At 40.3% G+C, this 466,376-nt stretch overlaps 5 protein-coding genes across 32 annotated transcripts; 2 read left to right on the forward strand and 3 right to left on the reverse strand.

Moving 5' to 3' along the window:
• Positions 1-35,540: 35,540 nt before the first annotated feature.
• TRANK1 (tetratricopeptide repeat and ankyrin repeat containing 1) lies at positions 35,541-163,567 on the reverse strand. Its single transcript, XM_081072994.1, has 27 exons — positions 160,900-163,567; positions 157,709-157,773; positions 137,360-137,492; positions 132,941-133,081; positions 106,622-106,753; positions 101,930-102,056; positions 98,873-99,023; positions 96,237-96,355; positions 93,540-93,623; positions 93,181-93,319; positions 91,245-91,376; positions 82,963-83,133; positions 75,462-75,623; positions 71,670-71,924; positions 69,958-70,134; positions 66,397-69,327; positions 61,646-61,845; positions 61,242-61,379; positions 56,264-56,410; positions 54,902-55,058; positions 52,207-52,295; positions 49,925-50,028; positions 49,684-49,816; positions 44,551-44,696; positions 38,857-41,906; positions 38,294-38,392; positions 35,541-37,123 (listed from the first exon to the last, which is right to left on the reverse strand). The coding sequence occupies exons 4-27, from the start codon at positions 133,024-133,026 to the stop codon at positions 37,026-37,028; spliced, it is 9,027 nt and encodes a 3,008-aa protein (XP_080929120.1). The 5' UTR covers positions 133,027-133,081; positions 137,360-137,492; positions 157,709-157,773; positions 160,900-163,567; the 3' UTR covers positions 35,541-37,025.
• Positions 161,650-163,449, reverse strand: EPM2AIP1 (EPM2A interacting protein 1; the record flags this gene model as incomplete). The annotated part of the gene is made up of 1 exon (XM_081072830.1): positions 161,650-163,449. The coding sequence occupies one exon, from the start codon at positions 163,447-163,449 to the stop codon at positions 161,650-161,652; it is 1,800 nt and encodes a 599-aa protein (XP_080928956.1).
• A 114-nt stretch (positions 163,568-163,681) lies between the features above and the next one.
• Positions 163,682-200,834, forward strand: MLH1 (mutL homolog 1). Of its 6 annotated transcripts, none has more exons than XM_081073004.1 (19): positions 163,682-164,044; positions 165,830-165,920; positions 167,970-168,068; positions 170,033-170,106; positions 171,655-171,727; positions 172,805-172,896; positions 173,693-173,735; positions 173,867-173,955; positions 175,195-175,307; positions 177,567-177,660; positions 178,558-178,711; positions 181,498-181,868; positions 183,565-183,713; positions 191,527-191,635; positions 193,985-194,048; positions 197,537-197,701; positions 198,217-198,309; positions 198,594-198,707; positions 200,062-200,834. In XM_081073004.1, exons 1-19 carry the CDS (start codon positions 163,929-163,931, stop codon positions 200,227-200,229), a joined length of 2,271 nt encoding a protein of 756 aa, XP_080929130.1. In that variant the 5' UTR covers positions 163,682-163,928; the 3' UTR covers positions 200,230-200,834. The 6 variants fall into 6 exon arrangements, with proteins under 6 accessions (XP_080929130.1, XP_080929134.1, XP_080929132.1 ...); XM_081073008.1 differs by having other exon boundaries at positions 163,888-164,044; positions 165,835-165,920; XM_081073006.1 differs by lacking the exon at positions 163,682-164,044 and adding an exon at positions 164,158-164,351.
• Positions 200,835-205,613: 4,779 nt separating this feature from the next.
• Positions 205,614-307,256, reverse strand: LRRFIP2 (LRR binding FLII interacting protein 2). 13 transcript variants are annotated; one of them, XM_081073015.1, is made up of 29 exons: positions 306,790-307,256; positions 290,999-291,142; positions 271,956-272,042; positions 270,690-270,740; positions 265,780-265,836; positions 265,646-265,690; positions 262,973-263,041; positions 260,590-260,631; positions 259,083-259,148; positions 257,397-257,471; positions 256,019-256,066; positions 255,893-255,937; positions 255,004-255,051; positions 254,494-254,550; positions 251,971-252,039; positions 249,000-249,089; positions 242,643-242,687; positions 241,076-241,192; positions 238,099-238,170; positions 233,509-233,679; positions 225,024-225,116; positions 222,256-222,348; positions 217,201-217,302; positions 216,787-216,919; positions 215,113-215,162; positions 210,228-210,348; positions 207,681-207,760; positions 206,995-207,099; positions 205,614-206,548 (listed from the first exon to the last, which is right to left on the reverse strand). In XM_081073015.1, the coding sequence occupies exons 2-29, from the start codon at positions 291,086-291,088 to the stop codon at positions 206,438-206,440; spliced, it is 2,232 nt and encodes a 743-aa protein (XP_080929141.1). In that variant the 5' UTR covers positions 291,089-291,142; positions 306,790-307,256; the 3' UTR covers positions 205,614-206,437. The 13 variants fall into 13 exon arrangements, with proteins under 13 accessions (XP_080929141.1, XP_080929136.1, XP_080929143.1 ...); XM_081073010.1 differs by having other exon boundaries at positions 256,019-256,069; XM_081073017.1 differs by lacking the exon at positions 255,893-255,937.
• GOLGA4 (golgin A4) lies at positions 307,171-447,947 on the forward strand. 11 transcript variants are annotated; one of them, XM_081073002.1, is made up of 26 exons: positions 307,171-307,439; positions 357,557-357,646; positions 366,820-366,918; positions 370,774-370,839; positions 377,906-378,220; positions 380,557-380,604; positions 383,053-383,109; positions 388,966-389,064; positions 389,416-389,545; positions 390,514-390,701; positions 390,970-391,053; positions 393,251-393,398; positions 404,071-404,249; positions 406,229-406,357; positions 408,702-408,857; positions 410,235-414,475; positions 415,051-415,172; positions 415,568-415,698; positions 421,586-421,699; positions 423,561-423,581; positions 423,763-423,831; positions 426,424-426,499; positions 433,755-433,858; positions 438,710-438,796; positions 444,488-444,550; positions 447,235-447,946. In XM_081073002.1, the coding sequence occupies exons 3-25, from the start codon at positions 366,832-366,834 to the stop codon at positions 444,515-444,517; spliced, it is 6,681 nt and encodes a 2,226-aa protein (XP_080929128.1). In that variant the 5' UTR covers positions 307,171-307,439; positions 357,557-357,646; positions 366,820-366,831; the 3' UTR covers positions 444,518-444,550; positions 447,235-447,946. The 11 variants fall into 11 exon arrangements, 9 of the variants coding, with proteins under 9 accessions (XP_080929128.1, XP_080929122.1, XP_080929123.1 ...); XR_013994903.1 differs by lacking the exons at positions 307,171-307,439; positions 444,488-444,550 and adding exons at positions 348,915-349,301; positions 438,014-438,072; XR_013994904.1 differs by lacking the exons at positions 307,171-307,439; positions 447,235-447,946 and adding exons at positions 348,915-349,301; positions 438,014-438,072 and having other exon boundaries at positions 444,488-444,523.
• The last annotated feature ends 18,429 nt before the right edge of the window (positions 447,948-466,376 follow it).

Raw genomic sequence — 466,376 nt, forward strand, 5'->3', positions numbered from 1 at the left:
TCGTTACCGAGCAAAAACCTGAAGAAAGAGCCTTCAGTGGTCCCCCTTATCCACAGTTTCACTTTCCATGGTTTCCGTCACCCACGATCAACCAGTCCAAAAATATTAAATGGAAAAATTCCAGAAATAAACAATTCTGTGTAGCGTGATGAAATGTCACATCACTCCTTTCTGTCCTGACTGGGACATGAGTCATCCCTTTGTCCAGTGTCATCTCTCTCAAAATCCTGCTCAGTTGCCTAGTCCTCACAGACATCTCCGAGGCACCTCTTACAATATATCCAAAACAAAACTCAGCATCTCTCCCCAAAAATCTGTCCTACCTGCTGGATGCTTAGTCTCGGTTTATTCAGTTGTCCAAGTCATAACCCAGAAATTAATGTCAACTCCACATCCAGTCACCAAATCCTCTGTTCTCCCTCATCCTTCCCCCCCCCCCCGTGCCTGCCATTGTCTTGTTCACCCTCTCATTACATCCCATCTTCACCATCCCGAACATCTCCTCTCCTACACAGCCACATCCTTTCCATTCTTACTCCCAGATCACCAGCCTTACCGGAGACGAGGAAATCTTTCTCAATATTGCTCTCTATAATTACGCAATTTCTCCATTGAAAATCTGCCCGTGGCTCTATGTCCCCTGAGAGTTAAAAATCTTAATCCCTTAGAATGACCTTCCAGGCCCTTCCACCTCTGGTTTTGTCTGTCTGCCAGCGTTCATCTGCCTGCCATCTCCCTCCAGCTAGTGCACATTCCCTGCTTTGTCTCGGCTACCGTCTCTTTCCATACATGGCTCCATCTGCCTCCTGCAGCCCTGACTCAAGCATCACCTCCACACAATACGTAGGTAACTGCCACACCACGATGAAAGCCCTAACTATTCTGCCCTCCCTACCAGCAGAACGATAGGAAAGTAGGGTGTTTGAAATTACTGCCTCGTTGCCAGTCTGAGCTCTCCCCAGTGCTGACAACTGACCCAGTCACTGGCACATTCCATTCAGCCAGTGATTCTTATCTACCCTGAAGTCAGGCCAAATGCCTCAGTCTGGTGTGAAAGACTCATTACTGTTGACCTAAGTCAACACTGGAGAAAGGCTTCAAAAAGCAAGAAGTCAAAACAGTTGCCTCAGAGAAAATACAGGGTTTCCAGTGGCTGTCCTTGATGCATATAATCTATCTTCTCACTTTAGTTCAGATAACTGAACTAAAGTCAGCTAACTTTGTAGACATGAGAGAAGGAATATATCAAAATACGTATGTTACCTCTTTTCCTGGACACAAGCTCTTGCTTTTAAATGAATCCATTTATTTCGAATGCCTGCTAAAATTGCCATCTGGGCCCTCCTGATGCCCAAGAATATGGTACTCATTGCTATAAAAGCAAGATGCAAATAATTGTTTCTCTATTACAGCAATATGAACAAATTCATATGCAAAACTACTAATCCACTTTCCAAGTCCTTACAATATAGTTGTAGATACAAGGCAAGATTTTAAGTATCACGGGATATTATGTTACTTTTAAAACTTAATCACAATTTCCCAAAATACTGCCTATAATTAGATACCATAGCTAGAACACTGAACTGGGCCTCAGTTAGCAAAAGCTGGACTATAGTACAAAAATATGTGTGATCTCTATTGACTTACCAAACGTTCCTTAAAAAAAAAAAAATAAAGATAATAAGTAAGTGAGGTCCAGTTCTAAGATTTCAGAATAAGACGTGTAGGTACTCAAAGTTAAAAACGTACAAATGCACTTGCACATTTGCAAAATGTATATGTATGGTTCATGCCATGTACAGGGCACACTGAAACTGAGAATGCTATTAAGAAATTCCTAAATTAGGGGCTCAGATTCTCTCACATAAGATTTAAAATTATCAATGCTTCAGTTGGCCTTAGAAAAATTCTTTTTGTTCATCTTAATGTTAAATAAAGGATAGAAGTCACCTTCTGTGGTGACTTCTGGTGGATATGGGTGCTGTTCACAAAGTTATGCAGAGAGAAAGTGGACAGACCTTTCCTGGTTCTAATATTTAGCTAAAGGTTGCTGCTCTAAGGCAGGGGTCTACAAATTATATGGACCTCACAGACAAATCTGGCCTACTGCCAGTGTGTGCAAATAGTTTTATTAAAATACAGCCACACCTATCATTTACAGATTGTCTATGCTACTTTTGAATACTTGTGACAGAGACTATGTATCCCACAAAGCCAAAAATATCTATTATCTGGTCCTTTACAGAAAAGGTTTGCAGACCCTTGCTGTAGAGTCAGCACGTTTCTGTGTTCTGTCTTTGGATGAAATGGAGAAGAGCAAGCCACCAAAATATACTTATTTATATGTTTAATAAGGATGAGACCTTTTCAGGAAAAAAATTACAGATCCTCATTCTCAGGTTCAAGCCAGTCATTCTGTTTTAATGTAAGCCTTTCAGTGTCCAACTCACTTGGTAGATTCACTTCCCTCTGTGAACATTCTCAATACCAAGTAGAGAAGCTCAACAGGAAAGGAAAGGTGAACATTTCTGAACTATCTTTCAGGAGCATCCACAAAAGGTCACCTCTTTTAAACCTCATAACTCTACAAGGTAAGGCCATTCGTGCCATTTTTCTGAGGCTGTCTCCTGTTTTTAAATGCTTGACAAAGCTGAAAATGGGAGAGCTTAAGAAACTCACCCAAAGTCACACAACAGCCTAATACGTTGCAGAGGCAAAACTCAAATTCAGGTCTGTCTGATTCGAATGCTCCTTCCACCATATCTTGCTGCCTTAATGAATTATTCATATAATTATTCAATGAATAATTATTGAGCACTTCAGGGGGTATCTATTTGATTTAGTCACTATGCCAGGCACCGAGGACACAAAGATAATCAAAAAAGGAAGAGGAATTGACACTCGGGGAAGATAAATTTCAAATAAGATTGATGTGAGCCTCCACCCCAGAATCCCCTCAATCCATAATCTAATTTAAGAAATTAAGAGTAACCATATCCTTATGAAATACAGTTGCATGGTTTTATTTTTCTAAAAGATGCAATGTTGACTAATAGACTGTAATGCTGAAGTAGGTGCCCATCATATAGACTATTAATATAATGTCAGAGAAGTTTCTGGCTCATGAAATTCTAAGCAATTTCACAAACCAATTCGGTTTTTCTTTCATCTAGATTACCTTTGAATTTCTATTAACCCCCATACCAGACATAATTCTGACGTCCTGTTGGCATGGACCCACCAGACTGTGATGAGTTAGATACAGTTACTATGCTGTACTCTCTAACTTGGGTGTCGTTTTTTAGTATGATCTTAGGATCTGCATTGTGTGTGTGTACGTGATAGAAGTTACTTCAGCTTAGATTTAGACAATGCACGGCAAAATATAATCCAACTCTTTTTTATTGAAATATAGTTGACATACAATATTATATTAGTTTCAGGTGTATAACATAGTGGTTCAACATTTATATACCTCATGATGTAATCACCGTGCTAAGTCTAGTAACCATCTGTCACCGTACAAAGTTATTACCATATTATTGACTATATTCCCAATGCTGTACTTTACATGCCTGTGACTTACTTAGTTTATAACTGAAAGTTTGTCTAATTCAACTCTTGACACCTGCATGGCATATATATGAGGGAGAAATGTTCAATGATTTTCATGCTCCAGGAGAAGAGGTGGTTTTGGAAGTTGTGCTGTAACCTGGAAAACAAGCGTTGCGATCAGGGCTGATGGAGCACCAGTCACATCTGAAGCAAAACTATTTCTATACTATCCATGGTCTGTTCCCAAAGGCCAGCCCATATACAGCTTTGACAGAGAACATGTCAGAGGTCAACAGCAGTCCCTCTGGTCCTAGCACAATGAGAAAGGAGCCAGTGAAAATCACAGGCGTGATTAAATTAGAGTGACTTAGTGTGTGCCTTGTCAGCACGTTGTGGGAAGAAACGGACGACAACAACAACTCTATTTCTCCCACACTCCAGTATGATTACAGTCAAGAAGGACTGTGCTTACAGTAAATTATGGAGATGAGGAGGAGATTGTGAAAATGGTATTTTTCATGTCACTGACAACGCAAAAAAGACCCATTCTATGCTCCCAAGTGGCAAGCGGTAGTGACATATTTAGTATTTTAGAGGGGCTGAGATTATAACCTCAAAGCTAATCTATCACAATTGTAAACACTATCGAAGGTAAGATATCAGAATTTCATAAGGAGGTTGGGCTGTGGTACAAACGACTACCACTGGGTAAGATTTTTTTTTCCCCCAACATTATTTTCTTCATTCATTAGAGAAATAAGTCAATGTCATATTGTTGAGCATATTTAAAAGCGACATTTAAACAGTGCACCAGGCCGTGAAGAAATTCTTTCCTGGGCCAAGTCGACCTAGGGCAAAACGGGAATACGGGTAGTATCCTCTTCCAAACTCAGACGGTCACCCTCCTGGGCTCTGAGTCCAATGGAACTGTCCACCTAACAGACTTCAAGTGTAGTCTTCAGTAAGAAATGGCCCTACAATTTCTGGGTGATAGTCCAATTCCTATATCCAAACCCTCAGAGCTATCAAACACATGCTGGTATCCTGAGTGCCTACCCCTGTGATTTAGTTGAAATAAGGAGTCAGACAAGAAAACAGAGAGAGTGAGCAGGACCTACTCTTTAAGCCGGCAGATGCAGAAACCCTAGTAGGGGAAAAACAAAACTCTTCTCCTAGATGAGCTGAAACTATTGTCATTAGTCTTGACTTTTTAATGTCATGTTTTGTAATATTTGGAAATCGTGATGATTTTTTGAAACTAAAGTTGGTAAATTGCGTGATCCAAACCCCCATGAGTGGTCTAAATTTCAAAAGATTAAGTTCCCAAGTAAGCATGTTAAAAACAATAAAACAACTGCAGCACAGCTACTTTGGCAATATGAAAGCAGGGCCATCGTGGCTGGGTCTGGACAGCCGCCTTGTGTATGTAGTCCTTGCCTTTGTCTTTTACACTTGCATAGAACCTTCCTGGGTTGAAATTTCAAGAATTTTGCAAGTGTTCCATGAATCTTTAGACTATCCCACTTATACTGAGAATGGGTGGAGAACATGAGACCCAGGGAAATGACACAGCCTCTACTGTGTCAGAGAAGAGAGTAAGGATGAAAAAATTTAAAAATGCCATACCTTTGTTCTGGTTTACTTTTAATAATCTTGTTTCTTACAGCATTTTAGCAACAACAAAAATCAGACGAAAATCCCTCAAATTATCCCTAAGTTTCAGAAGAGGTAGAAAATGTAACTTTTTTCAAAGCTATTTTCAGGAAAGCATTTAAAAAGCACAAATGTCTAACAAAGCAAAACTGATAATTTTATCATTGCATAGCACTTGGCAACATGATAACTTTTGTTTAAAAGAATAGGTGGGCTTCGTTTGGTTCCTTCATGTCTACAGAACTTTGTGCCTCAGCTCTGGAGAAATCTCTACTGTGGAACAAGATTATCATCGATCAAATGTCTTACAGGAACAGACAGTATTTATCTTAGTCTTTAGGAAAACAGAACTTGGAGAGTGCAAATGGAAATTGCTGGTAATGAAAACAGTCTAGAGAATATTTCCGCTGAAAAAAAAATGAAAGCAAATGACACACAGTGACAGAAGACTTGGTTCCCAAAAGATGGCACCTCCTACACCTTGAACTTTAAGAAGGTGCCACCTTGGTGATGAGAACCTCAATTATAGAGCATCTATCATGTACTAAGATCTGGGTGGCTAGCTTTATATGAATTGTCTTATTTATTCCTCACAGCAATCTACGTGCAGAAATTGTTATGTCCATGTCAAAAATAAGTCAGATGAAGTGGCTCTGCAACAAGCCACACAGTGATATAAATACAGCAACAAGAGGTGAATGACAAAGTTATAACAGAAGGACTGATGGAAAACACTTAATTGGGGGGCAGGGTGAAAAAAAGTGAACGGATTAAGGAATACAAATTGATAGTTCCAAAATAGTCACAGGGATGTAAAGTAAGGCATAGGGAATATAGTCAATGTAACTCTGTATAGTGCCAGGTGGGTTACAGAGATCACTTCTTAAGTTATATAAATGTCTAACCACTATGCTATACACCTAAAATTAATATAAAATAACATTGAGTGTGTGTCAATTATAATCAAAAATATTAGAAAGGGGAGAAAAAGTGAAGAAGAATAAGAGGTTCAAATTTCCAGGTATAAAACAAATAAGTCACAGGGATGTAATATACAGCATAGGGAATATAGTCAATAATATTATGATAGCATGGTACGGTATCAGATGGTTGCTGAAGTTATCATGGTGATCGCTTCTTTAGGTATATAAATGTTGAATAACTATGGTGTACAGCTGAAATTGATATAATACTATATGTTAGCTATATTTTAATAAAAAATCTTTTTAAAAAGCTAATTAACAGATTATAAAGGTTTTATTTGACTTTTGCATTTTTTCAATAAAGATCTAAATTTGAATACAAAAAAAGAAAACACTTAAACCATTCCAATACAAAGCCAATGATAAATGACCATCTAAAATGTAGACTCTAAACAATAATTACCAATGAGAATATAGTAAATGCTGTAAATCATGCAATATGTTTAACCTGTCTCAATAACTGGTTTTCATGGTACTAATGATCCCATTTCGTGGTACATTGGATTCCATTGTTTGTCAGATGTTTTTTGATATGAAATATGTTTTAAAAATCAAAGTATATTTTCCATTTTTCGTTGTTATATGTGAAAATATTACTTACCCGATTCCTTCTCATTTTACTGCATAGACTTAGGGAAACTATTCACAAGAAATTACATGTTTCATTTGTGAGACTCCTCTTTATCTAGCAGAGTCCAGTTTCCAATCTAAATACAGAAAACAATAAGGGAATTAGGTTCAAGTTTATACCTAGCTTAGTGACTTAAAAGGATCTATACAGATTTCTACATGCAATGCCCAGAATCTTAATAAAGGGAATCAGAGAAATAGAAATGGTAGTGGAATGCAAAACGTGAAAGCAAAAAATTTCACTTAAGGCCCAAGAGTTTTCAATGAATTCACCAGATTTCACAGTTCAGTCATAACGACCCAGGGGCAAAGCCAGGCTCAGTCATGGTCCTCATTTGAGGAATGCTTCCCTGAGCACGTTCCCAGGTCTCAGAGCATTTCATCCTCAATAACCAGCCTGTGAAGCAGAATGCTACCATCCTCATTTTACATGTTAGGGAAAAAAAATCAGACACTCCAATAGATTAAGTGATGTACCCAAGGTTATTCAGCTAAATCCGTTGTGGGCCTGGAAGTTGATGCCAAGGCCTTTTGATGACAAAGACTGTGTTTCTTCCCCTGTATCAGTGATTCTCAAACCTTTAAGAATGTAGATTTCGGACCAGTCCGGTGGCTCAGTTGGTTGGAGCTCTGAGCTCCTAACGCCGAAGGCTGCCTGTTTGATTCCTACATGGGCCAGTGGGCTCTCAGCCACAAGGTTGCTGGTGCAAGGGATGGTCGACTGCGCACCCTGCAACTAAGATTGAAAGGATAATAACTTTATTTGGAAAAAGTCCTGGAAGTACACACTGTTCCCTAATCAAGTCCTGTTTTAAAAAAAAGAAAAACAGAAGAAGAAGAATTTAAAAAAGAAGAATGTAGATTTCGATTGATCAGGTCTGGAGTGGGGCCTGAGATTCTGCATTTCTAACTGCTAGGTGACGTCCAGGCTGCTGGTCTGTGGACATCATATTGAAAAGGCCCTTCCATCACCCTCCCCACTTACCCATGTCAGAGAGTGGAGGCAGCTTTATGAACTGTGACTTAAGAGGCCCTGTTCTGGCCCAAGCAGATAGCATCAGAACCCTCTTACCGCTGTCAGAAGATGAAAAGTTTGGAGAGGTCAGCAAGGAAGAGGTAAGATAAGAGCCTCTTTACATATGATAGCGATTTCCAAACCAGATATGTGTGTGTGTGTGTGTATTAGCATGTTTTAGCATATATATATATATATGCATATTTTTGAACTGAAATTTTACATGAAACTTTAAAGTATAAGACCAATAACAGAAGAATTCTCTTGGTGGATTTATTTTATGTATTCACACGTATAAGATATTCATGTTAAAGTTAAACAAGGAGCACAACGAAACAGTTTTGATAACGTTTTGAAATGAGAGCTTATGGAAGATAAAGTATTATGTAAGTCCCAGTATACAGAAGGCAAAGTAACCCAGAAGCCGATCGAGTATTAAAAAGATATAGGAAAATATTCAACTGCAGTTGACATCAAAGCAATATAATGCAGTGAGAATAAAACAATGTAACAGCAGACACAACCATTTTGCTCAATGTTGCAAACATGTAGTGAGATGGAGACTCACAAACATTGCTTTAATCATGGTACAATTTTTGAAAAGTAATTAGCTTTGAGGTTCTATAAAAAAAATTATATTCCTTTTTTCTCAATAATTTCCTTTCTAAGATTCTATCCTAGGGAAATAATCTTAGATACAAAAAGGTAAAAGAAACTAATATTTTCCCAGTCCCTACACTGTTAGACATTATGCAAGAGGCTTCAGACCTTGAAAAACTATGAGTTAGACATGAAATAGATACTATTAACTCCATTTTACACAATGTCTAAGCAATTTATCTAATATCACAAATGTAGACATTCCAGTCCAGCTTTATCTAACTCTGAAGGCCATACTGTTCTTTGAAATTTCTTGATTATCGAAAACTTGGACTCAGAAGGGCCATCAATCCCCATACTTGTCAACATCCCATCTTCATCTTCCTTCCCTCTTATCTAGAGTCATAATGGCTATGAGAAGCTGAGTGGGAACTTGAAGCTTCAAGAGACACAACTTAAGCCCTCAGCTGGCGCATACTGATTAGGTTAAAAAACAAAGGTCATCAAATGGATTTTGGCCCTCTTTATATATGGAAAATTGTTAGAAGAAAACATCTGGATCACACCGGAAATCTTGAGAGAAACCCAAGAGTGAGAGCTCATTGTAATAGTCCCAATTCTCAATGAAAAAGTCTATCTTTAAGGCTGTTAGAGACAGATGTCATTGCATCATGGGAATTGCCCATAATCACTCAATGGGAAAAAATTCGTCCCGGAGACATAAAAATTATGCCGTTCTGTTAATAGACATCAAGGACTCCTGTGGGACCTGAACTATGGAACATTCAACATGACTCAGGAACATTTCAGGACTCCCAAGTTTCCTTCTTTCTGCTCAGCCTACATGAGCCGGATGAGGCTCATTTGGCTGCAGTTCCCTGGGTAGTCAGGTCAGGGGAAGAAGGCACTCCCCCAGGAAAGAAACTCCAGGAAAGAGCTCTTAGTTGGAGTTGCCATGCCTCCATGCCAACACAGACTCTGTGGACAGGGCACTGCAAGTGATGGTTGATGTCTGCCATATGGGTCCTGGAATGGAGGTCCAAGGGCACTTAGGTGCGTACCTCTTTGTTGAAAGCCAGAGATAGGGTTCATTGTCCTAGGTAAAATCAGGCCTTATGCCTTAAAAGGAAATGGTCATTTTGGGCTTACCTAAAAGAATAAAAAATATGAGTGACAGCCACTCGTGGCCATAGCCTGTTTGAGCTTCTGCCAGGAATCAGGTTGCTGGCCTCTTCTCCCTAATTTGCCATTCATCTCCTCACTGCTTCTCGGGTCACAGAAACCCTCTCAGCCCTGCCAGCTTTGGGGCAGGGATTTCTCAGTGGGGGTGCACTTAAGATCCTGGGGGTCCTTTGGATTCCCATAGGATTTGAATCCTTTCCAATCTGAATGAAGATAAACCACAGAATGAGCATCATAAAACGTATCCTGAAGCACTTTACCTCACCAACCAGTCCAGCAGTCTCTGTCTCAAGGTCTCTCACCACCAATGCAATATTTGCCTAAGTCCATGCATTGTTTCATTTCTGAGTCACCTGAAAATTAAAAATTTAGAAACCCCAGAAAATAAGAAAGGAAAGTCAAATAAAACAACGAATAGTGAAAAGGTCGTATTCAGTTACCTTATGTGATTGCATTGTGTTTCTTTTTGAAACGCACAATTGCAAGGTGTGTTTCTTTTTTCTAATTAAAATTTTGTTCCTCACTCTTTGGAAAGTAACAGAAACAAAATCTGAAAGAAAATATATGTAATGATAGCGATCTAAATACAGAATAGAAAGGGATGGTGGGTTCACCAGAAATTTTACAGCCCTAATTTTTATGCCTCCCTCTCTCAGCTCCTTTATCTTCATCATCACCAAGTCCTGTCAATTTTATCTCCAAAGTGGCCTTCAAATCCATCTACCTCTCAGCTACCTGTACCATCACATCCTATCTAGACCACTGCCATAACCTCCTCGTTCATATCCCTGCTTCAAATCTTGCTCTTCACCCACCTATTCTACACCAGAAGCTGGAGAGGATTTCTTAGAATGCAAACATGGTTGTGTGTCATGCTCTTGCAGAAAAGTCTTCAGTGGCCCATAAACATTTGAAGATGTTCCCCTCTTTACTCATTTGGAAAATGCAAATTAAAAACACAGGGAGATATCACTACAAAACAACCAGAATAGCTAAAATTTTTAAAATATGCAAAATACTATACAAAGGGTAGATGAGTATGTAGAGACTGAAACTCTCACACCTTGCCAGTGAGGATGCAAAATGATACCACCATTTTGGAAACCAGTATTGTGGTATCTACCAAAGCTGCACATACATACATCCTGTGACCTGCAACTATGCCATGAAGTCTATATAGCCAACAGAAAGACATATTTATCTAGACATGTTCACAAACATTCTGCACAGCACAATTCATAACAACCCCAAATTAGAAACTTGCCAAATGCTCATCTTCATTACGATGGATAAACCAGCTGGGATATGTTCACTTAATGAGAATGAATAAGCTACAGGTACAAAAACAGATGGATCTCATGGACATTATTTTGAGGGAAAGAAGCTAGATACCAGAGGACATATCGTATAATTCCCTTTATAGAACGGACAAAAACAGGCAAACAAATGTATGCTGTTGAAAGTCAAGACAGTGCTTACTCTTGGAAGGAGGGGGCGGCCTGGAGGCAGGTGCGAAGGGGAGTCCTTTGTGTTTCTCATACGTTCTGTTTTCTGATCTGGGTGATTATATGGATACAGAGTTTGTGAAAACTTCAGCAAGCTGTGTATTTATGTGCACTTTTCCATGTGGTTTACAGCTAAATAAAAATTATTTAAATTATTCAATGACTTCTCAGTGAGAGAAAATCTCAAATCCTTGACATGGGCTACAAGACTGTAAGTTATCTTTACGCACCTGCTCACATCTCCATCCTTCTTTTGAACCATTTACAGTCTTGCTTACTAACTCCAACCACATTGGCCTTGAATCAGTTCCTTGATTGTACTGCATTTCTTCCCACCTCAGGGGCTTCGCACCTGCTGTTCCATTGGCCTCGAATAGTGGTTGGCAAACTATGGCCAGCCCACAGGCTAATCCTGCCTGCCATTTGTTTTTGTAAATAAAGTTTTATTGGAATGCAGCCATGCCCATTCCTTTGTATACTGTCTCTAGTTGCTTTGGTAGCACAACAGCAACACAGACTGTATGGCCCAGAAAATTGAAATATGTACTATCTGGTCCTTTATAGAGAAACTTTGCCAAACCCTGGCCTAGAACCTTCTCACACACCTACTCTACAACATCTATCCAGCTCCCACTCACCTAACAGAATTCAGCAAAAACATGTCTTTTGTTCACGGAAGCTTGGGTCCACATTTTGAAGATTTTTGGACCTTTCTTCTATGACTCTCCCCTGCTTCAGACCCTCAAATGGCGTCCCTTGCTCTTAGAGTGCAGTACAAAGTTCCTCACAGCCTGCAGCCCCTGCATGGCTTGGCCCTCGTGCTCCACTCAGGCCTTTTCTCCTAGGTGCTCATTTTGATGTGATCTGGACTTTGACCTCATTCCAAGACTCAGTCAAGTTCTACACCTCAGAATCGTTGCCCATGTTGTACCCTCCACCTCGAATGCTCTTTCCCAGCTCCTCATTGAGCCACTATTTGCTCATTCTTCAATGTCAGCATAGAGGTCACTCAGTAAAATGGCAGCTCCCTTAGGTTTAGCACAACCAAATGCTTGAGGCCTCTCACTCAGGGTGGAGTCCTGAGGCCCCACCCCCTTTCAACTCGGAGCCTCTTCTTGACCCCGCCCACATCCACCCTTGAGTCTTACTTCGACTTTCCCTTAGGCAGAGGCTGCCCATGCCTCAGGCACCACAGCCTCTCACATAGAGCTCACCACTGGCTCCTCAGAACGCGTCCTTCTTGGGCAGCTCTCCCAGCTGATGACCTTTACAGAAATAGCTACCACAACATCTTCCCTTCTGCTCTCTGTGCTACCCCAGAACCAGTGATGCTTCTCAGTAGGGAGGGGACAGTTGCCTCAAAGAGGGGTTCTGGGTCTCCTTTATGCTTCAGACATAGAGATGAGCCACCCAGAGAACCCCCCAAAGGAGGACATGTTGCCTCCATTGTCATTTCCTTCGGGGTCAGAGGCAGAAAGCCACCTCCGCTGAGATCATGCCCTGTCTCAGGCAGCCTACATGGGTGACAGACTAAGGTGGGACCTTAGGGCCCAGGCATTTGTCTACCTCGCAACAGCTCTAATGATGGATACTCACTCCAGAACACCCCACCAGGACGGCCAAGACCTCGTTGGGCCTGCATTACAGTTTAACTTCTCTCTCTGCCCAATCTTGATTCCCTCTTTCCCTTCACAGATTTCGATTCCTATTAAACATCTTGAACCCCATACTGTCTCAGCATCTGCTCCCAAAGAGTCCAACCTCTGACATTTATTTATATGGTATTATGGAATTAATACAAAACTGGGAGTCAGACAGAGCTGGCCTTGAATCCCACTACTGGTACTCAGCAGCTGGGTAACCTTGGAAAAGTATTTAACCTCCTAAACTCCTATCCCCAATGTCCTCAGCAAATGAAGATGATAATACCTTCATTGCAAGTATGGTTTTAGGATTAATAGAAGTTACATTATATGACAGAGTGTGAAAATGGAAGTTGGGAATGAGATGCCCAAGGTTGTAAATATCAGATGTCAAACTGTGTTAAAGGACAGACCCTGTGGGACTTTCAAAGTAGATATCCCAAAAAGGATTGCATGACCCTTGGAATTCCTCACACATCAATTTATAAACAGTATGATTATATAATACTGTATGTCTTAAAAGAGGGTGGTTTTGAGACTCATACCTCACCACAGAGGTAAAGATGGGTGGTACTTTTCACTTTGCTTTGAGAAAAGAAAGAGGGGCTTCAGAAAGTTGACTATCCTACAATTAGGGAGATACAGTGGGCCCTTATCTGATTCCCATGGGGAAATCAAGAGGGCAAGAGATAGGCTGGATGAAGTGCATCAAGGAGAGATTATACTGTAGTGGAATCATCCTTCACTCCCAAAGCTTGTCTGGGCAAAGACCTTGAGAGTCTCCCAGGGCACTGGATTTGGGGAATGCACAACAAAGCCAGTCTGTGGGTTGCCTTAGGCATTGTCCAGGAGGCCAACCTGGAAGGACAAGCAGAATTTAGCATTGGAGAGGCTAAGGCTACCGACTCATTGTCTCACACTGTGCTAGGGGCTTGACCTACATTACATGAGCTGACCTTGAGAAACCAAGAGTTCGTAGTTCCAAGAGTTCATAGTTCTCTCTGGTTAGAGAGACTGCAGGTTCACCCGGGGATGGGGGCTTTATCCCAAAAGCACCTGCAAGTAAAGAAATCAATGTCTTAAGCCTGCCACATCCAGAGCTGTAAAGACGTCTTACGATAGCCACAGCATCTCCATCCTCTCTTCCCCTCTTCCACTCTAAAAGGATCGGAAACCAATGTTATTAGGTAGGGGGAGGAGTAGAAATATGAGGCAGGCACACCTATGAGCATGGTTAAAACAATTTTTAAAAACCGACACTATCAAATGCTGCCAAGGATGCAGAACAACTAGAATTTTCATACACTGCTGGTGAGAGTGCAAAATGATACAGCCAGCTTGTAAAAGAGTTTGGCGATTTCTTATGAAGTTGCACATACACTTTCTAGGTGATCCAGCCATCTCACTCTTAGGTACTTACCTAAGAGAAATGAAACCAAAAAGACCTGTACTTGAATGTTTATAACAGTTTTCTTCATAATGGCCTCAAACTGGAACCACCCCAAATGTCCATCAACTGGTGAATGGATAAGTTAACCATGGTGCACCCATATAGTGGAATACTAGTACAAAGGAATGAACATGCGACAACATGGATGATTCTCAAAGGCATTATGCTGAATGAAAGAAGTCACACAAAAACTACAAGTGTATGATTTTATTTCTATGACATTCTGCAAAAGGCAAAACTATAGGAACAGAAATCCAATGAAGGATCAGAGTAGAGGGAAGAAGTTGACTACAAAGGGATGTCAGGGAACTTTTCAGGATAATGGAAATATTTTGTATCTAAAGTGTGGTGGTGGTTATACAATTAAACACATTTGTCAAAATTCATAGAACTGTATGCCTAAAAAGGGTGAATTTTACCACACATAAGTTATACTCCCATAGACCTAACTTTAAAAAGGGTGAATTTTACCACACATAAGTTATACTCCCATAGACCTAACTTTAAAAAAAGGAAGAAGGAAGAAAAGCGAGGCAGAAGAAGAAAGGTCGTGTTTTCCTCCTGGAGAGCAGGTTTCTTGCAAGGAGGATTTTGTTCATTATTATGGAACTGGTGACACTGAACTTCAGACATTCTTTTATCCACAAGTGACCAATAAAAAGAACACTGCTACATAATTTTAAATTAACAATAGGAAGTAAAAAATATGTGCTATGTTTGTTTAGTATTCCAGATACCCGTGATGTACCTTGCAGTTCCTCATACTGAGTTGGCATTTAATAAATGCCAGTCCCCCCACCCCCCGCCCGAGCCTTTTGTATCAGCTACATAGAAAACAGTAGCACTGTGGAAATCAGAAACATACAAAAAATTGAAAAATGGCAGAGAACTTGAAGGAAATCCAACATTCGGAGACTAAGGCAAGGATGTCTTTAGTGTGGTTTAGTTCCTCAGAGAAATCTAAAGTATGGTTTATTTAAAGTTAATTAAAAAAATTTATGGGCAACTCTGAAAAGTGAGGTTGTTCTCATCCAAATTATGTAAAGAATACACCAAATTGTATGGAAACACAAAAATGTTCCAATGCTCTGATCTAAAAATTTTTCAATGAAGGGTTTCACACACAAAAACATAACAGAATCAACTATCAGAATGAATAACGGAGTTCATCATGCTTTCCAGAAATATAACTAACATATAAAAATCAATTATAAGGAGAAGGGATTGGGAAGTTATTGTTTAATCGGTATAGAGTTTCCATTTTACAAGATGAGAAGAGTTCTGGAGACGGATGGTGGTGATGGTTGGACAGCAGTAGGAATGTATTTAATATCACTGAACTGTACACTTAAAATGGTTAAGGTAGGGGGACAGGGGAGCAAAAATAGCGGTTAAGGTAGTCAATTTTACATTATGTGTATTTTACCACAATGTTAAAAAACGGAAGAAACATCAATACCAATTCAACCATTTTGGAAAATCATTTGGCAGTGTCTACTAAAAATGACCATACGCAAACCTTACGACGCACCACTTCTACTCCTCAGTGTATACCCAACAGAAATATGTACATATGTTCACCAAAAGATGTGTACCAAAATGTCTATAAGCTGTGCTCTTCGTAATAATGCAGAAGCTAAAAACTACCCAAATATCCATCAATAATAGAATGGATTAAATAGATGGCGATATATTCACACAGCGAAGTACTGCACATCAATGAAAATGAGTGACATATAACCACAAGCAACAATCTGTGTGACTGTCACAAACACATCATTAAGCAAAAGAAGCCAGATGAAAGAGCACACACTGTCTGATTCCGTTTATGTCAAGTATAAACCACGCAAAACTAACGTAACAAGTTAGAGGTCAGTGTAGTAGCAGTGGTCATCACAGCAGTTGTGACCAGAAGGAGGTATCAGGGTACTCCAGGGTCTGGTCATGTTCTGATTCTTGACCTAGGTGCTGGTTACATGGACATGTTCAGTTTGTAGAAATTCACTGAGGTGTCTTCTCACGATATGTTCACTTCTCTGTATCATATGTTTGAAATAGATAATCCCATTTCTTTACATACGCAAAACTAATAATGTTGTAGGAAATAAAATAGCATTGAAGGGGATCAGAACAGGCCACCCTAAAACATGTCATTTTGGCATAAGGATTATTTTGACCTGTAGGCAATCGAGAGAGAACAGGCACAAAGGAAGCTCTCTACCCTCCCCCACCTGCCTAAAAACAGGACATAAATCTCCCTTTGTAAAGGTAACATACGTCTCCATTTGTAAAGGTGTCTTCCTCTCCCTTACCAGGAAGAGGATGAGTCTTAGATTCTTAATCACCAACTCTTATCAATAGAGAAGACTCAGACATAACTCTTCATTACAAATCGTACTAAATAATCTTTATCTTCCATTAGTTTCCCCCATATATTTACTGTTCCACATTTACTGCCCCTCTAAGAGCAGAGTTAAAAGAAAAAGAAGAAAGAGCAAAAGCCACATCCCACCCCTACCCCAGGGGACCCAGGGAGTCACCAGCTGCAGCCGAGAAGACAGCTCCTTCACAGAGATAGATCATAATTTACAAATTAAACTCTGGGAAGTTTATAGAAGAATCTTTCTGCAGGCTCAGTTCCCTGCATCTCCTGCATTGTTTCATAGAGGGGTCCTTCGGGGTCAGGCTGGGAGTCTGCTTTCTCTCGGGGGTAACTCAGTACCATGCTGGCCACGAGTCCTCTCCTTGTCTATGGCTGCCTTTGAGGAGCTCAAGGAGAAGGGGAGTATTGGGCAGATCCTGAGCAGTGAGGGGCAGGGCCTGCTGTGTACCCTGAGGTCAAGAGACGCACATGGGACCTGGAGGGAATGAGGAAGTGGGGATGTACTTTTATTATGGAATAGCAAATAACATATTAGATCAGGAGACTTCAGTCTCTTTGACAGGATGGCTTCTGGAAGGGGAAGAGATGAGGCTGAAGAAACAGCAGGATGCTTTCTTGGTGTCTCTTCCTGACATGGTTAGTCATTTTATTTCCCTATAGTTAGGCCTCCCTCAGTCACTGACCATATTAACTGCCCCTAACTGTCATCTCCTACAGCATGGGACCACCTCTTCCTCCTTCCTGGGCTCTGTTCAGCACCACTTGTTAACAAGGTGGGCTGGGAATGGGGAGGCATGCGAGAGAGCCCCCCAGTCAGGCCAGGCTCTGCCAATGGCGTGGTCTCAGTTTCTTCTTCTCTAATTCTGTCATCATCATCATCCAGCCCTTCCTACGTACCAGGCATTATTTTAAGTACTTTACATACATTAACTCACTTAATCTTAACAACAACCCAAGGGAGTAGGTACTAGTACCACCTCACCCCCTTTTTACCAATGAGGACCCAGAAACAGAGAGGCTAATTAACTTGCCTAAACTTACACAGCTAGTTAGTGGGTGAAGTCTGAATTTGAACTCAGGCAGTCTGGCCTCAGTCTATACTCTCCGCAAATAGGTTCAATCTCATTTAAAACATGGATAATACGTAATGCCACTGAGCAGAATTCTGAAATCATGTCTGCACTCAGGCGGAAAAGTACCATAATTGATTAGCAATGTCTGCAATAGTGGCATATATCTATACGGTTTGTTTTTTGTTTTGTTTTTTTTTTCACCATTACATTATATAATGAAAAAGACTCTTTCCTTAGCCAAACTTTCGTCAGGCTCCTCTGAATCCTCTTTTCAAACAGACCTTGACATTGACCCTCATTCTGTCTCCCCGCTGCCTAGCCCAGTCTTAACAAGATTGCTGCAAAGTCAGTTTAGTAAGAATCCCTCCCACCTTGATACCTGACTACCCCTGCTCTCTGATCAAGTTCCTCGTCCCCATCTCTGATATAGAAGTTCTTGAATTACCTTCAGCATGAATCCTGTTGGTCAGTTTAGCAAAAATCCCCCACTCTTCATGTCTCCTCTTAGTAATTTTCCATCCACGACCGCCCCCCACCCCTACTCTGTTCATTGGCCATAAATCCCCACTTTTCCTTGTTATATTCCCAGGTGAGCCCGATCTCTCTCCCCTATTGCAATAGTCTTGAATAAAGTCTTCCTCACCATTTTAACCAGCGCCGGAATAATTTTTTCTTTAACAATCATCTTTAGGGTAGTATTTCAAAAAGTGCAAGTGGTGAAGGCCTTTAAGACTAAAAGACCGGCACATACAGAGGACTGTGGTGTGAATGGGAGGGCTAGAGAGAAAGATGGGAGATGACAAAGAAAAGCCTGTTACAGGTATCTTGGTTTGTGCTGAGAATCCACAGAGGCATGATAAACAGGCCTGAGCTTTATTTCAGAAATTTTCCCTGGGTAGTCATATCAAGGAGAAAGTCATATCATGGACTAGAAGAAATAGAGGTGGCATGCAAGGTAAGGGCTAAGGGGCCGGTCCCAAGTAGTTGGGACTAGGACAAGACACATTGAAGACACTTTGAAGGGAGACCCAAAAGGACCTAATGACAGATTATATAGAATGCAAATTTCAATGCTGACTTGCCAGAAAACACCACCAAAATAACCTGATGAGCAAGCAAAACCACTGTAACTTAACTTACTGCAGTAAGGGAGACTGCCACCTTGATCTATTCTTAGTATTGTCTCAGCAGATCAGGGGTAGATGTTTATGGGGTTTGGGTCTGGGATCAAGTAATTTAAGACAGGTGTTCTGGATGGGGGAAGGGAGAATGAATTAGGATTGAGAAAAGTTTGTAACATTTGCAAGGGCAAATACAAATTTTTAAAAAGAAGCTTAATTCTCCCTGCTAAAAATAAGAAAAGAGACTTCTTTCCCCTCTTTCTTTTCCTTCAGAATTTCGGTCTCTGTCCATTTCAAATGTATGTATATCTTAGGGCTAAATAAGCCTCTCTCCAGGGTCACAACTCAGGAATGTTTCCTGGGTGCCATCTTTTTGAAATGCAGACACCAAGGGAGGTAGCACGCCTGCCTCCCAATTCCTGTGGGAGGGTAAGAGCCTCGGTTTCCGTGGGCACTTTGCTCCAATTTGCAAAACAATCTTCTGTCATAGATTTGAGAAGTTTATTTCTCCTCCAAGAAAGCCAACACAGGGAGTCTCCCCAATTACCCTGCTGGTTAGGACAACCATGTGCAACACAAGGTGCTGCCAAGTCTCCTTACTTGAAGACTAGTTACCAGTTATCTTGAAAACATGTATTAATGGGTTGTATCTGCTTGACTGTAAAAAGGGGTGAGATCTCTTTCTTTGCAATCGCTTAGTGGATTGCCTGTATTGCTTTATTCAATCACATTCTGCTTATACCATAACGAAAGTGTTGGGTTTTTTTTTTTTCTCTACTCCCTTTGTGAAGAGGACGTCTGGGTCAGAAGAACATTCTGTTTTTAATCTATTTCTCCAACACATTATAGTTTAGGACTGGTGGTGTAGCGGAGAAAAGAAAAAAGCCAGCTCCTCTACCGTCCTGGGTTTTCCTCTGGGGCTCTGTAAATTTGACTGACAAAAGACAAATTAACAAGAGAAAAATAAGCAGATGTGTATTACATGTGCAGCTCTCATGCACATGGGAGCACTCAGGGATGAGTAGCTCAAAAGGATGGTTAGAACTTGGGCTAACATAGCATCTTAAAAGAAGAATGATAAATTTTTAGAGAAGTGGCAAAACAAACGAGCTTCTAGGTGCAGCAAATTGTGGGAAGGCAGTTATAGGAAGAAAACAATGGTAGATAAGGGCTAGTTAGCAAAGTTTGTGTAGATTATTTGGTGTCCTCCCTTGGTTAATAATGGGTCTAGAGTTGTCTCCATTCATTAACTTTTCTCCTTTCTGGTAAGAGGGGAGGGGGACACCCTTACAAATTTATGTCCTGCTTTTAGGCAAATAAGGGGAGGGCAGAGAGCTTGTCTTATATCTACTTCTGCTTAATTGTCTTCAGCTCAAAATAGTCCTCATGCCAAAGTGGCATACTTCAGGGTGGCATATTCTGCTACCCCTCAGGGGATACAGCCTGACAAAAGTCTTACAGTAAATCTTGATACCAAAGTGAGACAGGTTAGTTAACATATTGTTAGGCAGACAGGAAAATCCCTGGTGGATAAAGCAAAACACAGCCATATCCTGAAACTCCAGGTTCTGGAATGTCTCCTTCACTCCAGGACAAAGATATGAGAATGCGCCTTGAGGTTAATAAATTATCTCATAAATCCCTTTTGACCAGACAAAGGAGCACATCTGATAGATAGGGATGGGTTGTTAATCCCTTTAGGGTGGGCAAACAGGACAAACCTGATAGACAAATTCCATTAGAAGTCTCCAGCCGCCTTCCCCAAGCAGGCAAGGGAAGGTACAAAAGTAAGAACTTTTGTCTGCCATTGGGCTTCCCAGTTTCGGGACACCCTCCCGCTCGGGAGCTGCAACCTCTTCTCCTGTTTTTAATAAACTATCTTCCTTTACAACTCTTTGCCTCTCCCTGGTCCGTGTGTACATTCTTCAGCTTCACGAGACACGATCCCAACCTACACCCAGAAATTGCCGGCAGATCCGACATCAAAAGTGTTTGCCCAGCTGAACAATATATTGTCCCAGAAGGAGGCTATTTGCCCAGATGAGCAAAACTGAACAAACTGGGTGACATGTAAGGTCTCAGCTCCCGCTCCCCGCACAAGAACGCAGGATATAGTGAGGCCAAAAATGGACACCCACGGACCCATAGATAGAGGATTCATACCACTATTCTCGCTGGCGGCTGGGTTGGAGACACAGGAAGCAGGATCCACATGATACCAACCAACCCCTAGCATAGCCACAGCAGTTATGTTAGTGGCCAATCGCTAACTGGTTACAGGTGATGGCCATCTACTACCCGAGCCAGCACCTTTCCACGTGAGGCCGAGAGCCTGGAAACTGCTCTCTGGGACTCTGTCCCCACCCTGGGTTACAGGAATTCCCTGAAGCAAACAATGAGGTTATTATTTACTGGTTCATAGCCTTAATTCCTGGGCAAGAATTTCCTGGAATAAACAGGTGGTCCCAGTTCCCAGTCCTGATAGCTAAGCTGTGTGGATGCAGGTGCTCTCAGTTCTCACAAGAAAGAAGCAGAAATAGGACCTGAGCTTTCAGCCTGGGTGGGTGGTGATTCTAGCAACCAAATCCAGCTCTGGAGGTCAGAAGGTCACATGGGGGCCAGGAATTGGGCAGATGATGAGCTTGAAATGGAGGTGTTGTCTGAAGTGGCTGTATGCCACCCAGATAGAGTCCAGTGGCTGAGGGCTGAGATGTTGCTTTGCAGGGTCTGCTGTGTGGTGATAGTGATTACCTGCAAGCCATGGGATTACTTGAATGAAAAAATAGCAAAGACAGCTCTCCTAGCTGCAGTTCTCAGCAGCTGTTTCAGCTGTGGGTCTGCTAGGTCCTAGATGGAACCAGCTTTCCGGCTCAACCCAAATTGAGGGACAGTCTACAAAGTCCTGATGTATCATCTTCAGACGCGTCAAGTTCAGAAAGTCAAGTAAAGACTGAGGAGCTTTCCAGGTTAAAAAAAAAAAAAAAAAAAAAACTAAAAAGTTTTAAAACTAAAACTAAAAAAAGAAACTAAAAAGATATGATAACTAAAGAAATATAGCTAATTGAAAGGCATGATTCTGAACTGAATTCTTTGGGGCATTATTGTGACATTTGGTGATTTGAATGAGATCTGGGGATTAGATCGTAGTAACGTATCGATTTAATTTTTTTGTTTTGATGGTTGTGTTGTGGGCATGGAGGAAAATGTCCTCATTTGTGGTAAATACACACTAATGTATTTGGAAGATGGTGGAGAAGTATGTCAGCAACTTACTCTGGAATGACTCAGGAAAAGTTCTTTGTAGTTGTTGCAACTTCTCTATAAGTTTGATATTGTTCCAAATAAAAGGCATTAAAAACAAAACCAGAGTGAGAAAGGCTAGGGGAAAAAAATCTCAGCATGCTGATCTACAAACATCTCAGCATGAGGGTACCAAGTATAAATAGGAATTTTAAAAAAGTAAGCTCTGTGTGCAGCCAACACAGAATGTCAACAGCCACAGTTGTGCCCCTCGTGCCTACTGGTCATCAGTCCGGAGCCAATCCAGACTCCCTGCCTGGCCCAGCCCTGCTTCCCTTTCCTCTCCCTTTATTGGCTGCTCAAGAAGGAGACTTTATCAGTCCCTTGCCAGGGCCTCAGAACCAGGTCAAGACAGCACTTTTAAAAACTGCAATACACAAGGTCACTGTCTGTGGTCTTGCGGACTTTATCCTACAGGATATATACCAAGGGTAACAAATGTATACACATTTTAAGAAAGGAAAAAACTGTATTAAATGGTTTAACTGATGGTAACCACTTTGAGCACCTCTTGTAATTGCAGAAGTCAAACATGACTTGTATTCATCTTTTGTTATCAGAAAGCTTGACAACCCAGCTTCTCCCCACACATGGGAAAGGAGGGAGGGACATCTAGGCTGGCTCCAGGAGACCAACTACTCCACCTCTGCACCTCCCAGAGCACAGGGGCCTTACTCTTGTATCACTTGTTCATTCATTCATTCAAGAAATATCTACCATGTTTCCCCGAAAATAAGACCTAGCTAGACCATCAGCTCTAATGCTTCTTTTGGAGCAAAAATTAATATACGACCTGGTCTTATATAAGACCCGGTCTTATTTTAATATATTCTATTACATTACATTACATTATATACTTATATTAAAATAAGACCGGGTCTTATATTAATTTTTGCCCCAAAAGACGCATTAGACCATTAGACGCATTAGACTCATTAGACCATGATCCAACTAGGTCTTGTTTTCAGGGAAACACGGCATTGGCCAGGCACTGCTCTAGGTGCAGAGGTGGATAAAATAGACAAAATTCCAACTCTTGAGGAATTTACATTCCAATGGGAGAAGACAAAGATGAAAACAAATAAGTTATCTTCTAATTGTGATCAATCCCATAAGGTGAATAAAGCAGAAGCTATGATAGAAAGTGAGTAAGGATGGGAAAGGTGAGCGTCTCTATTGCTTCTGGCCTAGAATGATCTTGGCAACTGAAGACTGCAGTCCTCATTCTCCAAAGGACGAAGAGAAGCACCTTGGGAGTGAGGGGGTGGAGTGGGGGTGGATCCTTCTGTCATTTTAGCAGATTGTTGTTATCTGAACCCCGTTGCCAGGCAACCCAGCCATGCCACAGACAAAAGAGTTTGGAACCCAGGTGAGCAAAGCCAATTTCTGCTAAGCAAGAAAGCTCTCACCCAAAGCATCTTGGTGTCTGGATGGTCTCGCCCAATAGGTCATTGAAGGAGAGAGAGGAAGAGAAGCACTTGTGAGGGGGCAGAGTCAGCGGTCCTAACTCTTGGTCCATGGAGAACAAGACTGAAACATCTTTTCAGAAAGAACAATGTCAACAGCAACAATACTTAGCATTAGACTAAGCAAATCTTGGCCAGAAAGATTGTTCCATGTCTCTCTGTTATACCCTCCCTTTCAGCTGACTGGTCCTTTGTGTCTTGTCTGGGCTCCCTGACCCCAACCATACATCTGGCAAACTGACACTCAGTTGAAGAGCAACAGGGCTCCTTCCCAGATGGCCTTAGGGTGCAGGGGGTGGGGTGGAGACCTGTATTGAGCAGGAGGGATGTCCCTCCTGCCCCCTTCTCAAGTCTGACATCCCCCACCCATAGACATCTTAGGTACATGTCTTCAGCCTCAGTGGAGTAATGCGCAAGTGTTAACTACTCAGAGAATCTCTTCCTACTGACCTTCAATTCACGGCTTCTGATGAGAAATCAGCCCTTAATCTTTTTGAGGTTCCCTTGTATATGATGAGTTGCTTCTCTTGCAAGGTTCTCTCTTTGGCTTTATATATATATATATATATATATATATATATATATATATATATATATATATATATATATATATATTATTTTTTTCTTTTTTTAAGATTCTATTGGGGAAGGGGAACAGGACTTTATTGGGGAACAGTATGTACTTCCAGGATTTTTTTCCAAGTCAAGTTGTACTTTCAATCTTAGTTGTGGAGGGCACAGCTCAGCTCCAGGTCCACTTGCCATTGCTAGTTGCAGGGGACTCAGCCCACCATCTCTAGTGGGAGTCGAACCTGCAACCTTATGGTTGGAGGACACGCTCCAACCAACTGAGCCACCCAGGAGCTCAGTGGCAGCTCAGCTCAAGGTGTCGTGTTCAATCTTAGTTGCAGGGGGCGGAGCCCACCATCCCTTGCAGGACTAGAGGAGTTGAACTGTCAACCTTGTGGTTGAGAGCCCACTGGCCCATGTGGGAATTGAACCCCTGAGCCACCGGGCCGGCCCAAGGTTCTCTCTTTGGCTTTAGACAGTTTGATTATGATTTGTCTAGACATGATTTTTCATTTTCACTGGTACTTTTCAATTCCAAAATTTCTACTCATTTTCTTTATACAATTCCTATCTTTTTATCAATGTTCCCTATGTCATGAGATAGTGTTCCCTGGTTTCCTTTAGTTCTCTGGCCCTGGGGCATTAGGGCAAGTCCCCCTGAGTGTGAAAGCCTGATAGAGGGGATGAGGGTGTGTGAACTCAATAGGCTGCTCAAGAAGGAGAATTTATCATCCCCTAGCCAGGGCCTCAGAACTAGGTCAAGACAGTACTTTTCAAATCTACAATACACAAGATCATAGTCTGTGGTCTTGTGGACTTTATCCTACAGGATATATACCGAGGGTACCAAACAAATGTATACACATTTTAAGAAAAGAAAAAACTGTACTAAAATTATGCTAATGGCAACCACTTTGTGCACCTCTTGTAATTGCAGAAGTCAAATGTGACTTGTAGTCCTCTTTTGTTATCAGTATATATTGAGTGTTATAATTTTAATACTCCTTTCTTAAAATGTGTAGACATTTGTTTGGTACCCTTGGTACTAAGCAGTAGCCAGAGGCAGAAGTACTGGGGGGCATTTGTTGAAAATATTTATAGGTTAACAGTCTTAGTTGCTGCTGCCTAAGGTGATAGATGAGAGTTAACAGAGGAAATAACGGAGATAATAGATAACAGAGGAAAGGATAGCCTAGCCTAAGAGCTTGGGAGGAAAGCCTGGAGAACAAAACAGAGAAGGGATGCATCAATTATTATTAACGATTGGGACTGAAAGTCCATTGCAGGGGTACCAGTCATTTGGGTTGCAAGCTACCCCAAAACACAGTGGCTTAAAACATTTATTTTGCATACAGATCTACAATTTGGGTACAGCTCATGTCTCTACTCCATTTGACATCTCTTTGGGGAAGGGCTGGGAGCTGGAACCATCTGAGGGCTTGCTCACCTGCGTGTTTAGTGGTGGTTGATGCCGGCTGCTGGCCCAGACCTTACCTGGGACTGTTGGCTGAAACACCTGCATGTGCCTCTCCATGTGGCTGCTTGGGCTTCCTTACAACATGGGGGCTGGGCTGTCTAAAAGAGAAAGCCCGGTGGAAGCCATATCAATTTTTATGGACCTAACTTTGAAAATAATGCAGTTTTCCTCCTGCCATATTCTGTTCCTTAAGGAACTAACAGAGTCCCACCTGGTTCAAGGGAGGAAAAATAGACTGTCTCTTGGTGAGGTGTGTCAAAGCCCTGGTAGAGCAGGTGGGGCTAGAAACGTTGCTGTGCCAGTTTTGGGAAAATACAATCTGCCACAGGGGCTGTGGGAAGGAAAAACTGAAGACAACAGGGGAGCACAGGAGCGATGAGGCAGGTGTGTGTTAGGTGAGGAAGTGAGCAGGGGCAAGATTACGCTTGACTGCAAAAAGCCCCAGAGAGGAAGCGAGGAATCTATGCCCTGATGGAGACTGAGTCCGGAGAGGGTGGTAGGCAGCAAGGAGATTTCATGTCCTGCCCAACAATAGTCTTTCTTCCGAGGCATCTGTGCTGGGTGCTCCTTAGGGCTGATGGTGCCAGGCTGCGGTGGAGCAGGTGAAAGGTTTAACTGGGGTTGCAGGAGTCAGCGGTATCTGATGTTGTATCTGGTCCCAGATGATTGCACTGGCTCAGAGAAATCAGGCCCGCAGGAGGGGCAAATCAGAGAGCTATCATGGCCATAGGGGGCAGCAAATAACCTCCCTCGTGATTGTACTGTGCTAGTAGTGGAGAGTGGTGAGGGAAAGGCACGGGCTGGCAGCTTAACTTTGCTGCAGCTCAGTCTCTACATCTGCAAAGTGGACACTGCCTGCTTTGCAAGGTTACCAGGAAGCTTAAATACAATGATAGCCGTGAGACACTTGGTTCCAAATGCCGAGTAGTGGGTGTTCCACACAGAGGCCATGCTTGCTTATACTTAAATAGTTCATGAACATTCTTAGAGGAAAAGGAACCAAGTACCAATTTTTTTGACCAGGAATAGACGGAGTTCCAGGTGTCAAAATCATCTTGTGATATTAATTCTTGGGAGCGTTTATGGGGAAAACAACCGAGTTTGATCCATTTCTTGATTTGAGCTGATGGAGCTCAGAGCCTCCCACTGGCTGTCAGAGCACCTGAAGACTGGGTTTCCCAGAGAAACCCAGTGACAGCTCGCTGTCACTGCAAGGGAGCTGCCTATTTGAAGCTGAGACTGACACACAGCCCCAGATTCAGTCTGGAAAAAGGCCACGAGCAGCACTCCTCACTCTCTGCATGGGTCTCCCTGCATTTTCTCTAGTCTCCCCAGATCCCCTCTCAGAAGCTTGACTGTGGGTGGCCTGGCCCCTTGCCAAGCCTGCTGAATGCATGGCAGGATAGGGCAAGGCAATGAAGTGGGATAGGAACAAAAGAGGCCATACTCAAACATTATGACAGTCTCAGACGCACGCCCTCAAGCACGCACTCTTGGCCCTGAGTCTGTGTTAAGCTGCAAGCCAAAAAATGTGTCTCATCTGTAGGGAAAATGTGTCTAAAATAGCAATTGTCTGCACTTCTCCAGGCACCCCACTAACCCCAGCAAATTTGGAGGCTGTACCTCAGACCTGGTAAGTAGTAGGTGCTCAGCTCCTAAGCTCGTCTTCCTTTCTCCCCTTCTTCTGCTCCTCAGGGGCAGCTGCCAGTTCACTTTGGAAGACTGGAAATCTGGTTCAAGGGCGCAAAAGATTCCTTTTTTTTTTTTTTTTGGTCGTCCCCTCATTCTTTTTCTCCCTCCAAAACATATGTCTAATTGAATTCAATAAAGATTTATTGAACACCGACTATGGGCCAAGCCCCATGCCTAATGCCGGGATCAGCAGGTAGGAGCTCTCGCTCCTTGTCCAACAGAACTTTCTGTGGTGGTGCAAATGCTCCATACCAGTGTTGTCTACTACAGAACCACTGTGGCTAGTGTGACTGAGGAACTGAATTTTCAATTATATTTCATTTTAATATAAATCGCCGAATGTGGCCAGTGACTGCTACATTGGACAGCATAGGCTAGGAGGCAGTCACGTACATCAAAGCCCTATTCCCCTTCTGCTCTGAAGTGCTGCAAAAGAGGCATGGAGCCCACATTCTGGGGAGCAGAGTATCAGTCCCCCTCCTCCCACATCTCAAAGAAAAAGGTTAATTTCCATGTGAGGATTAGGGAAGGCTTCCTGGAAGTGGGGGTCTGGGAGAAGAGAAATAAAGGAGGAAAAGGATTTCAACAGGTGAATCTGGGTGGGAAAGGGGCTTCCAGGCAGAAACTAATGCTAGGCAAGGGTGCAGAAGCTGGAAAGCAGACTATACATGCAGGGGACAGTTAGAAAAGACGGTCACTTGCAGGCAAAGAAGGGCAACTGGGATATGAGGCGGGACAAGGGGGCTGGTGAGAGCTTGATGGGCAGGCTCGGCCCTGGGGTGTCTGATGTCTCTGAACAACAGAACGATATAGCCAATGCGAGCTTTACGAAGCAGCGAGCATGGCTGACACAGTGATGGGGAAAGCCGAAGAGCCCTGGGAGGTGGGAGATGGGTGCCGTGGTCCAAACGACAAGGGATGAAGACCTAAGTCAGGAAGGAAATAAGGGTTGAGGGAAAAGTGAGTCTGAGCTTGTCCTTCGATGGCCTTCCTAGCACCTCCTACTCTTGTACATCCCCAGCACCCAGCTAAGTTTCAGTCAATAAAAGGGGGTCAAAGCACAAGGTAGGTGCCCAGTAAAGGTTTGCAGGAGGCCTCCGGTTCTCCTTCCTTACACCAAATAGGCAGCTCTCTCCCCACTGCACACAGCGTCCCCTGCCCTTCCCTGCACACCCCACCCCCACACACCTACGCCCATCAGTGCAGGATGAAAAAAGGATTTGTAGACCCTTTCAGACTTCAGGCTTCCGCCTTATTTTTTAAACTTCCTCCTGTAACAAGGGTAGACAAAACAGTGTTTGTCCCCTGGCCAAGACTTCTCAGATATAGGTATTTGCGGATTGCAGTTCACTTGGAGTAACCAGCCATGGCTTAGTTCCACCTGGATGCCCCCGGGCAGCCTGGAAGGTTTCTTTCCTTTGAATTAGTTTTCCTTTGAATTAAATGCAAAGAAGAAACAGAAGGGATGATAAATTCAGCCACTTGCACCCTCTTCCTCCATGCCCCAGTCCCCCTACACACACACCCCACCAGGCAGTGTCCTGCCTACTCATAAGCTGTGCCCTTGGGGCCCAGGCCATATTCTCTTCCACCAGCACAGACAGCCTGTCACTTTCCTTCTCTTCTAACAGGATTGCCGCTGCTTTCCAATTTTTTCATTTGAAAGCTCTTGATAGGAAAAAGACTAGAGTTCTTCTAGGAAAGCACTTCGGTGAGAAACCCAGGTCTCCCTGAAAACTCTAACCCGACTTGGGTTCTTCAGGGTTGAGTTTTGACGAGCCAAGAGAATTGATGGTGCTTGGCATCAGACACACAAACCCCAGGCAGATAGCACTTCTGCTTTTGCCCTGCTGTTCAACTATCTCACAGCCCCGGTGGAAGGGATAAAGAGTTTTCCCCCAGTTCTGACCCAGAAGCTCAGAGTGAAGTTGAAAAAGTCACCAACCTGGTCTGTTCTGTTTCTTCTCTTGTGAAATCAGAAACATTCCATGAGAGGGAGTCTTTCCCTTCGGTGGATGTGGCCCAGCCCTGCATCTTCCCAGGGGCCCCACTCCTGGGCCAACAAGACCAGCAACATGGTGGGAAGGAATCCCTGATGCTGGGTCAACCATTGTAGCTCTCACCCAGGAAAATGGACTTCATGCTTAGCAACAAAAAAGATGCTCCCATCTCCTCCCCGCTGCCAAATTGGCACCTGCAAGGTCAGCAGTCAAAACAGCCAAAGGACTCCAGGTAATTGGAAACATGCTGACATCTGCTTGAAAAAAAACAGACCAAAAAACAAAAAACTGAAGGGAGGAGGGCGTTGATAAGAGAAAATGAAAAAAACTATTTTCATTCTCAAGAAAACTTCTACCCTCTCTATCTATGCAATTCAAACACTTACCTGCGATCCCCATGGGCCGGTGCTGGAGGGGCGAGTCCTGAGGGACAAGGCTGAATCGAGCTCTCAGAGCCTTGGCTTCCCTCTGTATGACAGATATTATCACGACATCTCTCTCGTGGGGTTGCTGTGAGTATTCTTTGGGGTTGTACCTGTATGAGCCTATAGTGAAGTACTCATTCACTAAATGACAGGGGTTAGTATTATTCTTGTGACGGCTTGGTCTGAAGCCCCATAGCTACGTAGATGAGTGTGTCTTCATGGCTTAGGAAAAAAGCCTGGGAAGGTAGCAGGAGGATATCATCACCTGTGAGACTCAAGGGCAAGAATGCTCTTGGGGAGAAAGATAGGTCTAGAGCCAAGATTACTAAGAACAGGACATATAAGGATCAGGTGATAAAGTTCAAGGTGTAAATGATGGACAACCTTGGGAGCTGGGCTTTCCTCTTATTTACAGCTGGCTGCAGATACACACCAGTTGGATGGGGGTCAGTTGGAGGAGAAACACAGGACCAAATCAAACCTGTGTGGGACCTCAGGGGTGTCTAGAAGACCATCCATTCCTACAGGGTTATCATCACCATGAAATACATGACACTACCTGTGGGGACAGAGCCAGGAGTCCAGTTTCCAGGCTCTCGCCCTCACATGGAAAGGTGCTGGCTCAGGTAGTAAATGGCCATCAATTGTGATCGGATGGCCATCAGCTGTGGCTAGTTGGCCGTCAGCTGTAACCAGTGAGCCATTGGCCACTAATATAACTGCCAAGGCTACGCTAGCAGAAAAATAGGGGCTAGCAAGAAGATGGTGGCTGAGCTAGCAAGCGCAGATTGCAGTTAGCACGGCGGATTGCAGCTAGCAAGTGAGGTTGGTGGGCAGAGAGAAGTGGACGGCAGGTAGCGGTTAGTGTGGCTCCTGCTTCCTGTGTCTCCACCCCAGCTGCCAGTGAGAATATAGTGCTATGACTCCCCTATCTGTGTCTCCGTGGGTGTTCCTTTTTGGCCTCACCGTGTCCTGCGTTCTTATGTGGGGAGTGGGAGCTGAGACCCCGCGTGACACCCTGCATGACACTACCTTTTAATGTCACTTTGTAAACTCCTGAGTGGGTGGAGCATATCCATCTCTGACCACCTCATTGAGCAACATATATTTGCCCTCTTCTACCTCTCCATTTTGATTTCTAAAAATATTTTCTTGTGTGTGACCACAAATATACTCCAAACGATTTTTAAAATTCCAAGTCTTTCACAGTATTCAAGTACACCAACAACAGCAATTTGGAATTAAATTTTGATTTATTTTTACAAAAAAAAATGATTGAACCTTAGAGCCTCCTCTTTACCTTGAGTTTGCAGTGAGAAATTTTTCTTTGCCATATTTCCATGCCAGCACATTTAGATCTTTCTAAAATCTGAACTATATTCATGGTATTTGCTCATGCCCCTGCTGAATATTTGAGTTGTGTCCAATTTTTCATTCTCCCAGGCACTCCTGAAGTGAATGTTTATTTGGGCATTTGTAGGGATGTTTCTCTAATATAAATCCTTAAAAGTAGGAATGCTGGTAACACATAGGCAATGGAATATTAGTCAGCCTTAAAAAGGAAAGAAAGTCTGACACATGCTAAAATATGGGTAAACCTTGAGAGCAGAGTTAAGTGAAAGAAGCCCGTTATAAACAGACAAATTCTGCATGATTCCATTTATGAAGTACTTAGGGTAGTCAAGAATCACAGAGACAGAAAGTAGAATGGTGGTAGCCAGGGGCTGAGGGGAAGAAAAATGGGAGTTATTATTTAATGAGTATAGCGTTTCAGCTTTTTAAGATGAAAAAGTTCTGGAAGGTCGTTGCACAATAACGTGAATGTACTTAACACTAACTACTGAGCTATATGTGAAAAAAGGCTGAGAGAGTAAACTGTATGGTATGTGTATTTTACCACAATTAATAATAATCATAATCATAATCAATAATAAAGTGGGGATGCTAAGTCCAAAGGTGAGTCCTTTTTTTTCAAGATTTTTATTGGGGAGGGGGAACAGGACTTTATTGAGGAACAGTGTGTACTTTCAGGACTTCTTTCCAAGTCAAGTTGTTGTCCTTTTGGTCTTAGTTGTGGAGGGTGCCGTTCAGCTTCAAATTGTTGTCCTTTCAGTCTTAGTTGTGGAGGGCGCAGCTCAGCTCCAGGTCCAGTTGCCGTTGCTAGTTGCAGGGGGCTCAGCCCACCATCCCTTGCGGGAGTCTAACCGGAAACCTTGTGGTTGAGAGGACGCGCTCCAACCAACTGAGCCACCCGGGAGGCAGCTCAGCTCAAGGTGCCGTGTTCAATTTTAGTTGCAGAGGGCGCTGCCCACCATCCCTTGTGGGACTTGAGGAGTTGAACTGGCAACCTTGTGGTTCAGAGCCCACTGGCCCATGTGGGAATCGAACCGGCAGCCTTCGGAGTTAGGAGCACGGAGCTCCAACCGCCTGAGCTACCCGGCTGGCCGAGGTGAGTCCATTTTTAAATTTTAATAGATGTTGTCGAAGTACCCTCTAGAAAGGGTGTACCAGTTTTGTTCCCACTGCAGTGTGACAATGCCCTTCTCCCACAGCCTCTCCAGCACAGGCATAGTCAATCTTTTCTCCACCATGATTTGGTAATGGCAAATGGGGACAGAAACAGCAGAAAATAATACTCAACTGGCAGTGTAACAAAAGGATGTTCACCTACTAGGCACCTCCAGACCCTCAAGAGTGGCCACCATCGCTTCGGGTTGCAGGTGTGGATCTCTGAGGACACCGCCTCCAGAAACTCCGGGGTTTCTCTCTCGTGCCCCATCCCACTCCCTGACCTTAAAACAATGACTCCAAATATCACAGACTGGCCTACTATTTCCCTGAAACAGCTGTCCTGCAGAATTGCTAAAATTTGGGTTAAAAATAGTCTCAGTCTCTAAAAGAAGGTTGGGTGGCTGGGAACAAAGCCCTCTTAGAAATGGGCACACATAAAGGGCACTCAAAAGCTGACCCAGCTTTGTCCCAGGACTCCGTCATTGCTCCTGACCACTCCTCCCTGTCCTGCCTGAAACCTTTTCACAGTCTTCCTCCATCTACCAAATGAAGGCAGGAGGGAGGAAGCTAATGATATTACAACCAAGCTACAAGCGTGTGTCATTATTTCCATTTTGTAAATCCCCAAACGGGCTCAGAGACTTTAAATAGCGTGTCTGAATTCCCACCAGTATAAGCCAAATTTCAATCTTTATAGCTCACTTCAAAAATCCTGTGATGACGGTGCTGTTTCCCCAGGGCAACCCAACCCACAGAAATGTCCTATCAGCTATTCAGGTTGCATCACCACTAAAGAGGGTGACATGCTGTGTCTTAAGCAGAGAACATAGAATTCTGAATAGGGTTAGAATTCTGCAGCACCAGGAGACAGGATTCTAAACAACCCATCTATAGAACACCTGGTACCTCACCGGTGGCTTCTCTCTTCCCCCTTCGCGAGTGGGGCGACACATTTTCCCAGCTGGCGGGTGGGAGTGAGGATCAGCTGTCTACCGTTGTTGGCAGACCTGTTTCTCTGCTGTGGTAAGGAATGGCGGTCTGTTGGGTTAAGCAGGGAGGCTTCCTGGCAACTCTTCCAGCCTGTGCCATTATGGGGGCTGCTGGGGGCGGTGGTGGGGAGATGGCTCCTTGCTGCCCACCTGGTCTTGTGCTCTACAGCCAGAATCTCTGAAGCATTGTTAGAGTGACAAGGTCAGGCAAAGCCAGTCTCAGTTTCTTAGGAAAGATATTTGTGGCAAAAGGGAGACCAGTGACCCGCTACGTTGATTTCTCTATCCCCTGGGTCATACACTTAAGGCTGACCCCAGGGACACAGATTTCTGGCAATTACACAGTATTGACCCAGGAACACATTTGAGGCATCGCAGACCCCAGATCAGCCTGCAGGAGAAGGCCAGGGAGAAGTTTGTGTGTGTGTGTGTGTGTGTGTGTGTGTGTGTGTGTGTGTGTGTGTGTGAGAGACAGAGAGAGAGAGAGAGAGAGAGAGAGAGAGAGAGAGAAAGAGATTTGACACTGAGGAAGTTAAGATGGTTATATTGTAATCATGGCTGGAGAATCTATGAATGCTTGATTCCTGTCCTGCAAAGATCCTGAAGGAGATAGATGTAGGAAGAGAAATGACAAGAAAAGCGGCAGTGTTGTGTTGTTAGCTAAATACTGTGTCCCAAATTTGTGAAAAGTACGTATTCACTGCCCCCTCCAGATCACATTCCAGTATGAACAAGCTGCCCCCCCCCCAAATATCCTGGGCTTCTTCCTTGTTGGTGTGCAGGGTCCAAGGGGACAGTCAAGGGTGAGTGTTTGGGGGATGGGTGCAGCTATATAATGAGCTTGCATTTGTGGCTGGAATGTCCACACACAAATGGGCTTTTCATGGTGCAGGATGGAGTAAAGGGTGGGAAGAGAAGGGATGGAGGAGAAACCTCTTGTTGTATTCCTACCCCAGACCCCACAAATGTTAGGGGGCAGACTTGTCCTTATGTGATAGCCAGTGGTGTTGGCTGCCAGTGTCCCAGGGGAACCAGAACCCAGGAGCTAAGTGGAGAACCCTGTAACATTGGTCAGAGTAACTGCTCCTGTAGGTTGCCCTGGAAACGAAATCTCAGCTGCTGGCAAAGCTTGCACAGCCAGCTAGATGTCAGAGTCCAGAAGGAGGTGGCTGAGATGAGAAAGCTCGGTTCCAAGGGTGGGTTCCGGTATCCCTCAGAATACTAGGGCACTAGGATCCCCACCAGGTCAAGAAAACAGGTGGCTGAAACCCTTTCCTTCCGATGGCAGACTGTGTAATAACATGGGCTTCCATAGGGAGTTGTGCTCACTACTTCAGGCAAATCCCTCACTTTACACATATATAAATCAGTGATTATCATTCTATAATTTGGAGAGTTGTAAGGTTTAGAGATCACAGCTGCAACATGCCTAATAGTACCTGACACATAGTAGGCCCTTGTTTTAGTTATCCACTGCTGTGTAACAAACCTTCTCAAAACTTCGTAGCTTAAAGCAAGCATGTTTTATTCATTCTCATGACTCTTGGGATAGGAGGCCCTGCAACCCAGAGTAAGAAATAGCATCTAGGCCTCAGTTTTCCCACCAGCAATTTGGTAAGGTACTGAGGTGCCAGCACAGAGCTGGGGGACGCTGTTCGCTCCCAAGTCAGTGTCCTTTCTTCCCTCCAAACTCCTGGCAACAGCCCACAGAACCACTCTGCATCAGGGCAGGAAGAAATCTTAGACAATTCAGTTTCCCAAATGGGGAGACTGAGGCCCAGCTGGGTGATGTAAATGCTGCTACCACCCCACGCGTTCCCCTTTTCTATCGCTGCTGCTTTTCCCAGTCTCCATCTATCCCCACACCACATCGTGAGGGCCCCCAGCCCCAAGGGTGGTGCCATATTTAGGCATTCCGGGAGTGTTGAACGGATGGGACTTACCCAGGTAACGTGGGTCATTAGGGGCAGAACGACGATGTGACTCCAGGTCTTCTGCCTCCCAGAGCGATGTTGGTGTCAGGGGGCAGTCCCAATAGACAACACTGGCAAAACTCTGGACTGTCCGCCCCCTGCATGCTTCGGAGCCGCCAGATGGGGAAGAATTTGCACAGCAGGCCCTCAGAAGACTGCGACCAGCCGTGAGCCCTGGGCTATGCTGTATTTCTCTGTCCCCAGATGTCTTCACTTCAGAAGGCACGGCAAGCTTCTGCCCTGGTCAGCCGCAACCAGCCGACCAGAAAGAACCAGCCACAAGACATACCCCTTTACTCTCCGCGTGGAGATTGGAAATAAACAAATGGACAGCATCACGTAAGAGAAATGATTTAACTTTATAAAAATGTGATGATACAGCAAGATTTGATTTTTTTCCCTTTTTTTTTTTTTCTGGCAAGTGAAGTTTATAAAAAACACCTGGAATAAAAATTAGAAACATAACCTAATAAAAATTAGAAACATAAACATTTCAAGGAAAGAGAGTCATTTAGAAAAGCAATGAAGAGAAAACAATGAGCAGCAAAAGCAGCAGCAACATGGGGAGAAAGTTGGTTCTGTGGTGACAATAGAAACAATGAAGGGCCAAGGCGAACCTGACCTTTCCCACCAGGCTGAACTGAGGGGCTGGGGAAAGGATGGGCAGTAATCAGAGAGGCATGAAGGCTTCCCAAATGGGACTGTACTGATGGCTGTTGGCCCAGGAGGGTGGGAGGAGAAAGCACTGGCCTCCCACAGACAAACCCACGCCCCACCCCTCCTCTTACAGGGCCTACCCGCCACAGGGCAGTGATTCACAGCCATATTCCCTAGGGATCGATCAGCACTATAAAACTGGCTTCCCTTTCTGTCCGCTTGTCCCTCACCTGCATCTCTGCAAGTCACTGTCCCACCGTGGTGAGCTCAGTGGGACAAACCTCATTAGAATGTCAACCTGAGCTAGGATGACAAACTTGCCTGGGAGAACCAAAAGAACTAGATATACCAGGCTACATACAAAACACTGTTTGAAATGTCTGTACCATAGCCAAGGTGGAGTTAGGACCACCTTGGAGAGGCAGGCGGGGAAGCCCCTGGCAACACCCCCCTGCCTTTCCTTCCAGGGGGAAGGTCCTGAGGTTGGCCACCCAAAGGATACTGGGGGAACTCTTGACTACATTCTGAGGTAGTCTAACCATAATGTGCACAGGCAGCTGAGAATGGGGACGGGAGGGGACAGAGGGCAGAAAAGTTACCACAGAGAGAAAAGGCTAACATATATAAGGGAACGAATTATGCTACAATTAGGCTCAGAGATGACCAGGATGGGACTTGGGGGCAGGGGTGGCCGACAGTAGGGCCCACACAGACTGGGCACACACAGCTCTTGCACTACTCGATGTTGCAGCCGTGGAAAAGGAGATGGGGGATCTGTGGAGGCATTTCCTGGCCCAGGACAGTGGCAACTGAGGTGAGGGGTGTCCCTCCTACTAACTCCTGTCGTGATGGGGATGAGCCAGAAAACTTGGGGGCTTGGGGGCGAGGAGCTATCCCTTCAATGATGACTCCTCTCATCTGTCATGTTTTAGGGGAACTAACACTGCTGGACTTTAACTGGGAAAGCATTAGAAGTCCCTGCTCTGAGGGAGCAGCCAGACCCTAAGCCACCACAGACAGAGAAGCAACGGGAACAAAAAGCAAAGAGGTTGCTAGACTCCCCTACTTTTTAAAGCTGCTTTACATTCTTTTTCTCCTCTGCCGCAGCACTCAGAATTCTAAGTCAGGATGGAATGTTCTGAAGGTTGAGGCAGTTGTGGGAACCTTAGTTATTTCCTCTGCTTTCCACATTTCCGTGCACGTCTTCTAGGACGAAGTTCACCAAAGTCTTCAACTTCATTTTCGTATTCATCTTCCTGAATGATGCCTGTTTAAAAAACAACAACAAAAAAAAAAAAAGAAAAGAAACAAAGTGTAAGTGTAGAATGGTGATTTCCCCCTCCCCCACCAGTGCACTGCAAAATATAACAAACTAGTAAAACCTAATGTCGCTGTAATTGTTTCAAATTAAAGGGGCCTTCCGCCAGGGTGCCAGCAAGAGGATTTTTCTTCAAGTGCTGAGGTTGCTTCCCAGGATGAGCTGAAGCCAAAGTAAACGTTCTTCTCTAGAAGGAAGTTCTCTCACAGGCTGGTTCCTCTGGCCTTATTTTAAAGGCCCTTCAAATGAAAGAAATCAAAACCTAAACTCAACCACAGACTTCGGTTGATATACGTTATCTTCCTTTTGCAACAGTCTCAGAAATCACAGATCTGGCAAGGACTGTATTCTAAAGACTTTTTTATTAGCACAGATATTTGTGCCAGGTCCCCTCAAGTTTTCCAAGCTCCAGGGTCTGGATTTCCTGGTAGCATCTGGATTAAGAGGACTCACAGAAGAACAAACATAAGGCAGGTGAAATACTCAAGAGCTAGAAGAAATGAGGTGGGGACAAGGGGTCAGCAGTTGGATTGGGCAAGAGGGAAGACCTTCCAGATCACGTAGAACTTGGCAAGATAGTTCTGTCAGGAGAGAAACTCATTCTACACAAGCCTTTACTGCTCTGTAGGAAGATGCATGCAAGTTGCCCCAATGATTTTGTTTGTTTTGTTCACCAATGTGTTTCTTTTATATGGCCAAGCCCAGAACAGTATTAATCCACACTAAACACTCAATAAATATTCATTAACTTACATGAACCATTGACACGGGCAAACATATTTATCAAGAGATGGCTTTGCAATACTTTGTGTGACCTTGGGAGTCACTGTTTTTTAGCGTGAGTAGTGACTGAACGTCACTGATAATAGCTCTTGAGTGGCAAAAGAGGTTTTTGAAAAAGCAACTAAGTTAAGCCCAGAATAAGGCCCTCACAGTCAGGTGGAAACACGCAGGTTCTATGTTGCTAATAATTTGACTGGGGCGGGGGGAGCAGATGCTCCCAGACGGAGAGCGGTCACTGCTGACATCACAGGCAGCCCCACTTCAGATTGACCTGAAAGTCAGCAGAGCCAAGAACCCCAAGACCCAGAGCCTTGCCAAGGATAAAAGACCCCTTACCTTCCTCCTTTAAGTGGACTTCTGTCTTCTTCAGCCACTCCCGTGCATCTCTGACTGACGGGATCAGAATGTTGACAAGCCGAGTCATCACCTCCTCCGCTTTGGGAACCAAGGAACAAGGGATCTGAGTGAAGGGGCCACTGTAAGGGCACGAACACCCAGTACTAGAGCCAAAGCCCCCACCTCCCAAGAGTTTTCTCTGTGCTTCCCGGAGGAGAACGACAGGGTAAAGACCCACAGCTGCCTTCTGCCGCCAGAAGCGAAGTCCTCAAAACTTGAAACATTTTCTCTATATCCTTTCCATAGACTTAGTTAGCAAGCCTTTTTCTTATCTGTGGTGCCAAGGGAAACCATCCTGGCCCAAGATAATCCGTCGGTTTAATGGGGGAAAGAGTGGTCCCAACCTTGGGTTTTGCTCTACTTGACAACACCCGGTCTTCGCTCGCGTTACTGCAAACACCAAGTTCCTTCACGCCCAGGTCAGACAAAGGGCTGACTCTGACGTGTGTTCTCAAAGCCCTGGTCTAACCCCCTGCGGGCCCCCATTTCCCAGGGCCCCTTACCACCAGCCCAGGCCTTCCGCCTGTACAGATCCTCCACTGTATCCGAAATCTTCTTGATGTTCTCTTGGACCTTCCTCTGCAGCATGTGGCTCTGCTCTTTGGAGCCCAGGTGACTGCGAATCCACACGCTCTGCTCAATATCCTGCACCACCAGCTTGCCCTCATCAATGGCCGGGTCCATCTTGTCACAGAAAAATTCAGAGTATTTCTGGTAGGCCATCTGCTGCCTCAGGTGGCCTTCTTGACGGATGTGCTGCTCGTAAGTCTCGCTATTTCTCTCCCGACCTTCCTTGTCGTCCAGCTCGGCCCCGGAAAGGGCCACAGTCTCTGAAGCATCTCCCTCGAAGTCTTTACTGGGGCTGAAATAGTTCTCAGGACCTCGGGTGAACTTCACTCCACACAGGTCACACTGGGTTCTGTCGATGTCGGCCTTTTTGAAGTTCCCAGTCCCGGGCTCCCTGGCCTCCTCCCTGAAGCACTCTGTCTGGGCACTCACCCTTCTCCTCCAGCTGATGCACAGGGACACCACCAGGCACACTCTTCTCAACTTCCGCTGGATGGAAGCCTTCCGCTGCCTCTGGGAAAGGATGGTGGCGAGGAGGTGATCTCGGTCTTCTAACGCCAGCTCATCTGTCTCGTTCTGGTCAAACTCACACTCCGGTTCCGCAGAGTAGTCCACGGGGTCCACACTGAGCAGGCGGTTTAGTTTGACCTTCTCGTGATAGAGGCCGCGGACCATGACCCCTTTGGTGTGCGCGCTGTCCCACCGCCAGCAGCAGTCCATCAGGTACTCTTCATCTCGCTCAAAGAGCAGGTCTTGCAGCGCTTCTGCCAGAGACTTCACACTGACTGCCATCAACACCTGTTTCACCACTTTCAGGAGCCTCTCGGGAACCTGGCCCGGGAAATCCATGCTCATCAGCTGCAGCCTCCTCTCGATCTCCTGGAAGTGGCGATGCAGGAGAGATTTGCAGAACGGCTGCAGAACGGCCTCTGCATTCACCAGCATCACCAGGCACAGCACCAGGGTCCGCTCTGCCTCCCCGGAGACCACGTAGTCTATGTCGGCGAAGGCATCGAGCAGGACATTGAAGTCCATATTCTCGTAGCCGCATAGCACCTTGGCAAGGTAGGAGAGGTGGAACCGGAAATCCTGAACGGCTCTTGTCACATCCTTAGGTTTGTACTCCTGAATGATGGAGAACACATCCCCGAGCTCCTTGTCCTTCTTGCTGCACAGAAACTCCCAGTAGTACAAGAGCGCAAGGTAGCTCTTGGGGAGGCACAGGATGGTGTTCTTCCGAAGGCGGGCCAGGACCACCCCACAGTGGATGAACTGGAACTCCAGCAGGGCCACTGTGTTTCCAATGCTGGGGATGAGTGGTTCTTTGCACCGCTTGACGAGGACGTTCATGAAACGGAAGAAGAGCCTCTTGTAGTTCTCTGGGTTCCTGTACACGTAGAACTGCTCGATGCAATTCTCCAGCAGCCGGATGAAGCACAGGTGGGTCTTCTCGGTACTCGCGTCATCCTTGTTGGGTGCCAGCATGCCGAATTTCCCTTCTATTCCTTTCATCCTGCTGCCTCTCCCTCTGCCCCGTTCCTCTTTTTCAGACTCTAGAGCTTTGAGTTCTCTGTGGTAATTGTCTTCCTCCTGGCGCAGCAGCTTTTCAAACTCCTCCGGGTAGTTGGAGGAGGGAAGGAAAGCCTGCATGGCGCTCAGCCACAGGTCTGTAGATTCCCGGCGGCTTCGTGCCCTTTCATTTTGAAATAGAAAATGGATGTATTCTTTCAGAGCAAACTTGTAAGATCGGAAGGATTTATAATTTGGTTTCAGGATTTCTTTGCATGCCACGGGGTTTTCTGACAACACTCTTTGATGGAAATGCTTAGGGAAGAGGACATTCAGGAAGGACTTGCAAAGGTGATACATATCCGTAGACAAAATGTAATCAATTTCTCCAAGTTCTTCAGCTAAGATTTTAGGGAACACTTTTTTGGCTTCCAAAAGCAATCCATTGATTGCAACCAGGTGCATTTTTGACTGAACCAAACACCTGGCCTCACAACGCCGCAAAGGCGTATGGAAATCTTCACAGTTTTTATCCTCACATTTTAAGCCAACAATAAACCTCATGCAGATGCCCGGGTAGTTCTTCCCAAGCAGGTTCCGTGTGATCTGACACAGCCTGCTCAAAAGGTGTTTGTTTAGGGCTAATTTCACTTGGTCAGTCATTATCAAGAAATGATCTTTTGTCTTCTTCTCTCTCAAGTTCAAATCCAGGTCAAAAATTTTTCTTAATATGGGTCCAGGGTCGTTCTGAGCTATCTGGCAATATTTGGCATCTACCTGAGAAATCCCAAAAAACTCAAAGCAAGACTTGACCATATCCTTTTCAGCATTGTTGGTCACTCTTTTGAGGGCCCTGACCAGATTGAGCAGGACTTCCAAGCCCCCTGGAGCCAGGGCTAGAACCTTCTGAGGTTCAGCCTTACACTGGTTGGTGGCTTCGTAGAGCGCTTCCACCACTCCAGCTGAGTGGTTGAGGTTGTCAAACTTAAAGAAGGCATTCGTGAGTTTCTGAAAGTCTCCCAGGATTACCCCCAGCAAGAACTCGGCCTCAGCAATGCCAGACAGCTGATTGGTTTGATAGCAGAGATCCAGGGCCTCTCTCAGAATGGCCTCGGTATCTTCTACATCCAAATGCCTGGCTACATTGAGGCGGGCAACCCCCAGCAGACATGAGGCCTGGAAGTCCTTGTCAGCAGTGAGCTTGGCAGCCTCCAGGAGGCAGCCATGTTGCTTCATAAGCAAAGCAGCATCTTCTCTCCGACCTTCCTTGTTCAGTAGGTCTGCGGCTTCTGCGAGCCGTTTCCGAGACTTCAGGAACACCAGCTGGTCATCTATGTCTAGCTTCGAGAGGACAGCCATCATCTCCTTGATCTTATTGGCACTTAGGTACTTTGCTGCAGCTTCTAAGTAAAACTGACTGGCAGAATAGGAGAGCTTGGGTTTTGGAAGGGTCTTAGCCCTTAGCATTTCTTCATATCTACAATGACAGATGACACAAATGATAACTCATTATCACCCCACCAATAGAAAATTTCCTCTAAAACATAGCACAGAGAAACTTAAATGAAATAAATTATAAAATAGGACCTCAACTTATCCAACATCATTATAAATGCTTCCTTTTACAATGATAAAATTAATTCTTTATTTTCCAAAGGAGCCAAGTATTAGTGTGCTTGATTAGTGAAATATAATGGAGTTGCAACCTAAGTAACTGAAACTTAAGTCTGAAAGTCAATCTCCAGTGCAAAAATTATGCAGTCAAAATTATCCTTGAAAAATAAATCCCTTATACTTTCATAAAAGAATGATAATCCTTTTGGGTATACAAACCTATTCAGTTTGATACGTGATTAATGAGAGAGGATGAGATGGGGGTTGCACACTCCAGCAATTACATTAGTCTTCCTCTAATTAACCAACCTGTGATTTCTTTCTTTTGCCAGGTGTGTATGGGGTTCAGTTAGTGTAAGATTAATGAACTGCTGATCAAAGTCCGTATATCCCACACTACCAATTTTCAAGGCATTGGAACACTGTGACAAAACATGCTTACTTTTGAACTCTCATATTGGGACAAAATTCATTTCCTCACAATCAGAGAAGTGGCCAGGGACCTTGTGATGCCTCAGGTTATCCTACAAACATCAGATTTCCTAGTATAACAGGCCCTCTGTGAATGGGGTATAAATGAAGATGAAGAAAGGGAATATACTTCTCATGTGAGCACCGGCTGATGGAGTAGGGAGTGTTTTTAGCAAGTTTAAGGAACTACCTAGGTATTTTCTTTCAAATCTAAAATGTCCAATTAGCAATTGAATTTTGCGTTACACCAGTTAGCAATTGAATTCTACATCCAGTACACACAACATTCAAAGGACACTCAGATAAATCTAGTGAGAAACTCTAGTTAATACTCAAACGACTACACTTAGATCTCAACTCAACACATCATTAAAAACTCCATTGTATTTCTTAAGAAAGCTGAAGAAAATAAAGTAATAAAGGACCAAAAAAAATGTTTCTGGGGAAAAGAAAATCTATGCTTATTCAATGCTCTGTTGGAAAAGTGAGAAGGTTAAATAAATAATTAAAAGTATTAAAAATAAAACACTCTCCATCAGTTTTGTCATATGAACTCACAAGGAATTGGCCTGGTCCATTATTCACACCATTGCATAGCACCCTGATAATTGGGAACCCAATAAATGTCACAGCTGGCACCTGTTCTAGAATGATAGTTTGTGTCCCCCAAATTCCTGTATGGAAGCCCTGACCCCCAGTGTAACTATATTTGGAGATGAGGCCTCTAAGGAAGTAATTAAGGTTAAATAAAGTCATAAGGTTAGAGCCCTGATCTGACAGGATTAGTGTCCTTATAAGAAAAGACACCAGAAGGCAAGTTCTCCCACCCTACCCCCTCCACTCCCACATGTGCTACCAAGAAGAGGCCACATGAGGACATAGAGAGAAGGCAGCCAGCCACCTGCAAGCCAGGAAGAGAGCTCACACCAGTAACCCTATTGGCTGGAACCTTGATCTTGGACTTCTGGCCTCCACAACTATGAGAAACTAAATTTCTGTTGTTTAAGCCACCCAACCTGTGGCATCTTGTTAGAGCAGTTTGAGCTAATATACACCCATTGTGTGTATCAGATGCATAATGGCCCCAAAGACCTAGATAATGGAATATGCTCAATTACCAACCATGGCACTGGACACCTACTTTTCCATTTCCAAAGATAAAACAATTTCTTTATCTAGGTACTGGTTATGCAAGAGTATTTCTTGAGAAAATTATATGCACATTTTAAAATATATGTTATACTTTGATAAAAGTAAACTTAAAAATGAAAACCTAAGGGTTGACTCTCCGGGGCAATTATGTTTATTTTGTCACATGTATAACTTGGCGTAAAGCAAAGAAACTACAGAACCAATCCATAGCCTACGTTCCCAGGAGCTATACATGAATCAAATCCCTGCTGAACAAAAAGGCAGAAAAGCAGACTTTGTAATTCTAGCTGTCTCATACCACCAGGGAGATCTTCTGGGGGACGCCAGACTCATGCTGTTTCTAGATTCCTTGTCAACCATTAACTCTACCCATCTCCACTTCACCTCTGGAATATCAGCTAAAGGCTCAAGGAGGCCTCCGCTGGGTCATGTATGAAATGTACATGTCCTGCAGTTGAGGGTACATGTACATACGTATCATATACATACGTGTAAGTGCGTGGGTGAACATCTGCCAGTAGATCACAACGAAGCAAAGTCCTGACTGCCCCCTAGTGCTCTTACCTGTATCCATCCATCCAACAGCAAAACTCAACGCAGCAGGTAAAGGTGAGAGGACAGAACCACTAAGCACCAACCTGCTGTGCATGTTCTATACATAGACGCACTTAGAATACACCCTTCACCTTCGGTTCCTGTGTCGAAGCTCAGAAGGAGAACACAGAGTCCTCCTCTCACGGAGCTCTTGACCCAGCACCAAGAACACCATTCCGGTGGAAGGAGGGTGACATGTTCCACCACCACCGGGGGCAGAGTGCCCCTCCTGGACCCCCCCCCCCAACCCCCAGCATAGGCGGAGTGGGGAGGGAGAGAATAAAACCTACTTTTCCACTGCAGCAGCAGCCTCTTCATAAAGCTCCTCTTGACAGTACATTTTGAGGGCTTGGTCAAATTCCTGAATCTGCTCAAAGCATCTGAAAGCATCTTGGTAGCACTGGCTTCGCTTGTAGAAATAAGCGGCATCTCTTATCTAGGACAGAGTAAAACTTTCCTCTTAGAGTATTTGTAACGTAACTTTTTAGTTTCAAAATACACCAACACCTTAAAGAATAAAGAGGATGGTCCTATGTCTTGCCATTTGTTAGAATCTAGGGAAAAACACGAAAGCATAGCTACTATTAGGAAAACTAATTCTTTATAGGGACAAAATAAAGTTAAATCCCAATATCACGCCATACACCACACACAAAGTTAAGCTCTAGATGGCTTAGAGATCTAAAGGTAAAAGCTATTGGAGGAAAATGTATAAGAATATCTTGTGACCTTGAGGTAAAGGAGGTCTTCAACAAAACCCAAACTGTTCAAAAAGGCCATGAGAAATACAGTTAACGGAAAGAAGACAAACATTAACATCTAGGTCAGCATTGTCCAATCGACCTTCCTGTGAAGATGGAAAGGTCCTGTATCTATGTATCCAGTATGGCAGCCATTAGCCCTGTGTGAATAGTGAGCACGTGAAATGTGGGTAAAGCAACAAGGGAGCTGAACTTTATGTTTCATTTCATTTTAATTAATTTTAATTGCCACATGTGGGTAGTGGCCATTGTGGCAACCACAAACACACACACACACACACACACACACACACACACACACAAAAGAAAAGAAAAGAAAAGAAAAAAAAGATGTTTCAGAAAATGAGGCAAAGGATATAGACGAGCAATTCACAGTGGGGGAAACGTGAACGACCAACAGATAAATGAGATGCTCAACCTCACTAATAATCAGAGAAGTACAAACTATAACCACAGTGGGAGACGTCCATCAGGTTCTGAAAAAATTAGAAAACCAATACCCACTGAACCTGGTTAGGGTTGTGGGGCACCGCTGTTCTGGAAGCACCGTGGCTCTCACTTTCACTTACAGAGTGAAGTATATACAGACCGTGGGGCCAGCAAGCCCACTTCTAGCAGAACACCAGCCTGGTCTCAGACAGGCCTGGAAGGAGACGCACTGCGCCACCGTTCGGTGTGTGGCAGCCGGGAGTTGGTGGCAATTTGGCTGTCCACTAGTAGGGAAATGGATAAGTCAAATGCGGTGGGTGCCCACTCTAGACTACTATCAGTGGTCAGAAAGCTGGCCGGACCGTCACACGACAGCAGGAGGCAGAAAAAGTGAAAAACAGAGCAAGATGTTATCAAGATAAGCTGAAAATATATAGGTATAGAAAATACTACTATTTCTTCTTCCATTATGCGTGCATATGGGAACATATATTAAATGTATTGGGACGGCTACCGGTGAGAAGACAACGGGAATGGAGACTGGCTATGAAGACGAAGAGGATGAACAAAGTGAAATGCCATGAACGTGGCCTGGTACCCACCAACGGTGGGGTGGCTGTGAACAGAAGCCTATACTCCACTCCTCTCCCTCTCCCACTGCCCATCCAGCCCATGAGTAATCCTGTCTGCCTGGCTCTCCCAGCATTTCCCAGACACCACCCCTTCCCACTACCTCCACCACCACCACGGCATTCCAAGCCACATACCTCGGCCTAAGCCACCACTAGACTCTCCTAACTGACCTTCTGCTTCTACTCTTGCTGCCTACAGACCTCTCCATAGGGCATCCGAATAATTCGCTTCATGTCACTCACCAATCAGAACCTCCTCTGGCTCCCCACCACAGGTGAACAGAATCCAGTCCCTACCATGGACCACGAGGCCTTACATGATTGGTTCCTGCCACACTCTCTTGTTCATTTTACCATTTCTGTCCCGCTCACTCTGCTCCTGCCAAATGATTCCTTGCTGTTCTTCAAACTCATCCACACACTCCCACCCTGAAGCCTTTGCCTGCAGGGACCCTTGCCCTGCTGGGCCCTCCAGAAATTATTCTCATAGTCTCTGCTCACAAGTCAGCTCCCTGACTGCCCTGTGTCTAAAACACCAACCCCTCTCTCCTCTCACCTGGCCCTCATCACCGCTCATCTTAGATACCATTGGCTTATCTATCATCTCCCTCCCAGGGGCAGAGGCCTCTGCTTCCTGGCCTGCTGGTCACTGAGCACCCATAGTGCCCGGTACACAGCAGGGGCCCATCTGTTTATTGAATATTTAACAATAATCAACTCTGCTTGATGCACCTGAGATCCAAAGAGAAAACAAAATCAAAACTAAATGAAACCAAATACCTATGCCAGGCCCTCTAATAATTTTAGCTGGGTTTTTTCTAAGGAGACACACTACAGGAAGGGCCAAAGTATGCCCAAGATTCAGGTGCGAGGTTCAAGATGGAGCTCCTAGATCCATCTTGCCACATCAATAAAAGCCCATAATCAGTACATCTAACCACTCATCTCCTTTCCTCTTGACAAGGCTGAGTACTCAGAGAAAAATCCTAGAGTGTGGCCCTACTCGGTGCCAAGTGTGCACACAATTGGAGGGAGAAGAGGGAGAGGGGATGACTCTAAGAGGCAGCTCCCCACTCAGGCCCACTTTGCTCCAAGGGCCTTGAGAGGTTGCTCTCTCAGAGAGGCCAGTGTTGCTCTCTGGAGAGAGGCAGGAAGCAGGTAAGGCAGAGGAATCCCTGAAAGGAAATCTTACACTCCCGTGGCCCCCTCACAAGCATTTCTTCCCAGGGGTAGCACAGATTTGGGGGCTGGGAACAGGGAAGTGATTGGCTTAAGGATTTGGGCAAAGGCGGCTACCACACTGGTCAATTTGAGTCAGACTGGTTAGTTTGGTGGGATGACCACAAGAGGGCTGAGTGTGGCTGAGGCTCAAACGCCCTTCCAGGGAGGGGCCTAATTAAAAAAAAAAAGTGATCTGATTCTTTCCTGGGTGGGGCTTGGAATGTACTGGTGAGAGAGGGTAGATACCAGTGGTCAGGCCTGTGAAGTGGAAGGAAAGAGGGAACGTGTCTCTAGGAGCAGAGGGGCCTCACATTCTGAAGGCACTGAGGTCCTGGAGAAGGGAACGTGGGCTGTTCTGTGGCCTCCTGGTTCCCACCACCCTGCCCCACTTTAGAGGCAGAGCTTGGCAGGCTGGCGGAGGCAAGGTGAGCAGATAAACAAGGGGTCTCTGGTGCAGCCATGACAAGTTCTGGTAGGCAACAAGGGGAAAGTGAGAGGCTTAGGCCTGTCCCCTGTAGTTGTCACTGCTTGGGGTCCATGTGGTGGCACTGAGATTGGAGGGAGGGTGCTAAGGAATATGAGAGGCTAGAAACTATTCTAGTTCCTGGAATCTTACGATCTAAACTTTCACCTACACTGAAATCCCTGCTCCATCCTCATTTCCCTCACAAGTCACATCTCATAATAAACATGGGACAAGGCTGGCAGCATTGGGGACACACATCAAACATCCCATTGGGTCCCCCCATGCCACCCAGTGCCTGGAATGCTCTGAGGATCCTACATTTCACACACAGATGTGCAAACCCACCTCCCTACTAGAGGGTCATAACGCCCATCAGGGGGAAATGCTCCAGCCACAGCTGGGCACCTAGAGCACCATTTCTCATGCCACCTGTGGGGAAAGACCAGATGGTTTTACACATCCAATCCATCATAACTGCTACATTAAAAGTGAATCTTATGGGCGGCCGGATGGCTCAGTTGGTTAGAGCGCAAGCTTTCAACAACAGGGTTGCAGGTTCGATTCCCACATGGGCCAGTGAGCTGTGCCCTCCACAACTAGATTGAAGACAGTGAGCTGCCGCTGAGCTGCTGGAGGGGCAGCCGGATGACTCAGTTGGTTAGAGCCCAAGCTCTGAACAACAAGGTTACCGGTTCAGTTCCTGCATTGGATGGTGGGTTGTGCCCCCTGCAACTAAAGATTGAAAACAGTGACTGGACTTGGAGCTGAGCTGTGTCCTCCACAACTAGATTGAAGGACAATGATTTGGAGCTGAGGGGCCCTGGAGAAACACACTGTTCCCCAATATTCCCCAGTTAAAAAAAAAGAAACTTGTAATGTACAGCATGCTGATGCAAGTTAATAATGCTGTATTGTATATTTGAAAATTGCTAAGAGAGGAAATCCTAAAAGTTCTCCTCACAAGAAAAAATATCGTAACTATGGGTGGTGATGGATATTGACTAAACTTATTGTGGCGATCATCTCACTATATATATATATATATATATATATATATATATATATATATATATATCTATCAAATTACTACGCTGTGCACCTAAAACTAATACACCGTTATATGTCAATTATAACTCAATAAAACGATGAATCACTAAGAAAAGTATCCCCACTTGGATGTCACAGAAACACCAAATGGCTATAAAAATTTGTAACTACTTCCCTTCACCTTCTGCGTCAATCTTATCTCAGACAAGTAAGAGTGTGTGGCCCACTGCCAGCTTGCCAACCACTCTGTAAGCAGCTAGACCATCAGCTCTGTCCAACAGAGCTTTCTGCAAGGATGGAAATGTTCTATAACAACGAGCACTTGAAATGTGGCGAGTAAGGCTAAAGAACTGAATTTTTAATTTTATTTACAATTTTCATTAACTTAAAATTTAAGTTAAGTAGCCACATGTGGCTAGTGGCTGTCAGACTGGTGGGTACAGTTCCAGAGCAATTAATTACTGGGAACGTAGAAAGACCGCCGTGTAAATGCCAAGCCATTCACCCAGGCAGACCCCAGACTGTGAACATAGAGGAAGAGAAGGCAGAAATATTCTGAAGCCCATCAACCAGAACACTTGATCAGAACACTTGGCCTACTCGTTGTTAATATCAGGTCGCAAACATTCCCACAGACATGAACACCACACACACACATACACACATGCAGGTGCACACATCTGTGGAGCCATCTAAACACTTGAGCATGTAGAGAAAGAAGGGCCAGCCTCGAGTCAACAGGGCCTACTTCTCTCTCTTTGGAGGACTGGCGCCCCTTCCTGACACAAACAGAGGCAGAAAGCCCACCCCTCAACCTGCCCGAGGGCAGTATAATTCTCCCAGGAGCAGCTGTGGGCTGCAGCGTACCTTCCCGAGCCTTTCACACAGCTGACCAGAGAGCTGGAACTCCTTGGCGTAGCTCAGACACTTAAGGGACAGCTTTGGCTCATTGCACTCCAAATAAGTCTTAGCCAGTTTTAAGTAAGCCACTTGCTTTTCCCTGGGACAGGGGAAACAAAACAGAGTTTCCATGAACTGTTGACCTGACACCAACATATTTACCTGCTGATCTCATCAGAGGAAACCCGAAATGACCTGAGAGTCTTACTTGGGGCTGACTTTCTTAGATTTCATATTCAGGGCAGTGTTGTGGGCCAGTGCCAGTTTCTCCTTCTCAAACGCATCCCCTTTTTGGTAACACTTGGCTGCAACCTGGAAAAGGCAAAAGGTTTCAAGAACCCACAAGGTAATAGAGGTGACATACAGAACAAGAGTTAGAGCACACATTCTGTGTTTGCACTGACAAAGCACTGAGTCTCACCCCAGCCCAGTCTAAGAGGGAGGAGCAAGAAGGTGCTGGTAAGCTAAAGACAACAGCCTCTGAGGACAAAGCCCAACAATGTTACCACTAACACTTCATACTCAAAGGTTCCTTCTGGAAGTACCCAGTAGCCGTGGAAATGGTACATAATACATACTTTACAGGCATTCAGTTAATCTTCCATCAACGATGTGTGAGAAGTTTCATTCTCCTCACTGTATATAGTAGCAATCTCAGGTCAGAGACACAGAGTGATTGGCCCAAAGTCACCCAGTGGCTTTTCTGGGCTCAACACAGTTTCTCTCTGGAACTCCATTCATCCCCATCACCGGAGCCAAGAGCCAGCCAACCCCCAGAAGCAACCTGCTTGCTGACTGACAGCTAAGTTCAGACATATGAGTCCCTCAGCTGAGACTAGAAGAGCTACTCAGCTGAACTCAGTTTTGCCAACCCACAGAACTACGAGCTACATAAGTGACTTGTTTTAAGCCACTAAGTTTTGGGGTAGTTTGTCATGCAGCAAAAAGTAACTGATAAACCCTAAATAGGAGTTACTTGTTGTAGACAAAACCATTTTTCCTTACACAGGAGACAAAATTGTCCTGAGAATAGGGAAATAGAAAACTGAGAGTTTCTTCTTCCAGGCACGTCAGAGAGAAAGCACCTCCAACAGTGGCTTCCAGTAAATTCTGACTTGCAGTTTCATTGCATTCATCACTTCCCAGTACCTTCACTAGGGTCCAACTCTATGAAATTCCAGTGAAAAGAAGAATCATGAAAGCAGTAGCACAAGCCTTTCAAGAAATCACTGTCTCAAAACATTTGTTCAGAAGTAGCAATAGAAATTGTAGGCACTTTCCCTATAACATTCGAGGAGTTGGATCCAAGTCTGACATGAGCACAGAGGCATAGAAAGGAAAAAAAACACTCTGACCAGAATTCAGTTTCAGGTGTTCTCCCAGAAAGCTCTCCTGCACCAGCATGGGGCACTGCAGGTGCCTGGGAGAGTCAAATCTCAGGGAAATGCGTTCCTGTGTGATCGTGCCTGGGCTGCCAAACACTGTTGGTCAGTTACCCCCAGCACTCACTCCTCCCTTTCTTGCCTGATGGTAGAACCTGCCTGCCATGAAGGACCAGAATTGTCACATGGGACTGCTCTCCCAGACTCCCTTACAGCCAGGCATGGACATGTGACCCAGTGCTGACCAATGAGATGTAAGCAGAAGTCCACCGGGACTTCATGATAATGTGATATATGAGAAGAGAGGGCCTGCCCCTCCTCCTTGCTTGGGGTGCTGCTGAGGGAAATGAGGTGCTGAGCCCTGCAGAAGCCATCATGCAACGGGGGGGGGGGGGCATCTGATAAGCTGCAGGTGACACAGGGAAGAGATGGAATTAGACTGGGCCCATGCTGACTTTGTTGAGCTGAAGGTGTTTGTGACCTGCAGGCTAAGACATCATTACCATTACATCACGGGACACACACAGGCCACAGTGCCCCACCTGAGACCATGTGGCGTGCAGGGATGCCGACTGTGGGGAAAAGGATGGGGCTTTTTATGCTGGTTTCAATAGGTCAAGGACTAATGGTGACAACATTTCCTGAAAGAAGAACACTAGGCTCATTAGGATGGCTTGTGGCTGGAAATCAGTCAGTCAGCTCAGTCTAGTGATAAAGTTTAACCTGTGCCCACCAGACTCAAATTGGCCGTGAAGTCCATGTCTGATCGATTTAGGGGAAAAAAAAACAAGAGAACAATTTGTTCCAGTTTAAAAAACACCATATGACTATAGCAAAACCTTTTAAGCTTAAAATACAGGAGAAAATAAATAGAAGTGTTCCTCAGTGGGGCGAAAGCCATGACCTTCCGTTTTCCCATCAGCCCATGCTGGCTCTTGGCCAAATGAAGGAGCAAGAGGGGTGACCTGATGTTTCAGAAGAAGTAGCACAAGCACCATTACCCTCGTCCGGTCACAGAGAAAATGTGATGGTGGGAAACCTGCCATGAGGCCTGATGAGGCCACGCGTCGCAACGACCCCTTCTGTAGCTGCGGGTCTAGCCCCTTACCTTCCAGCACTGATGTTTTGCATAGTATTCCCCTTGTGCGATCCACTCCTCAGGGGTGGAGGTCTTAACAAACATGCTGTCATCCAAGTCTAAAATGAAAAAGCAAAGTGAATTTACTTCTCTTGGCATTTGTTCACTTCAACCTGTTGTTATGGGCTGAATTATTTGCCCCCATCTAAAAATTCATGTGTGACATCCTAACCCCAAGTCCCTTGGAATGTGATTGTACTTGGGAACAGGGACTTTAAAAAGATGATTAAGTTAAATTGAGGCTGTTCGGGTGGGTCCTGATCCTATCTGACTGGTCTTCTTATAAGAAGAGGAGATTCACACACGCAAAGAGATGTCGGGGCTCACACAGAGGAAAGGCTATCTAGAAGCCAAAAAGAAAGACCTCAGAAGATACCAACGCTGCTGACAGCGTTTGAATTCTTAGATTTCTAGCCCTCAGAACTGTGAGAAAATAAATTTCTGTTGTTAAGTCACCCAGTCTGTGGTATTCTGTTATGGCAGCCTTAGCAAACAAATACACCTGAGATGTCTTTCTAGCATTCATTTTAAGATATACTTTCACTTACCAGGCCAGGTGGTTGTGGGTTTTGGAAGGAGGATGTGGGGGTGAGAAAGGATGCTGTTTGGGTTTTGAACTTTGCTCTACCTTCCTTTTCTACAGCTGTGAATTAGAAGACGATGGCAATTCATAATTCCTCCTTGAAAATCCAAAGCTATGTAGCTCTCAGCAAAGTCCCATGGCGGGGCCTTAGCAGGGGACAATGTGACAGGGTTTTACAGTATTTCCAAATGTGCAGACTTTGCCCTCATCATAGTGAGCAATCTGACACTCCCGTTGGTGGACACAGACTATTGCAAATGACCTGCTGTCAGACCCGTCTGCTGTCCTCACTAGCCTGCTGGTGACTGGGTCAGCTTCCCCTCCCTCAGCCCCCTGAGCAGCACCAGCCGTGGGCAACACTCCCTGCAGGTCTGAGCCACAGTTTCATCGAGCCCAGGAATGACAGTGACTACCAGAATAATGCTGACAGCCAAATGTGAGCTGAGAGGGCTAGCCGTATCCAGGCTAATGGATATTAACCAGGGAGCAAGGCAGATGTACCAGCTTTATTTAGAAGGTGCAAAAACACACATTAAGCCTTACAGCCTGACCCCTCCTTGCGGGCTGACAGGCTCCACAGCAAAGATGACTTCGCAGCATCTTGTTCTGAGTCCATATTCCCTATTAGTGCCCTGGTGACATTTTATCCCTACAGCAAAGCCCTGCAGTATCTCTCGGCATAGGGCCAGTGAACTCCGCCAGCACCACGTTGAAGAAACCCAAACCATGCAGTCACTACGCTCATCCCAAGCTCCCCTGCGCAGCGGGAACAGATGTTCTGAAAGACTTTACCATGTGTAACTTGTAACACAATTAAGACTACTTTTTCTTGTATTCTTAATACTACGAAGACAAAATAAATTAAATCCTTTTTTATTTTGAATTTTTAGAGTAAAGCAGACGCCTATCTTGACAATCTCTTATTATGGATGCCAGAACATACTTTGAGAATAAAAGGCATGTAGGGAAGAGTAAAAATGGCCACAGTAGGCCCCACCCACTCGTTTGTCTTTTAGTTAAGGAAGTGAAGGACCAGGGAGAGAAAGTGGGACCTGAACAAGGCCATGTGGCCACACAGATGGAGGGTTCTAATAAGAAGCTAGGTCATCCCCAAGCCTTCAAGTTTTCCCATTAAACCACAGCAGTCAGGGCCCAGGAAGAAAACATCTAATCCCGGTTCCCAACTCAGCCATTGGTTGTAAGCAGACATAGCCCCCCAAAGAACTGGCTGAAACATGCTGAGGAAACCAGAAGGCCCCTCTGTACAGCAGCCAAGCCCTGTGCTTTCCCCAGTCTTTGGAGAAATTAACTGTGGCCTGGAGGGGCCAACTTAATAGCTAAGCCACAACAATTGTCTCCTTCATGAAGGGCTACTGGTTTCTCCCCCAGTTATCCTATCAAGAAACCTTCACTCCATGTTTTAATTAGCTAGTCTTTGTAAATTATGAAAACAATACATGACAACAGTTTTTTAAAAAAAAAAAAAACACACACACAACAAAACAAAACACTACAAACAGCACAGAAGGGTATAAAAGAGAAAAGTAAAAGGTATCCATAGCTCCTCAACAACTCAACACCCATCAATTCTAGCACCAGAGGAGCCACTGTAAACAGTTTCGCATTGGTGGACACTTAGGTCGTTTTTAGTTTCTTATAATTACAAACAGACCTGCGATGAACATTCTTGTCCATGTATCTTTGAGATTTTACACAAGATACATCCTTATAAGTGGAATTACTGGGTCCAAAGGTATGTGTATCCTTTATTTTAATAGATATTGCCAATCAGCTGTCCAAAAGCCCATAATAATTTGTATTCTCCCAACAGAGCCTATTTCCTGCATCCTTTGCCCATGGCCCTCACTTTTAAAGGACAAGAAAAGATATTCCCCAAAGGAGTTAACTCTTTCAGTCCCATTACGACCACACTTTCCAGCACACCTTAGCAATAAATAGCAACTCTTATTTCCCAGAATATAAAGTGCTTTCAAAAACAATACCCTTTATACCACACTCTAAGAACAGCTGACAGTAACACGCTTCCTATCCAACAGCCAGAATATTTTGATGAGCTCTTACCTTTATTTTCATCTGTCTTCACAATTTGGACAAAATTTCTTCTATTGAAATATTTGAAAGCAGGAGCCCGCTTCTCTAGGTTCTCATCGAAGATCCAGAGGTTGACCCGAGCCCGTGTGATGGCGGTGTACAGCTGCTTCAGCTCGTCATTGAGGAGCTAAAGACAAGATGAAGGGCAAAGATGATGAGTGAGCCTTTTGTCTGTAGCGAGAAGGTAACACACTTCAATGGGCTTAAACTCTGATTTGGGAGAAACACGAGGTGTAAATTGTAGAGAAGTCTAGAGCCATAGCCTAGGCCATGAAAACCCGAGGAGCTCATTGTGGCCGGAGAAGAGACAGGCAAAGCTCTAGCAGGGAGCACACCATTAGTATAGGACCACCCTTGTGGTCTGCTGTGATTATATTTTAAAATATTATAGAGTCATAGGAAGTCGCAAAGATCATACAAAGAGGTCCCACGTACCTTCCATTCAGTTTACCCTAGTGGTTACATCTTGAGCAATTACTGGAACTGATTTTTAAAAATTAAACCACTCATGTACTTCTATTATATTATAACTGTCACTAGAACTAAGTTACTCATCATCTATCCCAGGACTGGGGACTGTGGATATGGGGCTTATGACTTGGACTAGGGAGGGTCTATGTGATTAAGTAACATTTCAAGACAACAGCAGATTTGTGGCTGCCTACAAGTATGCAAAGCTCAGCAGTGATTTAACTTCTGTATCTGCAAAGCCTTCGAGGCATTTACAGAAATAACCTGATAACTGCTATTCTATTTATTTGCTTTATACTTTATGAGACATAAAACTAGGACAGTAGCTTCTCCCAGTTTTTGCTTTTGCTGGTTCAGTTTTCTATGATGTCACCCTCACTCTCTTGAGGGCCCCATCAATCCCCCTCTGCCAAGAACTCCATAAAACTTCTTAGCTTTGGCCTCCTTCTTCGTGACGAAGCAGGGATGTGAAGGGCAAGGGAGGCCGGATTCCTTAACAGTCAAGGCTCCACTAACTATACAACAGTCTTCACTAACTATAGTCCTGGACTTGCCTCCTGAAGTCCCAGCAGCAACTACGAAATTTCTGAACAGAGCCGAGGTCCAGAGAGGAACAGAAGGTATAACCCACCCTTCCACTTTCAGAAAGTGCCCCACCCATCAAGCCCAGCTCCCTGCTGAGACAAGGGAGTCTGCCACCACCAAGATTCCTGCGGCTCCCTTGCCATCCTCCACTCCCCAGTGCTGAAGCACAGCAAGACCGACCAAGTACCAGGCTCCATCTTTAATCTCATCTTCTCAACCAAGCTTCGTTTACTGGCTCCCTGTCAATGAAGCATGGAGACAAATGGCAAAAATCACCTTGTACATTTCTGGATTCATCATGACAGACCGACCCTGAGAGGAGCTGGGTTTCTCCAGGGGCACTTCAGTCAGTGGCCGGTTTTCCCCTCTGGAGTCAGATGATGAAGGTATAAAAGAGGAAATGATCTTCCACTCCTTGTAAGCCTGAATAATAATGACAAAGTAAAGACCAACATAATATGCTTTTGAAATGAACACGCAGCCTCATGGAGCCTCCATGGGCCTCATGGAGAGTTGAGCCCCTTTTTTCCTGGGATGGGGACCAGGCCTTCACCCCCAGCTCTGAGGAGGGGGTCACCATATGGCCTCAGAGTGAGGGGAGTGTGTTCAAGTTGCAGAGGCAGAGACCAGGGAAGCTTCTGGGAAAACTTCCCCCAGACACTTGACCGAGACAGCTGACAAGCCAGGCACATGTACTGACTTCCAGAAGGAATGCTAAGAGCAAAGAATTTCAAGAAACAGTACAGACAGAGGAACCCAGTGTTCTCACCCCTTTTTACAACCTGTTTAAAGAGATACCATTTAGGGTCAGCTGTTAAGACACATGTGGCAGAATGTTCTAACTAAATTATTCAACCGAGGATGGAAGAAAATTCCGGAGCTGTGTGGTACGTTGTGTAACTTAGACTCTGAGGTCAGAAAGAACAAATTCATATCTCAGTTCTTTCACTTATTAGCTATGTGATCTTGGACAAATTGTTTACTTGTCTCTTCTCCTTCTCATTTTCCTGTTCTTTAAAATGGGGATGATAGAACTACCCAAGTTTATTGGGAAAATGAAAGGAGATAATCAATGTCAAGTGTCTGATACTGTGCTTGATAAATAGTTGGTATTTTAGCCATTTTTCCCTTTACCTAAACTCAAATTCTAAAAACACAGTGACTGTATAGACCAGGAGTGGGCAAATTTTTTCTCTAAAGGGTCAGATAATAAATATTTTTAGCTTCGCGGGCCATATGGTCTCTCTGGCAACTGCTCAACTCTGCTACTATCGGGCAAAAGCAGCCATAGTCAGTACATAAATGAATGGGCGTGGTATGTTCCAACAAAGCGTTATTTTTCAACACTAAAATTGAGTTTAATGTAATTTTCATGTGCCACAGAATATTACTTTCCTTTTAATTTTCTTAACCATTTAAAAATGCAAAAACCATTGTGAGCCCACGGGCCATACAAAAATAGGCAGTGGGCTGGATTTGGCCCCCCAGGGCCATGGTTTACAGACCCTGGAGAAGCTAAAGTGCCCAGATTACGTGCAGTATTTAGAGTTCAGAATTCCTATGAAATTTCAATTTCAGACTTCATACTTTACTGTTTCTTGCGAGAGTAGCTAGTTAACACTTCTAGCCTTTACTTTTCTATTCCTCAAATGGTGCTACTTGCCACCTATGTACCTTTTCAAGGATGAAAAGATGGAGTGGACAAATTGATTACCTCCTTTAAGTTACTCTATAACTTAAACTATATAAATATTAGATTAAATGCTTTAAACACTATCTATTAAATGAGAATGGTTATGCTACTAACCAATTACGGAATTAATCAACAGGTTGTGTTTTTTTTAAAGATTTTATTGGGGAAGGGGAACAGGACTTTTTTGGGAAACAGTGTGTTGTTCCAGAACTTTTTTTTCCAAGTCAAGTTGTTGTCCTTTCAATCTTAGTTGTGGAGGGTGCCGTTCAGCTTCAAGGTATTGTCCTTTCAGTCTTAGTTGTGGAGGGCGCAGCTCAGCTCCAGGTCCAGTTGCCGTTGCTAGTTGCAGGGGGAGCTGCCTACCATCCCTTGTGGGACTCGAGGAATAGAACTGGCAACCTTGCGCCTGAGAGCCCACTGGCCCATGTGGGAATTTCACTGGCAGCTTTCAGAGTTAGGAGCATGGAGCTCCAACCGCCTAAGCCACCGGGTCGGTCCAACAGGTTTTTTTAAAGAGATGTGAATCATCTAATCATTTAAATAGTTGGAAACCAAAAAAAAAAACAAAAAACATTTTCAAGACATATTATGACTATCCTCTTTGTAAAGCTGTTTACACAACTGAATTGTATGCCAAAAAAAGCAGTCAAAGACACATGTGCTTAACATTTGAGAGGATCTCTTAGCAGACAGCATGAGGCACAGACTGACTGACCTTGGAAGGGCTAGTGAAACACAGTGTATTTTAAAACTGCTGAACGAGAAGCAAAAGCTGCTCGTATGGCACATAATTAACTGCTCCCATGAATAAAACACATTTGACTTTCAAGACAGAGCCTTTTATGTCCACGAAAACACAAAAATAGAGGCCTGCAGCACTTCTGGCAATAAAGGAAGAAGCATTAAGTCTTCCAGCTTATTTTATTGGGATCAGCCATTGTGAAGGAAAAATGCTTAGTTTCTACTACCATGTATCCCTGAAAATAAGAACTAGCTGGACCACCTGCTCTAATGCATCTTTTGGAACAAAAATTAACTAAGACCGGGTATTGTATTAATTTTTGCTCCAAAAGATGCATTAGAGCTGATGGTCCAGCTAGGTCTTATTTTCAGGGAAACATGGTAGCAAGCCAAGCGTTGAGGGGCCTGTTCTCTAGGCTAGTTAAGCAGCCCATAAAAGCTGTGGCTTTCAAAGTCCCTCTGGTCTTATTCACATGAGTGTGAAGGAAAGGATTCCTCACCAGGGCAGAGTGTAAATGGACCCCACAGGAGGAGAGTATGGGGGTGAGTGGGAGAAGGACTGCCCCTCCTCCAAATGAGGCAAAAGCCTGTAAGAGGACTTGGTGCAACATTCCCTGTTTCCTTCTTCGTCCCAGGAGACAGTGCTAGTGACCATGTGGTTGGACAGGAAACAATTTATCCTCTAGAGAGAAGACTCACAATCCAGGGCAACAAGAAGCCCCCTCCACACGTCCGCACCCAACTGAGAGGTGCTTCAAAGGGATTGCCTGCCAGAAACATAAATGGGGTGGGGGGAGTAGAGAACAAGGATGGAGAAGAGCTCTCTGCAGTTCCCCCATCTCAAACAGCAATTACTATTCAACAGCCTTCAGCAAGTCACCCTGGAAGAAACCCCACATGAGCAGACAGACCACAGGTGACCAGGGAGTTAAACGTGATCCCTGTCTCTCTTGGCTTTGATTAAAGCCTTTTCTACCATCTGCTGACTGCCGCTTTTAGGTCTTGAGGTTGTAAACAATAAACTGAGGGTGTGCTTGTACCAGGGTTGCATAATTACATTCCCTGTACCCTGGGAAGCACTCCATCAGAGGTCTTTCTAGAAGTCTTCCAGTGTACATGGGATGAAGTGGATGTCACCAAAGATTCAATGTGTGATTGTCTTCACTTCATGCAATTCACTGAGCCATTGGTGGGAGCATAGGGACAAGGTATCCAGGTCTTTGCCATTTCCAGGATCAAGGTGAAACAGAATCACTGGATTTTTCTATCACAAACAGAAGCAACCACAAGTTATAGATCCCTAAGTCCAGAGCTCCTTGAGCTTCCTACTGGCACAAGCATACAACTGGCACTTAATAAAGGAAAGGAACAACAAAGTCTTACCCCTTCCTCTTTTAGGAGAGCCTCGGTCCCAACTATGACCAATGGATATATTATGAGAAAAAGAAGTTAGTCCTCAGAGATTAAAAATGGTTCCAGGCTTAGTGAGATTGCATCTGATTTTATTAGCAAAAGTCAATAGAAAAGGAATATACTTAAGGTAAGGCAATGGTATACTCATTGTGGAAGGTTCTGGAAGCTAATTTGCATGCAGGACTTTAAAAGGAAGGGAATACAGTAGAGATTTAGAACTCAGGTCATCTGAGTTCAGTTCTAGGCTGTGCCACCTACGGGCAATTTACTTAATTTCCATGACCCTCAGCCTTATCTATAGGATGAGGGTAATAAAAATACACACAACCTCAGAGGGTTGGTGGAGGATGAAGTGAAACAATGCATTTAAAAAGTACTTAATAAGCTGTAAAGCACCCACAACAATATTCGTCATAGGTATTATCAAGGCAAACATGACATTTTTTGAAAGATCAGAAAAAGAAAATAAGGACTCCATGGAAAGGGTCAGTTCCGGGCAGATTTTAAGGTGTCCAAGCTAAAGGTGGTGCTGACCTGGATATGAAAACCAGCTCCTCAAGCATGCACCATGTGCAGCGGAAGTCTGCACCAGGGACCAGGGCACAGTTAGCTAAGTCCCCAAAAGAGACCCCACAGCACAGTCAGCAGCCAGCCTGAGTTCACACCCAAAGACGGTGGTGAAGAGAAATCAGTGGCTAAAAAACCGAGGACAATGGTCTTGAGTTGGTCGCTCTACCCATAATGTACCAAGCTTGGGAAGAAAGACCAGAAAGTCGAAGAAATGAGCTGGCCCAGAGGTCAGTGGGGGTCATTCCGGGGACTCTCTGACTGCCAGTGTCTGCACGGGCAGCAAGCAATGGTGGTGAAGCCATGCCAGAAGGGAGCTCCCAGACAGAGCGGCTGTTCTCGTCCCCCACATTACCTGATCCAGTATGCAGGAACCAAGCCTCCTTTGTCTTCCTGTAGTTGTCTCTTTCTATGGACTGACCTTGCCCAGTTCTGTCCTCATTGGGTGGACACTGCTAACCTTGCCTTCATTGGTAAGGCTCTCAGAGCTCACTCCAACTTGAGCATCCTCGGGAGTCAAGGATAACAGCAGCTGATGAAAACCAGAAGCTGGCACTTGGGTACCAGGCATTCAAAAGAAGATGAATACAACAGAACAGGGAAGGGCATGGCACGGGGAGAACCAGCCCATGACTGTTTCACACTGTGAAACAACCCACAGCCATTGTCAAAACCCACATCAAACACTCCAAACCCCACACTAAACAGATGATGCTCGAAAACAGAAACAGGCACCTGAGATAAACCCTCTTCCACTCAGCTCCAAATTCTTTTTCCTGGAGTGGAAGTGTAGCTCATACATATACATGCGTTGGGTGAAAAGACTTCAGCATGACATACCTCAGAATCAGTAAAAAAGTTGTAGAGGAGGACATCATCGAATTCTAAGCCTTTTGCTTCATAAACTGTTAGCACGAGCGCTAACCCCAGCTCTTCTGGAATTTTCTCCTTTGCCATTTCATTGGCTACAAGGATTACCTGGAAAAAAGAAAAGGGAGATGAGAGGAGAAAAAAAGCCCATCAAATTCTACATAGAGAAATCTGGTAAAGCTCAGTCTATTTCTATGGGAAGCAGGTAATGTCTTTGAGGCCAGCATGGACTTGGTCAGCCAGTGTAGTGGAAATATTAATAACAATTAGTCACTCACCCATCTCCGAAACTTACCCATTCTGGGAGAGACGCTATTCTTTTTTCAATTGCAAAGTGCCTTTTATTTCAAAACATACAATCCCAAGAAGCTCACCTGGTGGGCTCCAAATTCAATGGGCTGGGTTTTTCTTTTGTTCCCTCGTAGCAAAATTGCCAAGTCGCTTACGCTACAAGACTCCAGGACAGTTGGTTTCGGACCATCAAAGAGGCCAGAATCCCTTGGAAGGCGATCAAAAGATTCTGGGAAATAGAATTGAAGTAAATCCACCACTCCTGATGCCAGATTGAGGATTCCTGGGATAAAACAGAAAACACATGTCAGATATTGAACAACATGACAATATGGCTGGCTTTTTGGTTTCTGTGGGGTTTTCTGTTGTTGTTTTTTTCAGTTTGGTTTTGTTGTTTTTTCCTGAGAAGCAGTATTGGCCCTAATAGTACATATAATTGCAAGCCAATTTCCAGCTCTCATTAGATTATCACTTCGGCCCTGAGCCTTATTACTCTGGGTACAGTGGCTGAAGGCAGAGATGTGTTGCTGTGCTAAGGTTTTGTGGGACCTCATTCCCGACCTATATTCCTATTAGAAAAAATTACCTCATAAAGAAGAGTCAAGGCAGAAATGTAACCTGAACAATTAGAGATGTTAGAATGCTAATACAAGGGGCTAGTGTAGATGGTAAGGAAACAAGAGTTATCCTGTCCCTTCTCGCTGGTGCTTAGAGCATTGGAGACAACATTGCCATGGTAACAGCAGTGCTGGCTGTTCGCTGGGGCAGCAACCAAGGCCTCCACCGCCCTTTTTCACTAGGTTTGTATCCAGCTGAGAGAAGACTATATCAAGAAAAATTCCCAGCGCTGGAGAAAAGATTTAAAAAAAAAAAAAAAAAAAGATTTTTCCAAAGAACTTTCTCCCTGGGTCCCATTTTTTGGACTAAGCTCTGAAGTAACAAGTAACACTGACAGTGATGCTGACTGAAGACTACCATATAACAGGCACCTTCATAAAAACCATCCCATTTAATCCTCACAACTGCCCAGTGAGACAAACCAGACAGACCCAGTTTTTACAGAGACTCCGAGGTCCAAAAAGTCAGTCAACCCCTCCATGACAGGATCTGCAGCTGGATTGAACAGATCATCCTGGATCTCTCCACTATTCTCAGGGGCCATGTGCTCTTTACCTAACACTGGATAGAATACTACATTCCTGGTAGAACATCATGAAATGTGCATACGTGTCCCCATTGCTATGACCAAATAATAAAGCGAAATTTTACTACCCAATAAAAGTATCATTAAAAGTATACAATATAAAGAAATCAGGAGCACAAGTGCTGAATCCAAGCAAATCAGCTGCTAGTGGGGTTCCCTGCCCCATTTAAAGCTAGCAAAGGCCAGAGATTTACATTAATGAAAGTATCAGAGCGTTCATTGCGGTGAAAAACTGAAATCCACTTAAATGCCCTTCTAGGAAATAAATAACTTTTATATAAACATACTCAAGGTATAAGACAGCTCCACCATAAAAAGGAATGAAGTGCTGATATACCCTATAACACGAATGAGCCTTGTAAACATTATGCTAAGTGAAAGAAGCCAGACACACAAAAGGCCACATATTGTAAGATTCCATTTAGATGAACTGTCCGGAACAGGTAAATCCATAGAGACAGAAAATAGATTAGTAGTTCCCACAGAGTGGGAGTATGAGGCAGGATGAGCGACTGCTAATGGGTATGGGGTTTCTTTTTGAGTGATAAAAACGTTGTGGAATTAGATGGTAATGGTGGTACAACCTTGTGAATATGTTAGAAAGCACTAAACTGCACATTTTAAACAGGTGAATGTTATGCTATGTGAATCTCAATTTGAAAAAAGAATAAAAGATCGGGGGAAATAGTCACTAAACATAGTATATATTCACTACATAATCAATACATGAGTGTGATAAATGCATATAATGTATGTAAAGAAAATAGATCAGAAGGAAATGAAACAAAATGTTAGTAGTGAGTAGCTTTACAGATAGCTTATAATTTTTTTTAAACATTTTATGTTTTCTAAAGTCTCTAAAATCTAGTACATATTATTTGGGCTTTTTCTGGTTCTGTACATGGAAACATATACCCATAGTCTTGCCTCCATTCCAAGAGAAGAGGTGGGAAATGGGGTTTGTGTAGTAATCGTCCAAGTGTGTTACTTAGCGGGGGTAAAAAACCAAAAAAACAAAAAAGAACTGTTCACAGGAATAACTCCCTTTGCTATGCTCTATCGTGCTGATCATAAAGGCTGCTGGTCCCAGACCAGTGCCACGGAACCAGGAATACACATCAGAAGAGGGGCTCACTCAACTACTCATGCCAGGTCCTCTCTACTGGATCCAACGATGGAAGGAGTGTGCCATCAGAGCCACTCCCTGAGGGCAAAGAAGTAAGTAGACATCTCGGTCACACAGTGCCAAGCAGGGTAGGAGCTCAACAAACATTTCCTCAACAGATGAAGGAAGAGCAAGGGCTAATATTTCCTATTAAGAGCATAAATTCCTTTGTGCCAGCTCTTCCCACACAAATCCCAGTCTAAGACCATGGAAGAACAAGAAGATGAGCTTCTTAGACACAACCAGATCCTGTGATTCACAGGTAACACCAATGAGAACTTCGAGAGCCCTGGAAAGCTGGGCTGAGTTGTGTGGTGTATGCTATACTCTGGGAGGCCACCTGGCTTCTAATCATTTTCTGAATCCTTGGCTAAACAAATAAGGATTTTATTCTAATTTTAGTGTGTGTGCATACATGTATGAGTGTGTGTGTATATGTATATATGTGTGTATATGTATATATATATATATATATATATATATATATATATATGTATGTGTTGTATGTATGTTTTCTCTTTTCCACCAAACATTAGCTATCTGAAACGCATCTAGAAAAAGAGCATCTATCAAAAACCTACAATAAATGTAACACTTAAATGATAAAATGTTATTAATAGAAATATCTCCATTAACTACAGAAATAACACAGCAAATGCCTGTTATTGCTTCTATTTAAGGACTTAACCAATGAACTATGATGGGAAAAAATAACAAGTATGAAAAAGAAGACAAAACTGCCCTTATCTGTAGGAAAATGCCAAAATCTAAAAATCAGGATGTTCAGCAAGATTGTTAGATACCAGATGAACATACAAGAACTAACAGCATACAAATATGCCTATACTCAGAATAAAATTTTAACTGTAAAAAAAAAAACAACTAACAGCATTCCTCTATACCAGTAACAACTGATAAGAAAAAAACTTTTTTTAAAAAAACGGCAGCCATGATAGCAACAAAAAGTATAAGGTACTAGGACAAATCTATCAGCTGTGTAAAATGTCTGGGGAAAATGATAAAATATTATTGAAGGCAGTAAAAGAAGATCTAAATAGAGAAATAGGCCAAGGTCATGACTCAGAAATCTCAACAATGTGAAAATATGAATTCTTCTCAAAGGGCAACAAATTCAATGAAATTCCAATCCAAATTACAAAGAGCTGTTGGATAAGTTTGGTAACTATCATAACTATAATAGTGTGATAATAGCCCAAGAATAGACACACAAAAAAAATAAAATAAAATAGTGAGCCCAGTAACAGATTCACAGATGTATGAAAGAAAAAACAAAACAAAGCACAAAATGCAGCATTATAAATCACAGGCAAGGATGGACTGTTAAGTAAATGGCACCAACACAACAAATTATCCACATGGAAAAAAGTAAAATTAGATCACAAAAGGGTTATAATAGTGCCAAGGTGGAGAAACTATGAAATAACCTTATAATATTCCAGTAAGATCCTTAATACCAGGATCCTTGAAAATGGTGTAGACAAATGGAAAGCATTTGTCAGCTATGGACAGCCCACGTTGAAACTTAATTCACTCCAGGATTGCATGTCACAGTAAAATATTAGCAGGAACCTAATGTCCATCACAACAGATTGTGTTATAATCACAGAATAGAATATTAACAGAGTTAGAAATGCATGGACTAGAGCTCCACATTATTGACATGCAGAAATCCCAAAACACAACGTTAAGCAGAAATAGGAAGTTTCAAAAAGATATGTCTGGCATGAGCCCGTTAAATAGTTTCTAAATGTGTAAAAGAATACTGTATATTATTCATGGACACGGGTAGGACACAGGAATTTGTGGGCACCCTATAAACCATAAAGAAGTATTCTGACATTGGTATCAAGTTATTTAAACCCTCTGTACTTCCCTTTCTTTCTCTGTAAAAGGGGAATGATGCATACCTCGTGGGTTGTTTGAGGGCTAAGCATAGGTACTAGATGTAAATTGCCTGGCTTCATGCCTGGCCCAGAAAAGGGGCACCACTGAGGTACGAGTTCAAAGCACCTGAGTGTACATTATCTCCAACGACTGGCCACCCCTGTTTTTTAGCTTCTTCTTGAAAGAAAAACTACTTTAAGGATTAATGACTTGCAGTTGGCGCATTACTTTATCTTGTATAAGCAAAGTGCTTTCATAAAGTTCTCCAGCAGTTTCAATGTTTCCCTGCAACGTCTTCATGTCATTGCCAACACCCTAAGATGTATTACTTAGTGCTCCATTTCCACTCAACGACAACTGGAATTGCCAACCTAAGAATGAGTGGTGGCAGAAATCGTAAGATCTCTTGCTCATGAGTATATTTGCTTACTAACAAACACCAAAATACTATCCTTACTTCAGCTATAAGAGTCTAGCAAGAGCTAGGCTGCAGCTTCAAAAGCAGCCCAAGGTCAGTGCCCAGCACCTCCCTTGTAGGTGAGCCCAAGGCCCAGACGTACCAGAATGGGACCTGTAGTTCTGGTACAGCTGGTAGATCTTTTTAGGCTTGCGGACGACATACTGCTTGTCTACAGTGTTTCTGCTGGCGTAGTGGAACAGAGAGCGCAGGTCGCTGAAGCGGAAGGCCACGCCCTTCATGATGCTCTGGGCCGTGTCCCCGGTCAGGAACATGGCATTGGGGTCGTTGATGCATTTCATCAACAGCGCCAGCTCGGCCTGAGTGAAGTCCTGAATCTCATCGCCATAGAGCTCATGGATGGACCATGGGAGCACCTTGAGCTTCAACAGCCTCCGGGACAAGTTGTACAGAACATCCTCTTCATCAAAATAACCGTTCTGAGACATGATCTGCTGATACAGGCAGAAAAGGCTGTAGATCTCGCTCCGGTCTTCCTTGAAATTGGGGCACCGCTTCCTCCCTAATTTCTTATACGCTTCTTCCGTGAGTCTCCCCTGGGAGCAGCTGAGGGCCTCAAAAGACCCCTTCAGAAAAGATTTTATTTCTTTCCAAACCAGTGCCGGGTTGTAGGAGGTTTTCCCTTTGTTCATTTTGGGCCATATTTCATTGGTGAACACCTCAAATGTCACGTACACGCGGGGGTCGATGTCACATGAACGCATTTCCACAACTTTATCCTCCTCGCCAGTGTCCCTGTCCATCTCAGCCTCTTCCTCATCCTCCTGCCAATTGGGGATGGTCAGCTCTTCCTGTGTGGACCATCCCACAACGGTTCTTTTCAAGCTGCCATCTTCATTTCTCAGAAAAAACGGTTTGGGCAGAGAAGCATCAAGCAGGAGGAGCAGCTGCTTGGAAGTGACAAACAGAGGAAAGTTCTCATCTTTCAGGTCCTGGAGTTTGTGAACATTGGGTTCCAATGGTTTGTAGTGGCTGGTGGCTTTGGTAGACTTGGAAAGCTCAATGAAATTCCTCTGGACCTCCTGGCACAGGACGTGGTTCTTGGTCACGAAGATCTGATGTAAATGCTCCAGCTCGTGGGGACGGTCAGGAGCACATACTTCCACCCCGTGGCCAGGCGCCCCGGGCTCCCCACTGGCTCTCCCTGTGCAGGCTTCACTTTCCTGCTCCTGCTCCTCATCTCCACTGTCCACCGTCTCCATTTCCATGGAACCTTCCTCATCCTCACCCTCATCCTCGTCCTCGTCCTCCTCTTCCTCTCCACCTGGACCCTCCTTTCTGGTTGGTTCCACTTCCAACCTTCTCTTTGGCCAGATCTGTTTCACCAGCAGCGGGCTTTCTGCTTGCTCGGCTTTTTCCCAGTAAACATGGAATTTCTTCCACAGCCTATACAAGCAGCAGGTCGTCTTCCCAGTGCCACTCCGCCCGATGAGGATGATGGGCTCCAGCGGCCGGGGGTTGAGGTCAATCACGGAGTACTCGAGCTCCCCGACCCGGAAGGGGTACTCCACCGTCGCCGTTGTGTCATTGAGGATGTTGAAGGCCATGTTGGTGCTGAAGCTGTGGAACTTCATGATGTTGTACTCCGTCTGCACCGCACTGGCCGGGGGGCAGTACTCGGGCTCCACTGGCTCCATGGGCCCCCGGCTCTTGTCAGCGTCCGTGTCCTCCACATAGCAGCGGGGTATCCGCTTTTGGATTTTCATGTTGCTTGACACCTGGCTTTTGTTAATACCCTTCAGCTTCTTTCGCAGGACACAGGACAAGCCCCGGTTGTAGGCGTTGCAGATGGCCCTGATGGAGTCCTCCAGTTTGCAGTGATCTAAGACAATGTCCCAGATCCGGATGATTTCCGTGTAGACCCGCCCTGACTTCTCCACGGAGTGTGAACTCCGCTCCGTGGCAATGATCTTCTCTGGGTTCTCGCTGCATCGAGGGGAGAAGTCGATGGCAAGCTCCCACAGCATCCGGGCTCCTTTGTCCAGCTTGGCCTCAAAGAGCTGGATGTTTCCTTTGAGATGTTTCAGCCGCTTCTGCAGGCCCTGGGTCCACTCGCCATTCCCCAGATGCTGGATAGCTAGGATGATTTTCTTCTTCATGACCTTGGGCATCACCTTACTGGACAGCTTCTTCAGCATGTCCGAAGTGCACTCGATCTCCCACGTCATATTCTCAAAGTCCTGCAGGCACAACTCAACTTCCTGCATGCTCGAGTCATCCTGGTCACCACAGACTTTCCTGTCTCTGAGATCAACAGGAATGAGCTGCGACGCCCCAAGGCCTGCCTGAGCATGTCCGTCCCCTGCCTCTAGGACGGCAAGTTTGTTCCCACTATGGTCAGAGCCCCCCGCCCCTAGGGCTCCCTGGAGCTCATCTTTCTTTACTTGGGTGCCATCTCCAGTCTCCAGAGGTTTGGAGTCCTGAGGACAGTCCCTTGGGAGAGACGTATCCAATTCGACCCGCTCAATCAAAACCGTGATGTCCTGCACTAAGCGGTCTCTCAGAGAGCAGGGCCTGACAGCTTCAGGCTCCTGCCTCATCATCTGGGCATCCGGGAGAGTCTCCCAGCTGTCAGGGACCATGGCTCCTTCAGGCCAGGATGTGGCAGTGACACCGCATGGCAGCACCTTGGATGAAACCTGGGACTTGAGCTGAGATAGGTGACCAGGGGCCACAGACTTCGGCAATTTCCCCGGGTGGGCAGCCGCGTCCTGCCGGCTCTTCCGCCGGCTCTCCGTGAGAGCTTTGTTCCAGGCCAGGAGCAGAGAGTCATTCTTCTTAATCCGGTGCCGTGCGTCCTTGCCTTCTTTGTTCTTCAGGTTGAAGTTGATGTCAAACTTCACCAGCACGTCTAACAGCTTCTTCATTCGCTTTAGCATGCCCTTCTGGAAGAGGATGTGCATCAGTGTGTTCCCATTGCCGTCCTGGACGTTGGGGTTGAGGTAGTGAAATTTGGTGGAGTTGGACCAGAATAGGTCCAACAGGTAGGTGAGGAAGTTAAAACCGATGTCAGCTGAAAGACACAAACAAAACTCTGTGAGTGCTGAGCCACTCTTCTCAGGGAACAGAGATGCCTGGATCTGAGAGAACCAGGGGCATGTCCGAATTTCCCTAAGTATTTCATAACCCAGTCGTTCTCAACCAGGGGTGATTTGCTCCTCTAGGGACATGTAGCAATGTCTGGAGAAATTTTTGATTGTCACAATTTGGGAGGTGCTACTGGCATCTTGTGGGTGGCAACCAGGGATGCTATTAAACATCCTACAGTGCCCAGGGTAGCTTCCATAATAAAGAATTATCCGGCCAACATGACAACGGTACCAAGGTTGAAATAACCTTATAACACTCCAGTAAGAGCCTTTATGTCAGGACCCTTGAAAATGGTGTAAATAAATGAAAAGCATTTGTCAGTTATGGACAGCCAACTTTGAAACTTAAGAATCCTCCTCAATCAGCCCACCCTGACCATGGACCATGATGGTCAGGCCTTTCCATCAAGCTATGGGTAGACCTCGCCAAGAAATGGGCCTTCTCCAGATCGTTGGTTTTCACAATAGGAAAGACCAAAAAGCAGAGCATCAGTTCTAATAGTCAGTTCTAATTCCTCCTCAGGAAAAAGAATGGTCAAAAAACAGAGGCCTACCATTGATTTCTAAAAAGATGTGGAGTGCTGCATGCAAAGGAGTATCGCCTTCCATGAGGGAAATGCCGTGGGGGTCCGCACCCTTGGTCAACAGAAGGAAAGCCGACTCGAAGTCTTCGTGTTTCAGGCACATGATGAGCGGCCTCTCCTGGCTGTTCTGAAGACCCTCTGGCAAGGCTGGGTGAGGCAGAGGAGAAAGGGCACCCATGAGTTGCATTGCTGTGACAAGGTATAGCCTGGCTCATATGAGGAGTGCGGGACCACTTCTGCCATTTGTTCCAAGGGAAGAGCTTAAGGTCCTCCTACCACCACTCTTTCTGGGGCAAAGGCTTCCCAACGCCATCAGAATGAAAGCTCGACTTCCTCAAGTGCCCTGTCCCTGGGCCTTGCCTCTCGCACCTCTCTAGCTTCCCCTTGTCCCACCACAGGACCACGAACCCCAGCATCAGCACTGCCAAGGAGTGGGGACAGGGCCTGCAAACAACGGAAACCTCAGTGCTTGCCTAACCTATACCTACCATAGTCGGTGATCAGGATATGAGTGCCACTTCCTACATCCTTTGTTTCTACGAAGCTTCTGCCCTCAACTGCCATGTTCCCTGACACCTCTCCAGCTCATTCCACACCTTCCCTCTGCACTGCAGGCTCCCTGACCTCCACCCGCTGCGATTTGCAGCCCTTCTGCACACGCCTCCAGCCGCCACGCATTCACTCTGTCCCTGGTCCCTAACACCTGATCCCAGGGAGGTACTCTGTAAGTGCTTGGTGAATCAGGAATAAAACAGGAATTCCGTGACAGCCATACTTTCTGGGCAAATGTAGTAACACTCCACACAGGATATAAGTTTGAAGAAATAAACTATAGGAGGCAGCATTCCTGAAACCCGTGGGTAGAGCCAACCCCCGAAGGCTTTCTATGGCACTTTTAGAGCTGAGGACTGGCTTCTTCTCAAGGGCATTTCACCTTAAGTGGCAAAGCAAGCAGAAAGCCATACAACCAAGATGCTCTTCCAAGAGCCTGCATATGTGAACTCATTGAACATTCCAAACAGCCCTAAGAAAGAGGGACTATTATCATTTCCAATTTTATAAGTGAGGAGAGGAAGGCATAACTAGGGTGCCCAAGGCCAAACAGTTAGCAGTGGTGTTAGTGGGGGTAGGTAGGCGGAAGGAGGTTGGTGTTTCCAAATTAGTTTTAAAATAAAACCCAATCCAGCAAGATGTCCGCACACTCCAGACATACATCCAGCCAAGTGTGATTGTGCTGGTGAAAATGGCAGATGTTTCCACCCACCAATTATTTATTTGGCTGTTGCCCTGAAAACAAGCATCTCAAATCCCAATCTGTTGATTACAAAAGAAGGCCACAAGACCCACACTGCATACGGGGTGCAGGGAAAAGTCCAGCCAGAGGTCAGGAGGAAGTGACTGCTGTGGGCTGAACTGGGGCCAAGGGCCCCCTCCACGTACCTGAGCTTTCTCCCACAAGAGAAAAAGAGAAGACAACAGAGGGAACTGTAATTCACAGAAATGCAGAGATCCTACAGGGCACCACCCACTGACGAGCCTCACTGTTTCAAAATGAGAAGATATGGAGGAAGAGAATGAGGCAGAATTTAAAGGTGTCTCCAAAATCAAGTGAAAGACGCCAGGACAGGCAGTGTCCTGAACTCCCGTGGGACAAATCCTGCAGTGCGTATCGGCATTCTCACCTCCACCGTCTATCAGGCAGCCCAGCAGCTGTGTCCTGCGCTGGTCCCAGGTGCTGAGCAGAGGGATGATGGTGCAGAGGTCAAGGTCGGCAAAGTTGCAGTCTTTGATGAGGCAGTCTCCAAGCGGTGGCTCCCCGCTTACTTTGCGGGTCAGCAGCAGAAGCACTTCGGGCCATTTCTGTTTTTCCAGTAAAAACTTGATGAAGGTGTTGGCACAGTCGCGATTAATGTCACAGACCAGGTCAGCAGGAATTTCTTTCAAAAATAAGAATATACCAAACTCCGAAAAAGGGTTCATATGATTTCTGTCCCCAACTACAACCCAACTCCCCCCCACCCACACACACATTTTATATATATATATATACATATATATATATACATATATGTATATATATATATATGTATATATATATATATATAATTAATATGAATTATTGATCTGTAGTTTTAATCACTGGGGAACTATAAACAAGTAATTAATTACTTTGGGTAATTAATTACTTTGGGCAGGCTACTTAACCACTCACAAAGCTCCTTCCCTCCCCCCTTTCTTCCTCCCCGCCCCCCAGTTCAAGCTGTTGTTTCTCAGTCTAGTTGTGTAGGACACAGCTCCCTGGCCCATGCTGGTGTTATGAGCCTTGCGCTCCCCCTCGGCTGAGGCAGTCGGTTGCCGGTTGTTGGTCGGCTGCTCACAGAAGCTCATGGCAGCTTTCACCAGCCGCCAGCCACTCACACTAGCCAACGGCCGCTCCTGGCAGCACAGAGCACTGGGTGGCAGCTCAGCCCAACATCTGGCAGCTCGTGGCAACCCAGCTCCAGGGAGAGCCATTGTTCACAATCTTAGCTGTAGAGGGCGCAGCTCACTGGCCCATGTGGGAATCGAACCTGTGACCTCGGCATTAGGAGCTCGGCCCTCCAACCACCTGGGCCACCAGGCCAGCCCCACAAAGCTTCTTGAGAAGGATAGAAATACCTTAAGGAGAGTAGAGCCTGGCCCAGGAGGAGAGCAGAATGATAACTGCATCTTAAGGAAAAATACTTGAGTTAGGGCATTCTATTGAGACCAAACAAGCAAGAGCCTAGCTTAAATTTTACAGAATATTAAGAGTTGAAACAACACTGAAATACAGGGAAACACTATAGAATAATGAAAAAGTCAAGAGTTATAGGAGAATGGTGAGAAGATGGTTTAATCGCTAATTCTTAATTTTGTATCCTGATACGTAAGTATTTCCATCTGATCTCTAATGTCCGGAGACAGGTTCCTGGATATCCTAGTTCATGATGCTGGTGTATTTAAGTGTGGAAAACTTTTAAAAGAGATCTTCAGTAAGGAAATTGCCAGATTTATGAAATAAAAAATACCGGATGCCAGTTCAATTTGAATTTCAGATAAACAACAAAATAAAATGTTAGTATAAGTATGCCTCACACAATATTTGAGACATACTTATACTAAAAATACATTCATTATATATCGGAAATTATAATTCAAAAAGCACTCTGTATTTTGGCTGGCAATTCTACCAGTAAGAAAAGCAGGGAAGAAGAAAAGAAGGGAAGAAATCAAAGTTACAAGAGCAACTTGGTTTGCATTTGCAAGCTTTTGCTTCCCATATTTTACTAAGTTTTCTAAATGAATATTTATTTTAATATTTAAAATATTCATTTGAAAATAAGAAAAAAACCCAGTATACGCTACCCTATCATCTTAACAGGAATCAGCAAAATAAAAAGTGTAAAATACAAACTTTCATAATAGATATTTGCAATTTTTATGCCCCATAATCTATTCGCTTATCTTCTGCTAACAGTGCTCTCCCACTTTCCATTCCACGTGGCAGGGAAGGGGGCAGCATATGATTTGGGTCTAAGTCAATCACGACTCTCCATTCCCCTGACCACAGGTATTGGGTTCAGAGGTACACACTGTGACCAAAAGTGAAGGACTTTTGTTCAGACCTGAGAGAGAGATGGGTCCATAGGTCCAGAAACTCTAGACAAAGTCAGTGGTTAGAGACCTGGACGACGTCTCCACAGAAAGTCTAATGGAAGCCAACCAGAGGAAAGCTGAGTTAAAAGATGGGAGATAGTGGGTCCTGCTGACATTGGTTAGATCCCTCAGGCCAGCTATACCTGAAGCCTGCCTGGTATTCCTATTATGACTGTCAAAATGTCACTTTTTGGGTGGTTTAAGCCAGTCTGAGTCTGTTTGCCACTTTCAACCGACACAGTTCTAAATATCTTATCCTGTGGCCAATTAACGAGCCAGAGAAGAGAAAAAGGGAGAAGGTAGAAAGAAAAAAATTCAAGAGTTGAGTGAATTAGAGATGCTGGAAGAGAGTTGGGGGAAGACCTTCAGGAAAGATAGGAAGAGCAAGAGACAGAGAGGAACCAAGAAAGTAACCTAGCCAAAGTGAGAGAAAGAAGAACCACACCAACATACAAAATCCCCCCAGAGAAAACACAGGGGTACAGACTGGAAGACATGAAGGACAGTCAAGAAGTAGCATTCCCATCTTACAGTCCCTTAGAAGATCTTTACCAAACACCAATGCTTTATTTTCACATCCTGGAGTATAAATGAGGACAGTCTTCATAGGTCATGGGTCATGAGTCAGATAACACCAAGTTCAGAAGCCAAAGCCTCCCTAGAAGCGGTTGCACAGAATGGCCCATACCTACTAGACTTCATACAAGGTGGCCCCATCCTAGACTCTCGGTGTGCTATTTGTCTTTGACGCAGTCATATCCAAGAAGGAAAGATCAGCCTGGCAACCTTGTCTCACTTCCACCTGTCCTGACAGCTAGTGGATATTAGCATTTTTTGTGTGGGACACTGGACTAAGTGTTCTACATCCGTCATCTCGGAAGCTTACTTAGTTCCCCCCGCCAAGGCAGACAGGAAGAAACTGAAGCGTAAAGAAGTAAGTAATTGGCCCAAGGTCACAGATCTGATAAGTGGTGGAGTTAAAGATTCAAAACTCGAGGCCTTCAACACGGAGATCTGCTGCGTACCCTGAAGAGCATTTAGGGGTCCGCTGGTCATGCCATCCTACACTCTCTGTAAAATTGAGAAACCTCAGCCTTACAAGTTGTGCAAGTGAATGCTTTATAGTCCATACTGACTGCCGGTGTTAAAAACACTACATTTCATCTACTTAGGATTTCTAGAATCTTCCCTAATTATCTAAATTTTGTCATCTACAGTTCTTTTCTGGAACCTTCCTGATTTCCCCATAATGAAAAAAAATTAACAGTTAGTTCTACAATAACTTTATATACCAACCTTAGCCGATATCTATAGAAGAGAGGAACATCTGTGGTATTTTAAAAAGGACAGTCTATGTGAACAGTAATTTTAGGAGGATACATGAAACACTAGTAACAGAGGTTGCCCTGGGGATGGGATTTAAAGACTGAAGTTCAGGGGTGGGTGACAGACTTCACTGAAGAATGTTCTGTGCTATTTGAATGTTTTACATGTAGGTCATTACATTCTTTTATTTAATTTTAATTTTTATTTTTAATATTTATTGGGGAGTATTGGGGAACAGTGTTTTTCCAGGACCCATCAGTTCCAAGTCAAGTTGTTGTTTTCAATCTAGTTGTGGAGGGCGCAGCTCACTGGCCCATGTGGAAATCGCACTGGCAATCTGGGTGTTATGAGCACTCTAACCAACTAAGCAAACCGGCCACCCACTTTTAATTAATTTTTAAAAGACATTCAAAAAAGTTTAATGAGCATAAATCAACTTTAACACAATGGAATGTTGAGAGAAAAATTACCTTGCAGAGAAGAAAGGAGGCGCAAGAACCTCTGAACTACATCTTGCTTCAGAAAGTTTTTATGCAATAACCGGTTTCCTGAGTTCATGTACTTCACCAGCTGTGCGGAGGCCTTCCGGAAAATGTCACTCTCACTAATGGGTCCATCGCCATTGCTCAGTCCTGTAAAACAACACCAGGTGATACTTCCGAATACAGAGATCAGAGCTGTGGGAGAGTAAAAATGACCACAATCTCTACCCCTTGGTGTGTTCACCTGCTTTGCCACGTGACTTTGCACCTCCTCCCATCAAGGTGGCAACTACCCCCCTCCCCTAGTCTTGATTCTGGCCTGGCTTCAAGACGTGCTGTGACCAATAGAATATAGTGAAATGGGATTTTTCCTGCTGGTTCTGAGCCAGGGCCTCAAGAGGGCTTGTTTAGTACTACTCACTTTCCTGAGACCCTGGCCTCTGCCGTGTGAACAGATCCAGATCAGTCTTCTGGGGGAGGAGACAGCACAGGACAAAGAGGAATCGGCCCCGTTATCCAAACGGAGGCCCCCTCGATGGGAAAGAGCCCAGCCAAGGTCAGCAAGACTACAGACACGTGAAGGAGTTCAGTTACGGCTATGAGAACAGCCCAGCCTAAACTGCTGACCCGCGGGATCATTAGTTAAATCAATGCTTATTGTTTTAAGCCACTAAGTTTGGCAGTGGTTTGTTATGCAGCAGTAGGTAACTGATGTAACAGTTCAGGAAAGTGACAGCAGGAGGATGACTTAGTGCAACAGCAAAATCCAACCACAGCAGTCCCCCCCCCTTATCCACGGTTTCAGTTTCCAAGGTTTCAGTTACCCGCGGTCAACCGTGGTCTGAAAATATTAGATGGAAAATTCCAGAAATAAACAATTCATAAGCTTTAAATTGCATGCCATTCTGAATAACATGGTGAAATGTCACACCATCCCACTCCATCCCACCTGGGACGTGAATCATCGCTTTGTCCAGCGTATCCACACTGCATTCGCTACCTGCCCCTTAGTCACTTAGCAGCCATCTCAGTTTCAGAGAAAGAGAGCAACCACATTCACATAACTTTTATTCCAGTATATTGTTATAACTGTTCTATTTTATTATTAGTCATTGTCATTAATCTCTTACCATGCCTAATTTATAAATTAAACTTTACCATACATATGTATATATAGGGAAAAAATAACATGTATAGGGTTTGGTACTGCCTGCAATTTCAGGTATCCACTAGGGGTCTTAGAACATATTCCTGCAGATAATGGGGGGTTTACCATACATGACAGCCACCCACGTGTCTTACTGGCAAGCGGAAAAACCCAAGAGCAAGGAGCCATCTCTCTGGCCAAAGAAGGGAAGACAATATTCCCTTGGTTTAATTTATTTGAGAAAGTAGTCATGACTTGAAAACACCCACTGGAGGAATGCTGAAAAGGGCAAATGTTTTATATGGTATCAGATTATACACTCAAAAAGCACTCTCGGTTAAAACAGTATCTTACTGAACAGACAGGGGAGCAAAGCTGGACATCATTTTCACACCCAATGAAAAGGGTCTGACCCACAACATGAGCTCTATCATGTTGTGAAGAGATGAACAAATGTTCAGTGTCATGTTCTAACCAAGTAGGAACACTTTAAAAGAGATGAAGTATTTGGAAATTGAAAAAATAAAATAAAAAGCATCTTATCTTCAGTCAGGGTTCCCAGCAGCAACCCTGAGTCAAGGATGTGTGTGCACGTAGTTCATTAAGGAGGAGACAAGTGAGGAAGTAGGGGAAGCAAGTAAAGGGTCAGGGAAGAAGCCAGGTCAGAGTCTGAGCTCAGGCCAAGTCCCACAGAGGAGTGCTGGAGTGAGTCCCCATGCAAGGCGAGGAAAACAAGCTTTCAATGTCTCACTTCTGTCTGTCACTGGCTACAGGCTGCCTTGAGAGGACATAAACTCCCAGGCGCTTCTGGTTTGAAGGAACATGAACTAAACAGTCTCCATAAGCCCAAAACTGTCATCCTGAAGAACAAGGCTTAGGTGCTGGCTTTTCAGAGCGAAGGCAGCACACAGCATGGGAAAGAGGGAATCCAAGCAGAGCTCCAACATTACCTGCTCTGATTTCTGATATACAGCTGGGTCACCTTTCAATAATAGAACACCAGGAACACACACACACACACACACACACACACACACCACTTCTCGTGCAAACGCTCATTGCATTCTAATCAAGGGACCATGAGATGCAGGCAGAACAAGACCCACTCTAGCATTATCCTCCAAAGGAAAAGAAATAGAAACCACCTGGCAAAGGAAAACCTACATCCCCTCAACTGGAAGCTCACTCTGAGATAGAAATCGTGTATGTGATGTAACAATGACTGATTAGCACTCCTGGACTTGGCCCTTCCGTCTTCCTCCTAAAATACCCAGGAAGATACAGAAAACTGAAAACTCACACTACAGAAAACTAGGGCTCTTGGTAAAGGAGGAACTTCCTTCACTATCTACTGTAGCAGATGGAAACCTGCTGTTTGCCTCCCTGCCTCATGCCATTACAAGCTTTTCGGGAACATCATTTTTCCACCAGGGGAATTAGTATAAAAGTCACTTGAAATTGAACAGAAATATACCAAGCTTATAGAAATATACCAACAGAGATAATTATGTGCAGTTGTATCATAAATGCATGGTTGTTTGTTTCAGAAGAGTTAAGAAGGCAGTGATAGATCAGACAAAGCTCCAGACATCAGGAAAGAAACCAGAGAATGATATCAATAATGTAAGAATGCATAAAAGGAAAGGTGCGAAAATACTGACAATGGTATCCCTGGGTGGTACGGGTAACGTGTTTATTACTCCAAACTTCTCAGTTTTCCCCCCTAAATTTTGTATAAGCTTAGTAAGAGGCAAAAAAAACATCAGGATATGAAGTTATTTATGCATATTAATCACGTATTTTTTTAAAAAGGTGACTATGTAAATATTGAGCAACAAAAAGACTGGATAAAAATATGCCGAAGTGCAATTACAATAATTTTTTGTTTTCATATAAAACTATATTTTTACAAATGTTCTACAATGGTCATATTTGCAGTAAATACATATAAGCAGATCTGAAATTAAAACGAAAATAGTATTCAGAAGTGTTAGGAAATAGAAATAAATCATTTCAAAAGGAGATTTCATTTTGCCTGAGCTATTTCTTTCATGCTAAAAAAGGCAAAACTGGTAAGTTTTATTACACACGTTTTACCAATTTAAATTTGTGTACCCATCTCATTTTTATAAAAGGAAATAAAAATGTATAACTGTAAATGCATGGAATAAGACTAAATAAGCAAATCACACACAAATTACATTTTGGGTATAGGTGGGTTTATGTAGAATTAATATTTTTTTGTTTTCCTTTCCTATGTTTTATAAATTTTCTTTAATAAAGAATATATTGCCTTTATAATATCATGAGCATTCTTTGAGTAAATACTGCATGTCTGCATTTACTGAAAACAGGGCACCGTCTTGGTTTTGAGGGATGTAAAGATGACAAACCATGGCCTCTAAGTCACAGATGGGGGAAACAGACACACACAGAGAAAGTTCCAGTCCTGAGTGCTGTGCTAAAGATGCCAGCATGAGCACAGAGCAGAAAGCAGCTGGCTACCATTGGAGGATCAGAGAGAAAGCTTCAGAGGGCTGGGATTGTTCTCACTTCAAAGGCCATGTATTCATGCATCAGAGAAGACGCAAATGATCTTGTACTGGGTCCTACCGAAGGAGTTGGGCAACAGCTGCCACAGGAAGTGGACATGCTGCCATCTGGTGGTGGCCGTGATAGGCCGGTAAAGACAGTTACATAACTGACTATTCCTGGCTTCTGGCCACTAGTGAGAAATGCAGGGTCCTGCCCTGAACCTAATGAATCAAAATCAGCATTTGAGCAGGCTCGCCAGTGGTTCGTGTGCACGTTAAAGTCGGGAAGCCCTGGTTTAGAGAACAGCAGGCATCTTCAGTGAGACCCTTTATTGCTCAGGTTTTATCTCTCAGTCAGATACAAACGTCACCAACCCCATCCATGGACACCATCACCTGCTAGCCCTTCCTGATAACTGTCATCCTCCTCTTTTCCAATTTTTATCAGTTTATTTTGCTTTTGTTGACTCAGTGTTTCCCTATAGTCTTTCCATATTCCTGTAGTGTGGCAAGAAAAGCTTCATGGACAATAGTCTAGAAAACTTGAAAGTAATCAAACATACAATAAGGTTACTAACGAGTACTGTGGGCTTTTGGCTTGACTGCCATCACCAACTATCCAGTGAGCCAAATGGCAGGCCTGGCAGGGGGCACATTTCTCTTCTGTGTGCTTTTCTGCTGAGCAAGTACCCTTGAATTCTAACAAGTTAAAAAGGGACGAGCTGCAATTCTACTGAGTCTCTTCTCCTGGTTCCAACCTGGACCAGATTTAGCTGGCAAAGAAGCAAAGAGAGGAAAGGAGAATAAGACCCTGTCTCAGAAGATGAAATTTTTATTTTAAGATTAGCAGATATTAAAAGATTCTATTATACAAGGAAACTAAAAAGAAATCAAAACTTTAAAAATGAAATAAAAATGAATAACTTATGCTGAAGTCTATAACACTAAATATACATATACACACATATAACGTTCTAAGAAACAATAAACAATAAATTTGCAAACAATCAGCCTTTTTCTACCATCAACTGGTGGTCTTTTTGTGTTGTTATTTTAAGACTTGGAAATTCATTGGTAAAGATGGTTAGTTTCAATCTCTCAAACAGTAGAGACCATTCTGAAATAGAGATTACAAGCGTAAGCTCTCAGAAAGCATTTCACAATGATTTATGAATTACACTACCTCACTGAAGAAATCACAATTCCTTAAAATAGAGGCCATTTATAAACTGTACATGGTATGTCACAACTTTAAAAGAACATCTATGAAACACAGAGGACTATGTAAATACATTTCTCTCCCTTCTTCCCCATGGTCTCACGGGAGCAACAGAAGATATTTTAAGTAAATACATGAAAATGAAGACATAGATGGGGAAATGAGGAGCAGATGTTAAATGAAAAGCAGATTCAATCTCCAACATGTAAAATTTTTCTGACCCCGGCAGCTGCGATGTGACCCTGGTCTGTTACACTGACTCCCTCTCCCACCACAACACCCTACAAGCTGCCTGCAACGTGTCACCTACTTACCCATCCCAGGGAGGAAGTGTTTCTGGGGAAACACATCCAAATAACTTCAGTACACGCACACTCACCATCTATTAAGTATTAATCAGTCTAGTCTTTCATTCATAAATGTAAACCATCCAAAAATAAGAAGATAATTAAGGAAAAGCAATAGCACAAAAGAGAAGCAAGAAAATGAACAACAGACCCCAAAAGAAATATAAATAATTCAGAGACGAGAGGAGGATGTTCTTTTAAAAAAAAAAAAAATTCTCAATGTTCTTAAATGCCATCCAAGAAGAAATGGCAAACGTAAACAAACACAAGCTGCCACAGATAAGGAATAACCAGAGAACAAGATAGAGTTCTTAGAAATTAAAACTGAGCTTCCAAATTCAGCAATGGGCAAGCTGAATTATAAAAGAAAAGCTGAAGACCAAGTTCAAGATCTGGGAAGGAAAAAAGGAAATTGAAAACATGAAAGAAAAATAGAAGGACATGTTATAAATTCAGGAAGCTCATCCATTTAATAGTGATGGCAAAGAAACACTGGAGGACGGGTGGGGAGGCGGCAGGAAGGCTCAGGTGCTTAGAGAGCAGTGCTCACAACAGCAAGGCTGCCGGTTCGATCCCCACATGGGCCACTGTGAGCTGCACCCTCCACAATTAGATTGAAACAGCTACTTGACTTGGACCTGATGGGTCCTGGAAAAACACCCTAAAATCTTTTTTTAAAACAGAGACCCTGGAAGGGAAGAAAGCGATAGAAGATAATTTCCTTGAGCTAAAAAAGTTAGATTGAAAGGGGCCAACAAGTGCCAAGCAAGAAGAATGAATGAGGGCTCACACCAAGACACATCCTAGGGAAATTTCAGAACTCTTTAAGGACAGAGAAAATCCTAGAAGGGGAAATAATCGAGACTGACATCAGACTTCTAACCAGTAGCAAAGGGAGGGTAGAATACAATGAAACAATTTCTTCAGAGCTGTGAGGAACAAGGTTTTATAGAGTTTTTCATAATCAAAAATACCAAGGATTGTCAGACATACCAGAAAAGGCTACCATAAAATTGGGACATGTCACTGATTATGCAACACATTCCAATTTCAAAGATGTTAAAATGTGGGGAACAAGTGAAACTTGGAGTCATTGAAACACAATGCCTATCCTCAGACATATTATCAACCAATAAAGGGATAAAATGAAGATTTTTCAAAAACTCCCTAAGTCTACTATCCATGTCTGCCTTCATGAAAACTTTACTTAAGTAGGTACTTTACCAGAGCAAGGCAGAAATCGAAGCACACGGGAGCCACGAGAGTCATATGAGAGCATAAGAACTAAAAGAAGCATAGTACTCATATGCTGAAGCTAAAGTCGAAACAAAATCTAAATAAAGTCTAAAAGGTATATATGTGCACATAGATACATATATATACACATAAACTGGGAAGCCTGAGTATCACAGTTTTTGTTTTTTTAATTTTTCAATTATAGTTGACATTCCACATTGTATTAGTTTCAGGTGTAGAGCATGGGGGTTAGACATTTATATGACTTACGAAGTGGTCCTCCTGACAAGTCTAGACCCCCTCTGACACCACACATGGTTATTACAATATTTAAAGAGCAAAGTTGTCAGGACATTTGGTAATTCTTGTCTATGGGTCCAGTTGTCTAAAGTGTAACATTTACATAATCATCCTACTGTGCAAATGCCATTTACTGGTTTTCAGTTTTTAGAATCAATCCACAGATGAAGCACAGAAAACTTAAAGTTAAGGAGCAGAATGGAAGTGACGCAAATAATATTACTAGACAAAATTCAACAAGGTGGGCTGACTTGTATCTTATACAGCAGTCAGTCAACAGATGTCTCAAAGCGATAAATCAAGAAATAGAAATGTAAGTCAGTATATAAAGGCATAAGTATAATTTAGTGTAATCTAAATGTATTTTAAATTGCTGGCTGTGGTTGTTTTTGAAGAAAAGGATTGAGTTTTGTTATCTCCTGTTCTGTCTGAATATTTTTTTTCTTTTTTACTATGTGCATGCATTAAAAAAAACCACCCATAATATCTAAAGGTGAACCTGGTGAAGTTCCCCAAATGTCGCAGATGCTCTGTAAAGACTGTTGTCTCATTCTATTTTTCAAAAAAAAACCAAAGCAAACAAGTTTTCCAAAGCCTGGGAGTCTCACTTCCATCTTCATAAACCAAGAAAAGATAAACTGATTTGCATCTAACATCACAGAACCAGTTTTGCCCCCCAAGAAAGTTAATTCACTGGAAGCTGTACCTGATAGGTCCTTAGAACACACAGCCAGTTTTTCCAAGTGACTATTGATTTTCTCAATGGCTTTGAAGTTCTTACTCCTCTTCAGGACATCCACAGGGGACCGGGACTGGCGATCGACCAGGGTGGGGTCTGCCCCAAAGCGCAGGAGCATCTGGACATCCTCTGTTTGTCCTAGAGCAGGCCAAAAGGAAAAGGGGGCATTGTCATGGTTCCTTCCGTAAGGAGACGTCCCCATCAGTGCTGTCCTCCCAGTTCTCTGCCTGAGCAGCCCGGGCCAAGGAGACCAAGGCCTCTCTGCTTACAGAACCTGAACTGCTGGCCTTGAGCAATCCACCAACTCCCAGAAGCAAGGAGTCCTGTGTGGAGTGGGAAGGACAATAGCTTTCAAGAGGTTTAGAAGTGCGCTCCTCTATACCTTTCTCCCCTCTCCTTGGCAACAAGCAAGGAGAGGGGGAATCTGGTTACTAGGCAACAGTTACAGCTGTACGGATAACAGCACGCTGTGACTTCAGATTTCTTTATTCCCTAGAGAAGAAACAGAATATTCTTCCAGAAAAAAATAAGCCTGTCTGGGGACAGAAGAAAGGGGCAATTGCTTTCACATCAGAATCTATTTGTTGTCACTGTGTCCACCTCCCCAGATCCTACCCTCTGGCTGGCAGCTTCATTTGCTACTTTGACAAATCTATTTGCCAAGCATCAAGGTGTCTCTGTGATCATACAAGCAACAGTTTTCAGAATAGAACAGGTGTCTCCATCGGGAACAAAGACTTAGGTGGGCACAGAGTTAAATGAATCAATGATTGCTCCCCAACTTCCATACCCATGCTTCTCTAATATTCATCACCTTAACCAAGCACATATGAGATCTGACAAGCTCACAAACTAGTTGCAATGACGTTGCTAACCTTTTTTGATATCAGAGGGATTATTCATTATGAATTTGTACCAACTGGACAAACACTTAACCAAGTTCATTATTTGGAAGTGCTGAAGAGGCTGCATGAAAAAGTTAGACACCCTGAACTTTTCACAAACAATTTATGGCTCTTGCATCACAACAATGCACCAGGCTCACAGGGCACTTTCTGTGAGGGCGTTTTTAGACAGTAAGTAAGTAACTGTATTGGAACACCCGCCCTACTCACCTGATCTGGCCCCCAATGACTTCTTTCTTTACCCGAAGATAAAGGAAATATTGAAAGAAAGACATTTTGATGACATTCAGGACATCAAGTGCAATACGACAGCTCTGATGGCCATTCCAGAAAAAAGAGTTCCAAAATTGCTTTGAAGGATGGACGAGGTGTTGGCATTGGTGCACAGCTTTCCAAGGGGAGTCCTTCGGAGGTGACCATAGTGATATTCAGCCACGAGGTATGTGGCACTTTTTCTAGGATCAGTTCACGAACTTAGTTGTCCCACCTCACATACTCTTAAGTATTGTTCCACTCATGGTGTTCTCCTTTCCCATCTCCCCACTCACAGCCACCCTTCTTCCATTTTATAAAAATAAGACAAAATTAAAAAGTCCTACTTCTTTCTTCCTCATTGAGTATCTCCCTGTGGTAGGTAGAATTCTAAGATAGCCCCCGAGATTCCCAGCGTACACATACCTTCTCCCAGTTCTTCAATCAAATACTAATCCAAGTACTGCTGTGATGAGACTTTGCAAATGAAATTAAGGTCCCAAAGCAGTTGACCTTAAGATAGGGAGATTTTCCAGGTGGGCCTGACTTAATCCTATGAGCCCTAAAGGTCAAAGGTGTAGAGGTCAGAGATGGAAGAGGGCAGAGATTCAAAGTACAAGAGGGATCTGATGCACAAGAAATTCTCCCCTGCTGGGGAGAATTTGAAGACAGAGGGTGCTACATGACAAAGAATGTGCCTGGCCTGTAGAAGCTGACAGTAGACTCTGGCTGACGACCAGCAAGGAAACAGGAATCTCAGTGCCACAGCCATCAGGATCTGCTTTCTGCCACCATCCCGTGAGCTTGAAAGAACCCCTGGAACTCTAGATGAAAACACAGCCCCAGCCAATACCTTCATTTCAGCTCCGGGAGACACGGAGCAGAAAACCCAGTCATATCACTCCAGACTACTGACTTACAGAACTGTGAGCAAAAGTACGGGTGCTGTTTGAATTCACTAAGTTTATGGTGATCGGTTATGGTTACATAGTGGAAAACTAATGCAGTTACCATGGTGTATTGCCCCAAAGGAGATGAAAACTCTTAACTCCAGGGTATCACCTAAGAGCAAATTAGGTTCCTGCCAAGCCCCTTTTAAAATGCATTATAATCCATCCTCCTCTTACCTAACCCCCTTCAAATTGTAATATGTTCCTGTTGTTTTCATGGTCTCTGTAGTAATAATTTTAGTAATATTTCAATCCAGAAAAAAAAATTAACCTTTAGATTTAAATGTTAAAGTTATATGAGTACTTTTGTTCCAGAAGAGTATCACTGAATGACTGAAACGACTTTCAAGCATAAAATATATTAGGGCAAATTTCTCCTCAAAAAGTAAACTGGAAATATGAATTTAAAAAATGTATATTTGATACTTTTGACCACTGAAAATCTTGTCCTCTAAGCGTACCCTCTGTTTGGCTCAAATAAACTCTTATAATAATATATTTTTTAAAAAGATCTTGTCTAACATTTTTAAATGGATATTAGAAGATATTAAATTGTTGTGTGTTTATATTCCACTATACAAGTAAAGGAGTGATATAACAGCTTTATTTTAAAATATCAATATGTACAAAAATTCTGCAAATTACCTTCTCTTACCATTATTTAGACTCACAGATAAAAAATTCTAGATGTCAACTTAAAAATGTATAATGAGGAACACAGTTTTCAAAATGTTCTAAGGAGATGAGGAAGCAAAATTTGAAGATCACTGACACACTAGACTTATTTTTTTACTTGATTAACATTCATTGCCCCTTTTCCTGATAATAACAACCCAGTTTACCTTTGAGGAAGCACTTCTCCCCCATTTCAAGCCTACCTGATTTAATAGCAGTGAAAACTAGCCTCTCACCACAGCACCCCCAACCCCACCCCCAGCTCTAGGGGCAAATACTTCCCAGGACCTGACCAATCAGATCATTCCATTCTCTGGCTCTAATGATTGATTGGTTCATGGAGGGCATGAGACAAAAAAGTCACTGAGACTCATTTCTAGGACTTTTACTGAAAAATTGGGAGGAGGTATTCTCTTTGCTGAGATTAAAAAATTGGCAGAATATAATCCAGAAGGCTCTGATGGCTTCAAGTGAAAGAGTATCTGCCTAAGAACAGGCCTAGCACAGAAAAAGAGGGGCTGAGAGGTTAAGACTGATTCTTGAAGACACGTTGGGAGCATCTCGACCAAACTCAACTCTTTAGTCACACGAACCAATAAATTTTCTTTCTTGCCTAAACCGGTTTGAGTGTCTGTAGCTTATAACCAAGACAGATACAACTAGTCCCTATCCATCCTTACTTCCTTCTAAGAGATGACCATATCTAGTCTTTGGGTCCAACTGCTGCTTGGCTCTAGCGATTCCCTAAGATTCTGTATCCCTGGGCCTTTCGCACCACTGCTGCAGAGCCAGGGGGACCATCGTAACAAACAACCCCTACCAAAATGCCAACAGAACAGAAAATGCTGCATTATATAATGCATTATTTCAAATGCTGGCTTTGAAATTCAGGCCAGAAGAAAGAATCTTCAGAGTTCTTGACTCTTCATGTACCAAAAAAATATTCAAGATGGAGATAATCTCATACTGCTGGGGCAACCTCTTGGGTTCAAGTTAGCAATAGCTTTCAAAATCCAAACACGTATCAATAGGCTAACATTTTAAACTGTATATATGTTTTTACCTGTACATACATAAAATACTTGTGAAAGAAAACATAATATATTGGTAACACTGGTTCCTCAGTGGTTGAAGGACAGAGGTAGCACAGAGACTCTCAATGTGTACCTTTGTACCTTTTGATTTTTTAATGCAATCTATTTTAAAATTTCAATAAAATCAGAGTTTATCCAAATAAATAGAGTGTACAAATTCTTTGAACAAGAAATTTCTCAACCAGGAAATTGCCCAATAGATACATTCCTACCAGTTCACTAAGATGGATATAGAATAATGTTCTCTGAGCATTGTTTTCAGTAGCAAAATAACTGAAAACCATTTAAACAATCATCAGTAGGGTACAGTCATGTTAGAAAATACTGTGAGCTGTTAAAAAATTAAATAGCTGCACAGGTACTTTAAGGGCAACATGGCCAAGACACATTGTTCAGGGAAAAAAACAAATTGCTGAACAGAATGTAGAGTTTGCCCACTTTCTTATTTGAAAGAGAAAAAAGACATCTGACTTTATAAATATGTTTACTAACAAGACACTCAAAAATATTTTGGTAGTTGACTTTGTGGAAGAGAATTTACTTTTTATCATGCATCTTTTTGAAGTGGTTTGCTGTTGTTGTTGGTTTGGTTCGGATTTTTTTCTTTTTACTAAGAACATGCACTTTTAGTTTTTTGCCTTTAATTTTTTTTTGATTGAGATATAGTTCATATACCATAAAATTCATCCTTTTAAAGTGTACAATTCACTGGGTTTTAGTAATTTACAAAGTTGTACAATAATTACCATTATCCAATTCCAGAGCGGTTCCATCATCCTAAAAGAAGTCTTATACACATTCGCTCCCTATTCTCTCCCTCCAGTTCCAGCCCCTGACAACCACTAATCTACTTTCTGTCCCTAGGGATTTCCTTATTCCAGACATTTCACATAAGTGGGATCATGCAATATCTGGCCTTTTGTGTTTGGCTTCTTTCACTCAGCATAAAATGTTTTCATGTTTTATCCATGTTATTTGTAGCATGTATCAGTATTTCGTTCCTCTTTATGGCTGAATAACATTCTATTGTATGGATATGCCTCATTTGTCTGTCCATTCATCATTTAATGGATATTTGGGTTGTTTCCACTTTTGGGGAGCTGTTATAAATAATGCTGCTATGAACATTCATATACATATTTTTGTTGGGGCATATGTTTTCAATATACCTAGCAGTGATATTGCTGGATCATATGGTAACTGTTTAACTTTCTGAGTGACTGCCAGACTTTTTGCTAAAGCAGATACACCATTTTTCATTTCCCACCAGCAATGTATGAGAGTTCCAATTTTTCCCCATCTTTGTCAATACTTGTTACCATCCATTTTTTTTTTTTTAGCCATCTTCGTGTGAAGTGTACTTTCCATTTTTAAACTAGCTTTTAAAAAGGTGATTCAAAGAAGGCTGTAACACATGAGAGGCAAAGAGACCAGTAGAACAGAACAGAAAGTCCAGAATTAGTGGCAACTCAAAACCCTGAGGTCACAACAGACTTTTAAATAAAAGGTGCTGAGACAAATAGGTGCCATTTGGAAAAAGACAGAACTAGAACCTTATGTTAAACTCCAATGGATCAGAGAGAAATGATAATATTTTGATAAATGATCAGGGAGAAATGATAAATAAAATATATTATTGAAATTAATTTCATCTATTTTGCTTTACTTTTTTTAATACAACTACTAAAACAATTAAATTGTATATGCGGCTCTCATTATACTTGTATTAGACAGCAGTGGTTTAAACCTCAGGAAATGGAATGCTTGCCAAGTCATCAACATGTATAGTTAACAACCAAGGCATTACATATATACAAAATACCCAAACCCGGGCAGCCGGATGGCTCAGTTGGTTAGAGCGTGAGCTCTGAACAACAGGGATGCCGGTTTGATTCCCATATGGACCAGTGGACTGCGCCCTCCACAACTAGATTGAAGGACAACAACTTGGAGCTGATGGGCCCTGGAGAAATACACTGTTCCCCAATTTAAAAAAATAAAAATAAAAAATACCCAAACCCTGCCCAAGCCACCTGTATTTCAGGAGACCTGAAGATGGGTTTCCCTGCAAATCCAAGAGTCCTGTCTGGAAACATTTTTTTCTTGGGGATTTTCAGGACGGGGATGTGTGAAGACAGCACAATGACTGGAGGCACAGATTTTAACTATCTGCGTAAACCACTAGGTTAATGACAGCTTTACCACAGTGGTGTGCTGGGCCAGCTCATAGCAGTCCACAAGGACCAACAGTCACATGTCCAGGAGTGGTGCGAGCTGGTTGATAAACATGGCCATCATTAACAACTAGACTAATTAATCTTATAATAAGTACATTAAAAACAAAACTCATCACTTCCTAATTATTTTTCTATGCTTTGCTATTATCTACGATGAGGTTTCTTTATATCTGTCTTCATATATTTCTTTACATCTATCTTAAAATGCAATATAATGGTGTGCGACTGCACATTTTCCAGCTCCATGTTCAATGACGTCACATTGGTAGTTTGAAATCAGCCATGCAGGGAATATTTATACCAGGGAAATCAGTGAACATGACAATCAGGACTTTTCTCTTTGAACTCGCAGTTGTCAAACATTTGCCAGGATACCACTGTCTTTAAGAAGATGCTAAAGTACACAGGACATCAAAAAGACATAAAACAAATGATGGCAAGGATATAGAGAAATTGGAACCCTCATACATTGCTTGTGGGAATGTACAATGGTGTATCTCCTTTGGAAAATAATCTGGCAGTTCCTCAAAAGGTTAGACGTAGAATTACCACATGATCCAGCAGTACCGTTCCTAGGTTATCTACCTGAGAAAAATGAAAAGATATTCCAACACAAAAACTTATACACAAATGTCCATAGCAGGATTACTCATAATAGCTAAAAAATGGAAACAAGCCAAGTATCCATCACCTGATGAATGGATAAATAAAATGTGGTCTCTCCATACAATGGAATATTACTTGGTAATAAAAAGGAATGAAGTACTGATACACACTACAACATGAATGAACCGTGAAAACACGCTAAGGGAAAGAAACCAAACACAAAAGACCACATATTGCATGCTTCCGTTCCTGTGAAATGTCCAGAATAGGTAGGTAAGTCTATAGAGACACAAAGTAGATTTAGCGCTCGAGGCTGGAGAGGTAGGAGGAAGATGGGAGTGACTGCTAATGAATACAGGGTTTCTTTTTGGGGATGATGAAAATGTTCTAAAATTGGTTGTGATGATGGTAGCTGTAAAGCACTGAGTTGTACACTTTAAGCAGGTGAATTATATGGCATATAAATTGTATTTCAATAAAGCTCAAAATAAAAACCCACAGGACACCTTTTCTCTGTTTCCCTTAGATGTGGATTCCTGGGACCCAGCTCCATGAGGAATGACAGGAGAGAAACAAACTTCACCCGGCTGCTCCTGGGACATGCTGAAAACAGAAAACTGCAATTTCCCAGGAGGACCCACCAGACCAGCGGTCCCCGACTGAAAGACTTCAGGTTGTGTCTAGCCCACAGGCATGTTGAATTTCAAGCTGACATTTTATAATCATGAGTTTCCTTTTTTTTTTTTTCCAATTTAAATCCAGACTTCCAACGTCTCTACCCTCAAAGACGGCAGCACTGCCTGGTTCCCATTATCAGTGCCAGGCTGCAGCGACACCAGACATAAGCTCACCACGGCTCACGGTGACCTCCTTTCCCCTGGGGCTGACAGTCCGTGACCATTTATCATCACAGCTACCCTAACTCTTTTATAGAAAAAATATACTTTTCTCCATGAGAATTTCCAGAAAAACGAGAGACATCAGAGAGCTGAGGGAGAGGCACACGGTCTACCTGTTTCACAAGCTAACAAGGTGCATCGGAAACAAAGAGCCAGCTCTTCCCTGCATGTACAAGCCTCACTTTTTCACGTAGCCAGTCGGCCATGGCAGGTATGGGAGGGTGCAATTCCTGCATTAGATTCTAGGTGCCATGAAGAACAATGTCTGTCGTCTGGCTCGCAATTTACCTCGAGTGGCCAGCATGGATTTGGCACAGAATAAAGCACGTAGTAACTATGTGACAAGGGAGCGAGGGAACACAAGCAGCCAAAAACCCATGTCCTTGAGTCATTCTACTGCACACAAGCCACTTAAAGCCAACAGAGCACATGGAGCCCAGCAATTCTTCCTTCTCTTTCCCCACCTCCTTTCTGCCTACAGTCTATCCTCCCACTCATGTTTAATTCCAGGCAAAGTTTAGCCCTCTGAACCTGTCATGGGATGTGACAAGTAAAACGTATTGGTCAGTTGTGGGGATTCTCTGGCATCCTCCTGCCCACAGCACGCCCTCCAGATGGTGTCACTACTTACGCTTGATGAGGTATCCTGGGGAGTGGGCAGCAACCACGTGTAGGACGGTGCAGCCATCCTCGTCTTTCTGGTTGATGCGGCCTTTCCACTCGGGCTTATGGTCCATTAACCACCTGAAAAGATGGTTTTCTCCTGAAAGGAATTAAAATGAGTTACCGACATTCTTTTCTGCGTACAGAAAATCAGCAAAGCAAATCAATGTTACCACACTGAGGGAACCAAGTGGGGAATCCAACACACGTTGGATTCCCTAGGTGTGGGAAACAAAGGAGTCTGTGAATTGAAAGGATAAGTTACAGAAAGTTATTCATAACACACTGTTTCAGATTCCCTAGAAACAGCCTGAGATAAGGATTCTTGTACATGTGACTTATTGAAAGAGGGAGCTCAGGAGAAAGACAGTGAGGGAAGCAGGTCAGGGCCGGGGAAGGAGGCAAGCAGACATGCAGTCTCGGCTGAGTCTGCTTCAGCCTGACCCTGTGCGGAGCTCTGGAGAGTGAGCTGCACCTCAGCATTGACCCAACCTGAGGCAGAGGCTGACTTTTCATACCCACAATGTCCCCAGGGAGGGAGGTGAGGTCCAAGGATACCCTCCCTGCAAAGAATTGCTCTTTGGCAAATAGCAATTCTCTTGAAGCCACCAACACTCAGAGCAGATGGGCATGGGCGCACCGGTCAGAAAGAGGATCTGGGCTGGACCTAACAGGCGCATCACGTCAGTATCCCCAGTCGATTATCCAACCACATGACTATCAATAGAACACAGATTTTAAATTCTTTTCCCAGACTCCACCTTGTAGCTCCTAGGAGTGAGGAAATCCACATACTTCCACCAACTCTGTGGACACCACTTGTCACCATGTCAATGATGAGAAACGAATCAGGGATAAACTGAAGACTTGATCTTATCAATACCTGCCTATACCCATAGGAGCTAACTTAAAGAGTAGACACAATGAGGAATCATGACTTTCATAACCAGAGGCAACTTCTCTGGGTTCCAGGTGCCTAATTTGAAACAGCAAAGACTAGATTAGATTGCTTTTCACCAGACTTTACTTTTAAATGTTTTATCCTCCAATCCCTGTGTAAGAATAAAATCTCTTACAGATTCCAGAACACATAAAATAAATAACAGTGGGGCAAATCTGGTGAAAGCAAAGATGGGGGCCCAGGTCTTGAAGCCCCTGGCCATGCCACCACTCCCTCATTCTCAGGGAGATGATAGAGTCTGGAAGAGAAAGACTGTCTAGACAAGTTCTCTTGGCCCCTTCTTGCTCTAACATAGTATGGGTAAATGTCCACCAGTGATGCCACATGTGCTTGGAAAAGAAAAACAAGCTTCTATCTGAAATGTAGTGTGTGTGTGTGTGTGTGTGTGTGTGTGTGTTTTAATGATAAATTGTTTTTGTTTGTTTTTTCAATTTTATTAAAATAGGAGTTCTTTAAAAGAACCATAAACTGTATCAGCAATAACCAGTGTTTCCCCCGGGATCCCACCCCACCCCCACAGCAGTCGGCCCTCTGGGCTACAGAGAAAATGAACCTGAACCAGGAAAAAGAGCCCTTCTGCCTTTGCCAGTGGGAGGAAACGCCACAGCTCTCCTGGGAGCTCTGCCCAGCCAAGGCTGTGTGTTCCATTCCCTTCCGGGGTCCCAGGGCTCCACTCCCTGCCAGGATCTGTCTAGGAACACAGAATCCTTTCAATTTGGGCCACCTGTAGCTACTGGATCCCAGGAGAAATAAAAAACGATGCTGTTCCCCTGCTGCCTTCATTCATTTGAATGATCAACCATTGACTATTCAGATCCTGTGAATATTCTATATTCAAATGGCTAAATTCTGGTTTCACCTGAGCTCGGCAGAGCGCCTGAGCTCAGAACTTAGAGCTGGAAGGACAGCTGCAAGGAGGGGGCATAACTGGGAGAGCACTCACTTGCTTGGATACAGAGACGCATGAGGGCATGGAGAGGATAAGGTCCTATAGTCTCAATGCTTGCACCAATGGAGATGAGCCACTGGACTAACTTGGGCACCTGTTCCATCTTCTCATAAAGTCCAATGAAGACATATTTCTGGAAAAGAAAAGCACACAGGTACAATCACGGAAGTCGCTATATCGATATGAAACTTCAAACTCCTGCACCCATAACGTTCCGAATCAGTAAAACCTGGATGAGCCGTGGCCCAAGCATAAGATTATCATAAATAACACGTGTGCCGTGAGGCAGCTGAAGGGGAAGGTCCCAAATACACATCTGAAGTAAAAGCGTAGGCTTCAAGAAGCCACCTTACCTCAAAGAGACTTTTCAGTGATAACTCTGGGACATGGATATTTCTTGGCAGTCGGTCTTTTTTCGCTGACAGAAGTAGAAATGACTGATGAGGGGAGAAAAAGAAAAGGTCGGAATAATGATGCTATCCACATAGGTTATTAGAGCAAAAGTTATCTTAAGCTTTAAAACGAAGATGCAAACGTACAAAACAAAATGCCCTCTGGCCCTGTCTCTTTTTTTAAGGCTACCTGCCAAGCTTTTGAGCCTGAGCCATGACAATCAAAGTCTCTCTGTGTAGCCAACTTCTTGTTCTTGCTGAGAGCTAAGCTCTCTCCACATTGCCTCGAAGCCTGCTGAGGACAGGAGCAGTAGCTGTGAAGCAGGACTATAGAAAGTATAGTGGCAGTGGGGTAAATAAAAAAGTAATTCCCTGCAAAGTTCCTAGAGCTTAGCAAGCTGAAGAATCAAGTCCTTGAGAAATATCCTACCCCCATTAATTCTTTAGCATATTAGTGTGTCATAAGCCCCAAGTATCTGAGGTCCATTCGACCCCACTGAGTGGTGTGCTGGAGCTGGCTCCGACCAGCTAGTGAGAGCCGACTTCGTGCTCAGCTCTTCGCAACTTCAAGTCCTGTAGTCACATTAGTAGCTTGAAACTGGCCACAGTGAGAGGTTTACCCTACAGAAATTGGCAAATGCTATAAATCAGCACTTGTTTTTTCTCAGAGAGCCGGCTGTTCAGCCACTGACCCTATCTAAAGTCACTGAAGAAACTGAGTTCCAGAGAGGTTAAGCAACTTTTCCTAGGTCACACAGATAGCACATCCTGAGAGGGCCCTACTGAGATCAGCCAAGTCTGCCAACAGGTCTAAGAGTCCTAGGTTCTGGCACAGCCATGATCGGAGACCCAGCCTCTCAGCATCAACTTCCCTCGTGACTGCTCTTGCCAGTGGAAGTGGGACCACAGGAACTGAGCCCATGGCCACACTTGTTTCCAGTTTCTTTCAGTTTGACACCTACTCTTAACCGCTCACTCTAAACAGGTTCCACTGCCCATGTTCAACCCCAGATGACATGTTTGAAGTTCCGACAGTCCTCATGGCTGGCCTGGCTTTTTAAATAAGATACCTCTGTCTCCAATATTTGAAAATGGCCTGGGCCCCACTGCTAGTGGGGTATTGGACCTGCCACTTGGGCTGGATTCCTGGGCCTTCCCGGGCTGGTTGGAAGAATAACCTAACAGGAACTACCTGGCTCCCATTCCCACACTCCTCAACTAGGCTATGGGACTCTATTCATGTCTACCCCACTTGGGCAAGAGGGGACATAAGGGGCTCTTTCCTGGGGGCTGCTAATAAGACTGAAAGACTCCTACTCACAGATCTACCCTGATACCTGCAATCATTGAATTTCAGAACTTTTTTAAATTGAAGCTCGAAAGATACCTTCGTTCAGCCATCTAATCCAAAAAGAGAAGGTCCAGATCTCTTAATAGGGCCCTGGATTCCTGACTCCCGGTTCCCCAGAGTCCAGCTTTCCTCATCCTCGGTGCCTGCCTTCTCAAGACCTTTTAGTATGGGGGTGAGCTTCAGGGAGCCTGTGGCTGGACTTGAAAGGGTTTTCCATGAACTCCCTGACACTCTACCCATAATGGCATGTACATACAAAGAGAGTCCCATCATTTCATTAGATTTCCAATGGCATTCATGACCTTTCCAAAAATGTAAGTATTCTGTACTCTAACGTCATTTGGCCTGCCAGAATCTAGAGTCCTTAGGGGTTGCTCTTGCTTTGGTGACGTCCCTGGACTTCCCAGCTTTAGAAAGCCCAGCAGGCCCTTTCTGACCAGACTCCCAGGACTCAAGCAGCCCATTCTCAGGAGCACTTACAGGCCACCATCAATGACAACTACTATTCATTGGGCACTCAGCATATGCCAGGTATTATTATAATACTCCTTTATCTCCGTGTCTGGCACATTGTACACCCTGAATAAACATTCGCTGATATTATTACGTGCTCTTGGTCTATTATTTTTAGTCCTCACCCAAACCCTGAGGGAGTTTATATTCTGCAACTTACAAATAAGGAAATGAGTGTCAGAGGGGAAGTAATTAGTCTAAAATAGAAACTGGGGGTTTCTATTTTATCTGTGAATTTCTATATTTCACGGATGTCACACAGAGACATCCGTGTGACCCTGACACTCAGGCCCACAGCCCACTCTGCTCCTCCATTCCATGGATTCCTGGCTCTGGGTTCGGGTCCTACAGCCTCAGTGTTACCTCTGGAGAGAAGCCCCTTAAAGCTATGCTGAAACCTCCGAGCAGCACAGGCAGGTCACCTCGGTCCTCACAGTTTTCCACAGCAAACGCAGTATGGAAAGGATTATGAAGATGAACACACAATTGTTTCTTTACCTCACTCCATGTTACCATTAGCATCAGGACTTAACATTTCTTTGATGACAATGGCGACACAGAGCAAGGAGTGAGGTCGCCACAAACTGAGTACATTTCCTATCTTTAAAAAAAAAAGGAAACTAGCTAATTAAAACATCTCAATGACTTTCCATTTTTAATGGTGTTACAGTTAAAAAATTTACTTGGGCATCAAGAGAAACAAATAATAAATTATAATCCCCTAGTGCCGGCAGAAAGATACTATGTAACAAAGAATGCACTTTCCCACAAGAAAACCATCTCCTTTTACTTACGTGCCATAATCCTTTCTTTGCCAACTTTTCTATTACAGATTGCCACACTTCTGTTGAGAATCCAGTGGTGAAAATATGATCAAAGCAGGGCAAGAAACTTTGCAAAACAATGGGATCGTCTGAAAGAAAGTTTCATAGTTTAGAAATGTTTCTTGTCTTGTACACCTGAAACTAGTAAATAAAAAAAAAATTAAAAAAAGAAGAAAAAAAAGAAGAAGTACAAATTAGTAGTTATAAAATAGTCATGGGGATGTAAAGTATAGCATAAGAATTATAATCAATAATATTGTAATAACTGTGTTTGGTGTCATATGGGGACTAGGTTAATTGGGGTGACCAATACGTAAGTTATACAAGTGTCTAATCATGATTTTGTGCACCTGAAACTAATGTAATGCTGCATGTCAAAATACTGTATGTCAATTCTATTTAAAAATACAAAAAAAAAATTTAAAAAGAAAAAAATTTTAAAAAAAGAAATGTTTAATGGGGGGAAAGTCTAGGACATTTGGGGAAAAGAGCACACATAGACAAATGGTAAATTAAAGATATCAGAAAGAAAAGCATTTAAAGTATGTAATTGACTGAAGTTGCAATCATTTTAAGTTCAGGTAAAAATCAATCCCCTAAGAGTTAGACAGGATAATGGGAGCCAACATCCATTTAGCTTTTCTAGTCATCCAATCCAGTGATATGTGTTTGTATTTAATGCCTCAAAGAAACCATGAAGGCAGTGCCTAGTATTTCCATTCATGAGGAAAAAATGGAAGCTTAAGGGGAATTACAAAACTCACTTCCTTTAAGAAAAATGTGACAAATACTATTTTCACCCAACAGATAAGAAACTAAGAAATGAAGTCAGGCTTCACAGCATATCATGCCGCTAGTTCGTGACAAACAAGACTGGAACCCAGGTCTACCAACTCTTTTAGTATATACGCATTCTTCTATCCTAGTGGCCCATCAACCTATTGCATCTCATGATCCTTCAAACTACATTTCTCAAAGTCATGGATGAGACAGAGTATCCAAGGGGACAGATCAGACAGAATAAAATGGCACCTCTTCCAGGATTATCAATATCCCAAAAACATAAATATCAAAACAACCATATGTTGTATGAAAGGATACAAAATTTCCATAAGCATATTTTTTCAAAATTTAGAAATTGGACATGGGCATACTTTCCCCCTCCAAACAGGAGTATTTTGATAGAAAAGCATGGGATGCATTGCCTCTCAAGGTAAGGGCAGAAGGAAAAGCATCCAGATTTCTTAAAGGGACAGTCACCAAGAGCAGTTGTTTAGAACTGTCCTAACTCTGGCTTCTGACAGAACAGTGATTGTTAAAAGACACAGAGAAGACAATCAGGAAGTGTGGGGAAAGGGCCAAGCCATCAGGTTCAGAAAAAGGGAAGCAGGTTCAGTAATTGTCACCAAATGGTGGACTGGAGAGCTGTGACCCATCAGCACCTGTCTGGAGACCTTCTCTGTCTGCGGGCCGGGGCCATGTCCACCTCTGACCACTTCCACTCACTGCCTGCGCCTGCTCTTACCCATCTCAGTGCCTAACTTGCCCAACTCCGCAAAACTCTTCCCACAGACCACAGAAGTCACCTTCTCCCAGTCACAGTGGGAACACTTGGCTCTCTTTAACAGTTGAATCTGTTATCAGCAGTGATTTCCCCTCTTCTGAAAGCCATAGAACATTTCTCAGCGATGCTAACATGACATTTTTCACATTCTAACATCTCTAGAATTGGGATATGTGTTACGATCGATGTTGTTTCTCAATGGCAGAACATATATTAAAGGCACATCTTAAATCAGTGCAATCTTAAATCTGATCAAGCATAGTATTTGCAAACAACAGCCTGGTTACTGGCGGAACTTCAGACTTCCCTAAGATAACCACAGCAGGAGCTCCTCTGTCACTGGCAAGGGATGTTACTTGTTGTGCTTTGTGGTTTTTCTGGTTTTGCCTAAGCCAGACCACTGACAAAGCCACCTCAGGGGCCAGGTCATTAAAGTAAGAATCTAATGCAGTGATGCAAAAGGCTTCCCATGCGTCACTCCCAGACTGAGTGCGTGGGTCCTCTGCTGCAGTGACCATCGCAGCCAGACACCGAGCACCCACTGCCAGCTTTCCTAGGGCCCTCTGTCGGCCCTTTGAGGTTATTTTCATCGCAAACAAGAATGTGTTCTTGACGCATTGGAGAAATACATGCGAAAATCACAAGAAAGAGCACAAATTACATAAAACAAGTAGTATAAATAGGGAAATCTCTCTGAATAGCAACACAGAAAAGAGCTGAAACAAAATTGGGACTGCTTTAAGAAATTTGTTTTTTAACAAAGGCATGAGCCACTAAAGCTTTCAAAATGCTTTCTAATGAGAAAACTAGTTCGATTCAAACTACAGAAATTAGCCACAAAGAAACACCCTGTAATTATCTCCCCAGGAGCCTGAGTCCCTAGGAGCCCTTCAAATAAAATAACAAGGACTTGGAAGGGAGGGAGGGAGGAAAGGTGGGAGGGAGGAGGAAGGAAAGAAGAAAGGAAAGGAGGGAGGGAGGGAGGCAGGGAAGGAGGGAGGGAAGGGAAAAGAAGAAGAAGGTTTCCCCATATCCAACTTACTGCCCATAGTGGTGAACACTCCCACAAGGAAATCAGCAACCTGGGTCTGATCCTGGCTGCTCTGTAACTGTCGAAGACCCTCAAAAAACATGTGAGCAGCTTCATAGGGCTGGAGCAACCGCAGCAAGGAATAACCAGCTCGGTAGTATCCCTGGAATGGGGACAAAACGGAAACCTTAACATTCCCATCTCTTCTCTGCTGCTGAAAGGAAGGGCAAGATTGACGACAGGGGAAATGGACTCCAGCAGTCTCCCTTCTACGGAAACAGAGGTTTCTAACGAGCACTGGATACAGGGTTGCCACATTACATTCTGTGCCACATTTTTCCTGTCATTTTCTCACTGGCAAGAAAATCGCTGCGTTCACATCTGTGACGTATACACATCTCACATATGACACAGAGAAAAGGCAGCAGGCTTGGTTCCAACTACATGTGTGGTTTATTTCTTCATGACTCAAATCAGAGCCTGGGCAAGAAGAGAGGAATGACAAAAAATCTACGACAAGCGTGTTCCAGAAAAGAATGAGATTATCATGTAAACACAGCAGTTACTCCCTGCTCCTTTCAACGTCATCACAGGCATAGAGATTTACGGAGCTCCACGTTATAGGTAATATATACCGGGTTTCCCCAAAAATAAGACCTAGCTGGACAATCAGCTCTAAGGCGTCTTTTGGAGCAAAAATTTAATATAAGACCTGGTCTATAGTATAAGACTGGGTCTCATACAATATAATATAAGACCAGGTCTTATATTAATTTTTGCTCCAAAAGACGCCTTGGAGCTGATTGTCCAGCAAGGTCTTATTTTCGGGGAAACAGGGTACCAGAGGCAAAAAAAACCAAAAAATTGATTTCTGAAGAGAAGAAAATTACAATTAATAAAGGAAAATAATCTAGTTTTGCCTATATGTAGACTGATGCAAAAGGCCTCCCATACATGCAATACCGTAGCTTAGTAGGAACAAAAAAAACACTTACCTGCTTTCCCTACTTTGACCATCTACATGCACTGGCACTTAAAATTCCACTTACCACCAAATCTCTATTTATTGAATTGTCTTAACCTTCATTTGGAAGTCTAAATCTTAGATAATGATGAGAAAAAGGGGGAAAAAAATTTTTTTCCAACCAGGTAAGCTAGTACAGAATTTTCCTTTTCTTTGACTTCCTCAGACTTAAGTTTCATCTTTTATTTTGGATAGGCGTAAATAGGATCAGAATATGCCACCCCAAAATACGAGAAATGAGGACTGCATAAATCTCCTCTCCTGTGGAATTTTTATGGCCGTGAAGAAGACAGAAAGTCAGCACTGCGATGGGCCTCACAAACAAACCTTGCTAAGATAGCCCATGCCCTCCCCTAGTTTCCCTGGTATATTTACTTTTCCACAGTTTGCAGCCCTCAGAAGTCTGTAAAACACTCTCCTTTGTCTTGTGATCTCCACAATTTATAACTCTTCGTTAAAAATGGTATATGAACTCTCAGGCCTACCTGCTTCTCAAGAGTCTTCACTTCTTTTCTCAGAAGGCCCCCGTGTCACATAAAAATTAACATCAAATAAAACTTGTATGCTTTTTCTCCTGTTCATCTTTCTCTTATCAGGGTCATTTGCAGGGACCCAGCCACTGAACCAAAAGAGGCTAAAGGAGATGTTTCTTTTCTTCCCCTACAGAGGACATGTGGGGGCAGGGCAGGCAGGGGGAAACAATGGAGAAGGAGGGAGACAGCCAGGAGTTCTGGATGAAAATGGGACAGTGGTCCTGGTTGCTATGCTGTAAGAAGCTGCTACAGGTTTGGCTGCTCAAGGAAGAACCGGGGAGCATCACCCAAGACCCCCTCCGCCCCGTGGGCCACAGCCACAGCCTCCACCTCAGAGATGTAGGCAAATCCTAACTACTCCCCCTACCCTAGTTAGAGGATGGGAAAATCCTAAAATGTCATTAGGCAGAACTCCTCAGGAATGCATTCCCATTTTCAAAACTATTCAATAATTTCCATAGTATCCATTCTCCAATAGAAGAGGCTTAATATAAAATATACAAATCCCTCCCTTGAGGTTGGCCTAATCGGTGGGTCAAACTTCCCCAACCACTTCCCACCGTGTTGTTTCTAGCAGCCATACACAAAATGCAGATGACAGTGGACATAATACAGACTCTTATTTACTGAATGGGAACAACTTTACTTCATGTCTCCTTAATCCTAGAAGCAACTCGAAGGCATAGGTGTCATCTCATTTTACAGTTGGGGAAATGAAGGCTTAGAGAGGAAAAGTAACTCACCCAATCTGTTGAAACCAGTGCGAGGGAGAAAGGGCTGCACTTTCCCCACTTCATCCTGCAGCCTCTCTATAAAGTGTCTCTGGGTGAAGCCTCTCTATAAAGTGTCTATACCACTAATTAGACACTCAGATGTATGCGGCCTCCACTAGCTCCAGAATGGAATTTCAGGCCCCTCGTTTTGCACATGCTTTTCCTCTCCCTAGCTTAACTGTGAACGACTCAAGGCCTGGGATGGTGTCTTCCACTCCTTCCTTTGAAGCATCAAGAGGGTGAAGGCACCTCGTGGAGAGGGCAGTCAAAACATTTTAGCCGAAAAAGTAATCAAGTGATTATTTACTAGCCTCTCAAACATCCCAGACCCCTCCAAAGGGGCTAATTTCTACTGTAAGAAACACTGCCATGCCGGACACCCAGCTTGCCTTTGAAATAAAGCTTTGCTAAAATGAAACCTTGCAAACAGCAAAGAACACGACTAGACGATGAATTCTGGTGTAACTCCATCGGAACAAAACAAGCTCCAGGAGGCTCTCCACTGTACTCCATCAGCCAAGAGGCCCAGCTCAGCTCTCCCCTACCAGGAGGTTTCAACACTTGGCCATCATGATTTTTACTCTTCTCTGGGTACTGCTCACATGCCTGATGGGCATCTGTTTGAAGTGCAAAAAGAGTTGAAAAAGAAGCACTCCCATTTTAAAAAGAAAGGAGGGAAGGTGGCAGGTTAAGAAGAATGAGGCAGCAGCCACCCCAGCTGTCATTGCACCGTACGTACCTTCACGTAGGTTGGATCCCACTGGAGACATTCCTTGGCAGCCACGAATGCCTCGTTCCATTTCCCAAGGTTGTAAAATGCATTGGATTTGTTGCACAGCAGCACAGCCAAGTCTCTGGGGGGAACCCTAAGAGAAAGAACAAGCCGGTGGTCGGTTAAACTATCTTCCTGCCAATACAGAAAATAATCCGTGAAGGCCACTATTTTGGTGCTGCTGCTGCTATCACAAAGGGGTTTCAGCAGGAAATGTCCCACATATGCCTATCAGATCTGACCCTTGTAGCCCTCTAAAAGCCTGGGGCACTTGCAAGGTACAAATCCATCCTTCCTTGCCCCCAAATCCTCTGCTTCCATCTTTTAATGACAGTGTTCTCAACACCTCAATGCCATCTCCTATTGATCTCCACAGATCTTTTCATATTTTAGAGACCACTGCTGAAGACGCTGCAAAAATGGTTACTGCTTCTAAGGTTGGAATGGACGGGAGTTCCCACTGAGCCTTAGCAGAGTCCAGACAAGGTGTGAACCACTCCACATGCATGTTCATGCTGAATGGAGACAGAGCTTATCACAGGAAGGGCCTTTCAAAACACGTGACCACACCATCCCCATGGACCCAGGAGAAGCGCTGTTCTAGTATATTGGCAGGGCCACTCTAACATTTGCAGGACCCAGAGGTCTGCAAACAGAGGCCCACACACCATGTGGTTAATCTGCACTGCCCAATAGGGTAGCCACCTTCCACATACGGCTATTTAAATTTAAATTAATTACAGCACAATAAAATTAAAAGCTCAGTTCCTTAGTTGTATTAGCCACAATTCAGTATTCAATAGTAGCCACACTCTATAGCACAGCACATTTTCATCATCACAGAAAGTCCTGCTGGACAGTACTACTCTAAGTATTTGAAGGCCATAAATCAAGCTTACAAACTGTTCAATAAAATGTGCTCTGCCCTCCTGATTTATAGTAACTGGAAGGCAAGGTTCATATTTAGCACTGCAGGGACTGTGTCAGGGCAGAGTGAGCCTCCTGCTCTCTTTCCACCTCAGCCTCCATCCTGCACTGTAACAGGCACAATTCCAAGCTCTGTCCACACCCCGGACTTTGGCCAGCCCTCAGAAAAATGGACCGCAGGAAGAGACCTGTGTAGGCCCTAGGAACAGGGTCCATGGACAGAAATTCTAGGCTTCTGGTATCCACGGTGTGGCTCAAAAGGGACAGAAGGGCTCGAGGTGGATAAAACCCCTGGCCTCACAGAATCCTGCCAGTAGGGAGGGGGGCCGCTGGGGGAGGCCAAAAGGGGGCTCTCTAAAGCATGACAGGATGGGGCCCCTCTTCCCTGGATCTCGGGGTAATACAACTAACTGCAAGGTTAGTGCTAAAACCAGGTGGAAAGGAGGGAATCACAAAATATATCACAATATGTTAACAGAAGCTCAGGGCCATTGAATTCAAGATACACAAGGGGAAAAAGGAAGGCTCATGCATCTTTTTTAAATGAATATTTTAATTGTGAAAATAATACAAATAAAAAAAAGAAAAGAACACAGATCACTATAGAAAAGTTAGGTAATGGGTAAACACAAAAATAAAGCACAATTGGGGTGGACGGGTGCCTCAGTTGGTTGGAGCAGGCGGGTGGCTCAGTTGGTTGGAGCTGGGTTGCAGGTTCAATTCCCACAAGGGCCGCTGAGCTGCGCCCTCCGCAGCTGGAGTGGGGGCAGTGAGCTGCCCCTGAGCTCCCACAAGCCCTGATGGCTCAATTGGTTGGAGCGCGTGCTCTCAACCACAGGATTATAGGTTCGACTCCCGCCAGGGATGGTGGGTTGTGCCCCCTGCAACTAAGATTGAACAATGGGGCTGGATGTGAAGCTAGGCTGCGCCCTCCACAGCGAAGAATGAAGGGATAGCGGCTTGACTTGAAGCTGATGGGTCCTGGGGGAAAAAACACTGTTCCCCAATACAGTCCTGTTCCCCTTCCCTAATAAAATCTTTAAAAATAAAATTAAACAAAATAAAGCACAATAAAAATCACCTTTAGTACTATCTCCACCCCAATGCTTTATGTGTATAGCTTCTCTCAGCACCCATGATTCCCTCTGTGTGACTGGCAAGGAAGCTGTGACCGCAGTGGAGGAGATGCCATGGTGTCCAGCCCAGATATCTTGGCCAGTGTGGCCATTCCCAGCTGTAGTAAGTGTTGGCTGCAGGTAAGGCCTCAAGAGCTTTACCCTCAGCCTAATGGGAGCACGCTGTCCCCAGGAAACTGTGCCCCTGCTGTGGACTGAACTGTGTCCCCACCCCCTCAGATTCATATGTTGAAGTCTAGCTCCCAATGTGATGGTATTTGGAGATGGGGCTTTAGGGGGTGTAATTAAGTTTAGATGACGTCCTGAGGGTGGGGCCCTCAGGATGGGATTAGCACCCTTATAAGAGACACCAGAGAGCTTCCTCACTCTCTCTCTCCCTCCACCATGTAAGGACACAGGGAAGTGGCCACCTGAAAACCAGGAAGAGAGTTCTTATCAAGAACTGAATTAGTCAGCACCTTCCCAGCCTCTAGAACTGTGAGAAACAAATTCCTGTTGATTAAATCACCGAGGTTATGGTGATTTAATTGTTATGGCACCCTGAGCTGACTAATATAGCCCCTCTCCCTAGGACAACTCCCAGGGGCCAGACAGCCTACAAACAATGATTGACTGATATGGGAATCAAAAGACCAGCCCCCTTGCCACAAAGTGGGACCAGCTCTGCAGTACAACTCATGCTTCAGAGCTCCCTGGAGAGATCAGACTCCAGATGAGACAACATCCCTGCTTGGAGCCTTCCCCTCCCCCCTCCTGCTCCCTCGGTTCCCTCCTCCTCAGAGTACTTGCTCCATAAACTACATTCACCTAAATCCCTATGTCAGCTGGCAGCAGCAGGAAGGCAGGCAGCAAGTGATGGGTAAGGGGAACACTGTCAGGAAGATCCGTAAAAGATATCATGTGAGGGTCCTGGATGAAGTCCCATCAGTGGTCACACAGCTAGCAAGTGGTGGAGCTGAGATTTGAACACTCACAGAGTGGGGTCAGTCTATGGCCATAATCAATATACAACACTACTGCTTTAAGAAAGCTGGCTGTTTTGCCCTAAATGAGGAGCTCTAGACCCAGCTCTGAAACAGTTCTGATCTGAACCAAGAGGTTGGTTCCACTATAGCTCCAAGCCAATCACACTCAACTGAAGTCCAGCTAGAGTGTAGACACCAAGGTGATAGGAGGTAGGGGGTGAGAGCCATGTTTCGGTGATTTAATCCAGTGCCATTTCTCAGTACAAGTTCAGGCTGCACATACCCCACAAATGCCACCTTCTGCTTCCTCTACTATGTCTGCTCCCCAAGTATGATCTGGGAACCTCTGGGGGTCCCCAAAACCATTTCAGGTGGTCCACAAGGTCAAATTATTTTCACAATTGTAGTAAGCTGAATAATAGTCGCCAAATAATGTCACCTTTTATGGCAAAAGGGACTTTGCAGATGTGTTTAATTTATGAATCTTGAGAAGATTGTCTTATATTATATACAATCACAAGGGTCTTTCTAAGAGAGAGACAGAGTGAAACCAGGCTACAGCAGAGTAGAAGGCAGTGTCATGACAGACATAGACTGGAATGATGTGCTTTGAAGATGGGGGAAGGGGCCACACGCCAAGGAAAACAGGCAGCCACTCAAAGCTGAAAAGGGCAAGGGAATGGGTTCTCCTTCACTAGGAACCAGCCTGTACTGTTTTAAGCTACGAAGTTTGGGGTAACTTGTTACAACAGCAACAGGAAACTAACACAATAACATTAAGACATTATGTCTTTTTTCACGCTCATTCTCTCTCATGTGTACGGAGAATTTTCCAGAGACTATGTGACATGTGATATCGCAACAGATTGAATGCTGGAGCAGGTGTGAGAAGCCAGGTGTCTTCTACTGAGACAGACATTGAAGAGATCTGCAAAAATGTATAATAAAATGTGGCGCATTTGTTTGCTTCGGAAAATATAGTTATTTTTCTTTAAAATATGTTATTTATGTTAATATGGACTTACTGTTGATATTTTTACATAAATACGTACTTTAAATTTCTCTCAGTTTTCAGTTCTGACTATATTGTTTTCAATACAGACTATATTGACAGCTAAAACCTACATAAACAAAAGTTCTTTGGGATCCTCCATGATTTTTAAGTATGTCACAATACTAAAATGTTTGGGAATAGGTCTATTAGAAGCAGAAGGTGCCGGGGAAGAAGTAAGCCTTAGTTCTCGAGTAGTGTGCACTACTAGGGGATAAATGACATAGGTACTCAAAAAGAGGAAAAGAATGACAACTGAGAAGTTTGGGGACTTCAGTCAAACCAGGAACTCTGATCCAATAACCAGACAGAAGGGAAACTTTAGTTATGTTTATCAACTATCCCTTAGGTTTCACTTTCTATTTCTCTCAATACTCTGGTGTTCTCTATTCAGAGTCTCAGCTGACAACACAGAGAAAAGCAACAGGAAGTAGGGGAGAAAGAAAACATAAACTCAGCAGTGTGATAAGAAATGACAAGAAAAACTAACACAATAACATTAAGACATTAAGACAAAAGCAATAGAGTCCCCACTTACTTAAAAAAAAAAAAAGGTGGAGAGAAAAATCCAAACACTTACCCCCACTGGTATAACTGCAGAAGAATCTGGATGGCTTCATCGTACTTTCTGATGGCCAAAGAGAAGTTCCCATTCTTAAAAACCTGGTTGCCAGATTCTTTCAACAGCTCAGCGTAAGCTATGGGGTCCATCCTGTGAGGAGACAGAGGAAAGGGTGGCTGCCAGGCCCGCAGGGATCCGGTCCCTTTCGCATCTGCATTGCTGAGAGTCAGGAGAGGCAGTGTGTTCATTCTGGCCCCACCCACCAGGGGAGGGCACACCCTAACAACACCCCTCACCACTATGGGACCTGACCGGAGTCTAACCAGGTCATCTCTTCCTCAGTTCTTTTCTGACCTCAGGGGCAGGCCAGAACAATGCCATTTATTCTGTATTAATGATCAAGCTAGGCCCTGAGCAAGGAGATTTGCTTCCATGCACAAGACAACATAATCCTGGCAGGTAGTTTGGCTCAAGAAGTGGCAGCTATTCCCATAACAGGCACTCTCATTACTCTCTCCTTTACCCATCACTACAGCCTGCCTATAAGGAGGCATTGTCCTCTCTGTTCGAATGAGGAAACAGGCTCAAAGAGGTTCACGCCACTTGCCTAAGGATCTGCTAATGGCATTCCCCAGTTCGGACCTCAAATTCAGGTTTCTGCTCTTCACAAATATCACATTGCCTATGATACAAGCAGAACTCAGCTGATAGTCCTTCCACTCAGAAGGTGGGTTGGAGAGGGAAGGTACAGTTCTACAAGCCACCACATACAAGGGGTTAAGATGCAGGGCCACAACCCCTGCCTCTCCCGAGCTCTTCTCTTCCTAAAACACTATATATAAAATAAGCTCCAGAGTACGTATTTGTCACTGAGATTTGTCTCTGAATTTGCCATCGCCTGCTTACTTGTCTGTGCCCCCAAGAAGCCCTTGCTTCTTTCAGGTCGTGACTTCTCTTTTATTCATTTTTGTATCCCTATGGCCTAAGATATAACGGGTACTTAAATACTTGTGGTGTAACAAATCTGACCCAGAAAGGATGCCTGTTACTTAACGATTCTCTCTGGTGTGGCCTGGGTAATCTGAGAGAAGTCCCTGGAGCCCTGCTGACATGATGGGCCTCAGGAAGTGTTTACTGAACAAAGGTAGTGGAGAGGAGAGCATCTTGGAGAGCCTCAAGAAGCAGATGCCAAGGAGGTAGGGGCCAGCAGAAATATCTCTTAGGATTTCCTCCTCCCAAGATGGCCGGAGGAAAGGCAAGGGGTCACCCCAATAAACTTTAATTAAAAAAAAAAAAGAGAGAGAGAGGCAAGGTGATGGGGAAGGTCTTAAATAAGGACAATTCAGGCGTTTGCATATGCCATGTACCTGTGGGGTCATACAACCTATTGGAGGCCTTGTAAACCAACACAATTCTTGGACAGATAATCATTCTTATTCTTTTTATCATTTCAGATCTTGGTAAGGGGGTTGGGCACAGGAGAAGCAGACCCAAGCAGACATAAGTAGTGGCTTATTTTAAACCCATATGAGCTTATTGGAAATGGGGTTTTGTTTGTTTGTTTGATTTTTTTAACTGTGCTGCATTCCTCAGGTAGAACTGTATCAGAACGAGGCACATGATTATTAAACAAGTCAAAAGACAAAATTGCGCCTACACTTTTCATTAAATAATCTCTCAATTCCATGGCTCACATTTACACAGAGATGACTGAGGAGAACATGAAAAAAAAGGAATTGATGAATTAGAGAATACAAACATGAGTGTCTGTCAGATATTGTGAGCCATATATGTCCAGTGAATGTTTCTTAAAATTGGCCATGATCAGACAACTAGAAAAAGGAAATTGCTGTAACAATGAACAAAGGGTTAATACTCCTCTTTTGTAAATAGCTTTACACCACAAGAAAAGCCCAACACTCTGACCAAACTGTGTAAGGTCCTAAACAGACAATTCACAGAGGAATACAAGTAATGGTTAAATATGTGGAGACTGGATAAATAGCATCACCCTCACTAGTGAGCAAGAGATGAAAAATTAAAGCAACAAGGTATCACTGGAAAATGATTAAAAGACTGACCCCAAGTCTGGGCGCTATCATATGTTGCTTACAGGGAAATATACCGTACCGTGGATAGATTTAGGCTCACGGATGTTTGCCACAGTGAAAAACTGGAACTAACCCTCCCTAAATGCACCATAACGTGGGTTAGAATCAGTTGTAGAAGGTCCATATGGTGTAACACCATGCAGTTATTTTTAAAATCATATTGTAAAAGAATACTTAATGATAGGCTAAGTTAGTAAATGAAAAATACAAGTTACATCAAAAGGTGTATAATCCCGAATTACATTTTAAACTCACATATGTATTGAAGATATGCCGAAATATGAACAGTCACACCACTGGGATTGTTACCCAGAAACCACCGGGTTTGACCAAGCCCGGACACTGCACCGAGAAGGGCTATCACTCCGGTAACAGGGTTACATAGGGTTTTAATTTTCCTCCTTGTGCCTTCCTGAACTTCCAGTTGCTCGGCAATGTACCACCGTAATAATCAGACCATATATTATTTTTTGTTTGTTTTTACAGTTCTGCCTACACTAAGCAGAATGAGCCCCCCTCCTTTTATTAATTTTGCTCTGAGTTCTGCTCTTCTTTCATTCATTTATTAATTCCATTAAACGTGTTTTATAGGCATCATGGAGAACCTCGACTCTAGGCACCAAGCAACATCTCTGAGTGGGTCCTTCTTTATATCTCACAAGCTGCCCACAGGCACCTCAAGGAAGGGGGTTTTGAGGGAGTGGAAGCTATTGCCATCAACGTGCATATCTTAAAAACCATCAAAATGGCAGCCCTCCTTGCTTATTTCTACAAAGGTGTCTAGCCTCAGGTACTTATTGGGGCTGTTCCCAAGTCCGTCTGGGCTTTCCTCGGTGCCTGATTCTCAGCTACTTTCATTCCCTCTCTACTTAGCCTTGTCACTGGCCAGTGGCAAGGCATTCTGGTTGTCACCAAATGTCTCATTCTCAGCAAAAGGCAGCCTCGGTGAATGGGTGCCTTTCTTCTGGGAAACTCAGGCCCACCACCTCCATTCTGGATTAGCTCTAACAAAAGCCCCTCCACATTTCCACAGACTCTGCAGCACCTGTTTATGGTCCTAATTTCTCCAGGAAAGAGCCCAAATGCAAACAAATATGGTGGCTATGTTATCAAAGCCTCACTAGACAGAGCCCTATTGCAGACTGAACAAGCAGTGAAGCTAAGCAAATCTGAGCTCAGGGATACCTTCAAACCCCAAAACTCTCTTTCAGGGAGCCCCCAGTGGGCTTCCACCTCTGTGCCTTCTAAAATAGTGTTTTGCTAGAACCTTCTACCTGGCCAAAATTCACTGGTGAGCTATTTGGTATTGGGTGGACCGAGGTCCTTGCGTGGACCCGTGAGCTCCTTCAGAGGTCGTATTGCTGGAATTCAGCAATTTGAGGTCTGTCAGCTCCACGAGTCGCACGTGGGGCCAGGTAAGTGCTTCCCAACATTTCAGTTTCCTTAGCAGGGGTATGTGGTTCTCTACCAGCTCACTGGTCAACTGGGGAGGAAACTCTCTGATATCCAGTCTTGAACCTGGCCCTGCCTGTGCTTCAGCTTCATCTCCTAGTGATGAGAGCTTCACGCCTGGTTCCCACTCAGCCATTTCCTCGCGGTGTAACCATGGGCAGGAAGAAAGCTTCACTTTCTTCATCAGTGAAATTGGGCTGCTTTGAGGGTTAAATGAAAGAGTAAGTGATGAACAGGGTGAGCTTAGCTCAATAGATATCCCCATCCTAACTGCTCTCGGCTTGTGCTGTCCAATAAAGAAGCCACTAGCCCCATGAGGCTATCTGACATTTAAATTTTTTAAAATAAATTTATATCCCCCTTCACCCATTTTCCCCACCCCCACCTCTGGCAACCACCAATCTGTTCTTGGTATCTATGAGCTTGGGTTTGTCTGTTTGTTTGTTTTAGAGTCCATATATAAAGGAGATTATATGGTACTCGGCTTTCTGCCTGACATATTTCACTTAGCATAAAGCTTTTGCAGTCCATCCACGCTGTGAAATTTCAAGATGTCATTCTTTTTTATAGCTGAATAACACTGTTTATCCATTCATCCATCGATGAACACTTAGGTTGCTTCCCTATCTTGGCTATTGTAAACAATACTACAATGAACATGGGTACATAAGAGGTCTGACAATTAAGTTTGAGAACTCATCCTAGAAAAGTGCTACATACTTCATTGCTGAATATCACTATGGTCACCTTCGAAGTACTCCCCTTGGGAAACTATGCACTGATGCCAGCACCTAGTCCACCCTTCAAAGCAATTTTGGATTCTTTTGCTGGAATGGCCATCAGAGCTGTCATCATATTACCCTTGATGTCCTGAATGTCATCAAAATGTCTTCCTTTCAATATTTCCTTTATCTTCGGGTAAAGAAAGAAGTCATTGGGGGCCAGATCAGGTGAGTAGGGAGGATGTTCCAATACAGTTATTTGTTTACTGGCTAAAAACTCTCTCACAGACAGTGCTGTGTGAGCTGGTGCATTGTCGTGATGCAAGAGCCATGAAATGCTGGCGAAAAGTTTAGGTCGTCTACCTTTTTCACGCAGCCTTTTCAGCACTTCCAAATAGTAAACTTGGTTAAGTGTCTGTCCAGTTGGTACAAATTCATAATGAATAAGCCAGCCCTCTGACACCAAAAAAGATCAGCAACATCATCACACCAAATTCTTGAACTTGTCAGACCTCATACATCTTTTCAATTTAATGTTGTTGTTTTCTTTGGATAAATACCCAAAAGTGGAATTGTTGGATCAAATGTTAGTTCTATTTTTATTACTTTTTTTTTTTGGAAACTCCATACTGTTTTCCACAGTGGCTGCACCAAGTGTCATTCCCGCCAACAATACAAGGGTTCCCTTTTCTCCATATCTTTGTCAAGACATGTTATTTCTTGTCTGATAATAGCCATCCTAACAGGTATGTGGTATAACTCATTGTGGTTTCGATTTGCATTTCCCTGATGATTAATGATGTTGAGCACCTTTTCACGTACTTGTTGGATGTCTGTATGTCTCCCTTGGAAAAAAATGTCTATTCAGATCTTCTGCCTATTTTTGATTGGATTATTTGAGTTTGGTTTTTTTTTTTTTTTTTTTTTTTTTTTGCTATTGAGTTGTATGAGTTCTTTACATATTTTGGATATTTGCTCCTTATCAGATTTATGACTTGCAAATATTTTCTCCCAGTCAGTTGCCTTTTGATTTTGTTGATGGGTTTCCTTTGCTTTGCAGAAGCTTTTTAGTATGATGTAGTCCCACTTATTTATTTTGCTTTTCTTGCTTTTCTTTTTGGTGTCAGAAAAACTTACTACCAAGATCTATGTAAAGAAGTTTACTGCCTATGTTTCTTTCTAGGAGTTTTATGGTTTCAGGTCTTACATTCAAGCCTTTAATCCATTTTGAGTTAATTTTTGTGTATGGTGTAAGATAGTGGTCCAGTTTCATTCTTTGGCATGTGGCTGTCCCGTTTTCCCCAAAACCATTTAATTGAAGAGACTGTCCTTTCCCCAGTGTATATCTTGGCTCCTTTGTCATAAATCAATTGACCATATAGGTGTGGGTTTAATTCTGGGCTTTCTATTCTATTCCACCATCTATGTGCCTCTTTTTACACTAATACCATTCTGTTGTTATTACTATTTTAAATAACATTTAATCAATGTTATTAAAATGAAACTCTTTTAAAGGTCTTAATTAAAGATTTCAAACATAAAATATTTCCACTGTACTTACAAATACAATAAAAACATTCATGTCAGAATCTTTTTTTCATATTCCTCTAGAAACCAAGAGTGAACTCTTAATGTTATATAGACAAACATCACATGTATTCATCCACTTATGTTTCTGCTTTTTCTTGGTATAATCACATCACAGGGGAAAGTGAATTGCCAACCACATGGAAGGCTTTTCGCTTCTTAATAGGATCGATTTATTGACAGTTACGTTCTCATTATAGGGAAGAACGCTCTTTATCTCTGAGGCCTTAGAACACAGAGGGCTCAGTTGTTGAGTCCATTTTTTTTTTTAAACAACAGAGTGGTCTATTTATAAAATGAAATTGTTACATACAAGTGGTAACAATTTAACATAATAACAATCCGTTTGATAATGTGTAGTGAGCCCTTACTATGTGCTTCACAGCATTATGTCACTTCATTCTTACAAGCCCCAGGAAGTAGGCATGATTGTGTCCTCATTTAACATATAAGGAAATGAGACAAAGAGAGGTTAAGCTACTTGCCACAGTCATACAGTAAACGGCAGAGCTGGAATCCAAACATAGGGGGCCTGACTTTAAGAGCTCAGCTACACTCTGAAGGGCGAAAAAAGAGGCCAACAGGTCAGCACCCAGTCAAATCACTATAGTATGTGATAGTTTGGCTGGCACCGAACACTTAGTCCCCTGCACTTTCAGTTTTGCTAATGATGCAAAAAGCTAAAAGACAAATAGAGACAGTCTGACAGCTGCAGCGTTGGCTTTCAGTCAGTTTCACTATGTCCCTATAAGAATCCAGGATTCAGGTATGTCACGGGCTACCTAGCTACATGTAAGGAAACAGAAGCAAAAAACAAAAATGCAAATGCACTGGGTGGATTTTAAAACAAGGAAGGTTGAAAGAAAGAAGACACAGGTTGTTGCAGTTTTTATTACTCACTGTGTATGTAGACATGAAATTCTATACCTGACTTGCAGGAATAGAGCAAAAACTGCCAACAGGGTGGGCTTAGGAGAAGCTGAAATGGGCAGAGGGACGTTTTACCTTTATATGTTATCTGGGTACTTACTACTTGAAATCTTGAAAGCAAGTTTGTTCCCTTTTTGAGGTTTTGGTGGTTTGTTGTTGTTTTTGTTGTTGTTGTTTTAATTAAAATCCTTTCAAACGACCCTAAAAGCAGTCAACAATCCAAGATCAACTGCAATGCTAGGGGTAGAGACAGTTTCCAACTGAGGCCAGAGAGAACAAATCTTAAAACTGACTCCTTCCTACTTCCCACTGGAAGGAGGCCAGGATAAGAATGCAAAAGCAGACTCATTCTGGGGATTCCAATTGGTTTTGTGTTTTGTGTTTTTTTGTTTGTTTGTTTGTTTTTTGCTTTTCTTTCTTTTTTTCTTGGGGGAAGGGAAGCAAATGTAGGAGAAGAGAAGGAATTTTCTTAAGAAACTCACTCAAAATCTTTCAAAAGGCTGCTGGAAAATGCAAAGTATTAGGCACAAGCCTTTCCTACCTGGGTGTCTAGATAGAACAAGATAAACCAGATCCCCTTGCTACTCCACCTCTGCTCTCTCAGCAGCTTGCCCCAGCACACCAAAGCCCAGGTCAGTAGCCTTCCCTAAACCTAAGGCTGTCCCAGTCCAACCAATCTCCTTCATTCATCAACTTTAAATTATTCCGCCTCAGTTTACTGCCTCGTTAGCCCCCAACTACACAGAACACCAAAGTCAAGATGGTGATTCTAAAACCAGTTAAGGAGTCCAGCTCTGAACTACTCTTGAAAATTTACATCCTAAAACTCATACTGCCAGCAAAAAATAAACACCATAAATAACTATCTCCCTAATATGTAAGATCTCTTGCTTGTTTTTAAATCTGTGCCTCTTTTGATAAAATTTTCACATACTCACGCAACACTTAAGTATCTCCCAAGAAGATCAATAACTTTCAGAATACCCCAATTTTAATATTTACACAGCATCTACCCTGTGCTAGGCAGTGTACTGGGCGTCAAGGGGTTGACGGTGAAAGCACAACCGCTATCCCCACCTTTGAGAAGTTTATTGTTTATTAGGGAGATGGACATTAAATAAATAATGACACAAATATTATAGTTAATAGATTTTTTTCATCTTAAGAAGAAAACGTAGAGAGTATAAGGAAGCATATAAAAGAAGAATATCGCCTAAACTGCAGGGGCGAAGGGAAGGTCTTTCTTGAAAGTGACATTTAAGCCAAGATCCAGATAATGAGCAGTTAGCTCAGTGAAGAGTAGGGATAGGTGTCCAGGCAAGGGGAACAGTATATGCAAAGGCTCTGAGCTTCCCAGCTCAAGAACTGCCAGGTAAGTAGAGGACAGAAGTGAAGCTGGAGGAATAGGTACTGGCTGTAATAGATGGGCGACCTGGGATCTTGAGGGCCATCAGAGGATCTTGTAATTCATCTTCAAAGGCAACTGGGAAAGCAGCAGTGTCCATCACAACTTTGTGTGATGATGGGCATGATCTATTGTGTACTCTCCAGTACTGTCACCAAGAACCACGTGTGGCTCTTATACATTTGAAAGATGGCTAGTACAACTACAGAACTGAATTGTTCATTTTCTTCCATGTCATTTCATTTATTTATTTATTTTTTAGTTCATTTTGTTTCATTTTAACTAACTTTAGTTTACATAGCCACATGTGACTAGTGGCTGTCCCATTGGACAGTACAGCACTAGAGGGTTTTAAGCTGGGAATTAACAAGAACTAACTGGCTCATACTGGCTGCAGGCCAAGTGGAAAGAAATAGGCCAAGGTAAAAAGAAACTCAGGAGGCAGAGTCAATAAGAGTTGGTGATGGAACTACATGGGAGTAAAGGGCAGGAAAAATCAACTCCAAAGCTTTTCATCACCAAAGAAAATTTTGCATTAAAAAAATTGGAGCTTTGTTTTCAAATATAAATGTATATAATATTATATATTCTTTTACACACACACACACAGTTTAGCCCCTGGGAACAACCATTCTGATGCCACTGAATCTAATGGGGTAAAGTATATGCGCTATAAAATCCACAATTTTGAAAAATACACAAAAGCCCGAGAATGGGTCACTTGTGACTGTCAAGGATGTACCAAGTAGAAATACATTCTTTAGGAAAATATATCCTGTGAGCCAAACAAAGCATCATGCACCCATTACAATGTCCAAGCAACAGCACAGTTTGGGGGGCAGAGTGAGGGTAGCAGTCACAGAGAACCATTCTCCCCTCTAGAAAAGAGGTCAGTCAGCCCTACATCTTGACTGGGAAAGATACTTCTCTACCACAACCAAACCAAAGTTAGGATGTTGCCTTTTTCTTCTTTTTTGTTGTCTGTTTAAAGGTGGTGGAGTACTTAGGATAGGGGTGGGGGAGATAGAGAGTTAATGGGAAAAGAGAGAGCAGAGGTGAATTTAAAGTTTTCTTCAAGTGCCATTTCTTTCATTACCGGGATATTTAGTAAATTTGGGGCTGCCTCTACATACGTTAGTCTGGAAGTGATTTTCCCTATCATATGCATTCTCAAGGGGGCAATATCATCCCCGAAAGGAGCAAAAAAATGGTTCTTGAGGAGTAAACATTTTTATGTAAAAAACATAGACATATATGTACAATACACAAATAGATATACAGTGTATCTGTGGTATTAAAATTTCATAGGCAATGGACAGCTCTGTGTTAGGAAAAATCTCTTAAAAGGTTGGGAGTGGCTATAATGAAAAAAATAGTTAAGAAACACTGTCCTACTGGAAACTAAAGGGATACAATAAATGTTAAAAGTAAAAAAGGTCCATCTACAGATGAATGGATAAACAAAATGTGGTATACATTTGTAGGTACAACAGAATTCAACCCCCAAAAGGAAGGTAATTCTGACACATGCTAGCAACATGGATGAACCTTGAGGATATGTTCTAAGTGCAATAAGCCAGTCGCAAAAAGATAAATACTGTATGATGCCACTTACAGGGGGTACCTGGAGTAGTCAAATTCGTAGAGACAGAAAGTAGGTGGTTGCTAGGAGCTGGGGGGAGGAGGCGATGGGGAGTTATTGTTTGAAAGGAATCGAGTTTCAGTTTTGCAAGATGAAAAAGTTCTCCTCACAGTGTGAATATACTTAACACTACTATACACTTAAAATGGCTAAGATGGTAACTTTTATGTTATGTGGGTTTTTTTCCACAATTAAAATTTTTAAAAAGTACAATGACAACGAACCAAAAACCCAGACAGGAAGAAAAAGAAGCATTAAAACACCAGTGTAAAAGAATATTTCCAAGACTTGTATTTCTACTCCAAGTTTGACAGAAAAACTATTTATTTTCCTTACATGTACTATGCTACACCAATATACGCAAAAGATGGCAGGGTACCAAAAACCTCCCTGTGTCATGGTACTGATTTACATGCCTATCTGGGAAAGGGAAGGCAGCCAAGATACTAACATCTTACAAAGCCAGGCTAACGTGCTGGTCCCGCTGAGAAGACAGAAATAAAAACCCATCTCTCAAATCCTTTCTCAGTGTGTACAAACATCAAATCACATTGTATACTTTAAGAATCTTACAATTTTATTTGTCAAGTGTACCTCAGTAAAGCTGGTGGTGGGGAGAACCATCCTCCAGCAGGCATCACATGTATATGGTTTATGGTACTCAAAGGGTAATTTCTATGACCATAAAGGAAAACAACAAAAAAAAAAACTACATTATACAATTAATGTCTTTGGGCTTACAGTCAAATCGTCGGACAACATACATGTACAATTACCATACAATATTAATGAAAAGATATGTGTAGTAGGAATGTCCTAAACCGTTAACCTTGAGCAGGCCCAATTTTTTTTAACATTGTCATTGAGGTAAAACACCGTAAGGTGTGTTACGTACACTAATGTTAGGTGCTCAGATCAATGAATTTTTAACCCATGTAACCCATCCAAGTCAATATATAGAACATTTCCAGGTTCCAGAGGGTTCCCTCTCGCCCCTGCCTTGTCTAAACCCACCTTCACCACTATGTTGATCTCTAAACCATAGATTTGTTTTGCCTCTTCTTCCACCTTGTAATCATACAGTGGAAATGCTTGAGTCTGGTTTCCTTCCCTAAATATGGTGTGTGTAAGACTCACCCATGTTACTGTGTGTATCAGTAGCTCATTTCTCATTGTTGTGCAGTGTTTCATTGTATGACTATATCACATTTATTATCCATTCCACGGATGGACATTGGGTTTTCAGTCTGAGGTAATTATGAAGAAAGTTGTTATAAGCATTCTTGTATGTGAATGTGTCTTCCAGTGAATATATGTCCGTATTTGTTCTGAGTACGTCACCCAGGGTGGAATTGCTGGGTCAGAGAATAGATGAACTGTATAGTTTTAGGAGAGACCGCCTGTTTTTCAGATGGTTGGAAAAATTTCTACTCTCAATAGCAGTGTGCTATGGGTATAAATTGCCAACGTTTGTTGATATTAGTTGTCAGTCTTTTTAATTTTAACCAATGTGGTTTTCATTAGCACTTTCCTGATGACTGAGTGATTTTCATAACGATATAAGCTGTATGAATGTCCTCTTGTGATGTGCCAAACAAAACCAATCTTAAAAGTAAAGGGTTATTTGTTTTGTTTTTAATAAGTAACCACTACATGACCAAATGCGAGACCCACTTTAGCTCATTTTCTTAGCAATAATATCACTACTTGACAGCAGGGAGAGGAATGGACTCTGACCTGGACAAGCAACAGCCACCATTCAACAGCACACATACGGTAATAAGCTCAGGAAATAAACTTCCTAAGGGGGCTTTACAAATAAGTGGCATAGGAGATTTCATTAGATTCCAGTGATAGCATGGTGTCATTGTAATAACTAAAAAAACAGGTTAAACTTTTTTTGTAGAAATTTGAAAGATGGCCCTGAATTACAATTAACGGTATTTACTACTCAGAAGGCTGGGACACTGCATGCATTTGGCTACAGTGAACCATTTCTGGGGCCTTTAAAGTGGCACTCCTGCCTAACTGAACCCCGTTTTGTTTCTCTTACCTACCCTTTCCCCACAGAACTGCTCGCCTTATGGGGCAGTTGCTGAGGAGGGTCTGATGAGTAAATCCTGTCTCCCTGCCAGGGATTGGTTCAGTACTGGGTATGGGGCTCAATTCTGGCCCTGGAAACTTAAAGAGCCGTTTGTTGGAGGCCTCTAGGAACATTTTTTCTCACTTTTCTGAATAAGCTTCCTGAAGCAAATCTGTCACTTGGGCTGTTGTCCAGTGTAGAAGGGAGCTGCGAATCTAGACACCAAGTCTGTAGATGTGTCGCCTTGAACTTCAGCAGCTTGTTGATTCTGGTCTGAGGATGAAGCCAACACTCACATCAAGAGGACGGAGCCCAGGGAATCCCAGGAAAATATGTGGGAGCCCTCAGTTTGAGAGAACCCTAAGGCCCACCTTGTCTCTGGACTTGTTCCTGTGAGTGCATCGGTTAGGATGCATTTGGCTGCAGGCAACAGAATAGCTGACGACCGGTAGCTTGAACCAGGAGGAGTCATTTTCTCACATCGTCAGAAGTCAGGGGTAAGAGCGCACACAGCTCTTCATCTTCCTGAGACACCATCGTAAGGGCCTGGTTTTGTGCCCCCGTGATTGAAGATGGTGCTACAAGTCCAGGTGCTACATATAGTCAAGGCAGGATAGAGGGTTAGAAGACAACCATCTGGCTCCCTGCTACCACTCATCTCATTGATAAAAGAGGAACTTTCCCCAGCCCACAAGTAAACTTCTTCACGTGTTTCACTGGTCAGAAAGAGGAATCTGGAAAACAAGTGTCTGGCTCTATAATGGCAGGTTGTCGGGGAGGAAGAAGTTGGCAGGGATTGCTGGGTTTGACAAAAGAAGCTTATATTAGGTTTTCTGTTACTCAGAGTTAAAGCACTGTGATTTAGAGCTTTACACTATGCTATTCTATCTGGAACATTCTGTCCATATGGCACCCACTAACTACATGTGGCTATTGACATTTAATTTAAACTAACTAAAACCAAATACACTTGAAAGCTACATGCCAAGTGCTCAGCAGTCACAAGTGGCTAATGGCTGCCATACCTGACAGGGCAGATACACACTATCACCATCACTGACAAAGTTTTATTGGGGGGTACAGTTCTAGATAGAATAGTAACCAAGGTGCAACATCTGGAATATTATTTTTCCTCTCAGTGAGAAATGCAGCCTTTAATCCTCTGTGTGAGAGAATGGCAGATATATAAGGATTGTTGCCCCAAATTTCGGTGTGCAGGGTCTCTGCCCAGGGACTTGGTATTGCCATTCTCCTCGCACTACCTTATTCCCACCGCTGAGCATCGTGCCATCTTTATCCCATACAACACCTAACACAGAGAGACTAATAATATCTACTCTCAGGAACTAGGTTCTCTTGGAATTACTTCTGCATCATACTTTGGACAGAGTGTGGGGTCACACGTTGTGCTGAGTAAACCGAGCCAGATCTTCTCCAAGCATCTTGTTCAGTGCACACAGTACTACACCTAGAAAGCAGCTCATTTCTCCATAGCTCCCCCATAAACTCAGAACCTTAAGTTTCTATCCTACTTACTCCCTTAACAAAAAGAGGAAAGACCTGCAAAACCAAAGTACAAGCCAGGAAAATTGCTACTGACCTTACAAAGCAAGCATGAAGAAAATTTTCTGATACGATTTCATATAGCAACTTGTTTTTTTATTTGAGAGAGGGATAAAATAGTTTTATTCTACTACTCAAGTTTGATCCCTACTGAGTAGGTCTTTAGAATTTTCAATCCAGCCAACTTTAAAGCCCTAAGATCCCCCTGACATTCACATTCAGACTTGAATCACCTCAGCCCAACTCACTCTTGTCCTTCAACTAAGCAGTTCTTCAAAATGTTTTTCATTAAATTCTAGATTATAAATGGAACATTTCATTATGTGGAGAAAAGCAGAAGGAGGACTCCTGGGAAGGTTAATTATATTCACACTGCTTTACAATTTAATGTTTACAGGCTTAAATTAACACAAGAATAAAACAACCTGTATCTGTCTAACCTGAGGGAACAGGCACAGATTTTCAAGGAAAATCCAGGGTAATAAGAAAAATTTTAATGAAAAAATACGTAAATATATATATTATGTACATATATAACATATGTACTATATATACATACATACATATATATAAGAGCTTTTTAGATGCTTCTGATAAAATATTCACTAACATTCATAAAATTGCAAGACTAAAATGGAGAAAAATAACTTGACTCAAGAAAATAGTCTTGACTTTTAAAAATACCCAACATATTTCTTACTGGGCAAATTCACTATTCACTATAAAACGTCACCTTCTCTCCATATTAATGAATGAATATATATCTTCAATAAAATTTCAATTAAAAAAAACAGGATATTTAAAGAAATTAATGAAAGAATTCTCGACTTCATCTAAAAGAATAAACAAGCCAGAATAGCCAAGATAATTTTAATAAAGAGAAAACAGGGGCCAGCCAGGTGGCTCAGGTGGTTAGAGCTCCATGCTCCTAACTCCGAAGGCCGGTTCGATTCCCACATGGGCCAGTGGGCTCTCAATCACAAGGTTTCCAGTTCAATTCCTCGAGTCCCGCAAGTGATGGTGGGCCCCAACCCCTGCAACTAAGATTGAACACTGCACCTTGAGCTGAGCTGCCACTGAGCTCCCGGATGGCTCAGTTGGTTGGAGTGCATCCTCTCAACCACAAGGCTGCCGGTTTGATTCCCGCAAGGGATGGTGGGCTGCACCCCTGCAACTAGCAACAGCAACCTGACCTGGAACTGAGTTGCGTCCTCCACAACTAAGACTGAAGAGACAACAACTTGAATCTGACTGGCACCCACCACAACTAAGATTGAAAGGACAACAACTTGACTTGGAAGTACACACTGTTCCCCAATAAAGAACTGTTCCCCTTCCCCAATTAAAATAAAATAATAAAATAAATAAAATAAAATAAATAAAATAAAATAGAAAACATTCTCTAACATTTAAAAATGCATTTTGAAATGTATCTAATTTTTAAAGAGTGATATGAACATGAGAGTAAGCAGATCCATGGAATAAACAGAATATACAGAAACGAATATATACTATAAAAGAATTGCATGTGTGACAAATGTGGCTTTTTAAAGAGAGAGGGAAAGGATGAATCAGTTGGTGCAACTGGCTAAATAGCTGGAATAGAAGTTAAATTTCTACTTCATACCACGTGGTAGATGGAATAACGGACATCTCCCCCCAGAGATGTCCGTGCCCCAAACCCCAGACCCTGTGAATACGTTCCACTACATGGCAAAAGGGACTTCGTAGATGTCATTAAGATTGCAGGCCTTAAGATAAAGAGATGATCCGGATGATCGGGTGAGCCCAGTCTGGTCACATGAACATTTAAGAGCAGAAAACTTTCTCTGGCTGGAGACAGAGACGCCAGGGAAGAGCAAGGCAGGAGAGAGGCGGCAGACACTGTGAAACATGAGAAAGACCTGACCCATCACTGCATGCCTTGAGGACAGAGCGGAGGGCAATGTGACAAGAAATGCAGGTGGCCTTGGAAACTGACAGAGGCTCCCGGGTGACAGTCAGTAAGGAAACAGGGACCTCAGCCCTAGAGTGCAGGGAACTGGATCCCGCCAACAACATGAATGAGCCAGGACGAGAATTCTTTGCAGACTCTTAGGAGCCCAACCAGCCAACACCTTGACTTCAGCCTTGTGAAATCTGCCAGGCTAACCCAAATTTCTGACCTACAGACTGAATGATTATGCAATTTATGTTGTGTTAAGCCACTAAATGGGTGGTCATTTGTTATGGCAGCAATAGAAAACTAATACATATCCATACACCAAAATTTGGTCCAAATGAAGGAAATAAGCTAAAAAGCTAAAAAACACAAAAATAATACAGCAATAAAAAGAAACAAGCAGCTGACACACACAGCAACATAAAGAATATCAAAAATATTGTGTTGAGCAAAAGAAGCCAGACTCAAAAGAATGTATCATGGGGCAGCTGGATGGCTCAGTTGGTTAGAGAGTGAGCTCTGAAAACAGAGTTGCCAGTTTGATTCCCGCCATGGGATGGTGGGCTGAGCCCCCTGCAACTAAAGATTGAAAATGGCAACTGGACTTGGAGCTGAGCTGCGCTCTCCGCAACTAGATTGAAGGACAACTCGGAGCTGAGGGGCCCTGGAGAAACACACTGTTCCCCAATATTCCCTAAAAAAAGAAAAAAATTTTTTAAAGAAAAAAAGAATATATCTTTGTGACTCCACTTAGATGAAGTTCTAGAATGGGCAAATCTAAGAAATGGCAGAGTGGCTGCGGAGGGAGTGAGGAAGGGCTATTGGCTGGAAAGGGGCACTAATGCACTTTCCAGGGGGTGGAAATATTCTCTATTTTGGCAGGGGTGGTGACCACATTGGTGTATATCTTTGTTAAAGCTCATTGAACAGTACATTTGAAATCTGTGCCTTTTATCACATGCAAATCTCTCTCTTTTTTCAGTATTGGGGAAAAGAAACCATAAAAGCACTAAGAGAAAAATATAGGTACAAATTTTAGATCATCTTCAACTGCTCTAGGAGGAAATTTGTTAATACTTAACTAAGTGACATATACATATGGCCTTTGACCCAGCAATTCCACTTCTGGGGATCAATTTTACAAACTGATTACACGCACAAGGAATGGCAAATGCACAAGATTATTCACTGTCAAACTGCTGTAGTAACAAAAGACTGAGACCAAGCTTAAAGCCCATCAACAGGGGGTCAGTTTAAGAAATTAAAATGCAGCTCCCACACAGACTACTACACAGTGCTTAAGAAGGAAGGAAGGGAGGGAGAGAGGGGAATGAAGATGCTTTCCGTGTACTGATCTGGGATAATCTCCAAAATATACTTTTTAAAAACGAACGTAGAACAGTGTGTACGTTATACTCCCTTTTGTGCAAAAATTTTTTAAAAAGGGCTGAATAAGAATATATATTCACATTTGCTTGTATGTGTATAAAGAAGTTCTGGAAGGATCCATTAGAAATAAAATTATTTGCCCTTATTAGGGGATGGGGTGGAGGGCTAAGAAGGGAGACCTACTCTCTCCTTTTCACTGTAACTTTTTTATATTTTTTGATTCTTGAATTACATAAATTCAAAAGTTTTAACGCAAGGAAAAGAAATTGCACATAATCTTCACATTTGAGAAAGCCATTCTAATGACAACAAAAACAAAAATCATACGGCGATAGACACGAATTCATAAAAAATTGAAAGCTTCTATACATCAAAAAGTCCTCCAAATAGTTTAATAGCAACCTAAATCAGCAAGATGATGGGTTGAGCCATTCACCTACTGCTGATGGCAGGAATAAGTGGTGTGGTATCTGTGTACAGATGTGTTCAACGCACAAACTTTTCATACAGCTCTTTAGCTTCTTGGAATTAATTCTACAAACAGATTTCGTTCAAGTATGTGAAGATATTCACTGCCTCTTTCTTTGTAAAAGCAAAAACAATACAAATCCAAAAGTCCAACAACTGGAGACATTTATGTAAAGAATGGTACAGCTTCGTACAGAACGCTATACAGTTGTTAAAAGCTTAAAAGGCAGATCTAGATAAATAGGAGGAGACGTCAAAATATGCTAATTAAGGTGAATAAAGCCAGTTGGAGAATAATTTGTACAGCAACTTGGAGAGCTTAAGGGTGTGTGTGTACGTGTGTGTGCACTTGATCTATTAGGAGAATTTCTGAAGGACGCTTACGAAACTAGTAAGAGTGGCGATCTTTGGGAAGTAGATATGGGAAAGGAGAGAATGCTCCTGAACTATGGGAGAATAAATTTCTGTTGTTTTAAATCACCCAGATTGTGATAATTTGTGATCGTAGCCCTAGGAAATAAAACAACAGCTCTCTGAATTTGTTCACAGAATCAGATAAGTAGAAAGGATTTAATAAAGTGAGATGGTTGGACTAAAATTTGCAAAGTAAAGAACCCAAGGCTCAGAGATTCGAGGGCCTGACCCAGCCCCAGGTCCCACAGCAGTGAGCAGCAGAGGTGAGACCCTGGCTTACCTGCAGCTTACCTGCAGCTGGGCAGGACAGCCAGGACCAGAACCCAGGTTTTGCCCCTGGTCCACAATGGTTCAGGGTAATGATACGGGCCGTGGCAGTCCATGCATGTGATTTGAGTGCAAACCTTGAAACATTTACAGAACCTTTGCTTTGTTGACCCAGCAAAGAAAAAATATTCGTTATAAACATAGCCCTCGTATTTGCCTGTTTTCATAGGGCTTTCCTGAAATTACCAGTGAGTTAAGCAGTTACAGCTGAAGGAATCCGTGAGACTCAAGTCCTTGAATGAAAAGTGGGAGGGGTCAGTGCTGGACCATCAGAAAGTGGTCCTAAATCTACTGTGATTGTTCCTTTGGGAAGAATAGCCCCGCACCTGCTCACAGGCCCTAATAAACCCTTTTCAGATGGAGGACAGACCACGGGAAGCACGCTCCGGGATGGCAGCTCAGCTCACCACAAAGGCCTTCTGAGGGGACAGCCGAGTGCAGGTGGGCCTGCATGTGTGCTCTATGTGCCACACCTGCAGGCTGCAGCCCTGCCATGGGGGCGTTTGAACTGGAACTTTGGGAGGAGATCCTCCAGTGGTGGCAGATGGAGTAGGAACCTCCAGAGGGGGGTGGCCTTGCCACCTGCCCCACCCTGTGAAGAAGCCACTCTGGAGTGAGAGAATATGATACTTATACCCAGAGACAGGAGAGACAGAAAGAGGAGGCTTCTGGGGCCCCACCATTCCACATACCACTGCCCCTGAGGCCCAGCTGTGCCCCTGTCCCTTCCCTAATTCCCAAAGACATCAGCAGTCTTCCAGAACTTACCTCTTTTTGCCTAAGTAGTTGTTTGTTTCCTTCATTCACTAGAAAAAAAGAAAAGAGGCAAGAGTGGCTAGCCAGAGGCAAGAGTGGCTAGCCTATTTCACCCCTCTCTACACTTCACATTAAACAAGGTCGAGATCACGGGTATCCTGCCCCCAACCCTTTGCTAGGCGTCCAAAGCTCCATGCTAGACCTTTGGTTTTCTGCTTTCCCCAATAGACTGAGCTCTTAAGGCAGAAACTAGGTCTTAACTAAGTTTTATTTCTGCAACCCGAGGGCTCATCGTTGTATGAATAAATGATTTTCTGGCTGTTTCTTTACTTATCAGAGACAGATGAGTAAGCTAGAGGAATGGGGAAGGAAGAAAGGTTTAGGGGTTTAATTCAAACTAGATGATTTCACTGGAGGTATTGGATTTCTGACCACCTCCTGGAATGCCAAGAAATGCTGAACTGTTAGATGTTCCCTTGAAGGACACAAATTCAATAAAAGCCAATCACACAAAGCGTAAGCCAGATAAACCCAACTAAAATAAAATTCCCAAAGCTGCTGGCTACTTGGGAAAACCAAAGGAGAAAGATGTTTACACATTTATAAGCACCTGTTGAGAATTCGATGGTCAGCGCGCAAGGCTCCATATTCCCGTGTGAAATGATAGTCCCAGAGATTTAGAAATGCTCAAACCAAGAGTAATCCTATAGTTAGTTTGAAGCTGGTAAACAGTAACATTTGCACACACAGAAAAGAAATCTAAGGAAACCTACATAGGGTTGCCAACTCTTTATTTTGCCAAACAAGAACTTTTTAAAAAATAATTGTACTGTCTACTACCCCCATGATTGCACAAAAGAAGAAATATTTTAATTCCAATAAAAGGAGGAAAAATGTAAATTCAGACGAAAGAAAGCCATTCTCAAGAAGGACGAGCTAATAACCTTACAGCGCATTTTAGTCTTGGAGAGTGTGCAGATGGTTTGGACATTGAAAGAGTCATTTCAAGACCTGAAACCACACCAGGCCCCTGGAAGGTGCTCAAGAAATATCACTAAAGGGCAAAGACAGATCAATTTCAACTCCTGGTTCTGCAGTGGAGTCTCAATCATGTGACCTACAAAGAGAAAGGACATAAGGAGGCCTCCCTCCCAGCTGGTGGCCATTGATAGGCATAATTTCTACCCAGTGTGTGCCACAGATGGGCATTTTTCTATTTTGCTATTTGAATGAGAGTAGTCCGAGGCAGCTGTGTGATAACAAATAAAATTTATTGATCATGTCCTATGTTCCAGACCCTGTGCTAAGCCTTTCTCGGGCATTTTCTCATTAAATATCCCTAATGATGCCAGTGAGAGAGGTATAATTATTATCCCAATTTCACAAGTCAGAAAACAGGTTTAATCAAGGTGAAGAGACTTCAAGCAAGGAGCAAACTCAAGCCTGATACCAAAATCTGTGTTCACAAGCCTGGAGAGAGACAGTGAACAAAGAGGGGAGGGTAACTGGGGAAAACAGGAAGGATGGCTTTTAAAATTAAAATCAAATCCCTGCAAAAGCAACCCCAAAAAAAGTCTGAGAAGTTAGCACTCCACACTCTGCCTCAAGACAAACAAATGAGGAAGTTAATCCTCGGCCAGAACAGGTTGCCCATAAACCTTGACTCAGTATGTGCATTGGTATTTGCGTTAACTCCAGGCTGCCCTACAACTGCCACACTACCTTTATTTAGGTCCCCCCCTCCCGAAAGCACCTGGGAGTTAGAGATGATGATAAAGTTTGTAAAGTTCAGAGCAGCCCCAGAGGGCACAAAGCGGCCCTGCGGCAGCAGCCCTTGAACAAGGTTGCTTTCTCATTCACCAGAGAACCTGAGTTGAATATAGCAGTCCAGACATCCTGTTATTTGTTAAATGCTGCTTAATGTCCCCAAGTCCCTCTGTTATTTGTTAAATGCTGCTTAATGGCCTCCATTCCACCTCCCACCCTCAAGACCAGAGTAATCTAATTCCCCCTCAATCCGAAGGGCAAGAGAAAACCAGCAGAGGATAAAACACCATCCACTGTGGTATAGGGAGGGTCCCGAGGTGCCCCGGAGTTCCCCATACACAAAAAAGTCTCCCCCAGACAGGGACACCTGAAGGGAAGCCCCTTAACAGTGTCAGGAGACTCTGACTTCTAGCCTCAGTTCTAACACTAGCTGACAGTTTCTTGAAACATGGAACCTTGATCTTGGCCTTGAAAAAAGTGGCCAGGCTGAAAGATGTATTTATCCACACTCCCAGCCTTCTAAATAAAACTGTGTGTTAACACACACACACACACACACTCATGCACACCACACTTTCCATGGCTCCTAACCCCACTTAGAATAAAGCTCCAAAAGCTTCGATTCCCATTAAGACCCCCCAACACACATTTCAACTACCTTCAGCATTCTCCAAACTATATGCCCACAATATTGTAGCCACAAATTCATCTGGCTCCTTCCCTCTCACGCACCTTTGCACAACAATGTAACAGGGCTGGGGCTGGTGCCAGGAAGGTAGAAGGATGTAAATGTGTCTCCCTGATAGCAGAGAAAGTCCAGAAGCCTGGGATCAAGTCTTATTTTACCTCTTCCAGGCCTGATGTCAGGAAGCCAATTCACTTAACCCTAGGCCTCAGTTTCCTCACTGGAAAACAGGGATAGTATTGCCTACAAGCCTGGACTCCCCATTTCCTCAGCCAATAAATATTGAGTGAGTGCTAATTGTGTGCCAGGCACTCTGATGGATGTTTAGGATACGTGAATGAGCAAGACTGACTGAGACACTGCCGCCCTCATGAAGCTTACATTCTGGCACAGGGAGGTCTATACAATGGGGATTGCTCGTAATATTTCTGTGAGAATTAAATAAGATATATATGAAACACACTTACCATACAGCCTGGCACAGGATCAATTATTATTATTATTACGAATTATTATATTGATGTTTAAACTATACACCCTTTTGCTCACCATTATTCTTAAAAAGAAGCTGTTCCTGTTACCTAGAATACTCCTCTCTCCCTCCTGGCACCCTTCAGTCTGCCTGCTAGAAGTTCTCTTCATCTATTTAGGCACAACTCAAAACTGACCTCCCATGCTTCCTCCTGGGAAGGATTCCGGAGCAGGGAACTCTCTGGGAGTACTCATCTGCATCTCCATTAATCCTCTCTCACAGCTCAGCCTGGCATTAACTCTGTTCCACTACCTTGAGCAGCGCCTATGTCTTATGTGTTTACATCCTCCATAGGCCTATACAGGGCACTGAGATATGTGGGGAGTGGAACTGCCTTAAAAAAAAAAAATAAGAAAGCATAGACAGGTGAAAAGAGGTAAGACATTGAGGGGAAAAGAAAGGGCATATTAGAGAGGAAGTCTTGGAGGGACGGTTTATGGGGACCCTTGGTACCTGGCCAATGAGTTCAGACTTGAGTGAGCCCTGGAAGTCACTGATTTTTGAGTCTCCAGGTAGAGTAGGCCCTGATGGGCAGAGGATGAGCTGGTCCAAAGGTGACCAAAGGAGAGTGCACTGGAGACCACACCTGGACATGAAGCTCATCCCAGTTCAAGGCTGTGATCTGAGAATTCTCAGTGAATCAAATTGCCAGTATAGCACTGTGATTCTCTATATTCCCTGCATTGTGAAGTTTCCTCCCAAATGGCCTGGCGTCCTCTGAAGCGAAGCCGAATATGCCACCCCAAATTGTCGCTTTAGCGTATTGATTATTTTGAATTAAGGGTATTTGAGAAACAGCTGGTGTAAGAAGAACTCTGACCCTTCTTTATCTTCCTGAAAGCAGAAGATAAATCTCCATGTGAAAGGTACCCTCCCCGTACCAGGAAGGTAGAAAGACATCCTTATCACCAGAGACAGGGAATTTAGGGGCGAGGAGGCTATATAAACAAACCTTGTTTATTCTTTACCAATTGATTACCCCAAACCCAAACCCTTTGTCTTGTCAATTTTTCGCAAATGCATTATTTCTTTGTCTAAAAGGTATAAAAGCTTCTGGCTTTGGACACCTCTTTGAGTCTCCTATTTTTATGGGGCTCCCATGTGTACAAAATTAAATGTTTCCCACCTGTTAATCTGTCTTATGTCAGTTTAACTACTAGAACAGCCAAAGAACCTAGCGGGGAAGAAGGGAGAAAGAACTTTTCCGCCCCTACACCTCCGAAATGTCATCACCATTTTCTAGAGGTAGCAATTGGCCCCCTTTCCATTGACAGGAGGATCCAGGGCTTACAAAAATATAAACATCTCAATCTAAATGTCACTGGAACTTCTAACACAGTCACAGCCAAAGCCCGATTTGGCCTGGGTCCAACACACACACAGGAGTCCCACCAGCTCGCAGACACATGTCATGGTGAGTCCAGCGGGGCACTGATACTAAGGTTCGACACCAAGGCAAAAGGCGGAGTCCACTCACGTAAACTGGGTCAGGGTATCATAGGCAAGGCTCATTCCCACTTCCAGATCTTCCATAAAAACAAGGAAACAAGGCAATGCTTCCTTCAGAAATTTGAGACCAAGAAAAATGTCTGGTCAGGCAGAATGGACAACCCCACTGACAAAAAGAAGAGCACTGCTCTTGGTGTAGGCACTGTGACATTTGGGGGTTCAAGGTGCCTGTTTACCTGGTTCAACACTTATTTTTTATTTTAAACCTGAATCTTCTCTCTGCCATCACCACTGCCCCTATAATCAATCTCTGCTGTAACTTAGAGTGTCATCTTTACTAAAACTATCCATTTCCCCCAAATTCCTCTTTCTTATAAAGATTTCTTATGGTAAGGATTTTTTTGACCTTAAGAATCTCAGCGTGCGCTCTAAGGAAACTTGTTACAAAAGCCATGAACCCACAGTCAGCTGTGTCACTGACTGGAAACCAAAGGCAAAGCTCTGACCTGTCAGCTCCACTTCCCCATCTGAAAGGGCAAAGATCTTGTTCCTCAAGGTTAATTAAAACAACACCACATTCCTGACAACAGCTGGAGGCTAACACCCCCAACCTCCACTTCAGGTCTTAAAAACATCCTCAGGATCATTTTACCTTCCCCACCCAAACAGAAGGCTTGCGGGTTCCACTTTGGCTGCTAGAAGAAGCTTCATCCTAACAAGCATAATAATAATAATAATACAAGGGCATATACCTTAGTAATGGGCTTTTGGTAGCAGCCACAGAAAAACAAAACTAATCAGCAAAGAGAAGTTTAAGAATCTCAGTCTCTATTAGGTTGCTGAGAGCCATGGACTGGGAAGTTAAGAGGATGAATATATATATATATATATATATATATATATATATATATATATATATCAAGTTAATGGATTATGATTAGCTTTTTAATAGGACAGAAAATGTCATTGTGCTTCGCCCTGTAGAGAGAACAAATACACAGTGGGGCTCTTGTTGCAGTTTTATGCTTATATATGCACGTGGGTGGGTGTGGTTCCTATTGTGGGTCTTAGTCAAAAGAGGACTGAGAAACGCATACACCTGAGGAAGGGGGATTTGACTTGGGATGAATGCCACACACACCCATCCCACCTCCATGCCCTGTGGAGAATGCAAGGGCCAGCAAACGGTACTGAGAACTCAAGCACCGATCATGCAATTCTACAAAACAGAGCTGACCGGAAAAAGCTGAAACAAACTTCTGACTCCCCTACAAGGTAGTACTTCCTATAAGGCTCAACAAAAGACCAAGCCATCCGTGTAACAGCCTTGCCCCAGAAAGATGCCTGGCACCAAGGAGGCTCAGCACAGACAGCCATGGGAGAACTTGGGTGCTGGGAACGCAAGGTCCTTTGCTCCCTGACCTTCCAGCTAAGGTTGACTGGACTAACAGCAACTGGGCTGGGGATTAGAGATCTCAGAGCCCCCTTTTTCTATTTAAATTTTTTTTCTTTATTTCTCAATTGCACATCTCCCTAAAAAATTTCGCTAGGAAGCACCAAAGCTTACAGCCTTCCAGTAACGACCCCCAGCTGGAAGGGGAGCTGGCCTGCGCTGCACGTGGAAAGATAAGTGCAATTTCAGCAGGGTTGCAAAAGCTCAGGGCACTCCTTGGGCTCGCGGCCGAAGGGGGCGGAGTGCGCCTTCCCAGGCTCTGAGCTCACGTTGGGAAACGATCGGAAGCAAAGACTGGGCATCTGGGGACTCTGCTTCTCGGCCTTGGGCCCCTGCTCTTCCCCTGCCCCTAGACTCATTTGGCCGAGGACTGTAGACCGTGTAACAAGCCCCTTTCTGGCAAGTCCCACTCACGATCGATCGGGCGGGCTGGGCAAGAGGCCTGCCCAGGGCTGGATTCGCGAACCTACAGCAGCCGGGAATCTACCGGACTCTCCAAGTTCCCCGCAAATCCCGCCCCGCGCCGGGCCGCTTCCCAGCCCGAGTGTGCCCGGGGGCGCATCCACGGGTCTTCTCATTAGAACACACCAGCGGCCCTGGGGTCCTCCCAAGGAGGTGGGAGGCGAGACCCGGAGCGGCAGGTTCTGCACCCTGGTGGGAACGAGGCAGGCCACGCGCCTCTGCAGTCCTGTCGCAGCGCGTCCCCTCGTCCCCTGGGGCTCGGAAGGCCAGCGCCACCCCCGCGCCCGACCCCGCGCAGCAGGCCCGGGTCTGCACCCGGATGAGCGCGGGGCCCACAGGGACGGCCCGCTCGGGTGCTGCCTCGGAGGTCGCCGGCCCCCGCGCGCAGCCGTTTCCCTCTAGGAAGAGGCGAGGGGCCTGGAAGACCCGAGGCGTCCCCCGCGCTTCCCGCGCCACTTACGCACCTAGTTGCCCGCGGGTCCCACATGGCACGGGCCCGAGGGCTCGCGTTGGGCCCGCCGCCACCGGCTCGGGAGCCGCTTCCCTAGGGGCAGGACGCAGCGGGCGGCGCGGAAGCCCGAAAGCCGCCGTACCCGGCAGGGGCGGCGCGGTGCAGCGGCCGCGCGGGGGCCCCCGCTCCCCGCGGATCCGCGCCGGGGCGGTGATGAGAGGGGGCCGGGGCGCGGGGACCCTGGCGCCCAGCGGTGTGCAGCCGCAGACCTATTCCAAGTTTGCACGTAGTTGGGAGAGACCGAAGGTTGTCACGTGCCCGTCGCCGCTGGGTGGGAGGGGGTGTTTGTCACCGTGTTCTAAAGAGGCATGTCGACGACTCCCCTTAAGCGTGAGTGCTCCAATGGAGTGGCTCTCGGCTGCCTTTGAAAAACGGGGATTTCGAGCCGGTTACCACGAGGGGCTGAGCGCACGCGCGCGCGCGCGCACACACACACACACACACACACACACACACACACACACTCACACCGGACACGGTCCAGCCATCGATGGATTCCACTTTCGTTACCCGAGCCCGCGCGATGGTCGCGGAAACTGAGAACAGGGTCAGGACTCGCCTCTTCGCCTTCCCTCCGTGCCCCTCATATAAAGAAACCGGAGCCACAGCCTGCGGGGCTCCGCACACCGGCCCAGGAGCCCCCACTTCCTTTTTGCCTCAGTCAGTCACTGGATACCAAGTACTTACTGGGAGCTCCAGCCTCCATTCTTGAGTCCCTGGGGATTCGGGGGGGAAGAGGCCCCCAACTTCTTGATGCTCACAGCCGTGTTCATGGCGCCGACGGTCTAGTAAGTCTCTCACCACAGGCAGGAACTAGCGGGGAACCTCCTGGAAGGGCAGTGTGATAACTGAGGTGGGGGACAGTTAGGACAACCTCAGGCTGCCACTTCCCCGTCGGTTCTTGGAACTATAAGCCACACACCCTCTCACCCACTGCTCCTGTTTGGGCCTCAACTTCTCTGGGACGGGGATTCCTTTCCCCCAAGCCACGGATTTGGCCCAATCAGAGAGCAAAGCCCCCTGCCCTCTCTTGGGGCAAGGCTTTGGCCTACACTGCCTCCTGGTGGTTCTCGCTTCCTTCCGGGGGACTACGCAGCCAGGCCACCCCTGTGTCGGGGAGGGGGACACTGCAGAGTTTTAGAGAAAGGGACAGTACAGTTTCCACAGAAGCAGAGAGGATTTGATGACAGTAAACACACTAAAAACGCGCAGCCCATGTACTTCCCTGCGCTGCTTACTCTGAATCAAGAGCTAGCCAAACAGTCTAGCTAGTGGTCTCCTTGCATCTGGAGTCTCACCTCCTCCCATTTCTTCTGTGCATTAATCTTCCTCAAATACCACCTTGCAACACTTCCAGTTTAAAAGTCTTCACCGGCATCCTGTTGCCTACTGGAGACCAGATTAGGTAGCTGAGCATTTGGGATTCTTGACAATTTTACCCTATCCTTCCAGTCTTAGCCTCCTCACACAAACATTGTACTCCAGTGGTTCCCAAACTTGGCAGCATATTCACATCGCCTGAGGGTCTTTTAAAAATACTGACGTCTGGCTTCTACTGCCAAATAGTCTGGTTTAATTGGTATGGGGTGTGATAAGGGCATCAGGATTTTTAAAATCTCCCCAGGTGATTATAACATGAAGCAAAAATTTTGGAAACACTGCTGGTCTCTAAATAGTTGGAGTTACTTGCTGTTTCCCAGACATCATTGATCCTTGCACATTTAGGAGACTTTACATATCCTTTCTCCAATGTTTTCCCCAACATCTCCCACTTCTATATTTAGGTAAGGCCCATACCACCTCTTCTAACAGGCCTCTTCTTCTGAGCCAACTGCAAGGAATCTCTGCTTCCAGGAGGCCTAGCCAGGTTCCTAACATAAGCATTTCAGAATATTTTTGTCATACTTCTTCCTCTGCAGCTTTCATTATAGTCCTCAAAACAGTCACATCAACTCAAGACAGTCAAGTCTTTCTTTTTAAAACTGTTTCTTCTCTTTGTTATATTAATATTTTTATCAAAATTATACATTCTCACAGTTAAAGGAACAGTACCCCTTCCCACCTGACTTCTTCCCCAGAAGCAATTTTTGTCTCTATGAGCAGATCAGGTAGACGGCTATTTTCGTATCTCTAAATAACACTGCTACTTCTTATTGTTGGGATGTTTTCCCCAGTTTTATGCATGATCAGGTAAAATTTTTTTTAGGTTGTGCTTGTCTGAAAACCTTCACCCTCCATATAGTTTGTCTGGGTATAAAATTCTAGGTTGGAAATAATTTTCCTACAGGATTTTGAAGCTATTGCTCCAGTGACTAGCTTCCAGTACAGCTGTTGAGAATTCTGGAAACATCCAATTACCCATTTTATGTGACCTCTCTTTTTTTTTTTAATTTTTGGAAGGCTGAAAATTTTTTTGTTTCTCCCTAATGTTTCAAAATTACACAATGATGTGCTTTGATTTGGGCCCATTCATTCATCCCATTATATATTGGATGTGTTCTTTCAGTCTTGAAACTCAAGTTCTTTTGTGCTGGGAAATGATCTTGAATTTTTGTTTATTTATTTTTTTTATGTCTTCTTCTCCATTTCCCCTATTCTGTCTTTTTGGAAATCCTATTATTGAAATATTGAACTTCCAGGACTGGCACCTGTAATACAGTCCCCTGTAACTACGTATCTATCAACAATAACTTTAAGTGTAAATGGATTAAATGCTCCAATCAAAAGATAGGGTGGCTGAATGGGTAAGAAAACAAGACCTTTATATATACTGTCTACAAGAGACTCATTTCAGATGGAAAGGCTGAAAGTAAAAGAATGGGGAAAAGATATTTCATGAAAATAGAAACAACCACAACAAAAGCTGAAGTAGCAATATCTATACCAGAAGAAATCAATTTTGAAAACAAAGATGATAACAAGAGACAAAGAATGACCCAGTAATCCCACTTCTAGGTATTTATCTGAAGAAACCTAAAATGCTACTTTGAGGGGACGTGTGCATCCATATGTTTATTACAGCATTGTTTACAATGGCCATGAAGCGGAGGCAGCCTGGGTGTCTGTCAATGGATGAATGGATAAAGAGTAGGTGGTACATATATACAATGGAATATTGCTCGGCCATGGAAGGGAATAGGTTCTTGCCATCTGCAGTGGCATGAATGGACCTGGAGGGCATTGTGCTGAGTGGAGTACGTCAGACAAAGGCAGATGCAATGTGATTTTGCTTGTATGTGGAATCTAAATAACAAAATAAATGAACAAATAAAGTAAAAAAAACTCATGGATACAGAGAACATTTTGATGGTTGCCAGATGGCAGGGGGTTTGGAGATAAGTGAAAAAGGGAAGGGATTAAGAAGTACAAATTTGTTGTTACACAGTCATGGGGATGTAGGGTATAGCATAAGGAATATAGTCAATAATATTGTAATAACTATGTATGGTGTCAGATGGGTACTAGATTTATTGGGGTGATAGATGGGAGGGGGTTGGGAAGTAAGGTAAAAAAGGTGAAGGGATTAAGAAGTACAAATTGGTAGTCACAAAATAGTCATGGGGATGTAAAGTGCAGGGGATGTAAAGTGTAGCATAGGGAATATAGTCAATAATATAATAATAACAATGTATGGTGTCAGGTGGGTACTAGACAAGCCAGGGAGATCACTTCTTAAATTACACAAACATCTAACCACTATGCTGTACACCTGAAATTAATATAAAATATTTAAATAAGTAAATAAACGGAAAAAAGAAACAAAAACTCTTAGACACAGACAATAGTTTAGTGATTACCAGAGGGTAAGGGGGGAAGTGGTGGTAGAAGAGGGAAAGGGTGGGAAATATATGATGATGGAAGGAGAACTGACTCTGGGTAGTGAACACACAGTGCAATATGTAGATGATATATTATAGACATGTACACTTGAAACCTATATAACTTTACTAACCAATGTCACCCCCAATAAATTTATTAAATAATAAGTAAACAAATAAAATGAAAAATGAGCAAAGAATCTGACTGGATATTTTTCCAAAGAAGACATACAAATGGTCAACAGTTACATGAAAAGGTATTTAATATCACTAATCTTCAGGGAAATGCAAATTAAAACCCCAGATATCACCTCTCACCTGTTGGAATAGCCATCATCAAAAAGACAAGAGATAAAAAGTGTTGGCAAGGATGTGGAGAAAAGGGGACCCTTGTGCCCTGTTGGTGGGAATGTAAACTTGTACAGCAACTATGGAAAACAGTATGGAGTTTCCTCCAAAACATGAAAATAGAACTCTATGATGCAGCAATCCCACTTCTGGGTATTTATCCAAAAGAAACAAAATCAGTATTTCACAGAGATTGCTGTACTTGCTCTTTCATTGCAGCATTATTCACAATAGCCAAGATAGGGTTAGGGAAACAACCTGTAACAGATGAACAGCTAAAGAAAATGTGATAGATGATAGATAGATAGATAGATAGATAGATAGATAGATAGATAGATAGATAGATAGATAGATAGATAGAATGGAGATATATAATGAAATATTATTCAGCCAGGAGAAAGAAGGAAATCTTACAAATACTAAATGATCTCACTTATATGTGGAAGGAGAGAGAGCGAGCACCAAATTCACAGAAACAGAGAGTAGAATGGTGGTTACCAGGGGCTGGGGCAGGGACTGGTCATAGAGTATATGCCTTCAGTCACAAGATGACTAATTTCTGGAGATATAATGAAAAGCATGGTGACTGTAGTTAATAACACTGTATTGTACACTTGAATTTTGCTAAGAGAATAAACCTTAAACATTCTCACTACAAAAAGTGGTAACTGTAAGGTGATGGATGTGTTAACTGTGGTAATCGTTTCACAAAGTATACGTATATCAAATCATCGTGGTGTATGTCTCATTATAAATAGATACAATTTTATTTATCAATTGTACCTCAATAAAGCTGAAGGAGAAAAAATTAATTTGAAAGAGCAGGAAAAGTACCTGGTGAGAGCATCCACAGTTCTATCCCTTGATTCTCTGTGGCTTGTCCCTTACTATGATGTTTTGAAGGCCAGAGGCTCACTCTACATATCATTCTGCTTCTCACCTGTGGTTGGTTGGTTGCTTGAAAGAATGACAAGCTCTTCTCCCTTGAAAGTGTCTAAGAATCCACTTCAATGATCTTGAATAACTGAAAATTAACAGACCATCTTGAGGACTTCGTTCAGCCAGAATCATCACTGTCAAACACATCCAGGAAAACAAATGACTATTGAGTCACTAGTGGCCACAATGGCCACTATACCAAGTGAAGATACAGACCCAACCCCATGTACCCAGATAGCTAACCAAGTAAGAAAGACAAACATTTAGATAGAAGATAAGGAAAATAGAGTATGTAAATAAATATCAGTTGATCTTTTTAAAGGGAAGAGCTTATACAATGCCAAATAGAGGAAGTGCAATTTATTTTCATTCAACATGTATGTAGCATTAATTTTAATTCCTTATGATAATGTAAGTTGCTCTCAAACAGTCCTCTAACAATATTAATCATCCCTGTTTTACAGACAGAAAAAGTAAAGAAATGGAAGGTTGAGCGGTTTGTTATACAACCAGTTGGTGAAAGGGCTGAGACTAGAGAACACTGATGAGCTCAGAATGGGCTTGGCTGTGCTTCTTGGATCCTGAGTTTGGTCCACCCACGATTCTGATACTAAAGCATGATGTCATTGGAGACCACTTATTACACATTACATATGCCTAGAGGCACGCAGGTCTACAGAGTAGGGAAAAATCACTCTAAAGCAGGGGTGTCCAAACTTTTTTCAACGCATATACCAACGGCCATATGCGGTAAAATACACAAACAGCCGGGCCACTCACTTGAGGTAAAGTACGTATTGCCTCACCTGGTATATTTAAGTAAACTAAATATATTTTTGGAATTTGCTGCGGGCCAATTAAAAATGGATTGCAGGCCGCAGTTTGGACACCCCTGCTCTAAAGCAACTTCTGTTTTTCGTTTCAATTCAGTAGAGTTGATTCTTACCCTGTGTAGCACTCAGAGAATACCAATGAAGTGTGTTATATGTGACACTAATCTATTCTGATAACGTAGGAGGAGGGGCAGTGTGGACTATGTACAGTCCTACCTGGACACATACAGATACATGTCCTCACACAGATACCTACACCCACACCAAGAATTGCACATTCTCAGACATGTACACACAAAAAGTAAACCACTGAACATGCTCATTCAACTTCAAGTAGCTACAAAACACACACACACTACCCTGTCTTGGTTTCCCCACTGTGATTGGCACATCTATTCACATGTGAACCCACCAACACCCTGCCCGCAGCATGAGTTGCCCCTCTAAACCTACGAGACAGCCCTAACAGAGGCAGACACAAGTATACTATACTCGGTAGCGTTTATACTCACACTCCTGTCTGTCGACTACACCCACCTGGACGGCCTAATCTTGGAGCCTCCATACCCTTAGAACAATGATTTCAGCCAGGGGTGATTTTCCTTCAGGAGACATTTGGCAATGTTTGAAGATACTTTGATTATCATAACTTGGTGGGAACAGGGAGAGGGCACTGCTGACATCTATTAGGGAGAGGCCTAGGATGCTGTAAACTTCCTCCAATGCACAGGTCCATCCTCCACAGCAATGAGTTATCCAGCCCAAAATGTCAATAGAGCCAAGGCTGGGAAACTCTGTCTTTGAAGGAGTGGGCAATTGTCTTGCACTTAGCAACCTGCTAATAAACCACCTGGGACTGATTTCTCCTTGATAATTGGCCATGGTTTGCACCACAAAATTCCAACTCTGCTACTTAGACCAGGGTGGGCAGGTTCCTACCCCAAGGACAACCAACGCAGACTAGCCAGTTCCCCCTGAGGCAAACCGATGGGAACCACCAGTGAGAAGGCTGTGCCAATAGGAACCACAGTGATTTTCTGAACCAGACCATTTCTCAGCAATTTGAATTGGAGGTTAGAGTAGAGAGCCAGGACAACTGGTAGTAGAAGCAAAAGATGAAAAATATTGAAAAACAGCAGCCATCCAGGCCATAAGGGCCCAAGTCAGCCAAAGGCATCAGGTAGAGAAAGAGATGCATGGAGGGAAGGTAGGTAGTTGGTTTGAAAAGCAGCAGGAGTAATCAAAGCAGATGCAGGGAGAGTGGGGCATCATGATATTAGATAATCAGTAAATGCTTGTTAGCAAGAATCATTGAGAACCAAGCTATCCCGAGGAAGCATCCACACCTTGTTCCCCAACTGCAGGAGGCCTGGCTGAAAGATGGTTTCTGTGAACATGTGAGTCTTACCTCCCTTATCACTGCCTGGGACCTCATGATAGACACTGTTGTGGGTTGACTTGTGTTTCCCCCAGAAAAAAACATGTTGGGAGTGCACATCCCCTGCACCTCTGTGGGGACAAAGCCCCAAAAAGCAGTTTCCAGGCTCTCGGCCTCACATAGAAAGGTGCTGGCTCGGGTAGTAAATGGCCATCAACTGTGATCAGATGGCCAGCAGCTGTGGCTAGTTGGCCGTCAGCTGTAACCTGTAAGCCATTGGCCACTAATATAACTGCTGTGGCTACGCTAGCAGAAGGGAATGGGGGGTAGCAAGAAGATGGTGGCTGGCAAGCGCGGACTGCTTAGATTATGTAGATTATGTAGATTATAGATCTAGATCATAGATTATGTAGATCCTGCTTCCTGTGTCTCCAGCCCAGCCGCCAGCGAGAATATATTGTTTTGACTCCCCTACTTATGGCTCCATGGGTGTTCCTTTTTGGCCTTACCGTGTCCTGCGTTCTTGGGCGGGTAGTGGGAGCTGAGACCCTGCACGACAACCTCAGAATGTGACCCTATTTGGAAATAGGGTTGTTGTAGATGTAATTGATGAGGTTATACTGGAGTAGGGTGAACCCCTAATCCAATATGACTGATGACCTTATAAGATAGCCATATGAAGACACAGAGACACAGACAGAATGCTATGTGAAGATGAAGGCAGAGATTAAAATGATGCATTTCAAGCCAAAGAATGCCATGGATTGCCAGCTGTCTATCAGATGCTAGGAGAGAGGCATGGAACAGATTCTCCCTCAGAGCCGTCAGGAAGGACCCAATCCTGTTGACACATTGATTTTGTTGGACAGCTAGCCTCAAGAACTATGAGAGAATACATTTTGTTGTTTTAAGCCACTCAGTTTGTGGTACTTTGTTACAGCAGTCCTAGCAAATGAATACAGACTTCATTACCTAAGGTAACCCAAGGGCATTAACACTGCCTCTTGGCCATGAGCTTTAGAAGACTCCAGGACTCTGGCTCTCTGACCACACGCCCCCTTTGAGGGCGAGGAGTCCACTGGCCCAAAGGGATGTGTCCATCCAGAGCCCACGCCTTCCATCTACACCATGATCTTGGCCATAATTCCCTGCCCAAATGGCTCTGGGCCTGCTTTCAGGGTCTGGTCAAACCTAGTTCTTGAATCTGTCCGAGAGTGGACCAAACTGCTGGTGTGCAAACCTCTAGGCCAAGGGCTAGCCAAGGAGTGGCTGTTTGCTAGGAGCACGGGAAGCTGTGACAGAACTGAACTTGTGAGTTGGGTTGTCCACACACATGTACACCTCATGCTAAGGGACAGAGATGAGACAAGGAAGAGAAAGAGGGCAGGCTGTGGATCTCCACGTGTACTATTGCCCCGGCCCCCATGACAATCAGTGGTGGACCTATCACTCTCATCCTCACAGACAAGAATTAATGTCCAAGGCATAGATCCTGGGCATGTTCATTCATTACTCTCTTTGTTCCTCATATAGGTTCCAACCACATGTATGTTCTGCCTAATTCTAGCTCACACCTGTAGATGGGATGGGATGTCAAAGCAGAGGTCACAAATTCAGGTGCCTAGACAGACAAGACACATATCATAACTGAGTGTATCTGGCCACGTGTCAGTACCAGGGAAAGGTAAGATGTGTAGCAAACCAAGACAGCCAGGCTCCTTCTAAAGTGGCTTCAGCTGAGAGAGGATCCAAGATGGTGGAGTAGATAACCACTCTGCTTGCCTCCTTCCCTGAACACATTAAAATTATAACTAAATTATAGAACAAGCAACGTGGAGAACCATCTAAAATCTAGTCGAACAGAAGTCCTATGACTGAAAACATAAATAAAACGTCATGTCAAGACTGGTAGGAGGGGCATAGATGAGAATCAGGCTTGCCCCAAACCTCCGTGAGGTGGTTGAGAACCAGGAAGGAAATCTCAGCTGCAGAGGTTCCCCTCGGAGGAGCAAGGGACCCCAGCTCCAACCAGCCTCCCCAACCCAGAGCACTGGTGCCAGGAAGAAGAGCCTCCACAATATCTGGCTGTGATAAACAGTGGGGATTCTGACTATCCAGGTGGAACAGAAGGCTGCAGGAAATCCAGAGGTTCTCTTAAATGGCCCATGCACAGACTCTCTCATTCCCAGGCACTCAGCTTGGGCTCCAATGGAAGAACAGTGACTCAGGGGGTGTCAGAGATGTGTAGAAGGCAGATTGAGGTGTGTGACTTCGGAGCGAGGGCTGGAGGACGGTTGCCATTCTCCCTGTGACGGGGTCCTTCTCCCATGCAGCTGGCAGGCAGGCGCCATCTTTACTGTGTTGAACCCTCCCCGACAAGCCAAACCTGAATCTAATTGGCCTGGTGAGCTGCTCTGGGACCGCCCCATCCAACTCTCCCAACGCAGGAGGCACTTTCTCCTCGAGCAGCCAGCCCCGACTGCATTTCATTTTCCTGGAAAACTTTCTGAATCCATAGGCCCCAGGCAGCAGCGATTGGCCTTGGTATGCTCTGAGACTTGCTGAATAGCTCCAGGCTCAGCACTGGCATCAGACCAAAATATATATTAACTGTTGAACACAACTTTTCCCACTCTAGTGACTCCCTGAGACCCTGCCTCACTAACTTGTGTACCACATGAGGCTTTATCAGTGGCTGAAGCTTAAGGAAGCTAGCAGATGGCAGCAAGCCTCGGGGTGTCCTGGCATTTTTCAGAGCTGTCCCAGGCCCAGTATGGTGGCAGACATCCTCAGTTCACAGCATGGTCTCTCCCATGCACCTCCAAGGTTAGCACAGGCAGCAAACAACTGGGAATCACTTTGTAGTTTCTACCGGGTAGTCCCTGGCCGGTCATAGGCAGAGAGTGACCTGAGCCTGCACTGGAGCCCCTCCCAAGAGGCCCCAGAACCAACATACTTGGAGGTTGGCTTTAGATCACAGCAGACCACCAATTAGCCCCACAAGTGGCACACGCAAAGGGTGGTCTCAACAGGCACCAGAGCCCTCTGGGTGGGAAAATCCCACTCAGTGGGAAAAGGGCCCCTCACAGCAGTCTGTAAGCTGTGGACATGACCAAACCCCCCAGCCAAATCAGCCTGAGGGTCAATCCCACCCACTGACACGCCAATAGCAACAAAGGCTCAACTATAACAGCAGGGCACACACAACACAGAAGGGATGGAAGGGATGGAAAAAGATATTCATGAAAATGAAAATGAAAAACAAACAAACAAACAAACAAACAAAAACTGGGGTAGCAATACTTAGGCCAGACAAAATAGACTTTAGAACAAAGGCTAGAACAAGAGACAACGAAAGACCCAGTAATCTCACTTTAGAGTATTTATCTGAAGAAACCCAAATCCTACTTTGAGGGGACATGTGCACCCATATGTTCATTGCAGCACTGTTTACAGTGGCCAAGATGTGGAGGCAGCCTGGGTGTCTGTTGATGGATGAATGGATAAACAGTAGGAATATATGTGGAATATTGCTCAGCCATGGAAGGGAATGGGTTCTTGTCATCTATGGCAGCATGGATGGACCTGGAGGGTATTGTACTGAATGGAGTGTAAGACACAGAAAGATGGATGCAATGTGATTTCACTTATATGTGGAATCTAAAGAACAAAATTAACAAACAAAACAAAAACAAACTCATAGATGCAGAGGCCATATTGATGGTTGCCAGATAGGAGGTGAGGCAGGTTGTCAGCAGGACTTCAGGCAGTCAGGAATTCCCTGGTACAATAGACAAGGACAGTCATATCTTCAAGGCCGTAGCCCTGGGAAACATCATTAGCACAGGACAGCTGGTTTCTTGCAAAAACTTTCTCAAAAGCTTCCTCAAGGCTGAGAATTTGATAAAACTGTACCACTAGACGTCAGCTTTTCTCTTTAGATATACAAGAAAAAGTATAAAAAGAAAAGTCTTTGCTTTATCTGATGGGCATCCCAGCTTCGGGTACCCCTCCTCCTGTTCGGGAGCTTTAACTCTTTGCTTTAATAAACTATCCTCTTCTGCAACCTCTGGCCTCTCTGGTCCATGCCTCCATTCTTCGGTTTCACGAAACTACGATCCCGGTGTGTATACACCGGTGTGTATACACCGGTGTGTATACACATACATCGGAAATCCTACATCAGATGGAGGTTGGGGATGAGTGAAAAAGGTGAAGGGATTAAAAAGTACAAATTTATAGTTACAAAATAGTCATGGGAATGTAAAGCATAGGGAATATAGTCAATAATATTGTAATAACTTCGTACAGTGCCCTGTGGGTACTAGTTGGGGGATCGTTTCTTAAATTATACAAATGTCTAACCACTATGCTGTACACCTGAAATTAATATAAAATATTGAATGTTAACTCTAATTGAAAAATTTTAAAAAGGGGGGGAAAGTTAAGGGGAATAAGAGGCCCAAATTTCCAAACATAGAACAAATTAAGTCATGGGGATGTAATATACAGCAAGGGGAATATAGTTAATAATATTGTGATAACGTGGTACGGTGTCATATGGTTGCTGGACTTATCATGGTGATCACTGCTTTAGGTATAAATGTTGAATAGCTATGGTGTACACCTGAAACTAATATAACATTGTATGTTAGCTATATTTTAATAAAAATCTTTTTTAAAGAAAGTGGCTCCAGCTGACTGTTGCCATAGGTGGGCTTGATGTCAAAAATATTTTGTTTTTTTATAGAAACCAGAAATCTTGATTTTATTATGTGAAGTTCCTACTTAACTAATTCAAAAATTTAACACAGGGCCCAACAAATAAAACCCAGCCACATATAGGCCAGATAGGTGAGCCAAGTTTAGTAATCAATTAGCCACAAATCGTACTAAACCCCAATACTAGATCTGGCTGGCAAGCTGAGGCAAGCTGGGAGCTACCCCACACGTGGTTTGCCTTGACCTCACTGAATTCCACAGTTCAAGGAAGTAATGGCGTTTTCACATGCCGTTATTTTTGCAGCCTGATATGGCCTTTCCACCCTCTTCTATCTGATAAAATCCAAAAGTCCCCTACGACTCATCTCTATCATCATCATCTTCCATGTGTGTAAACCTGAACTGACCCATCCGCTCAGCCCGATTCCCAATTTCACAACTTCCTGCTTGTGGTCGCACAACAGCCTAGCTAACTGTCCCTCCATGTCTTTCCTTAAGGAAAGAAGAGTTTGTGAGATTGTGCCTTTCTGGGACTCTGTTCCATCGTTGTGTTTACACATGATGTCTCTCTGTCTGGTCCCCAAAAGATGGTTTGCAGCCAAAGACAGGTAAGATATCTCACGGGAGATACAACCTAAGCCAGGTGGAACCGAGTGGGGACCCCTAATGAGCTACCTTAGAAGAATAAGGGAAGGGGCTTTGCCTCCCCTTCCCCCTGCCTGGGAAAGTCTGTTGCGCACCCTGGCTTTTCCCTTGCACCTGTTTGTGAGAGAAGTCATGAGAACAACAAAGATCAGTTTTCTCCACTTATCTCTACGGAGCTGTTACAATATGAGAGACTTGACCCTGAGAAGGTACAGACCTTAGGTAAGACATCATGGGAACTTGTGCTTCGGCTGTTTGAAGGTTAACATAATTGGCTTGGGATGTTTCTATAACGTGATAAGTGAGTCTCACAAACCGTGCCAAAAACACTGCTACTCCCTTGTATACTTATCAATAAAAGCCTCCAGTCGGCTTTATTCAGGGCTCCAGTCCTCTGAGACTGAGAGACCCCCGGCCTTCTGAGAGATTTAACAGCATTAAGTCTCTGTTTGTTTCTTTCTTAAAAACTTAACCCAAACCGCCCCTTCTCGCCTCCTCACTGCCCTTGTTGCGGGGGACGCGACACCTGCTCAGTGCCCCTTATTCATGTCTCTGTTACAGCCCATATCACATTGCTTTATAACTGTTTACTTGTCATTTACCACTAGACAGCGAGTTCCTGGAAGTCTAGGATTTTATCTTGTTCATTCTGAGTTTCTGGCTCCTTGCCCTCACATGACACAATACTTGTGGAATGAATGAATAAACAATACATATCAGTAATGAGACCAATGTCACAAAACTACTTGATCTAATTCCAAATTGGTATTCATGACAAGTTTATTGACAATGTTTATTATATAAGAGATTAGGAGTAGGGCAAAATCTTGTTCATCAGTATGACTAAGGATTTGCATTTGAACTGGAGAACTAATTCTCAGGGTGGAAGGGGAGGAGCAAAAGAAGAACGATACAGAAATGAAACTGAAGACTGAAAGACAGAAAGCTCTGATGGTGAGGATACTAGAAACAGCGAGACAACAAATGAAATTAAGTGATTGTGATGGAGGGTTCTTAACGGGGAACTGTGCAGAAAGGGTTGTGCAGGGATAACAGAGATGATGAGATAAGAATGAGAAAGTGCTTCCAGCACGCCGCTGACAGCCACCTTGAGCAGGCTTTTGTTTCCTGTGGTATGATCCTTGTTGATTCATTTCTCCAGCTTCAGTCCTAGGGGGACTTGCTACCGTGTTTCCCTGAAAAGAAGACCTAGCTGGACCACCAGCTCTAAGGCGTCTTTTGTAGCAAAAATTAATGTAAGACCCGATATTATATTATATTATGACCCAGTCTTATATTGTATTAAAATAAGACTGGGTCTTGTATTAATTTTTGCTACAAAAGGCGCCTTAGAGCTGAGGGTCCCGTTAGGTCTTATATTCGGGGCAACACAATTCCTAGAGCTGTGGCTTTCATTTAGGTATGCCGCCACCTTGAGGCAGAAGTGTGCAGTTACACCATTAGGCGACAGGTTCAGATATCACCTCCACCCAAGCAGAAACACTGCTCAAGCCCAGCACCTTTATAGATCCAACTTACTGGCATTTAAATGTCATACACAAAATTTTTTTAAATCAGCTGAGGTCAAGCAAAGGGAAGACCAGCCACTCATTTCACAACCAACAAGCCGCTCCTTGATGCTCATTCCTTCTCTTGTGTTTTCCTCCTAACTGGTCTGTCTGTAAGGCTTTCGGGACAGAGGTTTATTCACCTTTGCTTCTTCCACAGGGCCTTACAAACTGCAGGTGTGTTTGCTTTTTTTTCAAATCTCTGCTTAGTGCATTTACATGGAGATGATAACTTGTAGCAAGTTTGTTTAAAGCTCCAATAACAAGCGAAATAAGCCAAAAGGACAAATACAGTATGATTCCACTTATGTGAGGTACCTAGCATACTCAAATTCATAAGGAAAGTAGAACCACTTCTCAGAAGTGGTTACCAGAGGCTGAAGAGAAAGGGAAAGGGCACTTGCTTAATGGGTAGAGAGTTTCTGTTTGGAATGATAAAAACATTCTGGAGCAAGATAGTATGGACATTGAGAAAGAGGATACCTACCAAGAAGGGTTACTGGTGGCTAACAGGGCTCAAATTTGAAAAATAAGAGAGCCTAACAGCCATTTGTACACAGGAGCCTCCATGCTACACTAACAGAGAAGACTGCACTAAGCTACCTACTTGCACTGTGTTCCTGCCATCCCAGCCAGTCCTTATAAAGGAGTTTCTGGAATTATATTTCAACCAATTGGGCTGATGCTTTCCCTGTCTGGTTGGAGCTGTGCAGCTATATGCCCATCGACATCTTCACTGACCAATCAGAGCAGCTCCATTCTGACCAATCAGGACAGTACCTTTTGGACCAATCAAACTGTGAGGATTTGGAGTCCTCATTTGCATGAGACAGACTGATCAGGGACCAGGGGCAGGGACTTCTGTCTCTGTAAGTCAGCTCCCCTCTGGCTTGGGGAGCACACTTTCCCTTTCCACCAAAGACTGCACTTCCCCTGCGGGATCTGAAATACTGATGATGAAACGCCAAAGATTTCTTGCCAGAGAGAAGCAGAGCAGGGCAGAGCAGAGCATAGCTGTACAGAGAGGGACCTGGCCTCAGGGCTGCCTTTCCCCAGGGCTGCCTCACAGCTGTGCTGCTTCATAAATGAATAAATGAGCTGTAACACTATTGAGGTGTTCCACAGCGATGCTGTTCTCACAACCATGCTGTATCACAATTGAGCTATTTGCACTGAATAAAGTTTCTTTCTTCACCATACCCCAAATTGGGGATTCCTGTTGGTGTTGAATTGGTGCTAATGACCACTGGTTGACGATAGGGGTGACTGTGAATGCACTTTATGCCAATGAATTATACATTTTTAAACAGCTAAGAGGCAAAGTTTAATATTGTATGTATTTTCACACAACAAAAATGCAAGAAAGCTGGTCAAGCTCTACTAATATAGACAAAACAAAATTTAGGTCAAAAAAGCATTAGAGAGGGCCACTTCATTATTACAAAAGTTCATCTGGAAAAATGAACAATTCTAAATGTGTATGTGCCAAATAACTGCCTCCATCTACGTAAAACAAAGGTTGTCAGACCCGCAAAGACAAATTCACAACGCTGGTAGGAGATTTTAACAATATTCTATCAGGAACTGGTAGACCAACAGTCAAAAATTCTACACATTAGCACCAGAAGACATGCATAAGGATGTTTACAGCAGCATTATTCACAAGAGCTCCCAATTGGAAACAACCTAAACATTCATCAATAGAAGAGACAAATCATTGTGTTAGATTCATCCAATGGAATACTGCACAGCAATGGAAATAAACTACAGCTACATACAACATGTATGAATTTCAAAATATAAGGTTGAACAAATGAGGTCAGACATAATACACACTGTATCATCCTACTTATATGAAGCTCAAAAATAATCAAACCTAGACTATGTGTTTAGGGACGCATCCTTATGTGATAACATTACTTTTTAAAGCAAGAAAGCTGTGTTCATAAAGGTCAGAATTAGGGATATCTCTAAGAGGGAAGGGCAGCATTGTGATTGGAAAGGGGCATATGAGCTGGGGGGTGGAGAATGGTGGTGTAGACCTCTAGGGTTTTGACAAAATTGTATTTTATGGCCTGAATAGTGGTTATAAGGGTATTTACTTTATGACAATTCATTAAGATACACATCTGTGTTTATCTACCTCTCTGTATGTGTCCTATTTCACAATTAAATGTTTTTAAATGAATATATCTTCAAAGTTCTGTGAAAAAACAATTTAGAACCTAGAAATCTATATCTAGCCAAGCTAGCTATTGAGATTGAGGACAGAGTAAAACCATTTTTACACCTGTTTCAGCATGTTTATCTACTACTTACCTTTTCTGAAGGAGATAATTGAAGATGTTGGCCAGGAAATCAAGTGTGAGGAGTATGCAGAAAACAAGAAATAATAGAACTAACGTTGTTAATCTAATGAAAAGAAATCCCAAGATGATAGCTTGCAGCAGGTTTTGAAAGAAATCTGTCTAAATCAAAATAGGAGGTCAATGGGTTCTAAAAAGATGTCCTTAAGAACTCTAGATAGACCCTGAACTATTTTGCAATAAAAAAAGAAACTATCAGTGCTATGATGAAAAAGGCTTTTACTTTTCCCAGTTTGGGCCAGGGTGGGGGGAGGCAATAAAAAATTCCAATAAGACAGGAAAATTATGATCCAAATTTGAAGCAAACAAAAAAGGGTATAAATTTGGACAGCTGTGGTAGTTTAAGAAAAGAGAATCCCTTGATGATTTGCTTGGAGCATTGTCCTTTGAGGGATTTGGGCTCATGACATTATAAGTATAGGAGAAAATGTAGTATGTCACAGCAATTTATTATTAATTTTATACTTCTATCATCAACCTAGAGACCAAGTGGAGGGATAGTTATGATATCTGAACAGAATGTTATACATTTTTTCAACTTTGACAATGTAAATATAAAAGTGGAGTCCCCTAACCCTAACCCCACTGGACGGTCCCAGGGACTAAGAGGTGGAAGGAGGGATGGAGGCAAAGGCAAGGGCAGAGCCAAGAAACACAGGTGAAAATTGACAGAAGAAACACAAATAGTTTAAGAATAGAATCTAAATTGCAAAAGTAACAAATGGGACGAAAACCAATACAACTGTGAAAAAATGAGGCAAAAAGAAGGAAAGGAGAAATTGGGTGGTATGAATTCACTAAGTGCATGTTTATCAGGATAGACAATAAAGAGACAATGTTTAGAGATGATAAATTGAGTTAGTGATACATAGAGAGATATGAAACCAAAAGAATATAAAAATTACAAGTGGTTATCACCAGAGCATAGCAATGAGGGGAGGGGAGTGAGGGCACCACAGCTTTTTATTATGTCTTTGGGCATTTTCTGATTTTTTAAACAAACCATCGATAGACCTAAATATATAGACTAAAAGGGAGTATTTGGTGAGGAGGCGTTCTTTTTCTCTGTACACTTGCTATGGACATGTTCGTGCCTGCTTCCCAGCACCATTCATTAAGTAAGCCTCGTTGCCAGGGAAACCAGCTTTTCACTGATACCAAAGATAATGCTGAAGCCTGCTGTTCGTTCACCAAGCAACCTTTCTCTTGAACCATGCCACCTTCCAGAATTATCTCGTCCCAGTGTGATGCTGTACAGCTGTAGAAAGCTTACACCTGCTGTCTCTCATTTCCCTCTTTGTTGCCTGTGACACTGGCTAAGGGGTCTATACCAGTCGGCATGACCTGCTGTCCTTGTTTTATTACAAGCACACATGTTCACGAGAAATGAGTATCAGTCTATTCTCTGTGCATCACAGCACAGAGAATAGTATAAAAACCACTTTACGTTTTCCATACTTGCTTCACCGATCCCAAGGGGAGAGAGGGAGAGCAGAGAGATTACTTTTTTTTAATACTAATTATGTTGATATAAATAACATATAGTGATGCAGATATTAAGTATAGTTTTATGAGTTTTGACAAATATATATACTGTAGAACCAATACCCCAGTCAAGACATAGGGTACTTCTACCAATGCAGAAAGTTCCTTCTTAGACCTTTTTAGTCAATACACACACACACACACACACACACACACACACACACACACACGCACGCTATCCCCTCCGCCTTACTCCCCCATCCCCCCACCCCCGTTTCCCACATTCACTCCCCACAGGCAACCACTACTCTGATTTCTATTACTATGGTCTCATCATAGTTTGGATTCTTTTGTTCTTGACCCTCATATAAACAGAATGTTCCCTTTTGTGTCTGTTTCTTTTGCTCAGGATAACATTTTTGACATTCATCCATGTTGTTATGTGTATCAGTAGTTTGTTCCAGATTAGTATTCCACTGTATGAATAGAACACATTTTGTTATCCAATTCCTGTTGATGGACATGGGTTTATTGCCAGTTTTTGGTTATTATGAATAAAGCTGCTCTGAACATTCTTTAACAATGAAGTTTTTTTTGTCACGTTTTCATGTCTTGCATAAATACCTACGAGTGAAATTGCTGAGTCATGAGGTAGACCTATGTTAAACTTTATAAGATAGTTAAACTTGATTCTTTCTAAAAATTGTGGTAAAATATACATAATGTAAAATTTGCCATCTCAACCATTTTTAAGCATGGTTAAAAATGAAGTACATTCACATTGCTGTGCAACCATCACCACTGTCCACTTCCAGAACTTTCATATTGCAAAACTGAAAGTCTGTACCCATTAAATAATAACCCCATGCTCCCTTTCCCCCAGCCTCTGGCCACAACCTTTCTACTTTCTATGAATTTGACATTCTAGGTATCAAGTTTGACACTCGAGTGGAATCAAACAGCATTTGTCTTTTTGTGACTCGTTTATGTCACCTAGCATAACGTCCTCAGGTTCACCTATGTTGGAGCACGTGACAGGATTTTCCTCCTTTTTAAAGCTGAATATCCCACATATGTATACCACATTTTGTTTACCCATTAATCCATTGCTTACACTTTTTGGCTGCTGTGAACTTAAATGTACAAGTATCTCTTTGAGTTCCTGTTTCTACTTCTTTGGGGTCTATACCTAGAAGTGGAATTGCTGGATCATATGCTAATCCTATTTTTAATTTTTTGAGGAAGTGCCATACTGTTTTCCATAGTGACTGTACCATTTTACATTCCCACCAAAACTGCACAAGGGCTCCAATTTCTCCAAATCTTTGTCAACACTTATTTTCTCTGTTTGTAATAGCCATCCTAATGGTATAAGCTTGATTCATGTTTAAAAACCTTTTTTGTTACGGAATTTTTAAATATACGCAAAAGATGGGAGACCTCTCCATGTACCCACACACAAGCTTGAACAATTATTGACATTTGATAACAGGTAGAGAAGGACACACCTTCTCCACAGCAGCTATAAAAGCAGGGGCAAACAAAGATCTATGTGGAACTTCCAATTAAGGAAAGTGTTTTGCAGGCTGCCTGACCAATAAGGCTGGATAACTGGTGTCCTGTTTCTGCCTGAGTTCAAGGCAGGGGCTAACAGGCAAGTATACTTGGCAAAGGATCAGCAGATAGGTCACAATCTACGGCAGAAAGGAACCCTTACCATCATTCATCCCCAGACTGTACTCTTTATATTCCAACTAACGAATAATTTTCCTTTCATAGATGGAGGCTAACTCATGTATCTTGCTGACTCATGTGATGCAAAAGGAGACTAAACCAGATGCTGTAGGTGATACTGAAGCTGGTTGGCTTTCCTAGTTATGTGAAAACGTGAGGAACCCAAGCCAGGCACAAAAGCCAGAACTGAATTCTCCATCAAGCCACATCCATGCTTGAAGTAAGAGCCAGTGTCCCCTTGAATGGGAAACTCCTGAAATAAGTCCCCTGAATATCTGCAAGCATAAGTCTGCTATTCCTGAGCTGGTCCTTACCTTTTCCAGGAAATTTATGGGATCAGGAATGGCAGGTACCCCTTGCATTAACTGTATTTTCTGATTTGCCATATTCTTGATGCTTTGGCATTTGGGGCCTTGCTGACGCAAGGCTGACTGCCCCTCCCAGGGCTGGCTAATTCCTACACAGAGCTACATAATTCCTGCTCCCCTTGGAGCAGGCCTTTCACATACAAATCAGAGCATAAGCCGATCCAGAGCATAAGCTCTGAACCACTTCCTCCTCTACCTGGCTCTTATACTCTAGGAGGCAATGTTCCTCTGGCCTAATCATCCCATGGCCAGGTACTAGACAACTAGAGAGAGAGACAGATCCTATCTCCCAGAACTGGCGGAAATTATTCAAACTAGCCAATCCCATTTACCTGCCTTGCCATGCCTTTCCCATGGAAACCACAAGTGAGGCCCCTACCCGTGCTTTCCCCCCATTCCTTATGGCTCCTGACGGACCTTGGTGCTTCCCGTGTGGCCCTGGCCCTGCATCACGTGGAGTGCCCCCTCCTCTTGGGAACTGTGAGAAACAAACTATCTTGTCAATGGCAGTCATTTACTGATCTGTTGGCCTCACCATACCTGAATAAAATAAAACCTGCATTTTAAAACATCCTTTCTTCAGCCCAATTTCCCACTCAAAAGGCCAACGAACTGGACAAATAGTTCATTGCAAGGTAGCTCTTCCAAAGAAAAAGAATATCAGTAAAAAGACCCATCCCTAGCTATAGCCTAGAAAATTTTGTGAAGTATACATTTTGAAATGTAGAATTTAAAAAACTATACCATCTATATTCACTTTTAGAAAAAGTTACTTAAAGATTTACCCCAAAGGAGAGAAGACCTTTAATTTTTCAACAATGTTTTATAGTTGGAATGTAGAGATGAGCCGGGGTCATCTTATGCAGAAATGCATGGAAGCTATCGAAGACTAAGGATCACAGCAAAGGATACAGGAGCCAGCACAAAGAAGCTCCCAGTAGTCAAGGATGAGGCAACATGAGCATCCAAAAGAATAATGACTGCAAATTGACTGAAACTAAAAATATAAAGATCTATAGGTTAATAAATAAAAGTTTGTATTAAAATACAAAAAGTTCACAAATAAAAAAGAGGAGAGACACCAACTCCTAACTCTGAAAATCAGTGAGTAAAGGGGAAGAACTGAGCATTTATTCAGAATTCAACAATTACCTAATCAAAGCCTACTAGTGCCAGGCACTGGTCTGGGTACTGGAGATTCATCAGTAAAGCAAAATAAATTCTTACCCTCGTGGATCTGTCCCTCCTTTGCATGTCTGCTTCAAACTATATTTCAAGGTAACCCAATAGTTCTAATTAGGAAAGTTCTACTTTGTGGAAGAATTTCAACCAACAATGATCTATGTATCAAAATTATCGGGTGAAAGACTGACAGGGAAACTGACAAGAGCAGAATCAGGCTGTAACCATCTGAACCCACTGGCCAATCTTAGCATTAAGAATACTGGGAAACACCAGCTCATCTGTGATCCTGATGGTAGGCAGTAAGCAGCACCCAGTACCACCTATTCAGGATTCTAGCCACAGTATTTAAACCTGCATCTAATCAAGCCTTTTGAACTAACTTCAACTCTACACAAAACATAGAAGACAGAGGAACAGATAAAACATGACAGAAAAGAAAACAGATAAATCCAGAATGTGACATTCTATACAGCTAACCTGGTTTCTCGAAAAAGACACTGGCATGGAAAAAATGGGGAGCAGGCAGATGGGGAGGCACCATTTTCATTTCATTCCTCTGGATGAAATAAGATTTCAGAGACACAACAAATATGGTTTGTGGATTTGCTTGGATCCTGATTTGAAGAAGCCAACTATCGTGTTTCCCCAAAAATAAGACTGGGACTTATATTAATTTTTTCTCCAAAAGACACATTAGGGCTTATGTTCAGGGGATGTCATCCTGAAAAATCATGCTAGGGCTTATTTTCCGGTTAGGTCTTATTTTCGGGGACACACGGTATAAAAAGTCATTTTTGAGATCAATTAGAGAAATCTCAATATGAACTAGGCATTAGTTTTTTTGTCAAAGAATTATTATTCAGTGTGACGGCATTGTAATTATATATGAAAATGTTCTTGTTTTTTAGAGATTAAATATGAACTTCAGTGCTAAAGGAGTTATCTCGATGGTGTGGCACAATATCCACGTCAGTCAAATAAGAATTCAAAGCAAAAACAGACATAGTAAAGGCTTAGAAATTCACGTTATATTGACAATAGGTTTGGTGTACAATGGAAACAGGTTAATTATTAAGCAAAGTGTAAAAATATCCAACTCAAGGATATGGAAAAAATAAACTATCAAAACATAAGAAAATAGGAAGAATTACAGAAAATAAAAGCAGCAATCAAGAAATTAGAAAACAACAGCACAGATGTATAAACACAGAACTAAATTCTTTGAAAAGGACAAAAAAATAAAAACAAAAATAAAAATCTGTAATGAGGCTACTTAAGAAAAAAGAGCCCAAATGCTAGGAATGAGAGAGGGAGTATAACCAGAGATACAGATGAGATAAAATAAAAATTCTATGAACAATTCAATAAATTTCAAACCCTTAATTAAATGGAAAATTTCCTAGGAAAATTAAAACATTAAAATTCAATATGAAACAGGCATAAAAGAAATTTAAAAATTGTCAGTAATTACCTGATGTGGCAGTAGTTCATTCCTTTCAATTTTTTCAAGCCCTCTAGAAACAGGTAATATGCATACTATTTTAACTATTTCAGAATACACATTAAAATATGAAAATTGTATAATTTTTATTAAATATCTAACAAAATGACATCTCAAAGAATTCTTAGATTCCTAAAGGATTCCTGTGTAAGCCCTGAGAGATCCTGTCTCAGCCATTGCTAGCCAGAACCAAACGGCAAGACAGTGAGGATTCTGGGGACTTCTACCTGGCAAACAGGTAGTTCCTTACAAGGAATGGAGTCATGGGGGCAATCTAGTAAAGACAGCAATGGCAGAGTGGGAAAGGTACTGGAAGGGGGGTCAGGAAATAGCTTTTGTCCTGGCTCTGGTACGTAATTCAGAATAACCTTAAGCCAGTGTCATGGCTTATGTGAAAATTATCTATGCAGATTACAACCTCTTTAAGGAGAGGGTCAAATCATTTATCTTGATTTCCCAATTTACAAACATGCCTAGTAGCGCAGAGTGAGGGGTAACAGGGAAGGGATAAAGGATACGATGTAAGATGGTATAGGTAGAAAAGGGTGTGTGCAGGGTACGTGTGGGTGCAGGTCCTGCAGGGCCATGTAGACCATGATAAAAGACCTTGGATTTTATTCTGACTGGATACTAAGCCATCGGAGGATTTTGAGCAGCAACGTGGCATGGTCTGATTTATATTTAAAATTAGAAAAAAATAAGGACCCCTCTGGTTGCTATGTGAATATTATGTGGGAAGTATGGAAGCAGGGTATATATACCAGAGGATACCAACAGAAATAGGTGTGTATGTTCACTGAAAGACAGATACAAAAATGTCCACAGCAACTTTATTCATAATAACAACTGGAAACAATCAAAATTTCCATCAATACTAGAATGGATTCATAAATCGTGAGGCATACAAGGGAATACTACACAGAAGTAAAAAACGAACTGCTGCTACATGCAACAACAGTGTTGAACAAAAGACACAAGAGTACATATAATTATTTCATTTCCATTAGGTTTTAAAACAGACAAAAGTAATCCATGGAGATAAAGTTCAGAATAGTGGTTAACTGTGTGGGAGGGACACAGGGTACCTACTGGGATGTTAGAGATGCTCAGTATCTTGATCTGGGTGATGGGTTCAAGGGTATACATATAAATCCACTGAGGTATACACTTAATATTTGCACAGTTTACTGACTGTAAGTTCTATCTCAATAAAAAAGAGAAAATATTTTGAAAGAAATTCTCTGAATGGAGAGCTACAACCATGTGTTAATCAGTAGTGTTGTCTTCCAAGTATTTCTGGTTTTCCTCCAAGGCAGGTGGAAGGATTATGCCCCTTAGACTTTGGAGTGGCCACGTGATTTACTCTAGCCAATGATAGGGCTTTAAGGGCCTGTGAGTGATTTGCCATACTCTTCATTTCCCAAAATGAGCAGCCTCACCCTATGTGGTATCCCCTTGGTCAGCCTGAGTCCCAGAATGAGCATAATTTAGGACAGGGATCGGTTGATGTTTTCTGTAAAGGGTCACACTTAGATACTTTAGACTTTGTGGGCCATATACTATGTCACAACTACTCAACTCTGCAATTGTAGAGAAAAGCAGACAATACACAAGTAAATAGGCAAGGCTATCTTCCAGTAAAACTTTATTTGCAGAACAAGCAGATTTGCCTGTGATCCACCCCTGACCTAGAGCAAAGTCCTTGCCCAAGTGAGAGAAAAGTTGTGTGAGACAGATTTTGTGGATGTTACTGTGTGGCAACCTAACCTATCCTGATACAGAAACTGGTTCAGTTTCCAAAAAGCCTGAAATACTGAACATTGGCTTCATTGGCAGGCATTCAGGACACAGTATTGGAAGATGGAAGAAATAACTTATGGAGGGGCAATTCACGTTACAGATGGGCGAGAACTGTTGTTTGAGAGAAGCTGGAAAGCAGATAATGTACCCTTTACTAAAGGAAAAATACTTTATGGTTGCTGAATTTGACAAAATGCACAGGAAAGAGATGAACTCAATATAAAATATAATTCATCATTTTGTAACCATAAATGCAAGGGAACAGAGTTCACAAATTCAATTACCCATTGAGTAGGATGAGGCCACTTTTCAAACATGAGAAATGCTGTAATCCAAAGTTTGATTAAAATCCAGTGTTGCAGCAAGGATGAAATCACTGGATGACTATCATACCTACTGTATGATCTACTGTAAGATCTCTGAGTTAATGTGCTTCAGACTAAAATCGAATTAAGAGTATAATACTGGTTAATCCCTTCAATTGGACAAAATGGCTCAGGCATAAAGAGAATAAAGGTATGGCTCTCCCATGAAGGCTGAAGGTTCCAGTTACCCAGAAATTAAGTTCAGAGAGCCTTGTGAACAAGAAACCAAAGAAATACAGCAAATCAAGGAAGTACATGTTGACTAGATGTCACTTTTGGTTCCTCTTCCTTGGGGAGGAGATGAGGGGAGTCTGCAGGTAGGAAAGTAAGTGAACTGAATATTGAGTGACCAGAAGGGCTGACTGAGTCATTCCTCTAACATTTTGTTAGATTTACTTACTTTTAAATCCCGGAAGAGTCAGACACCATCTGTAAATAGTATGCCATTTGCTCCTACGGTTGACGCTGACAAAAGGAAAATGGATATTAACTCTCAAGCAGCACTCCTTTTCTGATACTGAATGTAACTTTCTAATTACTTAAGTATTGTTTTAGACTACTACTTGTCCAATCTTTTTCATCCAGGTTCTTTTGGAAGTCTGTCTTTGGAAATTAGAAAATTAAGACTTCTGATCAAGGAGATAAAAACTTAGTATTACATAGTGTATTTATGTGAGCATACCTGGGTTTGAATCCTGGCTTTACTATTTATGCCAAGCACTGAGTTAAATTCTGGGCCTATAAGAAATTCCTAGTCACAAAGAACTTAGTTTCATTCCTTAATTTGTAATATGGGAATAACAATTACCCAGAGAGCAACCTAAGGCAGGACCACTGTGAAGAGAAACAAGACTGTGAAAGGGCTTCCAAGAGTACAAAACACTACACGTACATTTATTCATCCAAACATTTATTGAAATGCCAGGCATCGTGCTAAGCACTAGAGATAAAACAGTGAGCAAGGCATAATACAGTCCCTGCCCTCACAAAGCTTACAGTCTAGCAGTGATTATTAAACAGTAACATTAAAGTGTGTGAAGTGTATGGTTGGGAAAGAACAGGGTATTTAGGGAGTGTGTGGTAGGAGCACCTAGTCTAGAGGGTATCAGTGAAGGCTTCCAAGAGGAAGTGGTATATAAAGTGACACCTGAAAGATGAACAGAAATTGTCTTATCCTAAGAGCAATGGTGAAAGCAGCGGAGGGGCATGACCAGATACGTCTTTTGCAACAATCTGGCTGCAGTGTGGAAAGGGATCAAAATCAGAGAAAGAGAAACTAATGAGGCTGATGCTACCACTTAGGCAGGTTGATGGCATGAATTAGAACAGTAGCACTGGAGAGTTGAGAAAAGTTTAGACAGTAGACTTCACAGAAAGGTTTTTGTGAGTAGGTGTGACAGACGAAGAGGGAAAAGTCATGGATAACTCAGTTTTTGGCTTGGGCAAGGGCAACTGAATGGCTGGCAGTGGTACTGCCATTTACTAGTAGAGGGAACATGAGAGGAGAAGTAGGTTTGGGGGCAACACCAATGACATGCTGTGGTGCTTGAGACAGCAAAGTTAGCAATTAGATACAGGAATTAGGATAGGAATAGAAAGGAGATACGAATTTGGGAGTCACTTGCATAACTGAAGCCAAGGAAGATGAAATAGCTAAGAGATGACGTGAATAAGAAGTCCAAAAAATTTTTAAATCCCCAAAACACAGATATTTAAGGGAAAGAGGTACCTGCAAAGAAGACTAAGCAAGTATACTGGGAGATGTTATCTCCCCGAAGCCAAAGCAAACAAGTATTTCAAGGAAAGTGGTCAGTGGTATCACAGGGTAAGAATATTGACAAGGACGTTGGGAGCAGGGTAGAGCCATCTGAGTGGCGATACTGGAGACTGCAAATACAGACACATCTTTCAAGAAAACTAGTAGGAACGGGAGATACAGGGAGATAACAATATTTTAAAAATAGTACTTATTTTAACTATATTCACTGATACAACAGGACCAGTAACAACTATTTTATAAAAAATATTTAAAAAACAAGACTCCCATGCAGTTACAGAATTACTTAATACAGAAAACAGTAAAATACACACTTTTTCCTTTTTTTTTTTTACAAACAAGACTAGTTTATAATAAATTCTCTATTATTTGAGATGAATTTAAAATCCTTGGCTTGTATTTCCCCCCACTCCCCTCAGTTAGTATACGATGCAAACTAACTTCATTGTTACCTTAAGCAAAATATATACTAGAACTTCACAAAATGTACAAGACTTCGATACTTGAGGGAACAGGGGTTAGAAAGCAGAGCAGCTTTCAGGTCTCCAATCGTTCTTTCAACAAAGCACTTGCATGACAGAGAATACGCTATTGGGAAATTACCGGTAGCTTTTTGTTTGGTTGGTTTTTCGCTATGTTGTTTTTCCAAGTATTTAAGCCTACTCCCTATTAACCAAAATCTCACTTCCACCATTCTTGATAGGTAGCGTATCTTGTTAATACTTAACACTTGCTCTTCTGCCCTCAACTAATTATCTATAAACAGAATGCTCGTAGAGCCTTTAATCTGTTCAATATTAATTATTGGCTTATAAATGCTATTGTGAGGTACCAGAATCTATTAAAGCCTTTATTGCACCTTACCAGCCAAACTTAGAATGTTGGAATTTGTCTTCCCCTCTCAAGCATTGTCAGTTTGCCCAACCTGAACTTCTAATTTTGTTTCTACCGGTAATTTTCTTTGTCCCTCAAAATAAAATAATATACATTGGGTGTCTACTGGCACTTTGAGAGGGATAATTCATTGTGCCAGGCTGTTCTATGCATTTAAATGCCAGCAGAACCTCCCAGTAAATGTTACCACCAAAGAAAGTCCCCTATGTTTTCCAACATCTTCTGGAAAGGGGTTACTGCCTCTGGTTGAGAACCACTGACACAATTTTTGTGCCTGGGTTCCCATGGCATCTATTGTCATTGCTCAGGTATCAGTTCCTTCTAAATTCTTGGTTGTATCCTGGTTCCTTGAATTTGCTGGATTAGTGACCATAGAATAATGAGTTACAATAGTTAAGACAGGACTTGAGCACAAGTTTTCAGATTGTACTTAAGAGATCTACAGTTGGGTCCTGTTTTTAAATCATTTTGCATATTTGGCTTTACTGTAAGATTTCCTTTTCGTGGTTAACATTAAGTTTGAAAATTACTGTTTTAGCACAAAGCACATGATGGCTCACAAGAAATACGAAATTGCTACAAGCTGTGAATAAAGCTGCGTCTCGAGAGTTAAATATTTCTACCTGTGCAGTCTTAAATACAGAATGGGGGGGGGGGCGTTTCAAATTCTATAATAAATCCATTTCCAGCAGCTAACAAAATCTGATATCACTGTAAAATAAAATGTTTCCTTTGAGCAGGATTTTTTTATAAAGCAGTTATACATCCATGCAGACAGGACAAATAAGCTAAAATATCTCACAACTCCTGATACTTGTGTGGAAAAATCTTTTTTCCTCATCCTCATTGACAAGGTCAAACTTCTGTCTACAACAGAAAAAAGAATTACTAATGGGCAATCATTAAGGTTCTATACTTACCATAGTCCTGTAATAGCAAGCTGGTAAAACAGCACCCAACTGTGAAAAATTCAGGGGAGACCTCCAAAATTGGTTACTCTGATCTCCAAATTGCAGGAAGCTTTCTAACCAGCAATTTAAAAAATAATTCTTGCTCCTAAAATTTTATTTGGTTACTTCCTCTATGATTACTAATAAGCATTATCGCTGAGGTGGGGAAAGAGGTAATCTTAATATTTACCTCAGACTCAAAAATGTTTAAAAAAAAAAAGTTTCAAACATTTTGATAGCTTGACAAAATACTTCCACTGAATGTATGCTCTTCCTTTTCAGAAACTCCTGAACTGCTTTGAGTTTCTGCAAATTGGCTTAAGCATACATTTAAGAAGTTGGTCATTTCAGACTATGTGCATCAGAATTTTAACATTTTGTTAAAATAAGAGCTAAAATTTCTTCGAAATACTTCTAATTCCACTCACATTACTGGCACTACACCTCTTTAAAAACAATTATACCAGAAAATCAAAAGACAATGATTTTGTCATTAAGTTCTAAAAAAGGTGTTTGCATGGTTCAGTTGCATGCTGCCTCTTGAGATGAAAAAAAAAAAAAAAACAACAAATCTGTGAGAATTTGAATGAGGATCAATTTGGCTGAATACACTTGGGGCTTTCCCATGATCCAAATTAGTAAACTTGAAAAAAATCAGACACATTTTTGCTTTTAGAACTGGATTCCTCAATGTCGTCTCAATGTTGTACTACAAAAGGCTCATGGATTCAACTGATTTCTTCCTCTCACAAGAGCATCCCAGTGCGGCTCTATATTAGTTGTGGCGATCCTAAACAGGGCGTGCAGATGCTCGTCTGTCAATGGCTGACTCAAAGTGTGTTGGTTTCGAGTCAAATATGAAAATGCCTTGTCGCAGATTTCGCTACTATCAAACAAGGATGCCACTTTGCAGGCAACCCCTTTGATAATCGGGTAAGATTCAGCAGGCAATCCAGCATAGAACTGTCCCAAGTCTTTGTCTCTGTATTCATTCCAAAGGTTAGTGTTTGCCTGAAGTTTTGTGAGCTCCACCCTTACTGAAATGGGTGCATATTCAGGTTTAAAGTTAAATGGATTTGCAAAAAGTTCTAAGTCCTTTTTAATGAACTTGAGGTCCTTGAAATGTCTCTCAAATTCTTTTTGTAGGCGACAGATCACCACCTGATAGCGATCAGGATCAAGTATTTTTTCATCTTCTTTAAGATGCTGTTTAAGCTCATCAACAACTTCTCTGAGGGCCGCAAAGTGTGTTAGATTTTTTTCCTCGATGTGTCTCTGAAGTAAATTCAGCTTAAGTTCAAACGTACAAATATGGTCAAAGGCAGCGGCCACAAAGACTTTATTGACTCGCAATAGTTCACTGAGATCTCGAAGGTGGTTCATAATATCCACCAAGAAGCCAAAGTCACAAAGCCACTGTTTGTCTGTGAAATGGACTGTGGTCGCCCCTACTGAAACCAAGAATGCTTCGATCTCTTTCCTTAGAGAAAATATTACTTTTAGAGTTTTCCCTTTTCGAAGCCAGTTGTTCAGACACCGTCCGTTAACCCTTTCGCCATGCTCTGATTCGGATTCAGTTAGCAAAGCCTGAAATTCAGGTCGTCTAACGCCTCTTGTCTTAATCAAAACTATCCATTCAGATACGGTATTTATGATCTGATTAACATCGACATCATAGGAGCTCAGCAGTTCCAAGTGAAGAAATCCCGAGTAATGAATGACATTCCAACAGTTGGGGCTCACAGCCTTTTCTCTCATGTATGACACCAGTCCTGAGTTCTCACCAATCATCCTCAGAGTGTGGGTCGTGGTTAGTCCTACCATCCGCTGCAAGCTAAGCCCTGCCGTCTGCAGGGCCTCGAGGATTGCCGCCATGAGGGCACCGACGCTGAAGTGATGAGTCAGGTTGACTATGGTCAGAAGCTCTTCTTGCACCTCCAAGTCCTGGTCCACACCGCGGACAAAAACCAGGAGGTAGTTCTCATAGGCCACAAAAGCCTGGTCGTCCAAGGCAAGGGAATAGGCTTTAAAGTCCTTGGCTCGGTTAAAAAGCTGACTGCGTAGATTCTCGTTAATGTTCAGGACCCTCTGCCGGACGGTTTCTGGAGACAAGTCAATGCCACCGATGACGCTTACGTGATCCGGCAAAACGTCTCTCAGCATCACCTCCATGCACTGGTATACGAAGTCCCCCTCGCCCCAGCCGCGACCCTTCAAGGCCAACAGGCGCGCGAGCCCGAGGCCTGCACGAGCAGCTCTCTCCTCGGGAGTGAGCGGGGGGATCTCGGGCAAGTCGCCCTGACGCATACGCTCCACCAGGGCCGCGCGCTCGCCCTCGTCCACATACCGCTCGTAGTAGTGATGCTCGGCCTCGTAGTGGCGCCGGACGTCGCGCTCGCAGATGGGTACGACGAGGTGGCCACAGACCAGGCACAGGGCCCCTTCGCCCTCCGGAGGCTCTACCACCAAGAAACGCTGGGTCCACTCGGGCCGGAAACCCTGAACCTCCTCGACTTCCATCTTGCTCCTCTTAGGTGTCATCCACATTCTACTGGAGGGCACAGAGCAGGGCCAACCTCCCGCTGGCCGCAAGGAGAGGGGCGGAGCAGGAGCAAGCGCCAAGCACCTCCTCCGCTCTGCGCCAGATCACCCCAGCCTCGGGACACCAACCTCCCGCTACCTCACCTCCGCTCCTATTGGCCGGAAGAGCGGACAGTGATTTCTAGCGCACAGGCGCAGATCTTTCTACCTCGTCGGCTGAAGCTGCTTTATGGCGGAACCAAGGGCCCTGGGAACCCACGGACCCGAGCAACTTGACTGGCATTCAAGCTGCCCAATCAATAGCTCCCTAGCTGGGACGCGGCGCTGCAGCTGGAAGGGATAGGCGGGCCGGCGTCAACAAAGTTGAGGTGAAGACGTGAGCACGAAGCACTGAGGTGATTGGCGGAAGGCACTTCCGGTGAGCGTCTCCACGTGACCTGGACTCCTCTGGCGCCAAAATGTCGCTGGTAGCCGGCGTTATTCGGCGGCTGGAAGAGACGGTGGTGAACCGCATCGCGGCAGGGGAAGTTATCCAGCGGCCGGCTAATGCCATCAAGGAGATGATTGAGAACTGGTACGGGGGAGGCGAGCCAGGCTTCCTTAGAAACTACGCCTTCACGGGCCGCTTCTCGGGAAGGCGCGGACACGCCTCCCTGCCCTGGGCGGAGACGAGTACCGCGCATGCCCACAGCGGCGGAGGCCCGCGGGTCACCGCGGCGTGCTTGTGATCGCTGTCGCGAGACTTTTCTAGGATTGTGGGCGCAATGAGAGGGCACACAGTAATGTTTTAATGGTGCCGTTAACTGAAGGAAATGCTTTTAAAATTATATTGCAGAAGGTGCAGAATTTTAAATGTATGGAAATTTTCGGTGGGGGAAAAGGTAATCTCTGCATCCTTCGGAGGGTACCTTATCAGTTTCATGCTTATTCCAGAGATCATGCTCATTCGAGAGGACAAGGCATTTTGAGTTTTCTTCTAAATAAATTGTCGAGATTTTAGAGAACAGGGCGATGTACCTAATCAGGCTTTAACTTGTGATTTTCCTATTGTCGAATTAGTGATCCCACTTAGTGTAGTTCCTGCCCTTTACTTTGGGGCACTTCGAAAATACCTGATTTTATGGGTTATTGCGTGGATCCCGAAGTTTATCAGAGAACTGTCAAAATGTGGAGGGAAGAGGTTAAAAACGTAGAAAGGTAAACCTCAAAAAAGACAGTTGCTCATAACGTGTCCTAAGGTAATGTCACATCCTTTGTGTTAAAATCAATTGATGCTGATAAAATCCATACATTAAAAGACAAACATGCCACCGAAGAATGGTAGGTTTGTAAAGAGATATTTGTGAAAACATAAACCATTCAGGGTAATGGGACTGAAAGAACAGGGGAGCGGAAAGGGCCACCTAGGGAAAGGAAGAGAATTAGGAGATAGGCAAAAGAAGGAGCTGGGAACCTGGGGACAGTCTCTCCTTTTGACTTTACTTACCATAGGCTGGTTTTTGTCTGTACAATGTTAGAATTAACTGACAGGACACTTTGGGCCTATTATTGTACTGTGCCAGAATACTCTACAACAAAACTAAACATTAGCTCAGTGGTTTATCATTAATTTCTATAAGTAGAGACGTTGTATGGAGTCCAGTTATGCTCTTTTTAATATGTAAATCAAGATGGCTAATACACCTTAAATTCAGGGGCTCCTGAGAAAGATTTTAATATTTAAGTAACTTACTGTCTTATTTCTGGATAAATAATTTTCTGCGTAAGGAGTTGGTAACTTCTCTTTCCCATGCAGCACCGGGCTGAATTTGTTTTCTCTAGCAGATGTTCACTCTATGCTCTGAGGCTACTCTTGGACGGTATAAAAGATTTATTGACTTCTTAAAAAACTTTCTGCATTGCCATTTTTTTTCTGTTCCTCAACGTAAATATATTTCCTTAAAGGAAAGGGAATAGTAGAGAAAAACATTTAGAATTTTTGGTTTTTAAAAAAAATTTATTGGGTCATTTTATTGGGTCATTTAGGAACTTGAATGAAGTTCAAATAAAGTTCAAGTTAACAGATGGTAGAATTAGTAGAGAAGAGGGTAAGAAAAAGACATGTACTAAAAGGACTTCTAATTTCACTTTCTTTCCTAGAGGAAATGATGGTTATCTCCCTTTGCCCTTCTCTTCCCTCTCTCTCACACAGTATGTGAACTGATAAGAATGTAGTCACAGAGCCTGTTAGACAAAGAAAAAACATATTAATTAGTCTTATATTTATCTGGAATTTGTTCTTTTTTCTTGGCTCATATTAAAATGTGTGCATTATAGTAGGTGCAGACTGATAAATTATTTTTTCTGTTTGACTTGCTAGTTTAGATGCAAAATCCACAAGTATTCAAGTGATCGTTAAAGAGGGAGGCCTGAAGTTGATTCAGATCCAAGACAATGGCACTGGGATCAGGGTAAGTAAAACCTCAGAGGAGCAAGACGTTTGTCTGCATCTTCTGATACATACGCAGGAAGTGGCAGAACATTTCCCTGTTCTGGAAACTCTGGGCTTTTGTGGATGGGATTGTTTGAAAAATTCAGCACTAACTATAAATATTTATTGAGTACCTATTCTGTGCTCGGCACTGTTCAGGGGAACAAGGAGGTCTAGGGGTGAGTCATGAGACCCTTTAAAGGCTGAATGTTCTGAACAGAGAACAATATATACAAAAAGCATGGCCTGGAAGCATGTCTGACATGTTTAAGGACGAGTAAGGAGGCCAGTGTGTCTAGAACAGGGTGAGGGGATGGAAGAGGAATAGGAAATGAGATCTCAAGGCTAAGCAGACTGATCGTGTAGGACATTGTGGGCCCTTATAAAATCTTTGGCTTTTACTCTGAATAAGGTGGGATACTGTTAGAGGGTTTTGAACAAGGAGGTGACATGGTTTGGCAAGTTTTATAAGAACCCTGTTGTCTACAGTGTGGAAAATAAACTGTATCAGGGCAGGACAGCGGCAGTGAGGAAGCACTTGGAGCAGTACAGGAGAGGGGTGATGGTACCTTGGACCAGTTTGCGCACAGAGAGATGTAAGAAGTAGTGAGATTCTGGGTTAATTATGAAGACAAAGCTCAAAATTTGCTGATGTAGGGTGTGAGAGAAAGGGGGCATCAAGAATGATTTTAAGGTTCTGGCCTGTGCAAATGGAAAAAAATTGCCATTCACTGATGGGAGCAACTGTGGAAGAAGCAGGTTTGATGGAAGTTTGGGAATTCATTTGGGGGCATGTTAAACTGAAGTTGCCTATTAGCTGGATAGATGTGTGAGTCTGGAGTGCAAGGTAGAGATTTGAGCTGGAGGGACAAATTTTGTGTATTGCATTTTGGTGATATTAAAAGCCATGAGACTCACATGAAAAGATGCTCAACATCACTAATCGTTAGGGAAATACAAACAAAAACCACAGTGATATACCACTTGATATTTATTATGATGCCTGTTATCAAAAGTAATTAAGTATTGGCAAGGATGTAGAGAAATTGGAACCCTTGTGCATTGCTGATTGGAATCTAAATTAGCGCAGCCACTGTGGAAAACGATATGAGGATACCTCAGAATAATTAAACACAATTACCATATGATCCAGCAATCCCACTTCTGGTTATATGCCAAAAAGAACTGAAAGCAAAGTCTTGAAGAGATTTGTATACCATGTTCATAGCAACATATTCAAAACAGCCAAAAGGTTGAAGCAACCCAAGTATCAACAGATGAATGGATTAACAAAATTTGATACATATATACAATGGAATATTATTTAGTTTAAAATGGAATGAAATTTTCATACATGCTACAATATGGATGAACCTTGAAGACATGCTAAGTGAAACAAGGCAATCACAAAAGGACATACGCTTACTCTTATATGAGTAGTGAAATTCATAGAGGCAGAAAGTACAATGGTGGTTACCAGGGGCTTAGGGGAGGGGATAATGGAGAGTTTTGGTTTAACGGGTCCAGTTTCAGTTTGGAAAGATGAAAGATCCGGACGTGGATGTTGGTGATAGTCGCACAACAGTGTGAATGTACGTCATGCCACAGAACTATACATTTAATGGCTAAAATTGTAAATTTTGTTAATGCATATTTTAGTACAATTAAGTGTATCTGTAGATTTTCATAAAGACGTTTTCTAATAAGTTGTATACAATCCATGAGACTGGATGAGATCATCAAGAGTGAGTGTAGGTAGAGAAGAGGTCCAAGGATGGCATCCTGGGTTACTCCACAGTCAGGGGCGATGAGACAGAACCAGCAAATGAGACTGAGAAATGAGACAAGTGAGGCCGAAGGAGCACCAGGTCAGTGTGGCATTCTGGATGCCAGGTGAGGAAGTTACTGCTAATTAAACACCTCTTCTCCTAAGAGTTTTCTTCTTGGGTTCAATCAAGAAAAGGTAAACTCAAAAAGATTTGGAAAAATGAGTACCGTAATTATTTACTTATTTTTTGGTATCTTGTAGAAAGAAGATCTGGATATTGTGTGTGAGAGGTTTACTACAAGTAAACTGCAGTCCTTTGAGGATTTAGCTAATATTTCTACCTATGGCTTTCGGGGTGAGGTAAGCTAAAGGATAAATAAATGTGTAAAACATCCTTCTGGGATGACATTTCTGCCATTTGTCAGCATGTTTCTCAACAGGTAAATAAGATACGATACTTTTTGCGTGTTAAGTATATTTGAATCTAAACAAACTTAAACTCAATTTGCTGAAACTGAGAATTATTCATACATACTTAATACACCGTAAACTATAGCTATAGAGACCCGCAAGACATCCTGTGTCTATCGATGGAAGAATGCAGCACCGTCTACAAAGTTTTCTAGTCCAAAAATCAAATGTGAATCTGATCAATACTTAGATCTAAGTACCAGTACACAGAAAATATAGGGGCCAAGGGAGCATGGTAAATGATACTGAGAGTGGGAAACTACATGATAAAAGACTTGTTTCCTTCATCAAATAAACTGCAAGGGAAAAAAGCAGGAAAGGGAGCAAGAACCTGTAGATTAAAAGAGATTTAAGAGGCAGATGAACCAGATCCAATGTATAGAGAGTGAAGGTGGAGAGGGGAATGGAGCCAATTGCTTTTCATTTTAGGCCTTTCTGCAATTTTTTATGTGCATGTATTACTTTTATTTAGTTTTTAAAAATTAAATGGCAATTGTGACCCTAGTCACTGTAATTTACATCAAACCAGAGGGGTCTCAAACGCCCTCTGGCTCACAATGAACCCCAAATTGCTATAGGTAGGGGTAATACCAGATTATTTATCCTGATGCTCCCCTCAAGTATGCTTCAGATGAAGCCCTAGCAAAGCACTTTCATTCTGGCTTTGCAATTTCCCCGGTCAGTTTCTAAGTCTATGACCTCTTGGAGCCTTAACCTAGTTGTAGGGTATCTTCTGGGTTGTTATTTCAATGTAATTAAAGGAGAAGATTTATTGAGGGGTTTCATCGTTCTCAGCACTTTGTATGTATTAACTCTTACTCTTGACAATTCTGCAAGGTACTTTCTATTATTACCCTGTTTTACATATGAGGAAAGTGACCCTGAGAGATTAAGAAACACAGCCAGGGCGCACAGCTAAAAGTGGCAGAGTGGGGATTGAACCCTGCGAGTTTGACTCCAGAGTTTGTGCTCTTCTCTACTTGGCTCCAGTGCCGATACAAAGGCCTCCAAACTGTAGGACCAGCTGCCAGTGGTACTCTCTCTTCCTGGCCTCCTGTAGCATGGTAGTACTGTGTGTGTTTCATGTCCTTCCTTATACAGGTCTCAAAATCATTTGCATTTTTAATGAGGAAAATTAGCTCAATTACATAAACCAGGGAAATCCAGCAACCATCTGATGTCTTAGCCTGAGCCATGTGCATTTTTAATGCACTCAGCCAGCCATGGGCTATGTTCCTGAGATGCTATCACACACAGCCCAGCACAGTGCCTGGTTATACTTTTACACGCCCTGATGTCCTGGTGAAAGGAGATGCAGGTTCCAAAGGGCTAGGAAGCCAATCTGGGTTATAAGGGAAAAAATGGTCATGGTGGTGGGTTTTTTAAAAATATTTTTTGTCTTAATTGTATAATTTTAAATTTATATTTCTAAACATGAAATTACAGAAAATAGTTTTGACTAAAAGTATACGATGTTGTTTATTTGGAGTGACTGTATTCATTTCTGAAGGCAAGTTTTAAAATTATTGGAAGACAAATAAAGTATATTAAACATGCCTGTAACTCTACACCTGAACTCAATTGCTATTAACCCATTAATGCTTTGGTGTGTTTCCCTTTTGGACTTTTTAATATATTTTTTCCCCTTGTTCTAGTGATTATGCTACAGATTCCATTTGATATTCTTTGTCTTTTTTTAACATATCATCAAAGTGAGTGAGCCAAGTGCTCATTGTTGTCGTTTGTTAATACAGAATGGAAGAGGCAATTTAGATACGCTTTCCCTTACTGACATGATATGGGGTGACCCAGCATTGTGTTTTTCTTTCATTCCATCTCCTTTTCTTCATTAGGCTTTGGCCAGCATCAGCCATGTGGCTCATGTTACCATTACAACCAAAACAGCTGATGGAAAGTGCGCATACAGGTAAAGTGCTGTCTTCTTTCATTCATATGTATTCATCCAGAAAAGTGCTTTTTGCCTATTTCTCTAAGTAATCCTGTCTAAACACCAGTGTTACCTTTTTTTGGCCAAGCTCTTGGGTAAGTTTGCTTTCCTCCCTTTGGATTAGTTGATAATCCACAGGGATGATTATTAGGTAATACTCTTCCTTCATGGATTATTAGAGGATAAGATGTGAGATACAAGTGCACAGCAAGGTGTCTATTACACAGGTGTCCTAAGTTAGTGGTCGCTGGGGGCGTTACTCTGCCCTGTGGCCCTTCCGTGGGATGTCAGTCTGGCTGATATCAGGACTGCTGCCGGGATGCTGGAGGCTCACGGTTGTTTAGCTGGCTGGTGAGCCGCCAGCTCCCTGCCACATGTGCCTGTGCAGGTTCACCTTCCCGGGGAGGGGGGGCACCCACTGTTGTGCTGGCAGTTTTCACGCCAATGAACAGACTTGGAACAGCGCAAAAGCAGATTCAAGGAATCAAAAATCACATCTTTGTTTTTATAAGCACTGGCCATTCCCTAGTGGAAGACAAGTAGCCCCCAAAAGAGAATTTTTTTTTATCACAGATTTTTGTGAGTTAATATAGAAAGTCACTTCAACAGGGACAGTTCTGCCTGCTTCCCAGTCTTCTTCATCAGACAAATGAGTGAAGTAGTGGAAGATGGAGCTTTTCCGAGTACACAGCCCTGATGCTAGAGGAGTTTGACTCTGTGATTTATAATTACCCTGGGATCTGGGTAGGCTGATATGATTACATCTCTCAAAATGGGGAGACGTGTGAGTTAATGTCTTTCTGTATAGCCTGGGACACAACTTCAGTTTCTTCACCTCTGGGATGGCGGGAGGCCCCTCCTTGGGGCCTCTGGTGGCTCCCCTTCCAGGGCCGGATGAATGCAGACTCACTCACAGCAACCAGCGCCCTCCCAACGTGCCCTCAGTCCACCTTGCAGCCTCTTCTCGCCACACATCCCCAGCAGCCACGTATTCTAAAGCTTCTGTGCTTTTGTGTCTGTTTTTCTCTTCTTGGACAGTCTTCCCTGCTCTCTCCACCTGAAACTATTGCTCCCTGGAGCCCAGATGAATTGGCACCTCCTCTGTGACACTTTCACCCTAGCACACTCAACCCAGGCTGAATGTTTCCTAGATCACTTAGCCCACTGTTCCTGGTCCTGCCTTCATTCTAGGCCTGATGCGTGGTAGTCCCTCAATAAAAGATCACAGAATTGCTGAAAAAAACTTTACCGTCATCTTAGACACTGGCAAAACTATTCTCTGTAGCTCAGAACTCAGGAACTAAAAAAGCAACATTTGCGAAGAGCAGAGATTTTTTTGTTTGTTTGTTTTTTGGTATCCAGTTAGAATGGTATGCAAGTAGTATAGTGGGAAAATGATAATTAAGACAATATATGACATGCATATATTTTAACCTATCGTTCGTATAATTTTCTTTTTTACCCTTTGGATAAGTATCTATTCTGTTTCTATTTAGATATTAATAATCGCTTATATTTCCTGATTAGAGCAAATTACTCCGATGGAAAGCTGAAAGCTCCTCCTAAACCATGTGCGGGTAATCAGGGGACCCAGATCACGGTAAGAATGGTACATGGGAGGGTAAATTGTTGAAAAAGAGCTTTGTATAAATACTGAAAAAAATTATATCTGAACTTGCAAAATAATAGTAAAATAAATCTCTACTAGTTAATAGAAGCCCTAAGGTATCACCTGCTAAACAAGAGAAATGATTATTGGCTTTTGTGGCATGACAGGCTGTCCACTCCCTCATCTTTTTTAAGAGGCCGGGAGATTTTTTGGGGGTGTGTGGCAGAAATCACGGCAGGGTAGTTGGCGTTAACCTTAAGCGTGGCTCTAGAAGCCTTGCCACTCAGTGGTTGTGTGTCCAGATGCAAGTTGTTTAATGTCCCGTAACCTCACTTTTCTCATCTGTCAAGCAGAATAAAGAATACCTGCCCACTCAAAGGGTGCTTGAGGAATGTGACTGCATCATTATTCAGGAGAAAGTCCTTTCCTCTCCCTTGTTTCTGTGGTGGTACATTTGGTCTCTTCCCCTTCTGCGGTCGCATAAGGTACCCCACTGTCATGTTATGCATCCCACCTTCCGCCTCCAGCCCTAACTAGAGCACATTCCCCTGAAATGAAGCGCTGGGCCTGACGAGGCTGGCAGGAGGCAGGAATGAACGTGTGCTTTGAAGGGCACGTGAGGAGGGCTCCTGTGCCAGGGGACCGCAGCTGATTTCCAAAAACCCCAAGTGATCTCAGAAATTTTGTAATTCTTAGTTTGAAAAGTTATGTTTGAATGCCCTGTGATAATTGTGAATTTAGGTTTGCCCCACTAAGTCGTGCTGGGCAAGACTGTGCTTTATTTGTCTCCATATTTCCTGTACAAAGTGAAGAGCCTGGCCTAAAGATAGCCCCCTGTACCCATTTGAGAAATCAGTGAATGGATGCGGAAGGCAGGAAAAATACCCTTTCTCTCCTTTGTTAAGGCTGCCCTGTCTCTCACTCCCTCGCCCCAATTAGTGCTTAGAACCGGCTGTTGATAAATATAGTTGGATTCTCTGCATTAAGACCCAGCTTTACGTGGACAGCTTGGGTCTTTATTTCCATATACTTCTATGAAATTACAAGAAAACTCAATCTTCTGTTTAGGTGGAGGACCTTTTTTACAACATACCCACGAGGAGGAAAGCTTTAAAAAATCCAAGTGAAGAGTATGGGAAGATTTTGGAAGTCGTCGGCAGGTACAGTCCAGAATCTGAGCGTGGGTCTCTGAGATCTCTCGCGAAAGGATGTGTCCCAGTGCGTGTGAACGGCCAGTGGTTGCTGAGCTATCTCGACTACAGCAGTGCTGGCCCACAGATTGTATCTGGTCAGGGTTTAGTCACTAATTCTGGGTTTTCGCTCATGTCTCCAGGAGAGAGCAGTTGGTCTCTGTATCAGTGAGGGTTCTTCGATGACAAGCAAACCAAATTGACTCTGGCTAACTTGAGCCCAAAATAAATCTACTGAAAGGCTAGGGTGACTCACCAAAGGGAAAGAAGCATGGATAGTTGCTCTTTGGGGAGGACAAGAACCAGGGAGGCTTCAGAGATTTAATGCAGTGACCATGCTCGAGGCAGAAGCAGGGGAGGGTCTGTATTGAGGGTCTCTGAGGGAAAATAAAAAGACTGCAGGGGTTGTTACAGCGAGGTTCCCAAGATGTCCTTGAGGCAACCCAGACATTTTGAGTTTGTGAAAATAAAGCTGGAGGTAATTGTATTGAGCTATTGAGTCGAGTTAGCAGTCTGAAGATGCAAAGTGGAACCTTGATTTTGGTTGGATTCAACCACATTTTAGCAATGATATCTCCATGAAGTCTCTGCTGGCTTATTTCCCTGTGGGTAAAATATGATAGATGAAGATATTTTTGTTTGCATATATCTTTGTTTATCACTTAACTCCACCAATTTATTTAACTAAAATGGGGCTCTGACATGTACTGTGCATTTGGCCTCTCTTTGCTTACTATTTTGTTTTGTTTGTTTTTTTCTTTTCCAGGTATTCAATACACAATTCAGGCATTAGTTTCTCAGTTAAAAAGGTAAGTTATTGATTCATAGGGGGTGGTTTTGTATTATAAAAGAGTATTTTTTTATAGTTCTCCTGTGGAGGTAAGGTTATGATGTTTCAGTTATAACTATGAGACAGTAAGTTGTATTTTCTATTTATCAGCAAGGTGAGACAGTAGCTGATGTTAGAACACTGCCCAATGCCACAACTGTGGACAACATTCGCTCCATCTTTGGAAATGCTGTTAGCCGGTATGTTGAGAACTTAAGATAAAAAACAATCTTCCACACTCCCTCACGTTATTTTAGATAAGATAGCACCTGCCTTAAGAGTTTGCTGTAATCAAATATGCAGGCTTGTTGTCATGCTTCACATTTGTTAATCGAGTCATTATTTCATGTTACTAATACTTCTTGGGTTTATGTTATCTCCTAGATGGTCTGGCTATAAGTCAGTGTGTTCTCTCTAGGTCTGTGTCTTCAAAATATTTCTAGTGTAGTAGAATTCTTTCATCCTCCAGTGCTCCCTCTTTTCCTTACATTTCCGTTATCATCACTTTAGGATTTCATTTATTATCATTCGACATTTATTAATTGCCTCCCATATTCCAGGCTGTGTGCCAAAAGTTAAGGATGTAAAGACAAATACAGTATTTCCTGCCCTCAAAGACTTCCCTATCTGGTGGCAAGCAGATTTATGAGTGTTACCCAATCTTCATTGTCAAGGAAAGCGTAAGAGGGGAAATTACTTACATTATAGATTCTTCATGGCACTCCCTTCTGCCACTGTTTCCACTACCAGCAAAATCACCATGTCTATCAGATTCTAGGTAAATTTCAGGACTTTACAAAGCCCAAAATGCATATGTCATCATTTGAAGGGGAGAATACTAAGACCCTTCTGTATGCCCAGCAGGTACCAGGTGCCAGGGATATATGGATGATGCAATAGCTTCTGAGTTCCCTTTTTGGCCCACAGGCAGAAATGGGTGTGGCTTGTATGAGGATCTCCTTTCACCTGTTAAACTGATCTCTTAAACACACCCTGGCGAACACCACACTGGAGCCCCGTTGCCATACAATTCGTTATAGTAAGGGATTCAGCAGAGATGAGTTTTTGGGGAACCCCATGGTTGGGATATAGTTACTAAGATACATATAAGTTTCAGCAAAATAAAGTTTCAGAGCTTGGACCTGTCATTATGTCCTAGCAATTGAGAAGTGCTTGGCATATAGCATTAAGTGCTTGAAAACACTGATTAGGTGGGTAAGTGGATGGATGAATGGATGGATGGACAGACAGATGGTGAGTGGTTGGACAGGGAGATGAACTAATGGGTGGGCCCAGGGGACCTCAACAAACCCTCTCTGGGGCCCTCATTTGGCAGTTAGTTTATGGGAAGGAGCTCTGATTTTTCCAACTCTGATTCTTTATAACATTTGAATTTTCCAGTGTATTCAAGAGCCTCAAAATTTCTTTTTTCCAACCAGAGAATTGATAGAAGTTGGGTGTGAGGATAAAACGCTAGGCTTCAGTATGAATGGCTACGTATCCAATGCAAACTACTCAGTGAAGAAGTGTATCTTCTTACTATTCATCAACCGTAAGTGATAAAGAGCCAAGTGGGGAAATCTATCCCCCGGGGATTCTGTGGGACCATGGGAAATTCCTAATGCATGGGTTTGATCACACACAGGAACACCTCATGCCAAAATGTGGTTTGATTAGGAGGCATTTATAATGTGGCCTAAGTCTGCTCAGCCCTCTGAGACGCGCTTGTTGCTGGCCGACTGCTGTTGCTCTAAGAGGGAGCCTTGGAAAGGGCGTGACAGGCCCCTGGGAGCCAGCATGTCTTCGTCGCCTGCTGGCATCAGAGCCTCTCCACGCAGGCTCCACGCAGGCCTTCGTTCTCCCCTTAGATGGAGGTCCCCTGTTTGAAATGACACAGCAGGACACAGGGAGAGGGGTACCTTGGGTACAGGCAATGTTATTAAAGTAAAGAAATTGAATGCTAAGCCCCTTGAGTTTTCTTTTTAACGAATGACAGTTATTTATGATACAAAGAATAGTACTGAAAATCAGGGAGGAAATTAACTAAATACATTCGGATTTTTCTTAGATTTCTTTCCAGTCTCTATCGCTGGACACTGCTGACATAGTGTTTACATGATTGCTGACTATTAAGCAAATACTATCGTGCGTTTTATTAATACTTCGTTTTACTTAATTGCGTATTATACAGTTTTGAGAGATAGTAACAGGGCAACAACGAATAATCCCAACCACGGTCTGACTGTTTTTCATTATCTATCCAGAAACAAGATGCGTCTCTCCATTTGTTCAGTTCTTACCATTTTTATCATATAGATCCTTTACCTTTATTATTTAAAGCAATTCATATATTTTATAATTTTTGTTTTGTTTACTTGCTGTTGGAAATGGTATAGTACCCTCCCTTCCACTTACAGTGCCAACCAACTATAAATGTCCCAAGTTATGAATATTTTACAGTTCAAAGCAATATGGAAACAGTGAGGAGAGAGCCAGTATTTTATAGACACACTTTGTTAAACGGATTTACATTAGTAGGGTCTTGCCCTACTTCATTAGGAAGGACTTAAGCCTGATACATAACAAAGCTTGCTTTAATCAAGGCTCAGAATGTTTTTTTTTTTCTTTTTTCCTAACCGTAAAGAATAACTGCTTTGTAACACATGTGTTGGCTACAGAACAGACAAGCAAAGGTCAGTAAGTGCCATCGGAGTAGCTCATGTCCCTGCTTCTGGTGGGGCTGATTACCATATGGGCTCTGTGTTAACATTAGCTAATCGGGTCCTGATGCCAAGTTCCCAGTAGCCAAGAGGGTCAGACTCTTACGCGTGTCATTCAGTTATCTACACACTCTGCAGACTCTCTCAGATGGCAGGGACAAAGAACACTCCTTTGGCATGTCGCAAGTTCAGAAATCTCAGCAGAGGGGCTCCAGCTGTCCTTTTGTCAGGTGTCCACACCTGCTCCGGGCCTGTGTGGTCAGGACACGTGGTGTCGAGTACAGGGATGTTATCGAGGGGGCTGTTGATGTAGTGAGCACTCAGAGAATAATAGTTTCCCTACTGATAAAATCACAGCCACTCTTCTCATTGGAAATAAAAAGATGTGACATACCTTGGCTACACCGACACTGGACAGCAGATCATCAGCAGGTCATCTGTCTGGGGAGAAAGGAGAGCTGTGTTATCTGAAAATAGATCTTCCTCTGATTTTAGTCTTACCTCTCCCAGCTTTTAAGGTTTCCCACTCCTGCAAATCTGCCTCATTTCCGAAATTACCTTCAACATACATTTAGATACTTGTACTGCCTGACACCTCTTTACCTTCATGTCTCAGTTTGGATACCCCACAGTTGGAAGTCCCCGAGCAGAGGTAGTTGGTCCCTCGTCTCAACATTTAGCGCATACATCTCTCCAGTAATGCTTACCACTTGGAGCTGGAATTAGTTTATTCACCAGCCTATCCTCTCCCAGCACGTGATATGTGTGTATTTGCAGAATGAAGTCTGAGAGCTGATGTCATACTGCCCACTGCACAGCAGGGGCCCAGGTAGTCCACCCGGGCTGACCGGGGGGAAGGGAAGTGGGAAGGCAGAATTTACTGCCCGGTCTTGTTTCTGCTACTTGGGCGAGAGGAGAGAGACCCACACCTGTAGGAAGATGCTGCAGGTAAAGGGCACCGTTCCTTCCTGGGAGTCTGATGTATCGCTTCAGAGGTGTTCTTCCTGAGGTGATTTCATGTCACGGTACGAGTGTCACCTGTCACCTCACCCCTCAGGACAGTCTTTAACTGGTTACTTCCATTTTTTTAGATCGTCTGGTAGAGTCAACTTCCTTAAGAAAAGCCATTGAAATGGTGTATGCAGCATATTTGCCCAAAAACACACACCCGTTCCTGTACCTCAGGTAAATGCAGTACCAAACTCCTCACCCAAGACTCACAAGGGACAGACATTCTATCCTGCTGCCCTTGAAACAGATGGGCTTGCCAACAGCCTGATCAGAGTGAATCCCACACACCACCCCAGCGAAAGGATGTCCTGTCCCTTCTCACAGGTCAAGGGCACAGTGTGCCTTCATTTGCTCACTGATGTAGCAGAATCTCACTCAGAGCCCCCATGCGGTGAAACAAAGGTGAATAACAAGCTTGCCCCTGAACAGGAAGAAACAAACCTGGTAGAGAAACTCCTTCCTCCTAAGTCCTCCCCGCGCCCTCTACTGACAAAGGTTCACATTACAAAGCTCTGTTACCACAGAGCAACCAAGGAAAGGTGATGTCGGAGCTAAGGCAGTAAGTTGATAGCTGGCACAGCCTCTAAACTGACTTTTGTCTTACATTTTAACGATAGTTTTCTCACATGTATTCTTGTTTTGGTCCTCATGTAATACTGAAATATAAAGAGGGGACAGATTCACTGATACAGATGAGAAAAGGGATGCCGAGACTTTAAGTGACTTACCCTCGTCACATAATAAGAAATTTCACTAGTTCTGGAATGATAATAACAGCTAACATATAATAAATGTGCCAGTTACATGCAGAGTGCTTTCCATGAATTTAATCCCCACTTTACAAATCAGGAAACTGAGGCAAAGAAAGATGATGTAATTTACACACAGCTACATAGCTTTTTAAGTAGCAGCAGCAGCTTTTGAACCCAGATCACTCAGGTTTGATCTTGAAGTTTTAACCACTGTGTCATTTTGACCTCCCCAAGTCTTTTGGCCGCCACGTACAACATGTGTGAATTTTTCCCCCATCACCTGCCATCTGAGGTAATTGTTCTCTTTTTCCCCGGCCAGTTTGGAAATCAGCCCTCAGAATGTGGATGTCAATGTGCACCCCACAAAGCATGAAGTTCACTTCCTGCACGAGGACAGCATCCTGGAGCGAGTGCAGCAGCACATAGAGAGCAAGCTCCTGGGTGCCAACTCCTCCAGGATGTACTTCACCCAGGTGAGGGTGATGTACCCCGGCTCTTTCTCTAGTGCCTTTGCCACCTTTAAAATGTAGCCCGTCAGACGTGAGAACCCAGGTTTTTGCCTATTGCTGTAAGGCTCTTTCCAGGTATTACTTTGGTATTTTCTTTGAGCACCATTTCCGTCTTTGAACCTAACTGTGAAAGTATTGTCATGTTATCTGTGTGGGCCTGGAGTCATAAGGCCTGACTGCTCCCTCTGCCTGCATCTGGGACCTTAGACCGACTTCCTAGGAAACAGAATGGAGCGCCTCTTCCATGTGTGCTCCTCCCTCGGAGATGTGCAGGAGGAGGCCGGTCCTCCATACAGTACACAGGGCACCGTGGAGGGGCTGGGCCCTGGGCACGCAGTGTGGCAGAGGACCTGCTTCCACTGCTGTCCCTGCTTCTGTGGCATCCTCACAATACCTGCTGTCCCTGCCCACGGCCGGCCACCCCGTCCCCTGACTGTTTGGCCTTGGAGTCACCTGCCTGTTCCCAGCTTGTGCCTTGCACTCCACTGCCCCGGGCCAGCATAGCAAAAGCCCCTGTTTGTAGTGCAGCCGTTTGGTATGAAATCAGGAGCCCTGGCGATGCCTGCAGTTTGTTCTAACGCAGTTAAATTGGACAAGCTATTTCACTTTTCTGGGCTTTCAAATTACTGGCTGCAAAGTAGTAAATTTCTGCTTCCTAAAACCCACCTGTGGGTATTGCATAGGCAAATGAAGTAAGTACATTGCAAGGGTTTTAAATTGTCCACGAAGAAAGGTATTTCCTTTTTGAGCAAAGCTGCTCTTAACTTTTATTATTTAATTCTTTATTATTGAATATTTCTAAACTCATAAAAGTAGATCATATAACAAATATCCACGTACCTATCACCCAGTTTTAACCATCAACATTTTACCATATTTGTTTTTTCTCTCCCTCTCCTACTTGGGGTTGAGGAAAAGAGTGTTTTAAAGCATATTCCAGGTATTTATTTTTTACTTAGTACTTTATTATGCATTTGAAAATATTTTTTTTCTTGTATAACCTAGTGTCTTTTTATACGTAATAAAATTAATAGTAATAATATCATTTAATATCCAGTCCACATTCAAATGTCTCAATTATCCAAAAACGATCCTTTTATATAGTAGCTTTGTTCAAATGTTTATCCGGTTAAGTTTCTCATTAGGTGTGCTTGTTACTCATATGTCTTTTAAATCTTTTTTCAGTGTCTTTGAAACTAGAAGTCACCCTACGTACCTTTTTTGTTGTTCCTGTTGGCTTATTCTAAAGGTTGCCTGTAAAATACTATACATCTCAGATTGGCTGATTGCTTCTTCTTGGTGTCATTTAACTTATTGCAACTCTCCATGTTTTCTATAAACTGGAAATTAGATCCAGAGGCATGATTATACTCAGATAAAAAAATTTTTTTGCGAGAATTCTTGATAGATGATGCCATGTACTTTCTGCCGCATCCCAGCAGGAGGTGCATATTGACTTGTTATGTCATTTTAGTGATTCAGCGGGTCACAGCCTGATTCCTTCATTGTAATGATCCCCACTGATACTTAGCTTAATGGTTTCACCATCCATGGATAGCCATTACCTGAAGCAGTCATTTCACTAAGATTGCAAGATTATGATTTTCTGATTGTGTCATTTTTTTCTGTGTTAATTAATTCTTCTGTATAGAATAACTTTTCCTCATTTGTTAGAGCTATTTGGTTATCCTGAAATACAGTTCATGGTAGAAAGTAAGAATAAATGCTAAATTCTGTCCCTTCAATTAATCCATTTGCAAAGGAATGAGTTGGTGTTCTAGCACTCTCCAGTGATGTTTAATGACATTTGCCTTTCTCTTTTTGTCTCTTCTTCGCTCTTCCTCCTTCCCCATCTTTTTCTTTTTCTCATTATTTTGTCATAGCTTGTAACATATAATTTAACGAACTGTAGTCATTTTTCTTCTTGATGCTCAAATTATCCCATCTTAGACAAATGGTAGCTAGCCCCTTCAAGCTGGTGGTGTTGTCCTTTTGTCCCATTTCCATTAGTCTTTGGTCGTTTCTTTGTTTCTGGCACGGCAAGATGTTGTCGGTTCACTATGTACTTTCCCAGTCCAAGCCCCGAAATTGGCCACTTTTCCAAGGAGCTCTGATATATTGTAGTGGGGAATGGTATTTAGAGATTGTAATCTGTGACCAGAGGGTCCTCATTGCTACAGGGTGGTCCTTGCTTCTAGGCCTTTCCAGTGGACAGAGCTAGGAAGTATATATATTTAAAAACAAACAGTAGAATGGTGGTTGCCAGGAGCTGGGCAAGAGGGGAGAGTGGTGAGCTACTGTTTAATGGGCACAGAGTTTCAGTTTGGGAGGATGAAAAAGTTCTGGAGATGAATGGTGGTGATGGTTGCACAACAGTGTGAATGTACTTAATGCCACAGAAATGTATACTTAAAACTGGTTACATGGAAAATTTTGGATTATGTATATTTTACCACAATAAAAAAATAAAATCCTCTTATGGCAGCAAAAAACTCCAAAAATATGAGAACTTTATGCGAATATTTCCATTTCAAACCAATTTTAAGATTATAAAGATTTTGCTGAAGTTTTGAATTTTATATTTGTATATCTTTAATTTTATACTTCAGATTTGGACCAGTTACATAATAATTCTGTAATGATGATTTTACCAGGTTCTAGCTTCTCTCTTCAGTACTGCTCCATTTTGGGACCTGGCCTTCTGTACCTTGTATTCTGAATCTTCCTGCTGTCTTCTTTTTTTGACACAGACTTTACTGCCAAGTCTTGCTGGCCCCTCTGGGGAGGTGGTTAAATCCTCAACAGGTGTGACCCTGACGTCTACTTCTGGAAGTGGCAACAAGGTCTATGCCCACCAGATGGTCCGCACGGATTCCCGGGAACAGAAGCTCGATGCCTTTCTGCAGCCTGTGAGCCAGGCCCCATCCTGTCAGCCCCAGGCCATTGGAACAATGGTTCCAGAGGACAGGACAGACACTTGTAGTGCCAAGCAGCAAGGTGAGGAAATGCTTGAACTCCCAGCTCCTGCTGAAGTGGCTGCTGAGAATCAGAGTTTGGAAGGGGAGGCGACTTCAGAAACATCAGAGAAGAGAGGGCCCCCTTCTAGTACGGACAACCCCAGGTATGGCCTTTCGGGAAAAATGCAATTTGCATCCTTTGTTCTTTAATAAAACTGCCTCTGACTTGGACTTCTCATGAACAACTTGCATCTCCTCTCTGCCTGACTCGCCCTCTGCCTCCGATGGAACAGTGCTGTGGCCTTGTCCACTCTCGAGAGTCTCCAGAGTCACCCATCACCATGGCCTTTGCAATACCTTAAATGTCCATAATTCCAAGCATTAGTTAAAAACACATTGGAAAAAGAATCAGAAGACTTATGCTTTATTTTTAGTAATGACTTTTGATAAAGTCTCTACAGCAGAGGTGGCTAGACAGAGAACCCACAATATCTGAAGGGTTCTCTTTCATCCTACTTTCACTCCTTTTAGGAAACCGTACTTTCTCAATTCACATTAGGTATGAAACTCTGCAGCACATGAGCTAGTGGTGAGTGAGGACAGAAAAAGAGGGCAGAATAACAGCAATAATGACTATCATTTAATTTAGGGCATTTCCAATATGCTATCTGCAGCTTCTTGAAAACATCCCACTGAATGCCGTCAGGTGGGCATTCGTTAGCTCATGTGTTCGGGTGCCTGTACCTGGAGCTCAGGGTGAAGTCCTTTGCCCACACTGCATGTCCACTGGTGGTGGACCTCCAAAACCCTGGCACTGATTGGCCATTGGAACTTGGATGAGTTACTTAACTCGAGTTTGCTCATTTCCAAGTCAGCCTAGTGAGACGACTTCTAAGGATGTTTTTCCAGAGAATTATAAAGGATGCTAACATTTATTGAGCACCTGCTATGTGCCATTTGCTCTACAGACATCTCATTTCATGCTCTCAACAGCCCTGCCGGGAGGTATTACATTTCTGTTGAACGTTTGAGGAACTAACACCACAAGCTATTTAAGCACACAACAGTCCTATCTTTTTAAACCAGAAATCAGATTGTATCACCCCTTGGCTGAAAACCAGTGGCTTCCCATTGCCCTTGGGATAAAAGCCCCGTGCCCTCCCTCTAGCCCACCACCGTCCCCTCCCTCGTGGCGCTTTGTTAACACTGTTCCTGTGGGTGACCTGAGGTCACCGAGCTTCTTACCCTGCGCTCTCACTGTTCCCTTGGCCTAGGAAGACTGTGGCTTCTTGTCACTCAGGTCTCAACTCAGATGTCGCCTCTTACCAGAGGCCTTTGTCCATTTGATCGCATGTTCTCTCTCCCTTCCCCATCATTCTGTTATGTTACCTTGTTTTTTTCATTGCATTTGTTACTACTTAAAACTGTTTGACTTATCCACTAGAAAGGCAGCATCGTGAGGGCAGGCAGAGTGTCTATCTTGTTCATGGCTGTATGCAGTGGCTATTATGACAATGTCTGATGGGGAGGTAGATGGAGAACTGAAGAATGAGACTTGGCACAATCAGCTCACTTGCTCACGGCACTGCAGCTCTATGGGGCTGAGCTGGACTCTCAAGGCCTGTGTGCAGTGGTCGGCTGCTGGGAGCTGACGGCTGTCAGATGAGCAGTGTGCTGGAGGGCAGACTGACCTTACTCTCCTGCCACCAGCACAGGGATCCCTCCCCAGATGTGCAGAGGCAGCTAAGAGCAGCTGCTCCCTTCTCCGAAATGCAGTACACCAAATTTGGCTAACTTAAAAAAAAAAAAAAAAAAGGAAAAGAACAGTGATGATCTGCCAGTTCCTTATCTTCATTGCAGAAAGAGACATCGGGAAGTCTCCGACGTGGAAATGGTGGAAGATGAGTCCCGAAAGGAAATGACAGCAGCTTGTACTCCCCGTAGAAGAATCATTAACCTCACCAGTGTTCTGAGTCTCCAGGAAGAAATTAATGAGCGGGGACATGAGAGTACGTAAGTGCCCAGGTCTGTCAGGGACTCCGAGGGCTGGGACTGCTCATGTCCGGTTTGGAAGTGCAGAAAGTGTTCAGGTTAGGAGGGCGCTACAGTGTGCTGAGCAAACCTCCCTTCCCTTACTGACCTGCAGCAGCAGCAGTTTAAAGACAGTTTTCACCTGGGAGAGAAGGGAAAAATCGTCTCTGGTTTTAATCAGAATTAATCGGTATTCTCATTAAACCAGAGGAGTTGGAAAAAAGCAGTCATTTAAATAACCTTCAGTTTGTTTCTTAGCTTAACACAGTGTACTGATCAGCAAAATTCCAATCCTTGGCCTGACTGGGGTGTGCTGTTGCTGAAAGTGCACAGCCTTTGGAGGGCCCTGGGTTCATATCCCGGCACTTCTGTTTCTACTGTGTGACCTTAGACTTGTGACTTAAGCTTTCTGTGCCTCCATTTGTCCTCATCTGCAAAATTAGATGAATTTTACCCTTGAAGATTATTGTGCTGATTAGAGATAGAGTGTATGTAAAACACTTGTTACAGAGTAAGGAATCAGTAGGTAACTTTTATATCCTGAAGACAAAGTAAAAATCATTATCATCTTCCTCAGAAACAGCTCTTCAGAGTCCCTGAGTGGAGAACTCCATTTTGGTCCCTGTTTCTTCTAAACTAACTGAAAGAGCTAGTCACCTCCTGGGGATGAACTGACCCAGGGATGGGGGTGTAGAACAGCCGCTCGTCCCTAACAACAATCCTCACCCCACGTGAGTCAGCCAGGAAGGCTCCAAGTGTGGACATCACTGCTCCAGGCCCCACAGGGCAGCTCTGCACGTGAGTCCACACAAGTTAGCCATGGCGTCCCCACTTCTCATCTATAGCACAGTTCTTGATTAAAATAGTTAAATTTCAACACTGCTATGAAATGTATCTTAAAATGTGACAACTTGGATTAACTTTTAAAGGAAATGGGGGCTGAGGAGCAATCTAGTACCTTTCCCACTAATTCTTAACCTTCTAAAACAGATGGTCAGACCCAGTGGTCTCCTCCATTTTCTCTGTCTCAGTCACCACTTGTTGGAACGAATTCAGGAAGGCCTCAATTTGCCTTTTCTTGTTCATTCTCTCTTTTCTTAGCACTCCAGGCCTTTGTCTGCATGTGGGGGAACATATAGGAAGTCTCTACCTTTGGGAAGGGTAGAAACTTCCTGTGACTAAGGCCTTGCCAGTTGTGGGAGTAGCTGCCAGTTGGCTTCTGATTTTTGTTTCCATGAGGATTTGTTCCGGTTGCTCTTTCCCTCTTTCTGGCTTTCAAGCTGGGAGCTTTTAAAACCATTTAAAGTAATATAAGAAAGGTGGGCTAGTCCTTGATTTATTTAGCAGTCTTCCTTGCAGTAGTTTTAATGGGCAGACTCCCTCAGATTTGGAATTTACTCAGTTTTCTTTAGGGGTTTGTAGCCCTCATGCAAAGCAGGCTTTTTAAAGCTAAAATTTCAATACATTTCTGAATGGGTGCAAACTATTTTCAGTGCACTATAAAATTAACCTGTGTCAAGTTTGATCAGGTTTGGCGTCCATGGCTGAGGCTAAGATGATGAATCTAAATGTTCTAAAATTGTATATTTATACACGTTATCTCATTTAATTCTAGAATAGTCTGGTAAGGGAGAAAGAACAGATGCTGTTATCTGTGTTTTAAAGATGAGGAGATGGAGTGGAAGATGGAGGAGAGGACAGATTGGTTGGAATATCCCAGGTACCTGCCTGTTGAGAGTGGGTAGTTACTGGCATGACCTGCACGCAGCGAGGCAGCCCAGTATTTAGATGGAAAACCACATCAGCTGGCTGTGTGGGACAGGCACACCCTGTTACCGAGACTGAGGCACGCTGCCGTAGGGTCTCCAGAGGGAGTAGCTGTGTGTGACGTGCAGAGTGGAGTGAGCAGTTCCTTTGGATCCAGATGAAGTCTGCTGAAACTTCGACCAGCTGCACCACTCCTTAGCTTGTTGGGAATTTGTTCACCTTTTTGGGGCACCATTTTCCTGCTCTGTAAATGCTACTGTGGCAGCCTTTCTTGGGCTTTGTGATGAACACCTCACATACCATGTGCGTGCTTTGTAAACTCCAGGCCTCCATTCCGGGGAGGGACCTCTGCCTTGGGTCCTGCCCGCTGGCATTTGTTTTCCACCCATAGCCCGCAGCAGGGGAAGCTCTTTGCCTTTGAGTTGAATGCTGTACAGGGACTTCTGTGGAGCTCAGAAGTGGTGAGGTCGGCCCCTCACCTTGATAGACAACAGCCTGGCTACTCCCCCATAGAGCTGTGCCGCTGGCCCAGGAAGGAAGGGACTGTCCCTGTGACAACATTCTTAGTCGCACTTATTTGTATTTCGTCAGTGTATCGTCTATGCAGGGATCGTGTCTGTTGAGCTCACTGCCTCCTTGGCGCCCGGCAGAGTGCCTGGCATATGGGCTCCGCAGGTATTTGCTAAAAGAATGCTGAGTAAATGACTGAGGAGCAGCCTGGGGGGTGAAGCCCTAGAATCTCTATTCTGAAGGGATGTCCAAGTTGAACACTCAGACAACTCCTGAGTCTGGTGGGTTTGCCCATTCCTGGTGGGCACAGACAGATTCAGTCAGCAAGTGAGGTGAATTTTTTTTTTTTTAATTTTTTAATTGGGTAACTGTGTATTTTCCAGAACCCATCAGCTCCAAGTCAAGTCATTGTCCTTCAATCTAGTTGTGGAGGGCGCAGCTCAGCTCCAAGTCCATTCGCCATTTTCAGTCTAGTTGTGGGGGCGCCTCCCACCGTCCCATGCAGGAATCAAACTGGCAACTTTGTTAAGAGCACGCGCTCTAACCAACTGAGCCATCCCAGCCGCCCACCGGCAGCTCGGCGGCAGCTCAGCTCACGTTGTTGTCTTCAGTCTAGTTGTGGAGGGTGCAGCTCACTGGCCCATGTGGGAATTGAACTGGCAACCTTATTAAGAGCACGCGCTTTAACCAACTGAGTTAACCAGCTGCCCCAAGTGAGGCGAATTTTTGGCCCAGTAGCCAGTCAAATGTTCCATGGAATTAAGCTTATCTCGGATCACTGATAACTTACTTATTGCTTCTCCCATAATTCCTATCTGTAAATTCATGAGTGAGGACAAGGAATGTCCTAAGTTATTTGCTGCCATTTGAATGTGAAAGTGTGCTTCGCATTTTATCCACAATTTTAATTTATTGCCTTGGTCTTTGGGAAACAGTCCTGCGTCTAAATGTACTTACTCATACTGGCACCAAATGAATTTCTCTGGTACGTGAAATTAGTTCAGCCGACATTTGTCAAGTATCTTCTTGGTACAGAGTGTGCCCTGCCGAGCCCTGAGGCAGAAAGTGAGATGAATGACCCTTGACTCCTGCCTTGAAGGTAGCACAGTGTCGTGGGGACTGTTGAGTAAATAACTGGCTGCAACATCAGGTAGAATGAGAGACGCTGTGTAACAGAGGCCACTTCAGCAGAGCCCACGTGAGATCTGCCTGGGGGGGCTTCCTGATCATCTCACTGGCACCCAGGGCTTCTCTGCAGGTGGTCACCTGGACCTAGGGGACTGGTTGCCCTTCCTTGGGGTTTGCCTTTCCTTACTGCTTCTCCGAAAAGGCTTCTGGGACCCAAGGCCTCCTTGTGAACTCAGATGTGCAGTTTGGCTTTGAAGCACAGAACTTTGTCCCATTTTGCCGCTGACAGAATGGTAGGGAAAGGCCCACAAATTTCTAGTGCTGGGGGGTCTTTAGGAGAGGAATGACATGTAGGTCTGATAAGAGGCCCTGAAGAGGTCCACGTCCTCGTAGCCGGTCTTCTCTGTTGATTGGCTACAGCTCTGGAAGCCCTGTGCCCAGGAGCAGCCGCCCCCACCCCCGCTCACCGGCTGCATTTCAGTAGCTGCGGATGCCACAAACGTTCCATGACAAATCTATGGAAAAATCTCTGACCCTTCTTAGTGGATTACACTGCTTCTCTTTTCTCCAGTGCCTCATTATTCAAGATTATTTGATGTTCTCCAGCTTTTAAAATAATCATTTTCCGCCTACACAGAACATCCTGCAGAGACATTGAGTTTCCAGTGGGAACAGAGGGGAACACTTACTCTAAAACTGAAGAAAATAAGCTGCTTCTTATGGGGGGAGCAGGGAGTGTTGCAGAACTTATGTAACAATGAGAATTCACTTGTGATGCCCAAGCTTTAAAAAACGTGTAATAAAAACGTGATGTGCAGGCTTGTTGCTGCCCCCACGACCCTTACCCTTGTTGTCTCCAGCGCCTCGTCCCCCAGCCCCCTTAATGGTGGTAAGGTTTTTACTTCTTTCGTTAAGACACACATGTATATACGATATATTAGTAAATGAAAATCATATTTATCAAGTACATGTAGGATCTACAGAAGGAAACAAAGGACACGTGCTGAAAACAACGCCATCACCTTTGAAGCTTTTAGGTCCCGTTGCCTTTCCCATCCCCTTCCCTTCTCCCTTAAGGGTAACTAGACCCTAAATTTTGTGGTTATTATTTTCTTTCTTTTTGTTGTAGTTTAACCACCCATGTTTGTAGCCCTAAAAAACTTGTTTAGTTTTACAAGTCTTAAATTTTACATAAATGGAATTATACTGTGTTTTTCTGAGATATATTTACCAGGGTGCCAAAAGAATGGATACATGTGGACACTTAGGTCAATGTTGCTCAAGCAGTAGTTCTCCATAATCAGAAGTGTCTGGACGCTGATGGTAACCACTTTGAGCACCTCTTGTCATTGCAGAAGTCAAACGTGACTTGTATTCATCTTTTGTTATCGGTATATATTGAATATTACAACGGTAATAGTTTTCCTTTCTTAAAATGTGTATACATTTTTTTTGGCACCCTCTTTATACATTCCTAAAATGCATCCATCTTTCTGTGTGATAGATTCCACTTCATGACCACGTTGCTTGTTCATTCTGCTGTTGAGGGACATTTGGAGGACTCATGGCCTCATCCCTGCCTCTCACAGCCTGTCCATTTTCCCACCGTGACAGGATCAAGAGGTTGGCCCGCTGGCTGGGAAACTCTGCCACAGGGTACACAGTTAGGAGAGTTACTGTTGGGTCATAAAATGACAAAGCATTTTGCAAAGGGTTCAGATACATGTACTGTCCCACCAACAATGTGAAGAAGTTGCATTTGCTCCACTCTTTCTCCAATGTTTCATACGGTCAAACTTTTTACCAGTTTGGTGTTTGTGAAATGAAATCTGATGGTGGTTTTTATTTGTGTTTCTCTGGTTACGGATAAAGTTGAGTCAGTGTATTTCCTCTTCTGTTAAATACTCTTTCAGGTTTTTTGCCCATTTTTTTTGTGTTGGGTTTTTGTTTTTTTTCTAACTGATTTTCAGAATTCCTTATATGTTCTGAATAATAATGAGGTACATGGAAATATCTTCTCCCGATTTAGGGCTCATCTGGTATTTTTTTATTATTTTTTATAAACACTTGTTTTATGAACAGAAATTTTTAGATTTAATGTATGCAGATTTTATGAAGTGTTCTTTATAGACTGGCTCTTTTATTTAGGAAATTCTTTTCTAAGATAATTGAATATATGCTCTTACATTGTCTCCTAAAAGCTTACACTTGAATCTCTGTTCCCCCTGGAATTCATCTGTGGTGTGTGGCATCAGTCACAGTTTTCATGTGAGGATGTCACCGTTCCAGAAGACATCGTTCCTATCAGTTTGCTTGGATTTAGCAAATATTATTTGCTCATACATTCTTTCCCTCTGACCTTTCATGGTCTGCCCTAAGCACATCCTTCACTGGGGCTTGGGTGGCAAACTGAGTTTTGTTTTGTCATCCTTATTTTGAAAAGTTTTTTGGTTGGGTTTAATATGTCAGATTGGCAATTATTTTTTCTTGAAGGTGTTATTCTATCAGTTTTCAGCTTCTGTTGCTATTGAAAGTTCAACTTTCAGTCTTATAGTTTATTACTTTGTGGGTAATCTCTCTCTTGTCTCTGAGTGCTTTTAAGATCTCTTTTCTTTAAGGTCCTACAATATCTGTGTGTCAGGTGTGGATTTTGTTGGCCTTTGGAGCTGAGGCTCGGTGTCTCTTATTACCTCTCTTTTCCATCTTTGTCTCTGTGCTACGTTCTAGATAATTTCTTTAGATCCACCTTCCAGTTAATTACCTCACCAGCTTTGTCTAAGCTGTTAAGTCTGTCTTGATTGTTAATTTCAATTCTTGTATTTTTAAATTTTAGAAGTTTTACTTGGTTCTTTTGGAAATCTTGATCATTTTTGATAGTCTCCTGCTACTGTTTTAATACTTCTTTTTTTTTTATTAGTTTCAGGTGCACAAGACAAAGTAATACTTAGACATTTATCATTTATATCCCTCACACTGTGAGAACCCCCCCACCCCCCATCCACTATCCCTCTGACATCGCAGAGAGCCATTACATTTCCACTTATCTCTATTGCTAATGCTATACTCTGCTTCTTGTAAGTATATACATACATATATATACATATATATATATAAAAGTATAGTTGGCATTCATTATTGTTCAGCTTCAGGTGTACAGTGCAGTGTCAGGCATACACATCATCCCTGAGGTGGTCTCCCAAATGGGACACGTGTCCATAGGATACCCTACAAAATCTTTACAACATTATTGATTACATTCCCCAAATTAATTTTCAGAACCCCGTGGCCATCTTGTGGTTACTGACTGTTTTCTAATCCTCTCACTTCCCCCCTTATCCCGACCCCACTCCCATCTAGCAACCCTCCGTTTTTCCTCTATGTCTCCAAAACTGTTTCTGATTAGTTCATTCACTTACTCTTTTCTTTAGATTCCGCATATAAGTGAGATCATATGGTATTTGTCTTTCTCTGTCTGACTTATTTCACTTAACATAATGTTCTTTAGGTCCATCCATGTGTTTTAATACTTCTTAAACATACTAAACGTACTTTATCTTCTTTGCTGGTATTTCCAATCTCTGAACCTTTGCAGATACGGTTCTGTGCTTTCTTCTACACTCGAATTCTTGGTGCCTGGTTTCTTTGTGTGTTTTCTGATTTTTGACTGCTACTTCCTGGTACTGTATCCGTGAAGAATTATTTGAAGCCTGCATTGAAGATGAATTTCTCCAGAGAATTTGCGTTTGATTCTGTCAGGGACCTGGAGGAACAGTCAGCCCTGGAATCAGTTTAAACTAAAATGTGCACCTAAGGTTTCCAGGCAGCCCGCTTAGTGTGAATCCTGGCTGCAGAAGCACGTGCGGACCAGCCGATGGTTACAGATTCTCAGGGAGGTAATTTTTTCTTTACTCCCAGCACTAAGGCTGGAGGCCGGTGGGCACTGACCTTTGAGGGGCAGGAGCCTGGGACATGTTAGTAGTTCTTTCCCTTCACACTGAGGGAGCCCTTGGGGTCTCAGCTTCATGTGCTGGGGAAGTAGTCTGTCTGACTCCCCATTTCAAACCATTTCTAGGCTTCTGTTGTTTTTCTCTCCACACCTGAGAGCCTGCAGAAACTAAAGTTCGTGACGCCTGCAGTTCCCTTGGCATCTGGAGAAAGCTGGCTTCAGAGCTCTCCTTACTTCTCTGGCTTCCTGCTTTGTATCCCTGACTCTTTTGGTAATTCCTTGCTGCATTATGAAAGATTAATTCTGCTTTATTCCTCATTTGTTTTCCTCAAGAAGTTTGGCTTTGCTTGTTTGTTGTCTCTACCTGTGATGCGTGGTGCTTTGGGCTGCAGAGAGGTGTTGGTGGGATGCCATCACTTACCTGTGTTTCCGTTTGCCAGCTCTGCGGGAGATGCTGCATAACCACTCCTTTGTGGGCTGTGTGAATCCTCAGTGGGCCCTGGCACAGCACCAGACCAAGTTATACCTGCTCAACACCACCAAACTTAGGTAAGTCAGTGAGTGGTTGAAAAGAGCAGGGCCGCCAGACGAATGGTCCTGAAGGCACAGGCCCCAAAACCGGGAGAACAGCCTGGTGCAGTTGGAAAGGGCCCAGGCTTCGGGGTCCGACACACGTGGTCTCAAATCCAGGTTCAGCCGTTGACCATTGATGTGACCGTGGACAAGTTCCTTTCCAAAACTGCATCTCCGCGTTTTCATCTGTAAATTGGGATAAACGTGCAGGCTTTTGTGAGGATAAGAAATACCGAGAAGTCTGGTGCTTGGTGCTCAGTGACTGTTGGCTGCTGTGAACCAGGTGTTGAGCGCTGAGTGCTCATAGAGCATTCTGGCATCTGCTGTGTACTGCAGGGTACTGTGGGGATGCAAGAGAAAGAGGTCCTGATGCCTCCTTGCCTCCCAGCTTTGGGAATGTGGCGAAGGCTTTCTCCAGCCAGCAGACAAGCCAGTGGGGTTGATGAGCACAGGAAGGGTGATCCCAGCCATGCCACTTCTGTTGATTGTTTCCAGGGACGTTGTTGGATGAGCTGCTGTTGAGTCAAGAACCAGTATTAAATATGTTCTCTAGTAGGTAGTACAGATGGGAGGGTGCCGCCACCTTCCATCTACTTTTCCCCACTAAGCGCTTCTGTGGCCCCCACAGTGCTGCTTGGCCCTGCGAGTGGGGTAGCTGCTGTATGTTGCTTGCAGTTGGCACACGAAAGAAAAACCTGTTTGCTCTCCCTGCCCTTGAAACTGCCCGGTTCAGCAGTTTACTGTTAGCACACATACCTCCTTGGATATTTGGAACTCGTGCCTTCTGGGCTTGGCAACCCTTTTGGTGCAGCTCTGTTCAGAGCCCACTGTCTTTGAGAATCCTTGGGCTTCCACAGTGAGCTGGCTCATTTCTTTTCCAGCATATCTAAGTGCACGATTTCCAAGGCTCTGAATCATAGCTCTGTCCAGGTTCTTTCATGTCAGATGTGAATGCAGGCCAGGCTCAGGGTTTCAGCTATTAGTGAATGTGAACGGTTTCCCAGTGAGAAGGTGAACACAGAGAAAGAACCAGTTTCTGAGTGCAATATCTAGATCCACCTCTTTCCTTTCCCACTTTACTGACTATGACTCACTGGGAGCCTCAGTTTCCCCACTGTAATGCAGGCATAGCAGATGCTTCATCTGTTCTGATAAAATGAAAAGAAGTCTTTAAACAAGACCTATATGGTTCAAATTGCATTCAGAACTATGAAGTACCATTTATTTCAATTCTGTATTTTTGTAAGCAGTTCAGTATATTGTATGCTTCACAGCTTTTTTGTTTTGTTTTGAGGGGATGTGATTTAATCTTATTTTCAATGACAGTTGGTATTCAATATTATTTTATATTAGTTTCAGGTGTACAGCATAGTGGTTAAACATTTATATAATTTAAAAAGTCATCCCTCCAATTAGTCTAGTACCCACCTGGCACCATAAATAATTATTACAACATTATTGACTATATTCCTTATGCTGTGCTTTACATCTCCATGACTATTTTGTAACCACCAATTTGTATTTCTTAATCCCTTCACCTTTTTCATCCAATCCCCAACCCCTTTCCCGTCTGGCAACCATCAGTTTGTTCTCTGTATCTATGAGTCTACCTCTGTTTTGTTTATTTTGTTCTTTAGATTCCACATATCAATAAATCTGTAACGGTATTTATCTTTCTCTGATTTGTTTTACTCAGCATAATACCCCCTAGGTCCCTCCATGTTGTCACAACCTCAAAGCTGTTTTTGAAATGTTGCCAGCCAGCGGTGCATCATCCTAAACCATATGCCAACATAGGCTGATTCTGCCTTATGTCCACTCATTGTTTAGAAAGTCTCTGTGCTCTCCTGTACATTCCGCAGTATTAGGTTGGTGCAAAACTAATTGCAGTTTTTGCAATTTTTAACCTTTTAAACTGCAATTACTTTTGCACCAACCTAATATTTTTAACGGTGAGTTATAAAAGAATGTGGTTTATAGGATTCTTTATAAGTGGGAAAAAGGCGAGCAAACAAGAACTTCAGTTTCATTGCAGGTGTCAAAACCTTCCATAGCACCAGAGCGTGGGTGAGAACAAGCTCGATTTGGTCTCAGTGCTTGAGCCTATGCGTAGAGGCCAGCCAAAGCCCTGGCTGCAGTGCATTAGAATCCTAGCTCTGTGGAGGAAAAGGAGATCTTGGTAGCCTGTTAAAAATCTTCCACAGCAAGGCAGAACCATCTGTGTCCCATCCAGTTTCAGGGGTTAGTTCTCCCTTCTGTCCCTACAGCTTGGCTCTCAAGCATGGATTCAGCTTTTCCTTAAAGTCATTTCATTTTTATTTTCAGTGAAGAACTGTTCTACCAGATACTCATTTATGATTTTGCCAACTTTGGTGTTCTGAGGTTATCGGTAAGTTTATTTCCTGCCTCTCGTTTCTGAAACTTCAACAACTGGTTATTTCTGAAATTAATAGCTTTACCCTGATATCTTATTTGTAGTATATTAAATTTTTCTAAATATGCATAGGATAGTTTCTGTATTATATGATTTACATATGGAGGTATCTTTCATTATAATAATTTTATACAAAGCAGCACTGTCATTTGGTAGCCAACTTAAACAATGTTTATTATTATTATAGAAATTAATTTATCTATTTAAGAAAACTGGTAGAGATAAAAATATTAATAGAAATAAATGTTCTCTAAAGCCCATGACTTAAACACAACGCCAACCAAGAATTTTAGTCCATTTTTCCCAAAACTTTTTCATTGCCTAATTTTAATTTCGAGTTAAAAATCACACTACATGTCTGTGTAGTTTCATATCTTCTTTTTACATGTGACATACTCCATAAAAAAGCCTTCTGGAATTTTTATTAGGATTGTGTTTAATCTATAGATTAATTTGGGGAGAAAATCTGTTGTTAGATTTATCCTTTAGTGTTTCACATTATTTGACGCTATTGTAGATGACCTTTTTTTAAAAAATTTCAATTGTTTGTTGCAAGTATGTAGAAATACAAGTGTTTTTGTACATTGATCATGTATTTTGCAAACTTGTTAAACTCACTCATTAGTTCTAGTAAGTTAAGATTCCATAAGATTTTCTACATAGATCATAGTGTCTGAATAAAGACAGTTTTCTTTCTTCCTTTCTGGGCTGGATGCCTTTTGTTTCTCTTGCCTGATTGCACTGGCTAGAACCTTAGTACAATGTTGAATAGAAGAGGTGAGAACGGAAATCCTTGTCTTGTTTCTGTTGTAGGGGGAAAGCATTCAGTTGTTCTGCTGTAAGTAGTTTTGTAGATGCCCCTTATAAGGTTGAGGAAGTTCCCTTCTGTTCCTTGGTTGTTTAGAGTTTTTATTCAGGAATGATGTTGAATTTTTTCAAGTACTTTTTTCTGTATCTGTTAAGATAACTGTATAGTATTTTTTTCCTAGTTTGTTAATATAAGAAATTAATTACATTGATTTTCATATATTAAACCAGTCATGCATTCCTGGGATGAACCCTGCTTGTAACCAGTGTATTATCCTTTTTATTTATTATTGGAATTGATTTGCTAAAATTTATTTACAATTCTTACATCTGTGTTCCTGAATGGTATTGGTTTGTAATTTTCTTGTAATATCTTTGTGTTTTTGGTGTCAGGGTAATTGGGTCTCATAGAAGGAGTTGGAAAGTATCCCCTCCTCTTCCATCTTCTGAAGGAGTTTGTGTACAATTGGTGTTTATTCCTTTACTGTTCGGTAGAATTTACCAATGAAGCCATCTGGGTCTTGAGATTTCCTCATAGGAAGGATTTTAACTAAAAATTCAATTTCTTTCATAGAGCTATTCAGATGAACTTTTTCTTCTTAAATGAACTTTTTCTTCTTAAATGAGCCTTGGTACTGTTTTTTTCAAGGAATTTGTCCATTTAAATTTTTGAATTTATTGGCATGAAGTTGTTCATAATATTTTTTATTATTCTTTTAATGTCTGTAGCATCTGCAATGACGTGACCTCCCTCATTCCTACCACTTTTTTTTTAAAGATTTTATTGGGGAAGGGGAACAGGACTTTATTGGGGAACAGTGTGTACTTCCAGAACTTTTTTCCAAATCAAGTTGTCCTTTCGATCTTAGCTGTGGAGGGTGCGCTTCAAGTTGTTGAACTTTCAGTCTTTAGTTGTGGAGGGCGCAGCTTAGCTCCAGGTCCAGTTGCCATTGCTAGTTGCAGGGGGCGCAGCCCACCATCCCTTGAGGGAGTTGAACCGGCAACCTTGTGGTTGAGAGGACGCGCTCCAACCAACTGAGCCATCCGGGAGCTCAGTGGCAGCTCACCTCAAGGCACCGTGTTCAATCCTAGTTGCAAGGGTTGGAGCCCACCATCCCTGAGGGAGTTGAGGAGTTGAACCAGCAACCTTGTGGTTGAGAGCCCACTGGCCCATGTGGGAAACAAATCGGCAGCCTTCAGAGTCAGGAACATGGAGCTCCAACCGCCTGAGCCACCGGGCCGGCCCCCCCATTCCTACTATTGATAATTTATATCCTCTTTTTACATGATCAGTCTGGCTAAAGGTTTATTAATTTTATTGATCTCAAACCAACTCTGACTTTTGGTTTCATTGATTTTTCTCAATTTTTCTTTCATTGATATCTGCTCTGATTTTTTCCTTTCTTCTGCTTATTTTAGGTTTAATTTGCTCTTCTGTTTCTTAAGGTAGAAGCTGGGGTCACTGATTTGAGATCCTTTTTCTTTTCTAAGATAGGTGTTAAGTGCTATAAATTTCCCTAAGTACTGCTTTAGCAGTTTCCCACAAATTTTGATGTTTCTTTCATTTTCATTCAGATCAAAATACTTTCTGATTTCTCTTGATTTCTTCTTTGACCGTCAGGTTATTTAGAAGCATGTTATTTAGTTTCTACTTACTTGGGGATTTTCCAGAGATTGATTAATTGATTTTAATTTAATTCCATTTTGGTCAGAAACCATACTTGAATCCTTTTACACTTATTGACATGTTTTATGGCCCAAAATATGGTCTGTGTTGGTAAATGTTCCATGTGCACTTGAAAAGAGTTTGTATTCTGGTCTTGAGTAGAATGTTGTATAAATGGCAAGTGTATCAAGTTGATAGTGAAACTCAAATTGTCTATATCTTGGTTTTCTGTCTACTTGTTCTGTCAGTTATTAAGAAAGGGGTATTAAAACCTCCAGCTGTAATTGTGAATTTGTCTATTTCTCTTTGCAGTTCTTTTAGTTTTATCCCTCATGTTTTTAAAGCTCTGTTTATTGAGCATATAAACATTTAGGATTGTTAAGTCCTTTTGATTGACTCCTCTAGGATTATGAAAAAATAAGAACAGTGCACTGTGGGTTTATAACATGTAAAGGGAAAATGTATGACCACAGTAACGAGATCAGAAAGGGAAAAATGGAAGAAAATTTAGCCATCTTATTTTTAACAATCGCTTTTGGTGTTCTTCCTTAGTAAGATGATTTACCTAAAATATCATTTAACTTATTCACCCTCCCCCTTGCTTTAGTTATGGTAAGGCAGTAGAAAGAAATGAATGGTCTTGATCTGCCTAGTGATTTTCTAGAAATAAGGAAGTGGAATCTTTAAAGCCACACAAAAGGGAAGTGCCTCTTCACAGCCTCACCCTTCCCACCTGCTCAGCAGGCGATATGTCTGGCACAGCCTCTGTTGAAATGGCCATTGGTGAGGAACAAGGGGTTTTGTTGTGGATTTTGTCGTTTTCTTAGGGAATGAGTGTTAGATCTGTGGGTTCTTACCTCCAGTTGGGAGCATGGTTTTGTGGCTCTTCTAATAATGGTTTTGAGGGAAAATTCGGGCTTCTTTGGAGGCCCTGTTAATGCTTGCTCTTTAACGTCTTACTCCTTCCCAGGAGCCAGCACCACTCTTTGACCTCGCCATGCTCGCTTTAGATAGTCCCGAGAGTGGCTGGACAGAGGAAGATGGTCCCAAAGAAGGACTTGCCGAATACATCGTTGAGTTTCTGAAAAAGAAGACTGAGATGCTTGCAGACTACTTCTCTTTGGAAATTGACGAGGTGTGTGACAGCCATTTTTATGCCTGTTGTATCCTTCAGAGTCAAATTCTGTAGTTGGTCCAAGATCAGAAGACTCAGCATTTGCATTTCTAGGCTACCCTACAGTTTTATCATCCATCGTGCCCATTCCTGGTCCCAGGGTGAAGGACCCAGACACGAAGGAGAGCTGAATGCCCCAGTCCCTGCAAGCCAGTGAATGAGTTTATGTTGCGTCACTGGTTCTCCTGTTTCTTCCTCTTACCCCTTCACTTAGGGGCATTCCTTCTCAATAAGACCATTGGTTGGTGAGCAGATCAAAGAAAAGGTGGTTCTGTTACATGTCGGGACAAAAAGCTCTTTTAGATGCTTGGCTCTTAATTGACCCCCTTGCCCAGCCCAGTCAAGCACCTGCTCACCAGAGTGACACATATGAGGACAAGATCTGGAGGAAGCTCTGGGGAAATGGAATCTGTTTAAACTAAACTGTAATAGTATTATTTCTTGGCCCCTGTCCTGGCCTTTCTTCCTACAAACAGGAAGGGAACCTGATTGGATTGCCCCTTCTTATCGACAACTACGTGCCCCCATTAGAGGGTCTGCCGATCTTCATTCTTCGACTAGCCACTGAGGCAAGTGATCAAACCCGTACTAAGTATGTGGGTATGTGTGTGAGTGCTAGGAGGAGGGCACTGGGCCCCACCTTCGTTTGGAGTAATAAAGATGAAAAGGGTAAAATAGCTAAAGGCCCCCTTGTATCCCCATCAACCCCCAGTGATACTCAGCAGTTCCAATTTACAGCTTTAATGCCTAAAAGGTCACATTTAGGTTTAAAGTCATCTGTGATCTCCATTTAGAAATCAGGTGTGTCTAAAGCACATGCTTGTGTTGAGGTATTGAATTCTCTTTGGACCAGGTGAACTGGGATGAAGAAAAGGAATGTTTTGAAAGCCTCAGTAAAGAATGTGCTATGTTTTACTCCATCCGGAAGCAGTATATATCTGAGGAGTCGACCCTTTCCGGCCAGCAGGTACTGCAGATACTGTGGTGATGTACGTTGGCACCCCAAGACTGGGATGGGCCCTCACACAACCATTAGGAGATGAAACATGCTCATCTCTAAATTCCTAGGATTTCATTGTATATAAGGATTAAGCACAATGGTCAGCTTTTATTTATGATTTTTATTTTCTTCTGCTGGAGGGACATCCAGAGTGATCTCACTGTCAATTGTAAAAACACAGCCATCACAGTGAGAGGTGGGAGGTTGAGTTCAGACTGTCCAGGGCCAAGGGGTCCATATCTCCCGGTGTTAGTCCGTAAGCGTAGCCACAGTCTTCAGATTCTGGGCCAGCCTCCCCAGGCTCTTTTGGCTTTTGCCTTAGTCTACGTTTGACCACTGCTTTGCCAGGAAAACAAGGCTGTACTGAGAGATCCCCAGCTCTTCTTAAGGAAGGTCAGCTTGACACAGAAAGGGCCTAGGTTCCTCAGGTTTCCATGTCACTTTTTCCGATTAGATGCCAGTGCTTTTCAATCAACAACTATTTTGGATGGTTTCGTTGGGTGGAGGCGTTGGGGATCGAAATAGTCTAAGAATCAAAGGGTAGCAACTTGCCATGTGTAAGTAACCTTGGTGATGACTTACAGTCATCTTCTGAGGTGAAGTGATAAGCTCCAGTTTCATAGGTGACGAAACTAAGGGACAGTTGGTATACTCAGGGGTCCCCAGAGCCTGTAGGTGTTGGAGCAGATTCAGTCCCAGGTTCTACTGGCCAAAGCCCCTAGGGAATATCTCATTCCAGGGGAGGATGTAAGGTAGCACACTCGAACTGTGCTGAGTATCTCATTTGATTGGAACAATTTACTTCAAGGAAAGGATGAATGAGAAAGAACATCTTTTTGTACATGAGACAGCGAAGGTTCAACTGTAGGAGAGGAAGGGTGGATCACAACAATCCTCATTATTTTTATTTTCATTTCCTACCTGTGGCGCTTTTTGGAAAACAGCTACATTAAGATCCCCAAATTTTGCAATGAATTAGAAATTTACTTGCTATTATTGCTGTCCAAACATCATAGTGAAGATCAGACACAGTAAACACATAGATCCTGCCACAGTAAACACATTCTCCTTGAATGGAAACACAAGTTCCAGGGAAGAAAGTATCATGAGAGCTGTGGCTTCTTTCCCTCCATCTCTTCTTGTGTTCAGGCCTGTAGGATCTCTGTGAGGCTGGCCCAGAGAGGATGCTTCACAAACATTAGGTAACACAGCTCATTATAAGCTACTGAGACTTTCCCGGCCCAGTGCATGTCAGCCAGGGAGCCAGTGTACGTCAGGATGCAAACGGGGAGGCTTATGACATCAAACATGTCTTTTCCAGAGTGAGGTGCCTGGCCCCACTCCAAGCCCCTGGAAGTGGACTGTGGAACACATTATCTACAAAGCCTTCCGCTCACACCTTCTGCCTCCTAAACATTTCACAGAAGATGGAAATATCCTGCAGCTTGCTAACCTGCCAGATCTATACAAAGTGTTTGAGAGGTGTTAAATATGGTCATTTGTGGACTCGGGTGTTCTTCCTTTGTATCCTGATGTTGGTAGGTCTTAAGGTTGAAGACTTTTCCTTCTAACTAGTAGCACTCCGTATGCATGGTTGACTATAAATAAATTGTCAGATGTGTCCTAACATGAATTCTTATTAATTTCATTACACTTGAAACTTTTTCTAGATCGATTTTCACCTAGTATATACCTAATTGTGAAGAATCCCAAGGTACTTTGAAAGCCCCCTGGGCATCTAAGTCATCTAAGATTTCATAGATCATGCTCTAATTTAAATCTTTGTGTTCTGGTAAATGTCTAATATCAGGTGAGAGACATAGTTCAGGTGTCTTTTAAAAGAGGTTCTGAACATATAAGAGGCTCTGATGACACAGCCTATGGAGAAAGCTGAATTGATAATCTATGAGTACGTTCAGTAACCCAAGAGTAACTAATTTGTTTTTTATTTAAAAAAAGACTCGAGAAGACAATAGTCCTTATCCAGTCTATAACTAGTGTGAGTTTTTAAGGTAGCCCACTTTTGTTAATGGCTGTGACTATTACCACCTTAAGATAAAGAAAGTTCTGGGTATTCTTGTTCTAATGATGATTAAAAAAATACAAAATTAAACTATAAGTGCCATAAAATCAGCTACTTTAGCATTAATCAGCATTAAAAGAAATGTACAGTCAGCACCGGAGGAAGAATGCCTATAGTTTGGAGGTCAAATGCAGATTATAAGACTCAATGAAGAAAATTCTGTTGGAAGGAACAGAAAACTATCTGATGAAGAAGTGAAGCCATTCCATATGGAAAAGGCTGGGACAACAGATACACATATTTCTTATGCCACCAAAGGGGCAAGATCAGGTTCTAACAGTTAGAACTTCCTAAAAGTAGAGATCCAAGATGTTGGAGTAGATAAACACCACCTGCATTCTTCAGTGAACATATTAAAATTACAACCAAATTACAGAACAGTCATCCTGAAGAACCATCTGAAGTCTACCGTTTTTCCCCGAAAATAAGACTTAGCCGGACCATCAGCTCTAATGCATTTTTTGGAGCAAAAATTAATATAAGACCCAATTTTATTTTACTATAAGACGAGGTCTTATCGAACATAATGTAAGACCAAGTCTTATATTAATTTTTGCTCCAAAAGATACATTAGAGCTGATAGTCTGGCTAGGTCTTATTTTCGGAGAAACACGGTAGTAGAACAGAAGTCCTATAACTGAAAATATAAAGAAGCCACGTGGAGACTGGTAGGAAGGGCAGAGAAGCGGAATGGGCCCTAAACCTCCATTTGGTGGTTGAGAATCAGGAGAGAGATACCAGCTGTGGAGGTTACCCCTGGATGAGCCCCCCTCACCAGGCTCCCCAGCCCGGAGTACTATTGCCAGGAAGAGGAGCCCCCAAAATATCTGGCTGTGAAAAACAATGGGGATTCTGCCCGTTCAGTGGGATGGAAGGCTGCAGGAAACCCAGACGTCCTCATTAAATGACCCGCGCACAGACTCGCAGGCACTCACCTTGAGCTCCAGCGGAGACAGTGACTGGGGTGAGGGGCCTCATGCAGGGACAGACTGAGGTGTGTGGCTTTGGGTGGACTGGAGGACAGTCGGCAATTTTGCGGTGAGGGGTTCTCCGGTGCAGCCAGCAGGTGGGTGCCATCTTCCCTGTGTTAAGCCCACCCCCTATGTTTCCAGCCAAATCTGAACCTGATTGGCCTGGTGAGCTCTGCCCTGGTGACTCAGCTGGGAGCCCGCCCCCGCTCAACTCGCTCACACGTGGAGGCACTTTCTCTGCAAGCAGCCAGCCCGACCTCCATTGCACTCCTTCTAGGAACAGGAGCAGAGACCACGGGCCCCAGGCAGCAGCGACTGAGCTCCGTGTGCTCTGAGACTTCTGCTGAGTCACTCCAGGCTCAGCACTGGCACCAAACCAGTCCGCATTAACATGGTGACCATAACTCTTCACACTCTAGTGCAGGGGTGTCCAAACTGAGGCCCGCAATCCATTTTTAATTGGCCCACAGCAAATTCCAAAAACATATTTAGTTTACTTAAACCAGGTGAGGCAATACCTCGAGTGAGTGGCCCGGCTGTTTGTGTATTTTACTGCATATGGCCCTTGGTGAAAAACGTTGAAAAAAGTTTGGACACCCCTGATCTAGTGACTCTAGTGACACAGGCAGCAAACAACTGCAGATCATTTTGTAGCTCTTACAACGTAGTCCCTGGCCAGTCACAGGCAGTGGGTGACCTGTGCCTGCATTGGAGCCCCTCCCAAGAAGCCCTAGAACCAACATACTTGGAGGTTGGCTTCAGACCACAGCAGAGCACCACCCAATTAGCCCCACAAGTGGCACACCCACAGGGCAGTCTAAACAGGCACCAGTGCCCGCTGAGGCGAATCCTGCTTTGTGGGGTAAGCCCCCGCAGCACAGCAGCTCCTAAGCTGTGGATGTGGCCAAACCCCACAGCCAATCAGCCTGAATGTCAATGCCATCCACCAATGTGCCAATAGCAATCAAGGCTCAACTATAACAGGAGGGCACAGACAGTCCATACAAGGGACACTCCTGGAACACCTGACCAAGACTGGGAGACATAGCAGATCTACCTAATACGTGGAAACAAACACAGGCAGCCAAAATGAGGAAACACAGAAATGTGTCCCAAATGAAAGAACGGGAGAAAAATCCAGAAAAAGAACTAAATGAAATGGAGGAGTTCAAAAACATGGTTATAAGGATGCTCAAGGAACTTAGAACTTCAACAAAGAGATAACAAGCATAAAAAAAGACATAGAAACCATAAAAAAGAACTAGTCAGAAGTGAAGAATACAATAACTGAAATGAAGAATGCACTAGAAGGAATCACCAGCAGACTACATGAAGCAGAGCATCAAATCAGCAATTTGAAAGACAAGGTAGCAGAAAACACCCAATCAGAACAGCAAAAAGAAAAAAAAAATCCAAACAAATGAGGATAGTTTAAGAGACCTTTGGGACAGCATCAAGCATAATAACATTCACATCATAGGGATACCAGAAAGTGGAGAGAGAAAGCAAGGGATTGTGAACTATTTGAAGAACTAATGACAAAAAACTTTCTTAACCTAGGGAAGGAAATAGACATACAAGTCCAGGAAGTGCAGAGAGTCTCAAACAGGATGAACCCAAACAGGCCCACACCAAGACACATTATAATTAAAACGGGAAATTAGTTAAAGACCAAAAGAGAATCCTAAAAGCAGCAAGAGAAAGGCAACTAGTAACTTATAAAGGAGCTCCCATAAGATTGTCAGCTGATTTCTCAACAGAAACTTCACAGGTCAAAGCTATCATTTAGAATTGAAGGACAAATATAGAGCTTCCTAGACAAGAAAAATATAAAGGAGTTAATCACCATCAAACCAGTATTACAAGGAATGTTATAGGGACTTCAAGTGGAAAAAAATCAAAATTATGAAAAAATGGTAATAATTGTATATCTATCAACAATTACTTTCAATGTAAATGGATTCAATATTCCATTCAAAACACACAGAAGGGCTGAATGGGTAAGAAAACAAAACCCTTACCTATGCTGCCTATAAGAGACTCACTTCAGATTGAAAGATACACGCAGAAAGTAAAGGGATGGAAAAAGATATTTTATGAAAATGAAGATTAAAAAGAAAAACTGGGTTAGCAATCCTTACACCAGACAAAACAGACTTTAAAACAAAGGCAATAAGGGGGTGGCCGGTTACCTCGGTTAGTGTGGTGCTAATAACACCAATGTTGCCGGTTCAATCCCCACATGGGCCACTGTGAGCTGCACCCTCCTTATAAAAAACAAACAAAAAAAAGGTAATAAGAGACAATGAAAGACTCAGTAATCCCACTTCAGGGTATTTATCCGAAGAAACCCAAAATGCTACTTCGAGGGGATGTGTTCATCCATTATGTTGACTGCAGCATTATTTACAATGGTTGAGATGTGGAGGCAGCCTGGGTGTCTGTCAATGGTTGAATGGATAAAGAAGAGGAGGTACATACAATGGAATATTGCTCGACCATGGAAGGGAATGGTTTCCTGCCATCTCCTGTGGCATGGATGGAACTGAGGGTGCTGTGCTGAGTGGAGTGTGTCAGACAAAGACAGATGCAATGTGATTTCACTATATGTGGAATATAAAGAACAAAATAAACAAACAAAATAGAAAAAAACTCATAGATACAAAAAAACATTTTGATGGTTGCCAGATGTGGGGGGGGGGTAAGGCTTGGGGGTGTGGGTCAAAGAAGGGGAATGGATTAAGAAATACAAATTGGTTGTTACAAAGTAGTTATGGGGATGCAGGGTATAGCAGAAGGAATATAGTCAATAATATTGTAATTATGGTATCAGATGGGTGCTAGATTTGTTGGGGTGACAGATGGGAGGGGGTTGGGGAACGGTGAAAAAGGTGAAGGGATTAAAAAGTACAAATTGCTAGTTACAAAATAGTCATGGGGATGTAAAGTACAGCATAGGAAATCTAGTCAATAATATGGTAATAACTATGTATAGTGCCAGGTGGGTACTAGACAAGTCAGGGGGTCACTTCTTAAACTATATAAATGTCTAACCACTATGCTGTACACTTGAAATTAACATAAAATAATACTGAATGTTGAGAGAGAGAGACACACACAGAGATAGAGAACTTCTAAAAAATAGACCAGGGCATCTCAGAAGTGAGAGTCCACGGCCTGGGAGGGCACAGGCTGAGTGAACGTGGGTGAAGCGGAAGAGGGGTTTCCAAGGCCTTGAGAACTAGCCCACACCATGTGTTGGTTCGAGCTGTGGGGTTCTAGGTTAAATCTGCATTTCAGAACATGCTATCCCACCCCTCACACACATAACTGTTGTTACCACTAGAAAGATAAATTACAGGAAATCATCTTAGTTCATGAGATTGGTTTCCATATTTTAAAAGCAAAGGGCTAATTACTCTGAAGAAGGGAATAATTATTAGATGGAGGTTTTATTCACATTGAGTTAACTTTATTATCTAGTTTCAGGTCTAATTTTATTCTTATGTAGCCTTAATTCATTAGACTTTCCCCAATACTTTTTCTGTGTAAACACAATGAAGAAACAATAATCATTTCCATAAAACCACTTTGATTCTGAGAGCAATCACACTCGATGTAAAATGGTTACACTCGATGTAAAAAACTCTTGAACTGGGTACCTTTAAAGGTAATGCAAGTTCTTGAAAGCAAAAATTCTATATTCCAGATTATTTTTCTTTAGGAAGCAGAGAAACGAAGAGGGGCAAGCTAAGAGGGCATAGTTGCCATTTGTTGTTGTAAAGGCTCCTCTAACAAAATGAACGTATCAGTAGCCAATTGTCAGCAAACAGGTGTGTTTAATAGACTCTTGAGGCAGACGTCCCACCTGCCTGCCCTGCACCTCCCCCTCCCCCCCATTGGGCTTGTCTGAGGTTTCATTCCACAAAGAAGCAGCAGATGAAATACTTTACAAGATACAGCACAGTTCATGTTGGAGACTAAGGACCCTACTCTTACTTTAAGAGCATCAGGCCTTGGGATTCCCCTGCCACATGCATAAAGCAAGTTTTATATACACTCCCCGTATCTTTTTCTAACATTTTCTTATATAAATTTAAATATCTTACAAAAAAAGGCTTTTTCCCCCAAACATATAAATTTGAGTGAAACGTATTATTCCCCGCCTGTGAATTGTTTCTTCACTAAAATATAAACGCTATCTGGTATCCAGGGTAAGTGTCTTTTGACCCCCTGGGGATCACTGCATGAGCTGCACTGTGGAGAAGGCACTTGTGTTTTCCGAGGGCTCCAGCAAGCATCTCAGCGAGCGCTCACAGAATCGCTGTCCAGGACCTGGGCCACGACCTCCGAGCCCCCAGTCACTGAGGCAGCGGGGGGAACACGGGGAGTCAACTTGATTCTAAAATTACAGAAATAAGAAAAACAGCACAGACTAGTTCTTAGTCTAGAATCAAACTACCAACAAAACCCAAAGTGTTCATCCATGAAGATTCAAACCTGTTTCATTCTCTCATAAATTATAAAACACAAAGGTGGCGATATTAATGACAAAACTCAAAACAGTACTGAAAGGGGTTTGCATTAATGGACAAAAAGTCAGTCCCCGGGAGAAGCACCCAGGTAGGAGGGGCGGAGCCTCCCTATTGCTGGGCCAGAAGTGCTGTCCTATTGGCCTTCATCTTCTCCAGGCGCTTGGCTAGGTGGCTGTTGGTCATCTCCATCTCCTCAATCTTGTCCAGTGCTGTTCGTAACTGGAGACAGGGAGAACTCGGTCATTTCACATGGTCAGAAACAAAACCCAGTGCTACTTTACTGTCAGCTTGCTGGGAAATGGAAGCAGTGCTCCTGGTGATGGCCTGTACAGAATCCCACAGCCTCCTTTTCTTTCAGTCAGCTGGAGGTGTCAACGAGTGATACTGCGCATCGTCGCAGACAGGACGTACAAAAGGGGGAGAAATGGACCTGAGCTCAAACAAAACTAAACACTGTCCTTTTTCTTACTCTCTAGCTGACCCAAACAGAAAAGCAAATGGAAATCAATGCACAGGTTAAAAACAGCAGAGAAGAGTAAGTGACTCCACTGCTGTTTCCTTAAGATGGGACTGAGGATTCAATTCCTTATGAGGCAAACAATTTCTTTCCAAAGGATTTTTTTCTTTTTAGGAATGTATTCCAGGAAGCATAGAAAAACAAGTACCTCCCGTTGTAGCTTCCTCTTTTCTGCTTTCAGTTCGTCTTCCACTTTCTCGGCGTTCTCAGCAGCAGTTTTGTATCTCAGCACCTGTCCCTCAAGCCGGCTAATCTGTAAATATGCGAACACAGGCCTCTGCTATTGGGCGCTGGGAGCCACCACTTTTTTTGCAGCCAAGATGGAAGTACAATGTCATTAAAATTCCTAGTAATCTAACACTAACAAGTCCCCCTAGGGTGAGTCATAGGTCCTCTCAGAATCCTACTGCTATTTATAAATCCAGAAATGTCCCCAAAGGATTACAGCTGTAGTCGTTAGAGGGCCAATTTCCCATGTTAACTTTTATGATGACCATATTGTTTAAGTGCCAAAGTAACATCGCAAGAACAGACTCGCTGAATGGAAAACTTTTTAGACGAAATGGACAATAAGGCATTCTGTTGTGAACTACGATCTTGAATTCTCATGAAATACCCACAAAAAATAGAATTGTAGCTATAGTTTTCTACATTTTTGCAGAAAACAGAAGGCTGAGTGACCTGCCAGGTATTCTCACTGGCTTTTCCGCTTTAATCCAACTGTAAAGGCAGCGCAAAGAAGCCCAGGCACTCCTGGGGTTAGCCACTTGCATGAGGGAAGCAGATGTGTTTTAAGGGAATTTAAATCACTTGGTACCATACAGGAGTACTTACACTTTGCTCCATGGTGGTTACGTCCTGTTCTGCTTTTGAAAGCTTAAACTTGTATTCACTAATTTGTCTGTTGGCATCTCCTAGAACGGAACAGAATAACGAATCACCTCTCTCAGAGGTGAAGGTGTGATCCATCAGGCAATGACGCCCTCTGGAGCACAGGAGAGGATGGTGCAGTCTAAAGACACGACACACGCACACAGGGCACCACAGCATCTCAGCAGCCCGTGCTCTGGAACTGTGGATACAATGAGAAGTTCTAGTACCTGTGTTGCAGCAGCACTTGGATCAGGAGTTAGAAGAAAATTCACTCTTCAGCCCATGGTGTGTGTAGGTAGAGTGGCCCCTGCCAGCCTGATCTGCTGCCGTGGCCCCGAAAGCCTGCGCGCCCATGGGACCGCGCCTTCCGGTTTCCCTGACGCCAGCGCCGTACCTTCCCGCTCCCAGTCCCGCTCTTTCATAGCTCACATGCCCCTTTCTCCCTGCTCATTTAAGTCTTAACCACTGTCCAAAGCTATGCTTACTGTTCACCTCCTTCATGAGTCTCCTTAGATAACTATAACTTCTCCTTCCCTCGTTGCATTTTATTTGCTCTCTTTTATAACATTTATCGTGCTTTCCTAACGCTATAAGTGTATGTAAGGAGAGGGGCCCTGTCTTTGCTCTCTTGAATCTACCTCTGTACCCAGCCAAGTGCGTTGCATAGTGTACGTTAATAAATATTTGCTGAAATAAATGCTTTTCAATAACATGTCATAATGCGGTATGGGAAGAGCCATAAATCAGTAGCTACACATTTGACCTAAGAAGTAAATCATTTAATATGAGAAGTTTAGAAATGATGGGGGAGAAAAAAATTCCCCTCAGCAAGCCAAATCTAACAAAAATCATTCTCTGAAATGATTACAGGGTGGGAATGATAAGGCTTACAGGAGATAAACCAAATATAACCCACCCAACTTAAGAACTTCTCTGCTGTTCCACATAATTAAACTTATAACTACCTATATAATCTTCAATGCAAGAGACTGTTCTAACTGGACAGTTACTGTCACTCTGAAAGTGATAGGGTTATAAAACCGTCTCCCCAAATGTCACCTCTGGGAGTAGGAGAGAGAAATCCCTACTCCTAGGCTCTAAACAGAAGCTTCAGGATCTTATTTTTTAATTCTTCATCCCAGCAACTTAGTGAAGTGTGCTGCTTCTTTCTCACTCTCCAAACCACTCATTCTTTTCTGTTTTCAAACCTGTGAAGTCCTTCGTCTCAGCCATTTCATGCATGTTTTGAAGCTCCATCCAAAACACCATGCCTACCAGCCAAGGCGGTGTGCACGGGAGCTGCCCGCTTTCGTCTTTACCAGCCAGGCCAGCCATCCAGTGCACCTGCGTGTACAGCTCCAGCGGGCGCTTCTCCCTACTTTCCGCGAATGCCAGCTCTGTAACGCCTGCACTAGGAAGCGGTCAGACACAAATGCATACCCATTCCTCCTCAATGATTCCTTCTGATTTTGCTGCGTTAGGCCAATCTCTTTCAAGTCTATCCCCTGCTCCCTCTCTAGGACTCAACAGCCACTGTACTGGTTCAGCTCATCAGCTCATCGATGGCCTCCTAACTCGTCAGCCCGCCTCTTGCCATGCCCGCCTTCATCTACCCTCCATGCCAAAATGGTATTTCCAGAACAAAATATTCACCAGGAAGTATCACAAGGGTCCTGATATCCAATAAAAAGAAATGACACTAACCTCAAAAGGCATTCATAAGCATTAATCCCAGAAGTCTTTTCTGTTTAGCCTAACTCAGGATATTTTGATGACAAGGGACATAGAATAACCAATATTTTAAAATAAGTTATCAGAAAAGCCACTATTCAAATTGGAAAAATAAAAGTCTACTCATCCATGATTATACAGTATCTGACTAAATATGAATGGCTTCTGAACTCTCCTTACCATGGAAATTATTGTGAATATAGTAAGCATTATAAAATAATGAGGGGTCAAAATTAGACAGGGAGACAAACTGGAATAGTTTAGGTAAACTGAATAGACTTATTTCATGGCCCTGTTTTAAATTCCATCAAATAAAAATTAATTTGAGTTAACAAGAAAACTTCTGAGAAAATTCTGAAACTACTCAACATTAGTATGAGTTAGTTCCAACTATATTCCTCCAGTTGTTCCAAGATAAATTCCCCAAAAACATTGTAATTAGGAAAGATGCTGCATGGGAGCTTCAAGTTGACACGGGTATGGAAGAGAACAGTGTCAGGATGTCACTATTTGCAAAATGGTCCAGAAATCACTTTGCCTAGAAGCGAAAAGAGTGCTCTCATTATCCCCTGAAGTACACAGGTTAGCAGAAGCTTCTATTGGGTTCCATTCTTGACCAGCACTGCTCTTCTGGATGAACAGGACTAACCAATCTTTGTAACACAGCTTTTCTTGAGAAATATGAATTACAAGACGCTAACAGCCTGCTTACAAGCTGGCTCCTGGGACACAGCCTACACACAGACGGGGACTAGCCTGTCCCCTCCCAGTACCTACTCTGCATTTCGATGAACTGCAAGTCTGAGCCGTTCTGCAGCCCTGCCAGGTCACCCGCTGTGCCGTCATTCCTCGAGAACTTCTGCCGTTCTTCCTCTAACTGCAGCTTCAGTTTTCTAATCTGGAGTAGAAACAACGGCTCATCAGCAAGATGCAGCCTCTCAAAGGAAGCTGGGCCCAACGGCCTCAGCCTAGAACCAGGCAGAGCCTCATCAGCCACACAGATCGCTCACACAGACGCTGTTGTCTGAACTGCACACTAGGGGGGACACCCTGTTAAAGGTGCTACAGACAAGCTGGGAGCAAATCGCTAAGGGAGTGAGCACCAGGACCAGGCGTCCAGATAAAAATAGCTCTATTCTATGATTTGTGTAGGTTTTTTAGAACCTCACTTTTCAGTATTTTATGTTACTTTTATTAAAAATGGAAATACTATGGGCAGTTAGATGTTCTGGGTTTTTTTTTTTTAAGAGTTTGGTTAAATATTCTTATTTGGAAAATTTTCTGCATACAGAAATAACTGGAAATACATTTTTGAGTTTGGCTACGTAGTCTACCTTATGTAACCCCAGATAAAAGATGTTCACAGTGACTTATTCACAATAGCCAAAACTAAAAACTATCCAAATATCCATCAACAGGAAGATAAACAAATGGTGGCACATCTATACAATGGAATTACTGCACAGTATGAAAAGCGAAAGCACTACTGACACACGCAACAGCATGGCTGAATCTCAAAATAGGTATGCTGTGTGAAAGATGTATTCCAATTATAGAAAACTCCAGAAAATGCAAACTTATCTATAGTGACAGAAAGCAGACCACTGGTTGCTTAGAGAGGGAGCGAGAGAGAGAGGAGCAGGAAGGTTTACAAAGGGACACAGACTTTGGGGAGTTACGAATATTTTCACCATCGTGACTGTGGTGATCATTTCACAGGTGTTATGAGTTGAACTGTGCCCCTCCCCTCAAATTCATATGTCAAAGTTCTAAGCCTAGTACCTCAGAGTGTGATCATATTTGGAAAAAGAGTCATTGCAGATGCAGTTAGTTAAGTTGAAATGAGGTCATACTGGAATGGGGTGGACCCCTCACCCATATGACTGGTGTCCTTATAAAAAAAATGCCGGGTGAAGAGAGACACGTACAGAGGGAGGATGATGTGAAGACACAGGGAATGCTCTCTACGAGCCAAGGAATGCTAAAGAAGGCCAGCAAAGCACCAGAGGCATGGAACACAATTCCCTTACAGGCCTCAGGAGACACCAACACCGCCGGTGCCTTGCTCTTGGGCCTCCAGCCTCCAGACCTGCTAGATGGTACATTTCTGTTGTTCTAAGCCCCCTGTTTGTCTGTTTGTGGAACTTTGTTATGGCAGCCCTGGAAAACTAACAGAGGTATGTACATCTGTGCACTTTAAGTATGTGCAGCTTATTCTGCAGCAAAATAAAGAATCTAAATAAAATTAACAGGGATTCTGGGTTGGGAAATAAAAAGGCCCAGTGGAGACAGGAATGCCACATGTGGAAAACAAGGAATTAGGTGAACAGAAATGTACTGAACGCTGAGGTCTCTAGTTTACCCGCAGGTCCCAGAGTGCAGACAGAGGCTTGTACCCTCAGGCAGAAGATGGAAGGATATCTTTAGAACGCCCTGACTCGCCTAAAATAAAAGACCAACATTCCCACATTGAGGTTCCCATCAAAACACCCAGCCACATCAATTTTTACAGAAACTTGGACAATCCCCACCCATATGCTCAGAGCTGCCTATCAGCTTTTTAGTACCTCACTCTTACACTGAAGACCAAATAAACGTACATAAAAGAACATCTGGAATGAAACAAAACGCAGACAGAAGAAAACACTAGAAACCAAACCATCAGCCTATCAATATCCTCCAAGATATGTGAAAATATCTGCATCTTTGAAATGACTGCAGAAATAGAAAATGAGATAAAGTTGAGAAAACCTTTCAAAAGTAGAGCAAAAAAGATGGAAGAACGAGAGATAAACAGTTTAAGTGAGAGCACCAGTGGCAGCGGCCTAATGTCCCCCTCCCTCCCCAATGCCTACAACTCGTACCATCAGAGCAACAAGCACAGTGCACACCAAGTCTACCCCACCGCACACCACCCACACCCAGGGAGCTACCTCTGGGGCCAAGAGCACGCCCCCTGAGGGTCCTTCATCCTTCATCAACGTTCAAGGGTGAGTCTGCACGCTCAGAGTTCTCGGGGGCTCCTCCAACTATGTTCTCAACTCCATCAACAGGGGTCAAGGGGAAGACTCAGCACTAGGACTGAACCCACGCTTCCCAGACACCTCTGCGCTTTGAACACATATGGGGTCGCCATTACTATCTGCCTTGAGTGAACCAGGACTAATCTCATCTCCATCATTCCTGTTTATGTCCTTTTCAAAAAGAGCCATCCTCCTTCTCCTGTGCTCCTTCCCAAAAGGCTCTATACAACTGTCTTTCCTCCTAACCATTCCTGAAACTCCTCCACTGTGCCATCTGGATTACCATTCCATCATCAGCAAAAGCCCCTCGTCCTCGGGCTCTTCTCTGAGCACTCTCTTTACCTTAGTGCTCTCACAGAACCCTGCTTCCTCTGCAACCTTCCAAAGTACTAGCTGTTTCTTTCTCCCACGAGCCTCCTACCACTGAGCCTGAAAATGGAATAGGTGTCCTCTTGCTTTCCTCGCTGTTACCAAACTATTCTTCCTCTATCCTCCCTAAAATTCCCCGTTCCTAATCTCATCTCTTCAAATTATGTATACTAACCACCCCCATCATCCCACTCTTCCTTCACCATTTTAGCTCCTGACTCGCACTCCCTGAAGACTATTTCTGTCTTAATTCTTGGCAATTTCAAAAAACCTCTGAGTAGAGGATTTCTCCTACAACTGATGGCTCGGTTCCTGAAACACCTCCTCTCCAAGGATCTCACTATCTATCTGTCCCTGCCCTCAGCCACTGAATCCACAGGCATGTACTATATCTCATCATTAGATCACTACAATTTCTTCATAATTCTGATCCACGTATCTTCTCTTCTAACCACTATTCCTGGTCTTTCCAGCTTATTCTCTCTGGACCCTAACTCCAAAAATCCTTCAATCCCACTGGTCCCTGTAACCCATTGCTCCCATCTTCTTTCCACTGTGCCTTGATGTCTTCCCAGATGTCCTCTCTAAACCTTCTTACCTGGTTTAGTCTCTAGGGCCATCATCACTCATGCACACACTCTCACCTCCTCTGCCGGGTTACACTCTCCTGGTAAAAGCCTGCACCAATGCAGCTAAACGAGGCTAGAGAAACACAATGGGCGCATTCACACAAACCTCTAACGTACGCTACAATTGACTTATTAATTATGTTAGTTGTTTATTGTCTGGTCTCCTCCCACTAGACTGTAAGGTCTACTAGGACAGGGACTTTTTAAAAAAATTGATTTGTTCACTGAAATATCCCAGATGCCTAGAATGGTGCCTGTTAAATAGTGAAATTTCAGTCAACATTTGAATGACTACATAGGAGTTTCCAAAAGAGATAACACAGAATATGTTATCTCTGGAAGGGAGACAATCATTCAAGAAATGTTCCCAGAATTGAAGGACAGGGATTCCTAGAACTGACAGGGGCCCATACAATATGTGAAAACTGCAAACCACAACACCATGAAATTTCAGAACTCTAGAGAGAAAGAGTATGATACAAGGTTCCAGAGAGGGGAAAAGGGGTCACATACAAAACCAAAATCAAAATGTCCTTGAAATTCTCAACAGCCATACAGGAAGCCAAAATACAATGAAGCAATTTCTTTAAAAAAGAAGATGAAGGAAAACAATTGTAACACAAAATTCTATATCCAAACTGTTAAATCAAGTAAAAGGGTAATATGAAGACATTTTCAGACCTCCAAAGTTAAGAAAAATTTACAGCCCACATACCCTTTTCTCAGGAAGTTACTGAAGAATGTACCAAAATAAGAGAATGAATGAAAAAGCAGGAAGGCATAAGACACTACAAAAAGGGAAGCCAGCCTAAACCACAGGCAGAGGAAACCTTAGATGACGACGCAGGGTGGACCTGTGTCTGTACTGAGGGAGTTTAGAATGGGATGAGTCAGGCTCCAAGAATCAAAAGGATGGAACAGAGAAGACTTGCTGCATTTGAAAACATGAAGAGTGGACTTAAACTACTGTTGGAAAGTCTGCAGCTAAATTAGTAACAAACACAAAAGCAAGCAAATGAAAACAAAAACCACAATATTAACTTTTAGGGGAAATAAAAAGTTTTGAAAGATGAAAGGCAAGCCTAGCACACCACAGGGCTCCACTGCGAGCAGTGTTTACAGTGTCCTCGCAACATAAACAGACTGGAATGACACTGTTCCTGTATTAGGAGGATGTGGGGATGGGAAGTATATGTCTGTGGTAGGAATGGGGAGGAAAGAAAGCTAAATGCTCTTCTTCCACAGAAAGAGGTCAACAGAGAATGTCTAAAACAGATCAAGAAACAACATAACCATGTTATAAACAAACACATAAGGACAATGCACACCAGAAGAATCAGCTAAAAGAACCAAGCCGAAATAGTCAGGGGCAAGGGTGAAGAGGCAGGGCAGGGCACTTCCGTCTTCATAACAAGCTTTGTAGAACTATTTGACCCTCAAACTACGTGTCCTGTAAATTTTTTTTAAAGAATAGGAAACAAAGAGGCAAAATATGAATGATCTTTTTATCCTTCAAATCTTATCTGAGTACTGATATTTGAAATAGCACATTTCTTTCTAGTGAACATGAGTTTGTTAATAACAGTTTACCATGTGATTTAGTAAGTTAATTAACATTACTTTCCAATCAGAAAGCCTTACCTGTGACAGTAGCTCTTCCTTTTCTCCAGCAAGTTTTCGTAGCCTTACATCTAAAACAGATAAAAAAAGTTGCAAACTAAATTTATAACCACGTAGTATATAAACAACTAAAAATAATTATTCAAATTCAAAAACAATTAACATTATCTGATAAACAACAAACGGCTCTGAATATCAAAAGACATGAAGGCTTTCATGGTATTAAGAAAAAGTACTTAATTATTCAACACATATTTCCACACAACTGATACTTATCAGGGCACTAAACAGATCTGCTCCCACGAGCAGTGATTTTCCATTTGAAGACACATTGAAGTACAAAGATCATTTCCTTGTTTCAAAACTTTGCAAGTTTTCACAGTAGACGGACAACTCAAATGCCAAGGGTGCTCCCACAGGCTTCCCTAGGCCCTTAGCAGGAGAAAACAAAATATGGGACAGAAGACAGGGGTTAAGAGTGGGACTGAGAGGGGAAGCTGGAACAAAGGAAACAGGAATGTGGTGCTGGAAGAGGCGAAGGCCCACAAAAGCTAGTGGGCGAGGGAAGGGCGACAACTCCAAACTGGAAGCCGTCCAGAGCTAATCAGAGGTTTGGTCGCAGGATCACTAGGGATGGCCCCTGGGCTGGGGTGATAGCTGCTTCTTCCCAAGCACCCATGAAAATAGTCCCCTGGGGCTGAGCGGATACCCGTACATGAGTAACAGCAGCAGTTGACACCTGGCCAGCACCTCCCACAACCACCCAGCGTCATGGCTAACTCTAAGTTCTGATTTCTTCAGTACCTTTCAAACAAGCAGAGGAAACACTCTGAGCTGCGTGCCGTGGCCATATCCTAGTCCATTCTCCAGGCAGCTCTCACTTACCTAACTAGCATCCTCTGCTCTATCAAAGTGCTCTACACTTACATTTCTGGAATTTGGTATGCTAGAGAATGTGCTTACTAACTTTCTAAAAGTTTTTCGGCTTCCCCTACTTTTACACCATATCGTACTCCCCAAGGAAACTTACATACATCTGAAAACAAGATGAAAAAGAAAAAAGATAGTTTATAATAAATAAAAGTGAGCTGATGATACAGGACCTATCTGTGCCATTTGCTTCCTCTAGAGTAGGATTTTTAGTAGAGGCAATGGATGGGCGTCTGCGTGGTTTCCTGAGAGAGGTGTCATTAGAGTCTCAAAGGGTTACATATAAGAGGCTTAGTCTTTAAGAGACTCAGAAGCCCTGCTCTAGAAATAACACTCCTCTGATATCTGTCTTCTTTGTCATCTGCTTCTTGCCTTAAGAAATGAGGTGGCAAAAAGCTACTGGGATAAATAAAATATAAAACCAGAGGCTCCAGGAAGAAAACATTCTGGGGAAAGTCACCTACCAGCCGACTGGCTCCCTGGGGAGGGTACGCTGGATTATGTCTTCACAGAAGATTTGTGTTTAAGTGAAAAGACAACGTGTGTACACCCACAGCGCTTCCACCCAGGGGCCTTACGATGACCCAAATGCTGGTTTCCAAGGTCAAGGATGTCTGAAGACAGTGTGCCCATATTTCTTCTTGTTAAGGATCTAGATATAGTTCAGACAGCCCTTGTGTGTTTTCCAAGATGGGATACAAACAAGCTGGAAGTCTAACAGGATAACACTAACCCAAGTCAACACAACAGTCATTGTCTTCTTACCTAGCGGACCTTCTCCCGCTGACTCCAAGACCTGAGCAGCTTCCTGAGATACCACAGTGATGGCTCCAACCACTGGTTCATGATTCACATCACCATTGGGAGTGCCGTCAGGGATTATAACTAAACCATGTTTCTGTGGGGAAGGAAAACAAATCACCATCACAAAAGACGGCCCTCCAGAAGCAGTACACACTCTGTGAGGTGAGGTGACTGCGACAATCCATGTTTGCCACAGGTAAAACCTGGTTAGAACTAGTTACATGGAATAGAGCTCTGCAGAAGAACTGACTTAACCCTACCAAATCTGGACTGCAGAATGATCACTGTGGTTTGTCTTCAGGCTAGGAAAGGTACGAGGAGGAATGGAAGAATAAAGCACGGGGGTACATGAGCTTCTTGCTAAGGCTAACGTACCTCGCCTGTCTTCACCGTCTCCTTCAGGTCAGCCAGCTCCTCTCTGAGCGTATCCCGCTCATTCCTAAGGCAGGCAATGTATTCTTTCTGTTTCTCTAGGGCCTGGTTTTAGACAAGGGAGCAAAGGAAAGAATGGCACAGAAAAAAGAGCAAGTGAAAGGGAGCAGAGCAGTACCTAATTCAAATAAACAAAGATAAAGACATAAAAGACAATGCAGCATTTAAAAGCTTGGAAACAAGCAGTTAGATAAGGGAGGAAATACAAAGTTATGTGGATATACATCTCCAGAAGAGAGTTTTAATAGAAATTGGTTAATCATGCATAAGTTCCACATAACATGCTTATATCACATCAGGCAGGAAAACAAATATTTCTTTTCCAGTTAATGAAAAAAAAAACAGGAAAAGAAAGATGAAGATAGCAGTTATATTAAAATAAAGTTGACCTTACTGACCTCCTTACTATATTTTCATTCAGTGAATCAACCAAACAAATCCCACATTTCATGTTTAACTAAAATAGTTTATTTAAGAATATACTTGACCTTTTTTTTGAAAAAGAAAGTTCTGGAAGAAAAATGACCATTATACACAAGGTATTTTTTAATTAAATATAAGCTGTAGTGATTTTCTCCAAGTAGTGCGGCAAAATATTCCTCAAATACTGCTTAATTAAAAAGACCCAATTTCTAAAGGCTTCTCAAGGACCTGTTAATTTAATTAAATACAATTAAGAGTAATTTGGTCTTCTGATTTACCTTCAAAATGTGAAAAACAAAAATAACACACGGATGAAATAAATACAGCCCATCTACAGAGGAGAGTAGAATATGGGTTTGAATCTCCTTTTGAGTCCTGGCACATGTTAACTTATTTATGCCTCAGTTTCCTCATCTGAAAAACAGGAGGGATAACAGCAAGCACTTGTCCCATGGGTACAGGCTTAAAGAAGTCCTCAGTGTAAAGCACCGCCTGGAGGGAAGGCTCCGGAGAAGCCAGCGGTGTTTCCCTTGTGCTTTCCCTGCCATTGCCTGAACCTCCTAACTGTCAGAGCTGAGGACCTTGCAGAAGCAGGAACGTACTTTGGTTATCAGTAGCTAATCAGATCTACTCTATGTGATAAAATAACCCAGACTTCAAAACATACCCAAGTTACGCAGTCTATGCAGGGACCTGACAGTCGGGCTACCTGAAAAAGCCTTTCTCTACACATTTGTTCATATTGTTAATGTTTTCTGCCAGCATTCCTATTAATCCAAAAAGTTAAACTATAACACATAACTCCCCTCTCAGTTTGTTGGACTTAGAAGTGGGCCAACTGCTTAGTTACTGATCACTGAATAGTTGGACAATTTTTTAAACCATTCTAATCCTATTGTGCAACCAAACTGGGAATAAGTAAATAAGGGACGATAGCAAGTACTGTCTGTGTAGCTCCAACTATATGGCAGGCACTGTTATACATACATATAGTCAAGCCCTTATATATTTATATATATAATTTCTCCCTTATACACCCTACACTTATCCCCATTTCACAGATCAGAAAATTGAGGCTCTGAGACGTTGTATTTTTTGCCAAAGTCACAGTAAGTGGTAAAGGCAGAAAACGAATCCAGTTCTTTTTGGTTCTAAAGACCTTGCATATTTTTTCTATATCTCAGCCCTATGAACGTCACAATTATGTGACTGTCATCCCAGATATTGCTGGAAAAGTAGTCCATAGGGAAGTCCTACTCCTTACTTACCCAAACTGCAACGCCAATATCTAACTTCCTTTCAACAATTCACACCATATGACATGTCTCGAGTCTCCCTGTGAATTAATAATTTGAGTTTCTAATACCATAAGGCATTACTCTAACACTTCAAGCTAATGTTAACACTCCATTACATTCATAATAAATGTAACATTAGGACAACAAAGCACAAGCGATACTTTCCCATCTGTTGCCAGTCACTTTCCCATCTGCTGGGTTAGATATTTTTGGTTACTGGTATCTGCGTGCAGTTATAGCATGCATCACCACATGTGACTTGGGCAGTGATCACTGTCACAACATGCTCTACATAAACAGCACCACTGAATATAAAAGATCCCTTAGGAACAGACCAATCCGAAACTAGGAATGCTAGCAAATGCTCGTGTATGCCATTTGCTCCTCTTCCACATCTCACAGTAGTGGGTTTTATCTTTACTTTTGGACTTTTTAATTTCATCTCCCCATAATTATGGATGGGAAAATAAAATACATCCTGTAAGTTCTCTCATCTCACCACAAAGTTTGAAGACTTCTGAAATACCTTATAATTGAACCAAATATATTCATGCTGGATCTGAAATCCTCTGTATTACCTGACCATATAACCACTACTCTAGTGTTTGCATTCAATTATAGCTCCTACAGGTTTTTTTTTAAGGTTAAAAAGTACATGCTTGTGGAGATCTAAATAATCCTTGACCCTTAAATTCTAGGGTCAAGAAGCCCGAAAGATATATATAACAGGCTGAACTTTGAGGTAACAGGTTAATTCTCCATATAATCGTACAGGGGCACAAATATTTGTAGTCGGAATAGGTGTGAGTCTTATGCTGGGCTACATGGATATGTAAGTCCTCTGTATGAACCATGTTTCCCTGAAAATAAGACCTAGCTGGACCATCAGCTCTAATGAGTTTTTTGGAGCAAAAATTAATATAAGACCTGGTCTTATTTTACTGTAAGACAGGGTATTATATTATATTATATTATAGATCCGGTCTTATATTATAGTAAAATAAGATCAGGTCTTATGTTATGTAAGACCCGGTCTTACAGTAAAATAATATAATATAATATAATATAATACCAGGTCTTATTTTACTATAAGACAGGGTATTATATTATATTATATTATATAAGATCCAGTATTATAATAGTAAAATAAAACCAGGTCTTATATTAATTTTTGCTCCAAAAGATGCATTAGAGCTGATTGTCCGGCTAGGTCTTATTTTCGGGGAAACAGGGTACCACCAAACTCTACACTTAAAAATAGTAAATTTTATGTTATTTGTATTTTATCACAATTTTTAAAACATTTTTTAAAAAGTCAAAGGATGGACAAACTACTGACACACGCAGCAACTTGGATAAATCAATCCTTAGGGACTTATGCTGTACAAATGTTTATTTTAAAAAGGTATTTATATAACATTAACATGGCAAAATTACAGAAATGGAGAACAGCTGAGTGGTTATCGGAGCTTGGAATAGGATAGGGGAGGTGCTAGACACAGCTATAACAGGGCAACATGAAAGAGAGATCTCCTACGGTGATGAAAATGTTCTGTATCTTGACAGAATCAAGATCACATCCTAATTGTGATATTATATTATAGTTTTGCAAGATGTTACGTTTGAGGAAAACTAGATAAAGGACATACAGGATCTCTTTGTATTGTTTCTTATAATTGCATGTGAATTTACAATTACCTCAAAATATTTTTTTAAGTTTGATTTTTTAAAAAAGCCAAAGGAACACACTGTTATATACCACATAGAAAGAAGTACCCACTTATTTATTCAATCATTCCAAGAAAATTAAAAAGTCGATTTATAGACTATCAGCACAGCTTTCTGGTAAGAAAAAAAAATGTTTTATTTTAAATAGGTATTTTATTGGACTGAGAGATTTGGGGTTTTTCTATGGCTGGTCCAAAGTAGTCAGTTTAAAATACTAAGATAATTATACAAAACAAAAATCATGAACCTGCAGATATATGCTAAAAATATTATGTAAGGTCCTAAAAAAACACATTCTAGATAATGACCAGATTTTAACTAGACTATCAAATTACCTACTTTGTGCCATATATTTTCTTTTACATCTCATTTTAAATTCCCCAGATGAAAATTTAAATGAAATCAGTAGTTCACAATTTTAAAACTCTAAACATAATTGTTAATTCATATGGCTCTTCCAGCTCTTTCTAGTCCACAAGGCTCTTCGAGCTTTGGGTAGAATGTTACAAACTCAGTGTTTAAGTATTAGAATCTCTAAAAGGTAGCTTTACTGCTTTGTAATTTTTGGTCTACCAAACTCTCATGAAGAGGTTTTGTTTCCCATGTGTGTATTAATGAGAAGACAGGGTCCTGAGAGGTGTGAAAAGAAGTGGATACTAGAACACCCCTAACAACGGAGGGTATGACTCAGAGGGTTTCATACACAGGCAGGCATGTCTATCACAGGTGTTCTTAGGGACCGTGGCCTTATTTCCCTGCCCACCATAACTTTCTCACTATGTCCTTAGGCCTAGGGTTCCCCCACCTTAGTCCTTCCCTGCCAAGGAAAGCCTCTGGCAGCTATGGCTGCAGGGCACCCTCACTGCAGAAGCGAGACTTGTGCCAGGAGATGGGGCTGTCACTCGAAGGCCCCACAGGATGAACTGGTGGGAATTTTTTCACCCTCCTGTGTACTTGGAAACTACCTGAAAGGCTTAGCGAAAAAGCACTGAGGACTTTTTCCTTCTCTAGGCTCCGGCTCTGGGGAATTATGGGGTTATAATTAGAGATGACGTCACAGTTTGGCAGCTCTGGTAAATCTTACATTCCTATCCACTTCCGTAATTAAATTGATTTTAATCTCTTCCTATTTTATTCACCAAGGATTTATGGAATGCTTATAACCTTTCCTCCACCCCTACTCCCTATCCTCTTGCTTCTTATCCAAATTATTGCAATGTAAGGATACCAAGTTAGCCACAGAGTTTGAATTAAATGCCTGTGGCTGCTTCTGGATAAGAATCATAGGGAAATAAAGGACAACTTCCTTACTAAATTCCTACTTGTAGGTTTCACAAGCCCAGAGTTAGCTGGAAAGATTTTTCTATACATAATATCAGATTTTCCCACAGAAGTTTCTTTCTGTCTTCTGATTATTCATATTTCATACTGTATAAATGCTTAACAATAATCAAAAGGACAAATTTTTAGGAATCTCTAAGTTAAATTATGTTGGTCTATTCCCCATCAATGAATGAGCTGAGGACCAAAGCCCAATTTCGCCCCATACCCTAATGCTTTTATCTTTCCAAAGAAGTGTCTCCTGGAGGTCAAACACCTCTTTTGTCATGGTGTCTATTTTCTGCTGCATACGTTGATTTTCCTGCAGAAGAAGAAGGGAAGAGAAATAATAAAAGAGCAGAAAGAAAAAAAAGGGAGGGAGTTGAGGGAAGAAAACAGAACAAAAATAAAGCTGATAGAGAAAATGAACAGAAGAGGAACATCTGTGATGAACAGGAAAAGCAAGAGCTGCTTGCTAAAAGGAGCGATGGCAGCCAGTGTCTTTGCGACATGAGTTTCACTGGCATGGTGCTGTGACAGTAAGCAAGGACACTGGGAGTAACTGCTCCAACCACAGTTATGTGGCAGCAAGCCAGCTCGGGTTTCTGTGTACATACAGCTCCACATGTATACTCTTCCTGTGATAACTGCCTGTTTTCCAAACATGGAAAAACTTACATTTCTAGGGAGGGAAATGGAGATTTGCTGATGAACAAATGATCCTTATCATAGAGAACAAGCAGTAGATTTTGAATTTTGGTTTTGTTTTTTTTAAACATATCTTAAAAAATACAAAAGTGACATATCTCTCAGCTTCATCGTTTTGAATTTCTTTAGCAGAATCTATGATAGGCGGAATATCATGAGTTACAAATGAATACTCACATCAGTGTTTAGAAAAACTAGAATTTAGTATTTATCAATTCTTAAACCACTCTTCTGATAGCTCAATGATGCTCAATTTATACCTTCTTATGTTTAACAGATTTCCTACTTTCCTCAGTCAAACATTACTTATCTACTTTACCATGCATTTCTAAAGACCAAAAAGCATTATTTTATCATATTCAAGTTTTTTATACATAAACATGGATATTAACATCTAAGAGATGTTAATCGTAATCAGAAAAAATATCTAAAACTAATTTAATGTTTTTAAAGTTTGTATTCTCAGCCCCCTGGGCTTTAAAAGAAACTACAATGACAAATTATAGAAATCAAGCACTATAATTCCTCTTAAACGCACTCGTTAAATTAAAAACTAAAACATTTAACCAATTCTAACTGAAGCTACTGAATTTGAAAAGCACCTCCCAAAGCAGTTTTATTATTCTGCTGAAATCACAGAAGGGGAAACGTATGTATCTTAATAAGAAAAAGAAATAACAAGTGGCTGGGATATCGATACACAAAAACACAAAAGAACAAAAAGGGAGAGGATTCCCATTATTTTAAAATGCCAGGAGGAAAACAGAATTTGGATATTATGCTTCTTGCCATAAATGGAAAAACTAAGACAACTAACTTCACATGTGATTCGGTATTTCAAAAGGTTATGTGTCTGCATTTAGATTCACAAATTCTACCTGCTTTCACCAGGCTAGTTTCAATTCAATTATTCTCAAAAATGAAGACAAGTAACATAAATCCACAAAAAGTAATTTCTTTTCCTCTCTTAAATGGTTTTTTAAGTCATTTACAGAGAGTGAGAGTTAAGCGAGGCAGGTCCATGGGAGAAGAGAAGAAGAGGGAGGGAAAAAGAGAGGTGAGGGGTGAGTGTGGGTTCTGAGCTCCCAGGGATGTGAATGAGTGAGTGCCCTGGGGATCACTAAGAGATGGCCTTCCTGATAACTCTCATGTCATCAACACGAAATTAACATTAGACGCCTTTGATAAACACACCAACATAGTGGGTAGGATCCCTTCTCAACAAACTTAACTCCATATTTATAATAAAAAATGAGAACCTCAAGAGGAAAAACCACATTTAAAGAAAAACAGAGGGGCGGCCGGATGGCTCAGTTGGTTAGAGTGTGAGCTCTTAACAACAGGGTTGCTGGTTCGATATCCACATGGGCCAGTGAGCTGCACCCTCCACAACTAGATTGAAGACAACAAGCTGCCACTGAGCTTCCGGAGGAGTGGCCGGATGGCTCAGTTAGTTACAGCGCAAGCTCTTAACAGTAAGGTTCCGGTTTAATTCCCGCATGGGATGGTGGGCTGCACCCTGAAACTAAAGACTGAAAATGGCGACTGGACTTGGAGCTGAGCTGTGCCCTTCACAACTAGATTGAAGGACAATGATTTGGAGCTGATGTGCTCTGGAGAAACACACTGTTCTCCAATATTCCCCAATGAAAGAAATTTTTTGTAAAGATTTAAAAAAGAAAAGAAAAACAGAAATGGCATGCAAGGTGGCAGGCACAGAAGAATGATAAATGCTTTTAAAGATTTCTTGGTGGCTCCCACTGCTTCCCATTCCTAAAATGCTGCCAACACTGGCAACTCAGAGTCCCTCCACCAGAAGGAATCTCAACTCAGCACCAGCCAACCTTTGCCTGTTTGTATATAAGGTGTTTTTACAATTTCTCATTTTCATTTAGCCACCTCAGAATTGTATCTACCTGAGTGAAGATCAAGCTTCTTATTCCCCAAGAATCATATCCCAAAGACAGCATTCATTACATTGCAAAGGATAATGGTAGTTTGTAATTTTTGCCCATGTCTTAAGATATCTTTAGGAAAGAATGTGTTTAGGAATAAAACATAATACAAAAGCTTCTGTACTTAAAAGGAGAAATGCCTCTTAATTACATGGTATTAATTAAGACTGTCTTTATGTTTCATGTTTGTAAAACTTTAGCATACAGTCAAATATGAAGAGACAAGTAAACTCTTCGTGGTATTTTAACTCCTTTCACTCCCAATACATACCCCCTCTTATCTCTTAATGCATTTTTTTCCAAAACTAAGTATTCCCCCAGTTCATGTACATACCTCAATAAGCTCATCTCTTTGTCGAAGGCCTTCTTTAAGTTCATTCATTTTATGCTGCAGCACACTACACATATGTTTCTGCCTTTCTAGCTCCTGTTATTAAACAAATGAGAGTGTTTACATAGACAACGGCACACAACAAATGGGAATACAGTCTAATAATAGAAAGGCAGAGTGTGACCACCAGAAACACCCCTGAACTGCCAATGCATAGTAATTTAGAAAAACTCGGTAGTTTATGAAAGGGTTCAGAAAATTCAAATTTTTCATCTCATAAGATTATATGGATCGGGCAGCCGGATGGCTCAGTTGGTTAGAGCACGAGCTCTGAACAACAGGGTTGCCGGTTTGATTCCCACATGGACCACTGAGCTGCACCCTTCACGACTACATTGAAGACAATGAGCTGCTGCTGAGCTTCCGAAGGGGCGGCCAGATGGCTTAGTTGGTTAGAGAGCGAGCTCTCAACAACAAGGTTGCCAGTTCAACTAAAGACTGAAAACGGCGACTGGACTTGGAGCTGAGCTGCGCCCTCCACAATTAGATTGAAGGACAATGACTTGGAGCTGATGGGCCCTGAAGAAACACACTGTTCCCCAATATTCCCCCAATAAAATTTTTTAAAAATACTTTAAAAAAAATTATATGTACCTAGAAAATCCAAATTTATCAATGGCAAAATTACTAGGAACAATGAGATGACTTAGCAAAGTTACAGGTTATAAAATTAACACACAAAATTCAGTAATTTTCATAGATATAAACAAAATTGAGAGAAAATATAATAAACACAATATCAAAAAATAAAATTAAAAAATACATACATGTAAACTTATGAGATATATACAAAATCTGTATGAGGAAAATTATGTAAAATATTCCTGGAAGACAGAGAAGTAGGAGAGAACAAATGGGAAGGTATACAATCCATTACCAAGATGGTAATCTTCTTGGATAAAAAGATTTAATACCACAAGAGCGTCAGTTCTCCCCAAAATTAATCCATACCGTTACCGCAGACCAAATAAAAATACCATCAGGTTGTTTTTTTTCTCATCAGGGTAAGACAAGTTGGTTATAAAGTTTATTTGGAAGAAAAACATAAGAAAAAAAAAAGAGACAGAAAACATACTCAAAAAGAAAAAAGCCTTACTAGATATTAAAATATATTAGGCCTATATGATGAAAACAGAGTTGTAATGACTCATGAATACAGACGAAGGGAGCAGAACAGAACATCCAAAGATAGACCCATTTCATATACAAATATATTAAACAACGACATAACAAAAAGGGCATCTCAAATCAATATGAAAAAATACTTTTAAATTAGTGATGATGGGATACCTGGATATCCATACAGAAAAAGAAAATTGGAACCAAACTTCATACCATATACCAGGACAATTTCCAAATGGATCAGAAGTGTTCAGAAAGAAAAGAGAGAGAAAGGGAGGTGGAGAGAGGGAGGGTGGGAGGAAGGAAACTGTTAATAGCACTAGAGAAAAGATGAGTGAATTCTTATAACCAAGGAATGGGGAAAATATTGCTAAAAGTGACTCAAAAATCTACAAGCAAGAAAGAGAAGGGGGTAATAAATTAGACTAAATAAAAATAAAACCTTTTGAATGGAAAAAGACACTATAAACAAAGTAAAAAGACAAATGACAAACTGAAAAAAAAATTTACAACTTATATCAGAGACAAAAATTTGCCATCTCTCCATTACAGAGAGCCTCTAAAATTAGAAAGAAAAAAAAAAACACTCCATATAGAAAAAGTTCCTAAAGAAAAGGACAGTTCACAGAAGAAAAAAAAAATAGAAATATCTATAACTATGAAAAGATGATCATACTAAAAAAAATATAAATTGAAACTGTATTTCTCATTAAAACACTAGTAAAAGTCCAAAAACTTGACAACATTTTCGGGAAAGTACTATGGGGAAGGAAACAGCCCCTACCATGTATTTTGGTGGGAATACAAAATTATATAACCCCTACAAAGGGAATTCAGCAGTATCTAGCAGAATTGCTGCACCTTTTGGCTCAGCAAACCCACTTTAACAACTCCAAAAGATACGAAAACGCAAAAAGACCTATGCATGTGTAGTACGTCATTTCTGCAAGACTATTTTTAACAGCAAAAGATTGCAAACAACTCAAATTGTCCACTAATAGGGAACCAGTGGAATAATCTATAGTACATCCACAGGATGGAATAAACATACAGTGATAAAAAAGAATGAGGCAGATTTCTACATACTACAATCATATGGTGATTAAATCAAGGTGCGTAACAGTATTTATAGTATGCTACCATTTTCTAAGAAAGGAAGAATACAAATACATATATTTGCATATATTTTTGAATGGTAAGATATCTCTATACTATATTTATATCTACATATCTATATCTATCCATCCATCTATACTTCTTAGGCTAAAAATTGGAAGCATAAACCAGTTAATTTAAAAATTCCCTTAAGGAAGGAGGAAATAGGAATGAAGAGACAGTGGGAAAAGAAAGATTGAGTTCTTTGAATATATATTTTTGTTGTTGATTAGACTTCAGACATATGTAAATATTTTCCATAATCGTAAAACAAAAGTAAAAATTCTAGAGTCATGAACATGAACTAGAACTATCATCAGCATATACTCTTAAGACATTTTGACTTTAAAAACTTTCGTTACTTTTAAAAACAATGGTTGAACTATACATAGCCTAGCAGCAAAATAACAACCAAACAGAACACAACAAAAAATGTTCAACTATTTTCAGTAATTATATTGTTGGTGGTAACATTGGTATTGCTATTCTGGGTACTGTGGTATAAAGCAATGAGAATAGAACATAACATAATTACTATCATCTCCAGTGACTTTGAGAACTGGGAATGGTAGTGTGGGAAAAAGGATATATACATATATAAGACAGATGAGGTTAAGTAAAAACCTAGATCTATCATCAGCATAAACTCGTAAGACATCGTGACTTTAAAAACTTTTGTTTTAAAATTATTTTTTAAATATTCCACATACATGTTTCCCTGATATATCCACTAAAAAGGCTGATAAACAGTGATGAACGTGGTGGCCAGACCACCCCTGCTCCACCAAAAGAGAACCAGGGTTCCTTGGACAAATGGCTGATTCCAGGTCTGGAGGAGGAAATGTACCAGATGAGCATGGAACATCTTCCTGAGCTAAATACCTAAGAAGCTATCAAAAACAACTAGACTCATGTCAAAATTACTTGGGAATCAACTTAAAGAGGTTCACGTTACTTAAAGGTTGGATAATAAAATCAATAAGAAAAAAAGCTATAATGGATTGAAATCATCAAATGCTTGAATTCTTGACTTCATAATGGTATTTTTTTAAAAACCAAATAATGGATGACTATGATAAGATCCTAAACAACCAATTCTTTATTTTGAAAACTCGTAAATAAAGAATCAAGCCTTTATCTCCCCTTTCTTATGTAAAGTGTCTCATCTGAGTAATAAGAGATGAGGGGACATTTATTTTTAAAGATGGGCTAATGCTAATAAATAAAGCACAAGAAAGTGGAAAGACAAACGATGGAATGGGAAAAGATATTTGCAAATCATCTATCTGATAAGGGACTTATATCTAAACTATATAAACTCTTACAACTCAATAATAAAAAGACAATCCATTTAAAAATTGGCAAAGGATCTAAATAGATATTTCTCCAAGAAAGATATTCAAATAGTCAATAAGCATATGAAAACATGTACTCAAAATCATTAGTCATCAGAAAAATGCAAATCAAAACCACACCTGCTATGACAGACTAGAGGAAAAGTCAGAATATAACAAGTGTTGGTGAAGCTGTGGAGAAATCAGAACTCGCGTACACTGCCAGTGGGAATATGAAATGGTGCAGCCAGAAAAGGTCTGGCATTCCAAAATGGTTAAATATAGAGTTGCCATATGACCCAGCAATTCTACTCCTAGAAACAACAATGTATGTCCACACAAAAACTTATACACAAATGTTTATCTTAGCATTATTCAACATAGACAGAAAGTAGAAAAAGTTCATGAGGATGTGATAGGTATCACAGATCTTCCTCATCAGAACCTGAGTGCTACCTACCATGAAGATGGACTCCTAAAACTCGGGAAACCCTAATTTAACCTTTTTCGTTTTAAACTAGCTTGACAATATGTACTTAAATGAAGACATATTCATGTGTGGCGTGTTTTTATTTTTATTTTTTTTGCCAGTTTTTCTGAGTATACTGAATTAGCCACAAAAATAATTTTGTGAAATTTCATATTTAAGTAGTAGTTACCAACTTTTTTATATGTTTTTGAGGTATTCATTTGTTTCTAATTGGAACAGTCACTTAATGTTTCAGTAATCTTTTACTTGGGGAGTGAAACCCTGACATTCCTAGAAAAACTGCAGTCTTTTGATTATTTGAAATGCTGATTAAAATGTGCCTCCATGCAGTAAAATTTATAAATGAGGAACTACCCCATATTCAGTGGCTGTTGGCTGTTCCATCTTGTTTTTTTTAGATATTAATAAACTTTACACCTTCCTGGAGAAAAGAACAAATAAAAACCAATGTCCATCAATGCACAAATGAATAAACAAAATGTGGTGTGTGCATTAAATGGAATATTATTAGGCTATACAAAGGAATGAAGTACTACTGCTTCATGCTACAACATGGATGAACCTTGAAAATATAAGAGAAAGAAGCCAATCACAAAAGTCCACATTTTATATCATTTCGCTGAAATGAAAGTCTAGATTAGGAAAATCTCTAGAGACAGAAAGTACTGTAGATTAGGGGTTACTTAGGGCTGTGGGTGGCAGGAGATAGAGAAATGACAGCTAAAGAGTGTAGGGTTCCTTCTTGACATGATGAAAATAGTCTAAAATTGGCTGTGGTGATGGTTACACATATCTATGAATATACAAAAAATCCCACTGAATTATATACTTTAAACAGATAAATCGTATGATATGTAAATTATCTCAATAAAGCTGTTTTAAAATAATAAAAGAAAAGAAAATAGAGCAGTAATAACAAAATTGGACTATCCCACTTTGCAACCCCTAATCAACTAACAGATCTAAGCATCCAGCTACAATGTCAGTGAGAGACAGCCATACATCTGGGCCTCCTGAAAGAAAATAACTTATGACATAGATTTGCCAAAAATACTAAATCTATATTTGATTAAGCCTCTAAACCTAACTACCTATTTAAAGGAAATATAGAGGAAAAAAGAATACGTTAAAGAGTCCATGGGAATAAAACAGCAAAATCCCTAAGACTGCCAGAAACTGGTAAGACAGGCAATCCAATTTCTTCTTACTTTCTTTTTTTATTAAGTATTAGCGTGAAATGGGTTAGTAAAATTACATAGGTTTCAAGTGTACAATTCTATAATATATCATTTATATATCACATTGGTGTTCACCACCCAGAGTCAGTTCTCCTTCCATCACCATATATTTGATCCCCTTTTCCCTCTTCTACCACCCACCTCTACCCTTATCCTCTGGTAACCACTAAACTGTTGTCTGTGTCTATGAGTTTTTGTTTCTTTGTTTGTCTTGTTCTTTCGTTGCTTTCAGTTTTACATCCCACATATGAGTAAAGTCATATGGTTCTTGACCTTTTCTGCCTGACTTATTTTGCTTAGCTATCCAGTTTCGTCAACACATAAATTGAAAGAAAGAAAGAAAAAAAAAGAGATGAAAGGAAACCTATAACTAAAGAAACTTAAAAGACATGACAACTAATTTCAATTAGGTATAAAAAAGAAAAATCTTTTGTTTGCTTGTTTGTTTTTTTAAAAATCTTTTGTAATATATGAGACAATTAAAAATTTAACAATGATTGGAGATGTACTATACAGGAATTATTCTTCATTTTTCAGATGTGAAATGGTCTTACAGTTACATTTTAGAAAGATAAGATTCCATGTTGTTTATAGAGTTATACCTAAATTCACATTAAAATATGAGATGGTGAGGACTTCCTTCAAATGAGTGGAGGAAGTGCAAAATTGGCCATGGGTTGATGGTTGTTGGGAGTAGGTGATGAGTTTAGGAAGCTCATTATACTCCTCTATTTTTTCATATGTTTAAAATCTGTAATAAAACTTTTTAAAATCGCATAATCTAAAAACAAACAAACAGAATTTGCTAATAAAATGAATACCTATTAAGAAGAATATACTTGAGACACTACTAATCAGGCATTTTTGTCCCTAAGGTAGGTATAGAAGATACAATTATAATCCCAACAGGAAGCACTAAAGACATTTTGAAAAACTGCATTAGTATCATCATTATTTTAATTGAATGATCCTTCTCTACCTTCACCATCTGCTGCTATAATGAAACACACAGAGTGCCCGACCTCTTTGTATGTTTGTGACCGTGAGCATAGCATTCTACTGCATGAGGCAGTATGTACTCGTATCTAGAAGAGCTCATGTTACTGAGAGACACCATCACAAAGTCTTTGGCATCAGAGTACCTTAAACAGACTGACAGGGTATTTGAAGCTAACAGATTTTTCAAATTTCAAAAGCACAAGATTTAAAAAAAATAATAGAAATAACACAACTCTATATATACTAAGACATCTCTGTACCTTAGAAAATGATAGAAGAAAAAAACGGTTAAAATAGTTAAGCGGGTTTTTTTATTTCTTTTTTTTAATTTAAAAAATGCTCAAGGACATTTTAGAAGATGGAAAGGTTAAGAACTCACTTCAGTTCTGATCATTAAATACGTAGCATGAGACTTTCTTCTAATCTGCTAGAAGGGCCAGAAATCGATATGAAAAATGTGTGGGAAAGCAAAAAAGGAGTCCAAGGACTCTAGGTAAAGTATGATGGCTCAGAATATCCAAAATTTGCCTGAGGAAAGACTCAAAGAGGAAACCACTTATTGCCATTAAATCATACTCTTCAACTGGTCATTGTCATCCAAAATGAAAATACCCAGAAGCTTCTTTTTCACCTATCTAGATACAAGTCTTCTTATCCTACCTTTTTTTAAAAAAAGACTATTTTTTAGAGTAGTTTAAGGTTCACAGCAAAGGTAAGTGGCAAGCACAGAGTTTGAAAATAACTCCTACTCCCACATAGGAACAGCCTTCCCCACTCAACATCCCGGCCCAGAGCCAGAGTGGTACATTGGTTACAATCAGGGTACCTAACGACACATCATTATCACCCAAAGTCCATAGTTTACATTAGGGTTCATTCTTAGTGCTGTACATTCTATGGGCTTTGATAAATGTATTATGTGTCCATACCAAAACAGACTGGAATGAGCATTTTCAGTCCTCAATGAAACAAATTCCTATAGAGTCTACAGTATTAACGCTGGTCCCTTAGAGGTTATAGTCACAGCTTCTCTCCCCATTATTATGTACAAACTCAGATTGTTATTGTTTCTAACAATTCACCAATACACAGTTCCTAAATTATTTTCTGGGTTTTTTATCTTTGCAATGTAGTGGCAACTCATTTTTCGGCAGTAATAATCATTTGTCCTCTGTATGGACTGACATCAACCCTTTAAAAAGTCCAAATAGAGGGCGGCCGAATGTCTCAGTTGGTTAGAGTGCGAGCTCTTAATAACAAGGTTGCTGTTCAATTCCCGCACAGGATGGTGGGCTGAGCCCCCTACAACTACAGATTGAAAACGGTGACTGGACTTGGAGCTGAGCTGCGCCCTCCACAACTAGATTGAAGGACAATGACTTGGAGCTGATGGACCCTGGAGAGAAACACTGTTCCCCAATATTCCCCAATAAACCTTTTTTAAAAAGTCCAAATCCAATAAGCTTTTAAGAGAACCCAATTTGTTTTTTGCAGTTGTCAAAGAGCAAATCTGGACCTTGGGCAATGGCTTTAATTTTCCATCTGCACATTTTAATAATATAGTTTACAAACCTCTAAAGAAAACATGTTGATTTCTGACCCACATCTCCTAACTGCTGTTTCTAAATTACTGATTAAAAACTTCTCTCCAATCATTTAGAAAACACTTTCTCTTGAGAAATGGGGGTGGAGGGGAGTGTAAAAAAGAAAAAAAAAGAAAAATTAATCATCACACTGAAAGTCTTTGGAGCTTTGTGGAGTTCCAGCCAGTTAAAACAGGAAGAAATAAGTAATTCACTTATTAAGTGTTCCACTTAAGAGATACAAAATAAAGATAAAACTTGAATTGTATTCTATTTTCAGAAACTGAAAGAGGTCACAACTTTTCCTTAATAAAATAAACGATAAAAATTTTAAAAGAAAAATATTTTAGGACCTGTTTAATCTTATGTTTTGTCAACTTCCTACCAACTGGTTTTAACTAAAACATCCAGGTATGCTGCATTCTTCCATAAGTCCAGTACTTTTTAAATGGGAAGCTTTAATTTTCTGACCCAAGAGAAAGGCGTGATACAAGGTGAATAATTTACCTTTGATTTTTCTGCATTTTCTCTATAAAATTCCGCCATCTGCTCCTCCTGTTCTTCAATAACATCCTTGAGGGTGTCTACCTGGTAGATCAAATTGTTCTTCTCATTGTCTAACTGTGCATTGGAAACCATGGCTTTCTTGTATTTTTCTTCCACTTCAGACAAAGATTCCTAAATGAAAGTCAAAGTCATCAGCCTGATATCTAAGATATGTTCATTGCCTATGTACAACATATAATAGGAAACTATAGCACTGGCACAAACACATGAAGATGCACTTTTGCAAAATACAGGCAGTTTGGGGAACTCCTTGTTTAGTAACATGCACATAAGACAGAAAGATGGTAATAAGCCAATAATGCCATTATAAGAATTTAATGTGCGGTCTGCTATCCAAGGAAACAAAATCAAGCAGCATGGTAGCCTCTGAAAGATGAAAAGGTGAGCAGACGACATATATTTTTAAGAGTCATAAAATGAAGCATCATCAATGTTTTCAGAAATGTTACTCCTGTAGTTTTTAACAATTTGTTTGGTATTCAGAATGCAATGAGACAGCAGAATACAGCCTCACTTTACACAGGTAAACTTCCTACTCATTTGAATTTTGCTACTTCCTAGATGTTTGTTTTCAGTACTTTCCTGGTCTAATGTAAATATATAAACATGTTTTTCTAGCAATTATTCAAATTTTGGTCATTTTTAAATAAGCAATAAAAACCGATTTAAAATAGAGCTACCACAAAATGGCTGAAATTTTATCTACTTCTGTTTTCTGCCTAAAAGAGCTTACAAGTCTGTTTTTCAGTAACAATATCTAGTTTGATAGCTTACTACTAACCACTAAACTTTTTTTAAAGCTAAAAAAAAAAAGGCATTTCACATACCATAGTTCCCTGAAAATAAGACCGGGTCTTACATTAATTTTTGCTCCAAAAGACGCATTAGGGCTTAATTTATATTACGAGCATCCTGAAAAATCATGCTTATTTTCCGGTTAGGTCTTATTTTCGGGGAAACACGGTACAAAAAGTCATCAATGCTGGAAATAAACTTTAAAATATTAACACAAATATTTATCAAACCAAGATCAGTGATATGAGAGGCCAGAGCACTTACATTTATGATCACTTGATTTTTGACAAGGCTGCCCCAGACAACTCAGTGGGAAAAGAAAAGTTTTTTTTTTTCAACAAATGGTGTTGGGACAACTGAATATCCACATGCAAAGGAATGAAGTTGGATCCTTTTCTCACACCATACACAAAAATTAATTCAGAATGGACCAGAGACCCAAATGTAAGATTTAAAACTATAAATGTCTTCAAGGAAAACATAGCCGTAAATCTCCATGCCCTTGGAGTAGGAAATGGTTTCTTACATACAGAACCAAAAGCACTATCAACAAAAGGAAAAACAGACTTCATCAAAATAAAATAATTCTGTGCTACAAGCAATACTATCAAGAAAGTGAAAAGACAAACCATAGAATGGGAGAAAATATTTGTAAGTCTTATATCGGATAAGGAGCTTGTATCCAGAATATATAAAGAACTCCTACAACTCAGTAATAAAAAAGACACATAATTCAATTTAAAACTGACAAGGACTTGAATAAATATTTCTCTAAAGAGAACATACAAACGGCCAATACACACAGGAAAACATGCTCAGCATCATTAGTAATTAGGGAAGTGCACATCGAAACCACAATGAGATACCACTTCAGACCTACTAGGATAGCTATAATCTATAATAAAAAGAAAAAAGAAACAAAGTGTGGGTGAGGGTGTGGAAAAACTAGAACCCTCATACATTGCTGGTGAGAATGCAAAATAGAGCAGCTGCACTGGAAAACAGTTAGGTAACTCCTCAAAATGTTAAACACAGAATTACCATATGACCCAATGAAAAGTTATGTCTATACATAGACTTGTACACAAGTGTTCATAGCAGCATTATTCATAACAGCCAAAAATTGGAAACAACCTAAATGTCTATCAACTGACAAATACAAAATGTGGTAAATCCATCTGATGGAATATTACCTAGACATAAAATACAGAGAGAGAGAGAGAGAGAGAGAGGGGAGAGAGAGAGGGAGAAAGAGGTACACATGTTAGAACATGGATGAATGTTGAAAACATTATGTTAAATGAAAGCTCAGTCACATATGACAACATACTGTACGATTCCATTTATATGAAATGTCCAGAATAGGCAAATCCACAGAGACAGAAAGTAGATTAGCGGTTACCCAGGGCTGAGTGTGGGAGTGATAGATGAATGGGGAATGACTGCTAATTTTATGGGGTTTCTTTTGGGGATAAAGGAAATGTTCTAAAATTGGGTTGTGGTGATTGTTATACTACTGTGTAGCTATGCTAAAAATCATTGAATTTTGTACACTGTAAATTTTATGGTATGCAAATTATGTCAATAAAGATACACACATTTACATACACTTCATAATGTTTCACAAACTAGGATTGTATTAACAAGCAATGTTTATACTAGAATTGGGAACAAATACAACCCAAAGAAAGAATATAAGCAAAGTCAATTGTATAATGATTTTAAATAGTAGTATCATGACACAATGCAAAATTTAGAATGAATTCGATCCATCTTAGAAGCTAATAGCATTAAAAAAATCCTCCTCACAACTCAGTCCCATATAGAATGGAGCATAACTGCATGAATCAGAATCAAACCTAGTGCAAGCAATAGATGCGAAGACACAATATATAACACAATAAATTTGACATAAAGTTTATGTAATGTACTCGTCCTTTAAACAACAGACCATAGACGACTGTTTTCAATTCAAGTATCAAGGCAGTTATAGTGATTTTAATCTAGCTTACATAGTGATACCCATTAGGAATTAGTTGTACTTAAATCCATCTAGGGCAGTGGTTTTCAAAGTGTGGGTTCTGAACTAACAGCAACAACATTATTGGGAACCAGGTAAAAATGTAAATTTTCAACCCCATCCCAGACCCATAATCTGTGGGTCCAGCAATCGGTGTTTTAACAAGAGTGGGGAAAATCACCAAAAGGCAGATATACTTAATCAAAAATGTCATAAACAATGACCCAGCATCCTTTTTAAATAGGATACAGATACATCACACCACCATGCTTTATAATAAATCAGATCTTTTTTAAAAAAATGATTTTTCTCCCATTTAAAAATCATTTCAAGGATAAATACTAACCTGAAGTCAGGTTCAGTTATACACTGACCATAAATTAAGAAAAAGGATCTTATCTGTTCAAAGTCTCAAATAGATTTAATCGGTTCTTTTGTATCCTTCAAAGAATGCAATAAATGGTAGATCTAAAATGTGAGAAGAAATGTTTTAAATAAAATAAAAAGCAAGTAAGAATGCCCCTCAATCGCTTGCTTTCCTGATACATGAGACTTTAATATGAGTGTATTTAATGTATTGGATTAATTCCTTTGATCCAAGATATTTCCAAAAGTCACATCTCTAAAACCTTAAAAGGGGGATCAAGTTCTGAAGATTAGAGCAATAAAACTAAACGAGCACAAAGCATCCTAACTCTGTAATTCTCGTGATGTTTCCTGACAATCTCACATTGCCATCTCAGCAGCATCCAGGCTTTCCTCACAGGTACTCTCCATAGGACTTTCTACCTTTTTTGGTCCTGAGTCTCACCTGTAAGTTTCTTGTGGACAACAATCACCTGCATGAAGGTTTGGCTGGAAGCTGGGCTACTTCAAATCACACCAAGGAGCTTCACTGGGTATATCCTGAGTCACCTTTCTGAATGTTTTGCTTATGCTTTTTCAGAGGCCTGATAGTATTTCTATTTCAAATAGGGACATGTGTGTGTTCAGAGGAACTTTTAGTTTCCTCATATTAGGCTTGAATTTCATAATAAAAACATGGAGAAGAGTGTGATAACCAAGTGCCATTTGTAACCAAAATGTCTACCTCACATGAACACCTGTTTTAAAAACTGGTAGTCATCCTTGCTCAGAAAAGATAAGGCCCATTTAAATTTATCTCCAAGTTCTTTAAGGCACCGAATCTGTAGAACCCTTTTTAACGAAAGGTTAAAAAAAAAGAAAAAGAAAACACAGGCTTCAGGGTCCTTCTTCCAGAGAGAATATTTGTAATAATGCTCTCTTAGATGCTTCTTCCTCCTGCCTTTAATATTGATTGACAGAAATAGGCAATACTCTCTTATTTACCTTGGAAGAATTTTAAGGTCTGATTCTCAATTATAAAGTATCCTTAGAATACTTTTTTAGGTGTTTGCCCAATTCAATTTTGTATGGCTAAGACACAAGAGACATTCAAGTATTTCACAAGGTTTAAAATCTGTAAGGTATAAAATATTTTACCAAATATTCCAAAAGCGATATACTAAACATTTAAACATAAGCAGAGATCGAAAGTTCGCCTTTCCTATGCATTGCAGGTTAAGCACACGCTTGAAAGACAAACACTGTTAGTGAAGCTCTGTGCAGTGGGGTTAATAGAACTCGTGAAGCCACCATTACCAACACTTCTGCGTACAGACAGCATGCTTGGGCTGAAGAATGGGCCCTGATACCTTTAGTTCTTTAAGCCCCTGCATGTATCTCCCTTCTACATCCTGTATCTGGTCCTTAAGGTCATAGAGATCCTGCGGGACATAGGAATGAACCATTGCATAAAACCATACATAAACATACCTTCAGTGTCAAAAGAGTCAGATGAGAATGTGATCTGGCTTTTGTATATTTTAGACCAAAGGCAGAAAAATCAAAGTACACATATGTAACTGCCACTCCCAACCACTGAGAGAGGCAAACCGATCAGCTGATAGTGGGACTGGGGAAGGTCTGGAGTAATCAAACTAAAGTGTTAAATATTTTCTTGGCATGTCCTGTTGAAACAGCATTAGCAAATGGGGGTGGGACTGTATATGAAAAAAAGCTATATAAATTGTAACATTTGTAACATACAACTTTTAAAATTTTATAAATCATTTAAATAATTGAGCACAAGGCTTTACCTAGAACTAGTAAAATATATAGTAAAATAATTATAAGCAGCAAATTTTACTGATTCATGGAGAAGTTTTAGAAAATATAATAAATGGATATGGACAAAGTTGTCTTTCAATAATTCGGTTACTGACCTCAATTAATTTGCGAGAAAGGATGTAAAGGGAGGGAAGTTAAACCCAAACATTTTAAACACCAAGTCAAATGAGAGACTACCCTGAGAACATCATTTAAATAATGAGAAAAGCATTTGTTCCAAATGTTACCATAATCCTTGTTTAAAAAATAAAGCAGGTCAAATTTTAAACGTAAAATATTGTTTCCCTGCTACATAAGGTCTATTCTGGATGTTGGATTTACAGGAAATAACTGCCACAAGGCCCTAAATACAATACTGCAATAACAGGCAGGATCAATTATCCAAAGCCGATCATACACAATTTCTGTATTACACTTCCCTTGCCCCCTTCATTCCCTCTTTGGTAGGTTTGTTTGTCTTTTACTCATTGATTCATTCAACAGACAGTTATTGAGGACCTATGAGGAGCCAGATGCCAGGATACAAAAATCTCCTTTCGCTAAAGGAAGTCATTCTCTCAGAGAAGAAATACAAGGCAAGCACAAGCTAAGGCTGAGGCTATGTCCTCCTGCCTTTTGTCCCCCTAGAAAATAGCACCTAAAGGTAAGAGTTTTGTTACCCAACTTTGTACTCCCAGCACTTACGCCTGATACTTAGTAAGAGTAAATACTGACACCTTCCAAGTCATGGCCATGCTGGCCAGGGGCAGCTCTCCTCTGCCACCACTGCCACTGTTCCAAACCTCTCCACCCTGTCCTAACCCCCAACCCACTTTCACTAGCTCCCCACTGCACAAGCCAGACTCCTGCTCCACCCTGCCTACACTCTTACTCTGTCACCACCTGCCCCTCCCTCTTCCTCTACTAAGCCAGTGAGAGGGAACCTCCAAATTAGGCCACCCTAATTAGGCCTAATTAGGCCATCTTAGCTCATCCTCTCACTCACTCAGGCATTTTGCTCTGTCTGTTGCCCCTCTCGTTCCTCAGACTTCATATTCTCTCTCTACTGGCTCAACCCAACCAATGAAAATAATATTCAATCCTGCCTTTAGAAGAAAACAAAAACCTTCTCTTAACCCTCTATCTCTCTCTGCTACTGACTAATGAACTTCTTATCCTCCAGTATTCTCTTCAGAGCAAGTTTTTTACATTTTCTTCTCCCATCACGGTTTTGACTTGTTCATCTCATCCTCATTGGTCAATCACAGAGTTATTGTCCTCGCCTCCAGTGCTTCCTCCAAACTGTGGTCCTTCAGGAATGCAACTCAGAAAGCATGTCTTCCCCCATTTCATACCCCACAATTTTGTCAGGGTAAAAGTGAATTCATTTTAGGTTGCCAAACAAGATGCTTGGCAATTGGGCCTATCACTACTTCTCCAGCCGTCCCTGTCACCCACCACTACTCACTTCTCATCCCATCCTCTGGCAAATTTACTATACAGATAACTTTCTGGTTCTCTGAATGAATTTCTCTCAGGGGGAAGAAAGCCTTCCCCCTTCAACCTCTCTGCCTGGTTAAGTTTTATTCTTCCTTCAAACCTTAGCTCACAGTTTTTCTCCTTTGAAAAGCCTTTGGTTATCTCGTCTCCTAGCCCAATTTAGATGATGCTTCTCTGAACTCCCTTAACAGCCCTGTCCTTGCTACTACCATTATATCATACCACTTGGTTTTACTAGTTTGTGTCAGCTGATCTTCCCTATGAAACGATGAACTCCTGAAGTCCAAAGTGTGTTTTACTGCCTAAATCTCTAGGACCACAGGTTCAGTAAATGTTGAATGAATGAATGAATGAATGAATGAATGAATGAATGAAATTTTTATTACTGCCCTTCTCCCATTGCTCACAAATAGCAGGTTCTGCAAATAGACATTTAAAGAAATACATTTTGAAAATCCCCATCTTTCAAATAGACGGGTTGATAAGAATGGAGACGCAACTAATGGTTAAATAAACTTTTCATTACTCAGGTATTTCTGTTATCCCAAATATTATTTTATTTGTCTTATCAAGAAAAACTGAGAGATAACTGTACTGAAGCAGCCAAATAATACCATAATGGCTCACAAGACTAATAATTCCCAGAGTCTGTTTCCTTGTACATCCACATATTTTCCATTTAAAATATGACCAATTATTTCTGAGAGAATTACTTTTATACACATTCAAAAGGGTTTTTTTTTGTTGCTTCGTCTTGTTTTTTTGCCATTTTTAAATTAGCAGAACTCATTCCAATATCATCAAAAGTTCAGGAAAAAGAACAGAAAAAAGAATTAACTAATCGCCTTCCTTTCAGACCGAAGTCACATTCTTGAACAGTAATCACAATTGTTTTTTAAAGAACTCATACTCCTTTTCTTTCTACTGCGTCACATTACATGTTAAATAGTTCCAGGATACTACTACACTACCAAGAAGCCAAAAAATTGTTTTTTAAAAAGCACACCAAAAATTTCAGTTTACCCGCAATTCACTTAATGAGGTGTCTGGATCTACTAAGCTGCTGGTGTCTCCGCTTCCTCGTCTAGACGAGTTTCCACTTAGAGGGGTTGTTGCTGAGGCAGAATTTCGAGATGAAGGCTAGAGAAAAGAAACATAACACTTCTAAGTCTTGTTTCTTTAAAAATATGTTTGCTATGGAAACTAACAATGGGGCAGGACGGTGAAGGAGATCTAATACAGTGTGGATGAGAAGTTACCAAGTGCAACCTGCAGGCAATTCAGATTGGCTTTGGGGAGGGGGTACCCAGAGAAGGGCTCAGGCACTAGAAGCATGACTTCGTTCACTCAAAGGCTTTATTCGAACCTAGAGTTTGTAAGAACAAAGAATGAAGTAGTGTTGTGTGAGAGTTATTTGTTTTCTGAGTTTACCTTTGCTGTACTGTAAACAACACTGGGGTGAGTACATCAGATTAATTTAAAAACAATTTTAGAATTTTGTAATTGATATGCTAATTGGTAGTCCCCCTATTTAGTTCCTGAAGCTGCTTCTTTAGGATCTTTTCTTTTTCTAATACTTTGTTGATAAAGTTAGAGATACTATTTGCAGCTGAGAGCAACAACACCTTGTATCACTATGAATTTAGACAGCTCTCCCTGTAATTAATTTAAATGGGAGCTTGTGCTATCGGATTAATAAATGGCATAGATCTGAGCTGTCCAATAGTAGCTCCTAGTACTCAGTACTTGTCATGTAGTTAGTCCAAGTTGAGATTTTTTTTTTTTACGTGTAAAATACACACCAGATTTCGAAGGTTTAGTGTGGAAAAAAAGAATGTAAAATATCTCAATAAATTTTCATATTGATTATGTTGAAATATTTTGGATATTTGGGTTAAATAAAATATATTCTTTAAATTAATTTTACTTGTTTCTTTCAACTGTTTTAATGTGGCTACTAGAAAATTTTAAATTATGTTATGTAGCTTACATTTGTGGCTTGCACTATATTTCCATTGGACAGAACTGGTATATCTTTTTTGGGTATAGCATAAAATTAATCCTGATAATCTCTCTAAGATGAGTTTCCAAAAATAATTCTAGAAGAAAGTTAGAGACTTCGACACAAAGCAACTCCCAGAAAGGAGTTATTTTGCTTAAAAAAAAAAAAAAATATATATATATATATATATATATATATACACACACACACACACACACACACACACACACACACACATCTTAAGGGGAAAAAAAATAAGAGTTTGTCACCACTATTCTTAAAGACACTTCATTTACAATGTTTATGGCTTCTTCTCAGGATCAAATTCTAGAGAAATGAAAATCAAAACAACAGCCAAAAGCTTAAGAGGTGACATTCAGGGAAATAAAATGCAGTGTCTCCTCTCCTCCCAGTGCTTCACATGATTCAACCTCCGAGGAATTTGGGGGGTCAAGGACAGGAAATGGATGAGGAGAGGAAGAATATCTCCATCAGTTCAATTGCAGTAAAACAAAGAATGAAATAGTAGTGGAAAGTAAGCTTAATTGACCTTGAGAATTTAATTCCCTTAGGATTTTATATACTCACTCTTGTATAATTTTCGGCATACTGTTTGTCAGATTTTTCATCCAACTAGAAAAGAACAGAGATAAAAATCAGGAAAGATGCTTAGGCATGTTGATTTTTTTAGGGGGAAAGAGTGACCTCATTTCAGTTCTCCAAGTTCAATTGATGTTTTGAACCTAGAAGTAAACATACTAAAGCTGAATAAAAGTTAAAATACGTAAGACAAAATGTCAAGAATTTTAATTCTTACCCTAAGGAAGACATGAATAACCAACTGTCCTTTAACAAAAGTGTAGAGCTTTTAGAGAGATTTTCTTTTCTTGCTATTTGAACATATTAAGGAAAATTATACATAAACTTAAGTTTTAGCATTGCAAATGTTAACACTTAAAAAAGACTTGTACACTTCAAAAAGAAAAGTCTGATAAAACCAAAAGCCAAAAAAACTTTGTTATCTAAACATTATTAGGACACAGGACACGGAGATAAGACTAGTATACTTAGCTACAAAAAGTTCAAATTGGTATGTTAAATATATCAATTTTCCCCACATCATTAAGGATTCCGTTGTTTGTCTTTTTTGTTTTGTTGTGTTTTTTTTTAAAGTAATACATGCACACATATCAAAGAAGAAAACACAAAAAACATGAAACAGCACAAAAGACTATGAGAAATAAGCTTCTCTCCCTACCACATCATATCCTGACCTCCAATGTTTACTGCAAGGGCAACCAACTCCCAAGTCTTTAAAGAATTCTAATAGTTGTCTCAAATATATTCTATATCCTTTTTCCCTTATCAAGTTTCAGTGATTAGAAAAAGTACTTTATTTTTCTTCATGGCCAATTGTCACTCCTGGACCACATGATATATTTAACTGATTTACTGTCCGATCTCTCTCTTTAATTTAAACCCTATATCTGTGTTCTTTTCTGTATTCCTAACATCAAAAGCACCTGGTATATAGGACTCAAAATTTGTTGGATTAAGGAATCAATGACTCATACCCTATCTGTATTTATAGAGTGACCTCTATTTTAACAGCTGCATATATCTCCTATTATCTGGACATACCATAACTGAGTTATCCTATCTTCTGCTGATAGGCCTTAAGGTTCTTTTAGTTAGACAATGTTTCAAAAACAGAGGTTCCTTAAAGGTCTAGTCCAAAACCCTGACTTTAGCTAAGGAAAGAGAAATTTGAAGGTGAGAGATTTTGCTGAAGGTTGAACAACTACTAAATGTCAGAGCTGGAACCATATCTCAGTTTTATGAATTTATGCCCTAGTATTCATATCATTCATCTGTATATACTGTCCCAATTACCATTAGGGGCAAAAAGTCACATAGAGATTTAACTAAATAAAAATATATCCAGACTCCAATTACTAGACCAACCCTCTGGAGATTTGAAAACCTTCCTCAGTTAATTATTAAAACACAAAACATCATTATTTCTGGCTCTATTCAGATCACTCTAACTTCCTCATATTTGAAAGCTTTTCTGTTCTTTTTCATTATTCACATTTATCACATTCATTTTCTCATAAATAACTTTCATTATGAGCCACTATATAGGTAATATAAGTATACTATATTAGACTTTGAACTCTTTTTGCTACTTCTTGCTGTAATGCTCTAAAAAGGTATTGATTTTAGTTCACACTGCTTTTTTTCAACCATATATGAAATGTTTTGTAACAATCAGGCAATGAAAGCCGTTTCTTTATTGGCAATTTTTGCCATAAAAAGGAATAATCTTCCATTGCGTCTATACTACTAAAATACATTACCTCATATTTAATGTGTTATTCTTCAGAGTGAAAGAAATACTACATCTGAATAAACTGCCTTATTTTCCTCAGAGTATCTTCCAACTCTCTTCTACTAATGAATTAAAGAGAAAAACAGCATTCAGAAACATTCTCCTAGGTCTATTTGAAGTTCTGTCTCATGTCCCCCTCCCACAAAAATGACCCCCAAACCTACCCATTTTTTGACAGACAGTCAGCTTGGAATAATCTTACATTTCAGAGGTTGCATCACTGAACTAGGCCATCGCAATGTTGACTCCACTGCTTTCTCTCTCTTCTGACAGATCCCGATTGTCGCAACCCGAACTGTCCATGTGCCAAGCCTCAGGGATTGTTACGCCAGCAAAAAAATGCCTAGAGCAGGCATGCCGCAGTCCAGTTATTTTGGCTGCAGTGACTTGGCCAGAGACTCTTCAGTTCTCACTTCTCAGCCTTTGTGTTACATTATGCGCCGTCTTCCACTGAGACAAAAAACTAGTTGAAACCTGGTATTCTAAAAGCCCAGTGCTCTAAAAGCCAGGGGGTCTACACTGATACACTGCAACTATAAGCTAATGTTCCTAATGATGACCCAAAGAGTCTGCCAGATCCTGAAAAGGCTTTTTAAATACAATAAAATTTAATCATGTTTAATATATATTAAGGTATAAAATAGGGACACGTTGAAACGGGTACAAACCTTCAACTGTAAGATGAATAAGGTCTGAAGACCTAATGTAAAACATGGTAACTATAGCTGATTTAAAAAATTATATATAAATAACATGGAAAAGATGAACATGCACTGATATGAAAAATGATTCTAAGATTAGTCAGTGAAAAATCAGGAAATAAAGGCGGTATGTACTATATGCTCACAATTCTATAAAACAAACTTCAATAGAGAAAAATAATGAAAATAAATCATCAACTTGCTAAAAAAAAAAAAAGGAAAGAAAGGAAGTGGATACTGAATGGTAGATTAAAATTAAAACAAACAAACAAAAACCAGTAAGCAAAGCTTTTATTTTCCCCTAGTAAGGCCCATCAGAACTTGCTCATTAATGTTGACTATAGTTTATTATTCTTGAAAAATTCTTCTAAGTAATATTATGCTATTGTACTCTTAAACAAACAGATAATTTGCCAATCAAGAAAAGGGTATTTTTCCTTAATAGTTGTAAATAGAAAGTTAGCTAACAGGCTTGTAATATTTTGTATTAGTATTAATGTTAAAAAAAGAGTACATGATAGCAAACTTTATATTCCCATTTGAATGTTTAAAGTTCAAAAGTAATATTTTCTTAAAGAATTTCAAATTACCAACTGGTAAACAAAGTCTTAAATATAATCTTTCCCATATATCAGTGATAAATGCCTTTGCCTTATGTCTGGGACATCTGAAAATGCTTTGCTCTTGACATTATAGATTGTTTCTCTTGAAATCTAAACTCCTTGATCATTTGTTGAAATTAGCACATGCCAGAAGTATTTCTTAGAATATATACCTTGTCAATCTTTAAAACTTCTGTTTCTTCTTAAAAGAAAGATATTTATTATTCTCTGACTAAGAGGGCCTTTAAACTTGTTTCAGCAAATAGCTACTTAGTTTGACAGGTAATTTTAAAGTGTTTATAGTATAGTTTGCTTAATGTAGTCATTAAATTATAATCCCTTATTAAATTCTAACTTACTTTATACTGACATGATAATGCTGTTCAAAAATTGTTTGGAAAAAAACAACTAGAAAACAGAAGATCTGATTCTCCAAAGACAAAAGGGAAGGGAACAATTAATTTTAATCATCTCCCAAAGCAAAATTGGTTGAGGATTCCATTCAGAAATGGTCTAATTATTAGCAATCAGTAAAAGGGAAGTTAATATATTCATTTCCTTTACTCTAGCCTGATCTATGGGGCAGAAAGGAAAACAGTGCAGAAGAAAATTAGAGCAAGAATAAATACCGTATAATGAATGTTGCCAAATCAGGGCTGGCACCCTTTTACAGTACCTCCAAGCTCAGAAGTTATAAACTAGCAGACTAGTTCATAACTAGCAGACTACATACATATATTTGATCCACAATGGGGAAGCCAGAAAGTATCGTATAAAGTTTTGAACTTATGGTCAGCATTTTAAAATCAGGCTATTTCACATAAAAGAGCAAATTTCCAGCTTATCTTTTAAAAAACTGTTAGTGAGGGGAGAAATCTTACCAAGATCAAGTTCATTTTTTAATTTGTCCAAAATGAGCTGAATTATAGTATACCCTTTAAAAGAAATAATATTAGAGAAAAAATTTTGATATAGAAAAGGGACCAGCAAATATTTTAAGCATGGCCAAAAGGCAAAATTAAGGATATTATATAGGTTTCTTAGATAATCATTGAAAAATATAAAGACCAAAATACAGAGGGTGCCAAAAAAAATGTATACATATCTTAAGAAAGAAAAACTGTATTAAAATTGTAATACTCAATATATACCAATAACAAAAGATGAATACAAGTCATGTTTGACTTCTGCAATTACAAGAGGTGCTCAAAGTGGTTACCGTCAGCGTCCAGACACTTCTGATTATGGCTAACTACTGCTTGAGCAATGTTGACCAAAGGGTCTGCTTGTATACATTTTTTTTATTAATTAAACTTATTGCGGTGACAATTGTTAGTAAATTTACATACATTTCAGGTGTACAATTCTGTATTACATCATCTATAAATCCCATTGTGTGTTCACCACCCAGAGTCAGTTCTCCTTCCATCACCATATATTTGATCTTGTATATTGAAAATTTTTGAATGGAAACAGCATTTTAGTTGTGGTGGATGAAAAAAAAAAGTGTATATATATATATATATATATATATATATATATATATATATATACACACATATATACACATATATATATACACACACACACATATATATGTATATATATATAAAAACCACTGACTCACAAACTATAAAATAACAGAGGGCTGACCAGATTTGCCAACTTGCTCTCGATAATCTTTTGTTTATGTAATAAGATACACAGCATGATGATTATATATATATATATATATATATATATATATATATATATATATATATGCTATGTACATTGTGTGTATGTATAGCAAATCATCATGTTATATACCTTAAATATGTATGATTTGATTTAAAAACATGTAACCTATTCAAAATAACTACCTGGGAAAAGAAAAGTTATTTTTAATTAGTAGAAGCCGGAGGAGATTTTTTAAAAATTGTCAACCTTTTTATTTTTGTGCAGTTACTAAAATAAACTGCCAAGAAATTCTTGTAATGAGGACATAACCACTAATTCGGACATCACAAATTAGAGGCTAATAGAATTCAAAGTTTTTAAGAAAAAAGGTATACACAATAAATTAAAATTGTTTATATCTATAGAAAACAGGGTACTACGCAAATTACAAAAGAAGCAATATTTCAGGAGAAAGACGTGCGAGCCCACCTGCTAACTTTGTGTGCAGAGAGATTCCTTGGTCTGACCCAAGGTTAGGTGGGGCTGTTGCATAGCCAGGTTTGAGCCACCAATCCAGAATACTTACGGACCACACTTAAAATTACTTTATAGGATTAAAATCATTCAGAAATAAGTATTTAAATACAATCAGTGATGTGCTAAAATAAATAATTATCTCTCCATTAAAAACGCTAAATTTCCTGTTAAGAAACGCTGCTTCTCATCCACTGGCCTGCTTGGTAATCATACAGTGTTTGTCCGCGAGCAAAACACGAATGCCAGCAACAAAGAGGAGACGTCACAGAGATAAAATCAAACTGTGAGATAAATCAGGCAGGTAGAGATCTGTTGGTGGGATTCCTTCATTCGGACAAATGCCTCTAGGCATCTACTGGATGGTCTTTCCTAAATTCAGTCGCTGATAAATGTGAAAGGAACAGGTAGGCATTTCTTCAAAGAACGCCATAATCCAAATGTTTAAGATCTGTCGGATTCTTCCGTTACCATAAATTAGTGACGCTTTACTAGGTAATATATTTTGTTGTTCAACCTTCAAATTTTACCTTGAACTTTATAGACTCACCAAAATAAAAGGGGAACAAAATTTTTAAGACCGATCACGAATACCTAAATATGGACTAGGTACTAGATGGTTTTAAGAAATTATTTTTAATTTCATTCGGTAAGATAATGGTATAGTGAGTATGGAAAAATTCTCAATTAGAGATACACACTGAACTATTTATTGGGAAATGACATGATGTACAGGATTTGCTTTAAAATAATTCAGGGGGGAAAAGGGATGGCAAGGGGGCGAAATAAATTGAATAAAATTTGCAAAATATTGCAATTGTTACAGCTGTTGATGAGTCCTATGAGGGAAAATTTCCACAGGAAAAAAAGTTTATTTAAAAATTAGACTGTATATCAATATATAAATTCTAAAACAAAACATAACTATATTTTATGCTCATGTGTTTAAGTAAGTATTTCCTAGGCAGTAAATTAAGTTCCTAATTTTAAAATCGCTAATGTATTAGCCGTTAGTCACAAGCCTGAGACAACAGAACCATCCCATGCAATAACTCACGCTGGTCAAATCTGGGACACTGACATCATCCACCTCAGAGACAACGCTCCTCCTACGACTGGAGCGACTGAAATAATCAGCGGCAGAAACCTTTCAGTCAGAAAAAAATGAGATACTTTAAAAGTTAAGAAAAGAGAGAAGGAAAAGATAAGAACATTGGCATAGAGGGGAAAAAAAATTTTGGGGTTGTGTCATAAAGAATCATGAAATGAAATGAAGAACCTACTGCACTACAGCTACTTCAACAATAGAAGAGACACACTCTCCCTTCCCTGGATTTTGGGTCCACTTGCTTCCTAAAGCAGTTGCCATGCTGTAGGTTTTGAAAGTCTACAGACCTAAAGGGAATTTTACTGGACTCTGGGGTATGGAGAGAATTCAAGAAAACATGGAAAAGGGGACAAGGCGCAAGCAGTCCGAGGAAGAAGGGAGAAATTTCTGGGGCTTTTGGGAGGAGATGGACATACTGGTGTCTCCAGTGAGAACAGTGTCATGTCCCACGGATGCAGAATGCCCAGGGCATTGGCCTTTAGGTCTAAGGGCTACCTGTATGGGCAAAAAGGCCCTTCCCATTCCCAAACGTGGCTGGGGGGCAGAGATGCTACCCTTTGAGAACCCTGCATGTGAGTGACTGCTGTGGAGCAAAGAGCAGGGTCCCTGCCTTCCAGGGCTTGCACCACCCAACCAAAGGATCTAGAAAGAATTTCCTGTCTGATGGAGATCAGCTCAGATTATACTTGGTTTAGCAAAGAAAGTAAAAACTGACATGTGTCAGCTCTTGTGGTATGTGATAAAATAAATGTCTAACACAAATGTAAAAAAAAAAAACCAACCAAACAGTAAAACAGAAATGTGAAGGGGTTCCTTCCGGAATGAAATCACAGCTCTGTCAAATAAGCTTCGATTCCTCCTAACTAGAGTTGTATAGAGACCGTTTGCTGCCTGAGGGCCAGCAGTCTCCCATGTTTAGACATGCATCCGTCTCATCAGGAGGGTTTCTAGAACAATATCTACCTAAAGCTTCTACTACATTTCCCAAAATTTATAATTCATTATAGCTGTCAACTCTGTAAGCGCGTATATGCTGAATGCAGAAGTTATTTGTAGGATACTCACTGCACTTTTTACCCAATTTCCACAGTATCCTCTTTTTCACATTCCTCAAGACCAGGAACTGCAGAACAAAATAATGAAAAACTACACTGGCCTCTTTCTGGTTTCCCAAACACACCCCGTCCTCTCCCACCTTAGACTTCGGTGCTGGCCTAGAAAGCTTTCTCCCAGCTCTTCAAGCAGCTGGCTCTTTGACATTTCAAGTCTCAGCTCGAAAATTACTTCCCTTGGAGAACCCTTTTCTGACTACTCCATCCAAAGGGAGACACATACACACACACACACACACACACACACACACACGCACGCACGCTCCTCAATGTTGCCTATCTTATCAACTGCTTTTTCTCTTCACAGTCCCAGGGTTACTTTCTTTTCTTTCTTTACTAGTTTATTTTCTATTTCTTTCCTTAGGACATAAGTCAGAAATCCGTTCTGTCTGGTTTACCATGTTATGTTCAGCACTTAACACAGTGCCTTGCATGTAATAAGCACCCCATAAACATTTGTTGAATAAATAATAACTATTCTTTACCTCATCAGCTATTCCTCCCCTCTGCTCTGTCTGATTATCTTGCTTATAAACCTTTCCCGTCCAGGAAGAGAATATGGAAGCACACCCACAGAGACAAATAAGGCTTCCAACTGTAAAGTTTCACTAAGGCTAATACAGTAGTATTTTTATTCACAGTAACAGTACTACAACTTAGATTTACACATACCTTATATTTTATTGGTACCTGGTGGCTCAGAATTCTGATAGTTATTTTCTATCTAGTAATTCATTTCATCCCTATATTAAGCCTGCCTACAAAGATAGTCAGTAACATCCCCATTGTAAAAAAAAAAAAATGCCATTAACACACTAATAGGTGTAGAAGTGGTTCAAGCCCAGGCACCATTACTTTAAAGTCCCTGCCTTTCCATTCCATCACTTTCTAAGTAAGGTGCTTTCATGTAGTGGTTTGTTCTTTCTCCTTCAGCTGTTAAGTATGAGTATTCACTGGCTTGCCAATGGACCACAACTGTCTTAGATTACTGGGTTTAGACAACAAATCTCACTAACACTTGGTATTCCCCTTCTCTCTGAAACGTCAGGTTTTCAGTCTCTCACAAAACATGACTTGTATTAAACGGCCTTCTATTTTTCTTAAAGGAATTGTAGCCTCTTAGTTATTGGGCTCTTTTTTCTAGCTCTAAGCTGACACACCAACCTTGCGCTGTAAATTTCAAATCAATTCTTAAATACAGCAAAAATGTCATCAGCTCTCTGCAAAATCCAGCTTCATCAAAAGAATAACCTGATGTTATATAATTTGTACTTTAACATAGCTACTTGTTGCATCTATAATTATTACTCCAGTTGAATTCTAAGATGAGAATTCTTAAATTTTGCCATCAAAAACTCTAAAAGTTCATAGGTCTTAAAACCATTATATAAACAATGATTAAACTTAAATTCACAGAAAAGAAAGCAACTGATAGCAACATGACTTGTAAACCATAGTTATGAGTTTTACACAATGTGGAAGCATTAATTTTGCTTGAGAAACTGTTTTTCAGTGAACTGTGCACATAAATACGTGTGGATAAAACAGCCAACAAAGGATAAAAGTGAAAATCTTTCAAATACACAATGACTACCACATAAGAGGTGTGAAAAGGCAAGTATTTAATGAAGCTTACATAGCCCACAGAGAATACATATTCTCAGGAACATATTTTTTAAGGCAAATTATTCATAAAAGTTAAATTTGAGGAAAATACTCATTTTGTCAAATGCAAATTTCACTTTCCAACAGATTTCATGTGCAATTTTAAAACTTATTGTATATGTCTGCATGTAAACAACGCTCACCACACTCTCTCTTCGCCCACGACTGGAATGACCAGAAGACACAATACTTGCAGTGTCATCATCGAAAAACTAAAGATATCAAAAGCAGATAATGAAAAACATGCAATTTCACTGTAGGTCTTATGTGACTATGAACACATTAGGTAAGCTTTCAGGAAACATGCAAATAAATACTCTGTATGAACGTTATAATGGGCACCATCTGTTGTGCACCATTAAATACAAAAAGTGTTTCAAGGTATAAAGAACTATCATCAAAAATCAAAAGATATTTCCAAAAAGCATAAAGAATAAAATAGAATTATATCTTTTATTTTAAGTTAAAGAAGGTGGAGGGGGGGTTCATGAGTAAACCAGCCAAAACCAGCTAGGGATTTCAAGATTTTTAAACCTCTAGGCCCTTTGGGATCCCATTGGGGGTAAATACCGTGTTTCCCCGAAAATAAGACCTAGCCGGACAATCAGCTCTAATGCATCTTTTGCAGCAAAAATTAATATAAGACCCGGTCTTATTTTACTATAAGACTGGGTCTGATGTGATGTGATGTGATATATGATATGATATATGATATGATATGATATGACATATGATATGATATATGATACCAGGTCTATATAATATAATATAGTATAATGTAATATAACACCAGGTCTTATATTAATTTTTGCTCCAAAAGACGCATTAGAGCTGATTGTCTGGTTATATCGTATTTTCGGGGAAACATGGTAAGTATATTTACTGTTTCAGTTTGGGAGAAAAAAATAAAATATTTTAAAGTGAAATAATATAAGTCAAAGACAGAATTTCCTACCATCAAATATACTGAAATGATGATTCTTATTTTCCTTTATTCATTCTTACGCAACTAGTTGAGAATTTCTAACATAACCCTACAGTTCTTCCTTTTTCACCAGCAGTAGCAGACTCATCTTCAGTATGTATAGGTTATCTCCATTCTGACATCACTAGGAAACCATTCTGGCATCACTAAGATAATAACTCTGAACTCAACTTGCAAATGAAATAGCTTCTAGCCAGCACACAAGTACAAGATTCTGTACTTGACTGAAAATATATTATAATAATTTTGTTTGCAAGAGGCCATCACACTTGGGATATTAAAAATGCTACCAGGCTGAAGACCTGCCAAGTGGAATTTTATTAGTGGGTGGGTTAAAAGTAAACTTCCTCCTTATGTGAAAAAGTTTTTATTTCTTTAAACATCCCTGAGTAATTTTTTACTAACTATAGGGGTAGAATTCTTGAGAAGTGCCACTTGGAAACTGCAGGAGGACGGAGCCAAACATATATGTAAAAGAAAGACCATACAGCTCACCTAGTCCACGGCACAAAGTAACCTGTGTTGACCATTAAGACACTTTAATAATTTCTCCAATTTTGACATTGTCAAGAATAATAAGGTAGCTCCTAAAGTCATAATTTGCAATTGGAATGTAAATTAGTAGTCTTTTTGGTGTACAGTATAGCAATATACACGATAATTTAAATGTATATTGACACCCCCACATTTCATGATTAGAAATTTACCTTGCAGATCTACTCATAAAAGTACACAAAAATTTACTTGTGTAAGAATATTCATTTTACAAGTGTCTGTAGTAACAAAATTTGAGACTCTAAATGTCCATCATTAAGGGAGTATTTTTTGAAATGTACAGTCCATGCACTAATAGAATAATATATTGCCATTAAAAAGAGTGTACAAAAAAAAAAAAAGAATGTGCAGACATAAAACTAACTCCAAGAGGCAGTCAGTGGAAAAAGTAGGGACACGGTTTACTTTTAAAAAAACCTTTTAAATGTCAAAATTAGAATGAAATAAATCCTTATGCATTAATACAAAAAGATACCTTAAATAAAGAAAACAAGTAAGGAGCAGTATGTACGAATCCATATACATACTGTTCGTATGTACATAAAAGTAACTGAAAAAATGTATTAAGTACAGAGGTTGCATTTGAGAAATGGAAATAGATGCAAAAGGTCAGAAGACTTTTACTTTGGACTTTCTTTTATCTAATATTACTTTTATAAATTAAAAAAATTAATACTCCAGAACGATTAAGTGATTAGAATTGTCCCAGTTTTGTCTTTTATGTAACAACTTTTAGAAGTTGACTGGTTTTATTTCTTCTTCCAAGCAAGTGAAACGGAAGAAGGAAACAAAGATGGCAAGGAAAAACAGAGGGTAGCCAACTCATATATTGAATTATGACGGCTGAAGGGACAAGAAGTTCCACATAAATGACAACATACAGTTTTTAAAAATTCTAATGATACTGGTTCTAGGCTCATTTAGGAAACTACATGCTAACTCCCATTCATACAGAAACCACCAATTTAGGACAAATTAGTACTTGAGTTTGTGTACTTAAGGAAAACAGTAATCCATGCACAAGAGAGTAAAACACACCATATTCTCAATATTCTAAACTGTGAGTACAGATAAATGAAACAACCAAAAGTTTCCATAAAGCATGCAAAGAGACTAGGCTGCTCACCACAGGACTGCTTCGGCCTGAACTTGTTCTTGATGAGTAATAACTGTATTCAGATGGCTATAAAATTTCCAAGAAGAAAGGTTTTACAATAATGATCAGCTCCTCGTCCGGCTGGGAATAAATAAGTGGCCGTGGACCTAACTCACACCTGGCCCCCAGAGTGAAGGTAGCTATTACTACTGGCCTAGGATTCCACCACACTCCCACTCTCAAAATCCGGCAGCCCAGGGCAGGAGGGAGAGGGGCGGATGCCCTGAGAAGGTCTACTCTCTCTCATCCTCTTCCTGAGGAACTAAGGAACCAGAGGTTTCTCTATTTAAATCCCCTCATACTTTAAGCCATGATTTCCAGCAGGCACTTTCTCGCAATTTGGGTGAGTCACAATTGGCTAGCCGATGGATCACAGCTTGGAAAGTAATTACAGGTCATATTAAATGACTTTTTCTTTTTATATAAACTGTGCCAACCTACACATCACCCTCCTCACCACCTCCACCTGGTCAGACTTACAGTTCGAGAACCATAAGGGTTATATAATCCACCATCATACAATGACACCTAAAGAACAAAGGAAATACCATTTATCTATTCAGCATCACAATCATTTTGAGTACCATAACTTCTTTGCAGTAGTCAGTTCCAAAAGTTTTGAGGAATGGTGTAAGTACATCCTGACAAGGTGAAGACTCTAACGGTGGCAACACTCATTTATATGCATACATTCCTACATCAGTCTCATTAAAACTTCAAGCTCACACTTCATTTTAAAAAGCATGTTGGTTATAGTACTTTACTCATCACATTATGGAACCAGGAAACTAACATTTATTAATTTTTTCTCAAAAGAGAAAATAGAGCAGAAAAGGTAAGTGAGGTACACAGCATTTTGCCCACTGTCAGGGTAAAATTAAGTTACAAAGCCTCAGAGCCCAGTCCACTCAAACAGAGCACAACACACAAACAGCTCGAAAGCAACCAACTCTTAACTTACACATTGCAAAGAGCTATTGTTTTGCTTTCTAGTCAGCTTGCTTTATTACTATTAATGTGGCCAAGGCCACAGCTGTCCCAAAGAAAAATATGACATCCCAAGCACGGGCAGCCATCTCACAAAAGTATGCAAGTATAGCGGGACCCATGCACATAAATCTTCTCTATAAAACACCCACTCTAAGCAAGGGCCTACCAACAGCCAGCCATATCTACCACCAGGAAGAAAATTCGCTTCTTTTCACTCCCCTGAAGTTTTGTATTTTAAGCACAAGCAGCACATCCTGCAGTATACATAGGGTTAAAGCCTTGTATCCTAGATCATTTGGAGAAAAGTTGTCAAGCCAGAGCCAGCACCACGACAGGGACCCCACCAGGAGTACACACGTTGGAAGAGGAAAATACAAACCAGACTGGTACTTCTCAGCAGACCAGAACGTGCTGTAGGGGAGGCCTATGAAAAAAGCGCATGATTTAACCCAAAGGAAAGCAACCGGTAGCTTAGAAGGCAACAGACTCCTCAGAAAGTACTAACCCTGTTACTCTTAGATGTTGCCAGAGGGTCACTGTACAGGGAAGAAGACTGCTAAGAAACAAAAACAAAACAAAACAAAATAATTAAGCCACAGAAAGAGTATGAATGTGAATTGGCCTCACCATCATGAGACCAGAAGACTTATGTTTATTTTATACTCCATAATTCATTAATAATTCCTGAGTGCTTAAGGAACTTAAGTAACATATAAAGTGAGGAAAAACTTAATCATTAAAATTTTTTTTTTAAATACCAATTTTCAGTGATAAAGAAAAACACTTGGAACAGTTCTGTGTTTAAGTCCTATTGGTCTCTGAACATTAACGTCAAGAGACGAGACAGCAACCTCAGAACACAGTCAGGAAAAGTGGGCCATGATGCGGAGAGTCTGGCAAACCATGGCCACGTCCCAGTCACCAGCAGCTCCCGTGATATTTTCAATGATCCCACAAGGAACTCCAAAGGGCATTAGCTTGATTAGTGGGGAACCAGGTAAACGAGCTCTGAGTTACTGCTCTAAACACTCTTTTCCAAGATTTGGAAAAGATTAGGAAAAAAACCTGTATTTCCAAACAAGCCATGGACAAAGTGCCTTAGTTTAATCAAATAAATTGTACTGGTCAGTGAACCCATGCACCACCAACGCACGGCATTTTTAAGAAAGGAATGAAATCTTTCTTTTCCTGATGTCATTTGAAGACACAGTTCCTTTTTACCAAGCCTAATCAGACATGGACTATAGAAGCACCTAAACTGTGTGTACAGGTTTTGACAACTGAATTATTTTAAATGTACTGTGTGCCGTATATTTAATGTGTTTGAGATGTAAGACGTGCCAAATGCCTCGGAATAAAACAAGGGTTCGAACACTGAACAAGTACTTACATTATTCTCAGCCTACTTATAGTTTGAATTTTCACACGTAAGCTTTTATTAAAAGGGCATCCACATGACATGTACCAATGCCCACAACTTATTCTGACATGCATCCCCCCAAAAAAGAAGGATTGATGGACGGATAAAGGGACCTACAGACATAATTATATGATAAAGGAAATACAGTAAAATGTTAATTGTAGAATCTGAGTGGTAGGTGCTGGGTGGTTACCATGCAATGTTTTGAACATTTTTGTATATTAAATATTTATCATGAGAAAAAAATGAAAAAATGGTACTCATTTACAAACATGGTGATTCAATAGTTCTCACTGTTTAAACTTACACATATGCAGACTGTGTGAATTCAATTACCGCAAACTAGTAGTATAGTGTATACAGCCAGTCAAGATTAGTTCTAACTACTCAAAATGCAAAAAAGGAGATTAGAAATCTGTTAAAGTTGGATAAAACACACGAAACCAAAAAGTTTGAGACAAACCCGAGTGTAGTAGGCAGAGGTGGGTTTGCTATGAACAAGACTGCTATAGTTTCTCTGGTCATAGTAGAGGCCACTCTGTAAAAAGCAAAATTAAACACATACTTCTTAGGTTAAACGTTGTTAAACTAACAGAACACAAAGACAAAATTTGTCAAACCCCTTTCTCAACAAAACAATGACTTTAAAGCATTGAATCATATTGACCAGAAGTCAAAATAATAATTTCAATTTCTCAAAAAAGATTAATTTTTAAGGTTAACTGTTTTCAAACCAATTACTAATTTTTTATTTATTTATTTTTTACTTTAAAAACAAGAGTATAAGCCCTCAGGAAAAATGGGCTAGAAATAATAAGTGATTTATTCTAATGTCATACTTAGGAGTGTCCTTGAAAAATCCAGGACAACTGAATAATTACCACTCTTACAATCCATTTGGCAATGCCACAGATATTATTAAACAGTCATTTTTTTCCAAACTTCTCCAAGCCCCATTATTTGTCAAAATATGCTGATCAAATTAAATTACCAAAGAGAGAGAAAGTGAGAACACACTAAATATGGTTTGGTCTAAAACATCTATGGCAGTTCATTTTCAATACACTCACAAAACAATACTTTTATATATTGTGATTACTTGGGCGGAGGGAAGGGAGGGAATTGTCTTCCTAACGTCTCCAGCCATCTTTTTTATTCAAGGCTAAGGAAATTTAGGCAATCCCTGACTAAAAGACTCCTTCCCCACTGCTGACACTGTAGCAGGGACACCCTACTCCTAGCCCACCCCTGCCACTCCTGACCCTGCCTTTCTGCACAACTCCCTCAGTGAGTCACCATGGCTCACCTCTTCCCAGAGCTCCCAAGAGTAGACCCTCCAGGGCTTCCCACTAACGTCTTCTCCATTATATTCTCTCCTCCCTTCTCCTCTACCAGCCAAAGTCTCCTAACCCTCTTTTCACCCCAGCAATGGTCAGAGATCTACCATGAGAACCCTGAATTATCAGGGAGCTCGGGACTGCACTTCTTCTGCCAGAATGGTGGTAGACTAACAGGAAAGAGGTGTCCCTGGTACCCCAAATGAGTATCCTGCACACATTTTCCCCCCATAGAAATGTTGTTTAGCAAGGTGGCTAGATTGAAAAGCACTAGGTATTAATTCCGCAATTTAACTACATTACAAGTTAAAGAGTTTTCTGCAAGACAGCATGGGAACGCTGCCACTGCATACCTTAATGTTTCTACCAGATTATTCATTCCAAGTTCCCAAAATTTGACCTATTAACAAACCATCAGTATGAAAACTATTTGTGAGTTTGGTACTACCTATAATACCACAACTAAATCGATTTTAATTTCTAAAATAAAGATAATTATCTCACTAAACCTATTCTTGAGGTATGTATATATAAAAGGACAGTTCATAAATGAAAATACATTGTTAATGAACTTCTTATGACACTTTCCTAACTCTAGCCCCTGGGTGAGGGTATATTAATATTGAATCTTATAAATGAAAACAAAATTATTGTAAAATAGGTTCTGATAAATCATGCCTCGGTATATTGTCAAATTTGAATAATGCCTTAGGAGCACAGCAAAGCAGTCATAATTCTGAAGTTCCCTAAAAGTAATCAGTGACTTTGACAGCAGCACAAGATACTGTGCTATGAGACACAACAAAACTAACCAGTGGATCTTTATGAGAACCAGACGATCTCTTCTTCATTCCATAAGAGTGACTGTAAGAATGATTCTGGAAGTAAATATTTGAAGTTAATTTGAAGATTAATGATTGTATAATGAAGTATAAGAATGATTTAATAAAATTAGACATAAAGGATCTATGAGACACAGAGCAGTCTACATGCAACCTATCCCATCTGTCAGTAAATGACTCATTGCACTTCACCAGCTAAGATATGCTGCTTCTCTACACATCTGTATTTCCCCTCGCCTACTCCTGTGCCATCCAGCTCAGTGTCTAGCCAGCTAAAAAGAAAAAAAAAAACTTAATCAGAACTCAGCTCAGCAGAACATTTGTGGGGAACTTCACCCCACACCTCATTTGAGTCCCTTTATCTTCTTTATAAAGGTATGGGTGGACAAGAAAATCCACCTCCTTCTACAGTCTTCCTTATCTAAAGGCCAAAGAGCAACCCTTGGGTCAACAAAAGCCAGGATGAGGTGACAACGCACAGGACACTGCACTGCCCCAGACAGCATGCAGAGCCCGTTAGCGGTCCCACAGCATGCCCCGCTCAGGAGGAAAAGAGCAAAGGTGGGAAGGTGCCCCGTGCCGCAGCAGCATATTAGACAATAACCTCACACGTGCGTCCTTTGAAGATCGCACAGTCTCCACACATCACTTCTCCCAGGAGCACAGAGCCAAGTGTGTACGATGGGATAAAGGGCAGAATACCACTAAACTGACCAACTGGTAGACAAGAAATCCAATCTAGTATGTACTGCTCCCCTGAAACACGGAGGTGCAGCTACAAGTGTCCTACCTATGGAGTCAGCTTTGGGCCGATCTACGGACATGTGCGTACGCACAGATAGATCCCACACCAATGATTATAAACTCATTTTTCCTTTTCCTGAATACGCATATCCTTACTTTCATATAGTACCCTGAACATTGTAAGAGACATCTATATAGTCTAGAAGCGCGGGCAACTGTTGACATAATATAAACCTAAAAAAAACTTCCTTGACAAAAATGACATACCATAAAAACAAAACAAACCGAGCGAAAATGAGTGGACACACTGGTGCTTCATCTGTCACTGCTGGCTGTTGTCTGTTTAGAAACTTCACACCTGCTAGCCTGTGATACCTAACATGAAACATAGTCGGTGCTACTGTAGTTCAGCATGTATCAAAAACCTGCTAGAAACATGCCTTCCAGGGCAACGTGTCAGCGTGGTGGTTCTTCATTTCAAGAAAAGATATTACTACCAATCATAGTCCTGAATACAGAAGCAAATAATTTATACCTGATCCTAAACCTCTAAAAGAAACAATTATTCAAATGTTAATTATGTCACAACTGCAAACCAACAGTTTTTACTTTGTTAGTCATGTTTTCCCCCAAACATCATAACCAACCTGTGAAAGTCAGTCATAACCTATGATTAGCATCATCAGTTGTTTATAAAATAAAACTACATTTAACACAGTCATGCACTACGTACTAATGACGAAAGTCTTGACGATCTGTCCTTGAGAGGATCATACTGGATTTCAGAAAAAGGTGACAGTTGGTTGTATTTCCAAAATCAGAAATATAAAGAGGGAAAAAGTAACATTTTCAAAGTTATTAAAAATCTAGCACTATTTTAAAAGCCCAAAATTATTACACACAAAAAGGCTATTATTCTATGTGAAATAAAGAATATTCTCCCCCCCACTCTTCCCTAGTATACTCGTAAGTTATTGCTAAACTATATGTAAAACTGCATGTTCTCTTTCAAATACAGAATTAATAATCAAGTGATGGTGAGATGGTTCAGTCTCAGTAAACTAGCACAAAACACCCAATGGAAGTCTTTAAATGCAGGAATTAATAAGAAGTCAAAGATGTTTCACTTTTTATTATTGTGACTGCTATCATCATTTCCCATCATTTGAACATGGCAAAGGCAAGGCATAAACAGGCAATAAGGTAAGAGCGCATAACTAATCAAGCTTACAAGAAACAACTGCAGCATCAAAATGGGAGGAATTCCCTTGGATTTGCTCATGGACACACACCTGAAAACCTTTCCTCCTCAAGAATCTTCCCTATTAAAAGAGCCGAATAAAACTAGGAAGTTGGTCAGAGCACAGGGTGGAATGCACAGTACACATAAGTGTGTCATGAAATATAAATCAAAGAAAAATATATAAAATTTATGATAAGTCCAGAAAATCACATTCATGTAGAGTCTTTAAGAAAATAAGATAATAAGATAATACATGGACCACTACATTTCAAATCCAAAAAAGTGAATTAAATAGTAACTACTTAGACTTGTGGTTTCCTAACTTTGTTTTCTAAGCATTCTAGCTTATATTTTGAAAGGAATCCTACCCAGAAGAGCAATATATAAAACAAATTAAAGCAATGAATAAGTTCTTCAGTAGTTTGGTAAATATATCTTTTGCAACTCTTACACCCAGTTAGGATTTTAGGGAACACTATTCAAAACCTTACCTAACGTAACGGTTTCTTAAGTGCAGGTTGCATTGCAACTCATTAGTAGTTCATGAAATTAATTTATGATTTCAACCAGCATTAAAAACAAAAAATGAAATAGAAAATATTAGAGTGTATCAGGCACAGTAAGAGTAAATATTATTTCATGAAACTTCGTTTCAATAATGTATTTTATATACTTAAAAAACATAAACACTGGCACGTATCTCCACGGGTATACTGGATCACAGTGTAAAATGTATTTCTTGGTGTAGAGGCTGCAACTTTAAAAAGCTTAAAATACACTAGAAGACCAAATTATATAATCTACTTCTAATAAAACATTAAAATAAGAGTTCAAGCAGAACAAAGGCCTTCTGTTAATGCCCAATGAGATGACCATTTACAAAAGATATTGAAGAAACCCCCCAATATATATTTCGATAGTATAAGCCTAACTGGTACAATTCCGTGAAAATGATATTGTAATAAATACCAAAAAGTATTGGAGCAAAATATCTGCATTTGCATGCTTTTCTTATATTATCCTGAAACTAACAGAAAGGGCAAGCAATAAAGAGTGTTACTATGTGTGTAGAAAGATAAATCTTGTTTATACAAAATTTTCTAAAATGTCTAAAGGTATGCGTTTGGTAAATGATGTGCAATGGTAAATGTCACTGTACGATGAGTGACATTTTCCTGAAAAAAAAAGTTCCCTCTCTAAAGAAATTTCACTCATTTCTTTTATCAGTTAACAAAATTATCTTTTTTGTTTTTAATAAAACACCACAACCAAAACGTGTACTACTCAAGCCCCACATTCTAGCATATAAACTATTCCATCCTCCCAACCAGATAAGTTCATTGAGGAGAACAGTCATATCTTATCATCCTCTCTGTAGCACCAGTGGCGTTTTACAAAGCCATACAAAGCATTTAACAAGCTGAACAGAAATGAACCTATTCCAATTTTCCCTTTCCAAAATATAATGCGGAGTTAAGGTGGTTTAAAAAGATTACTAATCTAGCTGGTAGGGAAATCCATAACTTGGATAACCCCAACTGTTACTAGAACAATTGGATAAACAAAAATAACTCCCCCCAATAAGTGACAGTTGGTATTTATGTTGTTTAACAACATAATAATTCATCAAAGGAGGGAGAATTGAAAATCTGAAGGGATCCAGCTAAAACATTATTTTTTTAACTCTCAGAGAAATTTGCCTTAAGGTTTTCATTGGGAAATAAAATCAAAAGTACAGCAAACAGGTTGTAAAAACAAAGTTTGGTAAGTGTCCATTTCTATTAGAACGTATCCATTACTTAAGCCCCCAGGACTCTGAGAGTCAACAATGAATGCAAAATACTAACACTGCACATTTTTCTGGACTACACACCATGATGTCTTTCCTTTTGGGTGTACTGGCTCTGCTCCAATGTGTCCCAGTTATGTCCTTCGATGGGTTCTTCAACAGAATTAAACAGTGCAGCAGTAAATGACAAAACAAATTGCAAGCATATTAAAACTGAATTCACTAAAATTATACACAGGCCTTTAATATAAAAATAGGAACTAGTATATACTACAGTAAAAATCTCCACCAGTGAGAAATAGCAATTCATCCACTGATTCAAGATCACCTCATTTTCTAATTTCGGGTGTCCATCTTATATAGTCTTCTTGTATTTCAGCATATAAAGCAGTGACCAAGCATTTGTAAGATTTTTTTATGTAGATTGTTTTTTAAAACAACAAATTGTTGCAATTCTAAACTTAGGGCTTTGATTTAATCCTCCCTCCCCCAAACTTACTATTCACTCTGAAACTATTTTTGCTTTTTATTTTTATGCAGAATGTCTAAAGCATTGATGCCATTTCCAGCCCAAAGAGCTTCTAGCAGGCTACCTTGCAAGAAAGTAGTACCTGAAAGTTAACTGGACAAAAGGAAAAATCAAAGTCCCAAGAATGCAGCATAAAACCGTAAATACATCTGCTTCACATGCAGGTAATGCTAATATTAATACATCAAATACGAGGTCCAAAAGTATTAGACTTAAGTGCATGGCTCATAAGTAAAAATAAAACTTTAAAAGATAAATTAGCAGATAAATACCAAAACCCCCAAATTACACAGCAAACCCCAATAAAATCTGGGTCAGTGTTTTAGGCCACCGCATTTACTTTTACAGAAAACAAAAGATGTCTACATATTCAGTTTAATGTAGATGATAAAGTTATTTTTAAAAGCAAAGAATCTGATGAAAACTTAGAACTCCCAATATTATCTAGTTAAAAGAAAAACTAATCTCATGTCATTTAAACAATGTCATTCAAACAATGTCATTAGTGAACTTTCAGACTTATTTCCAGGAAAGTCTAAATATTTAAAATGTGCTGGATGTACACTCCAATATAAAAAAGTACTAGAGTATCCTCTAGAGTGTAAAGTTCTTATTAATATTTAAATTTACACACTGATTTTTTTGAAATATTGGGAGCTTTACTCTTTTTCCCATAGTAACCAATTTTCATAATGATCACATGAAATAAAATACTGTGAGAGTTCTACTCATATCTTAAATGTATTTAATGATATAATTTCCATAAAAAGAAAATCAACTCATTGCTTTATAGACACTCTGTGTAACAATTCTTTACTAGCTTACTTACAAAATTTCCTTTTTGTTTGTTTGCATTTTTGTTTTAAATATTCTTGAATTATGTAGAACGCGGATGGTGTTACCATAGGTTAAACTGATATACTATAATCAAGTTCCCCTCAGGCCACATACAAATTTACAAACAACCGGCTTATGATGATAACTGTGTGAAACTTCATACTATGAGCATTATAAAAGGAAGCAAAGGAAAAAGCCGTATATTTTTTAAAGGGAGGGGGAGAGGGGATTATTTTCAAAGCCCTCAAAGACACAACTTCTAAAGCTTTTGTTGACTAACTCCCTGTATAATTCTTTTCAAAGTATTTAAAGAGAAAAAAAATATATCTCCAGAGAGAAGCATGACAAATCTACTGTCTTAAAGTTTTTATCCAGTAAAACCATTCTGAAGCTGCTGATTAGGTTTCTGTAAAAGTTTCTCAATATTCTTATAAATCTAAACTTTTGTAATTAACCAAAATATTTATGATTCAAAAACTAGTTTCTTAACTTACTCTAAAAAGACAGATTACATTTACCAATAAGAAATATAATCAGAGTAAAGAACCATTTAAGAATACAAACACATCAATAACCAGTATACCAGAACATACTCAATTCATTATAGTGCATTTTAATACTTTATAAAAAACGGAAAGAAAACTAGACTTGTGGAGAAATTAACACATATAGACCTTAACATGAAAGATCATTTTACGGATGAAAAATCTGGATGTGAGTATATACACAATATTATTATCAATGTGCAAATTAAAAGCACTGCTTTAAAGTTTAAAGTACAATTCTTTAAGCAAAGAGAGATTAGTGTCTTGACACAATATGCAAACCTTTAATGAGCAACTTCACATTTATCTTGATTTACAACAATGTATGCTAAAAATCTGAGACAAACCTAGAAAACGTAATCAAAATGTTGAAGCATGATTATACCTATAAGTATGAAAAGCAGGGAATTTTTCAAATCAGTAGCTCAATTTTTCCATGTGGTAAAACTATAATTAGTCACCTAAACCTCAAAATATTTCCCACTTTGTTAGTTTAAAAAATATGAAAGGAAAAAATCTGAAAGAACCATGCTGATGTTAGTCTATAAAATCAAGCTTATTATTTTGTGATCATTTTCCAAAATCAAAAGTCCTAGAAAAAGAATACATTCACATATGATAATAGATGAAAATATTCATGATTTTAGAATTGATTTACTTATAGCAATAATTTGAGAGAAAGCATTACTTTTCAATGAAAGCACTTTGCCAATATTTTCTTTTCTTTTTTTAAAAAGGCAAAGGAACGTATGAACATTGTTAGATTGCTTAGGCCGTGGTGCTGCAGAAAGCTCAGACATACATATAAGCTTTGCTATTGTGGTGTGAACAACTTAAAATACTAACCCTGTGACTGCCAAGACTTCTCATGGACAATGCATCCTCAACTCCCTGATAAAAATAAAAACAAAAATTTGTGAGTGACTACTTTAAGTTAATGAGGAAAAGTATTAGAGGCAAGTTTATAGGTTATTACAAACCAGGTAAAGACGATGATGACTGGACCGGTGGGAATACTTAGCCCTATCCGAATCTTCCTGGGAAAGAAGAAAGCACATGGAGAGTTAACCACTGAACAGAGGATTGGCTATCAGAACCGAAGAACAGTCAGTTAAGAGCACGGCCACACCTTCCTCACAGCAAGCAGGTGTGAACAACTCAGTTTCAAAGGCTGTGTTTGGGGCAGCCACATGCTTCAGTTGCAAAGAAAAGTAGAAATAATCTTGGCAATGTTTTTTATTTTAACAAGTATGTGCATGTCTGACCATTTGTAGAATGCAATCTATATATGACAAAGAGAGCTTAGTATACCACTATAAAAATAAGCAAGTATACTTAACAGAAATTGAGTTCGGCACTCAAAGTAGATTTTTATCTTTGTGTGTGTGTGTGTGTGTGTGTGTGTGTGTGTGTGTGTGAATGTTAGTTTATGCAAGGCAAGAAGAAATGTTTACCATAGATGTGTTAAGAAGACAGTGTATTGCTTTAAAAAGATTTGGGTTATAATTTTCTGCTCATTGTGACGAATTTCTTTTTTTCTTTCACTACATTATCTAGAAAAGCACAATTAAATGAAATAGACTGACTGTGTGTTGTTGATATGAAAAAACTACTGATAATTAGAAGAAATTGGATAAATATTTTAAAGTTGGTAATCTCAAGAGTTATGCCTTACGAAGGCTGCAAACAAAACTGACCACAAACTAACAGTTGACTAAATTAAATGCAATTCTAAACTTTTCCACGTTTAGCTATTAGCACTAGAGCATTGAGTCCTAAATCATGTGAACTCGAATGACTAGTCTCTGGAATCTAATCAACCGAAAGAGTAAGAAACTTCTGATCTTTCAGAATCTCAAAGTCCAAAGTGTTAAAGTGATTTGCACTGACTAAGAATCTACACACAATTGGTCCAACTGGGGTCACACCTGATGACAATAATGAATCAATACCTCAAACACCCCATGGCCATACAGTATGATCAGTACACAGGTGGAACAAATAGATGTGGTTATGCCTGATGATTCATTTCAACTGAAACACCACATTTAATGCCTTATTTGGTCATGACCTTTGAGTATAATTCCAAAAACTCCTGTTTGTCATCTGCTGTGTACATGGATGCATTCGATCAAATCTGCTCAGAAGTCTACTTATAAGTACCAGTATGATTCAATGAGTCAATATCCAATAAGGTGTTCTAATCATTAGGAATTCATCACTGGTTTACATTATTGTTATGTAATAGACACATGCAATATGCAAGAAGCCAAGCAAATTTCTTCCTTTTCTTCGACTATCAGGTGACACCACAAAAGTTTTGGGGGCATGTGCATTAACCTAGCACAGTAGGTACAGTTTCTTAAGTGGTAACCAGTTCTAGGCTAGTTAGCTCGGTTAGTTGAAAGCGACTTGTGCTACAAAGGCAGGTTAATTCTATATGCCCCCTCCCAGTGTTATTTGGGGTACTGGAGTGACATACATGATTTAATGCTCAATCTACCATTTAGTCTATCCTTTCTTTTCATTCCACCTACCACACAAGGCACGTCTTAAAAACCTACCTCTCATGAGCACATCCCATTAAAGATGCAGCAAAGACAAATGAATTCATATTTCTTTTCATTATGCCTATTATAACATGGACACAGACTAAACTCTTTAAATGCTATAAGTACAAATGAGGAGCTGAATTTTTAATTTGAATCCATTTAAATCTAAATCTAAGTACCCACATATGGCTAATGGACTACCGTACAAACAGTAAGGCAAGCTGAAACCAACTTCTTATTACATCAAAAAGACTCAAAATACATATTTTACTAAGAGTCTGCCACACAGCAGCACTCTTATCTAAAAGGTAGGCATTTAGGTAGTTTTTAATTACTCCCCCTACCTTGAATACTTTTGCATAGAGGTAAATATGAAGGAAATAGAAGGAAACCTTGTATAAAAGAAAAGACCTTTGCACCAACCCTAGAATCATTTTTAAGAGCCAGAAGGGTCCTTAGAGATCCTTTAGTCTGATCCCTTCATTGCACAGTAAATAAAATTGCAGCACAAACAGATTAAGTAAGACTCTACAAAGTTACAAAGCTGAGACCAGCATTCAGATCTTTTGACTCACCAGACAAGTAAACCATAGAGATTCCATCCTACACTAGCTAAATCTACACTGAATACATAGAAAGAATATGAATAAAATAGCAAGGTATTCTTGTTTTCTCAGAGATTTCTCCTTATCTGGAAGAACAAAGAGCTTCATTTCCCAAGTATTTCTGGAGTAGTATCTAAATTGCCAATTGGCTTTTCTTGAATTAACAGTACTAGGGTCCAATAGAAAAAAATTCAGCAAACTGTGTTTTTTAGGTTCCCATTTCAAGGCAGAGTATCCCTCTCTTCCACAGTCAGGAAACAATACATGGTCATTGTCCTGGGAGAACTCATTAGTATAAAGGATCCAAGGCTAAACAAACAGGACAATGCCTTAAAAGATGGATATATATTTGTTAAAGGCTTTCTGAAAAATTATGTTTTGATACATTTAAATTAATGGAAATGAAACATACTCTATTTTTAAAAGTTCACTTGAAGTAAGAATAAAGTGGTTTTATTTTTTAAAAGTTCCATGAATACCTGGCCATCTTCTTTGTCAGTCGAGGCTGGAGCCATGCCCTCGGTTTCAAATGAGGAAACTTCAGAAATTACATGTACTCTTTCGGGTCATCAACATGCTACTGATTAAGATGTCCAGTTTACAAACAGAATCGTTGGCTAAACTAAGACTATTTGTTTGAAGGCCCAGAAGACTGAGGCCCTTTTCTTGTTGGTCCTTTCACCTTCCAATCCATGAGCAGAGGTGGTACTCTCTCATAGCTTCAAATTCTGGCTCTGCCAATGACTAAGCAAGTCTTTATCAATGTATCTATAAAATGGAGTTGGTGGTGCCTATTTTATAAGGTGAAATGAAAACATGTCAGGAGCACAGCACAGTACTGGCATACAGAGCACTCAGTCAGCTTCATTCCTGATCTGGTACGCTTGCTTTCCCTATTCACATCCCAATGGCCCACCCCCACACAAAAAAGTATTAACATTAGGAGAAATTTTTAATATGAGAAGATTTTTTCTTCTAATAATTGGCAATCCTATTGTTTGTATATGCGTTATTTATTTTATTATAAATTTATGAATAATGTATATTTTATATTGTGACCATCACATGCCAACTTCTACCACAGGCTCATAGACAGAAAGCAGCCAGAGAAGCAAAAATAAGATAAAAAAAAAGTGAGATGAAATATCAGTTTGACAGGAGTAAAAGCAAATGTCAGAAGGGGTTAGAAGTGATCATTAATCCTATCTGAAACTAAACCCCACCTTCTCTGCATGTCTAAGTCCTATCAGTCGCGACTTGGGTTAGTCACCACCTACATTTTAAGCCTCGAACCCAAGATGCTCCCTCTCCCGTGAAAATCTATCACACTCGCTGCCTGAACCACACACATTTCACAGAGATGAAAATATGTTTATCTTCATAGCCTTTGAATACAGGAATCAAATATTAGACTTTTCATATAGGCTTTTCTCTTTATTTACTGTGTCAGTCTGCTGTAAGATATTAAAATTTTAGGCAATTTCATTTTAGAACTGTAATCCATAATTGAAAGAAGAAAACTAATATTTCATTGGAAAATTTGCAAGCAAAAGAGATTTCTTTTATTCATACAATACATTCTTAATGTATCATTAGTAACATTAATCCAGTTACATGCTGAAGACACTTCAAATAAAACTAATTAGGCTAGCTTTAGTAACAAGAAGACACAAATTCCACTCCAAAGTAACAAACACAGACATAAGGAGTCCCTTAATTTTAGGCAACAAACACATTTTTTTTCTCTTTTCTAAAATATCACAATGACAATATGGTAAAGTTTAAATTTTGTAGGTCAATACAGTCACAAATATTTTAATTCTGGTTTTACCTTAAAATGTTGCCATAGAAGGGATTTGCTTATGACAGTTGCTTGTTTATTAGCAATTAGACAGTGGTTTTTAACCCTTTACAGACTCCTTTAGGGATCACAGACTCCTTTGAATAGCTGATGATAAAAATACCTGTGGGCACTTCACATAATATGTATATATATACATATATATACAAATTATATATATATATATATGTGTGTGTGTGTGTGTGTGTGTGTATATTTACATGTATACACACACACAATTTTGTGTGATATTTTGAGGCTTCATGCCCCATCCCCCAAACCTGTTCACATACCAAATTAAGAACCCCTATAATAGGAGACAGTTAGGGAACTTATCAACACTGAGAAAAAGTTCAAATTTAGGACTGATTCACATTAACTAATATTCTTCACAATTTGCTCTTGTAGCTAACCAATTTGGGAGTGGTGGTAGAAGACTTAAAGAGCAACTGAGTGAAGTGAAAAAAATAAGACTAATTTTCAAAGTTGCTGTAGCATGACTCGGATCATCTCTCAATAAAGACCCTGCTGACACAGTTTATTAAAAAGAGAGAGAGAAAGGAGTAGGGGGAGAGGGAAGGAGGGAAGGAAAGAGGAAGGGACAAACGTAAGGGAGAGAAGAACAAACCCTAGGAAGAAACCACGTTCATTTACTCAATCTTCCTTGGTCGGGAGCATTCCTGAGATGCGTTTGAGGCTGTAGACTACAACAGAAATGGCTGGACGCCGAGTACACATTTGGTCCACCATAGACAGAAGAGACACTCTCTAACCTTTTAGGTTCAAACATGCCAAACACTCCTACTTGGCAAACTGTTAGTCAATGTTTTACTTCAAGATTGCATTATTTCAGCAACTGATCACAACATGCAGTACAGGCAATCCTGGCCTACCAGCCACTTGTGAATCTGTCCCCATTTCCGATCAAAAGAATGATGAGAATGCTACAAATGCAAAAGTTTCATAAACTGAACAGTTTCCAAGTTACTGCATTCTTTGAAAAGTCTTAATCATATACATTTGCCTTGAAGAGCAATGATCGTTGATTCAAAGTAATTTACACATTCAAAATACAGAAAATCACCTAGCTAAATATGTTTAATAAGATATGGTACTTTAGAGGACCACAATAGAACTTATATTTAATAATTGTCTCTTTATAATTTTAGGAGTATAAAAGACAATGCATTGCAACATTTTCATTCCAAACCAAGAATTGCATTCAATATTTGAAACTATACATGAAGTTAAAAAAAAATTACCAACACATCAGCTGTTTCTGGTTCTGTTTTTGAGCTGTGACGATATGGAATCTACACACTTCTCTTTAATTCATTAGCAGAAGATCCACCATCAATATCAAAATAAAGTGTGTAATCCTGCAGGTTTTTTTCCCTTTATACTAATACACCATCAGAAATATTTTTTATGGGAATTTTCAGAGTCAGGTCAATGTCAGAAAGAAAGGTTTAAAAAAGAGTAGTTGTTTCATTTTCAAGCAGCCTAATTTCTATATACCTCTTTAAAATTGTTTTGTTTTTGCTCTTCTTTCTGATGAGAAAAGCATACTGAATTTTATGAACTACAAAAAAGCATAAGAAAATAAAATCAATCATAATCCCACCATAAACAAACCAAAGTATTGAGAATAACCACTTCTTTTTAGTAGTTTTTGACCCTATACATGGATATTAGGTTTTGTAACACAAAATTGGAATCCTACCAGTCTTTCAGTCTCTTTTTCATTTCTTTACATGAATATTTTCTGCCATTATTAACTATGCTTAAAAACGGTAGGTTGAATGATTTCACAGTGTTAAACTATGTAGCTATCACGCTAATTGAAATTCTAGGGCTGTTTGGACTACAGTAAATAACTTTGTCATCTCTGTTTGTCAAGACTACATTAGTTAATACAAGTAAAGCACTTACAACACTATAACATAATGTACACAGAAAGAGCTATGTGTTTGCTGTTATTATTTAAAACAAATATTGCATTTGACTTGCTGACGTAGAATGGATTATTAAGACACACATATCAGGTTATACTATTCCCAGTGTTTCAAATGGAACCAGATTTATTTCAGAAGTAAGCTAGCCAAGCATTGATTTTTTTTGAGACTAGCATGAAGTTAGGGTTATTCCCCCCAAATTACCTCTTTTTGCTGTCGTTCCAGTTCTCTCATGCGTATATCTCTTGCTTCTGCCCGGGCAGCCCGTTTTGCTGCCAGCCTTGCCTCTGCCTGAAAAGCAATATGAAGATTCAGTTATATTTAAAACAGCCACCACCGCCACCCCTACACTAGCTTGGAGGGTAAGGAGCAAATAGGATATTACCTTCCATTGCTGACAAAATATCACCTGTCAGCAGATTAACTGACTTCTTTAGTCAACTTCTATACACTCATTTCATTCTCTAGTCCCAGAGTCTCTCCTGAAATTTGGACCTTTACCTTTAACTGCTTGCCTTGACTTCACATTCAAAACATTTCACGCAATTCATTATATGTCTCTCCGAACTTACTTTTTCCAGAATTTCTTTCCCTATCAATTCAATCATACAAATTAGAAACTTCAGAACCAGCCTCTGTTTCATTTAGAACATTGCCAATATTCAGTCTCCAAGTGCTATCAATTCTCTACCCCTGAGTTTCTCTCAAATGCATCGTGGCCTTTTTTATTTTCACTGTTTTTGCTTGTTTCAGGAACTCTTCATCTCTCTCTTTCTCTTTTAAAACTGAGATATAATTCATATACCATCAAATTCACCACTTAAAAATATACAATCCAGTGGGTTTTTAGTATATTCACACGGTTGCACAATTATCACTACTGTCTATTTCCAGGATATTCACATCACCCCAAAAAGAAATCCCACACCCATTAGTAGTCACTCCTCTTTCCCCCTCCTCCCAGCTCTTGGTAACCACTAATCAATTTCTGTCTCTATGCATTTGCCTGTTCTGAACATTTCATACAAATGGAATTATACAATAGGAACTCTTCCTCTCCTGCTTGAATATTACAACTACCTCCAAATCCATCTACTTGCCTCCAGAATCTGCCCTACAATTCATCTTCTACATGGTTACAAGACTGCCAATCTGCCTTTTAAAACACATTTCTGATCATGGCATTCTGCTCTGTAAAATCCCCCAGTGGCTCCCCATTACTTTGGTTAAAGCGAAAATTCTGTGGACTAGCACAAAGAGAATAGAGGACAGAAGAAAAGTGAAAACAGAAACAAGTCAGATCTCCCAGTCAGATCTCCACCTTATTTTCCAGTACTTGCCTCACGCCTACCAGCTGCTTCCAACTGCCGCCATTCCTGGACTCTACCGTGCTCTATTGAGCCTCCTTCAGAGACTGCTTGGCAGGAGGTATTCTCCCTTCTCTCATTCAGCTACAATACCACCTTCTATGAAGATTTTCCCCACTTTCATAGAGTAACACTCTATGCACATGCCTCTATTGTGGCTTTATTACATTGCATTAAAATTACATGCTCCTGTCACCCCACAACTTTTATGCTTCAATGTCTGCTAAATAAACAAGAGTTTCAAGTCATGGGCCAAAGTACCAAGGAAATGAGACAAGGAAATAGCTTGATGTACCACATGAAACAAAAATCTTCTCTCTGGTTTCTCTCTTGCAGTGCTTTCCTCTGTTCTTGGCCACATCCTGCTCTGATTTTGATATCCTCCTCAGAAAACTACAGTAGTTACTTCTTCTCATGTTGTTATATTTGTGCCCAAATCTCATACTAAGAAGTGACTCAGCCAATGTTTAAAAGGGTCTACGGCGTGTAAGCAATTATGCTAGATGCTGAAAATCCAGAATAAGATATGACAGCTCTTGAAGTTCACAATCTAGTTGAGGGAGACAGAAACACAATGCTTACAAGGAAGGAAGCACGCTGGAGGGAGCAATTAGTTTTGCCTGGCAAGGTCACAGCAAATTTCGAAGGAGAGGAGACAGTTTAATAGTTAACACATATTCAACCACCCCACTTTTGGCAATTTCCCTGTCTGCTTAACTGGCCTTTTAGTAGCAAAAACCCTGCACATTAACTGCAATCTACCAATGTCAACCTCTACACACTGACATGAACAGAGCAACTAGTCTTCTCGTATGAATTTTACACTGACCTCTATCTTTACAAAACCTATACCCCACCTTCTTTAAAAAAACAAAACCAAAAAACCCTCCTCTCTACCTTCTTTATCCCTCTATGAGCGGGCACCTCTTTCTTACTAGAGTGTATTTTACAAAAAAGGACAACAAGGCTGTTAAACTTCAGCAGATAGCAAATACATTTTTAAATGGCAAACTATCATTGTTCTGGGGAAATTTCCAGCGACATTTTCACACTTCTGTTTTACTTTAAGAAAGCCATAGCAATGTGTAGTAATTTTCATTTCCATGTATATTAGCTTTGTACTTGTAGCCTCTCTTTGAAATTTATCGAAAATGCCAATTTCATCCTTGTAGTATCTGTGGCCAATTCTGCACAATCAATACTAAAAAGGGACTTCCCTCACTAAACGGAAATCACAGATAATTGAAATCTATTCTCAAATAAAACTTCTTCCACAACCAAAGGGACGGGAACCTGACCGCTGTGTAACAGCAAGAACATGGCCGTCAGAGTCACAAAAACACTCTTCCCTTTGTGACTTAGCCCACTTTATCCACATGCAGAGGTTACTTTCCTTGGAGATGGTCATGGAGGCCACTAAAACAACCTTAAAAGAGATAAACAGGATTTAAAATGACTTCGTCTGATTCTTTAGCTACACTGCTACCAGAGGCCTGAGGAAACTGCTAAGAGCAGAGAGGAGCTGATGTGATTCCAATCGAATAGACAAACCATGTGCTCTACACTTACACTCATGTAGTTTTAAACAAATTATAGCTACAAAAAGCAGGCTGCTAGGTAGTAACACTTGCATTTTCTCCTCAGAATACAATCGCCGCTATGGATGTAATACCCACCTCACACATATGAAATGAATGGGACATAATATTAAAGGACCACAAAGATTTAACTAAGTTCAAAACAAAGTTGGTTAAAAATTTAAACAGAGAATTACCATTTGATCCAATAATTCCACCTCTGGGTACATACACAAAAGCACAGACTCGAATAGATATCTGTACACCCATGTTCACAAGCAGCATTATTCACAATAGTCAAAAGGTGGAAACAATCCAAATGTCAATCAATGGCTGAACGGATAAACAAAATGTGTTATGTATGTGGACAAAAAAGCGGTGCTGTAATAAATCATGAATTCCTAACTGGGCAGGTCATGGTGGGTAGTCATGCTCCAGGCCTATGACTTCTTTAGTGAAAGGTTTTTAAGCAAACCCTGTCCATTGTTCTTGTGCATGTAGGTTAACACACCTTTGAAATGCCAGAATATCCCTCAAAGGCGTGACCACCCTCAAGAGGGCACTTAATCTTGTTAACTAACCTGTAATCCAACCCTCACTTTGCTTTCTACCACCTCCATGTAATCTTCCTTACTTCCCTCCTTAATTTCAAATGCATAAAAGAAACTGCAAAACTGTTATTCTCCAGAGCATTTGAGATCTTGCTCCCTGGCGTATGTCATCAATTTTGGCTCAAATAAACTCTTACAAAAATTCTCTACAGGTTTGGACGTTTTGTACATCAGCATATACATACAAAGGGATATTATTCAGCTTTACAAAAAAAGGAAATTTTGACACATGTTACAACATGTAAGAACATAAAAGACATTAAGTGAAATAAGCCAGAGACACAAAAGGACCGATATTGTATGATTCTGCTTATATAAAGTACCTAAGAACAGTCAAATGCCATGGGAATAGAAAGTACAACAGTAGTTGCCAGGAGCTGGGGGCAGAAGGAAACGGGGAGTTATCATTAAATAGCTAGAATTTCAGTATAAGATGATGATAAAGTTCCAGAGATGGATAGAGGTGATGGCTGCACAACAATATGAATGTACTTAATGTACACTTAAAGATGATTAAAATGGTAAATTTTGTTATGTGTATTTTACCACAAAAAAAAAGTTAGTTAATTTAAAGTTAGCATAAGCCATGAAATCAGAAGTATTCAGGAGCCTAAATCATTTAAGTACTTGTAGGGTCTTTAGGCTGATATGACCCACACTCTTAAAGTTAATATGAAAATCCAGGAACCAGAAATTCAGGTTCAAAAGTTACCTGTGAAGTCAAGTAGGCAAACCCAGAGATTGGGGCAACAGGGAGATGGAAAGTGACTGCTAATTGTTATGGAGTTTGTTTTTGTGCAGATGAAATGTTCTGCAATTAAAAAGTGGCGATGGTTGCAAATCCTTGTAAATATACTAAACACCACTGAAATTGTATACTTCGAAATAATGAATTTTATGGCATGTGAATTATATCCCAATTGAAAAAAATTTTAATAGACGACACAGAGTACATAAAAAATATAATGCCTAACATAAACTAATAGTAAAACATGCGAAATTCTAATATATAAAATTCAATATGTAAAACAAGAAAAGGAATTCTATGATCTAGTAAGGTTGGAAAATGTAAGGTTAAACTTTTTTTTAAATAAGTCTTTAGTAATGTATATTATGAATCTTCAAAAAAAAGATAAAATAAAAAAGCATTTCTCAGACTTAACCTGACCATACTACTAAATAAACCCTGAGTAATTCTTCAAGGATGCTGCTCCACGGCACAAATTTGGGAAACAATGATTAAACATACGGCAGTATATCAGGATCCGGTTCAAACTACTAATTCTGTTAAGGGGAAACCTTCCCTCTGATCTTAATATTTATAAAAGTAAATAATGTTATCAGAATGAATAATCTTTCACAATCAAAACTCAACCTTTCAAAAGAATAGGGAAGATGAGACCTCGCACTAATATAATTGCCATAATTTGAGCGCTTACGCAGCAAAGCTAGGTGCTTATTTTCCTCTAATCCACAAAGTAACTCCTTGAGGTATAGAAAGGTTCAGTAACTTGCCCAACATCCCCTGGTCAGCAAGCACTGGAGCTGAAATCCACATCCTAAGAATCTAACTCAATTTAACACTCCTAATCATGTTGCCACAACATATCTTTAAACCCCAAGTATAAGAGCATATCCTTAGATCAATAATAAAAGTTTACTTTGGACGAATTAGCCTAAGATTTTCAACTTAGCATAGATTCTCTCTTCTCTTTTCTGTGAAACTGTACCCTTCATTCTTGTTCTTATTCCTTGACCAAGACTTTACCCCAAATGCAGATTTTTTGCAGTACACAGACTTTCCTTCCATCTTTTAACTCCACATTTTCAACTATTAGCCAAGGAGAATGACTCAAAGCTAGCACCTCAAGCTCTAGCCAAAATCAAAACCTACTTTTCTGTCTAGTGGGTCTCTTGCTACAAACCTAGAGTGAATTAAAGCAACCTCATCTTCCCCCAGTAAATAGGTTTTGCTTCCCTATTTTCCAGCCTCCAGAAATGAAACCCTTGTCACACTTGTTTAAAACCCAAGGTCTCACAGCCTCCTACTTCCTAACCAAATCTTTCTTTACAATATCTCTTAAATCCAACATTTAATTTCCATTCCCACAGACTTCCCCTCTCGGAGCAGGCTCTTACCACTTTCACCTAGAACACTTCGTTACCTATTTCTAACTTCACTTTCTTCATTTCAACTCTCCTCCCATCCTTTCTATTCCAGACTGTTGAATTAATCTGTCTGAAACATTAAGGAACAAGCGAGAGGAAACATCCTAAATATGATTAGTGATGATATATTTCATGATGCCCAAAACACAAAAGTATCCTTATACTTTCTGAATTTTAAATTTGGATTCTGTTACTACTTTGGATAATAAACACAGGAGAACAAGCTAAAATAAATTTGCTGCAGCTCCCAATGGCATTCCAAATCAGAAACTCAACTGAGGCAAATCTTATTATAAATTTTCCATCTGTCTAGTGGGTCTACAAATAAGGCAGGATCTATCCAATGCACAGGAAATGTTTACTGTTTCCTTGGAATATTGCCCACAAGTCAAATTTCATTTGGGACTACGGTTTGGGGGGAAAACAAAGGTTACGTCTATTTATTTTTAAGTTTGAATGCATCATTCAAAGATTCAAAGGCAAGAGAATTATGTTATACATACGTCCCTCCTGATACATCCATACACTCACACGTGCTCCATACTCTGACGTGAGCTCCATCCTCCCCAGGGACTTTGCCCAACTATCTGATCTCTCTTTTGTCTTCACTCTCTCCCTCTACTGGTTTGTTCTTCTCATCAAAAGTAGGTTCAAAGTCTCTCCCATCTTTTAAAAACAAACAGACAAATCCTTCCTGGTTCAATTCTGCCCTGTCTTCTCTTTATAGTCAACTTTTCTCACACTTCCCTTCTCACTTCCCACTATATTCCAATGATGACAGCCTGGCTTCTGCCCAAACGCTTTATTGAAATTGCTCATGCAAAAAAAAAAAAAAAAAAAAGGAAGGAAGGAAGAAAAGAAAAGGAAAAAAGAAAGAAAAGAAAGAAAACGAAATTGCTCATGCAAAAGTCACTAATAACCTCTAACTACCAAGCCCAATAACTTTTTCTATTCTTATCTCACTTGTCCTTTCTGGATTTCCAACATCACTAACCACTCCCGAATCTTCCTGGTTTTTCTCTTGACTCTCTGAGCTCTTTCCCTCAGAATCACTTGTGGGCTTGTTTTTCTCTACTAGCTCCTTATATTTTAATATAACCAAAGCTTCCAGGCTTGATCTCACTCTTTTCAGTCTATGCACCCTCCCTCGGTGATATTGATAGTCTGCAAATCTTCATGTCCAATCCAGATTTTTCTCCCACAGTCCTAATCCAACTGGCTATTAAACACTGAGGCAGTCTCACTGGAACCTCAGACTCAATATACCACAAATTGAAGTTATCTTTCCCATAAACTTCCTCTTTCTCTCTTTACTTCCCATCTGCTGTCCCATTACCCAAAAACTGAAATGAAGTATCATATGGCTCCTCCCTAGTCGTACATGATTTTCACACTCAGTCACTAAAATCTCAACTACCTGGCTCGCATCAAGATCGTCCCTTTACTATTTCTTCTATCCAAACTTTCCTCTCCATTCCCACTTTCACTGCCTTACTTCACGCTCTCATCATCTCACTCCAAGATGACTACCGCAACGTCCTAACTAGCTTTTTGCCACCCACCAGTCACATGGTGGCTAAAACAATTATAGTATAATTCAAATCTCAAAGCGTTTTACCCTCCGATGGCTCACCACAACTTCCAAAATCTAATTTAAACTGCACAGCACACAAATCCCTTCATGATTGGCCCCTACTTTCTCTCCAGCATCATCTCCTCCCTTTCCCCAACCTTTCTCTGGCCATGCTGAGCTATTATTCTGGCAGTTTCCCATAAGGTTCTAGATGGTTCACACACCTGTGCCTATAGAGCGCTTAGGAAGTAACACACAAAAACTCATAAAACAATAGAGACATTAGAACTTTTAGAACATGGACAGGAAGCCTATCTTATTATTTTATGACAGTGGTTCCCTGTTGGTGGGCGAAAGCTGGCCCTGTTGACACTAAACATGGTTTATGTCTTCCTTCTCCCTCCTGCCTATCTTTTTAAAGGAAATATCTGAGACAATTATCACAACATGTTGACACCAATTAATGTTAGGTGGTGGACTTATGGATACCTATATTATTATCAAAACCTTTCAGCATTTAGTATTTTTCAAAAGAAAAATAGTACATGAAAATGCATACTCAAATGCCTTTTAAAAAAGGAAAACCTCTAGTTTTAAAACTTTTATCCTACTGTGATCATGTGAGAGTTTTAAAGGGAGGCAAATTAAATTTTCATAATTTGGCAGAAATGTGCTAAACTGAGCCAAGTCTGGAATTTCCAGCCTGCATGTATATCCATAATATAAAACCCATGCAACTAGCATCAGTAAGAGACATAAGGTACAATCTGAACCTTTACAGACCATGCTTTAATTTCAATAAATTTGAAATAGAAAATTCTAGAAAGTGAAATAGTCAAGGAAAATGACTAATTCAGGTTGCTAAGATTCAGAGTTTCAGAGTTGACTGTGTTTAATTTTGTTTATTCTTCCATGACACTCATGCTAAAAGAACCCTGAAAGACAAATTAAGAGACATAATATTTGTGTTGCTATGGTTTCCAAATTAACAAATAAAAATCATTACTCAATTTCCTAGCAACTTCCCTTTAGTAGAAAATCTTAGGTACATACCATTTTTCTTAGACCTTACAATGTAATTATGTTTAACCACCTTTTATGAAGCTTAAATACCAGATATTTATGAAGTTAAATACCAAATATTTAAATTTTCCAGGGCATCAACACCAGTATATATTAGATAAAATCTAGGGAGTTCAACTCATTTTCTTCTGATCTCAAACTATATCTTTCTTTCATTTGGAGACTTTTTGACAGTAAAACATTATAAGAGAGGGAATTTAAGATTACGGACTTTATTACTGAGGTCTGAATACAACTTAATAAATGGATAGATAGCACAGGAAAAGTGAAGCTTTGGATTTGCAATGACACAGCTAACCAAAGAAGGAAATGTGAATCACAGTCCTAGCAGAAATCATTTTGGGGAAAAAAGGTGTTGCCAGTTTTGTCTTCACATTTAAGTTAATGACATTGTGCTATTTGAATTTTTCCCCCAATATTCCTGTCAGTGACAGGAATGGTGAAGATTATGTCAGTGAACAGTACACCAAATATTTTTCAGTCACATTAATACACAACAAAGTCTTCAATAATTCTCCCTTAATCAGCACAAATGCCAAGAGAAGGAATCCTATATGACTAAAAATAACAACTTAGATTTACTCTTCCAAGGATTTGTCTAATAAAAGCAGCAAGTACAAAGGGAGATAATTTTGATTTTTTTAACAGGGTAAAAATGGAAAGAAAAACATTCACTTTTATAACTCTGAAAAAAGAACTCGCATTTCATAATCTTTTAGAAATTTGTGTACCACCACTGAGAACACTTAACGGTACTGAATTAAAGAAGACCAGAGACTTGACTTTGAAATGTTGGAGTTCTTTAGGGCTTACCCTGAGGGCTGATTATCTTCAACTCTCTACTTTCTCCCTAGACAATCTCATCCACACTCTTAATTTCATTTTCTTTTAACTTTTATTTATTTAAGTGTGTTTTTCCAGGACCCATCAGCTCCAAATCAAGTAGTTGTTTCAATCTAGTTGTGGAGGGCGCAGCTCACAGTGGCCCATGTGGGGATCGAACCAGCAACCTCGTTAAGAGCACCACGCTCCAACCAACTGAGCTATTTGGCCGCTCCCCACACTCTTAATTTCAATAACCTTCTACATGCTCACAAGTCTCAAGTGTTTGTTATCTGAAGCCCAGACGGCTCCTTTGAGCTCTTGATCTATATCCCTCCCCAAAACTGCCTTTTCAAAATCTCCACTTAGATGCCTCACAAGCACCTTAACACAGGTCAGCATAAATTCATGATCTTCCCTCCCCAAACCTCCTCCCCACTCTACTGTTCCCCACTATCCACCCTGATGCACAAGCCCAAACTTCCCCGCCCTGCTACCCACCAAGAGCCACACACCGAGCATCCGCTACTTACCTCTCCATTCCAACCACCTCTCACCATCCCCACTGTCATCACTCTAGGCCAGGCCACCTCTGCACATCTTATGACTCGTCTCCCTGCATCCACTGATGCCTCTTTCTGACATAATATCCATCCGCAGTAAAGTCCTCCTTTCAGGCACAAATATGATCAGGTCATACCCCTACACAAAGCATTTCAATTTTTCCATTGCTCTTAGGACACAGACCAAAATCCTAAATACATTCTATAAGAATTTATATCAAGGTTCTCAACCTCGGTCCTATTGACATTTGGACCGGATAATTCTCCGTGGTGCAGGGTTGTCCTGTGCACCGTAGGATGTTTTAGCAGTATCCCTGGCCTCTACCCACAATGCCAGTAGCACAGCCTTCCCTCAGCTGTGACAGGCAAAAACATCTCCATACACTGCCAAATAACCCTGAGGGGACACAGTCACCCTCGTTCAGAACCACTGGCCTATACAGTCTGGCTGTTCTCCTCTTTGCTGGGCAGGTTATTGTTAACGGCGATCTTACGGGAGGCACAACAACTACGAGCGTAGGAGCCTAAGTGCAAATATCAGCTCTGCCCCTTTCTAGTACCTGTTGGGCAAGTCACTTCACTTCTCCATGCCTTGGATTCATCATAGATAAAATGAGAATAGTAGACCATCTCATAGAGTTGTCATGAAGATGAAATTCATTTGAAGTACTCAGAACAGAGCCCGGTATATAACAAGACCTCAGTAATGTTAGCTGCTGTTATTCTTAATCCTTGATTCTCAATACTCTTTCAGTCCTAAAAGCTTGTCACACATTCATCCCTCTGACTGGAAAGCTCTCCACAATATCTGACAAATCCCTTTCCCCCAAAGAATTCCATCCATCCTTCAAAACTCAAGTTGAAAGGGCACTTCCTCCGGGAAGCCTTCCCAAAGCCTGTCAAATCCCCATCACACATACTAAGGAAACCATTTACTGTTCACTTGAAGCACTTAACATAGTTGTAAATAAATATATTACTATGTTTCTTCAAGTCTAAGAATGCCACTGGGTGTGACATACATTGACAATCACAGCTTTCAATTTCAGACACGAAATTACCATACTAAATGCAGACATTCGTTTTGAGGGGGAAAAAAGGAGCTGAAAATTGAGGAACTAGTCCATTATGTAACTGTTTTCTTCTCTAGAAGCTGGGCTCCATAAGAGAAATGACCGTGCTGGTCCTGTCCATTCCGTATCCTCCATACCTAACACAGCATCCGCAAGAAGATGCTCAACAGACATTTGCTGAATGAATGACATTCAAAATTTTTTTTTAAAGTTTCTTAAATGAAAGATGATATTGATGCACATAATTATTTCTCATTATGGTAATTCTTTGCATTTTTAAAAGCTGCTGTCCTTGCCAAAAGTTTATCCTTAATTTGCCATGGTCTAAAAACGAATAAATTACTCAAATAAAATGGCGAAATAACTATGAGAAGATCTATCGAGCAATTATGGTTATCATTCCATAAAACAAGAACACTGGACTATACTTTCAAACTGAGCACACTTCTTCCCTTTGTATACTTCTTCTCAGGTTGGTAATCCAGAATCAAAACCCACAAATTTTTGATTCTCACTAACAGATACCTAGAATAGCTATTACTCCTTAGGCAGCAAAATGAAATCCAACAAAGTACATCCATTAACAAATAAATAGGTAAACAAGATATAGTTTATACATACAATGAAATATTAGTCAGTCATATAAAGGAATGCAGATATTTACAAAAGAGGGAAGCAATGAAGTTCTGATACATGCCATAATGTAAACGAATCTTGAAGACATTAGGCTAAGCGAAATAAGCCAAACACAAAAGGACAAATACTGTATAGTCTCACTTATATGAAATATCTAGAAAAGACAAATTCAAGAGGAATAAAGTAGATTAGACATTACCAGGGGCTGGGAGGGGGGAAGTGGGAAGTTACTGCATAATGGTTACAGAATTTCTGTGTGTGGTGATGAAAAGATTTTAGAAATAGATAGTGGTGATGGTTACACAACATAGTGAATGTAATGAATGCCACTAAATTGTAGACTTAAAAATTGTCAAAATGGCAAATTTTGTTATATGCATTTTAACAATTTAAAATATTGTTAAAAATTTTAAATATAAATATATTTAAAAATAATGTAATATACCCAAACCACTGAGTTGTATACACTTCAAATGGGTGAATTATGTTATCTGAATCACATCTCAATAAAGCTATTTTAAAAAAATGAAATCCAAAAGTTCTAACAGCCACAAATGTTCACCAGCCATAGTTTCCTTTCTTCCTTTCTATTACAAGTAGGCTTGAGTACCAAATATGTATACATGTAAATTCTGCTCTCAATATAAAGTCTCTAAACACTCTGTTTGCTAGAGTCCAACTTCTATAAAAGATGATCAGTTTCTATGTCTGTTAGTGATTCTTTAAGTTTAAGAGAATTGTGCATGATGAGTATGAATTTTCTTCAAGTCCTGGACATTGAAAGAAATCACAGAATTTTAAAGCTGGAAGGACTCTCAGATCATCAAGTCAAAAAAATAAGCAACACTCTGATGACTTCCATTTGAAGAGATGTTTTCTTCATAATTTCAGCTCTAAAACAAAGAAAGCAGTACTATTCCAGGCTTTGGTGATGCCTTAAAAAGACTGTTTGCAAACCCTTCAAGAGGCTTCAATTTCTCTTCATAAAACACGCACCATAACCTTCACCAAACGGGCTATGGTAAGGCCGCATAACTGGCTTTCATCCTACCTTCAATCTTTCTCCTTTTGAAAGGCTAGCTACCGTTGAGTTGGCTCTGACTCCTGGCAACCCTATGAATGAGTGACGTCCTCGATGTCCTGTCCTCAACAGCCCCGCTCAGCTCCTGTAGACTCATGTCTATGGCTTCTCATATAGAGCCAATCCATCTCATATTTGGTCTCCTTCTTTTCCTGCTGCCTTTTCTTTCCCCCAGCATTATTTTCTTTTCCAAAGAACCCGGCCTTCTCATGATGTACCCGAAGTAAAATGGCTTCAAGTTTCGTTATTTTTTGCCTCCAGTGATGTTTCAGGCTTAATTTGCTCTGGAACCCACTTGTTTATCTTTCTGGCGGTCCAGGGTACCCAGCAAGCTCTCCTCCAACAACCATATTTCAAATGAGTCAATATTTTTCCTATTGGCCTTCTTTACTGTCCAACTTTTAGGCTGGTTGTCTAAGGCTCCACAGTTTGATACACTTTGTGCTTTCGGGTAATTTTCACTGAAAGCCAAACGTCTAATTGCATTTGCCCCAAATGTGTGGAACAATCAAAGCTAAGCGAACAAGAAAGTTCCAGATTGGTCTCATGCTCTAGAGAGCTTGCTGGTGATCCCTTCCCACACCTTCTTTGCTGAGCTCTTCTGATACCTTGGACAGCCAATGCTTCCCCAGCAAAGCAGCAACTTGCCTACTACAGATGTCACGTGACTTCTAAATCCATCCACATTCCTGCTTTTATGGAGCAGTCTTCAAACCTTTCAACATCTTTTTAAAATGCACTCAGGTTGTACAAAATGAAAAGCATTCTAGAGATCATGGTGAAAATGGCTGCACAACAATGTGAGTGTACATAAGGCCACAGAATTGTATGTTTAGAAATGATTAATAGTAAATTTATGTTATGTGTATTGTATCAGTTTTGTAAAATGCACACAGTTCCATATTTTCACATGCAAATTACAGAGTTTGAAGAATATATTCATGCCTTTTGTATCTTTTCCTCCTAATTGCCTGATTTGGGACCAATTGAGAAGCGTGGAAACTTGAGCAGATAATAAGCAGGAGAAAAGGGTTATTTCTCTTTATTTATGGCATTCCCTGATTACTTCAAAAGGCAATCTGAAATGAGGAAAGATAAATTAAACTCTTAAGATTTAACTAAAACAGAAAAAGATTAAGCTATTTGTCCTTTTAAATTGTAAAAAGGATATCAGTTTTCGTTTGTTTCCAATGTAAGGTAATTTATTTGTGTGTGTGTGTGTGTGTGTGTGTGAGAAAGGGATGATCCTACTGGAGAAAATATGAATTAGGGACTTTCTGTGAATGCCAACCATCCAATATATAAATGGACAATTAAGTGAGTTTCTACACACTAATAACAAACTATCAGAAAAAGAAATAAGAAAACAATTCCATTTACAATTGCATTAAAAAAGAATAAAAATACCTAGAATAAATTTAACCAAGGAGGTGAAAGACCTGTACACTTAAAATTATAAGACACTGATGAAAGAAGACACAAGTAAATGGAAAGATATTCCATGCTCATGGATTAAAAGAATTAATATTGTTTAAATGGCCATACTACCCAAAGCAATCTACAGATTCTATGCAATCTCTATGGGAATTCCAATGGCATTTTTCACAGAAATAAAACAAACCATTCTAAAATTTGTATGGAACTACAAAAGAACCCGAATAACCAAAGCAATCTTGAGAAAGAAGAACAAAGTTGGGGGCGACATTCCCTGATTTCAAACTATCTTACAAAGCTATAGTAATTAAAACAGTATGGCAGTGGCATAAATACAGACATAAATCAGTGGCACACAACAGACAGCCCAGAAATAAACCCACGCATATATAGTTAACTAATTTACAACAAAAGAGCCAAGAATATACAAGAGGGAAAGGACGGTCTCTTCAATAAATGGTGCTGGGAAAACTGGACAGCCACATGCAAAAGAAAAAAAACGCAACCGCTATCTTACACAATACACAGAAATTAACTCAAAATGGATTAAAGACTTGAACATGAGACCCAAAACCACAAAACTCATAAAAGAAAATATAAGCAGTAAGCTCCTTAACATCAAACTTGGTGATGATTTTTTGGATTTGACAGCAAAAGAAAAGGCAACAAAAGCAAAAATAAACAAGTGGACTACATCAAACTAAAAGGCCTCCACACAGCAAAGGAAACCATCAACAAAATAAAAAGGCAACCTACAAAAAGGGAGAAAATATTTGCCAATCATGTATCTGAAAAGGGGTTAACATCCAAAATATGTAAAGAATTCATACTTTTGAGGCATACTCAAAAAACAAACAACCTGATTTTTAAAAATGGATAGAGGATCTGAATAGACATTTTCCCAAAGACATACTGATGGCCAAAAGATACATGAAAAGGTCTCAAACATCACTAATCATCAGGAAAATGAAAATCCAAACCACAATGAGATATCAACTCACACCTGTTAGAATCGCTAACAGGTGTTAGAATGTAATCAAAAGGACAAGAAATAAGTGTTGGCAAATATGTGGAGAAAAGGGAACCCTTGTGCATTGTTCGTGGAAATATCAATTGGTGCAGCTACTATGGAAAATAGCACAGAGGTTCCTCAAATAAGTAAAAATAGAACTACCATATAATCCAGCATTTCCATTTCTGTGTATTTATTCAAAGAAAATAAAAACACTACCTCAAGGAGATAAATGCACCCCCATGTTCACTGCAGCATTATTTACAAGAGCCAAGATATGGAAACAACCTAAGTGTCTATCAATGAATGCATGAAGAAAACGTGGTATGTTTGTGTATACACACACAGTAGAATATTACGCAGCCTTAAAAAAATGGAATCTTGCCATTTGCGACAACATGGAAGGCCTTAATGACATTAAGATAAGTGGAATAAGTTAGAGAAATACGAATACCATATGATCTCACACGTGGAATCTAAAAACAAAAGCAAAAAAACAAAACCAACCCCAAGCTCACAGATACAGAGAAGAGACTACCAGAGGCAGGGGTGGAGGGTAGGTCCTATAGGTGAAGGGCGTCACAAGGTACAAATCTCCAGTTATAAAATAGGGATGTGATGTACAGCAGGGTGACTACAGTTAATAATGATGTATGGCATATTTGAAAGTTGCTAAGAGAGTAGATCTTAAAAGCCCTCATCACAAGAAAAAAAAATTCTGTAACTATGTATGGTGACAGATGTTAACTAGACTTATTTTGGTGATTATTTCACAATATACACAAATACCGAATCATTATGTAGTAGACGTGATACTGATGTAATGTTGTATGTCAAGTATACCTCAATTAAATAATTAAATAATTAAAGGAAAAAAGGAACTGGTTTTGAAAACTTGAAAGAGAAAGATTTACAAAAAACATATGAAAGAATTATTAAAACTTCTAACCAGATGTCCTCCAAAGTTTTAAAAGTACTGCACCCCCCATTAGGAACTTATTGTGTAAATAAAGTCTTAAATCTTAATAGTAAAATCTGGCCCTTTCACAGTTCAGATTAAAGCTGAGCCTTTGGACCAAGTTGCTAAAGGTGTCGTGTTCATATTCAGAGCTCTGAAGACAGAAACGAAAACTAGAATTACTGACTTTTTACATCGTTTTATAACAACAGTAACTGGACTAAACTGTGAAACTGTTATTTCATAGCAAAATAGCAATGTCCTGGGAGGAAAACAACTGTAAAATCATATTTAAAAAAAAAAACAAAAACAAAAAACCCCAGAACTCATAGAGAACAGATGGTGGTTGCCAGAGTGGTGGGGGGTGGAGGGGCCACAAAATAGGTGACGGTGGTCCAAAGGTACAAACTCCCTGTTATAAAATAAACAAGTCCTGGGAATGTCATGCACAGCACGGTAACTGTGTTGTATATTTGAACATTGCTTGGAGAGTAGATCTTAAAATTCTCATTACAAGACAAAAAATTGTAATTATGTGCAGTGTTGGATATTAACTGGGCTTATTGTGGTGATTATTTTACAATATATACCAACATAGAATCATTATGTTATATAACAGAAACTAATGTTATATGTCAATTATACCTCAATTTTTTAAAAATGACCCTCCAGAATAGGATCTTCTGTGTATTTTGGTACATGGTTCCCAAACCTGACAGGCCATCAGAATCCCCTAAGGAGTGTGGAGTGTGTGTGTGTGTGTGCGTGTGTGTGTGTGTGTGTGTGTATTTAATTATAGATTTCTGAGATGAACCTTATAGATTCAGATTTAGAAGTATGGGGTACAGACTGGGAATCTGTACACTGAAAACGCTCCTTGGGAGATTCTAGATGATCAACGATGTTTTAGAACCCCTATCTCAATAAATTTATTTTTATAAAAGGAGACTATTTTATCTTATTCTCACTTTCTATTTCAACTTATTAATAAGCAACAAAATAGCTTACTGCAAAGCCTCACACTGTGTTAAAGGTTTACAGGCATTATTTCCTTTAATCATGACAACAGCCCAGTGAGACAGGGACACAGTATTATTCCCATTTCATAGGTGTGGAAACTGAAGTCTAACAAAACTATTCAACCAGAAAGCAACAGGGTTAGAATTAAAGGCACACTTATACGTCTCCAAAGCCCACATCTTCTGAAAGTATGGTATAGTAAAATGAACAATGGCTTTAAATTGCTGAATTTGAGCCCCAGTTCTGATACCTTTTGACATTTATCTCTCCGCTTCATCTGTTTCCAAGTCTGTAAATAAGGCTAAGAATAATACCTATCCTATCTATCTCATAAGGCATTGTGAGAACCCAAATGTGAAAGTGCTTTCAAAATCATGAAGTTAAAGAAAAACAAGCTATTTATGAAGGAGTTGGAGAAGATTCAGAAATAATATAGCAGAGTATGTGGTTAAATGCTCAGACTTTGAAGCCAGAGTTCATGTGTTTGAATCCAAGCTCCTCTATTTCCTAGCTATGTGACCTTAGGGAAGTTACTTAACTTTTTTGTGCAATTGTTTCTTCATCTGTAAAAGAAAGTTAATAAGAAAACTAATCTCAGAATTTTGTGAAGATTAAATTAATGCATTTTAAATACTTAGAATAGTGTTTGTTACATAGTAAGCACTCAAGTATTAGATGTTAGAATGTTATCCAATTTTGTAAATGAAGGATCATACCCAATAAGAGTTCAAATACTTAATGACAGTACAGAATGAGCCTAGAAGATACTGGTATTTTCTCCCCTTACAGAAATCGGGACATATTCCTCAATTTTGGAAGTAAACATTTCTTGAGTAGTTTCAATTTTCAACTAAAACCATGTGGCTTCCAAAATACTTCATTCATGCAAATTCTTAAGATTGTTGTAAAGTATTTATCATTTACCTAATTTTTAAAAACCTTTTACCTTTTTATCTAAAAATAGCTCCTGATTTTTTTTAAAGTACTTTTGTTAACGTAATATAAATTTTGTTGAAATTTTGTCATCAATTTTTAGATAACTTTTCTTGGCTTCAAATATCCTCCTATGGAATTTAACTTTTAATTCAAAAGCTGAGTAGCTTACCACAGAAAAAAATGTAACAAAAAGCTGGCTCAAAAAAATACTGTGTAATATGTCAAAAGGAAACAGCACTAGTCCTAAATGAGTTATTTACTAAGAGTAACAAAGAGGAAGTGATGAGGGAATAATTCTCACCGAAAGAATACAATTTAATAACACGATACTCTAAGCAATTCTTGTATCAGATTAGTTTATGGTCAGGTCTACAGCTGCAGATAGAGTTAGAGTTTGAAACAAAGTTGGCACCTCACTAAGAAATCACAGCTGGGAGTTATCTTAAATTTCCAATATGCAACAGGAAATGTTGCCAGTGATTCAATAGGTGACAACCCTTCCCCTTTTTTTCTTTTTTCTGAATTGTCAACAAACCAAAACAAAAATGCTCCAGAAGCCCAGTTACTACTGTGTTTCCCCAAAAATAAGACATAACCGGACAATCAGCTCTAATGCTTCTTTTGGAGCATTACTATATTTTGCTCTAAAATTATAGTAAAATTGCTGTATTTTACTATAAGACTGGGTCTTACATAATAGAACACAATATAAGACCCAGTCTTATTTTACTATAATATAAGACTGGGTCTTGTATAATATAACATAATATATAAGACCTGGTCTTATATTAATTTTTGTTCCAAAAGACGCATTAGAGCTGATTGTCTGGCTAGGTCTTATTTTCAGGGAAACAGGTAGCTAAACATTAAACATAAAAATTCCACTGAAAGATTTAAAAAAACAGCTAAGATACTGAATCTAGCAGATACCAAATAAGGATTGTTTCTGTCAACATTTATACAGTGTCTCCTGGAATGTATTAACTGTATGTAGCCCAATGGACATTTCTATAATATAGTTACCATATCTTCAAGGTTCTAATTACTTTAAGTTTCAATGTTGAAGATTAATTATAAATTTCAATACATTAGGACAAGTACCAGGAACTCAAATAATCCACAAAAATAAAATGAAAAAGTAGTTTTAGATGAGTTGACTACATATCCAAGTCAAGGAATAGTAACTATATTTTATTCTAATACAGTATTTTAGAGGCCAGATAAAACATTTTATTCAGAGTAAGCCTTCTGAAACTCTCTCTCTGTCACCCCAGCATGTTTACAACACATTCATCGGTGCATGTCAGTGCTGAGGGGCTTTTCCAGACACACCTCTCTGGCAATGTTACTCAAAGCTTCATCTTCTGCAGAAAATCGGTCTTTCACAGGTGTTCTTTTCCTTCCAGAACCAGGAGTCCCCATCTTGTCGTCTTGATCGTCTTTTAATTCTGAAAGGCGATTTCACTGTTTTCAGCCCTGAAATAAACAGAAACAGAGAAATTTAAGATATTTCTCTTTGTGCAGTTTTAATGCTCATTGATTATACATTCACTTTTAACAAAGAGAAATTATATTTATGTATTAACATACAAATTAATTAGTAATCAAATACTTTTTCTCTTTATCAAGTTATTCCAATAAAATTTAGAATATTTAAATTTATACTAATTACTGAACCTCCCAACTTTTTACCATGCTACCCATGGCAACCTATGAGGATGAGTTATAATATTAGCCCCAGAAAACTGCAGTCAACAGTGATTCTATTTGTTTAAAATTATTACTGTTTCTGAACTCTATTGTCATTCTAGAATGAAAAAACATTTCAGAAAAGTCATTCAGGCTAAAGCTTTGAGAGAACATACTCAAGAAATTTTAACATAGAACCTTAAAGTTATAAAAGCAACCTTGGCTTTTTAGAGCAATTTAAGAAATAATTCCAGGGGCGGCTGGATGGATCAGTTGGTTAGAACGCGGGCTCTCAACAAGGTTGCTGGTTCAATTTCCGTATGGGATGGTCGCTGTGGTCCCTGCAACTAAAGATTGAAAACAGCAATTGGACTTGGAGCTGAGCTGCGCCCTCCACAACTACATTGAAGGACAATGACTTGGAGCTGATGGGCTCTGGAGAAACACACTGTTCCCCAATATTCCCCAATTAAAAAACAATTTTTTTTTAATTAAAAATTCCAAGTAAACTGTCACCACATAATATAACAAATGAAATTAACAATAACAATGAAGACAACAATCGGCATTTAACAATAACCAACACTGTCCATGCAACAAATATCTGAGTGCCTGCTAGTGCCAGGTACTATAGGGGGTTCTGAATAGACAGTGATGAACAAAACTGACATAGGCAACACTAAGAATATATCTATGAAACTGTTATTGTGATTATTATGAAATAGGCCTATTTTTATAAAAGAGCGAAACACATTAATCTTTCAGGATTACATAACAAGGATGATACAGACTATCTAACCTTTCCAACAGATGGTACATATTTGAAATTAAAGATTCTCATGAAAGAATGCATCCCAATTTGCATGACCCTCCTCTCTCCTATACACATTCCTAAGAAGCCAGTTCATTTAGCTAAACACCCACCAACTTAAAAAAAAAAAAATTCCTACCTTTAACAAAATAAACTGCTGAAATTTCATTACACTGTGAGTCACGAAGAAATTCTCAAATAATTCTGTCTTGATAGGATGAACCATATTAAAACTATAAGTGACTATAATGGTACTAGAATTTACTTGATTCAGGCAAAATAAAACAGAACCACTCCATCAATCCACTCTTCCAAAAAAGTTTCTCCAATGAAAATTCAGGCTATTCTCATCTTACCTGATACCATTTCTTATACCCACAGAGCTAGCTTGCTATGTTTGTCAATCAGAATGAAGACTGATGATAGCTGATTACTCTGCCATAGAAAATATATCTGGATATACGTCAGAAAAGACTCACTTGAATGGAAACGAACAAAAAAATAAGTGAACATCTGAAAGCAGCAGCTGATAAATGCAAGCCACAGATCAGGACATTTCTGAAAAGCACAGAGGATTTTCCCAGAAGTCTTCCATCCTCCTCAACCTCAGCATAATTTTAAAGACCATTCGTCACTTAATAGTAATAGTACACAAATATTAACCACCAACTGAGAAAAAAGCAGCATGCAGCACAAAGTTCTTTTCCAGACATGAGTGACAATTTAGCTAACGCACTGCAGTATCTACCACCCAATATTTGTCCTTCAGCCAGCTTTCTAAGGACACACTGAAAGACATTTCACAGAAGCAGGAGACAAAAACGTAGGCATTTTCTAATTCTAGACACATAAAAATAATCACAGAAGAAAAAGAAAGATTTGGCTGAAAGTATTATATATGTAACTAACTGGTTTCATTAGAAGGATAGGATTATGGATGCAGTTTTTTCTCCTTGATTCTCTAAAATTTCAACAGCATTGGGGAAAGATGCATTTTAAAAATATAAAAGCATTCAGATCCAAGACTCAAAGAATAAACTGGCCCCAAATTGGATCGTACCTGAATTAGGTACAATATGCTCTATAGCTGAGACACACTATCTGAAGCCACAGCTGGTGGTTCTTGTGAATATATTTCTTTCTCCTCTTTTCTCATAATCCATTTTGCTTCTTTCTCAACTAACAATACCTTAGACCTTACACCTGCTAGGATATTCCTAGCACACAGATTTACACAAAGAATTATCTCTTTTTTAAAAATGCTTCTAAACTGTTTCAACAGGCTCCAGGCTAATCAGTCCTGAGAGAAAAATGACATGAAAAGGGATAGAGGCAATGGTTAACGTAGGAAATGGGAACAACTTCCTGCCTGTCTTCCTTGGTATTCTTTTTTTTTTTTTTTTAGTTTCAGGTGTACAAGACAAGGTAATACTTAGACGTTCATCATTTATATCCCTCACACTGTGGACCCCCCTCCCCCCATTCACTATCACTCCGACCTCGCACCGAGCCATCACATTATATATCCAAAATTATAGTTGACATTCATTATTGTTTAGCTTCTGGTGTACAATGCCATGATCAGGCATCTACAGTATCCCTGAGGTGGTCTACAGAGGGTACGCAGGTGTTTATGTGACTGGCCAGGTCCTGTCACCTTTTTCAACTGTACAAGAGACAGTTCTACCACTATTTCAAAAAGTCAATCTAGCACTTTTGAAAGAATTATATTATTTGTACTCTGTAGACAGACATCCTTCAAGGTTTTCAGCTTCTCTGCAATCTATCTTCTAATAACTCCAAAACATGCTATCAGCGATAAGGGGAAACCTTAAAAGAAATAAGATCCCTGGCATAGTCAATGGAAAACTGCTTTTTAACAAAATGACAAAAATAAGGGTGTGGACTCAAATAGGTTATTTCCAGTGTCTGATCCTAAAAGGACTTTCAGTAAGTTTCTATCCCAAGGAGGTTTCCTCAAGAACACTTTTCTTCGGGGGCCATATCCTCTCTTCCAGTTTTTCCTTAGTGGTATCGCCAAACCAAGAGCTAAAGCTCCACATCCACTGAGAAGAACAGAACTGCCTGCATTGTTGGAAAGTCCTTTACCGAGATACTGTCAAGCAGACTTTCTCCCGATGGTTTTGTCTGCAAGTATTTGTCCATCTAAGGAAAAGAGGGGGAAGCACCTTCAGGATGTTGTGGAATATAAACCTTCCAAAACAGACAGGTACATCAATAAGGTTTTCTCTTCCCAATGAGCTTCTCCTGGAACACGTTTCTGAAAAACGGGGATTTTGCCACATTAAGTGGCACTTCAAACATGATACAGTTCCCTTTTGTGACAAAACAATGTGTCACGTTCTATAATAAAGACAGCACACTTAGTTCTGTCTGGGTACTGATGGTTACAGCACCTTCATATCTAAGTAGCTCATCGTGGAGAACCAAACCACTGGCATGGTAAGGCTTTGCATCAGAGCTGTCATTTCAGGTAACACTCGTCTGCACAATAAAACACTGGGTAGTTATAAACAAATCGCAGTATCTGGAATGACACCTGAACTGAAGACACACTGTGACTGCAGCTGTTGCCACTGGACAAAATTTCAAGTGAGAGGACTAGCTGCACAACCAGTTGCCTTGCTTACTGCCCAAGCCGTGGTTTCTGCATCTGTAGAGTAGAAACAACTGTCCCAACTATTTAACATGGTTGATGTGAGGCTGAAAGGGGTTAAGCTAAATACAACCACCTAATAAATTTATAAAGCTCTCCATAAATGTTTAGTGTCTTGAATTAACTACCTCTTTTACATATTTAGCTAATGAGTTGACAAAAGGGCAATCCTTGCCTTTCTTTACAATTTTATTCATTTAATTAAAGAAAAATATCCTCAAGTTATTTCCTCTAGCATGCATTATGTGATATCATCAGCATGCTAAGAATTTTTGCTGAAGCATGGAACAATCTGAAAAAATAAAAATGCCTTTAACTATAATCATTATACTATACAACACATCTACACAATAAAAACAAAGAAGAAATTTCTAAGATACTTTGTGTTCTTCAAAGTCTATGTTTGAAAGTCTAAATGAACATACAAGTTTTGGGAATATGGCCTTAATGATGGGTGTCAGTCCCCTCATTAGAACACTTGACTTAGGAGACAAAAGACAGCGGTCATTAAATGGTGCACTTAAGATCTACGCATACCTTTCCACGCAATTTGTACCTCAAAAGAACAAGTTTTCTAAACTAATATTGAAGTCTAATCAATGATGACAGACTGAAATGTTTAGGGTTGAAGTATACTGATATCTGCTGCATATTTTGAAATCTATCCCTCAAAAAAGTGAAATAATGGATAGAAGAGTGGCTACAGAAAATAGGATCGGGGTAGGGTAGGGTAGGGTAGGGTAGGGTAGGATAGGATAGGATAGGATGGGATAGGTAATCACATATAATACAACATTAACAGGAGAATCCAAGTAGCAGGTACACGAATGTTCACAGTAGGACACTTTCAATTTTTCTGTATGTTTGAAAATTTTTACAATAAAGTGTTAGATAAAAAGTAACTGGTTGAGAAGGGTAGTTGATTAAGTGAACAACACAGGAACTGGGAATTGCAATTAAAAAATCTTATTTTCTTAATTTCATTCCACAATGTTTTGAGGCTTTCAAAAAACAGAGTAGGATAATAAAAATGTATGTTGGTCATCTGCAGTAAAACCGTGATTTTCGCTCAGGTTTAACACTAACCATCACCCTTAAGAAACATAATGAAATTCTAAGTACATGAAAAACATATTGCTCAAAACAATGCTCACCCAAGTCCTGAGTCCACACCAAGGTATGTTACAGTGAATTATCAGAATGAATTTCAAACAGTGGCGGCCAGGATTTTACAAACTTCCCAGGGTGGGGAAATCAGTGCATGTATAAAGGATTAACAATTAGAATGGTTTCAGATTTCCAAAAGTAATTCTGGAAACAAGAATGCAATAGAGTAATTCCTTCAAACTTCTGAAGGAAAACTAGAGACAACCTTTAAGCAGTACCCAATCAAACCATCCCATTCTCATACTTGATAACTAAAGACATTTTCAGACATGCATGGTCTTAAATATTTTACCTCTTTTATCCTCTTTGTCAATCAGCTACTTGAAGATATACTTCATCAAATAAAAGAGAAAATCAAGAGAGAAAGCTTAGCATCCAGGAAATAAATCCAACATAGAAGAGGAGCGAAGGGGATGGATCCCCAGCAGGATGATGGACATCCCAGGGAGAAAGCTACAGATCGAGGCAACGAGATTCAAGAGACACATTGGAGGACCATCGTCACCAAAATCTCCACAGCCTTTGAGACTTGTTAATCTGAAGTGAGCCCTGTCCAGGTTCGATCTGAATTTCGTTTGTCTGGACCTCATGTTGATGAAGTTCCTGCTGTCCCTTCCCCTAGTGCCTAGAATGGCTGAAGACTTCACAGCACAGAAGTGTTTTGCTTTTACCTATTCTTGAGAGCTAGAGCATAATGAGCTGAGAAGCAAACTTCCTCTAACCATACTTCCTCTGGGTATTCAGTGCCTTGTAAAGACTCCAGCTCTGCCAGATGCCCTGATTGTGGTGAGTCTTATGGTTTCCCAGGACTAACAAACTTTCCCAATGACTTACCAAAAAGGGCCTGAGGAAGACTCTGTTTGCAGCTTATCTTCTCCTGGGAGCCTGCACTTAATAGTGGCAACAGGGACATTTCCTATGTTTACACTTGTTATTCAGTTTTTCAAAACGAAACAATATACAGCTTAGGGATACAAACTATGGCAGAGATTGGCTCATTGCTCACCAAGCCATTTCCCTTTTCTGCCCACAGCTATGTTACATGTCCTGGACATCCTTACCATTATGAGCAGCCATTTGATTGAGTTCTGGCCAAGGGAATGCAAGCGAAAATGATATACGCCATACCCAAGACTGGTCCCTCAAACTTTCCATACAATCTACTACATTCCCTCTCTTTGCCCTCAAATCTTCCAGAGAACTCAGTGAAAGTCACTGAGGTCCCAGGGGATGGCAGAATCACTAACTGAAAGGGGACTGAACCCCTGGGTGACTCAGGAACAAACTACTCCTTTGCCATTATTTCCAACATACAGCAGACAGAGATGTGAGAAATAAATTTGGTGTTAAACCACTGAAAATTGGGGGTTGTTTGTTAAAGTAGGTTAGTCTATTCTGACCGACAGACACAAAACGGTGGGAGAGCAGAGCTATTCAGTTTTTCAAAATTAAAGAACATATGGATTAGAAATACACATATGGAAGGTGGGCTGGACTGCAGGATTGTGGGGGGCAGGTGGATGGTCCCAAAAGAATGATTAACATGTAAAATGGGATTGTGATTACCTAGAGAGGAAGGAATACCACTAAAGAATGCATACAGGGAACTTCTAGGATAATTGTTATGATTCATTTCTTGACCCAAGTAATGAGACCACAGGTGCTCATTTTATTCCTACTGAAACTGTATTTTTATTTTATATTGCTCTATATTTCACAAATAAACTGTTTTGCTCAAAATAAATTAGATAAATAGGATAGATGCTTGAAAAATCTGTTGGAGCATTTGGGAAAAATAAGGTGAATAGAAAACTAAGCTAAATAAATAAATAAAATAAAAACAAAGTAACTCTTCACCCCCTGGAAAAACTGAAACTTAACGAATAATACTTGGCTAAGCAGTAAACAAGATTTATTTAGTTATAATAAAAATACCAACTAGTGATTTAAAATTGTAAAATAATAATGTTGTACTGAGGGGAAATGGGAGAAAATAATGAAGAAATACAAACTTACAATACAAACCACCAGTCATTTCCACCATCTGAAGATACTTTTACACAAATGAGTTTACTTTTTAAACATAAATGAGTTTATAAACTATGTGCTACTTTGCAACCAGCTATGACAGATTCTAAGGTGGCTCCCATCCTTTATCTCCCCTCCTGCTGTTCACACCTTTGTGTAAACACCTGCCCAAGAATGTGGGTAGGACTTGTGACTTGCTTCTAACCAAAAGAATATGACAAAGATGACATTCCCATGATTATGTTACATTATATAAGACTGTCTAGCCAGCAGACTTGCTCCAGGCTCTCTTTGATGGCTTGACGAAGTGGCCATATCTTCAAAGACCACGGGCCAGAAACTTTAGGTTGCCTCTGAGAGCTGACAACAGCCTTTAGGAGCTTGTGGACAGCCTCTGGATGACCAAGTAACCTCCAGTGAGCAACAAGTCTCAGTCCTAAAATCACAAAGAAACTAATTCTGCCAAAAACTTAAGTGAGCTTGGAAGCAGAAATTTATCAGTTATATCTCCAGATGAGAATTCAGCCCAGCCAACGTCCCAATTGCAGCTTCATGAGACCCTACGCAGAGGACCCAGCTCAGTCATGTTCAGACTTTTGCTCCACAGAAACTCAGGGATAATAAACGTGTGTTGTTTTAAGCTGATAAATCTATGTAATATGTTATACAACATTAAAAAAAATGAACACAACAGCTTTTAAAACTTAGGATGAATGAATTTAGCAAAGTGTAGGGGATACAAAATAAACTCAAAAAAAAATCAGTTACATTTCTATACACTAATGATGAACAATCAAAAAAGAAATTTAAGAAAACAATTCCATTTACAATAGCATCAAAAATAAAATACTTAGGAATAAATTTAGCCAAGGAAGCAAAAGACCTGTACACTGAAAAGTACAAAACATGTTGAAAGAAATTAAAGGGGATAATAAACGAAAAGCCACCCCCCTGTTCATAGAGTAGAAGACTTAATATTGTTAAAAGGTCAATACCACCCAAATAAATCTACAGATTCAATGCAATCTCTATCAAATCCCAATGCCATTTTTTGCAGAAATAGAAAAAGCCATCCTAAAATTAAAATTCATATGGAATCTCAAGGGACCCCAAACAGACAAAATCTTGAAAAAGAAGAACAAAGTTGGAGGCATCACATTTCCTGATTTCACAACTTATTAGAAAGCTACAGTAACCAAAAGAGTGTGTTACTGGCATAAAGACATAAAGAATATGAGAGAGGGCACAGAAACAAACCCCGGCATGTAGAGTCAAATGATTTTCAACAAGGTGCCAAGATCAGTCAATGGAAAATAGACAGTCTTTTCAACAAATGGTGCTGGGAAAACTAGATATCCACATACGAAAGAATAAAGTTGGACCCTTACCTTATACCACATACAAAATTAATTCATAGTGAATCAAAGAAATAAACGTAAGTACCAAAACTATAAGACTCTTAGAAAACACATGCAGAAAGCTTCCTTGGATTTAGTAATGATTTCTTGGATCTGACACCAAAAGCCCAGACAACAGAAGAAAAAGATAAAATGAACTTCATCAAACAGTTTTGTGCATCAAAGGACACTATCAGCAGTAAAAAAGCAACCCACAAAATGGAAGAAAATACTTGCAAATCATGTATCTGATAAGTGATTAATATCCAGAATATGTAGAGAATCCATAAAACTTAACAACCCAATAAAACAAACAACTCAATTCAAAGATAGACAAAAGATTTGAATAGATATTTCTCCAAATAGATGTACTAATGGCCAATAAGCACATGAAAAGATGCTCAACATCCCTAATCATTAAGGAAATGAAGGTCAAAGCTATAAGATACCACCTTCAGCTCTTAAGAATGGCTATTATTTAAAAAAAAAAAAACAGAAAATAACAAGTGTGTCAAAAATGTAGAGAAACTGGAACCCTTGTCCACTGCTGGTAGGACTGTAAAATGCTGCAACTGTTGTGGAAAATGGTATGGCAATTCCTCAAAATATTAAACAAAAGTGCTGTATAATCCAATAATTCCACTTATATACTCAAAACAAATGAAAGCAGAAACTTGAATAGTTATATTCTTGTGTCCAGAGCAGCATTCTTCACAATAGCCAAAAGGTGAAAGCAGATCAAGTGTCTATCAACACACATGGACAAACAAAATGTGATATATACATAGTGCTATATTATTCAGCCTTGAAAGGAGTGAAATTCTCATACGTGCTACAACATGGGTGAACCTTGAAGACATTGTGTGAAATGAAATAATCCAGACACAAAAGAGAAATGCTATGATTCCACTTCCATGAGGTACCTACAGGAGTCAAATTCAGAGACAGAAAGAAGAAGTGGGGGATGGGGAGTTGTTTAATGGGCACAGATTTCAGTTTGGGATAATGAAAAGTTCTGGAGCTTGATGGTGGTGATGGTTGCACAACATTGCAAATGTACCTAATGTCACTGAATTGTACACTTAAAAATGGTAAAAGTGGTCAATTTTATAGTATGTATATTTTACCACAATTAAAAAGAGAAACTTTGGATGGATAGCAAAGGATGAGCTTGGTAAGACGGGGGAACAGTGACCCTCTCGTTCCCTTGACTGTCCCCTTAGATATAACATATCCATAACAGGGGAAGAAATATCTAATCTCAAACTGAATTTTTTTCTCATTTTATCCTGTAATTCTTGAGTCACTTAACTGAAATACTTTTTGAAAAAAATAGCAACATGTTTACTAATTATACTGTTTGTTGTTATAAGTGATTTAAACCATTTAACAGGGAAATAAACATTTTAACATCCTAATCCTCTGCATACAGTATACTGTCCTCTATTTAACTTAGAACAGAGCCAAAAGATTGCTCCTAGCTGTTAAAATGTTTCTACTTAGCAAAGTGGGGGATGATGAAAGAATAACAAAGCAATCAGAACAAGTAACTTAAAAATTAAATTTGTTTCCTAAAGCAGTAAAAATGTGTTACATCAAAACTAGTTAAAATTGTGGTGTTCATACTGAAGGAAAAACTAAGATACACAGGGCTCAAAGTGAAAACAATGGAAAAAGATGAACTATGATTCTTTCAGAAGTGTTTTAATATACCACTTCTGAGAAAATAAAACCACCCTTATATGCACTTGTAACCCAAGGCTTTCCAACTTCTTTTCCACCACTCTCTCACCTCTGCTCTGTTCTAACCTTTTTTTTTTTTTTTTTTTTTTTTTTTTAGGAGGATTTTTTTTTTTTTTAGGAGGAGGAGAAGTGGAAGGTTGAGACCGGGAAGGGAAATAACAGGCATAAACCAGACATAGCAATAAAGAAAGACAATTTATTTTTTTGTTCTCACTTGAATACTAAATACATCATCATCATCAAATGCTAACAATCCAAATTTCAGAGGGCAGGGAAAAGCTAAATTTCCAGGAGTCACAACCTATCTAAAGCAAAAGAAAGAATGCAGGCTTTGCATCTGTAAATTAAGTCTGCATGTCGAATTCTTTTAATGTTTTTTTAAATTTTATTGGAGAATATTGGGGAAGAGTGTGTTTCTCCAGGACCCATCAGCTCCAAGTCGTTGTCCTTCAATCTACTTGTGGAGGGCGCAGCTCAGCTCCAAATCCAGTCACCGTTTTCAATCTGTAGTTGCAGGGGGCACAGTCCACTATCCCGTGTGGGAATTGAACCCGGCAACCTTGTTGTTGAGAGCTCGTGCTCTAACCAACTGGGCCATGGGGCCGCCCCTGCATGTCGAATTCTTTAAACAACCTTAACTATTACACAGGCTGCAGTTAAATATGGTGACATGAACCTTGGTCCAAAGGGTGGAGCACTAAGCTTTCCAGCCTGAGAAGTGAGATCAGTTAAGGAACTTTAAACTCAAGTGCATCGTTCACTAAGTATAGAAACCACCAAGGAGCTAATTTTCTCTGTATGAACTCAAAATAATTCTGTAAAAGGACAGAGCCCGTCATTCCCAGTGTCCTTGTGATGCCAATGACAAGTGTGAAGGTCTCTGAATTAGAATATTTCAACCAGGGGCATGGCCTCCCTATGCCAGTTAACAGTAATGTTTTTCTCCTGTTGTGAAACATGTGACTGATTCTTGGCAAACATGCTCAAAACCAGAACATAACATCAATACTGGCACAATCCTGCGCTCTTTCGTGTGCACATTTTTCTAAAATACTTCCCTCAATACTTTTCCTTAATCATGCTCTTTCCTTTAAAAAGGAAGACAAAAAACTGGATCCTAGGATATGCATGCTAAGCAGATTTTCATCCCAAAACTGAGCCCTAATCTTCTGAAGGCAAACGTCCTTTATAAGCTCCCTCTTCTGCGGTTGCCACTTTTCCTAAACCGCAGGCCTTCCTGCCGTGCAGCAGGGCCAGGACAGATTACAGTTATGTGGTAGGTTCTGTCAGGCGAGCTTTGACAAGGCCTCAAAATAGACCCTGGGCACCAGCCAGGGAAACTGCCACTCACAAGTTCCAACTTCATCATAACATGTTAGCCCCTCAGCACTTTTGCTCCCCTAGCCTTTCTTATTTTAAAAGGGCAAAGATTCCTGAACCCCCTCCTGGTCATGAATGAGCTGTATAACAGAAATTCAAATTATAAACCTCCCTTATTGTGCTCGCAAATGCTCTGCAGACTACAGACTGAATCTGTACCTACCTCCTGCCATGGGAAATCAACCCATCAATAGCACTCTGGTTTGCAAAAGGATTTTTGGATCTCAAACTCCACGGAGGTGTATTTTTATTATAAATAGACTAGGATGAGGAAGATAAGGAAAAAGAGAGGTGGGTTATTTATTTCCCTTGTGTCTAATAATATAGTAGCAGACTTTGGCAGTGCAAGAAGTTCAACTATATACAATGTTTTTCATTGATATTGGTCATAAAATCCTAAAACTATCAACCTACTACAAAAGGTATTCATTTAACTATTACAAAATGTAAATGGTTTGTCTATAACAGCACCAGTATTCAAGGTACAGTATTTTTACCCTTACCAGTGCAAATAAAATTAACCACCTGTCACTACAATGTTTTAAATTGCCTTAAAAATACTATTGCACTATTTTTTAAATGGAGAGAAGGATAAAGAATACAAAGTAATTAAGAGCTCCTTTCTCCTTCTATGAGGTTAAGAAAGACATTAACTTCTACTATAAAATAAAGCCCAATATAGGATTGAAATACACTTTAGATTTTCACAACTTAAGTCCCAACCTTGCAATCACACTTTAGAAATACATTCCATATACATACTTATGGACTACGTAGTACATAGGCTTACATATGAGTTGTTCATTACAGCAGTGTTTGTAGAAAGCTAAAAACAACCTAAATGTCTATTAATAGGAAATGGTAAAATAAATTATGAAAAATTAATAAATTATGGTTCAGCTACAATAGGCAGGGCATCCAGTCTTACAAAATCAGATGGGTATACGATGTGCTAATATAGAAAGATCGCTGAGATATATCAAGGGTAAGAATGAAAGGTACAGGACGTTTCTCCTAAACATATGTGATTACATATGTAATAGAACATTTGGAGAGGGTTATGCAAGAAACTGTTAACAGTGGCTGCTTGGATTAGGGGGTTGGGCAGTGAGAAAAGGCTAGAAGTTTATTGTGGAAAGGAGACTTCCTTTTCACCCTATCATATTTATTTTAAAACGTTTTATCAATTTTGAAAAGTCCCACAAACATCAACTGAACGCATGAAATGAGCATTCTCCTTCCATGTATGCCACTTCTCCCCTCTTCTTAACCATTTCTACTCTTTACTACTGGCCCCACCAACAAAACAAAAGCATAAACAGGCAGCGAATCTCAGAGATTCTCCAAGAAATAGAATTCTCTCTCCGTCCCCCCACCAAAATAAAGAAATAGTAGAACAAATGAAAAAAGTATAATATATGGTAAACCCAGTGTTTAGCCCATTGTCTGGCCCAATTTATTGTAGGCCTAAAAGTATTCACAGTGAAAGTGCAATGTGCAATGCAAAAAAAATCATCATTTCCAAAGATGTCCTATCTATTATCTTAAAGGGAAAAATGGAGAAAGAGATAAAGTTATTTTACCCACAGGGTAAATTTTACTCATTCCTTCCTTCTGAATTTCAAAAGTTGAGTTTCGAATGATGGTCATAAAGTCTATTCTTTATTTGCAAACTGAACAAGGTAGTTAGGCTTCCCAGTTAAAGGACCGTCTCTCAGATTCTCCAGAGAGAAAGCAACTACCTAAAAGGAAAAAGCTAATAGGCGCAATGATCTTATGGTGGGGACAGAAGAATTTTATTTCCTCTTAAGTGATTCTCATCAGCAGTCACAGCACACTGCAGGGAGAATTCTTTTTCTTTTTTCTATCCATCATCAATTCTGTTCCTTTTCACATTAGGAGCAGAGTAAACAATTCACAAAGAGCTTTGCAAGAAACTGCTCCCTCCGTCTCATTTCTAATAGAGATCTGTTTTTGTTTTTGTTTTGAGAAAGAATCTACTTTGCCAAATATATTCTCCCCATCACTTTTTTCTTTCGTTATGGAGATGCTTGAATTCTGACCTAAGAAGGTTTCTCTTGCACATCTACCTACCAAGACGGTCAGTGAAGGTGGTTTCCACAAGGGATTTCCCAAAACGGAATCTCTGTTCCCTGGGAACTGAAACTCTTATGTCACTATTAAATGCTGGAGAAAAATTAAAAGCAGCATTAAGGGAACGCTCTAAACATAAGAATGGATATCCAAGGAAACAAGATGCCAAAATTTAGTCAAAGATAAAGGAATTTGGTAAGCAAGACCAACAGGGTAAACTTACTATTACTTTATAACTGATAACTAATTAAAGTTCCTTTATAAATGAAAATCAAGGTAAAATAAGCTGAATTCCAGAAACAAGAAAAAGAAAACAAGGTTAAGAGTATCAAGAACTCGGATTCAAAGTTATTTTGCTCAACAACATTTTAAAAGTCAAAATGATCATGTTACATTTCAGCAATAAAAAGTTATTTCTAGTTTTAAATGAATTCATTCCAATAATAAATAACAACTTTAACACACACTTTCTTCTATACCAGAACTTAAATAAGAACTCAGTATACATAGTCTCATTCCACATTTTTAAGGATAGATTTGGCATAATAGGTGAAACCTTTCCCTGAAAAGACTATTTTGTATATTGCAGATTCTTTCAGTGAACTTTTCCCTACCTTAACAGTGGTAGCATAGCTCTCCTTTTTACTGATGTTTATTTTGTTTCTAGATCCCTTCATTTATTTAGTGTCCCACTCGGGCAAAATATGGGTAAAAATCACAACCATCCATTCAGGAACTAACAATTCTAAATCCAAACATTCTACGGAGGTTCAATGTTTTATTTCCTTACTATACTTCATAATAACAAATATCCAGCAACAAACCTAACCAAGTGTAATACACGAGTTGTATAAAATGAGTGAAGGCATCTAATTAAACAGGCAGTAACAAACTTCTGGCTTTCCTCTACTCCAATCTTAAGATCCGTATCAGTGATTCACAAAGCAGTGACCTAACTTCCTAAATGAATCACACTTTCCAAAATTCTCACTGTGCCTAAGACTAGGTCATCATCTCTATATTTGCTCAACAGAACCTGATGGTGGCAAACCAGGGTTAACTCTGCAGCCTTGCAAACCACAGCAAACCTCAAGTCCCTGCCAACCAACTCTTATCTGTCACGCTTTACATTCTCCAAAAACAGATTTATCCCCAAAATAAAACGTTATCTTGGACAAACGTGATTGTTAAACACTGATGAGGAACCCATCTGTCCATCCCTTGCTCTCCATCCCTCTACCAGCACCAGGGTATCCACACTCTCTTCCCAGGGCGATGACATAAAAATGGCCACTTTTTATCCCTCCGTATCTTTTAGTCCATTAACCGACGCTACAGTGTTTCGGTGTACAGCAGAAATGCTGAGTCATCACATGGAAACTCGAAGAAAAGGAGCTACAGACCCGTTCCAGGTTAGGAGACCATAATGCCCAGGCCGTGTCTCAGCAGCCTGATCTTTGTATCTCCCACGGTTAAAAAAAAAAAAAAAAAAAAAAAAGGTGGGAGCACACGCTTGAACTTTTTTCCTCCGGTCGGAAAGGAACGAGGTGGGTTCCCCGAGGTCCCGCCGCTTCCTGCTGGGTGCCCACAGGCCAGAGGAGCAGGACCGACTGGACCGGAGACCTGCACCGTCTGGGCGTGAAGAACACCTCCGACGAGTCAGGCGTTACCCCTGACCCTCCGAGCAAGCGAATGTCACACCCGCGCTTCAGTTCGGGTCGAGGAGGCAGAAACACACAAACGTCCTAAAAATGCTACGCCCTGCCCCGGCCTGACCCCGCGCCCCGGGGTGACGGCCCGGGGACAGAACCGAGGGAGGGCCGCGTCGGGGAGGGCGAAGGCGCCCGGGGCACCCGAAGCGGGACGGCGGCCCCGTGGACCGTGTCCCGCCGTGGGAGTGACGCCCGCCCGTCGCGCGGATGGAGGGTGCGGGTCGGGGATCGGGCGCGAGGCCGGAGAGCGCGGCAGGCAGCGGGCGGCCCCGACCCCGGAGCCCGCCGAGGGACGCGGCCAGCTCCCGGGAAGCCTGGCCCCCAGCGGGGGTCGGCGGTGACGCGGGGCTCCCCGGGCTGCGGAGGCCAGGAAGGGGGCCCCGGTCCCTGCTCCCCTCCGGGCCGGCGGGGGGAGCGGCCCTTACCTGTGTCTGGGCACCGGCGGTGGCTGCGGCGCAGCCCGGGAAGGGCCGGAGCGCGGCTCGCCCGCCGGGAACCCGCCGGGGCGAAGAGCGAGGAGCAAAGGGCGAGGGGCGCGGACGGCGCACTCGGTCCCCGGTGCCGGCCAAGCGGGCCGGGCTGCACGCAGCGGCTCCAGGCGCCAGTGGCCGATCCGTCCGTCACGCCGGTGTCCCCTCGGCGCCGCCGCAGAGACAGCGGGAACCGGCCCCGGGAGGAGCCGCAGCCCGAGCGGCCGGGTGAGGAGGCGAAGCAGGGGCGGGGCCACGGGGTCGGCGACCCGCTCACCCGGAAGCAGTCGTGGCCTCCGCGGCGCGCGAGGCGCCTCCGCTCGCTACCCGCCGGGCGACGTGCCGCGGGCTCTCCCGCCGTGACCTGCTCGTCGCCCGGGGCGCAGTGCCCCTGCCACCCGGCTCCGCCGCTGCGCGCTGCTGCCGGGGCTGCGCCGGAGGGAGCGCTGCGGGGCGCGACCGCCGGAGGGGCGGCGGCCCGGGGCGGCCTGGAGGCGGCTCCCCGGCCCCCAGGACCGCGGCCAGGAATGGGAACCGATGCGTGTACCGGTTCGAGGCGGCACCTGTCCTGGTCATCGCTCCCCTTTCCCGCCTAGCAGGCTTGGGTAAGTGGCCCCGGGTGGCAGTTGCGACTGTAGGAAACGAGTGTGCGAGGGTGAGTGGGTGTGGTTGCAATGCTTGAAAAGCCTTGTTTTCCAAATGCAAACGCATGGTTTAAAAAATTATTTCTTGGAGAAGGATGCCCGGGGGTGGGGAGAGGGGTGGCTGTGGGGTCCGCCTGATTTCTCTCTGATCGACACGGAGCTGTCGTTCGTCCCAGAAGGGTCTCGCGAGACCCGCCGCGTCCCAGGCCCTGGGAAACACCGGGTGCTGCGCTTCGGGAGGCTCACCCGGTAGCGAGGGTGCTGGACGGACCCCGGCGAACACGAGGCACCGGCGGGTGGTGTGAGGCTCTGCAAGGAACACGCCGCGGTGATGAGAGAGGCTCCGTCCTCCTCGGCAGGGTGGGGTGCCTGGAGACGAACTCGGAAAGAAGGGGACAGTTGAGCAGCCTCCCGAGAAACAGGCCCAAAATACACTTAGATACAACGTTGCGCGCTCCAGTGCAGGCTGCGCAGTCCCCCGAATAAGCCCACGGATTCCACGTTAAGAACCCGTCCCTAAGCCGTCCGAAGGCTGTGTCGGTGCTTCTGCATCTTCCGGAGGCTTGTTCCCCCGGTAGGGTCCGTGGGGGCACGGCTAGAGGAGGTTCGAGGCGTGAGTTACGGAGCTTTAGAGACGGTGAGACATCAACGGACGCTGGTCGCAGAGGGAATTACACCATCAGTCTCGAAGGACAGTTTCTTGAACCTTTAACGTTGTTTCTTTCCGTGTCACTGTTTTTCTCCGACGCATGAATAAAACGACTTTTACCTGGGATCCAGAGGAGCTGAATCTTCCCAAAAGGTCATACTATGTTATGACCTGAATAAAGGATTGATGATGGGTTTTGCTGAATCGGTGAAAGGCAAACTAAAAAGCCAGCTTGGAAGAGAGATGGCCTAGTCACGTAGTAATGCATTACCTGAATAACACCAATAAATAAACTCAGTGATGTGTATTAGATGTTAGTTTAGATAACTGCACCATTAATTGAAGATTGTTTGGATAATATTAGGATGAGATTTCCCTCTTTTTATTTTACTCTTTAACCACTTGTTTTGGCTTATACGAAACTAACAGAAAACTATTTTGTTGTGTCTTCTGGGAAAACTGGGAGGGGCTCACACGGACCGAGTAACTAGTGTTTGCACAGCATTGTGCTCGCACGTAAATATATTATCCCTTTCAGTACTAGAACCAGCCTTGATATATGGAGATTATTACACCCATTTTACTTACACAGACATTGAGATTCAGAGAGATTGCGACTTGCCTGAGGTAACAAAACTGGTAGCTGGAGGAGCCAAAGTTTGGACTCAGAACTTTCTGGCCCTGATTCCCTTTACACCATGTTTCTGTACTTTAATATTTAAGAGGAAAATATAAGTGAAGTGTCCAGCCAAGCTGATTTCTGTTTTGCTTTTAGAATTTTTTTATGAAAATGTACTTTAAGGTAGAGTGTAAATGAGGCAATTTTAGAAGCTCTCTGTTTTTTTTTTCTCCCGCTATAGGATATTTGCCATCTATTTGGCCATCTATTTGGCACCCAAAAAACTACTCTACTTGTTTTAAGAGTCCCTACTGCCATGTGTCTTTTGAACACTTTCAAGAATGTTATAAAGTATGATGCTAAACATTTTGTCATTGCAAGGGGGTCCTGACTAAATGGGACACTCTGAATTATTTTACAAACAGTGTTTCCCTGCACAGTAAGTGATCTTTATACCAAAAATACGTGTTCCCTGTTCTTTATGGAATTGTTTGACATGTGAATGCCCCCAGGTCTGAGTGGGCTGACTGCTCTAGAGACAAATTAACAGATGAAGAAAAAGTTTGCAAGTGTTTATACAGTTTTGAGGAATGAGGTAGTAGGATTTGTACATTTTTGTTCCTTTCGTATCAGATCCTTCACATTTTTCTTTGATGATGTCAAAAAAACAAAAATTTTCCTTTCTCAAGAGGAAACATTTATTTTTATGGTTTTCACAAAATTAAGTTGTCCTTTGCAAATACAATACTATGTTCACCCTATACACATCTCTGGAAAACATCGTTAGTTCAAACATTACAAAGAAGATGCCACTTTTCAGAGGCTAATATTTTTATTATTATAGTAGAGTGTCTGTGTGTGTGTGTGTGTGTGTGTGTGTGTGTGTGTGTGTGTGTGTGTTGGAAGCATTTTTTAATTTTAATTAACTCCTTACAAACCTATGGAAACCCCACAAAGCAACAGTCTTCAACTGTGTATATTTGTTTTAAATATAACATATCCTCTTTCCAAAAATTTCTTCTTATCTAGACTTACTGTATTTACTTGCTATTTACTATATTTTCTTGAAAATAATTGTAAGTTGCAAAAATAGTAGAGAGGTCCTGTGTACCCTTCACCCAGCTTCCTCCATTGGGTAGCATCTCACATACCTATAATACAACCAGGAAATTGACATCTGGCTATCTTCCTTAGGTTAGTGTAGTTTCTTTTTGTTTCATTATGTCAAAAAATTAACCATTTTGTAACAATTCATTTCTATTGTATTTGATTTGGCGCCTCTCCTTTTTTTAAATTAGCAGATGACAACGTCAGTAAGCGTGCGTGGTGCTCATGTGGAATTACAAGTTTACTAAAAAAATTCTGTGAGTCAACACACTTAAAAATTACTCATTTGTAAGATTTTTGGTGTTTTTTCTGCTTCTACTATTCCATGTCATTCTGCCCTAATAAAGCTATACATTTATACAACTTGTGTATGTGTGTTTTAATACATCCTCTGACCACTGAAATGTTTTAAAAGTTTTTAAACATCTAACTGTCCAAATAAGAGTGCCATGGTCTATTGGTTCAGAAGCCAGATCTCATTTATGGCTAATTCTGTCTCTGTATGGCTTCTCCTAGCCAGCGCAGCTCATGCTTTTCTCCACCATAGAGTAAACAAAAGTAATGAAAGAAAAGATGTGGAACTTACTTTCTTTAGTCTTAGTGGTGAGGATAGGTTGATGAGAGGAGAGAATTTGGGATTTTGCATAGGTATCAATTACGTATAAGTGCATAATCACAAGTAATCAAGTAATGGCTTTTATGCATTATATACTCATTGTAAATGAGTAGTTAAACATCCTTCATATTATGGCTCATTTAGCAAAATTATTCATCTGCTGTGTACCAGGCAGCCAGTTAGGCGCTGGTAACACACAATAGGATCTGTTTTTAAAATGAGTATTAAGTGCTTCCTATGAGCCAGGTACTTCCTAGATGCTAGGGATCTAATAAGAAGTAAAAAGAAAGCTTTCCTTCTCTCATGAAACTTAACTGTCTGGTAAGGGAGACAAATTATCACACAAAAGTAAATGTATATGCCTAATGGGTATTACTAAGGGTAGGTGTGTGATGCATGAGGGCATTAAAGTGGAACGCAGCCTAATCTGGGACATCGTAAATGGCTTCTCATAGCAAGAGGTGCACTGAGCCAAGGTTTAAAACTGCCAAAGCATGCACTTGATGTCGAAGTAGAGGGAAAGCAAGGAAGAACATTGAAAACCTTGTGAGGGAACCAGAGACTGAAAAGAAATGATGGAGAGGGTGTAAGACGAGTCTAGAGAATTAAGTAGGGGCTCACTATGCAGGGTCTTACAGGCTTGGAAAGGATTCTTTGCAAAGCAATGCAAACCAATTGAAGAGTTTTTATTGGGAGTAACATGATCAGATTTGTGTTTCAAAAGATTGTCTAGCTTCAGTGAGAAGAATTCATTCTTTAAATATATATGTCCTGAGTGCCCACTATAGGCCAACTACTAGTTTGTGCTCTGAGTACACAGCAGTGGACAAAACAGACAGAGTCCCTATTTTCTGAAGGTCTTACAATACACCAATAGTACATAAGATGAGAAGTGCTACAAAGAACCTGGGTAAGAATAAAAGGGTAGGATAGTGTTGCTATTTGATTAGTTTGAACCATATGAAATGACTGATCTTTTTACATCATTTTTTTTAAACCTCAGAATGACATTAGAATCATGTGGGTCAACCTGATTGGATGACATTGGAGTTATTAGTATATTGTTCAATCTAATACTTGGAAGAGTCAGAGAAGACCTCTAAATGAGGTGATCGAAAGAAAGAGAGAGGTAAGTCATGCAAATACCTGGGGGAGGAACATCTCAAGCAAAGGGACCGCAAGTGCAAAGTCCCTAAAGTAAGAATGTCCTTGGCCATCTTTGAGTAACGAGGTCAGTGTGGCTGAAGAGTAATGCACAAGAGGGAAGAGTGGTAGTAGGGACCAGATCTTGCTCGGTTTTGTAGATTATGGTAAGAAATTGGCTTTTCTTCTTTGAGTTCAGCTATTGGAGATTTTTGAGCAGAGAAACTACATGATCTGTCATTGGTAGAATTTAGGGGGTGGGTGTACAAAGGGATCACTTAAAATCCTTTCAAGTTTGCTGTATGTTTGAAATATTTCCTAATAAAATGAGGAGACTGTGTCAGCTGCTGTATTGTGAATAGACTGGGGGGCAAGGGTGAGATCCGTAGACCAGTTAGGCTATTGCAGTAATGCAATGAAGACAGGAAGCAGTGATTAGATTGTGAATAAGTGTTGAAGATAGAGCCAATAAGATTTGTTTATGGAACGGATTTGAGAGGTGAGAAACAGAAAGATAAAAGATAACATGTCAGGTTTTAGACCTGAACAGCTGAAAGGGTGGGGTTGCCATCTACTGAAATTTGGAAGGCTGTCTAGGTCAAGCAGTTTTGGAGGAAAAGACTTTTTGGGACAAAGTAAGTTTGGGATACCTGTTGGACATCTAAGTGGAGATATTAAAGAGGCAATTGAATATACAAGTCAGTAAGTCAGAGGAAATATCCAGGTAGGAAATACAAATATATGAATCCACCTAAAAATTAAGAATACATACAAGTACCAATGCCTTGAGAATAAAATGCAAGTATTCAAGTTCAGCCTAAAGTTCAGCATAAAGCCTCTGATTCATGCTTTTATTCTAGGCTGACTTTGTTTGTAGATAGTTATCAGTTACTTTATACTGCCTTTCAGAATATCTGTGTGTGTTACTGTCTGCAGTTCACTTGTGTTCTAAAGAGCATAAATGTTTAATGTTGGTCTTATCTTCCCAAGCAGAATGTACATTTCTTAAAAAATAATCTGTACAATGCCGTATCCCTAGAAGACATTTTACAATGCTCATATAATAAACTATTCTAATGTAGTTTTTCATTTCTTCTATTGTCATAAGCATCAATTTTCTTATAAATCTTTAATTTAGACACTTCTAGCTATCTTGTGAAAGTAAGCGTAGAGTTAGAATTTTTTTATCTTTTGCCACGTGTGCCCATTTTAAGGTCAGAGACCTTTTGAAAAAAAAAAAAAAGGCTCAGCTCTCCTCCTCCAAACTGTCTTTATACTCAGACTTCATGTCTTGCAAGACTTCAGCAGAAAGGAGATCCTTCCTAGTAGACCCTGAATTCACTAATTGAACCAAAATAGGTAACCTGTCCATCCCTTAAGAAATAACTGTAGCTGGGGAAATTCTGTGCTATGACTGGCCAGGTATGAGTCATGTGCTTCACCTCTGGTTCACCCAGAGAACGTAGACTGTACGAGAGGAGTGGTTGGCCAGAAGAAAATATGTAGTCCTGTCACCACAATGAGGAAATGGATACTGATGGTCAAAAAGCAATACATACGCCGCCAAGTAACTCAAAGACCTAGGTGTTGTTCCTCCCTTAAGCTTTTAAAAGAAGTTAGTAATGCCATGGCACTCACTTTGAATCTCTTCCAATTCCATACACAATACTGCATTTTCCCCTGAATCATTAGACTGTCATATATTCACTTGTCATTGATGAGTACACGTCACAAAAAATAAATGTGTGAGTATAGAACTTAACAAGCTGGAAGGGTCAGTATTGCAGCACATCACTTTCCAGGATACTCCCACCTGGGTGTTGCAGGTAGTTTCTTGTCCTATAATTCTTTCCTATTGTCAGTCTGCCCAAAACACTTTTATTTGCCCTCAATACCCTGGGGGCAGGGTGGCTGCTAGCTGGGGTGGCTGCTAGCTGAGGTACCTGGGAAACCACTGCAGAAGCAAGCAACGCATTGGCTTAAGTTCATCTTTAGAACATATACACAGTATGGAATCTTGAAAGCAAAATGTATCTGCGCATAATGTTTGACCTAACTTATACGGCCTTTGTAACCTTTCAGTTCAAATTTTACTGCAGAAAATGGATAACTTTGGTGTAAAGAGAATGTTGGTTCTGTCTATTATTCTGGAATTTGGGATGGCTCTTCTAGTTTGCTACTTCCCTGGACACCAAACATAACTTTCTCTGTTCTAGGACCTGCTTCAAGTTGGTCATAAGACTGGCAGGAAATCAAAGCAAACTAAATGAATAGTTGTTGAAGTTGATCTCGCATCCTGGAGCTGTGCATGCCATGGAAAAGCCTGCTTTGTTCAGCACAGTTCTAATCAGAATCGCTGCCCCGTGCTCCTGCGCACCAGAATCTCAAGTTTGGAAATTGGATTTGAGTCTGATTATTTTAAACATAGATATGATAATGGAGTATAGCCCTTAACATTTCTATTGTAAGAGCAAGTGACGCAGGATAGTGTTAACCATGTATTTAAATGTAAAAAGGTTTGTTAAACAGTATGTTCTAGATGATTCCAATATTGTTTGGTGTTATACAGACATAGGGAAATACTAGAAAAGACACCCAAATGTTAACCTTAGGAAATGGAATTATCAGTGATCTGCTTTAATTGATTGTTTGCTTTTCAAAATATTTCTAGATGAAATGTGTTACAGCTGTACTCAGATAAATTAATTTTTAAAGAAAAATAGTTTATGATACCAACACCCCAGTCAAAGTGTGCAAGAGGTATAACTAAAAAGTAGATCTAATTATGATTTTCACTTCTCAGAATCATTACAGATTTTTCCTCTTACCTTGCTATATCAGTTGTTCTTTCATTTTTTAAAAAAACAAACTATTACTGGATGCTGGGAGTAAATGAACAATCCAGATATGGCTCCTGCCCTCCTAAAAGTAACTCACCATCTTGTGGAGTTTAGCAAGTAAGCTGACAGAAACATGTCCCCATTGATAGCAGTTTTGTGCCTTCTCTGTGAGAACATCTAACCCTCCTTTCCCAAATCTGGCTTTGGTACATCAGCTGACAAGGGCGTTGAGCTCTCGCACAGTGCCACTCGCTGAGTCACACCACCTTCTTGGTCCACGTAGTAGGGTTCACTTCAGTTATTAGAGTAGTAGTCAATTATTTGAGTGTGTAAATAAAAGTACAAATACCAGTTACAAGAACGTAGGTCTTACAAATGTAATTTGAATGGTGTAAAGATAGAAATCATTAGGTGTGCTAGAAGCAGTATATCTTTAGCCTCAGACAACCAGACAATCATGAAAGGAAAGCCAGTGAACTGAGTGAAGGAAAAGAAGATCAGAACAAAAACAGAATCCCGGAAATGTTTACTGTTAAAGGTTATACCTAAAAGTCTAGGTATGTTTAGAGACTTGGATCTTACTTTTTCTCCAGGAAAAGATTCCTCCTAAAACATGTAAGTTTGTTGTCTGATTTTTAGGTACATTTTTAGGTGTGCTCTTATGTTTCGAAGTTGGGAACTGCCTGTGGTGGCTCACTATTGCCTACAGAATGTGTTCGGAATCATTTATCACATCAACGATGTTAAAATTCACAAGTTTATAATGATACTGAGAAAAAGAAGTTACAGGTCACCTATAGAAGTTGCTAAATAATATGGTAATGGTTAATTGGTAAATTATTTAAACATTTATTCTGCCTTTCTTGTACAAATTATATGTTAGAGTAGCCAAAGAGTTGTTAAGGAAAAGTCCTTTTGTATAAAATATTTCCACCTAACAAATGTAAAAGGAATCATAAAATTAAAAATCATCATTTTTAACTCCTCATAAAATAACAGATTTAAATCACAGTCATCAATGGCTACTAAAACCATTAAATGAATGATTGATGGGTAGGATTTATAATGGCTGGATCAGGCTAACAACACCTGGATCAATTTTAACATCACTAAAAGTCGAACAACCAGATGTCATATGCATCCTCATGTGGTACAATAAAAAAATATAGTAAATCACCAATGAATTATTTTTGCCACTTCCCCAAAATATTTTGAGTTTGAACCCAATCAAGCCTCTAAATATAACTATCGATTTATGAGGAGAAGGGAAAATGAACAATAAAGTGTTAAACAACACCAAGATGCAAACAACTAAACCCAGAATATGGAAAGTTCTATAGGACAAATGATAAGATTTCTTCAACAAATAAATTAATAAATTAGATTTAAGAGATCTAACAACCAAACATAGTATGTGGATCCCGCTTTGATAAACCAATTATAAAGAGACATTTTTGAGACAATGGGGAAATTTGACCACAGACTGGATATTAAATTATATTAAGGAATTATTATTAATTAAGGGTTAATAATTTGTCACTGTCATAATGATACTATGGTTAGGTTTTTGAAACATCTTTTGTCTATTAGAGACATACACTGTAAAATTTAAGGATGAAATTCTATGATCACCAGGATTTTTTCTAAAATACAGAGGGAAGGGGGGAAATGGCAGGACAGATAAAACAAGATTAGGCAAGGATTAATGTGTGAAAAGCTGAGTGAAAGGTATGGGGGAGGAGGGTGGGTATAATACCATATTCTCTATTTTGTGTGTGTGTTTTAAATTTTCCGTAACGGGAAGTTAAAATTTAAATCAATAAGTACAGACATACTTAAAGGCTTTAGGGCACCTTATTTCTACACCTGACTTGTGCCCTGGGGAACAGACTGAGTGAATACAAAGAATTTTAACATTGGGATCCCTAAGCCAGTTGGTGTGGGTGCACTCGTCTAAATATGTAATCCTGAGGAAAGGAGAATTTCCCTTTCTTTGTTGTGGAACCACTGAGGGGAAGTGCACCGGTAACAGCCACCATAAGAGGAAAGGACGTTCAATCCAGGTCACTTCTCTCAGATGGCCTGTGTGTCCACAGGTAGACGAAATAGAGGTAGCTGATGCTCTCGATGACACCTGGAGCTTCGGTCTGAATTAAGGTGTAATTTTCTCACCCAGGGCTTCATTAAGTATGAGGACACTGTGCTGAAGCCCTGTGGGCAGCAATGGAAATTGACAGAGACCTTGCTTTCCAAGGGCAGAGCTTTGGAATGTTTTGGAGTCAGTAGTGACACCAGTCTCCCAGGGGCCACAGCAGCTAGGGTGACACCTGGCAGAGCCATCAGCTGTGGTTGTGATCACTGTGGTTCCTAGACACACGGGGGAAAGAGGTGGAGCGAGGAGAGAAGAAGAGGTCTCCGTTTCCCACTGATCTAGGCATGTGGGGCTTGTGTTGACAAAACCGACACCTCAGTGGTGACACTTGCATTCTTCAGTTGGTGAAGCAGGGTTTACTCATTCCCCAGTTTTTGAATTGCACAATTGTATCATTACAGTTTATGGAAACCACTGTGACATGATTCACAGGTGTGACCACAGTATTCCTCCCACTCCCTGTGCCTTGTGTAATCTTGGGCAGGGTGCTCTTCTTTACATTAGGATAATAAATACCTTGCCTCTCTACCTCCAGGGTTGTCGTGAGGATCTTAAGAGAGGATATATGGGACTATAATTTTTGTGAACTATCACATGCTCTCCAAATGTTAGGCATCATTATTATCCTGTAAAGGACTAGGCGATTTATATCTGAAAGCCCCTTATTTTCTTTGATTCTATGTTAACAATAAATGTTTAATTAGTATGTTATAAAATTGGATAGTAAGAAACAACTACAGAGAAGTTTAGCATACAGTATGATCTTCCTGCGTTCTCCTATGTTACGCAGGAATTCCTAGGAATAAGAAAAGAGTATCCAGTTAATATAGTTATATCTTTGAATACATGCTCATCAATTTAGGAGACAAATAACTTACTATCCATAAATAATGCCTATTACTATTTTATAATCTCATAAGTCAACGTTTCTTCTATTTAACGATGTATAATTAATTAGGGAACTATTAGAGTATGAGTTGGCAAACCGTGGCCTATGGAACAAATCTAGCCACCACCTATTTTTGTATGACCTACCAACTAAGAATTATTTTGACATTTTGAAATAGTTTTTTAAAAATTCAAAAGAACAGTATTTTATGACATGAATAGTATATGAAATTCAAATTTCAGTGTCTATTTATTGGAACACAGCCACACCCATTTTTTTCTGTACTGTCTAAGGCTGCAACGGCAGTTGAGTACTTGTGAGAGAAACCATATGGTCCACAAAGCCTGAAATATTTGCTCTCTGGCCTTTTACAGAAAAGTTTGCCTATTCCTAGAATAGAGGATTCAAAAGGGACAGAAATAAAACAAAAAACAAGCTTTTTTTTCTAGGTTGTTAGCTATCTCTTAGAATAAATCAACCTGGAATATGTGGACTCAAATTATGCATATGCAATAAGGGAAATTCACAGTTGACAGTTTTAATATGCAGTAACTAGTTTTGAGTGAGTTAAGGAAAATTTATTTAGAAAATATAAATAGAATACAATTAAATTCTTTAAAATATGTTCCTGTTTTGCTCAATGTTGGTAGCAGAGTAAAGAGAATAGGGAGTATAATTATTCTCTGATTAGCATGCAATAGAATCTGACTCTGGCTAAGGGAAAAAGGAAGTCTGCTGGAAAGAGGATTCTTGAGCAGTTCCAGAGTTGAGGGAAGAGCTGGAGATCATGACTTCTGGAAGGGCTAAGAGGATGGAGTAATGTGATTGGGAGCCTCACTGGAATCCCATAGTTGGAATGGAGAAAGGACAAAGGGAAAGTAAAAAGGGGGAAGGGATACCAGACAGACAAAAACCAATAGATGTGCTTGTCAGAAAACATGGACTTTAATCCTAACTTCAGCACCGCATGAACGTAGTAAGCCACCTCATTTGGCTTCAGTTAGGGGTACTTGCAGTATATGTTAGTATAAAAAAGTAGGGATACAGTTAGACCCACCTGCCATGAAGCTACTTACTGGCCACGGTACATAAAACTCTTATCTTTGGAACACTTTTTTAAAGTTAAAGAACAATGTCTTGAAAAGGATCAAATATTGTGTGACCACTATCACCACTTCTTTTCAGCATTCACAATAAGCCAGCACAATAAGACAAGAAAGAGAAATAAAAGACATGTGATTGATAATAAAATAAAAAAGTTATCGTTTTTTGCAGATGGTGTGATTGTATACATATAACATTCAAAAGACTCTATAAACTGTTACAATTAATGAGTGAATTCAGCTATGTTACTAGGTGAGGGTCAATATTGAAAATTTTATTTCTATACCAGCAACACAAAAATAAAATGAAAAATTTTTAATTTTTTACTATTTACAATATCAAAAAACATTAAATATGTAGGAATAAATGTAATGAAAAATGTGCAGCCAACTTCCTCAAATTATCTATAGATTAATTCAATCCCAATGAAAATCTCAGAAGACTTTTTTTTTTATTAAAGTGTATTGGGGTGACAATTGCTAGTAAAGTTACATAGATTTCAGGTGTACAATTCTGTATTACATCATCTATAAATCCCATTGTGTGTTCACCACCCAGAGTCAGTTCTCCTTCCATCACCATATATTTGATCCCCTTCACCCTCATCTACCACTCCTCTCCCCCTTACCCTCTGGTAACCACTAAACTATTGTCTGTGTCTGAGTTTTTGTTTCTCATTTGTTTGTCTTGTTCTTTTGTTGTTTTTGGTTCATATACCATATATCAGTGAAATCATACAGTTCTCTGCTATTTCTGTCTGACTTATTTAGCTTAGTATTATAATCTCAAGATCCACCCATGTTGTTACAAATGGTCCTATTTCATCTTACCGCCGAATAGTATTCCATTGTGTATATATACCACAATTTCTTTATCCATTCATTTATCGAAGGACATTTTGGTTGTTTCCATGTCTTGGCCACCGTGAATAAAGCTGCAATGAACATTGGAGCACACATGTCTTTATGGATAAATGTTTTCAGATTTTTTTGGGTAGATACCCAGGAGAGGGATTTCTGGGTCATATGGTAATTCTATTCATAATTTTATGAGGAACCTCCACACTGCCTTCCATAGAGGCTGCACCAGTCTGCATTCCCACCAACAGTGTATGAGGGTTCCTTTTTCTCCACAGCCTCTCCAACACTTGTTACTATTTGTCTTGTTGATGATGGCCATTCTAACTGGGGTGAGGTGATGTCTCATTGTGGTTTTTATTTGCATTTATCTGATGATTAGTGATGTTAAGCATTTTTTCATATGTCTATTTGCCATTTGTGTGTCCTCTTTGGAGAAATGTCTCTTCAGGTCCTCTGCCCGTTTTTCAATTGGGTTGTTTGTTTTTTTGTTGTCGAGTTGCATGAGTTCCTTGTATATTTTGGATATTAGCCCCTTATCGGAGGCACTGTTTGCAAAAAATATTCTCCCATTCAGTTGGTTGCCTCTTTATTTTGTCAATGGTTTCTTTTGCTGTGTAGAAATTTTTAAGTTTCATATAGTCCCATTCCTTTATTTTAGCTTTTACTTCCCTTGCCTTTGGAGTCAAATTCAAGAAATGCTCTTTGAACCCAAGGTCCATAAGTTAAGTACCTATGTTTTCTTCAATGCAGTTTATTGTGTCAGGTCTTATGCTTAAGTCTTTGATCCATTTTGAATTAATTTTGGTACATGGTGACAGATAGCAGTCCAGTTTCATTCTTTTGCATGTGGCTTTCCAATTCTGCCAGCACCATTTATTGAAGAGGCTGTCTTTTTTCCATTGTATGTTTTTTGCTTCTTTGTCAAAAATTATCTGTCCATATTTATGTGGTTTTATTTCTGGGTTCTCAATTCTATTCCATTGGTCTATGTGTCTGTTTTTCTGCCAATACCATGCTGTTTTGATTATTGTAGCCCTGTAGTACAAGCTAAAGTCAGGGAGTGTGATACCTCCAGCATTGTTCTTTTTTCTTAAGATTGCTTTGGCTATTCGGGGTCTTTTGTGGTTCCAAACAAATCTGATGATTTTTTGTTCTATTTCTTTAAAAAATGTTATTGGGATTTTGATGGGGATTGCATTAAATCTGTATATTGCTTTGGGTAATATAGCCATTTTAACTATGTTGATTCTCAGAAGAATTTTTTTAGTGGAAATTGACAAATTGATTCTAAAATTTATGAAGAAATGCAAAAGGTGAAGAATAGCTGAGGCAAGTTTGAAGAAAGAAAACAAAGCTAATGGATCTTTGCCACCAGGTATCACAACCAACTGTCCTTTGTCAGGGGTAGTTTAATAGTTTCTTTTTAAAACCCAAAAAGTTACACACATCAAATCATTATGTTGTACACTTTCTACTAATACAATCTTATATGTCAATTATGTCTCAATAAAATTGTGGAGGAAAAATAAGAATGTACTGGGAAAACCAGGACAAGTCAGCCACCCTAAGACTTCATATAAGGCTATGCTTATTAAGACAGTGTGATATTGACACAACTGTAAGCAAATAAACCAATAAAAGAGAACAAAAAGACCAGAAATAGACCCATATATGTTTTTTCATCTGACTATGACAAAAATGGCATAGCAGTAGTCCATTTGGGAAACAATGGTCTTTTCCATAAATGGTACTGGATAATTGGCTATCCACATTAAAAAAAAACACGAAACAAAACAACAACAAAAACTCATAACACAAAACTAAATTCCAGGTGAATTATATTTCTAAGTATGAAAGATAAAATAATAAATCTTTTAAGGGAATATCTATATGACTGTAATATGGACAGAGATTTCCAAGTAAGACACAATATGTAAAATAAAGGGAAAATTTGATAAATTGGACTAAGTCAAATTTAAATGCTTGTATTCATTAAACAACATATTTAAGAAAGTAAAAAAAAGAAAGCAAGCCATATAAAGAGAGAAGATATATGTGATAATTATTTGTTTATATATAACATAATTATATGTATTAAATATAAATATGTTGTATAAATATATATTTGTATTAAAATGTAAAATAATGTATTTTATATATAAATTACATATATCTTGTTTCACTTTATATATGTGTATGTTTTTGTATGTGCATATCTAGACCTAGATCTGTACATACATATATTATTTGTTAGATATATATCTCATGTCTCATAGTATATATAAAGAGTTCCCATAAATCAATAAAGAAAAAGACTTATGAAATGGTGTTTGAATTCATTAGTCATCAGAGAGATACAAATTAAAAGCACTATGAGATAACGCTATATGTCCACTAGACTAGCTAAAATGAAAAAGACAATACCAAGTGCTGGTAAGCATATGGGGCAATTAGAACTTTCACACATTGTTAAAAGCAGTGTCAAATGATACAACCATTCTGGGAAGCTCTTTGGTAATATCTAGTAAGAAGTCATATCCTATGACCTATTGATTCCACTTCTAGGTACATACCTAGGCACCTAACATAAAATTTCCTTAATGAGTTTAGACCTGGGGTCACAAATTTAAATGCATACAGAGAGGTCAGGCAAGTAATATCAATTGCTGACCAGAATGGCATTTTCAGTGGAAGTGATTTAAGTGGCTACACAGGACACTGTTTGGCATAGCTGCCCTTTTGTTTACTTTCCTCTGGAAACAACCCCTGCTGCCATGTCTAGACCTCAAGGTTCTGCCTCTCTCAGTGGCTGATTGCTCTTGAATAGACACCATACCCATGCCAGGCTCCATGGATGCAGTTGGTGCTCTACCCAGATCCCCTCAGTGGCTGTGAATATTGGCTGCAAGTAGCTCACAGCTACCCTGTCTCTTGAATCACCTTGCCCGAAAATGCTTGAGAAACTATGCCCTCCCTTGGAGGCAGCCCACAGCCAATAACTGATGGATATGGTGGTACAAAAGGCAGGCTCCATTGCTTCAAGATGGGATAACTGCAATGCCCTTCATTCTCCAAACCCCACTGAGGGATCAGGCTGAGGCTAGACTCGCTTAGTTCTATCTTCTGTTGCATGCTGCTTCCCTCACTGTTTTACAGGTTTCTCCTGAGAGCGTCTCCGTAAATGCTCCATAAATCACTTACACCAGAATTTCTCTGCTCCTAGGGAACCCAAGCAAAGTCACAGGGACCACAAGATCCTCTTTCCCCAAAGAGCCAGAGAGCCTAGGCATGCTGAAACAATCATATCAATGTGACCATGAACTCCTGAAGCTGCTTCCTCCCTTGCTGAGCTGTGGTTACTGGCTTTCCTTTGATTTCATAAGAGCCCCAGGAGCTTTCAAATAATTCCCCTTTTTGTTTAAGTCAGCCCAAGTCCATTTCTCTTCCCTGTAACCAATATAACCTTAACTAATATGATGGGCAATCCAGGCCTGGGCTAACATAGCCCTGGAGATAAGACCCAATGCTTGGTGGGATAACATCAGCTGGAATCCTGAGGGAAGAGTTAATTGATTACTCTCCTATTCCCTTGGCATCCGTAACTAGAAGTGTTGCTGGAAATGGAAATGCTCCCATCCTTTAATCCTTCAGGAATTTGCCTTGCTGAGGAGCTCATTTGTTACCGAGGGCTACGTCTCCCTCGGACCTTCCTGGATCCCTGAAGGCAAGGACAGCTAAATTCCTTCCACTGATAATCATCCTCTCACATCTCTCTTTGTTTCCAGCCCTGTTCAGGAAGGCTCTAGAATCTCTCCGAATCTTCTTATCCCTAAAATGAATCCTCCATCCTCTTATTCTCTCCATGTGCATGCATGTGCCGTGAGTCTGTGCACATGTTAGGAAAGCAGAAGGAGGAGGCGTTGGGGAAGCCACAGGAGTGTGGTCAGATTTCAAATCACTCAACTACAGGTTATAAAGGAAGGGTGACCCAACACAAGCCTGATTAGTTCCACTCAGAATTATTCACCGATTTGTCAGAAAATTGATCCTTCTGACCCAGACTCTCCCCTCTGAGTAGTCAAAGGCAGCTTTTGTTGGAGCCAGTCATTGTGCCTCTATAGCAAATTTATGTCATTTAGCCCAAGACCAGTTTCGACCCGAGCCAAATGTGGATGTAGCAGGATAACATTTTAAGATATTAACCTACATTCTATTTTCCAGTGGGTGTGACCTCCTCTCTCTCTCTCCTCCCTCCATTCAAGCAGACAGTCTCAGGGGAGACAAGATGCAGAGTGAAGAGCGAAAGTTGACAAGTCTTTCTGGCTTGTTCCTAAGGATTGGTAGGTGTCAGAAACTGATGGTCCATTGGTCTGAGAGCACTAACAGATGAGGTTTGCTTGGCCCACACAGTACTTTCTAAAAGTACAATTTTGGCCACATAGGGCTCTGCTTTCCAGTTTAATCACAGTCCCCAACACTCCCTACTGTCCATCATAATTTATGTTACCTGCCTGGCCACTTTCTGTGTGTATCTGTGTGCACCAGGCCCACACCCATCACGGAAAATTATGTTAGGTGCCTAGAAAGCCAACATTCTCCTCTCTGAGAAAGAAACAGGAAGATTAAGAGGGGGAAAGTTTCCTTCAAAAGAGGGAGAGACTGGGGTTATAATGGATAATGAGCCAGGACCCATTCTTAGCACCACACAGAGTAGGAAGAAGCGGATTCCACAGTTCAATTCTTGACTCTCAGGCCTGGACCAGACTTGGGTCCAAATGTCTGAGGAGGTAGGGGAGCAACAAAAGGGTCTGTGTTGAAGGAGTATTATTCCCAAGATAGGAGAGAAAGAGGTGTATCTGAGGGCCTAAAGTCACACTGAGGAAATACTCCCTCCTAACCACCCTTCAACTGTCCTTCCCCTTTCCCAGGTGACTCATCCACTGAACAGATATTTATTAAGTGTCCATTATGTGTCAGTGTCTGACGTAACAATTCCATTATGTGTCAAGGCATTGTTCTAGGGGACACAGCACCGAACAAACTCTTGTGGAGCTTGTATTATGCAGAGTTTCTCTCTCTCTCTCTTTCTCTCTCTCCAGCCCATCATCCAGATTCTGATATGTTTCCCAACACCACCATGCTTTACCTCTTAAGGCACATTGATACCCCTTTGCCATGAATAAGAATATAGACAGTGATTTCCTTATTGTCTCTTTATATATACTTCTAGAATGTTAGCTCTGAAAAAGCCATGAGAGTTGATGAAGGCTTCCTACCTTCAAGAAAGAGCCTGGAAACAGAAACCCGGAGGGTTGGGTAATCTACTCTCTGCCTCATAACCTGCTCACCCTCTGATCCCCCACTAGAACATATGCTCCAGCAAGGCAGGAACTTAATTTCTTTGGTCACTGCTGTATCCCAAGGAGTGCCTGGCACATAGTAAGTTCTCAATACCTATTTGTTGAATGAATGAATGAATGAATGAATGAATGAATGAATGAATGAATGAATGCATGAATGCATGAATGAATGAATGAATGAATGAATGAATGCCCAACCAAATAGTTAGGGCCAGAGTTGGCCTCAGATGCCACATGGCCTATACCCCTACCCAGGATCTTTCCCAAACTGTAGGTCAACAGAAGGAGAGTCAGTATTTTTCATAAGGGCTTTAAACAAAAAACTAAGAGGGAAAGAAAGCGTAACAGGGGATTCAATGACAGGGACAGTTTTTAGAATCACATATGACAATGGCGGCAGTCTAGAGGAGCCTGGCCTAGTTGACGCAGCCTTGAGCTATGTGCAATTCATTTGATCAAATTCTCCCAGAGTCTCTTGAGCTAGTTGCTGTCACCTAAGAATAGGCATATTCTAGGAGTAAATGGTTTCCCAGGGCGAGTGTCCCACTTTCCTAGAGCTTCTTGCCCCCTTGGTGTCCTCTTCCTCTATCCAACATGGAGCCGGTCATTCTGCTGTGACCTGGCCCATGGTGGGGCGCTGAGCAAAGCTACAGAATTAGGTAGGAGCCTCAGCAATTGGCTTCAAGGAGTCTACAGACACTGGGGAAAGGTGACGTATATACTTCTGACGCCAGCACAATGACACCCATGACAGCAATTTTGCTGCACACAATTTAAATAACCTTAGGCAAGACAGGTGGGTGAGAGGCCCCCATGAGGTAAGAGGCCAATGTGGGCCTAAGGCTTGAGAGAAGGGAGGGAAGGCTTCTGCTCAACATTCCTTCCCCCTTCTGATTGCAGCACCTTGCTTATCCCTCGAGAAACTGCCCCCACCCCATTGCATAGAGTCTTAGTGGGACTGTCAATTAAAGTGCTGTGGCCATGGAGCATGTGGGTGACTAGGAACCCAAACCAAGCCATTCACGCTCTTTCTTCCAGGAATTCGAACCTTGAGCACAGGAACATGAGGGTAGAAAATCTGTCTTGATAGAAGCTCTTTGGAAGGACTGCCCATTCATTCTTGCTACCTGAGGTATCAAGAAAAGCTCCTCAGGTATCCTCATTCCTCTTTTTCCTGGGCCTGCCCAGTCAAATTCTGTGAATTCTGTGAGCTTTCCCATATCATTCCGATGAAGTCTTTTAAAGGTCAGCTTCTGTTGCTGGCAACTTGAGAACCCTGCCTTGTACAAAAAAATGTTCCTGGAAAATGTGGGATGTGAATGTTACATGAATATCTGGGGAGGGTAAGTAGCTCATTCCAGGTGAGGAGGACATTATCAGCAACACCTCTCAAGAACTCTGCTTAGCCTGGCTCAAGGGGAGACTTCAAGGAAGTATGGAAAACCAGGTGGAAGATGTGCGGTGGGGCTCGAGTGTTAAGGTCCTTTCCTACGTGTCTGGAGGGTGTAGGGCCTTTCTCCTACAGCAGAGGTTTCTGCAGTTGATGTTGTTGGACACACATCTGGGCCATCATCTCTGAGAGCTGCAGATGGAGTTAAAGCCAGCCAACAGAGAAGTGAGCAGAACACGTGAGAAACGGTATGGGCCAAGGAAGTGAGTTGTGCTAGGAAGTATCACCCACCTGGTGAGTTGAGGCAGTAAAGAGCTGGGAGCCATTACTGAAGAGACACAAGAGCTATGGAAGTGGAGAGCTATGAGGATGCAGTGGTAGTTTGTAAAGAATAGGATGGACTCCAGTCGGTCTGCCTGGCTTTGATTCCTGGCTCCATCACTGACTGTGTGTGCTTGATTTCCTTACCCTTCAATGCTCCCCACCTCATCTTCATTTAGTGGCTTACAAAACACAAGTCCTCAACAAATGATGGCTAGTGTTATTTTTATCAACAAAATGTGATTAGATTAATCCTAATTGTTAATCAACCATTATTATTATTATTTGTTAAACTTCAGGTTCAAAGCCACAGACCATCCCTGCATCCACACCTACCCATACACAAAAGACACAATTATATTTTAGAAATACCCCTCGGTCCAGCTGGAAATGACAGACTAATACATCTGAGAGAAAGCCAATAAGATGTCATTAAAGGAAAGATTCAACAGGCATAAACTTCTACCAGTATGTTAAAAGGGAAGTGGTGGTCTGAGACGCCAAGCTATAGAATGGACAAGGACGTAGGTGACAGGCAGAGTTGAGACAATAACCTGGGATACTTCCTATTTTGATAGGATTCTTGGAAACTAGATACAGATAGAGCCCTTGCTTCTTGCACAGGAGTGTAGTGGTCCATGAAGTACCCAGTGAGCCCAAGGAATTGGACCTGAAAATGTAACTGTATTATTAACATAATTTCATTTATCACTCTTCAAGAAGATGAAGTGATGGAGAAAATGCTGGCCTGGGAGTTAGAAGTCCTGGAGTCCACAGAGGGTCTGGGAAGTGGTTCATTCTCCCAAAAGCTGGCATTCCCTTATTAGCAGCCTCTGACCATAGCGTGCACGTCCCTTCTCCTCCTTTGTGAACATGGCCCACTCTGTCTGGATCACCCTAATCTCACTCCTTCCCCACCTCATCCAGATGCTCTCAGGATATCTGAGTTTTAAACACAATGTGTCCTCCCCCAGAACTGACATTTTATCCCAAAGGACAGTTGGCAAACATGCACATAGCCCTTGGATGATCAAGCCCTTGGAAATGGCAAGTGGGCCATTTCCCTGGGTCATAAGGCATAAGGATTTAAGCTATAAGGCTATACTTCCCACCACATCCTGCAAAACAGGAGGAACAAATACTATTAACCGCATTTTACACACAAAGAAACAGAATCTTAGTGAGGTGGTATGACTTGCCAAAGACCCCTGAGCTGGGAAGTCAGCCCCACATCTATTTTGTCTGCTTCTAATCCAAGCGGCTCTCCTTCATATGAAGTTATATCCTATTGTTTTATTGTCTCCAGGGTCTCAGACCTTCTGCACTCAGGGTCTGGGAACAGTCCCCTTCAGGTAAAGGGGAGCCCATGGAAAGAACCTCAGGATGGTTTTAGTATCATCCAGTATATCCATGAATAAGGCACAAAGTTCCCCATCTCAATGGAATTTACATTAGAGTGGGAAGTAGGTATCAGAAGTTTCAGGAAGGGAGGAAGTGTTGCAATTTTAAATGGAGTGTTCAGGGAAGGTCTCACTGAAAAGGTGACATTAGAGCAAAGACTTGAACCATGGGATATCTGGGCAAAGAGGATTCTAGGCAGACAAAGGAGCCTGTGCAAAGGCCCTGAGACAGAAGCATTGCTGATGTGTACAAGGAACAGCAAGGAAGACCGTGTGGCTGCAGCACAGAAGGCACAGCATCTGGGTGGACAGTGCTGTGCTGATAAATGTTTATCCACTGGCTCTTGACAAAGCCCTGATTGGTAGCATTTGCTGAATGCCATGGTGTAAATACTCCCACTGTGGCTGATTTCAAGCAGCCGATGTGTCGTTGCTGAATACAGAGTTGGGAAGAGGTGTGTACAATTGGCTCTTGCGAGTCACTGTGGTGGATGTGAGGGTATTAAGCTCCCAGTGAGATGTGGGCTGGAGAGATGGATTTGGTGGCCATCTGCAGAACGATGGTCATTAGAGCCACGGGAGCAGCAAGATAACCCACAGAGTTTGTTCAGGGTTAAAGGAAGGGAACAAGGATAGATTCTGATGCAACACCAACATTTACATGGCATGTGAAAAAGAAGCCTCTTTCGAGGCAAAAGAGGCAGAAAATCTAAAAGGGAAAATCAGTAGAACCAAGTCGGTATAGTGTCGTGGAAGCTGCAGGGTAGGAATTCTTAAGAAGGTCCCCACTGTCAATTAAAGCAGTGAGATTCAGTAATGTAAGGCTTGGGAAATGTCTGTTGCATTTCAAAGTTTGCAGGTTATTGTTCACTTAACTGGAGTGGTGAGGACAGCAGCCAGAGCGTAAAGAGGAAAATGTTTGAAAAGAGAGTGTATATGGGAAAGTAGACTAGGGGTTAAAATAGCCTTTTGTTATCTACATAACAAATTACTTCAAAACTTAGTAGCGTGAAACAACAATAAATATTAATTTTTTAAAAATAAAACTTTATCTGATAGTTTCTGTTGGTCAGGAATTCAGGAGCAGCAGAGCTGGGTAGTTCAGACCTGGAGTCTCTCATGAGGTTGCAGTGAAAATATTGGCCAGGGCTGAGGTCAACCGAAGGACTGATTAGGGCCAGAGGACCCGTTTCCAAGATGGCTCCCTCATGTGGATGGCAAGTCAGTGCTGCCTGTTGGCAGGAGGCCTCAGTCCTTCCTACGAGGAAATCTCTGTAGGGCTGCTTGAATGTCCTAACAATATGGATTCCAGTTTCTTCTAGAGTGGGATCCAAGAAGAGTATAACAGAACATGCAATGTCTTTTATGAGCTAGCCTCAGAAGACTATATATACCATCACTTTTACAGTATCCTATTGGTCACACAGACGAGCCATGATTCAATGTGGATGGGGACAATAGAAGGGCCTAGACACCAGGAGAACGGATCACCGGGGGGCCATCTTGGAGGCTGGTTACCACAGATGGGACCAGGCCTCGGCAGGATTCTGTAGCCTGGTGGGATTAATTGGCCTCAGCGTTGCAAACGGAACTCTTCATGGAATCACAGGTATATTTGGATTCCCCACAGAGTTGTTAGTCAAGCCCTCAGTGCCAGTACATCTTCCTGTAGACTTTGAGGTTCGTGTAGGAAGAAGCCTATCAATGTGGAAAATTTTTTCTATGAGGACCACAGGCCAGCACAGTCCTAACATGGAGCCCCATTGTTGAGCCTACTTTAAACACAGACCCCTTGGAAGGTACGCAGGGCTGGATCTAGACACGTGTGTAACTAAGATGGAAGTAGCATCACTATCAGAATACAAAAAGTGGATTTACCCTGATTCAGTATAACCTTAATGATCAGGGTTTAGCTCTTGATCATTAGGATTCTATTTTTAGATGCTATTTTTTCCAATAGTAAAATATATGATATGGGGAATATATTATTACTTTGCAAGTTTATGTGTCATAACTATGTAAGGGTTTATAATGGTATACAGCGTCTCCTATAATGTCTGAAGATGTGAGTCAAATCTGTGTAAACAACTAGAATCTTCTTTGCAATCACCTTTCGGTAGCCTCTCTGCTGCTGCTACCTTGTGGCCACTCCGAGTAATAACAACTAGAGTGTTGCCTTTTTATCCAGTGAATCACCCACCTGACAGCACCCAGTTCCTCCTCCTACATCCCATCCAATGGTTGTCTGGACTCTGGGTGACCACTTCCCACGCAAGTCACCAATTTGCAAGGCAGTGTATACCACGTTGTAAAGCTTTGGTTATTAGAAAGTTATTTCTGATACTTAGCCAAATTCTGCCTTGGTCTAATTTGTAGCCAACCTGTCCCTTGTCTACTAATTTTTAAAAATATATTTGAAGGTAGCAGAGACTGAAGCAAGGACTTAGCTGCAAGCAGTTTATTAGAGAGCAGTTTATTATTGATCCGGGAGCAGAAGTGAAGGAGTAGAGACAGTGAGGCAAAGAAGGGAGAAAAGCTAAGACAGGAACATCAGTCTTAATCCGGAATTGTATTTTGGATATATTAAATTTGAAAAGATTCTTTGATATCCAATGAATAAGTTAAGCAGGCAATTGGCAAAAAGAGTCAAATTATCCACAATTCGAAATGGAGACATTTACTATTCAGTTACTCCACCAAGTCCTCCCCTCCCCCCGCAACATAATGTCTGTCACTGCCCAGGCTTTCCTTTCCCTGGTAAACGGATGTTATTTAACTGGAGACTGGGCATTATATCAGACTCCATTTAGAGTATTCAGAAGATAAACAGCTAGCCTTTACTGTTGGGGCTGCTGCTTTCCAGATGCCAAAAATCGCCCCTGAGATCTTTTGTTGCATTAAAGAATGGTCCCAGATGCTGCTTTCCACAAACATCATACTTATGCCTTCTTAGATGTTTTTCAATATGTTAATCCACAAAGTGGAAGCCATTATCACACTCATTAATTTTTCATGAAGTGTTGTAACAGGAATCGTGGATTCAGGGAGTGAAGCTGAAAGCCGTATTAATAATATATGTTAAGTCCAACTGATAGGCGCTCTGGTCATCTTAACATCACCGAACGTGTTAGAGCAAAGAGGCGTACACGTGGCAACATGGTCACATACTGCCTCCCTCCTGCCAGGAGATTGATAATGAAGAGACAGACTAGAGGTAAATCTTTAGCTTTCAGCTTAAGTTAGTGGTTCTCCAGCATTAGTGAGCAGAAAAACCATCTGCGGGATGTTCTAACTCAATAGGTCTCCGTCTCTGTCTCTCTCTCTCTCTCTCTATCTATCTTCCTTCCAACAAATGTTTCTTAAGCTCCTGTATATATTAGACAATGCTGTAGTCCTAGGAATCTGCACATTAACAAGCCCTCTAAGTGATTTTCATGCAGGTGGTTCACAGAACACATTATAGGAGAAGTTGGCTTAAAGAAACCTGGAGGTGACACTATGGTTGTCTCTGTAACATCCATTTTATCCAGTTTCCTCCCCGCACACACAGGTGCTATATTGTATTTAGGTGTCTATGCGTCTCTGCCTAGCCATGTGCTTCAGGAGAGGCTGGACACCAACACACAGCTCCTGATTATTCTATGGCAATTATGGGTTTCCCGTTCCCCTTTGCAGGGATTGGCCTATACGTGGCCATGTGATGCAGTTCTGACCAATGAAACTGCGGGAAAGTCTGCAGGAGGCTTTTGGGAAAGACTTTCTTGCTCCTAATAAAAGACACATTGGAAAAGGAGGTCGTTTTTTTCTGGACATGGCTGTATCTGGATGTGAAGGCTGGCACTGCAGCAGCCGCCTGGGACAATGAAGGGGGGATGGGGATGGGTCCAAAAATGAAGACTGAGCAGCAAGCTGAAACAACTTGGTCCTTGAGTATGTCATTGAGCCACTGAATTATTCGACCCCGGAGCTGTCCTATCCTTGGACTGTCAGGAACAGGATAATCCATTTCCTTGTTTAGCCAAATGAGTTTGAGATTCTTTTATACTTTCTGCTAAAAATACTCTGGCTGGTACTGAATTTGTACATGCATTTTTGATTCAGGGATTAAGCTTTTTGTAATTTACTACTAAATAATTGTAACATAATATGTCAGGGGGATTCCCTAGAAGCCGATCCTGAGATAGGGGTTCAAGTGAACATGATTTATTGAGGTTATGCTCTCAAAAGAAGCCAGTAAAGGAGGGAGTGAAATAGGATAGGAAAAGGGGAAGAGATGAGTAAGGATGTGGTCTCAGGCAAAGTCTGTCCTGGGCCTGATCCATGGGAGGTTCTGAATCTGTTATCAAATATGGTAGCCACTAATCATATGTAACTATTTAAATGTAAATGAAATGAAAAGGAATTAAAAATTGTGATGAAAGTTCTTTCATCTCGTGTCGAGTATTTGGTAGCCACATGTAGCTACTATATTGAACAGAGCAAACATAAGCATTTCCATCACCACAGAAAATTATACTGGACAGCACTACAAAGTGTAAATTATAACAGAGTTGCCCTATGCTGAGGCTTTTGCATTCCAGTGATGGTCAGCCATTGGCTGCCCCTGTGGGGAGTGGTGGTATCATCTCCCAGGGAGGTGGCTCCTGAGAGGTGACTCCTATCAGCCAACAGCAATTCTGCAGGGCAAAGCACAGGAGGAGGTCACAGTACCCACAATAGCAGCTCCAAATTCACCATTAGGTAGAAAGATCTGGATGGAGTGCCAATAGTGACAGCTATCATGGTGCCAAGTGGGCATGAGCCGGGATGCAGTGCTTTTGGCAGAGTGATCAGACAACACCCCCTTCCCCACTGATCCACATTGGAAATTCAGAACCTCCTGGGATTGCTCGTTCCTATCCATCCCTATGGTTCAGACACATATCAACTGTATAAACATATCTGATGCACAGATTTTGAGGGGGACAGTGGAGGCTCAGAGCAGCAACTCTAAGGGAGGAAGGGAAATAGCCCACTGAGTAAGACCTAGATAAAGTGCCTGAATGCCAAAGAATGACGGTGGCTCTGGACAGAACATGGAGCGGCGGCCAGGACTGTCTCATCCAGTCTCTGCACCCTACTAGACAGAAGACGAGGATGTAAATTATTATTAAGTGCTCATTATGCTTCCACTGTACACTTTCCTACGTTTTACGCCTGTCTACTCTTTGGTTACTGCTTCATATGACACCAATTTTGTAATGCTGTCTCCTATAAAGAGAATAGAAGATAATCCTGTCCTTCCTCTTGTAGGGTTGATCAGAATTTTTTTTTTTATTATTGCTACTTTAGAAATATTTCTCTTTGCCCCATAGCTTGTTGTGGGAAATGACACACCTCCGCCTTCCTCCTCAGTGTCTTGATCAGGCGTTCTGTCTTGTCTGGGGGAAAGTCCTCAGATAACAGTCATGTGATCTCACTTTTCTTGGCCTCCCAACAGCTGCTGCCAAAGTGGCTGGTCCAGCTCAGGTCAAGTGCTCACTGCCCTGGGGTGGTGGGCAGGGTGGTGCAGGGGGCGTGGTGGGAGCCTGAGTCACAGTCATGCCTGAGCAGGAAGCAGAGGAGTTTCTTGTTCAGATTCTTCTCCTTGGGGTCAAAGATTGAACCGGAGGCTAAACGACCCTGGTGGTATTCTATTCATATCCCCACAGTGCACACCCACCCAACTTCCAACTGCTGGCACCTGCAATTCTGTCTGAGGGCTGTTCTCTGGCCACTGAAGCCCACTTTGCTCACCAGTGTGGCAGGCTGCAGGCGTCCAGGAATTACAGTCCCTCCTCTTACTTCACCCTGACTCCCCACTAGCCTTTAACCAACGATGAATGGAAGTTAGTATAAATACCAAAGCTCCTCATCCCTTGAATGGGATTCCTGACTATGGGTCTACACTGGCTCCCAGAATCATGACTGAGCTCATGTTGTCCTCATGGCAATTGGCTTGACAATGTCCAAGTCCCCTTTTTTTGGTCTGCCTTTCCTATCCTGCCTCACTTCCCTTCCTACTGGTATTTCTTCAGCTCCCAGATGAACTACCTACATTTGACCATGGTCTCAGCATCTGCTTCTGGGGGGATTCAAAGAAGATGCTAGGTGAAGTCTACGAGGGCAGTTGTCACTGGGGACTGGGGGACGTGGACACAGTGCTGGCAGTCTGCTGCCCTGCCTGAGGTCTACACCATCATCAGGGTACAGAGGCTAGAGTGGCATGCCATGCTTCCACCTCTGCTGATCAGTTAAATTCTGGAGTGAAGGTTACTAACAAGTGTATGAGGCATACAACATGCCACTTACTCCCTATCTCCCTTATCAGTTATAAAGCTGATACTTTGTACTCCAGCTGTCTGGCTCCTGTGTTTCTCTCTCAGTTGGCTCAGAACTTGAAAGGAGAGTAGCAGGTTATTAACTGAGCCTCCTGAGACTGTTACAATAACCATGGTAGAAAGGTACAAACTCAGAATGAACAAAATCCAGGGAGATGGGGCCGTGGGTGGCTCCTGCTGGCCAGTGGTCTGAAGGAAGGTGCAAACCTATAGTTCATAAAGGAGGCAGAATGAGCTACTAGGTGGAATACCAGAATAAGAACTCAGAAACAGAGACAAGGCAAAAGCCAAATAAATAATCAGAACACTTGGGGATGCTAGGATGTGATGCTGTTGATGAGACCAGAGCTCAGTTATCAGAACTGGGTCACAGCAACCAGAACGGAGTAACATCATCCATGCTGATGCATGGCTTTTGGGGTGGGAGCTAGTTAGATGCCTTCTTTATCAGGCTATGATTGGACCCGGGGGCAGGAGGCTGGGCTGCAGCTGTGGACAGAAGGGAAAAACTACTAAGGAAATAGGCTGGTACTGATCAATTCAGCAACCAAATATTTCAAAGACTAGCTCAATTCTGTCCTTCTTGTTTGTAAAGTGGCAACACTAGTCTTTGTCAAGCCACAGAGAGGAAAATGCCACTTTTTAGTCTCTTTTCTCAGATTTTGCAGATGTTAGCCTTAAAAGCCCTCCTGCCTAGCTTGGATCTTTCATCTTCCCTGTCAGGTTCATGAATCATGAAGGAACACCAGCTGCTCTAACTGACTTAAATATAGCCTGATCCTGACAAGTTACCTACTAGGTACACAGGCTAGGACTCTATCAGTTACAAAGGGACCTAAGACGAGCTGTAATGCAGGGATTCAGCTCCCACTCCCCGCACAAGAACACAGGATACAGTGAGGCCAAAAAGGAACAACAACGGAGCTATAGATAGGAGAGTCATACCACTGTATTCTTGATGGCGGCTGGTTGAGACACAAAAGCAAACATCTGCCAGTACCCCAACAGAAGGTCTTCCTGCACCTCACTCTCACTGGCTGCTGGGCGAGAAGTAGGAAGTAGGATCCACATGATCCACAATCCACCATCCACACTTGCTAACTGCACTTGCTAGCTGCAATCCCCTCTTGCTAGCATAGCCATGGCCGTTATGTACAAACCAATAGTGGCTAATGGTCAACCCGTAACAGCTGATGGCCACCCAGCCACAGCAGATCACAGCTGATGGCCATCTAATGACCGAGCCAGCACCTTTCCACATGAGACCGAGAGCCTAGAAACTGCTCTCTGGGACTCTGTCCCCACACCAGCTTAAGCAGAAAGAGAATGTATCAGTTCAGATAACTGGGAAGGATTGCAGGCTAACTTAGATGGCAGGAAGAAGAGCTGAAGAACCTTAGGGTATCAGGGACTGGAACCACGGACCCACTGTCAATCGTACTCTCTCTCCATCCAGTTGTCAACATAATTTTGTCCCCACTTTTCGTTGCATGTTCATCTTACTCTCTCTGCAGGCAGACCTTTAGTCCTCTAGCAGCCCAAGAATCACATCCTCTCAAGCTTAACCATGTCAACAGAGACGAGATCTGTGTATCACTCCCAGGAATGACACTGCTTAGTGCTGCCTAGATCTTATGCCCATTTCATAGTCCAGCATATAATAGGCGATTAATAAATATCCGTGGATGAGTGAGTGAGGTTATCATGGCCCCTGTGACAGATATAGCCCTCATTGTTGTAAATTAATACAGTTTAATCTATGTCTCTGTCTTGAGATACTGGTTGAGGTGTATCAGCTTCTGAGAGAGGTCTGCTCTCAGTGTGCTGAGGAAACAGTCTCCGAGCCTGCAAGATGGAGAGCTTTGGTAATTCAGCAAGGCAGTTAAATGCCACCCTCGGACCTCTCCCGGACAACAGCCAGCTCTACTTCCTCAGATGATCTCCTGGACTATACTATTGACGTACTGTGGGGACAGAGCCCCAGAGAGCAGTTTCCAGGCTCTCGGCCTCACGTGGAGGGGTGCTGGCTCCGGTAGTAGATGGCCCTCAGCTGTGGCTGGTTGACTGTCAGCTGTAACCAATTAGCCAATTAGCCACTGATATAACTGCCACGGCTGCGTTGATTGGTCAGTTGCTTGGTTGGCAGGCAGAAAAGCGGACAGCAGGTTGCAGGTTGTGTGGATCCAGCCTCCAGAAAGACTATAATGCCTCCAGCGAGACTACAGTGCCGCCGGTGAGATGATAGTGGTACGACTCCTCTATCTATGGCTCCGTGGGTGTTCCTTTTTGGCCTAGCCATATCCTGCCTTCTTATGTGGGGAGTGGGAGCTGAGACCCCGCAGGCTGCCTCACATGACAAATGGCGCAGCGAGCAGGGTCTCTTGCACGATGTGGACCATATGCCTTTCCCTACTTGAATCTCTACATTGAACTTTTAACTGTGAAATATATATATTTTTTTCAAACTTATCTTCACAATCATTATGAAATAATTGTCAGAGAAGATCTTATTGTCTCATTTAATAGCTAGGAAAGTCCAGGAATATGTTAGGTAGGTCAGTGTTTTCCAGAACACAAGCCCCCTAGGAAATCCATGCAAAGGGGTTCTGTAGTCTATTATGACTAGGAAACCTCTAATTGATTGTCACGCAGGGCACCCTGCTCACTGCGCCATTTGTCGTGCAGGGTCTCAGCTCCCGCTCCCCGCCCAAGAACGCAGGACACGGTAAGGCCAAAAAGGAACACCCATGGAGCCATAGATAGGGAAGTCAAACCAATATATTCTCGCTGGTGGCTGGGCTGGAGACACAGGAAGCAGGATCTACATAATCTGCCTAACAGCAGTCCGTGCTTGCCAGCCACCATCTTCTTGCTAGCCCCCATTCCATTCCTGCTAGCGTAGCCACAGCCGTTATATTAGTGGCCAATGGCCTACGGGTTACAGCTGACGGCCAACTAGCCACAGCTGCTGGCATCTGATCACAGTTGATGGCCATTTACTACCCGAGCCAGCACCTTTCTATGTGAGGCCGAGAGCCTGGAAACTGCTTTTTGGGGTTTTGTCCCCACACTCCACCCCTACAGGGTCTCGCCTCACAATCTACGCGACAAGCGTCTTCTGCGAGGGTCCCTGTGCAAGGAGCCTGGAGGTGAATGCACTATCCTGAACACAGCCAGGCTCTCTGGGCACAGCCAGGGTTTCTCAGGGCACCACCAGTACTTCTGGGCACAGCCAGACATCCTGGGCTTCTTAGGGTACCACCTGTCTCCCCGGGCACAGCCAGGTTTTCTCAGGGCACCACCACAGTACTTCTGGTCACAGCCAGACTTCCTGGGCTTCTTAGGGTACCACCTGTCTCCCCGGGCACAGCCAGAGTTTCTCAGGGCACTGCCACTCTCTCTGGACACAGCCAGACTTCCTGGACTCAGCCAGGGCCTCTCAGGGCATTGCCACTCTCTCTGGGCACAGCCAGACCTCCTGGACACAGCCAGGGCCTCAGGGCACTGCCACTCTCTCTGGGCACAGCCAGACTTCCTGGACACAGCCAGGGCCTCTCAGGGCACTGCCACTCTCTCTGGACACAGCCAGACTTCCTGGACACAGCCAGGGCTCTCAGGGCACTGCCACTCTCTGGACACAGCCAGACTTCCTGGACACAGCCAGGGCCTCAGGGCACTGCCACTCTCTCTCTGGGCCTCTCGGGGTACTGTGCTGGAACAACAGCGGCTCACATCAAGGTGCTTACATATTATCAATGGCAGCCAGTCAAGACACAAAAGCAAACATTCTCGCCAGTCCCACTACATGGTGGTATGTTCCCAAATAGTCAAGCGTCCAATAAATTAGGGATAGAAGGCAATTCCCCATAGTCCATAGTCATTCACCAGGGCTGTCCTGGGGGTGAGGGACGACCTTGACCTCACCCTCATCTCCCATGGAGGACTCAGCAAGCGTTTCCTCCTGGGACTAAAAGTCCTGCATCCGGGCTGCCTCAGCAAGCAGTTCCCAGCCCACGGGGCGGCAAAAACCTTTGCTTTCTCCGCTTTCTCCACTTTCTCCGGCCTCTGCTGGTTGGGGAACCATCCACATCTTTCCACCCCTCCACGGGGATCGAGCTCTCCGGCAGCTGCTCCTCCTGGTCTTCCTCAGACTGAGCTTTCATACGCACGAACTGCTCCACTGCCCTTCGGAAAGCTTTGGCCAGCACCGTATCCTGCCGACTACGCCATGTGTCACGCAGGGCACCCTGCTCACTGCGCCATTTGTCGTGCAGGGTCTCAGCTTCCGCTCCCCGCCCAAGAACGCAGGACACGGTAAGGCCAAAAAGGAACACCCATGGAGCCATAGATAGGGAAGTCAAACCAATATATTCTCGCTGGTGGCTGGGCTGGAGACACAGGAAGCAGGATCTACATAATCTGCCTAACAGCAGTCCGCGCTTGCCAGCCACCATCTTCTTGCTAGCCCCCATTCCTTTCCTGCTAGCGTAGCCACAGCCGTTATATTAGTGGCCAATGGCCTACGGGTTACAGCTGACGGCCAACTAGCCACAGCTGCTGGCATCTGATCACAGTTGATGGCCATTTACTACCCGAGCCAGCACCTTTCTATGTGAGGCCGAGAGCCTGGAAACTGCTTTTTGGGGTTTTGTCCCCACATTGATTCATAAGACAGGTTAGTATATTAAAGGTTCCAACAGAAACCTCAGTTAGGTAACCTATATGACCTGAAACCTGTTCAATGTTAAGCAAAAGGCTTTTGCAAGATTATTGGATGCTAACCCTCCTGCTTTTGCATACAACCTCTCTTTTTCTCTCCTGTTTTATATGGGATCTGTCTCTTTACACCTGAGGCCAGTCCCTTCATCTAGCCCAGCAGCTTATCCCTTCCCTCATTCTCAGGAATCTTCTATCTTTATCTCTTTCTGGATCAACACCTTTTTCCTCCTGGATCTTTCCAATCAGCATTTACACAAACTCAAGAGTCTCCCTAAATCTTTGCTTTTAATGTGGTTGGTCAATCAACCACCAGCATCGAGGTGGCCTAAGAGCCTGCTAGAAATGCAGACTCTCAACCCCAGCCTTTTAAATTATCTGCAGTTAGCGAGATCCCCAGGTGATGTATATGCTCATTAAAGTTTTAGAAGCCCTGCTGTAAACCACAAGCAAGTTTCTCTGGTGAAAAAGCAAATCAGATCTTATCTAATCTCCTCTACAAACTCCCATTTTTTTTTCCAGATTCTTTCCCTACCCTCCTTCTCTCCCTCCCTTTCCCAAATGCTATTTTCCCAAACTAGTTTTCCAAAGACCCTCTTTGGTAAACACTTTAAAAAAGAATCAGGCTTGAATTTTCAACCCAGGGCCAAACGGACAATTGTTTCATGTTTGTGAGGGTCTGAGATGCTCGTGGCTGCACCCTTTTGACCCTCAGAAGAGAATAAGCATGTGTGCCCACCTTCCACCAGGAGTAAGTACCCACCAGCCACCTTCCATGGTTGGTCCTACCTTGGTGACAGGGCCTGACTCCCTTGCTCTGTGAATTTTGTACCACGTGAGGTAGTCTGATCAGAATGCAGAGGATTTCGAGCTCTAATTTGTTGCAGAAATGACATTTTCAGAGAGTGTCAGTCATTTCGTCATATGTTCTCATCTTCACTCTCCACTTCTGGTATTGCAAAGGACTGACCCTACAACTACATTTCCCAGGCTCCCTTGCCAACTGGTTGCTGCCACTGGGGACCACCAGGTTAAGGCTGCGGGTGGGAGGAGGGGGAGTGTCTCCATTGAGGTGGCTCCATTTTTGTGCTTCTGGTCAGCTTTAGGATTCTATTAACAGGGCCTCCAGCCCTTGTGCCTCCAGCCCTAGGGACTATAGCTGCTCCCTCCTCTTTCCGGAACTAATCTCCAGGTTGCCTCACTGTCCCTTGTTTGACCTCTTGATTTTCCAATACCTATATAACTAGTTCCCCATACCTGGTATGGGTTATGCTTTCCTGAGTGGACCCTGACTGATACATGGAGGGTGTATCAGAAAATGGGGGTGGCATGAGGAAAGGGGGACATTTGAGAAATAGAACAGTTCTGCTTGACTTGGTAGACTACCTTGAAGTCCAGGCACATCGGGGACAGTAACAGAGATGGGAGGCAATGGCAGTGCAGGGTGTCAATGTGCCGCCATCACTCTAACAGCATTTTCCTTTGAAAACCATTGTCCTCCATCCCAGGGGGTGTGGAAAAGTTTTATGAATCGAGAAAAGGGCAGGTTACAGAGAGAAATCCAGCTCCCCACACAGGAGCCATTCTCTCTGGTTGTCGTAAGTCACAAATATGTCGGTGTGGTTGTGTGGTTGCCTGGGGTGGGGAGAAGAGAAGTTGTCCCACAACAAAGCCTCTTCGTCTGGGAACAGGTTGGGGACAACTTCTTTTGGCTGCATCCATAACCTGTCTGGGTTGGGGCAGCTGCTGAGTTGTCACAGTTGGTGGTTGGGGCCTGTTGCCTAATGTCAATGTTTTCACAGTCATCCCACACTGCTGAGTGACAGCTCACCCTGGCTTCTGTCCCTTGGCCCTGGGAGGACAGCAGTTCTCTCACACATAATGGGAGAAGATACAGGAGAGACTGTCTTTTTCTCTCAAAGACTACAAGTAGCAGGCCAGTGTTCTCTGAATAATGCGCTTTCAAATGAAGAAGGAACAGAATTCGAGAACCACACACTTCTGGCAGTTAGAGATGGCAGTTCACTGAGTATGACTTTTGCAAGATGATTCTGTCATGAAACCAAAGACTCAAAGTCTGGAGTAACCAAAATGTATTTATTCAGAGTATCGCATGGATGTTTGTAGTATATGTATGTTAGAATCCATCACCCCTTCAACTGTCTCATGATCAAGGCGGGAGATGAGAAATATACTATGCCTGGAAGCATAGGCTGGGAGCGTAGGGAGTACGTGTCAATGTCCTGTCACACATAAGGACGTCCATCAGCCAAGGTGTCTCTCTGGTTTCTCTGGAGGTTGAATCTGGAACTGCCAGTCCTGGATGTGCTTCTCAAGGAGCTGCTGAACTGGTGTGCAGGGAGTGGTCTGAAGTGAGAGCACTTTCTGGAAAGGAATGCCTCTCCACCTTTCACAAGCTAACCAAGGAGCTTAGCTTGGAGGTGTGGTGGGTGGAATTTTGGCTGAGACTGGAGGCCCCTAGGGTTTGCCTGGTGTGAGGAGAGGGTCTCTCAACACTCTCTTGGTTGCCCTGGGAACCATGGAGGGCAGCTGGTGGGTACTTACTCCTGGTAGAAGGTGGACACACATGCTTATTCTCTTCTGAGGGTCTAAAAGGTGCAGCCATGAGCATCCCAGACCCTCACGAATATGGAACACTTGTCTTTTTGGCTCTGGGTTGAAAACTCAAGCCTGATTTTTTAAATAATGCCCCATTGACTTTAATTTTCATTGTCTATTCCTATAGGAACCTAATGCCCAGAAACCTTTGTTCAGATAAAGATCCTTAGCTTATGTGTTGAAAACAAATTTCCATCGTTAGGAAAATATCAGTAAAAAGCTTTTATTTTTTAGCTCGAATTTTCTTAAGTTACAAGTGTGATCCTTTAAATAATTATTGACGACAGGAAATGACTTATTGTTTACAATTCTTTCCCTTCCTCCTACAAAGGCAGTGCCTAGTAACCAGAAGAGTTTTGGTTTACTGGGTGCAAAATCAACAGCTCCGTACAAATTGCCTGTCCTGCCCACGATCACAGAATTAAGAGATGGATGTGGAAATGCAAGATTGGAGAGGAGGGGCAGTGGAGGCTGTGTTGCAGGAAAGGAGAGACAGAGACGCCCCAGGCCCTGGACCCGGTGGAGGAGACTGAGCCTGGCAAGGCTGATGTCTGCATGGGGACAGTATGACAGTGACATGACCGAGAGGTCAGTGAGGAGGGAGCTTTGGAGGGAAAGGGTATGTTTAAGAAGATAATTTGGAGTCAAGTACTGTTCACTAGACAATGTAAGTCATGACCTTTGTTCCCCCTAAAAAATCTAGACTCTAGAAATTCTAGACTGTGGAGTATAATATCCATGTTTCGCTATTGCATAGGGGAGTCTGTTTTCCTTCAGAGTCAGTTAGGGAAGTATCCTGTTCCAAGATGGAGGCAGGAAGGGGCAAAGCCTTCCTCTGAGGCTCAGCCACATCTTGGTTTGATAAGTGTGTTACATACACATTTTAAAACATACAGAAACATACAAAGTGAAGAGTGAAATTTGCACTCCCCGTTTTGATTAATCATGCTGTTTAGGGGCAGTTAATCCACAACTAATAGTTTGGTGTGTCTCTTTCAATATTTTCCTAAGCATTTACAGACACATGTAAGATTGATTATTTGGCTCAAAAAGAATTCAAGGAGAAAAACAATTTTCCTTAAACATTTTGAAGGTAATGCTCCATTGCCTACTTCTTTAACACGTTAAAAAATTTTGAATAGTCAATACGTGCTTGGGGTATGAATTTATTGGGGCCTAAGATACCCGACCCCAAGATATCCCCAGTGGCCTATTGATTACTTTGAATTAAAGTTAAACTTGACAAGCAGCCAGTGCTAGAGGGCTTCTTGACACTCCTTTGTTTCCTTGAATGCAGGAAATAAATCTCCCATGACAGGTGTCCTTCCTGAACCTGGACAATGTACACCTTATCACTGGAGTTAAACAACTTACAGCTGAACAGTCTGTAGAAACAACCTTTTCTAATTTACTACTTTGTTTAAATTCCTCATTAATGAACATCCAAACCTTGCTTACATTCCTTTTTAACGAGTACAAACTTTTTTATCCCCTTTGTCCTGAAAATTCTTCACAAATTTGTTTTGTCTTAAAAGTGTAAAAAGATGCCCAGTTCAATAATTTCTTTGAGCCTCATTTTACAATGAGAGTATCATGTTGTGATTCTCCCATGCACATGTATTAAATTGTTTTTTTTCTCCTATTAGCTAGTCTCGTGTCAATTTTGTTATTTTATTATTAGTCCAGTTAGAAGAATGAAACACGGTGGAGAGGGGGGAATTCTCCTCCTCCCTGACAAATTCAAAAGATGAAAAAAACGTATAAAAGTAAATCTCCCCCTACTGACACTTCCGGCTGCCTAGTTTCCCTCACTGGTAGCAACCGTTGTCACTGGTTTCTTATGTGTCTTTCCAGACATATTCTGGAATATTTGCATGTTTACAAATATACATACATACATATGTTAAATCATATGAAAGTCCCATTTTTGAAATTAAAAAATCAGTATTATCATGAGATTCAACCTAACATATATGTATATATGAATATATTTTTTAATCACCCTAAGGGTAGCATGTTATATACACTGTAGTGCACTTTGATTTCTCACTTAACAAAAAATCTTGAGATCTTCCCATATCCTTATGCCTAGAGCTGCCTCCTTCTTTTTTCTATTTTGTACCTATTTGTTTTTATGGCAAACTATAATTTTAAAGTATACATATAGTAAAATTGAATTTTACTTCCGATGTAGAGTTCTGTGAGTTTTAACACATGTGTAGATCTGTGTTCCCACCACCACAGTTAGGAGACAGATATATTTCCAAACATATCTTTGCAATCACCACCAATGACAAAGACAGAATACTACCTACAGGTACCCCAGATCTCCCTTTGAACCCCGCTCCCCATTGCTATGCCTTTCCCACACCCCAAGACAATATTTTTCCTTGACTTCTAATTGTAGATTAGTTTTGCCTACATGAAATCATGTAGTATATATACAGTCTTTAGTTTGCCTTCTTTTGCTCAACATTATATAAGATTCACTCGTCATTCCTACAGAGCAATGGATTGCACAATATTTCATTATATTATAGCATATTTTGACATGCAGAATTAAAAAAAGACATACAGGTTCATAAATTCAACTATGTTTTTTTGGAATGGTTTCTGGGTTTTGTGTTGTACTTAGAAAGGCTTTTAGCACTCTTAAGATTATAAAGTAAATCCTCTTATTTTTTTCCTAGTACTTTAATAATTTTATTTTGAGGCATGAGGGATGAATCCATTTTTTTTTATTACGCCAACTTATTATCCAAATACTCAGTTAATCCTCATAGGAAATTTATGATTGATATAATTATATGTCTTCATTTTTCAGATGAAGAAACTAGAACATACAGAAGTAATTTTCCCCCATCACAGAATTAATAAATGGCAAAGCTGGAATTTGAACCCAGCCAGTTGAGCTTAATGTCTGTGTGCTTATTCATTATGATACCTAGTCTTTCCACACCACCCACACATCGGCAATATGAAGCAAGTGTCTTTTTTTTTTTTTTAACCACAACACAAACAGTATCCAAATGTTTGCAAGAGTGAATTTGTTGATTTAGGAGTCTGATCATCAAGTAGTTACTTAGTAAGGAGGAAGGAATTTGACACCTCACCTCCATTTCATCAAACCTTCTCTTTGTTACCAAGAAGCCTCATTCTTGAAAGAATTTTTTTTTTTCTCAGCCCAGTATTAAGTTTTTCCTTCAAATGATTCTTCTCATTAAATTGTTGAGTCATCAGCTGTGTAAACATCCCTAGGACATGTCATGTAAACAATTATAAAACTGTTCAAAATTAAATTGAACTGTTTTTAAAAAAATTGAGCAGGGTGTGTCTCAGAGGAGAGCCGGAACTGTTGAACATATTACAGTTGGAGATCAGGATAAAGGGCAAGAAGGCCTGAGGTCAGTTTCCAATTCTGTAACTGAGATCATATGACTCTGGGACAGTCATTTTTTTGCTCTTCTTTGTGCCTATTTATCAAACATGCAAAAGCAATAATAATGAAACCTCTTACTTTTCCACAGTTTACTTACTTTCTGCCTACAATTGGAATTAAATTAAAAACAAAGATACAAAAAACAAAAAAATTCCTTAAAGCAAAGACTCCAGGATGAAAAAGTAGGCTAAATTCTTGGGGGAGTCATAGTCTAAGTTTAGACATTGTGTAGACCTTTCTTTCACGAGAGGTTTTTCCAACTGTTTTCCAACTTTACATAGCCATACTGTATTTTTTTTTTGCAAAAGTGATGGGTTTAGCAGTGGATGATTTCAGTTTTGGACATGTATTTGAAGTGCCTCTGGGTCATTAAGTTGTCTAGTAGGCACTTGGATGTATTAAGACTAAGTAATTCTGTAGAAATTTAGTGTCAGGCTCTGTACTGGGCACTGACTAAATTGCATGACAGATATGGTTCTCGTCCTCCCAAATGTGAGAGCCTAATGGAGATGCTATAATCTGGAGCTCAGGGGAGAGGTCTAGGCTGGAGCTGTCACCATATAGAGGGAAAGTGTTACAAGTAAGAAGAGAAGGAAACTCTGATAATTTATAAGTATCATTTATGAGCTATACTCTATGCATATCATCTCATTTCAGCTTCACAACATTCCTATGAATATTATTCAAATGTTGCAGATGAGAAAAATGAAGCACAGAGTTGAGACTCAGTGTTCACAATCTGGCTTTTGGGACAAATTTTAAGTACTGTTTTGCTTCAATGACTTAAAAATGCCTGGAGATGTGTTTGTACTATCTAGTTTATTAGTGTCCCTCTCCCTCCACTGTCTTATACCATATGTGCTAACTCATAACCTTTCTGCTTCCTTCAGATATTTGACTTTGTACTATGTGGTTTATCTAAGTACCAAAGATGACAGGGCTAGAAAATATCTGACTTGTATTTGACCCCTAATCTGGGTGACATCAAAGTCCGTGCTCTCTACTGCTGTGCCATACTTCTGTGGATGGCAGGGATCGGGATTCCTGATGAGGGCAAAGAAAGTGTGTTGTATGGTGATGCAAAAGGGCTGATAATCAGAAAAGTAGGAAATCAGCGTTCAAGATTTCAGCTGCAATTGGTTCTTTGGCTAGAAGCCTTTTCTGACATAGTATTTTCTTATCTTAGGCTTGGAAAGGAACATCATACTACTATGTAACACTGTTTTCTGAGGCATAGTCCCTAGTGATCACGTTATTCTGAACATTTTCTGAAATATAGACGTAGGATGGCATCTGCCATTGTAAGGGGTGAAAGAATGATAATCAGCTTTGGTCTATAATTATGAATATTGCTTCTTTGTGTTTAATAGGAACACACTAGTTCCTCTGGGAAACTAAATTCATGAGGCCTCTGGTCATGAGGATTGGGTGAAAGCCCATTTCAAAAGTCCTTCCATTCTGCGGTGAGGTGTGCCAGTCTGTGAGCAGCTGGTAGGAGATGAGTTCAAAATAGTAACATGGAATATTGGGGCAAGCAGAGTGCTCTGGCTGGGTTGATGCAGGACTCTGATAAGTGCGCCAAGGCAAGAGCCTGTAGCAGGTGGTGATTTGTATCCAGGAGTGGCTGAAGAATTAGAGTAAGGACAGGTTTAATTAAGAACAGACAATGAATGTTAATTTGCAGAGGCCTGAAGCTGAATGAAGGTAACTGTGAGGCTAGCTGTGTCAACAAAACTGTGGTTAAATGTGATGGTTTCAACCCTGTCCCCCTGTCCTCTCTTTTTTGTGTCCTAGCAAGGCTTTTTTTCACATAATTAGTCCTTTCTGGCCTTTTTCTTTCTCTAAGTGATGTCTCAAATTTCTTCTTATTTATTTGTTTGTTTTTTATTATGGACTGCTTTGATAGGGCCCACATGTATGTATACATATACACACGAATACATACATACATACATACATACATACATACATACGCAAGTCTGACACTTAAGTTCACGGACTTGTTTCGACAATGTTGCTAATCTTTTTTGATATCAGAGGGATTATTCATTATGAATTTGTGCCATCTGGACAAACAGTTAACCAAATTTACTATTTGGAAGTGCTGAAAAGGCTGCGTGAAAAAGTTAGACAAAAATTACCTGAACTTTTCTCCAACAATTCATGGCTCTTGCATCACGACAATGCACCAGCTCACATGGCACTGTCTGTGAGGGAGTTTTTAGCCAGGAAACAAACTACAGAAAACCCTCCCTACTCACCTGATCTGGCCCCCAATGACTTCTCTCTTTACCAGAAGATGAAATATGGAAAGGAAGACATTTTGATGACATTCAGGACATCAAGGGTAATACGACAACAGCTCTGATGGCTATTCCAGAAAAAGAGTTCCCAAATTGCTTTGAATGGTGGGCTAGGTGCTGGCATTGGTGCATAGCTTCCCAAGGGGAGTACTTGGAAGGTGACCGTAGTGATATTCAGCAATGAGATATATAGCACTTTTTCTAGGATGAGTTTGCAAACTTAATTGTCCGATCTTGTAAGCATAAATATAATATTGGCAACCTTTGATTTGTATCGTGAATGTTGGGGTGACGATGCATGTCAGGCATCTGGAGTCTGGGAGCAGCTGAAAGCTTATTGACGTTTATAGTCTTGAGAGAGACAGACTCCTAAGGAGAGACAGAGAGAGAGAGAGACAGGGAGGGAGGGAGGAAAGAGAGAGAGAGAGAGGGGAAGGAAGGAAGGAAGGAAGGAAGGAAGGAAGGAAGGAAGGAAGGAAGGAAGGAAGGAAGGAAGGAAGGAAGGAAGGAAGGAAGGAAGGAAGGAAGGAAGGAAGGAAGGAAGGAAGGAAGGAAGGAAGGAAGGAAGGAAGGAAGGAAGGAAAACTCTAGGTGTTCACTATGAGGTAAGAGGACTCATCCCAGTTGTCAATTCCGGGTTCAGACCAGGCCCTGCTCAGGCTCTAATACATTTAGGGATCAGGCTATGGAATCTTAGAGAGCAACTTGCTCCTATAATTGCTAGTAAATGCGATTTGTTAAAATGTGAGGATGATGCCCGAGACAATGTGAAGCCATTTGGTGTAACGTAGGTTGATGAGATAGATTTGGGGGTTCACAGATGACCAAAGTGCAGGCTGTTGAATGGATTAGGCACATAAACGTTAAACTCTCTTAGGATGATTGCAGGTACTGGGGACAAATGTGGACTCTAGGAATCTGTGTCTCCCCGCGCCCCCCCCCCTCGCTGGCCGTGAAGTCTTTTAACATCACCCAGGAACTGGACTTAGCGTGATAAAGATTTTTGAATGAATAAAGTATGTGATAATATATGATTTCAACGAAATTAAAAAACAAAGGCAGATGTCCAAATAACTGAGGTCTTTACAATACGGGCCTGAAACACCGGACCCGGGAGCGTCCTGTCAAGGAAGCGGAGAGGGTCTCCCTGGGGAGCAGCAGGAGTACTACGTCGGCACTGCAGATACAAACTCCTCACCACGGACACCGAATAAAAAGTACGCTGTCCTTTAGAGCCCATGGCAGGTTCCCTGACGGCTCCTTCTTCCGTGCCCGACGCTCCCACTTCGCGGTGGGCCCGCCAGCCGAGCCGCAGAAGAGCACCCTCCCCGTCTGACTTCGCAGAGCGGAAGCCCAGGTGTGCGTCCGCGTCGCGCTCGCAGCAGCCGGGACGCCCGGCTCGGAGCCCAGCGCTGCGCGCGATGGGTTTGGGCCACACGGATCCGCACGCGGCGCTTCGCGCTCCAGCGTTGGGGCGCGACGTCCCGAGCGCGCATGCGCCGCCGGGCCTGGCGCGTGTCCCCTCCCGCGCCCCGTAGCGCTCCCTCGGCTCCACGTAGGCCGCGCAGGCGCCCTGGGCACACGGTTCACCTGCTGCCGTTGTCGCCGCCGCCGCCGCCGCCGCTGCTGCCGGGGCTGGATGGGGGGCCGCCACCCAGTGCCACCCAGAAGGAAGAGACGCGGCGGCGGCGACGCCGACACCTGCCAGACGAGAGTCCCGATCTGCCCGCGAGCCCCGGGAGCAGGCGGCGAGGCCCGGCGCCCGCGGTCCCTGCTGTAGAGAAGCTGCGGTCGCGGCCGCGGCCGGGTCTGCCTGGGCACTCCCCCCTCAGGTCTCACTCACACTCAGGACCCCGCGCCGCGCCATGTTCAAGAAACTGAAGCAAAAGATCAGCGAGGAGCAGCAGCAGCTCCAGCAGGCGCTGGCCTCTCCTCAGGTACTATGGCTGCCTCTTCCCTCGTTCCCCACAGCCCTGGACGCTGGCTCCGGGGCGCGCAGGAGGGGGGTTCTGCGTGGTCCTGGGCCTCGACCCTGAGGGTTCCCGCGTGCCCCGCGCTGGGCACGACCTCAGCGGGGCTCCGACCCGGGTCCCCATCCCACCACTCGGTCCGGCGCACGGCGGGGGCCGGCGGGCTCCTTGGGGACGGCTGACCTCTGCGGCGGCGTTCCCCTCGGCCGCCTGACCCCGGCCTGGGAACCAGTGGGCGGGGCTCCGACGCGGCGTGACCTTTGACCCACACCGGAGGTTTCCCCGCCCAGCCGAGACCCCAGCCCGGGAGTGAGGGCAGGGTGGGAAACGGGGGTCCCTCGTGGTGTCCGACCCCTCGGCTCAAGCGCCGTCTCCCGCCCCGGACCCGACACCGAGTACCGAGGGGTCGGTCAGCATCCCGCAGGACCCCCCACGCGCGACGGAAGTCTGATTGCGAACCCTGGTCCGGGGGTCAGGGCCGTGGGTCGAGCCGTTTGAGGCGAGGCTGCTGGCAGGAGCGTCGGGAGCCGAAGGCGGTGGCGGCGTGGCCGGCGTCCAGCCCGGAGGCCGTCACGAGTTGGGCGCTCAGCAGGACGTGTGATCCCGGGCTGGCGCCGGGGCTGGCGCCGTGCGTGTCCCCGACCCGCGCGTGCTTCTTCGGGACTCTGGCTACGCGGTTCTTCGCTGATCGCTGCTGGTGCTTCGGGAAATGACCGTTCCCAGGAGAAAGGGGGCGTGTCAGTGTTAATGCAAAGAAACCCGGAGCAAAGAAACGCGGGTGCGCGCGTGTGGTGGTGCTGGCGGCACGTGGTGTCTCCAGGGAAGACGGGGGCTTCTGCTGAATTTCCTCCCGAGCTTTCTGAATCTCAACAGATTGAGCACCTCCCTCTCTCAATTTTAGTTTCCACGAGGAAGTCTGAATTTTGACTAAGTTGGAGGCATCTCTAATACATTTTTTTTTAACATAACATCTCATATAACTTTTATTTAAACAACAGTGACACGTCGAACGAACAACTGTTCAACAGCTATTGCACTGAGTTTGTTCTGAACTATAAATTGAAGTTATTCTCTTAAAACTTAAAGCTCGAGTAGAGTAAAACAGTGCTTGAAATACATTGGAACGTGACAGTGAAGGCTTGTGTATTCTCCCAAGTGCAATGTACATAGTGGCTAAAATTTAAATAGTAAATGTTTTACTCTTTGTACCATTTACCGCAGGCTTTCCTGACTTTACAAAACACAGTTATTTAAGAAACAAAAAACTGAAAAGCGAGGTAGAGATGAGGAATGTGGGGAACCGGGCATGTTAGTGAATGTGCGGCACTTACATTTGGAAACGTATAAAACATCATTGATCCAGTCTTCTACCTCTAGAAATTTATTCTAAGAACATTTAGGATGTATTCAAAGATTTAGCCACATGGATTTTCATTTCATGTTGTTTTAATAGGTAAAAGCAGGCTAAAAATGTTTAACGATATCAATAGAAAGCTGTATCCGGTAGTCAAAATGCCAACATTTATTGGGTTCTACCATGTGCCAGGCATTTTGCATAGTATTTTTACATGGATTATTTTATTTAATTGTCACATAAACCTACAAGGTAGATAATGTTTTATAGATGAAGGAGTGTGAGGTTCAAAGAAGCTAAGTTGCCGAATATCACACTGCTAGTGTTAGAGCCTACAGGAAAGTATTATTAATATGCTAAGATATTAATGTTAAGAAACATTAAAAAGCATGTAATCTCAGTTTTGTGGAAACAATATGTATATAAATACTTATATACAGACATAGTGAAAGTATTTTAAGAAGATTATGCTTGAAGGTGCTGGTGAGATATTATGAGTATTCTTTTTATTTGTAATGTTTAGTTTTTCTTCATGAAAATTAATTGCTTTTACATACATTAACAAAAAGACCGTTTTTAGAACAATGATAAAAAAGCTAGTTACAAACTAACACATTAGAGCTCCCAGTTTTGATATGTTGATGCCTCTGGTGAGACTACTCTAGATGGAATAAAATCACTTTGTGTACAAAAGAATTAAAACATTTCTCTTTGATACTATGTTATACTTGTATTTATCCAGAAGGCAAAAGGAAATTGTTAGTGATCGACTACTGATAGAAACTCCATTCTCTTCTGATCTCAGACTCTCAGCTATTCCGAACACTGAACATTGCAGATGAGTAGTTCTGGATCATTGTTTTCAGTTAAGGATTTCTTTCACACTTGAATTAGAAAAAACAACAACAAAAAAACCTTTTTTGATGATAATCCTTTTTGCAACAGATTACACAAATGCTTGTTTTTTAAAGCAAAGGATTTTGAGTTTGTATATTATCATTTCTTCACTTTGAGTATAAATTGTTTTGTGTTGAAGGTACCATGCTCTCAAGAATTTAATGGGGTGTGAAAGGCAGTTTCCTTTTACCCACTCAAGAGGATTTATTTGTTTGTTCTTGGTCTAGGTTGGAAATTTCCCTTCAGACCTTTGAATGTATTTCTTCCCCATCTCTGTGGCAGATGAGAAGTCTAATTCCAAACCTTTTCTTTCTTCATTGGTAGTTTTTGAATCATCTCTTTGAATCATCTTTGAATCATCTCTATTTCTCTGCCTTGATATTAGAAAATTTCTAGTCCCCCCCCCCCTTTTTTAGCCTTAAAAAATCTTATTAAAGTTTCTAGATAGATCTTTTGTATATTCTAACTTTCTTTTTTTATGCTTAAAGCAGTTCAAATGGGTTGAGATCAGCTTTTTTTTTTTAAATGGAGGAATAAAATAAGCCAGATAATACGGTATTTTATGTCATAAAGGTGAAGGTTCTATAAAACTTTTGTTTTAGAAGTGTCTGTATGAAACGTTTTTTGTTTTTTGTGTGTTTTTTTTTTAATTTTTTTAAGTCTAGGTTCCAGTGGAAAACAAATTGAGAAACAGTGGTCTAAATAATACTGGGGAAATGGATGAGGGAATCAGAAGACGTGTGCGCTAACCCAGATCTTGCAGTTTGCAACCTGGGCAAGCCACATTAGCATTCTGAGCTTCTTATTTTCTCATCAGGAAATTAGGGATGATGCTATCTGTCCTGCTTACCTTTCAGGTTGGTTGTGAAGAGCAGCAGAGGTAAAGTTTTGAAAGCATTTGTAATTACAGAACACTTATTTATTTAACAGAGCCTGTGAAGGTGCTAAGTAGGGTGTTGCATTTGCCTTGAAAGGTAGGTGTCCGAGTAGTCTCTGCAGCAGAGGTTGAGAGACAAGGATGCCTAGAAAGATGGTAGTGGGCACGGGTTATGGAGGCTGCACACAGGAAGGCATTTCTGGAGAGGGTCAGGGTGAGTCTTGATGGACAATGAAAAGTCCTGATATGTAGAGATAAGGCATTCAAGGCTTGTTATTCCTAAAAGTGACTATTAGTTTTCCAATGTTGCATAACAAATAGGCACAACCTTAGTGCCTAATAACCCGTTATTATTTCACCGTCTGTATGTCAGAAGTCTGCTAATAACCTAATAACCTTATAACCTAATAACCAGTTATTATTTCACAGTCTGTATGTCAGAAGTCTGCTTTCTACAGGATAGCGGGAGGGCATCTCTCTGCTTTGTGCCTCTGCACTCTTACTCTTATTTGAAGGGCTGTGTGATCAGGATGGACCCATCCAGATAATCTCCTTTTGATTAATTCAAAGTCAACTCATTGTAACCTTAATTACACCTGCAAAATCCCTTTTCTATGTAAGGTCAGATAATCAGGGGAGTGATATCATAGTAACAAGGCAAAGGTTATTCGGGGTCATCTTAGAGTTCTGCATACGGTAGTGACTAAAATGCTTGTTCTTACACTGAAGGGGAGGCCTGTAGTCTCATAATAATCAGTCAGTTGGCAATAAAAATATTAATTGTAAGCCTGGATATAACCATTAAGTTTCTTGACAAATAGCTTAGAAATATGTCTTCAGATTTCTCATGGCTATCAAAATTAATTAGACCAAGTTTGGTTTGAAGGAACCTTAAATCCTTTTATATTGTGCAGTGAGGATAGCCCATTAAAGATCCAGGACCTTGGGATAAATTCTCAAGTACAATTAGTTTTTTATGCATGTTTTATACTTTGCAGTCACATCCATTCCCTCATGTGATTTGTACTCTTGGAACTCCAGAGGAAGACCTGCAAGTCACCAGGCCAAGCCTTGCCATGTGGTACTACTTTTTTGGGGACAGTATGTTTTAGAACCTATTCTTCAAATTTGTAAACCCCTGGCTGGCCCGGTGGCTCAGGCGGTTAGAGCTCCATGCCCCTAACTCCTAAGGCTGCAGGTTCGATTCCCACATGGGCCAGTGGGCTCTCAGCCACAAGGTTGCTAGTTCAATTCCTCGAGTCCCACAAGGGATGGTGGGCAGCGCCCCCTGCAACTAAGATTGAACACGGCACCTTGAGCTGAGCTGAGCTGCCTCCCGGTTGGAGCGCGTCCTCTCACCCACAAGGTTGCCAGTTCGATTCCCTTAAGGGATGGTGGGCTGCGCCCCCTGCAACTAGCAACGGCAACTGGACCTGGAGCTGAGCTGCGCCTTCCACAACTAAGATGGAAAGGACAACAACTTGACTTGGAAAAATGTCCTGGAAGTACACTGTTCCCCCAGTTAAGTCCTGTTCCCCTTCCCCAATAAAAATCTTTAAAAAAAAAAATGTAAACCCCAACATTTGATTTTGCCAGTTTATCCAGAGCTGATGAGGCTCTCAATACTGATGAGGCCAAGGTAGAAAGACAGAGTGCCAATTTTTAAAATTCACAGTGAGGGTCTACTTTTCAAGTGATTGGAAGGTCACTGTCTAGAGAAATGTTTTCCTGGTGTCTGGGCATTTGGAAAGCAGAATTATTAACCCAAAGATTATTTGGCAATGATGGAATCACAGCAGAGAGGGTTGGTCAAGAGCTATTTCCTCTAGCCTAGTACTACTTTTCTAATTACTTTCCTAACTCTTTGCCCCCTCAGGAGACATTACTTGTAACCATTTAAAAGTACCATATTTTGCTGTGTATAATGTGCTCCTGTGTATAATGTGCACCTATGTTTTGGGCCTAAACTTTCAGGGAAAAAAATCTTTTGTTTTAATTTTTTAATTCAAATTTTAATTTGTTTACATTTGGGTACGTGTTTTTTGTATTATAAAGGAATTTTAGCATTTATTTTTTTAACATATTATGGTACAAGAAATTTTATATAACAAATAATTACAGAACACAAGAACAGATACAAGGTACAAGAAATTTTATGTACTGGTACCTAATTTACCATATTTACGCATCATAGAAGGCCAAGAACTCGTCATTGTTGCAAGTTAGTCATAAGTTCAACAAAACCGATTGTTGTATTCCAAGGTATTATTTTGCATACGGATATTGTTATTGATTTCTAGAGTTACGTTTTTAACTCATAAGCATAAATAAAAGAATTAAAAGCAGTTACGGAATTAATACTACCCATGTATAATGCGCATCCTTATTTTCCCCTCACAAATCTGGGCAAAAAAGTGTACATTATACATGGCAAAATTCGGTAGATAGAAATGGAGCTTCTCCCTCTGATAGTGGCAGCCTTCAGCCTTTGAAGCTGGCATGGTTTGAAATTTATGCCCCTGTGTATGGGAAGGGTTTATTGAATTTCTCTCAACTTCAGTAAAAACTATTTCTGAAGTGCTCTGAACATTTGCAATTTACTCTCAGTTCTGGATAGGCACTGTCCAGTGGCCGCTTTCCCATTTTCTAAGCGCAACATTTACGTCTAGCTATACATTTTCTAGACATTAAGACATTGGTAAGGCTTCAGCTTTATTTCATGTTTAACCATTTTCTTGTTCAAAATTTTAAGACCTTACTGTTCCTGTTTTTATCCTGGGAAAGGATATCTTATTCCTTAAACTAACTTCTGCATATAGCTCATTTCATCTATCACATCTTTTAGGAGATACGTGTGTGCTGAAATTGAAAGCAACAGAACTTAGTCTAGCCAGTTAAGCAGAAAAGGAATTTACTAAAGAGTATTTATTTGGGAGCTTACAGAACTTCTAGTGGGTCCAGAAAGTTTAGGCTGATTCTATGCTCAGCCACACTGGGGGAGGGGTGGGTGGGGGTGGAGGGGGGCGCTGCACTAATAAGAATATTGCAGCTGCCTCAGCTTGGCACCAACATTGCATCTTCCACTGCATAGAGCTTGTGCACGACTCCATAAAGCTCTGTCTCTATGATTGACACCTGATGAACTTTAATTTTGCATATTTATTTTCTCACGTCACTCATTTATGACTCAGAGTCTCACGTGGCTGTGTGTTCATTGGTGGAGCTCAGTTCAGCCGCCCTAGATGCAAAGAAGACTGGGTTAGTGAGTTTTCTGAGTTCTAACTTTGGATTTATAAGAGCTGTTTGGAAAAAAAATGGATATTAAACTTTTGTTATATTTTGTTGATGTTTTCCCCCTCCTTTCAATTAAACGGTTCCTTTTGATTGCTACTTTTGGCATGAAAATCTCTGTCCTACTCAGAGATTATGGAAATAGTCTCATATTTTCTTTTATATTTCAATTATTTTGTTTTATTTTTATTTTTAAATTTCTTTTATTTTTTAAAGTGTATTGGGGTGACAATTGTTAACAAACTTACATAGATTTAAAGTGTACAGTTCTGTAATACATCATCTATATGTCACAATTTGATCGTATATTTCTGTTTTTAAAGATCATTTAAATCTTTAATATAGCTTAAGTATGAAATGAGCATCTGATGGGTTTCTCTCCCCCATATGCATGGTCATTTGTCCCAACACTTTTATCGGACATGTGTCTTGATTAGAATGTTACGCCTGTTGGAACCTAAACCTGTATATGTGTGCATGTGTTTATGTGTTGTGTATAGCATGTTTGTATGTGTGTACACTATTCCTTATGACCTCTCTCTGTTCCAGCCTAGCCATAGCAGTATGGGCTGACTTGACAGATTAGGGTTCCATTTGTTCATTCATTCACTCATTTATTTAACAAATATTTATTAAATGTCTTCTATTTATGTAGAGCTCTGCAGACTACAAAAGGGTAAGGTATCAAGACTTTTTTTTTTTTTTTTTTTTTTAAAGATTTTATTGGGGAAAGGGAACAGGACTTTATTGGGGAACAGTGTGTACTTCCAGGACTATTTTTATTTTTCAAAGTCAAGTTGTTGTCCTTTCAATCTTAGTTGTGGATGGTGCCATTCAGCTTCAAGTTATTGTTCTCAGTCTTAGTTGTGGAGGGCGCAGCTCAGCTCCAGGTCCAGTTGCCATTGCTTGTTGCAGGGGGCACAGCCCACCATTGCGGGAATCGAACTGGCAACCTTGTGGTTGAGAGCCCACTGGCCCATGTGGGAATCGAACCGGCAACCTTCGGAGTTAGGAGCATGGAGCTCTAACCGCCTGAGCCACCAGGCCGGCCCAAGACTTATTTCTACGTGTAGATATGTTCAGACCTATTTTGTTATAGGTGAGGGAAGATCTTGAAGTTTTGGCTTTGTACTTTTAGGACTGTTTTTAGCTCACCTTAAGTAGACCTCAAATTCCTAGTTTAAACTTTGGGCCCTTTCTTCTGAGGGTTTTTGTACTGAGGATTTTAGGAGTCAGGCTGTCCTTTATAGAACTAAATGGACTGGCATCTTAGTATCTAGTTGTGACGTGTAAGTCAGGCTCAAAGCAAGGCCCTTTAGTAGAGAGATGTTTACTAGAAAGATGTGCATTTCATGGTATTTAGTATTAGAGCTGGCAGGTACTTTAAAGATTGAATTAACAACCTTATTTTTTTAAATGAACTTTCTATTTTGGAATACTTTGATTTACAGGAAAGTTACAAAGGTAGTACAGAGTTTTCAAATACTCCTTATTTAGTTTCAGTTTCTCCTATTATCCTATTTTATCATCACAATCTTATAGATGAGGACACAAAGCCCTCAAAAAGTTAATTTAATTAAGATCATAGTTTTAGATAGTGGCAGAGTCAGGCCAAGGACCCAGTAAGTAGCCTGGGTCTGCTAGTTGATTATGTTTTAATTATCCTTTTCTGTTTTTCATATGTTTGCTTTTTTCTTTTCTTTCCCTGGGTTCTTTGGTTCTGGGCTGACAGAGGGACTACCCAGCACATAGTGTACTAGTCAGTATAGACTTTCCAATTTGTTCAATAATTTTTTAATCTAGGCTTCCTCCAACTGTTCAACGCCGACAAGCGCCAGGAGCAGGACGTCTTCATTTACAGAGCAACTTGATGAAAGTACACCCAATAGAGAGGTAAGTTTGGAATTTCTACTTTAGTAAACCTCTCACAAGAAGCTTATTAATCTAAAATGTAACGCCACTGTTGATAACAAAATGGAAAATTATTTTGACAGGTCATATTTAATTCTCATATTATTTTATTAGTAACATAATTATTCTTTTTTGGCAAATAGTAGTTATGCTTTTGTAGAGTGTGTTTTCCTTGAGAATCTTAATTTGAGATGATAATATACTCCGCCTTTAATATTTGAATTTTTCAGAATAATTTGATAACAGTTTGTTCAATGTAGCATCATATGGGGAAAAGCATCACACAGATTCAAGCTAGGATTGGAAACACTGAAGTGACTTTACTGATTCCATGGGCCTTGCACCTGGCACCATAGCTCAGATTAGAATTTTTCTAACTTTTTTTTTTAATCTGTCTGTGAAGTTTGACACAGACACAGAAAAGAAGGTAAAACATAAATGCACAAATCTGTGAGTTATTACAAAGTGAATCCCCATGTAACCACTGTCCAGATTCAGAAAAGGACAGTGGTCAGTACTATAGAGCTGTCTCCCTCTGCCCCCCAAAAAGATTACCATCATCCTGACTTATTGGTGTTTGCCTCCTTCCTTTTGTTTATAGTAATAGTACGATTTATTTATGCTTTCTCTTGTAAATTGTACAGTTAAACCGGTTATCTCCAGTGTGGCCATTGTAAATTATGCTGCTGTTAACATTATTATACGTTTCTTTTGGGACACATGTACCTGCATTTCTTTTGCTATGTGCTTAAGAGTAGAATCACTGGATCAAAGGGTATACATAATTTTAATACTTTAGATGATAACGCTATTGTTTTTCCGAATAGTTATAAAACTTAATCTTCCCATCAGTTATCAGAGTTGCTGTTGTTCTACATCCTTGCTAGTCTTTTTAATTTCAGCCATTCTGGTGGGTATGTAGTGTTTTTTGTGTTGTTGTAGTTTTAATTTTCATTTCTCCGATGAGTAATAAGATGGAGCATTTGTCATCTGTGTATTGGCCATTTGATATCTTCTGTTGTGAAGTGCTTGTTTAAGTCTCTTGCTCACTTTTTTATTGGTTTGTCATTTATTGATTTGTGGGTGTCCTTTTTTATATAGTGTGGATAGGAGTTTTTATTGGATATATGCCCCTCAGGTATGTTCATCCATTCTGTGGCTTGTCTTTTACTCTCTTATTGGTGTCCTTTGATGAACAGAAGTTTTTAGTTTTCATGTACTCCAGCTTATTAATATTTTATTTTACGGCTAGCAGTTTTTGTTTCTTATTAAAGAATTTTTTGTTCTCATCCTGAGAGTATTTTCTTGTATTATCCTGTTTTGCTCCTCACATTTAGATCTATACTCCATTTGGAAATGATGTTTTTCAATGTGATGTAAGGTAGGGATCAAATTTCACCCCTCCCCCTATGGTTTTCCAGCTTTCCCATTCTTCTCGCTCTGCTTACTGTGCTACTATATTTCAGAAATTAAGTGTCTGTGTTTGAGTGGATTTGTTTCTGGGCTGTGTATTCTGTTCTTTTGTTTACTTTGTTTTTGATCTGATACCACACTGTCTTAATAACTATAGTTTAATATTACATTCTGCCCTTAGTAGAACAGGTCTTCCCTGTCTTAGTCAGCTTATGCTACTACGTATAACAAAATTCCATAGACTGAAACAACAAACGTTTTACTCTGGAGGCTGGGTCATCCAAGATCAAGGTGCCAGCATATCTGGTGTCTGTTGAGGGTCCTCTTCCTGGCTTGCAGAGAGCTGTCTTCTCATTATATCCTAGCATGGCCTTTCCTTAGTGCATACACACGTAGGAAAGAGGTGGAGGAGTGGGAGGAATTGGGTGGGGCAGCTCTCATGTGTCTTTTGTTTTTTTTTGTAAGGGGCACAAATTCCATCATAAGGACCCCATCCTCATGACCCCATCTGACTCTGCATCCCAAAAACTCTGCCTCTTTATACCATCACATTGAGGGTGAGGGCTTCAACATATCAATTTTGGGGGACACAAACTTTCAGGCCAAAAGCTACTACCTTTTTCCTCTTGAATGTCTTGGTTATTCTTACTCCTTTCCATAGCAATTCCATGTAAACTTTGGAATCAGATTTTTAAGTCTCACAATAAGAAACCTAAAACAAAACACAAATGATGACAAAACAAACTTATGGAGATTTTGATTGGGAGTACATTGACTCTATAGATTAGTTTGGAGAAAGTCTCAATGTTACACATTGTACACTAACATTTATAATGCTATTATTCTGCAGGATAGATTTCTAGGAATGGGATTGCTGGGTCATAGGGTATATGCAAATTTAAAAATTTGAAAGATATTTCCAAATTGTCTTGATGAAGATTACAACAAAAACATTTTAGAGCTTTATTTAATAGATGTTGATAGCAAAATAACCTTAAACACTTCATAGTATAGTTTTTGCACTCAAAATTAATGGCATATGTATATGCTGTGTCCTTGGTACATGTATTTAAATGATCTGACAGTTGTATGAAAGTATTCATTCTTTCTCTGACAGTTGCATTCTTTCTTTGAGATCTCATTTTTTTGTGCATTATTTGCAATATTGCACTTCTTTAACTTTATGATTTCAAGTTTAATGTTACTGAAATTAGTTTATATATGTAACCAATTTCAATGAAAGCTACAATACTGAGTAATACTGTTTTTGCAATCAGTGTTAATGGTGTCATTCCTATACTCAGTATATTGATTGATATTATAGTGGTATATTGGTTTACATACAATTGAAACCCTGAAAATAACTTAATTACTACTATTGCTTTTTAAAAAAGATTTATCTAGGATGCTTTAAAACATTTTTTTAAATTAAAGTTTATTGGGGTGACAATTGTTAGTAAAGTTACATAGATTTCAGGTGTACAATTCTGTAATACATCATCTATAAATCACATTGTGTGTTCACCACTCAGAGTCAGTTCTCCTTCCATCACCATATATTTGATCCCCTTTTTAAAAACATTTTAATTAAATATATCTTTATAAAATAATCCTTTCTGAAAGGGATGGTTTGAGCATTCTTTATAATAGGCTAACTAAGCTAAAGGTTATTTTTAAATTTCTTCCCAAATTTCCAAGTTTCAGTACTAAAGATTCTGTGCTTCTGAGTCTAGCTTAAGAAATGGTGTCTGAATGAAAGACAAAGTAGTATCATCACTATATCTTTTCGCTTTTTAAGCATTTTCTAACAACTCTAAAAGGTGTTTTTGACCACAAAGTGCAATGTAAACCTTAGTTCAGCTTATTTTGCAGTAAATAAAGGACTTTCTAATTTCATAATTAAGTGTTTGATTAAAGGGACATTACATAAGAATTATCTTTTTAGTCGTCCTCCCACTGCCTGAGTTTTTCGTTGTGTTAAACCTATTAGATGGGAGATAGTCTGTCAGGGATGAGATCCTGACTCTTTAAGTGTTATAATGTTTTTTAGCAAAATATGAAAGTTTAACTCAATATAAATATTTGTCCATCTCTCTCGTAGACACAGTAAAGTCTGTTATATAGAATATGTTTATTTTCTGGTGTTAGTCAATATTATATGTAAATCTAAATAAGTCTGTCTTGGTTGTGGTGCCTCGGACTTCCGGATAGGATATAAAAAGTCACCTGTGTGATTGTAGACATCGAAGGCGGAGGAGAGCAGACTGAATTGGCGCTGACCCTCAGGTCTACAGATCTCTGGCACTCGGGCACTCTCTCATCCCACAAAAGGCAGATCTGTCCAGTTGACCACAGTACTCTTTCCTGGTGACCCTAGCGTAACCTCAGTTGATCATTAAAGATCAACGTGCCACTCCAATTCTGAGACTGCTCAGCACACTCAACAAAAGACGTAAAACCAAAAATTGGTTTCTCAAAAAGATTGACAAACCTTTAGCTTGACTGACAGAGAAAAAGTTAAAAGAGAGGAGACTCTGTTACTAGTATCAGAAATGAAAGAGAAATTACTATTATATTTACAGAAATAAAAAAATGGAAAGGCCATACTATGAACAAATATATACCAACAAATTGTATAACTTGAATGACATAGAAAAACTCCTAGAAGAAACAAAACTAAATTTCTAACATGTGCTTAAGAATTATCAAAAGTGTCAAGGATCCCGGTAGGAGGTAATCTCATGGAACAGTGCAACTGACTTGGAAATACAAAGACAACCACCAAGATAAGAGACAGCATTTTGTTTCTGGAAGGTATCGCAGATCAAGAATAATAAAAAAGAAAAAGTGACATCTTTCTTGAAGTTTAAGAAAGCATTCCAGGGGCTGGCCTGGTGGCTCCGGTGGTTGGAACTCCGTGCTCCTAACTCCGAAGGCTGCCGGTTCGATTCCCACATAGGCCAGTGGGCTCTCAACCACAAGGTTGCCAGTTCAATTCCTCGAGTCCCGCAAGGGATGGTGGGCTCCGCCCCTGCAACTAAGATTGAACGTGGCACCTTGAGCTGAGCTTCCGCTGAGCTCCTGGATGGCTCAGTTTGTGGGAGCACAGCCTCTCAACCACAAGGTTGCCGGTTCAAGTCCCACAAGGGATGGTGGGCTGCGCCCCCTGCAACTAGAAAAAGGCTACTGGACTTGGAGCTGAGCTGCGCCCTCCACAACTAAGACTGAAAGGACAAAAATTTGACTTGGAAAAAAGTCCTTGATGTACACATTGTTCCCCAATAAAGTCCTGTTTCCCTTCCCCAATAAAATCTTAAAAAAAAGAAAGAAAGCATTCCAGTCTAAAGCAATTGATGCTTCATTCTTTCTTTCCCTGTAATGTTACTCTTAATACAGAATTTAGTGTCCATGTTCTTCAAGACCTGATCTTTTGTATGTGATTCACAAATTACGAACATTTTCATACTTTTGAATTCACTTGCTCCTCCCAAGAACACTGTGAAAGTGAGTGTTCATTTCACTAGTTTTAAAGATGAGAAATCTCTGAGAAGTTATTAAAGGAAGCTGTTCATGGTGTATATTCTTATACCATGTTTCCCCGAAAAATAAGACCTAGCCGGACCATCAGATCTAATGCGTCTTTTGGAGCAAAAATTAATATAAGACGCAGTAAGATCATGTATAATATAATGTAATATAATATATATAATATAATATCCGCTCTTATTTTAATGTAACATAAGTCTGGGTCTTATATAATATAATAGACCCATTGGAGCTGATGGTCTGGCTAGGTCTTATTTTCAGGGAAACACGGCATTACTGGACTTTTTTTTTTTTTTTGAGGATTGGTGTTAGTGTTTTTTGTGTCTGTGTTCATAAGAGATGTTGGTCTTCAGTTCTCTTTTTTTGTGATATCTGGTTTCGTATCAGGAAAATATTGGTCTCATAAGTGAGTTGGGAAGTATTTTCTCCTCTTATATTTTTGGGGAAGAGTTTGTGAAGATTAGTATTAATCTTTAAATGTCTGATATAACTTCCCAATAAAGCCATCTGATCCTGGGTTTTTCCTCGTGTGAAGTGTTTTGATTCCTGATTCAGTCTCTATTTTTTGTAGCTCTGTTGAGATTTTCTACTTCTGAGTCAGTTTTGGTAACTTGTTTCTTTGATGACTTATTTTTCTCAAGACTCAGGTCTTCGCACAATTTCTTGTGTGTGTATTGCTACTTTCCTGACTTTCTTGTCTGGCGTATGTTTTTTCCCCATCTTTATATACCCTTGGTCTTTTTCAGTGGTGATTAACTAGAGAAAGTTAGATTCCTTGACCTTTTTTGCTGTCTTTTTGTTTGTTTGTTTAAAGACTTTCTGTGTAGTAGAAATATCCATATAGACAAAAAAGGGCCTTAAGTAGTAGTCTTGAGTTGAATTTGATCAGAATGGTTTACCCACAGTCTGTATTGTGCCTTTTCTTACCTACGCTGCTGTAGACAACTTTATTCTGTTGTCTTCTGCAGGGTATATTATCACAAGTACTTCTTAAGGTATACTTTGTTGCAAATAAAAATGGAATAAGTTTAATTGACTCAAAATAGTAAGTGTTGCCTCTAACAGCTATGTATGATATTGCCTGGGAAGATAGAAAGAGAACATCCTCTTTTCAAGGTAGAGAGACTTTTATACACTTCCTACGGTACTGAATGTTTTAGAGTCCCTTCCCTAATAGGAGACACATTAATTCATTACATACAGTGGATGCTAGTGGATGCCTTAGGGCAGGCACTAGGACTTAATTTTCTCTTGGAACTCTGGTTACGAAGGTCTGGGTGGGTCCTATGCTGCCAGAGGTAGATTTAGTGCTACAAGCTAGGGTCTAGAGTGGGGTTCCTTGCACTGGTGAAAGGAGGTTGAAAACACCTTTTGCTAATTGCTGCCTCAGCTCTCTATGGCCCATTATGAGCAGCTTCTGTCCCTAGGGAGGCCTCATGGTCCAGACCTGAAGCAAACCTCACATTGGCTTAATGATGGAGTCTCTGATAACCCCTGGGCTGCCGTAGGGCAGGAAACCCAAACTGGGGCCCAGGGAATTAGATTGACTGGGTAGGGTGAGCACAGAGGGAAGGAGAAAGAAAATACCTTTTCAAAATGAGCCTATAAATGGACATTCTAGCACAAAGGCTAAGAAGGCAGGCAATAAAAACAGGAATTGGGATATAAATGTACTGCAGGTGAAATTAAAATAATAGAGCAGTCTGGAAATGACTTTAAAACAAGTATCTTTTATTAAGATAAATAAAGTAATAATTTTCTTAAGAAGAACAGAAAATTATGGGGGGAAAAACAGGCCAAAACAAAACTAGACTAGGTAGATGTTGAAAAGAACCAAATAGAAAGGATAGAGATGAAGAAAAATTACACAAAAATGTAAATCAAAATAAAATTCAGACTGGTCCCAGTTTAAGGGAAAATTAGGGGATTCTAAAAGAATACTGAGTAATCCCCACTCAAAACACAGAACAATAGAGGTTAAGAAAAAAATACATATTTTTTCTAAGAGTAAGAGACATGGAGGATAGATTGAAAGCTTTCAACACCCATCTGATAGGAGTTTTTAGGTAGCTTCATGAATGTTTAGACACATAAAATTTCAATCAGCATTAGTTCAACACAGAAGAGGTGAATTGAATTGTTAGCAGATTTGGATTAAAATTTGAACAGTTTGAGTTCACACAGAATGTTACTGAGAGTAGTTGAGAATTGATGTTGGTGAGATTGTCACAGACATAAGAAGCAATTGACAAGGACAGTGGTGAGAAAACTCAGGCTTTGAGGTAGCTGTCAGTGGAAACTAATTTTGATGTACTTTGCTTTTTCTTGGACTTTTGCTTTTTCATGGGGCGGGAGTGTAAATTGTTTGGCAGCATCTTCTTTTGAAATGTTTGATCAACATGTTTATCTGTAATGTTTTTCTCTTAAAATGTCAAATATACTCTTAATTAAATGTGCAATTTTAAATTGTTTCCTTATGTGAGCAAGATTGACTTCATTTCAAAACTTAACTTTGGAAGCCTAAGAAGAGTGAATTTGTGTAGCCTTTACCTTAAAATAACATTCATTCAAAGCATGATTTGAGTTCCCAGGAGAGTAGATTTTCCACAAGAGTAGAAAGTTGGATAGGATGACTCCTTAGAGCCAAATAGGTAGCTAGTACATTTTAGTACACTACTAATACTGCATTTTAGGATTTAGCATCAAGTCAATTCTTGAATCCTATTCAAGGCGTACCAGTCATTAACATAGCAAAAAGACTTAAAAAAATGTTTGTCCTATCTATAAGATAGTCTCTAATGTAGGACCAGATGAAGAGTTAGTGTATCCATAACTCTATATACAGTGTTTCCCTGAAAATAAGACCTAGCTGGACAATCAGCTCTAATGTGTCTTTTGGGGCAAAAATTAAGACCCGGTATTATATTATGTTATACCCGGTCTTATAGTAAAATAAGACCTGGTCTTATATAAGACCAGGCATTATAGTAAAATAAGACTGGATTTTATATTAATTTTTGCTCCAAAAGGTGTGTTAGAGCTGATTATCTGGCTAGGTCTTATTTTCAGGGAAACATGGTAGTACTGAGATAAAAAGGGTAAGTTCTTAAGCTTTTGCAGATATTTATTTTTGATATGAGTTTTTTATTATATGTCATATAATGTAATAACATACACTACTAAGTTAATGTTTCAAAAGATTCATTGTTTTTTAAGTTTTTATTTTAATATAATCATAGATTAACAGGAAGTTGCAAAAGTTTTTTTTTTCTAGGGAGGCCCTATATACCCTTTACCCAATTTCTCCCAAAGGTAATATCTTATAAAATATAGTGCACTATCAAAACAAGGAAATGGACATTGGTGAACTGTGTGACATTCATAGAGATTATTTAGGTTTCACCAATTTTACATGTACTCATCCTGTGTGTGTGTGTGTGTGTGTGTGTGTGTGTGTTTGTGTGTGTAGATCTGTGAAGTTTATCAAGTGTATATTTGTGTAACCTCCACCATCAAAAAAAGTTCATTTTAATTATAGTCTCTTATACAGCTAATTCATGATTGTTAGTATTTTGGTATGTAGTGTACAGTTTCTGAAAGAAAACTGAAGCACTGAAGACAATCAAAAGAACTAGTATAATGTCATTTATCCTTAAAACTTATTATAAACTTCAGTTTCAAAAGTTTCTTCTGTACGTATTAGAGAAAATGATTTATATATAAGTACAAATAAATGATTATTTAAGGTTTTATGTGTTTTATCCTCCCATAAATTTCCATACTATCTTTTTTGGATGCACAAAAATGAAAGACTCAGTATTTATGTTATATTAAGGCCTTGTGTTCTTTACCATGTATAGTTCTTATTGATGTAGACTCTTATACCAAATTGCTGTGGTGTGTGCTGTGGTGCCTGTTGCATATATTATTTATATGTTAATAATCAAGTTGTTTAAAGTTGGGCCTTGAGATCCTAAACAGCTCAACTCATCTCCACTCCTGAGCTTTCCCAGTAACATTATTTTGGGGGTGGAATGATGGTGGTAGTGGTGGTGGTGGTGGTGATGGTGGTGGTCCAAAGCCATTATATGTTGTGCATGCTGTGTGGTGAGTACACTTTGCAACATGCCCTTATGATTTGTTTTTCATCATTTGTTTTATTTTTATACCTCTGCTTATTACACTGAATGAGACAGCTACTAGCCGGGATGATAGCAGAGCCTGCTTTTCTCTCTGAGTATACTATCTTTGCTTTGGATTCCTCCAAACAGCCTAAAACACAGACTGATAGTGTGGTGAGTCCTTCCACCGCTTTCTGCATTCCCTTTGTGGGGAAGCAAAGTAATTTGGTAATCCTAGAAGCAAATCTCATGTTGCTTGTCACTTACCATCTCTCAAAGTATCTTCAGTGCCCTGTTGCTAACTCTGCTCTAAAAAATCAGAGAGTAAATTGCTAATTTCTGATGGCCGGTGTGTTTTCTGGTAGCTTTTTAACAGCAATAAAATAACACTTTTCATTAATGTAATGAAGACTACCTTCGCTTGGTCTAAATGCTTAAGTTTTTTCCCTAGGGAATGTTTGCGTATTTACTGAAAAAAAGTATGTATTCCTAGAAATCTCTGTTCTATTGTATATTGGTAGGAGGTCAAGAATATTTGGAGATGTGACTCACATTATTGGGAAAAATGTATGTAAATCGATAATTGAATAACGTTGAGCAGGTAGATTGACTCTACTATAACAAGTAATTGCATTTTATTTGGGAGAGTACCAGTTTTCTATGTATTAAACATCAGAAAGGAAGTAATCAACTCATTATTTTTCAACTAACTTGAATTCATATAATTTTGAATCTTGTACTCATATATAATTTTACTTTGGGAAATTGGACTTTTTTCTTAAAGTATCTAAGTACTTAATTTAGAAAATTAAAACTTAGAGATGTTTGCCCTGTAAGGATAACTTTTGGTGTTAGATTGGACACTGAATTGGAATTGAGATATTTTTAAACAGTGAGAATTGATTTAATTTACTAAGTAGTTGGTGATGAAATTAGAACATTTGTGTACTTAATCCATGCAGCCAGTAAAACTTGGTCTGTATATGGCTAGTAGCAATCCTAAATTACATTCTAAACTTGGTGTTAGAAAACCAAGCAGCTCAGAGTTCTAGTGATGTCTTAGCTTGGATCTCAGGGAAAGTGGTCTCTCCATGGCTCTGGCTACAAGTAATACCTCACTATTTTCAAAACTAGTTTGAGAGGGAGACAGGAATCCCAGTTAAAGACAACTTACAAACTTAATAAAAAACAAATGATATTGCTTTACACTTTGTGTAGTAGTAATAGAGGCTTAAAAAAAAAGAGCTTCTCCTAGGCCTGTAAGTACATAAAAGTAATTTATATCAAGTCCTATCCTATTGTGAAAAATGATAATAATTTTAGAATCAAAAGTTTTTGAGCTATTTAAAAGTAATTTAAGCAGACTAAAAGTCTTTATTATAATATTTAAATTTAGTTTTGTTCACATAAAAATGTATTTTCCCTATGTAACAAAGGGAAACCATGGCATAACCTACAGTAGAATAAAAATTTAGTGAGGGCCTAAATCATTACATTAGGAGTTCATCAACGACTGATTTTCTTAATTCAGTTCTTTTGAAAAATGCATCTCTTTACCCCAAATTCTAAAAATTGCTATAGTCTCAGTGCTCAGCAATCAATAAATAGTTGTTAAAAGACTGAGCAAAACATAACTGAAGACAAATCTGGCAGGGAACCTGTGTGTGCTTTTAAATTAAATGCACTTTAGAAGAGTTTTCCTGTTATCTAAGAATTGCCACCACGAGAGTATTGGTGACTGTTGAGTTTTGATTTGTATTGAGCTTGTTCTTTAGGCTTCTGTCTGGGAGAAGGTCTTCAGAAGTCTCCTTACACTGAAGGAAGTAACAGCGTAAGAATTTAGCAAGCATTTACTGAACCTTTACTACCAGTCATCAGAATGTTAGGTCCTGGGGACCAAGATGAAAAAAATGCAAGGTTTCTGTCCTCCGGGAGTTTATAAGTTAATATAGAGACAAAGATTATCAATATACACTTACAATACAAAGGAATTCAAGTTTCACAGAAGAAAACACAGGCATTGGGAATGTGTTAGCCCTTTAGGCAAGTCATATGAAACTTCACAAAAGAAGGGGCATTTGAAAGTTGAGGGATGACCAGAGTACTGGGCAGAAATGGAGCAGGCGTTATAGGTAGTGACAAAAATCTCTGATTTTGCTTATGGAGATTCCTGATTTAAATTTACAGGGTAACACAGACCAATACTTCCCTTAACTGTCCTGCATATATTTAGCATATGGTATAACATATAAATTGAAATATATATGCAAGGAGGGAGAGTTTTTAAATGTTATGCTGTATTTGATAGGGTGATATTTCAAACAATTGTAGGATAGTCTACAATCATGTGTCAAGTAATTACTTAAAATAGAATGGAGTCTCTTGCCATTCTTCCTCCGAAGCTAAACATTTTATGGAGCCCATTTATTTCCTGTCTCCATCATTTAACTATTAGTTTTCAGTATGCTGACTAGCTGAGAGATGTTGATCTCTATAAAGTATGTTTTTTATTTTATAGTGTGTAGTATGTTTTTAGGGCTGGAAAGCATCACTTATTGTGTTACACAAATATGTAGCATGTATACAACTTCTAATTCTTTGAAAAGGCAGAGAACAGGAAGATAAAAGTTAATTCTTATGTTCCCCCAACCTTCTTCCCCTATGTAATTTTAAGGAAATGTCTTGGACTGATAAAATTTGATAATTTTTATATTAGAAGAAGGTATTTAAATGTTTATTAGAAAAAAATTCAAACACATTACAGAAGTAGAAATAGTAGTAATAGTGGTATAAGAATTCTTTTCCCTCCTCTAGTATCCATTACTGAGCATCAACAATTAATACCTAATGGCCATCTTATTACCATCCTTCCACACTTCTCTAGCCATACATACCGTACCACTAGCCCCCTCCCCATACATGCACCTATGCCCCATCCCAATCCCCGTTGGATTATTTGAAGCAAATTTCAGAAATTTTATTTCATCTAAATATTTAGGTATATAATTCTAAAAGATAAAGACTAAAAATATGTAACTACAATATATGTACCACACCTAAAATTTAATAATTTCTTAGTATCCAATACCTAATGAGAGTTGAAGAATTTGAGAATACTTTTGCAAAGCTGAGTGCCTTTTCCACTTATATTTTAGACTAAGTAAGGTCAGATATTTGACTTTTTCTTGGTCAGCTATAGAGTTGTAGGGGAAATGTACTATTTAAAGACCAAGTTACTGAAACATAGAGGCTAGTATTTGGTCAAGTGCTTTTATTTAAAATATGGAAGTTATTTTATCATGAGCTATTTCTCTAGCTCTAATTTTAGACAGTTTATTATGAATGCATTGTAGAATTTTGAACTTCAAATAATCTCATCCATTATCACAGAATCTATGCCAGTATGATGCAAACAGTAGAATGTTGCTTAACTTGGAGTATTTGTCATACCAACAGAACAAAACAAAAAACTTTCACATGTGGAAGAAGGTATTTTCAATTATAAGTTTTTCTGAAAGTTGTCATAACAATGTCATTTATACTGCTGGCTTCAAGTAAATGAAGCATTTCTATTTCTTGTTACCAAGATATTTTTCAGAGCTTAGCCCAAATAGCTTTAATTTGAATATTGTATTGTAGGGAACAGTTGACACTCCTTTTTTTTCTGGCTAGTTTTCTATTTGAATGAGTTTTGCTAATTGAATTCCTGATGTTAATTTTTGTCATGGGGGGAAAACTGGGGACATTACAACTGGGAGTGGTATGGGATTAGCTTGAAATAAGTTTTGCTACATACTAATCTTTGCTATTTAGTTACATACATTACAAGCAAAATGAATTTCTAAAATTACTTACCATACTAGTTTTGCCTTGCATGAAAACATCCTAATAAATGAACACTTACTAATTTTGTATAACAGATAAATGTATCTAATAGGTCTTGGTACTTGGCCTTTGTTCGTAACAGTTTTAAAACTTCAGTGTTTTTTTTTTCCCCTTTTCTTCACAATGTTACTTTCTCTTTCTTAGAATGCATCTGTCCAAGCCACGAAATCCCTCGACAGTGTTAATGGAAGTGAACCAACAACTCCTCAGGTCTGTTTTTAATTTTATTTAAAAAAAAAAGAGCAAGCCATTTCAGAGTGTTGGTCAGTCTATACTAGTAGCATTTGTCTTTACATTGAAACAGTGATGTCCAAACATTTGATACAGTATGTATGATACATCCAGGTTTGTTGATAGTTTCTTGGAAAAACTTTTAAATGAGAAGTAGTTTTTGTATATGTACCAGTAAAATAAGATTCCACTATTACTCATATAAAAAGTTAATGGCAGTGAAGGGAAAACTTTTTGAAAAATAGGAATCTGACTTTATAATTGTAAAAGAAAATAGAGGAAGTCATAATGAAAGACATATTGAGTTACATAATCTGGAAGGGGGATATGAAGGAAGTGGGATTTCTTTTAAAGTTTGCTTTTTAATGCACTAATGCAGAGTATTTTACTGCTAGAGAATTTAGGTTATCTTTGATTTTAAAAGGTATTTGGAGATCGGGGCTAAGTGACATTCTTTTGACTCCTTCCAAAAAAGAAAGAAAAAATTCATTAAAAATATCATAATGATAGCATAGTCTGAAATGAACATTTGTTTACTTTGGCTGTACTGATGATTACCATCCTTAACCCTGGCTGTTCTCAGGGGTCTCTAACGTGGGGCAATAACATTTCTAGTTCTGTGAACCTGGAGCATGAATGTAGACAATTTATGAGCTAAGTGATTTATGAACTAAATTATGTAGACTAAACATTCTAAAGCATTGTCTAGCAAGTATATAAGTTACAGCTTCCCAAACTCCATGAAAAGGTTACCTATGGGCTGAGGTCATCATTCCTTTCCGGGAGGCCCGTCAGGCTCTGGCCACAGGCCACGTCCCTGGGCCTGTTGACTCTGGCCTTGAGGAGCATCCCCAATTCATCCCAAGTCCTCTGCTAATGCATCATTTCTGTAAATGCCATGAGATAAGGATAAAATACTGAGAAGTGCAGATCTAAATGGTGCTGGACAGATCCAGTGACCTTTAAGGAATATTATTAAAGAATGGTATTTAGAATGCTTATCTTCTTCTCTTACAGAGTAGTTCAAAAAGACTAAATACAGTGTTGAATGCAAAAACTAGAATGAATGATAACCACCTTTATAAGAACTTCGGGAGAGATTTAAGTTTTAATTAAGGTGAATAATGAACATGGGTGATATTCAGAAAGTAAGCTCACTAAAGGCTTTGAACGTTTTTTTTTTTAAAAAAGCAACAAATATTTTCCTAAAAGATAATAAGATAGTGTTTACTGAATGTTTACTCTGTCAGGTATTGTTAAGCATTACATATATGATCTCATTTAATTCTCAGTACAAGGAAATGCCTTCGCTTAGAGTCTGTTTGTTTTTAAACAGATTTCTGAGAAGTTGGTTGTTAGTTGTTAGCAAGTGAGGGACAAAATATATCCACGAAGGGGCTAGCTTACTTACTATGGTTGAGTGTTGTGACAGCAGCAGGAAATTAGAGTTGACACTAAGGTAGAAGAGATGGTAAAAAGCAAGCCTAGGAGTTCATAAAGCATAGCTGCCCGGGACCCCCTTACTACTGGATGGAACATCCTGTGTAAATCAGTAGTTTTGGCACACGGTATAATGACTGGGACAGGGACGTCGTTAAAAAGGATTAGTCGTTGAAAAGGATTAGTCATTATCTTTATTTAAGGCAGAAAAGTGTTTCAGAAAAATTTCTGTTAAATATAGTTAACTTTTAAATTGCTTAATGCAGTTTATAATACTCAGCCAATCAAAGTGACTCATTCATCTCCAAAAGAATGTACAGAATTGACTTTTACTTCAAACAGACTAATAAAACTCAGATATTTGAAAATAATTAGCATATGCCACCACATAATAGAGAAAAATACGTTTTTCAAACAGGTAATATTTGAGCATATGTCTTTATCTGAGAAGCTGTAAAATAAGTTTTACTGAATCATAGTGTTAGTATTGTATCAGTTTAGGAGGAATTTAGGATCTAGTATTACTCTTTTATTGTACAGACGACATATCAGGCATGAAGTCTTAAATTATTTGCCCAAGGACCAGTGAGTGGCTAGTTACTGATAGTATTGTGGGATTATCATAGATAGACACAAAACGTCACTCTACCCAGCTGTAATTTTTTGCTATGTATTACCTCATTTGAATATATGTGCTATTAAAATGAAATGAGAACTGAATTTATTAAATTCAGTATAACAAAACACAGGGATTTAAATGGCTGTTTCATATGCCATTATTGTTTTAATTATGGGGAATATTCTTGTTTTGAAAAAAACAAAAACAAAAATTTAAAACAATTTTTAAATATAAGACAAATTATAGTATTAAAGTTGAATTTTGAATTTTTTGTTGCTTTTTTTGAATACTGCTTTTTTATTTTCCAGTTTATTATAAAAATTTTCAAACATATAGAAAAGTTGGAAGAACTTGAAAGTGAACAGCTGCATGCTCACACCTAGATTCTATCATTGATACTTCACTATATTTGTTTTATCACAAATCTGTCCATCTGTACATTCCTCTATCCATCCCTCAATCCTTACTTTTTTTTTCTTTTTTAAAAGGTAGAATAGTATTTATTTATTTATTTATTTATTTATTTATTTATTTTATTAAATTTAAGTATAGTTGGTATACAATACTATATTAGTTTCAGGTGTACAATATAGTGATTAAACATTATACACCTTACAATGAGATCACCACACTAAGTCTAGTAATTATGTGTCCCTGCAAACATATCACAATATTATTTTTTTTAAGCAAGAGAAAACCAAATTTAATATATACATATGTATGGGAGCCCCACATACATGAGCGAGTCAGAGACCCCGCATGCCAGAGAGGAGCAGAGATGGAAAGGGAACAGGGGTATGTAAGACATCCAGAGCTGGGTGAGGTCAGGTGCCTTAAGGGCTTCAGAGGGTCCTGGCAGGATGATAAGGAGAGCAGATGCTCAGTAAATAGAAGTTTGTCCTGCCCTATGGACAGGTCAAAAGAGGTTATCTCTGATAATCGCTTATTATGGGCAAGGCCCCTAATTCTAATTCTTTTAGGTTGTTAAGGGAGAGGCAGAAGTTTGTCTTGAGCCGGAGGCTAAAGTTGCCATAGCTCAAATCGGTCTGTGTACCACAGAGGCACATTTAGGGTGACTCATTCTGAATCCCCACAGTGCCCTCCTCTGAAACTCCCCTGGAAGTTTCACATTCCAGAAGTTGAGTTGGTAGATTGCTCTATATCTCATTAAACCAGTTTCAGACTTGAGAAAAGTTCAGTTCAGTTAAACAGTTTCATGCAATATTGTTGACTATGTTGCCCTTCCTTTTTTTTTACTACTCTCCCCACCCTCCTTCCTTCTGGCAACCTGATGGTGTGACAGGAGTAGATGTGTAGGTAAGAGATTTGAGGCAAGAGAACAGAAGGCTGCTGCACATATCCAACTGTGAGAGGGTAAAGGTCTGAATTAGAACAGTGTTTGGGAAATAAAAAGGAGGGATTTAAACCAAGGTAAAATGGGGGCGACAAGAGTTGAAAGTAACTGTTATGTGCCTATTTATTTTTATGTATACATTTCTCCTCTCTAACCCTCATGAATTTTTTTTTTTTAATAAATTATAAATCTGTGAACTTTTTTGGTACTAGGAACCTGACAATAGTTAGTCCTCATGGAAGTTTAATTTTTCACATGACATTGGGTTTGGAGATAAACAGATAAAGTCAAAAAGTTAAGGATCCTTCTCTCTTTAGCTTCTTGTCCCATCACGCCCCGTACCTTTCCCATCCTTACCAACCATTCTAGACCGGAGGAAAAACTGGAGACAAGGATAAAAGGCATATTCCTTTTTACCAGGAAAATAATATCTCTCCTAGAAGGTTCCATCCTGTAGGCTTCGTCACCTGGCCCACGCCTAGCTGAAACAGAGTCTGAGAAGAGCTAATTAAAAAACAACAACAAAGAAACCCTTTAATTGAAATATATCACAATACAGTACAGATATTCAGAAAAGTATGATATATTCATTATACAGTTTCTGAGTTTTCACAAACCAAATACACTTTTGCAACCAGCACCCAAAGCCAAGAAACAAATTACCAATACCCTTCTCTTACCCCCAAGGGTAACTGCTGTCCTGACTTCTAACACTAAAGGTTAATTTTGCCTCTTTTTGAAATTTATGTAAATGGAATCAAAGTGGATTTGAAATTTATGTAAATGGAATCAAAGTGGGTACTGTTTTGTGTCTGCCCTCTTTTGCTCAATACTCTGTAAAATTTATCTATATTTTTGCATGTGGTTGTAAATCATTCATTTTCATTGCTGTCTAGTATTCCATTGGTGAACAGACTACAGTTTATCCATTCTATTATTGTTAGGCATCAACAATAGTTTCAAGTTTGGGACTATTTTGAATACTGCAACAAACTTTCTACTTTATATCTTTTGTTGAACATATTTACACATTTGTATTGGGTATTAGTAGTGAAATTGCTAGTTCAGAGAGTGTTGGTGTGTTTAGTTATAGTAAATACTAACAAATAGTTTTTCACAGTGGATTGTTTCACATCCTCACAAATACTTGGTATTTTCCATAGTTTAAAATTTTAACCATTCTGGTGGATGTGCGGTGGTATCTCATTATGGTTTTAGTTCGTATTTGGGGGGGTAAATGTTACCCTGAACAAAACGGGCCTGGTGGAAAGGAAGAAGGGTAGATTGGATATCAGATGATAGCCAGTATTTATTGTTTACCTTGAGCCAGCTGTGGTTCTAAGTAGTTCACATGTATTAATTTATTATTCCTCATAACCACCCTGAGTTGAGTCCTATTGTTATCTTTGTTTTAAATATGAAGAAACAGAGGTTAAGTAACTTGCCCAAGGTCATTGCCAGTAAATGGTAGACCAGAGACTTGAGTCCAAAAAGTCTGGCTTCATAACTTGTGCTCTTAGCTACTGCATCATATAATCAGGAGAGTCTGCCAGATAAGCTTGTGTATGACATTCTCACTAGTAAGTTTGTCTTTTGTTTTAACTCCTTTCTCTAACAAGGATAATTATTAACATTTATTATTTGCTGCATTGTAAGCACTTTGCATGTAAGAGTATTAAACTCATTCAGTCCTTGTGACACCCATGTGAAATGTGTGGTATTATCATTATTTTTTTTATCATTCCCATTTTACAGAAGGGGAAACCAGTCTAGTAAGGTTAAGTAACTTGGTCAAGGTCATGTAGAACATAGTAGTGGAGCCAGGATTTGAACTTAGGCAACCTTATACTCGACAGCCTACAGGCTGAATCATTACACTCAAACATGGTACTCCCAAACATAGATGTGGAACTTGTTAAGTTTGTCAGCTTCTGCAGATACATGTCTTTGATATTGTTCATTAGCGTCTGACTGACCCTTTAATAACATTTCTAGTGTTATTCATACTTGCTTTAGTTGTTTATTCTAGAGTAATTTACAAGATTATACGAATTGAAAAGCACTTTTTGCATGGGTCAAAAGGAGCTGGTAATGTGGCTGGTTCTTAAAGTTTTTGAGCATGAGGTTCCCTCCTTTCCCTTAATACCTTCTCCATCTCCCCAAATAAAGGTAAAACTTGCACATTGTGGAAAATAAAACTAGAAAGTAGAGGAAAATATAAAAATAAAGATCACCTAATATCTTACCTTTCAGAATCACTCACTGCTAACTGTTGGTGTTTGTCCTTAATGACCTGGTTCTAAGGGTATTTGTGTAAACATACATATAAATTAAAAAGTATCCGTAATTATTTTAAATCAAAATTGTTCACAATGTACATACATACTGTTTTCTAACCTAATTTTTCTCCATTTAATAGTATGTCTTGAACCTCCTTTCACGTGTTGTAATTTATATAATGTATCCTCCAGTGACGAACCTTTGGGTTGTTTCCAGTTTCTACTGTTATAAACAATCTGTGATAAATCTCTGCCTATGAAGGAGTGGGACATGTTATCCCCTCTTACTTACTCCCACCTTGCCCAATACTATTATTAATCTCTCAAATCTAGGACTAAAGTATTCCTGATTTAATTTTCAAATTGTATGCTAGAGAAATCTTTTTGCTTCCCTGTAATCTTTGCCCACACGTAGCCTCAGTCTCCCCTGAGCATTTCAGTCCTGGCGTCATTGGGGTCTCGTAGGGCGCCTTGCTGCACTACTGAGAATGATTTTCTAGGCAACACCTGTTAAATACTGACTGCTGTCACCTAAACAAAAGAATGCCACTCAGAACAGTGTGTTAAATTATATTGCTTTTCATTGTTTTCATTCAAATTGATATGTTATTATTCAAATTAATGAAGAGAGTAGCTCTTGCTTATCACTATTTCTACCAACACACCTACGGATCTGCTCAGAGGGACTCTAGCTCAGACTTTTCAACTGTCCTTCATGATTTTTTAATGCTTATTTCTATTCCCAGTGGACAGAATGGTAAGTAGAGCAAAGTTGGATGTCACTAGTTACTTCTGCCTGGCCTTCTCTTGTTGAACAAAATGGGCTCGCTACACATTACTGTCCCCCTATCCCCATTCTCCTCTTTTGTTGAGAAAAGTGATCAGGAGTCAGCGCCTCCAGATGAGGTCTACTAGATTTTAGCCACAACTGCACACGTCACAGTATTACCCCCATTTTAGACACTAGGTAGTACTGGTGACACAGGCGGTCCCTGCCTCCAAAGGTCTTGCCACCAAGGACAAATCCTCACAGCATACCTGTGAGGGCAGCCGGGAAAGTACGGCTTCCTTCTTTTCTACAGATGTGCAAACTGAAAGGAGGTGACTTAGTGAAGGTCATGCCTCTCTGCTCGGTGACAGACCTGGGACCTACACCCCAGTCCTCTGACTCCAGGTCCAGCACTTTTTCAGAAATAACCAGGTGTCTTTTGTTTTTCAGGAAACTTAACGTTGAATGTCAGGAATATTAACTGAATTTGCTAGAGCTTTTAATAGATTACTGCTGGTGATGGGGAATAACAGAAGTCTAACAGTGTATTTGAACTCACACATTCTGTTGGGTTTTGCTTTCAGTCTGGTGACACGCAGTCTTTTGCACAAAAGCTCCAGCTCCGAGTGCCTTCCATGGAGTCTTTGTTTCGAAGTCCAATAAAGGAATCTCTGTTCCGATCTTCTTCTAAAGAGTCTTTGGTCCGAACGTCTTCCCGAGAGTCCCTGAATCGACTGGACCTGGACTTTTCTGCTACCACCTCTGATCCACCCTCTGATATGGAGAGCGAGGCTGAAGACTCACTAGGGAATTTAGACAGCCTCAACAAAGAACAGTTGATTCAGTGGCTGCGGAGGATGGAACGAAGGTTGAATAGCTACAAAGGAAAATGTTCTGAGGTAGGAGCAGGACTTTTCTGCCAGAGTGAAAATTTCTTCTCCTTGTTCTCGAATTCAGATTACTGTGTGGTTTTCACTCCTGTGGGTGGCTCCACTGTCCATTCCCTAGTTACTAATGGTGGGTAATCTGTGGCGATAGCTCGTTAAAGACTTTCAGTCCTACAGAAGCCCTTTGGCAAGATTAGAGTACAATGTAGGAGAAGGTTGTTGACTGTAACCTGGTTCTCACAGCCTGTGCCTCTCTGCTTGGACACCCCCTGCAGACTTCACCATCTTTCCTTCTCACATCCCCGCCCTGTCATCTTTGAAGGGCTGCGGCTCCCACATGACCGCTTCTGCCCACCAGATCCCCATTATTATTGACCCCAATGTTTGAAGTATGATTTTCTGACACATTTCGGTCACTCTCATTGTACCTACATTTAAACTTTGCTTCAAATGAATCCCGCCTTGACGATTATACTCTCTGTTTGGTCTAAGAGAGGAAGGAAGTGTAGTGCTACTTCCTGTCTCTTTTCAGTCCTTCAGGAACACAGCTCCTACCCTTCATGCTGGATTATACTCATTGCCCTCCCCGTCCTGTGTAGTTAGTACAGTTCTGCCTAAGGAAAACCTTTTTGGAACAAGTTGTCCATGGCTTTTTGCTGTTGTTTTTAACAATGCCTAATGTTTTATTGTCATAAGAGTTTGTAAATCAGCATTGTAATTAATTTCAATTAATGAATAATGAAGTTCAAGATTAGCACGCAAAGTTCACCATGTCTTCTATTTCCACTTATAGCTACAATATAAGTAGTTTTACCGTGCAGCCAAAAAACACAAAAAAACCCTAGATGAAATATATGTAATATATTTTAAAAACTGTAAAGTACTGACATAATAAGAAGGAATTATTAGGCTAAAATCTGTTGCCTGGCTGGAACCCAGAGATTTAAACAGGGCCGTATATCTCATGAGGCACTTGTGGAATCAGGCCACTTTTTTCTCTAAAACTTTTTATTTTTTATTTCTATCAAAGTTAATAATGGTCTTGATTTTTGCTTGCTTGTTAAGATTTATGTTATTTTCTCTAACTTACCCGTGGCTTTTACAACAGTATAATTAGTATTTAAGGAACAAGATACTATTCAGTTTATACTCGTAGTGCCATTTTATTTTGCAGTATCTCACGGTGAAGTAGATACTCATTAGCTCTATTTTGTAGACTAGAGATTAGAGCCTCAGAGAGACTTAATCACAGAGACTAAGTAACTTGCTTAAGGTCCCGTACGTAGCAATTGACAGAGCCTGGACTTGATTCTAGGTTTTCTTGGTTGTTTCTATTATTCTGTGCTACCTCAGGTAGAGTTATGCAGCTCATTACAGTAGGGATGGAAAGAACTCACAGTCTTTGTCTTCACCTTCCTTCGCCTGTCTGGTCTTAAGGTAATAGGAAGGGGTCTCAGGCAGAATTTTGTTTTTTGTATTCTTAGCCTCTGCTGCCAACTCACCTTCCATTGCTGCTTGCCTCTTCTCTCAAGACATCAGTAGAGGCATTTAGGGGCATGCCGCAGCCTTCCAAGGAAAATGGCAAGGCTCAGAATGGAGGAGTGCTTCCTCCTAATCCTGCAGCCTGTCTCTGCAGAGAACCACTAGCACTTCTAAAGTAGGGTCCAAGTACTTCACTGGAGCTGTGCGCTTCACCTTCAGATGAGTAATGCTATGTCATTTACAGATTTTAAAAGATTTGTTGATTCGTAATTTCAAGTTTTGCAAGAATGTTTCAATATCCTCTTTAGGTTAAGTGGTTAAACATTTCTTTACCCTGACTTACCAGTTTTCATTTGTTGGTTATGAGTTCTTTTCCTCAGATTTTTACACAGCCGTAGTCACAGATCCTATAATCTGAAGGAACTTTTGGAGATCAATTACATGGTCTCTTACACCTCAAGCAAAACAATCACCTGGAGAGCTTGTTAAGCTCCCAGGCGGTGACGCGGCTGATGGTCCTGGTCTGTGACTACAGTTGGACTAGCACCCTGCTTTGGCAAGTGAGCTCTAATCCCCATCTGTGAATTAGGTACTGAAATTTAGAGACATGTGCTTAAGATAAAGTAGGACAGAGATTTACTATCTTTATTTATAGCATCAAGTTCTCCTTTTATTTTTTAGAAGTATATTTTCTATGTTATGCAGTTTTGACTGTATATGCACCTAATTAGATTGAATTGTCTATAAAGGATTCTGCTGATTCATTTTTTTACTTTCATAACAAAATGTTTTAATGGAGTTTGGAATAATTAATTGCATTTATTTAGGGATGACTAATGTTATTGGTGACTTTTTCTTCGTTTTAGCTTATTACAGCTTGTCAGACGCTTCAGAGAGAAAAGAAAAAGCTCCAAGTAAGTGATTTGTTTGCTGTGATATTAATTCATATATAATTTTAAAATTAGAAAGGACCTTATAATACTAAAGTTCTAATCCTCACTTGTAATAATTCTCCATGTAATCATAGTATTAAACTGCTTTACCATTATGGGGGATTTGACGAAGGGAGTGAATGAGAGATCTCAGAGATTTTACCTCTGGTAGGGATGGGCTGCCTTGAGTTTTGGATCCCTGCAGTGTTCAAAAGGTGTGGATTTAAGGCATGTTTGCCTCTTTCAAGCATGTTTCCTAGTGTCTCAGTCTGCAGGTTGTATCTTTGTTTTAGGTAAAGAGATATAAAACCTTCAAAACTTTCCCTTCTATTTTTTAAAGACCTGCAGATGTCTCTGTTTCATATCAGGATCCCAACCCAAGCATCCTCTCTTCTATTTTCTGAGGCTGCTGCTTAGAAAGCTCTTCTGGGTGACCCACCCCTGCCCTGTGGTGTTATCCTGTTCATGGTCAGAAAATATCCACAGGTATCACACTTCAGAGCTAAGGGGAACTATCCAGTCCAGTTCAAATAGTGCTCTCATTTTGCTTTGTTATTTATAAAATATAGTCTTATTTTTTACAGTAGTCTTATTTTTTATAGTATAGTCTTATTTTTTTACAGTAGTCTTATTTAAAACAATTTAGCATTTTGTGCCGTTTAAAACACTAACTAAAAGTTGCATAACTAAAAGTTATTTGTAAAATGAGTTTGGTAAAATTAGTTAATTTCCGCATGTACATTTTAAAATATTTCATCTCATAAACGTTAATCTCCATTAAGTGCAACATTAAATTTTCTGGCTTTGGTATGGAATATAATCAGTTCAAAATGGTAATACCAGTTATTTATCGCTGATTCAGTATTCTAATTGTCTGTAACAAATATGATGAAAGTTAGATTATTACAAATAGAGTTTTTAGGGGTTTTAAAAAATGTTTTCTTAAACATGAGTTCTAATGAAGTGGGGGGATGGTTCTGATTTGATCCATTGTGTTATTAAGATTCCATAAATTCATTCTTAAAGGTCATCTTATTCCTACATTCTGTGGGTACCTTGCTTGTGTTTCTATGAATTGTCTATGGATTTTTATTTCTGTGTGTACATATTTCTACCACTAAGTGGCAACAGAGAATTATGATTGCATAGTCCCAAATATAAAGGGTGTTGGAGATAAAATTCAATGATTTATGCTCTTTTTCTACATATGTATAAATGCCCATATTTTCATGCCTAGAAACCTCTTTATTAAACAGACAAACATCCTTTCAATAGATCCAATGAAATTAAAATTGTAAGTACTGCCAACACAATTACCAGTGCTGTTCATACCACCTAACATTTATTCAGCTCCTACTGTGTGTGAGGCATTTTTGTGTATTTAGTCCCTACACCTCTCCTGTGAGGAAACACGAGGAGTGACTTGTTCTTTGTGGCATAGCTTGTAAGAGGTACGAAGGAGAGCCAGGATCCACTTCTTCGCAGTTAGACTGCAGTGTGTGTGCTTGTAAAGAATGCACTGCAAGTTTTCATCGTTCTCAGCATTGCATCCTTCTGCATTTAAACATTTACATATGATACAAAAAAATAAAATCTGTGTTCATAGCTTTAGGGGGGAAAAAAGCCTTTGGTTTTTGTTTTAGTCACTTGCAAAGCCCCACAAATACAGCCAAGTCATGCTCCCCTGGGTCATAAGTATAATATTTGCTTACCTGTATCTCTGTATTTTTGTTGTTAGTCCACACAGACCAATGAAGTTCCAGATTACCCCATTCTTTACCTATCTGTATTTATATTGTACAAGAATATACAGTTACTTTGTTTCCATAGACTAATTTTTCTGATTTTATTTCCTCACTAGTGAAAAGTACTATCACTGCCGCTCCCCAGGAAACGATGAATCATCTTTCAATATTACTCTTTTAGCTCTTGATTTTTATATATGACTACTAACTTAGTAACCCGTAGTTCTCTGTGCATTTTTCTCCTGGACTTTTTTTTTTTTAAATAGAAAAAGACTTTTGTTTTTAAGTTACAAAAACCTTTTGAACAGCCTGGTAATTGACTTGTTCCACACATAGTAGACTACAATGAAATAAATTGCATTTGGAGTTTGATTTAACTTTTAAAAAATTTTATTTTTAAAACTAACATATAATAGAATTAACTTTTGTTTGGTTCAACATGTGATTTGTGTAACCACTACCACAGCCAGGGTGCAGAACAGGTCTGTAACATCATGAGTTAACCGTTAACAAATTTTAAACATGGTCACATCTTGAACATTTTCAGTCCTGTTCTCTTTCCTCAGGTTATTTTTGGATAAACAGTTGTAATATTGTAAAAATAATTATTTTTGACTTGCTTTGTATTACTATGTCATGCAATTGTTTAAACCAGCTTTTTTTTTTTTTTCCTTTTGAATTAAAGGGTATATTAAGTCAGAGTCAGGATAAATCACTTCGGAGAATTGCAGAGTTAAGAGAGGTAAGTTGTAGTGATTAGTACATTGAGAAGAGTCATTACATTTCTCATATGTATCAGAACTGTTCTACGTACGGGGGTGGTTTCATATGCACTTCATTAGTTATAGTAATAGCTAACCAGCCTAGCCCACAAGACCAGGGGTCAATCCTTAACAGTTTTTATTTACGTGGTTTTCCTAAGACATATGTTTTTGGTGGAATTAGTGAAATGAGAATATCTTACTTAGCAATAGAATGTCCTTTGCCTGCGTAAACAGTCAGTAGCAACTTCCAAGGCTAAACTGTCCTTTCTATTAGGTATTTCAGGCTTCTTTTTGCTTTTCCTTACCAACACTCTTTTTGATAAAATAAAATAAAAATTTTGTTCATTGTAATTTTGGGGGGTAATTTTTACAGTGGAGTACTAGAATTCAGGCAAATATTTTATCATTTGTAATCTTGCTTTAATAATTTATGTTTCTGTCCCATCTTGAGAAGGATAGAGATTATTAGGTTATGTTGGTTGGATGACAGCATTCTGGATCTCTGTTATATCACTCATCATAAACATTTTAAAATCTTTTAATTGTAAAATAAAACTGGTACAGAAAATCATGCACAAAAAATATATAGCTTACATCATGTACATGATGGACACTATTGCAACCATCACCAAGGCCAAGAAATAGAATGTTGACAGCCACCCAAAGCCACCCCCGTATTTCCCCACCCAATCATAGCTCCCCCTTCTTTAAAAGTAATATCTTGACTTTTATTGTACTTCCCTATGTCTCTTTAAGATTTTTATCATCTAAGTGTACCCCCCCAGACACTATAGTCTGGTGTATGTAAAAATAGTTTTGATATATCTTTTAAGTCTCTTCAAGTCTACACATTCCTGCATCCCTTTCTTTTCCTTACTGTTCATCTGTTGAAGAATCTGATGATCAATCAGAAGATTAAAAATTACTCGTTTGTCTTATCTTAACATTATAAGCCAACAGTCTTGGAATAACAATACTAATACTACCACCATCAGTTATGATTACTGAAATTACTTCAGTAAATTTTTATATGCTATTCCCATTCTTCCATCTTTGAAAAAAGCTTTTTTCATACCTATACCGTTAGATCATAACCATTACATATACATTTTTTCCCTGTTGACCCTTGTAAATTTAATATTCACCAAAACAAGAGGATGCCCTATATTACCCTCTCACTTCCCCCAGCATCTCTACTGCACGCCTTCTAACCTCCATGCATGCTTTTCTGTGTACTAGCACTGCTGTAATGCTATCTTCCAAGTCAAACTAGAAATGTGGAGTTTGGGCAGAATAGGAGTTCAAGTCCAAGTTTTGTTCCTTTTTCAATCACTTTATGTTACTAGAAAGAAGGTGCTTTTAAAATTTTGCTAGAGGGAACTAATAACATGGCACTTTTACCCAAAAGGTTTTTCTATTAAGTTAATATCTTTCTTTTGCTTGTTTTCTTATATTTTGGGAATAGATGAGTGTATCAATTAGTGCGTAGGTATATTCTGTTTCTGTAAGAAATTCAATGCCTAGGTTATATAGAGTTAAATGATTAGTTATATGTGTAGTAATGGAGAAGCAGGCATATTGAAATTCATAGTGTGTACATTAGATGTTGGCCATCAGGTTTTGAGGGTGTTTATAGTTGTAGTATAGCTGGAGACATAGGAAAACCTGTTTTTTTCTCCTGCTGCTTAGTCTTTCTCCTCTAGTGGTCCCTTAGCTACACTCAAGAAAATACAGCTGAACGCGCCACAAACTTCTATTTTATTAATAGATAGATAAATAACCAATGTGATATTCCTCATTGCTGCCTCTTAGTAAATAGGGGCCTCCTAGCTATCCTTTCTCTAAGTTAAATTACAGAACCAGCATTCTTAGGCATAAGTGGGGAAGGAGAAAAGGCTTGCTTTGCTAGCAGCCTCTAGCCAAGCTCACCTACTGTGTTGCAGGCAATGAAGGACTTAGAACACTAGGAGCCAGACTTGGCTAAAAGGCATACCCGGTCAAGATCCGTGGTAAGAAGTAGATGCGCTTACCCTGCAAAGAAGGTAGGGCTCTTATAATAATCTGGATGCTGCCAATCAGATTTGCAACTCTACCTCCCCTTTCTGGGAGCTGGCGAGGGGCTGAAGGGACAGGTAATATAGAACTAAAGGATATAATATAGTAATATTATTATATATATTTGTTATATAGTAATAAATCCATAACTTTATTCAGTAACTTTATCTTTTTTTAGGAAATATTTATCAGAGCTACAGATTGACGGGTTTTAGTACTTTAAAAAAAAAAATTATCTGCCTCCCTGTATTAGTTTTCTGTTGCTGCTGCAACAAATCACCACAATTTAATGGCTTAAAACAACACAAATGTATTACATCAGAAGTTTGATTGGGCTCACCCAAATAATTCAGAAGAATCCCCTATCTCAAGATCTTTAATTTAATCATCTCCACAAATGCTTATATTCTAGTTTCTGGAGGGTAGGATGTGGAATCTTTGCGGGCCATTTTTCTGCCTGTCACACTGCCTCTAGTGAAGGTACTTAGTGAAATGGCCAGAAAACAACAAGTGAGATAAAGGAGGAGAAGCAAGGAGTCTAGAGCCCATATGGTAAATTCCTCCTTGGTACATATCTAAACTATTTTTGTAGTAACTAAGATACATTTCTGAACCCTAACCCTGGTTCCAGTTACATAAAAAAGATTTATCCAGTAATTTATATGTAAATACTAAGTAGGTAAGTGAGAGTTTTGGATACTTTTAATTTTGTTCATGAAGAGAAAAATTTCCTTCAACTAAATAATATAACGCATATAAAATCATATAAAATCATGATTACCACTTATTTAAACATTTAAAGTGATGTAAGTCATAAAATATTTCTTTGGGATTAAAGTCTGAATAGAAGCTTTAGAAAGTTTCATTAGTACTTTCTTGATTTAGACAGGCCAAAATTGAGTATATCTTTATTTTGCTGTATTAAGATATTCAGAAAGTATTTTGTTAGTATTTCATTTCTTCCTCTTGTGGTTATGAGTATATGCATGAATAGAATCCGTGAATATCTCTCCTGGTATTTTCTGGAGGACAAACAAAACTTCTATTCTATATAGGCAAATATTGTGTCTTTTGTCAATATTTAGCATATCATTTTTTAATGAACCAGATAAATAAGCAAAAAGTTACGTAAAATATTTCCAACAGATACCCTGTAATGTTTTTTTGCCTGATCTTGAATCTTATAACATGAGCAGATATTAAACAGGGTATCATGTTATCAGGAAGTAGTAACTATGCTAGGCAAATTATGAGCTCATCTAAGTAGATAGGGTTCTCTGATTCCCTTTTCAGGCCAGTAAAATGGAGAATAAATGAGGACGTTGTCTTAGCTGTTTCTTCCTTTCTCTGCCCTTCTGTCTGTGTATGGCATGTACTTTTTCCAGGCTCATCCAGATACAATTTGTTAGAAGCAATTGCTGTTCTCAAAACTGACTTTAGGGAGGAACGATTCATTTTTGCAGCTTGAAATCATCTCTGAACATAATGGGCAACATAGGGCCTGAGATAAAGAACAGTGAAACAGTTAAAGGTATTTGATATGTTCTACTTATCAGAATTTCTCTCTAAGGAAGTAATCAGAAAGACCTTGCAAAATTTATCCATAAAAATATTAATCCCAGGGTTTGCCAAAATTTGGAAGCCATCTAAATGGTCAACAATAGAGAATTATTGAATCAGTTATCATATTTAGTAATATTATAGAGCCATTTCATTTGTCATTTTGCTGAGAAGTGCAATTATATTACACTTTAGTATCTTATTCTTGTGATTTGAACCAGGGATTAGTTTAAGCAGTTAACTGAAGGGAGCATTATTGACTATATTCAATGCCAGATAAGCTAAGTTGAAAATATTTTTTAAATTATTACTGATTTAAACCTAAACTGGAAATATAGTTTATTGAGATTTCTGGAAGAATTACTTTTCTCCCATTGGCTTATATTTTAACAAAATAGTTTGGGTGATTGAGGTTGATATAGAAACTGTCAGATGATAGTAAATCTTGAATGTTTTTTTTCATCTCTAAGTGGCCAACATGCAGATTTTTCCCCCTAGTAAGATTCTGTATTTTAAAATTGGACTTTAGAATCAATACTTGGCATCACATTTTTTTTGGAAAGGATTGGTCAAGTTGTTAGAATGTTTAAGAAAAACCTTAAAAACCTGAAAACCACAATATAAATTGAGGCATTTTTGTGGGCTGTTGGGGATGCCATGTAACAGATTCTAGTGTGATAAGATACAGAAAATTATTTAGATCAATTTCAAAGAAAGTAAAGGACTGTATTGCTATTAAGATGTATAGAGGTTCCAGACTAAAGAATTGGCCTTTGCAAAGTCTTAGAGGCCAGTGCTTTCCAGACTTTTGGATTTCATGGATTGAAAAATTAACTCAAGTTCCCACCAAAAATGGAGGAAAGGAGAATTGTCATAGGGCTGCTTTTATTTTTTTAAGTATGAACACAAGAATAAGGAACCAGATTTTTCTGTTATTATTTCATGAAAGAAAGGTGTTTTTTTTAATAACAAAAAATTAGGAAGGACATATTTTCAGAGTAAAGTACAGCTGTTTAAATGAAAGATGTAGTTCTAAGAAAAACTCTCTACATTTACCTCTGTTTCTTATTTCACCATGGATCGGTGAAAACTTCCTTCTGGACATGTTCTGATCCGAAGACCCGCCTTTGAAGATTACTGCTGTGGGGGGGAAGTCAAGCCAGGAGGCTTTAGTGAAAACCACAGTAAATAGTGTGTTTAGAGGTCGAGGGCAGTGTGAGTGTGGTGGAGAAGAGAGGACAGTGCTAGACAGTTAATGCCTCCGTGTTTTGAGAATTCATAAATTTGAAACAATGTAAGAAGAGAGCATTGCTTATAAGTCCTTGAAAATACTGTTTGAAGAACATTCTCTAACAAATGTGTGCGGGATGGATCAAGTTAGAGGAAGACTTGAGGTAAAAAAGGAGGAATCCCAGAAAAACAGAGGTTTTGATGGGACATCTAAAATGTTCTAGAAGTTAATCTATATAGCATTCCAGTGGCATAAGTGTAAGGGAGAAGCGCTGAGGCCACAGGACTGACCCCAGCATAGATGCCGATAGAGATAATGAAGGACAGAGTACGGAACCTGTGAGAGAGGAATAAAGAGGCGAGCCCTGAAGCCATGGAAGGCAGGTACTTTGGGGAGGTAATTACAGCAGAGAGGTAAAGATCACTGGATTTAGTTAGGAAGGCTCAGAAATGACCTAAAGAAAGCAACACTTTAAGTCATTTCAGGAACTTGAAATTTTACCTTTTGGTGATCAGCTAGTTGAACCTTTTCATTTTACAGATGAGGAAGCGTCCGATTTTGAACACTTTCATGTATTGGGAGGAGGGAGGCTCTATTGGCTATGTTTTTGGTACATAATAATTTAATTTTAGATCAGTGAATGTTTAAGAGCACAAATCGTAAGATGTCTTCAAGTAGGATAAAGTTTTACTTTTATCCTAAGAAATTAAGTTTTTCGTTCGCTCTACATTATTATCTGAAATTCAGCTGTCATTACAGCTACAAAAATAGACTTTTCTTGGATCTTTATATTCTTTAAAGAACAAAATTATTTGCTGGTGTAAATACTGATGTTTTAAATGCTGACTATTCTCTAATTATTTTGCTGATAACCTTATCTGAAGAAAAATGTAAATCTGGATTGATCATGTTTTTGAACTTTGAAAACTTCAAGTTTGTGTTTTTTGCTTTGTGCTGAAAATTCCCTATAAAATCCTTCATGTTTTAGGAGCTCCAAATGGACCAGCAAGCAAAGAAACATCTCCAAGAGGAGTTTGATGCATCTTTAGAGGAAAAAGATCAGTATATCAGTGTTCTCCAGACTCAGGTAAAAGATTGAAAGTGTGGAATTTTTGCATAAAGAAAAACGGGTTTTGATGGGATATGTGATAGGTTCCAGATGTTTAAAAAATGGCCTATTTTGAAAAATTCTGCTTTTCCTCAATTAATTTTAAGGACAATTGTTAACTTATTGTAGCTCTTGGCTATGATTTTCAAAATAGCAAATATATACAGTAACTGCATTGGGAGTAAACATAATTTTAATTTTTCCCCTAAATGATATCTAAGCAAAAAAAGATCATTTATGCTATCCTCTCTGTTTAAAAAAAAAAAAAAATCCTACTGCCATAGTTTCTTTTGAATAATTTTTTCCTGATGCAACACATTTTTTTTTTAGGTTTCTTTGCTGAAACAACGGTTACTAAATGGCCCGATGAGTCTTGATTTACCAAAACCACCCCCTCCAGCAGAACCACAGGATGACGGTGTCACTAAAGAGAATACAGAGAGTGCTGCAGAGCCAGTTGGTAAGCTTCATCTTGTCAGATGAAGGACCCATCTCGTTTAAAAGCTCAAAGAGGAGGTCAAGTGATTCCAGGAGATGAGTTAATAGATGTTGGCAGAGATAGAAGTGTCCTAGATCTAACATTTCCAGAGAGATGCAAGAGTTTTTGTTGTTTTTGGGTTCTTTGTTGTTGTTGTTATTCAGGAGAAAATAACTAAGTAATTGTATTAAGATGTGAAAGTCTACAAGGAGTAGCACCACATTTTCGTTGTAATCAAAATCAGTTTATTACCTTATATTGTTTTATTGATAGCAATAGCTAAATTTCCTATGAACAGGTCAGTTCTACTCAAGATTAATGAATATGCTATTTGTAATTGTTTGTTTATAGGTTTTTAAATAATACTGCTTACATATTTCTACATTCAAAGATGCCTGTATTTGCCCTATTTGTTTTCTAACTGGAAAAGAAAAACATAATTAAATCTTTTATTAAAATCCATTTATAGCCCTTTCTGCTCTTTGAGGCTTTGAGGTATATATTTAATGAAATTTTCACTTCTTATTTACCAGCTCTTTTTCTCAAAGAGTTTTATGATAAACTTTTGGTCCATCCAGAGCCAGAGTAAGGTGCTGAGCAGGTGTGTTTATCTGAGCAACCAACCTCTAAGGTGCCCTGACATTCTCCTGGTGTGTGAAAACTTCACTCAAAAAGGAGATGTAAGAAGATGGAGAAAGCTGTACTTATCAGAACTCCTCTCAAGAAGAGATTAGAGTGCATTGAGAAGAATACTTATTAATCCTTTTGGGATGGGAGCTAAGACACAGGGAGCCCTGGAAGGGCGCCCACTCTTGTTGATCTGGCTCGGGTTATAGCAGAGTGTTGGAATAAGAATATAGTCCTGCGTACTGAAACAGACTTCACTGTTCCCAGGGAGCCCTTCTATTCCTTACTGACTGCCACTGCTTGTGCTGCTTTATTGTTAACAGTGGGAGATGGAGCTTCTGCTGAAACACTGGAAATACTTCAGCAAAGAGTTAAGCGTCAAGAGAACCTACTGCAGCGTTGTAAGAAAACAATTCAGTCACATAAGGAGCAATGTACACTGTTAACCAGTGAAAAAGAAGCACTGCAAGAACAACTAGATGAAAGGCTTCAAGAACTAGAAAAGATGAAGGTAAAAGAGTAAATAAGTTTTGTTTAAGGTAGCCCCATAAAGCTAGTCCTAACCTTCTCTGGAAAGTCTTCTCCCTTCCTCCATAGATAGCACGGAGAGGGCACCCAAGTGCCCTGGGCTTCATGGCATTTTCCGCACTTCTGAGATGTCCTGTGTACTTTTCCTTTACTAGATCATGAGAAGTATCCAAATTAGATAAAATGTTTAGAGTTCTCATATAAGGAGAAGCTTTATTAGAGATGGAAATGAATTTTTAAAATTTTTTTAGGAGCTTCATATGGCTGAGAAGACTAAACTTATCACTCAGTTACGTGATGCAAAGAACTTAATTGAACAGCTTGAACAAGATAAGGTAAAACAATACTTATGATATTAAAATTTGCCAGGGGGCCCCAGAATTCACTTTTGGAAGCAGTTGGTAGCATTCAGACTTCTGCTTTCCAAAAATATTGCAGCTGCTTCCATGAAAAATCTTTTTGTTTTAATTTCTAGATTTATATAACTATTAGCATTAGTTTTGTATCATGTGAAGCTGATTCTCTGTGATTTCTTGATCCCCATCAATATTTTGATTTGTAGGTTAGAATAACTTACAAAAGAAATCTGTTTATAGTGCATAACTATTTTTTAGAGAAAAGTTGTTTTCGTTAAGGTGTTGCTAAATCTGAATAAGTATTGTTTTTCAAATATAATGGAAACAGAATAATCTTTCAGATAATTGCCTAAAAAGTAAAGAAGTGGTAATGCATGTATTAGCATACGCAGAAAATTCTGTGAATGAATGTTAGAGTGTACAGGTGAGATTGGTAGTTTAGAGCTGGAGCCGAAGCTGTAGCCCTGGCAGCAGAAACAACTGAAAAATTCATGGAAGCAGTTACGACCTGACTCTTTACAGCTCCAAGTTCTCGGGTCCTTTTTAAAAAGCAGCTCCCAGTCAGTTACATACCATCCTCTGTTTTCTTTAATATGCTGCTTTATAGCCACAGTATTTTAAGAGGCCATGTAATTAAGAACATGTAAGAGCTGTTCTGCTATTGAAATGCATCATTGGCAATCATTCTACAATATCATTTTGCTAAATTCTAGTCCATAACCTGCATGAAGGCCCACTTGAAAAAAACAAACAACAACACAAAACCTTTCCATTATGAAAAACTTAACAAAAAAGTAGAAAGATTATGAATTCCTATGAACTCATCATCCAGCTTCAACAGTTAACATTTCATAATTAACATCTCATGGCTAATCTTGTTTCAGCTGTACATTCCTAACCCCCATTATTTTCAATTCGATGGTTTTAGAACAAATCCAGGAAATCTTATCATTTCTTCCATAAGTATTTTAAGGTGTCTTTAAAGGACTCTATTTTTATAAAAATATAACCACGCAATCATGATCACATCTAAAAATTTAACAATAATTCCTTAATACGATGAACTAGCTAGTCAGTTCCAGATTTTCCCTTTGGTCTCATACATTTTTTCCCCATTTTCATGAATCAGGATTCAGATAAGATTCTTTCATTGCAAGTGGTTGCTATGACTCTTTTATTCTGTAAGTTTCACTGCCCTCTTCTCTCTCTCCGTCTTTTTTCTGTTGTGATTTGGTCTTTGAAGAAACTGAAGACACGATTTTGTTTTGAAATGTCATGTAATAATGCCCCGCTTACCTGGTTTTTATTTGTCCATTAATATTAGCCATCTGGAAGAGTCATACTCTAAAGTGGGGGTTGACTATCCCCGGAAGTAAGGTAATAATCTTCTTAAGACAATAAAATAGCTGTCAGAAAATCTTATTTTTCAAGGACAAGTTGAACCACCCCATTTTTTGTTAGTCACAAATGACCAATTTAATACGTATTTGATAATCTTTTCCCCCCAGTGACCTTCATTTCTTGTGTAGATGATCCAGAGAGTGGGAAGACAGTAGGAATTAGGAACTTGGAGGCCTGGGGGTGCATCACAGACACACTGAGGGATGGTAGTAGGACTATAGACCGTCACAAGAAGGAAAAGAAACACCATGTGGGTCTGTGCCACAGCCTTGGTCCATCCAGTGTGGGCAGCAGTAACCTGTACTCTCAGCAGCCTCTGAGGCGCTGTCTGTTTACAGCACAGATTGATAATTACAGCTTATGAGGGCTCTGAGCCAAGGACAGAAGGCTGTGTTTTGTTCATTATAAACTGTTTACTAAGGCCGGGAAAATGATAGCAAACATTTATAGAAAGATTATAAAATATGTTTTTAAACTAAAATGTGTTTTTAATACATAAAAGACTAAACTTACTATTAATATTTTTTTTATATCAAAAATACCCTGATCGCATGCCAGGTAACCAAGATTATTGTATATAGTATAGTATATAGTAAAGAACACAGACTTCAGGTTGTGAAATAATGAAATAAGTCTTATGCTAACTTAGCAAGAGATACTTATGCTAACTTTACAAGAGGTACTATGTTTTCTGCCTTTTGAAGTAAGTTTGATACATGCTATCGATGATGCAGTTTTGTTACGCAAATATTTTAGAATCTGCACTTCTGTTTAGGGAATGGTAATAGCAGAGACAAAACGGCAGATGCATGAAACCCTGGAAATGAAAGAAGAAGAAATTGCTCAACTTCGTAGTCGCATCAAACAGATGACTACACAGGGAGAGGAATTACGGGAACAGAAAGAAAAGTCTGAAAGAGCTGGTAAGAACTCAGGGGTTATTTGTTTTATGTTAGAGCTTAAAAGTCAGTGTAAAGTGGTTGACCAATCAACATTTAGAACAATTAGTTAAATATTGATAAAAATGCTTAACTGTAGGGACTCTGTAAGATACTGAACTATTCCATAGAGGAGGTAGGGGTTGGTAAATCCAGGCCACGCATGACCTGCTTATTTATGTAGGGTTCTCAAGCTAAGAACGATTTTTACATTTTTAAGTAGTTGGGAAAAAGAAAAAGAATATGTGACAGAGGCCACATGTGGCCTGCAATGCCTAAAATTTTACTATTTGGCCCTTTATAGAAAACGTTTGCTGACCACTGTCTTAGGGCATCAAAATTCAGGTTAACAATTTTGGAACTCCCCAAGAAGGCATAGCATGGTTCACATTAAATACCCTGCTACCTTATGGCTGCTGTAGGGTAAACAAAAAGTATAACATATAATCTACTTTTTAAGGAGATAATGCATAATTCAGTGTTACACATAATTGTATTATGTTTTGATACAATAAATACTAGGCTGTAAAATACAGGGACCAGCATAGCATTCAACAAGGTACAATACTGAGTAATATTAGGAAAGAAAGGAAAGCTGTTAGAAAGTGGAGACAGCAGAATAAACTGGTGCCTTCAGGTTATTGAGGATGTCAGATAATGAATAGAATGGGCCTAAACAGAGAGCAAGGGGCAGCACCCACTTCAGATACTACAAGACCCTAAACAAGCACCGTGACCATAGTGGGTGTGCAATTCAACTGAAAACCATTCTTGCTGAAGTGGGAAATGAAGTTGGATTGTGAAGGAGCTAACTATTAAAATTTTAAAAGGTGAGTGAGTAGCTGGGTTTAGATTTTGGTGCGTAAGACAAAAGGAAACCAGTAATAGGAAGCATAATGTGATGGAAACTAGTGTGTTGTGGAGGAAAGAAAGAAGTGGGAAGTCAAACTTAGACACAAAGGTAGAAATACAGGTTGGAGGGATGGAGAGTTTTGGCCACCCTGACTAGGGTTGTGGATCCTGGAAGGAGAGGAGGAGTACACTGCAGAATTTGGTATCCAGCCAACTTGGAGGGAAATGAGAAAAGGAGGAATCTAAGATGAGTCCAAGGCTGTCTGCTTAGGACACTGAATGAATGAATGAAGGAAGGAAATCTAAATGGGGAACTTGAGGAATGGAGTGAAATGACGAGTTTGCTTAAATACTTTGAAATTGAGCCAACCATGAGCTTTCCAAATGGAAGTGACTTGTAGGAATTTTGAAATAGGAAAATGGAGCATCTTTCAGGAGTCATCAGCCTAAGGCAGAAGCCTATGGTTAAGTTGATAGGAGAGGCTGATTCTCTAAAAGACTGTTTTACAGTAGTGGTGACAGCAGTGGCCGCAGTCGCAGCTGCTACCGATAGCCAATACTCAGTTTAGGCAAGGCTCTAGCATAAATGCTTCCCTTGTGTTTACTGGTATTTCATCCTCATGATTTCTGTGAAGTAGGCACTGTTCTTCTCATTTTACAAACAAGAAAACCTGAGAACATAGAAGTTTAGTAACTTGCCTCTACTCACACTTGAGTAAGGATTCAAATCCAGGCATTTCGAGTCCAGAGTCTGTGCTCTTTACCATAGAGATCTGGAGTTTGGCAGAGAGTAAGAAATAAAGAAAGTTTATAGAAGTCATAGGAATCGTGGATAGTTACTATATTTTGGGGAGGAATAGCAGCGGTGTTTCCCGAAGTGGAGGAGGCAGGATGAAGACTTTCAAAAGGGCCTTTGAATTTGGTTCCCAGGATGTAGTTTTAGAAATGTAGAAACCAGACTGTAAAGTTTAAGGAAGGGAATGGGTCAGGAGGTAGTTGGTTGGTACCAAATGTGTACATAAATATCTCCCCATCTCCTTAAATTTTATTGATAAGTAGCAGGGGAATTTAGTTAATGATTTTGTTCCCAGTAAACCTCAAAAATTACTCTGTAGGGAATAATAGACAACATCTCTCAGAATGTACTCTTTGGAGACTTACGTAAAGCAGTTTGAGAGTTGGGAGATATTATTTTCCAGATTGGCTTCCAGTGAACAGACAACCTAATGCAGAGCCTCAGGTTCTCATATCAAGCCTTTCTACTTTTAGGACTTCTTTTGTTGATTAATGTAGCTAGTCAAGAGAAAATAATGCTACTTAAGGAATTAAATTTCCTTCAAAATTGTGGTGTATCTTGTCAGGAGCTAGAAACTCATGAATAAGTATCAAGTTGAAAGAGCTAAGTGATGAAAAAATAGTTAAAATATAGTTAATTCACATGTAGGATAAAATTTCCCCAGACATCTGTTCCAGTTAACTCTTTAATAATATAGCCTTCCTTCTCGTGCTTCTCCAAAATACAGATATATTTTTCTTTAAATGTGATTTTCATGAAACTGGATTATTGTAAATAATCGATAGCCTGTCAGTTGAGAAACATTTCTGTAAATGGTAGTCAAAGTATTAAAAACTAAGTAATAAATTCTTAAAGAGAGAAATAAGATATAAAGTTATTTAATATGCATTCACTTTGGAAAGTCTTTGGATCACATAGTTATGAGTGCTTCTGTAGGTATTTTAAAATTATATTTGTAGTCATATTTATTGAGGGCTATGATACAGAGTTGCAACAGACTGATTTCACATTGAACATATTGCCCTTTAAATCTATAATGAAAACTAGTTTTGCACACTAACTGCAGTTCACCTAGTGGTCTTAGCTGAGTCTGAACTGAACTGTGCAAATATAAAATGGTCTTACACAGTTCGATTATACAATGCATATGGCAATTGACAGAAAAATTCCAATTTGGTACCAAAAGTAAGAAAAGGTCTTTAAAAGGAAATAGAGTTTCCATAAATAGTTTGTGAACATCATCTGGTTCCCGGAGAATTCAATTGCTCTGTTAACATTTGTCTTTCTCTTAGAGTTAAAATTCAAAGGCTAAATACTTACGAGCTGGCCATGTGAAGTAAACATTAAAATCATTAAAGCTTACAGTTGTTAAGATTTTTAGAAGTAAATATGTCTACATAAATTAATTACCAAAGAATATGAACTCTTCATGCATTTTTAACTGTAAAAAATTTAACTGATATATTTAGTAATTTTTGACATGTAGATGTTAGTAGACAAGTAACTAATTTCTTTGACTTGCTTATTCTGGAGTTCAAAATTGGCTCAACTACATTCTTCACTACTTTTCTTGGAAAACAACCTATTGTACTGCTGTTCATAGATGAACTGTGATGCCTCCCATATGCTGGGAGACAAAGGAATTTTGAATGTCTATTATTCTAAAAAGAACTATTCTATCGTAAAATACTGTGACTCTGTGACTATGGTGACATGCATACTTTGGGATGCTATATCAACCTGTAGTACTTATTCTACTCTCTAGTGGAATTGTTAGGCATGTTTTTTGAAATCTACTATAGCACTCTTGTTTTGTTAAAATTATTTATTTTAGTGGATAAAAAAGGAAAAATGTGTTTGTTATAAGCACTTTACTACAAATATTGATAGTATTCCTTTCTAGGTGTTACTTACAAACAGATAGTCATATCTTCAAGTAACCAGATTTTAAGCTTGGAGAAGCCTGGTGGTTGGTTCAGCTTAAGTGCATAATGCTATATTTGATAGGCGCAAGGTATTAATACTAATTGTCTAGAGTATTATCTCTTCGATGCAGCACCAATGCAGAACGTTAATGCTATTAATGTTCACACTAGGTCGTGGCTATTTTGTGTGTATGTGTGTGTGTGTGTGTGTGTGTCTGGGAGGTAGAGGGGGTGTTTTAACCAGGGTATGAGGTAGGGGTAGCTGGCTAATTATTAATGCAATTTAGTACAACAACAACAAAAAAGGAAAATAGACAAAAATGAAAGCACATCACTGTTTCAGTACACTTTTATTTAGTCTTTTTCCTAATCCTTAGTTTTATATTATTGTATATAATACTTTATCATATTGTATGTACAATTTTGTATGCTCCCTTTTTCTCCATTTAGCATTATATTAGAAGTAATTTTACATGTTGCTAAAGTACTAACATTTTAATGGCTGTGTCAGAATGCATGCAGCTTATTTACATCATTTACTTAACCATTAATCTATTGATCAACATCTAGGTTATGTTTCCGCGGTGACGAATAATACTGTAACAACTTTTTGCTACAGCTTATTACACATTTGAATTTTTTTCTCAGGATAAATTCTTACCCACAGACTTTTTTTTTTGTTGTTAGCTACCTTTAAGTGATTTAAATATAGCCAATACAAAAAGAGGACTCAGTGTTAATCCTCACCTCTCCTTTAAAATGTTTTTGCCTACAATTATGTAGGATGAATATAATATTCTGCTTCGATTAGGAAAGTTTCCAGAGTCCCCTCTCCTTTTTAAGCCCTGTTTCTCTTTCATGCACCTTGTCTTTGCTGAAGTTATGTGTTTTATTTGATTGGCTGCATTTAAAAACTTAGATTAAGTCATAACATTCCTTGCTTTTTTATTGCCATGTTGTGTTTGTGCAGGAAATGAGTTTTTTTATTCATTTGTATAGTATAAGCCTTACATACCAAAGATACTCAGTAGAATGTATTTATTTGATGTTTGAAGGACCCTTTAAAATAGAATTTATGTATTCAAATAATGTGTAAGATTTATGCATATCTATATAACAAACAAAAATCACACGTGTACTTAAGTGCCTTGTTGTCCATAATTTATGTAACAAAGTTTTCTTGGAGTCTGAAGTCTCACCACACATCTTGTTTTTGTGCACCCACACATGCCAATAAGTGAATCACGGTGCCTTTCCCAAGCCTTGTATGAGCAGGACTGGGGTAAGGGCTATTCATTTTCTTATCATGGATCCTTAGGATAAGCTTTACAAAGACAATTCTATGTTTCTCAGGCAAAAAAAAAGCATGAATCAAAGTGGAATTTAAGTCTGCCATGTTAGATAAGTAGTATGTACATATTTTCTCAGTAAATGAATACCTGATGGAAAAATTTATTCAAATGGAGTTAGATTTAGGTTGTTTATGTACTAGTCATGTATTTATAGTCGCTTGATACATTTCTGCAGTAACAGCTGTGCATCTGTACTCTTAGAGCGTCATTGTCACCCTGCACTTATGTCTCTGGCACTGTCACTGTTACTGGAAAGCGTTAGCAACTGGAATCACACACTTTATTTACTACAGAATCATTTTTTAAATTTAATTAAGTTTACTTAGCTTTACTTAGCTTGATATTTTTCAAGATCTGCCTGATGTTTTTAAAGTATTTAATAGATACATTTGCATGGTTAATGTAGGGAGTGCATGAAATTTGGGTAGAGCTGTACAATTTTTAAAAGTCAAAGCATAGTCAGTCTATATAGAATGAATCTTGTGTATTTTGGAAAGTGGCTTAAAAAGTAGATTTCCATTGTAAATGTGGTATTTATTAAATTTCTGAAGGCCCTAATTCAGATATAAATATTGCACTATCTGATTTGTGCCACTGGGTGGTAGTATGATTTTATTTTCGTTTACACTCGGGTCGAGCGGTTTTCAAACTTTTTGAGCTCAGGGACCTATTTACACTCTTGAAATTTATTGAGGATTCCAAAGAGCTTCTGTTTATATGGGTTATGTGTAGTGATACTTATTGTATTAGAAATTAAAACTAAGAAATTAAAAAAATATTTGTGTTGTTCATTTTAAAATAACCATTAATAAACCTATTACATATTGGTATAAATACTTTTATGAAAATTACCTACATTTTCCATAACAAGATTTAGTGTGAAGAGTGGCCTTGTTTTACATTTCTCCTTATCTCCTTGTTTGACTTAATGGAAGCTAGTTGGATTTCACTCTGTTGTTATTTTGGTTGAAATATATGAAGAAAATCTGCCCTCATGCAGATAAGTATTTGGAAAAGGGAGGACCTTATAGGCTCTCTGAAAGGGTGTCAGGACCCTAGGATCTGTGGACCACACTTTGAAAACTGCTGCACTAGACTGTGGCTTTTATTCACAAAAGAGGCTTGGTGATTGGCCGGGAATTCTGATAAAATTCTTTTTGTTGCTTTTCTGTTAATTCGCATTTTATTCCTTTTTTTAGTATTACCTGTATTTTTTTGTGTAACACCACATGCATTTTAGCAGCTTTTTTGCTGGCATTAAGACATAGGCACGGGCTTACATATTCATTCTTGATGGTATTAATCAGCTTCTTAGGACCAACAGTTCATCGAGAGGTTGGCAGCCTTTCCACACTTGCACATATTTATTTTTCCCTGTAGTGGGAGTAGAAGTAGGTCTTTTTATCCTTACAGTAAAGTGTCCCCTGGGACAATGCAACAAAATAGTAATTTTCCCTGGAGTCTCCCAATTCTGGCATTTATTATACAGTTGTTAAGGACATTGAGAATAAGGCGAGAAAAAGGTAAAAGCAAATGCACGTTCTTCCTACCTTTACCTAAGGATTAGTTCTTTTATTTCTCTCTCCCTCTTACTACTACAACTGTTTTTGGTGAAAATTTTTCTTTATGTCACCCGGTGCATAGCTTATGCTAGGCAAATGGCAAACATCCAATAAATACGTATATGATGAATGAATGGTTGGATCATTGAACTGTTGCCCACCTTTCTCACTGAACTCTTATAGTGAGCATTTGTCCATTTTTATAATTCCCATGGATGTAAGTGAACCTCATCTGAAGTGGAAAGTGAGGAGCTAGCAATAAAAGGTCTCCCCCTGCATTTTACTTTTGGCAGAGGACCGTTCTTAATGACGTTTGTTAAATTTTCTCCTACAAACATTTTCAGAGTATTTTTATTTATTATTAAAAATTGCCTGAGATACATTGAATTTTGCTTTGGAAGAACACAGTGTGTTCTTGCAACATTTTGGCGGCCGTTCGTGCTTCGCCTTCCCGTTGATGTGTGCTGTGACTGTGGTTTTCCTGCGCACTCTTGCATGTTGGCAGAAGACTTGTCAGCTGTGGCTGATGCATGCTTTCGTTCTCCCCACTCACTTATCCTTTGTTGATAATTGGAAGATACATTATGTAGATATTCAGAACATACTTCTTTATTACTCACATTAAAATCCTAGCATAGTTTCATTTTGGAAAGAGTGGGGATTGACTTTTAGGCTATTACAGGCAATGGACACCATTTTACTGTATCTGGTGATTGCTACATCAGAAAGTGAGACGTTTCTGGTTACTAAGTAAACTCTCAGTGTATCCTCCTTCAACATTGAAATGGGACTCATTCCTGGAGGCAGACTTCCTGTAAGAAAGTGGCTCCATTTGTGGTATAGTGTAGAATCCAGAATGGGTTTGAAATATGTTTTCTATATGTGGATCTGTATAATGTATTTTAATACTTTTTATTTTTTATTTTTTATTTTTTGGTACTTGGCGTTTTTGTAAAGCAGGATGGAGATGGAAAGCAGTTGAGTTTTTGTGTGTCTGTCAGAGGTATAACATGCTACATTTTGTTGAGAGTTAGAAGCCATCAGTGATTGAATGGTTCAGAAATTCTGGTTTAGTAATATATATTATTGCTCAACTGAGCTTGATCAATGTCAGCATTCTTAGTGTTTCAAAAATAATGCAAGGTAAGGATCATTCCTTAGATACAGTTTTAAAGTTTTGCTATCAAGCCTATATATTCAAGTTGATTTATCATCTGAGGGAAAAATTGGATGGCTCAGTTCTTGCATTTGAATGAGGATATTGAATTAAAAGACCTCAAAGATTTCTTTCCAGGTATAAAATTATATGGTTCTCTGACATGGTAGCAGAAGGTGGGAGAGAGGATTAAATTTAGATGAACTGTCAAACCAGATCTGTCCATCCTACTTTACTATTATTTTTCTCCCTCCGGTTCAAGCTATTGTTTCTCAGTCTAGTTGTATAGGACACAGCTCCCTGTTCCATGCTGGTATTATGAGTCTTGCGCTCCCCCTCGGCTGAGGCAGTTGGTCGCCAGTCAGCTGCTTACAGCAACTTGTGGCAGCTCTCACTGGCTGCCGGCCACTCACTCTGGCTACCAGCCGCTCATGGCAGCACACGGTAGCCCACGGCAGCACAGCAGCCTGCAGCAGCTCATGCCAACCTCCTGCTGCTCACGGCAGCCCAGCTCCAGGGAGAGCTGTTGTTCACAATCTTAGCTTAGAGGGCGCAGCCCACTAATCCATGTGGGAATTGAACCGGCAACCATTAGGAGCACAGAGCTCCAACCACCTAAGCCACCAGGCCAGCCCCTCCATCCTACTTTAATCATTATATGATGGATAATTAAATGACTTCAGAAAACTATATCAGTGGATTAAGCACTAAAATTAGAATATAATGTAGAAGAATATTCTAAAATTTACCGAGTGCAGTAAGAAAACTTAATTGTTAGAAAATTACATCTAAATAGGAACTTTGTGGCATGGATTTTTTTGTTGTTTAAAAAGTGAGAGCACTAAATCTATTTTTATACTGTACTAAATTATGGAATTTTAAAAATGAAAACAAGGAAAATTGGTGTTGACTATATACAGTTTTGTTTTATTTTGCTTAATTGACAAAAGTTTCCCATTTAAAACTCTGTTTTGTCAGAAGAATATCAAAACTGTCTTTGGGTTGATTCAAGATATTTCTGTGATATGCTTAGAAGTGCTGACATTTAATTTTACATGCTGAATAATAATAGTAATGAAAAGATGTTGATGACATCCAAGCATTAAAAAATGTTGCTATTCCTTTTTCCGTTTTTTCCTTTTCCACGTTTAAACCTTCAGTAAGCACTCTGTTACAGAATCTCTTTCCCATAATTGATCACTTTACTTGATTTTTAAGAAATTAGGAAACTAATTTTTTGTTAGGTGTAGGAGATATTTATTAGTGTTTGAAACTAAAATTTGTAGTAAAAGAATATCTAAATAAAATAAAGACAGGATTTTTCTTTAAATATTTTATTTTCCAACATGTTTATAATTCTTATATCTAAGAATTATTATCTTAGTGTTTGCAGACAAATAGCAGTAAAACGCTAAAGTAGGAATCTTTCAAAATAATTTTAGCTAATTAATATTCCTTTGAAATTTAGACATTGAGCATCAGTTTTATGTTTTGGGCATAAAAAGTGAATAAATCATATAGATTTCTTTTTATATCAAAGATATATGGTTGCCAGAGAAGTTTTTGTTTAAATGTTGAGCAAAGTAAGTTGTGTTTCCTAGTTGTTACCCGAATTCAGCCTTTCTCTTGCCCTTTTCTGTACTAATGCAATTTTCCATTAAGAAAAAACTTTAAGAACAGTTTTTGTCTTCAGGTATGAAATTCCTATGTTCAAATCACTGTCTATTAAGCCAGCCTGTGGTTAATAAAGGACTTTTTTTCTGAGGTGCCATAGGTTGAAGTTCCACATTACACCACTGGGAGTGAAAATACTATATATGTCAGTGAACTATCTCCTCTAACATAAGTTTCTTGATAGGATTGAAAACCCATCTTGAATATTGATGTTTTATTTATAGTCCATCTCTGTGGTAAAGGGAATTCTGATGTCTTCTGTTCTGTGAGGACTAAAGGAAATAATCTAGGACGATAATAGCAGTAGGTTTTTCACAGGGTATCATTATGCCAGTAGAGAGAGTACACACACATATATGTATATATATATATATATATATATATATATATATACACATGTATATATATACACACACACATATGTATATATATATACACACATATATATATAACACACACATACATGTACACCCACAAATACACATATACACATACAATATACGTAAACTCACACACTGCAGATTTTTGGTGCCAAGTTACCCAACTGTTGAACCATCCTATCTGGTTTTGTTTGATTCTGGGTGAGCTTTTTGGCCTCCTTAAAGATCATACTACTCTAGCCTAGATGGTTGTTTTTGCAGGTCCTGAATTCTTATCTCTCCCAAGAATTCCCTGCTGGTAGTACCTTTCTCTACACTGTTGAATCAGGTAAAGATTTCTTTCTAGTTAAAGGCCCTAGTTCAAAACTTATACAAGTAGGTTTCATTTCAAACTACATTGCTTCATTATGGGATTCAGCCAGTAAATGTTAAAAAACAAAATAATACTCTGTTCTTTTATTATATGGTTACAAGATTTTTTAAAATAAGGTTAGTCAAAGAATTTTTCCATTGTTAAAAATATCCTAGTGAATATATAATAATATTACCTAATTGTCGATGATAGACAAGAACTGCATCTCAACGAAAAAAAGCAATTGAAATCATACAGTACAGAAGTAGGTACAAGTTTTTATTTCTTTGAATTTGCTATCTATAAGGACACTTGTGGATAGAGTGGGGAACCATTAGTAACTTAGTATTTTTTTTCAAACTTCTGAGCTTAAGTTCATATAAGCAGTCCTAAGATCTGAATCTAGAACTCTGACAAATTGGTGTCAGTGACTGAACGGTACTTGTGGCTTTGTTGAAATACTCAAGTGTTTCTTGGCTTCAAACAATGATGAGTTTTTTAACCTGTCCTGCTACTGCTGCTCTTAGTTCCCATAAGTTGAATGTAAAACACTTTAGCTCAATGATAGTATTTCTTGAGATACTTGTTTTCTGCTATTTTCATTAAAGCTTTTGAGGAACTTGAAAAAGCCTTGAGTACAGCCCAAAAGACAGAAGAAGCACGGAGAAAAATGAAGGCAGAAATGGATGAACAAATAAAAGCTATTGAAAAAACAAGTGAGGAGGAACGCATCAGTCTTCAACAGGAATTAAGTCGGGTGAAACAGGAGGTCATCGATGTAATGAAAGTAAGAATAATTCTAGATTGAAATGGGCTACAGTTTTAAAAACTTAAGGTCTTATGTTTTTCCTACAATCTTTGAGTGTAAAGAAGAGTTATTTTGTATTCTAGACATTGACCATTTCATGATGTTCAGGGTATAAGATAAAAGCACTTTGATAGAGAAATGAACTTCCATCATTTTGGAAATACGTCCCAGAGAGTGTCTGCATATAATTTCTCTTTTATGTTTTATAATCCTCTCTTTCATTTTTTTAGCACAAAATATAGCATGTTATATGTACTGTACTATATTTTGCTTTTCCATTTAATAATCTGTCGTGAAGATTGTTCCTTATTATTGATAATTGATAATCACGCCCCATTTGTAAAGACTGCTCAGGATTTCATTGTGTGAATGTCTCATAATTTAATCAGTCTTCTACCAATGGTTATTTAGGTTTCCATTTTTTTGTTATTGCAAATAATGGGTAGCCTTATCATATTTGCTTATGTATATTTCTTTAGGAATGATTCCTAAAAGTGAAATATTACTTAGGCAAAGGTTTATGTGTATTTGTAATTATTGTGTAGTTGCTATAAGCTTTATGGAGGACAGTTTATACTCTCACGAGCAATATATTAGAATATGTTCACTCCTCACAAAGATGTTGTTACCTTTTTTTTTCCAAGCTCATCAGTTAAAAAACGATACCATTTTAGTTTAATGTGCATATCTTACCAGTATGATAAATACATTTTTATACGTTTAAAAGGAATTTGTAGTTTTTCTCTGAGTTGCCTGGTCAAATCCTTGACTTATTTTCCTATTGGGCTCTTGGTCTTTTTCTTACTGATTGGTAGGAATCTTTACTTCTAGTAGGAATTATCTGTTCAGTGATAAGGTGCTTTTATCGAAATAATTTCCTCAGGTTGTCATTTGTTCATTTTGTTTATGTTTTGTTTGTTTGCTTGTTTGTTTTTTGGCCTTGCAGAAGCTTTTCTTTTCCTTAAATGCTGTCAGGATTTTTGTTCTGCTTTAAAAATACGTTCTCACTTGAGATCACTTTTAAAGGTTCAATGTTTTCTTCTGGCACCTGTATGCTTTTATTTTTTTTTTTGGTTAAATCTTTGATCCAATTGGAATTTATTTGGTGTAAAGAGTGAGGTAGAATCCAACTTTAATTTCTTCTAGATGACTATCAGGTAGTCTTCAAATAATTTGTTTAATAATCCATATTTTCCCCTCTGACATAATATACTATTATTATTACATACTAAATTATTATAGTGTTACATATGGGTTTTTTTCTGAATTTCTGCACTATTCCATTGCTTTTTCTGACCATGCTGGATTACACTGTTATAATTATTCTAGTTTTATATGTTCTATTTGATAAGCTCCCCTTATTACTCTTATTTTTCAAGAGTATTGGCCATTCTTGCATGTTTATTTTGTCTGGCGGATACTCTCCCCAATTCTGTTGGTAGTTTTATTTGATTATATTACATTTTTAGATTTATTTAGGGAGGTTTGACATTTTTACAAGTTTAAGTCTTCCTAGCAGAGAAAGAACAAGGTCAGTACTTTTTAACAGATGGTACATGCCCGGAAAGCTAGGCATGATTAAATTAGTGCAGCTGGGGGTGAGGGGTGGGGGAGCAGTTTGACCATAATGGAGTGCCCTCTCTGAGACCATCCCTGTTTTCCCTACTGCACATGCCCATCCTGGTTGGTGAGGGACAGCCCTGCAAGATGTGGAAATGGAACTTCACCCCCATGGGACTGACTACTGCAGCAGCAGCTCTCCTTGTCTTAAATGAGGAGCAACACTGGTTTTTCTTTTAACTGTTGAGTGACTTTTGATTTATGTGGGAACTACGTTGTGGTTTTTCCTCTGACAAAGCTATTGGCTTAGTGATTAAACGGTAAAAAAGGCTTATTTAGTTGTAGAGTGATGTATTTTATTTTAAGTGTTTCACTTTAACTATTTGGCTGATTTTCAGAAATCCTCAGATCAAATCACTAAATTAAAGAAACTTCATGAAGAGGAGCTGGCCAGCAAAGATCGGGAGCTGACCAAGAAGTTTCAGACCCAAGAAAGAGAATTTCAGGAGCAAATGAAAGTTGCTCTTGTAAGTACTTATTCTGTTTTTGCTATGGGTAAACTTTGCAGTGTTTTATAATGCCATCCCTGGCCCCTGACTCTGAGGCTGAGATCAGACTACCAGCAACCTTGACTTTTGAGTCAAGAGAGGAGATAGGATATAGGCAGGAAAGAGGTGATCAAAGCTTGTTAGTATTGTGTGAAAATTAAATTTGCTAATCTACCAAGCTTTCATTAATAGTTTGTTCATCATCCTTCTCACCATGGAGGCAGGCTATGATTAGGGAGAAGTAAAGGAAAAGATAGGTTAATTGAAGCTGTGAACCCATGACTGCATTACTCAGAAAGAATGTCAAAAACCTCACTAGATGGAATGTTGCAGAGCTCAAGACTTGGAAAGTTTTGCCTGAAATACATTTTAAAGAAGAATGATTGAAAATGACCAAATAGTTTTCATTTATAGTAGAGTAATTTCAGTAGTAATTTTCAATCCATATGATGTTTAAAAAAATACAGAAGAAAAAAAGAACTGACTGAACTAATCAAATCAACCAGAAAAGCACGATAAGATTTTTTGGAATAGTATAATTTGCAAGTTTAAAACAAAAATCATTTTTTTTCTCGAACTGTGAAAAGCTTTTTATATAAGTTATCATAAGAAGTGTTAATGTCAAAAACTTTGTATGTGAAGTTATTATCCATAAGATAATATGTATAGTTTAAAAATGCTTTCAGTATAAAAGAATAAGAAACAGTATTTATAATTTATTCTCGTTTCTCTTACACACATATATATAATATATATTTTTCACTCTTAGTGGGATCTGGGGCTTTGAGAATTTCCAGCAGCAGTGGTTCTTGGACTGAGTCAGGGAGTTCTCTAATCTCTGTGGGTCAAATAGGCACATGGATTTACAGTGCTTTTAGCTGAGGTTAGGGGTTTTGTCTGTAGTCCTGAAATGTACACGTTTATGGGCACATATTTATATTCTTTGTTGGTCCGGAAAGGATCTAAAGTAATTTATAAGAATACTGACACTATAACAGGACAGAATAAATTTAAAAGAGGCCAAGTGCCTCTTTTATTTATTTATTTATTTAATTTTTTTTTCAAGCGCCTTTTTTAAATGAAGCAACAAAGCAGGACATAAATGAAGCTGGGATTTTCATAAATGAAGCTGAAAATTCTTGTGATAAAGACCAACAATTATGGGTTTTCATGCTGGAGTCATTGGCCTTTGGGGGCACAGAGCCTTAAACATTGGCTGTGTTAAAGCTGTCCTAGGAATTGATATGTTCAGATACATTCTGAGTCGAGAGAGAAGGGCCCAGACACACATAAAAAGCACACACAGGCGCACATGCGCTTGGCCTCTTCCACTCCCCATTCTACCTAGTTTCTTAAAGAAGTTAGCTTTGACTTAAGAGTCAAAATTCTACAGACTATTAAAATTTCCTGTTTTATTTTTATAGGCACATAGAGATGCATTTAGAATATTGTTTACATTAAACAATATAGTACGCTTAAAACGGTGTTTTAAAATTGATTTAGAAACTACTATTTCCTCCTAACCTCTTTATAACATGGTAAAGCAAGTGCTTCACCAGAGTGTGGTGAATCGGAAATACTGCTGCTGGCACATGAACCTTAAGCACTGGGTGTGGATGAGTATACTTAAATTGGAGTTCAAAGCCACTACATGTTAAAAGTGCTTCTCTCTAGAGAAAGTGCTTCTCTCTAGAGCTTCTCTTTTCAAACAATAAACACTTTTAATATGAATGTTGATTTGTAATAAGGACAGTCATAGAAGCAGCTTTTCAGGATTGATGGGATGGTAGAAGAGCCCAGATCATCTGAAAAGAGTTATGTAGGCTTTTATAGACATTTCCTTCATCTAATCCTTATAGTCACATGTAATCCTCTGATTTTGATTGGTTTTCCATGTGGCGCTCCCTATCCTAATGAGGTATTCCTCACAAATTACATAAACTTAAAATCTAGTTTCTCAGCGTAGAGCTGAAAAAGCAAACTCTGGAGGACAGAGAAGAGGTAGCGGCAATTGTGAGACCCTTACATTCAGCAGTGTTTTGCAAAACATTTTAAGTAGTGGGAAAATAGCAGATGCACTGGGGTTACTGGAACAGAGTTTTTCATATCAAGAGTAATTGTGGCAAACATTGTCCAGAGCTCTCTGTAAAGGCCCCAGTACCTTGCTTCTGCAGACTAGAGCCTGGGAAGAGAGAGGTGACGATACTGCCTACCTCACAGGGCTGGTGTGCAGATCGAATGAAATGAATGATTCCTACAGAAGTGCTTTGGGAATGCTGAAGATTTATACTGGTCTAAGGTAGTAGTATTGTTTTTTGCACAGGAAAAATGTCAATCAGAACATTTGAAGATCACTCAAGAAAAAGAACAGCAAGAATCTTTGGCTCTGGAAGAGTTAGAGTTGCAGAAGAAAGCAATTCTCGCAGAGAGTGAAAATAAACTTCGGGACGTTCAGCAAGAAGCAGAGACTTACAGAACTGTAAGTTTAAATAATATTCAGGTTCCAGAGCTGTGAATTTACTTGAATATGAAAACTGTGTTATCTCTCCAATCAGTATAAAGTTGTAGGGAAGCTTTTGTTTTACTGGGTTAGACTTAACATATACATGCACTTCCTTTTTAGGTAGTAGGAGCTATTCATGGGAGTGGCTTGCTGTTTGCTACGTGGTGCTCCTGACTCTGCCTGTAGCTGGCTGTACCATCAGCCACTCACTCTGATTCTTTGCACTCACATGCAGCATCTCCACTCTATTGCCTCCTCACCCTGATCTTTAGGAAGTGGCTTCATTTTGTGGGCAGCCCTTGCCATGGTACCTTCCTTCCTATCCAGCTTCATCTTATGTCATGTCCTGGACATAATTCATACTGTGTTTGTGTCACAGTTTTATTACCCCAATGCCCTGCTTTTACATTGAAGTTTTTACCCATTTCCCCATATTAAACATAATGAATATATTTGTATATGTATTTGTGTATGTCTCAGTGTACACATTTTTAAGGCCCTTTGGCCCTTCTCTCAGGAGTATATGAAATTTATGGACTGTTTTGAATAAATTAACTGATGTTATTTATTTGGCTTTTTGGCTCTGATTTAGATAGTGAAACAGTCACATTAATTACCCATAGTTCTAAACTATGTTTTATTTTCCCATTTCTAATATTTATGTAAGGTGGCGTGGTGGAGGGGAATGGGTACTCAGTCCTAGATCTTTTACTTGCTACCTTTGTAAATTAATTATACCTTAATATTTTCACCTGTTACATGAAGAGATTGGATTTGGTAATTCCTTAAGACCTGCTCTGACATTCTGTTGCTCTGCCTCTTTTCCTTCAGAGTCAGGACTGATATTTGCATAAGATAATAGTAATCTTTGTAAAATTTGTTTAAGTTTCTTCTTTTTGCAAAACATTCTAAATACTAATTTTTGGGGTAGAAAAATAAGATACATTATTTATCTTCCAAAATTAAATTATTAAAGTAATAGAATAATATTACAGGCCTTAAAAACAGAATAAAAAAACTATCTTTCTATCAAGTTATTATTATCTGCTTTATGATTTATTTCTTTTTGACTATCTGTTCAAAATATCCTTGAAATATATATTGTTGAAGTAGTTACCCAAATAGGTAGAAAGAATCTGGAATTATGAGTTGTGTTGAAAATAGAATCTTTTCTTTGTTACATAATTCTTTTATGAATTGAGCAGAGATTCTTTGTCTTTTCTAGTGTTTGGTTAAAGATTTTAATCTTTGAAATTTAGATAAATAACTATTAGGTGTAGATATCACATTGTGTGTATCATTACTAATAAACAGGTCTGTGCTTAATAAAAATACATCTGTTTTTATTAACAGAGAATTCTGGAATTAGAAAGTTCTTTGGAAAAAAGCTTACAAGAAAGCAAAATGCAATCAGAAGATTTAGCTATAAATTTGGAAGCTGAAAAAAATAAGCACAATAAGGAAATTACAATCATGGTTGAGAAACACAGGACAGAATTGGAAAGCCTGCAGCATCAGCAGGATAACCTTTGGACTGAAAAACTGCAAGTCTTAAAGCAACAGCATCAGACTGAAATGGAACAGCTTAGAGAAAAGTATGAACAAGAAAAAGAAACATTGTTGAAAGACAAAGAGAGTCTCTTCCAGGCTCACATAGAAGAGATGAATGAAAAGACTGTGGAAAAGCTTGATGTGAAGCAAACCGAACTGGAATCATTGTCTTCTGAACTGTCGGAAGTATTAAAAGCCCGTGACAAGCTAGAAGAGGAACTTTCTGTACTAAAGGATCAAGCAGATAAAGTGAAGTGGGAGTTAGAGGCCAAACTGGATGAACAGAAAAATCATCACCAGCAACAAGTTGACAATATTATTAAAGAACAAGAGATATCTATCCAGAGAACCGAGAAGGCATTGAAAGATGAAATTAATCAGCTTGGGCTTCTTCTGAAGGAAAAGGATAAGCATTTGAAAGAGCATCAGGCTCGTGTGGCAGATTTAGAAGCAAATAGGAAAAGATCTGAAGGAGAACGCCAGCAGGCATGTGCTGAGCTGCAGCTTTGTCAATCACACCAGAAGACCACACACGAGCAGGCAACAGCCTATGAGGAGCAGCTGGCCCAGCTGCAGCAGAAGCTGTTGGAGTTAGAAGCAGAAAGAATTCTTCTTACAAAACAGGTCGCCGAAGTTGAAACGCAAAAGAAGGATGTTTGTACTGAGTTAGACACTCACAAAATCCAGGTGCGGGACTTGATGCAGCAACTTGAAAAACAGAATAGTGAAATGGAAGAAAAAGTAAAATCTTTAACCGAACTCTATGAGTCCCAACTTAAAGATAATAACATAGAGCAGGGACAGACCAAGCAAATCCTGATGGAAAAGGAAAATGTAATTTTACAAATGAGAGAGGGACAGAGCAAAGAAATTGAAACACTCAAACAGGAATTATCAGCCAAGGAGGACAGTATTAGCAGTTTGCATGAAGAATATGAAGCCAAATTTAAAAATCAAGAAAAAAAGATAGAAAAAATTAAGCAGAAAGCAAAGGAGGTGCAAGAAACATTAAAGAAGAAATTGTTGGATCAGGAAGCCAAACTTAAAAAAGAGCTTGAAAATACTGTTCTAGAGCTTAGTCAGAAAGAAAAACAGTTCAATGCCAAAATTTTGGAAATGGCACAGGCTAACTCAGCTGGAATCAATGATGCAGTATCAAGACTGGAAAGAAACCAAAAGGAGCAAATAGAAAGTCTTACGGAAGTGCATAGGCGAGAACTCAGTGATGTCATATCAGTCTGGGAAAAGAAACTTAATCAGCAAGCTGAAGAACTTCAGGAAAAACACGCAATCCAATTACAGGAAAAAGAACAAGAGGTAGCAGAACTGAAGCAAAAGATCCTCATATTTGAGTGTGAAAAAGAAGAGATGAACAAGGAAATAACGCGGCTTAAGGAAGAAGGTGCTAAGCAGGATACATTATTAAAGGAGTTAAAGGAACAGTTAAACCAGAAGTCTGCTCATACGAATTCTCTCTCACAAAATGAAACTGAATTGAAAGTACAACTTGAAAAGCTGGAAATTGACTTGAAGCATTCTCTGAAGGAAAATACTTTTCTTCAAGAGCATGTAGTTGAACTGAAGACACTGGCAGAAAAAGATAAGCTTAAGGTTTTTGAGTTGACTGACAAGTTGAAAACCACAGATGAAGAATTCCAGAGTTTGAAATCTTCACATGAAAGAAGTCAGAAAAACCTAGAAGACAAAAACTTGGAAATCAAGAAACTGTCTGAGGAACTAGCAGTTCAGTTGGATATTTACTCTAAGAAAACTGAAGCCTTAGTACAAGTTAAAACAAATGAACTAATCAGCATTAGTAATAGTAAAATTAATGCTATTCTTTCTAGAATTTCCCATTGTCAGCACCACACAACTAAAGTGAAGGAGGCACTACAAATTAAAACTTGCAAAGTTTCTGAATTAGAAGCACAACTTAGACAGCTAACAGAAGAGCAAAATAAACTAACTAATTCTTTTCAGCAGGCTACCCATCAGTTAGAAGAAAAGGAAAATCAAATTAAGAGCATGAAGGCTGATATTGAGGGTCTTGTAACAGAAAAAGAAGTCTTACAGAAGGAGGGAGGTAATCAGCAACAGGCTGCCTCTGAAAAGGAGTCTTGTATCACACAGTTGAAGAAAGAATTATCGGAAAACATCAATGCTGTCACACTGATGAAAGAAGAGCTTCAAGAGAAAAAAGCTGAGATCAGCAGTCTTAGTAAACAACTAACTGAGCTGAATACTCAACTGCAGAATAGTATCAGCCCAACTGAAAAAGAAGCGGCTATTTCATCATTAAGTAAGCGATATGATGAAGAACAACGTGAGTTGCAGGACCAGGTGCAAGATTTGACTTTGAAAGTTGAAACGCTGAGTAAAGAGAAAATTTCTGCTCTCGAACAAGTAGATCACTCGTCTAACAAATTCTCAGAATGGAAGAAGAAAGCACAGTCAAAATTTGCACAATATCAAAATACTATTAACGACCTGCAGATGCAACTTGAGTTAAAAACGAAGGAAGCCAGTGAAAAGGATGAGCAGATAGCTTTATTGAAGGAAGACCTTGATCAGCAAAATAAAAGATGTGAATGTTTAAAGGATGAAATGGAAGATAAGAAGAGCAAGATGGAGAAAAAGGAGTGTAATTTAGAGACTGAGTTAAAAACTCAGACAGCAAGAATTATGGAATTAGAGGAGCATGTTACTCAGAAAACAATTGAAATTGAGTCCTTAAATGAAATTCTTAAAAATTATAATCAGCAAAAGAATATTGAACAGAATGAAATGGTTCAGAAACTGCAGCATGTTCAAGAGTTAGGGGAAGAAAAGGACAATAGAGTGAAAGAAGCCGAAGAAAAAGTCTTAAGACTTGAAAAGCAAGTGACTTCCATGAAATCTGAACTTGAAACTCAGAAGAAAGAATTGGAACACATGAATTCAAGCGTGAAAAGCAAAGAAGAGGCATTAAAGGCATTGGAAGATAGACTTGAGTTAGAGGGTGCTGCAAAATTAGCAGAACTGAAGAAAAAGGCTGAACAAAAAATCGCAGCCATCAAGAAGCAGTTGTTATCTCAAATGGAAGAGAAAGAACAACAGTGTAAAAAAGATACAGAAAGCCTTCTGAGTGAACTAAATACAAAATTGCAGGAAAGAGAGAGAGAAATTCACATCTTGGAAGAAAAACTTAAGTCAGTGGAAAGTTCACAGTCAGAAACATCAGTTGTACCCAGATCAGCTAAAAATGTGGCAGCACGTACTGAGCAAGAAGCAGCAGATTCCCAAGGCTGTGTGCAGAAAGCATGTGAGGAGAAAATCACTGTTTTACAGAGAAATTTAATTGAAAAAGAAAAGCTACTGCAGAGGCTAGAGCAGGAAAAGGAAGAGGCAGTTTCTTCTCATTCTGAAATGCAGTACAAATACCAGGAGCTCTTAAGAAAGCTAGAACATGCCGAAGCAAAGCAACACGAGGATCAAGGTGTGATAAATCATCTTCAAGAGGAACTTGAGGCAAAAAACAAGAAGTATTCCTTGATAGTGCCCCAACACATGGAAGAAGAGGGAGGTAAAAATAACATAGGGGCAAAGCAAAACTTGGAAAATGCGCTTGAGGATGTGCAGAAAACCCTCCAGGAGAAGGAACTAACCTGTGAGATTTTGGTGCAAAAGCTAAAAGAGTTGGACTCTTGCTTAGTAAGAGAGAAGGAAAGACACAGAGTTGAAATGGAAGAGTTGACCTCAAAATATGAAAAATCACTGGCTTCACAACAACAGATGGGTGGAAAATGTAAATCCACAGAAATTTTGGGAGAAAGTGCTGAAGAAAAGTCCAAGTCACATGTGGTGCAGCCGCAATTGCTTAGTAACTTGGAGGCTGAGCGCCGTGACCTGGAGTTGAGATTAGCATCAGCAGAGCAGGAGAAGCAGAAGCTGAGCAAGGAGATTGTGAAACTGCAGAAAGATATTCGAATGTTGCGGAAGGAGCATCAGCAAGAATTGGATATAACAAAGAAAGAATATGAACAAGAAATGGAAGAGAAAATCAAGTAAGTGTTTTTTCAGCATGAATATTTTTAAGGCGGTGCTCCTTAATTAAGTCCCTTTTTTGTGCCTGATACAGTTAAGTTTCACCTACCTGAAGTATTAAACATAAATCTAATAAGTTAAATACTGAGGAGAAATAAAAACAATTTAAGGCAAGATGCAGTGTTATTCCATGTACATTTAGCGGGGAAAATCCTTTTCTTACATATAAGATCATGGTTTTTATGTTCATAGCCAAGGAATTATTTTCATTTTGTGTTATTTTAGGATTAGCATTGGGTTATATGATGTAGACGTGTATGGGGAAATATTTTCAGTGAAAAGAAAAATTTTCAAATCCCCCAGAAGTAGTTTACTGTGCCTAGTCTCTCTCTCTCTCTCTCTCTCTCTCTCTCTCTCTCACACACACACACACACACACACACACACACACACACTCTGACACACTCCTGCGTGCCCTTAAAAAATGTTTTTATACCACTGAGATCATACTGTGTGCACTATTGCGAAGCCCAGGTAACTCTTTACAGCTTGTTTTTTGTATGACAACTGTTAACTCTCTATTTTTGTTACTCAGACAGGAGCAGGAAGATCTTGAGTTGAAGCACAATTCTACATTAAAACAGCTGATGAGGGAGTTTCATACACAGCTGGCACAGAAGGAACAGGAGCTGGAAACAACCATAAAAGAAACCATCGGTAAGGAAAAATTTTAATTCAATAAAGAACAAATCGGAATCAGCAGAGACTATTTATAATTTACGCCTAGTCTTTTCACACTGTGCTAAGTGCTTTAAGTAATTAAACTGGAGAAAAAAAGGATTCTTGCCCAAGAAAGTTCTGTCATGGGAACCTGGCACTACCTGCATGGGCATGGCTTGCCTTACTGAGAGGAGGAGCAGGTGAAAGAACCTGAAAGCATTAGCTTATTAATTTACTGTATAAAGACACTTCTGCTGTCTGAGAAGAGTACATCTGGTCAGTTGATTTTTATCAAATTTGATTTGGAGCATGGGTTCTTACTGAAATTGGGATATGGATATTAATTCTTACCTAATGTGTTTTCTTGTGTGTGTCCATTTTTCATTTATTAGATAAAGCCCAGGAAGTGGAGGCTGAACTTTTGGAAAGCCATCAAGAAGAGACAAATCAGTTATATAAAAAAATCGTAGAGAAAGAAGATGATCTCAAAAGAACAGCCAAAAGATACGAAGAAATCCTTGATGTACCTTATTTTCTCTATTTTGAAATTTAGCTGTAATAGATTTCATGGTAGTGGTAAAGAAAATCGGATTATCAGATTTCCTGTTTTTCATAATGTAGAGAGTTGTTTTTTTTTTTGGCTCAATATTATCTACGTTAGTATTTCTACACCGTATGCAGATTTATAAGGAGTCTAATTGATTTCCACCAAGATTGTAGTTTCCTGATCAGATTCTGCTAACCAGGCAGTAAAGTCCAGTTGGCAGGTATTGAAGCAACAATGAATTGCTGAGGGGAAGAATGTATTTTCTTCTCTGTCTTCTTCTCAAAGTCAGGCTAAATTGTGAGAGAACCAGACTAAGAAATGAGATTTTGTGCTTAGGTAAAGTCTAAATAATCTGAGAGTTAGTCTGTGTTTTAGAGTGGCTACTTAGCTTAACTGGTATCTTTCCAGGATGGCCAGTTAACTTTATTCCATCCCTACACAATTTGCACATCCTCAAGGGACAAAAAGTATGGGAAAAAAATGGAATGCATCAGCCAAATCTTTTATATTTAGTGGGAGGATATTTCTGTGTGCTTATTCTACTAATGGTGGATTATTATTGTCATTTTTGTTTGTGAATATAAGCCATGAATATAAGCTAGTGAGTATTTCGGACTGTAGAACATTTTCATGTGTAAAACAATGTAAATTATTCTTCATTGCAGATTCTTTAGTTACTCCAAGCCTTATTTCACCATGTACTGAGAACCATTGATGACTAAGAACACATAAATCAGAGAATCATGCTTCACCTGACTAGGGCAGCAGTAGAAGTTTGAGCCAGGAATAGATTCTAATTATAATTTTAAATATAATTGGAAAGGGTGACATTCCAAGATATGACATATATGTATAAATGCCACCTTTGTATTGTATCCTTTTTGAGTTTTAGTTCCATTATGAAAAGGTTTGAATAATTTCACAGTTTCTTTTTTTTTAAAGAGCAAATCATTCATTTATTGTTTAAAGATCACAAGACAACGTCTGGATTTCTGTAGCACAATTTAAATGGTTTACTTTTTTGATAAAGCAGAGTACAATAGAAAAAAACAGTTTCCAGTAATAGCTATAGGTCTATTCAAAATTAAGACTTCCACAGACATGTTACCTGGAAACAAAAGCCTGGTACAGTAAGCAATGCTTTTTCCAGAGCGGCCACTTTTCGTGTCAGGAAAAAAGTTCATTCCTATAGGAGGGATGATGTGCTATATACAATGGGTGTAAGGTCACAGGCTTGAGGGCCCTGGCAGTATATTCTCCTATGCCACATTCAGTCGTTTGGTGAGTTTCAAACATCAGTTTACCTGCAACCTTTAACTGATATTTCAGTCAAGGAAGAAAATAAATTAATGTTTATTTAATTTATGTTTTTTGATTTACATCGTTAAAAGAGACACAGTTCATTAACATGTAATTCTGGCTAAGAATTACATTTGAGACTCCTTGCTCAGATTTTGGTTAGTAGTAAGAACCTTTCAAATTCAAGTTCTTATTAATAATTTGTTAGCTAGATACATTTAGGTATCAGCCACAGCTATAGAATAGGCCCTGGTGAAATAGGTCAAAACTAGGCCCCCAAAATATATTATTATTATCAGCGATAGTATCATAACTATGCCCTTCGTAATTAATAATCGTTTCTAAGAATTTTCATTTGGCACCAGATGATGTGTTTTAGAGAAACACTCTGGGATGTTTTGAATCAGACTTGGTTTTGTTAGCTGAGTTATGGGAGATAATTTCACATTTTCTTATACTTCCATAGAGTGTATATGTGTGAAGTTTTAAAAAATACTACTGTTTCTTGAATCCTTATAAATTTTGGAATTGGAAGATACATGAAAGTAAATTTAGTTTTATCTTCTGTTTTTCTGTTTCCCAGAAAGAAAAGCAAGTTTAGCATAGTATTTTATAAAGACTTTTCTCTGAAAAAGGACCTTGGGGAAGGTGACAGTTGTTTATCATGGATCAAATTAAGTCAGGGAGCTTCACTGCAGGGATAAACTGCCACAGCTATAGAGTTCCCTTTTGTGAACTGCTTCTCTTTCTCTATATGGGTGGGATAGAGATGGTAGATTTTTCTAGGTTGTGACAAACCTTTGTAGGTAGAGGGGTGAGGGTGCAGGGAGAGAGGTTAGCTGCTGGTATGGCTCATCCTTGAAAAATCTGCTGTTTACTAGGGGAAATGAAGGGAATGGACCTTTAAGCTTTAAGCTTAGGGGAGCCGAACAAGTGGGCAGGAAGTGGAGGGTGGGCAAAGGAGCTGGGTAGGTGCTCCCCCAACCTCTTTCCTGTGTCTTAGACCAGCACTGTCCATTAGAAATATAATACAAGCCACAAATATGAGCCACCCATGTCATTTCAAGCTTTTAGTAGCCACTTAAAAAAAAATAAACAGGTGAACTTAATTTTAATAGTATGTTAACTGACCCATTATATCAAAAATATTATTTCAATATGTAGTCAATGTAAAAATTATATATGTGTTAATTCTTTGAGATTAGCATATTTTCATGTTTGCAACCTGCCTCAGTTTGGACTAGCCACACTTCAAATGCTCATGGCCATAGTTCTAGGATGACTGGTGGCTACTGTGTTGGACATTGTAGCCCTAGACTTTCAACTGCCAGGTCTAGGGCTGACTGTGATTAAACAAGTCCTCATCGAAACACACCAATTACATACTCTGTCTTGAAGAATTTCTTTTTAAAAATGTAAATATTACTAAAAGGGGATATTAACAGTTCTCAGCAAACATCATATTAGTTTGATTCTGAGACATATTCTCACCATTTTCCCACTTAAAAATTTTTGGAATTGGACTTTTTATGGAATTTGTATATATTATGTAGTGGTATCCACCCCTCCCCCCCCAAGCTGTTATCAAACAAAGGAATTCTTTGATTTAGTAAATCATCTGTTTCTCTTTATGTATCTCCAGCACAATATCCAACATACAGTAGGCTCTTAGGATGTCATTTTTCCTTGTGTCGCATTATATGTTCCTTCCCTCTCAACTCCACTGCTGCCACAGTCTGGGCTGCCATCTTTCACCTGGTCTGGTCTGTTGTATTAATTTCCCACCTGACATCCTTGCTGCTAATCTTTTTTTCTAAGGTATTCATCTCTTCCTATCAGAGTTATTTTCTACCTTGAAACACAGGTGTGATCGTATCACTTCTCACTTCTCCTCCTAGACACTTTCAATGGCTCTCCACTGTCCCAGTGGTACCTCCCCCAATTCAGTCAGCTTCAGCCAAACTCAACTGGCTTGTTCTTCACCGTGTTTTACCTTTGCTTAGGCTTTTCTGTGTGCCCGAAGATCACATTTTCAAGTTTCATGAATTAGTACAGTTGTTACCATCTCTTTTTTGGCTTTTTAAGTTTAAAATTGAAGTTTAATTTAGAAAAAAATTTGTTTGAATCAAATGTATTCACATGGTTTAAAGATCATAATTTTATAAAAAAGTATAGTTGGAGAATGGTCTTTAATGAAATGGCACATATTTTTATTCTCTGTATTATACAGTCCTGTCTCACTTCTCCCTCCATGAGTTTCTTATGTAATGTTCCAGTATTTCCTTATGCAAACTGAAACAGAAATGAAACATTCTTTTTCCCTTTTCTACCCAAAGTTAGATTTTCTAAATATACTCTTCTGTATCATATTGGTGTTTTCTTTTTTTGAAACCCCTGAACTGGAATTAATTGTATCTGTGTTCTTTTGGTACTCATCTATATTTATTGCTTCACTTATAACATGTCACTTTTGTCATACATACATGTATGTATAGAGATGTGTTAATTATCTGTCCTCTCCCTTAGACTGGAAGCATCTTGTTGGCAGGGATTTTGTTGTTCATCTCTAGGCTTGAGAACCTAGCCTAATGCTTGCTTCATACTAGACAGGTGGTAAATTTGAAAGAGGTGACACATGGTAGGACAGAGAAGAATTCCTTTGTGAAGAGGGGTGGTGACATCTCAAAGGAGGAATGGGATATGCACAAGTAAGGGAGTTTACCTAATTGCCTTAGTCTGGAACTCAGAGCGCTTTCACTGGCAGGAAGTAGCTCCTAAAGCCACATTGGATTCAAGTCTGGTTTCTTTTTGACATTGGTTGTATTTTAGCGATTTGGCTTTGGCATAATAATCTTTAAAACATAACTACTACATATGTGCACATTCAATTTAACTAGATTTGCTTATTGTTTTTACTTCAGATCAGAGCAAGCAGTATTGTTTTTTCTTCCCCTCCAAGATGAGAAAGCTTTTACAAAGGAAATTACAGAACCATTTCTTAATTTAGAAATAACATCAAGGATTCTTTTTTAATTCTTAGAGGACTCACTTTAGGTTGGTATCCCACAACTGTCAAAGGAAATGTCAGAGACACAGCTAATTGTCATATTAAAATCTGGGCCTAACTGAATAAGTAATTAACAGGTTATCCTTACAAGCAGAGCTAAGCCACACTGACACAGACATCACACAGGCTATGCAATAGTAGAATAAAAATGGTAAACCAAGACTGTAGGTGTAATGTATTGTATTTACAGCAGGTGCTGGTCAGAGGTGGTATAAGGGTGGTAGCCGGATTAAAGTGGGTTCCAGTGGGGAGATGTCGAAGGAGATCCCTGTTCTGCTTACGTTGAGAGTAGGGGTTCGTTCTTTTTCAGATGTTATAAGTTCATGACAGGTAGTATTTAAAATTAGATTTTTCGTGTCCCCTGGTTCATTGCCTTATTTTGTGCCATGTGGCCGATCTGTTTTAGTTTTTGAAACTTATTTTTTCTTGATTCTGGCAACTCAGCATCTGTTAAATCAAATACCTGTTTATGGTTGTTTTTCCTGTTTAGACTCTTACTCAGCAAACACTTGTCCTGCCTTCATTACTTAAATCTGATCAATATTCCAATTCCAAGTGTTTTTTTTGCACAAAGGTTATTGCAAGATTTGTAAGAGCAAGGAGAGTTCTGGACCACTCTGTACAATAAATCATGGCAATTATCAAGACAAATAAAGAATTGGAAGGATGGGCAACAGCCTTTACGCAGGGTAATCAACAAAAGAGAACGATTTGTACACCAAATTTTATAAGTAGGATTTTTTTGACCAATAAGTTACATACTGTTTTTGCAGCCTTGTCTGTTGTTTGCAAAGTCCAGGGCAAGTAGAGACATTAAATTGGTTACCAATACATTAGACAGTAACTATTTTTTCAAAAATAGATTTTAGTTGAACATTTATCTCAAAATATCACTGGCATGGTTTGGGGGCAGATGTGTAGGAGGTGTGCAGGTTTGCTGAACTAGGACAAAGAAAACCATCTCTTGAATTGTACAGCCCGTCCAAAGGGGCTGGGAAAAAACCATAACAACTTTTTATCAGTAAAGTTGCCAGCTGGTTGAGCACTGCTGTGCATAAAAGTATCTGCCAGTTTAAATTAATGATTATTTTATGGAAATCAAATCCGAATATAGGAAAGGCCAAAGTCTTATAACACAGGCTGTATATTATAGTTCTGTCACAACACTGCTACACACCTAATTGTTGCTTAAACGTGGGAACCCTAGTTTAAGGGGGAAGAAATAGCTTGATGAGCTTTATCGGGTGGGGACAGAGAGAGTGAAGGTGGGAAAAAAGATATCCTAGGAATAGTGAGCAGCATTAAAAAGGGCTTAGAGTTAAAAGTGGGGTATGAAAGAAAGTGTTTAAAGCTCTAAACACAGTAATGAATTACAGTAATTATAGTGGTTTGTGACTCATAAATGTTTTGGTATTTGTTTCTCCTACAGAGATAGTTCTCTCTATACCCACTGTTGCTGCTCTACTATGTTCTTTAACACCTTTTTTTATTCTAAAGGCTCGTGAAGAAGAAATGACTGCAAAAGTAATGGACCTGCAGACTCAACTTGAGGAGCTACAAAAGAAATATCAGCAAAAGCTACAGCAGGAAGAAAACCCAGGCAATGATAAAGTGAGAGGAGGAACTGGACTTTGTGTCACGTTTCTTGAAAGCATTGTCATTTCCATTATTTGACTGGCTTACTGACATATATACCTACCTCATTTAATCTAACAAAAATCTTTGCTTCTGTTTATAGACAGTGAAACTAAGTTTCAGTTAGGTTAAATAAAATATTGAAGCTCAGACAGTTAATGTTATATTGGGAATTTAAGCCCAATCTGCCAGACTTTAGAGCCTAGACATTTCTGTTATCCTAGGGCTTCTTGTGAAAAGTCTTTTTTGTGGAAAGAGTAGCAAAGGAAAGTGAACCTCAGAGCCCTGAGACATAGCCAAAAGTGGTCCATAGGAAGTACGATAGTTTTAGATTTTTATATTTTGTGCTAAAAATTCATGTAAATGTTATATTCTACTCTATAAGATATCCTTATTTGTAGTCACATTGAAATGTTTTTAGTTATATACCATTATGAAAAACAATTCCTATTTTTGTCCTTGGTTAATGGGACAAATACAAATACTACAATGGGATTATTTTGGAAAATTGGACTGAATTCAAAGAGATCTGACAGTGCATGTCTAGGCATTTTAATAATCTCAGTCTGTACGTAAAATTGATGCTATGAAAGATAGGCCATGTTTCTTCTGTGGTTCCCTGTCCCACTGTGCAGCCCAACAGGGCATGTGGGCCCAAGCCTGAGAAGCCAGGTAGTGTACCGTTCTACTTCCTAAAATCCAGTGTGTCCAGTGTGATCTTTATATAACACTGTCATGAGGGCCTTGGGAAAGTTAGATGTTCATGTCTTTATCCATGAGAGTTACAGAGGATTCACTACAGAATGTAAGTTACCAGATAGCAATTTTCCAGACAACCAAATTACATGGACCATTTTCCCAAAATGGAGGGAAGAGACCTTTATAAAAGGGCTTTGCTATGCCGTGCCTTGTGGTACTTTACCTTAGTTATTAACGCTTAGCAAGCTGAGTGGACTGTTTCTCTCTTTCTTTAAGAGCTACTAAAACAGTTCTACTGTTTTAGTTTGTGTTTTAAATTTTTTTGCCATTTAGTCATGATAGGAATATACTAGGTATTATGAAGTATTACTTCCTGTGAGACAAATACATGTACTTGAGTAACATGTTCTTTTCCTTAATATCAAAATAAGTATAAATGTTGTATATAGTGACATTTTGACCCATGCTGGGCTGCCATAGAATATTGAGAGATTATGAAGTTAATATTCCGAAGGTCTTCTGAGTCATTTACCTTGTGTCATAAAAGAGAGAAAACATCCTTAATTTTTATTCCTACTCTAAAAAACATCTTATTCTTCATGAATTTTTATCCTTCTTGAGCATCTTTTGTTGTTTCTGGGATGTTTTGAATTGCATATCAGTGTTGATTTTAATGAAGTCATTTGTGATTATAGCTCTGAGTGGATTCCCAGAAATAGTGCTTTACAAGTTTCCCGAAAGGGTCCATGTGCTTTAAATGGATGTTAATAAGTTTAATTTTTAAAACTTATACATACGATACATGAATATCTTCATGTTGTAAATGATTCAGGTGATACAGAAGTATAGAATAAACCCTTCCTGATGGGCGTGTCCTGTCATCATTGTTAGGAGTTTGCTAAGTGGCCTTCCAGTCCTTTTCCTTGTGTTTACTTATGTTTGTATATATTTACACTAATTTGCATAGTAAAATAGACCAGGTTTACAACCAAATATTTAAAATCTTATTTCAAACCTGAGTACTCTGTTAAGACTATAACTTAAGAATTCTTATTTCCTTGTAATTTTATATTACTCAATTTTACTGTTTTTTATAGATTTTATTGTATACATTAATTTTTTTCTTCTCCATTTTCAGGTAACAATTATGGAGCTACAGGTAAGACTAAATCTTCCTTGAATTTGACTGAAGGTAGTGCATTTTCAGGAGAATTCTGTGTTTTAAGTTCAAACATGAAGAGACTGTTTTAATAAGAAAAGAATTTCCCAAACAATACAGAAATGTGTCCAGGCAGTGATTAAACCATATACATTTCAGATCTGACTTTTTGTTCTTTCAGACACAACTAGCACAGAAGACTACTCTGATCAGTGATTCAAAGTTGAAAGAGCAAGAGTTCAGAGAACAGGTAACATCTAATTGGTGCCTTTGTTTTGAGCTAACTTCATTAATTTATGTTAGTATGTACTTGGGTTTCATTTAACTAATTAAAAAAAAAGAACTGATCCAAAAGTTAACTTTACAGTGTTTGTCTTACATTTGTAGAGGATATCTCCATAAAGTCGTGATCACATCTATTTAAACATTTGCATCCTGTTATTTCTAGTGCTTAGCATTTTGGATAACAATTTGTGTTTGTTTAATTTGTAATAACTTAAGTTCTAAAAGTTATTCTTTGGTTTTATCAGAGGGAAAATACATTGACATCAATCTTTACTACATTTTCCTAGTGGTTAAATTGTCTTAATATAGTTTGTCCACATATTGTCCGGTAATCTAATTTCAATAGGACCATGTTTGAATGCGTACAAGGATGTACGTTTGTACAAACACCAGTATATGTGTATCTGTGGTGCATGATCTGTAGTAGACTTTTTCCAAACTGGAGGAATAGTGCCTCAGGTCTGCAAGCTAGGTTTGAAGGCTAAATCTTCAGGGCTAAATCTTCCAGTTTTCTTAAAATGAATACAAAATAAAAATCTTGGTAATTGTTGAAACTAGGTGATGGATATATGGACATTAATTGAACTATACTTTCTGTATTATGTTGAAATTTTTCATAATATTTTTAAAAAAATTCATAAAGTCCTCACTTAACATTTTCGATAGTTTCTTAAAAACTGCAACTTTAAGCAAAATAACGTATAATGAAACCAATTTTACCGTAGGCTAATTGATGCAAACAAGAGTTAAGTTCCTTTGCATATTGCTGATCACAAAAACCAAACTTCTAAATAAAGACCTAAAACATTTCTAATAGTAAACATTGAAACAAATGTGAGTTATATATACATTTTAGGAAAGATTAATACAAACAAGTAAGATAATTATTTTCCAACCCACTTATTCTAGTTTAGGGTCATGGGTGGCCGGAGTCTCTCAGGGCACAAGGCAGGAACCCCTCCTGGACAGGATGCCCTTCCATCACAGGGCCACACACACACCCCACACTCGCTCAGACGGGGACAATTTAGACTCGCCAGTTCACCTAAAGTGCACATCTTTGGGATGTGGGAGGAAACTGGAGTACTCAGAGAAAACCCATGCACGTGTGGGGCAAAAGTTCAAACTCCACACAGACAGTGGCCCCGGTTGGTAACTGATTTTTTTTTTTCATCAATGTTATAACAGAATGAAGTTGAAAGAACATTATTCAAGGACCTGCTATACTAAGTCCCAATGTTACTTTATTTTTTTCTATTTCTCAGTGGTTAACTTTTCTCATCTATTCTCAAGGTTACTAGTACTTTAAAATTCTTTTCTGTCATCCTCAAATCTTCAAACTGTCCTAACGTAACAATTTTTGTGTTAGTTATTTTTTTATAGTGGTAAAATACATATAACCAAATCAACCGTTTTAAAACACATGATTCATTGACATTTAGTTCATTTATAATGTTGTGAACCCATCACCATTATGTAGTTCCGAAACATTTCATCACCCCAAAAGGAAACCACATATCTACTGAGCAGTCATTCCTCTTTACCTCCGCCCAAACTGTTGGCAACCACTAGTCTGCTTTCTGTGTCACTGGATTTGCCTGTTCTGAGTATTTAATATAAATAGAATCATATAATACATGGCCTTTTTTATCTGGCTTCTTTCACTTAGCAAGACATTTTTATGGTTCATCCATATTGTAGCATGTATCAGTACTGCATTCGTTTTTATGACTAAATAATATTCCATTGTATGGCTAGAGCACATTTTCTTTATCCATTCATCAGTTGATGGATGTTTGGATTGTTTCTACATTTTGGCTATTGTGAATAATGCTACTAGGAACATTGTGTACAATTTATGTTTGAACTCCTGTTTCCAATTATTTGGGATATATACCCATATGCTAGATCATATGGTAATTATGTTTTAACTTTTTGAGGAACCACCTAACTGTTTTACATAGTGGCACTATTTGATATTCTCACCAACAAAGTATAAAGATACTAATTTTTCCACATTCTCGCCAACAACTTTTTTGATTATAGTGATACTAGTTGGTATTTCATTATGGTTTTTCATTATGGTATTTCAATACTAGTTGGTATGGTTTTAATTTGCATTTTCCTAATGACTAATGATGTTGAGCATCTTATCATCTGCTTGTTGGCCATTTGTATATCTTTGGAGCAATATCCATTCAAGTGCTTTGCTCAGTTTTCAGTTGTGTTATGTGGTTTTTTGTTGTTGAGTTTTAAATGTTCTTTATATGTTCTGGGTACAAGTCCTGTATCAGTTGTATGACTTGCAAATATTTTCTCCCATTCTGTAGGTTGTCTTTTCACTTTATATAGGAACAAAAGTTTTACTTTTGTTAAAGTTCTATTTACATATTTTTTTTTCTTCTCTGTGCTTTTGTTATATAAGAAACCATTTGTATTAATTTGATTTGCCTATATGTTGTCTTCAGCATTTAAAAATCTAGTGGCTACAGCAGTCCTTCTTTTACATATGATTTCCATATGAATTTTATATGATTTAAATATTTATTGTTTTTAGATTCACAATTTAGAAGACCGATTAAAGAAATATGAAAAGAATGTATATGCAACAACTGTGGGGACACCTTACAAAGGTAAGAATTATCTCTCACATATTATCCATGGTTCTCTCTTATTGGTAGATTTATAGATGATTTTTATTTTTGTCTTTGCTAATCTAATTCTTTACAATGAATATATTTTACTTTTGTAATTCACCAGTAATTGTTTTAAAGAAAGAATGGTAGTAATCTAAAACAAAATCAATGCATATTTATTGTTTAAAAATTCAAATCATGCTAGATTGTGTAAGTGAAACTGCAAGTTCCCACTTTATTCTCCACTGTCCAAATGGACCTAGTTGACAATTTATGTATATTCCAGACTCTTCTGTATATATGCAAGTGTTTATGTAATCTGCTATATGCGCTCTTATACAGTGTTAATATTTTACATGCTTTTGTTTTTTACTGTTACAATAATGCTATATTTACTAATTTTACACGAGGATTTAAGGAGGAAATAATTAATGAGCATTTTTATATTCAAGGTGGGGAAGGATGATTTGGAAATATTATTCTCAATATAAATAATGTATGCTACTTACAAAGGATTTTAAAGATGAGCTTGAGTCTTTGTGTAGTTGTTCTCTTGAGATAATCATGATCTTGGAATAATCTCATAACAGTTTTCCATTCTGTTTTACTGCCTCACTGCATTAAGAGTAGTTTTATTTTGCTAAATGTTTTGTAAAGTGTTCTGCTTTTTCATGGGAGGCATTAGAGTATGAATCTAAACCATTTCGCATTCTTTTGTATGTTTGGAAGCTCTTATTGCTAAGAAATAACATAAGATATTATACAATTTTTAATTAAATTAATTAAGGGCTTGCTTTGGATTCTTTCCAAAATGCTCTTCCAAAAGAAGAGAAAACTAATGGGGGAGTTTCCTGTGGCTCATTGCAGAGAAGACTCCTGCTACAAAGATTGTTTGCTGTAGCTACGCCAACATATGTGACTCTCAGCGTAGAACTGCTGCTCAGTATTCAGCAGTGTATAGAGAATAGTATTGATTCTGTTTGTTAGTTTCAGTTTAAGAATTTCACACATAATTTTCTTTCGTTCTCAGTTTTAAATTGTAAAATGCACATATGTACAGTTTATTTAATAACGAACATATATATAATAATACTAAGTGCCAAGCACTCTTATAAAACATATTTTGCATATCAACTCATTTAGCCCTCTCAACAGCCCAGGTTATCTGGTATGCACATTAACCTCTTCACCATGCTGCCTCTTTAAAGAGTAAGAGTAAAAATGAGCACCCACCACACCATGCAGAAAAAAGTATTAATTGCTTCTCCAGGAAAATAGCTATAAATAAGTTATCTACATGTTTAAAATAATAAAGTCAATTAGTTTTTGAAAAGTGAGAAACTTTGTAAACTTTTGCATTTTGCGTCAATGTAGAGGAATGAAACACTTAAGTATGATATAGTGATAGATATATTTTGAGGAGGAAATAGTGTGTTATCATTATTTAGTTCTTGGTGCTGTGTATTTGCAAAGTGTGGTTTGAGTGAATTGGGTCTTCTAAAAGTATGTACTTTTAAAAAATGAAATATTCCAAATATACAAATGCATACAGTGTAAATATAAAGTACAGAGACTATTCAACACCTATGAATCTGCCATCTAGAATGTTTCCAGTACCTTTGAGGCTCCTTATGCTCCTCTTTAATCTTATATCTCTCTGTTCTTTCCCAAGGGCGACCACTGTTATCATAATACAACATAAGTAGAGTTCCCTAAAAAAAATCTATTTTAACGTTTTGTATATTTGGGGCTGTATAGAAATGGTATCATATTGTATGTATTCTACATATTCTTACCTTTTTTTCACCCAGCATGATTTTGAGATTCATTGTAATGTGTGAAACTATAGTTTAATCATTTTCAATGCTAAGTTTAACAAAAATATGTCTTTATACCGCACTTTATTTAATTTATTCTCCTGTTGGTGGACATTTGAATTGTCTCAGTGTTGCTTTTATAAACAGTTTAACTGTGAACATTGACTCCTGGCGTACATGTGAAGTGTTTCTCTAGGAGGTATTGGTAGGAGTTGGGTTTCTGTGTCATAGAATATGCTTGTCTTCTGCTTTATGACGTTTTGCAAAGTAATGCCAAGTTGTTTTCTGTGGTGGTCATATCATCTTACACTCCTGGAGGTAGTGCACAGCATTTCCATTGGCCACATATTCACCAGTGCTTAGTATTATCTGACTTGGAGGATTCTGCCAGTCTCATATGTGTAAATAATACCTCATGAGGTTTCATTTGTTTGTTTTTGCTGAACAAATGGTAATTTAAATTCTAAACCAAAAGAAATGTACAGTTACAATAAAAGTCACTTTCAGCTTTGGCATTTAGAGGCTCACTTATTGTTCATAGCTCTTATAATGGAAGCCTTATTGTATTATTCTGCTGCACAGTGTGGTTTCCTGTTATTTCTTCTTTTTTTTTTTTAATTCAGGGTTATTGAGGTATAATTTACACATAGTTATAGTCACTTTTTTTTAGGTGTACAGTTAAGAGATTTGACAATTGTATGCAATAATGTAACCACCAACAAAATAAAAACAGAGAATATTTCCATTACCCCAGTAAGTTATTTGGTACCCTGTTGTGGTCATATTTTACCACTAACCCCTGGCAATCACTAATCTGATTTTCCACCCTTGTAGTTTTGTCTTTTCTAGAATCTTACTTAATAGAATTTAGTCTTTTGTATCCTCTCACTTAGCTTTTAAGACACATCTGTGTTGTTGCATGTTTTGTAGTTCATTACTCTTTATTGCTGCATAGTATTTCATTGTATGGATAAACCACCAATTTTTTATCCTATCACAGTAAATGGACATTTAGTTTTCATTTCTCTTGTGTAAATTTCTAGGAGTGAAATTGCTGGGTTGTGTGATAAATGTTTGTTAGAGGAGTGAGTGAGCAAACATCTAAAAATAGTTTTTTAATATTAATGTAGAATTTTACCATAAAGAAAATCCTTTGTGGTTACTGTTTTTGTGTCTTAAGTGAGTCTCACCTACTCTAGGGTCATAAAGCTATCCTTTTATATTCTGTCCTCGAAGTTCCAAGTTTTGTTTATCACATTTAAGTCTTTAATCCACCTGGAATTGATTTTTTGGGGATGTATCTCTTGTGGGAATCTCATTTCAGATTATTCCAACATGGCCACACATGGAAGTCACTTATTCTTGAAAGTTAATTTTGTTAGGTACAGAATTCTAGATTGAGAGTGATTTTTTTTTTTTTTTGGTAGCATTTGGAAGTTAATACTCTATTGTCTTTTGGGTTTTGTTGTTGTTGTTACATTTGTTAGGCATCTTTCTAATGATCTTTCCCCAGTTAGTAATATGTATTTCTCTCTGGTTGTTTTTAAGATATTTTCTTCATTGGTGTTCTGTAATTTCACTATGGTATATCTAGGCTTAGATTTCTTTTTATTTATTCTACTGCCTTATAATCTTTGATTAGTTCTATAAAATTTGTAGTGAGTATCTCTTCAGATATTACCTTTATTCTATTTTCTAGTTTTCATACTATTAGATCTTCTTATTTTATACTCTGTCTCTTACCTTTTATAAATATTTCATCTCTGTTTTCCCTCAGGGCTGAATTCTGAAAATTTAATCTAGTTCCTCTTCTAGTTTCTAATTTTCTTGTATAGTTCTACCTAATTTGCTATTAAGCCCCCTTGTTAAGTTCTTTTTAATCCTCTAATTATAATTTTTATTTCTAGAAGGACTTTTTCTTCTCTTTTTCAGATCTCTCATATCATTTTTATAGTCCCCTAAATGTTGCTTATTTTTCTAGTACTATAATTTAAAACAACAACAACAGCTTTATTGATATATAATTCACATACCGTGCCATTCACCCATTTAAAATGCACAATGTAATGGTTTTTAGCATATTTTTAAAAATTGCATAACCATAAGCATAGTCAATTTTAGAACTTTTCCATTTCCCCAACAGGATGCCTCACAACCTTTAACAGTTGTGCCCCATTATCTCCATTCTGTCCAACCCTTGGCAATCACTGATCTACTTTCTGTCTCTGTAGATTTTACCTATTCTGGTCATTTCATATAAATGAAATCGTACAATACGTGACCATTTATGATTAGCTTCTTTCACTTAGCATGTTTTCAAGATTCATCTATTTTGTAGTGTTAATCACTATGTTTTTCCTTTGTTGCCAAATAATATTCTGTTATATGGATACCACATTTTATTTACCCATTCATCAGTTAATGGACATTTTGATTGTTTACACTTTTTGACTATTATGAATAATGCTGCTTTGAACATATGTGTGCAAGTTTTTATGTGAACATATATTTTTATTTCTCTTGTATATCTACCTAGAATGGGATTGCTGGGTCATATGATAACTCTACGTTTACCTGCATAAGGTAAATGGGAAGTGAGTTTCCAAATACTTCCAGTTTGGAAGTATTCCCAAACTGATTTTCAAAGTGACTTTCTAGTCACTTTACATACAGTGACTTTATATACAGTGACTTTACATACACACCATTTTACATACGGTGTATGAAGGTTCCAATTTTTCCACATCCTTGCCAACACTTGTTATTGTCTTCTTCCTATCCTGATGTAAAGTGGCATCTCATCATGGTTTTGATTTACATTTCCCTGATGGCTAATGATACTGAGCATGCTTTTGTGTGCTGACTAGCCATTTATGTATCTCTTTTCGAAAAATGTCTATACCCATTTTTTAAATGGGTTGGTTTTGTATTATCAAGTTGTAAGAGTTATTTATATAGTCTAGTTACAAGTTCTTTATCAGATATATGATTGCAAATATTTTCTCTTATTCTGTGGGCTTTCTTTTCACTTTCTTGATGGTTTTCTTTGAAGCACAAAAGTTTTAATTTTTATGAAGTCCAATTTATCTTTTTTGTTGTTGTTGCTTGTGCTTTCGGTGTCCTACTGCCTACTCTATGGTTATGAAGATTTACTCCTTTATTTTCTTCAAAGAATTTTATAGTTTTAGTTCTTCCATTTATTCTTTGATCTATTTTGAGTTAATATTTACATATGGTGAGAGATGGGAGTCTAATTTTCTTCTTTTGCATGTAGATATCCAGTGTCCTAATACAATTTATTGAAAACCCTGTTCTTTCCCCTATTGTATTCTTGGTATCCTTGTTAAAAATTTTGTTTATTTCAGGATTCTCAATTCTTTTCCATTGATCTTTATGCCAGTATGACACTGTCTTGATTACTGAAGCTTTGTATTAAGTTCTGAAATTGACGCATATGAGTCCTCTCGTTTTGTTCTTTTTTTCAAGATTGTTTTGGATATTCTGGATTTCCATATAAATTTCCATATAAATTTTAGGATCAGCTTGTCAGTTTCTGCAAAGAAGCTAGGTAGGATTTTGAAAAGAATTGTGCTGAATCAGTAGATCAATTTAGGGAGTATTGTCATCTTAACAATACTAAGTGCTCCAATCCATGAATATGTGATCTCTTTCCATTTATTTGGATTTTTTATAGTTTCTTTTAACAATGTTTTGTAGTTTTCAGAGTATAAGTTTTGCACTTCTTTTGTTAAGTTTATTACTAATATTTTTTTTTTGAAGCTGTTGTACTTGGACTGGTGTTTGTTTTCTTAATTTTCAGATTGTATCTTGCAAATGTATAGAAATGAGTGAATTTTGTATATTGATCATGTATCTTACAATATTGTTAGAGCTTGCTTATTATTTAATAATTTTTTTAGTGGATTCCGTAGAATTTTCTATATATAAGACTATGTCATCTGCAAATATAGTTTTACTTCTTTTCCAGTACTTTCATTCCATAAACGTTTCAAACATAGTTAATTTATATTTTACACGTGATAACTTAAGTGTCAGCATCTTTTAGAGGTATAAATTTGTTTATTGTTTCTGTTGACTCTTCCTCATGGGGGCTTGTCTCGTGATGTCTTGATTTTTTTAAAAATCATGAGTTTGTTTGACTGAATATAACCTGTGATAGGCAATCTGGAGGGTCCTATACTAAGGATTTTGTCAGAGAGGATTTATGTTTATTTCTGTTAGGTACCAAGGGTATAGCAAGCCTTCAACAAGTTTTAGAATTCTTTGCCTGAATTGTAACTTTGTACCCTGGACTCTATGAGTAGGTACATGGTCACACATTCTAAGGGGAGCCTTTTTGTTTGTTTGTTTCTTGGAGCAGAGCCAGAGAAGTGTTTCCTAATAAGTTCCATTGCAGGTAGGCAATACCCCTGTTTTATGTCAGATCTGCATTTCAGCTCTCTCAGTTTATGGGGGCCCAAAGCCTAGTCTGTGGTTTCATGACAAAATCTCTCAATATGGGCTTTTACCCACTAGACATTACTGGATTCCCATTTGCTCTCCCATTAATTCTGTGATTTCCTTTTCCTCTGTTTCTCTACCCCTCTAAGGATGTCCTATGATTGTAGAGTGTTTTTATGCTGCATTTAGAGGTTTCTCGGTAGCAGAGGGCTTGTCAGATTACCTAGTGTGTCATTCTACTAGAAGTGGATGCAAGTATAGACTTTGCCTGATGAATAATCACTAATTTATTCAGATTAAAGTGTGTCATAGTGGGACTTCACGTATGTGAACTGTATTCTTTAATTTTAGATTGAAATGGAGGTTGATTAACAAATACACTATAACTTTTTATGGCAGTCTTTTTAAAATGTTGAATCAAAATATTTGAAAACCACTGTAATGGCATTAATAGTGCATGCATTTTCAGGTTATTTTATTCTGTGTTTCAAAACGTTTTTTAAACTTGATTTAAACTCAGTGTTTTTAGGTTTGGAATATTAGAAAAACTAGAATACTATTCTGAATTGTTAAACTCTTAATAAAATGAAAATAATTGTTAATTTTAGTCATTGTGGAATATCTGAAGCTAACTACATAATATTTAAGAAGGAAATACCAGTTTTAAGGAATCTTTGTATTCCCTAAGTACAGTCTTTTAAAATTGTCATGCCAGAAGGAGGAGGAGGAGGAGGAGGAGGAGGAAAGATGTGAGAAATAAAATTGTTATAATAATTCTTGTTTTCTCTTCGAAGGGAAAAATGTCAATTGAAATGCTTAGTGTATATCCAGTACAATACCATGCAATGCAATATAATTAATATAAAAATGATGTCTCTCTTAGTTCAATTGTTTTTTAGTTTGTCCATTTTCTAAGTAATAAGTAGTTTATCTAGTCTTATCTTTACAATTTGATCTGTTTTTTTATTTGACAGGTGGCAACTTGTACCGTACTGATGTCTCACTCTTTGGAGAACCTACCGAGTTTGAGTATTTACGAAAAGTGCTTTTTGAGTATATGATGGGTCGTGAGACTAAGGTATAAATCATGTCTGGTGATTTGGCATACAGCTTAATTTAAAAGGAAATATGTCCCATTTTTAATATACGTATTGATTCCATGTGTTCACTGTTAGAGGACCATACGTGCTAATAGCAGGCGATAGGTACTTGTGTCATTGTTTTTAATTGCAAAAGTTAATTGGCAGATTTTGATTATATTTCTTACATTAATAAAACATTAATTTAAAAAATACTGTTAGATGGTGCTAAATACTAAAAATATAAAATTTCATAACTTCATACTTTGTGAAACATTTGGCTATTTTTATTTTTGACTTCAGATCTTAAAGTTAGGAGAACAGGAATCACCTTCATTAAGACTTAAGGACAGTGTAGAAGTATTGGAAATGGTCATAATTAAGAATGACTACTTATAGATATTTAGAAATATTTTACTTTAGTCACTGTAAGAAAATCATTCCTTCACATATGGAGTATTGATCATTTGAAAATTGCAACACCATATGAGTAACAATACTTGGCTAATTTGTTTTCTACAAGTTGAATTTATTGTAAGGTCCTTGAGTGTAGAGTCTTGTCTTATTCTTATTTATATCCCCTGCAGTGTTTTTAAAAGAGCCTTATATCGGACTTTTGGCAAATATATCTTGAATTGAATGCATTTATGGAAATTCTTGAGTCTTCCTGAAACAAAATTTGTCACTTAAAGCAACTTGTGTTTCTGACGTTTCAATTTTTTACCAACGTGAACTTTTACGTTATCTGTATACTCTGGCTGCAGATGGGATAATGAGTTTTCTGTTTTTAGAAGCAATCAGTGTTTTAACTTATGGGTCTGTGGGGGTTACTGAGTCATAGGATGCTAAGCCAGTTCAGAGATTGATTTGGAATATATTTAAAACCTAAAAAGTAAGGGCATAGAAAACCTCTTAAAAGAATATTATGAATTTATGGATTGTAGTGTCAATGAAACACTAGGACTTACAGGGCTGGAAGTCATTTGAGTCCTTGATATCTATAGAAATCTCATTTCATTGTATCAAATAATTTCAAATTAAAGTAATAACCAGTGTGATCCTGAACATGCATCACAGGAAAGATATATTAGTTCACAGTGATTCAGTGTATTTGTTTCTTAAGGACTTTTTTCTATTCAAAGGATAGCCAAAACTGATTTTCTCCTTACCTTTTTAAAACAAAGCTAATGAAATATAACTTCCTCTTACTCTGCCTTTATTGTACAGCAGCCTATATTTGAAGTGAGGTAGATAGTTTAATGGTTACCTTGCTATTGTAGGGAAGCTGGGACAGGCATATCTTTTAAACAAAATAGCCTCTCAGAACTTTAGCTACTTTGGTTCATTTGTGAATCTGAAACTATGATCCTGTGTTTGTGCTAAATAAATTTTTTAACCTTTTCTTGGTCTGCAAAATGAAGAGACTGACTGCCTCAGCTTGTTTCTTCTGGAGGTTGCAAACATCTCTACAGAGTTTATAAGTCCTGAAGAAAGACCCAGCACAAGCATAAGATATCCTGGGGCAGTGCCAGTTCAGCCAGGTCTAAGCTTGTGCTTTCTGGGCTTTGCGGTTAGTTTTAGGGTATGATGGGATGTTCTCGAGGCACAGGCAGCCCCATTTAACACCTGGCTGGGAATCCATGCTGAGGGGTGCTCTCGCTGGTTTCATCTTCAGCATTCGGTGTATTTTTCTGGTTACTAAAAATGATGAGTAGTCTGTCATTCTGCCATCACCTGTATAAGTAAATATTGAAAATGGGTAGCAGATTTTCAGTTTAATTTACTGCATATTTACTGAGCACTTACTACATGTGGACCTTTGTTTATCACCATGATGGATAGGGAGGTGAAATTTGATATCATGCTTATTTTAAAGGAGTTTGCCATGCACAGAGACCCCCTCAACTTACAATGGGGTTCCTTCCCAATAAACCCATCATTAAGTTGAAAATATCGTAAATCAAAAAAGCATTTAATACATCTCACTTACTAAACATCATAGCTTAGCCTAGCCTACCTTAAACATGCTTAGATCACTTAAATTAGCCTACAGTCAGGCAAATCATCTAATACAAAGCCCATTTTATGTAAATAAAGTGTTGACTTTCTCATGTAATTTATTATGTGTATCGCTTTCACATCATCTTAAAGTTAAAAAAATCATCAAGTCTAACCACCTGTAGTAGGAAGAGGGAGCTGTTCTTAGTTGAGCATAATGTGATGCTATTAAGAGAGGTGGAGTCCTCATATTTACTTGTGGGAATGTCAAGGAAGACATCTTGGAGACGCACGTGTATCTACTGGCCTTTCTTTATAGAGGTGCTTAGATTTTGATAGACGGGCTCAGATAGGAGGGAAAGCCTGGACAGAAGGTCCAAGGCAGGAAACTGAGTGTGGGTTTAGGAATGACACATAGTCTGATCCAACTAAAACACTGAATCTGTGAGTTGGAAGTCACTGCTTAGGGCTGCATAGAGTGTGGAGGAGGGTCTGGAATGTTCTCAGAGTTTTACCTGTAGATCTTGGGGCGGGGCGGGGAGAGGGGTAGCCCTGGAAAATTTTGAGCAGGGATTGACAAGATCAAAGCTTTTTTAGACATTATCTTTTGCTGATTTGCCCAATTTCTACACATTAATAAAGAATTTGAAATAAGAGACCAGGTTGTGGTTTTAGAATGAAGCAGAGTGTATTATGGCCTTTGTGATTTGATGCTTATCTGCAGCTGTTTCTTGTCTAACAGGATCTGCATGTCACCCCACCTGTGTTTCTTCATCTGCTTGTGCACACAGTGCTCCTTAATTTATGAGGCAGATGAGTGTTTTAGGACCCGTGTAGGACACACATTCGTATAGCGTGAAGTTAAGTAAGCCCCTCTTTTTCTTCTGTCCTTGCACTTCCTTTTTCTTGGATTTTGATCCTCCATGCTATTATTGATACTAAAACCCAGCCTGTTCAGTTCATCAATAGAAGTGTTTCTCATCCGAACTTTTACTGAAGCCTCTCCCTAAAGAAAACCTGTCCGGAGAGGCCACTTCTAAACCAGGTGTCTCATTTGAACTTCCCCTTACTTCCCAGGGCCTGGGGATAGTGTATGTAGTATAGAAAGTCTGATTTTTTTCCCCTGAGGAATGGCAAAGAGCTTGGGCTTCTCCATTAAAGGGTTTTCTGGCAAGCTAAGGAAGAGCTTTAAGTCTTTGCCGAGTAATCCGCTGCACATTTTGGATCTCTGATGAATTTACAGGTGGGTTTCCCATTTAACACTTTCTGGAAATGTGAAGAGAAAACTAGTCACAATTTTTTTTTTTTGACAGACATGGTTGTGTGAATATAAATGAAGTTTTGATTACTTTGAACTTTATAAGCTGTTGAAATTAAAGAAATAGTCCCTGTAATTGTGAATCCCTGAATTTTAGAGTTTTCCTGTTTCCTTAAAACAGTCTTCATAGTAGTATACTAGGAAGCATTTAATAGTGCTTCGGAGTGTTAATAAAAAGAATACTGAAATAGTTAATCCTTTGTATTTCTCTTGCCATTTCATGCCACGCATGTGCTTGGTTTCTAGACTTGAGCACCAAAGATTCTGTTCTATCTATGCAATACAAAGTAAAGGGTGAGGGTTTTTGTAAAATGCCTTTGGAATTCTCCAAGAACTGCGTTGTTTGAAATGGTTAGGCAGAGGCAAAGATAAAAGGAAGAAAAGGGACTGAAACTAAAATCCTATTGTGTTGGGGTTTGTGGTATTAGTTGATCTGTTAGTTGGAAGTTACTAGGAATATGTAAAGTGCCTTGCTTAGGCCTAGCACGAAATTAAAAAAAACACATTAGTTTCTTTCCTGCCTGGAAATAATTATACTTTTTTTTTCTAATGATGTGAGTTTCCAGAATTCTTGGTTAACTATTATGTCATCTTTTCTTCACTGAGTTTCTCTAGTCCGTCCTCCCCCCTCCCCTCAACACCACACACAATTGGTAACTGTGAACAAAGAATGTTAGCGGCAGTTCTCTGGGGATCCTCCCATCCTCTGTAGGAACCCTCAGGGGAACACTAGCACCTGAATGTGTATGTAAGCTCTAAACTTGTTCTACTTATTTCATAAGTGGTATCTTCTTTCCTCTCTGTCTCCCTCACAACATCTCATCTTGATACAAAATAGGGAATTTCAACCTTTGAGGAGAATTTTCCACCATCTTATGGGTGACAGTCTGACTTACGGTATATTTATTTAGATCGTGCTCAATTTATGATCTTGTTTTGCAAGCCACCATGTGTAATGTTTGATTCATCATGTTTTCTACCAAACAAAACATCTTGTGTTTATTTAAAATGTAATTTGTATTTCTATTAGGTTGATGTGCTGCATGTCTTAAAAAATACCTACTAAGCATGTTCATGTTCATGCAGTAGCCCATGTGTATGAGATATATGATGTGATTTAGTGAAAGCTGAACTTGGGAGTATCTCATTCTAATGATTATTGACAGCAGATGTTTTGGCAATACGTCACATATTAGGTAGATTTCTACAAATAAAAAGCCTTCTAAAATGAATGAATAATAAAGTTTCATCTTCCTAAGACAAAGGGCCAAGAACATTAGAACTTTATGCAGCTTCATGCTATTGTAAATGCATCTTCTTCAAATACTATCTACAAGACATTGTGAGGAGTCCTCTTAAATTGGAATTGTAGTGTTGGCTGTTATTTCCTTGACGAATACCTTCACATCATACTTCTTTGGTCGTGGCTTCCATTTGAGATCACTAAAGAATCTCACCAGCAGAACATGTCACAATGGGTCAGGACTTACTCTGCCCTGATGCCTACTAGTTATTGTCTCTTGTTTTCTTACAGACCATGGCAAAAGTTATAACCACTGTACTGAAGTTCCCTGATGATCAGACTCAGAAAATTCTGGAAAGAGAAGATGCTCGGCTTACGGTAAGCTTTAAAAGTAGGTTATAGACAGAAGATAACTTTATCTTACCTATTTACATTCCGTCTCATTTACAAAGACTTTGAGTTGGTAAAAGAAATTTAAAATTTTTAATTTTTGTACACTATAGCCTAAAAATAAGAGTGAATCTACATTAAGAAAGTTCAACTTAGGGCAAATACGAATGGGTGTCTTCAAGGAAAGGAAAGTCTTATTTAATAGCATCTATGAGGTTGGCACCCATATGCTATATGGGATTTCCTAGGCTATTTGTGGAAAGGTATTTGTTCTGGTATATCCAGTAATACTTTTTTAAAACCAAATTATATCAGGATGTTTTATAGGTTACAGTTCTTTATTCAACTTCAATTGATTTTCAGATACAACAATTATGAGTGAACGAATTCAAGCATTTTTGGACTTTTGACATAACCCTACAAGGGAAATATAGATAACTGAATTATTAGAAACCATTGTGTGAAGTCAGCTGTGATTGAAGTGAAACAAACACACACTTCATAAATTATGCAGAATTCCCTGTGCCTAACTCTTTTTGTCCTGGACCAGTAATTCACTTAGAAGATCCATTCTAAGCAGAGTGTGAAACTTGTGAGGATTCGTGTCTTGCCCCTGGCTTTCTCTTTCTGCTTCCTTTTTTTTTTCTTGCTCATAGCCTACAATACCCTCCATATTCTGTCCCCAATTTCTTCACTTATTTCATGATCCCAGTACCGCTATTTTCTCTCCCCACTGAAGCAAGCCAAGGTCTTCTCCTTAGTGATGGGTTAGCCTGTTCCGAGTATCTCCAGTGAGGACTGAGACAATAATTAATTACTTCCCAAAGCATCTCGTCTTATCTGGACAGACTGTGTTTTTCTTAGAAATCTTCTTGCTTATATGGAGCCCAAATCTCCCTTTCTGTAGTAGTGATCAGTGTGTTCTGGTTCTGACCCATGGGACTCCACCAAAATCTGCAGCTGGCCTAGATGGAAGGCTTTCCCTTCCCGGCTGCATACCCCCAGCACTTAGCTGCCATTTATGAAGTTCCTTTTCTCTGACCCATTACACAGGGTCAGTCCTGAAGGCAGCCCAGTGCCTTGGAAACATTCTGACCTCTGCTTTCTGGCTTCCTCTAAGGTCATCCAGCATCCCTGACCGGTGTCCCCATACTCCACTGTCTACTGCATTATGTACTTATTGTTTAGTTTCTGGGACAGTTGCAGTTGTTTTGGTTAGCATTTGTTTTTTGTAAAGCATTCTTCCTCAGTATCTAGTGGCCTAAAAAGCATTGCTAGATTGCTGTAGTCATTTCTGGTTATAAATATTTTTGATGAAGTATGTCACCGTAATGTATGTCCTTAATGAACAGAGCAAATGCTGCTGTAAATTTTAGTGAACATCTAATTCTATAACCATGTAGTCACTCAGAGAAGAAGTTTTCCTCTTCACTGAGTAAAATCACTGTGTCTTTGTGAAACTCAACCTCTTCCAGTGCAGTTTGAGCCTGTTGACATGATTCTGTCATCATGGCCCAGTTTAGGAAAATATTTTTAAATGATATAAATAAGCTTTTATTATCTTGGTTCATTCTTCCATGGATTCTCTATTATCTTAATGTTGAAGTATGGCAAACTCTCTTACTGTTGGGCAGTATTTGATCAGGATTTGCTCTACAGTACAGATTCACCCTAAGTCGCCGCTTTACAAATGCGTTAGGAAACATTCCCCTCACCCCATACGCACATGCAGTCTTAGAATGGTTTGCCTTGAGGGGAACTAATGAATTGATATGTGTAAATAGTGAACCAAGTAAAAACCTTTTAAGGCAGACAGAAAAGTTTGTTTCTAAGTTTAACTGAAAAGAAATTTTCGGAAAACATTACACTCTTTATTCCTGAATAAAGTAGAATTCAGTTGAGATAGGGATGAAATGGAAGGATCCTTCCTGAAGAAATCCTTTCTTATCTCAGAGGGAAAGTCCCATTCCACTGCTGCTTTAAGCAGAGTCTCATCCATCATTATCTTTTTCTTTTCGTTTTTTTTTTTTTAAAGATTTTATGGGGAAGGACAACAGGACTTTATTGGGGAACAGTGTGTACTTCCAGGACTTTTTCCAAGTCAAGTTGTTGTCCTTTCAATCTTAGTTGTGGAGGGTGCCATTCAGCTACAAGTTGTTGTCCTTTCGGTCTTAGTTGTGGAGGGTGCAGCTCAGTTCCAGGTCCAGTTTCTGTTGTTAGTTGCAGGGGGTGCAGCCCACTATCCCTTGGGGGATTCGAACCGGCAGCCTTGTGGTTGAGAGCCCACTCGCCCATGTGGGAATCAAACCGGCAGCCTTCGACATTAGGAGCACGGAGCTCCAACCACCTGAGCACTGGGCAGACCCATCTTTTTCTTAATGAGTGGGTTCAGTCAATAATCACCCACTCTTCTGTTTGTTACGGTAAATATGGAAAAATTGAAGACATGGAAGATATGACTGACTTGTGTAACCTTTAATTTTGGGGGAAAGAGGTACCATCCATTCATTCATATATGAATAAAAGATATACCTAAATAATATAATTCAAATAACAAAAATAAATGCTTAGGAAATATGAACTAACTTGTAATGAACACGAAGTGAGGAAGATCCCAAAGATGACTTACAAATCAACTTGAGTCCTTTTGTCAGTGTAAGGAGGCTCTTGGATAGAGTGACTCATGATTGTTTCTGTATTTGATGGAAACTTAATCATTGGTGATTGAGAAAGTTGAAGCAAGGGTCTCACTTGCCTTAAGATTGCTATCATTCATGAAATGAGCAATGAAAATTACTCTTTGAACAAACCTCTTGAAGAAGTTTCAACTAATTTTATACTCCTATCCAGTGAACTGTAGCTGGTAAGAACACTATTGCAAAGAACAGTGACTTCTTTTTTCTAATAGAAAGATACATAAGATATCCAACAGAAGCACATAAATAGCTTTTCAATATCATTATATAAAATACCTTTGTAATAGCAGGATGTATAAAAATATAGAAAACAAAGGTTTTTAGGAGTTTATTACATAATCATTAAAAAGCTATTTAGTCACATTAGCTTTAAATGTATGTTCCAAATGGATCTTTCCTGTAATTTGTTGTAGATGTGTAGCTACATTTTCCCTTCTGTTAAAATTAGCAATCTTGAGTGTTTTGTTATTTTTAGCTTTGGGGGCTGCAAAGCTGATATAAGTAAACCAAAGCAAACCCCAAGCACCTTGCGGAGCTTCCCTGTCCATAAATACTGGGGATGTTTGCGAGAGAGCGCGACTGCTGTCTGTGCTGACGTGTGCAGCCCACGTCAGTGTTTGCGTTGTTTGGCAAGTATTCTAGGAGGAATACCTTCTGAACACTTTGCTTTGTGGCATTAATCAAAAACTTTCTATGACTGCTGGTAAAGTATTTTTCAATATATCTGCTCTTTACCATCTCTCCCCTCCCCAGTGAGTTTTACACGTATCTTTGTTTCCCGAAAGCAGCTGTTTTTGTCCTCTCAGTTTTTAGCTTATTGTGCGTGATACTTCATTTGGTGATGGTGTCAGTAGTTCAGGTGACCAGAGTAGGCAGGATATTTCAGAAGCAAGATAGGAGCAAGAGTGAATGCAAGCATCTTTGGCTTGTCTAATTGTTTTTTGCTGAATAAAACTACTTAGAGGTACACTGTCAGATATTTTTTAAAAAGAGAGTGCTATTTGTTATTTAGGATAATTTCATTAAGAAAGTTAAGGTATATTGACATACAATAAATATTACAGAAAGTTTATTTTAAGCAGGTGCTAAACATCTCTTGGAATTCAGAGGCTCTTTTGTTATATAGAAGTCTCTTTTAAAAAGTCCTAGAAATGCATTTTTATCTCCAGAGTGCTAGCAAACCTAATGACACGTTTAACGTAGATGGCTATTTCTTTGATAACTGCATTAAAAGAAAAATGTTTCTATTTTGATGAAAAAGGTTTGGCTTATTTTCTTTCCCCATCCACTCCAGTCATTTTTAAAAACTTGATCTTCTGTTGACCGTTGTTGCTTTGCTTTCACACTGATCCTTCATGTTGTGTCAAGTTCTTGATTAATCCTTGCGCTAGACCAACCAGCCTTGTACTTCTCTCCCTGTGGTTATAATTTTTAAAAATCTCCTCTGAATTAATAAAATCATCAGAACTTTTCAGCATTGTTAGATGCAAGCGTTTTCCATTCCAGCGGAGGGTTATCTTTCCCTTTGTATGGGCTCAGTAGATGGATGCAAGGTGGAGTCAGGAAACAAATGCTAATGAAACTGATACATAGTGAAGAATACTGCATGTGTAAAATACTATTTGTTATTTCAAAAGTGGTTTTGACTCTTGGCCTTGTTAGAATTACATACTGATCATCGCCAAAAACACATAGCAAACCGTTCAGAAACATGTCACATAGAAAGAGGGGCCTTTCGTGATCTTCAGTCTCCCAGCTGTTTCCACCATGCTAAGGTCATCTTTGTTAATATGGTGGTGAATATCCACCCCCAGGTTTTCTAATCTTTATTCATATATATTTATTGTTATTCCTTTATCACTTAATTATTTTATTTTTGTAAAAAATGAGAGTATGTAACAGCTTGCTTTATTCACTTAATATATTTTTATATTATGCCACCTCATTACAGATTGATCTACCTCATTCTTTGTAATGGCTGATTGTATGATTATATGGATGTCCTACAATTTTAGTTCACCAGTTTCTCATTACGGACACTTAAGTTGTTTCCAGTTTTTCAACACTTACAAGCATAGACACAGGGAACATCCGCATACATGTATTTTGAAAGTTTTCCAATAGGATATTAACCTTATTGTGTTGTGTGTGTTGCAAATTTTGTTTTCTAGTTTGTTTTTTGATTTTGCTGCTTTTTACTAACTTCACGTTAAATACAAAAAGTAAATAAGATGATGTTTCTGAGGTTGGTCACATTATCCAAGAAGAGACTCACGTTTTGTAAACAACCCTGTTTTTGCTGATGCTGTTTTAAAGTAAACTAGGAAGATAATTAATAATCTTGGATTATTGACTATCTTAAAACAGGATGTAAAATTTATTTAAGAAGGTTGCTACAGTAAAAACTGTGTTTGAAATTGAGTCCCTTGGAATGGAAATTTCAGTGTGGGTCCTCATTCCTGACACCATTCCTAATGTACTGTTTGTTGAATTGCAAGAGAGTTATTCCATGATAAAATTGACATATTTTAGGAATGACAATACGACATGTAGGTATACTGTAGTCATAATCATCAACATTTCCCCAAAAGCTTTTGATGGTAAGTTGCGATTATGCAAATCAAATTTGAATATGGATTTTAATGGAATTATGAAAGAAATCCTTTTATAAAGCAAATAATCACACCCTAGTTAATCTATCATATACATATGCACTTAAAGTGTGAAGTACATTTTTAATTATGTTTAAATGTTTTCAAGTTAAAGTTGCAAGTAAAATCTCAGCTGTGAAGTGTTTACTTAGGATGGGAGGGAGGTATTACAGTCCTTATACATTGCCTATACTTCCTTGATTTTAGGAGATTTGAGAAAAATTTAAGTATAACCTGTTTAATCCTTTGAAGTTCATATACACATATAATTTATGTGTTATATTACGTCTTAAAACTAACCCAATAAGCTTTTTTTCTTCCTGGCTTTGTAGTACACTTCACCTCGCAGTGGTATCTTCTGAGTAAACCATCAGTCTGTGCTTAGTTAGCATGTGGTGAGTGAAGAATAATGTCTTGTGTCTTTTGTGTAGAAATCAAATGTATTGCATGATACTAACCATTTCGCTGGAATTCTTTTGCTTTTTTTGCTTAATAAATATATGATTTTGCTCTGGGTTATTATAGGTATTTTCTGTTAATTCTGTTGTATAGATTGATAATCACCACTACCAATAAGAGTTATACAATTTTAGGAAATTTTAGTTCTTTAAATAGTACTTGAAAATTTCAAAATTGCTCTCTGAAATTCTGCTAAAGAATCCAAAAGAGTTCTTATGTATTACATGTTCCTTCTAGTTTTTTTATTTCCCAAGAATAGTCTTTGAAGTCAATAAAGATGGTGAGAGAGAAATGAAAACTCATTTTCTAGGTAAAAGTAAAATGATATATTTCATGGATCCAGATATTTCACCAACCCTAAATTGAAAATATTGTAAAGCCTACTTAGAGTCAAGACTAGTCAAAAATAAGGAAAATTGTTATAGAAAAGTTGCTTTAAAAATCAGCGCAGTTTTATTACTTCCTAGGATCATGCAGTTTTACCAAATAATACATTTGTCCTGAGGAGCCCCTTAAGCAGCCTGCTTTAATTGAATGGAGCTGATTTCTAATTAAATATTACTGCAGCAAAGTGCAGGCATCTAAAATGTTTCAACATAGTTAGCTGTCTTGACTATTTAAACACTCCTATTAACTCCACGTATTAGTTATGCTATTAGCTGGATTTAGCACCCCCTTGAAAATTTAGGGTACATTTTTGGTAGAATTTTCACAAATCACAGATAAGCTGAGTCACAATTAATAGAGTTTAATTATAATTAGGATTCTCTGTGATTGTTAATTCAGCTAACAGTACCAAGGTTTCAAATGCCAACATACAGCATTTTCAAAAATTTTTTAACTAAAAATCCTTTATGCCTTGCCTACAGTTGTGTCTCATTTTGATTGTAATATATATCAATTAACTTGCCTTACTGATTACCTGGAATTATCTTTAGTTATGTGAAGCCCATGTCAGACCCAGTAAGTCTTAAATTTTCCTTTTTTAATAATAATATAAATTCTACATCATGCTTGTTGTTACATTATTGCATTTAAATGCTGTCATTAATCACTGGAAATGTATACTGTGTAGCATTTCTATTGATTGATTAATTGATTGTCTCCTTAACTTTCAGTTTGAAAAATTTCAAACATAAGATTTGCAAAAATGCTACAATAATCACTCTTATTTATACCCTTTACCTATATTCACCAATTATTAACATTTTGCCAAATTTTTTAACTTTCTCTCACTCATGCTCTTTCTCTCCATATATATTTTCCCCTCTGTAACATTTGACAGTTACTTGCAAACATAAACTAAATATTTTGGCAAATATCTTTAAGAACAAGTGCATTTTCCCACATACTCATAATGTAATTATCAATCCTAGGAAATTTAATATTAACATAATACTGTTATCTAGTTTATGGTAAATATTCACATTTTTCCAGTTTTCCAAATAATGTCTTCTATAATTTTTTAAGTTCTGGGAGCCATTCAAAGATTGCACATTGCATTTTGTTGTCAGATTTTTCTAGTCTCTCTTTTAAACTAGAAAAGTTCTCCCAGCTTCTTTGTCTTTCATGACATTGACATTGTACAGCATTACTGAATGCATGGATTTCTTCCCACAATAACACAAGCTTCAAAATTATAACTGACAAGGGAATTTAAATTTAACAGAAGTTCTTTCTTGTCTAGATTTCTAGGACCCACATGATTGTTGAGCTATTTTTATAAATAATATACTATTGGAAGTGCATCATGAGTAGTGAATTATATTGTTCCTTTACAAATTAAGAAGACTTTAAAAATTTCCCTTTCATATATATATGTATATATATGTAGATATATATGATAGGTAAAAGTACCTATCTATTTATCTATCTAGCTATCATATATATATATATATATATATATATATATATATATATATATATATATATAAAGTTTGTCTATTACTTAATCTTATTTGGTAATTTGTTTTTATGGGTTTTTTTTTTTTAAACCTCATACTTGACCTCCTGACTACAGGCTTTTAGCATTTTAGTTAGAGAAACTTTATTAGGAAGGAAAGTTTTGCATAATTTTTCATAACATTTGAAGTTTTTTTTAAAATTAAGTTTATTGCAGATGAGGCAGAGCTTTTTACACCAAAATGCTGCTTGTTTTCTGCTGCCATGCATATCATTCTGGAGAATTTTAATATGTAGAAAAATCAACACATTAGAGAAAAGGAAGAATACTTTCTCCAATTTAAAGCCAGACTGAAGAGCTGCATCCTGGAGAAATTCTGCCAAGGGAGCATGTTCGCTCCTGGCTTTCTCTAATTATGATATAGTAGCTTTCAGTCCAGACTTAAAGACGCAGTGCCAATACGTGTTGAAGGATGCAGTGCCAGTGTCACTTAAAAATACTGCCTTCCGGAGTGGCTGCCTCTAGGTCAGCTCATTCCAAGGACATTGATGTTTTAAAGATTCCTTTAGGATTTAATACTTAAAATATTTATACTTCAATTCCCCAGGCCATACAATATAATTTTATTTTAACTTGAAACAACACATCCTTTAAAAAGTTGACTTCAAATGTTGTTGTTTTTTTTCTCTTTATCTTCTTTTCCCTTTTCTTTTCCAGTCATGGCTCCGATCTTCATCTTGAAGAAATGAGAGTAATTTGATGTTGGGCAAGCTTGGAAAACTGCACATTTGCTGTTCTTTGAGAAAGAAGCTGTTATTCAGGGTCCCTCATGTAGCCAAAAAACCAAGAAAAACCTGACATGGGCCCACAGATATACTGCAGACTGCCTTTAACATAGGTTGTATCGTGGAGAAACGGTGATAGTTTTTCCTTTTTTCTTCTCCTTTTTTTTCTTTTCTTTTTTTTGATTGGAAAGAGTTTTATGTTGTTTAAAATTTTTTGAATAACTTAATCTGATTTATGGGCTCACTTAATATTCCTTTCTTCCATTCTTTTTGTCCCTCTTTTTAAAGAACTGCTTGCCTTTTCTATTTATTTTTAGAGTGATTTTAAAAAAAAAAAGACTTGTGCAATACATTTTGAGGTGAAACTTAGCGGATTTTTCCTGATAAATTAGATCACTTAATTCACTCTTTTATCCAGATTGATTTGTTGAATATTTACTAAAGACTAGTTCTTTAAGCTATGACATATGATAAATCCAAACAGCAGTACCTCATTGTTTACTTAGCTTTTGTACTTATATTTTTCAGAGGAAAAAATACTACTGTAAATTGTAAATAGTCAATACATAACTATTGTATGCAAATCCGTGACTGTCGGCAATGTCATCTTGGAAAAACAGATAAATAAAGTTTATTTAATGTATAAAATTTGCTTATTGTGCTTTTTTTCTATGTTGAAATCTGTGTCAAAATAGTTAATTTATTTCTGTCTGGGCAAATACAATGCACTATTTGTTAAGATGAGCATTTGGAAAGATTTCTTTTTTATGTTAAAAATTAGCATGACCAATTTAGAAGAAGTATGGAAAAAAGAAGTACTTCATGGTGTTTGTTTCAGGATTCTGCCAACGTAGGGATGCCTTCTCTCTCTAGATTAGACCATACTTTGATTCTTTTTAAACTTAGTGAGAGAGAAATTTCTGGACACCTAGAGATAGGAACTGTACAGAGGGTTTCACACACTCTATATATTCTAGCAAATACAATATTCAGTATCTGGGTATTACCTAACATCTGCCTCAAAGGTGGAATGTCAGTCATCCAGACAGTCTGGACCTAGTGTTGCTGGTGTATCCTCGTATTGTGCTAAAGAGTGGGGAGCTCTAGGCTGTGGGTGACCACAGAGTCTCCTGTAAGGGCTGACTCCTTTGAGGGCTACTATTCCAGCAAGGGAAGAGCATCTTTTTACCGTTATTTTTCTTGACGGTTACTTAAGTAGCAAAATTTGGTCCCACTGAAGGATTTCTGACAGTAGACATGACTTCCTACCCTTTTTATATCTTTTCCTAGGGGAGACTGTGACCTCTTAAGTGAAATCATATATAACCTTCAACAATTTCTCCATAGCCCATTTCTGGAGATAAGCATAGTAAAAAGAGTGCATGTCAGCAAACTTTCTCTAAAGGTCCAGATAGTAAATATTTTTGGCTTTTTAGGCTGTACCATCTCTGTCACAAGCACTCACGTTTGTCTCTGTACTGTAAAAACAATCATAGATAATACATAAGTGAGCATAGTCATGTTCCAATAAAACTTTATTTATAAAAGTAGGTGGCAAACTGGATTTAGCTCACAGGCTGTGGTTTGCCAACTGTTGAGAAAACGCACAAGCTGGATTTTACACATGGAGTCGGGAGAGGAGTGACCATCAGTTGATTTATAAGTTGTTCATTTTTCCTCAGTGCAGGCATGCAGCCCTTCTTTCAGAAAAAGGTGCAGCCAATTCAGTTCACTTTGATTAGGAATAGTGGTGACATTTCTCTCCTTGTTAACTTGTTCTAGCGAGAATGACAAAGCCTTACATAGTGGTCAGTGTCAGGGCCTCCGGCCTCTCTGGGACATTTCTTGAAGACTCCCTGTACCTGTCCCCAGTTGATGCCTGGGAAAGGAGAGCTTTTCCAACAATACTTGCAGGACACGTTTGCATCATAGATTACAGTCTGCTGAATACTTTACCTTCCACTCTGATTGTGACTTGCAGACCAACCGTTTGTGATGGCCGAGAGTCGGCCCAAGACCACAGGGAGAAAGCTGCCCGATCCCAAGGCTCTCTCCAAGACCTCATGACTGCAGCACATAAAACGGTGACGCTGTACGTTTATTGCCAAGAAACAAACCATGCATTTAAAGATGTTACTTTAGCAAGTGTTGGGCAAAAAATTTCATTTGAGCCACCAGAATTAACTTTATAGTCACTTTGTTCAGGTCAGATGCATGTGAATTTTGGTAGAGAACTACCTGGTTGACTTGTGGCTTAGTTCACTGGGGCTGCTGTAACAAAAATAGCATAAACGGGTGGCTTATAAACAATGAACATTGACTTCTCACAGTTTGGGGTCTGAGAAGGTCCGAGAACTCAGTGCTGGCAGATAGCGGAGGGCCTGCTTCCTGATTTGTAGACAGCTGTCTTTTCGCTGTTACCTCACATGGCGGAAGAGGGAAAGAAGTTTTCTTGGGCCTCTTTCATGAGGGCACTTATGCCCCTCACGAGGGCTCCACTTTCAGGACCTCATTGCCTCCCAAAGGCCCCGCCTCCCAATACTATCACCTTGGGGGTTCAGTGTTAACATGAATTTCAGAGGGATGCAAACATTCAAGCTATGACAACTTGAATATTGTTGAGTTAGGCATTCCTAAATTGAAAGACTGGAACATCACTTCTGATTTGCTGATGTATAAACGTTTGCTTTTCTTTCAGAAATGCATTGGCCACAAAAGCTCCTGGTAGTAGAGTAAATGACACGCAGAGGCTGTTGGGTGCTCATGCCTTTTCCTCGCAGCAGGGCCCAGAATGTGGGGGTGGCTCAGTGGTACTGCTTACCCCCCCACAGCAAACGGGAGCTGGAAGGCTGTAGGGTAAAGCGCTGTGTGCTGACTGGAGCTTTTCTAGACCTCTGAAAAAGCAAGCAAGTAGAAAAGACCTTTTGTTTTTGTTTTCTTTCTGATTCTGAAAGAAATGTAGGCTCCTTGTAGATGATTTGGAGGATATATTTTTTTGAAACGAAAAGTAATCCTCCAGAATTCCCAACCAAGAAATCACCACTGTTACTACTTTGGTACATTTAATCATGGCATCTTTTTCTAATATGTGAGTGGATATATGAAAGAAGTGTGTGTGTGTGTGTGTGTGTGTGTGTGTGTGTGTGTGTGTACGTACATGCCTATACTTATACGTCTGTATGGAGAGCCATTAAAATCTCTTTGACACTTTTTTATTGCTGCATAATATTTTATCCTATGGCTGCGCCATCATATAACCCCTTTCTGTGCTGGTTAGGTTATGTGTAATTAGTCCCTTTCACTCAGTACTCCTGATGATCTTACTGTCCATGTAGTAAGTACTCTTGAAAAAGCAATCCAGGATGAACCTGTCACTCTCTCAGTAGCCTTGATGCCAAACAAGTAGACACATTTCAGAGTACTGTGTGCTGGGTTTGTCTGGCACCATTTTCCTAACATTCCAAAGATGTGATGGATGAGTGAAAGTTCTGAGTCAGTACACTGTTAGGACACTACATTTAAAAACTGGGCTTTATCAAAAGTTGAAGTGTCACAGACACAATGAAACAGCCATGTGTAAAGCATGCTTTCCATTGTGAATGTAGGTGAGTGGCAGGTGGGGGTGCCAACCAGCCAACAGCAGCAACCCTTCTGGTCCTTGAACCATTGGTTTCTATTGTAATAACAATTTCCTTATGCCTTAATTTGGGATCCTCTTTAGTTAGATTTTGTTGATTTTGTTAAATTCTTTAGAAGTGTGCAAACACCAAACATGTAAATATTACCTCAACGACCATAAATAGTGCAGCCATTTAAAAATTGACTTTACAAAGATTTTTCTCTGACTCAGGCTAACATGCAGCTATGGGTATGTCAGTTTGTCACTTATATTTTTCCAATTACTCATTCTCCTGATGCAAGAAGGCTTTTCTTGCTTGCCCCGCCCCCAGATTAGGCTGCCTTCCCCTTCTAAATGGGGAGTGATTTAGTATGTTTCCATTTGCCCCTCTTTCTCGTTCAGACCTGCATGCTGGGAGTGGTTAGGACAGATAACTTGTCTTTTTAATTCACAGGTCTCCAAAGGAAGAAGACTCAGGATCTGGTGTGGGTCATGACGTCCTGGACGTAACGCCTGGTGCAACAATTGGATGGGACTCCACAGAGAACAGCCTAAGCCAAAACAGATGCCTGAATGCTGTCCGGAAGTGGGCAGAGGTCAAGTCATGCAACAGACAGGCAGAGACTTCAGGCGAGGAGGGGCTTCACCAGTGGGGTGGCCTCAACTGTCCCTGCTCTCCTCCCCACATGCTGCCCTGCCGTGAGAGCAGACTTTTACTTTTCTGTCCTTTTCCTCCCGCCCGCACAGACCCTGTCCGGGGTGGGTAGGGTCATCCTGCAGCTTTCTTTGCGGATCCTAGTCAGGCTGAGCTCTGGTGTTTGCAGGCCACAGCTAAAGGTCGCGTGGAGTCACCATGACTTCTCTGGGTGTGGCCTGGAGGGGAGATCAGGACAGGAGGGAGTCCCTCCTTTAACCTTGGCTCCACATCTGTTGGAGAAGACCCAGGATTTCTGGGCCTGACAGCCAGCATTACCACCAGGTGTTCTATTTGCCCTGGAAGTGACCACCTTCCTGCATTACTCTGGGACGGTCAGGGCCTGTACAGCTCTGCCCTAGGTCTTCAAGGTCACCAGCTGCCCAGGAATCCTGCTGCCAGGCTTCGCCTTGGTCCTGCCTAGGTTGACATGAACCAGATTTGCAGCCGTAGCCACTGGGTCTAACTTTCTTGGCCTTTCCTTTTCCCTCGGCTCCGCCCAGTCTCACACTGTCCTTCTGTCCTGTCCCCTGATGGTATCTCTCAGGGCTAACCCTAATTCTGGCCTCCAGGGCTCCTTGACTCTCTTGGGCCTGATCCCGGCTGTCCCAGGGGATCATCTGTATGGCCAGAACCTGGCCTCTGGATGCTGCCCCGTTATAGGCCCACGAGGCTCCTGGGGAGGGAATGAACTGGTTCTGGGGGCCTGGCCTGTGTGCTTAAGTATGAAACGAACCTAAGTCCACATGGAACTGTCCAATCTGGTCATGGCTGAGGCTGTGAGCGGACGCCTGTGAGGTGGGAAGTTAGACCTGCACCTTCTGAACAGACCCAGAAGCTACGGAACACTGGCCACCCATGAAACCAGAAGTAGAAAAACTCTACTCTCTGGCCTGGGAAGGCAGAAACTGGGCTTGCTTGTGAGAGATTCCCACCACTTGAGTGGTGTGAGAACCCCAAGCAGGAAAAGGAACATCTGGTTCTGGAGCCCATGGAGCCCCGGTATTAGCAAAGGAGAAGCTGCCCCGTAGGGAGCCCGCTGGAGCTCCTAGAGGAAATCAGCCCCTGATAAGAGTGAGCAGGAAGGATTCCAAGAGGAAGCAAACCTCAGAGGGAGTGGCAGCAGACTCACAAATAGAACTGCACCCCTGAGAGTGAGAGCTGAGAAAACAATCTGGAAGAGACTAATCTAGGTGCTCAGAATAAGGCACAGGTATTGGGGAGCAAGGAGGAGGTGCACCTGACTGAGCCTTGCGAGGGGGACACCTGACCTGAGTCCTGAGAAGAGTAGGAGGGAAGTCTGCCGGGACGTCCAAGGCAGGACAGCAAAGCTCAGAGGTAGGAAACCTCTTGTGTGGGAAAGCACAGCAAGGGAGAGTTGCTGGCACAGGAGGTGGGAGGCGGACGGGACCCGGTGCTGAAGGCCACAGGCTCCTTGCTGATTTCTTAGACTTCATCCGAAGCAGTAACGAGAGAGAACTTGAAGATAGTCTTGGATGTTTTCAGTTGAAAGCCATTTATCTCCTTCTTGGAAAGTCCAGGGCCAATTTTGCTGCCAGGAATCTTGTAACAGCAGCGTTTGCCAGTGTGGACTCTGAAACATGAAATGCACATGGGGGTTCCGTTGCTCAAGCCAAATGTGATGCACAGAGTAATCTAGGCCTCTTGGGGACAGGAGTTGGGGGGTGGAGGAGGAGAGAAGGAGCTGTCTGAAGTCAGGTTTGTTTTTTAGAACTGTGTGCACCCTGTTGCTTGCTCTCTGGACCCAGGAGAATGAGGCTACAGCCGGCTGGCCTTTGTCACCAAGGCCCACAGTCTGAACAGCTCCAAATGCAAGGATATAGACCAGATCCCAGATGCCTTGGCCCACTGCTGAGATGGGAAGTCTGTTCCAGGTCCTGATGAAGGTGTGAATGACTGCAGCCAAGTGAACTGCTGATTGGAGAATGATCCAAAGGAAGGAAGGTGTTATCTGTGCCTTTCAAGAGATGTCCCTCTTCCTCCCTTTCCCCTCTTTGGTTTGTGGAATGGTAGCTGAGAGGCGGGTGTCAAACCCAGCCTCACTTCCCCCCTGGCTTCCCCAGCATCTCACAGGGGGTCCATGAGTAGACCCATCCTCAGACTCTGACGCTGGGAGGATGATCTGAGGTGAATCTTTGAAATGGGCTTTTGCCTGTGGCATGTAAGGTGTGGGACAGTGGTCCATTGATTCGCCTGGAATGCCAGAAGGGATGCAGCTGACCCCTTTTCTGTACCCCTGGCAGACATAATATCAACGCTTGTCTCAGTCATCTATTGCCACAGTCATGCTGCGTAACAAACCCTCCAGAACCGAGTGGCTTCCAACAAGCATCTCCTTAGCTCAAAGAGCATCTGCGGGTCAGTGATTCAGGCTGCACCATTCTGGTCTTGGCGAGGCTCCTGTACATGACGGGGGGGTGGCGGTTCAGGGCGCAGCTGTGGAAACTTGGCCCTGCTGCCCATGTCTCCGTCATCCTTCCAGCAGGCTGGCCAGTCATGTTCTCATGATGAAGAACTGGCATTAATGGCAACCTGCAAGCACTTTATGAAGCTTCTGCTTATGTCACAACTTGGACGAAACTCAGAATTCAAGGATGGGGAAATTCGTACCATGTCTTGATAGGAGGATTCAAAAAATCACATTTTAAGGGTGTGAATGCACTGAGAGAGTGAAGATTTGGGTCCCTTAATGCCAACAGTTTACTGAAACACTTCTCAGCTCATTGCTCCACCGCCACTACACGTCAGCTGAGTTCATACATGGCATCAAACCTGTTTGCCATCACAACTATAAACACACAGTCTTCAAACTAGGTGCTGTGGAGGCCTTTGGTTTCAATGTGGGTGATTCAGGGAACTCTGCAGGGGCAGGAGGTGGGGGCTCTGCTCCCACAGGGCTCCACATTGGGATCTCTCACCCTGTAGGGCACCCCTAAATTTAGGTGGGGAAACCAAAGCTCCCAGAGCTTACTTCAATCTGCAGGCTTGGCCAACAATTGTTTAGAAGGATATGATCATCCTCTAGGATAATTTTGAATTTAGAATCGAATATAAATGTTGAAGTGAAATAAATCCATGCTCCTAATCTTTTGGGGCTATTTGCATTTTAAAGATTATTTGGCACATTGAATTAGCTAATATATTAGCCTTGGATTCATTTTAAAAGTTATGATTGAAGCATTTATTTAGATTTGTGATTTTAAACCAAACCTTCATTAAGTTTATAAACAATATTGGAATATTTAAGATACCATACGTGTCATTTATAAATTGAATTGGTTAGATTTATCAATCTTGGGTAAATAAGGAATTACTAATACTTGGAAGTTTTTTGAGTCAGGTAAATATATGAAATACTTATCAAGGAAATCAAGTATGATAAATGTATTAATGCAGCAATTTCAAATATTAACGGGAATTTAATGAAGTTATAGAAATACCATAAAATAATTGCTTGAAATTGGGTACATTTATAATTAGAATTATGAGATTTATCAGCTGAACTTAAAAACAGTTCTACAATTTGTGACGTTAATAAATTCAATATTAGTTTTTTAACTAAAGTAGTCTTCGAATGAAACTTTCTCTTAAATCTCTCTGAAGATACTAATTAGAATTTTCTTTAAATAATTTTTTTCTTCTTTATCCTACAGCTCTGTTTTCTCTGGAGGTAGTTGTTCTGTTAATTTTTTTCTTTATGTTATTGGTGTTCCCCTGTATCTGGCAGGTGTTGCTTGACAAGGTAGGTTGCTGTCATGGCTGGAATGAATTTCCGTGTGTATTTGTCTGCATATGTTTGCCTGACAGGTCTGTCGCCAAATAGAAGGGCCACCTCTGCATCTCATGTTAAGGCCTTTTGACAATTTAGTGTCTTTCCCTTGGATACTCTCTCTCTCCCTCTCTCTCCTCTTTCTGCCCTTACAAGACTATTTGCCGTCTTCTCTTTGACACGTCCTAACAATGCTAGATTAGCTTAAGGGCACCCACAGAGGGCACTATTCTCCTTTTAGAGGGAAGATGGAGAAGGAGGAGAAAAGGAGCATTGGGCACATCTTCTCCTTCCAGGCTCAATGTGAGGGACTCATGACACACTGGCTCATTTAAGCCCTTAGAGGGAGGTATGCATTGCTGTCCCCATTTTAATAATTAGGATTCACCTTTGGCCATATATAACAGCTGTTTTAAAAATTGATGCTGGGTTTTATCGAGCTGTCACAGGGATAGAAGCTTAAACAAGAAAATAATGGAATATGTTGGAATTGCTTAACCAGAGGTGGGGTGGGGAGAGGAGGAAAGGAGGAGTGGGAAGAGAGGGGGTCAAGAGAGAGAAGGCTGTCAGGAGACAGAAAGAGCTCGTGCTTTGAAAACAGCTGATAAGATGGTCATTGAAATGTGTTTGATCATCAGAAACTGTGGTTGAAACTTCAGGTGTCAGAAAAATAGAGTGGCACAGAATTTGGCCCTGTCTGACTGTCACTTCATGTCAGGTACTTCGCATGCCTTATTTTCTCCAACTTGCAGAATAGCCATAATGAGGAAACTCGTCACCGCGGAGGTCAAGAAGCATGCCAAATGCTACACGGCCAATAACCAGAAGGCAAGATTTAAACCCTGGACCTACTGACTTGCACTGGGCCCTCTCCGACTCGCACTGAATCATTAGCAAAATTCCCCAAGTCTGTCTCTGCTCTGAAGTCTTCTGTTGTTTTCTTGATTTAAGGGAAACCCTTATGGTCCTCTGGGGTCAAGCGTGTGTGTCTGTGGTGATTTTTCCCGTGACCCTTGGATCACTGGGCCTGAATGTGCCGTTAGTGTCTACCTTGTTCCTCGTTATATCTTCCAGACTGCTGTCCCTCCCCCTCCCTGACATCTTTGAGTTGTGCAGCTCTTGCCATCTGAATCCCTCCATAATGTAATCTTCATGCCTCCCATTCACCAGCCAACTGCCTCCCTCTGTTGGCGCAACTGCAGAATTCTTCAAAAATAAAGACCCAACCTAAGATACATCAACCCTACTACTATCCTTTCACCAACCTCATCGCTGTCATTTATTTCCTCACTCTTCTCCTTAGCCAGACTAGATTCCATAGCCCAGCATTATTGTCGTACATTGTCAACTCTGATGCCTGTCTCTCTTCGTTGAAAACGTCTGACAAAACCTCTGCCTCGGTCCCATCCAGTTTCCACCTACTCCTGGTCTTCATCCTGGCAGCTGGAGGAGGCTAGAGAGTCCTCTGGACCATCTTGCTTGCTCACTTGAGATTCATGACCACTAACTTCAAATGGGCCCTTTGTGCTGCCCCCAGCCCTACCACATTCCTTTGTCCATCCACTCTCTCAGCCCCGAGATGACACGCCTCTCTCCTCAGATCTCCAGCATCTCAGACCTCTCACTCCCTCCTCACTGCTGAGGTCTGTGCTTCCTACTTCACTGAGAAGATCGAAGTAATCAGAGAGCTGCTTCACTTCCCCCACCACTTCTACAAATTTCCTTTCCTCTGTCCCGTAAACTCCGCCTTTGCTCCTGTTACTGTGGTTGAACCCAATTTTCTTATCTTATCGAAAGCCGGTATCTCTACTTTTCCACAGAGCCCGTACCCTCTCTCCTACTCAGGGACAAAACTCCAGAAAGTGTCTTCTCTCCTACTTAAACAATTTGTGCCTCTCCACTGGTTCACTCCCGCCAGCCCACAAACATGCTGTAATAGCGCCTATCTTAGAAAACAAACCAAAATGAACATCAACAAATTTCTGCTTTGTTCTCACATCCCTTTTCAACGTCTGCTCCATTTATCTATTCCTTGTTATGCAAACCTCCTTGAAAGTTGCCTGTATTCATTGTCTCTAGACATTTTTCAACTTCTTTCTTTTTGAACTACTTACATCTGGGATTTGATTATACTAAGATGACTCTTTTCAAGGTCACTAGTGGCCTCCAAAGAGTCAAATCCAGTGGTTGATTCCCAGGGCTTCTCTTGCTCAAACTATCAACAGCATATGACCTAGGTGGCCATTCTTTCCTCTTGGCTTCTGAGCTATCCCTTTTGTTTCTTACCTTACCCCATTTGCCACTCCTTTGTCTATCTCCTTCACTGGTAACTTTAAAGTACCCCAAGGATCATTCCTGAAACCTCTGTTCTTCTCTATCCATACTCATTTCCTAGATGAACTCCTTTGGTCTCATGGCTTCAAATATCATTTAAATGCTTGACAACTTTCAAATATACATGTCCAACCCAGAGTTTGCCATCTAACTCCAGACTTGTAGATTTAACTCTTATTGAACCTCTCCACTTGGATGGTGTCTTAGTCTTTATGGCCTGCCATCATAAAATACCACAGACTGGGTGGCTTAAACAACAGAAATTTATTTTCTCATAGTTCTGGAGGCTGGCACTCCATTATCAAGGTATCGACAGGGTTGGTTTCTCCCGAGGCCTCTGTCCTGGGCTTGCATAGGGCTGCCTTCTCGCTATGTCTTCACAGGACCTTTTCTTTGTGTCCGTGTGGAGAGAGAGAGCTCTGGTCTCTCTTCCTCTTATAAGGACACCAATCCTATTGGATTATGACCCCACCCTTATCACTTTCTTTAACCTTATTACCTCCTCACAGGCCCTATTTCCAAATACAATCACATTGGGAGTTAGGGCTTCAACACATGAATTTGGAGGGGACACAATTCAGGCCATAACAGATGTCTAGTGGGCATCTTAGACTTAACACATCTATCACTAAGCTCTTCTCTCCAAACCCTGTTCCCTGTGGCAGTCTTTGCCTTTTTGGCAAATGGAAACTCCATCCTTCTAATTGCTCAGACCAAAACCTTGCCATCACCTTTGACACCCTCTTTCCCTCATGCTACATTTCAATCCATCAGCAAGTCCTGTTGTGTCTACTTTCAAAATGTGTCTGGATTCTAACTCCTTTTTTTTTTTTTTTTTACTATTACTCTGCTCCAAGCCATCACTGTTTTTTAACTGAATTATGACAATGGCCTCCTACGTTGTCTCCTGTTTCTGCCTTTGGCCTTCAAAATCTTTCAACGTGGTGGCCAGAGTTATCCTTCTAAAATAGAAGTCAGACCATTTCACTCTCCGCCTTCCCCCCAATGGAATCCATCCCACTCTAGGAGAAGAGTCCTTTCAGTGGCCAGCAAGGCCCTACATGATCACCATTGGGACCTGTTAGCGATCTGCTGCCTGCTCTCTCTGCCTCAGCCACTCTGCCCTCCTCCTTTTCCCTTTAGTCACGTTCCCACCCCAGGGCCTTTGCATTTGCTGTTCCCTATAGCTGAAATACTCTTACACCGATATTAGACATTGTGTTTTCCCCATCTTTGTCTGGTCTGCTCAAACTTGACATTTTCAGAGACGCCTCTTTTGAGTACCTTACAAAAAAGAATATTCACGCTCCTGCTAGGCAAATTCTGTCCCTTACTCTGCCCTATGTACTTTCAAAGCAGTCATTTCTTTATTGTCACCTCTCTTTGCCAGACTATAGTTCTATGATGGCAGAAACTTCGTCTGTTTTTTTCATTGGGGTATCCCCCAGAACGCACATCTCACCTGAAACTGAGTTTCCAAGACTTAGGTATTCAGTAAGTCCTGCAGGAATGAATGAAGGACCGCCCTTGCTGTAAGGGAGGTTGGGATACGTAGTCTTTCATCTGGGCACATCGCCACCTCTAATGTATGGCTGATGGATTAGTAGGGGAGAAGCAGAGAAAGATGTTGGATAAAGAACTCACTCAGCCTATTCCTCCACATGTAAGGGAGTCGTATTGAGTTCTGCACCCTCCTCTGTGGTCCACAGCCTTGGAATGCATTCTGTACAGAAGCAGGACCTGCCCATATTAGCTGTGTGTCTTTGTGGATGAAGGCAGGACCATACTGGCTGGGCCCCGGAGAATAGGGGGCCTGTGACTTCTTGAGGAGGGTAATCTGGGGTTGCACTGGTTGTGTGAGCTCCAGGGAGGTCGGGTCTCGAGGCCTGTGAGTCCTGGTTTATGTGTGCCAGGGCTGGTGGGCAGAAGCGTGGGGTTGCAGGCCTGACTCTGGCTGCGGCATAGAGGGCTGCCTGGGTGTGCCATCCAGCATGTGCACCTCTGGGCATACCGCCACCTTTGCTGGTCCTTTCCTTGGGGCTTCACCTTTCATTCCTGTGCCTGGCCTCAGCCCACATACTCTCTTTGTGCCAAAAATTGATCTTTAAGGCTTTCCTGAATAATTTTTCACCAAAAATAGGTTATAAACAACAGTGACTGAATTCTACTTGGTCACCTGTGGACCGAGTTGGATGTATAAGTTAAAGTTTGCTGCTTAAAATAGTCCCTAACTCTGTGGGTTGGCCATTTGGGCTGGGATCAGCCGTGTGGTTCTTCAGAACTCAGCTGGACTCACTCGTACAACTGGAGTTAACCTCTGTGTCGGCTGAGATCAGCTGGTCCAGGAGTCAGGGGCCAGGATGACTGGTCTGCTCTGTGTGGTGCCCGAGGCCAGCAGACTAGCATGAACTGGTTTACACGGCGGCCCAGTGGGGTAACTAAGAGCATGCATGGCTCTTTGAGACCTAGCCTCAGATCCCACACTCCATTGCTTCAGCATTGTTTTGGTTGAAGTAAGTCACAAGTCCAGGCCAGATTCGAGCATTGGGAACACAGCCTCCACTTCTCAAAGGGAGGAGTTGCAAAGTCACATTGTGAAGGGGTGTGGGTATAGGCAGGGAAACTGGGCCATTTTCACAAATTCTGTACCACAGTGGGCCAGTGGACACATCCCATAGCTGTGAGCAAGACAGGGGAGACATGTCTCCTCAGCCGCGGGCCAGCATACTCTGGTTTTTATAGCTCTAGTTTCCAGAAGTGCTGGGTCTGAGGGATCCTCTGTCCTCTGACCTTGAGCTTGACGTCTGTGCATGTGAGCTATGTGACCACGCTTTCAGATAGGCTTCATGGAAGTTGTCAGAGGCATGTTTGTGCTTGAGAGTCTCCTGATTTTCCTGGTCAGCTGTCAGGCCTGAAGTTGTTGGCAAAGGTTCAGCCATTCATATCTAATCCTGTGCCCTGATTAATGGAGGCGGTTTTGCTTTTATTGTCCCTCGGAGGCAGAAGCCACTCAGGTCTGTGGCCATTTATGGACAGAGCCAGCGCCCTGCTGTGCTCCCTACGGAACACAGTGGGGTTGGAGGTCTGGGTCACATCCTTCCCGGTGACCTTGCAAATCACCGTGCCAGTTCCCACTAACTGCCTTGCAAAGTGTCATTCCCTCATCTTATGAATCATATAATAATCCTCTCACCATCACCGGTTTTTCCCTCTCTTCTAGACCATGACCATCAGCTTACAAATGCTGTATGGCTCCTACCTTCAAACCCAATGTTCTCGGGACTCCACATCCCCCTTCACCTGTTACTCCATTTCTCACCTCCTCTTAAGAACTCCTTGGAAAGACATTACTACCCTCACTATCCCCAGTATATTTGCTTCCATCCCCCTTAAAACATCTCTGGCTAGGACCGTTCTCCCTTCTCTCCCCAGGCCAGAGGTCACTCTAGGTCTCTATCTGACTTGCACAGGGCGTCACTTCCTCCTCCGAGAAACCCTCCCCTCATTGGCTTCCAGGCGCCTGGCTCCTGCCTCCTCCTCCTGCCTCTCTAGCTGCTGCATCTTCACTTTCCTGGCCACTGGCAACTAAGGTTTAGGCTCCAAACCTTTCCTCTTTCTTTTCTACATCCCCTCGGTGATCTCATCCTGTCTCATGGCTTCAAACACCAGCTACATGCCAATGACATTCACGCTTCTGTTTGCAGCCAGACTTCTTCCCTGGCCCCCAGACTCACCCGACTGCTTGTTTAACTCCTTCACGTGGATGTCTAATTGGCATCTCGAACTTAGCTGCATCCCGATCGTTCCCCCAAACCTTCTCCTCCCATTGTCACCCCCACATCAGTTTAAGTCATGTCGTCTCCCCAGTTTCTTGTCTGAGCCCCTCTCTTTCTTGCACACAGCATCTAATGGCCACTGAATCCTCAGAGCTCCACCTTCAGTTTTGGGGGTTGCATTGTTTTTCCTTGTTGATTTAACTTTATTTTTGAGTGTGCAAAGCATTTATGTACTTCAAAGTCAAAACGATATTAAAAGGTATCCTGAGAGAAGTCCCACTCTGTCTCTCTAATTTCTATGCCATGTTTCAGTGTTTCTTTTGGCAAAAATAAGCAAATATATTTATTTTCCCCTTTTCTTATACAAAAGTTGGCATGCTAGAGTCATTGTTCTGTATCTCACTTAATGCAGTTCACAGAGAACTCCCGTATTCTTATTCCAGCTGCATCAGCATTTCATCGTATGAATGTAATTTATGCAGCCAGACCTCTGCTGATGAACACATGAGTTGTTTGCAGTCTTTGGCTATTACAAACAAGGCTGCAATTAATGACCTTGTGTATGTGTTGTTATGTGCTTTGGAAGGATACCTTCAGGGTAGATTCCTGGAACTCTGGTTGAAGGAGAGACTCTGAGAGTTGCATAGGGTTTGTGTCCCCATGCAGCCCCCAGGGAGGGCATATTTTCCAATACCTAATTTAGATATTACCAAGGAGGATAATGGAAGAAGAAGAATCTTCCCGAGCACAGGGCCAAGGGCCCAATAAACAATATTTGGGGAGCTCCTCCCATAGAGCAGACGTAGGCCTAGGCATGGAGCATTCTGTACCTCCAGTGTGGGAGGCCCTTGCAATAACTGCTCAGGGTTTCAGAATCGCTGCCGAGCAATGCTTGTTCCATTTGCCCTACTGTGCCCTCTTGGCCGCTTGGTTCCAATCCACTGTGTCCTTACTGAGTTTCTGTCTGCTGGATCTGCCCATTTCTGATAGACATATGTTGAAGCCTCCAACTATGATAGTGGATTCATCTGTTTCTTTATCTTTGATTTTCTCCAATTTATGATACGACTAGCTGTAGGTTTTTGTTTGTTTGTTTTTGCATTCATCCTGTTTAGTGATCTCTGAGCTTTAGTGTTTGACATTAATTTGATAATTTGGGGGGAAATTCTCAGTCATTATTGCTTTAAACATGTCTTCTCTGTCTTCTACTTTTGGTATTCCCATTATGTGTATATTACACATTTTGAAGTTGTCCCACAGTTGCTTGGGAGGTATATAGGTACCTTTATTTTTTTTCCCTCAGTCTTTTTTCTCTTCGCCTTTTCAGTTTTGGAGGTTTCTACTGACATATCCTCCAGGTCTCGGAGTCTTTCTTCAGTTATATCCACTCTGCTAATGAGTCCATCAAAGGCATTCTTCATTTTTGTTACAATATTTTTGATATCTAGAATTTTTTCCTCAGAATTTCTATTTCTCTGCTTACATTACCCATCTGTAATTGTTGTCTACTTTTTTCATTAGAGTCCTTAGCATATTAATCATAGTTAATTTGAATTCCTGGTCTGATAATGCTAACATCTCTGCCATATCTGAGTCTGGTTCTGATGCTTACTCTCTATCCTCAAATGGTGTATTTTGCCTTTTAGTGTGCCTTGTAATTTTTATCAAAAGCTGTACCTTATGTATTGCGTGGTGGGTTCAGACAACTTGTCTTTTTATTTCATAGGTCTCTTGATCAAGAGAAACCATAACAAACCTGATACAGAGAGAAATCATCTCCAATGGACTTAGAGTTTGATGCCATGATTGACTCTTTTTCTTCTTGGGAGAAGGTGAGTCTATTTTTTCTGAATATTTGGTGATCAGAAAGAGGATTATGGTGTTATTAGGTGTGTTTCTAAACTATTTTCAGCTCTCTACCACCCAGACACTTGGTAAATTGTACTTCCTTCATCTTCTGTGGTTGGTGGAGCCACATGACTAGTTTTGGACATGAGTTATGAGTAGAACTGAATAGCTTAGGACTGAACTTTTACTTGATGGTGGGAGAACTTCAAGAATTCTTTTTCTGTCTTCCATGACAACCAGCAGTGTTTCCTCTGCTGACTACTAAAAGAAGATGTGTGGAGCAAAGTACCCTGCTAACCTGTAAGGGACACATAGTTCCGATGGGAAACGAGCCTCTAAGCCACTATGACCTGGGGGTTAGTTGTTAACTTAGCATAGCACAGTTTGACCTGACTGCTGTACCTTCTTCAAGTCTTGACTCACATGTCACCTTTTCCTCAAGCCTTCCTGGTCCCCTGTATAAAATAGCAGCCCCAGACCCTCCCTGAAACTCTGTCCTCTCTCCCACTTTCTATTTCTTCATAATGTTGATCTCCATCTAACATTATCAGGTTTGCTCATTTATTTTTGCTCATTTATTTACTGTCTGTCTCCCTCTGCCATCAGAATGTAAGCCCATGAAATGGTGTGAGTTTGGGTTCCACTGAGAGCAGATCCTGGGAAACAGGCTTTGGTGATGGTTGTTCATTTGGGAGGTAATCCTGAGGAGTGCAAGAGAGGGAGTTGGGGAAGAGTGAAGGAAGGGAGTAAAACGGATAAACAATGCATTAATCAGCTCATTTCTGCTATGGTCTTAGCCCTTTGGAGATCTTTTGAGAAGCCCTGTCAAAGTAGTCTCAGAAATTTCCTACATAGAGATAGAGAAACTGAAGTGTTTACTATTCACTCTGGCCCCTGTTGGCTGCAGGTTGCCTTGAGGGCGACCTCTGGCACATCCTGGTAGCCTTGTACATTGGCTGAGTAAGCTTCCAAAGTACCAGAAAAAGTCTTTGGGTGGAGAAGCAGAGAGTGGCACAGTCCCCATGAATGGGAACTCTCCACCACAGTTGCAAGGGGGTCAAGGGGCTATGTGGTGGAGACAATAACAGCAGCTGCCATAGGAATTTTTTGGTTTTTAATCCGTGATGTAGCACAAGCTCCTAAACTCCATTCGACAATTTTTTTTAATGAATACTGGAATGGACATTTGCTGAGAGTGTCCCCAGCATTACTTTCCCCTTTTCTGATCAACCTTATTCTTATTTTCCTTTGAGAAACTACCTCTCCCAATTTCACAGCCTGGGGCTTTGGTCGGATTGGCCTCACCACTTGTTCCTGGGTGTGGGCCATTCCCCCACCCCAAAGGTTTAATCCAATCGACTTTTCTCACCCCCTCTTTTCCTCTCCCCCACTACAGTGACCTTTTCAGGGAGAGACACATGACTCACTTGGGACCAGTGAGAGAGTGTGAATTCCAGGGCTTGCTCTCTTTCTCTTGAGTGATATGGTATGAAGATGTGAGGCCATTTACCACCGTCGGAAAGCCTGGCAATTCTGGGCTGACTGCATGAAGCCCAGAGAGAAAGCCAGTAAGAAGGCAGAAAGGGGAAGGAGACAATCCCAGTCTTCGCAGACACCTTTCAGAGCTGCTGGATCGAGTGTCACTAAATCTGGATTGTTATTGGACATACCCGATAAAAATTCCTTTATGTTATGAATCAGTTTCTGGTGACTTTTCTGTCACTTGTGACTGAAAGAATCCCCCCTGATTCTATACCTAGCTCACAGGCTTGTTGTGAGGTTTAAATAAAATAACGCTTAGCAAAGCTTGACCCACAAATAATACTCAATGAACGGTAACCAATACTGTTATTAGATATACTTATTTTGACAGAGTGATGTGTGCTTTTTGTTCTATACCCAAACATTGACATGTTTGTTTATTTCTTGGTATTATTAAATTTCTATAAGAGGGAGGGGGCTGACCAGCCCAGGGTTCTGACCACTAGCTTGAGCCTTGGTGGATGACACAGAGCCCACACAGCACGGTTCTAATTCCTCTGACATCTCATTTTCATTATTTGATGATATTTCTTTGTCTGTATCCAGCTTACACATACATGTTTTCAGTAAAGTGCACCATATGCCTTTTTCAGAAATCCGAATCTACTTGAAAACAATGGCAACAAGAAACAGGTGTAAACTTCCCAGAACAAGGCCAAGATTTTAAAAATGTGATAAAGAGTTTATTGTGTGTCCGAATTTTTCACACAAGAATTGGAGGAGATTTAACACCAGCAATAATAAACAGAGGAAGGCCAGCTAATGCAGAGCAGATGGACCTGTAGGCCAGTGCAAAGCATTTCAACAGTGTTCCCCTTGGATCTATGGACTCAAGATGACGCAATGCTGGTTTCTTTAGTTAAAAATAAAGTTAATGCAGTGGGAGAAACCATAAATATGCCAGGTTAGAATTAAAACTAATTCAGTGAGAGAAACTATAAATATGGCTGGTTTGATTTCTGGGGTGGTGAATAGACTAAAGATTTAAAGAACCAGGGCAGACAGGTGGTTCAGTTGGTTACAGAGTGAGCTCTGGGCAACGAGGCTGCCTGTTCGATTCCCACATGGGCCAGTGAGCTGCGCCCTCCGCAACAAGAATGAAGTCAATGAGCTGCTGCTCAGCTCCCAGGTGACCAGATGGCTCAGTTGGTTGGAGTGCGGGCTCTCAACCTCAAGGTTGCTGGTTGGACTCCTCAACTCCAAGACTCCTGCAAGGGATGGTGGGCTGCGCCCCCTGCAACTAACAACAGCAACTGGAGCTGGGCTGCGCCCTCCACAACTAAGATTGAAAGGACAACAACTTGACTTGGAAAAAGTCCTGGAAGTATACACTGTTCCCCAATAAAGTCCTGTTCCCCTTCCCCAATAAAATCTTTAAAAAAAATTTTTAAAGAAACCTACTATGTGGCAGGCATTCTACTCCCCAGAAATAAGATCTAGCCGGACAATCAGTTCTAATGCATCTTTTGAA

The sequence above is a fragment of the Rhinolophus hipposideros genome, assembly GCF_964194185.1.
Source record: "Rhinolophus hipposideros genome assembly, chromosome: 14".
Classification (NCBI taxonomy): domain Eukaryota; kingdom Metazoa; phylum Chordata; class Mammalia; order Chiroptera; family Rhinolophidae; genus Rhinolophus; species Rhinolophus hipposideros.

Bases quoted from the DNA above. Each gene is read 5' to 3' on its own strand.
- TRANK1 (XM_081072994.1), bottom strand. From the start codon at position 133,026: ATGAACACGGCTGTGAGCATCAAGAAGTTGGGGGCCTCTTCCCCCCCG. The intron at 75,624-82,962 runs GTACAGCTTCCA...GTTGTTTTACAG, and splicing joins GTGTTCTAAGGACCTATCAG to GACTGAGCAATGGCGATGGA. The intron at 61,846-66,396 runs GTACGTCTGGGC...GTTTTATCCCAG, and splicing joins GAACTACAGGTCCCATTCTG to GAATCCTCAATCTGGCATCA.
- MLH1 (XM_081073004.1), top strand. From the start codon at position 163,929: ATGTCGCTGGTAGCCGGCGTTATTCGGCGGCTGGAAGAGACGGTGGTG. The intron at 194,049-197,536 runs GTAAGTTTATTT...ACTCCTTCCCAG, and splicing joins TTGGTGTTCTGAGGTTATCG to GAGCCAGCACCACTCTTTGA. The intron at 198,310-198,593 runs GCAAGTGATCAA...TCTTTGGACCAG, and splicing joins TTCTTCGACTAGCCACTGAG to GTGAACTGGGATGAAGAAAA.
- LRRFIP2 (XM_081073010.1), bottom strand. From the start codon at position 291,088: ATGGGGACTCCTGGTTCTGGAAGGAAAAGAACACCTGTGAAAGACCGA. The intron at 249,090-251,970 runs GTGAGCGTTGTT...TCTGACTGAAAG, and splicing joins GTGGGCGAAGAGAGAGTGTG to GTTTCTGCCGCTGATTATTT. The intron at 207,100-207,680 runs GTAAGTACTCCT...GCATATTTACAG, and splicing joins TAACCACCATGGAGCAAAGT to ATTAGCCGGCTTGAGGGACA.
- GOLGA4 (XM_081072995.1), top strand. From the start codon at position 349,230: ATGTTCAAGAAACTGAAGCAAAAGATCAGCGAGGAGCAGCAGCAGCTC. The intron at 415,173-415,567 runs GTAAGGAAAAAT...TTCATTTATTAG, and splicing joins AACCATAAAAGAAACCATCG to ATAAAGCCCAGGAAGTGGAG. The intron at 421,700-423,560 runs GTGAGAGGAGGA...CTCCATTTTCAG, and splicing joins AAAACCCAGGCAATGATAAA to GTAACAATTATGGAGCTACA.